A 497,154-nucleotide genomic window follows, 5' to 3' on the forward strand; every position below is an offset into this window, starting at 1 on the left:
ATCTAAATCAATGATTTTATACAGATTGTTATATTCCCTACCCTAGTTTTTACATTATTTACTACAATATCTACTATAATACCTTCCAATTTTTTACAATGTGTTACCCCCTGCACGAATCACAATATTATATCTGGTTTCTCCGGAAAGGAGTAAATATATTTTTTAAACTCTTAACCATGCATGATTAAACTATGCACATTCCTTTGTATAATTAATAACACCATTATTATTACCCTAATCATTCTTCTTTCTTTACACACCATTGCCACATGTCCAAATCTTAATATAGAAGCTAATATCGCTGACAGCTACAAAAAGGAAGGCAAAGAACAGCACAAACAGCATAAATGCATTATAAAATGCTTGGTCTGGAAGGACAAGCACTTGTAGTACTGTGTCCAATTCTGGTCACCACAGTACCAAAGAAACACTGTGTCCCTGGAGAGAGTCCAACACAGAACAACGAGAATAATGGCAGGTCTTACAGGAATGAGCTAGGACGATAGGCTGAAGGAACTGCATCTGTTTAGCCTAGATCAGAACAAAGGAGAATTAAATGGGACGTGATTAAAGTCTTTAAAATCTTAAAAAAAGACTTTGCAGAGTTAACCCTAACCAATACTTTTAAGTGCAGCACAGAAACCAGGACTAGAGGACACAGTTGGAAATTAAGTGGAGGTGGACACTTCTTTACATAGAAAGTGGTGAGGATATAAAATAAGCTGCAGCACCAAGTCATGTTTCTGATGCTGAATTATTTGGACTTTAAGACCAACTTGTCAAAGTTTTGAGATCAATCAGTTACTATTAACCAGGCAAGCATAGATGGGCTGAATGGCCTCCTCTCTTTTGTACATTTCTTTATGTTCTTGTGTTTCTGAGACTAGCTCTTTACAAGTATGCTTTGCTGTCTAGTGCTGGAGAAGATTTATGAGCTGCTTGGAGTTGTGGGAGAAATGCAGCCCAGCGACATGCTTAATAACTCTGAGAAACTTTGTCAGGCATACACTGAGTGAACTGAAGAAACAAGCAAGTGGTTGGGGAATTCTGTCTATGGAGAATAGTACAGAGGAGTTTTGCAATCAGGAAGTGCAATTTAGATTAAAACAAGTTCAGATTTCCAATGAAAATGCTAAGGGTATACTTTTATTATTTCCAAAGCAACTAACAGAGACTAGGGGGTGAACTATGCATCGCAATTGCTGCTGCAGAGTCACTTCCAATAGAACCCCAGTTTTATATCTCATTCGAAAGACTGGCTGAGCTGGGATTGAACCCGGAATCTTCTGGAATCAAGACCCTTTCTTTAACCACTGGACGGCCAAGCACATGTTGTCTACATTGTTTACAAAGTGTTCTGTTTCATGATATATATTTTTTACCTGAAGCTGTGGTGGGTTTGTGTGTTATTAACCTACTGGTTTAAACTGCAGGTTGCTAAGCTTTAAAACATTTTAAATATTCTCCTTTTTTACACTTAGAGATGGACAGGTTCTTTCAGACAGTGTATCCTGGGATTCTCATAATCTCAGTTACGTCAATCATTACATTTAGATGACATCTGCAACAAGAAAGCCCAAGCTACCTGTGGTAGCCGGATGTCTGATAGGTTTAACTGCTCTTATGATAAACTTGACCAAATCAATGGATGGAGGTACGTTTGCATGTTTTTAATTGATGATTTCACTTGTATAATATTTAATGTATTTAAATATAGCATTTTATTTGTAAATAGTCTGTATTAGCTTTATAAAGCCCTGCCTAGATTTTCTTTATTTGTTCATTTTTATGCAGCTCCTAAAGGTTCGAAGGAATTTGATTTTGCACTAAAAGCTATTACCCCCAGGTAAGTAACCTTTCTATTGCATTGCTGCTTAAGAGGTTTGCATAACTTGGTAGGTTATCTAATAACCATTTACTTATGTTCTTACAGACAGAGTTGAAAAGACATGTTGTATCTTTGAGTGAGTTTTTTTTTTTTAATCTATTTATTTATTTATTTATTTATACTTCAGAAATGCAAGGAAAAGTTTGGTATTCATGGTAATTATGATAAACATGGAGTTCTGTTAAGATAAAAGAATGTAGGGAACAAAATATTGCCTTTACTGCAGTTTTAGGAGAGAAAATAAATTAAAAGAAAAGAACTTAGAACTTAGTGTTTATTTTGTGTTTGTGATTTGTTTTGTTCAGTTGTTTATTTTGTGCTCTGTGAGCAAGTGGTTTTTGTTTAAATATTTTATTTTTGTGTTCTTTAATAAACTGCGTCACAGCGCGTCTTTTGCAACTGCAGTACCTATGTGTTTTCAGTTCCTCATTCTGGCCTGACATCACCACTTAGCGTCACCCTGTCACAACCCCCTTAATGCACAAAGCTTAGGCTCATCTCATTCAAACTCTACATACGTTTTTACAACATTGTCATAATATTGACAAAGGGTTAAACAAACTAGTGTTCATTTTCATTTGATATTTTTAATTTGTATTTTCTGCTGTTTCAGCCCTGTGTCTGCAGGATGTGGATTTCATGTACACAGAGCTGATTCAGTGCTGGAAGCAGATGTGCCTGACTGAGACTGACACAGAGGATGACAATGTGTATCAGCAGCCCAGTGTCATAGTCCACCTTGACAGGGTACAACTTGATGATTGTGCCTATTTACCAACATTGTATATTGTAGCAAGGCAGGGAGAGGGTTAAAAATCCTTCCTGCCAAAGACATGTACAAAGGTGTTTTAATTGTATTATTTGTTAATTGTTTTGGCAGTTGGCATAATTGTAAATTACAGCCAGCTGCCCACACTTGTTACTGTGGGGCTGCTGAGTAGAAGGAAGCAGGAAGGAGTGGTTTCTGGTTAAAACCACATTAAACCATATGTTTATATATTTCTTAAAGCTTTCAAAAAAAAATTTCACTGACAGGTTTGACTGTGAATCTTCAGCATGTAAACAAAGGAAAAAGGAAGCTGAAAGTCAAAATAATAACTTTTTATGGAGCAGTTACAGCTCTTTAATTTGATCTTAAATGTGGGCAAAGCACCTAATATACATACTATTACTGATATTTATTATTGGAAATTGTTTGATTTGGCATACTTCTCTTGCCACAAATGGTTGGCTTTGGCATTGTATCTTTGGTAGTAAATTGTGTGGTTCTGTTTCCAGATTACTGAAGTGTACACAGAGTGCCTGATCATTGTCCACATCAACAGTTTCCCACAGTATAGTCAGAGGATGCAGTCCGCCTGCTGCTGCTCCATTGTCAAGATATTTATTGCTTTGGCAAGGAAGGGGCTTGTTTTCTGGAGCTTCATAAGCACAGTGGGTGATTGTGACATTGAACACCTCATTCATAGCACTGTTTGGAAAGGACTAAAAAGTTCATTATAAAATGGCTATAACAAGCCGTCTGATTGAAGTTTTGCTTTGTAAGCTGGAACATATGGCTGCAAAATGAATGATAACACATTAGGTCAATATTTGGTCATCAAGTATTCTGGATTCAGTTTAGTTAAGTGTTGTTTAGCAGTTAAGTTTTGTATTTCTGAGCTGACCTTTTTATAACTGGCATTCTCATTAGTACTGGGAAAAGATGGAACCCAAGTTTCCAGTTGTACATTTTGTTTTTTGGCAAACATGTAATGCGTTGGCATGTGGTATGTTTTTCAGTGCGTTAGGGTTGGATTCGTGTCTGTTCTAAGCCAGTGCTTCTTACTGAGGTGAGATCATACTTATTTTTCTACTTTTACAATTTAGAACATTCTGAACCATGCTTGTTGCTCACATTGTTATTGTGGAAACCACGCTGCATGGAACTCAACTGCACCTGCACTTTCATTCATTTTATACAAGATTAAGTGGAATATTACGTTTATTTAAATTTTGAAACTAGACTTTTATCTCAACCTTAAGCTTGTCCCTAGAGAGTGACCCTTACCCCTTCAATGCCTTATTTACTGTCATTAACTAACCAGTTGGGTCTCGTAATGACTTGCAGCTAGTGACAAGCTTTTACCTTGGGGGTGTTAGTTTTTATTTAGTTTTATCAACCTTTAGTATTAAACACATTTAAACATGGAAACTTCAACATATTGGGAATGTTTGTAACCTGTCAAAAAAAGCAGCCATAAGAAGCCCTTCATCACTTACTGCAACATGACTAATTTAACAGTATATGGAAAAGACATTGGATAAGTATTGAGCATGAAATAAATTGGCCTATACTGTAAGACTAACACGCTTTATACAGCAAGTGTTGAGGCAGCTAGCGGTTAGTTTCATTATCTCAAGTGTCAGTATGCTAACCAACACAATATTCAGCCAGCTAAACATTTTTCCTCTTGGTTTTTCACTCTTTAGGAAGAAGAGGGACAAGAGGGGGACCAACCGGTGGAAGGAGGACAGGGAAGTGGAAGGTCCCCTCATACAGGGACTACCTAGGCCTCTTGAGGAGCCTTCTGGACTGTGATAAAATGAAGGTAATGGTGTCTTGTCTCTTTTACTGTATTATTATCTATACCAATTTAGCATAGTAATAAGTGTAAGTGGTTCAGTATGTCTTTTGAGGAGCCACACAGTGTTTGCCTTCTGTTATTCTCAAAAGATGTGAATGTTTCAACTATTGTGCAGGACTCTGGATTCGTAGATGGACCCTATGACGTCTGAAGTTCATCTCTGCACACCTGAACCGTTTGCTTCATGACAAGCTCATCAAATCAATACTGAAGATAAATGAGAAACAGGACTTGTCGGTCCAGAAACAGCTCTCACTAGCAAGCGGTTGGAATTGGGCTGTTGAATTATTCTACATAATTTGTTCTCTGAGTCCAACCAAATGGCATATTATATGGATTGGATAGTATCATATATATTTTTACTCTATCCATATACTTTCCTTTTACTTGATATTCACCCACTATAAAGAAAATGTTTTACTTTATATGTTTTAACTTTTTTTAAAATAACTTTAACCATCAAAAGGGTTAGTAAAACTCAAAACCCACACGGTAAATTTCAACTTTCCACTTAAACTGGTTTAACTGAGGTTTGTTTGTTTGAGACTTTACTGCTAAAATATTTAAAATATATATTTGTAAAATGTGTACCATGTTAGTTTATATATAATTGCAAAGACTACATAGCCTATACATTTTAGACGCACATACAAACACACACACACACTAGGACAATGTGTTGATTTTGACATATGAACCTTGGAACATTGAAATAGGGTTTATTTAAATAGTCTGTATAAATTGTATCAGACCTCAATTTAGTATAAAAATACAACGCTTTTCTGTCACAGTTTTTACTATATATACTATTGATCACTATGCTGAAGAAGACACTAGCCAAAACATTTGTCTTATTTGTTTTACTGTACATATGTCAAAAGAAATACAGACTATAGATTTTACAACTTCTTCTGACCTGGCTGCAGACCTTCAGCCAAGCAAATCCAAAGACTTCACTGCCATTGTCGACCTGGTGGAGTTCTGTAGGTAAAGCTTGTTGTCTTTTTGCAGTATTTTAGTTTTTTTTTTGGCAAGATATACTGCATCTTCTATTTTATGTTTAATAGGGAATACATAGCTTTTTTGCCCTACCATAGAGCCTTAGTTCTTGTACACAGTGCTGCTCACATATTTTGTTAGTGGTCTCAGCGAAGCATATGTGTTGTGTTGGATTTACAATGTGAGGAACTGCTGGGTTTGTTGCTCAACAGCATAATGCTATTGGTGCCTCTCTGACACGTCCCAGAAGAACTTTGTTACTTTCTCTCACGGAGAGTACTATAGTTTGTTCCAAGAGTCAATTCAGAGCTTCTTCAGAACCAGGACACCACTGTGCCACAGTTGATGAAGACCTTAAAATGGTGAGAGCCCTTTTTATGAATGAAGTCTAGGTCGGACTTCTTTTCTTTGGAGTGCTGCCACAAAAACAGCAACACCAATGTAGTAGTGATCCTTTAAAATCAATGACAGTAGAGGTTACTCCATTTCCTGTACCCTTGAACTATAATACAATTTAGTCTGATTTCTAATTTCCACCAATCCAATTAGAAAAGAGTTCCCAAAAACACCCTTAAAGGGAAGAACAATAGTAACTTTTTTTTGTTTCCTGACTTTTGCCTTTTGCATTATCTATTTAAATCTACTGTACACCCAGGAATATGAATTATTTTTGGTCACTATTTGGAAAAGCATAACTAATCGTGCCCTGTAACATTGAATTCTTAAGTGTGCGCAGTGCAGGTGAGCATGGGATCATTTTCCACTTTAGCCCTCCTCTCCAGTCAGTCCCATATATATATATATATATATATATATATATATATATATATATATATATATATATATATATATATATATATATATACACAAAAAAGACATTGCTTGTTTAATTCCCTCACTTATTACTTATTATACTTATCAAATAGATTTTTTTTTTTGACGATTCAAGTGATCATCAGAAAAATAGTTTAAGCTACTAAAGAACAGTGCAACCTGCATTTCTTTTTCCCTGCTCGATGGCTCCAATCTGTTACACTTGCCTTTAGAACTAATGGTAGTTTTGAATCAGTGACTAGTAGTATATGTACTGAACACCACTGCAAATGTTGAGTGGCATGTGTTGAAAGAAACCAAAGAATCAATCTGTCATTAAAACAAACTGCAGTTTAAAATAAGTGGCTTTTTCTATTAGTCAGTGCTGGTGATCTTTCTGGGTCGGTATCTTGTCATCTATTTACAGTATTTCGTTTATTCCTTGCTTCAACAGAAAAAATGTGAAAAAATTGACATTTCAAAATCTAAGCTGAAATATTTTACTACTATTATGGTTTCCTTTTGTGATATAATGTTGTAGTTTTCTTTGATTAATAAATAAAAGATCTAAATTTTATGTTTTTTTTTTTTTTTTTTTTTTAACTGTGACTCAATCTTAAAATCTGCTGCAGTATCGTGCATATTTGTACTGACAAAATTTATAGTGACAAAAATGAAGGAAAACCCATGAAATCTCTTGATGTTTTAATACATGATGTGTTGTGTAAGATATCCAAACTTCAGTCTTTAAACATATTTAATCATTTGTCTTCATAGATATCTTTGAGCATTTTCTACCAATCCAGTTGAACAGATACTATTGTATGGGGTGGTATGTTAAAGTATATTGGTCTTGTCATTATTTTGGTATCTGATATAAATATAAGGTGTAGACTTTACTGTGATACAGTGGCTTGCGAAAGTATTGACCCCCCTTGGCATTTTTCCTATTTTGTTGCCTTACAACCTGGAATTAAAATGGATTTTTTGGGGGTTTGTATCATTTGATTTACACAACATGCCTACCGCTTTGAAGATGCAAAATATTTTTTATTGTGAAACAAACAAGAAATAAGACAAAAAAACAGAAAACTTGAGCGTGCATAAATATTTACCCCCCCAAAGTCAATACTTTGTAGAGCCACCTTTTGCAGCAATTACAGCTGCAAGTCTCTTGGGGTATGTATCTATAGGCTTGGCACATCTAGCCACTGGGATTTTTGCCCATTCTTCAAGGCAAAACTGCTCCAGCTCCTTCAAGTTGGATGGGTTCTGCTGGTGTACAGCAATCTTTAAGTCATACCACAGATTCTCAATTGGATTGAGGTCTGGGCTTTGACTAGGCCATTCCAAGACATTTAAATGTTTCCCCTTAAACCACTTGAATGTTGCTTTAGCAGTATGCTTAGGGTCATTGTCCTGCTGGAAGGTGAACCTCCGTCCCAGTCTCAAATCTCTGGAAGACTGAAACAGGTTTCCCTCAAGAATTTCCCTGTATTTAGCGCCATCCATCATTCCTTCAATTCTGACCAGTTTCCCAGTCCCTGCTGATGAAAAACATCCCCACAGCATGATGCTGCCACCACCATGCTTCACTGTGGGGATGGTGTTCTCGGGGTGATGAGAGGTGTTGGGTTTGAGCCAGACATAGTGTTTCCCTTGATGGCCAAAAAGCTAAATTTTAGTCTCATCTGACCAGAGTATCTTCTTCCATATGTTTGGGGAGTCTCCCACATGCCTTTTGGCGTCCACCAAACGTGTTTGCTTATTTTTTTCTTTAAGCAATGGCTTTTTTCTGGCCACTCTTCCGTAAAGCCCAGCTCTGTGGAGTGTATGGCTTAAAGTGGCCCTATGGACAGATACTCCAATCTCCGCTGTGGAGCTTTGCAGCTCCTTCAAGGTTATCTTTGGTCTCTTTGTTGCCTCTCTGATTAATGCCCTCCTTGCCTTGTCCGTGAGTTTTGGTGGGCGGCCCTCTCTTGCCAGGTCTGTTGTGGTGCCATATTCTTTCCATTTTTTAATAATGGCTTTAATGGTGCTCCGTGGGATGTTCAAAGTTTCGGATATTTTTTTTATAACCCAACCCTGATCTGTACTTCTACACAACTTTGTCCCTGACCTGTTTGGAGAGCTCCTTGGTCTTCATGGTGCCGCTTGCTTGGTGGTGCCCCTTGCTTAGTGGTGTTGCAGACTCTGGGGCCTTTCAGAACAGGTGTATATATACTGAGATCATGTGACAGATCATGTGACACTTAGATTGCACACAAGTGGACTTTATTTAACTAATTATGTGACTTCTGAAGGTAATTGGTTGCACCAGATCTTATTTAGAGGCTTAATAGCAAAGGGGGTGAATACATATGCACGCACCACTTTTCCGTTATTTATTTTTTAGAATATTTTGAAACAAGTTATTTTTTTCATCTCACTTCACCAATTTGGACTATTTTGTGTACGTCCATTACATGAAATCCAAATAAAAATCAATTTTAATTCCAGGTTGTAAGGCAACAAAATAGGAAAAATGCCAAGGGAGGTCAATACTTTCGCAAGCCACTGTATATGTATTTTTTTTTTTATCTCTACAACATACTGTCAGTACCATTCCTTTATCAGTTTTTAAGGTTTCCAAACTTCAACACTCAATCATAAACAATTTTTTAGCTAAACTATTTTAATAGATCACCCACCTTTTTACAGGAAATTATTTGTTTTGAACTAATTTTGGTATATAGCAAATCATAAAGCCTTACAGAACTAGATCTCTATAGTTCTTTGGAGTGGCTTTATATAAGCTAGACATGAGCCTCCTAGGAGCTGTTGGTGCTGTCTTCTGTGTTGTGTGCCATGAAAACGGTACTGCGCATTAGCGCTAGCAGGGCTGCAGGAGCCTGACTCTACTTCTGGGGCTGAGGGTGCCTGTTTTGACAATGCTTTAGGACTTGTATATGAGACGTTGTTTATGAATTATTATTATTATTATTATTATTATTATTATTATTATTATTATTATCAGACACCTCTCATCCAGGGCAACTTACAACGGTTACAAAATATCACATTATAAAATATCACATTACAGATAAGAGCAGTTATATGGTACAGTAAAATCAGTAGAAAATAAGACAAGTATGAGTAAAGTCCATTAAGAGCACACAGTAAGTACATTAAGTGGATGAGAACGACTTCAAATAAGAGCAATTACAAAAAACGTAAATAGGGATACCTATAAGAGCAAAATCAAGTACAAGATACAAGAAGTAGTTATAATTATGAGCAGTAGTAGAATGGTGGCAAGGTATGGCGCAGTTCAATGCTAGCGGATGCAAATACTGGAAAAACTGGGTGCCATATAGTCCAACAGTTTTTTTATTTGGATAGTTTTGCAACGTATTTTTGTACTTTAGGCTACATTAAAGTAAGTATGTTTGTAATTTATTCATTAGTTGATTTAAAAGTTTCATTTAAAGCATGGTTAATATTGAAGTTCATAAATTATTTCTAATTCACGTCAGTTTGGCTTATACTTTAGTGTGTTACTCTATATTAGTATGAGACAGACATTACTAGCACACTTAATGTGCGCCACAAATATATATATATATTTTATTTAACCCAAAATAGGTCAATGTTTCTTAAGTGTGTGAGGAATGGTTTTCTCATACTGATTTAATTTTGTACTTTACACCTTACGCATTTTGTGCGTTTGCTTTTTCTTAGTTAATCTACGTCATTAAAATAAAAATAAAAAAATGTTTACGGTTGTCAGTTTGTTTACTGGGGTACACAGCTCACAATACTGTATTTATTTACTTTTAATTAAAGGCTACTTATTTGATATTTTTGGTAAGAAACGCTGTAACTGTAGATAAAGCATTCTGTATTGGAAGCCACACGGTTATTATTAATGGACCACAGAGTTATCACTGACCTAAACCAACAGGATGTTGTTATGTTGTTTTCTTTCCGATTTAGTTCCTGAGAAGAACAGTCACTGCAGTTATTACTGATGAGGTGTACTTGCCTCTCTGTGTTATTGCTTTCTGTAAAACCTTAATATCCTGTCAATTAAGAAAAGCCTTAATGCAAAGCTTGTTTTAACGTTGTGTTTATTACCCCGGCCAGAGACGCGCGCTTACAACTACATTGTCGTATTTACTACATTTTCTTTAAATTCTCAAATCAGTAATTGATACCCGGGTTGTAAAAACAGACCTGTGCCGACCTCTAATTAAAATCAAGCTGAACTGAGATTAACTGGCAGCACTAATGGAGAGAATATGAAACTCACACCTCCCCCTGGCAGCCTGAAGGAAAAATGGCGCTTACCCTTATGCCTCACTTTTGTTTATCGTTTTGGGGCGGAGATGACGCCTGACGCATATGGGGCTCTTAAAGGAGCAGCTTTGATATAAGTGCTCAGGTAATCCGGGCTATCAGAGATATATCCCATTCGGCAATGGTTACATTTCATACTTGAAAGAGAACAGGAAGTATATTTCACAAGAGACAAATCCTGGAGGTAATATAGTAGAGCCCTCACATCAAAAAGAAACAACTATTGCCTACCATGTGCTTGCTAGCTCAGACTGTTCCCATTTTAAGGTTTCTTCCCACCTAGTCCCATTTCCAGGAGAGCCTTTATGAAGATGAGCTTGACCCTCGAGGCCTTCCTCACCCTGCGATCACACTTCACCTGCTCTCACTTCCTCATGTGCGTCAGTCATTGGATTATTAGCATCAGGGACCGGTAGCTCTCCAGCTTCATGATTGGAGAACAGTGGGAACGAACACTCTGCATGTAACTGTAGTGGGAATGAAGATGCACAACAACTGTTAAATTATAAAAATCATATGATCTGGTGGTCTTAAAAACTCTAATTTTATTTGTTTGTTTTATATTAATTATTGTGAAGGTTTGGATTAAGTTACAGCCTGATCCATACATCTAAAGGCCATCCAATGACTTTCAAAAAAAAAAAGGACAGTGTGAAGGGTTAAAAAAAAATCCCAAGGTTGAATATGATGAGTCTATCTCTCTGGCTTTAGTCAGTTTACCCCTTCACATTCCAAGATCCGAAGGGCAGGTTTGCGCAAAGATCACATTCCCCCTGCCAGTAAGTGCAATTCCATTCCATCCCAACAAGATGGACAAGATGAGTTCAACTCCACCCCGCTGCAGGTAGCACTCCCACTTCACCACTAACGCCACAAGCCATTATACCAGGTTTCACTGACTGGGAGAGCAACACATATTTGAGCACTTAACATTCCGTAAGTGAAAATCCAGTGTCTGTGTGTGTGTGTGTGTGTGTGTGTGTGTGTGTGTGTGTGTGTGTGTGTGTGTTTAATAAGCCTATGCAAAAGCCACTGGTGAGGAATTAAGCATGCATTATGGGTAATTTAGTTCCATCACTATGTATTAATATGGGTGCGTGTGACTAAATCAGCATGTGAAGAAATCATCTCAGTTCACAATGGGTTAGCAGACGTCAGCAACTTCAATAGAGACTTTTTGGTTCAAGTGTAGCTGAGGCATGTACATTTGTTGGACAGTCAAATGCCACTATATCCAAGGTTTTTTTTAATGAATGGCAAGCAACAGGATAAACCTATTTCAGAAAAAAAGCACTATTCCAGTGTGACGGCACTCATCCTTATTGCATTAGTTTCAGCAGCAATAAAGAGCCATTACCTGTAAGCACTGGACAGCTTAATGCACCTGTGGACTGATAGGTTTTAGCCTCAACTGTATTATTAAAGATATTTTAGAGGTGATGGACTTGTAATCATGAAAATCTGTCAATGATGTCTGTACTCTTCGTCAAGGAAGAGGGTAGATAGTGGTTCTGTTATGAACCGGATGTTTGTTGTAAAGTAGAATGGACTTGTGACCAAGGGAGTGTTGGGAAGACACAGGATAACCAGGATGTTACATTGATCAATGATGTTTATTTTCAGTGCAGCAAAATTCAGAAAACTGGACAGTTTAAACAGTTCAGTTATCGTAGACACAAAATTCAAAACAAAAATAATTAAAAAAACAAAAAGAAACTTTCAAAAAGTTGAAAAAAGGTTATTTACAAAACCACACTTAGCAGTGTCTAGCTCAGTAAACTATACAGTCTTTAACTGAAGCTTCACAAATGCTAAAGCAGCAAATATGTAAAAATAATTAATAAACTGCTCCCATAACAGTTCTTTGGTCAATTCCTGCAATAATCATCCAGCTAGTTTCAACTCTCCCCCCATACTGAACTTGGGATGACTTTATAAAGCCTTCACTTCACTAGACGCCACCTTTCAGGAGATACTATTATAATCCTTCATAGGTAACAAACAAGTCATCACAATATACAAAACACTTTACAAGGCCACAAACATTTAGTTTTCCTACTTAAAATATAGCGCTTACACACAATCAATATTTTGCATTGCATTGTCATGTTTAGCAAAGTAGTGAAAACTAACCTTTTAATGTATCAAACTCCAATGAAAAAAACCTCCCCATAGACTAACATTAGGCGCGCTCCTGTATAAAAAAGCTGAGTGCGCGTGGCGCGCGTCCCTTAACGTTAATACAGCGCGTTCTTGGATACCATCATGATGGCATTTTTGCCGCCGTGAAAGCTTTCAGTTTATAAGTATACATGCAGTTAAATAAGAACAGAACTAAAAAAAAAAAAAAAATACCATTTCTCCTTAAAAAACAGATGCAACTGACTACATGAAAATAGATGTGTGCACCCATCGCTTTTCATAGCAGAAAGCAGATCGCTAACAAACTACTAGTAACACAACATTTGCGTCATGTTTTTCTTTCTTTCCTGATGACCCAGCAGAAAGGAAGCTCCGCGGGACTGTGAATACCAAAACTTTTTTTGTTCTTTTCATTATCATAATTATGTAGACAGTATTAATGTTTTTAACAATAAAAAAACAAACTATGGGCTATGTAAACATTCTAGTTGATGTAACGCTCCCTTATGCAGTTTGGAGTGTGCAACGTTCCTGTAACACTTCAGAAAGTGCAAATTGTGATATGATGTGTAGCCGACTAGATCACGCAGAAGGTCTGTCAGATGATTTAGAAACAATATAACAATAATGTAATTTGCACTGTTTGTTATCTACTAATAGAACATCTCTTGTTTTTTTTTTGGTACTAATATTACATTATAGCTGTGTTTCATGTTGTCAAGTAGAATTTATTTTTAAATTTCATGTTTTCAACTAGAATTTATTTTTGAAGTTTCATGTTGTCAAGTAGAATTTATTTTATAAATTAATCTAAATCATCACACTGTGTTTGCCAACATTTTAGTACATCTTATCCTGTGTACAGGTGCCATCCTCTGGATAGGACACCACACCAATGTGCAGAAATCAACACAAAACAAAAATAGCACACATACCTGGCTCATCCTATTAACCTCACTCTTGTCAACTTGACACTAGTTTCTCAGAAGAAAGTATTTCTGAAATTACAAATAGAAAAGCACATTTGTTTCGCTGTCCTCTTGCCCAAACTGCTGCAGACATCTCTTATAAATAAGAGACACCTTACACACAATGTATTAACTTATAAAATAATACTTCTCTTGTTTTCTTTTTCCATGTTCCAGTGAAGAACTCAAGCTGGGATTTGAAGAGAGTCCAGCCTATCAAAGCATCATAGTCATGGCCCGGGGGAGAAGGGGCACAACGTCCGTGCATGGGAGAGTCCTCAGGGGCTATCCAGTTGGAATGCCTCATCGACCAGCCCACTGACCCCACCATCCTGGTAGAGTCAGGGTGGGCTGGGAGCCCTGGGTGTGAGCCAGTGAACAGATCTCTTCTCATTAGCTCGACAATGGGAAGCTCCAAGTCCTTTTTCTAAGAAATCCAATTACAGTAGCATTTACATACACTTGTAAATATTTTACAAAATATGACTTTTATAAGGCACTAGTGGTGCTGTAATAAAGTGTTACAGCCCAAGTGAGAATCAAGGGAAAATGTGAATCTGCTAGTTTCATGTTAAAGCAAATAGCATCTCAGTCTAATGTCAAATCATAAGGGCAAAGCAGCAAAACAAGGAGTTTCTGGAGAGGATAAAAAAACACTAATTTACTAATTTCAACAGAGCCTGCAGACTTTTTTTTTTTAAATACATTTTCTCAACTCCAGCTATTGAAGAAAACATCAAATATCCTTATTGCCTGATATTTGAATGTATATGCCGTTTGTTTTCATGCATTATACATGTACGTTTTTCTTTTAGTAATTAGCCTTTGCATTTGGAACACTGTGGTTACAAGCCACAGAAGGTTGTATGCAGGTCATTAAAATGGGATGACTGAAAAATATTCTACTAATGAAACCGTCACAAGGCACATTATTAAAACAGAAGTTGCCAAAGTCCACTTTGATATTTGTTTTTTGCCAACACATAACATAATAAATACAGACGTTTTAATCATGGTGTTTCCTCTAACCACTATCTGGAATTTAACTGTATGAAATACACTTAAAAAGTTGTCTGGCCAGAATTCTCACCCAAGTGTGTTTTCTCCTTTTCATGATCTGTATTGGTCAGTACAGTGCTTCATCTCCCGCACTTACACACCATAAATTAAAGGGAAGGATGTAAAGAAACTAGAATGCTGTCTCAGGCTGTGGTCATTTTTATGTAGTGCTTGTGGATGTAAACATCAAACGAACTACTGGCAACAAACACATTATTTCAGTCCAGTTTCCTGGTGTTTGATTCATGTTAAGTTCGGTAAGATTCTGTCAAGTGCACTTTTCATCCACAAGTAAAATGCTTAAAATCATGTATCCCTCCCCCCTCCCCCTTCTTAGCTGACACAGCAGATCTGCAGGTTGTTTTAGGTGTTGTATAAGTAGAAAACAAACAGTGCAAATTATATTGTTATATTGTTTCTAAATCATCTGACAGACCTTCTTCTGGGTGATCTAGTCGGCTACATATCATATTTGCAGCATCATAAGGTATCAAAATATATCACCTCCCCACAGTTCCTCTGTTTAAAACTGTGATTGTGTAATAAGTGGACAAAATACAGATGGGTTTCACTTCTAGCTGGTGTATCATCTTTGGTCTACAGTTTGGAGGGCAATTAACAGTGATCACCATCAGCAATATATTACTGATCTTAATAACTGAGCTTTAAAGCACTGCTAATGTATTTTGTTCTCTTTTTAGCTATAGTAACTACAAGGGATGTAAGATATGCATTGTGTTGGTCCCATAAGGTACAGATGCATACAGTACAAGTCTATCAATACTAGATTTCTTTGCCATTGCCTGTAGATAGCACATACAGTAGTATTCACAATATGTTTTGATTTGGCTGCAAAAAGTAAATAAATAAAACACAAATGTTAGTTGTATTGGATTCCATTACATATTGCACTAACGGGTTGTTTAGGAGCCACTAGCTTCCTTTTTTAATTTTACACGCGGTTTTATTGTTTAGTTTGTGAAAGCCCGTGGTACTGCAGCTTTAAGGTTACTGAGCAGGACAGTATCCGTAGCACTCGCCGGATGCAGGACTTGGTTTACAGTCTTGCTGAGTTTCCAGCGTTTTCTCTCCTAGAGGACGGAACAACTTTGGAAAGTTCGTTTCAGAGACCACACCTCCCACTCTATTGGACAATCGCTTTGACCACCTCTCTGCACAGCTCCAGAAAAATCGAACTGCTGGAGCGTGAACTTTTAAAGAGCATTATTTCACGCTATTGTATTATTTGCCGTTATAGTTATGTATTATTCTTAACGTTGTTAACAACACATTAACGTCTACAGTTGAACTTGGGCACTGTTTAACACTTTACACATTCTGAGTGTACAAACTGTACAGGAGGGGTGGGTCATGTTTAATGTAGCTAACATTTGCAGAAAACGTTGTTACCAATTAACAAGAAAATTAGAACATTTTAAATGTTTTATGTCGGTATTGTTCAAGTTGTTTCAGCATAGTCAGATTATTCTGAGCACGTTGTAAATTTGTGGCCATGGGTTTGGATTCATTGGTTTAGTTGTCTTGAATAAACAATAAAATTAGTGGAACAAAATAACTGAAACGCTTTAGGTATATTGTTATAAAGTTAACTGCATGAAAAAAAGAAGTGTTCACTTGTAAGAGTGTTTCCATTTCTCTTTGACAGTCGGTTCATTAGTTGCCTACACAATAATAAAACTAAATACTAAAATGAACACACACTTCGTGGAGCAGATTTGTTGTTATTAACTTAGTTTGAGTCTAAATCATGACCACAACAAAAAATATATACTGTCACCATGCCTGTTAAGCTTTCAATCCTCAAAATATGAGTCATTTTTAATTTCAGGGTAATTTGTTATTTGAACCCCCCCCCCGGGTGGGGATGTGTTAATGTTTAATAAATCTTATGAGAATGTGTTTGTAGAGCCAGGGCTCAGGAATAATGGGCAGAATGTAACTGTACGGTGTTGGATTTACAGATCCATAATTAATGTATTAAATTATTTAACGTAATGCTCTATTAATACAAACAGAAACGGTGGTTAATATGTTGAAAATAAACATCAAGGGGTTCTGTTTATTTAAGAAACACGTTAGAGCAGGAGTAACTAAAGAATCGGTGGACTAACTTAATATGTCATTCACAATCTTCTTGGGTGCAGAAGATATTAAACCCTACCTGCAGACTTTCTGGAGGCATTTGATTGGTTGTAAGTAGTACTATCCTGCAGCACTGTCCTAGTTTGTTGCAATTAACCACTATTGTAACTTCGGGCCATATCACTAATACAGTGCACACGCTTTGATATCAACGTTTGGTCCACAGCGTTATTAAAAATTCCACGAGTCTACTAATTACGTTCCATTACAGGTGTTTCCAGTAAGAATAGACGTTCAGAGGCGCGCGCACACACACACACACACACACACACACACACACACACACACATATATATATATATATATATATATATATATATATATATATATATATATATATGCTTGGTCATGTCAGTATGTATACGCTCTGGTCATGTCAATGATGCATACCAAACGTTGTATTTTATGATCAAATGTCATTGTCAAATAAAAATGAACCATGTTGTTACATGTATTGTAACCTCCAGCTGAAGCTCTCAACTCTGTGTACTTTTCCCACTTCATATCCACCACTCACTTATTTTATCCATGTGACTGTTTACAAACCAGTCTATCAAATGGCATTTTTAGTGTTTAATTAATATGAATAAACAAGAAGGATTTATAGAACGGTGAGGATTCTCATCTGTTTGTCACACATGTGTATTGGGCTTACAATCTGTGGCATGGAGGGAGTTGAGATTTTAACTAGTTTTACAATTGTTTTATCCTGTTTTTAAAATGTATTTTAAACATCCACACTGCGGGTTACTGTAAACGTTTCCTTTAAATAATGATGAATCGATGTGTTTTTCTAAGGAATGAGGAATTCCAAACTTGCACAAAGCGTCATTGGTATTTACGTAGAACTTCTTGTATCGTTGAACACCAGAGGGCGCAAGAGACCAGGTATAGCAAGCTTTTCTATCAAACTTGAACTTGTCATTTCCCTGTTTCCAGTTTAAAAAAAAAAAAAAAATAATAATAATAATAATAATAATAATAATACGAAAAGCACAGACAACGTTGTGTAGAAATGCAGTAGAATTGTGTATAAAGGAAGTTTTGTTTCAGCAACAGACCATCAGAAATCAGCCAGACCGCAACATTCCAGAACGCTGATATATAGCCAGTAAATGATCTAGTGTGGTTCCAGCAGTTCCAGTAATTTACTTTGATGAATAACAGTAAATAATGATGGCAATATCATGTATGTCAGATGTACTCGGGGATGGAGATAATTTCTTTAGAACTGTCTTATTTGACATGTTTACTTTACAGCGGTCACTGGGGAATAGCTATCCTTTACATATAAACATTAGCACATCTTGTCAAAATCATATACTGTGATCAACGAGCTTGCAGTATTACACACACACACACACACACAAAACTACCTGAAAGCTCCAGTGTCTTTACGTTATTAGTTTGGCGTGAATTTTCCAAACAACATACAATATAAACATTATTTAAAGTATCTGTGTGCACATTAAGCAGGTTTATTTTATTTTATTTGTTTTATGTATAGTGTAATAAAACAAAAAAAACAAACCAAACAAAAAAACACCTTCACATAAATACCCGCACGACAAGCTTGTGCCAGATACGTTAAGTGTTAACCTGCAAGCAATGGAAAATAACACTTTGAAGTAGTAACATTATGCTCTGACATTTCCTAAAACTTTACCAACTCAGATCGTGTACCGTGAATTCATAATGGGGTTAATTTAAAAAGGCAAAAACAAACAAACAAAAAAAAAAACGAACAGTCATCTCCAGGAGAAACAAGATATCCGATTTCAAAGGAAGGCTCGAATTGACCGAGTTCACAACACTCGTTGTTTAGCTGCAGGACAGGAGGCGGAGTATAAGCCCACCCCCTATATCATCAAATAAGAACTGGTCACTAGCGGTTTGCACAGAGAGGGGGGAGGATCCTGACGTCAGCACAGAAGATAAATAAACAGTGTGCGCGCTGGAAAGCTCCAGAGAACACGAGTAGTGCTGCGTAACTGCTGCTCAATTGAAAACACAAACCGAAGCACCTGTAGTTCTTTGGATTACCATTTAAGAAACCAGAAAGGAAATTCATCTTTCCAGAACTTCCAATTGCAGATATCTAAGGAAAAAAGTATCTTGAACTGGAAAAGGGTCGTTTCTTGTGAAAGGAAGTAAATCACGGCGTTTGAAAAAATAAAATAAAATAAATACCTGCAGCAAGCGCGAACCAGGTAGCTTTAAAAAAAACAAAAAAACAAGAACCATTTACGTCTCTCTTGAAAGAACAGAACACAATTAAGTTAATGAGTGTGCTACACAGTCTGGATTCTCAGTGCGCCTCACCACCATGCAATATGAACTGGTCAATGGAGCCAACCAATTTCTACGACAGTAAACTGAGCACTATCCAGGGTTCCTGTAAGCCCAGCCATGCCGGCATGTGCGAGGAAAGCAATCTGGCAGAGTTGAGCACCGCTCCAGCCATCTATGACGACGAGAGCGCAATCGACTTCAGCTCTTACATCGACTCTATGGCGTCAGTGCCAAACCTGGAGCTGTGCAACGACGAACTCTTCGCAGACCTTTTTAACAGCAGCGTCAAGCAGGAGAAAGTGGACTTCAACTACATGACCAGCACAGCGTCAGGCGCCTTTGCTGTCAGAGACAAGCTGAATCAAAGCGTGAAAGGTGGGTTCAACGCGCCAATTAAGCAGGAGTCTGACTGGAGTGATAGCGACATGTCTTCTTCATCTCTGCCCTCGCAGATTGAAAACTGCGCACAAACCATCATGAGCCTGCAGACCGGACAGCCCACCCCACCGACTACACCAGAGCCGTCTGCATCACACACCACCTCCAGAAAGGTAGGCAAAGGAAAGGGGAAAAAGAACCTTGATAGGTACAGCCCAGAGTATCGACAGAGACGGGAGAGGAATAACATCGCCGTTAGAAAAAGCAGAGACAAGGCAAAACACCGCAACTTGGAAATGCAGCATAAGATGATAGAGCTGGGCGCTGAGAACGAACGATTGCATAAAACCATCGATCAGTTAAGCAGAGAACTGACCAGTCTCCGAAATTTCTTCAAGCAGCTGCCCAGTTCTTCTTTTTTGGGCTCCACGAGTATCGAATGTCGGTAACCTGCCAGCGGAAATGCTAAGAGACTTGTTTTAGACACGATACCTCAAGGAGACACAAATATCAAATCAGAACTTTTACAAAACGCCGGTAACATAAAGTACTGTAAAACAGTTACACCAAATAAACTAAGTGGCATTGAAAAGGGGTACAAAAGTATGCATATTTCTATATGAATTATACTGAAGAAATTGGATACCCCGACAGAAGCCAAAAACAGAAACGTTGCGTCTTTCTTAAATTATTTATACTTTTATATATATATATATATATATATATATATAAACAAAAAATGTACATAATGAAGTTGTGGAACACCTTTAAAATTTTAAGACTGAAAAATATCGTAGCCGTTATTTCGCAACTTGAGCATGTTTGAACTTTTATAAAATATTTCAAATATATATAATTTATAATTTTTTTTTTTTTTTTTTTTTTTTTTTTGTTAAAAAAAAAAATAAAATCTTTTGAAACGGTTTTGTGTTTAATTGTGTACATTTGAGATGGGGAGTGTTGGTCGGGTGCACCTATGATAAGGGATTTAGAGTCCTTGGTATCTAAGTGACAGCTGGGTGTTACCGCTGCCAAGAGTAAAAAGCCAACATATTGTTCTGAGTTATAAATATAAGAGAACAAAAGGTCACAAGGTTGCTGCAGTCAGTTCCAGGCTAAAGTGTTCCCTTCAACAGCAAACCAATAGTAATATTCTTTTCAGGGTCAGGAATTTTTATGAAAATGTTCCATCTGAGAATCTACCTTTTGTTGTACACTAAATTAGGTGGGGCAAGAATATAAGTAAACCCCCCAAAACTACAATTGCTTGAAAAACATCCAATACTGTAACAACGTAATACTGAGTACTTGGTGCACCTTCCTTAATTGCCTTTAATTTGTTTTACCATCTTAAGAAGAAGTAGAAGTGTACACAGCACATACAATATGGAAAACAAGACATACATGTGGAATATTTTCTTTACAAAAAATACAGCAATAAAGGAATTTGCACATTCAGTGCCAATAAAAGTATAAGGTGTTTTCTTACATCCAAAATATTATGATATTTAAAAGACAGTTTGGTTACTCAGTTTAAAAAAAATGGCTTTATACAAAATTATGGTTACAATAATTTGAGACTTCAAAACATAGAAATGTAATTGTCTGTTTTACAATGTTGTAAGAAGATTCATATTTTTCACAAAACAGTTCCCAAACTGAAATTCATATATTTAACAAACACATGTAACATTCATGGGTTGTGGTTTTGCTTTCCTTCTTTCCATGGACTGCACATGTAGCTGAGCTTACCAGAGATCAGCAAAAAAAGAACCACACACTGACAGCCAGTGCCTGCCAATGCTCTCTGTGATCGAATGGTAATCTATCAAAGAAAAGGTGCAGGGATCCTGACTCTTAACCCCCACACTAACAAGAGTGACCAGTGCTGATCCTTCCTCACTGCATCTGGATTGACCCAAGACATTCATACAATAGATATGGAGATTCAGTTTTCAGGTGCAACAGGTTAACATGAATGCAAATATTTGTGAATGAGGTGTTAACTCCTTTGCAGCACATGGAGGTAACCCATAAACCCAAACTACTGGCATATTAAGGCTTTAAAATAATAATTTATACTGCAAAATCAGATTAGCTCAACTGTGGAAGTGCAAAGCAATAATAAAGACAACCTTGAGGTAGGTTTACAATAAAGAGGTTGTTTTAAAACCTCCAAGCTACATCCCTATTTAAAGCTGTCTTGCTTCAGAGTATTTACAAATAGTCTTATACAGGGTATTTAAAGAGTGTAAACGTACAATTGTCCCTTCTAGGTCAAAACTGAGATAACATTAATATGTTTGTGTCAAGGTTTAAGTAATACAGAGACACCTACAGAAGCCTATATTACAAAATGCCAAGAAAACACAACTGACAATTTTATATTTGTGCTATTTTATTTTATTATTTTCTGCATTGTCAGAATGTTTTATAACACAGGACTGGGACTCAGACTTCCACTTCCTTCGCTTCTTCTGTTGAGAGGCTCATTTCTTCCAGACCTATCCAGATGGCTGGCTTCCTTGCTATAAGACTTTTTTGACCTGAAAAAAAAAAAAAAACAAGGACCAGGGGTCACAAATGGAGATTAGACAAAGGGGCATTCAGAACAGAAAATAGGAGGCACTTTTTTACACAGAGAACAGCTCGGGACCTACTTCCTAACCAAGCACATTCTCAACCTCATAACCCAGGAACGACAGCAGAGTCGAGGGCAAGTTAAACAACTAAGAGTAACGTACTGCACACGTGGTTTGAATGTTCACAGATATTACAAGAAACTTATCAGCCCATTTTTTTATGGTCCCATTAATGGATGGTTTATTTAGTTACTACTGTGAAAATTACGTTTCAAAGTACATGGCCAAAAAAGCAGTTGTGTTTGAATTTGTGGAATACAACAATTAATTTATGGCTTGCAGAGGCTACCTTTGGTACATTACAAAGATCACAGAGTTCTACTAGGTTATTTTTATTACCTGTACAGAGACCCAAGAGACACCACGTACAGGAACATTGTATCAGTTACATGTAGCATGAGTGTTAAAGTGCAGGCACTTTAATTATGGCAAATTCACGATAAGCTCAACGCTAAAAACACATAATAGGAGCAATTCTGGCAGGCATCTTAATTAGCATTCAATGGGCTTTTCCTTGTCATGATCATTATTTTTTAATCCTGGTGCGGCCACAATTTGATGAGTAATAGCTGCTTATATCAGAAATGAAAGGCTTTTGAGTCGGCAAGCAGAGAACGAGGCTCCCTCTGGCTGTCTGAAATCCACACCACACACCAGTACAAGACACATGAACCTTGAGACCCGAAAAAAAAAATGGGCAAACAAATAAGGTTAAATTTAGCATGTTTATAAAAGATATGCTGCTCACTTCCAAAGAGAGTTTACCACCAGCGGTGCCTCAACCCTGTCTGGAGAGGAGGATTGGTGACCCTCCAAACATAGCAACTTAACATCCTTGCCCATTTATGGGCTATGAGCCATCCTTTATAAAAATCTCTTTACATAAAAACTTACCTCATTGTCACTGTCAGAAAGGATGCAATAGTTTTCTGTTGTAGCTGTGAAAGGTACATCAGCTTGGATTTTAAACATTTTAGGTTGCTATATGCAATGCCTCAGTATTTAGGATCTTACATATCTACTGCGCACTACAACATAAGTCATTGTAAACTAATTAAATCACTTTTGATGGAAGTTTTGCATGCAGGAAACTACTCAGGTCTACTGTTAAATAAGCCAACATCAGTTATAGATTGGTAAATACTGTAGGGCCTGATATTTCATATTCTGCTGCCTACAGAGACTGTTCTTTAGCAAAGCAGTCCTACTTTCTTTTTACTGTAGCATTTGGCTCTGTTGGACCCTTCTAGATGTTAGAACAAAATATGGGGCATCTAAAATACTGCTTAGGTTGTAATATTTTACTTTGTAGACACGTGGTGCATACACAAACAGATGAACAGTAGTCTGGTCTCCCTACATGAGATTATTGCATTCTTTAACTAACTTGCAGCCGAGGAGAATCAACACGCGCATGTACACATACACACACACACAAGCACACAACAACCACTGGGTTACAGTACACTCAGTGTCACAGCTTTGAGCCAATCACACATGCAACCCACTCTTCTTAAAACTATGGGCCAAACCCACTAGAACCTAACCAACTTACAGCCACAGTCACACTACTATTAAAAGAAGTAACAGTGTTAACTGTCACAGTGATATCAATAGGTTGAGTCAGTCAGAAGCTTTCACACTCCTATCCAAGGGTTCAACCCACACACAGCCAACAGCGCCACACTGTCTGGCAAACTGAACAGGCAAACTCCCACTGATGCACAATAAGGGTTCAGTGATGAAGCAGTAGAGCAAAGTGGGTAGAGCTGAGGGACTGGCAGAGATCCCAATATTGAATCTCCGCCAATAATTATTGGCTCACCCTTTAACTGTCCCATGTAGGTATTTTTGAAGTAGCTTGGTTAAAACACATTGTTATATAGTTGGCATGCATCCATTGGGAAGTATACATAGCTAGTTACCTGATCATTATAATTTATATATTATATCATCTGCCAAAATAAAAAATGTTGTTTGTGGCCTCATACATGTTGTAATTCCTATCATTACTACCAAAAACTGGTCCATAATCTCTGGTAATTCCCACTGTGCTAGGTATTATTGTAGCAGCTATATGACAATGACTTGTGGTATTTACTGTAGGATCAAACATGGCACTCTTACTGCATTTAATCTATTATACATAAACCCCCATATACTGTATAGGTCTATAAACTAACTCCACAGTATCAGAAATCTATCTTTAATTTTTGTATTTTAAGACTAATTTCAAACAGCCACCATATCTGAGTGCTAAATTATATGGCAGATTACAAGGTTCATCTAATTGCATTTTGAAAATAAAAACAAATAAATCCAAAAAGGTTTGTGTTGAATGCATACAAACAATCACTTGGTGTGGTGTGGGTTAATGGTTAGCCCAAGGGATCAGAAACAGAGGTCAGAGTATGAACCTCCCTGTGTTCCCAACCCAACAAGACACTGCACATAGCATTTGTTACTTAGGAAAATAAGCCCATCCCTTCTATAAAGCACAGAGTAAAGGAAATGTACCTTTACTTTTCACAGTGCACTCAGGGTGTGACACACTGTGTAGGAATACTTTATAGCTGCATTTTCATTGCTGGTCTGCGCATTGTCCTGACACATAAGCTACTGAAAAGTCTGAAAAAGACCCCCTCCCAAAGAATAACTACAAACAATAAACAAAACAAAACAAAAAATGTTACTGCTGTAAGTGTGAACAGCCATTAAATCTGTTTAATTATATCTAAGACATTATTAAATTAACATTTCTAGAAACTCAGATATAGTGAGATTTTATGAAACAAGGACAAAGGGGGGCTCATTTCTAGGGGGACAGAAAATGACAAAACAGGCGTATGATTCTGCTTAAAACGGGTTACTAAAGCATACAAAGGACAACATGGGAAATGTGTTCCAGGAGACGGAAAGTCCACTGTTAGTCGTGTTCCTTTTTTATTCTGATAGGTTACAGAAAAAAATGACGGGTTGATGTAAATTACTGGAAACTAGATTCAGAGTAAAACTGATGCTGATCAGCTGAAGTCAGACGTCAAGAGGATATCAGTTAGTTCCCTAGCTTTAAAATGATCTCAGCAGCTGGTGTCCCACGTTGGATGACATTATATTTAACTTTTTTGTTGTTCCTCAACGTGCTGTGGGTCTGCAAGCCCCAAACAAACTCTACTTCTAGTTAATGTGCTTTCAATCCCTGCTCCCCATACTAAGAATGTCTAACAAACTTGCATGTTCATGCATGTTCAAATTCCAAACAAATTATCTACAGCTACATTTACAAAAGACTAATAAATAATTTTGACAGATGAGTAAAAGCAAGTTTACTGTGCCGAGTGAGTGCAAACTTACAACTCTTTTAAAAACATGGCACTTCAATCCCGGAATCTACCGACCACCTTTGACAATAAGGTTCTGAATACAAGTACAGGAGCTGCTTAACAAGATTCTTTCTAACGCATGTGTCTTCAAAATCCCCTCACTGTTTTTTGTGTGCTGCCTCTAGCTTTTCATTCCCACAATGTTCACAGGCTGGCCAGCAGTATGCAGTGTCCTAGTCAAGCCCAACCATGGTTCCTGTGAAAAAGTGGTGGTGTAATCCAGTCAGTCATTCACTTAAAGAGGCTTTAGGATAAAGGGAGGGGGGAGGGGCATAAGATAAGCATATAACTGAATATTAACATAGGAATATGCATTTATTGGGTTTGTAAAAGTATCAAAAGGGATGCACTTTTTCTTTATCAACAGTAAAAATGTAAAACATTTGAAAGAAATTCATTACTGTATCTTTAATATTTCCTTTGGGTCCTTTTCAGGCATCAGACAAACATTTTTTTAGTTCGCTATGGACTTACCAATGAAACACGAGTGTGAAAATTCCTTGATACACATGTATGCACAACTACTCTATTATGCTGACAATATAGTGCTACACTTTGCTTTCTATCAGGTGGTTACATGTAGAGAAATGTCATTCAGTACCCAGGATGGCCATGGCGGGCTGGCATGTTCAGATTTTGAAGTGTGTGCGTGCGTGCGTGCGTGCGTGCGTGTGTGTGCGTTCGCACAAGAGAAAGTTGTTTGGGAAAGCTATGAAAATGAGCAACCTTGAAAACAATGGCTTTGTGTTCAGTAACCGCAAGTATGTCCTGTCTTAAACAATGGGAGCAACAACAAAGAAAAGCCACAGTAATAATAACCGCTGTCTTCATGTGGACAACTGAAATGTATTGCAAGAGAAATGAGAAAAGGACTAACCCTTTCACAGCGCAGAGACAGTTGATTTTAGTTGTTGGATCGAGTTCATCCAGTTTGACAGGATTAGTCAGCTGAGGCTGTGTCACCAGATTCAGCACTGTGTGTTCATGTACATGTGTGTGTTGTATAGAAACACACTTTACACATTAACAACAAATAATACACAGACACACACATAGAATGAGTGAAGATGTATTTTGTTGTTTACAGGATTGTCAAATTTGTCACCAGTACAGTGCTTGTTTATGACATTACTGATTTTGGAATTGGTTTACCTATGTACTTTAATGTGCTTCAAATATACGTTAGGACATCATACCGAAACACAACCCCATTGGGATCGGGTCGACCTCATCGGCTTGGGGTTAACTGACATTTATAGAACTCCGAAATCTTTTTGTGTTCCTCTTGAAGTGTATAAACAATGTCCGAACAAGATTTCGCTGTTCAATATTCTTTATTTACTTGGCACAGGTTTGTTGCTTTTGGTTACAGCATTAGAATTCAGAGCTCAAAGACACTTGCTCAAAGTACCCTGTGGTCTCCCTAGTTCCTAGTAAGACACAACCTCACTCCAAACAGTTCAGCAGCCATGTCACAGAGCGTAAGGTCTTCCAGTTAAAGCCACAGTAGCATTAGCTGCGCAGTACAAAACAATGCCAACTAACCTTTTTTTTTTTTTTTTTTTGCTGTATTAATTCTTACAACTAATAACATTTATAAAATAATCTGAACAGTGCAAATACTGTAACCTGGCCAAAACAATAGAACATACATTCCAACAGTACACAGGCATTATTGCAGAGGGAGCATTAATCATTAATGCACAGAGCAACTACTTCTAGGCGGTTTTTGTCAAGTGAGCTGCGATATTTCCCCTCAGGCATTATTTGCGCACATAATTAAATCATTTAGCTTCACGGAGTCGAATGAAGCCTGTGGAATAATTCTACGTTAACATACTGAATTATGTACCGCTTTGTAGATTTCTATACTTAACTAAAAACTGTGACATTTAAAACTGTGACATTTCGAAATCCAACATGCCTTAAACACTACTGTACAACTATTATGTCTTCCAGTAGACTTTTGCAATATCCTTCTGTAGTTTCTTTGATTACATGATGTTAAAAAAAACATCTCAATTATGTTAATTTAGGCTTTTTTTTTATTGTCTCAGTCGAAAAAAAAAAAAAAAAATGTAGGTAATGAAAAAGTTGTGGCCATAGCTGTACCATCTCTCTCCGCAAAAAAAAACAAACAAAAAAAACCCTAAATGTAATAGTTGATAGTTTTCAAGCAAGGACGTTTCATTTCACTATAACCATTAAAATATTTAATATAAGAAATGTAATACGCTGTTAGCATTTTGGATGTTCGCACTCATGAACACAAACTAATAAATTATGTTAGTATAAAAGTATAATTAATATACAAAAAAAACATGTTTTCACCAGTTTTCGATCCACTGATCTTTGGTGGCAAATGTGCTATACTCTACATTGCACTGTGGTGGGCAAAGTTTTTTTTAGATGTCAACAAACAAAACCCCAAATAAGTTATTATTAATAGTTTTTACTTAATTACTTAATTGAAACATATACACTGAGTGTACAAAACATTAGGAACGCCTGCTCTTTCCATGAAATAAACTGACGAGGTGAATCCAGGTGAAAGCTATGATCCCTTATTGATGTAACCTGTTAAATCCACTTCAATCAGTATAGATGAAGGGGAGACAGGTTAAAGAAGGATTTCTAAGCCTTGACACAACTGAGACATGGATTGTGTATGTGTGCCATTCACAGGGTAAATGGGCAAGACAAAAGATTTAAGTGCCTTTGAACAGGGTATGGTAGTAGGTGCCAGGCGCGCCAGTTTGAGTGTGTCAAGAACTGCAACGCTGCTGGGTTTTTCAAGCTCAGCAGTTTCCTGTGTGTATCAAGGATGGTCCATCACCCAAAGGACATCCAGCCAATGGCAGGCCAGTGGTCGAAAACAGCACATTGATGAAAGAGGCCAAAGGAGGCTGACACGAATTGTGCAGAGAAACAGACAGGCTACAGTTAGTCAAATGACAGTCCAGTTCAACATTAGTGCCGAAAGACCCATAAAAGAATGCACAACTCGTCGTACCTTGACACGAATGGGGTATGGCAGCCGACGACCTTAGAGAGTTCCACTTCTTTCAACAAAACACAAGAAACTGCGGTTGCAGTGGGCTAAGGAACGAAAACCCTAGACACTGGAGGATTGGAAAAACATTGCCTAAACTGATGAATCCCGGTTCCTGCTGTTTCACACTGATGGGAGGACTAGGGTATGGAGAAAACCACATGAGTACATGCATCCATCATGCCACGTGTCAACATTGCAGGCTGGTGGTGGTGGTGTGATGGTGTGGGGTGTGTTTTCATGGCACACATTGGGCCCCTTGATAAAAGTGGAGCAATGTTTGAATGCCACAGGATATCTGAACCTCACTGCCAATCAGGTGCATCCCTTCATGGCAGCAGTGTATCCATCTGCTAATGGATTTTTTCAGCAGGATAATGCCCCATGCCACAAGGCTAGGATTGTCCAGGGATTGTTCTTCGAACATGACAGTGAATTCAGCTTACTGCAGTGGCCTGCCCAGTCACCAGATCTCAATCCGACTGAGCATCTGTGGGATGAGAGGGAACGAGCTATTCGGGATAGAAATACACTACCAGCCAACTTGACACAACTGTGGGAAGAATTGGAGTCAACATTGGCCAGCATCCCTGCGGAATGCTTTCGACACCTTGTAAAGTCCATGCCCCGACAAACTGAGGCTGTTCTGAGGGCAAAAGGGGGTGTAACTCAATATTAGGAAGGTGTTCCTAATGTTTTGTACACTCAGTGTATATTGTAGCGTGCACAGGGGAAGGCAGCTGCAGGGCTGGTAGGTGACATAATCACACACGAAGACATGAGCCCGTTATATGCTCCTTACAATGGAGCCGGGCTCTTTTGTACAGTGGTATCGGTGCTATGCTTCAGTGCGAGAGGGCCTGGGTTCGCGCCCGCCCTCCGCCTGTGTGTGTATTGCCTCGCTCTGTATGATGCGTCTGCCTGCGAACCGAGATCTCCACATTGGTTTTAGAAGTGGGATGCAGTTACTCCGGCACGCACTCATCGGACTGTAGCCTAATGAGCAAGTCTGGGGCGGACTTGAGGCTGACAAGGGAGAGTGTAGCGTGCACTGGGACAGGCAGCAGCAGGGCTGGTAGGTGACAGTGGCAAAGTGCCCCGCCCCTGTGCTATTTATTTGTGTTTTATGTTGTATGTAGTGTGTTAATGTTGGTGTATAGTCATTGGTACACAGGATATAAATGGGTCTGTATAGCATGAGTGTTTAAAATGTATATTTGTTTAGGCACTAGAATTGCACAACACTTCACGTGCAGGTAAAATGTAATAATATGTGAGCACGGGGAATTGCACTTTGTTAATTCACGTGCAGTTGTACCGAGACTCCAATTGAATGATTGATTAGCAATCGAGTCTCGGTACAGCTGCATAAAAGCAGCATGTTTTCACATACTCGGGGTTGTGTGTTCGGTGAATGGAGAACAGGATTGGAGACGGAGGTTTTAATAATAGTAAGAATAGTAACAGCGCACCGTGTTTGTCTGTGTAGTCTGTTTTTGTTTGTCTCTTTGTTTTGGCTACCAGTGCCATGTCCTTTGTTTTATTTGTTTTTGTACAACTGTTTTATTTTCTGGTAATAATAAACCGTGCAGCAGCACATTCATTATTCCACTCGCAGTGCTGTGTATTCATTTCTGGTCTGATGTCACCCACTACAGCCATCTTTGTGACAGTGACATAATCACACATGAAGACATAAGCCCGACATACACTCCTTACAACAGAACAACCTCTTTTGTATAGCATTAACTGCGATTGTCACAATATATAGGATTTTGTCAGTAGAAGTGCAGACGAGGGAGAGGAATTCTGAAAACTCTGCAATAAAAGCAGAGTTGCTCTTAGGTGGACAGTAGATAACAATGGTGAGGGACATGGGAGAGGGGAGCTTGATTGTGAGATGCTCAAATGAAGAAAAGGCAGGCGAAGAAAGAACTGAGGAAGCGAGCCCAGAATTTGCAGTAACAGCAGTGCCCCCGCCTTGGCCAGTGAGGTGAGATTTCAGAGGGAATAGCCCTAGGGTGGCTAGATCCAGTGAGTGCATGTCATTTACAGAGTGCCAGGTTTCAGCTAGACAGAGAAGATCAAGATTGGTATCAGTTATAAGTTTGCTGAGAAGCACAGATTTGTTAGTCAGAATGACAATTGAAAAAGTTGATTTTCAAGTTTGTAGCAGGCAGCGTAAGGGGAGAAGGAGTTAGTAAGGGTATGTGCAGCAGGTACTTACCGGTGTTCATTCTGGGAGTGGAGAACGAGTGAGTCTGCTTTGTTGAGGGGATCCAGATGTTAGGTGTCAGAGTAGGAATGAGGCCTCTAATTTGGAAAAGGTTCTCGCTCTACCTGTCCTTGCTCAGACTACCACAGCTCAGACTGCCCTTGGACTTGTGGCCCTTAGACTGGCTGGCATTCTAAGACACTGATTGCCAAGTTATACTGTCCTGTCGGCCTGGAGCCGTATACTTAACACTAAATTTGCATCAACGTCACAATTCAACACGCCCCCGGCACATTTTGGATCACTTAATTACTTTTTAAAATGTTTAATTTAAGTGCAGGCTGGTTACCTAAGTGAGCAACGATTATAAGAGATAAACTACAGTCCACTTCCAACCAGGGGAAGAAGCAGATACCACATGTTTGCAGATTAAACACCAGAGTTTTCTCTGCTAAAAAATGAATTCCTGTTGCGCACAATATTATTTTTCTTTAGCAAATTTACAAAGCTTATATATACACTTTATATTCTTGTTCCTTCAAATGCTCACTTATAGCTGTGGCCAAAAGTTTTGCATCAACTAGAATTTTAGGACTGAGACATAATTTAAAAGTAAACCCCTATATAAACAGGTTTCAGCTGTGTGTTTTAACAGATCTTATTTATTTACCTGCCATGTACTCTTATTTAATGCATAGCCACGCTAGCAAAGGTTGACCCGGTACAAGGTCTCCTGTACTTTAGTCCTTCCTATGTACTGTAGGCAATTAAGTCAAAGAACAAGCAGTGATTCTGGGGCAGGACTATGCAACCTTGACCTTTCAGATAAGGTGGACTAGTAGAAGAGCAATTATCTGAATACCGGAACTATCCATTCCAAATAACAGCAATAATGATTTGAAAATGTGTCCTGATGTTTATGCAAAGTTGAACAAAAAGAATGCTAAAGGATAAAGCTTCAGGAACTGATTACTGGTAGGTGAAAACCTGAGAGGGGAAAGATGGCCCATCAGATCATTCTATGCAACAAAAAAAAAAGAAGATAACAATAGTTTTGTCCTTTACCAATATACTTGATTTATGGTCTCATAGCAGGAGTAACAAGGCTATTTTTTATATTTGAAAATATACTGTACTGCATGGATTTATACATGGTTAAGAAAACCATGTTTGCATTGGGATCTAAATGGAAAATTTGGAATGTTTGTATTGTTTTAAGCTAATCCCCCAGATCTTACCAACATTTAATAACCTTGACATTTGAACAACATTCAGAGTTTGCACAAACACGTATGTGCACGCAAGAATGACATTTTGAATGGGCTGCATGCAGCAGTTTAAAATAGTTTCAATATCTCAAAGAAAACCCTGGTTCAACAGAGAAGCCAAGGGGATTGATTACATAAAGTACATTCTTTGTAACCTTTGCAATTTTGTAAAATGCCTTAAATTTGCTTTCTGTCAACAATGAATTAGTGATTACTAAACTACTCTCAGTACTGAGGACAGCTGCACAGGATTGGATTTTGGTTTGGAGGGAATCTCAAAAATGTTCATGTAACTAATAATGGCACGCTGCAATCAATGGGTAGAGACATAACACACAGACTTTAACAGCCAAACCCATAATGTATGAAGCACATAATATTTATACCATTACATTAAGTAGGGGAGACAAACCATTTCTCCAGGATACTCATATGTATGGTGTCTGGTTTGGTACTGTGAATTTGAAAAGAGGACTAGAACCACTTTTTTATTTTATTTCACCCATTCCAAAAAGATAATTCTTCACAAAAATGGCTGATCCTTATTCAGAGACTGTATAACAGTAAGCCTAGCTAAGCTAGCTGTTCTTACAGGCAGATTTGCAGTTATAATTGTGGATTAACTCATAGGCTGTCAATAATAGTGGATTTGGTTCCCAGGCTGTGAGATCAAAACAATTCAATAGAAAATGGGCTTAAAGTTGCTATCTTGATGGTACCCTTATTTAACAAAGATAAATAATAAGTCATATTCTGCAAGCTTCATAAACAAGGGTAAGGAGTGAAAATGGCAAACTGTTCAGTGCAAGCAGAAGTAGTTTTGCCAATCATTATCTGACCTCTCCCAACTCCATCATGAAGGGTGACAGTTGATTTGACAGCTATTCTCAGACCAGTGTTAACATCCTGATGCTATGCAAGTGTGTGTACCACAACCCCTTCCTCTTTCAAGTTCCCTCTCACTTTTGTCTTACTCACATGCAATCTGTTTTGGAAAGAAAACATGCTTTCCCTGCACGTACATATAGGCTTTAAGAGCACAAACTCTGCCGAGATCTGAATGATCCCTCTGTGCTTTTCCAGCAGGCACATGGTTTCTTCTATTGGGGATTAAGAATAGAAGCAAAGACAAACAGCAGGTTTTGTTTAGTGTGGCATTTAAAAACATCCACACATATGGAAGATATTTACTCATGTCCTGATCTGACCAATATGATGTCCTTGGAAAACAAATGTGCACAAACAAATCTGAAAAAAAGATGAAGAAAATAAACAACTGGTATACAAAGATTACAGCGTAGTTTGTCAGATTTGACACCGGTGAGCCTTAAAGTCTAAAAGTTTACAGACAACAGCATAATGTACACAGCTGTGCAACAAGGCATATTCCATGTAGTTCAGGACCAAAAACAACACAAATGAATAAGACTTTATGTATATAGCAAATTGATAGTGCTTATAGCATGAAACTGTGCTTCAAATTAAATTAGCAAGGGGGTCATTGCCTGGCCATTGGACTAAAATGATTAAAAAAGTACATTTACAACTTTCTGCTTTTTCAGTAAGCAGTACCACATAGCTTCCCCATGGAATATATTATTTTATTTATAATATTCTTATTAAAATGTGTCTTAAAAAACAAAACAAGAAGAAATGCCTGCCTCCTGTTTAAAGGCAGAAGAGATATTTCCCACAGCGTCCCTTCCTAATGTTCATGTTGGGCACTCGCAGTCAGTCATGAGGCATGTTGGGTAAATCTGCTCATATATTTGCTGAAACTAATGTCTGTTAATTTAAGGAAGTCAAAACGTGAGGGAAGCAGTTAAATAACCACGTTCTTAGAAACAAGGAAGAAGCAGTTAAATTCAGATTTGGCCACTGCAGTCTGACAAATTACTGCCTACTGTATTAATAACTACTGTATTTGCTCTAACTGGTATTGGCAAGGAAATATAATTGGTAAGGTAATGGATGAATTAGTAACAAAGCACCCCCCCCCCATATTTTCACTGTTTAAATTCTTATATCACCCATTGAGCTATATATGTAACATTTTACTTAAAATCCTTTTTTTTCATATAGTATTAAAGTAAAAACTGTTAGATATTGGGTTTAGATACACCACCGGGGATCACGGTAAACAGAAAACCATACCGGGTTCCTAAATCAATGAGGAGGGACATTAAAACCAATAAAGTAAAAACAGTGAGGAGTCAAAAAGTGACTGGTGCAGTCCAGTGGTAATGGTTCCAAAGCTTGACGGGACTTTGAGAATTTGTATTGATTTCAGAAAGGGGAATGAAATCTTCAAATTGTATGCATATCAAATGCAAAGGGTTGACGAGTTAATGGAGAAATTAGGCAAGGTTAAATTTGTTACAGCATTGGATTTAACCAAGGGTTACTGGGAAGTCCCCTTGTCACCCTCCTCTAAAGAAAAGCCATCGTTTTTAACACCTTCAGGGTTGTTTCAGTTCACAGTTCGGGATACATGGCGCTCCAGCCACCTTTCAAAGACTCATGAATCAGGTACTCCGACCCTACGAACAATATGCAGCTGCCTATTTAGATGACGTGGGCATTTTTAGTGTTGACCTGGAGTCACATATTGACAAAGTGAAGGCTGTTCTGAAATATTTTAGGAAGGTGGTGTTAAATAAAATGTGCGTTTGCCCGGCAAGAAACCAAGTATTAGGGTTCACACTGAGAAATGGGTTAATAAATGCACAAAACAGTAAGGCTGAGGCTATTATGTCCTGCAGTCATCTAGTAAACATATTTTTTTAAAGGTTACTGTGATATTACTGTAGGTTCATTAAAAAATTCACTACAAGAGCAGCACCCCTGACTCAGTTCATACAGGGTTCAGCACCCACTATGGTTGAAAAGGCTTTTATGGACTTTAAAACAGCAATATGTTCAGACCCTGTACTATTAAGTCCAGATTTTAACAGCCCTTTTATTGTGCAGACCCATGCCTTGGAAGTGGGTTTCGGGGCAGTATTACTTCAATTGCAGGAAGGGGAAAAGCACTCAGTTTTATTTTTCAGCAGGAAGCTGCTCCCCAGGGAAAGAAATTATGCCACAATTGGAAGAGAGTGTCTGGCCATGAAAGGAGTGGTAGAAGCCCTAAGGTATTACCTGTGGGGGAAAAAAGTTTACACTGGTCACAGATCATGCCCACTTACAATGGTTGCACCGTCAAAAAGATAAAAACGCTAGAATTACACACTGGTTTCTGGCCTTACAGCCATAGTGCTGTGAGGTGAAATGCAGATTTTCTGTCTTCCCACCAATAGCAGAGAGTTTGTGTGCCCGACCCCACAGCATCATGCAAAAGGGAAGGGTATGTGATGGAGTGTATGCTCCTAACAGGAATTGGAGGCTTTAGGACCTGGGGTTAGGAGAGGTACACTCCATCTTGGCAAATGCCTCTTAAATTGTATAATGTATTGGTAAGTTGGTGGTAACGCGTAAATGCCGATCAGCTGCGACTGATCAGTGCCTGTATTAAAAAGACCACAGCTGAGTATATCTGCGATGGGGGATGGAGAAAGACTTTGTGTGGAGAGAGAAAGACAAGGGAAACTGCAAGTCTAAACAGAAGACTGGTCTGGTTACCGGTAAACGGACTAGCCATCCGGTTTATAGGTAAGACTAAAGTTTAGGTAGCGCTCCTGCTTTTTGTTTAGTTTCTTTATTTTGTAAATAAATAAATTCACAGACAATGTCCTGTTTTCACTTCAAGGAATTATTTGAGTACTGGTGTCTGTTGAAACACAACAGACAAGGGGCAACTTCATTATGTTATATATATATAATATGGTATATATATTATATATTATATATATATATATATATATATATATATTATATAGTACATAATTTCTTTTAGAGCTGTATTATAATAATTGAACTCAGATTCCTGGGGAGTTGTATGACCAACCAACCCCAGATACTGTACAGAACCAGCAGTGGCCCTGAGGAATCTGGAGAGAGTTGATAAGGGGTCTGCCACTGTTACACATACATAGGACCAGACAGCATGCATAAACAACATGAACTGGGTAAAATACAGGAGGGGCCTTTACACTGTTACATAGACAAAAAACATGTTTATAATTTGGTGTACAAACATTTGTTCTCAGTTTTGCTTCACATATATCACAGTCACCTCAACTAAACAGTGTAATTCGTACAAATTGCTTTTCATTGCCTGTAATTATTATTTTTTTTCTTTTCTGGAATGTGTTAACTGATGAACCACAGAAAGTGTGATACATAGCTATATGGATGTGAATTTGTATCTCAACAGTGGTGTGCTGCAAAGTTGGCCTTAGTAGTAGCTAGACCAGGGGTTGGAAATCCTGGCTCTTCCATTCCATTTCATTGCATGACTGTGTCTTAGTGCTTAATTATTAACTTTACAAAGCTAAAAATCAATTCCTGTAAATATTTAAAGACTTCAAAATCTTATCTACTGTACACCTGATCTTCCCTGACTGCATAATATGCCCTTTTTCTTTTTTTAAAGCTCTCTCAACACAAAGATTATTAATCTTTGAAAAGAGCCACAATCAGGTTTTACCTGGTGATATTTTTGGACCACCACAACTCCTCTACCAGATCTAAATCCAAATTGAATCCCTAAGGCACCACTAAGAGTTGATACATGTAACTACATTTTGCAGTTAGATTTTGAGATCTTTCAGTTACTGGAATGCCATAGGATGGCAACACTAAAAAGATCTAGTACCATTTTTATTTGAAATGGTGCAGCAACATACTGTGTGACCTGTGACTGACTATATCTCTATCTACCAGTTCTGTTTCACTGCATGTCTGGTACAAGTTAAAAGATATATTACATCTATTAAAGGGCTGTCAAGCAGACTGGGGTTTTGCTACATATTTTGTGTGATAGCACATGACCTTTACTGGTTTCCTGGCATGAATAGACAGCAGACAAGGCCATATTTAATGTTAAACCTTTCACCGACCCTCCTCTCCCTCACTCAAAACCATGCAGGGCATTCCAGAGATTCTTATTTTATTAAAATAGTAAGAATGACACAGTTATTACATAGAAATAACGAACTGGAAGTAACCCTTGTGATATTGTATACATGGTCTTGCTTAATTGATATGATGCCGGAGAGACGGCAAGATTCAGAATTCCTGGATATACTGTGATGTTTAGAACGCCCAAATCTCTCTCAGGGCGAACATTCCAAAGTAATAGTAATTCCCTGGTTTATAAAAATATAAAACTATTGGGAATATGTTGAATGCTGTGATGTACAGCAAAATTCAGGTAATATGTTTCTTGTAAAAACTGCAGGGTGTTCTGTATAACTTCAAGTGTTTTTCCCCCCTCAATAGTAATGATGTATTGAGAGTAAGCCCTTTAAAAACTAGTACAGGAATGCAATGACAAATACTCAAGCTGCAGCACATCTCAAGTTTTAGTGAACTAAACTCATGTTATTTTGTAAAGAATATGGGGCGGCAGCTTCCCCACAAGAGCTATAGGCCATCTAATAAATGAAATCCAACATCAAATAAAACACAACTGTCCATGTAGACTAGTATTTCAGCTTTGATCTTGTGTACTTATTTTCTTGTCACCAGAAACCTTTTTGGGGAAATTACGGCCTAAACACGCAGTTGGGTTAAAAAGAAATTCACTGCAAGGCTAGCTGTATTTGGGAGTGTAAGAGTTCTTAAATACAAAAAACGAGACACCCTTCCTAGATTAAGACACTATTGAAAGCATAGACTGCCGAATCACCAGCCCAAATAAAGTGACATTGATTTATTAAAAAAAAACATCTTATTAAAGCAATCAACATGAGATCTGAAGCCATCTGTGGGAAAAATAAGATTAAACTTGATTTATCATTGCACACAACTAACTGGTACACATTTAACTAGATTAACCTGTAACAAACTGAGCCATATATTTTTATTTTATAGAAGAGACTCTGTATCAATTCATACCTAGTAGTAGGAACAGCTTAACTGTTAACCCAACTGTCCGCAGGTTGTCTTTCAACACATCTAGATCAATAATATATGATTTAAGTAACGGATGCATAATTTGGCTTTATAAACAACTGATCAACCGAAGGACAGAGTTCATTGCATTAGATATTTGTTCCCCCTTAATGGCAGAAACAAAGCTACTTTTAAGAACTCTCTGCCTCATTAAGAGTGTCATTCTAAATCCTTTTTCAACTTCAGAGGTGTACTTACTCAGATGTTAAAAAGGGCAACCCAATGGAAACTGCAATCCCATTCCATTCTGCTGGAGCTTCTCTTTAGAGGAGCAGAAGGCATGGAGCTGGACTTCACTGAACATCCCACAGATATCTTGCACCAGAAGGCAAAGCCTGCAACGCATTTTAACTAATAAACTGTGATCTACTGGTTGGAGCAATGAAACCGCATCTTACATATTTTTTTCCAGCTAAGTCTTTTTTTTTTTTTTTTTTTTTTTTTTTTACACTGAGTATGATGTTATCTAAAAGTTAGGGAACAAACACTGCAGCTTGTGTAGATTTACTTTATACATAAGATGTGTATCACAAAAAGGCTGCCGTTTGATAATTAATTTCTATGATCAATGGAGCAACATCCAAGGCACAGCACAATGCCCTGAATCCCAAGTCTCAAACTAATTTATTAAAAAGAACATCTAATTAATAATGAACACAATGTAATACCTTTTTATAACCCCTCAAATGATGTGATGAAGTGTTTAAAATGAATCTTATTACATTTGGCAACATTAACCCTAACCTTTGAAGCGATACAGTATTTGGAAGGAGGAAGTGAATTTTACAGCGTGCCTAAAAAATCTGCACAGCCCCAGTTAAAGCAAAAAAAAAAAAAAAGACAAGCACAGAACGAGATGAAAATAGAAAATTCACTTAGCTGGAAGACAAATTACACAATTCACAGAAATCAAGAAACAAAACCAAGGTTTAAGTGCTTAATAAATTGCAGACTTGCAAATGACAAATAAATAAATAAACTTTTCCCGACTGCTTCAAGTCAGAACACAACCCTATCTCTTCTGAAATGTGAATAAACACCAGTGATCTGATCACATGGCTACTGAGCTGGGAAAACAAGGCTGTGCTGAGTACACCATGTGCAGGAGAAATATACGGGGGAGGGGGGAGGGGGCTCTGAACTCCGTGACCTGTAGAAGGGGGCCAAAGCAATTAAGCACAACTATCTGATTTAAAAAATAAAAACATACATTTTTTCCCCGATTTTTTAAAAAAAAAAAGGACAGCAGAAATGATTAGTGTCTGTTGTTTGTTCCCTCTCCACAAATGTTTCCATAGCAGCTTTAAAAAAAGAATACATTCACTGATCAACATCTCACTGTGTTCCTAGCTAATCGTTTCAGACCCCAATCATGTTTTTATTGTCACAGCTACTAGTGCTGTAAAATACTGCTAGTATGCATGGATTCAGTAACAGTATGAGAGGAGAGATGTACATTCTTTGACATAAGTTCTGATATGCACATCATAAAGATAACCCAACAGCTCTATTTTAACAGGCTTTGAAAGAAAAAAGGGAAGAGAACTTCACTTCACAATCTGGTGAAACTGGTCCAGCACCCTCTCTGAAAAATGCTAACTTACAGTACACCATTTTACAGATACAATCTTTTGTCAGTTTGCTGAGTTCTTTATTTAGGTTTGCTTGCACTGTTTAGTGCTGTTATGGCCTTTGTTGTTTGCAGCTTTATTGTTTTATGTGTCTGCTCTCTAAAAGACTTCCAGGCACTTCTTACTGTAAGGCTGTGTTCACCCATTCGTCAGGGTGCCTGATTTTCCATTCTTGGGAATGGCAAATTCTGTTTTTCAAAATGACCAATTCCGTTTTTAACAATGTCATTTAAACATAAATAACATTTTTACATTAAATTTACTGAATTCAATTTTTTTAAGTCCCAGAGATACTGTAGTTTTCAGGAAAAATCTTTCTTAAAGCCGTCCACTAATAACAATGCACTGTAGGTCAGTTAACAAATAAAGGTGTTTTGTTAAAAAAACTTAATGATGGCATTACAATATTCAGACTAGTTGAAAACGAGGGACTTACACTTATCTCTCTCATCTGTAGTTTCATCTGCAACACAACAAACTGGTTTACACTGTACTAGTTGTAAAACTGCTAGCATGTGTTTCTCATATGCCCTGGACAGATAGAGTTTCCTTAGTTTCAGCAGGGCTCTTCAACTAGTTTTTTTTTAACTTATGGGGGCCAGATTGGAAAAAAGTTAGGAGTAGGCAGGCCAGAGTATTTTACTCTGCACATTTTTAAGCAATAATAAATATCATGTAACTTAATGTTCATATATTGAACAAGACTTACATATTTTACCAAATGAATAATACTTTAATAATAGAACAGTGTGAGAATTTAATGGAGACCATTAGAAACATTTAAAAATGTACCTGACATATTAATAGTATAATTTAAGAAGAGATCAGCGCTTCTACTTTTGAGCTTCTAACTACTGTGCCCTACAGACACGTATTTCTAAAAGCTCCTTGTTTGGTTTCGAGATGCCTTTTCATATTGGCTTTGCGGTCGGTGCAGTTGGTAAAATAAATAAGTATTGGTCCACTCATTGTTGAATCTACAATTTGCACCATTTTCTGTTCTTAATACACTAGCTAGAGTAGAGAGCCATGTTAAAAAACTCAGGAATTAATAATAAATGAGAAATAATCAGTTATAAAGCTAAAGGTCTCACCTCGACCACCGTGCCATTTCCTTGTGTTGAGCGGGTGACGGAGTAACGGATTTGGGATAATAACTAAATAAATTAATACATCAATTCATATATATATTTTTTTTAATAGATGCAGTTGAAAAGCAAAATTCCAATCCCAAAATGCCAATTCAGTGATTCCGTCTGATTTCGCGATCAAGGAAAATCAGTAGGCCTACAAACTTGTTAAATTTACAGATGACACAAAAATAGGAGTGGCAAACACCGTTGCAGAAGCAAAGGTCATTCAAAATGATCTAGACAGCATATAGAACTGGGCAGACACATGGCAAATGACATTTAATACAGAAAGGTGTAAGGTACTGCAGGCAGGCAATAAAAATGTGCATTATAAATACTAAATGGGAGATACTGAAATTGAAAAAGGAATCTATGAAAAAGACCTAGGAGTTTATGTTGACTCAGAAATGTCTTCATCTTGGCAATGTGGGGAAGCTATAAAAAAGGCCAACAAAATACTAAGATACATAGTGAAAAGTGTTGAATTCAAATCAAGAGAAGTCATTTTAAAACTTTACAATGTATTCGTAAGACCTAGAATACTGTGTTCTGGTCACCTCACTAACAAAAAGGATGTTGCTGCTCTAGAAAGAGTACAAAGAAGAGCGACCAGAATTATTCCAGGTTTACAAGGCATGTCATATGCAGACAGGCTAAAATAACTGAATCTGTTCAGTCACTACGTGACGATCTGGTTCAAGTTTTCAAAATTCTAAAAGGTATTGACAATGTCAACTCAGGGTACTTTTTCAACCTGAAAAAAGAAACAAGTCACAAATGGAGGTTAGATAAAGGGGCATTCAGAACTGAAAATAGGAGGCACTTTTTTACAAAGAGAATTGTGGGAGTCTGGAACCAACTCCCCAGTAATGTTGTTGAAGCTGACACCCTGGGATCCTTCAAGAAGCTGCTTGATGAGATTCTGGGAACAATAAGCTACTAACGACCAAACAAGCAAGATGGGCTGAATGGCCTCCTCTTGTTTGTAAACGTTCTTATGTTCTTAAATGAATGGCTGCAGTAGGAGAACAGTGTAGTGTTAGGTAACTGAATACTGCACTATTCTCCTAATGCATGCCATTCAACACATGTATTAATTAAATTAGTGGTTCTCCCCCGTACCCCTGCTTTCTTCCACAGCAATATGTAAGAATCTAAAACATGCTATTAAAAGCTGGATCAATTCTTCAATAGCTGCCATCTTTCAAGATACCTTGCAAGATATTGTAACTATCCAGTTCACAGATCATATAAATGAACTGTTTGCAAACTGCACTGTGAACACAAACAAATTCGGTCCTCACACAAAATGGAAAAGGTCCAAAAAAGTGAACTTTAGCTTGCATCCAACCAAACTGGGTCACTTTGTTGGCAGATAAGCGTGAACAGCAAGCATATTGATACATTGTTTCAAACTAAACAAACTAGACCGAGTCTGCTGGAAACAAATCCAGTGTTAATACAGCCTAAGTGCCATAAGAAATGTTTATCAATTTTGTATGCAAAATGCTGCATTGCAGCAGTGGATAACGATAATGTACAGTCAGCTATAAGGAGATTTAATATGGAATGCAAACTTTTAAATCGATCTGTTAAGTTTCTGATTATTTCAGGTGTTTAATGTAGGATTGTGAGCTAGATTCTCTACAGCCTCAACCTTGTTGGAAATGTGGATACTGTACTATTATTATTATTATTATTATTATTATTGATACATGGTAAACAATAATGTTCCTGTAAACTTTGTTTTATTGTACACAGTGAGTGCTTGAGACCGTATCATAAGATTAGGTGGTGGCACGAGGCCCATGTATTATAAGTGTAACTAGAATGGAAGTTTCTGGGGAAACTTCATCTGCGTTGTATAAAGCGAGCATTGACATTGTTTGCCTGTATTTACAGTATAATTGTAAATCTCGAAAAACTACTCACTTCTAAATCTTTTGTAGTCATCTTTGTGTTACTTTAGTATAAATAGATGTTAATTTGGATTCATATGTTGTTTTTTTTCTGACTTTATGTGAACGAAAAGACACACATTTGCCCCTTTTCCCATTGGAAATAGTGATATTTTGAAATATCACTGTCCTGGTCACAAAAGCAAAGTTTGTGGGGAATAATAGCCATTTTCTATACTTTTGAGGCATAAGCAATTAGGAAATAACACTTACTACCCACGAACAAAAAAAAAAAAAAAAAATTGTTACACAGTGTAATTAATACAAATGTTTACCTCAGTATTCCATACGTGGTTTGGTAGCCAGTTGTTCAGTATCCCAGCGGCGCTGCAAACAACACTCTCTCTCTCTCTCTCTCTCTCTATATATATATATAAGACTTTGACTGGGCCACTGTAGGACATTCACCTTTTTTGTTCTTGAGCCACTCCAATGTTGCTTTGGCCTTGTGCTTGGGATGATTGTCCTGCTGAAAGGTGAATTTCCTCCCAAGCTTCAGATGTTTAGCAGACTGAAGCAGATTCTCTTGCAGTATTTTCCTGTATTTTGCTCCATCCATTCTTCCTTCAATTGTAACAAGATGCCCAGTCCTTGCTGATGAGAAGCATCCCCCCAGCATGATGCTGCCACCACCATACTTCACTGTAGTGATGGTATGTCTTGAGGCATGGGCAGTGTTAGGTTTGCGCCACACATCGCGCTTTGAGTTTTGGCCAAAAAGCTCTATCTTGGTCTCATCTGACCACAAAACCTTTTCCCACATCGCAGCTGGGTCGCTCTCATGCTTTCTGGTAAACTCCAGACATGCTTTCAAATGGTATTTTTTGAGTAATGGCTTCTTTCTTGCCACCCTCCCATACAGGCCAGTGTTATGCAGAGCTTTTGATATGGTTGACTGGTGCACCATTACTCCACTCCTAGCCACTGAACTCTGTAGCTCCTTCAAAGTGATTGTTGGCCTCTCTGTGGCTTCTCTCACAAGTCTTCTTGTTTGAGAGCTGAGTTTTGAGGGATGGCCTTTTCTTGACAGTGCCTGGGTGGTGTGATGCAGCATCCATTTCCTGATTATTGATCCAACTGTGCTCACTGGGATATCCAAACACGTGGATATTATTTTGTTCCCTTTCCCTAATCTATGCATTTGTATTACTTTATCTCTAACTTCTGTAGAATGCTCTTTGGTCTTCATTTTCCTTCAGATTCACAGCCTTACCAATGATCCTTCAACAGTGGGGTTTTTACCAGAAAATGTGACAGCAACTTTAATAGTTCACAGGTGGAGGCCAATGGTAAGGTAATTGTGTCCTCGTTTGGGCAATTTCTTTCATCGGTGCAAACTGGGAGCTTCCACAGCACAGGGGTTGAATACTTATGCAAGCAAGATATTTCAGTTTTTTATTTTTCTTAAAAGTATTTCCCAACATAAAACCAATGTCACCTTACAATAACTGATTATGAGTTTCAGTGTTTAAAAATAAAATATCAAAACAGAACCAAATTTCAATGTACCATTTGTAATTCATTAATATGAGAGAACTGGTCAGGGGTCTGAATACTTTTGCAAGGCACTGTATATATACAGCACCTTGCAAAAGTATTCAGACCCCTCTCCAATTCTCTCATATTACAGTAAGTTATAATATCATGTTCTGCAACCATAAAATGCTAAACTGAAATCCAAAGTGTTTTGGGTGCCGTTTGAAGTGACTCAAGTAATTATTAAATACATGTTGCTTAATAAAAACCATTAGAGTGTAGATTTAATCAATGGGGGAAAACTGAAATCACTAAAATATTTTAACTAACAGTATTTACTTGGCCCCTAAATTTTTATTTGACGACAAAATTTAAAAATTTAGGAGCCAGATGCCCCTAAGGATATTGGCCAACTTTGTATATAAGGCTGTGATTCTATCTCCGGTTTCTGGTGTCATTTATAAAATCACCAAAAACCCTTGATAGAGTTACAGCCTTAGTATACACAGCATATGACTAGAATTATTATTAATCTGAACTTCCTTTCAAAATCTATGCAGTGACAGTTCTAAAAGCAGAATCCGATGTACCCAGTTTTCTCATGAATAAATCCTTTGGCAGTTCATTTATAAAAGAAATAGCTACTTTTGGAATGTCATTAACATGCTACATCTGCCACTGCTAAATAGAATAGGTAGGGCATAGGTAGTATAGAACAGTCACTGGAATAAGTGCAACACAATGCTACTTCCCTCTGTGAAAGGGCCATGCTGTACCTTCACCTACTGTACCCACTTTTAAGAACAAAAAAACAGTAACATACAAACGTGTCAGATAAATTGACAAAAATAAAAAATACACAATAACTTTCCATACCCATACCAGGTGCAGCTAACATTTCCTGTATGGATACCCATTTCCTGTATGGATAGCCATTTCCTCCACATTATTCTGACCCCCAAGTCATATGGTATAATATGGTATAAATGTAAGTTCCCCCATCCTGGTACAAAAATTGTGTAAGCTTAATGGCAACTGCTGTTCCTTGCATGGCTATCTGGTCATAGTGTTTCGCTTCTCCCGTGGACCTAGACACTTGGATCCAGACCAAACAAGCTAGGATTTCCTGGCAATTGGTAAGCACAGGAAGTACAGATACATTTGTGGCCTATTAGACTTGATGCAGGGGGCTGCATGCGGAAGCAAATGAATATTATACACCACAAATCCATTTTGACACAACATGAAAGGAGGAGTATAGCTTGGGTATATTAGGTAACCCCCCAAAAGCTTGGATAACCCTTTTAGTGGTGTTCTGTGCAGTGGTAATTCATTAAAACATTTAAATTAATTACAAAATAAATAAATAAATAAATAATAATTTCAGATCAAAAGGGACAAGTTGTTTCTTTACTTAGTATATCCCCTACAGGTATATAGTGGAGGCAAGTTTTACATACATATAAAGAACATACATCTACAGAACAGTTATGCAATTGTTATAAACTTTGCTGTATACATTCTTTAGTACAAGCTGTTAAAGGTATCAGAATATGGGGTACATGGATGAAGAGGCATGAATTACACCGTGTAACAATTTTTCTTTTTTTTTTTTTGTTCCTGGGTAGTAAGTGTTATTTCCTAATTGCTTATGCCTCAAAAGTATAGAAAATGGCTATTATTCCCCACAAACTTTGCTTTTGTGACCAGAACAGGTAAATTTCAAAATATTACTATTTCCAATGAGAAAACGGGTGCTTTTGGGTCTTTTCGTTCAAATAAAGTCAGAAAAAAACAACATATGAATCCAATTTAACATGTATTTATACTAAAGTAATACAAAAATGACTACAAAAGATTTAGAAGTGAGTAGTTTTTTGAGTAGTTTTTAAATTTACAGTATAACTACTCACTTCTAAATCTTTGGTAGTCATTTTTGTATTACTTTAGTATAAATACATGTTAATTTGGATTCATATGTTGTTTTTTTCTGACTTTATGTGAACGAAAAGACACACATTTGCCCGTTTTCCCATTGGAAAAAGTGATATTTTGAAATATCACTGTCCTGGTCACAAAAGCAAAGTTTGTGGGGAATAATAGCCATTTTCTATACTTTTGAGGCACAAGCAATTAGGAAATAACACTTACTACCCAGGAACAAAAATTGTGTTACATAGTGCTATTTAACGTAGTGGGAACTCAAGCTGAGAAAAACTGAACCACATTCCATCTTGAGGGTCTGGTGTTTTTCCTTCTTTTTTTCTATTTTACTCAAAGCCCTCCTCCTTCAAAGAGCTCCCCTGCTTATTGGCTTTCCCCTAGGCGAGCTGCTGCCTCTGCTTTATTCCAGAAGCTTGTTATTATGAGTAATATGAGGTTCTTAGCAGCTCCATGACACTTCCAGGAACAGCCAGCTATTTAACTGTTTTGTTATGCCAGCTCATGACAGGCAGTTAAACAACTGCGCACGCACACACACACACACACACATGCACTGACAACACCACTTCAGCTCTGAAATGGGGCCTCAATGGGAGAGTTTGAGTAGGCAGAATGCCTTCCCCTGTTCTCCCTACCAACTGGAGCACAAGACGTTATGATAAACATCACACATGAAACCAGACACCAACAGCACATTGTGTTCCCTCACAGACAAAAACAACCCACTCCTGCCCGCTTAGAGTAAACAGTTAATCCTCTTGTTTATTAAACTTGGAATTCATTAGCAGTAAAAGGCTTTTAGTATGACTGGGGACAAAATTAAATGATTAAAAAATGATTTGAAAAGACATGGTGCTGCTCATTAAGACAGCCTAGAAACAGAATACAGAAAAAAATGACTGACACTTTCGTTTTCTCTCTTCAGTCTTGGGTTCGAGTGCAAGGCACAGTGAAGAGGTCAGTGTGTTAAAAACTTTCACATGCTCTTCTCAGGTTAAATGTTTAGAAACTTTAAACCCACCAGCATGTGGCATCTCATTTCTAGTAGCTCTGTTTGTTCCAGGTTTTACAGTTACTTGACCAGAGGCACATGCAGGTTGGGCAGAGCAGGACATAAGCCTCCTGTCACCCAGTCCTAAGAAATTACCAATAGGCCACAGTGTGTAAAAAGGGATCAAAGCTGTTAACCATTAGCCTGCTGTGGTTAAGATGTTCTAAGAGTAGATTTTTCTTTCTTAGTAGTGATAATCCCTGCCCACCCATCCCCAAAAAGACATAAAATAACACGTTAATGCAAGGCATCAGCACATAAATGTTCAGTCTGCTTGATAAGTTTTAATTTGCGAAAGTCAAATACTTATTCAAATAAACGTTATTTGGAAGTGTACAAGTTCCTTCATTTTTTTTTTTTTTACACTGCAAATGTTTTTGGAGTGATTTTTTTTTTTTTTTAAATGAAAGCACGGCTGTTAGGTCTTAACTGTGCTGCTCTAAAATGTTATTTGATTCTAAAGACCTTAGGGACAAGGATTTACTAGAAATAGGGAGAATACTTTCTCTAAACATAAATTTAAAAAACGGTTTCAGTAGTTTTATTTTGAACTGAAGCATGGTAGAGATCAGAATCTGACTTTCTGAAAGACATTATATATATATATATATATATAATATAAATATATATATATATATATATATATATATATATATATATATATATACACACACACACACACACACAACACACACACACACACACACTTGTAGTCAAAAGTTTACATACCCCAATGGAAACCCCAAAAGAATTTTAGGAAAACTCTTTTGTAGCAAAAGTTTAGCTTTTGTGGATGAGGAAAAAAGGTTACAAGAAATTGATGTCTACAGTTATTTATTTCAGCAACTTTTTGCAAAACTCCAAAAATGCTGATTCAAAAGTATTCATACCGTTTGATGCTATGATAATATTGTTTACAAGGTGCTAGAAATTTCAATATGATAATGCAGAACCTAATTCTAGAAAAGTCTACAAAATGCTGGATTGTAGGTTAACATTCTTAGAGAGTATAAAAGGGTAGGCATATGATGATTCCTGTCATTAGCAATAAGTCAATATGGGGAAAAAGTAAAGAGCTATCTGAAGACCTTAGGCAGAAAATTACTTACAGTTATAAAGCTGGAGAAGGATACAAGAAGATTTACAAGCATGTGAGTATCCCAATTTCAACTATTGTTTCTATTATCAAGAAGTACAAGACTCATGGTACTGTCACAAAGCTCCCTCGGTCTGGAAGAAAGAAGGTTCTTTCACCAAGAACAAGTAGAAGAATTGTGAGGAAGGTTAATAATAATCTGAGATTGACTGCCAAAGATATTCAAAGTGAATTGGATGCAAGTGCCTGGGGTTTCCATTTCAATCACAGGTCGAGTATTGCATGGTGAAGGTCTCAATGGTCACAGACCAAGGAAAAAGCTACTCTTAGGAAAACATCACATGTACAATCGCTTAAAGTTTGCAAAACGACATTTGAATAATGGATATGAGTTCTGGTCAAAGGTTTTGTGGAATGATGAAACAAAAATCAAGCTATGTGGTCACGCTGGTAGTCATTACGTTTGCAGAAAGTCTGGTGAGACATACAAAGAAAAGAACACCATACCTACTGTCAAGCATGGAGGTGGTAATATCCGGCTGCGGGGCTGTCTTTCCTCTAATGGCACAGGACGCTTAGTTCCAATACATGGTAAAATGGATTCCACAGCATACCAAAAGATACTGGCCAATCATCTGAAACCTTCCGCTACAAAAACTGGTTTAAAACGCAACTGGACGTTCCAACATGACAACAATCTAGTCTTGATCTAAATCCAGTTGAGAATCTTTGGTATGAGTAGAAGGCTGTGCACAAGAGAAGTCCTTGGAATTTGAATGAACTGGAACAATTTTGCGTTGACAAATGGTCAAAAATCACAAAAGAATCATGCCAAAAGCTCATTGACAAATATCCTAATAGTTTAAAAGAGGTTATTGTTGCTAAAAGGTGCCTCAACTAGCTATTAATGTCATTTTCCTTCTCAGGGTATGAATACTTTTGAATTTCTGGAGTTGCTTAAATAAATAACTGTATACATCTATTTCTTGTAAATATTTTCCCTATCTACAAAAGCCAAATTTTTGCTACAAAAGATTTTTCCTATAATTATTTGTTTGAGAAATTTCTAGGAATTACACATTTCCATTGGGATATGTCAACTTTTGTATTAAGGCAGGATGGTAGTCCTGCCATAGTTAAGGCTACAATGTTCTTTTCATTATAAGCCCTTATATTGTGCAGCTCCAAAAATAAGGTTAAGTTTAATCAATCTGCTTGCCATTTTTGATTTCAGCTCTGACTGGTAGGCTCATTTATTTCTACAAGTTTTGTGTTATTTGTTGTTTTTTTGTGTAAGTTTGGTGCGGGAGAACAGTTTTTATTATTCATGTGAAATTGTTTCCTAGTGGTTCTGGGCTGTCTTGGTAGACCATTTGTCCTGTCATTCAATATGCCAACATTCATGTCATTGCTAATGTCATTACTGATGTCATGTATGACATTATATCTATGTGATGCATAGGCATAATATGGATGAGTTAAGGTTGCATGCCTTAACATCCCATTTCCTGACTTTTGTGATTTTTATAATAATAATAATAATAATAATAATAATAATAATAATAATAATAATATAATAATAGATGGGCTTCAGTGAGTTACAGGAAAATAATTCCAAACTTAATTATTGAGCTTATTGCTTATTTTAGTTTTTCACTGTTCTACGTTCTTTGAATGCAACTGTTCATTTAACCATTTTTTTACACAACAGTACTCACACATGTTTGGTCACCATCATAACTGTTGCACGAAACCGGAGTGTAATAATCCAGCACCGCTGCTTTAACCATTTGTATGTCAGCTGACAAGTGTTCAGCTGATATCCCATCATACTAATATAGTATTAGGCAGTGGATTGTGTTGATCGCCAGTTTATTTTGACCCCCTGCATTCATTGTCACTATTTTTGCTTTGAAAATAATCACTTATTTTTTTAGCAGTCAGTTTAACGTTTCAGCCTCTTCAAGTGCTTAAAAACAGAAAACCCACCCCTTCAACTCTCTGATTGGTTGAATGTTGTGTCAAGATGTAACACAGCTGTCATGTGGTTCCAAGATTTTTTTTCACCCAAAAACCCCAAAAGTGATCTAGTCTGCTAGAATCGCATAATCCTTATTGTTAAAGGCACAGTAGCATCTGGAGGGCAGGCCGATCAGGTTTCTTCAGCCGGGCGGGGACAGACACTATATACAGTGCTCCCTCGCTATAACGCAGATCTCAGGGGACACACAATATGAGCGTTATACTCGAAGAGCGTTATAAACAAGGAAGGGGGGCACCGTGGGACACATGACAGCACACATATGACTAAAACACAAAATAAAATAACTCCCTCTCTGTAATGCACATATAGTGAAGCAAAGATGGTCTTTCTGTGAATTAACCATGCATAAAGCACCATGTAATCAACGCTAGATTTTTTTACAAAACAAACAAACAAACAAAAAGGTAACACTCCCACTCGTGGATCATTTTAATTAGTATTTTTTAATCTATAACTAGCCTGGCTAAACTGCGGTCGGGAGTTCAGTTCGAAGTGACAGACAAGCAAACTAAGTGCGAGAAGGAGAGCGGGTCGGCAGAGGGGAAGAGGGAATGGGCTCGCCCCAGGTTTGGCTGCCGGAGCAGGGCTGAAGTGAAGCTGAAGCGTCTCGTCTCCCTGAGAAAGCAGCAGCTTCTCTCACAGCAAAAAAGTAAATACATTAGGAAAGATAACCACGTGATAGGCCTAACATTTATTTAGTTATAAAACGAATGCCGAATAAGATGTCTGTGTTACAAACGGAAGTTTGACTGAGAAGTTGTTTACAGTTTGAACATCGGTACTGTATTTACTGTAGAAATATTGCATGATTTATTTTATTTTAATTGTTAATCGGCATATTTTAATCTTTCAAGAAAAGGTCTAGGATAGAAGACAATTTGTCTTCCTAGAAGACTGTACTGACCAGTTTTCAAACCAGAACTAAATCGAAAATGGAATACAGTTTTAAAGGTAGTATTTACAGAATACCAAATACATCAAGTTAACTGAGAACTTGTCTGCTGAAATAGTCAGCTTATTAAAAAAATAACAAGAAAAGTAATTAATATGAAAGTTAAAAACTCAACAAATGACATTAGCATGGAGGTGCCTTTTGGAGCTGGCATCCTTTAATTGGATGTAAAAACAGTTTTTCTTGAGGAAAAAAAAGCGTCAACCCTATTTATTTCTACAATACATTTTTGTGTACTCCTACATATGATAAATTTCAGGATACTTTTTTTGTGTTTTTAAACTTTGATATAAGATGTCCTTTGTATTTTCTGGCTACTAGCACAACTCTAAGCGGTGCACACACTGTAGATTGTGCAGCGGTAGTGCTCTATGGTATTTAATGGTAGGTAGTAGTTTAAGCCATATTAGCTTGATTTAAGACATTTCATTTGCAGCTTGCTGTACAGGACAAGCGAGAGGAGGCGGTGGGAAACCACACATAAAATAACAGATTGAACCAAAGAAAAAAAAATACCCGGGCGGGAAACCAGAAACATACAGTACATATTCTTTATTTTGGATTTGCATGATATGCGGAAATTGAGGATTGAGATTACTGTAAAATGGTAAACATTCCACCCCCCCACCCCCCCACCCCCCCACCCCCCCAAAAAAAAAACACATGATAACAAGACTTCAACGATTAAATGCTTCATGAATTTTTTTTTTTTTTGAAGTGTTCTTCTCACATGAGACTGAAATACTTTCTAAAGTATGAATAATAAATAGTAACAGGAAAAACACATTTAATGACACTTTGTGGAGATTTGGGAACAAAATAGGCAATGAGTGTGTCAATTTTGACAGGAATACACTGAGCAATAAACAGACATGCTTTATCTCTTCCCTTTTATGCTGGTAGAACACAGGAAACTAGCCAGGCATATATTTAGTGCTGGGTACAGAAGGCTGTTTTCTCTTGAGTTCCCACTATCCTGTGTTGGGAGGGGTGGGGGGGGGGCTGTTCTCCTCAAGCCAGTCTGGAGCCAGTCTACTCTAACCAGCTCCAGCTGGCTGAGTGCTACTAAAAGTTTCCCACTCAGTACAACATACGAGCGTGCTGGGGCCTGTCCCTCCTCTCCCTGCCTGCATGTCAAAGCTACGCAGAGACAGGCCCGTGACGTCACAAGCAGCACTTCCTGCCTGCACCGCACTCAATGAATGAGCCGCTACGAACCAGAACACTCTGGTTTCTCTGCAGATATTTGTTTACTCAACAGTGTGTGCCAGGACTGTAATCTGATTACACAGGGTAAGCTGACCAACCTTACCAAAAAACTTTTTTTTTCCCCCTTTATTACTATGAATAAGAAACAGCAACACCACCACTTTGATTCAGGATCAAACTGAAATGCGTGCTTCTCTGCTTCCACTTAGATTTTTAAATAAATAACTTCAAGCAAGTGGGGCACATTGTTCCTAGCCTGTTTTGTCCTGTTACACCAGACAATATTTTTTCAGGTGATGCATTTCCTCACAATGCATGAAGACTGAGGATCTTAAAGTGCATGGTGGCAACTGCCCGGGTATTCTCGCTTTGTTATAATGTCTAAAACATATTTTGAGGGGAAACAAAGAATTAAAATGCACAGTACATTTTATACATATACAGTACTTATGTATATTTACTGAACTTAACATTAGCTTTGCGATGCTGGTCAAAACTGTAGCTCAGGTAGAACAATACATTGATAGTAGGGCCTGGTAAGGAGGCACCAAACTTGCAGAGGACAAATAGATAGCTGTCTCTGTTAAACCTGACAATGTTAACTCAATCAGTCCATCTCCCTGTATTTCTGTGCAGTATACAAATTATGCTTTAGCAGTCTTATCAACCCATCTAATATATCAACTAAACCACAATCCAGCAATTGGGAGGGCAAAAGGAATGTGGTTCTACTCACTCCTGTCAAACAAATAATGTTGCACTGCAGGCAGGCAGGTTCAACTGAATAATACTGTAGGCTCCAGAGCATGTGACATTTAACAGCAATGTTCATCCTAAGGCTTTGGAACACAAAGATTGCTACAAGGTAAGTGCTGATTTTTGGCAGGTGCCTTCTGTACACTGCCTTGTGTCAAACCATATATTTTTTCTTGAATTTTAAGATTATGGCTTAGTGGTTCTGTAGTGCTGTATAAGCCCACAGTTTGTCTGGTATTCAAATATGATACCTGCATGCAAACATTGCAAACCAAATTAACTTGATCAGCAGACATTGAGTGTGCTTTGCTGCCCCCTTGCTTGAGTGACAGAAGGAGGAACTGCAGGTCTTGGATTCTAAAATACGCTCACTATTACAGTATTTACGAACATGTTTACAAACACCTTGTCTTTGTGGCATGCCAAGTCCAATGAATATTACCTTTTAGAACCACCTAACAAAAAATAAACACGACTAGCTGCAGAATGGTTTACAGCATTTAAAAGATACAGACCCAGCACATACAAAGCCTACATTGGAACCAGAGCATGAAACAACATCAGCTGACCCACATACACAAAACCAAGATAGAGAAAAGGACTTTTTTCTTAAAAATTCATTCATTTCGGACAAAAGGTCTGTTCACATTGTAAAACCAGCAATGGACTGCTTTGGACTTTTCTTTTAACTGTACTTTAAAGTGTAACTAGCATATAAAATACATTTTTTGTTGACAACATATAAATACAGGATGTTACAATACCTTTCTAAAAATGTATACATTGTTTCTTTTTTTGCTTAATTTCTAATAAAAATTGATTTGAAGTCCTTCTCGAGCAGACCTACCAAAAAACAATGCGATCTGGCAACTGCTGAAGGTGACGTCAGTTTGAGGACAAACAGGCTGCGGATCGCAATGGATCCGCCTTCTTTACCAAACGCTGAAGGTATTTTGTTCTCTACTGTAGAGCTGGAACAATAATCGATAATCGCGATAATTTGTTTGCAGAGAATTTTATTGTGTTAAAAAATGATCGATAAGTATAATTATCACCTGTGACCCAATGAAGCACGAAGCGGCACTGAACTGTCTGCATGAGATGAAAACATGACCTGTGTGAGGACTGCATACATTGGGGAGTTATAGAAAGTGTTGATTTTAAACAATATGCTTAGGACATTAACTTACATCATGGTGGTTTTCAAACATAAAACACAAATAGTGTTGTTTGTAAATAAAAAAATAGTGTTGTTTGTAAATCAAACTCTAGCTCACTGTAAAATTACTGTAGAAACTTTTGACTTTTAAAAATGGAAACTTTTTTTTAACGTAAATTGGAAACAAAATAAAACAAAAGAAACACAACCATATGGTAAAATATAGCATAAACAACGTGTTGCTTCTTTATTTTAAACTACTGTAAAGACATGAGTACTACACTGCAGCCTCTGCACCGCATGGGGAACAATAAGCAGGTCATTTCTGCAGTTTAAATGTTCAGTGTCAAATTTAATCAGTGTTCAATTTAATCTACATTTCCTTTTATTCTTGGTTTTCTCTCAGCTTGGCAGTGTGGTATAACAGTGTTTTCATGTGCTATGATCCAGTCAAGCCTCTTGACCTTATGTACTTTGCTGGTTTACCACTCCAAGCTAGGTAACTGCTCCACTACTGTTTTATTTCAATTTACTACATTCTCGTGTGAGTTACCTGGGAGAAACTAGTCTGGCAAATAAATAAATAATAACAACAGTCGGTAACAACTTGCAATGTTCTATGTCCGTCTATGAATACATATTAAAAAAAAAATATAGTTGAGATCAATTTTTTTTACCTTTTGTAAACCATACACTTATACTTATGGCTGTATTAGCTTGGAATGTATTATCGTAAAAGTACACATTTTTTCTTAAAAGCCTTTGCCTCTGAAAAACAAAAACCCACTAATTCTACTCTGAACTTTTACACAAAACATTTTAGTTTAACAAATCCTAAAATGCTTTTCATTTGAAGTGTAAAACACTTAAGGCTTCACAGGACAAATGTGCGTTGTTCTTTGGACTTAAGAGGCCACCATACTTTGCAGTACATATTTGAAAAGCATAGCAGTTTTATGCAATGCAACATGTAAAAATGGTTCCACTGCTCCCTGCATCCTCTTTAAAAAAATAAATAGCAGCTGAGGTCTCACGATCTCCTGTACATTGTGTATGTCCCTGGCATTAGAGCAACTCAGTAATCTATCAGAGCATCTTACCTGTTGACACTCACAGTCAAGTATTTTATACTAAGCTAACCTTGTTACTTTCTTTTAGACTAAAGGTACTCTGTTTCTTTTACACTAAGGAAACCTCGTTGCTTCTTGTTGTTTCCTTTATAGTTTTTTTTTTCTCGTTTGTTGTATATTAAAGAGTGCTGTTTTTTATTTTCTGTTTTTAAAGTACTGCTTTCTTTGCACCTGTATACTTTCCCGGGCGCTCTTGCTGCCACAGACGCTGGGAACCTCTGAATTGCAGTACTGTATATTGATTTTATGTGTGTATTTCTATCAGAGTCCCAAGACTCCTCCCTCTAGTGGAACCCAGTGGTACTACAGCTGCCTGTTCCAGATATAATGCAAACTGTCTTTGAATTTATCTTTAATTCTTCATTGTCCAGGTTTTCCAGTATTGATACTGGAAGCTTTTTAATAAACATTCTTTGTATTTTTATCTCTTATACCTGCCTCCTTTGTTTTCATTTATTTGAGAAGGGCTTGAGTGGGGAACCTTACTTTATCTCTTTAGAAGATTTAACTTTCTGCATTGAACTTAATTGTTAACAGTGCAGTTACCATTTTGAAACTTCGAGGCTCCTCTTGCTCCTGGCAAATTTAAGATGTGGCGTAGTCAAGCTTTTGGTTTACTTACTAAATAATAATAAGTCCCCTCCTCAACCTGGCGTAGTCGGCAGGATTTTTCCCAAGGTGACAGGTATTTGTTATTGTCTTTATATAATTTTTTTTTTTGTTTTGAAGTATTTTCTTTATTTAATTGTTGTAAGACGAGGTGGTTGGAACAACATGTCGGGAAGGAACCAGGCATGGTCTGCAATCAAGAGATACTCTACAAGGGGGACAGATATATTTTGTTTGTATTTTAACTGTTGTTTTCTGGTCTTTTTATAGGCTAACGGACCATAGTGAGTTTACACCGGAAAGGGAAAGCTTGCTTGCTGGTGCCTCTCCCTCAGTAGTTTTAGATGTCTAACGACGTGCGCACGAACTCCGGAATTTGCATGAACAGTTGCAGTTAGTAAGAGTAGAAAGTTACCGGTTGGTTAATGAGCATAGGGCTGCAGTGTCCTCTGGTTCCCTGTCTGTAGAAGACACACACCAGTGTCCACATGAGGCAAATGTCTGTTTGTGAACAAGCCCTATTTATCTATCACCTTTTAGAGGGGGAGGCTCACTCTGAAATCAAATAAGATTTTTGAAATTTTATTAGAGCTATATGGGTGCTCACAGTCACAGACGGCTCTCCAGAGGAAGCAACATGAGGAAGAGACTATGAGAATTCTCCCATCAATGTCTCTAATGGAGGTAATAGTTTGCAAATATTCAGCTGGTATGCCTAATTCAGAAACTGTTTTGGGAGAACAGACGTGATTCCATGCTTCGGCGTAAATTCAAAACTTTAGTGCGGAATAATTCTTCTCTTTCTCTCCTTGATCTACATAGGGAAGCCATTCGCTGGGTGGAGGAAGGTGAATATGGATGTGAAAGATCAGGTGATCGGTGCCTCCTGCTAGGTAAGCTGAAAGTTCGAGGGCAGGAGCCAGTGCACATTGTAGCAGGTACCCTGTTAATGGTGCCATGCATATGCACACAGGTTGAGTCACTGTTTCCTGTGGATTTCCTTTTAGAACCACAGGGACCAGATGAAGGCAGCCTTCCAGCTAGTTTATTGGTTTCTCCAGCATTGGTTAAAGTAGAGAGAGGATTAGCTTATGTGCCTGTAGTCAATGTGGATACTTGTAAGCCTTGGCTTCCCCCATGTACAGTGGTGGGAACTTTGAATGCGGTTCGTACCCTTAGTGTTGGGGACTGAAATATTGAGATTAGTAGCAAGGTTACTGAACAGGGACATCTAGCCCATGTATATATCTATAGTGTGAGCATAGTACCTAACGATATTCCATCTGAATGTGACGCCTCTAATTGAGTGGGGTTGATCCCAGAACAAAAGGCACAAGCCAGTATAGTTCTGTTTTTGCTAAGGGTAGATGAGGCACCGGTACGTCGGCGTTATCGCCGGTTACCACCATCTCAGTATGAGGCTATAAAAACCCATATAAAACAGTTGTTAGATTCTCAGGTCATCCGGGAAAATAGCAGCCCCTATTCCTCTCCTATTGTCTCAGTGCAGAAGAAGGATCAGAGTCTGCGAATGTGTGTCGACGACCACTTACTGAATTCTAGAACACGTAAGGATGTCTATCCCGTGCCCTGAATCGAAGAATCTTTGGATGTACAATTAAGTACCGGTGGCAGAACAGGATTGCGCCAAGACAGCTTTTTGTACGCCCTTTGGGCTGTTTGAGTTTAATCGAATGCCCTTTGGGCTGTGCAACACCCCTGTCAAAGGCTCATGGAGTGTATATTTGGTGATAAATTCCATTCCTTGTTATTGTATCTTGATGATGTTATTTTTTCATCTACTGTACAGGAACACCTTCAGCGGTTGGAGTTGGTGTTAAGCAGGCTCCAGCATCAAGGGTTGAAGGTGAAGCTCGCAAAGTGCCACTTCTTTCAGAAAGAGGTAAAGTACTCTGGACATGTTGTCTCGGAATCGAGAGACCCAGAGAAAATTGCAATTGTCAAAGAGTGGCGTCGTCCTACAACCTTCAAAGAGTTGTGCTCCTTCCTTGGGTTCTTTATTACCTGCGATTCGTGGGTGGCTTTGTAAAGTTGGCTGCACCCCTCCATCGAGTGGGGATCAAGAAGGGGATAAGAGTTAAGAGTCACATGGAGTCTGCCTGGTCCCAAGGCTGCGAGGATGGTTTCCAACAGCTGAAGGCAAGGCTGGTGCCGGCTCCTGTATTGAAATTTTGTAATTTTGAAAAGTCCTTTGTTTTAGAAATTGACGTCAGTGATAGTGGCTTGGGTGCAGTGTTGGCACAGGAGCATGAAGGCAAGTTCCGGCCTACAGCCTATGCGAGTCGGCGCCTGAGACCGACTGAACGCAATATGGAGAACTACAGTTCAATGAAACTGGAATTTATGGCTCTTAAATGGACCTTTACTGAAAAGTTTCATGAATATCTCCTTGGACATCAATGTACGATTTACACTGACAATAATCCCCTATGCCACCTTCAGACAGCCAAACTTGGTGTCATTGAGCTTTGGGCTTCCCAACTTGCTTCCTTTAACTTTGAAATAAAATATTGCCCCGGGAGAGTGAATGGTAACGCTGATGTTTTATCCTGCCAGTACTTGGTTCATACAGCTTGGGGTACCCAGATACCAGATACCACTCCAACGTGAAGTTCCACCAGCCTCCATGATGAACATGGACACCAGGGCATCAAGCGCACTTTGCAGCTGGTTCGCCACTGTTGCTACTGGCCAGGTATGGGTATAGACATTGAACTGTGGTGTACAGAGTGTGAGCGCTGTGTGTTGGCAAACACCGTACAGACTAAACTGTGCACTTATATGGGCAGTTTGCAGGCAGACTGTCCTCATGAGATTGTAGCCATGGATTTTACAGTTTTGGAACCTACCAGTGATGGGAGGGAAAACATATTGGTACTAACAGACGTTTTCTCAAAGTATACCCAGGCTATCCCAATGAAGAACCAGTGGGTAATTAATGTTGCTAATATCCTGGTTAAGGACTGCTTCTGTCATTTTGGGGTGCCAGGGCGGCTACACTCAGATCAAGGCCGTAATTTTGAGAATGCTACAATTCAGCAGCTTTGTAAGACCTATAGGATACAGAAGAGCCGTACTACCCTTTACCACCCACAGGATAATGGGCAGTGTGAGCTGTTTAACCAAACCTTGCCTGATCTCTCGCGTACTTTACCCCCAGAGAAGAAGCGACACTGGCTGTAATTTCTTCATCAACTCCTGTTCGCCTATAATACCACGAAGCACCAGTGTACCTGTAAGAGTCCTTACTATTTAATGTTTGGTCGTGAACCTCAGTTACCAGTAGATTTTCTCTTGGGCTTCCCTCTTACAGAACTGGTGGATGGCAGTATGGAGGAGTGTATTCAAGCACACCAAGAAGGACTCCGTACCACGTACGAACAGGCAAGATGACAGTTGGAGTTCAGGGTAGGGCGAAAGACACACGTACCTGAAGGTAAGGGAACACTAATTATTGTTAATCAATTAATTATCTTCATCACTTCAGCTGTGCTGAACAAACTTTCCTTTAGGGTCCGTGTGCTTTGTTTCTTGTAGGCAGCCGTGACTGGATGTGTCGTCACATTGAGAACTATTCCAACATCTTTCCTGCTTTCGCAAAACTTGCAGCAATTGCAATTAGCATACCTGTATCTTGTGTACCAGCAGAACAGGGTTTTAGCTGAGTGTCAGAACAGAGTGCAGATCAGCAAACGCTCTCGTTTATGTGTGGATCATCTAACACGTATGACAATTTCAATGGAAGCTCCTGAGAATTAAGACTTTGATTTAGAAAGAGTATGAGTCATTTTTTGATCTGGGTGTGTAACAGGGCGAGCAGCCCTGTACAGTTATTTGATTTATTTGAGAATATGGTCTCCCCCTCTGCTCCTGTGTTATTTTGTGTTTATTTATATTTGCTGTATAAATGACGAAGAAAGCCGTGGTTACTGTTTTTCTATTTATTTAGTGTATTTAAATATGACAGTGTAGCCGCGTTTGTTTTGTTGTTTTGTTTCTATTTACAGTAGATGTGTTCTGGCAGAGACGAGATTGGCAGCCCGTCCTCTGCAAGGTGCTAATTTAAAAAATTGTGCAGAATGTTAACCCCTAGGCCATAGTAAATAAAAGCATGCAGCTCTCTGTACTCTGGGTGGGGTGTTTGAGAGGCGGAAAGAGAGCGAGAGTGAGAGAGGAGAGTACTGTGTTTGTTTTTTCTGTTCCTGCATTCTGGCCTGACGTCACTACTCGATGTCATCCTAGGGTGCTAAAAAGACAATTAATTCCTTGCCATTGCCGTTTCATCACAGTAAACGGTGGCCATAGACACATTTTACTTGTGCACATTTTACTTGTTTACTTGTGCCTTATTGAACGAAACCAAACAAAAACTTTAATTTAACTTTAAACACTTCAAATAAAAGAAATGTGGAAATGGCGTTGTAAAGTGAAGGGGAAAAAACCTCACCATTTTGGTTCTCGTTAATTACATTCCACATAACAAAGTCACAACAAAAAAATACAATATATATAATCTATATAAAAATCACTACACAACATTTCCAGCAAGTTGAGCACTGTTTAACAAGGCATTTCAGAATGACATGCTTGCCTTTTTTGTGTCATGGGATTCTCATTCATGCTAAAGCAGCACAATGCTTTTTTGACCCAGACAGTTTTCCATAGAAAGCACTATGGTTGCACACACATAATCTGGGTTGTTTACTTTTTGCTGTCTGAAACGTTTAAGTAGAGGCTCAAGAGCTGCTGTGTTGATGCTGTGTTTTTTTATTTAATCTCAGATATGTCATGTTTGAAACTGTCATGCAACTTTTGGTTCAGTAAATAAGTGCAAGGTATTTTTTGCAATTTCTAGCTAATATGAACACCTGAATTTTTTTATCTGAATATTTTTTATCTGTCAAAAAATATTCATTTGAATATTCAGATATTTGTCCCAGCACTATTATTATTACATGACCAATCAAATCGGTGTTATATTTGATCAATGTGATAACAGATTAAAACTATTTATTAAAAAAATATAAGGGGGGAGGGGGGTAAGAACTAACTGTAGCTATATTCAGCTGCATATACATCTTATGTTCATTCACTTGAAGGACATCTCTTTAAAATGCAGGCATTAAGCCAAACATATTTAATATTTGTGCATAGCATTATATTGCAGAGTGGCACATTTCTAAGAATATCTCTGGCTAAGGGGGTGAAACATAATAACTATAACTTAACCATATTGTACCTGCTGAGCCAAAATATCAAATGTTAGATGCATTTCTCCGTCAAGTTGACACTGTTCAGTATAAATGACCAATTTTTGCCTAGAATAGGAGGAAAACGTAACATTTAACATAAGTAACCTTTACAGCGGAAAAAAAAAAACACATTTATATCCCTTCCGCAATTACGGGGCTGAAGATTTAATTGATAGCAGCTTAAATCTCCTAAGGAGGATGGTAATTTTTTAAGGAGTAACCAATGTTTAAAATCAAAATTAAAGCATTATTAAAATTATTTTTATTGTGCAGATGATGTTTTGGTTCTTAACTGTTAATATGTTAATCCAGGAGATAAAGTAAATCAAACTGCCTTAGACTACTTTATAATTATAATGAAAAGACATACATTGAACTGAACAGTGATTTTTCCATGTAAGAAAGAACACCTAAGGGCTAGTCAAATAGAAACTGCACAGGTTTCCTTAAAATTCAATCTGCTCATTTTTTAATTGACTGTGGTTAACAACGTAAGGGGAAGTTGCGTCAGGAAATGAAAGCAGATAGACAGAGATGCAAACAGAGTAAGGAAGGGGGCCAAGGGAAAGTACCCGCTAATATGAGGTGATGTTGTTAATGATTATATAATAATGATTTTATATATATATATATATATATATAGTGTGTTTGTATTCACCCCCCTGCAAAGTTTTCACATTTTGTTGGCACCTGAGCGTACTGCACAGCGCTTTCAAATTAGACTTTACATGTAGAATCTACACAAACTACTCCACATTGATAAAGTTAAAAAATGCATATAGAATATAAATAAGTAAGTTTTACACAGAAAAACAGATTAATCTCAGTGAAATGGTATTCAACCCTTTTGCTACTGCAGCCCTAAATCAGCTCAAGAGCAAATGATTTGTTTGAAAGGTCTCAAAATCAGTGAAATGGTTTCAGCCTGTGTGTACTCAAAGTGGTTTAACTTGTAGATAATTTCCCTCAGGTATATAAAGACTTTCAAGCTCCAACTCACACTGTGATCCAACAAAACAGCTGTGAGTATTTAAGTGTAAAGCCAAGTTCCAATAACGTCTTGTAACAAGTTACTGTCGTTACTAATCTGCTGTGTTAAAATCCAACAAGGGGCTCTAGAACAGTTCAGCTTGTATTGACTATGCTTGTTTCGTAGTGTGCCTGCATTAAATTCAGCTGTTCCACTTGAGCACCCTAAACTCATTTGTTTTTGATGTGGAAAATGACATACTATTTTGAACAATATTTCCAAAGCACCTGGGTCAGAAAATGGTTCTTAAACACACACTTCTATGTCATGCAGCACAACAGTTGCGCAAGAACGACTGAAAGGAAATGTTTGAATTTCTGTTCTCGGTAGCAGCTTGAGTTTCTCCACTGCTACTCTTTTAAAAAGGTGCCATTCTTTTTAAAATAACTGCTTTCTCAATGGCTGAGGCGCATTCACACATTGAGAAAATAAACAGGAAAATATTATAAAACTATGCTTTATATTGAAAACGTTGCATGAAAGCATTAAGACAACTCCAGAGGGTGTGATTACTTGAGATAACCACACCCATAAAGGGTTAAAGGCACTCCTCTAGGGGTGGGATTGTCTCATGTTAATCACACCCTCTGTCCTCTTTTAATGCTTGATTATTGCATAGCTATACTTATAAAATGACACAGTGCCGCTGGCAAAGCTGGTTTGAAATCAAGATGTTAAGTATGGCATTGTCCACAGACCTATACAGCATGACTTGGTGGGAACAAATCATAGCAGCCAACTAGCAATCTGGGAGTTTGTGTCAAGAAAAAAAAACTTGACAGGGGACACACAGGTTCCATCATCTCTCTTGCTAAAATGCAAGAGACTAGAAACAGTGTAAAATGTTTTAATGGCCTTATATTGCCTCAAGTAATGTTAGTTCGGCTTTGGCTTCAGGCGGAGTTCAGTAAAAAGGGTACCCGGGTCTTTTTTGGGTAATGATTAAAATAAAAATAAATAAATTATATATATATACATATGTTTTAAGTGCATGATACATATTTAAGTCCTATATAGCACATACATTTAGTCCCTTCAGATCTGTAGACTTGTGTAACCTTTTTCAGTACTGGAAACATCAAAAAATAATAATAATAATAATAATAATAATAATAATAATAATAATAATAAACACCTCAGTTTAAATACAGTTATTAACATTAAATGCACTTCATGCTGAGGGATTCTGTGTGACATATATTGCCCATATTCTGCTGTTATTGTTGTTAACATAGCTCTTATGTTTAGTTTTAAAACTAATGCAGTAGTACAGCACCGCTGTTGCGTTATGGACTGTCGCAAATAGGTACTGTAAATTGAGCCAGCTGGATTTTGACGGCAGTCACAAGAGAGACATGTGCGTCTGTTTGGTTAACAAAGTGCTGTTTCTAATCATCACTAAATTCTGTCTTATGAATACATAACAATGGCATCCAAACAAAGCATTGGTTGGAATTTCTTTACCAAGCAGGGGAAAATGGAATTTGCAAACTCTTCCAAGGAAATATTTCATTCAAAGGAGGAAGCACACTTAGTGTGCCCCACATTTATTTATTTGCTTATTTATTTTTAAATAACTGCAGATAAAGCATTCCACATTGGAAGCCACACAGTTATTATTAATGAATCAGAGTTATCACTGACATAAACCAACAGGATGTTGTTTTGATTCCAATTTCGTCCCTGAGAAGAACAGTCGCTGCAGTTATTATTATTATTGCAATTATTATTAGTGTACTTGCCGTTCACTGTGTGTTATTGTTTTCTGTAAAACACTGATATCCTGTCAGTTTAGAAAAGGCTTAATTACGCAAAGCTTATAAATGTTGTCTTTATTACGCTTACAATTGTATTGACATTTATTGTAATTTATTATTATAAACCGAAACCCGGGTAGTAAAAAGAGACCCAGGTAGCGTTGGGTAATTTAAAACCCCGGGTTTTCGGGTACCCGTGCTGACCTCTAGCAATTATATATATATATATATATATATATATATATATATATATATAATAAATATATATAATATATAGATATATATATAAAATAAATAAATAAAACAGCAGAGCAATGTAACTCCTGTTAAAATCCAAACAGCCCTTAATTCAACTTATTTTAAATTTCAAAAATAACATATAGGGCCATTTCCAATTGTACATACTCCTTGCTGACATCAGCATAGAAAGTGTTCAGGAAATTATTATAATTTGAGACAAATAACTGCTAATGCAACAAAAAGTACCAGGTATTCACAGTTACACACAACAGCGTGTAAACCACATATGCTGTCTGAAACTGTCAGCCGCATAATTGACACCAATTGCTCTTTCAGTAAACTACGTTTCTTGGTATTTTTTCAAACCACATTGACAGCTTTAAACATAGTTTGTAATTGTTAATTTAAAAAATAGTTTTCAAACCAGCTTCCAGCAAAGACGTATCAAGCAATGGAAACTGATTTTTTATTCAGCACTTTCCAGTCCCTAAATAATGTCCAAGATATTTATTTATCCAAGAGACGATGTTTTGGACACCTGTCTAATATGAAGTTTTTCAGTTCACCTACATGGCCTGGGTTTCAAATCTTAGACTTAATCCAAAAAAATTAACACCAACAATCAGAGACGTTCCAGTCCACAACAATTGGACCTCCTTTCAAACAGAAAAACAAAAGTAAGAATGCTTGAGAATGTAGTGTGAAGTGTGGTAGAATAATACTTCAGCGTGAGGAAGCAGTATAGTAGCACTTGGGCAATATTTTCAAATAATTCAGTCTCCAATTTGTATTTTTTTAAAAGTGAAAAATACCTGTTAGTTTTAAGAAAGAAAGGCCTCAAGGTTAGTTAATCTGACCTTGCACACTAATTATTAATTATAGTCAGCAAATATTTGTGCAGGGTACCCACCAGATTATCAGTTGTTTCAGATGAATATATAAATCAGCTAGCAGTATTGATTATTTTTCTTTTTAAGACAAACTGTCAGAATGTTACACATTCATGGAATTTGGAACTTTTCATCAGTATCTGCAACATAACTACCTCACTAAAAAACTTGAATTTAAACTTTCATTTTAATAAAAACAAATCTGGAAAATGGCAATGCGATACATGACTTCTACCAGGTATCCAGGGCTTGTGAGATCCCAGTTCCCCTTATGAGGGGAGTTTTGCTTTACTTTAAAATGACCAGAAACCAGAAGACAAACTAAACATTTTAAACTGCTATATAAATGTAAAATGCTGGCTGCACATAAAGACTGAACATAAAAATGCCATGAACACACTTTTACAAGTTTCCACAGTCTTACTGCTTTTTAAAAACACGTCATATAAAATGCATTTCTAAGCCAGGCAATGCATGTGTATTGTACTTCTGAAGTCATTTACGTTTAGAGAGTTAGTTATATTTATATATTTAAATTGCGTCTTTGTGTTTTTTGTTTTTTATAAACACAAATGCATCAGTTTTAACGTTGCCTCTGCTTTAAAAGTCAACAATGGCATAGGGGCCTCAATAGTTTGCAAATTACCACGTAAATAGAAACCACAAATGCATATTAAAAGCAAGTGGAAAAGGTCAGATAAAGCTAAAACATATGATGCTGTGTGCTTATCAGATCTCTGAGACGTTGTTTACCTAACCATAGTGCAGGGGTGGCAACATTTTGTATTTATGGCTTGTGTGTCTAATTTAAAGTACTGCTTACCTCCCACTTTATCACCTATATCCGTTTCATTACCACATTGGTCACAAAATATCACCAGACAGATAAGAGACACGGGTTACTTCAGCTCAACTTGTTCGGTGGAAAAACAGATAACCAGAAGACCTTTAACATGGTGAAATGCTTTAAATGCATCTTCCACCTGAACACGTTAACAGTGTAATCTAGTGGTTATCTATGATGCTGAAAATCTTGACCTAATGAAGTCTGCTATGTGCTTGATAACTTTCCAGGCAAAGACTGAACGGGTTTTTCATGCGTTTAACATGACCTAACATAACAGGATTTAACATTCCAATTACTTCTTATTCATTGTTTTATTGTATCACTATGTAGATGTAGTCTGTTTTTTTGTTGCCAATTGTCTTTAAACATTAACGCCTAAAATATAAGTTAAAACTAAGGTAAGTAGACTAATGTAATTATACTAATGAAAATATTAGCTTAAAACATTGTGCATTTGACTTCACACATGCTTACAATGCACCATTGAATGTTACAAGCTACCTCATGTAAAGAAAAGCAGGTAAACCGTTTTTGAATCCAGCTGAATTCGCACCAATAAGGCTGTGTATTTGTGTTAAAATAAATTTCAAATAAAGTACATTTCTCTAATTCTCAAAAGCAGCCGTTCAGAGGGGCCTGACTGAGGAGGTTGCGACACTTGGGCAGTCTCCATGGCTGGCCGCTCAGGAGCTGCATCAGGGCTGAAAACCAGAGCCTCCAGGGCCAGCTAACAGTACCTTGGCTCAGTCCTGCATGATCTTCAGACACAGCGGGAGCAGGGCGAGTGGTGGGAAGGCATATAACAGTTTCCTCGGCCACTGCTGTGCCAAGGCATCTGCCAGTGGGTTCTCGCCTCTTATTATGAAGAACCAGAGGGGACTTTGGGTTGATTCCTGGGAGACAAAGAGATCAATCTCTGCTCTCCCAAACCTCTCCCAAATGAGGCTCATCACCTCGGGGTGAAACCTCCATTCTGAGGCGTTGGGGACTCCCCTTGAGAGGAGGTCTGCCGCCCAGTTTGTCACCCCAGGGAAGTGTACCGCCCGCAGTAAGAGGAGAGGAAACTACAGGCCACGCGATGGAGCCTGGGAGACCTGAGGCCGCCCTGCTGGTTTATGTACGCCATCACTGTTGTGTTGTCCGTACGGACAAGCATGTGTCTCCCTCGAACCTGAAAAAAATTCTTCAAGGCCAGGTAAACTGTCTGCAGCTCCAAAACATGGAGGAGACCTCCCTTCTGGTGACATAGCCCAGCGCTACGCCGAGGATTCTGCTTTTTTTCTGTAAGAAGAGTACTTTAGAGCCAGGTTTGCCAGTTTAAACTGCTTGCAATGACAGATTAAAAAGAAAAAAAAAATATATATATATATATACTAAAATAAAATCAATGCATTTACGCATTAATAGATTTAAAAATTAATAAGTGAGTGTAGTTACCATGGCATCAAAAGCCTTTAAGTAATTCTGCTGTTTTTTTTTTTTTTTTTTTCAAACACACTTTCTCTTGACAAAGTTTGGGAAGAGCGATATAAATATATTATTAATTATTAACAAGGTTTAAAAGGGGATTGTAATTAAATCAGGTCCTTAACCACCATTAGCGTGAAATGTTATTAGCCTAACAAATCCACCCCTTCTGAAATCTGAAGCTTTTAAAAAGATTAAACTTCCCTTCCCTACTCTAGTTTCAGCTGACCTTTCCCATACTTCACACACCTAGCTGCTTCTCGGGTTTTCCCCTGTTTCTTCCCTACTCTGCACAACTCTCTTACTGCTGGAAGTCAGCTGCCGGTATGCTGCCACGCTGCAATGCAGCCTCCAACAAGCAGCCTCCAACATGCAGCTCAAAAGGACCATGCTTATGAGACTCTCACTTCTAGGAGCACACATTCATTCTCCTACTCATGTACTTATTATCGAACTATTGAAAAGAATGTCCTTCTTAAGTACCAGGGTTTTCAAGAGAAAAAAACGTATATTGGTGTAATGAAATGAAAAGGAAAACACTTTTTAAAGGGCTGTATAATCAATACCTAAATATCAAAACTTAATAGATAAAGCAATGATAGTTGTAAAGAGTAGGACTCAATACTTAGGCAACTGGTTAGTAAAAAGCAAGAATGCTGACGTTTAAAATGGATTAAATGTGTTTTCCTGTTTCTGAATACTGCACTTTAAAACTGTACATATTTTCTACATCCTTGATCTTAACACCCCCACTCTCCAATGGGTGTACAAAGTTTAGGTAAAGATCACAATAGCTGCACAAATACCGTGAATTAAGATCACTAAAAATAATAATTTACCATCGTTCTGTCTCTGTTAAAAAAGCGGCCGCATTGTTTCCCTGATTTCTGTAAAAACCTGTACAGTGCCCTGGCATGTGAGCACCATGGCGTGCCAGCATCCTTTCATACCTATTGTTCTGAGTGATAATGTAAATCTTCTATAGCGGGCTTTATGTTGTCTTTTACGATTTCTTTCCTATAACTGTTTGTAATATAAAAAATATGCAAAACCATCACTTAAAAAAATAAAACAAAATAGAAAAACGATTAAACCTATCCATCTTGACGTGTCTTCGATACCATGTGTTACCATTGTATGTATTGCGTAATTTCTGTTATCTACACAGATTTATATATTTCGTGGGGACAGCTTGGCCTGCTTCCATTCCTGTGCTGTTTAAGTACCATGCTGACACGGTATGGAAATAGTAACCATGGAAACGAGGTAGAAGTGACAGATGATGAATGCCCTTTGGAATAATCACCCCTCACCCCCACCACTGCACACAAAGATGTTGTCATGGCTCAATGACTGGAAATTCCTAAAGTACATTCCCCCTCCTCCTCCTCCACAGCAGGAAGCAGGCTGTCTGTGTACCTCTGTACAAGGAGGGGCTGGGTAGCGTGTCTTGCCATAGCACTTTATCACATGCGATCCACGAAAGACATTGTAAAGAGGAGTTTGGAATGTGGTTTTATATTTATTTGCTATAAAAACCCTATACATTGCCTAAACATTCACTGCATGCTACTCAGGGAAATTATATTGAAATTAATATTCCTCAGAATATACAATGGAGGGATTGTATTCAGGTTTCTATGTCCCTGTGTTTTTATGTTCACTGATCTCAACATAGTTTACTTTGAATAGTCTTGAACTAACGTGTAGTACTATTTTTATACTTCTCTTCTTAACTGCTGTTTCATATATTATTTGCACATTTATTGACTATTTTATTGGAAAGCTTTAAAAACAATGTATTAAAAAAACCCCCTGCAGTACCAGGAGAAATATATAATGTTCTGTACTGAATGTTGCTAAAAGAGTGTGTGGGTATGTATATACAGCATAATAACTGGCTTAAGCAACTTTACATTTTTTAAGCTAATATTTACAGCTATTAGTTGTTTTGAAAACAAATTATTTTAAGTAATACCTGTTTAGTGTACAAAATTATTTAGAAGGCTGATTAAAATGATTTCCCCCAAAAACTTTTAAAACTCCCCCTATGCTCCAACATTTCCAGTACTGTTCAAATAACGTGCCAAATATATATTAAGCAGCATGTGTTTTCGATTTATCTGTTGGCGTCTGCCTGAGTACAACCCCTCTGCTCTGTAACTAATATAAAATGTTCCCAAAAGTTTTGGAAAATAGTCAGTTTTTTAAAAAAATTTTTACTCTCTTGCTGGAAGCCACCTGACCACTGCCAGGAAGGGGAATGCAAAACATTCCCAGGAGCGGCCCCTGACGTCAGCAGAACATTCCAGTGTGGCCTGGTCAAGCCTGCCTGGAAATTCCAGTGTTCCACAGTACAAATGTACTGTCAAAAAAGCAGGAGCCTGCACTGAATCATCTCCACAACCTTACTTGAATAGATAATGGAGCCTGCATTGAATCAGCCTTGCTCGAATATACAGAGGCCTATCAAACCGTGCCTACACATGAGCTCTTTATTTCTATAAGGCCCAACATCCCCCATATGCATCAAGTTCTCAGTACATCCTTTCTGTCAGGTTTATTGTTGTTTTTTTAATATTTGTCTGTATTGATTATGAAATAAATAAAAACAAACAAATATAGCTGTCGAAGCAGAATGAAAATGTTCAACTTACTGGCAAGTTAAACAGGAAAGACAATAAAAATCAACGGAAATATTTTGATAACACCCTTACTTTCGATAAAGGCAAATAACTTAAAGGTGTGAGGGAAAACTATTAACAAAACATGCCCATTTAAAGAAGTTGGTGACATAACACATGCTGATGGGACCCCACCCAGTACTATATATATATTGTTGTGTTTTTATGTGCATTATCTGTTTAATAATTATCCAAAAAATTAACAAACACAGTTTTAAGAGAGTGCTGCCACTCTGGTCTCTAGAAACACCCACCAAATAAGGTTAAAACTAGAAAAGCTCTGAAGCCATTTAAACAGGTACAAAGTACTTCCTTATGTTGCTGAAAACAATATAAACCTCACAGAACAGTTACAGGAAATGCAAATCTGTTCTTGAAAATGACCACCTTATATTACCAGCTCATAAAAAAAATGATTCCTGCTTGATGGTGGGAAGAGAGTGACACCTCATACAACTACAGAAGAATCTTTGGTTCGCATTGTTATACTTGCAAATTTTCCTCAGGGCAAATCATGGCCTTGTTAGTGACTAATACACATTGAGAAAGTGTTCTGTATTAATTCTTCCATACATATTACACACTTTAGCGCTTTTCAGAAATCGAGAGAATTGACTGTAGTACAATTGTGATTAAAAAATTAGTGTATAATAATTTGACTAATTTGGGGCTGTATGGAAATGCATGTCTTTCTGTATGTCATACTTGAGTTTTTACCATATTATTTAATTAGGATTAAACTTGGTGGGACAATTTTTAGCACAAATGTTATGAATAGTACCAGAATCCATGGAGGCATTTGTCTGTCTGTATGTCAAACATACATTTTTGCATGTGCATACAATATTTTGAAAACATCCTGGTCATAGAAACCATCACATAAAACGGTCACCTTCTAAACTATGACAGAAAAAAAAAAAAAAAGAATGACTACGAAGTAAATCAGTGTAGGAAGGTCTTTACACTGAAGGGTTCTGATTGGCAAATGTACAGAACAAACCAAATCTACATCATGCGGATATGTGTTCAGTTGATGATGTTCTTTATTATTTCAGTGTCAAAAGTGCCATGAGATTTTCATTTTTGAAATACAAGTTAAGGTAAACTTCACAAAAATCTGAATCGATATATTCTCCTTGTCACTGTGTTGAGCAAAATATCCCAATCGACAACAAATTATTATACAATATGTCCTTCAGATACACACAATAAACTGAGTGTTTTAGCAGTAAGTCACTGCATGGGACATGTCATTAAGCACAGTTTCTCAGAACTGCCTTCCTGAAAGGATGAATCTGCTTACCAGGCAGATGAACAGTGTTATTTATAAACACCAACCGCACATACAGTTTTTGAGATATGACCTTTGAACTTGAGGATCATCAGACCCTCCTGGGAAAGCTACTGTAACTTAGCTGGAATTGTTAAATAGCTCTAATAAGAGTTGTTTCTTGATGGAATGCAAATGAAAATAGAGCTGACTGTAAAGGAATTGAACACATTTCTCAAGATACGGTCTAGTGAGTAACTGCAGCAACTAAAGCCACCAGCACCCAACACATTTGCAATTTGTGAATGGACTAATTTTTTTTTTGTGCTTTTTATTAAAAGGCAATAATAAGTAGTGGGGATTTGGGAACATTTACAACAAATACACAAAGTACTTATGAAGCAAATAAGGCCTATTTCTTGAAGAGGAAGTTACTTGAAACAGGAGTCATTTAGCAACAGTAATCTCCCTTGTAATAAACTCAGAAGGATTATACACAATAAACCTCGGTAAAAAAATCTTTCCAGTTCTGACATCAACAATCACCTATTAGGACAACCTGTCACTCTCAGAGTGATTGGCGGGTCTTCCCCTGCGAGAAGTGCAAATTTAATATTCTTACTAGAAAACTAAACTGTCATGTGAGCTTGACATGCAAGAACAATACACTACAGGTATGTCAGTCGTTCTCAAATGCTTTCTAGCTGGGTCTGTCATGATGTCAATATATTACAGAAATACACCTACAGTATATACATAACCATACAGTATAAAAAGGAATTACATAAGGAAAAAATCATGTTGTACATGCCTACATGACGAAATATATACACTGCACTTGACTAAACAGGTATTTAAAGATAAATAAATAATATGTACATGTTACACTGTAATAAATATACTATACCATAGATAGCTGTTCAGATGTATTTTTTCTAATAGGAATTCATCTAGAGAAATGCTCACAAAAAAGTACTGTGCTCGTCAGTAGTCTGAAATTGACGACATACACAATATAATGTAATAGCCCTTTACAGACACCCTCAGAAATGGATCATCATTTCTAATAACATTTCAATTCAAACAAAGTTTTCACAGAAATTGTAAGTCTTAAATCATGAAAGTTTGCATCAGTCAAGGATATAGAGTCTTGCAGGCGTGGCAGCATAAAGACTTGAACTTTGACCTGAGCAGAGGTCACGCTACACTTTGAAAACCTGCATTTTATAAAACGCAAACAGCCTATATCAAATTTAACACCTGTGTCATACGATCATCACAAATAATAAACCACAGACTGGCACATATATGCATAAACATAGCACAGATATTCATGCATACAGTAAATAACAATAACAAAAAGTTTGCATAAACAATAGTCAACAGCTCATCTTTGCTTGATTGATTGAGTAAGATTTTTCACAGGCAAACAATTACAAAATAAAAAAAAAATATTGGAATTTAAGCAATAAGTCAAAGTAGGATTTAATACAATAAACATATTTAAAACACATGTTTTTTTTTGTAATACAGTAATAAAATGCATTTGCTAGACAGATTTTTCTGTCGACAGCTGCTCCCAAAAGGAGCAATGCAAGATTCTAGACATTGTTTTCTATGCCCTGAACTCATGCAGGTGTTATCAGAAAACCACAGAAGCAGAAGAACTCAGGATCTGCCCTGGCAATTGTTACAGGACCAGGACATATACATATCCACCAAGCAATCATATGAAATATTAAGTCATGAATTTAATATTAAAAAGTAAAAAATACACAACGATCAGAATCATTTTAATTGTTTCCATGTTATGCAATGTGGTAGCGAGATAACCTAAACTCTAAACTTGCCTGCTATGCCTTTGACTTGCAAAACATATTTTTGAAACAGTTCTTAAGAACAATGTTCCACACCTACTGCTTAAAGATAACTAAGTGAGAACCTGCAACAGCCGCAGTTGTGTGCCCACTGCCTGCTCTCTATAGAATCTAAGTTTATATGCAACCAGTGTAACCTGTCTGTGTTGGTTTATTATTTCTGAAGATCATCACCTGGTGCAAATTTTCGAAAAGGAAGGAAATGTATGCCAAACAGCACACTGTTTCAGTCACATAAAAAAGAAAACATACAATAGGACAGAAGTCTGCCCTCTAAATGATCAAACAGTAAGTTTTCTCTCAATGGAAATGCGTGAAAGAGTATATATACAGCAATACAGATGTATGGTTCAGCATGTGATGACTTTTACTACAGAGGTATTATATGAATGGCCTGGTGGTAAAGTAAAAACATTTTATACTTCGCCAACCTATAACATACAGCCCCTGGTGATATAAACAAAAGCAACAGAATGGAACATATTGATACATCATTTGGCATTTTCTGTCATTAAACTACACAGTGGGGGTGATGGATCATAGACTGTAAACCAGGCTGTTCAGGTGTGTAAAAGTATCAGATTCCAGCACAAAGGGAACACTTCAGGGCTGTAATGTACTTGCCAGGGAGGGTAAATGTGCACAATGTCTCCCGGTTCTCGTCTCAGATGGGAATGCTGTGTCCTTGGAGAACAGCACCTTCAGCTGGGTTTCTCTGGTAGAGGAGGAGGTATTTTTTGCACGGGTGTCTACAGACTGCTCTGCCTGCTGGCAGAGGGCAACCTATGTAGAGCACTCCTGGATTTTCAAGAACTTCAAAATCAGAACTCCAGATTTCCCACCTGTGGACAGAGAAACAATGTTTTGCTAGAAACTTTGGCAATTTGTTATATTACAAATACAGTACATAATGCCACTATTTGCAAAACCAAGCACCCTCAACACAATGCTCCAAACAATTAAGGGATATTAAGAGGTCTTTATCCAGCCACTGATCAAAACACTCATTTTGAGTCACTTCCAACAAATTTGAGTCACTTCAAAATTTTGATGAGCAAAACCAACAAGAGAACGAAAAGACATCCAGGACCCTACTGACAGTGGTGACCAGACAGCAAAATGAAGGGAGGTCATGATTGTTGGGGACTCCATATTGAGAAACACAGCAAGTTCAAATCGCAGTTTGGACCCCCTTACTACAACAGTGTGCTGCCTTACGGGAGCCTCTGTCAAGCACATCACTGAGAACATGGACAGGCTCCTAGAACGAACAGGAGATGACCCGGTAGTAGTCGTCCACATCGGTACAAACAACATTGGAAGAAATAGACCAAAATCCCTGCAAAACAAATTCAGAGAGCTAGGAAGGAAATTAAAAGACAAGACCAAAACTGTGGTATTTTCTGGTATACTACCGGCACCTTGCAAAGCTGGAAATAATGAATCTAAATGCATAGCTGAAGATGTGGTGCACACAAGAAGGCTTCACCTATCTTGATCATTGGATCACATTCTACAACGAGGACTATTTGTATAGATGGGACGGACTGCATTTAAATAAAAAGGGAACCAGTCTACTTGGAGAAAAGATCCTCGAGCAGGTTCAGAAGCATTTAAACTAGAAAACAGGGGAGAAATAAACAAACCGCATCAAACAGACCGCATCAAAACATGGACATCAACTCAGGTAAGACAACCATTACATGTATTTATCTAAACGCTAGAAGTATCAGAAACAAAATTCTAGAACTTGAAGCTACTGCACTAACAAGTAACTATGATGTGATAGGTGTTACAGAAACTTGGTTGTCTGAGAGTGATGGGGACAAATATAATATTTGTGGGTATACACTGTATAGGAAAGACAGGCAGGACAGAAGAGGAGGAGGGGTAGCGCTATACATAAGAAACATCTTGAAGCCCAGGTGTTAAACCTGGACAAAGAAAATAAAACCGAATCACTATGGGTCAGAATAACGGACAAAAATTAAAAGGGCATAATAATAGAAGCATGCTATAGACCGCCAGATTCAGACGGTGAGCAAAATAATCTGTTATACAATGACATTAGAAATGCGTGTAGCAAAGGAGAAGCCATACTAATGGGGGATTTCAACTTCCCCCATATAAAATGGGAAAACCCGATGGGGGGGACGAAGATGAACTTCAAATGGTGGAAATGACAAATGACTGCTTCCTAACACAATTTGTCAAGGCAACGACTTTTCAAATAACGAAGACAGAATAACTAAAACAGAGGTCAGAGAACCACTAGCAAACTCAGACCACAACATGGTCTCATTTGAAGTGCTTTTTAAAACCCCAAAAGTAATGACTAAAGCTAAGGTTTACAATTTTAGAAAAGCAAACTATGAAGGTATGAAACAGAGACTAACAGAAGTAGATTGGAGTAAAATAGAGAAAACATCCACAGAAAAAGGATGACTGTTCTTCAAAAATGTAGTACTAGAGGCACAAAACAATTACATCCCTAAAGTAGACAAATCTAAATGTAAAACTAAATGGCCAAAATGGCTTAATAGATCAATTAAAAAAAATATTCAGCAAAAACAGGCACTTTACAGAGCATTAAAAAAGGACCAAAAAGAAAGTACACAAAAAGAGTACACGGAACTGCAAACGCAAGTCAAAAAAATAAGTTAGAAAGGCCAAGAGAGAAATAGAAATGAACATTGCTAAGGGGGCTAAAACCAATTCCAAAATGTTTTTCCAATATTACAACAGCAAGAGAACATTCAAAGAGGAGGTTAAATGTCTGAGAGATACAAATGGCAAAATCATAGCAAATATATTAAATGATTACTTTTCACAAGTTTTTACAAAGGAGGATACGGACAACATACCCCACATGTCATCCAGTTCCTATCCAGTTTTAAATAACTTTAGCATAACTGAGGCAGAAGTGTTAAAGGGACTAGGAGCTCTTAAAATAAACAAATCCCCTGGGCATGGTGAGATCCTCCCAATAGTACTCAAAGAAATGAAAGAAGTTATTTACAAACTGCTAACCAAGATCATGCAGCAGTCTCTTGACACAGGGGTTGTACCAACAGACTGGAAAATTGCAAACGTAATACCGATCCACAAAAAGGGAAACAAAACTGAACCAGGTAACTACAGACCAGTAAGCCTGACTTCTATTATATGCAAACTTATGGAAACTATAATAAGATCCAAAATGGAAAATTACCTATATGGTAACAGGGTCCTGGGAGACAGTCAACATGGTTTTAGGAAAGGGAGATCGTGTCTAACTAACTTGCTTGATTTTTTTGAGGATGCAACATTGATAATGGATAATTGCAAAGCACATGACATGGTTTATTTAGATTTCCAGAAAGCTTTTGACAAAGTCCTGCACAAAAGATTAATTCTCAAACTGAACACAGTAGGGATTCAAGGAAACACATGTATATGAATTAGGGAGTGGTTAACATGTAGAAAACAGAAAGTACTGATTAGAGGAAAAACCTCAGAATGGAGTGTGGTAACCAGTGGTGTACCACAGGGATCAGTATTAGGTCCTCTGATATTCCTAATCTACATTAATGATTTAGATTCTGGTATAGTAAGCAAACTTGTTAAATTCACAGATGACACAAAAATAGGAGGAGTGGCAAACACTGTTTCAGCAGAAAAGGTCATTCAAAATGATCTAGACAAAATTCAGAACTGGGCAGACACATGGCAAATGACATTTAATAGAGAAAAGTATAAGGTACTGCACGCAGGAAATAAAAATGTGCATTATAAATATCATATGGGAGATACTGAAATTGGAGAAGGAATCTATGAAAAAGACCAAGGAGTTTTTGTTGACTCAGAAATGTCTTCATCTAGACAATGTGGGGAAGCTATAAAAAAGGCCAACAAGATGCCTGGATACATTGTGAAAAGTGTTGAATTTAAATCAAGGGAAGTAATGCTAAAACTGTACAATGCATTAGTAAGACCTCATCTTGAATATTATGTTCAGTTCTGGTCACCTCGCTATAAAAAAGATATTGCTGCTCTAGAAAGAGTGCTAAGACGAGCGACCAGAATTATTCCAGGTTTTAAAAGCATGTCATATGCAGACAGACTAAAAGAATTGAATCTGTTCAGTCTTGAACAAAGAAGACTACGCTGTGACCTAATTCAAGCATTCGAAATTCTAAAAGGTATTGACAATGTCGACCCAAGGGACTTTTTCGACCTGAAAAAAGAAACAAGGACCAGGGGTCACAAATGGAGATTAGACAAAGGGGCATTCAGAACAGAAAATAGGAGGCACTTTTTTACACAGAGAATCGTGAGGGTCTGGAATCAACTCCCTAGTAATGTTGTTGAAGCTGACACCCTGAGATCCTTCAAGAAGCTGCTTGACGACATTCTGGTATCAATAAGCTACTAACAACCAAATGAGCAAGATGGGCTGAATGGCCTCCTCTCATTTGTAAACTTTCTTATGTTCTTAACAATAATGAGTCAGACACAGAGCATTAGGTGTTGACACGACACACAGGTGCTGCCCTAGGGTACCAGCAATGGAACCTACTACACTACGAAACCCTCTCTATACTGGTTGGAATCAACATCTCCTAAACTAACCTACTGCTGTTGCTCCCGAAGTCCCGGCCTTCCAGCGACTCTGGGTCGTTGCGACGGTCCTGGCTGGCAGTGCCTTCACAGGCACCGTCCTGCAGTTGAAGGGTTCCGTCGTAGTCATACTGAGGAGCGGACGCTTTCCTCCTGAATGCAAACAAAGCTCCCTAAAAAAATTGTAGGGGCAATACACCCAGGGGAAACTGCACTGTGCTACACATTTTCCCCTAGATTTTTGAGTGTTTATCTGGTAAATACAAAACACACAAAACTACAAATAAACAGAAATGTTCCTACAGATAAAACAAACAGAATAAGTTATTACAAATGTTAGGTTTTTATCATAACCCTGGTTCAATGAAATAGAAATGCAACCATTACCTAATGGGTGTTTACTGCCTAAAGACCTGAATAAGAAACATAAAAGCTCCTCGCAAAGCCTGTGATCCCCCCCTCCCCCCCGGCATAAAAGTAGTGTGCTCACCAGGGTTATGATAATCCCCTAACTTTCCCTTTCAAGTTCGAGATGTAATGTGCTTGTCCTCCATAGGCAGACTGGCCTTGCAGGGATAGAACCCAGGCATGATGCAAGAAGCAAGCAATGCCATGTACACTATACAGATGTACAGGTGCTGCCTCAGTCTGCTTACAGATAACAATCAGGCAGGTCAAGACTCGAACAAGACCGGCTTGGTACCTGACTGGGGTGTGAGGAGAGCTCTGAAGCGGGCCAATTAGGACCAGGTAGAAACCAGGTCGGTACAGGTTCGGTGACTTTAGCACCAGGTCGGTACGGTATGGTACTGGGTCTGTACAGGAACGTCGGAACCGGGACGGTACCGGGTCGGTGACTTTTGCAGTACTTTGACAAAAGTATTTGGTCACTCCCACTTACATTAGTATTTTTTGTGCCCTCCCTTTGCTTCCTTTGGCAGATTGCAGTCTTTTTTTGATTTTTTGAAACCAGTTCCTGGCATCTTTCCGGAGATATCTTTCCAGTTCTGCAGTCGACTTTGTTTTCATTTTTTTCAACTGCAGCCTTCAAGTCAATCCACAACATCTCGATGGGATTCAAGTCTGGGGACAAATAGCCAATCGATAACTGATCTTCCTTTTTTTCAGAAATCCGTTTGTAGACTTCGCAGAATGCTTAGGGTCATTATCCCACTGGAATACAAACTTCCATCCAATAAGCCTTCAAGCACTGGGTAACAAATGAGAGTGCACAATGTATTGATATTTTGCAGCATTCATTGATCCTTCTACAATACAAAGGGTGCCAGTGCCTGAGGATCCTTTGGAAGTGGGAGTGGCAAGCAGTCCTCCCACAGTGGTGGAGGTGGAACCAGCAGGTATTCACCTTCTGCTGGTGGAGGTGGTGGAGGCAAAGGCAGGTCCTTCTGCTCTGCTCCTGGAGGTGGTGGAGGCAGAGGCAGCCCTAGGCGATGTGGAGCAGCAGGCAGCACCAGCCGATGCAGGGCAGCAGGCAGCCCCAGGCTCCGGAGCGAGACAGGCATTTTTGGGCGGAGCGAGGCAGGGCAGAAGCAGTCCCTCCACCCATGGTGGTGGAGGCAGAACCAGCATGTATTCACCCTTTGCTGGTGGAGGTGGGAGCCGCAAGCAATCCTCCCAGTGCGGTGGAGACAAAGTCAGCTCGTGAAGCGCTGCTCCTGGTGGTGGTGTAGAAAGAGGCAGCTCCTGCTGCTCTGCTCCTAGTGGTGGTGGAGACAGAGGCAGCACCTTCAGACCAGCGAGGAGGTCCTCCAATTCCCCGCAGCCATCTCTCTTGTTCCAGCCTTCCATTTTTTTTTTTTTATCCTAAAAACGCTTCTCTTGTGAAAAACAAAACCCGCAGTATTCATATTCTGACGCTTGGAGGCGCTGTTATTCCACGATGACACCATATGTGACAGAGTGGTTGTAGTGGTGTCACGGACCAGGAAGCTGCGCTCATGCTGTAATGATAAAGCTAGTGACCTGCATATGGTTAGCGATTACAGTGGCCCAAAGAAACTTTCACAGAACAATAAACTATGAGTAAAATAAATTAAAAAAAAAAAAAAAACCAAACAAAACAAAAAGAACAAAATCAAACCAGTGAGGCATGCTCAGAAAGGCAAAGTACAGTACATTCAAGCCCTGGAGGGAAGAAGCTGTAAAGAGTAACAAGTTCATATCAGTTTACCTTTCCTTGTGCTGGCACCATTTCTGGCATCACAGTCAGAACAATCTGGCTTTGCTTCTGAGACATATTGTTTTTCTTAAACAGCAGACCTATTTTTTTGTTAAAATACCAGTACCATAATTAGGGAGTTCACATTAAATCAGCTGTTTAAACATTTGTAAACTTATTTTCCAAACTCCTAAAATTGTCACAAATACCACAAACAACCACACTTTTGCAAACTTTCCCTTCTATGTGCCTGTCTAATTTATTCACTCCCAGAAAACTAATAATTTGACAGTTACATGCCATGCAATCATTAGTACTCCCCTAGCAGAAATACAAACTGATTGTGTATTTAGCATTGCATTGTATGCTTTGAGCTTCAACATGTAACATTTGTTTCCACCAGTGGTGCAAGACAGTCGAGGTTACAAATATTTGAAGTTATATTTTTCCCCTTCACAAAGCTGCATTTTTTTTCACAACCATTTACCTCATGAAACCACTATTGCACTGCTGTGCTGTAACACTGCTAAAAAAAACAAAACAAAAAAAAAACAATTCCACACACACCGCAAAGCACTCTGTCTGTTCTCAGTCTGCTGCTACTGGTCATTCAACACGGTTTACCTTAATAATTATTAAAGTGAAATACCTGAGCGATACCTCAGCCCCCTATCTGACCATTCAAATCAGTCATCTCCAAGGTAAAGGGGAAGTTAGAAACTGAACATTTTACATTTTTATGGTTGGGCACCATTTTGGATTACACTCTTCTTTATTAATGAATGTGGTTGAATGTTGTGCGAGTGAGTGCTTGTTTGATTTTGGATTACACTCTTCTTTATTAATGAATGTGGTTGAATGTTGTGCGAGCGAGTGCTTGTTTGATTTTGGATTACACTCTTCTTTATTAATGAATGTGGTTGAATGTTGTGCGAGCGAGTGCTTGTTTGATTTTGGATTACACTCTTCTTTATTAATGAATGTGGTTGAATGTTGTGCGAGCGAGTGCTTGTTTGATTTTGGATTACACTCTTCTTTATTAATGAATCTGGTTGAATATTGTGTGAGCGAGTGCTTGTCTGATTTTGGATTACACTCTTCTTTATTAATGAATGTGGTTGAATGTTGTGCGAGCGAGTGCTTGTTTGATTTTGGATTACACTCTTCTTTATTAATGAATGTGGTTGAATGTTGTGCGAGCGAGTGCTTGTTTGATTTTGGATTACACTCTTCTTTATTAATGAATGTGGTTGAATGTTGTGCGAGCGAGTGCTTGTTTGTTTTTGGATTACACTCTTCTTTATTAATGAATGTGGTTGAATGTTGTGCGAGCGAGTGCTTGTTTGATTTTGGATTACACTCTTCTTTATTAATGAATGTGGTTGAATGTTGTGCGAGCGAGTGCTTGTTTGATTTTGGATTACACTCTTCTTTATTAATGAATGTGGTTGAATGTTGTGCGAGCGAGTGCTTGTTTGATTTTGGATTACTCTTCTTTATTAATGAATGTGGTTGAATGTTGTGCGAGCGAGTGCTTGTTTGATTTTGGATTACACTCTTCTTTATTAATGAATGTGGTTGAATGTTGTGCGAGCGAGTGCTTGTTTGATTTTGGATTACACTCTTCTTTATTAATGAATGTGGTTGAATGTTGTGCGAGCGAGTGCTTGTTTGATTTTGGATTACACTCTTCTTTATTAATGAATGTGGTTGAATGTTGTGCGAGCGAGTGCTTGTTTGATTTTGGATTACACTCTTCTTTATTAATGAATGTGGTTGAATGTTGTGCGAGCGAGTGCTTGTTTGATTTTGGATTACACTCTTCTTTATTAATGAATGTGGTTGAATGTTGTGCGAGCGAGTGCTTGTTTGATTTTGGATTACACTCTTCTTTATTAATGAATGTGGTTGAATGTTGTGCGAGCGAGTGCTTGTTTGATTTTGGATTACACTCTTCTTTATTAATGAATGTGGTTGAATGTTGTGCGAGCGAGTGCTTGTTTGATTTTGGATTACACTCTTCTTTATTAATGAATGTGGTTGAATGTTGTGCGAGCGAGTGCTTGTCTGATTTTGGATTACACTCTTCTTTATTAATGAATGTGGTTGAATGTTGTGCGAGCGAGTGCTTGTTTGATTTTGGATTACACTCTTCTTTATTAATGAATGTGGTTGAATGTTGTGCGAGCGAGTGCTTGTTTGATTTTGGATTACACTCTTCTTTATTAATGAATGTGGCTGAATGTTGTGCGAGCGAGTGCTTGTTTGATTTTGGATTACACTCTTCTTTATTAATGAATGTGGTTGAATGTTGTGCGAGCGAGTGCTTGTTTGATTTTGGATTACACTCTTCTTTATTAATGAATGTGGTTGAATGTTGTGCGAGCGAGTGCTTGTTTGATTTTGGATTACACTCTTCTTTATTAATGAATGTGGTTGAATGTTGTGCGAGTGAGTGCTTGTTTGATTTTGGATTACACTCTTCTTTATTAATGAATGTGGTTGAATGTTGTGCGAGTGAGTGCTTGTTTGATTTTGGCAAACCTTCAATGCAGGTGCCAAAATCAACAGACTGGCTCCAATGAACTGGCCCTTCCCTCTTACGAGAATGACTACTCCTCCAGCACCCTGCTGCCCTATAGTTGTGGTTGAAAATGACAACCACACAAACTCTTTTCAAATAGCCTTGGTTAAGAATCCCACAAGGTCATTTTTGCATTATCAGTGCAAGACTAATCTGCTGTCAATGCCAGGCAATTGTCAGCAGGTAAGATTGCACGGGTGTAGAAGGACAGAATAATAATGAAACAAGTCTCAATCTCTCATCTTAGTCTCACACTGATGCTGTAAAAATCCCTTGTAGGATATTTCTATTAGGATATTTGCAATGATAACCACTAGCTATGCTTGTGGCTACAAACCTTGCTGAGCTTAAACCTTTTAACAATGATTTAATGAAGAACAGAAACAAGACAAGAATTGGAAATCAAACAAGAATGACGCGAGGGTATGAGAATAATCAATTTGTTAAACCCTCTCCATTCTACCTTTAAACGCTGCATTTAATTTCAATCTCATTTGCAGTCTTATGTACACTTATATCAGAGCCAACCCTGTTGATAAAACTGCATACTTTAATAAAAAAGACATTTGAAACAACAATACCCTCTTGTTATTTACCACCACAATTGCAGTACTAATATCAACACCACAATGCATGTTCTGTTTCGTTTCCTGTCAGTAAAGTCAACATTTTTAACCTCCTACTGTTGCACACAGAAGCTGAAACAGGTGACAAAGTGGCAAGCAGGGTTCAAATGGGGTAAATGCTGTGTCCTTATAGACACAATTATTCCTTACGACAGTGAGTACACATACAACACTGTAATACTAAACATTTGATAGGTGCAGAAAATGAATTATATTTTAGGAACACTGGACTTGGTACATTGTGGAAGTATTTCTTTTGAAAAAAAAAACCTGATTAAATGTTTACAATTAGATCAGCTTTGCAACATAGGGTTAATAAAATTGTCCTTCAGTACCAACATTTCAGATTAATTATTGTTCAAGTTTGTGTGCTCTTCAAGGTTTTCCGCTGCTGTATGTTAAAATATATACCGCTTTACCCGTTAACTAGCTTCAGCTAGCCAAATGGTTCCACAGGTAACAAAGCACATGAGAAAGAGCCACTGCTAGACTTCTTGTCAGATTTTTACTTCAGCTTACTGCCGCAAAGTAAGACTTTTATTTATTTATAAGATGGAAAAAAACAAAACCCACGCAGCAGCAGCAAACTTCCTGTCGAACTACTTCTCATGTTAACAGAAACACCAGCATTCAGCATAATGAACAAAACAGTTTTGTATTTCGAGAATGCATTCCTTCCACCACAAACCAACCACAAAATTCTGAAACAAGGCTGTCAAATCTAGGCTGTGTTTGTATTAAATCAATGTAAGGCTTTCGTTTATTTCCACCCTGCAAGACATGGTAATTGAGTTATAGCTTTTCATGTGGGAAATAAATATCTTTCTTGAACTAGACGTTAAAATATTATTGCACAACGTAGATGTTTTGAAAAGTGAAGAAAAGCTACATAATAACTTGTGAGTAATTTTTTCAATGGGCACATCCTGTTAATATTTCCCACAATAACAGTCCAGTTCTTAACAGAAACACACGCTCATTAACACCAGCAACAGAGCACGACTCCAGCAGCAGCAAATAACTCACTGACATAGACTGGCAGGAAGAAATTGTAAAATTCTGAAATGTCACATTTTTTGTTAAGTATATGGAAAATTGCAAAGCAGTATGTCATTCGATATGCTAACGTAACATTATTCAGCAGGTTTCATTCGACTTTATGAAGCAAGATGTGTTAATTCTATAAGGTGATGCAAAACATTTGGCCATAGCTGTACACTGTCGTTTCTTGTTAGTGAAAATCGCCAATATGACAGTGTGACAGGGCAGCCTCCCAGCCCAGATGGTAATGGACGCAGACTCAGACAGAAAGCTTGTAGTTTAATGCAGTTTTTAATAAACAAATAAAACACAGAAATAAAACACCAACAAAACACATTACCAAAATAATAGTCGCAAGGGCCAAAACAAATGGACTACAAAAAACAAACATAAATACAACATACGAGACGAGACAGCACAGAACGCGAAAACCTCCACCTCTCACCAACATCAACTCTAACACTAACCAATCTAACACCCGCAATCACCCTATTTACACATCCTTAATTAATTATTTAATTCAGGGCTCCAGCCACATTCCCACATGTTTTTTTAAACCCAATAACCCCCCTGCGCGCACACACACACACACACACACGTACATACCCGTGCCTTGGCAGGGCAGCCACCCTGCCACAGACAAGAAATTAAATTTTAGCTTGATTGTTGAACCATTTTAGAGTTTGTGTAAATAATTTCCTTGTGATGTGTGTGTGTGTGTGTGTGTGTGTGGGGGGGGGGGGTAAGGTAATTTCATGCCACTCACATACAGTAAAATCTCGTGTAAACCTAATTGCTCGGCTGAATTATAGATAACAAAAATGATGCAACTACTGTGCTGCTCTACAAACCCACACACATATCTGTAATTAAAACAGGACATAATGCTCTGTAATAGAACCGTGGGTGCTGGTTTTGCCCAGTCGAAACTATGCATACTTATTCAGACAATGTGACTCATCAAAACTGCAGCTGGATTGTTTGTACTCACGTTTGAATAATAAATGCAAATCAGTGAAAATCCATATTCAATTCTAGGAAGTGATGTCACTACACTGTGTTCATAATGTGCCCCAGTGCACAAAGCTTCAACTCATAATATGTTTTGGAATTCATTTATGAAAAAAATCTTTCACATTTGTTGTGTTTTTGTTACGCGCCATGCCATATGGTTTACTAATGATCTCAAGGTCCTCAAGCTTAAAGGTCTTGGTTGGAGCAGCAGTGGAGGGTAACTGGGCTTTGTATTGACCTAGAGATTTGGAAATCTCATGTAAAGCAATATAAAGAACCTCTGAATAAAGCTAAAGCCACTTACATTTATAAATTGAAAAAAAAAATTGCCTGCTACTCTGTTCAGTAAAATTGAGAAATTCCTGAATTCCAAAACTGGTAACTAAGCAAAATGGAAACATCACTAATTATAATTATAACAATGCAACAAAATTACTGATTTTTTTTCAGTGATAAAGTTGGGGCAATTAGAGCACATCTACTAACTTCTGATTTGGCTCCCCCTTCCCCCAATTTTACTTATACTACTAGCTATTTTATAGCTGGCAAAATATTAGTTCATTAAAAAAATTAAAAATAATGCTGAAATCAAGAGCAGTCTGGAAGCTCCGCTCCACTTCAAGCAGTCTAGACCCTTGGCCTACCTGGCTCATTAAGGAGTGTTTGCCAGTCCCTGGTCCTGTTTTAACTAACACAGTTAATACCTCTTTAATATCAGGTGTGGTTCCCCCAGATTTGAAACCAGAGAAGGTAATACCTCTTACAAAACAAGATCTCTCTCCTGAGGTGTTAGGAAACTACCATCCTATTTCCAACATGCCATTTTTAGCTAAAGTAATTGAAAAGGTTGTTGATGACCAACTTTATGACCATCTCAGCAGTAATGATTTACTAGAGAAGTTTCAATCTGGTTTTCATTCCGATCATAGTACTGAAACTGCTTTATTAGTGTTACGGTAAAACTCACAGAGGTGTACAGGATTTGACAAGTAATTGTTGTTACAAAAATAACTAAGGTCCATGTGAGCCATGATGTTTAAATTGGTCTTCAATTGAAAACACAATAAATCGTTGGTTCCCTGAAAGAGATATCTATATCAAAGCTGGACGAGCCTGTGATGAAGTCATGGCTGCTCCCAAGGACTTAAAGGGAATAGCTAGGGTGAAAAAACTGAGGGAGAAACTAAACTCTATGCCTGTGTTGTAAGGATCCGCCCTTAATACTCTAGTTCCAAAACCAGGGTTATGAGGATCCATGACATTAAGTCTGTAGAACCTAGCAACGGCATGGGGAGTAGCCCACACCACTGCATTGAAAATGTCCTTGACAGATGTACCCTGGAATAAAGCCCACGAAGTTGCCATGCCCCTGGTGGAATGGGCAGTGAGCTTTTCTGGAAGGGGCAAATTGGTTCGCAGTTCCCACAGGTAGCACAGCAGTACCCACATGAGACTGAGGAAAGCCTGCTTGTTAGAGGTACTAACAGCCCTCGTAATGGTGATGCAAAGCAGTTACCAAAACGACAGCGAAATACTGTGGAATGAGACTGCAAGCAATCTCAATCCAAAGAGCGTCTCTCGGCAAAGCACAGTGCTGCTGAGCCCAGCAGTTCTGCGTTTTTCTGTAAAAACAACCCAAAAAACCCCACAGAAAATACAACAAGAAGAATAATTTTCCACAGAAAAATGTAATTACACAATTACAATTAACTAAATAAACGTCTCATAACTTAAAAGTGATTTTTAATTTAACTCCAGTAGAAGCTAAGCTGCCTGAGAGGAGATCACAAGTCAGCCGAGTTATGATGCTTGATCCCTGGGAAGGAGCAACTCAAGCCCCTGGCTTCATGCGTGGCACAAGGCCACTGTAGGATGGAACAAACAACAGCCTGCAGTGCACAATATATGCGGCATTACATTAGAGAATTTGGCAGTACGTCCAACCGGCCTCACAACCGCAGACTATGTGTAACCACGCCAGCCCAGGACCTCCACATCCGGCTTCATCACCTGCGGGATCGTATGAGACCGGTCACCCAGACAACTGATGAAACTTTGGGTTTGCACAACTGAAGAATTTCTGCACAAACTGTCAGAAACCGTCTCAGGGAATCTCATCTGCGTGCTTGTCATCCTCACCAGGGTCTTGACCTGACTGCAGTTCGGCGTCATAACCGACTTCAGTGGGCAAATGCTCACCTTCGATGGCCAATGATGATGGCACGCTGAAAAAGTGTGCTCTTCACGGATGAATCCCGGTTTCAACTGTACCTAGCAGATGGCAGACAGCGTGTATGGCGTTGTGTGGGTGAGCTGTTTGCTGATGTCAGCGTTGTGAACAGACTGCCCCATGGTGGCGGTGGGGTTATGGTATGGGCAGGCATAAGCTACGGACAACGAACACAACTGAATTTCATCAATGGCAATTTGAATGCACAGAGATACTGTGAAGAGATCCTGAGGCCCACTGTTGTGCCATTCATCCGCCACCATCACCTCATGTTTCTGCATGATAATGCACGGCCCCATGTCGCAAAGATCTGTACACAATTCCTGGCAGCTGAAAATGTCCCAGTTCTTCCATGGCCTGCATACTCACCAGACATGTCACCCATTGAGCATGTTCGGGATGCTCTGGATCGATGTGCGTGTTCCAGTTCCCGCCAATATCCAGCAACTTCGCACAGCCATTGAAGAGGAGTGGGGCAACATTCCACAGGCCACAATCAACAGCCTGATAACCTCTATGTTGAATGAGATGTGTCGCACTGTATGAGGTTTTTTTTAAGGTATCTGTGACCAATATCTGTATCTGTATCAATATCTGTAAGGTATCTGTATTCCCAATCATGTGAAATCCATAGATTAGGGCTGAATGAATTTATTTCAATTGACTGATTTCCTTATATGAACTGTAACTCAGTAAAATCTTTGAAATTGTTGCATGTTGCGTTTATATTTTTGTTCAGTGTAATAATCTTACCAACTAAATAAAAATTGAATTGAAATGCTGAAACTGAAAAAACTGTTTTAAAAGGTAGCCATACATTTATGAAAGACAATGGTAACGGATATATATGTAACTTCCCCCGCCTTTTGTTAAAAGATTTTTAGGTTTTTCAGATTTAAATTTTTTTAAATGGTGCCACTCCCGTTCCATTCTGTCCAGACTCCTACTTCTTTCTCGCGAGTTTGAAAAAAGCCTGCAAGGACCATGTAAATGGGGATGTGTTACGCGTGGTAGCCCTAGTGTCAGATTTAATAAAGAAAACAAAAGATAAAAATAAGGGCAATGCCTTCACAGACACCATCTTACAGTTAAAAGGTTCCATAGTAGTTAATCGTGCAGAGCAGACTCTCTCCTCCTTGACGTCAACAATGCCCCCCTCTGTATAGCATTGCGGTGCAGTCGCCTCGAGCTGTGTCATACACTTCTTGAACGGCATGCAGCCTCCCCGGGCACGTCCCCCAGCCAATCTGGACCGCCCGATCAGCTCAGCACCGGGAGAGCACACCTGCTCAATTGGTTGCCTAGCAACCGGTCTCATGTTACGAGTCCCAGCTGCACACACCTGCAAAGGAGCAGCGACAGGGTTCTCCCTGTCACATACCCTCTCCCTCAGAATGGCACCACCGGTACATTTGATCTTCAGTTGGTTCCTCTTCTGTTTGGGGTCAACGGGTGATGGGAGGTACAGACACGAAGGTGGGGTGTCTGCAAGCATTGACCGAGGGAGCTGACCCATATGTGGCGAACTGGAGCGTAGGGGTTGTGGTCGGGACTGTGGTGGAGCTGGTCTCCTTGACTCTTCCGCCATAGAAACCCGTCACTTCTCTCCTTCCTCACCCTCAGGGACAGCCGTTCCTCCTTCTCAGTCTGTCGGGACAGTAGCTACTCCTTATTTGGCCCTCGAGCTGGCTGCTACTCCTTTTTAGACCATAGCGCCTATTTTGGTCTTTGAGATTGCTAACTCCTCCCCTTGGCTTTCGGGGCTCCAGCTGTTACCCCTCTGGCTATTCACCCACGTCTCCATTACTCCTTCAGCAGCGCTTCCGGTGGCTGTTGATTTTCACCTAGTTCTGCCTGGCAGCCAGCTGCTCTGTGCGTAACCTGCCACACAGAGCACTGGGTGTTGACACAACACACAGGCACGCAGATTTATTTAACATAGGTGCTGCCACTAGGGTCAGATTTATTAAAGAAAACAAACAAAAAAAACGCTAAAAATAAAAGGTGAGTGCTAGTCTCACTAAAAGAGTCGTTCTGCTCCAGGAACATACTACACTATGAAAACCCTCTCTATACTGTTTGGGATCAACATCCGTTAAACTAACGCACCTGAAGTCCCGGTCTCCCAGCAACTCCGGGTTGTTGCGATGCTCTCTTCCTCTATGTCAATAAAGCGCCCCTCTGTGTAGCATGGTGGTGCAGTCGCCTCAAGCTGTGTACAGCCTCCCGGCCACTCCCTGCAGCCAATCCGGACCTCCCAATCAGCTCTGCGCCGGGCAAGCCTATCTGCTCAATTGAATGCCTAGCAATGCGTCTCCTGTTCCGTGTCCCAGCTGCACACATCTGCGCAAGAACCAGCAACAGGGTTCCCCCTGTCACAGAGCATAATATCCAAGTGTCTGGAAATCAGGAATTAGATATAGGAATTATTCTTAAAAATAAAACAGACCATCTTTGTCCTCTGTGTTACATATGGTTGCAGATTGGATTGATATGGGGACTTGATGAGATGAGATGAGATTGAGTAATACAGACTGGTTTCATGGTGTAGTTAGAAACACAATCACATGGAATTTGATCCACCAATTGGTAATCTTTTACCAGCCACATTCACTAGTACATCATGTATACTAATCTACAGCACTTTACAATGAGAATAATAAATACACAAACAACTGTAGCTTTAAGCAAATTACTTCTTACTGTATATCAAAAATGACTATTAATGTTTGTTGGAGTTTTGTGCATCAAACCCAGCTCGACAAGTTCTGGCAGTTATTTGGAATCCACAATCCAGCCAAAAAAACAGTCCAGCCAACTTCCATACAGCTATAACTTCTGCCATTGTTTACTAAATGACTGGAAAACTGTCAAGAATGTCTAGACTAGGCAAGAAGATACTAGCAAGGGATCTACCCAAAATTATTCTTGTTTACAGATTTTTAACTCTTTTCAGCAGAAAAAAACAAGACAAGAATGTTTTAAGTTAATGCCTACATTGCCAAACCCAAACCACTTGCTGACAGACATGCACTAACATTAAAAAGAACATCAGAGGCTGCAGGCTACAAGTTGCCATTTTTTAAAACACTATTTTCACCTGATTTAAACATAGCCAAAGACTATGGTACCTGCATTACAATAATAATCCACTGCCATTTTTCCAAGTACTATGATGTGAGCATGGAACTAGCTCTCTCAATCTGAACCGGGCTCTGTCAGCATTTGATTGTCAGAAGAGCTTAATTATATTGTAAATTGAAAAGTTGTTTTCTGTATAAAAGGCCAAAATCGGTCAACACAAAGATTAATAGGGTAGGTTAGTAGTCAAGTGGCTATGTGAACTGCACTGTGCTGTGCTTAATAAAACAAAGTGTTAATTTGCCAAGTCAAAGATGGTAAAAGGTACTGTGTAGAGTGTTAAGTGGCCAGTATTCGTAAACTATGGGCAGGGGAGCAGCCCTGAATCTCTAAAGTTACTTCTGCATTACAAAATGAAACTAAGAATAAGATGTGTCTCGGGTTTCCAAGACAACCAAACGTACAGGATTTAGTTCGTTAGAATAGTTTTACTGCTGCAGGACTCTTCACTAGTGCATGCAGCCTGCTACGGTAAACATTTGTTTTGTATGTTTTTGAAAGTTTTTTATTTTGTGTTTTGACCTCTGTAGCCTGTATGAAGCGCCAGTACTATGGTTGTCATCACAGACGCTGTATTCTGTGTTAAAATGATGACTCCCTGTTTCTTTATTTTGTGAAAGCGTGTAATCAACCTGAGCACCAGAGTGGTGTTGAAAAGTAAACCTCTATCTCTCTATCTCAACATCTTTCATATCAGATACTCTTTTACAGAAATAAATAAAATAGGTTTCTCTAAAATTGGTTAAGAAAATTATCTTTAGCAGTTTTGAGTTTTATTTCTACAAGTGGTTTATAAACATGAACAGAAAGACCTGTGTCTTTATATACAGTATGTTCAAAGGATAAAACAATGTGGAACTGAAATGGTTTATTTCTACAGGACACCACCTGCAATGGAACTTTATTGACAGAACTGTAGACTACAACTGTGTATCAGCTACAAAGACCCTGTCAAAGTGTGTGGTCTTTATCTTTGATATAGCCAGAGGTTAAAACAATGTAGCAGTGAAGGTTTCATTACTGGTAATGAAAATCAACAAAAATACAGCTGTGTTCCAAATATTAATACAGTGTCTCTATGCAAAAGAAAATTATAAAAACATATAGATTGTTTATTTAGCAGGCACCTTTATCCAAGGCCACTTACAGAGACAGAGCACAAGGAGGTTAAGTGACTTGGTCAGGGTCACACAGTGAGTCAATGAGTGAGCCGGGATTTGAACCGGAGACCTTGTGGTTACAAGCTCCTTTTCATTAAACCAATGGACCCCACAGCCTCATGATCACCTCCTTTAGCATGCAGGGTTCAAAACCCTGCAAAAATAATAGCATGGCTGGCATGAAGGGATTCTTAGACGAAAGCCACAATGGAACTTGACCAAGGCAATCAAAGAAAACAGTTATGTACCGAAGCGTTACGTCTTTCATCTGGAAAGCCAAAAGTAACATGACCCCAATAAGGCAGAATATTAGGTCACAGATCATCGCCTTAGGGTTGATGCTCAATAAAAATACCTAGATCTATTAAAAAAAATACTATGCCATCAATGGTTCATGTTGTGTTAATATGGTTGTAACAGGGAGAGATCTGTGCTGACTCTGCTGGCGTGTTCACAGGCTACAGGAAGAGGGCGGCAGTCGCCCAACAACCGCCTGTGAGTCATGGCAGTGACACGGGGAGGTGGGAAAGTGGGTGTGTGGACTTTCCCCCTCTCCGAATGGCTGAGAGGCGCGTCTTGGGAGATTCTTGGTCCTATAAAATAACGCTCTGCTGTTTCCTCAGGTCTGCCTTTGTAGACGTGCTGTGTGTGCGGAAGCGCGGGAAAATGACGGAGAGACCAGGTGGGAACAGCGAACAAGCCAGAGAGTTACAGCGGGGAACCCTTGGGCAGACCCCGAACTATTGTTTAGAGTAGGCAGGGAGCCGCCAGAGTAGGACGGGGATAACGCTGCCGAGTGCAGCACCTTTTATTTGTAGTTTTATTACTGTTTTATTTTCCCTTGTTCTTTTCGCCTTCTGTTCTCTATATTATTTTGAGTACCGGCGAGTGCGCCCGCAGTTCATTCAACTTACCAGCTTTGGTATTTCCGTGGTGCTGTTTATCATTGTTGATAGGCAGCCCACGGACAACAGTGCCCTCTGCGGGTAAAACAGTAAAATTGCTGAAAATAAAACTGGGCACCTGGGCGGTGTTCCAAGTACAACTGTTCTGTCTCGTGTGTCAGTGAATTACCCACCACCCTTCCACAATGGTATATGAAATAGTATACATTGTCTATAATATCTTCATATTTTCAAGCCACCATGTAAACAGAATCTAAGGCCACCAGTCCAGTGGCTTTCAAAAAACAATTTGTGGCATTTACCTGGTGTGTTACTTTTGCCAGTTAGTGTATGTGTGTTCATGTCCTGAAGAAATTCTACATATAAAAATGCAAAGAGTAAGCCCAAAGTAACATGAAAAAGTAAACCACTATGATCTACATTATATACACATGATTAAAAATGTTTAATAGATAATCAACCTCCAAATACCCCCAGGAAACTTAACTTTTGTACTGCACATTCAAAAAGTTGTGCAAAAGAATGTCACATTTCATGACAACTGGATAAGAGATTCACTAGATTACTAACACTCAAGTGTATCCTGGTATGTGTGTTCATACAAGCATTTGTGTTTACTGTATAAGCCGTTTGTTTTAGATGCTTACTGTTAAAAAAGAAAGATCTTTAAGTGCCAGGTTTTTCCTGTTTGAGTTGGGCATTATAATCATCACAGTTCCCGATGATGTTTCCTCTGTGACTTGTTATAAGTAAAGTATTGAACTCGGTTCCTGTGTCTCGAACCATTATTTAAAATAATAGTCGGTCACAACGTATCCCAGTTGCCAGGGATACACATCCCCAACTGGGGACAATAATTCTCTTAATCACAAGAATTATATTTATATCACCTATCATTTTTCAAAAGCATGCAAAACAGGATTTTTACATAGGGAATATTCGAAAGAGACGCTTACCTGCTGGCGTTTTGTAATCTGAAATGCAGTGATGTCTCCAAAAACTAATGGCAGACCTCTCTCAGCACTGCAGACGATCCCGGCGCTCTGCAAGGCTTCCCCCACAGGGAAGTAAAGAGTGGTTGGAAAGTTAAAACACAACAAATAGTAATCATTTAAATTCACTTGACTTGATATAATTAAGTAGCTTCAAATCTATTTTTACATTTCCCCTTTACAGTGCTTGCAGTTATGATTCTCTGGCAAATTCTAAGCCAGATAGACACATAGAGTAAAATAGCAATTACTCAGAACAAAATAACCCAGAACCCTTAGCAATGACTGATCATAAAAGTTTAAATGTAAAAATATATATTTATATTTAAATGTTATGTAATTTGTTAATCTTTAAGAAAGACAAAATAACATCCAAGGTCCAAATTTTAGCACTTTTGAGAATATGTGACCAACCACTTGAGAATGGTCCCTGATCCTGTAAAATATTACAAACTAGAAGGGTGAATACAGTTCCTTTGTCCTCAGATCCTCTATTTAAAAAAGGAGGCCACATATTGCAGATGTCTATTGTTTTGAGGACAATCAGAAGCCTAAATACAAGTATATATCATCATCATAGCTAGATGAGTTATTTGTCCAAAGAATAGTAAATACAGTATATGTGAGCATCTGTACTATATTAAGAGTCAAATACAGTACAGAAATTACAAATAAATTCCAATTCAAAGACAAAGGTACAAAAACAGAAACAGAAAAAACAAACAAGCAAGCATTAGGAGGGAAATATGAGAATAACTGGCTATTCAGCACTGATGGGCTGCCTGCCCACTCAAACTGCCTGTGGGATCATAAACAGATACTCTAAACAGACTTTTGATAATACCATAGAAATGCATTTACATTAGAAATATCAGGAAAATAATCAGCCTCAATAATCAGAGGCCCTCTGTCCACACATCTTCTTTGATGCATACACAGTACAGTGCTGCACCCTCATTATAAGCCTCTCTCATCTCCCATCCAACAGCTGCACCTCCCTCACAATCACAGCACAACCTTCACCTACATGTTCATGTGCCTCTTGCCATTATTATTTATTTCTTAGCAGACACCCTTATCCTGGGCAACTTACAACTGTTACAAAGTATCACATTACAAAATATCAGATTGTAAAGTATCACATTTCAGAATATCACATTACAGAGTATCATATTATAAGAGCAGTTGTAAAGTATATTAAAATTAGTAGCAAAAAGATCAGATTCAAATAGGAGCAAAAAATTGAGAATACAGTAAAAAAAATTGCATGTAAGAGCGGGTTCGATTAAGGGCAGTTAACACATATTAAAAATATTTACTTATACGAGTAAAGTTCACTATGAGCATGCATTAAATATGATAAACGGATGACAATGATTTAAAATAAGAGCAATTACAAAAAACGTGAATAATGATACCCATAAGAGTAAAGTCAAATACAAGATACAGGAAGAAGTTATAATTAATAGCAGTAGTAGAATACGGCAAGGTATGAAGTAGTTCAGTGCAAGGACAAGCTGAGTATAGTGGAGAGTTGTGAGGGTTACAGATGCTGTCTGAACAGGTGTGTCTTGAGGAGGCGCCGGAAGGTGGCCAGGGACTGGGCAGTTCTGATATCTGTGGGTAGGTTGTTCCACCACTGAAGGGCAAGGGTGGTGAAGGAGCAGGCTCTGGAACGGGAGAGCAGGGGGTGGGGGGGTACAGCTAATCTGCCAGTGGTGGAGGAGCAAAGAGGGTGAGAGGGGGTGTAGGGGGAAATGATAGACTGGAGCTAGGAGGGAGCAGAAAGGTCGAGACAGCGAAAGGCGAGTATAAGAGTGGAATTCTGAAGGTGGTTTGGGAGAGGGTACAATATAATTGTAATTGTTAATGCCTAAATAATCTAAAGCACAAGACGTCATGGGTGATATTTTCAAAGCATTTCCTACATTCTTTAACTATTTCCTATTTTTTGATTACAGAAAAATGAATATTTTCTTACGAAATGAGAAGCAGACATATTATGAGTGCTGAAGAGAATTTGTATTATATTACTTGATTTTTGGTTCTAGTTTTGTAAAATTAACAGGCGTTTTACCTCTTCCAGAAAATAGGAGTTAATTAAAGACTGGGGTAAACACTTAGAAAATATGGTACTGTATACCAGTGGAATAAACATACTTAATTACTATATAGTCAGACACAACTACAATATTTCAAATCACCCAAAAATATTGGATCTAACTCCTTACCAGTCTGACTGGGTGAAGAGGTAAAAAGTTAGAGGGGGTCAAAATTTGTCTCAAAAACTCAAACATTAGCTGAGCTAGAGAATGACTATTTTTCTCACTGTTTAGTCTCTTGTGGAAGCTGAAGTGAGATTTGGGCATTGAACACTGCAGAGCATGTTCACAAGTGGTATCCAGCATTTATCATCCTTCTCTAGCCAAAGATTCTGCCATGAATTCCCCCCCTGGGTGCATGGATTTGATTTAAAAAAAAAAAAAAAAAAAAAAAAAAGTGTCTTTTGTTTCAGCTACTTATTTAGAATTTTCTGGAATGGGGTGGGGTATTTTTTTCACAGCAAACAAAAAAAATTTATCTTTTTGTAACTTTGTATATGTGAAGCAGAGACTTTGCCCTTTTGATATCATTTTTCCTGGGGGAGGTTGTTATCTGTTGGGTAATTTGTCACAGATTAACCCCTTACTCTGACGAAACCAGTTTTACATCCATCTTTTGTATCTAAAGAATGTTTTTTGAGTCTTACAGTGTGTTCAGGATCATCATCGTGCTGGGTAAGGCACCTACTTGACCAGAACTCCAATGGTTGAAACCTGTTACTGATAAGCTTGTTTTCTTTTGAGGGGGATATTAATGTTTTCTTTACAGTCCATACCAACTTCTAACCAGTCACCGCCACGTGGATATATAAATGAGCTCACTTTGCAAACTACAGGAATTGCCTAATGTTAATTATATTCTCTCATTATTAGGTCTGTCTGTCAGTGTACATAGGAATTTCTGCCTGAACAAGCATTGGGTTATGTCCCAATGAGATGGAGCACTAGCCTGGGTAATTAAATAAATGGAAACATGGACCGAAGGACACTAAGCTGACAAATGTCTTTGTACTGTCAATTTCTAGTTTCTGGGTGTAGACAGAAATGGGAGCTAGTATAAATGTTCTCATGACAGTATCTCCTGTCATGAGAACACCACTATACCTTGGCTCTTGCATACATTAATCATGTTAAAATGTTCTTTCAAGGGGGCTCCAAAGTGGCGCATCCGGTATAGGATGTGCCCTATAGCCTGGAGGTCGTCAGTTCAAGTCCAGGCAATACAAGAGCTCCCAAGGGGCGGCGTACAAATGGCTGAGCGTCGCCCGGGTGGTGAGGGCTTAGGTCAGCCAGGGGGTCCTCGGCTCATCTTGCACCAACAGCCTGTAAGCTGCCCAGAGCTGCGTTATCCTCCAAAGCTGTAGCTCGGAGGTGGCTGCATGACGGGCCTACAGAGTCAATAGTGAAAAAAAAGCAGTCGGCTGACAGCACATGTTTGGAAGGACAGCGTGTGTTCATCTTCGCCGCTCCCGAGTCAGCACAGGGGTGGTAGCAGTGAGCTGAGCCTAAAATAATACAATTGACTTTGAAATTGGGAGAAAAAGTGAGGTAAAAATCAACTGGTAAATACTAAATAAAATAAAAAAATAATGTTCTTTCATATCAAATGCACACCTCCCAAGGGTAGTGCTCTAATGAGAGTGGACTACTTTTTGTTTTCAGCAGAAAATTACAGCAAAACAGATTTCAGCTGCATTTCCTATCAAGCTAAACACAGTATGGAAACTGTTATGCAATTTTACTTAATTGATTTATTGAATTTGTATTTAAAATAATTTCACCATTAAAACCTCTTCAAAGTAGAATTCATAGAATAAAACATTTTGTAAAGAGATCTGAAATAACAATGAATTGAAGACAATGATTTTGAAACAATGTCTTGTCTCTATCCCAGTAACAGATTATATTCTACAAGTACACAGACCCCATTTAGGGTACGGAAACTACCTTTTATGGCATTACTGTACTGTGGTTTGAATCACTCTAGGTTTTATATGAGCATACCAATCTCAGGTGTGTCTAATTAGGCTTAAGGTAATAGCACAGACTGCTATGCAGATTACATTTCCATCCCTGGGTTTATGTAGTCGTCTTTGCTTTTAAGTCAGGATCTGAGGAAAAGGCCCTGTGTTCTGTAAAAGGGGTTAAAGGTACAATAAATTTACTGGGGAAAGAGCTGGAGTCCTATTTATTAAAACCAAACAGTGTAGATGCCACAATGTAGAAGCAGTTATTTGTTGATCTGCAAGAAGAAGGGATGAAATCTGTTCAGACATATCTCTTGCTAAACCTGTTTCTTATGAGTGCGACATAAGCATTAACACATTTAGCTAATCCAGACAGGAAGTGTTTCAGCCACCTTGCCCACGACTTGTACTGTGTTTCCGACACTGTAGTACCGTGCTGCCACGGTGCTGTTACTCTTATAGAAGCATGCTACATTGTTGCCACAATTTTTTAAAAAGCCACGCCGTGCCACGTCAGCAATCATTCCTATCTGATGCTGGCACAACAATGCCTCTGAGTTTGTCATGAGTGGTTGTGAGTTATATCACAAGAAAATCACCAGTATGGTGGTTAACACACAAACAGCTCCTTCGGAGGATTACGAAAAAAAAAAGTGTTGATAAAATTATGGGGCGAATCTAACATCCAAAAGCAACTGAACACTGCAGTTAGGAATATCTCTGAGATATTAAGAAGTAGCAAAATAGAAAGAAATGCCGTGGGGCAGGGGGGGGATTTGAATATAGAAAATACAAAGATCAAAATGAAGAAAGTGGACAGAGTCGTAAAGTTTGTAAATATTACGAACTTCTGAACGATATAGATACTGAGAGGTTAACTCAATAATCTCAATATTGTTGCCTTGAACCTCGGAAACTGTCTGTTGCTGCCTTCCCCTACTGTACGAAGCCTTGGTGTACTTCTGGGTAATAACCTCTCCTTTGAAGCCCAAATCTCCTCTGTAGTCAAATCCTCCTTCTATCACTTCTGAAACATCTCAAAGCTCCGTCCCTACCTTTCCCTCCTAGATGAAGAGATACTCTGTCGTGCATTCATCTCCTCTCGAATTGACTACTGCAACTCTCTCTACAGTGGTCTTCTGTCACATGCCATAAACAGACTGCAGCTGGTTAAAAATGCCACTGCTAGGATCTTTACCAGATGATCACAGGTTTTTCACTCCATCTTATGTGCATAATTCTGCTTGACACACGCATCCACAATGTTTAGAATTCACATCCTAGCCTTTTATTAAATGTATTATGCCTGTATTTAATGTATTTGAATTGTTTTTAATGTTGTATTTAATGTACTATGCCCTGTATGTCCCTGTATTTTATGTATTATGCATTGTTCTTCACTATCTTGTAAAGCACTTTGTGATGGTGGTCCACTATGAAAGGCGCTATATAAAATAAATATTGATTGCTTGATTGATTGATATACTACATCGTCCTATTATTACTGGTGCCGGGGCTGTCAACTGTACTCCACTACCGGGTCTGGATCTTGAAGGCATTATGTATGGGGTTTCTGCCAAAGACAAAACCACAGAGGACAAAAGCAACTTTGGAAGTCACATTTCTACAATTTCAAAAGTGACATGAATCTCCTTACCCACATAATAATAATACCACTAATAATAATGACAAAAGTGTCTTGAATCCCTTTTCCTACATTAAAAAAAAAAACAAAAAAACTTAACTTAATTTCCTATCACACTTGTTCTTGTTCCTAAGTATTATTAAGTATGTATTTATTTGTTTATTTCTTACAGAATTTCTATTTCTTTGATAGTCACAGGTGAAGGTGATGAGGGGTTGAATAATAGACGAGACTCTTCAGATGTTGTCTGCTCCTCGACTGCAGCAAATGTCTTCATCCTGTAATGCTTTGGTGGATAACAAATACATTGAATAAGCACTGTATTATATAGATAGAGAGGTTAAGGCCACTACCAAAATAACAAAGTACCCAGAGATGTTGGTACATTCACACAATGTTCAGGAGAGCATGTGTGCCTGTAAGTTCCCTGCCAGCTCTGCTTAATAGACAAAACGGGGACCCCAAACAGTACCTTGTTTTCTTTTACAATCCTATGCAACAATTTAGGGTTAAGAGTTAATATGTGCAGCATTTGCCCTCATTCTTTAAGATAAGGGTTTCTAGTTGATCACAGTGACTTTCAGTAATCCACTGTTTATTTAGAAATGTGCAATGATTTACTGATACCCCATCCTCAATCAATAGTCCAGATGAACTCACTGGACTTGGAACTATTTTTAGACTTTGTAGACTGTGTAATTCTTTTGGTCTCTTGACATTACCATGTACAACACGTCACAGGCTAACGAAAGTAAACTTTCCATCAAGAAGTCAACAGGTTTATGAAAACATATTAGGGCAAACAAAAAACATTTTGTGGTTCCAGTAATGGTGTAGAAAAAAATGCAATACAATGCAAAATTTAGGGTAGCCATGTAATGTTATATATATATATATATATATATATATATATATATATATATATATATATATATATATATATATATATATATATATATCATTATAACAGCAACAGAAAAGTAACAGCATGAAAAGAAATGTGTCACATTCTGTGTTATTCTGCGGTGGTTTTAATTAGTGGCACCTTCATATTAAGGTTTATACTGATACACAAATAAGCACCTGGCACTCTGTGATGACATACTGTACTGTAAATATACAGGTCATGAATTGAAATGATTTTATGATGTATCACTGTTTTTCAGGTATCTTAATATTACGCTGTTTTCCCCATCACTAATGCAAAACTCTGTTTAGCACAATTTCTTTTATGTAAATGCAAAAACATTTAAAGAAAAAATCTGTTTGCTTTTATCATGTGGGAGACAATGCTTACTGTATGTGCACCATACACCTTAATGTAAAGGGAAATTTGAAGGCAATTAATTTTTGTTAATTATTATTATTTGTATTTCTACATTCATATTCTTTTTATAGAACACTCACTGTAACTCATTTTCAAAGCAGACATAATGTGAAACTTGCAGGGTCAATCTGGTTTGAAAACACAAAGGCCAGGTATCCCTGCCAAAATTAAAACTCCTACTGCTTTGATGGTAAATGTATCAGTCTCAGACTGGCACAAAAGGTACTTCAGTATATGGGCTTGGTAGAATTGTATTTCATTTATTACTTTTTTTAAATGATGAGATTTATGTATTTCTAGTTGTATAGGTGTTATCACATTTTGTCTTGTTAAGAACTTTAAACCCACATTTAGTAATGTAAACAGAGTAATGTTGAAGAAAAAAAGGAGATAATTATTTTGCTCATGTTTGGTCCATGTATGACAATACATGTCATTTCAGCTCATTATTAGTGGGCATTGTTTTTACTCATGTGTAACTCCACTTTACCATGTCATAATATGATCCTGTTAAAACAAAGGTACAGTTCAGAGTTATTCAAATACTATTATGCATACATTTGTACCACTTTTAAATATGAATGTTGCTGTGTAATTAATATGCACTGTAGTTAAACCCTCTCTTCTAGAGCATACAGTTAAACATGCTGGTCAGCCAACTGCACAGTCAGCAGAATACGTCTCACATGTTTCCACTATGAACGTGCTGTACAACCAACATTTTTAAGAAATATACAGTATTAGTCAATTATAATATACTCCATTAAATGAGAATTAATTAAGCCAAATTAGTTTATGCAGAGTCTTACTTTCTTTTTATGTATAAAAAAAAAAAAGCCATGGGACAGATTAATAAATGCAGAATGGCTCTGGTCACGTCACTTGTTACCAGTCTTACCCCATTCAGACCCCTTGTTCATCCCCTCTTCAAAAATAGGCAACATATTTTAATTAGCAGATGACCTCAACTGCAAATGCAGTGGTAGCCCAGTCATCCACGTGCTATCAGAAAGGTTGGGTGAGAGATCAGTGCTCTGTTTAAACCCATTCAGTGTGTCTTTGCAATGGTCACAGGGAGACTTTTAATAAAGAGCTCCCTCTCGAACATTTAGCATTGGTAATAAACAGATGATATTTGGGGTACCACTGCACTTGTGAGAATGCTTCGTCATTACAATATTTTGCCTTTTATTGAAGAGTTTCTATTCAGAGTTACCAATAAATAAGGGATCTGGGTGGGGCAAAACAAGCAATAAACGACTCTTCCCCCAGTATGTCTATGACTTTTTACCTAGTACATAATGCATACTTCCCAAGAATGGATGACTGATGCAACTGTGAGTTAATTTCAGAAGGGTTAACAAGGGTTACTCAGTGAGTCTTATGGTTGTATATTTTAGCATGCTTGTATAGAAGTGAAGAATAATATTATTTCATATGGACTTCACTACAATTAAACAATCAAAATACATTTAAATAATAAAAAGACCAATGGAAAGTCCTGCAGGACCAACCTTCTTTTTGGCAGAATCTTCCGGGGTGAACTAACAGCAGTCAGGGACCTGCTCGCTATACCTTCCCCATCTGTAGAATACTCCAAAATCTCTGTATCAGAGGAAGCAAAAAAGGCTAATATTTAAAATAGAAAAAGTAATTGGCAATGTTGCTGGACAATAATACACACAAGTATGTGTATATCCAGTTTTTGTTCAAAACATAAATTTGCTGTTTTGTATTCAGAATACATGGGTTAAATCATATAGACTCTTGATTGTTATAACACATCCAAACATGAACGCTATTAACCATAATGACTGTAAAATAATAGCATTGAGAAGCATTTGCACAATACAGGAGATCTTCTGTTCACGTAGGTAAACTTTCCCTATTATAGCTCACTTTTTCTGGGTAATTTCCTACGTAAGGGAATATATGCAAATACTCTACTGTAACCGATGGACACACCAAGTACCAATCTATGCATTTTCATTAAGTTCCCTACGGCTCTGCAATAGTTTCACATTTTTTACTTCTCCTACCATGTGCAAGCACGGTAAACCATAAACCTACACACAGATAATTTTTCTTTTCTTTTTTCACTTGATTTGTTGGTGGGTGTTAGCTGTTAGTGACTGTTAGCAAAAAAACTGTTCTTGGAGATGATGAGCCACCATCAAGTATTGACTTGGTCAAAGTCTGTTTAGGTATAGGGGTCTACCAAGATCAGAATCCAAATGGTAAATAAAAAAAAAACTATGCCCTTCAGAGAATAGACACTCAAACCAAACTGATATACATTATCATAGAAGTGCAGCACACACAAGTAGGCACAGTTAGTACTGTGTACAGTTGTGACGTTTACTTTCAGTATTTGCTCAGAGGAAACATCTGAAATTGGTAAGGCTTGTGGTACACTGTGGTTTTAATTTTAGATCTGGGTTGCACCTTAATCCCGAGTAATCAAATGTTGATATGGCGTATTTGTTTCTGACTATAATAAATTACTGTATATCTCAGCTTGTAAAAAAGAAAATAGTATGGCAAACAAACATTATTATAATGGACATTACCAGTGTTAATGTAGATTTGTATACGTATGTACTCTATAAAAATGTGTAATATGATGCATTTCATTTTATTAATTTTATTCTAATAATTTATGTTTTACATAGAGTGACAATTAAATATGTGTTAAATATAAAGTGTATGTCTGTGAAGCAAGCATTCGAAGTTGTAGGTACACAGTTTATTAAGAGAAAGGGCAGAACATAACACATGCTTTTAGGCAAAATGTGAGCACACACACACACACGCCTGTTTATTTAATTTTTTATCTAGTACTGATCAGTGTCTTTAGAATAAGTTAGCATTGGATTAAACATAATTTGAGGTCAGTTCAGCCTATTAAAAGGTGCATCATCACTTGCATAGTGCAGCTGACAAGACCAATTCAAACTAGTTTCTCTGGAACAATCCATGGGACCGACTCCTTGTCATGTGAAGACAAGTTCAGCATTCCTAACTCAGGCAGCCCACGCTCAGTCTTAGTTGAATGAACTCGATACTGCTTGGATGCATGCCAGGAGACAACGTCATGCAGCGGACAGAGTAGAACACGATGTTCCTGGCCTGGAAACAAAAATGTGGTCACACTGCAGTGGACTGAAAGTGTGTATCCTTTATCAATAATGCCTCTGTAACAATTGCCCATTGAACCAACAGTGGCAGACACAAACCTGGGTCCTGTATATTGGCGGTGTGTTTGTCAGAATATTACATTCTTTGCAAGAGAGGTAAATAAATAGCATAAAATAAACAGCTATTACAGCTATTGTGTTTACTACCTGGCAATTATACAGGTTACCTGTAGTTATGACAAAGGAGTCACAGTTCATAAAAAGCAAGCATAAGCATTACTCAGCATCAATCTAATCTAATAGATAATTTCCTTTTTTAAATTACTGTATTTATACAAAATACAATCGTCAGCAAGATGTTATCAAAGGTTACAAAAAACAATCTAGTTATCATCTCTTTCTCAGCTGCAACCACGTACTGTGGATGAAATGTGAATTTCAAACATTTTCAAAATGACATCTCAGATTGTTACCGTATTGTTTGATTAATAGTTATGTCATGGCTACTGCAATGTACAGTGTTTTTTTTAATTAATTTGTGTCACAATAACACAAGCATACTATTTAAAAATAAGAACACTCTACTAATCAATTTCTTGAGTGGAAACACTTTGCTTGCTGCTGTTTTTAACACTTGATTTCATATAGAATTGTGTCCGGTACAGTAGTTGGCAACTAAAGTAATCCTAAGGAGGATGTAGTACCCTGAAGAACCTTTCAATATTAAATAAAACGACAGAGAAGCAGCTTGGATAATGCAAAAATACACAAACAGACAAAAACTCTAAATTTATGCTGTTAGCAACTATGTAGCAGCACTTTGCAAAGTCCTGTCAACAAAACCTTTATTTTGGGTGCTAATAAAAGTTGACAAAAATCTCAGTCAAGTCAACAGTCAAAAAAAAAAATACATTTGAAATAAACAAGAAAGAGATCAACTTTTTCATTCATAATGGGCCACTAAAACCCATGTTTTAAAACAGTGTATCTAGTAAACATAGCATACACAGAAGACTTGTGAATGGAAGGAAAGGGTTAAACAAACCAATTATGTTGCTTACATAAAGGGAATCAGATGCGTGGTATCTTGACTGAACACATACACGATAGTTTATTGTATGACTGTTCAGAAACCTTCTGTATTTATGTTTCAATAGCCCTTGTACAGTACCTAGTAGAGTACATACACATGGCTCATTTGTGCCGTTTTAAAGAAGCTCAAATTGTCAGCTTGCTGCTCCTGAGAGTTGACGGGTGCAATCGAATTCTAGTGCTAGTTTCGGCAGTCATTTCCCAACTTATATTTTGAATTCCAAATGGCTAGTTACCCACACCTGATGTACTGTGGTGAGACACTGTCTGACGTCGAGCAAGTGAGTGGATTGGAAAAACAGAAGACATACAAACAGACAAAAAATGTAATGAGATGAATATACATAAAAATCAATGAGTGCTCTTTTATGGGAGGTTTTATTTACTGCTTCCTTAGTGAAATGAACCTCGCAGCAGTGCAGCACAGGATACAAAGCAGCAAATTCTTCACTTGTCAAAAATGATTCTTTTCTAAAGAAAAATTCCAATGTTTTAAAACGAGAACAAAGTGTTAAAAGCTTCAGTTTCACTTATTTAGTACTTCATGAAAACTGAACTATTTTTTGGCAAAAAGACTTGAGCAAAGCCAGCTTATTTGGCTTGCCTCACTGTTCCCAAACAACTCTGAATCCAAAGTTGAGCTCACCCAGTCAGTACTCAGAATATGCTGCATTTAAAAAAAAAACAATGGGAGGGTCGTTGTCCTCCTCAGCTTGATAACCTTCTGTAATGTAATGCAGACTATCACGATTAATTGGACCCACCTAAACACGCTCTCAATGTCAAACATAGTTAGCTGAATCATTTATAACCTTGATATTTTTTTTTTTTTTTTTTTTTTTTTTTTACTAAGAATCCTTCAAGGCCATCACAATAAAACAGAAGCAATAAATATTGAGATCAGAGTGGCCTGGTGGTTAGACTGAAAATAACTGAAGCAAAACTTACAATTGTAATCACATAAGGTTTTATCATTAAAACTTAACCCCACCTCTAATAACCGTCCCATCGAAAACTTCAGGAATGCTTACATTGGGAAGCTAGCTCGCGCTAGCTTTTCTCTTCATGCGTTCCTGAAATGCACAAGCCCAAAATGTTGCATCCCATCCATCAAATACTCAACTATTGTTAACACAAAGGGTAATAAACTCCAGGCATGTGCATTTTGGTAGATTTTATGAATGTTTAAACTATATGCCATATAGTAGTTTTGAACAATCTCTCTGTACATAGATATACATATGAAGAGACACACTTTTTCTTTGTTATATACCAACAGTAGACTGTTCCCATGACAACGAGACAGGATTCTAAGCACTGTTTGTTGCCTTCATCTACGTGTTTTCATATTTTCCCGCATTCCAATAACAGCAACAGCAATTTTAGAACTCTCCAAATGTGACTTTGTGGAAAGAAAGAAAATTAACAAGCCTTATGTACCTGTTTACACCAGCCACTTTAAAGCTGACTCTGAGATGGCATAGGTCTTTTTTTCTGGTGTAAACGCAGCAGTCCCAGGTTCAGCTGTCCTAAAAGCAGCCTGCTCCAGAGTCTACTGTCAACACAGCGGTCCCTGAGATGGCTCACGTTTGCCATGTACACTCATGGGCGACACCCCCATTGTCAGCGTCAAACAGGCACCGACAACAGCAACAGGAAGTTGTGATTGTTACTCAAGACAACAGAACCAAACAACATCTTTGACAGAACACAGAGAGATAGAGGCAGAGTATTCCAAAATACAAACAGACTTTTTTATTTGTGCCATAATGTGAAAAGACCTTTAATAATTCACGTGGGATACACTTGAAACAAGCCTAGTTGCCACGAAACTTTGTCAGAACTTTTTTTTCCCCACACATCTATAAATGTAACCTGTGACAGTATTTTGATAAGTATTAACATGAGGACGTGTTCGGTTTTGTGGGTACCACTCTTTCCAGTAGAACCAAACAAATAATTAATTACAGTAAGTACCACAGACAATAGGAAGAGGGGGCGAGGTCCAAAAAGTTTGAGAACCACTACCCTAGAAGGAAATCTTTTAATTTATGAAAGGCTTTATTGTTTTAATTGTATCATCAATTTGGTAGTATCTTGATGCGTTGTTAGTATTTGGTAAATAAACAAACATTCTTGGGGGAGAACAGAACAAAACTGAAAGTCGCAGGTGTTTCTTTTTAAACTAATGAGTTTTGCTTTTGAAGAATAACGGGATGAAAGCAGCAGCAGAAGCAGCAGCAACAGGGTGAAGTTTGCTGGGTTTGCCTGAAGGGTGAGCCCTGACACGTCTCACTAGATGCAGCACCCGGCCAGAAGGTGTAGCCCCAGCGCAGGGAAAAGTGCCACCGGTGCTGCCAGAGCAGCTGACCTCACGACAGATTTGGGATTGGCTGGTGGAACTAGAGGCGGACATGAAGAGGGACCTCCCAGTGGCGATTAATGTCCTGTGAGCTCGAGATGGTAAATGGTGGGAAGCTTGGGAGAAGCAGCACCACCCAGAGTCCTTCCAGGACATTGCAGCCATGCTGTTTAATTACCTGGCTGCAGACATGGGAGGGGCTCCACCATTTCCAGTTTTATCGGGCGGTGCCGTGCTTACTACAGAGCCCACGAGGGATGAGCCCAAGTGTCCAGTGTTCAAGAAGAGGAAGCCCGAGTTGCCACGCCCGAAGAAGGAGCCAGTGTGTCCAGTGCCCACAAGGAAGGAGCTAATGAGTCCAGTGCCCAGAGGGAAAGTGTCTGTGGTGCCACTGTGCCCAGAGGAGAGGACCAGTGCAACCAGTGCCCAGGAGGGAAAAAGCCTCAGCATCCAGTGCTGAAGAAGGAACCACCCCAGTCTCCAGTGCCTGAGGGAAAAGCCCAGCAGTCTCCAGCACTGAGGGAAAGCTGTCTGCTGTGTTTATCGCTATCGGCAGGTGAAGACTGCCTGCCATGCCTGTGTCCGCTGGCAGGTGAAGACTGCCTGCCGTGCCTGTATCCACTGCCCGGTGGAGACTGCCAGTTATTCTTGTCTTCACCGCCAGGAGGAGACCGGTTGCTGGGCCAATCATTGGCCGAGAGAGAGGTCCTGAAGGTTACACTGCCAGTGCCTGGGGAAGAAGTCTTGAGGTTCCTGTCGCTGTCGCATGGGAAGGACGTCATGAGGTTCCCAATGTTCGGAAAGAACGTCTTGTTGTCTATGTTGGCATCACCAGGTTATGGCACCCTGCTGTCTTGGTCATCACCCTCAGAGGGAGTAGCGTAGGAGCTACCAGTAGGAGAGGTGAGAAAACAGTTTCTGCCTCCACCACCAGAAGGAGAGATGTCAGAGCTGCCTATCCCTCCACCCTTAGAGAAGAACCAGGGAGGTGATGCACTAACCGAGAAATGCTAGGTTCTGCCAAAACCTGAAAGGGCCAACTCCAACGTCACCTCTCTCCACTGCTGACCGAGGACGGATAGCCTGGGGTCGCCGGCTCTGCATCACCTGGGGATGCCGTCTGCGCGCCACTGCCTGGGGATGCTGCCTATGCCCACTGCTTTGGGGTGCCGCCAGCTCCGCACCATCGCCCGTAGTTGCTGCCTGCCTTGCATCAGTGTTCCGTGATGTTGCTGGCCTGCCTTTGCCTGGGATCATTAGTGGATTGCCACTACCCGGGGTCACCAGACTATTGTTGCTTGTGGGCCCAAGACAGCCTCCATCCCCAACTCATCAGTTTAACAAAGACATTTGGGACTTTATGGGGGTAGGTGGCCGTAGGGCAAATGTGACAGGTTGCCTGCCCCCTATATTCTGTGTTCGTATTTGGGCATTGCATTATTATTTGTACTATAATTTATTGTTATTATTGTTTGTATTACTGTATTTTGTATTTCTGCTGTTTGAAAACCAGCTATTTATTAGTTAAAATGTAGTTGTATTAGTGTTGGCTAGGATGGAGTTTATTGATTGTCAATTGTGCAATTAACTCCTAACCACCTGCTATATAATCCCAGCTCCAGGCTCATTAGCGTTAGTTGGAGTTATAAGAAACAGAGAAAGAGTTGGGAGAGTTTAAAGGAACTAGACAGCATTGTGAGACAACAACTGCTGCCTTTGTTTTGTTGAGGTATTCGTTCTGTTTATTTTCTGTAGTGTAGCTCTGTTTTGTTTGGTCCTTGTGCCGTTTTATTTTGTTTAATAAAACACTGCACAGCCACACAGTTTTTGCTGAGCATTCCTGCCTTTTGTGTACTGCTTTCCTGGAACCTGATGTCACACACATCACCACATCAGCCATCCTGTCACAGGCACACAACCAGAACTATTATTTCAAAAGTAACACATTCACTGGCGGCTCTGACAAACCAAAAGACGATCCTCCAAATATTCAAATTCATTGATACAAAGCCTCCCAGTTTTCTTAAAAAGATCTACATTTTCTTTTCTATTTATGTTCTCATTAGTATCCAACCTAGTAAATTCAGCGTCCGTGAGATCTGGCAGATTCTTACTATACTGAAGCAGTTTTCTCCCATTGCTTTTTTTTTTTTTTTTTAATGCAGCCACCTAGCTAACAATTTCATCTTGATAGCTACAGTACATTAATTACTGTAGATAGTAATTGACAGTTATTTCATCACTCACAGGCTGTAATCCCCAACTCAACAGACCAGCCAGCATTTTTGGAAATGGCAACACAGGTCATGAACAATAAAATAAAAATGTTATTTGTGTCAGTGTCAATTTCAGGCAGAGCTTCGTGGTCGGTAAGGTGACACGCTGAGAGAATTTTTTTCCTCTGTCATCCCGTCTGGTGCTGTCAGTGTCAGTTTCTCAGCACACAGTACAGTAGTGGATCAGTAACAAGGTGCAAACAGGTGACTGATCAATCTGTAGGATAATTTACTAAGGTGCCTTTGTTTTAATATATATATATATATATATATATATATATATATATATATATATATATATATATATATATATATATATATATATATATATATATAAAAAATAATAATAATAACTAGAACTTCCAGGCAGTTTTACAGCCCCCAAGCCCCAGTACCAGTACCAAACACTTAAGCAATTACTGGAAGAAGCGGGATTAGTTCTTGATATTAGTCTGAAATCAGTAACTTCACCAGTTCTCCAGAAGAAGATTTTGAAAGTTTTTTCCAAAAAATGGATCAGGCAGCCATCTTGGTTCATGCACAAACACCATTTCTGAAAAATTCAATTGTACTGACACAAACATAATGTTTTTTAGGTTTCGAGTTAATCCAGTAAACTGTATTTAAACTGAAGAAGTTTTAAATTAAAATGTAGGTCTGGCAGCCATCTTGTTTAAAAAAAATACCACCATGTTGCCATATTTGAATTCTATGGTCACCAGGATGATGGCCACCAAGTTGGGTGTAAGTTGGTTAAATGGTTTTAAAGCAGAAGCAGTTTGTTGTTTGGTGCACATTTTGGTTAATTTGGTGGCAGCCAGTTTGATAGTAAAATTTATTGCAGCAACTTCTGCTTCGCAAACCTGAAGCGGGTTTTGTTGATGATGATATATGCTAAATGTCAGATCAATCACTTCATCGGTTCCCAAAAAAAAGATTTCAAAAGGTTTGTAAAAAAAATTTAAAAAATGCGTCAGACAGCCATGTTGGTTTAGGTTTTTTTAAAGAGTGAGTTGTACTGATACAGTGACAGGGATAGTGCTTGTGAAATTTGGAGTTAGTCAAGTAAACTGTTTGTCAACTGAGGCAGTTTTAAATTTAAGATGTAAATGTACATCTGGCGGCCATATTGTTTTTCAAAACATCACCATTTTGACATATTTGTATTCCATTTTCACCGGGACAATGCCTACCAAGTTTGGAGTTTGTTGGTCAAAGAGCTTTCAACAAACACAGTTTGCTGTTAGGGTCGCCATTTGGTAAAATTTGTGGCAGTCATTTTGTAAGTAAACTTTATCAAAGCAACTTCTGCTTCGCAAACTTGAAGGAGTTTTGGTTGCTGATGACACGTGCAAACTTTCAGATCAATTGGTTCACCAGTTTCCAAAATATGCATCAGGCCGCCATCTTGGTTGACGCAGGAGAGCAATTATTTTTTTGCATCTGAACTGTGATCTACACTGGATCATACATGCCAAGTTTCATGTTGATTGGTTACACTGCGTGTGAACAGGAGCAGTTTGAAGTTGATGGAAGAAAAAGAAGAACAACTAGAAGTTGCGCGCTATTTTATGGCTTCCAGGATGTTGTGAAATGAAAGCATTTTGATTGGTTGTTAGCTATTGGTTGCCACTCACTTAGTTGTAAACATCACTCTCCATAGGCCTTTTTTTTTTTTTTTTACAAACTTGACATTAACGGTAACAACAACAACAGATAGCATAATACCCCATTGGCCTCTACTCATCTTTGCACTATATTGTACCGCACATTAATAGTACAATACATGCTGAAATTTGATTTGCTTGTGGCCTCCATGTTTTTTGATGAAGCAACTTTACTTTTAAGCTTTTGCGGTTCAATGCGGACCCTGTCCGACATCATCAAAAAGACATCAAGCACAGGTCTCTAGTCATTTTTTCTCCGGAAAAAGCCGAGAAAATCTTTCAATGGCTGAGGGAGACCAATAGGAGCCGAGAGAAGCCGAGAAAAAAGGGGGGCATGTCTGAGCAATACACACAGCCCCTGCACCACAGAGATAACACAGACAAAAACAAAGACGATAGCTGCTTCTGCATCCAGCGCTCAAAGAATATCACTGACATTTGCATCACATTATTGGATGGCATTATTGAGGATAAAATGAATGATATGGAAAGGATTTATCAGTATGCATGACTATGAAGAGCTATGTGATAAATACAGCGAACAAGGGTTGGGGCAGGCCTGGAGATGGAGTACTGAGTGTCCTTTTGTGATTCAGTGCCTTTTAAACCTGTTTTACTCTGCAAAAAAAATATTAAACAGCGTGTGTAAAATAAACAGCGTGTGTGAAATTAAATTGGACCTGACGTGTCTGACAAGCACTGAATAAATGGACCACAAAGGGTTAACAAACTTCAATGACAACCTCCCTGAGGTCAAGTATGCAAAGTTTCACTTCAATTGACAAAACGGTTTCAGAAAAGATGTTTCAATATTTGACAAATCCAATATGGCTACCAATGCAGTTGGATAGTGCCCTTATGGGTCCCTATATGTGTTCCATAGTAACCATTACCCTATCTAGGAGTTATACGCTAGTTTTGCATTAGACCTTATTTGAGCTTTAGCAAGGTAATATGTGCAAATATGTATAATTTGACCATAGCTGAAATTTGATTGGCTCACGGTAGCCATGTTTTTTTATGTAGTGGCTTACGTTGCACAAACTTGACAGACTTTGTTGCTTGGATCATTAATAATCCCAGCAATAACAATAAGTTTCCCAGCCATCCTGAGTTGGAAGCCTAATAATAATAATAATAATAATATAATAATAATATAATAATCTAAATTTATAACAGTGTTTATTTTTTAGGAAAATACAATATACATTTTATGGACCCCAGCTGTTGTTGTTGACTCCAACTTAGGCACTTCACAAAAGTCTAGTAAGTTCCAAAAGGTATCAGTTCTTTAGACTAATACCACCATTGTGCTAGTTTCAAGCCCTGATGTAGCACAGCATTTTTAAAATGATCACGAGAAAAGCATAATTGTAAAAAATAATAATAATAAAAAAAAATGTAGTGAATTGATTAACAAGGATTAGAATTTTTCCATTAAAGAAAAAATAAAAAATAACAATGAATTCCAAGCTACATGTTGTGTATTTTGCTGGATGTCATAAAGGAATGCAGTCTTTTTGGTTCTCCATTTCTGTTTTGTGATACAGCATGTGGTACCATTTAAAAATATTCATATGCTTGGAGTAAAAACAAATTGGAGTTAATCGGCTTACTGCTCAAATAAGAGCATGCAGCACTCACTGGCTGGTTCCAATGCAAACAGCCAGCTTTTGAACTTGATGAACTATTAGCCTCTTGTAACAACAGCGTGCAAGTCTAAAAGAAAACTAATGCACTGTCCAGCTGGACCATCTGCACTTCATTACAGAGCCAACCGAGTTGCTTTTATTTTGTATGTCTATATCTGATTATTTTATTTGAATTATTATTATTTTATTTTTTTTAATGAATGTAATGACAATGACAAATGCAGCTTTTCTTTATTATAGGCCTTATCTTTATCTTTCCAGGCTTACCAAATGCCAAATGGAACCTGAGAAAACCATAATACACAGCTTAGTACTAAAATTGAATTGAAAATAACTGCACGTGATCTGTATCATCAATACTGATTATTGTACCCAAGTAAATTGAACACAGTTGACACTGAAAACAAGGGAGTCAGGGAAAGCAGCAAGCCATTCCTGAGAAGGACAGCTGCAGCGTGGAGGAAATAGCTTTTGAGTACTTGTAAAAGGAAGAACACTGTGACTGTTTTGAACGTATATAAACATTCTGAACTTCAATCTTTTCTGACAAAGCTGCAAGCTTTGGCTCACATTCCCAGTTACCAAACCTCTGCTTTTTATGTGTTTTCTACACTGACTGTGTTTCTTAGTGTGACCCCTTGAAGACAGCATGTTGCAAGGAGTGATCAAGGCGTGAACAATACATTTGCTTCACCAATAACTTCAAGAAATGTATATAAATAAAAGTGCCATGTGTGTGTCTTATGTAGAATAAATATGACACTATCTAACTTCAGTTACTTAACTGAGTTTTTTTTTTTTTTTTTTTTTTCTTCAGAAAATGAGTAGATTTTCTTTTATGCTAAAAAAATAACTTTGTTAGGGCATAATTATCCTAAACAGGACTGGGAAAAGAAACCCTTTTAGCCAGTTTTGTTATTCACAAATTAGGTGCAGGTAACAGCCTAATTCTCCTATTAATGAAATAATGTCTGGAATAGAAGTCAATAAAAAACTCAATACAGTATTAACAGAGAACTCTGCAACTCTCTCTATAAACTGTATTTAATCCCTAGATTAGAAATGCACCTACAGACTGGTCATAGGATTATCAGTGATTTGAAGTTCCATTTACTACTTTAAAAAATATTGTAATCATTCCTTCACTGCAGTTATTAAGTGGTGCTTAAAGCAGTGACATCATGGAACACGATATTCTGAGTCACAAACCTGATGTTAACTATGCAAATAATCCAGAACCAGCATGCTTCAACTAGCCTTCACAACATGGGTACGATAAACTGACAGAAATTAAGGACGCTGGCTCATATAAACTGTGGGAGGAGACAAAGGCTGGTCATAGGCTTCAGGGTTTATGATTAAATAAGTAATACAATACAAAATCCATTAATACATAACTAATGTAAGAAATTGGAAAGCTATTTTGTACCCTACTCAAATATTGATGATCTAGATAAAAATCACTGTATTCCACTATTATCCAGCACTATTTAGGCATACACTATGAGATTTCAGTTTTCAGATCTTTATGTTACAGCTCTTTGCTTAGTCATTGCTACCCTCCCTCAGTTTTGTAAATGTTATTGACTAATAAACTCTGTATAACCACAGTGTTAGTGTGGCGCTTTCACACGCAAACAAAATGCCACCACTGTCTTCCAGTCTCACCTTGGGGAAGACTACCCTCTACTGGAAGAAGGTAATTCAGCTTCCATGATAATTCATACAAGGCTGCAAAATGTCAACAGTACTGCAGACTTTCCTCAACAACATTTTCAAAAAACTGTAATTAAGCCTCACTATCTGGAAATTTGATACAGGTTTATGCCATTTTTCCCAATTATATCCAGTAATCAGGATGAATGTCCAATAAATGTCTGGACTTCACCCTTGCACATTTGATCACTCTATAAAAAGTGAACTGGAATCAGTCAATTAAAAAAATATACCTCAGACTGTAATATACAATGCTATTTAATCAGGAGGTTGACTTCTAATAAAAATAAAAGCTTATTTTTAAAGGACATACAATATACAAACAATATGTATTTCTAGAAGTTTTCTTCTGTTTTCTTACAAAACTGATTAGAGGTTCAATACCACCCTCTAGTGGTAAACAGGGCTCTGTCCCACCAGTTTCTTGGCTTGGTATTGACTGCTTTGCCGGTGCTATTGGATTACCTACTTCTGGCAAGCTTTGTTGCTATTCCTGGGTGATAAATGCTAGAATGCACCGACTGTTCTGTACAATCCCCTACTTAAACACAACCTCTTTCACTGGCAAATAGGACAATACATGACATATCAACCAGACAGCTGATGCAGCCTGACCACCTCCAAACTGCAAAATAGCAACCAGGAACTCAAGTTATGGACCCAAGCAACATGTCACTTTGATGTCTTAAACACTTTCTGAGATACAGACCATAAAATTTCAGTACGCTATTCTTACCATGTGAACTCTGTGCCAACTTTGACCATCGAAACAGGTCCACAGTGGTCGGTCCATTTTTTTATTTTCTGTTTGTATGGAAGTACAATAGGCACAGCGGTTGATACAAAGGCATCAATAACGCTACTGAGATCCAACATCCTCAGCAATGTCCTTCAACAGCACACAGCCACCTCTCACACCAAACTCGGCAGTCATCTTCAAGTGAACAGAACTGAAGAAACCACCAAGTTGAAAAGGCATATAGCTGTCTTAAATGTTAACAGTGGATCTAAAAATACTATTTTACTTTAAACTTGTTCAACATGTTACCGTTTGACTACTGGTACAGCATGCACTTTAAATGTGTAGGTATACTTTGGAACAACCACCTCACTTAGGTTTTTTTACCGAACTACATCAAACAAAGAAGGTAAGCCGATTACAGTCAGGGCTTCTGTTTTTCTGTGTTTTACCCTGACTTTTCTACTCTCCTTTAAGAATTCAATTGATACCTGTTTAGCCATTTGTGTATCTCAATCACAACTGAGAAATGTGTTAACAGTAAAATGGATTTAATTTAAGTTTTCTTTCTGTGGAACAACTAAATTAACTTTTAAACCTTAAGTCTTACTTTTTCATTTAAAAACAGAAGTGGCTCATTTTTATTAATATAAATACAGTTATGCATAATGATAGTAATAAAGTGTGTCCAGGATAAAATACTTTATTTTTCATTATTGTTTTAAAGACGATTAGTCGCTTATTAACATGTTTTGATCTTAGTACATTCTGCTTGTAAATGAAAAATGAAGGTTTGGCCAATTTAAAAGCCCATATATATGTCAGAAGTTCTGTTATATTATTGATATTATCTTCAAGTACTGCTCATCCTTGTTAGACAGCTTTTTGGGTCTTCCAGTCCTGGGTTTGTCAATTACAGAAGATGTTTCTCTGTACCTGTTGATTATGCTTTGGATACCACCCCTTGAAAATTGAGTTTTGTGAGCTATTTCACTCAATGTTTTTCTTTCTTTATGCAAGTCAAGGTTGTTATAATAGTAGAAAACACTAGTGGAGGCTTTGAGTAAATTGTTGATGCTCATGATGCATCAGTGTAGAAAAATGCAACATGACTAAGACTTTTGCACAGCAGTGTAGAAGCAGCCTCAGAGGCTGAAGTTACTAAAGCAGATTCAAAACTAATATGTACTGTAGGTGAAAACAAAATCCAGGACTGTTTATAGTGACTAGGAACTGGAGTTTAAAAATATTGTTTTAAACTGACACTGCCAACCACAATAGGCCCACCTTTACATTTGAACTGCCCTTATACTCTTTTTAAGAAAGTGGTTTTAATGGCTGTGAAGCAGTTATGAACGTATCCCTAACATGAGTGTACACTGGCAGAAAAACACATCTCACTCATTAGACCAAGAAAATAGACCCACTGGGAAAGGCAGTGCACATCTGCAGGGAACTGTATGGGAAACCTTGGTGCTGTCGCTATCTGTGCCACAATAGCAGTGGAAAAGAAATGAGCTCACCATCACTGCCACCATGATCGTCTGTTACTGTATTCAGCATGTCCAGGTATCTGCTGTCGGAGTTGAGGATTTGTGGCTTCTGTGACACAGACCTCCCATCTGCCTGAGGCCTGGAGGGAACCCGCTTGAACCTGCAAAAACAGACAAACAATATCTTGTATACAGATCTGTGAAAGACAGCTCTACTTAAAACTGAAGACAGCTAGTAGTATAGGAAACATAATTCCACTCAAAACAATGGGCCATTAAACTAATCTTCCTATTATGTACAGTACTGGTCATAAGTCTGAGCTCACCATCAAAAAGTTATTTAACTGCCTAGATTGTGAAGTAATACAAAAGCCCCTACAATCTTTCCAAATACATGTAGCCATCTTGACATTTGGAATTGTATCATTCAAAACTGAGATAATGGCAAGAAATTACATTAAAGACTAATATTGCTAAATCAAGTGGTGTACTAACTAGCAAACAGTTTTTTTTTTTTTTTCAGGTCTTCTGAGCTGCAGATTGCTTTATTGTTCACAATTTAGTAATCCCTTCATCTAATGGATTTGTTTCCAATTTGTACCGGGTATTTCTTGGAAATCTGGTAGAAAACGGGACTACAACCAGTTGCCTGATAATTACTATTGAAGTTTTAAAGAATGCCTAAGCAACCACTAAAAATAAGATAACTGTTAATTGACAATTGAAATAAAAGCTCAAAAAAAATCTCTTCACAAAGAAAGCTCCTTTATAATACAAGTAAAATATGCAAATCAAATATAATTTGCAGTAATTTATGTTACAGAATTGTGTTACTTTTTGCAGAAAACAAAGATGGTGTCATATTGTGTCATATTGCTTAAATGTGACAATGCAGAGTAGCAGAATGTCCAAAATCACAGACTCCAAACCTTTCAGAAATTCCAACCTTCCAGAACCAAACAATTATACATTTATAATTAACAAAAGACAAAGGTTATAGGCTAGGCTTAATACTTCCATTTGACTTTGAATATGATAAGATTTCATTAGCTGTGCAAAAAACTAGCTAAAGGGGGGTTCTCGTGGCAGCTGATGCTGATGCTGAGAGGAGAATGTTCCCATCAGCTCCTAAGATATGATAGCTATAAGAACATCTCTGGGTCCCGACCAGATCCTTCGCTACACACTGTGCACACAGTGCAAATATTCTGCCAGCCTGGATAAACGTGTGTAGAAGGAGGACTAGAACAGTAATAACACTGTCAAATCCATCATTCTAAACAACAGACACACAAGCACTGTAACTTGCACCTTAGCTCAGTACGTTCAGGAAGTAGTGTCTTGGAAACTCTCCCAGAGATAATTTTATGTCTCTATTCCCAGTTTTTTTAAATCCAGCTTCAGCGTCCTATTTGCATCTAAAGATTTCCTTTTGTGCTGGAATGGACATTTATACAGTATGCATCAATAACGTTCAACTTTATGCAAGAAAAAATGTAATATAATAAGTCCTCATGATCCCGCTGAGTGTTTACAGTTTGTGAAAAAAAAGTGCATTTAGCACAGTGGTCATTTCTTTGTGAATGTGGCCCTGAGTTTCAGTAAAATTTACCACATCACCCTCTCTCCCTCTAACTAGTATTACTACTGTATATGGAGTGGGATTAAGAATACACAGTGCAGTGTCAGTACAAACACTCACACACCGCAGTGGCAGTACACAGGAAAAAAAAGCCACGTTTACGTTTGGCAGTGTAACATGGTACTGTATAAATTCAGAGTCGAACCTTCTTCAAATGTTTTTCAGGGAATAAATAAATACATACATGCATTTATCTTTGACTTAAAAGCACGTCATAACTATACAGGTAAAGTCACTGCACAAACATAAGTAACAGCATTACTTACTAGTTCACAGTTTTGTACCATGTCGATTGCAAACTCCAATGCACTGTTTTAACTTACCTTTGCGAAAAAAGAAATCCTGGCAAAATTATTGTATTTATTTACCATTCCTTCTACTCCACATATTTCAGTCGTTTTATCAGAGAACACAGTTGTATAAATACAATATTAAAAATGATCGGTTCCAGTTTAATGTACTTTTCTATTTCTCCGCTTCCTCCCCAGCGCGCCGCTTCACTACGAGTCGTTGATTGGATGTTTTTTGGTAAAGAAGTCGGTTATTGGCTGAGTTGATAAATACCACTCGAAGATTTCTGGGTACTGTAGTGATTATGTTTTTCCCTTTTTTTTTATCCCCTTTCATGTGGACTAATCTGGCCATGTACTGATGAATGTCCTATTATTTTGTATATATGGTGTTAGATAGATTAATACATTGCACAATGTATTAGCACCGTTGTAATGTATTAAACAGAATTGTCTACAGTATAACTATACAGCCACTGAGGGAGCAAACAGCTCTAGTGGATACAATGAAAGCCCAGAGAGCAAAAAACGACTTCCAAATGTAAATAAAAAAATACTAATTCTTTAGTTTTGTGAAATAGGGCTCTGAACCATATTAAAGAAATCACAAAAGAGGCAAGGAAATGTAAACATTAGTGATTCACCACAAGATCCACCACCATTTCAAAAAGTATTTAAACCCTGTGCAAAACAACTAAGAACAATTTAAGTCTGTTCTTCTTTTTATTGTGCATGAAGTGATGCAGTTTCCATATATGCACTTCCCTGTGCTGTGAATGCTGCATTAGCTATACTCTGTAGTGAAGGCGCTCATCCTGTTGCAAACATCTTCACAATGACAGACAGGCCAAACAGGCTGGGTTGAGAGCCAAGCAACCCAGGGATTGTAGAATTTAACCCTGAAACCTGTTTCTAATGATGTCCTCAACTATGTGGGAAATCATAAACAACATGCATAAGCCTACTTTCACATAATCAATCAAACCAATGTACAATTATTAAGATAGTGAAGATATTAAGATTCTTACTTACTGGATTGCAGGTCTGCTGACAGAAATTATAAAAACTAATTATCGTAAAATGTGCTTTGTTTGTCATTAATTACCGTGATGCTCTACAATGAAGAAAGCAGGGCGTGTCTAACTAGATATCCAACAATTTCAGATTGACCTAATTTAATATTACCATAAAAACAAAGTGATGGAATCTCCCTCAAGCATTCCAGTTTCCAAAAAAATAAAAAATGTACTCTGCTGAAGCAAGGATTTTGATAGAAATCTAAATCGTGGGTTATCCAGTACACCTCTTGCTAAATTAAGGTATAATCCTAGTGAATAACTGAGAGCTCTGAATTAGGCGATCTGTAGCTATCAAATGTATTGGAAAGACAGTGAGTGAAACCCTTGCTAGAAATACCACCAAAGCAAATGGTAAATAGAGTCATAGCCACAATACACAGCTAATATATTTGTTTAAATTATGATCTTCTTTTACACCCGTGAACATTCACTCTTTCCAGTGCTTTTTTATTTGTTTATTTGCTAAATGTCTGTACGACAGATTTCACTTCTTTAGCTTCTAATTTCAGTGCTAGAATACGTTGTCTTCTAAGCATTTTATTGATATACCTTACTGGTTTTAAATACTCTTTACTGTATGTAAATTACCACTTGGCATTGAAGGTTTATTTTCTCTCTCAACCCAAGTCATCATCACCAATAGATCATTATAAATTTTAATTAAAAAAATAAATGTGAGAATGACTGTATTCAACAATCTCAATGCTCTCGCTTGTGTATTGTTTGGACATCCTCACTTATGTAATCAAAGTTATTTTTTCTTGAATGCAGCTTTGCAAAACCATCCCATACATCTGTCACAAATCAGAATGTATTAAAGGAATTCATTCAGCCTTGTTTGTGGTTTACCTTACATTTCAGCACTTTGGACAGAGCTTTTGGAGATGAACTGCCTCGGGTACCCTCAGCTTGGAGAAATGTACATCATGAGTTGTGAATAAATGAGTCATAAAATGACTCTGTGATGTGATGTCAGGTCTGCTTAGTTATATGTGTTACTGTTCTGATTCACCTTGTTTATAGTACAGTATTATATTGGCTTTGGAATACATATTTGGTCAACTGATCTGTTTTGTTCTAACCTGCATTGTCTAATTGTTATTTCCTGGAGTGTGTCTATGTGTTGGCAAATTAGAAAAAGGCTCAATATAAGTTTACTATAATAAATGTCCACAGTAAGTTTGTAAATTACCATCCTTTCCATGTAGCTATATTATTGCATTCATGGTTATTTATTTATTTATTTATTTATTTATTTATTTATTTTGACCAATGTTTACCAATGAATTTCTTTTCACTATGTACAACTCTTACCTTAATCATTCTCAGGAGCCTCTGGTAAATACAGTATAGAGGAGGTACGGCTGAAAGCTGACATTGTTAAGGGCTTCATGATCCAGCTGTGAAACCTGAAAAAAAGAGTAATCTAATACAACTCTTGCCAGGTAACAGCTCAAATTGGAGAGTAGGGAGACAACATGGGAAATGGGAAGTAACAAATTTATCATGCAGCAAGAATATGATTACAGATGTACAGAACAGTTACAATATACTTTTCATCATACACCACACAATGCCCATATTTCCTATTATACTTGTATCACATAAATTAGTGACACAGTGCAGTACTCGTAAAGTAAGATAATAACAAAAGGCATGCATTGTTTTTTCCACCTGGGTTTCTAATCAGGAAGTGACGCAGATGATGCATAAAGTTGATTGTTCCGAGGAGGATTGAGATAGCTGTGAACTTCACAGCTTGAACTGTCATAGTGGCAGGGGAGCTAAAGAATACTTGCCTTTAGAACTGAGAAGTGCAAAATATAAATATGTTTAACTACCAATATGTCACACCGCAACAGCTGGCCGGGTTCGACAAATATAAGGTAACAAAAAAAGTCTAATGATGTGTTGAAATGCCTTAAACATGCATATTGCATTGCACACGAGAATGGAATGTTGCTGTGTTTTTTTGATGGTATATCGAACAGCTAGGCAGTCTGTATTGGCTACACCTAAACTGTCATCATGAAGCCTCATTAGAATAATTCTGTATGTGTTTCCATAGGAAAACACTAGCTATGTAATCTACAATTATGGGTTGCAAGGTGATACTATATGTTCACCAATTATCAAATTAGAAATAAATTCTTGTTTAATTTTTAAGCACAAAATGGTATGATTATCTGAACACTTTTGATGTGTTTGAATGGTGGCTGTAGGCCACAGCGAAGTAGAAAGCTTTGTTTTCAGCTTGGTGGATATATGTCACTGACATATTAGGTTATGTTCTTGGCTGGCTTTACTTACCTTGAAAAAAAAAAAGTTTTGACAAAAAATGCATAGATAGTTTGCTCATCTTTAGCTTAATGTGATTATTTTAGGCAGTGAAAACATTTAGGAAAAATAAACCAGAGAGGTTTTAAAAAAATTAATAACCAGGACCATTGGCTAAGGAGGTATTTGCATATTTTAATTTAGGAGAAGAGAAATGTTGGTCTGTTGTTCCTTTTTTTAAGGAAATGAGAATACCCCTTTACATTGAACAACCCAGGGGACAGTTTGCAAGGATCAATTCCATTTATTCAGTCACCTGAAATACCTCAATATTCTGCATCTGCTCTACAAAGACCAACAAACTCTATGTTTTCAGTATGATGAAAAATCCTGGCAAACAATAGGATGTAGTTTGCTGAAATGAAATGAATTGCAAATATATTGCAAATTTCTTATTTTAATTTTACTGTAGCACTGTGCTTTACCTGGTACCTTGCACTTACCAGATCTTAACCACTGTTCAAAAATGTATTGCTTTCTTGTGCACGACTCTTTTACAATGCAGAGTTTTCATACTGACTTCCCTTTTGATCTCTGGCATGCGATAAGTTCTGAAACATGTAAAAATATATACTATATTGTCAAAGTATAGATTCCAAACAATCACGTTTTGCTTGATTCCTGTTTCATACTCATTACAGTAGCTGTTGAAACACAATAGTATTAAACAGGCTTTTCTGTCAAGTCACTTTGAAACTGCACATCTGTTTGATGTTGATTAATGCCCTGTTATGTAACCCCGTATGTAGGCCTGAAATGGCAAGCCGTTATTGACAGGGTTAGTCATGGGTATAATTATCAAGTCTTCTGGAAAAAACACACACACACACACACACACACACACACACACACACACACACACACACACCCCAAAGAAAACTATATTAAGCTGAAAGGTCATGTGTGCATCGTATCATGCCTTTTATTTACATAATAATAAAGTCGTTTGACATTTTGTGTGGTCACTGTGGTTTTAATTATACACTGAGCTCTGTGTAAATAATTCATCATCTTGCTGAGAGCAATAAACTTTCATTTAGATGTGTCTCTTGTGGCCTGTTTGTTTAGTCACAGTCAAGTAAGCCACCTGCTCGAGCTATTAATTTGAACTGATTTGCAAATCTGCTGTTTATCTTTTCCCTTTTCTTTGTTTTCCTGATTTTTGTTTTTACTTCTAGCAATGTAGTAGGACAGAATGATCTGAAGCTCAGTGATTAGTAAATGTCTAGCAATTGCAAGTATCTGTATAAACTGAGATAGGAATTAATTTTCAATTTACTGCAGATATTGCCAGAATCAACAGTTGCCTATTTCCTTATGGGTGTATTATTTACTGTACTGCACTTGAAATGTATCAAAGTGCCTTTTATTTCAGCGTTGTGATCTATACAGCTATGACAGGTTTTGCATCACCCTATAGAATTAATAAATTTTGCTTCATAAAGTCCAATGAAACCTGCTGAATAAGGTTATGCTAACATATTGAATTACATACTGCTTTGTAGTTTTCCATATACTTAATGAAAAACTGACAAAAATTTCGACATTTTGAAATCTAACGTGAAATACTGTACAGCGATTATGGCATCTGGTAGACTTTTGCTATATTATTTTGTAGTTACATGATGTTAAATAAAATATCTAAATTATATTATTATTATTATTATTATTATTATTATTATTATTATTATTATTATTATTATTATCTTACTGTCTCAATCCTAAAATTTGAAGTGATGCAAAACTTTTGGTCATAGCTGTACAGTAATACGGTGACGAAACTTTGATCTTGTAGCTTGGACACTGTTATTGTCCTGCCTGCTACAATCCTGTTTCAGTGTGAAGTAGGCCACAACTGTTTGCATTATGCTTTTTTAATAGACCTTCATGTTCTGCTTTTTTACAGCTTGAAACAAAAGCTAACTGTTATACTGACGTTTTGCAGAAGGCCCTTTTAAACGGTACAGTACTTTGTCTCTTTAGGCAGTGGATTAGAATTATTGTCATGGTGACCTACTTTAGCATGAACTCTTCAAATTAAAGTAAGTTACTGTATTATTATTGATTGGTTTAGCACAGCCTGGGTCAAATACTTGTATGCAATATAACCAAAAACTAACAGTTTACAAATTAACACAAAAGAATCATGATTCACTGTACCGTTAAACTAACTAAGTCTTACTGTAGTTTTTAGTTTTTAACTGTCACAAAGACGGCTGTAGTGGGTGACGCCAGACCAGAAACAAGGAACCAGGAAATAAACAACAGAGGTGGGGTTTGGTGAAGCTGAGCGAATGATCTCGCTCAGCATTTAATATTGAACAAACAGACAGAAAATAAAAGGTTGTAAGACAAACAAGACACAAGACACGGCACTGGTAGCCAAAACAAAGAGATGAAACAAAATGGACTAACACTAAACAAATATGGTGGGCTGATATTTGAACTATTATTATTATTATTATTATTATTATTACCTATTTCTCCAATCCCGTTCTCCACTCATCAAACACACAACCCTGTGTGAGTGAAAACATGCAGCTTTTATGCAGCTGTACCGTGACTCGATTGCTAATCAGTCATTCAATTGGAGTCACTGTACAACTGCATGTGAATTAATAAAGTGCAATTCCCCGTGCTCACATATTATTACTTTTTACTTGCACGTGAAGTGCTGTGCAATCCTCGTGCCTAAATACAAATATACATTTTAAACACTCGTGTTACACAGACCCGTTTATATCCTGTGTACCAATGACTACACACCAACATTAACACACAACATACAACACAAAATACACACAGGGGCGGGCACTTTGCCACATATACCCCCCATTGTCTGTGTCTGTCATGCAGAACCTGTGGAACTGGATAGGGAAGGTGAGTTGAACACTTAATGTGAAATCACTGAGAGCTGCAAAGTCATTTTTACATCTTAAAGCTTATTGCAGTTGCTAGACCGAAACAGTTTACCATCAAGCAATGTTTTCCTTGACCTGTCTTTCAAGATACAATCCAGTGGTTCATTCTTTTTATAACCTACAAAAATAACATAGCATTTATTCAAACCATGACCTGGTACATTCGTCAATGCCAGTACAGAATGATACAGTATCATGAACCCAGAGGACTTTATAATGAAGAGATCTCACACAAAGCTAAAGCTTAGAACAGCATCTGATAACATTTTTTTTTCTTGTGTTTGTAATAGATTATACAGAGTGATTCATAAACAGTTTGCACAGACCTTCACAACTACACAGGACACTGCTGTATGACTTGATTTTGGCCTACCTGGATACTTTTCTTACTCACCTATGACTTGCATACATTAAGCTAAACTAAACGAGATGTTCTTTAATGTGTTTCCTATGGTATGTGGTTTATAAAGCACCCAGTGCACTGTATATAAAGTCTTCTTATTAAATACATTTATAAAGTGGCTTAAAACAAGGAAAGAAAAACATAACATTGGACAGTGAGACATGCAGCGCTGGAGACTCAGAAAATGGTATGCTTGCCGTTGGGCTGCAAGGTCACATGATCACAAAATCATTTTGTATTTGCCTCCTCCCTTGTACAGTATGGTACTGCTTGTGTTCACGGTGTTGTTATAGAAGTAGTTCTTTAAAATGACACAAGCTAACCGTATCATGCCATTTGCCTATAAAAGTAGTATTTGCACACCGTATAACCCAGCCATAACCACCCCCACCACCGTTTGTCAAGGGCAAGATGAAGAAAGGGCATTTGGCAATGTCAATAGGCACAAAAGGGTTATAAAAATCCAGTTGCACTTAATACATTGTTTCTAATAGCATTAGCAGCAGCTGTTTCATACTGTATAAATGTCCATGCCTTTTGCTCCTCCTGACCTTCGTGTGTTTCGTGTCACTGAGACATTTACTGCCTAACAGCAGGCACTTTTCACCTACCTAAAAGCCAGCTTGCTGGACAACAGCTTTTTCACTTTATCACCAAATAAAAAGTTTACACAAAAAAGTCTTTCAGAATCAATTATAGTTCCTATTCACAGATGTTACTTAAATAATAACTCTTCAGAATTCTGTTATAGTTCTTGTAATGATGTTATGCATTATGTTGAAATGTTTGTCATTGATTTTTATTAGATTTCTCTTAGCAGTTCTAAAAGTACTGCTGTTTCCTCAACATTTACATGATTTACTTGATTTAACCTCATCAAAAATTCAGCATGGCCACAAATTAACGCCATAGGAATATATGTGGGCTAATACAGTGTTTTTTTTTTTTGTTTTTTTTTTTGTTAAAATGCGGCAGTGTATTGGTTAACATGCAGTATGATACATTACTTTTCCACTATAGGGATGGATAAGACTTCAATTGCAGAGCAGCTACATTCTCTCCGGATTTTAGCGTCTATACACTTTCATTAATTAAAGAGCAAGTTGGCAGGGGTACAAAAATAAAGTGTTATTTTTACTCCCGACTCTTTCAGTTGCATGTCTTTTTTGTTTCATGTTTTAGTTGCACCTAGATGTTTATCAAATGTCTTTGACCATGCCTGGGTCAGTAGGTAAATGTAAAAAGCTGCCAGAATGTAGTCTAAACATTGAACACCAAAAATGTGAAAACCCGGAACATGAGAGGTCTAACGCTGTATTACTGTACCCCTGCCATCTTGCTCTTTAAGTTACTAATAAAGCCTCAGTTTTTTATACGTTTGCATGCTGTTTTACTAATTCTCTGTGGGGATTAAAATCCTCAGTGAAAGGAAGGTACTGTAGCACCTGTATTAATGCCCCATCTCATTTTTACCTTGACAGTATCTTGCCACTTGTGCATTCCTGATTACCAGCAGCACTAATGACATGTAATGACACTTTGATTTGTTACAGGTAGTGCCATTATGAATTGCTCTTAATTTATTAAAGTCCATATCTCACATGGAAAATCATTTTTTTGACTGGGGTTGTACTTGGTTTACTTTCACAATGAGCAAGAAATTAAATCTTCATGATCAATTTTAGAGTGAACAATTTGTCTATTCATCATCAATACAGATCTACTGTTCTGTAGTAATCTTGTATTTAACCCATTGTGAGTATTGTTAAAAAGGGCTTTGCAATGTTAGCAGGCTGCCTTGTACTCTTGAGAAGCATTAATTGCAGGTTGATTGCAGAATATTTTAAGTTATGATGTGTGTGATGGGTTAATTGAAAAGAAACCCTTCCATCTCTAAGAATTATCTACAGTGGTTTGTAATGGAGGAAGGATTCATGGAAAATGACAAGTATGATTATTTTTGGAATTCTCTGTAATAACTAAAGATCTTTAATAATGCACCATCCCATCACATCTGAAAGGCTTTCAATCCTTCCTTTAAATTAAATTCCCTTGCTCTCTCCTCCAGTCTCATACAGTACAGTAAGTAAGATTGGAAAAATCTTACTAGCAATGCATGCGTATTAGACACTGGGTGCTTGGCTGACACAGCATACCATTTGAATATATGTTATTTTTTATCCTATGATTTTTTTTATCTTGACAATATCAATGTCCCTGCAATATCTATATTTAACATAGTGTATTGTGTACTGTGAAAGTGGCATTCAGCTGCAATTCCTTCCTCAGTTACTCTCAATGCCTGATGATATTTATGGAATCTTTAAAGCTGCCTGTTTAGTGTACTGTCTTGAGAGTCTCAGTCAGAATGTGTTCCCCTTCCAGATTCTATCGATAGAAAGCACACCAGAAGGGCACAGTCCAGCAGCCCTCTTGGACAGTTGTTTGCTGAACAGCTGCTGAGCGGGAAGTGACTGCTAATGCCCTGTACTCTATACTGTGCATCATTCTGCTCACATTCCTGCTTTCACACTGGGAAAAATACAACACTGGAGTCCTCGACCTGCCCTGGGGATACGATATCCTTCAAATAGTAAGAGAAACCAGTTTGCACCCACATGTAAAATATGAATACATAGGCTCTTATTGTATTCGAGAGGTTGTCTTATGCAGTTTGGGTGAGGGGAGCACTAAGCTTTGCAAAATGATGTCTCTTATAATAAGCAAACCCTACACACAATGTATTATCTTATATATCACAAAAAAGAGATCGAATTCTTAACAGTGACTACTAATAACAATTCAATCATTGAGCATTTAAGCTTTTTTGACTTCATTAATGTCCTATTTCTTCTTTGTATTGTATATCACTGAACCTTTTATTTAATAGCTGTTGATGTTGCCAGATGGCATACCAGATATAAATTGAATAAATGTGTTGATGTATGCCCTACACACACATGCTTACGTACATGTCACTAAAATATAGTCTATATAGATAGTGTGTAACCTATAGAAAATTGGCAGTGGTAGTTATTAGTTACAAGTGAGAGTGTACGGTCTGGCCAGAAGATGGCACTCTCTCCAGATTTTTCCAAATCAGTGGGTTAACAGATAGCTGGTGGGGTTTTATTTAGCTTCTGCGTGGGGATATGTAATATTAAAAAAGCATTTGAATAATTTCTACAGCATTTCATTATATGTTTTACATCATTTTTTGCCAAATTTTACCTGCAGCAAAACACTTTATAAATATTTATTGTACATTACACTGAATGTCCTGTATAATTATTACTGTTTTTCTATAAGGTTGAGCAAACATAGTTGAAAAATACTAGCTCAATTGGTGTTAGGTACCCCTTATAATTTGGAAATTTAGATAGTTTTAATAAAGCCTACAAAAAACAATATGTAGTGAGTCACAAAGCAATGAACAGAAATGTCTTGAGGTGAAAGAAAATAGTACAAGTTTCATGTATTCTTTTATACTGACCAGCAAAAGTAACACAGTGGTCACAGGGTATAATGTGGCTTTGTTATATTTGTACATTACGTTTTTGTTCAATCTCTTCATTAACAGATATATTATCTGACCCAATATGTCACCCTTTCTTGAAAAGTTCACAAATTGGGTTGTCATGTGTTGTGCCAATCACCGTGTGCTCTTTTGTCAACACATTTAAATGAAATGTATTCAAAAGCGCTCACCAAACTGGACTTCTGCAACATTAAATAGCAAAACATGTAAAAACAAGTATGTTTGTTTTTATTATCAATATTCTACAACTATGTGTAATAAATGCAGGTTATTGGGGTGCATAATACAAACAGGTAATATATGTGATTGGGAAAGGCAGTGCACTGAAGATTGCTTTTGTCCCCCTGTAGACGCTAACAGCTGTGGATCTGTTGACAGCACTAGCTGGTGTAGAAGCATGGTGTTTGCACTTTGGTTGTTTCTTTACAGATATTTGAATAGCTGTGGTTATAGGTAAGTCTCCCACCTGTGTAAACTTGCTTCTTTATTGCGCTATTGTCTTTTTCAGTGTTTTGGTCATGTCCTCACTGCTTTGATTTTGTTTTTTTTAGTTTGTTTCTTGTGTAACCAGAGAAGGGGAGTATCCAACAATTCAGATTACCTTCCCTTTTAAGATATTGACGTTCTTTAAATGAGATGCACTTACAGTATCTCACCAAAAGGTGGCATTTAAACAAATCATTAATTCAAAGGTAAACAATCAATTTTTAAAGGGAAAGTGATTTAGCCACAATATTCTTTTTTTTTTTGGCTCACCCCTTGTAAATCACCTCATCAGTATAGAGAGATTATAGTTTTTTTTTTGTTTTGTTTTCACATTAACTGTTGGTTTTACTATGTATTAACATACAGTAGTTGCTACTAAAAAGAAGTAAAGGTTCAGATTTGGGGGGTTTATTTTTTGCTTGGGGGGGTGTGGCAGGCTGGCGAGGGGATAGAGGCCCAGAGACAGACTGCAGTTCAAAAAATAACTATTTTATTATAAATAACCACAAAATGAAAGGGCACAAGGGCCAAAACAAAGCAATTTAAACACAAAAAAGATAAAAAGCAAAACTTACAAAAATAACAGTTTCCAGGCTGGGCGATGCCTTCACTGGATTCAAACTTTCTAAACAACCCCCAAAAAAAACCAACCTGCTTCCTCAGCTCCCTCTCCCCAAATGAGAAGCTGAGGCCTCCTTTTATATCAGGTGGCTGGGCGCTGATTGATCGTTAATCAACCTAATCAACTAATCAACCCCAGCCACCTGAACATAATAAACCCAGGCAGGCAGGGGAAGTTAACCCCATCCCTGCCAATTTAAAAGGGCAGAGCTTTGCTCTGCCACAGGGGGTTAAATCCCTTATTTAGTATAGCTACACAACATTACTTCAGGGATGTGTCAGGTTACATTATTTTATGTTTAATTCATGTTTAACCTTAATTAAAAAAAACAATAATTAAAAAATCAGTAAGGGTGTCAGGAAACAATCAGGCTTTATATGATTTAACCCTAAAGTCAGAATCCCAGTGCATAAGGAGTCATTGTTGAAAGAATATTATTATGTATTTATGCAGATTGGGATACCAGCTGTGTAAACAAGCTAATCATTTCAACTCCCATAGGTTATTATTTAATGGTTTCATATTCTAGGCTAAATATAATCATACAAAACTCATCTGACATACCAAGTCCCAAACCCTTTTCTTCCCTCTGCTGTAAACATATTTGACCTTTAAACATGGCCCCTTGTGTTTAGTGTCAAGGACTCTTCGGTAATCCTTTTTCTTAACTTCCTGTCGAAAGGCCCTATATTCAAATTTAAACATTTCTTCAACAGGAAATTGGAGTTTAGCCCACAGAGCTGATGTTTTATCTGACGTCTGCTGCAATAAGAAGCAGCTGGGCAGGCCTCATTTGACTTCTATTAGAGCAGAGAGTTACTCAGAGCTGGCTTATGGAACACAGCCGCACATCAGAATGACATGCCTTGTTTTTCTGTAGTTTCTGATGTCAAGTCACTTTTATAGCTGTAGTGAAGAAACTATTTAAATGCTTAACAGTTTAGCTTCTGTAGATAATGAAGCATACACAGTAACTGGGACGTGCCTAAAATAATAATGGAAACACATTTTCTTTCTAAGTAGGGAATCGGTTTCTTCAACCACATAGTTTATCTCTCTCTGTGGCAACCAAAGGCACCCTGGACATGCCTGGGTGTGGGGTTTGTGGAACTAGATACTAATAATCTTTATTTTTATATAGCAGCTTTCATAGTGGACCACAATCAAAAGCGCTTTACAAGATAGGAGACTAGGGTGCCTGAACTATCTATCATCTGTGGAGTCACTTAAAACAACAAACACCTCATGTGTGAGAGAGAGAGCACAAGGTTAAATGACTAGATTTAGACACACAATGACTCAGTGTCTAAATTGAGATTTGAACCGGGGTCCTCCTGGTTACAAACCTCTTTCTTTAACCACTGGACCACAATGCTGCCTCTTGATACCAGACTGCTCTGGAGATATCAGGGGCATTCACATTCTTAAGTCTCAGACACGGTGTGAAGTGCTGCTGTACTTTAGGGTTGCCTTGCCCAAAAATGTTGGTCAAAAGTCCTCAGCTGGATTAAGCAGTATCCATCGATTTGTCAGATTATTGCAGGTCCGGTTTAGTACCTGAATATCATAGCATATGCTGCTGAACCTGCAGGGCATTTATTTCCTTCCAGAGGGAGATTATTGAGCTCCTATCCGTTTATTCAGAGGGGTCACAGACTTGAAGGGCACTGCTGCAATTTTACCCACATTGCTGCCGGACCCTCAGACCGTACCTTTTGATAGATGAAGGGTCCCAAAGTCTTTTTAAAATGTTTCTATACATGCCCGTCCAAGCTGTTACCCGTGCAGCATACCATTAATGCATACTTGCTCTAGTTCAACTTAAAAAACATGTGTGTGTTAAAATTGATTCGCAGTACCCCCAATACAATGGAAGGCTGAGAGTCCACAACAGTGAAAGGTCCTAGTTTACAGTATCCAAATATAGGAGAGTAATGATTTACCTATGTCTAGGGAAGCCTGTTTTCAGATAGGACGAATGCTTGAGCAGTCAACAATGTAGGTGTTAAGGTGTTACTTTACAATATTTGTCAGTGAGTATACCTTAAATAATTGAGTGCAGTTCTCTATGTAAGATAACTGTTACTTTCTTAGTTTTTCTTTTTTTTTTTTTTAATAAATCTAGGACAGAATTATAGGGCAGTATTCACAAAACGTTAAGGTCTGTTTTTAGAAATATTGCCGATAAATATCACTTAGGTTCAACAGTGCATTGAAAAACCAAGAATACACCTAAAAAAACCTCTCTAAAACGGTCCTTAAAGTTCTCTGAATATATGAATATATTTCCTGTTGGTGATTGGCAGCACAGCCTCATAATTCTGAGAGAACAAAAGGTTTCTATAGCAACTAGAATCATTCTGATGTATATTATTCATCTTGTAGTCACATTTGATCAGTAACACTGTTTCATAATAAGAAAAATAACCAAATAAATGAACCAGAAATAAGACCCTTGTGCTATCCTTTTATTCATATGTAAATTGCTCCAAGTATCCATTATCTGAGTCTACCACGAAATCAAGATCACTCTCTCCTAAAAAAAACAGTAGTCAAACCATTATTATTATCACTGTTATTTTGCCGGTATGTGATCTATTTAATTTGAACAGCTGTATATTGTACAGTAATATTTTTATACCATAGTCCAGTACAAAGATTTCATTTTTTTTGCTGTTGAGACTATTTACATTTGGATGTTTTCCAGATGTGTATATACTGTATGCTTTCAGACATGCAGGGAAAATATGTTAAACAAATGTTCACAGTCTACTACTGGGACGAGAGCAATTCATCTATAATATAATCATCATTTAAATCGCACAGCACGATGTTCCTGGCTTGTTTAACAACCTAGCTGTATGTTTAAGAATCTTACAGGGATATATACGTACGATGTTTAAGAAAGCACGTACGAAAATGGATTTCAAAACCTTTGCAAGCACTCCTTTAAACTGATCAGGTTATGTCGTATCTTGGGCTTCTAATTTTAGGTTTTAATAGAGAAGCACACCCGGGAAAATAAATAAATAAATAAATAAAAATAAATAACGAAACAGGCTTAAATCTGATTTTTGTCCGTCTATTAAAAAAAAAAAAAAAAAAAAAAAAAAAAAAAAAAAAAAAAAAAAAAAAAAAAAAACTGTAAACGTTAAAAATTAACACAGAAAAACAGAAATTATACAGTATTATAGAAATGAAGTAGACCTCTGATTGAGGTCAAGAATTAAACTTGGGTTAAAACTAAAATCTCAAATTACCATATTCCTTCGAATTTGAAATTCAAGTACAGTATAGTGATGCGTCTTTTGTACCGACAGACTGGAGAACTGCAAACGTAATACCAATCCAGAAAAAGAGAGACAAAACCGAACCAGGTAACTACAGACCAATAAGCCTGGCTTCTATTATATGTTAACTTATGGAAACTATAATAAGTTCCAAAATGGAAAACTACCTATATGGTAACAGTATCCTGGGAAACAGTCAACATGGTTTTAGGAAAGAGAGCTCTTATCTAACTAACCTGCTTGATTTTTTTGAGGATGCAACATCCATAATGAATAATTGCAAAGCATATGACATGGTTTATTTAGATGTCCAGAAAGCTTTTGATAAAGTCGGGCATAAAAGATTAATTCTTAAACTGAACGCAGTAGGGCTTCAAGGAAATGCATGCACATGGATTAGAGAGTGGTTAACATATCATAAACAGAAAGTACTGATTAGAGGAGAAACCTCAAAATGGAGCGAGGTAACCAGTGGAGTACCACTGGGATCAATATTAGGTCCTCTGCTATTCCTAATCCACATTAATGATTTAGATTCTGGTATAGTAAGCAAACTTGTTAAATTTGCAGACGACACAAAAATAGGAGGAGTGGCAAACGCTGTTGCAGCAGCAAAGGTCATTCAAAATGATCTAGACAAGATTCAGAACTGGGCAGACACATGGCAAATGACATTTGATAAAGAAAAGTGTAAGGTACTGCACGCAGGCAATAGAAATGTGCATTATAAACACCATATCAGAGATACTTAAATTGAAGAAGGAATCTATGAGAAAGACTACGAGTTTATGTTGAATCAGAAATGTCTTCATCTAGACAATGTGGGGAAGCTATAAAAAAGGCCAACAAGATGCTTGGATATATAATAAAAAATGTTGAATTTAAATCAAGGGAAGTAATGTTAAAATGTCAACCCGAAGAAAGAAGCAAGGATCTGGGGTCACATTCAAAAAATAAAATAGGAGGCACTTTTTTACACAGAAAATTGTGGGAGTCTGCAACTAATTCCCCAGTAATGTTGTTGAAACTGACACAATGGGATCCTTCAAGAAGCTGCTTGATGAGATTCTGGGATCAATAAGCTACTAACAACCAAACGAGCAAGATGGGCCGAATGGCCTCCTCTCGTTTGTAGCCTTTCTTATGTTCTTATGTCTCAAGAGACTGTTGCATGATCTTGGTTAGCGGTTTGTAAATAACTTCTTTCATTTCTTTGAGTACTATTGGGAGGATCTCATCCGGCCCAGGGGATTTATTTATTTTAAGAGCGCCTAGTCCTTTTAACACTTCTGCCTCTGTTATGCTAAAGTTATTTAAAACTGGATAGGAACAGGTCAACATGTGGGGCATGTTGTCTGTATCCTCCTTTTGTAAAAACTTGTGAAAAGTAATAATTTAATATTTTTGATATTTTTTCTCTTCATCTAATGTTTTGCTATTTATGTCTCTTAGATATTTTACCTCCTCCTTGAATGTTCTTTTGCTGTTATTGGAAAATCTTTTTGGAATTGGTTTTAGCCTCCTTGGCAATGTTCATTTCAATGTCTCTCTTGGCCTTTCTAACTTCCTTTTTGACTTGCACTTGTAGTTTCAAGTACTCTTTCTGTGTACTTTGTTCTTGGTCCCTTTTAAATGTTCTGTAACGTGCCTTTTTTTCTCAGAATTTTTTTAAATTGATCTATTAAACCATTTTGGCCATTTTGTTTTAGATTTTGATTTGTCTGCTTTTGGGATGTATTTGTTTTGTGCCTCTAGTACTCAATTTTTTATAAATATCCATCCTTTCTCTGTGGATGTTTTCTCTATTTTACTCCAATCTACTTCTGTTAGTATCTATTTCATGTGTAATTGAGGTTGTGTCTTTTTAAATACATATTTATTTGATGTTTTATTTTTTCCTCAAATTGAGTGCGGGAAATGTGTGCAGCATTTTAAATTCGAGGGCGTCTTAAATTTGTAGTTTAATGTACATTACCTCTTATTTCCAGAGCATGAAAGAATGAAATGCTATAAAGAAATTCCATATATGATGACTCCTTCCTACCTGGCATCTCCTACCCTACTGTTTGCACTTCTCAGCCTGGGTGAAGGTATTGGCTGACGATATTCTTACCAAACAGCCCAGTCTTTTCTTGTGATTGATTGGAGTTACATTCTCAAATGTTACAGTAAGTATATATTGACTGGCCACATGTGCCTCATTTAAAACAAAATACAAATTCTAAAAAATGTATTGTGTTGTTGTTTTTCCAGATCCCCCATCTAAAATAGTTTCACTGGGTACTACCATGGTTAAATAACAAATAAAGATAACATGCTAATGCGTAGTCTTGACTATTCCTAACAGCAACTACTCAGCACCACAGTTGATATCCCCTGTGACATGGATTACCTAACATGGGTTATTTTACTAAATGATAAAGCTTGTCATTCTAATAAAGCCTGAATTTACTGCTAGAATAAATACAGATGCCCAGCACTGTATCAATAAAGAATTGACCGAAGGCAGAATAAAGATCTGAGAAGCAGTGAAGTGATGTACGCTGTCTGAGGTAAATAATGCCATTGGTGTTACCTGGGGTTAATATCACAGGTTAACCACTAACTTAATGTCATTAAACAAACTAGTTCACTATAATTGAATTCAGTTCCCCATCTGGAAAAAATGCTTAAAGCAGAAGACTACTGTAAATAAGCATTTGCTATGTTTAGTAGTTAATGAATCCCAATACTTCATCTCCCACCTTCGTACTGTATTAGAGCCCCGATGTTGCAGAGAAGTGACAAAGGCTAACAAATGTTTAAAATGTTCTCCAATTGTCTGCTTTGGTCTTGTATTATTTTTCTTGTTACAGCAGGCTGATTACTTGTCAAATGACAAACACAGATCGGAGGTTTTTCATTGGTTATTGCTTCCATTAGCTGGGATTGTCAATGCTGTTTCAGCTGGACTACTGATGCAGTCAAAGTTCATCTTAATTGTTGGCCACACCCTGCTTTTGACAATTGCACATGTCTATAGCCTCTGCATGGTAAATATTTGCCATTCCTTGAAGCATTACATAACATATGGATAAATATACACTTTTAATTTTTTTATTAATATTGGGCAGATACTAAATCCTTGTACGATGGAGTTGCATATATACAATTTATTGTATCTATTAGATGAAACGAAAGTGATTGCATCACATGATAGACGTACCTCACAAAAAAAGTGTATTGCATAGTTAGCTCCCGTTTTACCTTACAGTCTACAGTTCCTGCAATAGTAATGTGTATTGTAAGAAAATAGTTTTAACCCCTTTTTACTGCCACAATGCCTCAGCCCATACATTATTTTTATGTGTGGCTGGGGAAAGGTCCAGGGACTACTTAGCAAGCCTTGGCAGCAGTAGGATGATGAGATGCACCCAGAATTGTATGTGGTGGACTGTGGTTTAAAGCAATTTTGGAACAGTCATCCTTGGTGATGCTGCAAACCCTACCACAACCTAGTTTCCGCACTAAAAAGAATTAAATTCTCAGATTTTTTTAAAAATCAGTGTTATTCCTCAATTAAAAGGCTAAAATGTAGCCCCGCCCCAAGTGTAAAAATTCTCCCACATCATAGAAAATCCATGTTTTTCCCGCGTTATTCTGCAGCAAACAGATTTCTAGGATCCCTGATTAGTAACAGTGGTGTAAAAATGTATCCTGTTAAAATGATTAATTTGTTCATGCTTGCAGAGAAAACAGCTGAGTAAACACTTGACCCTTTGTATCTTCTCGTTGGAGAAACGCCATCAGGAAGGAGGCCATTGCTGGAAAAATACAAGAAATCTAAAGCATTCTTCTTTGGACTGAGACTGGAAAGCTATAAAATAGGAACATTCCTTATTATTGTATTTAAAAGACCAAACGGTTTGTGAGGGCATGTAATTAGGGCTCAGTTACATCTCAGATAAGCATTCTAGGGGGTTATGAAATTAAATAAATAAATAACTACATTTGTAATAGTTTTGTGTAACATTTATTAAAATTAATTTCTCCAAGTTACATTTATGATATGCTTTTAATCTTTTTAAAAGAATACTGAAAACCGACAGAATCAAATCCTATAGTAAATGTTTTTTTTTAAAAGACAATTTTCTTAGTGTTAATAATATTGTAGCCATTACTACTTTCTGCCAGCAGCCTTCCACTGCCCCCACATGTAAAACTGTTATTGTGGGTTTTGTATTTTTAAAAATGAGCCTTATTTCTCATGGATATCTTGCTGGTATTTTAGGCCTGACCTTCTTTTCTACAGCATATTTATAGAATTCTGAAACATTCCCTGAGGAAGCCATTTCCAACTGATGCTGAGAGTCATGGAAATACTTAAGAAAAGTACCAAATTAGGCACGAAGTACTGGCCAGATTTTTAAGGTTTATTTTGTCAATTTCCACCCATATTTACTAGGCAAAACTTATCCCTTGTCAGTGGATAAACAAGATCTGCTGATACACTCAGCTTCCCACAGCTTTTCCCTGATAAGATCTTACTTTAAAACTGTTGCTGCAGCACAGCTTGTCAATTCACCACAAGATTAATACACTTCCACATAAAAAAGCTGCTTTTTCGATCTTGTAAATCAAGAAAGCTGAAATGTAGATTGTAGATTTAAGAATTAAGAATTTAGAAAATTGTTTTTCTCCAGTATTTTAACATACAGCAACATTTTAATTTATTTTAACTCAAAATCAGCTTTAACATTTACAGATGGTGGGCTTTAGACAGAGGCAATAGCTAAATCGTGGTTTTATTTGAGTTTGGAACATGGGATATATTAAGGCTGTATTTTTAACATATTTGTTTTAAAAGCATGCATACATCCTTGCATACCGATAAACCAGTTGAACTCTTTCAGCACTGTTCTGACTTATTTAATTAAATAAGGTCATAACAATGCAATCACACTTTCTGTAATTACACAAGTTTCTTATTTAACTTGTACTTCACAAATTGCTTGTGTGGGACATGTTCTCCTGGTATATCCTAAGTCCATTGCCTTTTCTAGAAGGCCAACTCTGTGTGCTGTCTGAGTGTCTGTGTGTATCTTCCGGGTCTGTAACGACACACCACCAAGCCATCCGTGTCGCATCACCCAACAGCACTGCTTTTATACACTAATAGCGATGGGTACTTTCAAGAAGATAGTGCTCCCATAAATTGTTCCATAATTGTGTGTGAATGGTTTACAAACTCCTTCCAGCATCTTCCTTAGGCACCACAATCTATGAATCTCAATCGAATTGAGCATGTTTGAGATGAACATGAGCAATGCATTCATTGTCACAATTTTTGCCTACCTCTCTGAAATATAATGACTGAATAGAATAATTCTCTTCTGGAGTCTATGGCATTTTGTGTTAAGGCTGTGATCAGGGCAAACGGTGGCCATACCTGACGTTTGGTAAAAGTGGTCAGGCACTGTCCATATTATTTTATTGTTCTGCTGTTGTGAGCAGAAATAAGGCCGGTATACTCCATTGCTCAACCGTCAGAACAAAGTGACTGGCGATCATCACTGTCACCAATCACCCCGCTCGAAAACAACAACAGTCGCTGCAGAGTCGCTGAGAGTTCAAATCAACTGATCTTTTACTTCATTGTTGATCTTGTTGCTAGGTTATACAACGCTAAAAAAGGATGACAGGTTGTTTGTTGAGAAGCTGCTCAGCATAATTACAAGCTATCCCTTCTTGTATGCAGTCAACAGAGCAGATTACAAAGATCAACTGAAAAAAGAGAAAGTGAATGTACTAGTTTTTCAGGTGTGTTTAGCTTTTCATTACACATAGCCAGACCATAGAATAAATGTTTACTGTAGATAGACAGACTGGAAAAATAATTACAAACTGATAATATATAGATATAGTCAACCTCGGTTAACTGGACTGGTGGATAACTCGACACCTTCGCTTCATTCGACAGAGTTTGGTCCAGGATTTTCTCCATATAAATATATGCATCTTGCCTGTCAATTTTTAGCTCGACACCACACTTTACTCGTAATTCGACACTTATTACCGGTACCAAAGGCATAAAGACTTTTAAAAAGACTCATGGATAACAGGACACTGTCATTTCATGTGACTGAACTTGTGACGATCGACAAATGTGTCGTTCTATAAAATATATTAGCTGCCTGTACTTTAAATAAATAAATAAATAAATAAATAACTGTAAAAATAAAAAAGCCTTAGCAAAATTAGGACAGTGACACAATTTCCAGGACAGCGTGAATATAGGTAGCTAGTATGATTACCTTGACTTAGAACTATATTAACTAACTTTGAGTGAGATTGGGACATACAATTGAATAGTGTTTTCTACTTATTTATGTTCTTCTCCTTAAACTATTACAAGTTACTGGGTTTTGTTACTTGCCACGGCTAAAACAAGAGAGGATTGGATTGTCTGTTGTGGAATGAAGAGACTTTTAGTGGAGATAATATGTTTCTCTTACTTCCCTGGTTTCTTTTCTCAAAGACTCGTAAACCCCTGTGTTCAACAATTAATATATGTTGGGTTGTTGTTTCTTCCCTATGGTTTGTATTGAATGCTTGGCTCTGTGTGAAATATATTACATTGGGTTTGATTAGGTATTATTGTTCTTTTTGTAATAGATGAGCTTTTGATATTAATATTTATTGCATATTCTAAGATAATTATAGTGGCGTTTAATGATAATGATCTAGTTTAACTGATGGTCTTTCTGATCGTGAGCTATTAGCTTCTTGACAGCTTTGAGTTGTCTGTAATTTCGATTGTGTATGCTTGAGATGAATATAGATTTATTTATTGCGTGCAATATATAACTAATTGTGCAATATAATGGATTTGTGCAATATTATTATTCTATAGGTATAATGCTGCTATTATTAGGCTATTGCTTAACCTTAATAATAAGATTTTTTAAAAAAGGTTGTTTGTCTAGTGCACCTCATGAACAAAACAGCAAAACACGGCGATGTTTCTCTCTGCAAAAAGATGGAAATTGTTCGAGCTCCTGAAAAAACCCTGAATCAGACACAAGTCGCTGAGCAGTTAGGTGTTTCCCGTTCTGGTGAGTTGCTTCACCATTCTGCTAAACAGTATGCATGCAACAAAATCATATAGTTTTATTTTTTCTATGCTGAATTGTACAGAAAACTGTATCACCAATGATTAAGTGCATGCTTTTTCCTATTTATCAGGACACATGGAAACATCCAGTTAAGTGCTGAGGATACTTTAGAGTCAATGAAATGCATGGCCCTAAAACTTTAGAGAAACTTTGTCTATATTCTCGAACCGGCCTGTACAGAAATCGGCCATATGTCTAGCATGGATGAACAGAGTGAAAGCGAAGTTGACAGGAAATTATAACAATATTAAAAGAGGCTTTTAAAAAAGAAAATGTTACCGTCTGAGACCACGTTGTGGGCTCCGTTTGTTGCAGTGCGGCTGGATAGGAGGACCCTATATCAAAGAACATTGGCACGGGTGAAAATTGAGAGATTTCTGCTCGAGGCTGAATTCACCAGTTTGAGGTTTCCTGTTTCCCAAGAAATGTCTTCACATCCCACTAGCCATTCACCATGGTTATACTTCAACCCTGGTCAGCTTGGGAGCAGAATCGCTACGACTCACAAACACACACTGCACCATTAATTTTTTTTTTTTTTTTACAACAAAGTGACTCAGTTAATTAAAATATTTTTATTGATGTTTAAATAAAAGACAAAGGTTTAACAAAATCTCTTAATTCCAGTATTTTGATCCAAATATCAGCTTTAACATTTAGTGTTTAAAAAAAAAAAAAAAAGAGATCTATATTTTAATATTTAATATCTTTTGCTACTTTTCTGTCTTAAATGCCACTGAATAAAACAATTTTTTGCAATGTTTTAATAACTATATACAATAAACCGTATGTGTTTATAAGACAGGCATATATGTTGGAGCTCCTCCTTGTTTCACTGATAAGATAGAGAACCACAGCAAATGTGATGCAACAGCCAGAACACTTCCCAATCAGGAGTATAGAAATGTTCTTTATAAGTTTGCCAACAGATGCAGCATCAGCACTGCATGTGTTGGCTCCAATTTGGGTACTGTTTTTGATGCCACCAACATCCCTCCACATTTCCATCCTCATCTTCACTGCCTACAGCCTTTAGGTGGCAGTACATTTTGTGTTGTGAAGGCAGAGTATGATCTACTTGCTGCAGGTAGATGTGAAGACAGAGACGTTTCTTCACAATAGCTATGTCTTTATTCATGCCTTCTCAATAGCAATATCTTTATTCACCTTTGTGTGAATGGTCTTTCTAAACACCCGCCCCCTTGTGGGTAGAATCACAAAGGCATTTTCAATTACTCTCCTTGCCCTTGACAGCCTGTAATTGAATATGATTTATTCTTCTGAAAGGATATGTCAAGCAAATGGTCTCATTAAATACAGTATCAGGGAAAATGCTTCATCCCAACAAAAACATAAGGCACTTTAACATTGGTGCCAGGCAGGCTACTTGCACTAGGTGAATCAAGATACAGCTTCCATTCTCTGTCCAAGGCAGTTCTGGCGAATATGCCTCCATCACTACTTGTCTTCCTGGTCTTCCGATGTCGACCAGCGTAAAACAATATTGAGCATGGCACTGTGCCAACAATACAATGCTATGTGTAGATATATAATTAAAATAGGCTGATCTGGCATTACCAGAGGCCTGCATAACGACATGCTTCCCATCTAGGGCTCCAAGACAGTTTGAAAAGTTCCAGACTTGTTCAAACAGAGAAGCTATCTGTCTCCATCTGCCCAGCCGGGGAACTTGTAGAACCTGGGGCTGTAATACATCCCATAAAGCACTACACGTTTCCTCAATAATCCAGCCAACCTCTGATTTGGAGATTGTAAATGAGAAAGCGAATGATTGCTGTGAGTCTCCTGATGCCAAATACCTGAAACAAATCCTATGTGAGTACTGAAAACTAACTACACTGTGAAGGAAACAATCTTATCATTTTAGTTCTTCAAATTTACTCAAAATTGAATAAAAATAACTAAGTATATAAAATACATTTTACAGATAGAAAAAAATGGTAGTAATGTTTCAGTTGTGTAAAACATTTTGTTTTGGCATTTACAAGTCAACTCAAAGCTCAAGTGTTTAAGTTACCGTAGCACATCTCAGCGAAACAAAAATGACTGTTAGAATGTAACTAATCTTGTTTATATCCAGATCTAGGCCATCTAATGTAGCTGTTTTACAACAAATTATATAATGCATTAACTTGTCAAGCCCAGTTGATTGTTGCTTCTTTCAAAATTACAGGATCACTGTTTTCTGACTATCCTGTCCAGATACTCCTTATGTTTTGTACAATTTAACACGTGTTTTAATTTTCAAGTATTTACAGAAACATATATGATGTAAAACATTGTCAAATATCAAAAAAAATAACTAGTTTCCAGCAAGTGTACTCAAACTTTGACTGGTACTATATATATATATATATATATATATATATATATATATATATATATATATATATATATATATATATATACAGCTCTGGAAAAAATTAAGAGACCACTGCAAAATTATCAGTTTCTCTGGTTTTACTATTTATAGGTATGTGTTTGTGTAAAATGAACATTTTTGTTTTATTCTATAAACTACTGACAACATTTCTCTCAAATTCCAAATAATAATATTGTCATTTAGAGCATTTATTTGCAGAAAATGACAACTGGTCAAAATAACAAAAAAGATGCAGTGTTGTCAGACCTCGAATAATGCAAAAGAAAATAAATTCAGATTCATTTTTAAACAACACAATACTAATGTTTTAACTTAGGAAGAGTCCAGAAATCAATATTTGGTGGAATAACCCTGATTTTCAAGTACAGCTTTCATGTGTCTTGGCATGCTCTCCACCAGTCTTTCACATTGATGTTGAGTGACTTTATGCCACTCCTGGCGCAAAAATTCAAGCAGCTCGGCTTTGTTTGGTGGCTTGTGATCATCCATCTTCCTCTTGATCACATTCCAAAGGTTTTCAATGGGGTTCAGGTCTGGAGATTGGGCTGACCATGACAGGGTCTTGATCTGGTGGTCCTCCATCCACACCTTGATTGACCTGGCTGTGTGGCATGGAGCATTGTCCTGCTGGAAAAACCAATCCTCAGAGTTGGGGAACATTGTCAGAGCAGAAGGAAGCAAGTTTTCTTTCAGGACAACCTTGTACTTGGCTTGATTCATGCGCCCTTCACAAAGACAAATCTGCCCGATTCCAGCCTTGCTGAAGCACCCCCAGATGAGTCAAATTTTCAGCTTTGCCCAACATCTGGTCATCTAATGGTTAGACGGAGACCTGGAGAGGCCTACAAGCCACAGTGTCTCGCACCCACTGTGAAATGTGGTGGAGGATCGGTGATGATCTGGGGGATGATGATGAAGGCTGGAATCGGGCAGATTTGGCATGAATCAAGCCAAGTTGGTTTTTCCAGTAGGACAATGCTCCATGCCACACAGCCAGGTCAATCAAGAGGAAGATGGATGGTCACAAGCCACCAAACAAAGCCGAGCTGCTTGAATTTTTGCACCAGGAGTGGCATAAAGTCACCCAACATCAATGTGAAAGACTGGTGGCGAGCATGCCAAGACACATGAAAGCTGTGCTTGAAAATCAGGGTTATTCCACCAAATATTGATTTCTGAACTCTTACTAAGTTAAAACATTAGTATTGTGTTGTTTAAAAATGAATCTGAACTTATTTTCTTTGCATTATTCGAGGTCTGATAACACTGCTTCTTTTTTGTTATTTTGACCAGTTGTCATTTTCTGCAAATAAATGCTCTAAATGACAATATTATTATTTGGAATTTGGGAGAAATGTTGTCAGTAGTTTATAGAATAAAACAAACATGTTCATTTTACCCAAACACATACCTATAAATAGTAAAACCAGAGAAACTGATAATTTTGCAGTGGTCTCTTAATTTTTTCCAGAGCTGTATATATATATATATATATATATATATATATATATATAGTACCAGTCAAAAGTTTGAGTACACTTGCTGGAAACTAGTTTTTTTTTCATAATTGACAATGTTTTACATCATATATGTTTCTGTAAATACACGAAAATGAAAACATGTGTTACAATGTACAAAACATAAGGAGTATCAAAGCAATGCTCAAGAAAATTGAAAATTGTCTCTCCATCTCGGATTCCTCAAAATAGCCACCCTTTGCCTTAATAACAGCCTCATAAACACAAAGAATTCGGTTAAAAAGATTCAGCAGGAAATCACCTGACATGTCTTCCCAGCTCTTCTGCAGCAGTTCCCAGAGATGTAGGGCACTTGTGGGTAGCTTTGCTTTGACTCTTCTGTCCTGTTCGTTCCATACAAGTTATATGGGATTGAGGCCTGGAGACTGGGCAGGCCAGGTCATTACATTGAGTTGTCTTTCCCTTTCCTTCTTTTCCAGATAGTTCTTGCACAACTTTGAGGTGTGTTTCGTGTCATTATGTTGCTGAAGAATGAAGGACTGCCAACTAGCCATAATCCTGATGGAATGGCATGCCTCTGAATTATGCTAAGATAGCAATGCTGGTTGAGCTTGCCATGAACTTGGTAAAGATCACTAACTCTGTCACCAGCAAAGCAACCCCAGACCATGACACTGCCTCCTCTATGCTTGACAGTGGGAACCACACATGCAGAACTCATGCGCTCACCCTCACTGCATCTTACAAGTACTCGTCGGTTGGACCCAAATATTTCAGATGTTGACTCATCGGTCCATAAGACTGACTTCCACTCCAAAAACGTCCAGTTTCTGTGTTTCTCGGCCCAGGCAAGCCTCTTCCTCTTATTCTGCACTCTTAACAATGGTTTCTTTGCAGCAATTCTTCCAGTTAGGCCAGCTTCACGCAATCTCCTCTGAACAGTTGATGTTGAAACATCTGTACTTCTAGAAGCATTTAGCTGAGCTTGTATTTCAGGGACAGTTAATCGCCGGTTTCGCAGACTTGTGACTCAAATTAACTTGTTCTCTGATTCTGAGGTCACCCTTGGCCTGCCTGACCTTGTTCAGTCCTCATGAGTGCCAGTTTCTTCAAATCGTTTGATGGGCTTGGCCACAAGATACAGAAAATTTCAAAGTTCTTGCGTTTTGTCTTAAAGATTGACCTTCATTTCTTAAAGTAATTACAGACTGTCTTTTTTCTTTGCTTAACTGAGCATATTTTGTTATTTTCTGCTCCCTTACATTCAGGAATGACAAACATGTGCCTATGCTACCTATATTTATAGTAATCATGGACCCTCACCTGTTAACAATAGTTGGTGACAACAGTTAATTAGGTAACATACTAGTTAACTCAGAGAACATCTAATAAAGACACTTTTATACTTAGGCCAGTGTTCTAACACCGTGTTATACACATTTCAGACTTTTAACTGACTTGGGCTTCAGACTGAAATCCCCTTGCTTTGGGCACCATTTAATTGAAATTGACAAGATTTACATTTTCATTTAAAAATAAAATTTGAATGCAATTCACTTTTGATTATCAGCTTATATAAGTACACGTATCATATAATGAAATATTGTGTATTTATAGACTAGTTTATGCAGTTAAAAGCATAGATAATCATGAAAAACCTGGTTTCAAGCAGGTGTACTTTTGTCTGGTACTGTGTATATATATATATATATATATATATATATATATATATATATATATATATATATATATATATATATATATATATATATATAAATGTCGCAAGAAGGCAGTGTGTGTAAGATAAGAACCTATGCAATAGTCAGCGTGCCCGCAAACGGACAAGTAAGATCAATTTATGACCGTTCCCAAATTACTTTGGAGAAAAAATGCAGCAGCTAGATACTACATTACTCAAAGTTCTCAGGGAGATATTAAAAAGTGCCTTTTTATTAAATTAGAATAAATATTAAAAAGTGCCTTTTTATTAAATTAGAATACATCAAAATATTTATATTTAGGCTTTTTATTTACATTGTTTGTCAATAATTTATTAATGAAAACATTAAGTCTATTTTGAAATGTTATAGATCAGTTTGTGTAGAAAAAAAAGCCTACATTTAGATATTTTTCATTTACAATGTTCCTTGTGTATTTTTATTACATTGTGCAATTTGTACCCTTTTCCTGAAAGCACTTTGATTAAAACAGTTTAGAAAGGTTTTTTTTTTTATATATCATTTTTTCATGCATTTCTAACTTCACTTATGGTTATAAAAAAACAAACTAACAAATTAAAGATTTTTAAAACCGAAAAATCCGAAATCAAGAAAAAATAAATCAGAAAATTCAAAATACAACAGATTTCATAGGGCCCTACTGCTATCTGGAATATTTTAAATGTATTAATGTTAAAAACATTATACCTTTATTTGTGTATACAGTGTTTGTATGCATAAACACACAATAGTATTCTGGTTCCCAAGGGTTTGATGTGAATGTTCTAATAGTGGAAATTCTATTAATTTAAAATATGAATTGAAAATATAGAAGCAACCCATATTTAAAATAAGTTAAAGGTATTTAGTCATAAGTGTAATTTGTAAAATACTGGTCCTTTAGATTTATATGTTTATTTAAAATATAACTGAACTGTATATTTGAGTTGCTTCTTATGTATTGTACAAATATGTATTCTAAAGAAACTAAAGTTAATAGTCTCCGTTTTATTGTTTCTGACCAAGGGTTATTGCAAATATTTTTTAGAAAGTACTGTATCTCTTTTGCATATAAATTACATTGAAGTAGTCTGTGCAGATTGTCGTGGTTGTTTATGCAAGATCAGAGGTTCCCAAACTTTTGATTGTAACGTACCCCCTTCCAGACCTATCAACAGTCTACGTACCTACCCCTAGCATACAGGGGTATATTTTAATGTTATTTTTATGATATGCGTTCATAATATACTTTTATACAAATACACAATAATACTACAATATAAATGACTATAGTAATATAATTAGTGCTTCTGATTTTCGGTTTTAAACGCTAAAACACCATTGATTCAAAAAAAATAATAAAACACTGGAAATGTTTACTCAGTTCACGTTGACTTCGTCGCCACTTTTTCACTTAAAAAACAAAAACAAACTACCTTTCCCAGTGCAGCTGGGCACTGTCCCTCAAGCCTTCCTGACTTGTGTATTTGTCATAAGAACATAAGAACATAAGAAAGTTTACAAACGAGAGGAGGCCATTCGGCCCATCTTGCTCGTTTGGTTGTTAGTAGCTTATTGATCCCAAAATCTCATCAAGCAGCTTCTTGAAGGATCCCAGGGTGTCAGCTTCAACAACATTACTGGGGAGTTGATTCCAGACCCTCACAATTCTCTGTGTAAAAAAGTGTCTCCTATTTTCTGTTCTGAATGCCCCTTTTTCTAAACTCCATTTGTGACCCCTGGTCCTTGTTTCTTTTTTCAGGCTGAAAAAGTCCCTTGGGTCGACACTGTCAATACCTTTTAGAATTTTGAATGCTTGAATTAGGTCGCCACGTAGTCTTCTTTGTTCAAGACTGAACAGATTCAATTCTTTTAGCCTGTCTGCATATGACATGCCTTTTAAGCCCGGAATAATTCTGGTCGCTCTTCTTTGCACTCTTTCTAGAGCAGCAATATCTTTTTTATAGCGAGGTGACCAGAACTGCACACATTTGTCATTGGTTCGTTCTGCATACTTTAAACACGAATGGAGGCTTGATCGTGGGATTTTAAACTGTATTACACTTAAGATTGAGTATTGTAAACATTATTGCAAACTGTAAAAAATAAATAAATAAATAAATAAATAACTGCAGGACAACGTGCCTGTAACCTTAAGGATTTAATTGTGGAAGACAACAAAGGAAAGAAAGTGCAACTTATGTGTGCAAGTACTGTCAAGTTACTACTATTGACAGAAAAAAAACGACCAAGCATTTTGGAAAGTAACCGAAAGCAATAAATTCATACAATATATAAAAAGTGAAAGCCCCCACAACAAAAGGTTTTATATAAAACCAAAAATGGCTAAAAATAAGAACCAATATATGTAATTAATAATAAAAGACAAAAAACAGAAGTTCTAAATATAATTTATAATTTGCGCTGTAATGTGATTGGTGGAGAGGGCTCTGCACGTCATTCATGGGGTTTCAATGCGGGTCAATTTACACGTGAAATGGCGATGCGCGTGCACGTTTGGGGGAATTACTCGGGTACGTCAGGTTTGTGGCTGAAAAAAACGGCACTTTCGCATGGAAACCTGCATTTCATGTGTAAATGTTAATGAGCGTGTTTATTCTTAACTATAAATATTACAAGGGAGCAGGTCAGTTGTTACTGTGGATTCCAAGACGGCAGAAAGTAGCAGCTGATGGGCGATTTTATGGTTAGCAGTGATGTAGTTCACCTTAATGATAAAACCACTTACCATGAACTGCGTTATGCCCTTGTGACAGTATTAAAGCAGCTGTTTGAGAATACCGTTGCTGCTTAAATGTCTAAATGAATTAATTCCGGTCCTTTTTTTGACCCCAGCTATGTCCAAAGGCAACGCATGTCTGCCCTTCACGTTAATAAATATAGTTGGTGAACTGGATGTCATGAGCAAGCTCGATCACCCCCCCAAAACAGTGCAACAACATCCAACAAGTTGTTGATGCCCTCTTAGAACTGACCAAATAAAATTGCAAATGAACGTATTGATTGTGTTTTATTTGTTTGCATCATTAATATTTAACACAACAGTAAATCCAACACAATTTAAAAGAGAGAATCTCTGACAGCACGAGACTCCTCAGATCGCTACTGTCCAATTGAAACTGGCATCTGAGGTAACCCTCACAATTGCCAAGTGCGCTTATAAGCAGGAAGAGTTGGGCTTGTTTTTGAGAGGTGCTGGTTGGAACTTGCATAAACACCCATGCATTCGCTTGTTTTGAAAGGCAGTGACGCTTTTTTCCTTTCTCATGAGACTTGGCAACACTGGTAACCTTCCCCATCTGTCTCACAGGCAGCCAGATTCCTGAAAACCTCATTTTGCTGTTGACAAGAGTTTGTGCAGGATACAGCAGGCAGTAGAAATTTTGGAATCAAACTAATGCTGCACTTCAGTCCGTTTCATTGGTATCCTCCACCTCCTTTTCAAGTGCAAGTTTCAAGTTTAGGGTCTCTAAATCAAAGCCAGGGTAGTACACGCAGCATCATCTGATCCCCACCTATTGCTGTATTCCTTGAATGAAATGTATATATATATATATATATATATATATATATATATATATATATATATATATATATATAACATCTCAGCAAGTTGTCAGTCATGGTGATCTGCATGCAATAACTGTTGGTCAGTCATTTTATACCTCCAAGTTTATTTTTAATTAATGAGTCGTAAGATAAATGAGTTGAAACAGTATTCACTACTAACGACATGACACCACACTAATGACATTTGCAAAACAATTTGGGCAAGAGCAGTAAAACACATTATTAACCAAGCAGGCACAAGGTATTATGCTTTATTACAGCAGCTTAGATTCACTTGTGTACCAGTTCTGTGTATGGAAACTACATTTTCACAAAATTTCACTAGTAATCTTCAAAAACAGCACAAGCACTTTACGCATAGCTCATTTATTTATCAACCCCCACCTTTCCCATTCATTTGCATGACGTCGGGTGAAAAGCCCGGTTTACTCGAGTGAAAAATATACTGAGCGAACTGAAACCCAAAAAAGCGTTTTACACCGTGTAAATGTCTCGAGTTTTAAAAAATAATAATAAAAAAAAAAAAAAAAAAAAAAGAAACCTTGCTTGGAAACCCTGCGATTGTCTCTGTGTATGTTTGTTCCCATTGGTACCTCTTGGTGGTTTGCGATAAACATGCACACGGTGAACCCAAGTGTCCCCCAGCTGTGCGACTGTCTTGCTCAGCACAGCCTCTCTGTTTCTGAAACTAACTAGTGTCACGCGCCATTTCACTACAGAAACTGAAAGCAATTCCCAATGCGGTTTAAAGCTTTTGAGTCCGACAAGTCTTGAGACTGCAACAAAATAAAAAACTAAAATGTTCACTATTACACAATTTGTCCTGCGTAGCCCCTGGACACATCTCATATACCAGTTTGGGAACTTCTGTGCTAAATATTGCTAGTACTGTGGCCAGAGTTGTGTCCTTATTCAAACTCTTCTTTCTACCTCCACCATAACCACTGCATATTCTAGCCTTCACTCATCAGAGAGCAGTGGAAAATGCTCAAATAGTATTTAATTTAAGACACACAATGTATTTCAGCTGTATTGCACTTTTCACAAGAAGACACAACTCCTGTGCTGTGGAAACAAAGTAACAGCACCCCCTTAAGCAATTAAGTCATTGCTTGGGGTGTGGCCTGCCCATGTATCAAGAAAGGGTTATGCTAGTCCCAACAACCATGTCAAATCTCCCCTTAGACACCAGAGAAAGGGGAAGGTAGGTAGAGGATAATCAATGTAGAGATGATTGAATACTTTTTTGCTGAAAATACAAGTAATGTTTCATTGTGGTCTCACAGAACTGAAATCCAAGTTTGGTGGAGTATGTCTTAGGTTAAACCTGTCTGGCGAATTTAAATCCCAAACGCTCACTATTTCAAGGGTTACCAAAAACAGACAAATCAGGGTTTTACAATTATTTCTTTTGTTTAATAAGTTCCAAAGTTTTGGGGGCTTTAGTGCTTAAACTTAAGTGGTTTAATTAAAAGCAGCAAAATGACATTTGTGTTATTCATTGGGGAAAATAGCAGTTTTTTATTTAATGACAAAATAATAGATCACTGGTCTCATTAAGTTTTATTGTAACCAACCTCAGCAGTGTTGCATATATTAAAACACCGTTTTGCTTTAGGCATACAAATTACATTGGAGTTGTCACACAGTATAAACTTTGCTTAGTCTGGAAGACCGCAAGTCTTGGAGGAAAAAAAAAATCCCTTTCCAAATCCTTGTGTTTTCTGAGTGTATAAAAGTGTACTACTACATTAAGCAAAGAATACAGAAACATCTTTACCTATTGATATTTGTATAATCAAATAAAAAAAATAAATACAATAAAAGTTACCTATTGAACCTTTTACAACAAAAAGAAAGGCACAATTAAGGAAAACCAACAAAAGAAGATACCATGTTTTTGTTTTCAAATAGAATTACCTTATATTTAGGTTTAAGAAAATGTGTAATTGTTTCTGTAGAGAAATACTGACTGAACACACATTCTACAGTGTAATCCTCAGACAGTGCGGGATTACAAAATCAGGTTTTTATTAATTCAGTAATACATTAGCACTAGTATTTACGTCTAACAGTTTAACATTGCACTAGTGTCTGGTGTAATTTCATTAATCAAAATTATTGCAAAACAGGTTTTGCAAGGATAGGGCAAATCGATTTGACAAAACACATTATACTTTAGCAGTAGCTTAGTATATAAACATCTCCACCAGTCCCAAATAATACAGAATAAAAATAAAATTGTGGGCTAACATTTATAAAACGCATCTCACTTAACATATAATGTTTTTTATTAAATATGTAAAAATAAAAAGCAGGTCAAGTTATTCACATAATCAAAAGTCAAAATTCTATCCTATCATGCAACAAACTGTAGGAAATGTAATGCGTGAAATACATCTGAATAAGATATTTCTTGCATCCAATTAACCCGCAATACGTTTTTCTTCTTTGCTATTTATAACTATAAACAGTAGATATGTTTCCTTTCCTTTTCAGTTTACATGTAATATATAACACAGCATGATGGTGAGCTACTTAGTAAAAGTAATAGCAAATGCATAATTAGAAAAAAAACAAAATAAACAAAAACATTATAGAAAAAACAGTAGCAGTGGAATATGGTGTTCTGTCCAATCACTGTGATTCATCTGTAGTATATTTCCCTGGAACTGTTATTACAAATTTACAAATAATAAGTGGATCTCTTACACAACTTCACTAGTATAACCACTTAGCTGCACCAGATTACTTCAGAGCATGATTTTTTAAAAATATGTATATTCCTTATGAATTTAAATTTAAGGACTAAAGATAAATGCATCCCCTTTTATTTCAGATGTAGACATAAATTCCACAATCTCAATATATTTCAGATGTTCTGTATTATATGTTATATATATAGATATATATATATATATATATATATATATATATATATATATATATATATATATATATATATATATATATATATATATATATATATATATATATATATATATATTATCAAAAAGCTCATAGCTATTATCTGAAAGGTTTCATAAAAGGTTCCCAAATGTCTTCTCAAAAGAAGTGTGTAAGAATTTTCTTTGTGACAAATCAACATACGGATATGTTAATAGAATACATTTAAAAAATGAATTTAGAAGAATATGATATGGCACTAAAGCAGGTTATGTACAAATTGACAATACATTTGATCTACCCTTGAAAACCCCTACTACCCCAGCTCTGAACAAATCTGCTCCTCAGTGGAGTGGTTAAGTGACATATAGTCCTAGAAAAACAGCCAGTATGCCTCACTGAAAGATGATTGCTGCGTCTGTGTCTTACAGAACCAATGGAAACTTTATTCAGTAATTCCCTGCTACAGCACATGAATAAACTGTGTGAACACGGTGAATGTGAAGTAACCCCCTCCTCCTCGAGGCAGCATGTGCTTGTTCTTCAGGAACAAAACAAAAATAAAAAAAGGAGTTCTCACAAAGCAAACACTGCGATTGTGAAGTGCTCCGGTCAGTACTCTTCCTGCTGCTGGACCTCCTCGTGAGCCGGCTGCTCCTGGTCTTCATGGGGTTCGCCTGGCACTTCCTGCAGAAATACAAGCAGCAAATCACAACCAATCCCCAAAGTGGTCTTCCACTCTGCTGGGTGGTAGTGGGCTGAAACTACAGCTGAACCCCGCCCCCACTCCCCAAGCAGAATGCAAACTCTTAGTCTCCATCAATGCAAGTTGTAATCTTCTAAACAATCAGCCATATAATAAACCTTGTCATGAAACATAACATCAGCGCAAATTATAGAAAAATGAATACCAAACAAAGTAAAACTAAACCAATGGGTGATCTGAAATGTAATATAGCAGAACCCATCATATCTGGTCCTGTAAGACACTCACTATACTCTTAATTAAAATCGATGGACCTTTGCCACATGCCACTTATACATGCTGATACCAACCGAACGCTACAGATGGTTACTGATCAAGGCATATTTTATTATGAGTCTAAAAACTGTAAATTCAACAGAATGGATTCAGTTGCAGATAAAAATAAAAACAAATTAGGACGGTTAGCGTGGGAATTTTTTTGTCGACCTCCAAAACCAGTTTGTGTACACACTTTGATGTGTGTGTTTATTTTTATTTTTTTTTAAAACTCCATTTGTGTCAAGTTAACCTGCACTTACAGTGCAAAAAAATGTGTCGGACTGCTTTGGCATGGACTGTTTTGTACATTGCCAAATACTGTTACAGTGCTTTGTTTTGCAATCATTTTCACAATTTGTTTTGTATAAGTATACATGCAGTACCATACTTTTAGGACACACTACACATTTACCCAATTTAATCTGATGGACCCCTGGAACCAATTAAATCTGATGACAGGTTCTACTATACCACAAAATGAACCAATGAGAATAAAGCAAGTTCATCCCGAAATCAGCCAGGTACCATGTATGTAGATGACCAATTGCTGGTAAATACATTTTAAAAGCTTGACTACTGTAGTTTAAATAGTTCAGTTTCGAGAGAAGTTTAACATCTGTCTTCACCCTCTCCCTCAAACATAACTGACAGGTTGGGATAATAACTGAATGCTTGATCTTGTGTTGTCCCTTTCTGTAGCAGGATAATACAGATAACGTCAATAATCCATCACAATTGTCTTAGATTTAAGCAATGTATTGCAAAAACTGCCTCTGGCAGTGTTTTTTCTAGTTACAACTGCATTATGTAAATGAAAAAAAATAATTCTTAAATGTTTTTACACAGAATTTCCCAAAACAAATACACTTAAAATTTGAACGCTGTTAAGTGTGGTTTTGTATACAGTAAAAGGCTCAGCAAACACTGTAATCTTATTCAGAACATGCCTAGCTTGTAAAACCACAGCCTACATCTGTTCGTTAAGAGACTGACTGCACCTACAAGATATGTTGGCAGTCATAGGGTAGATCGTACACCTTCTGCTCAATTAATTATATATTTATCTGGGGGTGGGGGGGTCGGGCACTATACCAACAAACTGGTGTTGGAAGGAAGCCCAAAGTGGCTGGGGGAGTAGGACACATTTCAAGGAGAATGGCTGAGGCAGTAGCTGGAAAAATGTCTAGCCAGGTCTCACCTATAGAGAGTTATTTTTAAACCCTGTGCTGGCACCACCACTGTAAGCTACAAAACAACACTGACAGATAATCCAGTTTATCAGAGTAAAGCAGAAATACAGACACACAGAACATAAGCAGGGTTCTACTTAATGGTGGGTCAAACAAACAAAAAAAACATACTGACCTGCTCGTCTGCAGCGTAAAGGACTTCCATTAATCGTTCGACAAGATGGGCACTGTCCTGTCCCTGTTCCTGGCAGAGAAGCTCAACCTCCCTCAGCTTTCCAAAGTAAAAATCCCTCTCCTTCTCCACACCTTCAATTGCAGCTTTTAATGAATTTACCTGTGAGCAAAACAGGACATAGTTAGTGATGTAATGATAAACTAGTCCTTTCTATTTAAACCTTCAGGAATCATGGTATGGAGTCTGTTTATTTCTGTATTGTACATTATCTGTATTTTTCTAAAAACTACAAATTGTTGGTCATTCATGTTATGTTAATTTTTTGGAAAATGTTGAACTACTGGTTCATTTACTTTATCTCTTACGGTTCGACAGGCGATTCTGTATTATGTAATGTTGTACCGGTCTCTCTTACATATTTTGTTTTGTTACAAGTTTGGCAAAATATACCATCAGTTGCTAGTTTTGCATAACAAGTTTCTCAAGACTGACTATCTATTTTCTCTATTTGCAATTTCACTTTTATCGTTACAAATATAATTTGCATACTTTACATGTCCTCTTGCAGGTTTTAACGTCCTTATATGACCCGTTTAAGTTTACTGTGAACCATAACGTCAGCTAAATGTGCATCCTCTGTAAAAGCCACTACTGGCGCTTTTGGAAATATTGATTTCATTTTTTTATGAATTAGGAAGTATACATAGATGACATAGATGACTCCAAACAACTTTTGAAATGTTGGGTAATAATTTAGAATATATGTAATTATTAATGGTATTTTTTCAACCTTACTTGCTACTTTATGAAACTAGAAAAGAGATTTGTCTCCATGCGTCCATATTCCAAACACGTCATCCACATATCTTATGTATTCTAAAGCTTTCTTGTCTAATTTACTCAATAACATTTCCTACTAGTTACCCACATACGTGTTAGCAAAATGTATGGCTAATTTTGAGACTGTCACTGTGTGCCTTTATTTTCCTTGTAACTTATTTCTAAATGTAAAATAACTGTTTTCTAAAATTATCTTGATCATATTTCATACTTCTTTTGTAGGTATTATGTTCTTATATTTTCTGTTATCCAGTGCTTCTTCACATGCTTCTGAAGTTCAATTCCTAGGAATCCTGGGATACAGGGATTTTACACCCATGCAAAATACAATAGTATTCTCTGGAAGTTTAATCTTTATTCTATTAATCCTTTTCAGAAATTGTGTTGCATTTTTAACATAGATACACTTTCAAAAAAGTATTTCAGTCTAAAAGGCTCCAATTGTTGATAATGCACTTTACTGTTGCTTAAATAATTAATGGTTTAAATATATATATATATATAAGTGGCTACTTAGTGGGGAACTAGACTACATCTCTAACCCTTTACCTGCACAATGTGGAATTTCTGTAAACTGACCACTTGAAATAAAGATTTGCCTGAAAAAGGTCAATAAACCAATTATTCCATTTCAAATACCACTGTGTTCCACTATCCCCTGTTTTCTGGATTAACATTTTATTGGCATCATTGGCTCAGAGGTTGTGAAAACACAGCTTTCACTATGCTTATCCTACCCTGCACATGGTGAGTACGTTGTGGTTAATTATCTAGTACAGAAAACTTTTTTTCTTGCAGTTTCTTTTAGGCGTTTTAGGTTTTATTATTTTTTGCATGCAGCAGAACTTGTCTGCCTTTTTAAAATTATAATGATTACTCAAGCAGCACTTAAATCTATACATATTTTTTACTCAAGTGATCGTTGCTGCGCTAGAAGACACATAATTAATTTACCAACTCTTAACTATATGTAATCTCCAAGTCAGTGAATAATAAACTTAAATACATTAAGCATTTCAACAGAGGAAATTGGTTTCCAACATCAACTCAATACTGACTCCATGTCACAGTACCTGTTCACTGAGCTGTGTGACCTGTGCTTCCAATTCTTTTTCATCCTTTGCAGGCACTGCTGTTGCTGGTGTCCTTTTAGCAGACGAGGGCCTGGATGACGGCGTTGAGGGCTTAGTTGCTGGACTGGATTTAGCAGCACCTAAAAGTGAAAAATATAATTTTTCCCCAACAAGATTTAACAGTAGTCTGGCTTACAATTATTTGATTTGGTTTTCAAATTGGAAGCGCAACTAAAAATATATTTTCAGTAAAAACATTTGGTCTGCATTAAAAAACAAAAAAAAACAAAACAAAAAAAAACACAACACACACAACAACAACACAGAGGTGCAAGCAGAAGTCATTAATATAAATTAAATCCATGCTGCTTTATTGAAAAGACTGTTTTTCATTTCTAATAAGACCACAAATAAGGCCAGTAAAGGGATACTAATGATAAAGATTATAAAGCATATACCTTTTAAGATGCGCACTTTATTAAACCTTAGCCCTGCATTTAGCAGAAAACACTAGAAAGACTACCTGTAAAAGCTAAACATTATTAAAAAAAACCCTATCAATTAATTTAATACAGCAATTTGAGGATTACAGTAACTTTCAGCTCACTACTCTACTGGAGTTCAGTGCATGTGTGGTAGAACTGATCTGAGATACAAAGCCTGGGATTAAAAGTTAATAAATCAATAGTTCTTTAGTACATTATGAATTCCATTACACACTCTGACAAAATTTACAAATCCATTTTGGACTACAGTAATAATTCTGGATTCCGTTTAGCCAATTCACACATGTCCTCCCAAAAGTATAGCAAAGTGATGGTGTTAAAAGTTTTCTTGGCAAAACTTTCCCTTTCTTACTCAGTATAAATGATTTGGTCCCAACAAATAGTTTTGCAGTTGTGTCAGCAGGAACTACATCATTCACAGATCCCCGGAGTTCTGAGCCATCAGCATTGTGGAATGTGCATTCTTAAACAAGCTGTTCCGTATCAAAATATAAACAAAGTGCTTTCTGTCTTGGTGTTATTGACTTTGCCTGTTTTATCCGTCACAAGACTACATTAACTTTTTTTTGTTTTGTTTTTAATTCAAAATCATAACTACATTCAGCTTTGGTGAGTCAGGATTACTAGTCTGTAGATAGGTCATATAAAGAGCATATCTACAGATGGGCTTAAAGAGTCTGTTATGATTTTTCAATTCTGCCTTTTTTAAGTCTTAAAGTCACATTTTATTTAAAGAGGAGGCACACTTTCCCAAATATTAGTGTTTTGCAATCCAAAAATATACTCAAACAACAGACAATATTTGAACAGGGCACAATTTTTGCATAACCTTGTTCATGGGAATTTTTCCTACCTTCGCAACCCTAAAAGTAGGGTTCGACATTAACCATGGCCTGGCGCCAGTAGAGATCGCAGTTTGGCTGGTAATTATGAAGCACCACAGGGCCAACTGGGCCTGTTACATTTAACTAGTATTTGATATATATATATATATATATATATATATATTATATATATATATATATATATATATATATATATATATATATATATATATATATATATAAGTTGCTTCATGGATCCAGGACAATGATCCAGTATGCAAAAAAGCTGAATTCATTACAAACCATTTTTTAAAAACATAACTACGAACTAATCCTAACTTTCCCGCTGCACGTCATATTTGTTGTACAGTCAGAATCTGAGACTGCGTACCGGTGCTGTGTTGGCATCCGTTCCTGCGGCAAATCTTTAACAAATGAGTTTTCTACAACTAAGCAACCAATAAGCCAAAAGGAAAGAATGGAGGCTTCATTATGACAGTGAAAAAAAGTAACGTTCTGCCTTGTTTGGCGTCAGTTTCCCAGACTTGCAGATAAAACAGCAGCTTTATTTGTTGTGAATTCAACATTTCGTTTACATCATATCCAGTCTCACAGTAAAACGTCCCGATGGATACCCAGATACGTGATCGAATTATCAAATTTTTTTTATTTGGGATCCGATGTGTTCAGGTCAAAAATGCAATTCACAAAATCTTTCCAGGACTCGCTGGTATCACTCAGCAAGACTGGAGCTGACTTGAGAGAGGCTGCACAAGCAACAACGCTCTGAGAAGGATTGTTATTATTTTGCGTTATGAATATTGTTTTAATAGTGTCTGTTATAGGGATGTGAATTTCGAATAGTTTCCTAATTGAATACACAGGGTGAAGCATTTTTGTTGTCATTTTATTATGAATACACTACACCTATCATATAGCAACCAAAATATTCTACATCTGTTTAATTCTAACAAATAACATTTATAAAATAATCTTAATAGTGTAAATATTGTAACCTGGCCAAAACAATAGAAAATATATTCCAACACTACAATAGTTTAACATTACTAATTACAACTAGCCATCAAGTACTGACATCAGATGGATCCAAGTCAAGTTACTTTGTTTATTCAATAACCTGTAAGTAATTCAAAACAAGGATACCTGCTTGTACTTTTAATGTTTAGTGCAAATGTTGACGTTACTCCATCCACTCACAGAAAGTCAACAGTAGACGTTTTACATTGAACTGCAGTCCAGAGTTAAAAAAGAACTCCTTTCCAACTCCAAGTATCTTGCCTTTTCTTATTAGTCACTGCGTTGTTGTGCTTATCATTTAGTATGTCTTTTATATTCATCACAACGTTAAATGACCTTTCAATGTTACTCAAGTTTGGATTACGTCTTTTAGCACTCGCTATATACATGATATTTTTTTTCAGTTCACACATTCAAAGTTCGCTGGTGCCACGCTCCAAGAAGCTGTTTCAGGACTGGTTAGCAACAGCTGCAGAAGCTGCTGTGTACAGAGGAACTCATGCAGGTATCTGTTAGTGTTAGCTAAAAATAATGCAGCAAAATTGGATTAAAGGTTCTATATAGAACTCTTTCTTCTTAGACTGTATGGGAACAGCTTGGTTGTGGGTATGGTTTTGAAAAAATGAGTATCATTTGTACACATCATTTTCAAACCTTGAATACAGTATTTTCATTTTCTGACAAGCAGACAAATGTGTGCATGATAAATGGCTTAAGTAACATATATTGCAAGGCTTCGTTTAGCCACTTTCTTTCGAGACGTGGGCTCTCTTTGGTTACCATACACAGTTAGAAACATACTGAAAATAAAAACCATCATGAAAATATATATGAATACATTGGGCCAGACAAAATTGCATCCGGGCCAGTAAAAACACTAGCTCAGTTGCCAGTAGTTAAAAATCTAAACATAGAACCCTGAAAAGGTAGCAGCTAACCTTGGATTTTGGATTTTAAAGCCTCACATTGAAAAGCTTACCAGCTGCAAGCTGCTTTGATCAGGAGCTGCTCGACCCCAATACAAACACGGTAGAGCCGACAGGACTCAATGTAGGCCAATCACATTTAGAAAATTAACTTCACAGTGACACAATCTGTATGCATGTGCACAATAGTTCAACCAAAAAGGATAATCTGAACTCAGTTTCAAGTAACTGTGTTTGAAAGCACAGTTTAAATCATAAAAATCACATTCGATACCAAACGAAGCAGCCTTTTAATTGAACTACTGTTGCATGTCAGTTTTTTCACGGTATTGTACTTACAAAAACAGATGCAAATGGCCACTCTGTAGTTAGGCTATGCCTTTAACAAGGTTTTGGTGTTCTGCTTAATGTTTATGAGTTTCATGATTGAAGCAAAACAGACTCCCTGTTGCTACTCTGCAGAGACAGCACTAATGATGGAGGGGAGGCATGCGGACAGGGACTGCTTCCCAGCACATAATAAATGAACAGCACTAATGAACTCCACTTTGCTCTGGTTCTGCCTTACCTGCTGTTGGAGAGTTTGCATGGTGAGACTTTTTGGGCAGGTTGAAGATCTGCTCGCCAGGGTCTGGGGGCGGGGTGGCGTCTTGGCCTTGCCTGGCTTGTAGCGGGTCGTACTCTTTGCCATCATAGTTAGCATCAAAAAACTTCTTAAACCACTGGATGAAGTCCAGGTTGTCTTGGAATCGACCTTTTACCAACTTCTCTACTGGAATAATCTTAAAAAAACAAAACAAAACCACAAAAAAAGTGTAAATGGAAATACACTTGGCAAAGTAATTTAACCCTTACAGCCTAGGTTTTGTTTCCCCTGGGTGCTAAATTTAGTACACATTTAATATCTGCATCACCTTCTTAAGTTCATGAAGGTATGGGCAGTTTTTGAGACTTGTGTGGTCTATTTTATTCCATACAGTTATTCTGAGTTACAGTTATTTATTGGAGTCACTGTTTAAATGGTTTGAACATTATATTCCTGTATTGTCACTGTAGATAAAATATTTGCAATTTTAGAAATAAAACTGTGTTGGTCTTAATTTTTGTCTTAAAACTTTGGTGTACAGTAGATATGCCAATGTTCTGGCTTTTATTTATTTTGCTTAGGCCAGGACTTATAACAGCCCAAAAATACATTGGGCATTGAACTCAAAGTAAAAAGGCTATTTATATAAACTAAAAACTATGTAAAAAAGGCTATTTAACATAGAACAAACTCAGGTTTACCTGCCTCTTCCTCTCAAGAGGAAAAAAAAAAACACAGAATTTGGGGCACACAGGTTTCCAGCAACTCTATGGCTGGTTCTAAATGGAAAATGTGTATTTTTGGGACTCTTGGTTGGGGTGGGGGGGGGGGTCCCTCCAAAAAAAAACAGGTTATTTTTGTAAATAGAGATATCCAATAAGGCTTGAGACATCACTCTGTTCTGCTGTTTGTACCCACCTTATCAACATTCATCCTTTTGAAAGAGGCCTGCAGCAATTTAAAATTGTGAATGTACTCATGTTCCAGCTTGGCCTGGAATTTGACCTTCTTCAGACTGATGCAGCCCGGAAACAACATATCCATGAACTGGCAGTATGTTGCACCTGCAGAAAAGGACAAACCCAGCAGCATTAAATCACTACACTGGCCACTTGTACGAAATGCAAGTTTGTTGTTCCTGCTCCAGGCACAGTTCCAATGGTGGTGCAGCACCAATCCATTTGTTTTACAGTTATAATAAACATTGCCCTGATTTGGCGTACACAAGCTTCAATTCCAGCAATGTCTTTAAAAAAAAAAAAATAACAACAATAATTAGCTTCAGTCTGGAATTCAACATGAATTTCCTTGTTGGGTCATGGAAGACCTGGTAACATTTTACAATATTAAAACGGGCATCTGAACAGAACTTACTGCTGGTGTTTTGTGGTGTGTGCAGTGAACTGAATTTACACCTACTGTATCACAGAGAAATAACCAAGGAGTAAGGGGGGGTTAGCACTAATATCTTACAATAGAAAAACAGTTTGGATTAACATACAGCCTCTCCCACCTATAAAATATTGCTTAATCCAGCAGCCAAGTTAGCCTTTACTGTGTTGTGTTCGAGTCCAGCTATTGGTACATGTAGGCAAAAATACTTGAATAGGGCTCTAAGGTATGCCTGATTTTGGTCACATACAGTATGCAAGTTTTGCAAGGCAGTTCAAGGCGTTAAGAACCAACATTGATTGATAGTGATGATGTACTGTCCAGCGTGTTTTCTTGTAGTTTTTGAAGAGCAACAAGCAAATAAGTTGTCTAAAAATATTGTTGCAGACGTGATAGGAGACCAAAATAGAAAACATTTTGTGGTCAACTATTGAAAAGTTCATGTGGCAAACATGCTGTTGGTATGTTTTATATTCTAGGGATGCAAGTCTAATATGAATGGTTTGATTTTTCAGCTATTTTTGACATCCAAAAACATCTAGCTTCAGCTTTTCACTTCTTGGGATATATATTTTTTTAACAAAAGGTTTAAGTTAAGATACGCAGGCTGAGTGTTTGCATATGAAAACAGCTCTAGACACCTGAACACCCAGACCAAGTATGAAGCTGTCATTATCCCTGCTGGGGGCTGTCAGAATCAAATTGGGTAAGCCTTGTCATAACTTTTGATTATATTACCATATTAAACTAATTAAGGGATGTTAATATCAACTGTACACATTCAGCAAAGAGTGCAGTGAGCTGCTAAAAATATGTCACTGGCTTAGTTCTGAAACTGTCTTTTTACTGTACAAAAAAAAAAAAAAAAAAAAAAGCTTTTCGTTTGTGTATCTGGTACAGACGGCTGCAGTTTTGAAATAAACTCCAAACTGCTGGCTGAATTAGCAAGGTAACTATGCAAGCGACATCATGGTTTAATAAAACAAAACTGAGCCAAGTCACCATGGAGGCAAAAATGCCAGAGAACTTGGAGATAATTCATAATTCTCACTGCATAAGGGATAATTCTAGAATTGAAGCGAGATATGTAAAATAGGTCATTCCCAAGTTTACATAATTCTGCACAGCCAATTATTACCATTTTGTTTCTGTAGCCTCCTTTCCATCCATTTAGTATGGACATAAGGGCGAAAATTATTTTCCATCCACTGCACATTCTAGAGAGTCAAAGGGAATTCCCTTTGACGTTTTGTGATGTCATAGTTAATTTGCATGTGTCACAACGTTTGCTGCCAACTCGCATTAAATATATATATACAGTGCCTTGAAAAAGTATTCAGACCCCTGACCAATTCTCTCATATTACTGAATTACAAATGGTACACTGAAATTTCATTCTGTTCGATATTTTATTTTAAAACACTGAAACTCAAAATCAATTATTGTAAGGTGACATTGGCTTTATGTTGGGAAATATAAGAAAAATAAAAAAACTGAAATATCTTGCTTGCATAAGTATTCAACCCCCACACATTAATATTTGATAGCGCCACCTTTCGCTGCAATAACAGCTTTAAATCTTTTGGGGTATGTACCAGCTTTGTACACAATGTCGGAGTGATTTTGGCCCATTCTTCTTGGCAGATTTGCTCCAGGTTGTTCAGGTTGGCTGGACGACGCTTGTTGACCGCAATTTTCAAATAGTGCCACAGATTCTCAATGGGATTGCGATCAGGACTTTGAATTGGCCACTGTAGGACATTCACCTTTTTGTTCTTGAGCCACTCCAATGTTGCTTTGGCCTTGTGCTTGGGATCATTGTCCTGCTGAAAGGTGAATTTCCTCCCAAGCTTCAGTTTTTTAGCGGACTGAAGCAGATTCTCTTGCAGTATTTTCCTGTATTTTGCTCCATCCATTCTTCCTTCAACTGTAACAAGATGCCCAGTCCCTGCTGATGAGAAGTATCCCCACAGCATGATGCTGCCACCATCATACTTCACTGTAGGGATGGTGTGTCTTGAGGCATGGGCAGTGTTAGGTTTGCGCCACACATAGTAGCACTTTGAGTTTTGGCCAAAAATCTCTATCTTGGTCTCATTTGACCACAAAACCTTTTCCCACATCACAGCTGGGACACTCTCATGCTTTCTGGCAAACTCCAGATGTGCTTTCAGATGGTACTTTTTGAGCAATGGCTTCTTTCTTGCCACCCTCCCATACAGGCCAGTGTTTGCAGAGCTCTTGATATGGTTGACTGGTGCACCATTAATCCACTCCCAGCCACTGAACTATGTAGCTCCTTCAAAGTGATTGTTGGCCTCTCTGTGGCTTCTCTCACAAGTCTCTTTGTTTGAGCGCTGAGTTTTGAGGGATGGCCTTTTCTTGGCAGTGCCTGGGTGGTGTGATGCAGCTTCCACTTCCTGATTATTAATCCAATTGTACTCACTGGGATATCCAAACACTTGGATATTATTTTGTTCCCTTTCCCTAATCTATGCATTTGTGTTACTTTATCTCTAACTTCTGTAGAATGCTCTTTGGTCTTCATTTTCCTTCAGATTCACAGCCTAACCAATGATCCTTCAAGAGTGGGGTTTTTATCCATAAAATGTGACAGCAACTTTAATGGTTCACAGGTGGAGGCCAATGGTAAGGTAATTGTGTCCTCGTTAGGGCAATTTCTTTCATCGGTGCAAACTGGAAGTTTCCACAGCACAGGGGTTGAATACTTATGCAAGCAAGATATTTCAGTTTTTTATTTTTCTTAAAAATATTTCCCAACATAAAACCAATGTCACCTTACAATAATTGATTCTGAGTTTCAGTGTTTAAAAATAAAATATCAAACAGAACGACATTTCAATGTACCATTTGTAATTTGGTAATATGAGAGAATTGGTCAGGGGTCTGAATACTTTTGCAAGGCACTGTGCTAGATGATTTTTCATACTGTTTTTCTTTTTTTTTTTTTTAACCCACTCGCTAGTTTATCGAGTATACTTTCTACCGAACAAGCACCTTGGAGTTGAAACTTGATCCAGTTACATAATAATAACAATAATAATAATATTTCCTTAGATACTTTTACTTTACATTTTATTAGAATTTATTGAAAAACAATTGTTTCCTTGGTGCGCCGATGCTATATATATTATATGAATGAGGTTTTGGAGCAGTGCATTTGAAAGAGAATCACGCAAATGGAATGGATCCCTGACGGGAAAACCCACCACTGCAAAGAACGCTTCCGTTTGGAAGATTAGTACTGCTTTTGCTGTTTATTACCGATTACTGTGTATTATTGTTTAGTTATTGTATATTTATTTGTTGATAATTACCAAATCACCTCTATTTACTATATCTATTTTGTTAATTGTTTATTTATTATTACTGACCTTCACCTCCTTTATTAAAATCAACCTATTTCTGGAATATAATTAATTTTTTTCTTTTTATTATTTTATACGTCTTGTACTTTGGTTAGCTTTATTAATTATCGAATGTACCTTTTGCAACGTAACTTGACGAGTGCAACCCCACCACAGCCTGCATGGACTGTGTAGACGCAGGAATTAGTTTTGCTGTTTTGATTTTATTTGGGGATTTGATATTTGTTTACACATTTATTTCACATCTGTTTATTTTGCACTTGGTGTTTTTGTGGTTTTATATTTGTTTTTTTTCTCTTCACATTTTACATTTATCTTTGTGTAGTTATCACATTTCCTGCGTCTGTACCTTTCCATGCTATGGCAAAGTGCCTGCCCCTGTGTGTATTTTGTGTTGTGTGTTCAGTGAGTGGAGAATGGGATTGGAGACTGAGGTAAAGATAAGATAATAATAATAATAATAATCGTTAAAAAGAAGCTCACCGTGTTTTGTCTGTATAGTCCATTTTATTTGTCTGTTTATTTTGACTACCAGTGCCGTGTCCTGTGTTTTTTGTTTGTTACAACCTTTTTATTTTCTGTTCTGTTTATTTATTAAATGCTGAGCGAACCATTCGCTCAGCTCCACCAAACTCCACCTCTCTCTGTCGTTTATTTCCTGTTTCTGGTCTGACGTCACCCACTGCAGCTGTCTTTGTGACACATGCTCTCTGTGGTGTGGTTGTCTTTGTATCATTTTGAAAGAGCTTGTATGAGGGAACCCATATCTTGGTCCCCTACCTCCACATAAACAAGGTTTGAAATAAGGTTATTCAGCTTTAAAAAATTCCCCTGCCCTAACCATGGCAGTCGCAACATTTTGGACATTTTCTTTCAATTGGATCATGCGCATTAAACAATTTGACATCACTGGAATGGTGAAGAAGGCCGCTAGGACCAGAAATACGTTTGTTACAATTTTCCATACAAGTGTCGAACAAAATGTTGTTGCGAATAAAAAATAAAGCCACCTCTTGCGTGAAAATGTTTGTAATGTCAAAGCAATGTCTTGGAAACAGAGTTGAACTATACAACAAAATCAAGTGGCAGATAACAGAATACAATACATAAAGAGGTGCAGATGTTACACAATACATTGGTCTAAAACAACAACATTCATTTATAATGATTCTTGAGGATTAAACAATAAAATAAGAATTACCCAACTAAACCTAAATTTCATGTAGAATAAATCATATATAAAATCAGAACAAACATTACGACTGAGAATTAATTAATTTGGCATATCACTGATCCATAATCTCTGCCAATACCCTCTTACTGAATTTCTTTATATTTTATTTTTTTACAGTAAACATGCTTTACATGGGGCAGAACGTGCCCTCGGACAATCACTTGAGTGCATAAGCAAAGAGCGGAGGTTTGGTTCATAGGAAGGGGTCCAACAGCCTTGATCAACAAACATGGCTCAGCAACAATTCTGTACTACATCAGCCATTGAAGACAAGGCAGCTTTCTTTATCTCAATCACATAATGACCTAATACGTTTGAAATAACTCCACCATTGTTTACTACAGTTCAATGGTTTTTACAGTAATCTTACTTAACTTTCTTACATTGTGTCATGCAAAACTTACAAGTGCAAATTCATTCATGCAAGGTGCAATTTTTCTAAGCAGTGAACAGATTTTCCTATTCAGAGCATTAATGACCCAAAACTTTCCGTTCTGCTACTGCCAAGCCTCTAGCTCTCCACCACTGCTTTTGCTGTTTGTAAAGGAATAACAGCTTATGTCTCACCTGAAGAAAGCTGTTCAACTTTAGTGTAGTTTGAACAGAGTATGTCATTGACCCATGCAATGATGTCATGTCTGCTCATAGTCTCCTGGGTTATTGAGGTAGAGTACACGTTGACTGCCATTCCCCAGCTGAAAGAAAAAAACAAAACATACATCTCAATATTTACTTGCAGTTGCTGTACAGTGGTTTGGCATGCTAGTTAAACACAGTCCCACACAGCAGTACAGTTACTCCCCCTCTTGCTACAGTCCTCCAGCAGGCTGGGCCAAGCAAATTCATGTTATTGAACAACTGACCTTAGCTTCCATGGACAAACATTCACAGAATCTCATTTGTGCAACTAATAAAGCTTACACTGAAGCAATTTATCTTGCTTTTTAAAAAGTGTTCCAGAAGAGGAACATGAATGAATAACCTCTCCATTTGTATTATGTTTATTAGTTCTTGTGGTGAGGAACCTTGCAGAATGGTTCATTTTGTCAGTTTTATCTCAGTATAGGCCAGTCATTTTACTGCCCCTTTGCCTCCTGAATACTTTGCAAATACAAATTGACTGTGGAAATGTGAAGGCATGTACAGTTGGTGTGAAAGCGGTCATATGTTTAGATGCTACTAAGGCAGTGAAGTACAGTACCCATAATCAGCATTCCCGGCAAGCTTTTTAGATACTGAGAAACTTGCCATTTCGACTGAGAAAGGGTCAATTATCAGCGAGAAACCTTTGGCCACACATTAACCCTTTTAATATATTTTTGTTGCATTATGGAATATAATACTGTTCCAACACAGGTATCTCAACAATTTTACAATTTACTTTAAATTTAAACAAGACATTTATTGTGGCTCTGCCTCAGATTTTGAATCATCCTCTGATCCTATACAGCCCTGTCGGTTGTTTTCATAGATATAGACCGCATGCTTAACTAGTGGCCTGCATAAAATTGCAAATACTGCAACACTGGCATCTGCACTGCCTTCAGCTGTAACAATATTTAGGGCTACTAAATGTTCCATTCTTGGGAATACCAAATTCCGTTTTTCAAAAATGGCCAATTCCATTTGTTCCCACTTTTTATCAACGTATTAATAAATATTGCATCTGAACATAAAACAATGTTGGCAGTTAAGAAGTACATTTAATATTAGCACAATGTTTTTTTGTTTTTATTTTTCAATCAGACTCTTCTTGCTGTAATTGTAAGTAAAGAACCTGAAGACAATTCAAACCTGTCATAATGTTTACAGACATCACTTGGCTCATTGCTAGCATTAAAACCTAAGAATTATATTACAACAGTTCAGAAAACCAAAATGTCGAGCACAGTTGTGAAAATTATATTTACAGTCTTCCACTAACACCATAGTTCAGTCTACAAATACAGGTGTTTTGAAAAGACCTGTTTAGCTTTGCTGGCACTTACAATAACAATATGAAACAGTTTAGTAACAGTCCAGCACTGTCATGTGAGAGTAATCCTATGTACTCCACACAATTAAGTTTAGCGTTTTACTGGCATTATAGTAATAACCAGGATAAAATATGAAACACTGATAAAGGCGTCTTGACTGACTCATTGCTCTAAAACAGGTTCACTGCTATGTATTACCCGATTGTAATTTAAATAGCGCACCTTTTAATGTAAACGCATAATTAATCCTCTCAATTGTTTCTTTCCTAATTCTGCAGTGTTATTTGCAAGATTTAAAAAGAGGCGTGTCTCCGGACAGGATGTCTATGAAGTTATTAAAAGCCATTTAAAGCTCAGCCATTTAAAGTAGAGATATCAAAAACATATGCCAAGCTTCAAGAAACCATTGGGGCAACCTTGCCCAGCACCAAGCAAACAGGCACAACTGTCAAAGGGGTGGGGTCAAGGTTGCCCCAGTTGTTTCTACTAACTTGGCTTGTGTCTTTAATGTGTTTAATCTGCTTTTACTGTGCCTGAAAAACACAAGCCAAGTTAGTAAAAATGATTGGGGCAACCTTGACCCCACCCCTTTGACAGTTGTGCCTATTTGCTTGGTGCTGGGCTAGGTTGCCCCAATGGTTTCTTGAAGCTTGGCTTCTGTTTTTGATATCTCTACCTTAAATGGCCAGGCACTTTTGATAACTTGGTGTTTTTTCACATTTCCACTGTGTTTTAGTTTTGTCACACACACACACACACACACACACACACACACACACACACACACACACACACACACACTGTAGTACAGGAAATGCAAGATTAATGTTCAAGGAAGCAGTGCCTCAGATTTTCCAGAAATGTGTGCGATTGTCTGTAAACATTTTATATAAACATTGACATCAATAAAGACATTGATAATGGAGTTCTAGTTAAACTGGTTGTGAAAGAAACAATTACCACATTTTACCTAAACAGTGTAATGGGGGAACAGGAGAAGGGAAGTCTAAGTAATAACCTAATGCTCTAAAATTATTAAATTCATATTCTGCTGCCTAGTTTGTTGTATTGCTTTTTTAAATTCTGAAGCCTTGGTCAAGTCAAGCGGTGAACAAAAACAGGCCAAACTGATCCGGTTTTATTTTTAAAATTTGCACTACTCTAACCAGTGTGTCAATAAGGCAAGTTTAACATTTTACCTACACTCACTTTCACTGTAATCTCCTCATACCTGTAAGCTCCCCATTCTAATTGCAATCAGGCATGCTAGCCCGAGTACAATAACTTTCTTTACTTCAGCACCTGAAAACTGGAGTCTGCCTGTTGAGTAGTTTGTAACATGCTTGCCATTGTAGCATAAATTAAAATTTGTATAATTGAAGATACAGTACAGACCTAATGTCAAACATATCCCACATGTACATGTACAATAATATTGGGCCCATGTGAAAACAACAATCAGTCTCTCTTTAGTACTACATGGTGGTGGAAATTTCAGACATGACTGCAACGGTGCTTAAAATGAATTAATTTCACTGTAAGAGACAACTACTGTTTAAAACATATCAGCTTACAGTAGCAAGAGAAAGTTTGGAGAATCCACCACATATATTATACCCAATATCACCCCCCCCCCCCCCCCCAAAAAAAAAAAAAACCCAAAAAAACACACACACCTCTGTACTAAAACATAACAGTAACATTTACAGTATTCAAATAACCTGGATTGATAGTAACAGCCATAATGCAGAGTATGGATGGCCGAGACAGAGGGTGACAGACGCATCATAAAATAATTAACACAGCCCTGATGGTTTTTGTGTTGTCATGGACAAAATACATATAAGTATTCCTCATCAGGGAAACCTGTCACAGCTTGAAATGCAAACAATATCTGGTTTCCCTGAGTACTTTATATTCTTATCCAAATCAGCTGAAAATGTGCATTTAGCACCAGACTAAGCCTAGTTCAATGACACTGCAAGGAGCAATGCAGTGACTAATGACAAACATGCACTGCCTTGCTGAAATCTTAGCAGCAAAAACGTGACCTTGGTCTAAAACCCATAAACACCAAGACTAACAAAAATAACAAATAATGCATTTTCAGTAATTGAAACATCCCACCCTGCTGCCTGCACTAAGCTTTGTAGAGACCAGATTATGTTGTGGAGGCAGAGATCACTGCAGGCCCTTTGTTCCATCTTTTCCATCCCTTGGAAAACGTTCCATACAATGTACAGCACAAATCTTATTGGGCTCACTGGTTATGCAGTAACTGTGGGGTCTTTACACAGGAGGACATTGGAAACTTATTTTTTTGGTTTTACTGTGTATTTCTTGGAAACCCTCCTGCACAGCCATATGGTTTCTATAAACACACACTCCATTTCCCACTGAACAAGCAAGATCATACATGCAAGAAAGTTGTACGTAATACAGGGGATTTGGACATTTTGCTTTAATATGGGCTTTATTGTGCTATAGTCAGGGATCAGAGCCTGAATGCAGGAGGCAATAACCTATTAGTTAGCACGTCTACAGTAAACAAGCAACTAAAAGTGACTTGACACAGGGTTCTCTCTTGCCAAAGTAAGTGCTAAATTGAAAATATATCAATCATTACATTGAACTGTGCTTAAGTCATAACCATAATAAAAAATAGCAACAAAATTGTATGCAACATACATCTCCACAGCAGCAGCCACGAATGGAAGACATGCAGATTGTAGAGTTTAAAGAATATCACTGCTGGCTCCTGCTGGACACCAGACACTTAACGCAAGCCCTGCCGGGGGGCTTTATCCAGTTCCTGGGAGAATAGAGCCTGTGTTTTCTGAAACAGGCTCTTCATTTATGACTCATGAGAGTCCCTCTTATTCATCTGGTTTTTAAGGGATTTATTTATAACTTGTCGTTACAATTCACATTTTGTCGCTACTATTTTAAAAATCATTGTCTCCAATGATTCCTGCTGGACCTGCCAAGGCTGGGCACCGCTCTTGCTAACAGCACAGCTGTGCTCCTATAGGACCAGCAAAACAAAAATGCCACTGTTTCCTATTGCAAGTGCCCAACAATTTGGCCTATACCCTGCACTGACAAGTGGGCTGTGAGTACCCAAGGCGTGCCTTTCCACTTACGGTTCTGCAGGCTGTACCAGTGTATTACTTTGGCCTTGCACGTTTACACATAGATATCTCTACCCTTCTCCACAGATTTTAGTTTATACGATAGACTATATGGCGTAGTAGCTCTACTGGTCTTGATATATTTTAATATTGTAACATATTAACGATCTCTGCTTACTGTACTATACACCACTTGACCAAGACTTGTGTTGAAACGCGTTGTGGACGTGGACTTTTAAATCTCCTATTTGTCTAAAAAAAAAATTAAATAATTTTTAATCCTTGAGTTAGTGTGTATCATTAAGGAACATTACGGAGTGTGCGACCTTAGCTGTCTCGATCATCTTGAGCCATGGGAAACTGAAGTTTGAAAGACTATCCCCTACTTATTGGCGTAAGTCAAGAGACAATCACTTGTACCATAGATTCTTACCTTACTGTGGTTGGCACCTTTGTATATTGAAGCACTGTTATACACGAAAGGTTACATTGTGACTTTTGATATAAAAAATACTATTTATTATTTTCATGCCACCAGCTGAAAGGGAGCTACACCTGTCCTTTCGCAAAGATGATCTACCAGTTTTGTGGTGGTCGTACACAAAAACATGATGACAGGTTTTACAAGCAATGAACCCAGTCAATGTTCATTATTTTTATTTGTTATGATTCTAACAGAATTCCACACTTGTGATTTACCTCTCAAACTATTATCCACCACATGTAATATAAACCTTGCGCTATCTTTTGTTTCACGTCGTTCACAGACATTTTTTATCTCACCAAGCAGACGTGATAAAGGATCTTACGATATATCAAACAAGCAGAGAATACTGCTTAGTCAGCTGACTCCTCCCGAATCACCCCCTGCTTTGCTGCATGAAATAAATGTACCTTCTAATAGGTTATTTGGGAAAGGGTTACAACACAAATATGGTGAAAGGACAGAAAACGTTTTTTGCAGATTCAAAATTCAGACTTGAGTCTGACCAAAAAGTTACATTTTCTGACCCGCACCCGAACCAAAAACAGCGAAAAAGTTCACATTCCAACCTGAACCCGACTAGCTTTGCAGGACTCTAGCTTGTGCCGCTGTTTGTAAGACATGAATTGTTTGTGAGCAGAGCAGCATGCCTGTGCAAAATTAAAAGGATGTGGGTACCCTGTAGGTGATGTAGCACTGATAAAACTAATATTTTGACTGCTCTAGATAGAAATCTAGCTTGGTATACTGTGTCAGGATGAAACTGGAATCAGATTAAAGCATGTTTTACATACCAAAATGATCCTTTACAGTCTGTAAAATACCAAAACCTAAGAGTAACCAAGAGTGTCCGTCTGCCAAAACTACTTTGATGTGAGAGTTGCTGAGTCACAATGGACTAAGCATAATCCCAGACTGTTTACCTCCCCAACCCAAGATAGCACCAAGACCATGACCATGGCAGCAATCCCTTTGGGCCCCTACCCAAGATCAGCTACTAAACATCATCAGGATTGGAACCAGCAAACTCCTGATTGTAGGATTTACCCTGCACTCAACCACTAGGGATCAACTCTAATCCAATTACAGAACTAATATGGAAACAACCACCACAAAAATAAACATCTACTACAGTACAGCAAAGAACCAAAAAAATTATATAACTGCAGCACAGCTATTTTTAAAATCAGCCCTGGTTAATTTGGTCTGCAGGTCACCAATGACAACTGAAAAAAAAATACTGTAATGATACCAGAACCACAAAGGAAATTTAACTAGTCACTTGGCACAACCCTACGGGAATACAAAGCCACAAAAGAGGTTTAAGATCTACTACCGTCATCGGCTGGAATAACCCTACTACACATATTCAACCATTCCAATTACACTGCTACACGTGATTAAGAAGGCTGTTTTTAAGGTTAATACACAGATTTAGGGCAGGACTAACATGGTCATTCAAAATCTCAATAGGTTGTCAGCAGAGTAGACGTAATCCCCAAATTAGAATATTCAGTCCATTGTTTTGATCAGTTTTTTCCCCACTTACATTGCAGGGCCAGATGCCACTTTGCTCCCCCCTCCACCTCTTTCTACAAAACACATGGTTCCCTAACATGGAAACAATAGCAATCTCCTCCTTCTTCAGGTGAGCCCTGAGGGACTTCGGTGGTCCTCTCTCTCGGGTAATCAGGCTTCCAGTGAAAGAGTATCAGTAATCTGTACCCCTGGGAGACTGGGTCAGCCTGCACCAGCTGGAGGAACTGTGGCATCCTTAAGGAGTTCACATCCACAGCCTGGCTTGTACCTCTGGTTGATGGATTGTTATCCGAGTTGTATTTAATGCAATGCACCAACCATATATGGTTTTTATCTGCGACGACTACATTTGAATGCACCCCATCTGCAGCTGCTTGGAAGGAGGCATATGCTAAGATCCCTTTGTTTACAGAAGCCTTTATTCACTTTCAGATAACCTAGCTATATATGTTTCTGTATTTGTGAACAAACAAAAAGGTCACCCTAATTCCAATTGTATGCTAGAAAAGAAACTTAAACTTGTTAAATGTGTTATTACAGTTTCACGGAGGAACTAGAACACATTTGGGGAAGAAATCTTGACCAACTGAATTCCCAAAATGCAATACTTTTCAAAATACCGGTACTCACTACACCCTGTGAACTGCATTCTTGCCATACCAAAACACGACGGCGAAACTGTACTTTCCAAAGTTTGACTGTTTTATGTAACAAATAAATTGAACTGAAAACCTACATCTAAAAACACATACGGTTCCATTAGTTCAAACCATTTTTTGTACTAATGTAACATTACTGTACAGCACAAATAAATTATACACCCTGTAAGTCCCCATTGTTAAAAGCATCAAATTCCACCAGTAGCGCTATATTTAGTCTCCCCTGGTTTGCATCACACTAAGAGTAGACAGGATGTCAAGCACCCGATCTTTTTTTAATACACATCCTTTCCCATAAAGGATAAATAGCAAGTTCCACAACAAGGAATCTACAATTACAGTACATCATACATGCTACAGTCCATGGTACTTAAGAGTCAACAGGGAGATACTATAAAGTATATTAACTGTTCAGTCTTTTTTTAGGTGAAGGAACAGCTTATGCAGTTGACTACAAATGAACTCATTCAAATTTTATTACAGCATTTTACAGCACTAGGGAAATCACCCTGGATTGACTCAACCACCGACTTGTGTATCAGGATTACCCAAAAAACAGGTGCAACACAAGGGCATCCCCTCGTGATGTACACCGTTCTAATAAAATACTGGAGTGGCAGGGTCTAAATTGATTACAAAAATAAACAAAAAATATGTTATGATCAACAGGGTGTCAAAGTTTAATAAGCTTTGTGCCACAAACAGCATCATGTTAAATCTGCATTGGTTAAGATTTGCAACTTCATCTACTGTATTACTTCTAACTTTCACATGTTAATTTTAGTTTGAAATTGAACCCGTAACATTACAGAAGAAAGACGCAGTCTATATAGATTTTGAATTTGAAATGATGCATAACCTAGTAAATAATCCTGTACTGTACGAACTATCTGACAAACGCTGTATATCGTTTAAAATGGTGACTTGCCTCCTCAGAGGACCAAAAAATAAAAAAATAGAACACACCTTTCTGGGCTCCAGAATTGCTGTTAATATAGGATTGTTCACTCCAGTTACATTTTTGCTTCACTATATGTGCATTACAGGAGAGGGAGTTATTTTATTTTGGATTTTAGTCAGATGCGTGCTGTTAAGTGTCCTAGGCGCTCTGCGGAAGGCCACCTAGGTCAAAAACATACGCTGCTTTACAGCAAGTCAGAATCTCATGGGACAGAAAAAAAAGGCAAGAACGTCATTCTGAAATGCCTCGCTTAAACAGTGCCCAACTTGCTGGACATGTGTAGTGATTTTTACATAGATTTTATATATTATATATTTTGTTGCGACCTTCTTTTGTTTGGAATGTAATAAATGAGTGAGTTTTTTCCCCCTTTCATCTTACAATGCCATTTCCACGTTTGTTTTATTTGAAGCGTTTAAGATTATGATTTACACTGAACAAAAATATAAACGCAACATGTAAAGTTAGGGTCCCATGTTTCATGAGCTGAAATAAAAGATCCCAGAAATTTTCCATACGCACAATAATCACAAATTTGTTTACATCCCTGTTAGTGAGCATTTCTCCTTTGCCAAGATAATCCATCCACCTGGCAGGTGTGGCATATCAAGAAGCTGATTAAACAGCATGATCATTACACAGGTGCACCTTGTGCTGGGGACAATAAAAGGCCACTCTAAATCTAAAATTTGTCACACAACACAATGCCACAGATGTCTCAAGTTTTGAGGGAACGTGCAATTAGAATGCTGACTGCAAGAATGTCCACCAGTGCTGTTGCCAGAGAATTGAATGTTCATTTCTCTACCATAAGCCACCTTCAACGTTGTTTTAGAGAATTTAGCAGTATGTCCAACCAGCCTCACAACCACAGACCACTTGTAACCACACCAGCCCAGGACCTCCACATCCGGCTTCTTCACCTGTGGGATCATCTGAGACCAGCCATCCAGATAGCTGATGAAACTGTGGGTTTGCACAACCGAAGAATTTCTGCACAGACTGTCAGAAACCGTCTCGGGGAAGCTCATCTGCATGCTCGTCGTCCTCATAAGGGTCTTGACCTGACTGCAATTCGGCGTCGTAACCAACTTCAGTGGGCAAATGCTCACCTTAGATGGCCACTGGCATGCTGGAGAAGTGTGCTCTTCACGGATGAATCCCGGTTTCAACTGTACCGGGCAGATGGCAGACAGCGTGTATGGCGTCGTGTGGGCGAGCAGTTTGCTGATGTCAACATTGTGAACATAGTTCCCCATGGTGGCGATGGGGTTATGGTATGGGCAGGCATAAGCTACGGACAACGAACACAACTGAATTTCATCGATGGCAATTTGAATGCCATTCATCCGCCGCCATCACCTCATGTTTCAGCATGATAATGCACGGCTTTACAAAATTCCTGGATGCTGAAAATGTCCCAGTTCTTCCATGGCCTTTATACTCACCAGACATGTCACCCATTGATCAAGTTTGGGATGCTCTGGATCGATGTGTACGACAGCATGTTCCAGTTCCCGCCAATATCCAGCAACTTCGCACAGCCATTGAAGAGGAGTGGGACAACATTCCACAGGCCACAATCAACAGCCAGATCAACTCTATGCAAAGGAGATGTGTTGCGCTGCATGAGGCAAATGGTGGTCACACCAGTACTGACTGGTTTTCTGATACACGCCCCTATCTTTTTTTTTAAGGTATCTGTGACCAACAGATGCATATCTGTATTCCCAGTAATGTGAAATCCATAGATTAGGGCCTAATGAATTTATTTCAATAAACTGATTTCCTTATATGAACTGTAACTCAGTAAAATCTTTGAAATTGTTGCATGTTGAGTTTATATTTTTGTTCAGTGTACATTACATGAGAGCAAATGTTAAAACTTCATGCTGATTTGAACTCGGCTCTCGCCAAGATAAGCACCAACTAAGACGTAGCTTTAAAGTAAACTAATGTGACCCATCTGCATCTCCATCCATTTGCGTTTCTTTCCATCTGATGATGTAGATATCATTCAGCCTGGTGTTGATTGCTGAAGTGTAATGCTGGCTCCAGGGATCAGCTCATTTTGCCTCCCCAGCGCATCAGCACACACAATGGCTGTGATGCTGGCTCCGGGGATCAACCCAGTGCGGTCAAAGTTAAAGTTAAATTTCTGTTTTCATTTGCTTGTTCAGCTACAAAAAGTCACAAGCAAATCTCATGTTATTACTTTATGAAAACGTGTCTATGGCCACAATTTACTGTGAAGAAACAGCAATGTCAAGGAATGAAAAAAAGAAAAATAAACAAAATGCAGTGTTTATGCATTATTATACTGTAAATACAGTATAATTGTAAATCTCGAAAAACTACTCACTTCTAAATCTTTTGTAGTCATTTTTGTATTACTTTAGTATAAATACATGTTAAATTGGATTCATATGTTGTTTTTTTCTGACTTTATGTGAACGAAAAGACACACATTTTCCCATTTTCCCACTGGAAATAGTGATATTTCGAAATATCACTGTCCTGGTCACAAAAGCAAAGTTTGTGGGGAATAATAGCCATTTTCTATACTTTTAAGGCATAAGCAGTTAGGAAATAACACTTACTACCCAAGAACAAAAATTGTGTTACATAGTGTTATTGATTTCGGGAATAAATAAAATAATGTTTAACTTGAACTGCTATTTGGCATCCTTTGTTTTGTAGTTAATTCACTGGGGTAAAGTAAGGCCAACACAACGTATTCTTTACTCCTGGTATATTTTCTACTTTAACGTGTTACACATTGTAACATTGCTTGCATTCAGAGCAATACAATGGATTTTATTACTTCGAAAACAAACGAATATCCGAACAAATATCAGAATTTTTAGCAAATATCCTAACAAGAAAATCCTGTGTTCATCCCAGCACTAATAAAATAATAACATTAACTTCCGCTTGTCAAGTGTTTCTGGAGACTGCCTCATCAACAGTCGCTTGCAGTTTGCATTCAACTTTTTTTTTTGGTTGTCTGGGCATTTAAAAAAAAAAAAAAAATCCCAAACAGCAGAGAGGTTTCGAGACATTTCATTCAATGCAGCTTGCACTGTACAATGCTTTGCTATCGAGATGGAGAATGAAGAAACTCAAGTTCTGCCTCTATATAACACAAGCTGGGAGGAGGGAGGGAGGGAGGGGGCTCAGTTTTCTAAATTAAAATTATTAGTGTTAGCATATATTTTGTATGTTTCAAACATATTCTACCATAACACTCCTCTTACACCGTCTCGTACACTAGGTATTCAGTACATATTTTATTCAAGCACTACAACCGCTATAGGTAGCTGGCACATTCTGGCAAGGTGGTGGTAAGTCAGTGCAAGGAAAAACATGTTGTGATATAGTAATAAGTAGCGGGGTTCCAAAAATATAGCGTTACATGTCCCCACGTGTTGCTACAACTGTTTAAATAATGTACCTGTAATTTTCTGACAACTTTCTAGAATTATAACGTTAAAGCCTGTTTCAAAGTTCTTTTCAAAATGGCCACTCTAGTCCGCTGACAGTGTATGGATTATTGCCCACGTTGTCAAAAAGGCAACACAGCAATAACAATCCATGATGTGGTACAGGACAGAAAAGCCAGAGCACTTGTATTGCTTTTTGTAATTTTTTAAAAAAAAAATTATTGGTCTTCCTGCAGTGATTTAGAGGGCAGATCTCAAGTCCCAGTACACTAGAGCAGCCATTTTGAAAATATCTTTAAACCCGAGTTTAAACGTTCTAAGTGTAAAAAGTGGTCAGGATGTTAATGAAAATAAACATTAGAGATACATTATTTAAACAGTTGTAGCAACACATAGGGGATATATAACGCTATACATTTTTTAGGAACCCTGCAACTTACTCTAAGAATTATTAGTTAAAATATTCTGATATTTGTCCAAGCTAAGTTTGGGCCTACATGATGCCAGTTTTGTAAAACCAGTTACAAAAGACAGAAGAATTTAGGAGTGCCTCAGCAGTCCAAACAGAATTGAAGAGCAGAACAAAAAACAATTTTTTCTTAAACACATCATTAAAATCCCACACTGCAAAAGTTCAAATGCCAACAGAAAAACCATGTACAAGTAATATTCCTCAGCACAGTCAACGCCTCCAAGAAAAAGCTAAATTGGGCAGAAGAAGGAAGCCTTGCAGCTCAGAATTACAAGGCTGGGTCACAGACGGATTGCCACCATTCCAACCCACAGTGCTCTCATTTTGTCTGCTGCTAGCTTCCTGTTTGGAAAAGATAAAATTATGTAGTGTGCTCGGCACCCATGGAAAGACTACAAAATAACTACTGGGAAATTTTTTTAACTTCAGTTCTAGAGCCACGTCAAAGTATCAGTTCAGTTCCTTTGTTATATTTTGTTTGTTGTTTTCTTAGATATTTGCTTTTCTAAGAAAATCTATTTTTACTTCATATAGTTGTCTCCACATATAGGAATCCAATCAATCTATATTATATAGCGCCTTTAACAAAGCGCTGGAACATCTCCCAAGAGAACACTTCAGCTTATAGAATAACCTTGTGGTGAAATGGAATTTTCCCATTGTAAATGCTGTCCCAAAGGAACAGGAACTTTGCTTAAAAGAACACCTTTCTGGCACTGATATTTGTTGCAAAACGATTCAAAACTGATACAGTATGGTTTTGCAGCTCGATAACTCAAACGGTTTATTCAATCTTTTCAAAATTGACTTGTCATCGCAAGAGTAAATCAGAGCTGCTGCTGTATTTAACATGTGTAGGGCAATGCTGCATTAATAACCACTGTGTTCATTTTCATATTCATAATTATTGTTGGAGCCTTTGCTGCATTTCTACCGTATGCAGGGGTGTTTTGTTAATTTTGTTTATTATTAGTTTATTAACATACACTTCTCTATTGCTTTTGTCTTACATATTCTATTAATTTCATATGTTGATGCACATGCATCATAACATAAGTAATAAATATATTTGTATTTATTGATTCATACCGTGATTGGCCTTGGCATAGTGTTTCCAGTAGTCAACTCTGTCTAACTTGGAGAACACTCTGCTTGCTTCCCAAGGTGTGTTCTCTTAGCTGGAGCCTACTGTAACAAATGGATTTGTCTCAGAATGTTTTTGGTTGTCGTTTATATATCCCCCACCCCTCCCCCTCCCCTCCCCCTATACCCCTCCCCAGTAAAAGTTTTTTTGTCTTGTGTTAATGTAAAAACAATTAATTAAGTGAAATTAAGTTTAAAAACAGATTGCCTGCTGACAGTATAATTTATATTAGTGCTATAAGTTCCTGTGTAAAATGTTCCTTTCCAAAAATTTAGTTGAACTTGATTTGTATGTACTGCCACAACACAAACAAAAAACGTACCTTTTAATAGACTTGATACTGGCAAGGGCCAACACTCAATGCGCTATATGCAGTCTGAAAGATTTTGATATGTTGTACTGCAACACTACCCAGCTGTTCTTTCAAGGGGGGGGGGGGTGGTTTGTGAAGCTACGCAGCTTGGCAGAAATGGTTCACAGCTGGGCACAGTAGTTGAAAAGCCTGGGAAAACCTTGATCCTATAGGCTCCACCTATGGATTTTACTGTTCCCTAATTTTATACTGTCACTGATTGTAAAGTCTGGTTTAAGGGGCGGGGTTGCTAATTGGCAAGTCATTACTGCACCACATGAAAGTCCCACATGCACGGCACAGACGTGCTGTTCTGAATGCAAGGTTTTGGTTGATCATTATTCAACGCCATTACATGGCCGTAACAAAGCTGGAAATTCAGTAATTTATCATGTTTCAGAAAAAATACCAGGACTAGTAACAAAAACAAAAAAAAAATCATATTCTAGCTGTTGACAATGCTGATTCATAAATACAAAAGACTATGCACTGCTGCCGCTACATAGCTTCGCGTGATTAAGTGTTTTTTTTTTTTTTTTTTTTTAAATTGTCCAGTCAAAAAAGACATAAAATTTCCAATGCACACCAATACATGGGTGAATGTCTTGGGGCACATTCAGCAGCTCATATTACAACCTGGTCATTGTTAACAACAGCACTACAATAGGTCAATGAACATGCTAAGGCCTGGTTCATACTTCTGTCGCTGATGAATGCGATATGTCAGGCGCAGACATCTATAAAAGCTCTGCAGCTTCACTGTGTCGCAGCCTTTTTGACTGCACAGCTGTCTTCATACTTTAAATGCAGACTGCTTTCACTTAATTGGGGAAAAAGTACTGTTGTTTAGTACATCTGTCCTCTCAACCAACAGAGAATCCAAAAGGGAGAATTTTATACATTAAATTACAGATGCAGGTTTGTGACAGTGAGAGATATTTTAGGTATTTTAGAAGGACAGGTGAAAGGTTTGATGATCTGTTAAACAGATTAGAACCATTTATTCAACACAAAAATACACATGCAATGCCAGTGACACTTGCAGAAAGACTTGCAGTCACAATGTACATAGCAACTGGCAATACCCAGCAAAGTGTGGCCATGGGCTATAAATGTGGATTTACAAACTTCTATTAAAAGTTCCTCAAAGTCTTGCTCCATGATGGTTACCACCATACGACCATGTAGCAAATGTTGAAATATTTCAACATCATCCGACCACATGCGATTTCAGGTCGCAGATGCATGAGAAAAAGCTGTACGACTTTCCAAAAAAGATGGACATTGCAAGAGTGTGGAGGATGTAATTCCGACCTGTCGCACAGGGTTGGAGACCCTCGGCTCCAACCAGAAATTGTCGGAGTCTGTATGAACCAGTCTTCATGCTTCTCTTTCGGTCCAAGTGATTAACCAATGGATGGGGTTTCCTAGGGGTTGTGCTCAAAAACATAACAGATAGGGTAAACTGTTGCATACAGTGAGCCTTTACTGTAAGCTGAAGTACAAACATATGCAGTCCCTGTGTTAACTGGGCACAACAGTACAGCTCACAACAAGGAATCAAACCAGTATGTAATGGGAGTCCCACAAAACAACCCTGACAGTCAGTTTCTGTCAGTCCTGGAACATTTCTAAAAACTCACACAAGAACATATGGAAGCAATACACTAACAAGGCAGGGAAGAAGAAGTCCCAGTGGATCTCTTAAATAACCCTAATTTTGACAAGCCACAGCGCCCTATTATAAACCACATAAATGGACATGAATACAAAGTACACAAAAAAAAAAAATAACAATGCAGGATACACACTTTATAGGGCAATATCTTGAGACTTCTTAGTCCATCTGTGACTGCAGCTCAGTGAAACACATTTCCTTCTTTACTGGCAATGGCAAAGGGGAAATCACATGGAATTTCCTGCATCAGTCATAAATAAACTGCAAATTCTCAAGGGTGGCATGATATATCTTAGCAGGCCCTTCTGGAAAAACAGTACAACATAACATGCAGAGAAAAAAGCCAACGTAGGTGTGCGTAACATACATTGTAAAGTAGACATTTTATTAAAAGTTAAAACCTTCTGCGTAAACAGTTTTTTTTTTTTTTTTTTTTTTTTTAACATTTATCATACAACATTTCAATTAACAAATAGACATTTTGCATTTCAAATTTCACAGATTTTCCTGTCTGCTCCTAAAAAATGATAGATAGAACAAAATCTTCGGGTCCTGACCAAATCCATTACAGCCTTAAAGAAAATAGTGCAAGCTGTTAGAAATAACAATAGAGTACAACTTTAATTAACTGTAGCTTAACTCAACTACCAAAATTGCCAAAAAGCAGGAGGTACTAGTAATGTAGCATTGCTTAAAGTATTATTATGAAGATGAATAGAACTGAACAATGCACACACATCTATTAAGGCCCGGGAGCCTGCAACACAATCTGGACTACATAAACCTCTGCTCTCAACACATTATCCTGCAAAAGTATATCTTGCAGTGTATTACACTGTACATTTATTGTCAGCCCTGTTATTAATACAGGCATTAAGTTGTTTGGATGCAAAAGCACATTAAAGTAGCAGTGAAAATATTTATTTGAAAGACACTGGAGACAAAGACACCTCTCTCCACCTCAATAAAATAATCATGTATAATTTCAGCCAAAGAGGAATTTTTACAACATTAACTAGCTGGCTCTCCTGAGACTTTGAATGGCAACAACATACCAAACTAGCTACAGCTATAGAGAATACACTGCTTACCAGCTAAGAAGGGGAACAGTCACAGGATTTATTCCCACCAAGTGAGCTGGCACAGAAAAATGCGTTGGTAATTAGCGAGGGGGGGGGGGGGGGGGGGGGGGGGCTGAAATGGGGTAAACAATATGTACTGTATCGTACAGCCTGTACATGTGGTTCTTTTACATTTGAAGAAAACACGTGTACGTAAAGCTTTTACAAGATTTCCGGTCTCATCACAATAACCTTTCCATCAGAAGGTTGTTTGTAGTAAATGTAATCAATAAGAGGTGCTGCTTGTATGTGAAGCACACCTGATGCACTTACTGGAAGTACAGAGTAGTTTGCTGCCATGCATGGAATAGAGTAGTTTGCTGCCATGCATGGAATAGAGTAGTTTGCTGCCATGCATGGAATAGAGTAGTTTGCTGCCATGCATGGAATAGAGTAGTTTGCTGCCATGCATGGAATAGAGTAGTTTGCTACCATGCATGGAATAGAGTAGTTTGCTGCCATGCATGGAATAGAGTAGTTTGCTGCCATGCATGGAATAGGCCACATCAAAGAAGGCACTGCAGCTACTTAACACTAACAGCAAATTCCAACAACTATTTAAGACATCAGTTCTTTCTCTACAATTAATAAACTACTGTACTGCAGCTGAAAAAAACTGTTTTGGACCTGGGATGTACTGGGGGTTGTTTCTAGTTTTACATCCTTAACACAAGTGTACGTCAGTTCATATTCCTTGCAACAGAGTACTATACATATTCCCCCTCAAAAACATTCCATTATTGCTTCCGTTTGAAATTTCACAATGATGTTCTTTATAAACCAACAGAACTGCAGGGCCAAACCATCAATGGAAACGACTTTCAAGCTATTGTCTACAGAGAAAAAAAAAAGAAAAAAGGAACCATCTTTTTCTGCTCTCAACTGTTACCAACGTTTGTTTCTTTATCAAACAATAGAGTTTTTCTCTATAGACATAATGGAATTCTGATTTCACGAAATTCAGTTGAAAATAGGGGTAGATCCACTATTATTAAAGCTAAACCTACTTGACTGACTGAACAAATCGGTTGTGGAGACTGTAAAAGTTCAAATTTAATTAAACACATTGCATATGGCTGACTATGCTGTTCTTAATCTCATTAAATTAAAAATCCAGGCAACTACCTCTAACAGTGATCACAATAACCCACAGTTTTCTTTTACATGTAAGATGACAGTTGATATGTTGTGTCTTTTGCCACAGAATGAAGTCTTAAGTATGCCAAAAATTGCACACTACCTAAAAAAATAAATTAAAAAAAGCAATTTATAAAAAGTAATATAAAATTCTTAAGCAGTTGCAAAGAATCATGGAACTAGAACACTACTGCTAGTATTGGAAACACTGATGTTACTTTAAATAAGTTCAAACAAACTGCTATGTAAAATACTATCCTGTCAAGGTATTCAAGCATTAGACAGTATAAAAGGGTTAAGCATAGGATGATTGCTGTCATTACCAACAACATGGGAATAAGTAAAGAGCTATCTGAAAACCTTAGACAGAAAATTATTTATTGTCACAAAGCTGGAGAATGATACAAAAAGATTTCCAAGCATTTGAGTATCCCAATTTCAATACTTGTTTCTATTATCAAGAAGTACAAGACTCATGGCACTGTCACAACGCTCCATCTGTCTGGAAGAAAGAAGGTTCTTTCACCAAGAACAAGTATAAGAATTGTGAGGAAGGTTAATAACAATCTGAGATTGACTGCCAAAGATATTCAAAGTGAACTGGCTGCAAGTGGCCTGGGGTTTCCATTTCAATCACAGGCAGAGTATTGCATGGTGAAGGTCTCAATGGGCGCAGGCCAAGGAAAAAGCCACACTTGGGAAAACATCACATGTACAATCGCTTAAAGTTTGCTGAACGGCATTTGAATAATGGATGTGAGTTCTGGTCAAAGGTTTTGTGTAGTGATGAAACAAACAAACAAAAAAAGCTATTTGGTCACGCTGATAGTCGTTACGTTTAGAGAAAGTCTGGTGAGTCGTACAAAGAAAAGAACACCATACCTACTGTCAAGCATGGAGGTGGTAATATAATTCTATGGGGCTGTTTTTCCTCTAATGGCACAGGAAATTTATTTCCAATACATGGTAAAATGGATTCCATAGCATACCAAAAGATACTGGCCAATCATCTGAAACCTTCCGCTACAAAACTTGGTTTAAAGCGCAACTGGACATTCCAACACAACAATGGTCCAAAGCGCACATCAAAATCTACTTCAGAATGGTTAAAGATGAATAAAATCAAGGTTCTGAAATGGCCTAGTTAAAGTCCCAATCTAAATCCGATTGAGAATCTTGGGTATGACTTGAAGAAGGCTGTGCACAATAGAAGTCCTCAGAATTTGAATGAACTGGAACATTGGAATGGTCAAAAATCACTAAAGAATCATGCCAAATGCTCACTGACAAATGTCCTAATCGTTTAGAAGCGGTTATTATTGCTAAAGGAGCATCAACAAGCTATTAATTTAATTTTCCTGGTCAGGGTGTGAAAACTTTTGAATTAGCATTTTTGAAAAAAAAGAATTGCTTTAATAAACAATTGTAAACATCTATTTCTTGTAACATTTTTTCCTCATCCACAAAAGCAGCATTTTTGCTACAGAAGTTTTTTCCTATAATTACTTGTTTTCAAGAAATTTCTAGAAATTATACATTTCCATTGGAGGTATGTTAACTTTTGACTACAACTGTGGGTGTATATACGTACATAAACGTCAAAACTGCTTTTTGTTATTGAAATTGACATTCATATTACCAAGCAAATTATGTACTTTTTAGTTTCCAGTAAACCAATGCATAAAGCGAGCTATATGACTTTAATCAGTTAACATCGGAACAGTATTGGCGGACCAACGAAGTATCCAAAACCTATGCCTGACAGAGGAAAAAAAGCGCCCCAAACCCCTCCCCTACGACTGCCTTAAACCTGGGCACAAACGCAGCACGATTGTATCTTCATTTAACAATGCAAACTATTTACATTTTCTTATCTGCGGTTATGCTGTTTGATAACTGCTGCTGTATTTAGCTCCGCGACAACATGTCATAATCTACAAAGCATAATACTAAATATCTACAAAGCATTATAGATACTATATGTTGTTATTGTATCAAGAAGACTGAACAACTTCGACAACATTTTCACCGTCAATTTAACATATTGCGTGTGTTGTTATTTGGTGCATATGACGCTACATTTAGCAGTCACATGACGTAGAATTACAGTCAACCCGTTATGTTATAAAATAACATTAAATAAATAAGACACATCAGCCTGTGGATAAATTCTGGAATATAATGAATGTCAAATTTTCATGCATTACACTTGGACAAAAAAATAAAATAAAAAACACAACATCCACATAAAAAAAAAAAAAAAAAAAAAAAAAAATGAAATAACATTTCCAGCCCAGTCCCTGCAAAACACCAATTTCGATATGAAATCTCAAACGTGACCTCAATCAATCAGAGGGTTTAATGCTGCAGACATCATCTAGGATTCCATTTTTCTATAACTTCACCGGGGCAAACCGTTATCGCCAGACCTCGGTGCGGTGCTGTCCTTCCTTTTTTGAAACCGCTATTTTTAGCAGCCAGCCCTTGCAAGATCTGCCCTTTACAATACTGTACTATATTGGTTCAGTCCAAAAGACCCTTAATTGCTTTCATCTCATCGTTACGTTAACAAGAGGCAAGTGAAAATGACAGGAGCAAAACACTGTACTCCGCGAGCGCATATATAAATGCAAAAAAACACAAGTACGTGAGTAGAGGCATAGTAAAATAGAATATCCTGCACCGTTTTATAGCGCCAGTAAAATAGAACTAAAAACAACAACAACAACAACAACAACAAAAACACATTATGACTGTTATGTAAAACACTGCATTTCCTCATTTTGCTGCAGTCTTTCCTGCTAAACCCCCGAACACAGCAACGCACCAATTTACCTGTAGGCGCGCTCCCCTCGCACCGTATGTTTTCTGAAAGGGATAACGTTGGTACCGTTGTCCGGGATAATGTCGTTGTTGTTCTCGCCATTTGGGGACAGTGCTTGGGTGGGACCAGGCATTGGAGCTCTCCCAAACTGAACAGATTTCTGTTCACTTTATGTAGCGAAAGGAGGCTGCGTCTGTGTTCTTGCCTCTGCTTGCTTGCTTGCTTGCTTGCTTCTTCAACACACAGCTCTCGCTTTCTGCTCCGTGACGTCAGCGCAGCCCTGGAGAGGAGCAGCATCCTGGTCACATGGCACGAGGTCTTTGTCATGGCAACCAGCTAACTCATCCGTTACATACAGCAATCCCACACAAACAATCCTCAGATGAACGCAGCCGCCTGTCCACTCTGATGTATCAAAATACAATGTAATTGGAGGAAGGTCTAGTAGTAGTCTGCTACATCTGAAGCATATACCCCACCCCCCCTGTCAGTTCTCCAGTCCCCCTCCTCCTCCCCTTGCTTTAACCATTTTCCTTTTGTCACTTCCTTTGAAACCCTGAGAATTCGTAACCTGCAGCTGCATTCACAATAGCCTTGTACAGACCATGCCTTGGACATTTGAACACAACCCACAACCGCCATCACTGGAATATACATGCAGTTTATGCAATTATTGAAGACGGTTTGATAAGACAGGTTGTGTAAACATGCAACCCTGACTAAGAAATGCAGTCACCTTGCCAAGCATTTTGAGAGATGACTAACATAGCACTGCCAAGTACAATATATCACGTATAGAATTGTAACAGCTTTTTTCTTACTATCAGATTTTGAGTTTATTCAGAATGAATGGAATTTCTAGGGTTCTGCTAATGCAGGTGTAACCCTATTCTGTTTGTGCAGAAACAACACCAGGCTAAACCATAGCTTAAAATGGAAACAGAATCAGAAAAACTAAAACATGCACACTCTCTTTCTCTCTCTCTCTTTCTCTCTCTCTCTCACACACACACACAAACACATAAAAAGATGCAACAATTCTTATAATTTGATCACAGTTGAGAAAATTAATTTTGCTTGTATGCTTATTAACCCCTGCTGGCGATGCATATCCCTTGAGACAAGGAACAGGGTGCAGCCTTCTATACATGCAAGTCCACTTTAGGGTTCTACACATGGGTTTAAAATCTTTAACGGTATGCAGTGTCCACAGATCGAAATTCCTTTTTTCCATTTGTTCAGTAGATTTAGGGCATGGTGGTTTACATTTTTTTATGGTACAGACTGTTTCTAATTATTTATGTGTCAAGAAATACATTACAAACCATATCAAGTCAAGCCATGTACAGTACCACAATTTTACAGGGCTTTGGTACCAGGGAACATTTCTGTTGTTAGTGGCCCCAAACTAACATTACTGTAATGTATGAAAGGAGGTTACAGCAAGACATTAAAACAAGGGTGGAGTGAATTTGTAAACCAAAAAAAACCAAAAAAAAAACCACATATGACTTTCTGAGCAATTGACTTGGAATACAGAAAAATTCATCAGACGTGGCCACACATCTCAGACTTTCCATGAACTGCAGTTTTGTTTGAACTTAGTGAGCTCTTAGTGCCCCGCCCATGAATCCCCATCCTTCAACAAACATACTAGGCATTGCTGCTATTGGGCAAACACTATTTACTTATGGAAACCTAATAAAAGAGAGACTTTGGCGTTATAATAGATATTAGGAATGTTTTTTAATTAAACAGAAATAAGGCAACAACTAATAGGTAATTCTTAACTTTAAAAGATATACACTTGAAGCATCAAATACAAACTTTGAAACAAAGGCCTTTGCAATAACACTAAAGACAGACAAAGACTTCTCATCAAAACATTTGGAAATTAATAAGTAACTATGCAATGTAGGCAATGTGCCCTCTTTAAAAATACTTGAGACCATGTTTCTAAGTGACAAGCACGCAGTCAGAGTGCGTGGCATCTTGTGACATTCTGCAAGCGTTCTGCAGTTAACCAAATGGTCATCAATGGATTGCAGCAGTTATTTCTAGACATTTACCACTGCAGTGCAAGAGGCTTTCTATGTTATTCCCCCTTCCTTAACACAGTGTTGCAAAAGTTGTAATAGCATTTGTAATAGCAAAAACGTAATACAAAATGGAATGCTTGGCACGCCCAACTCCTACACTAAAATTAACAAAAATGTAAATCTTAACAGCCAGATACAAAATAAAATTTAATTTAAAAAAAACAGCCAATATTGTCTAGTATATAAATATTTTGAAGTGTCTAATAAATGTGGGTAAACTAGGCCCTTGACAGAGGTTATTGATTTGTCCACTGAATAAGTATCTACACATTATCTGAACATCACTAAGCCTTCTAATGGCACCGTGGGTAGCAGCTTGGGCTACCCGTGTAGAACGGGATTCACATCTGGGTTGTAATTATGACATTTTTATTTATTTACTTACTTAACAGGTGCCATTTACTTTTTTATTTAAAATCTTTCTCCAGTAAAAAAAGGAGTTTACGATAAGGATGTCTTGTTATTTTGCTTACTGTTTCATTGATTAACATTACAGAAGAAGGAGTTTAAATATTTGTTATTTTATTGTCCAATTAATATGAATAGGTGAAGAAAACATTTAAATATCCCAGAAACATTACATGCATTTGAGACAATTATTTTGCTTACATGGAAAATACTTAATCTGGCGGAAAGAGATCAGTTTATGCAAAGCTGCTCTGTAGATGTGTTCAGTTAGGAGCCCCTGATGTTTTTGTTTTGCATCTGAAAGAGGGTTTCTGTACAGTACGTACCCTGGTTCTTAAGGTGCCCTATGCACAGACAACACATACATAGACAAAACTTACCCTGAAGGTATGACCAAGTTATTCTTAGACATGACTTACAGTATGTAGTTACAACTGTTTTCCAGTTTCATTAATAAAACGCACAGCGTGAACAGCAGACTCCTGAGGCTGATATGCCCCCTGCTGACAGCCTGTCCGCACAGTCTAAATGGATAATATTAAACAGAAATTCTACACACAACATTACAGTATACAGCAAGATTACCACTGCAGTACGTTGAAAGAAAATACCTCCTCCCCCCAAAAAACAGGGAACAGGATTTCGCTGCTGCATGCCCCTGTGCTACAACAATGCCTTACAGTACATACAGCTAATGTGTTGGCTCCTAGCCAAAGTCCAGCCACTTAATTTTTATTAATACAGCATTCACCAAGTATGGCTTGCATGAGTCCTTAATCCAAAGACAACATAATATTGAAGCTGAACATGTATGAATTACAATTTGTATTTTATTGATTTATTTTCTTAATGTACGTTACTTGGAAAATAATTGCTAGCATCAGGATAAAGTTTACAGATGACCTCATTCAACCCAGACCATAGGACATTTCTGTGTGCCCAAGAGATTTGTAAGATGCATTTTTCTGAACTTGTCTTTAAAAAGGAATTTGTATTGGGCTCCCGAGTGGCGCATCCTGCACAAGAACTCGCGTAGAGTGAAGGATGCGTCCTATAGTCTGAACGTCGCCGGTTCGAGTCCAGGCTATTCCTTTGCCGACTGAGCGCCACCCGGGGGGGAAATCTGCCAGGGTGTATAAAAAAGTGGGCTGCTGATGGCACACACTTCGAAGGATAGCGTGTGTTCGTCTTCGCCCCTTTCTAGTCAGCGCAGAGGTGGTAGCGGTGAGCTGAGCTAAGCAAAATAATTGGACACTACTAAATTGGGGAGAAAATAACAAAAAACTAATTGGCGACTACTAAATTAAAAAAAAAGGAATTTGTACATACGTTTCTACAAGTGGCCGTTTATTATATTAGGTAAAAGCAAGAATGGCACATACCTTAACACAGGTTGTTCCATGGCATGCAGGTCCAAAGTCATTGATATGAATACCATATAACATTTGTGTCAATTGACTGCATTCTACCTAAGTCATCTGTGTACAATATCCACCACTGTCTAGGGTTATTTTGGGCAGCCGTTTATATCGGGCAAATAGCGTTTGCCATTCCCACTGATTTAAAAAACAAAGGTATCGTTTATACCGTGTTAAGTATGCAGTATATTTGGGCAAACTCAGCTGTTTAGAACTCGTTATGTACCATAACAGATTTCAATAACAAAATGCACTGCTTATACTGTAGTAATCTGTTACTAATCCACCAATCAGCTGTTTTCATCTCTTACCTTGTCATTCACATAGATTTCAATAAAAAAGGCAGCACTTTACTGTAGTAAAAGCACAGATCAATCAATCAATCAGCTGTTTGCACCTTGTTACTGAGTGATTACCCCTGTACTGCACCTTGGCTATTTAATCCCTGTACACTGTGTCAAGTTTACAGTTTGAAAAAAAACAGCACTGACTGCAACAGCAAGCATGGCTGGAAAGAGAAAAGCGGTGAGCATCAGCACGAAAATTCAGTTAAATAAAATGTCTCTGTTAGATGCTGTGAGCTTGCTAAATCATGCTTGGAACGCTGTCAGTCAGCAAACAATGCAATGTTGCTTCTAAAAAGGTGGGATTTCTGTAGAGGAGGAGAGTGCTGACGAAAATATAACTGAAACTCTGACAACACCACACGGGATGTCAGAGGAAGAACTCTCAGTTGTGTCACCTTGGTGACCTGGACGCTCTACCTGAAACACACACCGATGAGGTAAGCATGCATACTACACTTTTAACACTGTGGTGTGCTATGGAGCAGCATCCAGAAAACACTGACAAAGTTGCCATCCATAATTGGAAAAATAGACTGTCCAGATGCATATCACAAAGTTCTTTGCTGGAAACAATTTGCAGTAATGTAGCCTACCTGTACTGTACATTTCTGCACTTGCATTATTTCTTTGCACTTGTTATAACATTCATAGGTTAAATTATATATGATATAATCTATATATATATATATATATATATATATATATATATATATATATATATATATATATATATATGTATGTTAGTGTTGCATGTCTTAATAAAAATTAAACCGCATACATGCATGTTCATTTACTATACTGGTGATTGGGGGACATTTTGAATGTCAAGTTATTGTGTGTGAGTTTATACTGTCCATCGCTTACTGTGGGCGAATCACGTTAACACAAATGCGCCCGTTCTAAGCAGTGGCAACTGCACTATAGTATCAGAAAGAATACCATGACAGTGAACAGTTGTTTATACAGGACATCTTTAATAGCAGTGTGGCAGAGCAGAGCTCTGTCCTATATAGATTGGCAGGGATGGGGTTAAATTCCCCTACCTGTCTGGGTTTATTGTGTTCAGGTGGCTGGGGTTGATTGGAGTAATTAACGATCAATCAGCACTCAGCCACCTGACATAAAAGGAGGCCTCAGCTTCGCATTAGGAGAGGAGGGAGTTGAGGAAGCAAGTGGGTGGTGTTTTTTTGGATCCAGTGAAATCATTGCCCAGTCTTGAAACCTTTATTTTTGTAAGTCTTGTTTGGTGTCTTTCCATTTGTTTCCAAAATGTGCATTAGTGTTGTTGTTTGTTAGCATCAGTACATCATTTGTCGCAATCCTAATTATGTGCAAATTGAATAGAAGGATTTGTGACATGTTAATACTTTCTTTAAAATCGCACGAAAAATAATCAAAACCAGAAAATTACAAAGCCTTCATTCCATTACAACCTTAGTCCCATGTGTCAGTTGATATGAAGTACGACCTTTGGAAAAAAGTTTCAAATACTTAAAACAAGAGTAAATCTTTCTGCAACAGTCAAGTGGCGGCTATGCTCCTCTCTCTCTCTCTCTCTCTCTCTCTCTATTATATATATAATATATATATATATATATAATATATATATATATATGAGAGAGAGAGAGAGAGAGAGAGAGAGAGAGAGAGCTCAGTAAGTGGAGAGAAAAATAAAATGTATTTATTTGGGGGGGGATAAACTGGTTATAAGTGAAAAAGCACTCCGTGACACCAGCCCTATTCAACCATTAAAGACAATAGCAGTCTGTTTAGAAACAGCTTTGCAAAAAACAGATAGCACCACAATACCAATATTATAGTTTTGTACCGTTTCCTTAAAGAGTTACTTTTCTGTCCCATTCACTCTGTTTGAGAAGAGTGGTCTCTGCAGGGATACTCTACAGATAGCCTTTGTTTAGGCTCTTAGTATTTACTTGTGGTTAGATAATAAACAGATGATTTTTTTAGGGGTCAAGTATAGCGTACACAATAGCCAAGGCTTTTGTCTTTCAGGATTACAGGACACCCTGTTTTGTTTAAAGAGAACCTATTACTGTACCTCTGCTGTATCCCACGAATATGTTTCAACAAATTCCTGACTGTTTTGATATTTTTAGTCCCACAAATCAGAATGTTTTTTTTTTTTTTCACAATATGTACATGTGACAAAAAGACAGTGGTTCTTTGTGGTAAATCTCCCTCCCAACCTGTGAGGGTGCTAAGTAACGAAGTCGGTCATATAGAAAAGGCGAGGAGCTTAGGTACTCTGACCCGGAAAAGAAATGATGCGGCAGCCGCGGATTGGAGGAGCGGATGCAATCATTTATCAAGGGGTCATGAGTGATGGCATTATTAGGGTTTGAATCGATATAATCTGTTCCTTCATTTTGGTTAACATAAAGTGACCTGGAAGGACCTGTGTTTTTGTGAATGATTGTGAGTGTTTGTTTTGGTCTGTATATTTGTTTGCTTGTAATCACTAGACAGCTAACACGTTCCGGAGCTGTCGCCAGAGGCCAGCACAAACCCAGAACTTCAATTGTATCACTATAAACTATATTTGTACCACAATCACTAATTCACACACTAAACAGACTTGTGTATGTGTTTTGCATTTAATGTGGGGATAAAATAGCATGACTATTATTTCAGGACCAACCAGGAAATTATAATGTAAGTAATACACACCACTGTATTACTTACCTGCATTATTATTTACTGTTTGATTTGCCGTCAGACACTGGACATAAAAGAAATAAAAACAAACCTTTGCACCTGGATTACAATGGTCTGCCTGTTCTTTGCTCACCTGCCCCTGCACACTATTAACCACTTTGCCACAGTACAACACAGGATACGGCAAAAGGAAAGTAATGCGTTTCTTTTAAACAATGCAGGGTGTTCTATAACCATGTAATATCCCTGGTTGCTTAATTAATAAGAAACCTAAATGACATTGTTGTGTGACTACGTTCGTACCTGTTGACCAGTAGCAAGCTACTTAGTACCATCATCATGCTTCAAGTAGTGAAGGCTAAGCATGTAGTGTCACTGTCACCGTAGGGAAAGAGTCTTTAACCGCTCAATAACCCCTACTTAAAACTGGCACTTAAACTGCTGTGATGGAACCACATAACCTTTACTAGGAGTTCTCTTTGTAAAAGGATTTGACGTTTGCAAAAGCTGACAATTTTGTTTTAAAATCAGAAGCAACAACTTGAAGTGCCATTTTATTTCTTGTACAAAAGCAATGGATGTAGGCTCTATAATGTCCCTGCCAGGCCTGTTCACTCAGAGTGCTCCTCAGCAGCTGCAAATCCTGAAACCACTCACTGATAAGAAGCACTGAAGACAGTGGCAATGATCAGGTCCACAGTAGGTTTAATTCAGAATGAAGGTGCTAGGACTATCCTGCTGTTTGAGATATATGGACATGCCCAGTTCCAAAATACGTTGCATTAAAAGAAAGCTGTACAGATGTCAATGTGCCAACCAGTGAAGTACAAAAACACCACAAAATACAAAGATCAGTTATTCAATTAATCTAATATCACCAAAGCAAAGCAGTACTTAGGGCAGAAACTAAAGCTACTAAAATACAGACCATTAACCAACCACAACAGGGTAACTTCAGCAGCTTCAGCATCTACTAAGAGAGAGAAAAAAAAAAACTATATCTGAGCTGCATTTATTCTGACCAAAGTATTTCACATGTACAAAACATAACCAAATTAGAATGAATACAGTAGCTAAACTGTCTAAAGATGGGCAGAGTATAAACAAAAACATCCCAGTCAAATGAAAATTAAATCTAAAAATGGCCAGAAATGAGTTTCTGCAATGGTTACTTTACTGCCTAGACCAATGGGGTGGAGAACTTCCTAGGCAGGTGCAGTGAGCAGTCTAATGACGCAGTAATTACTTTACATGTAGCTGAACGTGTAAAATAATTAATGTTTTTTTATTTTTTTTTATCGGTACTTATTTACGTTGGAAACCCCTGCTTAATAAAGCAGAGACCCAGTCACAGGTGATTTTGTGTTTAAAAATCAGTAACAGTTCAAGAAATTTTCAAGAAAGAGTGAAGTAAATAGGAGGATCCATTTTACTAATAGTTATTTTTTTACATTGGAATTAGGGGTGGCTCTTGTTAAAAAAAATAAAAAAAAATAAAAAAAAATAAAAACCCTAAGGTTGAGAATCCCTGCTGGTCTAGATTTATACCATGTTAAATGTTAATCTGCATTTATTAATCTGTCTCAGTTTAGACAGTAGTGCTCTTATCCCTGGGTACTCTTCTACATTATACTGGCTTACACCCGTTCTGAACCTCTGCTTCCACAGTTGTAGACTGACTATACATTACAGGTTCAATATGCTTTTTGTAGACTTGTCTACTGTTCTGCTGTCTGTGCTCTTTATACAGTATATCCTCTCTGGAACCATTAATAGAAAAGGTAGACAACATGCAGTTACACACATTATAATCATGGTGCTTTGTAAAGGCACGTTTCATGCAGCTGCTGTAATTACAGTCTGAGGCAAAGCACATTATCATTCTGGGGTGCAATTTTAAAATATTTCTAAATAAAATCAACCCCAGAAACAGCCTGCCAAAAAAGATTTGTGTTTGATGTTTTTTGTTAGCTCTGCAAAGGTGTGATGCAACACTTAACATTTCTAAGCATCTTAGTATTTATGAGTTTCAACAATTTTATGTTAGACCTGAGACAGCTAATAAAAAAAAACAAAAAAACAAAAAAACACACACACACTCACATCAACAACTTTACTGTCAAAAGCATATTATAAAAACCGAATACCTCATCCCAAATTGACAGTCTACGAATCTTTTTCTACGTCACTTTACTCACACGATAAAGCTGGGGTGACTAAGAATAACCGCACCTTAATGGGATGGGAAAGTGACGACCACTGGGATGTGGTTTGTCTCTTAGCAACCATTATGATGAGCAAGGGGTTTGGAATGAAAAACAAACAAAAAAAAATCCTTACAATTGCACTCTGGAATATGACCCACTGTATCGATCAAATAAAAATAAACTTGAGGCAACGCTGCTGCCCTACCCCCTCTCCCGCATTAAATTCATTGACATAATCGCTAACTTGAAATCAGAACGCACTACAGTTTACACAAGCCTGTCCCTTTGAGTCCATATAAATGTGCTGTTATAACCACAACAAAGACAGTACCGTATAGAAGCCGTGTTTCGCCCCATAGTGCAACAAGGTTTAGACTTTAAAAGTTGCAGGTTCCTAGTATGCGCAAGCCCACATCAGTGCTGTGTATTAATCAGACACCCCCCACAGCACAGTATAAAGTGTATTAATTATCTACTGAGCTAATTCAATACTATATTCATCATTTAAGCGATATGCTGTTTTTTAAATCTTCAAAAGGTATAGTCCTTTTAATTTTACGACGTTCATAATTTAGACATAGAAAAATAACAACTGTCAGACTAATCTTTATGTAGAGTGATGGCTAATTGCTAAATGTTGCAACCACCGAATTTTATACTGCACTTATGTCTCTGCGAAACAAAATGGACAAATGCATAAAGATTGATTCGTGGCTTTGCGGATTTGCCTAAAAGCTATAGAATCCTTAAATAAAAGACAAGAAACATAACTGACTAATCGAATACTGATTTTTAAAATGCACGTGAAAAAATTACACGTGTATGAATGAACAACCCTATCAATGGACCGATTTTCATTCATTAGGGCATAACAAACCGGGTCGGTCATATCATAAATGCAGCTTGTGATACATATCACTGTTTTAGCATTTTTCTAAGCGTTTTGTTAAGGCCAGGGAGATGTAAGTGGGAGTAACAGTGGTAATACTCAAATCGATGCTTAATCGCACAGAAATCTACAGACAATACCACTGTATGTACTTCAATGAGGTTTGCCCGGCATTTTAGTTAACTGTGAATTGCCACTAACAAACTGAATTATTCACAATGGCAACAGTTCACACATGGCAACAAAACGGATACACGCTACCTCTAAAGCATGCAATGATAGATTTAAAATACTCGCTTGTTTAACTTTGTCCCCTGGACATAATGAAACAAAACCAGCACGGCACATAGTTAAACTAACACAGCTGCTTCACAAAACACAAGCATTGAAAAAGACCAAAAGAAAGAAGCTGCAACACTGGAACTGCTTATTAAGTGTTCCGGTTTAGTCCTTGAATATGAAATAGGATAGTGCATCTTTAAATACACTTGACTCACCAGCCAGCCCTCTCTAGTTCGTTATGTGTGGTTGCGGGAATGACCCGCTGAGCCTTTCTTCATACGCGACACTCTCACCGCGTCACGTGATCACACCACCAAAAACACAGCGAGGATGGGCTTGTTAACACAGTAATACAGAATGCATTATAAATATCTCCCTATCTATATTTGTATTTCAGCAGCTGACAGAGGCACTCTGGTTGCATAACAAATGTGCAGATTCAAAGGCTAAGGTATCTGGGTTATGGGAGTTACATGAAGTCAAAGAATGGAAAGGACCAGTGATGGACAAAGCCTTTGGGGCAGTTTGGAGGAGCTAAAAGTACTCCAACCAATATCAATAAAATATTCTTACTTACTACATCATTGACAAAAATAAGCACATACAGGGCCAATTCACATGCTAATTCACAAGGAACTCCAGGGACAGGTCAGGCTTTTCAACACTGGGCATCTCCTTAAGGTACAAACCGAAGCAGCTGAGAGAGGATAGAATGGGACTGCTTTGTGGTCTTGTAAATGATGTTTTTGGAGGTCTTGGTTCACAGGCTTCTACTTTTAAATAATTCAGAACACCAAGGAGGTCTAACATGCTGTGTCACTAATGCATTTATATAATGCATAATGTTTATCCATGTTCTATACAATGAGTTATTTGGAAAAATTACTTTGCTGTTGTAAAATGCTAGTGTATACATTTTGATGTGTTTTTACTGTGTGGCCTTGTTTTTCCAATAGACTAGAATTGTGACTTTGTACCCTCCTGTCTGAGTAGGTAAACTGGCTTAAATTGTAAAATGCATTCAAACACATTACCTACCAGCAAGTACTGGGACACACACATGCTTACGAGGTGGGACATTTTTCACCATGCCAGAAACTTATTTAGGGGTAAAATGGGCAACACATTTATTCTGCACCGGTAGCAATGTAAAAAAAAAAAAAAAGTGGTACTATTCCACTTGAGACAGCTTGCTCATTCAAATCTTGAAGATAAGTTGGGTATATTTTTAGAGATGCCAAGATATTTAGTAGACAAGTGTCCCACATGCAATCATTCTGCATTAGGATAATGCAAAATTCCATCAACCCAAAGCTTTTTTTAACTTCTTAACAAACAAAATTTGTGGTTGACCACCCCCAGACCATTTAAAGGGTCTTTCTGGAAGAGAAAAAAGGCGATATCCTTCAAGATTAGTCATTAAGGAAGATTTTATGGGGTTTTAAGCTGAGTATCTGTAAAGTGCTTTGAGACATTGTTGTGAAAAACATCATAATATGTTGTATCATATTGTATTGCAGTCCCAAAGGTGCATCACTAAATAGGCCATGGAAAGGCATAGATCTTTGTTGCCTATTGACGTGTTACTAAGAAATTCATTCCATTGTGGATGATACTTGAAAAAGAGATTGGTGAAAAGGGGTGTGGAGGGTTAGGACTAGGGTTAGGGTTATTGGTACGATTGTAGATGAGGATCTTCCTTTCTCATGTAACTGTAATACATTGCCTGTGATTGCTATAGAAGGACATGATCATAAAGAATAGGAGAAATTAAACAATATAGTCAAGCAATAACTCACAATTGACTATGCCAACAACACTAGTGACATTTTGCAAGCATGTGTCTGTGAAGTATGTAAAATAGTCATAAAAGATGTGAAGCAGATGTGAAGCAGTTATGTTGCATTTGTACAATCTGCTGATTTTACAAATGCAACATGTCACCAAATAGAATATTTTGAGAAAAAATACATCTGGGCATGCATTAATGCCCAGATTTATATTTACTATTTCTTTGACCTATCATCGCCCCCTCGGCAACACCTGAAATAATTTCCCAAGCAGAGCACATGTTTTAAATTCAAAACAAGTCTAAACCACCTTGCAGATGGAAACCTTCTTCAGTCATGTGCCCAGTGTCAATGGTACTCAAGAGGAACATTTCTGAGCATGCACTTCAGCATGGAAACACATCAGAGGAAAAGCTGCAATGTCTCAGAAATATCTGCAATTCTGTAGTAAAAAAGGTGATTGTTTACTACATTCTTCCATACCTTAACCTGTGCACTCTATCTGTGGGTGAGCCATTTATTGCCATTAATCCCACTCAGAGCCCTTGTTTACTAAATACCTTTGTATCCCTGAATAGTTAATGGTTCCCTTTTAATAAAAATAGATCAGAAGATTAAGATATGTAGTAAGATGGGATAAAAGAGGCAACAAATGGCCCACCTCAAGCACCACTGTAAAACACTTATTTTTTCTTCTTTAGGGATGTTACACTGGGTGTAAGACAAAGAGGCAGCCATTAAATGTACTTATCAAAAACATTTGCATTGGTCATACAGAGACATTTGTAACCAGAGAAATAAGTCTGATCTCACTTCAATCTGTGATGACTATTTGCAGGGTCTAAAGAATGATGCATCGTAATCCTTATAAAATGTTTACCACAGTATTTTTGCACAATATTTTTTTTAACTTTTACCACACTTTTCCTATAGTTATATGCATTTTCCATAGTTTATCCAAGATTTCCACCCTTTTTAATATGCTTTACCATGATTTCATTGTGCATTATTACACTTTGCTATGCTTATACTAAGGGAAACTTTAATAAGGGAAACATTGAACAAAAGACAGACAAAAACAGATACATAATGTTATCTAAACCCACTGTTTACACAAAAAAGTTTTTAATCCTGGTAAACTGGAGCTTGCCCCATAATATCATAGACAGAAACAAAAGTGAAAGATCAGAATGCACAGAGGAAATCTTTACCTCTAAAGAAATGGTTTGTGACTGCTTTCTAAGCCACAATGAAGTTTGCAGCATGTACACCCACACATTCATTCCCACTGATTTAATCCAGCGGGTTGCATGTTTTTCTCAATTTGTTTATTCTGTTTGGTGGGCTGAAGAACCAAACGAGCTGGAAGAAAGGCAAGATGATACTTTCCTATGTGAGTCATCAGCCAAATGTCGCAGCAAAGCACTGCATTGGAGCTACTTCCATTTGTTATGTAGGGTTAGCCTCCAGACAAAGGCTAATGGATAACTGAACTGGACATTCCTTCCTTTTATAATTATAGGTCTTGCCCTTCTGTTCAAATCATATTCTAAAAGGAATACTGCACATTTCAAAGGAAAGGAACAAAGAAAGTTCCCTTCAAAACAAAACCCAGTAGCAGAATGTCAGAAAAGTAAAAGAGTTACAATGCATCCTGCATGCTGCTGTCATATTCAAGCTATGGTACACTTCAAGAATTAAAGCTTAAAAATGTAAGTAAAAAAAAAAGTTACTGAGAGCATTTTATTAGAAACCCCTACAGTATATAGCTGATATTTTCAACAAGGCTTAATAAGGAAGACAACAACTTTCGGAGGGGGGTCACAAGTAAAATTTGTTTGGTGGACATTGTATTCAATGTCATTGTCTCTCACCTGAAAATAAAATGTGACATATTAATAATACAGTAATCCATCACATATCTGCCCATCACATATCCACCCTAACTGTTTATCTGCCATGAGCCACCTCTTCAGCAACGTTAGTTTATTATTCAACAGAGAAGATAAGTTCAGAGATTGTTTTTCGTACACTGTGTTGTATGTGCTCCACGCGCTGCCGTTGCTGGTAGTGTCACGTGAGCTGCTCAGTAAATAAATCCTGTTCGCCTGCAGGGCGTATCAACTTCAACCTCTATCTCGATCTCCTGCCTGTCACTCGGCAACGAATGCACACACCCACACGTTACTCTGTCACAAGCATTAATACCCTGTATCTTTCTAAACAAGGGGGAGCTCCCTAATAAAAGTTGAATAGGAAAACAATAATTGTGTGAATATAGTAATTGTTACAGCTTTGTATAATGGTATTTAAAACAGGATTCATTCAGCTGACTTTTTATATTTTTTGATTAGGAAGGGATGAAAATCCCTCCCAGAGTTGGAATCAGCTGTAGGCAAACACATGATTCGTACCTCAGATTTATCCACTTAGCCCCTGCAGTGCTGGGCTCTTTACAAAGTCCAGGCATGGTGCAGTTTTTGCAGAAGTGATTGGAAACTTAAATCACAAACCATAAATGAAGAGGGCCACCTCACGTGGTTTGATTTATTGGGAAATGATTTTTCTCAGGTTATCCCACCTAAATTGTGGAGATTTATTTTCAGAGGGAATGGCCTGCTTTCACCAAGAGGCAGCATTTTATTTTAATTTTTTGCTGTGTTAAATTGCTGTTTAGCGTCCTCTTGCTGAAGTCACAAAAAAATGCTATTTCTTTTTTATAACTCTAAGCACAGTTTGTTCAATGTTCATGTAGCCTTGCGTCAATCCCAATCATGATTATATTACACTTTCCATTTTAGTCCATTTTGACCAGTTAAACTTGGAGGGGGGGAGGGGAGGGGAGGGGAGAGGGAGAGGCACCACTTGCTGGAACATTCTCTCACACGCACAGCCAGACCAGGTTATTAAGTGCAGGGACCCCTTCGCACAGCCCCCTGGGGATTGATGGGACTGTATGGGTGCATTGAGATAATGGGTGGTGGGACAAGGATGCATCCTGTGATTGGGGGAGCGCGCACAATGGCGCGAAATGGGAGGGGTATTTAAGCCTGGCAGAGGGAGGGGCTGTGTGTAGCTGAGTTTGGAGCTGTGGGAGCAGGGTTGCAAGTTAAAACTAACGGAATTCGACTTGCACATGTAGGCAGTCGCTTACAATTTTCCTTTGTCGCTTTCAGCACATATGGTTGGGCTTTTTTTTGTTCATGGTCGCTCATGTCAAAAGTAAAAAATATAACAAATATTTGTGGTCAATGCACGCATAACAATAGCATGTTCCCAGACACAATGCGCAGCACAAGACTATAATCTTCCACATCTGCTACACTTATCAGCCTCAGACCCCTTCCCTGGTCTTTTAAATGCGTCTATCTTTAATTTTAGTCTCTAAATACGTATTTCAAAATTACATGAGTTGTCGAGGGCTAGACATAGCGTGTATTTCAACACATATATCAATGAAAAGTAGGCCTAATAGCAGAAGGACCACCCGTGCTGTATGCTTCTTAAAAATTGGCAAGTGTGACCAGAAATGGGATGTGGTTAGGGTTATTTTTGACTTTATTTGAAGAACGAGGTCGCTATACAAAAGTGAATAAAACATAAAACATTTCTATAGTATTAGTTTTTCACCTGTTGCAAATCTTAGATTACCTCGAAATGTAGAATAAACCCATAACTCTAACACAAAAAACAAATATATTTATTTAAATCAGAAAATAGGTCGATGTTGCCATTTCTTTTTTTGTAAAGATTTTGTGTGAAAATGTTTACTTCACTGAGTTAGGTCTGTCTTACAGCGCAGCAGTAACATTGCAAAACAATCACATTCACGGCTATCTCCTAATGGTCACCTAGCGGAAATATACAGATAGGACCTCGTTTTAAAGCTCTGGCGTATTGCAAGCAGGGCTGTCTCTCACAGTGTCTGAGTAAAAAGAGTTAAAAGGCCAGGTCACCGGCAGGTTATTTAACATTAGGTGGACCCTTTAGAATTGAAATCCTTACTAGTTATCACTTTGCCAATCTCCGTTTCTTGGTGCTGAAAGAACAGCTCTGCGTATCAACAAAATCAAACAGACCGACCCAGCAGATATGAAATAGAAAACTGGAGTAATGTAAGATACTTAAGCTTTACTGTCTCTGTGGCCCTGTGGCAAAGTGCCCGACCCTGTGTGTATTTTGTGTTGTGTGTTAATGTTGGTGTATAGTCATTGGTACACAGGATATAAACGGGTCTGTGTAACACGAATGTTTAAAATGTATATTTGTATTTAGGCACGAGTATTGCACAGCACTTCATGTGCAAGTAAAAAGTAATATGTGAGCACAGGGAATTGCACTTTATTAATTCACGTGCAGTTGTACCGAGACTCCAACTGAATGATTGATTAGCAATCGAGTCTCGGTACAGCTGCATAAAAGCTGCATGTTTTCACCCACTCGGGGTTGTTTGTTTGGTGAGTAGAGAAAGGGATTGGAGACGGAGGTAATACGAATAATAATAATAATAATAATAATAATAATAATAATAATAATAATAATAATAATAATAATAATAATAGTAAGAAAATATCTGCTCACCATGTTTTGTTTAGTCCGTTTTGTTTGTCTATTTATTTTGGCGAATGTGCCGTGTCTTGTTTTTGTATTGTTACAACCGTTTATATTCTGTCTGTTCTGTTCACTCATTAAATGCTGAGCGAAGCCATTCGCTCAGCTCCACCAAAATCCACAATCTCTTTGTTTATTTTCCTGTTTCTGGTCGGACGTTCCCCACTCCGGCCGTCTTTGTGACAGTAATCATTGTAATAATAATAATAATAATAATAATAATAATAATAATAATAATAATAATAATAATAATAATAATAATAACAACTAGAACTGCCAAGCAGTTTTACGGCTTCCAAGCTCAATACCAGTTGGAAGTTTTGGCAAGCGGTAGCACTGCAGCACAAGTGTCAGCAACAGATCAGTTTTATACAGCAGTTTCAATTCAAAATACTGCACTACTTCATTATCTCACAATGCTTTATAACTTTAAAACACCATAGTAACCATGACTCCATCTACACACTGTAAAGGAGTTATAAGCTAATTTTACATTTAACCTTAAGGTGAGGTCACAGGTCATGATCAAGGTAATTTTTGGATAGAGCACATATGGTTTCCTATGTGTGTTCCATAACAACCATTAACCTATCTGCACTATGTATCTATTCACACCCCACATCACCACAACCCATAACTAAACCTCCCACATTGAAACCTGGTCCAAGACTTCACAGATCACTGACCCCAATGGGCAGCCCAACCTCCCTACCATGAAGGCGACCGCTGGCCCCAGCTGGGGTAGATTCAATGCCCTTGACCCGCTGCCTTATCAGTCAGATTGTGATAGTCGCCAAAAAGGATGGCACCAACCTCTTCTGCGTTTATTTTCGTAAGGTTAACACTGTTGCCAAGTTCGATGCCTACCCCATGCCTCAGGTTGATGAGCTTATTGACAGACTGAGAATGGCAAGGTTCATTTCAACTTTGGATCTGACGAAGGGATTCTGGGAAAATCCCCTTAACCCGCAGGTCACGAGAGAAAACTGCATTTTCTATCCATGATGGTCTATTTCATTTCATAATCATGCCGTTTGGGCTACATGGTGCACTTGTAGCCTGGACATCAATCTGTGGGTCACCCTGGAGCTTATAATATTCTCTAGGTGCTAACAGACTTTGTTACTGGCCATATATGGCACGCAATTCTTAAAGCATGGTGCCAACAGTGCTCTGTGTGCAAAGCACAGAGATCCCCTGTGCCACAACAACATGCCCCACTGCAGCCTGTAGTAACAACCAGACCCTTTCACAGAATAGCTGTTGATCTTCCAGAACTGACAATGACACAACAAGGTCACAAATACTTACTGGTAGTTATGGACAATTTTAGCATATATCTAAACTTGTCTGCGGTTCCTGATCAAGAAGCTGCAGCTATTGTTAAATATCTTTTTGAAGATTTTTTAAGACAGCATGGAATATCCAAGTCACTACACACTGATCAAGGCCAACAGTTTGAACTGGACCTGGTCAAGGATTTATGTTACCAGCTTGGGATAAAGAAAACCAGGACATCACCTTACCACCCTATGTCTGATGGGATAGTGGAATGTGTGAACAGGTCTATCAAGCATCAACTGGCAAAAATCCTGTACTGTAAAAGGTGAAGAATGGGATCAATACATCAGCCAAGTGGAACTTGCTTGCAGCACCACTGTGCACTTGACTACTAAGCACACCCCATTCTTCCAGGACGAGAAGCAACATTGCCATCAAATGTGTTCCTAGATGGTGCCTTTTCATCTTCAAAGGCTACAAAAGGCACTCCAGGAGAGTATGATGCAACACTGGTGAGAAAGCTACACTTGTCTTTTAAAACAGTGAATGAAAACCGTGACACAGCCAGGGCAAATCAAAAGCTCTGTTATGACTGGAACATGCATCACGTGCCACATGTATCTGGGGATTCATGACCCATCTACGGCTCATAATAAGATTTCACCACATTGGAACGGGCCGTACAAAGTACTCCATCGAATCAATGCCAACAGCAAAGAAACAAGACTGAATTATGAACGTCAGAACTTAAGGGATTCAGAAGCTACTTCAAAAATCCTGCATTACAATCGCTGGTCTGAGTGTTCTTTGCCAGGCACTCCAGGTTCTGACCCCTCAGTACCTTGCACCAGCATTGCTGTTCCTTCATGAACAGCTCTGTCAGGATCTTACCAACCATGTCCACAAGCACCGGTGCCAGAGCCAGACCACATTGTTGTGCTGCACTGCTCAGACTTTTGAGGACCCCAGAGCACCTCTACAAGATAACACTCAAAGATAACATTCTTTAGAAAAAAATACTTTCTAATGTTCTGCATACCCCTATAGCCCCAGCTTTTCTCTATTATTGGGCACTAGTTAACTTGCGAAGGTTTTGAATGTCTAGTGGTTTTAGATATTCTTAATACAACCTACAGATCCTATAGTGAAGTACACTCCGAAACTTAAATCTGCTGTATTATACATCAGTAAACAAATAATTGTGGCTCAAATTATTCATGAATCAGAAACTTGAAAATTGAAAAAACAGTGGCATCTAGTGGATGTTTGTGAGCCTCATTTCCTATTAATGTCTGGGTTTCTGTTTTGTTGCTGTAGCAAGCTCACCGTAATAAAATGTTTTGTGTGCACAATATATTCCAATACTATTATATATATATATATATATATATATATATATATATATATATATATATATATATATATACACACACACACACACACACACACACACACTGCTGTGCAAAAGTCTTAAGACATGTTCCATTTTTCTACTCTGATGCATTATGCGCATCACCAATTTACTCAAAGCCTCCAGTAGTGTTTTCTACTATAACAACCCTGACTTGCATAAAGGAGGAAAAACATTCAGTGAAATAGCTCACATCACTTGATTTTCAAGGTGTGGTGTCCAAAGCATAATCAACAAGTACAGAGAAATATCATCAGTAATTGACAAACACAGGAGTGGAAGATCCAAAAAGCTGTCCAACAAAGATGAGCAATACTTGAAGATAATATACTTACGGAATAGAAAGACGAGAAGCTTTGAATTGATAACAGGACTGGCAGAAGGCACAGGTGTCGTTGTCCATCCATTAACAGTCCAAAGCACCTTTGACCATTGTTCCATAGTGCAATTTCTGTGTTCTTGTGCATATTTTAGCCTTTTAGTCTTGTTCCCCTTTCTTACCAGAGGTATTCTTACTGCAACACATCCTTTATGTCCTGATTTCAAGAGTGACCTTCGTACTGTTGATTTGATGGACAACGACACCTGTGCGTTCTGCCAGTTCTGTTGTCAATTCAACGCTTGTCTTCTTTCTATTCCTTAAGGATAGTATCTTCAAGTATTGCTCATCCTTGTTAGACAGCTTTTTTTGTCTCGTAGACGTGATTTTTTAATGTGTGTGATTTCCGGTGGTATGTGCCCCGCTAAAACAGCGGACGCTATAGCGAAAGCTGTTTTGGCAGGGGCAGATACTACTATTTAACAGACACTCTTTGTTGTCCACGAGTCTCTTATCTCGAGGGGAGATAAGACCCACTGTTCAGCGAGCCTAGTTGGTCATTCACGTCAATTACAGTGCACCATATTCCAGTAAGTTTGTTGAACCTCTTTACCACAGACATCAAAGCACCCTCACGTAACTCTTTAACTAACGAGACTCTTTATAGGTACACATATAAATACGAAAAAGAAAGCATATCATGATTAAAAAAAAAAGAAAGGAGCAAGGCATTTGAAAACATTGCTGCTGAAATGAACATGTCAGATGAGGCTTTGATATTTAGATATGAAAAACCCAGGCCAGATAGACCTACCGGCTAATCTCTAATACAGTGCACCTTATAAAACAACTTTATAAAAATCACATCTGTCCCAGGTTTTGATTCTTATAAGCGGTTGAGTCTTAAAAGCAGACCGATATGATTACTGTGGTGCAGAAACAAGCTTAGTATGAGAATAATAAGAGCTTGTTCCCTGGCTGCAGAGTAATGGATTGATCACTAGGTGTCACGAGTTCCCGCAAAACCCACAGCTGTTTTTCCTTAACTAATTAAAGATAATAGTGAATTAGTTAACTGCTTGTTAAAGTTAATGCCTTGATAGAAATAGCTTAACTGATAGCTTTGTGATGGGGTTATAGGAGTAAGGAAGCAGAAGTAACAAAAAGAAACTAAAACTAGAGTAAGAGATCTAGTGTTTGTTCCACACAAAGTACTGTTAGTTAGTGCTCGAGCTGAGAGCTAGGTTTATTTTGTTTGTTTTATTAGCAGTTGTTTCGTCACTGCAGTGTAAGAAAAATAAAACCAACACTGATTTAAAACTGTCCTCGGCCACTCTGTCATATTACAAATTAGCAAAAGCACGCCATCAGCAGTTTAAATACAGTATACAGATGTCAATGATGCTCAGTCACTGCGGACAATACATCAAAACAAGTCCTTGTGGGTAAGTAGTTTATTATTTAATCACGAATATGTTTACTCAAGTCTGCAGAATACTATTTTACTACAGTATACTTCAGAAGTGATCATCTCGTGAGGGTGCCTAGTTCAACTGCCGTGTGGTGTTACATGTAATGGCCTTTGAATTAAAATGACACTACAGTACAGTATTTTACTGTCAGGACTACCACTGTATTTAAACACCTGTGGATTACTTATTTTCAGTTGAATTGCAAATCTCAGTTTTTCACTAAACAGAGATGCAAAGCTCCGCAATCCCCCCCCCCCCCCCCCCCTCCCCTCCCCTCCTCTCCTCACAGGTTTCACACAATAACACTGCTGTACTCAGTATGTATTCAGTGAATGTGAATTCACTATATTAAAACAGATTTTCACTAACAGAGAACACAAAAAACATAACCCGCACAATGCAGTGGCACAGTCATTGTTTAATCACAAACTTGTCCAGAGTTTTCTGCATCACTGAACGATCCACGTTGTGTACGTGTCTCCTCATGTCTAGTTTAGCGAGGGAACGGACTCTGTCTTTTTTTTTCTAATACAATCTACCCTGTTTTTATAAGAATCACTGATATAAGAATCGACCACATATAGTGATCAAAACCACTGGGACAAAGTCATTAAGAATCAAGCCATCCGCTTGCAAGAATAATTTTGGGGCAAACTGACTACACGTAATACGATACTGTGTCAAGTGTAATGAATTGTACAGCCAAGAAAGCCGTTTTTGAAATTTGATCACATCTAGCCAGATAGGATGTCCAAAAAAAAAAAAAAAAGGTGTCCGGTTTAAAAAAAAGAAAACACACAGTTCTACATTTAAAAAAAATAAACAGATCGTTGAACTGAAAAATAACATTGTGTTTTCTCCCAATTGGCCTTAGTACATAAACTCAAATAAATATCGACAGCTGTAACGTTAGCACACTTTCTTTATCCTTCAGTGTATACGCTACCGGTAACAAAAAAATACATTGTGATGCTTTGTTCACATTACTGTACAATGTGAAAAAAAGATGATTTAAAATTTCTTCTCCAAAAGTGAATAAACCTGTGTGCGTTTTTTGGAAATTGTGGCTTTCCGGACAACATCACTAAAGCTAAATCCTGCATTTCAAATATAAATAGAAAAAATGCTTTACTAAAGTATTAAGGTACGAGAGCATGTGGGTTACCGTGGATATTTGCCACTGCTTGTTGCGTTGTTAGGCACGAGGCATGGCTGAGTAACTGCAACCAACCAAGCAGTGACAATATACATGGTAAACCGGCCCTCAAGTACCTTATGCTTTTAAAAAAACGATCTACTAATGTAAATATAAATACAAGAGAAAAAGAAGAAGATTTATTTTAAAAATTGAACTAGAACTATTGATATTTTGTGTTCATAGACATTCATTTGAATGTTGCCGTTATAACTGTTCAATTCTTAAATTGACTGTCAGTTGTTCCAGAAGGGGGCAATGAAGTGCAGGAAGGGGTTTTCTTTCATCTGATCTTATTTGTTTGGTAATGCCGTGTTGCTCATTAGACACCAGGAGGGGGGTGGGGGGGGGGGGCATTTAAATGTCTGATCAATCCAACACGGAGCCCAGCATAGCTACTGATTTCGTACTGCTCGCTTTTACAGTTTCGGACTGTGCCATAAAAATCAATTTCAAGACTGCCCGCCTTGATGTCAAATAGAAGAGACAAGACAAGAATGTGGCACACAGTGACGTTCGTCATTCTGGGGAACCTTTGAAAGGCACATATCCATGTAATAGACCACAATATAATACCTGTAAATACATTCATTCTGAAACAGAGATTAGGAGGCACTAAATCTTCATTCAGCATTCATGAACATTTTACATGTACCTCTAAAGGAACAGTCTACTGCAGTATCTGCAAGAAATGCAATAGATTGTTTATTGAGGAAACTAAAAAACATTTAGCACACTGGTTTGTAGAACACTTATGAAGCATTCACATTAACACCACTGCATTTTCAGTAGCCCATCACTTCAACAGTGATGATTACATTGCTGAAGACACCACAGTCTATGTGATCAATCAGTGCTATGGAACAAATGCTGCTTGGAAACAAAAGGAACTCAAGTTTATCTTCAAACTGGGAACTTTGGAACCTCTGGGAATGAACATCCTATTCAAATAATCATGACACCATCCACAGATTTTTTATATAATTACAAATCTTGAATAACAAGTTTACTTTTCTTTTTAAACAGCTGACCAGTTTTTACCCAAAACGTCCTGAAAACAAAAGATTTTTCAATATTTTAAACCTTTTGTGTACATTAAAAAAAAACCTTATCTTTCATATACAGTGCCTATAGAAAGTCTACACCCCCTTTCAAAATGTTCACCTTTTGCTGCCTTATAGCCTGAAATTAAAATACATTAAAATGTTTTTTTTTTCATTTATTTACACATTCTACCTCACAACTTCCAAGTGAAAAAATATTCTAGAAATTTGTATAAAATTAATTAAAAATAAAAACTGAAAATAGCTTGGTTGGATAAGTGTCCACCCCCCTTGTAATAGCAATCCTAAATTAGCTCAGGTGTAAACTATTGCCTTCAAAATCACACACCAAGTGGCCTCCACCTGTGTTATTTTATAGTGATTCACATGATTTCAGGATAAATTCAGCAGTTCCTGTAGGTACCCTCTGCTGGGTAGTGCATTTCAAAGCAAAGACTCAACCATGAGCACCAAGGCGCTTTCAGAACTCTGTGACAAAGTTGTTGAAAGGCACAGATCAGGGGATGGGTATAAAAAAATATCAAAGGCCTTGAATATCCCTTGGAGCACAGTCAAGACTCTTATTAAGAAGTGGAAGGTGTATGGCACCACCAAGACCCTGCCTAGATCAGGCCGTCCCTCCAAACTGGATGACCGAGCAAGAAGGAGAGATCAGAGAGGCTACCAAGAGGCCAATGGCAACTTTGCAAGAGCTACAGGCTTTTATGGCCAAGACTGGTCAAAGTGTGCATGTGACAACAATATCCCAAGCGCTCCACAAATCCCACCTGTATGGTAGGATGGCAAGAAGGATGCCATTACTCAAGAAAGCCCACCTTGAATCCCATTTTGAAGTATGCAAAACACTCAGAAGATTCTGTAGCCATGTGGCAAAAAGTTTTGTGTTCTGACGAAACTAAAATTGAACTTTTTGGCCTAAATGCAACATGTTATATTTGGCGCAAACCCAACACAGCACATCACCCAAAGAACACCATTCCTACTGTGAAGTATGGTGGTGGCAGCATCATGTTATGGGGATGTTTCTCATCGGCAGGGACTGGGGCACTTGTCAGGACAGAAGAAAAAATTAATGGAGCAAAGTACAGAGAAGTCCTTGAGGAAAACCTGATGCCCTCTGCAAGAAAGCTGAAACTGGGACGGAAGTTCACCTTTCAGCATGACAACGACCCAAAGCACACAGCCAAAGCTACACTGGAGTGGCTAAGGAACAAAAAGGTAAATGTCCTTGAGTGGCCCAGTCAGAGTCCTAACCTGGTGGCATGACTTGAAGATTTTACACTAAAAACTACAGTCTATGGACTAAATGAAACATTGTATTTGAGCCAATACCTCTGAATAAGTCGATTATACCCTCTATTTGCTGAAGTAGAAATTTGTATTATAGTTTTGCATTCTTAATTAGAAGCAAATTAACCATAATGTTGTTTTTATGTCAAGTATACAATGTGGATAATTATGTAAAGTGCCAAATAACTTAAGTTTACAGTTAAATTATTTCATTAATTATGTATACGTGATTACAGCTGAAAGTCTCAATTGTTAAGAACTAATGGAAATTGCACAATGTAGACACGTCTGTAAATTACTAAATGATTTGATTATAATAATTGAATTAGTGTGTGTGTGTGTGTGTATGTAGGTGACTACAGCTGTAATTTAAATTATTGTGAACCTGATGAAGACCTGTTGGGTCGAAACGTGTAGTTCTACTACCTTTTTGTTTGTTTGCTCGGTTTTGTAAAAAACATGTTTTAATGAATTAAATAAAGAAAATCTTTTTTAAAAGACTCCACTAAATCTCGTCCTGATTGAGTGTGCAACCAACTGGTCTTTTGGTGAAGATATATATATATATATATATATATATATATATATATAATATATATATCTTGAGAGAGAGAGAGAGAGAGAGAGAGAGAGAGAGAGAGAGAGAGAGAGAGAGAGAGAGAGAGACTGGAGTTTTCACATTATAGTTGGAAATAATTGCCCCCTTTAGGTTATAAATATCCATCATCACATATAACCCATTGATTGTCACATTTCCAACCCTCTGGCTCATCATTTTCCTCACTAAACCTCCAGTCAATCATTGTGTGCATCAAAACCATCACAAACTATGAAAAAGCCAGGTGCTTAAACAGAAATGTCCCTCTAGACGTGTGCAAACCAAAAATGTAAAAAAAAAAAAAAACCATTCTTGCATTTTTAGAAATTCTCTCTTTAATGAAGAGATAAATCCATTCCAAAATAAAGACACACAGTTAAATATTTTAATCACTTCAAAGTATAACATGTCCCAGTTGTTTCCAAGACACAAAAACATACTTAACAACAATACAAAACAGACATCAGTAGTTCTATTACAATACCAATGAAGGACATGAAGTCAGCTATCTTAGTGCTTCCACGCTCGGTATATGACTTCTAGTGGTGTCAACTACAGCAGTAGCTTTAATCTGTTCTTAGAGTTATTCCTGACAATTTGACAGTTTATAAATTTTTGGTTCAACAGAATGCCCTTAGTATTCAGGACACAGACGCGTTTCTTTTTTTACAGCTTTTTACAGCTGAAGTGAACCATTTAATTTGTTCTTTTTTTTTTTTTTAAATAAAATTTAGCAACCATTTGCTACAGTATTTACTTTACAACACAACAGTTGTGATGAATGGAAATGGGAGAAAACACATGAAATAAAGAAAAGGGATAGGGCACCGAGCCCCCATGACCAGGAGCGCACCTCACTCAAACTGCCACACACCTGACATGAAGACTGGCAGTGCCAGACATTACATGCAATTCCCATACCTCCTTCCCCCCTTCAAAATCTAAGGGAGAACCACTGCCCTAAAAAAGGGTGGAACGTCTGTGCTTTTAAAGACACAACCTAGCATTTCATGCAATAAGAAAATACATATCATTTCTCAACAAAGACCACCAAGCTTGTGCAGACAACAATTCTACATACTACTACCCTTTCTTTTGTTACACAGTAAACGGCATTGAAAAGCATCTTTCAGCGATTAGATTTTTAGTTTTTTCTTGAAATACATGTATTATTATTATTATTATTATTAGTAATGGTAGTAGTATGTGTCAGACATATTTTGAGCTACTCCATTCTATTCTGGCAATTATGCTGAAACAAGAACTTTCTGTATATACACACAAAAGGAGAGGAGAAAGTACCAAGCCTGACATTGAAGACTGCTGAATTGCACCCATGTTCAATTCACTACATCACCTGTGAAGTGTCTAGTTTATTCACGTTGTACCCAGAAGGCCAGCACTCCGCTTGAAAACAGGCTTTGGTTGGTCCTCTTTTCAACCTCCCTCTACCTCTTTCAGAATGTCAACAAAGCATAGGGGCTTTATAATGTTTCCTTCTGCTCCCCCTCACTATGAAGAACCAGGAGTGTGGGATGTGCACTGCCTGATGACCCTGAAAGAGGCTGTATAAAAAACCAGCAACTGTTCCAGCAGGCACTAAGTGTACTTCTGATGCAGTGAACCAAAGGGGTGCTGTGCTAAAATAAAATAAAAATCTATTTGGTTCCATTTGTTCAGCTTCTGTGTCAGACATGAAACATTTTGTACACCCCTGACAGGAGAGCTCAGAGATGTTGGGTGGACTTGAGCCTTTAATCTGCCGTTGATATAAAAATGACAACATATATTGAATCTAGTGCATTAGCTGGCACATAATTAACCATGTCTCACGGTCCAAATAATAAACTATTAAGTACTAACTGCTTTCAGTCAATCATGTCATGTTATATATATATATATATATATATATATATATATATATATATATATATATATATATATATAGACACACACACACACACACTGTATGTTTGAGATCATCCTTTGCTATTGCATATCCTATAGATTTGTATATATTGCATCTTGACATAGCTATGTAAAGAGAGTGCACTGTAACAAAATCATGTTGTTCAAAAAAAGCTACAACCCAGCTGGTGGATTGAAACTTTTCTGAGCAACAATTAATACAGATCAAAAAGCATAATGTGACAGGGCAAGCATTTCAGTTCCAACAGCCACCAGAGGTCGGTGTCACATCGTGAATGAAAAGGAATGGGCTACTGTATTTTACATAAGCTTAAACAAATGATAGCATTTTAACCTGCAAGTCTAAAAATAGTGGGAGTTTTGGTTAGAACAAAGAGCTAAGCGATGGCAGGTCAGTACCTGAGTCACTGTGACCTGACGCCTTTTCTCTGGGAACAAGATACTGCACCTCATACAGGGTACTGATGTGTTGTTTCCCCATGAACAAGTCAGCAGTGAAGTGTTTTAGTAAGCTCCATGTGTATGCATCCCCTGCTCAATCCTCAAAATCTCTTTTCTGACCCCCTGCCTTTATTGCCAGATGCCTTTCTTCCTACACTGAGCCCTTCTTCATAGTTCTGTGTTTGGACACCTGTGTGCTATAAAAAAAAAAAAAGTGGTGCGATCCCAAAAGAAAACTGAGTCTGGAAAAATTAACAGTGGTTAAACAGGGATGTCACATTCAACTTAAAATTAGTCTTAATTCATAATTTCTGATGTTAAATTGTTTGTAAATGCTTAAATATCTTTATTAAAAAACAACCTTAAGAACGTGTTGTAAAACACACACGTATATATATATGTATATTATATATATTATAGAGTATATATTATATATATATATATATTATATATATATCTTCAAGAAGTAAACGAATAATATTTATAATGGTGTTCAGTTCAACTTTCAAATATGTTTATAGTTTCATTTCAACTCTGATGAAAATCTGCACTGGATTCACCTGAACGTTGTAAGAGGTTTCTTTAGTTTAATTGTCAGTTTTATAACTTTGTAATTAAGGGTTTAAATTGAAGGATAATAAAGTGAAATGCCAATGTAGTTTTTTTTAGAAGCAGTAAAGAGTTGTTCCACAGTTTAAGCTCTGTGTAGTAAAATACTGTTACTGTACCCCCAAATAGCCATCACTTTTGTTAGCTAAGCTCAAATATTTCTTGTGTTCTTCCAGGGCATTTTCAAATTCCTACACTCACCTATGCAGTGTGATGCAAAAGAGAATGCACAAGATCCTATGGCCAGCTAAGGCAATGCACACACACACACATTAATTATATATAGATATATATTATATATATATATATATTATATATATATTATATTATATATATTTCAACTTTTTTGTAAATGTTCAAGAGAAAAAAATAAATTACAGTATATTCACACAATAAAGCCTGAAAACAAAACAAAAAATATTAAAAAACTTTGCTGCTGAGAAGACATGCTTGAATCAACTGAAAAGCATCAACACATACAATGTAATAGAAGATAAAAAAAACTCTGATAGGTATCTGATTTTATGCCACCTGTGGTATATAAACAGCTCTATTATCGAAATTCCTCAACTTGGTTCACAGTTTTCTCTTCGATATGTTGCCGATTAAAAAAAAACATATATAATACATTTTAATATATATCTGTAATATCTATATATTTAGATATATATATATATCTATATCTATATATATATATATATATATATATATATATATATATATAATTTTATATATTCGTTAGTGAACTAATCCTTCTTGGAAATTGTTAGTGTTGGAAATTCTGTATCAGGCAAAAAAATACATCTATATATTTTTTTTCTTATTTCTGATATTACAACCTGTTCTATACAAAAACTACAAATCATTTAGAAATCATCTCTTCTAGTAAAAAAAGTACACTAGTGTTTCAGGTGTAAACGTAGCATTGATCGTATGTGCAAAAGATCTAGGTACTAATTTACTTAATAATAATACTGCCATTGCTTCTAACAGCAGAACCAGGACATGGTCTCCTGTTCCCTGTTAGTTCTATTGAAACACATCACTGAAGATGCTGTCATTAATAAAAGAACAGCTTAAAGAAAAACGTTTTCTAAATGGTTTAAAACACACAGCTAACTACGATCTATAATACAGTTACAGTGCTCTCCTTCTCAGAATCGCTGTAGCTTTTTTTTATTGAGGAGATGCTTCATGTGTTCGTTCCACTCTTTGCTCTGGGCCACCAGCCCTTCCTCATCACCCGTCCGGATACCGCTTTCCTCATCGTCGGTCCTCACGTAGCTCATCTGGGGAACGAGACACAGATTACAGGAGAAACTGCAAATGTCCATAAAAGGGATGTTTTCGGTCAACCATGGAGATGAAAATGGGACGTATAATACAGCACTACAGGCACTGCTGCACATGGCTGTGATACTCTACCGGTTATACAAAACAACTGTGGGTATTACCGCCCCAGTGACTTTTCTTTAATAATGACATGTGCATTTCCCCGATAACAGATGACACTTTAGACACACAGTGATCCCCACGCAAATCCCAACTGGTACTTGACAAACTTTGGAATGGGTACACTTGGCATAAAATAAATACTAGTACCATCCCAAAAAAATAAAAAAATATTGCAACTGTGAGAAAGATATGGGACAAAAAAAAAAAAAAAAAAAAATCAAACAGTATACATGTATTTTATTTCATCAAAAAAGCTAATAAAGGGTCTTGAACACAAAATCTATTTTTTCCAGATTGTATTTCCACATGCAGCACTGCTGGCAATGAAGGTATACACACTCCACAGTGTTACATTATGTTTGCTTCCTCAGGCTGTGAAAAAATACAAAACAGCAGGTGAAGGGTATGACAGAGCAGACCAGCAGGAAGGAAGGTACTTACTTGAAGAGAGAAATAACGTGCTCATTCCTGCAAAGTGACCTACAGGCAGGAAATAACACAAGGAAGAAAAGACAAGAGAGTTTGTAAGAAGTGAAAAGGCCAGTCCAGGGAAGACTAAACATCTAGAAAGGCAGTAAATCAGTGTTATGAGTAAAAATCAATGCTGTAATGTGTATCATCATTGGCCACCCTCATATTGCATATCCTTAATATAAAAACCATGAAGATGGGGGCAGTGAGGATGAGAATAACAGAATTGAATCAGAAAAAAAAATAAAAATCTAGCAAACTGAATAAGCAAGCATGCAAAACAACTGCACACCAAAGAGCACAGCCGCCTGTTATAACACATTCAAAACAAGAAGAAAACGTGCAAACAGAAGTGTATGGAACCTGGTGTTGCATATGATGCCCGTGGGTTCTGATTATCAAAGAAATTCATTGTGAATGAGATGTCACATCCTGTCCCGGTTGACTTCATCTCACTAAATGAATAAAACACTGCACACCTTCCTTACCATGTAGGTTTTCTCCTGCTGTCTTTGTTGCAGGAATTCCTCCATTTTCAGTTCGTTCTCAAGCTGGCGGACCGAGTCGTTCTCGTAGCTCTCATCATCCCCTTCTTCCGTTCCACTGTCCAAGAGCACAGTGGTTAACACAGAAACTGGGACTGCGCTACATCTGGAATAGTTTAACATACTTCTAATCTGTATTAGTTTAACATTTTAGGAGGATAGATATTTACAGGTCCTTGCGGATCGTGCCAGTCGCTGAGGCGCTGTGGAGATGCCCTGGTTTCCTGGCGTGGATTTGTGCGAGGAAAGCCTTCTCCGAGGTGGGAGACGGGACCAGGTCATCAAAGTGAGCACGCCCGAAGTCAGAGTCCACATTACTTTCTGTCTCACTGCCAGCTTCTAATGAAACAAAATATCTCAATAGGAGCCTGGGCAGCCATTATTCACAAAGGTTCCTCCAGCAGTGTGCAATTGTATTTATTCTAGCAGTCAGATGGTCGCCATCGATGTAATTAAATACAATCTTACAATTTCGCACTTACCAGTTACTATGCCTCCTCTGACAATCTCCCTTTAAAACTAACAGAGTGTACAAACCTGTAAACACCTGTATCTTGTATTACACTAAAACTTATTTCCATGTTATCCAACACAGAGTAAGAAAAATGATCTGCTAAACTACACCTGACCTCTTTTTTAATTAATGAACTGTTACATGCAGGAACTTTATTCTGGATTTCCAGGCAATCGAGCACATTAGAATAAATGCAATTATGCTGGTGATCTGTGTATAGCATGTATTTGTCATATAAATGTATTGGTCATTGTTTTGATCCAAAAAAGCATTTACCGGTACCTAGAAAGTAAACAAATGAAGTTAAACTATGTTGTAATTATCATAGCGGGGAAAGTGCAACTCTGTGCACTGAATTTAACTGGCTAAAGATTTAACAATTTAATGATATTAAAATATTTAGACCAACATTGTGTTTGCAATGTTTATAATTTGCTTTAAAAAACAAACAAAAAAAACCCATTAAAACGATATAGCAAGTTGCAAAAGCCCCTAAAAATAACAGAAATGTAAAAAACATTTTATGAATAAAGACCCAACATGCAAAAACTGTTACCTGCCACTAGGACCTCAATGACACATACTTGGGGCTTTCTAAAAAACATGTTAAACTGGAAAACTGGAAAACTGAATCTGCATATATGAATATGCAAGTATCCAACATACATCATTAAAAAAAACCATCAAATATGCATTTGCACTAGAAAAAAAGGGTTGGGTTGAAAGGGTTTTCTTCCTCAATAAAATAGGTCATCACTGGAATATAATTCAAACCAAAGACAGGGTCTTCAGTGTATACAGAGCAGGTTATGGCTTTGATGCTGCAAAGCACTTTTAATTAAAGTATGGCTTGTCCAAGCCAACCTACAGTATTTATTATGAAGAATTGATGAAACGACCACAAGCTAAACTGAAAGGACACCAGGTGTGCTAGGTCTTGCACCCCATGCTACCACTTGCTGAATGCTTTTAGCTTTGGTGCAGTAGCACCACTGATTAAAAGGTACCACGAAGAGAGCTTGCACTGTGCTGTGTGTTTCACGGAGCAATCAGGACAGAGGTGCAGTCTCGGGGGAGACGGGTACAGCTCAGGATAGGCTGACTTACCCCTGTCCTGTCCATTCAGTAGTATGTCCTCATCCTCCTCCCCACTGCCATCTTCTGCAGAGAGCAAGTAAAGCTTATTTAAGCTTCTACTGATAAAAGACAACTAAAGAGATTCAATATAATAACAATAGTATTCTTCTTCTTCTCAATGCTTCCAGTGTAAAAGGAAAGCATACTGTTTTACAACCAGGGCCGTCGTGCATGTGCAGAATTTATTAACCCCATCTTGGTCTCTTTGCTCAAATAATATATTATGTGTGGGTGAATACATTAAATGTTTCATGTAGCACTCTGCACTTCATGCAAACGTGTATCTGCGTATTTGTGGCCTGCTTCACTGGCTACCAAGGCTGGTCACACTCAATGAATAGGATGTTCTGTTCATGTGCAAGGTTAGGTGGGTCTCAAGGGAATGGCATGACCTTTCCAAAGAGGCACACATCTGCAGAATTCCATGACTCTGCACCTCTGATGGCTGCTTCCTACTTTTTTTTTCTTTTTGCCTGTAGAGCCCCATGCTGCTGACACTTCGTGCTCCAATGCTTAAATTCAGGTTCAAAGAAATGAGATGATGGTCCATCTCCTGTAGCAGTGCTCCCACACAGAACTGTCACCTTCAGCGCTGCAGGGATATCTGGGTTTCTCAGCTTCATCTGCCCGTGTTTGCACTTTATCTGCAAGCGGTTGGCTTAGGAACCATCTAGATATGACCTTGTGAACATGCAAATGACCATTACCCAAAATGTCCCGCCTGAAGCAATTGTACATATTCAGTGCCTAAGGTAAATTAAAGGTATATACGGGACTAAACAGAATTGTATAGTGCTTTATAAATGAGTTTCTTTTTCAGGGCCCACATTTGGAGCCCAAGTGGGAATTATACACTAATCTTGACATTGCAATGAAAATGTACACACTAGATATTACTGGTCTCTAAAGGAAAGCAATATATGTATATACAAAAGGGAAAATACAAAGCAGCAGATGGGAGTGGAGGGTAGGAGAGGGACCACACTGGAGATGGTTGCATTTTAGAGAGGCTACAACAAAGGTGATGGAACACTTCAGCATAATGCACGTTCTTATACAAATCCCCCGACTGAGAAGTTATTGTCTTGTTCTACTGTAACCCTATCTATCTGTTGATAACATGGACCAGGTCTCACACTCAAGCAGCACAAAGGACACCTGTGCATAAGACAGACATTTCCCAACCTTTGGTTGAGTTTCAAAAGCTTGAAAGGTTGAAAAGCAGTGCAGCATGCCACGCTACATTTTTCTGACACTTCACAGAAAATTTACTTTCGAAAAGACTAAAAGCATTTAAGCTAATGTATCAACTCAACATTTCTAAACCAGATATTTGTATTATTTTCTTTCTCAGCTGACACTTGCAGAACTGGTCTGTACAGGGGTAATCATTTGTGTGGATTAACAATTCACAGTTCAGGTAGCAGTCACCTGCTTTTAAGCTGTGTAAAATATATTACAATCGTAATTTGTGACAAAGTAAGGGTTTTAAAAAAATGTAATACTAACAGGGGGTATAGGGGGTTGAAAATGGGTATTATTTCTGATCTCTTTATATCTGACACTTTCTAATTACATTTTTTTAATTGGCACTAATGACTACCCAGAACAGTGAAACTTTTCTAGTGGTAAACCATTAACTGTCAGGGACTGTAAAAGGCTGCCGATTCTATCTAAAAGGACACCAAATGACTGAAAGGTAAAATTGTTCAAGGCAGGTGGCCATGCGTCTCTTACCCGAGTTGAGCTCCTTCACGAGTGACGACATGGTGTTGGTGATGGAGTCAGCTGCCACCAACAGGTCATTTCTTAAGTTCCTCCTGGAGCCTGGTGAATGCACAACACACGTTATTAAGTGGGATCAAAAAGATACTGGGTCTAGTTTGAAGGGAGTGGAGATCTACATTATCAGAGAGTATTTACTAGCAAAAACAAGCAAAAAAAAAAACAAACAGTCTGAGCAATACAACTACTCTACCCAGCGACTAATGCCTTGTTTCAATCTACCACTGGGGTTGAAAGTTGTTTGCAATTGATCCAACAAGACACATAGTAGATGAAGAATCCCATGCTAATTATTTATGATGAACACAAATAAAAAAAAAAAAATATATATATATATATATAATATATATATATATATATATATATATATATATATATATATATATATATATATATATAAATGGTACAGTACATGCATACATACATACATACTTCCATGGTTACAATTATTCCAGTCTTAAAACAGAATGACTGTGATGGAACATCTATTCCCCTTTTATGCCACTCAGACCCATTCATTACTCGCCATCTTGTTATCCTCAAATAGCTAATCGTCTCCTCTCTTAATGCATGCAAAATATTTTAATGATCATCAATCCATCTCACAAGAGCAAATGTGGGACAATTTTTCTTTACCCCAAAATGTATCTGAAATAGTGACTGACAGTTCAATGTGGTATCATGGAGTCACCACTGGAGTAAAAGGAGGATCAATTGCCCCACAGTCATGATGACTTGGTAGTAAATTGAGAATATTTGGGGCATCACTGCACTTGTAGTTATGATTTAATGAAAACAAATTTGCAAACATTTAAAAAGGAGACAATTATCTTTTCAGGTATACCATATATTTATGAGTAAGCAACCTGAGTGGGAAAAATTGTCCAATACAAGCCCCACCTGTAGTCCTTCTGTACTGCTAAAAGATGTTGAACATTTTAGATAGTGAGATGGCTTGACTATATTTTCCCTATATGTAAAGAGGAGACCAATACAGTAGCTATTCAGAGATAGCCAGATAGTCATTCTGTTTCAAGTCCGGTGACACAATAATTTTGACTGCCTGAGTATACATATTGTAGCACCGGGGCTGCTGCTGCAAAGGACCCATGTGAAATGGACTGTGTTATGGACTGGGGAAGGGAATGTTGTTTGCTGTTTACAAGCCTCTATAATCTGCATGTGTGTTCTTTGCTTGCATGAGTCTGTATGTGTACGCGAGTCTGTGAGCGTCACACACGAAGAACGACTGGGTGCCTTAACAGTCAATTTGGGGCAGAGTTATGATTGTGCCAATGGGCAAAAGAACGGGCAGAGCTATGGTTATAAAAGGGTGTTATTTGGCACCATATGTGTATATACATACACACACACACAACACAAGATGTCTACTTTAACAATTCTCCAGTATCAGAATGACAAGGCATTCAGGGGGTGATTCTCAATGCTCATGGGGAAGGACAATACGAGGGGTATCTTACTTCAAATCTCGGAAACAACCTGGTTAACAGGGGTCTCTCACATTCCCCCATTGCTAGGAAACATTTAATGTGCACAGACGGTTGAGGGTGTCCTTGCTGGGTTTTAGGTGTTGATGCTTCCTTGTAAAACCCACAGGGATTCATGGCATGAGAGGTCCTATATAAATCTAATGATATTTGTTGTTTCCTATTCAAATGAATACTGGGGTTGAGGCAGAAAGCATATTGTATCTTTAATGTTGGCCTAGGTGGGACAAGTCCATAACTATTAAGTTTTACGCTGTTTTACGCCACTAGAGGGAGACAGTCACAAAGACATTGCAAAGGAAATGTGAGTGAGAATAGAATCATGATTAGCACAAGCAAGTAAATGCAGGACTGGGATTTTCTTTTTAAAGTAACATACGACTACTTTTAGGATTACTGGTTCCATTAATCTGTGCATCCCCACACATTTTAAAGACTTTTTATTTTTTAAATTTGGAAAAATCGCCAATTTTACCCCATTTTCTCCAAAATTTGAAATGGCTAATTCGGTAGCCTGGCTCACCGCTGCAACCCCCACGCTGATTTGACAGAGATGAAGACAGACACACACGCATCCTCCAAAACGTGTGCCGTCAGCTGTCCGCTTCTTTTCACTCTGCAGCCCCGCCATGCAGCTACCTCAAAGCCATAGCGTCCGAGGACCATACTGCTCTGGGTCACTTGCAGGCAGGCCTGCAGGCGCCCGGCCAGTCTACAGGGGCCGCTGGTGCGTGGTGAGCCGAGGACACCCTGGCCGACCTAAACCCTCCCCACTCCGAGTGGCACTCGGCCAACTGAGCGCCACCCCCGGGGAACTCACGTCCACGGTCGGCAGTGGAATAGCCTGGACTCGAACCGGCGACCCACATTTTAAAGACTTTAATCCATTTATTATTTCTAACCTTGTTTCCTTAAACACCCTTGGATAAATAACATCAGGGCCCGATGATTTTATTTATTTTTTAATCTTCTGTAGCTTATTTAATCCCTCTACATCACTGATGTGGAAATCTTCAAGACCTGTGTGTGTGCAAATGGGCGGCACTGGCAGCACATTATTTAAATATTGAAAAGGCATTTTGCTGTCCTCAGAACCTTGTTATCATATTCATCCCTTAATACCTTAACCTCCTCTCATCTCTCCACAATGGCAGCATATCACACAACGCTGCCCATTACACAGACAATCACATAGCTGTAAGATAAAACATACATAAATAAATAGAAATCCTCTTGGCACAGTAAGACATGTTTAAATCGCCATCACACTTACTGTTATTTTCAATCAATAGGTCGCCTTTATAGCAGCTCTTGAAATGGCAGACTACTGTTGGTTTACTTTTTAATGCTCCCTCCCTCTCTTCAGCACACTGCATTCTGTTTGGTGACATTTTTTGCCTGCCCTTTGCTTTGTTCACCTTTTACCTCCAGCTGAGCAGGTGACACCTTCAGGGGCAGGAGGCTATCCCTTGTGTTAATGCAAAACCTCTAATTGGGTTTCTCATTACAGAATGGCATTCCATGCCTACCCTTACTTGCTGTAGTCAGTAACTGATATCACTGCCTTTTCATGTTTGCACTATTTCATTCTTACCAGTTTAAACCTGTCCCTGGGATTTATAATGTTCAGCTATAGCTGAATGCACTAAATCGTCACCTGCATGCAATTCGTGGTGCTGAAAAAAGCAGAGTGCTCTGTCCGATCGGTCCTTTATGCTTCTTCAGAGAAACGCTGCACACCAATGACGTTCTACACTGTAGCACAAGGGTTATTTAACTGGAGGCACAGGCAGCCATAATGGTAAAATGATTACTTTGCTTCAACCAGGCTGCCAAGGCTAGTCTCAGAGGCTTGTGTGCAATGCACAGTTGGTAACATTTCATCCTGGGGAAATTAAAATCAGTATCTGTGAACAAGAACAATAGTAGAGAATCATTTTTTTAATATCATCAAATTTGTGAAGCTGAAACAGCTTCACCTACCCTGAGCAAAGGCTTCCTGTACGTCTCCTCCAACGCCAGTGAGAGAATCCTGAGGTGTGTGGGTTGGCGTCGAGCAGGCGGATGCAGAGCGAATCGGCATTGGGATGGGCCGGCTGATGGTGTGGCTGGGAGACGAGCGAGGGGAGCCTGCCCCTTGTGTCTGAAATAGGAAAGAGATATTAATGGTCCATTTAAATCCCTGCCAGAGAGAACACAGCTAGCCATTAGTATGAAGAAAAACTGATGGATTGTGCTCCAGGACGGTGAACTCAGAAACAGCAAAGAAATTTCCTGTGTCTCAGAGTTGCTGCTTCTTGTTATGAAATATGTCAACAAAATGAAGAATTTAACATGCTTTTCACAACAGCACAGGTCCTAAGAGAGCTCACATATAGTGCATGTGGTCCAGAAAAAACATAATAGGTGAAGAGAGCTTTTAATTTACATTCCTTGGCAAAACACCCCTGCACAATTCAAATGTTTTCAAAAGCTACTGCGAGATGTGAGGGGAATGTCTTTTAAAACAGCTAGCAAGTACTTTATTATTCATTCAATAAAAACAAACATTTTCTGTTTTAAAGCATCAACCAAGAATAACTTAAAGAAGGCAGTGCAAGACACCCTGTGTTTAATGCGTATGGCTAACAATATCAAATGTCACATATCTTTGTCATAGGCTGATGCCAGGGAATGCATAGTAAAATTCAAAAGCTTTATGAAACACAGAGACTTACTGTCTACTGTAATTCTGACATGGTTCATATAATTACAAAACATAACAAAAGTGCATGCTGTTAAAATGCTATTTTCTAAATCTCAAGGGTACAGTTACAAGGCATACAAACTGCTGTTAAAAGAAAAAGAAAATATGTAAACTACAAAAAGATGACCAGCGTGCACATCAGCACTGTAATATTGTGGTTTCACATATAATTTAGAGAGCAGGAACAGTACTGAGACAAGTAATTGTTTTCAGCTTCATTTCAAGAAGTGCACCCAGATGTAGCTCCAACCTTAACAAATAAAGATGGGTGTGTAACAACAACAGATGACTGAATATTATTTTTTGCTGTTGGAAGCAGCTAGATCATCAGTGCCAAACATTTCAAATTAGGGAAGCAGTTTTTCCAGTTTCATTAGTCTAATGGGTTTTGCCTCTTCAAACATCTACAATTTAGCTATGTATTACAAAGCTGTATTGCAACTTTACAATTTCAGTCAATTAGGTGGCACTTAGGTGGAGCTGGCTTTGTTGACGTTTTATTTTTTGATCAATTAGTATTAGACAACATCATAGATAAGACGCACAGAAAGACATGGATAAGGCAATACTAACTATGGTATTAAAAACAGGGGCTGAATGCTCCATAGGAGTAATTATAATCTGAATGCAGAAATATCAGCTGATGAAGTGATCAATATCAACAAGACACAGATACAAAAAAGCAAGGGATTAAAAAAAAAAAAAAACCCTAGAAAACAATTACTTGTCTGGTTACTACTGTCGTAGTCATATTATACAGGTCAGCACGGGTAGAAAATCCGGAATCGGGTACCGCCGTGAAATACCTGGGTACCCAGATCTTTCACAGGGTATGATTAAAAAAAAAACCCTCAGTACCGTTAAGATAATAATAATAATAATAATAATAATAATAATAATAATAATAATAATAATAATAATAATATACCTTCATTGCTCTTTTCTTGTAAAGACGCCGACATATCTGAATTTTGTCCATCGCGGTTCTCTTTTGAAACTTTTCCAATCACATGTATGTTGTCCAAATTAGAACATCTTGTACATCAGGCAAAAATGGAGTCATTATGTGCTCCCTCCTCTGTAACTCCCTCCTCTGTAACTTCCGTCCCAGTTTCAGCTTTCTTGCAGAGGGCAGCAGGTTTTCCTCAAGGGACTTCTCTGTACTTTGCTCCATTTATTTTTCCTTCTATCCTCTCAAGTGCCCCAGTCCCTGCAATGAGAAACATCCCCATAACATGATGTTGCCACCACCATGCTTCACAGTAGGGATGGTGTTCTTTGGGTGATGTGCTGGGTTGGGTTTGCAGCAAACATAATGCTTTGCATTTAGGCCAAAAAGTTCCATTTTAGTTTCGTCAGAACACAAAACTTTTTGCCACATGGCTACAGAATCTCCTGAGTGTTTTTTTGCATACTTCAAACGGGTTTCAAGGTGGGCTTTCTTGAGTACTGGCTTCCTTCTTGCAACCCTACCACACAGGCCAGATTTGTGGAGTGCTTGGGATATTGTTGTCACATGCACACTTTGACCAGTCTTGGCCCTAAAAGCCTGTAGCTCTTGCAAAGTTGCCATTGGCCTCTTGGTAGCCTCTCTGATCAGTCTCCTCCTTGCTCGGTCATCCAGTTTGGAGGGACGGCCTAATCTAGGCAGAGTCTTGGTGGTTCCATGCACCTTCCACTTCTTAATAATTGTCTTGACCGTGCTCCAAGGGATATTCAAGGCCTTTGATTTTTTTTTTATACCCATCCCCTGATCTGTGCTTTTCAACAACTTTGTCCCGGAGGTCTTTTGAAAGCACCTTTCAAAATAAATGGTCTTTGCTTTGAAATGCACTACCCAGCAGAAGAAACCTACAGGAACTGTTGAATTTATCCCGAAATCATGTGAATCACTACAATTTAACTCAGGTGGAGGCCACTTAACATGATGTGTGATTTTGAAGGTGATTGGTTACACTTGCGCTAATTTAGGATTGCTATTACAAGGGGGGTGGACACTTATCCAACAAAGCTATTTCAGTTTTTATTTTTAATTAATTTTCTACAGATTTCTAGAATATTTTTTCTCACTTGGAAGTTGTGAGGTAGGATGTGTAGATAAATTTAAAAAAAAAAAAAAACTTTAATTCCGAGCTATAAGGCAATAAAAGGTGAACAATTTGAAAGGGGGTGTAGACTTTCTATAGGCACTGTACACACACACTGCCTTGCAAAAGTATTCAGACCCCTGACCAATTCTCTCATATTGCTGAATTACAAATGGTACATTGAAATTTCATTCTTTTCGATATTTTATTTTAAGACACTTAAACTCAAAATCAATTGTTGTAAGGTGACATTGGTTTTATGTTGGGAAATATTTTTAAGAAAAATAAAAAACTGAAATATCTTGCTTGCATAAGTATTCAACCCCTACATATTAATATTTGGTAGAGGCACCTTTCGCTGCAATAACAGCTTTAAGTCTTTTGGGGTAAGTATGTACCAGCTTTGCACACAGTGTCGGAGTGATTTTGGCCCGTTCTTCTTCGCAGATTTGCTCCAGGTTGTTCAGGTTGGTTGGACGACGCTTGTTGACCGCAATTTTCAAATAGTGCCACAGATTCTCAATGGGATTGAGATCAGGACTTTGACTGAGCCACTATAGGACATTTACCTTTTTGTTCTTGAGCCACTCCAATATTGCTTTGGCCTTGTGCTTGGGATCATTGTCCTGCTGAAAGGTAAATTTCCTCCCCAGCTTCAGTTTTTTAGCGGACTGAAGCAGATTCTCTTGCAGTATTTTCCTGTATTTTCCTTCAATTGTAACAATATGCCCAGTCCCTGCTGATGAGAAGCATCCCCACAGCATGATGCTGCCACCACCATACTTCACTGTAAGGATGGTGTGTCTTAAGGCATGGGCAGTGTTAGGTTTGCGCCACACACAGCGCTTTGAGTTTTGGCCAAAAACCTCTATCTTGGTCTCATCTGACCACAAAACCTTTTCCCACATCGCAGCTAGGTCACTCTCATGCTTTCTGGCAAACTCCAGATGTGCTTTCAGATGGTACTTTTTGAGTAACGGCTTCTTTCTTGCCACCCTCCCATACAGGCCAGTGTTATGCAGAGCTCTTGATATGGATGACTGGTGCGCCATTACTCCACTCCCAGCCACTGAGCTCTGTAGCTCCTTCAAAGTGATTGTTGGCCTCTCTGCGGCTTCTCTCACAAGTCTCCTTCTTGTTTTGAGGGACGGGCTTTTCTTGGCAGTGCCTGGGTGGTGTGATGCAGCTTCCACTTCCTGATTATTGATCCAACTGTGCTCACTGGGATATCCAAACACTTGGATATTATTTTGTACCCTTTCCCTAATCTATGCATTTGTATTACTTATCTCCAACTTCTGTAGAATGCTCTTTCGTCTTCATTTTCCTTCAGATTCACAGCCTTACCAATTATCCTTCAACAGTGGGGTTTTTATCCAGAAAATGTGACAGCAACTTTAATGGTTCACAGGTGGAGGCCAATGGTAAGGTAACTGTGTCCTCGTTAGGGCAATTTCTTTCTTCGGTGCAAACTGGGAGCTTCCACAGCACAGGTGTTGAATACTTACGCAATGAAAAATATTTCAGTTTTTTATTTTTCTTAAAAATATTTCCCAACATAAAACCAAAGTCACTTTACAATATTTGATTCTGAGTTTCAGTGTTTAAAAATAAAATATCAAACAGAATGAAATTTCAATGTACCATTTGTAATTCGGTAATATGAGAGAATTGGTCAGAGGTCTGAATACTTTTGCAAGGCACTGTATATATATATATATATATATATATATATATATATATATAGGTTGTGATGATATATATATATATATATATATATATATATATAGTCTAGCTCTCCCAGTCCAACTATGCTCTCCCAATGTTAGCAAATTTTTAAAATAATAAAAACCATCTCACCCCGCGCAATGCTGTTTGTGGTGTTAATCTAATAACCCGTGTAAGTACAGATTGTAAAGACTTGATTTTCGCTACATGGTTTCCCCCTTGAAGAAGACGTGCACTTGCGTCAGAGGCTCAATCCCCTAATGGTTTGTGTGTCACTCTCCAACGAAATGGAGATACTCTTCCCAGTCTTAGGGTATTGTCTTTCTTTGTGGTCTTTGGGACTTCGGGGGCACATGCTATACTCAGTGAAGCTGAGGCGCCGGTCACCATCTCCCAAAATTCTCATCAGCCCTGGGCTGTTCTATTGGTACTGTCGAGGCTGACTCTTCTACAGGGAACCCCTCTAAGAAGGCAGAAGCTAAAGTGTCCCAACAAATTGCTTCAGGGGAATCAGTACTTCTGTTCATGCCTGTAGGTGATGGCGCACTTGTCCCTCTTGGTTCCAAACCATCCCCAAGTGGCATTGAATAGCTGTGTTCCAGAGGTGCCGCACATGGATCATACTATCATCCTCTCTCTCCAGTTGCTGCTCCCTGGATGACTGACTGGGCATGTCATGCACCCATTAGGGTCCAGGAGCATGTATACATGACTGTGAAGAAATCTTTCGAAAGTATATGGTCTCCTCCAGGAACACTGTAGCTTAGGAGACAAACTCTGTTTCCGGTTTGGGAAATGCACCCAGACTTTTTTTCAAGAGGCGTAGGGCCCATGCCAAGGTTGGTCCCTTTGTCGTTTTCTGTCACCATGAGATTGTACTGTGTAGCTAATTTTCTCCCAAGCTTTAGCCGGCGCGCCATCTATTTTACATTGTCAGAATGTCCTCGATATTGACACTGGGGAGCTTCCTATTCTGTGTCTACTGGAAGCCTAGCTTTCCTTGAAAAAAGCCTCTCATGTGGTGACATTCCTGTCGATTCCTGTGGGCTACTTCAGAATGCTAGAAAGATATAAGGTATAAGTTGTCTGTCACAGTCATGCTGTCAGTCTTTCATTCGCATTGCAAACAACTGCCCTAAAGTGTGGTTATATCTCTCAACCAAGCCATCTGACTGAGGGTGATAGGTCAGAATGAAGTGACTCCAGAACACCAAACCTGCTGACCCACTGTTCAACCAATGTCCATGCGATGGCCTTGGCTTTGATGTCAGGAATAAAGTCTTCAGGCCATTTGGTGAAGTAGTCCATCACAACCATTATATAGCAGTTCCCTTCATGGGTTACAGGGAGCTCTCCATACAGGTCCTCTGCAACACGTTCAAAAGGTCTTGAGACAGGATTGGTCATTATTGGTGCTCTATTTAGTTGGGATTTTTCCAGCTACCACAGACCCTGCAGCTGCGACACCAGTCTTTTACATCCCGATGCCAACCTGGCCACCAATACCTTTCCTGAACCTTCCTCAACGTTTTTTCTGTACCTAAGTGGTCACCACCAGGTCCTCCATGGAGCCGCTCCAATATCTCTGGGACCATAACTAGTAGCTCCCACTGCTGACAATGTTTTGTTTGGTTTTGTGACAGATCAGCCTCTGACAAAGTTGCAGTTGTTTCCAGTTGTTGATGTATTGTAGGGCAATGGGATCTTCCCTTGCAAGCGCAGCCGGAGGTTTGGTCTTGCTCCGATCCAGTCCACCCTTGACGATGCAAAGTATTGGATCTTCAGCCTGTGCCACTCGCATGCGTTTCACCCCACTGTCTTCTGGGGGAACCCACATAGGACAGACATCTATGCTATCCTGTTGCACTAAACGAGACATCACATCAGCATTTTGATGTTTTGTTCCTGCCCGGTGCACAATGTCAAAGTCAAACTGTCTAAACTGTCCACCCATCGTGCAAGTTGCCCTTCAGAGTTCTTAAACATTTTTAGCCATCTGAGTAATCCATGGAAATAGGTTGTGAATACCACCACTGCTAGAAGTTCTCTCCTGGTCACAGAGTAATTGCGTTGAACCGAAGACAAAGTACTGTTAGTATGAGCTATGACTTTCTCTTCACCTCCCTTGCAATGTAAGAGAACTGCTCCTGTTCCTCTATCGCTGGCATCTGTGTCCAAGAAAAAAGGTTACTCAAAATCAGGATAAGCAAGTACTGGGGCAGAACTCAAACATTCTTTAAGTACCTCAAAAGCTTCCTGGCAATCTGCAGTCCACTCAAATAGTCATCCCTTCTTAGTGAAGTCAAAGAGTGGATAAGCAATAAGAGAGAACCCTGGTATGAACTGTCGATAATAAGAGGCAATCCCAAGAAAACTGCAAATATCCTTGACAGTTTGGGGCACATGCCATTCTTGGACTGCAGCTACCTTCTGTGGGTCTGTGGCAGCACCCTCTTTAACACTACATGACCCAGGTAATGAACCGTGTCGTGTAGCAAGTAACACTTGCTTGGCTTCACCTCTCCTGCAGTCTCTGGAGTGTCTTATATGATCACTGAAGCTGCAGCTGAACACAATAATGTCATCTAGATAAACTACACAAGCTTGCCACTGTAGACCTGCAAGGGTGAGCTCCACCAGCCTCTAACAAAAGTACTGGGGGCATTGCAAGCTCAAAGGGCATCACATTAAACTCAAATAAGCCTTGGGAGGTAACAAATGCTGTCTTGGATCGGTCTTCTGGACAAACTTTGACCTGCCAGTAGTCACTGGTAAGGTCAAATGTAGCGAAGTACTGGGCCGACCCCAAGGCATCGAGGGTGTCATCTATTCTCGGCAAGGAGTATGCGTCCTTTTCATTGAGTTACCGGTAATCTACAGAGAACCTCCAGGTCCAATCCTTCTTCCAAACAATTACTACTGGAGCAGCCCAGGGACTTGATGATGGTTCGATAATGCCTTGATCTAGCATTATCTGTATTTGCTGTTGGCTAGCGGCCTTCTGGGGCTAAGCCATACGACAGAGAGGTTCCCGGATAAGGCATGACCACCTGTGTGGATGTGGTGCTGAATTGCATTGGTACGGTCAAGATCACTATCATCTCTCCTGTGATCCTCTGGGGTCATTGAGACTACGAGAGATAGAAACTGGAGCCAATGGTACTGTTTCCACACTCACCACCTGCCGAACCATCAGTATTTCTGGAACTGTATCTGAAAGCACAGTAAAACCGTCTGGGGCCATCCTTGGAGGACTGGGAGGCATGTGACAGCGGCAAGGATAGTATCATGAGCACCTAGGTGTGTGTGTGTGTGTGTGTGTGTGTGTGTGTGTGTGTGTGTGTGTGAGAAGCATGCTGCCATCTGCTGGCTAAAGAAAGAACCTTACTGCTTGTATAATTATAAATAATTGAGATCAGTTAACTTTTTGATAATTTCACAGTCTAAGAGTTTATTTAGTGGGTAGAATACTTAGGTTTTTTTTTTAAATGCTATGGATATACATTTTCTATTTCCTAGAAAATAATCATTCTTTCCTTTTCTATTGTTAATTTAAGGATGTTTATCTCTACAGATATTATAGGCGGTACCCCCTTTTTTTCCTACTCCCTTCATTTTATTTATTTTAGTTCCCCTCCCCAGAATAATATATTCATTACTTTGTCTCTTCATGAGTTTCATTTATTTTCAATTCATTCCAATTAGATAAATTACCGAGTTATTTCAATATTCTCATTTTAATTTATAATTTGTGTTAATTGTTTCATAAATCTACGTTTTTTTTATTGGCTGACCACTTCAGACCAGCAAAAATGATGTGGAGGGAGGAGGAAGCATGAAGTATGATGAAGGGAGGCGGGAGTTTCAGAGGAGGGAGATTCAGGAAGGGAGCACATAATGACTCTTTTTTGCCTGATGTATGAAGATGTCCTAATATCGACACCGTACATATGAAAATAATTATTTTTCTCAACTTGACTTTCAAACTATCTGGAAACGAGTTGCCATCTGTGAAATTGGTGGGGTATGGGATTTGTAGTTTTTTAATGTATAATTAACAGTGCGCAGTGGAAACCAATAAACTACATTCCCAGAGTACATTACGATTGAGCTATGAGAGTTAAGATCTCTGAGTTTTTTATTTGACGTTATTTTTTTAAATATTTTCTACTGGTCAGAAAATTACGTTTATTTTTTATAGTGAACCTTTAAGAATTTCAAGTGAAACACGTGTCTAAATAAAAATTTATGTTTGCACAAATAAATCTTTATTTGCATATCCGACCACATTAGTCGCACTGCAGAGCCCTGTTGTGTTGTTTCCTTTGTGATTTAATTCCTGAGAAGAATTGTCGTCACAGTTATTATTATTGATATGTACTTGCCACTTGCTGTGTGTTACTGTTTAATGTAAAACACTGATATCCTGTCAGTTAAGAAAAGGCTTAATGCAAAAGCTTGTGTTAATGTTGTCTTTATTATGCCGGCAAGAGACCTGCGCTTACAAATGCATTGTCATGTTTTCAACATTTTCTTTAAATTCTCAAATTAATAAATAAAAAGGTTTTTTCCAAAAACCCATGGGCACGGTTATATATATATATATAATATATATATATATATATATATATATATATATATATATATATATATATTGGCATTGATATGCTTTTAAAATGAGATCCATCTAGCATATCTTCCTTTGGTCTCCAATCTGCATACTGACTGGTTAAAAATAATGAAGTGTGCAGTTAACGGTGGAACCTCTACATTTAGCTGCTGGCCGCCAATGCAACTTTTTTTTTGTCATTGCATTCTATTTTCCACAAACCATTTCACAAACAGCACTGCATTAGTCATTCCATTTGATAAATAGTAAGTCAGAAATCTCAAGCCCAAGGCCTTATAAAAAGCAAACTACAGTATTAGCGTTAAACGTTAGGTTTGTTTGCCTCTGTTAAGACTGAAAACTTACTGCCTGCTTCATTTCTTCCTCCTGTAGAAAAGGTTGGTCATTAAAAATGTAAACTTGGAAGTGTCCAATTATATTAAAATTATTTCATAAGAGACCTAATCTACCCAATGCATGTAGAATAAGTACGCACTTATTAGAAAGAAAACCAAAAACTTAAACATATATACCAAAGACTTGCTAATCCCTTGTGAAGGCTAACAATGCTTTAAAATGTATATTCCGTGTATTTAAATGCTTTTATGATGTCTAGCCTACATGCTGTATCAAGCTTGTGTTTTAAAAGAGTTTTCATCCATGTATCAGTAATAACAATCCAATTACATTTCTAGAGCTAGAACAGGTATACTACATCTCAGGGCATTTTGTTTTCATTTAGCCCTAAATTAGAAGAAATTTGAACATTTCAATTACAGTACAAGTATTCCTTAATGTATTAACATGAATAAGAAGTAAAGCTGTTGTAGTTTTATCTCAAGAGTGCCGCACCACTGTGTGTATATTATACAATATTTGATGGAAAGAATAAATATCTCAGACATGCTTCATCATCAGCAGCATAGAAAGATGTTTAATTAAAATAAACTTAGTATCCAGTCAAGACTCTCCTGGAAGAAAAAAAAAAAAATTGGAGTCTCTAGGGCATACTTTCAAAGCATAACCTCTATTTGATTGACATGTTTCTTTTTAAAAAGGATGAAAAAAAACTGCTTTTACATTTTTAAAACTAAAACCAAACAGTAACTAATATAATTCAAGGCCTCTTAGGTCTTGTTATGTTGTTTATTTTATTCTGTAACAGTAACAACATGTTCAAATATAGTAGTAAATGAAAGCGTGGATCTAACCCTTTATATATCCAAGTGAACAGCCTGCATTGTGAGGCCTACCTTCAGAAGTTTCATGAGCCCCTCGAGTTGAACCATGAGCTCCCTGCGGCTCTCCTGCAGAGCAGACATCCTCTGCTCCAGCTCGTCCTTCCGTTGCCTGGGAGAGGAGAGAACCCAGCGAACATGAAGCATGATCTGCGCCCAAGGCACATCAATTCTTTTACTGCTCAGTGTCAACAGTGCAATCACAATGTCTGAAACACAAATCACTTCTAGGGGCTTTTCAATCTTTTCATCTGCTTGTAACCTGATTTCTTAGCAGACAGCTGCTATTATGACTTTTATGATTTAATCCAGTTGTTATCAGATTCTCTGAAGACTCTGAAGCAGATTATTTTCTGTTTTATATTTGTAATTAATTTAAAACAATTTGTAGATTTTATTTTTCACTTTGACATTATGGCCTTTTTTTGTGCTGATCAGTGGCAAAAACTCCTAATTAAATCCATTCTGATTCCATGTTGTAACACAATATAAATATATTCAAAATGTTGAAAAGTCTAAGGGGGCGAATACATTTAAGAGCCATTGCAACGCTCCCTTTGCTTCTACTTTGCACAGCCAGGACACGAACCTGCACTGTATGACTGTGTTGTAGTTCAAGCGTGCAGTCAGTGCATTACTTCAGCAGCTTCAAACTTGCAAGAATATCAGTTTATATTACAGCTTGTACAAATTGGAAATGGCAAAATCATATTATTCTATATCTGGGAGACACAAAAATAAGTTACCTGGATTGGTTTCACAAACATCTGGTCTGGAAGAGGTTTTCTTTCACTGATCGGCTGTCTACAATAGCATTATGTTATGGTAATACTTTGTATTATTATTAGGGCTGTCACTCGATTAAGCATTTTGATCGATTTATTAATGGGCATTAGTTGATTAAATCGGTAGATTAATCCATGCACATTTTTAATAAAGGTAACAATCTTATAGCGGCTGCCCTGCATATAGTACCGGTAACACTAAAAAATCAATAGAACCTAATAAATAAATAAATACATACATAAATAAAAGCCCAATGGGAATTTGAAATATTTTTATTTTAGTAAATGTAACACATTTTCACAGTACAACTGTTCTTTTCGGCCACTGTCAGTCAAATACCTGAAAACACAAGACAGCTGAGCTGTGTTTCCATTGTCCACTGTTTAATCTAACATTACAGCTTTGTACTTGGCTACCTGTACTTCTGCTTTTATTCATTCTGAATCTTGTCAGAGATAACTGAGAATACTGTGGCTATCGACAAATGATTGCTAAACATGCTGTTGTAGTCAGAAATCAGAGAAAGTAATTCCACAGAATTACCTCTATTTGAGGAACTGCCTTCATCGTGCCTCTGAATGCCAGCTCTTGATTGCCAAGGTAAACACAGTATATCCCTTTCCTTCAGTTTGGGTATTTGTGGTGTGTACTTCCCTTTAAAAGATCAAATTTTTCGGAGAAAGTTCTTCTTGAAAATGTATTTGTAACCAAATCGACTACGATGTCTTTGTTGTATGACGACTTTTTTTTTTTTTAATTTGTAAAAAATCAATTCTAACGTATTTCTTTGAAGTTCTCAATAACGGTCTCTACAATATTAGCAATATTGCGTGAAATTCAGCTATTCTTGCACAGCGCATCCTAGCATATTTATCACTAATGATTGGACAACTGCACAAGGGGCAGATCTTTGACTCTCCCATCGGTTAAACTCACAAGACTGTCAACTAAAATGGAGAATACCTTCAATGGTTATGTCCCGCCTCTGCTCACTCATGATTGGACACCTGCATAACCAGGGCAGATCTTTGACTTTCCCATTGGTTAAACTGTTTATGTCCCGCCTCCGCTCACTTATAACTGGACTGCCGCAGAGAAAATGCAGTTCTATTGGTTGATTTTATTTTATATAAAAAAAATAATTCTGTATGATTAAATTGTAAAAAATGTAACTCTAGTTAACTAACTCTAGTTGATTACGCTTTAATCCAAAGTGATCTACAGAGACTAGGGGGTGAACTGGGCATCAGCAACTGCTGCTGCAGAGTAACTTACAACATGACCAGTGAATCAGTGACTGTTCTTTCACCACTGGACCACCAAACCTCATTACTTGCAATTGCTTTTCAATACAATTTAGCAACCAGGTGTGATTTTTTGATTGATAGATTGGATGATTATCGATCAATAGAAAATGTCAAGACTAAAACCCCTAATTTATAAACAGATAGATTTGATCCCCATGTGTCAATATTGTTCGGCTTTGCACAACAACAACAACAACAACTAGAATCCCTAATTTAGTTTGACCTCTAACACAAGCAATCTCACAGCTGCCTTTCCAAACCCACTGCCCTCATACAGCTGAAATCACCTGCAAGCAGGGCCAGGTTAACGCATAGGCAAAATAGGCATCTGCCTAGGGCCCAAGGTCATGGGGGGCCCAAAACAAAAAGGTTTCTAAACAGATCTGGAATTGCGCGCAAACTGGAAGATATTCACTCACTGACATTTCAACCGAGGCAGTGTATCTCACTTGTGTTCACACAAAATCAAACTGGCTGACCCGGAACTTACTGTCTCGCTTACTTTTGCTTGAACACAGCAAACGATGTCTCTTTCAGGGGCAGCAAAGCATAAGTACATGAAACGAGAAGAAGAAGAAGAATGCAAGCGGCAAAAGAGGGGGCATAAGAACATTTTTTACAAATCGGTGCTGAAAGCCTTATCCCTGACCCTGGAGAAAGAACATGGTCTTTAATGGAGTGCGTCAAAATCCACCTCCAATCAACAGTAAAGCAAGTAAAGCACAGCCTGTGCTGTATTGGTGATTGAGAATGAAGTAAAGCCACGTTAAACTGCATTTGACTAAAGGTTGCCACCTGTCCATTAAGGCCAGGCAGTAAAAAAAAAAAAAAAAAAAAAAGTAAACAAAAAATGTCAGTGATTTTGAATCAAAATAAATATGGTATATTTTGTATTGCTTGTGGCTTTCCCAATCAGCTCAAATGCCAGATACCTACACCTTATGTGATGACAGTGAAAAGTATCAAAATAAGAATGTCAATTAACAATACTGCACTGAAATTAGTATACACGTTCTTCAACCAAGTAGCCAAAGCACACAAGCTCAGGCGACATCGGCCAGCTTGCAACGGTTTTTTGTTATTGGAAATATGGTGGATAGCCTAGATGGAATTGATTCAGTAACAAGTGACTGACTTGATGAATCTTAAACGGGATCCAGCAGCTGATGAAAACTGGCACAAAATTAGGCTCTTGTTTACACCTAGCGGAGAGCCACGTTTTCCTACACTTGCCAAGGTTGCGTTTAATATGTTGGCTTTGCAATACTGCAGAAATAAAAGATGAACCTTGTAAAAACAGAGGTAAGAAATCTGTTGTCTACAGACATTCTGAATGGAATTCTGACTGTCAAGACTGCTGTTAAAAACAGCACCAGCTTCAGACCAGCGAAGCAAATGATCCAGCCTGCAAATGTGTCCATGTATGACCATAAGTACAAAAGACCTAAAGAAATATAAGTATAATGGCTTGTGAAAGTATTGACCCCCCTTGGCATTTTTCCTATTTTGTTGCCTTACAACCTGGAATTAAAATTGATTTTTATTTGGATTTCATGTAATGGACATACACAAAATAGTCCAAATTGGTGAAGTGAAATGAAAAAAATAACTTGTTTAAAAAAATTCTATAAAATAAATAACGGGAAAAGTGGTGCGTGCATATGTATTCACCCCCTTTGCTATTAAGCCTCTAAATAAGATCTGGTGCAACCAATTACCTTCAGAAGTCACATAATTAGTTAAATAAAGTCCACCTGTGTGCAATCTAAGTGTCACATGATCTGTCACATGATCTCAGTATATATACACCTGTTCTGAAAGGCCCCAGAGTCTGCAACACCACTAAGTAAGGGGCACCACCAAGCAAGCGGCACCATGAAGACCAAGGAGCTCTCCAAACAGGTCAGGGACAAAGTTGTGGAGAAGTACAGATCAGGGTTGGGTTATAAAAAATATCCGAAACTTTGAACATCCCACGGAGCACCATTAAAACCATTATTAAAAAATGGAAAGAATATGGCACCACAACAAACCTGGCAAGAGAGGGCCGCCCACCAAAACTCACGGACCAGGCAAGGAGGGCATTAATCAGAGAGGCAACAAAGAGACCAAAGATAACCCTGAAGGAGCTGCAAAGCTCCACAGAGGAGATTGGAGTATCTGTCCATAGGATCACTTTAAGCCGTACACTCCACAGAGCTGGGCTTTACAGAAGAGTGGCCAGAAAAAAGCCATTGCTTAAAGAAAAAAATAAGCAAACATGTTTGGTGTTCGCAAAAAGGCATGTGGGAGACTCCCCAAACATATGGAAGAAGGTACTTCGGTCAGATGAGACTATAATTGAGCTTTTTGGCCATCAAGGAAAACGCTATGTATGGTGCAAACCCAACACCTCTCATCACCCCGAGAACACCATCCCCACAGTGAAGCATGGTGGTGGCAGCATCATGCTGTGGGGATGTTTTTCATCGGCAGGGACTGGGAAACTGGTCAGAATTGAAGGAATGATGGATGGCGCTAAATACAGGGAAATTCTTGAGGGAAACCTGTTTCAGTCTTCCAGAGATTTGAGACTGGGACGGAGGTTCACCTTCCAGCAGGACAACGACCCTAAGCATACTGCTAAAGCAACACTCGAGTGGTTTAAGGGGAAACATTTAAATGTCTTGGAATGGCCTAGTCAAAGCACAGACCTCAATCCAATTGAGAATCTGTGGTATGACTTAAAGATTGCTGTAAACCAGCAGAACCTATCCAACTTGAAGCAGCTTGAGCAGTTTTGCCTTGAAGAATGGGCAAAAATCCCAGTGGCTAGATGTGCCAAGCTTATAGATACATACCCCAACAGACATGCAGCTGTAATTGCTGCAAAAGGTGGCTCTACAAAGTATTGACTTTTTGGGGGTGAATACTTATGCACGCTCAAGTTTTCTGTTTTTTTTTGTCTTATTTTTTGTTTGTTTCACAATAAAACATATTTTGCATCTTCAAAGTGGTAGGCATGTTATGTAAATCAAATGATACAAACCTCCAAAAAATCCATTTTAATTCCAGGTTGTAAGGCTACAAAATAGGAAAAATGCCAAGGGGGGTCAATACTTTCGCAAGCCACTGTACACAAAACAAGCCCAACAAGTGTCAATAAAAACCACAAAAGACCACTGAATCTTTTTTTTTTTTTTTTTTTAAATATATATGGGGGACTAACTGCTAGTGGACAAAAGTTTGAGCATCTCCTATGTAGAAGTATATAATTGGGTAGCAATCAGCATATAGTGTTCTTGTCCATATTCAAACTATTGTATTTTTATTCAGTAAATCAGGAAAGGTGATTATCAAGCTCTGCTATGGGATTTGACGTAGGCTTCAGGTTTTTCCGAATGTATTTTGAAATGTATTTAGCACACAGCCTTCAATTAAACAGTTTCTGGCAGATTCGTTCAGATTAGCAGATTCGTTCAGCAGTTAATTTTAGAGCATTGTGTGAAACTTTCTTCATAATTAATAACTAGAATTCAGCATAATTTACAGTTTCTGAACAAAACCATGTATAATAACTTTAAAATGAAAAAGATACCTTTTGCAAATTGGTGGAGTGTGTTAAGCTAATATATATATATATATATATATATATATATATATATATATATATATATATATATATATATATATATATATATATATATATATATATATATATATATATATTTTTTGTTATTCATATAAGATAGGGGCCCAGAAGTGTTTGTCTAAGGAGCCGTGATGGGTTAATCCGGATCTGTCTGCAAGTCAATTTATCTAATATATATGTTTTGATTTCCTAATAAAAAAAACAAGAAGGCAGTACCAGTTTGGTTTCCTGGCTTCCTGTCAGCACAGCACAATGCTGACAGGTATCAGATTTAAGAGGCATGACAGCTTTACTGGCCCACATTAGTCAGTGGGAATATACACTCAAGAAAGGGCAAGAACAAAATGAACAGCAATGGAGTTATGACCATCCTACTAAAAGTACATAAATGTGCATTCAATGGTGCTGTTGACAACTGAGTTATAGGTGTTAGATGGCCAGGATAAAGTCCAGGCCTCCTCTATAAAAAGGGACCTCGGTGAGCGCTGGTGTCTGCTGTTACATATATACTGGAGCAAACAAAAAACTAACAAAACAAAACAGCCGCTATCTTGGTAAATATTCCAAGGCATTTCTCAAAAGAGCTAATCAGATACATCAAGGTTTTATCAATTAGGGGATCTGAAGAGAAAGGATGGAACAAATTATTCCTGTGGTTGTCTATTAGGCCACAGATTGCCTCAGATGCCACAGCAAGATTCTTTCTCACTCCAAAAGCAGCAATACGCATATTTGTTCAGCTGTTTTGCAGCAGGATATCTGGCATTGTTGCCTTGCTTAACCAGCACCCTCAGGTCAATTTTGGCTTTGGATGGCTTAAACAGCAAGTAAAAACAGTGGCAGATCTGCTGCTAAAGAGTAAGTGACTTGTTTGGTGTAAAAAAAAAAAACTACAAAATCATAGAATCCAGCTGTCTATCAAATTGGAAGCAAATATTTTGAAGCGCTTTGGTCAAATGACGAGAATACGGTTAACAGAAAACATTATCTTGTCACATGAACAAGAACAAATAAAATGTGTGCGTGTGTGCGTGTACCTGTGCCTTTGCATGTGTCTGTGCGTGCGTGAGGAGGAGACGGGGGGGGGGGGGGGGCATGCATGCGGTGCTGTACCTGAGAAGTCGGAGTTCTGCTAGGAGGGTGGGGTTCTGCTGAGCCTTTTCAGGGCTGTGCTGGGAAGCCTGCTCATGCTCCAGACGCAGCCGCTGAATCTCCTGAAGGATTTCTCTGTTAGAGGCAAATGGAGACACAGTAAATAACACAAATGAATAAATCACATTGTAGTTTCTTACTGAAACTTGCCACTACAATAAAAACACTTTTTTGAAAATACTTTGTGTTTGTTTTTCTCTCAGCAATCAAGGTAACATGAAAAAATAATTGAAACAAAATGAGAAGGCCAGCCAACAGTCACCCGCATTGATGTGATCCTCACCAAAGTTTAATCAGTAGACTTAAATAAAATGCAATTATTCAGTACAACTTGAAGGAAAGCCAATCTGCTGTTTAAAAGGTCATAAGAGATGCCTTGAGTCACTAGTTGGCTATACTGTACAATAAAGTAGTATGCAAGATAAAATCAATTTGATTTATCCACACAAAGAGCAGATCTCACTAAAACCAATAGAAAACAGAGGCTTCTGAAAAACAAACATATCTTTTTAATTAGTGTCTAATTATTTCACCCCCTGTTTTTCTCCAGTTATGTTCCACTGATTATTACAACTGGGGGCTGGAAAGGTCATCTTTTCAGGTGTCTGCTCGATCACCAGACGCCTGGCCACAGTGCTCTGCAACTGACAGTTAAAGTCATCTAGCCACTGTGATACAGGTGAACAGATGAGCTAACCCTCATCCTATTTACTAGAGCCCTTAACATTCTGCATTCACTTCAGCTACGAGACAGGAGAAGAGTAAACAACAACTGTCATTTACAGTTCAGGTGCCCTGGGAAAAACACACACACCATTCGCTAAAACCAGCTAAGATGAAACAGTCATATTGGAAATAAAAACAACAACAACAGCAACAACAACATCATAGGATGTATGGGTTTCTCAAGAAAAACTATGCAAATATATACAATATTTAATCACTATTAACCAATGTTATAAGGCCAGTAGTTATTCACCTATTTTTTGACTAACTATTGTCGCCTAGTCAACCACATGGAGTAAACAGCTTGGGAATAGAGGATAGTGTGGTAATTTATCGTAGCAAACAGGGTACCAGGTTGGCTACTAATGAAGTTCTCCACAGTATTTGTGCTGTGGAGCTGTATGCTAGTTTGTGGAACAGAACAAGAGAAAGCTTTGGAAAAGGGACTTGCCTGTTTTTGCTTTCTAGTTCTGCGATGAGCTGCCGCTGTTGTTTGTTTGCATCGAGGGTAAAGGCAATGTCTGAAGCAGCCCGCTGCTGTTGTGCTTGTTGCTAGAGGAAGAAGAAAAAAAACAAAAAATAGTTAAAAAAAACCAAAAAAAACAAAACTAAAAAAAAAAACAACAAAGCAATGCAATGAAAAATGACATAACCAAGGTCAAACAAGCAGTGGGACTTGAGCGATGCCTCATCATTAGAATGCCAGTATGTGTATAACACATAGCAATGTGCAATCTGCCTGACATCCCTGTGTGTATCTCAGTATATACACATGCTCTACTTTTCAATGCCTTTTCGGTTTAGCTCTATAAAACTGGTGAATATGTATGCGTGTAGCAGTCTCTATGGAAGTCAAGTGAACACACCAAACCCAGTTTAGTCCCCGGCTGCTTAAAATATACATTTAAAAATTAGGTAAACGTAAAAACATGGCTTTTATTTTATGTCTCAATAAAATAAATGATATCAATAATCAGAATTCAATTGGCCACCATGCAACGACAAGCTTCTAACCCTAAACAGTCTCTTCTCCGAGGCTAATCAGACTGCAGCACTCCTACAAGCACTCACCGTTGAAGCTGCGTCAGCTGCCAGCCTGGCTGCATACCGGGCAATCAGCCGGTGCTCTTCATCCAGGCGGCTAGTGCTCTCCAGCATGCTGTCAAACACACAGGAGTGAACAGTTACTTACTCTGCTCCAGTACAGCACAGCTCAGTTCCACAGCTTGTAAACCTGATACAGTATAGATGCTAACCAATACAGCATATTGACAAAATATAAGGCAATGCATAGGTTTTTAAAAATGAGTAATACAAATTCATAAATCTACAGGGAACTAAATTAAAACTACAGGGGTACCAGTAATACTATTTTACAAACAATTGACTGGTAGTAATATTAAATATTTCAAATGCATAAGCCCAAACAGAGCATGTTACAACTGTATTTGTTTTATATACACCCACCAGAGTGCTCTAGATGCAAAATACAGGGTGATTAGAAAGTAAGTTTATCACATCAATGCACCATACATATCATGTGGTAAACTTACTTTTTAAAATCACCCTGTATTATGTAAATAAGTATTACAGGAACATTAATAAATGCATAGATATTGCAAGCAAGAAAAAATTAAAATATGAATGGCAGCCCTACAATATGGCAAACAGTTCCAAATAAACATTGAAGACAACACTATCAAAATAAAACATGTCTGTAAAAACAACCCCCCTTTTTAGAATAAAGAAATTAAAGGTTCAGTTAAATTCTTCCATCAACTTTGAAAAAACATTCTTTAAACAGCTCATGAGTTAAAGCTTTGTGAATAGGATGCCCCCCACCCCCACCACCACAAACACTGTACTTTAGCATTACAATTGGTTGGAAGCTCTAAGCATTTTTTTTTTCTAAATTATTGGATTTCTAGCCTTGTGATTTCAGTCACACGCATTCAGGGATAGTTTTGTTTTTACATATGTGCCAATACATGCTGTACTGTATATACAGCAAAAGCCTTTCCCAGTATAGTGAAGAGCTCACATCAGATGGAGGCTCTTATCTGTACATGTAGGTGTGCTGCCAAAAGTAAAATTGGATGCCTTGAGCGAATGTGCTGTCAGTGTATAACACTGACCAAAGATACAGAAAGCAATTTATTATATATATAAATAAATAAAAAAAAAAAATAAAACTGCAGCAACAGCACTGCAAAATTCATCTTTGTGTACCAACTCGGCCACACTACTGAGCGAGTGCTGCTTTAGTTGTATCGTTTTTTAGAAAACAAGGCAGTCAAGACAATAGAGGGCTAGCTTCTCAAAGCTATTTGCTCCAAATTGTCATTAGCACTATTTTTGTTGGGGGACGGGACGGGACGGGACACCATTTACAATTCTAAAACAAATAAAACACAACTCAGGGCTACTCACAAGTACCAGCTTCAGATATTCGAGTTATTTATTTATTTGTGGTTTGATAACTTTATTGGGTGTGTTAGAAATTTGTGAAAATATCATGCTACTGACGTTTTGGAGCAAACAGCTTTGAGAATCTAGCCCAGAGATGTGGGAGAACATATCCCAGGTAGCTTAAAAGCAACACAGTTGGTTTTCCTGAAGACACATATTATACTGGCGAGACATTCACAATTCAGCCGAAAGCAGGTTCACTGTGCAATAGTATAATTCCGGCGTCCTCATGAGGTGGCAAACCTGCACTAACCGTGTGGGGTTGCTGTGCAGCAGATTGACATACAGCCCGATGAGAACATGTTCATCAGCAAGTCTATCGGCAACATCTAGGCTGTAGGTTATCCTAGAAAAGCATGGTTATCCAGACAGACACAGAAAGAGGAAGAAAAAGTGAGAGCGAAAATAACAAAGAAAGGAAAAAAAAAAAGAGTGGCCAAAAAAGAATGGCATGTGAAATATATATAACAAAATAAGCTCTGTTTTAAAATGCTCCTCTCCACCAATCTCAAGTGCATTCCTTATTTAATAGAAACTGTTGCAAAACGATTGCATGCAGTACATACAGACTCTGATTGGGAAATGTGCTGTTCCTCAGCCTTTAAAAGCCTTGTTTTATGCTTTTAATAGTTATAGAGTAGTAACCACTTGAACAAATAACACAACTGTAAATGTTGTACACACTTGCATTTCATGACGCTGGTGTGATTCGAAATATAGGTCAGTTCGGACTAACAGGGTTTGGACTAAAGTGTCTACTGTACCTGACATTCACCTTTAAATGCATTGTTTAATTTGAACATAACTATATGAATGTATATTGATAAAGTTGCAGAGGTAAATGACCTACAATGTACTGTACAAATGCAAAAGACTACCTGAGTCAGTAAGATACCAAATTATTATTATTTTTTAATAAAAAGGGATATAATATTTTTTTAAACCTGCAAATGAGACCTATTTAGTGAATGGAAATGCCCGACAGGCAAGATTTATATAATTATTTTATTAGCTATATTTTGACAAATCTTGTCTTTTTATAAGAGTCGAGTCAAAGACATGAAAAACAACATTACCAGAATAAAGCAGTGGGCTTGACAGAGCTCAAAGACGCCTGCATAAAAATCTTTGCAGACTTAACCTGAACTCTTCTCAGAGAATGAAGACGATCGATTTCATGCAGACCATTTACTTACGAACAAACAAGCCTAGCAGACAACCTTGTCATTACAAAACAGTGCCTTTAAAAAAATGCATCAATTCAATGTTGGTTATTATTGAAATGAGACAGACTGTTTCCTGTTTTTTCTGAACATAAGGCCAGTTATTTTTGTGGGGAATATTTGGTGCCAGCAAAAAGAAATACCCTTTTTTTTTTTTTTGTCAAGAACACTTGCTACACCTGATAAGCCAAGGCAATGACACATTATATTTTAAAACTACAGCCTCCACACTGTGTCAGGGGCTTGCTTGTTGCCTTAAAGTGTTTCGAAAGTGTGACACGTCCCCATGCGTTGCTAGAACTGTTTAAATAACATACTTGTAATTTTTATTTTTAACATCCTGACAACTTATAACTTTAAAGTCTGTTTCAAAGTTCTTCTCAAAATGTCCCCTCTAGTGCACTGATAGTGTAAGGATTATTGACAAGATTGTCAAACATTCAGTACGGAGAATCTGCAATGTTGATGATTTAAATTGCAACTGAACAGACGAAGTAATGATGAATAATGAATTTGGCCAGAGACCTTCTCCGTGGGTGCTGACAGCTATCCACAATGTTGGCCAGCTAGCGAAAACACGATGACATCATGTAGTCTCTAGTGCCACGGATAAGAGGTGGCTCATAGGACCACTTCCCCCAAAACACAAAGCCACCAAACCATGACTGGATAAAACTAAGATGATGAATGGTTAACGCAGCAACTGCAGTAGCACAATGCCAGCTACCCCCAAAAATAGGAAAAGGATGAATGAAAAGTAAGCATCTGAAACAAAAGCCTGCCTCCCTCACATGAAACGCACAGAGGGAGAACCTGGCCTCTCCGGCCTGCTACGCACCCTGCAGACACTAAATACGAACAGCTCGGCACTCAGGTAAGGAAAATACCCTAGTCGCTGGTAGGAGGAAACCTTAGGGAATCCATGGCTGAGGACAGCCCTTCCTCCAGGTTCTAAAGACGGCCGTCTCCGTTTGGCCTCGCTGCGCGTGACTGAGAGGCCAAACAAAAGAAGCAACATGAATGCAAGCCACACAGAGTGTTTATGGTGCTTGGATATGATGTTGATCAGTGGCCAGATTCTCCTTCCAGAAATACAAGTTTTCCAGGTAACACAGCAATAACGATCCATGACATGGTATAGAACAGAAAAGCCAGAGCACTTATGTTTTTTTTTGGTTTGTTTTTTTAAATTGCTCTTCCTGCAAAGATCTCAAACCCCAGTGTACTACAGCAGCCATTTTGAAAAGAGCTTTGAAACAGACTTGAAATACAAACTATCAAATATTTTTCTGACCCCTGCTACTTGCTCTTTGAAGTCTGTGAGAAGCCTGGACTTGAGCTGTCAATCTTTGTTATGTTTCAGAAGCATCAGGGGTTGTAGGTTGTGAGAAGGTGTGAATTTGACTGACTGCCTCAGGAGTGTGCATTGGAGTGGGGCCGTCTGCTATTACACAGAGCATTACAGTTATGTGCTGCTTCTCATTTCCAGTCGTGATTACTCACACCTGTTTTTCTCCCAATTTGTGAACTCTGGGGTCTGATCAGTATCTCCGATCTGTCCAAGCTGGTACGGTTTGTTAGAAACTCTGAAATTGTAAAAAACTTCTCTTCTAATTCCACAGGAAGCTAATGATGTTTTGATGACTGTATGTTATGGATGATTCGAGATCAGGCAGTGTGGCAAAGTGGTTTGCAGTATGCAGGTGTAGAAGTGATGCAATGCGTAAACAGATGACAAACAACAAAGTTCAAGGTCCAAACCATTCATTATCTGATTTTATAATTTAGGTCGTTTGGCAACCTTAAATAATAAACCCTGGCACTACACAGCAATGTGTATTGCACAGTTGCTGTTTGCGTACTCGAGTAGTCGCGTCTTTTATTGGTGATGTTAATACACACATCATTATACTGTTCCCAAATTTAAGATGCGGGCTGTTAGAGAAGAAAAAAATGGTTAAAGAAGTGTGTCCTAAATTTAGATGGAATACGCTACCTACAAATCTACTGGTAATTACAGTATGATTGCTCACATTATTCAGCAGACATACAAACGTTAGATCCTACATTTAGGCAACATCAAACACTTTTTTTAATGGAGATTTCTTCTGTACGCATTCAAATCAAGATTGAAGGACCTCTATTTTTAGTTGCCCTTTATGCAGTAGCTTGTTTGTATGCAATTTCTAACTCCGCAGGACACTTCATAAAAGACCTACAGGCATATAAGCTTTATTGTATTACATACAGCTTGTTTGTAAAGGACAGTCTTGCAATGTTGCAGGACACAGTGTCTAAGGGGGAGGGAGGTGCTGAAAGACACACGCTAAAAAGCCCTTTAAAGACACAGGTTTTTGATATGACTGTTTAAAGATAATGCCATCCCGATGATAGATGGCATGGGTGCTCACATGCCAGGCTTTTCAGGTTGCAACTGTCAGCTTTTATGACTTTTCCAGTGTAGGTGTAATGATTGACAGAGCAGTTAACCTTGGGATGGTTTATGAAAGAACAGATGCCTAATTCACAAGGTGTATTCTGTTGCACTGAACGGATGCTTTGCCTAGCATCTTGGTGTCCAAATGTAAGTGTGCAAGAAGAGAATAAACTCCTGTTTTAATAACAGGATGTCTTTTATTGGATTATTTAGTGGGACATAGTTACAGTAATCAATGCAAAATGTATTATGTTTTAATTATGGACAAGCAAGACTTGTCTGGCCAAGCTGCGTGGGAATGTAAACAGGTACAGTCAATATGGTCTGTTTGCTGAGCAACTATAGAAAAAAAGGAGTAAATCCTACAGATATCAAGGCTTTAGAGTTTCGTGTTATATTGGACATGCTTGTGGGAAAGGGCATCGCTAAGTTATAACACTATACTTTAAAGCAGTGATACTCAGTCCTCACTTGTTCAGGAGCCACATGAGTAGTAAGTGTCAGCTGAAGAGCCACAACATGCACAATAAGTATGGCAAGGAGAGTCCAGTTTAAATAAAAACTGTTAAACTAAATATTAGTGAAATGCACAGTCCAACTGGGTAAAATATTTTAATTAACCCTCTTCTTTGTGGTGTTTCTCCTAACTAATTGCAAGTACATATGCACTTTACTGCTTTATGTTATTAAACACACTTATGCTTTATAAGAAAAAAAAAAAAAAAGAAAGCTCTCATTCTTACCTGTATGGCTGTTAATCAGACACATGGTCCTTTTTGGAAGCAATCGCTGAGAAGTCGGGTTCTATGCTGGTCACCACAATTCCAAGGCAATTCTTTTGTGTGCTGAAGTTGATTCCGCCAGTTATTTTTAATCTGAGTGAGTGCAGAGAAAGATGCAAAGAAATAAACCGCCTTGCCAATTTTGCGAGATGTGGAAGATGGCTCACTAATTTCCAGAAGTAGTCTCCGTTGTTTTGCCAAAATCCTCGTTGCAATTCAGTTTTTCAACTGTACAAACTCGATCAGCAGGTCAGTTGAATCAGGTACTGCTGAGCATTCTTTCCACTTCGTCTACTTCCAAGAGGATTGTTCACCAGAAGCAACCATTTCTCGCACTTCTTGAAATCTTCCAGTATAGTTTTCAGACAATTCATTCAGCACTTCACAGAAGACTTCTTGACTTACAACAGCGTCAGGATTTTTCTCAAGGATGCTTTGGATGTGAGAAAAAAGCTTGTATTTACCACTCCTTGCACTGCTGTGCAGTACTTGAAGTTTGCAGGAAAAAAATTGTAACAGCAGTGTAACTTGTACACAGTTTTGTTCTTACCTTGCAACTTCGGGTTTAACTTGTTTAAGTACTGTGTAATGTCGCACAGAAATGCAAGACACAGCAACCAGTCATTGTCACCCATGAATTGAAAGCGGGAAGTTTCACCACATCCAATGATGAAGAGCTTGAATCATTCAAACAAATCCAAAACATGAGCGACCATGAGTCCGCGAGAAAGCCACCTTGCTTCAGTGTGAGAACTAAATCACCATACTGCGTATCAATTTCTTCACACAGAATCTTGAACTGAAGGTTTTTTTTTTTTTTTATAAATTTGGTAGTCGCCAATTGATTTTACCCTGTTTTTCTCCCAATTTCAAATATCCAATTGTATTTTAGGCTCTGCTCACTGCTACCACCCCCACGTTGACTCGGGAGCGGCGAAGACGAGCACATACTGTCCACCAAAACGTGTGCAGTCAGCCGACTGCTTCTTTTCACTCTGCAGCCCTGCCATGCAGCCAACCCAGAGCTACAGCGTCAGAGGATAACGCAGCTCTGGGCAGCTTACAGGCAAGCCTGCAGGCGCCGAGCCACTCTACAGGGATCGCTGGTGCAAGGTGAGCCGAGAACACCCTTGGCTGACCTAAGCCCTCCCCTGCCAGGTGGCGCTCAGCAAATTGTGCGCCGCCCCCTGGGAACTCCCGTCCACGGACTTGAACCTACGACCTCCAGGGTATAGGATGCACCCTGCACTCCACGCGGAGCGCCTTTACTGGATGCACCACTCGGGAGACCCGGGCCCTGATAAAATTAACCAACTTATTAAGGTCTTTCATTGCATCGCAAAGAGAAGTGAACTTTGCAAACAATGCTTGTTGGTGTATAATGCAGTGGTAAGACAGGATTTCAAGCATTGATTTTCCCGACTTCAGCTCTTCTTTAAGCAAAGAAATGGCACCGATTCTCTTACCTACTATACCTGGTGCTCCGTCTGTTGAGATGGCTGTAATTTTCTCCGGAGCCACTTCAAACTTTTTCAGTACTTCCATAGCAGCAAGTTTTATGTCCTCTTTTTGTACCCTTTTGCAATGGTACCATATCCAACATGTCTTCTGTCACATCGAGTTCCTGGGAAGTTGCTCTGACAAACATCAGTAACTGAGGGATATTGTTAATATCCAAGCTTTCATACATTACGATGCTAACAAACTCAGCTTCTGACAATTTCTATTTAAACACATTTTTAATATTCTCTGAAATATCAGAAGCCCTCCTAGCAATGGTAGAATCAGAAAGTTGAATTTTTCTCACTTAGTTTTCTAGATCCTTTTTATCCGCGAACAGTGTTGAACATGGAATTATTATGCAATCTTTATTCATCTCACCATCTATATATGGTTCATGTGTAACTGTGTAAGGTGCAAGTGTAACTTGCTGGCTTACGTTACAAAGCTTGCTAAACATGCACTGTTGATTCACCCTTTGTTTTTTGAGTTTTTTAAGTTTCTGTTCTCTCACGGAGCTACCAGATGGGAAAAATCGCTGTCAAACGTAGGGTGAGTTGTGTGGTAACGTCTCTCCGAGTTGGATTTTTGGAATTGAGCTAGTGTGGCATCACGTAATAAACAGGCACATTTACCTCTGCCAGCCTCAACAATGAAAAACTTCATTCCCCCACTCTTCATGAAAACATCTATATTCGTCCTCATATCGTCGTTTTTTAACAGTCGCCATTCTTTCACTTCACAGCTCTCGGAGGCTCCTCAGGAAACACTTAAAGTGAAGAACCATGATTGGTCAATATTGCAAATAGTGTAGGAATTTGCATTGGTTACTGGGAAATGTAGTTTTATAAATTACCCAATATGCTCGAAATAGAATCTGTCAGTTGCATTTTGAGCATGTTGGGCTATTTATAAAACTACACCTCCCAATAACCAATGCAAATGGGGCGGACAGATTCATCAGAGAGTGTGTTTGGGATTGAAGGCACATATAACACAGGGAGTTTAAAACAATGAATCTGCCGAAGAGCCGCAGGTGCTAAGTTAAAGAGCCACTTACGGCTAGCGAGCCGTGGTCTGAGTATCACTGCTTTAAAGGATTCGTTTCCATTTTCAAACAATTAAGCATTAATATTGTGTTTATAGTTATTGGTCAAATGGGTTTGGAGCAGTGGCACAAAATATTCTGGTAAGGATGTTATTCAGTTGGTAGGATTACAGACAGAAGGATAATTGGGTGTGCATTACAGTTTTCACATCGACAATGGTTAGATACTGTATCACACACACACACACACACACAACAGTCACACACTACTGCTTTTCACTTACCCCTTCCCTTTCAACAAAAGTGGAGCAGCCCTAGTCAAGTTTTTGTTCTGTTCTACTTCATTATTCTTAGTGTGAGGCAAGCTTTTCAAATGAGACAAAAAGAAAGTGACACAGTAGCAGGATAAAAAACAAAAAACGGAAACAAATGTAACTAAAAGAACCAAAACATAATGGGATCAGACTATCATTGGCAGACTACAGGAACATGCTGGGAAATAATATAGGAGACCAAAGCAAATAGGGAATCAAAGTTATTTATATAATCATCAGGATTAATGTAGTGTTAAAGGGCAGCTGCACTTCCTGTAGATCTTCAACTGTTTAATGACATAGGACCCATTACGTTACTTATGTGACATTTAGTTTCTTTTGGGTCGGCATACACACTTCTCTGGAACACGGCAGCATAAGGATACTTATTATTAGATGCTAATATACCCAGCACGAGTTCAGAAGAGATTGAAACACTTGCAAGGCCCACAGGACTCTAACATCATCACTCATTTGAATAATGACATCTACGCAATTATAGCACTTACTACATACTTTACACTAGTTACTGAATGTTACAATCATTATCCTCAGACAGAATTTGAACACTTTGCACAGGTCTGAGTGAGTGGGCTGTCTGCTATGCAAGCAAGCTGTGCTGTGTAATAGTCATACTATCAAACCAAGGCAGAGGGCTTAACTAGTGTCTTGGTCAGATTTCAGTGTAAACACAGCACAGATGACTCAAAGGGTAGGCTGCTTGTGTAGGACATGAGCGCTAATGAACATTATCTAAAGAGACAGAATAGGTTCAGATTTCATCTAGTTTAGGGGTAGGTAACAGTCGTCTTCTCCAAAGTAAATGGTTTTACTCCCACACAGTAGAAAAACACACACGAGTAGTTATGCTGAAAATATAATTGAGAATTAGAACAAAATGAGATGAACACAGAAGTTCTGCTTCAGATCCAGTTACAAGCCTTGTGACCTACTCTACCAACATGAGCCACGGCATACAACACACAATTCTACACTAGAAGACCACAGCAGTCAGAACACCCAAACAAACAGCTAATACTAATCGTTTACTACGAATTCTATTTGTGAAACACATTTAAAATTAAAAAAATTGTTAGTAAGGATTAGGGGTATGCAGAGTACTTAGATGATACCCAGATAGCACTTTAGTTTAGGTATGTTACAAGCGATTATAAACAACCTATAAACATGTTATAAACATGATGCTATTAATTATAGAATGAGATTAGAAATAATAACACTGATTATACACTGTTTTTGCTATCGTTTATAACGTATCACTGTTTTTAGTATTTCAGAGTACTACTATTATTCCTTAAGTAAAAAGCCTTTTCTTGTAATATTTGTACATTTAATTTTTCTACATACACAAAAGAAAAAATAAATCAGCTCATGGTTGAATTTGGACAGTGATGAATTTCAATTTCAAGTACGAATATGAGTAATGGATACACAACCCAGGTAAATGTACACAAATCACTGGGTGTGGTAGCAGCTGATACCATACAAAAGAAAAACTACGCAAACCCTCATTTAATTCTGATTAAAGAAGTTATCTAACAATGGATACACTTGCAGTCAAGACTACAGTAGACATTTCTTCTGACAGCTTCTCATCTGGGATTAGAGATTGGTTATTTTATAATTACAAAACCTGAATGATACTGCAGATTACATATTACAGTACATGTCACCTAATCTGTTCCCAGTACAGTAGTCCCTTGCTAAATACAGACACTATTAAACCAGACGTTCGGATATGACGAACACAACATATATCCTCCAATAATATCCAATTAAGTGCTAAGCTAAGTCACTGTGCATTGCATGATCCAAAGAGACACTGAAAAAAACCCAAAACGGCTGTTACGCTGACAACAAAGACAGGACACAAATAAACTTAACAGATACAGGTAGCCAACAAAAAATCGCTAAAATTAAGTATATGATTAAAAGAGGGCATACAAACTCATACTCTACAGAGTTTAAACTGACTGCGATTGTTTGGAAAAGGGTGAGAAGCTTTCAGAAATATTGATGGACTCCACTCTTTGAAACGCAAGACATGGACTACAATAATTACAGTTCTGTATGTTAAGTCTTTAATTGCTTTTGCAAAGAAAGTCTGACTTGTACTTAGAGAACAACAGTAGCAGGTATGTGTTTTACTTGCAGTGGTAGCCTATGGGCAGCACGGTAGTCCAGCAGTTAAAGAAAGCGACTTGTTACCAGGCAAGAAAAAGTCACTTAACTTCCTTGCTCTGTCCTTTGAATGAGATGTAAAACCAAGGTCCCATTGCAAGTGACTCTGCAGCAGTTGTGATACATACTTCACCCTCTAATCTCTAAGTCGCACTGGATAAAAACATCTGTAAATGACTAATGAATAATAAAAGAAAGAAAGTGCGCTAGGTATTCATTTAATTTTGCTAATGTACTGTATACCACAATGTATAGGCCTACTGTAGAGATTTATATTTTTATATAATGTAATGTGTACGGAGAACACATTCACGTTACTTCGGCACAATAATTTTTCCATTTTAAATAAACTGAGCACTCTAAATATATGTGTGTGTGTGTGATTATTTTAATATATTTTTTAAACCGCACCTGTCCAGTTTAGCAAGGGACTACTCTATTCAATGTTACTCTTAACCTGTGTGTGTCAATTTATAAACGTGCAGTTTGACATGTGTAAAAAACGATGGCTTAAAACATTCCTCCTTTAATAATGCTTTGATGGTTTTTATTTGCCACCCAGGTCCAAATGTTGTTATTGCAGCTTTTTGACTGCCGTTTCTGCATAGCACACCGCGACATCATGCTGTAATGCTGACAAGGAGATGTCACATTTTCTGCACATCAACGTAATGTTTGTAAGTTTACTCTATAGTAATGTTTTTAAATGACCCTATAAGTAGGGGTCTACCTAAATCGTGATTTCGCAGAAATCAGGAAATTGGGGGTAAGCACGAAATTCCCCTCTTTTAGGGGCCAATGAATACTGGACAAGTACAGAGAGAGAAAAAAAAAGAAACTGATGTTAGACAAATAACATTTAAAAAAAACAAAAAAAACACTCCAAAGTGGTTAACTTTTTTGTTTAGTGTTCAGATGACAGCGATGTTTTAATCAGCCTATCAGTGCATCTGTACTGGTTTTTCTGTGACCTGTACTGTACAGTAGGGGGTGGGACAAAGTCAGTGCTGCATTGTTTTGATTTAGGTTGCTAAAATGTAGTTTTCCGCATTGGACAAAAACGGACAACAAAGCAAAAGCAAAGTATATTTCGGCTTATGATTGTGTCAAGATATTCCCAAAGAAACTGTACCTGCAGATGGAGGTAATTGTTTTGCACATCTTGTATGTGACTTTAGAGAAAATACGATCGATCTCTATTTAGCTTCAGAATCACACATTAAACGAAAGGCTAAACAAAATGTAAAACAAAGGACAGCTTTCAGAAAACAAACTTGAAAGTCAGCGCAGACAAAAAGTTTTCCTGTCAGTTGTAGCCAAGTTAAATCAGCACTACAGGTACGATTAAGCACAGCCAACTTGCTTTAAACAATCTGCTGCTGCATACTTTTTAAACAGTTAGACTTTTAGACCCAAATAGGCACATTTTCTTTGTTTTGACTCGATATAATAAAATAAATTCCTGGATGGGACAAATAACATGACAACAAACATGCTGCATATATTCCCTTAATTAAAGTATGCCAGATGCCCTTGGGTAACCGAGTTTTGGGACTGTTTCTAATCAATTTCCACATCTGTATAACTTGGCAAAGCTTTGCCTTACACTTCCAACCAATTCAGTGGATGCAGACGTGCAGTCTCAATGTATGGGAAAGTTCACACACCAGACAGAGAATGTCAGCAGCAACTGCAGGGGGATGTTGCATGTGTGCCTTTAACAAATGACAGCGCTCTGTTTTAGTAAGAAAGCAAGTACCACTATTTTTAGGCTTTTCTATGCTTTGAAATACTGTCTACTTAGATATATTTAATTTTTAAACAGTTCCGCGAAATGTCAGCAAAATACAAATTTTATTCCACAACATACCCATGAAAAATACGTAAATTTACCACGATTTAAGTAGACCCCTATCTACAAGTTACATCTCTTTAGCAACACTGGATGACAGTTTTTAGGATGTAAAACTGCATCTGTACTATTGTTATTGCAGAAGGAAAACAACAATGATAAGCACTAAACAGAAGAATTCATATTAGTTTAGCTCCTCTAAAAAACAATGCAGTAGTTTAGAAAATTAGCTAATGGTTTAGTCTGACAACTACAAACTACAAAAGTATGTTTCTGACATACTGACCGTGAGTCGCTGTTCAGCAGACTTACATACAGGTTTATTAGCGCATGCTCACCACCATCATCATCATCAGTCACTGGGCTATGTGGACTTGCACCCTCAGATCTAAACAATTCAAGTACCAAGGCTCTTGTTATGCAGTAAAACACAAGCAACATGCAGATGCTGTGGTAGTGATTTGACAGTGTTATCAGTTGCCTTTTTTTTTTTTTTTTTTTTTTTTTTTTTAAAGCGGACGTATTTCCTACCTGTTTATCTAAGCAAGTCGCCTTGGGAAATCTTGTAAGTACTATGCTAACTGCGCCATAAACCAAGCAGTTAAATCAGAATACTTTATGACATAACGCTAGTATCAATCACGAAAACACTATATGGCCATGTCAGCAGTTAATGCAATAACAGTACCAGGTGTCAAACAGAGGCCTGTATAACTTGTGATGGTCGTCCAAGAAACTGGTCTGTGAGCTACTAGCCTCTGGAGGACCAAGCCCAGACTTGCAGGTGGCTGACTGATCTCGCCAGGTGGCAGGTCAGTATGTGCATCTAAAGTGCAATGAGGGGCAACAGACCCTGACAATTTTGCCTTGGAATACTAGGTCCAATATGAACCTGCACTCTCTTGACTAAGTAATCCAAGAAACGCAATTCAGTTTCTCTAGCTGCAGAGTTTCATTGCCCTAAGCGAATACTTTTCCACAGCAGAACACCTATGGACTGTGCAGTGATTAACGCAGTATTATATAATGGTCAGTTGATCTTAATGTCCATTTCATTTGTTATTTTGCTTCAGAAACATGAGAGGAATTAGGTAACACTATAACCCAGTATTAGTAACCTTTCTCATACACCCTGCTGATTCAATACAACCATCATTGGCACTCACCTTTTATTTGTGTGCGGGCTTCCTGAGTTGGGAACAGAGTGAGAGAAAATGGTGTCATTCATGCTGTTTGCAGGTCTCGGAGGCCTAATGAAGAGGAAAACATGACCACTGCTTTAATAGCTGGACTGTAAACCCCCAGACATTCAGAATTGTTAAGCCTGCAGTGAAATAGAAATGAAGTGTTAACATTACACCGATGGAAGTACTTTATTGATTCGAATAATGCTGGTTTGGAGCAGATTCAAAAGTTATGCTTTTTTCTGTATTTGTGCAAGCCACAGGAACTGTCAAAGCACTGCTCAATGTCATTTTTAATGTGGAATCGAATGCAGTTGAGTAGTATAGGAGGAGTAGTGAGCCAGTGGATTATTACATAGCTGCAGCAATATACACTTTATGTTCCAGACACAACACTGAGGCAATGACGAGTTAGGAATGACACCAAACTGGGGAGTCAACCCACACTATTACAGGGATAAAGACATCTTCATTCCACAGTGTATATTAAAACATTCCTCGATACTTGAAATTCATATTCTGCTTCATTTCTAAATCAGTATTTTAAGCTTTTTAACCATATGGTCTTCATTTCAGCAGGTAGGAAGACGCAATGCAACTTTCTCCTAAGTATGACGAGACTACCTTTATAAACATTTATATTACATTTTAAAACGTGTTACTCAGTTAATATCTCACTATTAGGGTATCATTCCATAAAATACATCTTTAATTACATATCTACTAATACTGTTAAAATGGAATACAAATATTTTTCAAATACCAAAAAGAATGCCATACTTTTAAATTGGTAAAACATGTTTGTTTTATTTTTAAATAAAGCCTTATACCCAACAGAATAATTATTTAATTCTTTCCCTGTTCACAAACCTAGTTTTTTTGCCACTAAATCTGAAGTGTACAGTTTAGATAATCTAAAAGGGTTGCCCCACCTACCTCAATCTATCACAGTCATTTAAAAATCATGCACTTACCAAGTGTCACTTTGGAGCAGCAATAAAAGAAACATAAAGAAACATAACTTCATTACACTCAAGCCTCCATTATATTGGCAGCTTTGATCCGATAGTTACAAAGAAGCCTGACACGGCAGAGAATGTAACTACAGATAGTAGTCAGTAGCAGGGAACCAAATACAGTAACATTAGTGAACACAATGGCAAAGTTTTCCAGAAACTCTTCAAGGGCACTTTATAGAGAGAAGAAAATGTGCCTGCATTCAGTCCCACAAACTAGGTCTCTAGTGTGTTTTGGGAGGAGCAGGAGGGGCGGCGTGCTTGGCAGGGTAACATATTGCAAATTTAATTTCATCTAGGGTTTGAGGAATGTCTACAGCATAAGCTATGTGAAGGAGTGAAGGCAGCGCCTCTGCAGGTAGAGATAAGGAAGAGTCATTTTATATCAAACAGCCAGGCCCTGGTACACGAAGTGCAATAAGAGGGGTTGGGTTATCATGCAGAACCGTTTCTGACAGGCATCCAGCCAATAGCTTCCAGAATGATGACAGTAAAGCAAGATTGTCAAGATATATGGAACTGGAGACTCGATATAGGGTGCTACAGAATTTAGTTCAATAATATCACAATCATCTTTAAATAAGTACTCAAGAACTGGTGTAACAGGACATTAGTATCAAGTTGCACCACTTGCTGTACATTTATATATTTACATTAAAATAATATAAAATAAATTTAACAAAACTTGGGGCCATATGGGGCCATTTGGTTTTATATTGCACCAAACTGCTAATGTTATAGACCTGGCAAGGAACAACTAAAGTGCAGGCAGTAGCTTTTCAAAAGATCAGCAATACCTGAAATACTTTGTGATTTTGGCAATTTGGCTGTAGAGCATAAAAAAATAACACTGATTCTATCAGATAAAGATTCTGTTCTTCTATCTGTCATAGGAATTTAAATAAGTCTGTTTCAGGCTGAAAACTAAGAATGGCGTTCAGCATGCATGAAGAAAAACCTGCAAAAAAGGTTAATCAAATCAGACACCATAACCAGACATGCTAGCCATCTCCTTAGAGCAGGCAATCTCGGATATATACTTACACAATGTGGGCCAGGTTTAGAGGTTTTTCAGGCTGGTCAGGGAACATTGGGTGCAAAGGCTCACGACTGGAAGCACAGCTTAAGGACTTGCTAAGTGCATTAGTTAACTTCTTAGCAGGAGATTTCTGGGAGGAACAAGGAGGCTACAGGTGACTTGGGTTGGTAGAAGCAGAGCTAAAGGTAGTGTAAAACACAAGGACACTACAACAAATACTGCAAAGTTCCTTTTAATAGCCACTTCTCAAATAGAATACTCAGTTATACAAAAGATTTGTTTCCTCAGCAAATGTACAGTATGAACTGCATTACTTGTAGGTATAGCCTGCCAAGTTATCATTGCTTAGCACCGTGTGACACTGCCATTAACCTTACTTCCCCAATGTTATTAAAATGGAATCTGCACGAATCAAGGGTGGCTTTGCCTCTTCTGAAAGATTTCAAATTGGATGCAATACCCTGAGGGTTTATCGTGGTAAACATAATAGCTGTGTTGCTATTATTAGGAGCTTTATAGAAAACACAAGACTTTATATAAAAAAAAAAAAAAAAAAGATTCTTTATTCAATTAAATGCATATGGAATATGTTCAAATCCACATTAAAAACACCAACACATTAGAATCACTGTAACCCCTTAAAACCCCTAAAGACTGCTGCTGCTCTAGAGTTGAGAGAGAAAAATGCATCTGTTCAATCTGAATGCAACAAAAATGCTATTGTAGGTTTGTGACTAATACTATATGACTCGTCCACAGAAGCATTTATAACCAGGTGCATGACCAGATCAGATACTTACAATGTACAAACAGCATGACCACTGGTATCAAATTTAAAGACAGCAAACCTTGGCACCTACTGCCTAGACTGTAGCCCCAACATGCAGAGCTGACTTACAGATCCTCCCTCTCCTCTACCCGAGAGCAAGATCTACTCCTGAGCTTGTTACCTATACTCAGGGGCTAATTAAGGCTATAAAAAAATATCCGATAGTTGCGACCATAGAGCTCAGGGTTAGAAACTCATACTAGCCCTGCACCCAGTCCTGGATTTCTGAACTACCATCAATTAAGTATATTATTTCACTGATTCAGTAGCCAGGAGTTTGAACAACCCCTGTTAAACATACTGTTCGTTCCCTAAAAGCTGCAAGAACAATTTTCTAATAGTCACCCTACAGATTCAAATAAGACCAGTACCCCCCCCCCCCCCCCCAGTTATAATTTCTCGACAGTACTTGCACACTTAAGTTGTACCCTCTTTGCTGTCTTCCACAACGAAATCCTTATGGTCACAGACATAATCTTCTGAGTTTTTTGTGTGTCTAGGCGTTTTTTTTTTTTTTTTTACATATCGCCTTAATTTGCATTTCTGTTTTAAATCCTCCCTATCTAACTGTAATATAGTTTTAAATTCCGCGAACAATCCTCCGTTTCTAATTGTAATCTTGTTTTAAATCTCGCAAGTGGAGTCTCCAATAGAAATGCAGGAATTTGGGATGGGGTGGGTTTAAAGTACCAATGATTGTCAAGAAGGAAGGACATTGCCTGACTGCACTGGGAAAGGTAGCTGTGTTTAAATCAGTTAAAATTGAAAATCAAAAGCCTAAATCTACCTAAATAAGGGTTCTGAAACCCAGGACTGGGTGCAGGACTAATTGAAGTTTATAATCCTGTGAAGCTGTTTCATGTTTATATTGGATAATTAACATGTATTACTATTTCATAATACATCGCTTTAGTACATAGTTTTACACATCACAGTTTTAAAACATAAAAAAAAAAAAAAAATCTAGTACATGTATTTCTTAAGCTTCCATTCAATCTGAATTCGGACACCAGCATGACTGCTGACTCTTGACATTCCAAATTCAAAACCAGCAACAATCTGGAGTTTGTGAGACAATCCAAAAACTTGTTGTTCTAGCATCCAAATACTTTGTCTGATATAGATATGAATGCAATCAATCAACACACCACTCAAATCAGGTCTTACTTCTAGACAGTGTATAAAGTGTTGCTATGAAACAACAGGTTTTCAAGTGATCTCCAACATAAGACCCAGCTGATTTATAACCGGCTTTATTCATTGTGGAGCATTAACTCGTACCATAAATATATTGCTAAGATTTATTATAAACCCTTAAAATCACTGTCATTATCAACAGACTTTCATTTGTGTATTCAGTTGCATGTAGGTAAACAATGCTGTGAGAATACGTTTAATGCTGCTGCAACCCCCTTTCTTACCCATGATGTATATTCCTTCATTTGGTGTTGGTTGCTATGGGAACCACTGGCATGTCCCCTCCAGAAACAGTCCTGACAGAGCTGGTAATTATGACACTGCTGGCAGCGATAGCGAAAGCCCATCATGCTCTCACTGTGGCAGTACGAGCACTCTACAGGGTGAAAGACTGCAGGGGGGAAATCACAGAGACATCAGTCACGTCTGTGCAAAACAAAACAAATAGCAAGCCGACAAGTTTGTAACGTGGTTAGCACCAAGACAGACAGGGTCTCAAATCAAGGGACACCAAGAGTCACAGCTAGTAAATGAAAATATTGGTTTGAATTATTATGTATTTCCCTTATTAATATGTATTAACTCTAGATGGGTCAGTATAAATAAAAACAATGCATTATGGGTTTAAGTTTTTTTTTTCAGGTATAACACTATCTAAAGTGAAAGGAAAATAAAAACAAAAACAGTAATATGCAACTCAGAAGGTTTCACTAAAACACTAACAATAACTCTTATTATTTTATCCCCATATTTATCCCAATTATATTTCCTCACTGTAGCAACTCCCACAACAGCTCAGGAGAGATTAGCCAGTCTTCTCCAGGCCACTGTGAGCCGCTGTAGCACACTGACATAATGTACTCTATTGTATCCCCAGATCTATGTGTCGCAGCCAGGACTCCAGCACTCCTCGTCTGTACAACCACTTGGGGACCCAACTAGCCCACGGTTTTTCTTTCCATATATTCTGGTTAAAAAAAGCTCACCGTTTTCTACATTAGCCAGACGATGCATTAATGGTAACCAAACCAGACACTGAGGAGGAGGATCAGACATGAGGCTATCCAGGAAATTGTTGAGCAATATCTTCTTCTGTTAGTATGAAAAAAAAAGTTAGATTCATAACAGACTAGCAAGCAAATGCAGCCTATAATTACAAGATATCCCCACTGGGATTATGAACATTTCTTTCATTAGTTTATGTTAAATAAAGCACTGCTATTACCAAGGTGAAATGGCATCAAAACCACAGATAAAAAGAAGAGCAACCTAAGCATATCAGACGTGAAGCGAGCAATATAATACCTTTAAAAGATAGCTGTAAGGCAGTTAAGCTGCAAGAAGCAACCAAAGTCATAAATCTAAAACACATTTTATTTTTTCTGACAAACTGCTGTTGCTGTCCTAGACTCATGCAGAGTGTATTTAAGCAAGGCATTACCTGCTGGGCAAAACATGACCTGGTAGCCTGTTCAGTGTAGCCAAAGGAGGGGCCCTCAAAAACTGTTGTGGGCAGTTTTAGTACCCCCCGCAAAAACATGTCAAATTTTGAGTAAATCATTATGCCACTGGAATCAGAAATCTGTGAAAAAATATCTGAAAAATGCAAGGATAAATATATTAATATATATGTATTACAAATAATACAAATTTGAGTTATAATGTCCAAACTACATTATTTCCATGCGGAGCGCCTTTACCGGACACACCACTCAGGAGCCCTCTTCTCTCATTGATAAGTCAATCAGCACTGACGCAAAGCGAAATGGGCGGAGATTTTTGAGGCATACCAAAATGAAATCTAATCGCAACGAAAGCTCAGCTAATCAACATGCAGTGATTATAATGATGTTAATGCTGGCCAATAGTGCCTAACAAACAGAAGCAGCACGAGGAATCAGATGCAAGCAGCATGAACTACATTGAATGAAAGCTGCATAATGGCACAGATTAAAGGTTGATTGAGATGAGTTACTGGGGGGCTGCTTTGGCCACACAAAATCCCACTGGTGGCTGCATTTGAGAATCACTGCGCTAGTGGACTGTGTGAGTGTGGATGAAAAGCAGGTAAAGTAAGTCCTAGTACCGAGCACCGGCATTAAAATAAGTACCGGTGAGTAAAGGCAGAATTTGACAAAAGCACATGCAGGGCTTCTTTGCAGGGCAGGGGCTCTGTTTATGTGTTGGTACAACATTAAAGAAATTTACTGGCCCCATAAGTTCAATGATACCCCAAGGGGATTTCAGCAAGCTGCAGAGATCAAGTGTTTGATTCATTATTTTAAACACTGTACATTGATAAAATGCCACATTAGATCGCTTGTTAAACCTAAAAGAATTACATGAGCCAAACACACACAAATTGTGAACCCCCACCTTTCCATGGCAGGGGTATATGAAAAGTGAACATGTCGTTTTCTAGTTGTTTGTTTTAAATATCCTTGTTAAGATTACAACCTCAGAACCTCTACAGCTTTGGCATAATGTGTATGTGCACGGGAAATATGTAATAGATCGTTTAGTACCCAGTACGGTGCCTAATCCTCTGTAAACATGTTAATATGCAATAACATTATTTCAATCTTTTTTTTTTTTACTTGACAAGGACACTGCATACTGAGATCTGACAGAAGAACTCATCACTTCACTTTTTGAGATAGATTAAGCCATATACGTGTACTACATCACACACTTAAGTTGCATAGAAATGTCTGGTTTCGACAAGCAAAACTTAAAAAAAATTCTCTTTTTCCAAAATCAAAAACAGGTCTGCATATTGTAATGTTTTCAGCAGCCCTGCTCCTGTGCTTAGGCAGGGACATGGAGAAAGTGCAGCGATCTTTAATGAGCTCAAAGGAGAGGTACTGCAACTTATATCAGGTCTCGTACATCTCTGGCCAACAGCGATTCAATTGGTCAGATCACTTTTCATCATATCAGTTAATAATTTCAATGACTTGGAGAACTCTGCTGTGGACATATCCCATAATTTACCATATAGTGAAATATATGGCTACAAAAATGTGATTTGAAAAAAATCACAAAAAAAAGTGAAATAACGAGAAATTAAAACTTACATCTTAATTTGTCTAAAATCTTCCCTCCGCATATTGTTGCCAGAGCAATTTTTACAACAAACACCAATATTTTGCCAAGGCCTTCCCTGCAAAAAAGAACAAAGACGACAAATATTAGCCATTTTTACAGCTTTAAATCATTATCCACTAATTAGGTATAAAGGTGCTTTACAGGTAATTTGTTCATTCATTAAAATCACAGACAATTAGCTTGGGTCCTCTGAGAGCAGGCTTTCATCTTCAGCACTCACTCAAGGTTTGATAGCATAGTTGTCCTGTGCTACAATCTTGAGTCTATAACCCATGAATCACTAAGACAGAGGGTGAAAAAAAATGACACACCACAGTAATCTAGTGGGTCAGGGGCCTGCTTTGCACTTCTTCTACCTCAAGAATATTGCTAGCACCTAAGGTATGTATGGTTCATGATTCTTGGTTTATCTAGAATAGTGTTTCTCAACCTTTTTTGTAATAAAGCCCCCTAAGGATCAGCTGAGCTTAGTTATCACCCCCTTGCCAGAGAAAATAAAAAATTAAGAATTATTGCCAATTAACAATGCTGTTTAATTAACATAAATTATTAATTACATTTAATTCCATTAGTTCCGAGAATTACAGAGAAATAGTTCATGAAACAAAAATAATTAAACCCACTGATATAATCACTGGTATAATCAACAGGCAGAAACATACATAAAATGTTTACTATTACGGAATATTGCCGACTTATAAAATGGCTTGGATAAAATAAGTGCTGTGATTGGCTGAACAAGATCACATGACCATGCGGTAATAACTGTCTTACAGCACGCCTATGACATCACAGACCAACTTACTTACCTGATTGTAACAGGGCGAACAGCCCTGTATAGTTATTTTTAGAATGGGGTTTCCGCCTCTGCCCCTGTGCAGTTTATTTTGTGTTTTGTATTATGATTTATTTATTTGTGTTTATTATGTACATAAATGTTGGCAAATGCTGTGGGTTTTGTTATTGTATTTATGTTTGTGTTTATTTTTAAACATTTTATTTATTTTTGTATTTAAAACAAAATGTCGCACAACACGTCTTTTTAACTGCAGTTACTTGTGTGTGCGTCCTCATTCTGGTCTGACGTCATCACTCACGACCGTCCTGTCACACTGATCTATTAATATTACTCAATGCCTTAATAGTAGCAATTATCTAAACAGTGTTTATGTAGGTAAAAATGTCAAAATACAACGGAGACAGCATTTAAATCACATAGCTATCTTTTTTTTTCATCTCTGTTACTAACAATTACAGAAAAATTGACAAATATACTGTGGTATTTACTTAGAGAACAGAACAATGAAAACTCCAAAGCCACCTGAGAAATCACCACGCAAGTCTCACTCAGCATGTAATATACTGTATATGCAGCAGCTGCATCTTCTTATTAAACTAAATAGTGCCTTATAAAACCGACGAGCAAGTAAGCAATATTTAAACTTGACACAGCAGATGTCAACAGATGACATCTCACCACTACCCTCCGATTTCCCTCTCTGCTGACACAACCGTTCGGCTCAGAATACTGTTGTGCTCGCCGCGGACGGGAAGGACTGCAGCACTGAGCAAACTGACACGGAAGTCGTTTCGTCCACATATCATCTAATGCTGCTTTACAATCTATAAATCAGTCTGCTTTCAATTCACAAATGTCATTTCATCTTGAAAAATGTTACTTTATAAATGGCAATGTTCAATCTAATGTTTATGGCAAATAAAAAAAAGTACAAAATATATGTTACAATCAAACAGTCTTCAGGGACTATTTTTTCTCAGTGGAAGGATACATAATATATTTCTTATTTTTCTCCTTAAAAAAGCAGTTTATGTAATTATTTTAAAAATGTAGCCATTTTATAAGCAAAATAACCCATTCCAGGGTGTGCGGTAAGACAATTGTGCCTCACAATGCACCCAGGGCGTGCGATAAGAATCGTCATGCCGTACACACTGGAATGGGTTATTTGTTACACATCTTCTTTGCTTGCGTCCTGCTGTGGATAGCAATAGGAATGTGCGAATCGGTTCCTTTGAAATCGGGTACCCGGTTCCTGCTTTGGAATCGATGAACTGGATACAAACATGAAGTGATGAAAACGCTTTGGGGAAAGTGAACCTTCTGCACCTCAAGGGGATCATTCACAAGACAATCCCAAGCCGAACACGACATGATTTCGGCTAGCTAAAAAAGTAATTTAACCCCAAGCCGATGGGGTCTTATTTCGGTTTGGGATCCTAACCTGTTTGCACATACCATGTGGTTAAAGATTGTTTTAATTGTATAAGCTTTGTGAAATTTGCAGTTAACAAGGTTCACATACAAGCACACAATGGATTTCATTGTGTAATAGAACTGTTACTGTGCACATTGGAGATTATTGATTATTTTGTTAACTTTAACTATACAGGCCAATTTCACAGATCGCACAATATTGTCGGAACTTCTGCTCACACATTGACGTATGGACATGTTTTTCTAAATAGTTTTGAAACCAGAATTGAAATACCTGGTTTGGAACCAATTCCAAAAATCTCCTCAAATGCACATCACTAGATAACAATAAGAATAAACTGTGAAATTCAGACATGTAACGTAACATGGCAACAGGCATATATGGAACGGCTGCTTCTTTCTGATTGGACCATATTACATTTGCATGACAAACCGGATAGCACAAAATGGCAGTGATGTTTTGCTGCACAACAACAAACATTTCTGACTTGATGTGTACACGATCTTATAGTGCACAAGTCAATGTATATCACTGGCACATTGTGTGTAAGTAGTTAATCAACATTTTGAAATAAAAGTTTCCTTGATTTTAAATAAGATACCACAACACGCTCCTCTTTTTTTTATCTGAAACATCCCCCTCCTGCCCTCTTGGATGTAAACGCCCTCTTTAGCTTCAGAACGCCACTTGGGGGGGGCGGTACTGCCCTCGTTGAGAAACAATGATCTAGAAAGCTCTACAAAATCAACAGGGATACTGTGACACAGATCGAATGATTCTTGGTCTTAGATCTCTCTCCCGACCTGTTAGGGTGCCTTGTAAAAGGAACAGAGTACCCTGGACTAAATGGCATGACAGTTTATTCCTTGGGTTAGGTGGAAGTCGGCCATCTAGAAAAGGGGTGGAGCTATCTATGGTACTTAAACTCAGTGACCTGGACGGGAAATAGCATGGCATCCACGGATTGGAGGAGCAGATGCGCTCGTTAACCTAAGGGTCATGGGGGAGGGTATATAAGGGGTCGTAGTATAAGTACGTCCTTGGTAAATGGTTAAATTCAACCTACAAGGAGCCTGTGTTGTTTACTGAAATCAAAAAGTAAGTGTTGTATTTGTTTGTCTGTGAAAGTAAAAACTGTTGCTTGTTATTACTAGACTACTAACATGATCTGGAGCTGTCGCTATTCAGCCAGCATCAAACCCTTACACCAGCACTTTCCCTTTGCTCACGGAGAATTGTCTTTTCACCACAACCACTAACATCACTGTTAACTGTGTCTATGTTTTGTGTTACGTGTCGGTGTGCAGGACTGGACTTTTGGTTACAGGTCAAACCCGGGGATTATAAATACCGAGTGATACACGCTGCTGTATCACTCTATGATTATTATTTACAGCTGTTTGCGTCAGGCTCTGGACATTCAATAAACACCCTTGCACCTGTAAATCGTTGAATATCTGTTTATTCTATCCTTCTGCATTGCCTTCACCTGCACTCACTTACCCACTTGTCCACAGTTACTTACAATGTTCAAATATAGTCATTAACAAAAGAGAAATTAACAAAGAGAAGAATTCTTTATGTTTCGCTACTCCTTTTACTGATTCTGTTCATCTCAAGCTTGTATCATCTCTTGCTTAAGCATCAAACTCAAGCAATTAAACATTAGTTAAATACAATGGCTTTAAAATAAAATTGTATTGATACAGAGTCACACACATCCATAAATCCTTAGATTAAGATAGCCTTAATAACTCTATGTATCATTGATTTTTCTTTCGTATCTTGACTTTTCCTAGGTTCTTGTGACTTCGTAGACCTACCTGTGATGTACTGAAGTAATTTTCACTCCCATAACTTACTTTCACACACAAATGTCGCTACTGAGCAGTCTCAGAGACATTTAAAAAAATTATTTAACAAACCCATTCACTCAGCATAAAATTGCACAATCATACGGGTATAATACCGTCATAACCCTTTCACACAGCCAAAGAGATTACTTCACAGCCTTACAGCAAGTCCAGTAAGTCCTAGCTCTGGCACTGGTCCCTGTGAATTTATTTTGTTAGTTATTTCTTTCCATGTTTTGTTTCTTAATGTCTTTATGGCCCTGCAAAGTGTTAAATAATATTTCTTGATTTTTTTTTTTTTTTTTTTTTTTTTCCACATTTCACTAACAGGTCAGTTTCATCTTTGTGGAAATTTGTTTTCCTTTTTTTTTTTGGCTGATGTCATTATTACAGCAAGGTCGGAGTCTGCAGAAACCACACATTATATTTGCCTCCTACTTCTTTCTGTTCACTAACACTCACTTAATCTTTGCCAGAAGATGGTTCTAGATCTTGACTCTGGGTGTTGCGAATCCATTTATAATGAGATGCAAATTCTGATCTCTCCTGTATAATGAGCAGTAATTTATGCTGTTTGTAAACTTGCGGTGATATTACGGTAGTTCACGAAAAAGTGCTGTTTACATTGCACATAAAAATTCTGTGAAAGAGGTTACGAATTTTCAGTACTTACAAACACGTAAGTAATATTAGTACATAGAGCCCTAAATGTGTGTGTGTGTGTGTGTGTGTGTGTGTGTGTGTGTGTGTGTGTGTGTGTGTGTGTGTGTGTATATATATATATATATATATATATATATATATATATATGTCACTGGGACAGTGAAGAAAATAAAACATTTGTCAGATCGTTAGAGAATTGTTTTTCACGGTTTTTCAATTTTGTTAAATCTCCACTGATAGCTCATTGATACTGTATTGACAATTCCTACCATTGCATTAAAAAAAAATATATCAATAACTTTAAAACACTCAATCATACACACTCAGCAATAAAAGTATGAAATGAAGTCAAGCAGACCGAAGTTTTACCTCATAATAAAATGTAGCTTAGCCTTTGAGTCAGGCAATAAATTATGTTGGAAAGAAACATCACCGAAAGTAAAGTTAAACTGCCGCTGCCTTCCAGTGGAGACTTCAGTGACCGTGACAATTACAGAAAAGCCTGCTGTGTCTTTTGATCTCTACAGGACTACTAGAATGATCCAGCTCAAAAGCTGTATTTCATTATGCAACAGAAATATTGGGCACAACAGCTATAGCAAGGGCCTGAGATGTTAAGGGATTCAGTGCAGTTGTTTAAAATTATTTTTATCTTATTTTAATTAATTTTTTAAAATTTTTATATAAAAAATGTTTACTACATGTGTGTGTGTGTGTGTGTGTGTGTGTGTGTGTGTGTGTGTATATATATATATATATATATATATATAGACTAAAATTACAATACATCTTTAACCCAGGAACAAGTTTATTTAGCTTTATTTGTATTGCAGTTTGCTGGCAGTGCCATGAGGTTTTCCTGGTGTGTGAACATTTTTTAAAACATAGACCCTAGAGCAATCTTTTGTTCACTGGTTGCGTTTAAAACGCTGGCCAGTTGGTGGTAGTTGAGGAGCACGGTTGAAAGCAACTAATATAACCCAAGGGGTTCCCATGTGGTGCATTACACACGGCTATGGCACTTCTGGTGACTTACGGGTCATAAGCTGCCAGCAGAAAGTTGAGTAACAAGCTGATGGACTGTTCAACGTTGATCTGGTGGGTGGCTGGCATGCGTTTGTTCAACTGGTAGAAAATGGTGGAGAGTATTGCTTCCAGGCGAGCCACGCTGAACTCAGTGTTGGGGTCCATTGTATTCAGACCATTTTCTCTGAAGGCTTCTATAACATTCCAGATGTCCACCAGGTGCACTTAACATGACAGACAAAAAAAAATACAAAATTATTGTGTTAATAAAAGGCAAGTTTGTGTGACAGATATTAGGCTTAAACATTTTTAAAAAATGCAATTCTTTGCATCAAAAGACAACCTTCAGCTCCGGGATTTTAAATGATAATGTCTAATAGTTTTATGACTTTCATTATATGAATGAAAAGAGGCTTCTGACCGTTACAAACGTCTACAAAGGAAAGAGAATAAAGTTCACATGGTGCCTGTTGTTTCGGTTGCAATTATTTTTTAATGCTTCCACATGAAAACAGCAGTTTTTTATTTGATGCTACAAACCTCAGACGATCCAGAATTAAAAAATGAAATCAGTATATCTTGATTTTTGCATTTTTTATTATTTAAAAACTAAGATATTGGCAAGGAATACAATTTAGTCCTGAAATTGCTAAATCGAGTGATTTACTTGCATTTTTTTTCTATTGTTCATAATTTAGTAGTTGTTAAATTAAGTTAAATAGTAAATCAGCAGGAAAACAGTCTCAACTTCTACATGATTTCCAACAAACTTCTGATACAAAGAAACATTAATCCATTAGATGTAGTAATTAGTAAATGATGAACAATACATCATTTTGTAACTCAGAAGAGCTAAATAACAAAGTGTATAAGTACACCACTTAATATTCACAAATTACAGACCTAAATTGAATTAATTCTGAATGATCATAGAAAAAATCTGGACATTTGCAAATATTTGCAGTGTTTCACAATCAAAATTCGTATGCAAAGGAAAGTGTTTTATATAGACCTAGAAAAATAATACAAAAATATACCAGTAGATTAAAAAAAAAATACATACTGGACAAAACCAGAGAGATGTTCTCTTTCCTAGACTGTGATGGTGGTCTGATATTTTGAGTGAAGGCTTCTTTCCTTCATTTTTGATACAGTAAAATGACCCTTGCCAGTGAGAAGGTCTAATCCTGGACCCACCTGGTGCCAGTTCCTGTCAAGACCTTCTGGTGTCAGATATGTACTTGGCAACATCTAAGACAATATTATCACTGCTCGTATTCTAATAAGAACGATCCTCTCTCCCCGGGGAGGTGGGAGCGCTTTGAAATGGATGCACTACAAAATACATATTCTTAAAAGGATTATCATCTGATTTTGAAGCTTGAGTTTGGGTTGATGCGATTCAATACCTTAACATTCCGTTTAAGATTCTACTTCCAAACATGTTCCAGTGGATATGAATGGGCTTTTGAACTAGAGAAAAACCAGACAGCTTCAAATTGACAGTGGGATACCGTATTTTTTAGCTGGAGTAAGAAAACCCTAATAAACTGTGAATGCCACAGGCCGTGGAGCTCCGACAGATCTTCCCTATGGGGGGTGGGGGGATGCTGAGACAATATCCCACCAGCAGCTGTTAGTTATTCTGTTTATACCACACAGGATTCAAAATCAGTGCTTCTGCATGCAAATACTAAAACTGTTTTTAATTCACCCTAGGACACCAATAAATACAGTTTACTTATCTTGTGATTAAACACAGATTTACTACTGCTGTTTATCCTTTCCTCGAGATGTAGCAACACTGAATTTTGGGGAAATGGACAGGGTATTTTTTTTTTAAATAAAAATGTACAGATTCAATTGGTGACCGTGCCCATGCTGTTTAATAGAAATTTCCCCATCAGCTACTATACCGGAACTGAATATACGATCTAAAACTCTTGTTGCAAATGCAGCGACCCAGCAAGCCCTTGGGATGTGACTTCTAGCAACATAAGCATGTCACTGAATTTGCTTTACTTACAATTGCATTTCTTTTGTACAAATCTGAGCTTGCATGCTGTCCTGTAGGTAGATAATCGAATGCGATCCAAATCTTGAGCCCCTGGGTAGGAAATAAAAACACTAATAACAAACACACACTGCATAGATTCCTGCCAGAATAACAATAATAAAAAAGGATGATGGACTATAAAAGGGCAATGTATGGAATCCACTGTTTATTATTTCTGTGAGGTCTTAATTGCATTATCACTAGGGCTGAATATGTTCACAGTAAAACTGGCTTATTTCAGTCTCAAAACAGGTATTTCAAGATATTTCATGATTAAACATAATATTTATTAAGGCAGAAAATAGCATTGTCCCATTCAAAACTGATAATTTTCTCTATACATAAATATGTAAATGATTACCTGCTAAAATGTAGAATATTTAGTTTTCTATGCCCACCTTTTAAAGACATTCCATTTTCACTATCAATTAATTAAACTTAAGAAAAACATAAATAAATGTAAATGTCACTTTCTTGCAATCTTTAGCAGAAATATTTCCAATCTTTGATGCAGCTGGTGTCTTTTACTTTGAAGACATTTTAAAGAAATCATGCAGCTCAATGCAATGTATTTAATCATTTACCAGAAGCAATATAATTAAGCTGGCTGCTAGGCCAGACAAAAATATGTATATTTACATATATTTATAGAAAATTATTAATGGTGGTGAGGGGCATTCGACAGTAGCACAGTGAAAAAGAAAAAGTATTTTGCTGTTTTAACAATGAATGGTGCAAAGAACAGACTCATCCCAAGAAAAATCTGGTGACCGCGGCTGAAGTGGGGCAAGTTTACCACAGTATTTCGCACCATTTCAGTTATGCAAGCCAAGACTGCAAACAAAATGCTTTCAAGAATTTTACCTGATTCTGAAATTGCAAGAAAAATGTCTTGTGGACGGACGAAAGCAACTAGCGTAACAGAAAGTTTTTTGGCACCAAAATTGCAAGAACTTTTGTTTAAGAACTTGGATGGTGCATACTTTTTTTCTGTTGGATCTGACGCTTCCAACAAGGGAAATAAGAAATTCTTCCTGGTAACCATGCGTTATCTTTCTGCGACAGAGGGAATTAAGCATGGCTTGCCTGATTTTTATACAGCAAGTTTTCCTCCTCGGACAAGATGACAGTCTCTTATGTCCTTTTTCGAGTTTGTTGAAATGGAATACAAAGATGGGCTTCAGCACGTACCAACAAGTTGGCTGCCACTTCTGCCCGCTATTGAGCAAGTGCTACAAAGCTGGCCAGCATTAAGGGCATACTTCTTGTCAGAGGGGGAGGAAAAATGTGTCACGATTGTGTGGGAAGCATTCTGTGAGGAAGAACACAAGTCTTTCCCTCTTTGTTCTGTTTACTTTCCGCACAACCCGATGGGAATGTTTCACAATGCTGTGAAAAAAAAGTGGAATGTGCCAATGTTAGCTGCACAGAACTGCAAGGTGTCGTGGAAGGCCTCTGTTCAAAACTAAAGAGAAGAGAGGACAAATTCTATGGAAGATCAGCCCAAGTCATTTTGGGCAACGTCTCTCCATCTGACAACAGAAAATTCAGAGAGGAAATGGTTAGGACATTGACGCGGTGCATTGAATACCTGGAGAAAAGGCATGATTTCAAAACATCGGTTTTCAAACAAACGGCAGTGCTCTCGCTTGACAACAATGTGAAATGGTCCGATTTTGAGACTCTTGTTACAGCACTCTGCATCGAGATTGACATTGACAAGCTGTATGATGACTACTGTGTTTTACAGCAATCAAGAGAAGAGGTGGTCTCAAAGGAGCAGAAAATAGATCAGAGATGGGTGGAGTGGTAACAGCCAAATGTTGAAATTGGTCTCTTTCGCACTTTCCATTCCAGTATATAATACCTACTGCGAGAGTTTTCAGATTAATGGCACAACTGTGGAGCAAGGACAGAAACAGACTGAGTGATAGCGTTGTGAAAGCAGAGCTGCAGGTTCAATTGAACTTGAGTGTGTCTTGTGCAGACTTTCGTGAGTTCTTAAAAAAGAACTTGGAGTTGCTTAGAGCAGCAAGATGCCAGCTGAAATACAGATTTAAAAGGAAGGAAGTGGAGGGCAACAACAGTCCACAGGCAACCCAGCTTTAAGGTAAAAACAACTTAACATTTAATTATAATTAAGTATTTAAGTATGAAGGTTTAACGTTTAAAGCTATTCATTGTTGTTGAATATTCAAAACACTCTTCTGCGCTCTGAATTCACATTCAAAACACTCTTCTGCTCTCTGAATTCACATTCAAAACACTCTGCTACGCTCTGAATTCACATTCAAAACACTCTGCTACGCTCTGAATTCACATTCAAAACACTCTGCTACGCTCTGAATTCACATTCAAAACACCACTGGGCTTTGAATTACCGTTCAAAACACTCCCTTTCAAAACCAAAACACTATAGCTACATATGCTGAAAACACTTCCCTGTAACACAATCAGATAAATAAACAGTTTAATACTAATACGTACATATACCATATTTTCTAATCACTGCTTAAATAAATAAAACCAGCTGCATTTAATACATTCAGCCTACTAGTTTTATTTCGTCAGTGTTTTGTTGTTAGTAACCTACATATATTTTCTTCTAAACATGCGTAATACATGTGTTTAATAATAATTTTTCATTAAAAAAATTATATAAATAAAAAATTATTCAAAACATGTTGCATCGTGATTTTTTTTTTTTTTAATCCCTCCAGAATGATTGTTGATTTTGAAGCAAAATAACTTAAACCAGTACGTTTGAAATAAGGTCACCCTTAGCCATGGACTCCAGTTTACTGTATGTGTGTGTGTGTATTCCTGGATGTAGGACTTTGTTTTTTTTTTTTAATGTGTATATAGTTAATTTTGGTAATTTTTATTTTTTGTTTGCTTTGCATTTCAACTCCTTGATATACAGTACGTTTGTACAGTTACAGTTTCTATTAATAAATTGTTATGTTGGTTAATTCAGTTAGCTTTAGCTGAAAAACGTTTGAGGAAATACATATGTAACAACATAACCAAAAAATTAAGTAAATGCTTTGAACTTAATGTACTGTAAAGTGTTGTGCGTAAGTGTTTTGAAAATATTAAATGCTTTGAACATAATGTATAGAGTGTTTTGAGCGTGAGTGTGTTTTGAAAGTACATAGAAGAGTGTTCTGAACATAGGAGCAGAGTGTTATGAACGTGACCTGAGTGTTTTTAAAGTTACTAGTAAAGTGTTTTGAACGTGCGCTAAAAACTCAGAGAGAGTGTTCTGAAGGTACGCTGAAAACACTCCCATGTGTTTTTTTGCGTGAGTATTTTGAGCGTACTTTACCTGTCTAACAAGCCAAAACCACAGTGTCTTCTGGGTAATTGGAGACACTAACCAAGAAGGACACAATGGCTGACGTTAGAAAAGAAAGATGTGCAGTTTACCACAGCTGAAAAATGATGTCTTTTACAGGAGTACAATGTTGAAAAAGGAACACTTGTTAGGGACATTTTCTAACAAGTGCACAGACAGTACAAACACCAAGCATGGGGAAGAATTACTGAGAAGGTAAATAACGTTAATCCACAGAGCAAGCAGTCTGTAAAATACATTTAGAAACTGTACAAAAATATGGTGCAAGACACCAAAAAATACATTTAAGAGGAACATAAAAAAAAAAAATTGATGGTGGTCCTCCAAACAAACTGAAAAGAGCAACCGAACTTGGGGTACAGATTTTCAGAGAGGAATCCCCATTAGGCGAGAGAGAGGGGTTGCTTAGGAGGGTGTAACAGATTCAGAAGAGATTGTTGCCTCCAGAACAAACAAGTGTTACTGAAATGATTTTAGATGCATCAGTAGATTGAGGTAGGCAGGCAGATGAAAAAGGTAGAATGTTTTAAATCAATCAATTTGTGACCACTGTTATTTTTAGTTTTCAAAGTGCTACTTTATTGACTGCTAATTGTAATGTTACTCATTCACGCATGCCTTCCCTGTCATATTTAATTTAGCTTGACCGTATATAACGGGTAAGAAATAAATAATAATAATAATAATAATAATAATAATAATAATAATAATAATAATAAGATACGTCCACATCATTAATGAATTCTTCTATCTTTGTTATCCCAAATTTTCAAACATATATATATATATATATATATATTATCATATATATATATATATAGATATATATATATATAATATATATATATATATATATATAGAGTTATTTCAAAGTGAAACATGACTTTGTACTCTGTAAATAAATAATACTCATTATTATTCCATTAGCTCAAAGAGTATAACCGTTAAAGCTAATTGCTAATCTTAAATCACCTTAGTATTCTATCATTTAAACCATGACTATTATTGTATTAGAACAAGTTACAGAAGTGGCTGATCAGAGACAGCAGCAGTTTTTTTTTTTTATAGCAGCACAGAAATAGTGAGACAAGGAAGTGAGGGGGGGTATGTCACCATGGCAATGATACTTAAACAGTATAGAAATGTAATCCTGAAAGAGAAGACAGAACAACTAGAATTAGAAAAGAAGAAACTGTGTATGGAATTAGAAAGCCTCACAAAAAAAAAACAATGTAATTAAACTAAATTAGAAAAACACTTATTTATGTTATCTGTTAATAAATTAAAATGTTTCACATTTTTTATTGGTGTATAGTAATTATATTTATAAATAATATTTGTAATATTTGAATGTTTCTGTATGTGTTAACTGTTTAAATAAGTATATGTACTGTACATAATTTTTAAATACATTTATCAAATGATATTATTGTCTTTGTTGAATAATCACTGTTAGGCATTATTCATAGAAAATTCTCCACAATCAGCTGTCTGATGCATCTCCCAGGGTCTTCATGGTGGAGGTTTCCCTGCTGCTCAGTTGCTGTATCTTTGCAACAAAGACCTAAACTCAAGAGTTAGCCTGGGGCACAGAAGGAGGCTAATATTTTAGGCTAACAATAAGTCAGTCTAACTTTTTATGCAACTGGCTAACTTTCATTAGACTAGTCAAAAGTGCAACATTTAAGACCGGTCTAGCAGTTAAGGCTAGTCTAAACCACTTTTATGCAACTGGCCCCTGAATCTGAAGTTTTTAATTGTTTTTGAAAAGAAAAGAAAGTCTGACTCTTACCAATAGAAAACAAAAGTTGCAGGCATGCTATGTGTTTTACTTGCAGCCACACACTGTATAAAATGTCTATGTGCATTTAAAAATGATTTACTTCTGTAAAGTGTGTGCAGTATATGTAAGGTACTGTATAGTACTGTAATGAATTAATGCAGCACTATGATCTAGCTTGTGTTAATTGTGTACTAAGTAGGCTACGGTAAAAAACAAAATGTGCTACAATCATTTGGTTTCAATCTAAAATAATCTTATTATTTCTGCAATGTACAGTAATGTATACAGAGAATGCAGCAGCATGATTTTTTTGTGTTACTGGTAGTCTACAGGCTAAAGTAAAAAGAAGTGCGTTGGGCATTCATTTGATTTTACTACTTTGCTGTATACTGTATAGGCCTCATGTACACGTTTATATTTTTACAAATTGTAATGCTCACAGAAAACACATGACTTATTTCTGCAAAATGATTTCAACATTTAAAATACGTCTGTCTTCCAACATGTCCATATCCAGTTTAGCGAGGGGCTACTGAATAACTCTTTTACTAACTGTTCAAAACTGAATAACTGATAAGGAAGCAAAGAGTTATCAAGTTTGGCACTGGATCTTGTATGGTACGATGTATGTCCTTCAATACTTACGCATTTCTGCAAACAGCTGTCTTGTTTCTGCCATGGTATTACCTCTTCTCCCACGATCTTCAATCATTCTGTCCCAGATAAAAAAAATAAAAATAATAATAATATTTAGTGGTTCTGTTGGCAACATGCAAAATAGGCATTTTTGTTTCTATGCAAGGAACTTGTTGATAATTCTTAAGTAGGCTTGTCCAGACATTTTAAGGGATTCTTTATATATATATATATAAAAAAAATTCCCTTGGTCTGCACAGAGGTCTTAATAATGATAATAATAATTTGGGTAACCTCTGTAAAGGTACAGTTAATGGGAAGTCTACTGTGGTACTATCAACCAGCAGAACCAATTTGTTTGATGCTCAGATAGCAATGCCACAAAAAGTAAAAATATGTTTTTATCCTAGTTGTAAAATATTACAAAACAGAGTTTTAACAGAAAATTGAAACACCAAAGGAGTTGCTACTTAAGCAATACGATCACTGCATTCAAAAGATAATTGGCCTGTGTGCCTGAGACTAAACATCATATAGGGATTTAGGAAATGATGATTGATCTGTTAATCATATCTATCACCACAGAGTTGTGGAAAAGATTAATGCAGAACATCCCTACACAGTGAGATTTAGAAAGCACACACACATTAAATAGTCTTTCACAATATTAACCTTTTCTGCTTTTCATCTTCAGCTTCAACAATTGTTAAAGAAATCAGATGGATCAAATATTTAAAAAACAAACAGGATAACAAAAAATGAACAAAAAGGATATTTTGATATCAGTTACACATGGTTTATTTTTTAACTACAGTATCAGTTTAAAACTTTGCAATTGCAATCCCTCCACTAAACTGAGGCGGATATACCTGTGTGGATCATGCCTGTGGTTAACCCTAATGACAATGTGGTTGTCTGTATATCCTCCAGGTAAGACACTTATTAAAACAACGGAATTAAAATAGCCTGCAGTCTCTACAATATACAACTTAAATCATGGTAGAATTATCTGAATACTACAAGTATAGGCAGAAGTTATTGCTTTAAAAGTACCCTTAAAAAAATGCATGTTCGAACACAGCTACGTACTCTACTTATTCTTATTCTCTGGACATCACATCTTCACATTACACCACCGATGATCATATTTTTATGGGCCGTATCTGTCCACTCATATTGGTCTCTAAGGTTCATTTCTGGGCTTTGGTGGCATTTCTTTTTCTGTTTCTGTTGCCAATTTAACTGCTGTTATTCTGGTTGAAGAGTTGAATGCCATACTCTGACTGGGCTTGTTCCTCTGTGTCTTCTCTATTTACTACTTATATTACCTTTGGGTTATCTTCCAATTTGCACTCATATGCTCCATGCTAATGACATTATGACCCTTACTCCCATGTCTCTGCTTTTGAGCTACTTATCCAACATCATATCAAATGTACAGCAGCTAAGCATGAATGTGTTTTGTTAGTTACTCATTTGTTACCAGAGACTATCGCTTGCTTTTTATTTATTTATTTATTTATTTTAAATTTAGTCATTGCCAATGGTTTTTTACCCCGATTTTCTCAAATTTGAAATGCCCAATTGTTATTTGTATCCTGGTTTACCGCTGCAACCCCCTGGTGACTCGGGAAACGGAGGCTGGAACACGTCCTCCGAAATGCGTTCCCGCCAATCCTAAATTTCTCGCACTGCGGATCCACAGTGAGGCCACCAGACCTATAGGGCGTATAGGTGTGGTGAACCGTGGATTCCCCTGCCAACCTAAGCCCTCTCTACCTGGGCAGTGCTCGGCCAATTGTGTGCCACCCCCTAGGAACCCCCGGTCACGGTCGGCAGTGACATAGCATGGATTCGAACCTGCGATCTCCAGGCTATAGGACGCATCCTGCACTTCAAGTGGAGTGCCTTTACTGGATGTGCCACTTGGGAGCCCTTCTATTGCTTGCTTGATGGCTCATATATTCAACAAAGAAGTCACTTTCATCTGGTGTTTCTTTCATTTCCCAACTTTAGCAGGCCCTGAATTCAGCAGCCCATAACTTAACTCCATCCTACCTTGTTTAATAATGCTTCAGTCATGGGTGTGATTAGCCTGAGAAATGGCAGCCTGTTTAAGCTGGTGCCCCCCAGTCTTTTGCCAAGTGGAGAGAAGAGTCCCTCCAATTGACGATGACAGCTCTGCACTCGCTCGAGAGCCCGAGTCCCTCCGATTGAGACCGACGCCTCTATGCTCAAGAGAGACAGAGAGAACTCTAGTCCCTCTAATTGATGCTATTGCCTCTCACTCACTCAAGAGAGAGAGAACTCAAGTCCCTCTGACTGACGGTATCGCCTCCACGGTCAAGAGAAAGAGAGAGAGAACTTGAGTCCCTCTGATTGAAGCTATCACCTCTACGCTTGAGAGAGAGAGAGAGAGAGAGAGAGAGAGAGAACTCGAGCCCCTCCGATTGAAGCTATCGTCTCTACACTCGAGAGAGAACTCGAGCCCCTCCGATTGAAGCTATCGTCTCTACACTCGAGAGAGAACTCGAGCCCCTCTGATTGAAGCTATAACCTCTATACTTGAGAGAGAGAGAACTTGAGTCCCTCTGATTGAAGCTATCACCTCTACACTTGAGAGAGAGAGAGACAACTCGAGTCCCTCCGATTGAAGCTATCGCCTCTACACTCGAGAGAGAACTCGAGTCCCTTTGATTGACACTATTGCCTCTACACTCGAGAGAGAATTCGAGTCCCTCTGATTGAAGCTATCGCTTCTACACTCGAGTGAGAGAGAGAGAGAGAGAGAAAACTTGAGTCCCTCTGATCGAAGCTATCACCTCTATACTCGAGAGAGAACTGAGAGGATGGAGTACTAGCTATTGTATACATAGTACAGCCATAATATAGAGAGCCTAGTTCAGATAATAGTTAAACTGTAGTAGGTTTGTTGCTTTGTTCCAGTATGTCTGCTCTAATCTACCTGTTCTCTGCTTTGGATGTATTAAATGGTAAATAGTTTTTTTGGGTGCCAAGAAAATAATAATAATAATAATAATAAAAAAAAACATTAAAACAATGCACTCTGCTGATTTCTTCTTGCCTGTGTTACCCTTACAGACATCATGAGATCTACTACTTTAAACAACCACTGAGCTTTAACTGCACTGATGCATTGTTCAATAAACTGAATGCAATATATCCTTGATTTGAAATACATTTCAAAACATCATAATTTGTTTTCCCGGTGGAGTTGCCCTTTTAAGAATATGTCCTCCTCCACTGTAACATGGGCCAGAGTGTGCTACTAAATATGTCTGTTCCCTAATTGTTTTTGTCTTTGCCGTCCCTTTGGGTATCCCTGGAAGCACAGCTGCCACACTGCACAAAATGCAAGCTGATAGTTAATGATACTGGATTTGAGGTCTTTCATGGTCTGATGGACACAGTTGGAAAGCGTAATGGGCCTAGTCAGTCAGCTGTCTATACAGTATATTCAGACCCCCTAGATTCTCCCTGGGAAACAAGATAGACAAATACAAGCGAGTAGACTATTAACCTCTTCTTGCCCTTTGTTTTTAGCTGCATGCATTATTAAAGGTTATCTTTTAATAAAATTCCACAACAGCCTTTTTAGTAACAACACCTGCAGTTCAAAGCTTTACACATACAGTACAACCCATTTTAAAATGAGCTTTTTATTTCATATGAAACCAGCCAGCCTGTTTCCTGTGGAGCTGTTCCATACATGTCTGATTCAAGCATTTCTTAATTAAGCTGCTAGTCTTATTAAGCTGGACGTTGGCAGAGGCCAGATTTGCAAAACTGCAGTCAATTTATAATGTTTCGCATTCTGCTGTGCTTGACAAGTAATACAGCATGTCCTGCTGTAGGTACCCTGCCAAATCTAATGTTCTGAGATCTCAGAGCACAGTCTATTAATTTTTCAGGATTTTGACGGGTCGTGAACAAAAGGCCAGAAGACCAAAAATGGAGAGTGTTGCTGGTTGTTTTGAACGAGGCCTGGGGCTCTACTCATGGCACACACTTTTTAAACTGGTCCACAATTGCCTCCTTCATGGTTTCATTTCTATTGTATTTTTGCTTTAATTCTTAAGGTTATGATGTACTTGAAAAACCAATAGAGCCAGTTTTTTGAACTGCAGGAGAAGGAGTGGATTATATTATTTTTATTTTTATTGATGTATTACTTTTATTATACATCAGATTATTATTTGAACAATATGACATGATGGAATAATAAAATACGCAAAGAAATCAAATCCAAAGTTTACAGTTAACTTATTGCTTTCTACAACACCACCCACTTGATATATCGTGGGTGTCAGGGTACAATACAAATCTGCTGAGGGCCGCAACATAGCGAGATACAAATCAAAAAACAAATAGGCTAATAACAAATACTGTACAACCACTCCCTCATTTTATCAGGGGCGTAAGGGTCCAGTCTAAATCCTCTACGCAACCTGTTTTTCTCATTTTTTGTATAAAAAGCAGCCCACCATTTTAATTCGTAGGCTTTTATACACCTTCAGGGATGTTTACCCTATCTGTCTGTCATTAATCCCTATGGTACCTTCAAAGTAATGGGAATAATAAACAAAACGAAAGTAAGCTCTATTTTATGAAATTTCCACACCTAAAAATATTCCCTTTCACATTTTTTTTTTTAAATTTAACTAAATCTCTGAACTTAGAAGTATTTACAAATTCAGCAATATTGAGTGTTTTAATTTTTCAATTTGGAGGTACGTAATACTAAACCTAAATCTAAAACTAATAATAAAAAAGTTTTTAGAAGCTGTTTAAAATAAGCTAAAACGACTGATCAAGAAGAAATGAAGGTATATCTGTGATCAAGTACCATACTGTTCCTGTTTGGAGGGTACATTTGAATAGCCAGGAAGTGGACTGCGAATCTAAAATTTGTGAGACTTATCCCAATGCCAATCCAAAGAGTTACAACTACAACTACCAGTCACCTTTCAATAGAATGGCAATGCTGTATTTATATCATTGCCTTTCTAAACAGATTAGGAGGAGTATGGATATAGCCTTCAATACCTCATTTCCATGGGCAGCCAACTTGAGTCACCGACATCAGTGCACTCAGTTCCAGGCAAATCTAAAACACCCCATCATGTAGTATGTTGCCATGGCTGCAGTGAATCCAGCAGTTCTAATATAAAAGGCAGGATAAAGTATTTTTTAACCTATGTGAAAGGAACAGAGAAAAACATGTTTGCTGTAAACTGATTTGCAGAGCTCTGAATTCTAATAATTTCACTCAACACTTGAAAGCCAGGTCTAGTTATCTTTCCCATTATGATTACGACATATTGTATAGGACCTAAGAAGACTATGAATTACAGTAGTCCCTTGTTAAGCCGGACATGCCGTGAGACAAACAAGTACTCTGAAATAACAAGGTGTCCGTTTTTAAATGAATCGCATACACATACGCTTGTTAGTGTCTAGTTTATTATAAATCATTGCGCTGAAATAACACTAATGGGTTCTCTGTACACATTGTGAAAATATATACTGATGAACAATGAAAACGCACCATTTTTACATCAATAGCTCATTGGGCACATGCATAATGTTATTTACATTTTAAATAGTTAGCAGATAGGTTTGTTGATTGTTTGCGTAGTATTGTTCTTTGGAATGATAAAATTAAGCTTCAGCAAGCACTCAATTGGTCCAATTTAGGGTACAGTTGGAACAAAAACTAGGAGGACACCAGCCCACCAGGACCAGGGTTGGAGACCGCTGCTGTAGAGTATGAGTGTATATGCTTGTGTGAACATTATTGTGGATTGGAAAGAGGATATCTTAAGCCCTGTTCACACTTGCATTTTTATACCGCTAATCGTTGTGGAACAGTATCACAATGTCTGCTCACACTGGAATTGTTACCGGTGTCGTACAGGTATAACTATCAATACGAAACCCAGACAAGAGCAAGCTTTGTACCAGTACAGTTGCGATATGACTCAGAACAGTGAACTGTAGACAGGTGGATGGGTACAACAATGGAATGAATGAGTCTGAGGCATATGCACACTTCCACCAAGGATATTCTATTACCAAGATTTTAAACTCCACCTTTACTTCGGTCATGCTTGTTTAATTTATGTATTGTTTTTTATACTTACAGATAAGTTACAGTAGTAAAAACCTAAAAACTGATTGCCAATATCAATAAATCCAAGTTTAATAATTGCACCCATCTACTCTGTACTGTGTGAAACACTCATCTCTGATTCTGCATTTAGAAAAGTGCGTTTTTCGTATGTCATCATTACCACGGGTTGTATTTTTCATCAAGACACACTGGGCAAGAGTAAAATAGACTTCACAGGTTTTTTTTTTTTTTTTTTTTTTTAATATGTACAGTGCTCCCTCGCTATAACGCTCCTACAGCATGTCCCCCAATTCCCTATACTAGTGATTTAAGCAATATTCTACAGTAAATACAGTACCGGTGTTGTTCAAACTGTAAACAACTTCTCAATCCAACTTCTGTTTCTCTCTTTCCCTTTTGATACAGTATGTGAACTGAAGAAAAGCTGCACTGGCACTTTAACAGAAATCTTACTCAGCATTCGTTTTATAACTAAGTAAATATTAGGCCTATTACGTGATTATCTTTCCTAATGATTTTTGCATTGGGGTATGTTAATTAGACACCCACTTAATTTGCATAACATTCCTCATACTGTCGGAATTGGGGTTTTGCGTCTGACCAAATCCTTCAGCGCACATCGTGAACAAACTCAGCAGCCTTGCGAAGGAATACTCTCATTTTTTTAACTGACTTTTTACAGATGAAGTCAAACAAAACAAAAAACAGTATAAGGCAGAGGGTAAGAAATGTGTGTATTCGTGTATATATTTCTTTTTTCAATTTGTCTGCCTTTACACTGGCAGGCAACTAGTAAAAAGAGCAGTTGCTGAAAGCATCATAACATTGAAAATATAAAAAAGTGAGACGGCAAAACACAATATTTGAGTTATTGTAATAAGAACCGCTCTTCATGACGGCAAGTTATACTTTAATATTTAACAATCAATATAATCAGAACAAGTGAAAATAGTCGGTGCGTTCTTATTTTCTTGAGACCCTAAACCGCTCCTAAGACAATGTTTAACGCGTGTTTAAAAAAAAAAAAAAAAGTTTTCTACTTTGTGAAATTGTACATTGTCATTGTAAATTGTACATGGCATACAATAAAACACTAACGACAGGGACCAATAATTATTATTCCCCAAGAAATTGCAGTTGTACTTTAAACTGCTGAAACCGACAGACAAAAAACACCCCTTTGCTAAAAACCAGAACATTACATTTACATAACAGCATAAAGAGCAGCCAGAAAACAAACAGTCTTTCAGGCGCTACTTTGTAAAGCCAGAAAAAGTCCTAATTACCGTTTGATTTGCTGCCAGAAGTCATTACTTTTAAACTTTGAGGGTTGTAAAGCTCATTATAATCTGGGGGAAGAATGTTGAGAGCAGGCACAAACAACACTGCACACCAGCTAAGCTGGCTTTTGCAACTTCCCACATAATGTCATAAAATAAGCAAGGTTTACCAAGATACAGCTGTGCTAGTACGTCAGTGATTAATGTTATTAATTACTGTGCTCAGCAGGGGAATGAGCCTTTACAGATTATTTAGAGTTCCAGCCCTAATTATACCTCCTTTTAAATAATGTATGTGTCTAAGCTGGTGTTGCCTGGACTGTCTTGGTTCTTAACAGTGTCAGCTGTTGCCTGGGAGGGCACCCATCACTCTTAGTCTATTTCCACACTGTTCTGCCATACAAAGTGTGCATTGCTGTGCATAGAGATCAGTAGGAGAGACAACATGCAGTACAAAGTTTAAACCACTTATGATTCCTGGGAGAGACAGGCATAAAATTATAACAGAGAGTGTGTCTCAGGAAAGAGAAAAAGAAAATTGTATATATTATGTTCCAATAAAACATGATTAAGTAACTAGTCATTGAAAAGATAATGCGCTCCTGTGAGTTATGGTATTATTATCAATAACAGAAGAAGTCATACATGAACCCATTATTCTTCATTCTCAAAGAAGAATCTATGTTATAAATTACTGTATTTAAATGGGAATTACCACATTGAACTAATGAGCTGCTTCAGCATTGTAAAGATGAGGACTGGGTGATGGCAAAGCACAATGTGCAGCTTCAATCTTGTTTTGATAAAGATATTACTAGGGATCAGCAAATATGAGCAGAACGAATGTTACTGTTGTTCCAGTCTGTTTCAGATCGTGAAAGTATTCATAACTGTTCACTCCATTGTGTCCCACAGAAGTACAGGGGGCCAGCACTTTTAGAAACTTTACAGACTCCTCTGGGATGAATAATAATTAGGTACACTCAACTGTGTAGAACAGGGTTTCTGATGACACTGTAGTGTGTGGAGAATGGAGGCACGAGTAGGGTGGGCATGTGGAGTATCTGTATTAGTGAGGGAGAACTGTATCTGTATTAGTGAGGGAGAACTGTATTCCGTATGAGTGAGGAAGAACTGTATCTGTACTAGTGAGGGAGAATGTATTGTGTATTAGTGAGGGAGAACTGTATCTGTATTATTGAGGGAGAACTGTATCTGTATTAGTGAGGGAGAACTGTATCTGTATTAGTGAGGGAGAACTGTATCTGTACTAGTGAGGGAGAACTGTATTCTGTATTAGTGAGGGAGAACTGTATCTGTACTAGTGAGGGAGAACTGTATCTGTACTAGTGAGGGAGAACTGTATTCTGTATTAGTGAGGGAGAACTGTATTCTGTATTAGTGAGGGAGAACTGTATTCTGTATGAGTGAGGGAGAACTGTATCTGTATGAGTGAGGGAGAACTGTATCTGTATGAGTGAGGGAGAACTGTATTCTGTGTTAGTGAGGGAGAACTGTATTCTGTATTAGTGAGGGAGAACTGTATTCTGTATTAGTGAGGGAGAACTGTATCTATACTAGTGAGGGAGAACTGTATCTGTATTAGTGAGGGAGAACTGTATCTGTATTAGTGAGGGAGAACTGTATCTGTACTAGTGAGGGAGAACTGTATCTGTACTAGTGAGGGAGAACTGCATTCTGTGTTAGTGACGGAGCACTGTATCTGTGTTAGTGAGGGAGAACTGTATTCTGTGTTAGTGAGGGAGAACTGTATTCTGGTTTTGGCCCTATCTGAGATTGACAAGGCCACTCTCTCTTACATATAATCAGGCAGTATAGGTCATATAGGTTGTTTTGTCAATATCCTTCCTTTATATAATATATTGCAGATCATCCTGACAATCTTACTAGGTTAACCAGTCACTTTTTTGTGTACTGAAAGAAAGCAAATCACCCTATTTCTTGTATGAGTGACTTCTGTCACATTCAATCAAAGCCTGGAAATAGACTGTGTTGAGAATTAAATAACCTTTGCTCAACCACTGGTGCTGAGTTATGCACTCTCAAGCCAAGGCCCCTGGAAGGGCAGATTTAAGATACTCAGATACTGTTAAATCTGCTGAGGAAACTGAGGTATGCCACCACCTAATATCCCACGCCAGTGTTATAAATTACAGACTTGCCCTTGAATAACACCCCAATCGCTTCACTGCATCTTCACTGGGTCAGGACATTTGTGTTGTCACCCACAGCAAAATAATTACACATTTTTTCTCTCTTACAACTAGTAATTATGCCACCCACGTAAAACAAGGATGGCTAATTATTTAGTTATACAGTTGAAAAAAAAGTGTTGTAATTCAGCACAGAGAATTTGTGTTCATAAAAAAAAAAAACTAAAAAAAACCCCCAGAATGTACATTTTTGGATTAAATTTTCTTTTTTTCTCATAATTGCTGCAGAGAAATGACTTATTTATAGTACCTGCACTTCAAAACTTATCTACAGAGCTATATTTTATTAACTGGAGAAAATACTTTTTTTTTTTCAGCTGGTACGCAGGAGTGTAGTTACTAACCTGTCCCCTTGCAACCCTCGAATGGAAGTAGTAAACACAGAAAAAAAAAAAAAACTGCACTGATCAATTGTGCTTTTCCTTACAACCACTGGAGGCAGAATGTGGCACTGGTTAGTGGTTCACTTCGATGTACCTGGTGAACCCAAAGACAGCACCCGTTTCAAAGGACTTTTGAAGCCACAAGGGTGAGAAAGAGAGAGCTCTTTCTTTCTGTTCCCAGTGAGATCAGAAAAACAAACAGGATAATGGATTGCTTGTTGTGTATGACATGCTTATTCACTGATTATTTGCAACCTCTATAACAAATGGCAGAAGCACAGCTGTCTCAAGGGCTGCAAATGTAGTAAAGGAATGTAAAATATGAAAACATCAGAGCAGCACTCATCAAGCATCACTCATCAAATTTTAGAATCAGCACCACTGATAAGGGCATTAAGCAAAACAGATTTCAAACACTTCATTATCAAAGTGCCCTGGGACTCTTACAGTGCTCGAGAGAATGAACCAGTTATCAGAATTACTGCAGGTGATGATAACTATAACAAGCAACGACAAACGTTATTTGAATAATCTCCAAACTGCATTGTTGAAGGCTGGCTATTCTCACAAGGGGAATTGCAAGTGTTTTCATGTTCAGGCATTTCCTTTTTACGTGATTCATAGGCTTTGGCAGACGGGCAGATAGACAGACAACCTCTAATGATATAGCTAAACTCTATGATCATGGTGATTAAAGGGTACCTCTACTACAGTATATCTACCACTATACCCAGAGTTGGAAATAAGACTCCTATTGCTTAGCAGTGTCACCCATTCCAGGTTTTACTACGAGCACAAAGTTTTCCACTTTCGCTATACTCACCAGTATCCGAAAGAGTTTACTTTGTGTAAACTAGTTTTGTTACCAGACTGTAACTACATTTGAAATATTTTGTGATTATAAATTATATGGTTGGGTTAAATAGCCATGGAAGTTTGCAGTCCTGCCTGTCTTTGCAATGCAAAATGCTTTTAATTCACGCTATTATTACAACACAGAGAACTGTTTGAAAGTATGGACAAAGGCTTATATCCTTTAGCTCTCCAGCAGCAACACAAAGTGAGGATACTGCTAGCACAACAGTCTCTGCTGGAAGTATATAAAATACTTCTCATAAGCAAAGAAAATAAACTGAAGAAGAATCAGGCACAGGATGTAGTGTAACTGAGAAAGAAGTAGAGACAGTCAGTTGGAGTAAGGCTTAAAGGTCTAGAAAGTAAGGTGGCTGGCATATTAAAAAAAAAAAAAAAAAAAAAAAACTTGAAGATTTACAGGTAGTCAAAGCAAGTGCAGCTGCATTGCCAAAATCTAATGAAGGGCCAGAAGACAAACAGGGTGATGACAGGATACTTCTTGCTCGTACCATTAATGAGATTTCTGCCATTCATCCATTACAACTTTTCCACTGGAGTGAATTTTAGAAATTCTCAAAATTCCTCTTGCATTTTGTTACTTAATAAAGGGCATAAAATATCACATTTCAACAGCAGTGCACCAAGAAGCATGAAAAGAACAGCAACGGCACAATACTCTAGGCAAGTGAGAAACAGGAATGAAAAGGGTAGACTTCTACTTCATTCCTTTGAATATAAAGGGCACCTGGAAGCAAGATCATTCCTTGATTTTGAGAGAGATAGACTTCTAATGCAAATGGGGTAGATGAGGAAAACATTAACCATTCTAAACCTTTGCACATGAATTCTTTGACAATGTAGATAATGCTGTTTTTACTAAATTCAAGAATGTCTTGCTGGATACAGAACTTGCTTGCACTGGGGAACTGCATCCATTTGTTGTTCTTGTGGATAAGTATAATCACAAATGAATCACAATGCAAGCCCCTGGCACCTGTTTCCTCCTTTTGGATGAAAAGCACATATCACCATCCATTTTTGAGCATGCCTGTTGCTGTACAACATGCGGGGCAACTGATTATGCAGTAAATTTCAGAAGTACTGGAACAGAAGTTGCAGGTGTCAAAAGATCACATCAGGCCCTGCTTTGCTGGTTTTGCAATGGATAGACAATACTACAACCTAAATGTACCCTCTCACTTTGATTCACAACATGGAATCCTTCCTGATTCTGTGGCTGAATCATCAATTCATGATTATGCTCATGTATTAAATCTGGCAGAGAAGGATGCAATAAAGTCACAGTCTGACTAAATAAACGAAGTGTAGAGATAGTTTCCATTCTAACGAATCACCTTTATGGCAAGGGATATACAGGACTTTTGATTGCTACATAGGTTCTGCAACAACCCCTGTACTTGCCTTTCTCTCTCCAGGAAACCAGATCTACACAATACATTCACATGTGTGATTTCAACTTCCTGAAAATGTGCAGTGTCAGTGTACTGTCAGATATTAGCTTTGTGATTGACCTGCTGGAGTTAATCCAATCTGGTTACAGGCATTTCCTACCTTTTGCAGGAAAAGAACCGTTTACCTTGGTTGGGCTTCGAGGTATTTCATTCATTCAAAAAAAAAAAAAAAAAAAACTGCCATCAGCCAAAAATAGTCTTGCAGCTGTAGAGCCACTTCCACCTGACTGGAAGACTACGAAGGAACATCACATTGATATTTTCTTTGGACAACCATTAATGCTTTCATAAGGACACCACAATGAGAAGAGGAAGGACAACAGCAGGTGTCTCAAGTGAAGAGAAGGCTTCCAGAAACTAGCTACATATGCTGGAGACATACTACAAAGCATTGAAAAAAAGAGACTAGATGACTAAACCGGCATTTGATTTCACCTGGCTAAAGGTGAAGGCGATAGCACAGCTTTCCGGTTAGTCTTTGGTTTGAACATTTATTCTGCCCTAGTGATTTTTTTTTTGTCTTTTTGTTTATTAAATGGATAAGGAAACAAGCAATAATTGTTTCCTTTTTAAAAATATGCTAAGGATTTTAATAATCAATCCGTCTCAAGTTTAGTTGTACCCTAAACATATGACACATTTACTCACAATGCTGGATGACTCTGTAGAACATTTGTTCTCTATTTTACCAAAAAACAAGATTTTTTTTGTGTGGTGACTTCCAAGACTGGTAAAATATTCAATGCAGTGTTGTCCTCGGCAGTCCTTAGCCAGAAACTTACTTTTGAGGGTTCAATGAAGAGAAAATGTTGGTCATAGTGGATCATATTTCTGGCACTACAGCAAGGGTGGGAGAGACTGTTATTAAAATCTCTTGCATATTTTTTAAAGAGGAGACCGTTTTCTATACAGGGATACCAAGATAGTTAGTGAGAAAGTTGTCTCAGTGAAGTTCTCCAACAACAAAAGCCCCATCCCCAGTTGTACTGCTTTCTTAGAAAAATGAGGGTTAAATTTCAGGGTACCAACCACTTGAAAGGTCTTGCTCACATTAAAATACAAAAGCATGTAAATAGTGTATCACCATGACCTACATCCACAGTAAGTAGAATAGCACAACTGCCAAAACATGGTTTAATAAGCACAGTTCAATCTCTCAGCCAATGAAATGCTAGTACTACATCTGCATAATACAGTTTGCAGATCGCCGTGATCTAAACAGTAATCCTGAAATGTCAATACCAGTTTTCCTTACAATTTTGTGACTATCATGATCTAAATAGGATTGTTACAGGCACCTCTTATCCTAGATGATAGGGATATGCACCCCACGAGGATAATATCCCATCTTAACTTACATCTTTACTAACATTATAAAACATGATGTTTTACTGATGCCCTTGGCTTAAAGACAGAAGGGAAATAGTTACATTTCAACAGTGATGTATCAAGACACATGTAATGTACCAGACATGACCATCAAGTTACTGTAAATGTTTAATGGTTTCCATAATACTGTAAATCACTCAGGAAATCATTCCTCCAAAATAAGCAACTGCCTTGCCTATAGATCAGTAGATTGATTTTATAAACAAAAAATGTAATAATTGTGGGAAAGTACTCTGCATTTTAAATGTGTCTAAATAAAAAATGTGTTTAAACCATTTACTATCATGCTGTACAACAAATTTTAAAAGTTGCAAGGTGTGAAGTCATAGACACTTAAGTACACTGGCAGACAAAACACTGTACCCCTTAAAACTCCATCTGACTCTGTAGGTAGTATTAGGTCACACACCAGCATGTGCACACTTAGTGCCTGCAATTCCCAGTGCATTACAATATGCTGCTAGTACCATGTACTGGATGATGCCTCAGTGAAGTGATTAAAAACAAACAAACAAAAAAAAAAAACAGCTAAAGTTTGCTGGTTGTGTAACAGTATGTCACAGGCAATACTCTAAAATCAAATGAGAAATAGTATTTCTCCAAAGCAATAGTAATACGTAGCCAGCTTATAAATCATTTTCCTTTTATTTTTGTTCCTCATTTTGTTACAGTTATTACCAGGAAAGAAGAATGTGTTTGTAGTTTAGAGAAATATCAACACAGCGCTCTTTTGATGAAGCAAATTGGGTCTGCTAAACTTCTGAAGTAAAAAAATGGACATTCAATGAGTGATTTTTAAAGGCTTGTGAAAACATAACTTCAAAGGCTTCATAAGCCTATACCAATGAGAAGCCAGACCTCATGCATAAGTAGGTCACCATGACCTAGATTTTCTGAAGCTTCAAAAAAAGAGGACGGTCCAAACCAAGTTTAATTATATCTGGATGTGTTTTAATGTTTTCTGATGAGTTGACTAATATTTCAGTTTTTTTTTTGTTCCATATTATTATTCTCCAACAAAAAAAGTGGGTGTGGCAAGGTAATGTTTCTCTCAAACATTTCTTTTTCCCTCTCTGAACGACCAACCAAGCAATTCAGAATTCAGAAAATGTTCTCTAGTCTACACCTTCTGTATCAAAGCATAACCGTGCCACTGTGCTGTTTGTCTCTACACACATCAGCGCTCAGTGAAATTGCGGTTAATGCAGTTCAGTGCTGTGCAGTCAGTTCTACAATTGAATAATAGCAAGGACAAACTAATTGATTTGCAATAGCAGAGGTCATCATGGAAAGGGATATACCATATACAATTACATGCATGATATGCTTTCAATTTGTAACACTCAACTCTAGAGGAAAATCAAATAATTTGTACAGCTTACAAACTTCATATGCTGCAGGGGTGTAGCTAATGCTACAATTAAATTAATATTTATAATATTTTGATTATACTCACACTTGAAATATAAGAATAAACACATATATACAATTAAACTTTATGATACAATATTATATTTGGAATGTTTGTCTTGATTAGTCGTCTTTTTTATTAATTACTACAGCATTTACGCATACAATACATACGTACAATATTCATGGGTATATGGGTAAGACTTAATAAATTGCAAATAAAAAGTACTACTCTATAACCTACTAAGGATACAATGTATACTTCAACCTCAACATACATATTTTTGACAACAGTGAAGAAGAATTATAGTTCTAGTTAATACAAAAGCTAACACCACCTATTCCCCATATTTACATTATTCATTATTTATTCTAATGTCAAATTCACCACAAGAATATTTAAATTCCCCCCAAAATATTGGATTTAACACCCTACCATATCTGATTTATAGCTCAGGGTTGTTTAGTGGCAAAAGAATATATATATATAATAGTATATATCTATATATTATTATATATCTATATATATATATATATATATATATATATATATATATATATATATACACAGCTCTGGAAAAAATTAAGAGACCACTGCAAAATTATCAGTTTCTCTGGTTTTACTATTTATAGATATGTGTTTGGGTAAAATTAACATTTTAGTTTTATTCTATAAACTACTGACAACATTTCTCCCAAATTCCAAATAAAAATATTGTCATCATTTAGAGCATTTATTTGCAGAAAATGACAACTGGTCAAAATAACAAAAAAGATGCAGTGTTGTCAGACCTCGAATAATGCAAAGAAAATAATTTCAGATTCATTTTTAAACAACACAATACTAATGTTTTAACTTAGGAAGAGTTCAGAAATCAATATTTGGTGGAATAACCCTGATTTTCAATCACAGCTCTCATGCGTCTTGGCATGCTCTCCACCAGTCTTTCACATTGATGTTGAGTGACTTTATGCCACTCCTGGCGCAAAAATTCAAGCAGCTCGGCTTTCCAGGACAACCTTGTACTTGGCTTGATTCATGCGCCCTTCACAAAGACAAATCTGCCCGATTCCAGCCTTGCTGAAGCACCCCCAGATCATCACTGATCCTCCACCACATTTCACAGTGGGTGCGAGACACTGTGGCTTGTAGGCCTCTCCAGGTCTCTGTCTAACCATGAGACGACCAGATGTTGGGCAAAGCTGAAAATTGGACTCATCTGGGGGTGCTTCAACAAGGCTGGAATCGGGCAGATTTGTCTTTGTGAAGGGCGCATGAATCAAGCCAAGTACAAGGTTGTCCTGGAAGAAAACTTGCTTCCTTCTGCTCTGACAATGTTCCCCAACTCTGAGGATTGGTTTTTCCAGCAGGACAATGCTCCATGCCACACAGCCAGGTCAATCAAGGTGTGGATGGAGGACCACCAGATCAAGACCCTGTCATGGCCAGCCCAATCTCCAGACCTGAACCCCATTGAAAACCTCTGGAATGTGATCAAGAGGAAGACAGATGGTCACAAGCCATCAAACAAAGCCGAGCTGCTTGAATTTTTGCGCCAGGAGTGGCATAAAGTCACTCAACATCTATGTGAAAGACTGGTGGAGAGCATGCCAAGACGCATGAGAGCTGTGATTGAAAATCAGGGTTATTCCACCAAATATTGATTTCTGAACTCTTCCTAAGTTAAAACATTAGTATTGTGTTGTTTAAAAATGAATCTGAACTTATTTTCTTTGCATTATTCGAGGTCTGACAACACTGCATCTTTTTTTGTTATTTTGACCAGTTGTCATTTTCTGCAAATAAATGCTCTAAATGACAATATTTTTATTTGGAATTTGGGAGAAATGTTGTCAGTAGTTTATAGAATAAAACAAAAATGTTAATTTTACCCAAACACATACCTATAAATAGTAAAACCAGCGAAACTGATAATTTTGCATTGGTCTCTTAATTTTTTCCAGAGCTATATATATATATATATATATATATATATATATATATATATATATATATATGAGCATCTTCCAAATCATTAAGAAGTGGAAGATGCTCATACCACCCAGACACTACCCAGATCAGGTCGCCCTCACAGACTGAGCAGCCGGGCAAGCAGGAAACTAGTTTGTTGATAGTTTTCACTCTGAAGCCAACAATGACCTTGACAGATCTGCAAAGTTCTGTGGCTGAGATGGGAGTCAGTGTTCACACATCAACAATATGCCGGTCCCTACACAAAGCTGGCCTGTATGGATGTTTGGCAAGAAATAAGCCATTACTCAAAAAGCCTCATCTTAAAGCACGTATGGAGTTTGCAAAAGCAGGTAGATGATACTGCAGACATGTGGGAAAAGGTTTTGTGGTCAGACGAGACAAAAATGTAAATTTTCGGTATAAATTCCAAGCATGGTGCAAGCCCAATACTGCACATTAGCAGTAAACACCATCCCAACTGTCAAGCATGGTGGTGGCAGAATCATGTTATGGGGATGCTTTTCTTCAGCAGGGAAGCTTGTCAGGACAGAGGGGAGAATGGATGGTGCAAAGTACAGGCGAATCTTTGAGGAAAACTTGTTTGAGTCAGCCAAGTCTCAAACTGGGTAGGAAACTCACATTTCAGCATCGCAATGACCCAAAGCACAAAGCCAAAGCCACAATGGAGTGTTTGAACAAGAAGAGAATTAATGTTCTTGAGTGGCCCAGTCAAAGTCATGACTTGAATCCAATCAAAAATTTATGGTGACACTTGAAAATTGCAGTCCATCGACGATCCCCAACAAACTTATTAGAATTGGAGCAATTTTCCCATGAAGAATGGGCAAAAATGTCTCCATCCTACTGTGTAAAGCTAGAAGAGACCTAGACAAGACTCATAGCAGTAATTGCTGTAAAAGGTGCTTCTACCAAGTACTAACTTAAGGGGCTGATTACTTATTTAACCAGTAAATTTTATTGTGTACATTTTCTTTGCAAGTTTTGCTGACATTTAACCTCCTCCTCATATAACAATGTTCAGTTTAACCACTACAGCTTTGAATAAAAAAAGTTTGTTTGGAAAACTGTGTGTAAATAATTTGTAAATCAACAAAATGTGACATTATTGGTAGGGGGTAAACACTTCTGCAAACCAATGTATATGTACTGAGTATGAAGCCAGTATCTCAAAGCATTGGGTCTTTATCACTCAGAAACCAAAATGTCACCTAACATATCGTCCATCTTAGGTCACAGGTCAAAGGGAAGTGTGCCATTAGATTTTGCCAGAGCAGTTTACTGAAATTAAATTGGAAATCTGAAGTTGCAAACTTAAACGGTTTATAAGATATAACAGTAATAGGTGTCAGAGGCAGGTTTACAAACTCATATCAGCTACACTTGTGGAGATGCATTTTTAGAAAGCCAACAGTGTACTGTTTGAGTGTACTTTTGTTGAGAGCTCACAAATCTATATATGTTCAAGCAAGTGCTGAACACATAATACTTACAGCTTAATGTAAAATTAAACATGTAAGCAATGCATTCAATGAACTGTGACGTGGATGATGAAGTTGTTGAAAATATGTGTAAAAAGAAAATATATGCTTTGTAATCAACTTATCTGAATATTCTGCAAGAGGTCGTTGTTCAGTATCTATTTAGAACTGTTTTAGATAGTTTGGTCAACTAGAACTTTAACCACAATTTATCCTACACCATTAACCACAGAACACAGGAGAGCTACCAAAGCCCCTCTATGGGGAGGATACACTTGAAAAAGATCTATAGCACTTTAAATTTAAATGTATTCCGAAGTCAAATGTATAATGCAAAACATTAATAAAAAGTAGTTTAATTACAGTTTTTAAAGACTTTACATATGTAAATTGTATTTCTTTTTTCAGTATAATGTTTACAGTATAACTTACATCAACATATGGTATAATTCAACCTTACTTTACCCACCACTCCTGTACATTTAAAGCAGTTCCAGCTCTTTAAATTCAAATTACAGACCCCCTCCTCCACCAGCCAGCCAGCATGTCAATGACAGCGGCTAAATGAACAAACAAAACAACTGCAAACAAAACTAAACTAAACTAGAAAAGCTCAACTACCCAACAATGAAAAATAAGTTACAAACAATCTAAATGAAGTACTAAAAGCTTTTGATGTTCTGCAAAATTTACTCGAAGAGAAAACAAACAAACAGTCTAAGGGTTCATATGTGCAGTACTTTTTAGCTTCTTTTTTTCTCAAATTAAGTGTGTGTGTATATATATATTATATATATATATATATATATATATATATATATATATATATATATATATATATATATATATATATATAATCATAGTAGTGTGTGTAAAATGTATGCTATTCTAAAAATACACCTGCTCAAAAGCCATCATGTACTACTTCAACTTTGACAACTCTGATCTTGCCTGGTTGAGTTTCGAACAGAGTATTAAAAAAAAAAAAAAAAAAAACTACAAAATAATATTAAGCACTATATGTAACACATAAGTGTTTTAGCTTTCAAAACACCATTTAACAAAGGCACCTACATCCTCTTAAGATCTGTAACTTGCTGCAGTCCAGCAACTGAGAGGGCAGTTCAAAATCTTATTACATGCTTTGCTTATAAATTAACTACAACTAATGCAATCCAAGCATCAAAAACACCTGATTAGCATTGAATGTATAACATGCCAGGATTCCATTTTTGATTTATTTATATATATATTTTTTTTTTACTCTACTCACCTTCCTTTGTGTACCATCCTCTGTTCAATCCCTCATAACTGTGAAATGTTGTACTTTTGTATCCTTCTTTTTGAACAAATAATCAAAACGTTAGTTCTGTGCCTCGGGGCAAAAAATAAAGTAAGAGAGCAAAACAACAAGGCACAGTTTGAGGAGGCAGGCAGGGATCTGAAATTAGACACTGGCTCCTGTCAGCACACAATTTCTATCTTTAACTAAAGGATTCGGTTCCACATTCCACTCCAGCCCTGCTGGCAGATGCTTGAGTGGAGAACCTCCAATCACAGCCCTTCTCAATCAGCTGCCTCTCCCCCTGGTTTCTGGCCTCTTCCCAAATCCAGCAATTACTTGAGCTGTAATCATACAGTATCTGCTCCCCCCAGGATGAAAATAAGTGATTTTCCTTGATCATTACATCAGAATTCAAATTGTAAAAAATAATGACAAAAATAAAATAAAAGTGGATGGCCTACAAGTGTTAACATGTTTGCCCCTGCACCAAGATAAGAACTTGACCAAGTTTCAGCACAGGAATGCAATGCTTACTGATATTCTAGGGGAATGGTCTAGGAGCAGGTTACATGTTACGGTCATACTGTATGTTACTGACTGGTATAGGTGTAAGAGAAAAGAAATGGGTTATAATTGTAAGATGCAGTAGGATTCATAGGGACTGTGTAGTGGATCCCTCCAGTGCATTCTTTATATTATCCCAATTTATTCCTCAACTATATCAAAACATTTGCTTAATGTTAAAATTGGGCATTTGCCAATATAACATGTTGGTATTTTCTCATTTAAAAAAAAAAAAAAAAGACTTTTCAGTATACAATTGCAAACCCTTTTCTAAGTTTTTTATTTTGTTCTTTCTTTTATGCAACACTATTGCATACATTTTGGCCAATGTGCAAATCACAGGGAAACTGCCTGCTCAATAGGAAATGTATTACATGGGTAATTTGCCCACAGTGGAAAATCAGGCCCCATGTCTATGCTAGACTTCATGTCATTTGAAGGAACCAGTGTCATGCTATCCAGATTGCAAGAGCCAGTGTCTCCGTACTGTATGCCATTCGCTCCATTTGCATAAGACAACTTGGCTCATATTATTCCCCTCGGTGTACTATTATTATTTTTTCTTTTAGAGTTTATTAAATAGATTAGATGGACAATGCTTGTAAATTTGGAATCCATTCCTGTTTTCTCTAAATGCACCTCTGAAGTCCTAATTTACCACTTAGATATGTGATCAAAGCTGAAAAGTGTCCTGTGTGGGCTTTTCATTTTAGAAGCTCTGGGTAGGCTTGCTATACTGAGGATTCGGATATATTGTGGTCCTGGAGTTGGCTCCCCATTCTTACTGTAACTGCGTATGCCTTAGCTGCAACATACATAGGCACTTGGAATTACTGTTTGTTTTATTTCATACTGCACATTACAAACAAAAATATTCAAAACAGTTAAAAACAAAGCACTAATAACATATCGTTATCATATACACACGTATTTCACAATAACACAAAGGTTTTATTATTTTAGCCAGGTGTTCACATGTGGCAGCAATGCACTAGCAAGTCACAAGGCAGTGACGTCAGCTTACTAGCAACAAGCCTGCTATGTTGGGAATGGATTCTTTCAATGCAGCGGGTTTGTGCATTTGAGAAAGGAGAGGAAGACTCATGAAATTAATTGGAGACTGAAGCTAATGAGAAGCAATTACCCTCCGCTGTATGAATTAAAACAGTGTGCTGCTTTTTATATGAAAAATTAGAAAAAGTGGGATGCGTAGAGGACTTATATTGGACACTGACGCCCCCGATAGAACAAGGGAGTGATTGTAGAGTATTTGTTACCCTATTTGTTTTTGTATGGGTATCGCGGCCCTTGACCTCGACATTGAACCCCGACACCTGTGATATTGAGTGGGTTGTGTACTTTCATTTAAAAGGCCAGCATCCTACAAGTGTTTCAATGTGCCAAACCATAGATCTTTATTATATATATATATAGGAAAACAAGAAAAATGCTAAATGGGAATAAGAAATGGGTGACAATTCATCAGCATGTATCAGTATTTCATTAAAAGGGCAGGTGTACATATTTGATTTTTTATCTGCATGTTCCAGAAAGGATATATTAATAATAAAATAAAATTGGACTAGGCCAGTATATTTGTCAGAGTTTAATTTTAGACCTATTTGATTCAGTCTGAGTTGCTCAAATGCTGCAAAACCCCTCGCTGTGCAGATCAAAGACAAATGACATGCAAGCAAAAATGGCTTTTCCGCTCGCTATTTCCATGACTGCAAAATGAAGTATGTTGAGAACACGGAATCAGACAAAAACTTAATTAACTCTCAGTAGTTAATTAAGCCATACATAATTCTGACTATAGATTAGTATACTTGCACATTATACAATAAAGGTTTTAGAAGGTTTTGAGAACATCAGTTCTTACAGTACAGTAAAATTGCCCCCATATTAATGTAATGCAGTGGATCTCCTCGTGCCAAACAGGTCCTGCCAAAGGCTTGAATTGAATATATTTTAAAATCTGGCACACACTATAGGTGGTATCTTTCAAGCAAGTGTAAGATTAATATAAATGCTGAGAGTCGACTTGCTGCACGCAATAAATTAAATATCACTCAACATCGAATTAAACTGGAAGTCCAGGATTACATCTTGTCAGTCAGCACATTCATATTACTTTTAATTTGACAATATTAAAAAAAAAAAAAAATCATACACACAGTACCTAAAAGTGGAAAAACTAAATAACAAAATGTAAAGTACTGTGGAAATCGTGGAATGTGGACTTTCATTTTCATTTGTAATGACAAATAAAAGCATCCTCTGCCTTATGTTGCCAAGCAGCAGCCACTTTCAAAAACATAACGAGTAAACAATTAAGAATACTTCGCTGGTGTTGTGTTTGCCCTTCTGGTACACTAAGAGAACATTCTTTAGACTTGTCCACACAGGTCACAGGGAGCATTGACATTGTACCTGTATACTTCACACCCGCTGACAGTATTTGTATTATTTTCCATTGGTAAACATATTCTACCTGTACCTTTCCTCTACTGATAATCAGATTCTGTTTTTAGGCAGCGCAGACCACTGTCGTGACTAAATACTCTGTATTGTTTGTGTTTTTGTTATTTTGTTGTCTTCATGATCAAGGCTTTGTTTGATTTCCCCTTTGCGCCAGTGAGTGCTCAAATGGGAGTGCCTGCCGTGGGAAGGCTCCAGTCTGGAGAGGGCCAGGTGTGACTGTCAGTGCAGAGTAGCTGTAAAGCAATGTGTGCAGTAATCCTTGGCGCAGGGAACTGAATTAGAATGGTTCAGTAAATCTCTGACTGTGATCAATAACATCCTGTGTGCCAGCATCTGTTTAATACCACATACTTTTGGGGTGCCCTTGCATTGTGGCTATCAGTATTATTTTCATTGATGTGTTTTTTTTTTAATATTATGCAGGGGTGTGCCTTTCATATCACCTGTCACCTGGGACAGCAAGTTTTGCCATTACACTTTACCCGTTGGACAAATAGTGTTTATTTATTTATTTTTCCTATGCTAGTTTTGTTGCTAGAAAAACACTATGGGGTAGATGCACTAAAGTGTTGTGCCTGTCGCAATAGCCGCAAACCAGTTGCAAACAAGTCAGAAGTCTAGGGTGAAATGTACAAAAAATGTGCAATACTGTTTGAGACTTTAGGGAATTCTTTGCAGCAGCAGTTTTTAGATTCTTTGCAGCAGCTGTTTTCAACCTTAGATGAATATTATAGGCATTCTTGCATAAATCTGCAAAAAGGGGATAGTGCAAATGAGGGTTCACAAATATTATAATGAAATGTACTAAAGCTGTTGACAATTGTGACACCTACAATTGCATCAATTCGTTCAGAACTTTTGAAAGCATGTTTTAAACAGTCACAGTTGTTGCTGGCATTTCCCAGTCCTCTTTTTCTCATGCATTGCCAGTTGTACTCAATGCATGTTTGAGTACCTAATTTTCACTAAAGTCAGGGTGTACTTACAAGCCTTGAAAACAAATTTCTAACATTTCTGTTTTCCCCAGCGTGTTGGGAGCAACAGACTGCACACATGCGCCACTAACCCCTCCAGCTCATTCTGATCATCTGTATAGGACCATGATCTATTGTGTGTTAACTGTCTAGGCTACTAAGTAGGCCAAGTTAAAAATAATAATAATTAAATTAAAATAAACAGCCCAAAAATCATTTAATTTAATTTTAAAATAATTTTTTCTTTGTATTGTACACCAATGTGTACAATGCAGCAGCTTGATTTATCTGGTGTTACCAGCAGGCTAAAGTAAATAGAAAGTGTGCTAGGTATTCATTTGATTTTACTACTGTACTGTATAGGCCAACTGTACAGATTTATAGTTTTTAGATTTATAGTTTCTGTACTTTTTATTACACTGTGTAAATTTTTTTTTTTTTTTTTTTGTTCCTGGGTAGTAAGTGTTATTTCCTAATTGCTTATGCCTCAAAAGTATAGAAAATGCCTATTATTCCCCACAAACTTTGCTTTTGTGACCAGGACAGTGATATTTCACAATATCACTTTTTCCAATGGAAAAACGGGCAAATTTGTGTCTTTTCGTTCACATAAAGTCAGAAAAAAACAACATATGAATCCAAATTAACATGTATTTATACTAAAGTAATACAAAGATGACTACAAAAGATTTAGAAGTAAGTAGTTTTTCGAGATTTACGATTATACTGTAAATTTACAGATCAACAGAATTAATGAGGACTGTGATATAAACATGTAATTTGGAATTCATGAAGTGGTTTGGAATACACATTTAAAGACTTTCAAAATATAGCTGTAATATAAACAAAGCACTTGTAGAGCTACACACACAATTACAGTACCATTTAGCAAATGTTTGTAGATGTGCCTTTTTCATTAAAAGGAAAAAGAAAGATAATCGCGCGAAAGCCAAAATCTTTTCAAAAGAAAATTATGTAAGATGGCCCAGCAGGTGTGTAGCTGCATTAATTAGTAATTATGTTCTGAAACATAGGATTAGCATGTCAGGAAGTACATACTCAGCATGGTATTTTGATTTGTGTAATCAAATTATAAAATCTCTAATATCTGTGCTATAGTTTTTGTATGAAGGCTATTTTACTTTGTTCAGAACACAAAGCAGAACATGGTTTGCTCTAGAACTCCGCTCTGCACACTGGGTTCTATTTTCATGATCTAACCAGAATGCCCTAGTCTATATTAATCCTGCTATTTCTTTTGTTTCCTGGTGTTTCTTTACCCCATTATTAACACCACCTAATACAATACACATTGCTGGAGTGGATTACATTTTCAACTCGCTCTGTGATATTTTCTGTTCTGTTACCAAACAACCCCTGCTAAACCTACCCAATACCAACAGAAACAACGGGTAGCTGTTCTTCTGAGGCGGCTTCTGATAACAAATTCCTTAGACTTCGAGAGGATTTTGTAAGTCTTGTGTATTCATTTTTTATACACAGTAAGTGGGTTCAAAAGGCTGAGTTGAGAGAGTACACAGTATGAGGATTTTTACAGAGTAAAAGGGTTTTAGTTTTGCTTATAGCCTCAATCCTGTTTCTCTCTCATTCTCACTTCCTGTGTCCCCTATATAAAGATCAACCCCAAATCAATACACAGGAACTGTAACTGCTGAAATCTAAGCATACATTAACACAAACCTGTAACTTAAAGGTGTAGACACACATTTCAAACATAGTGTAACCAATCCAAATTACTTGTTTTCTCTGTTACAATTGTTTTAAAAAAAAAACAATCTATAATAAATTTCTGACTGCTTCTCTTCATTTTTCTAAAATTCCTATTTTTATAAGGTTCAATGATAGTCCATTTTTTTCAGCAGGAATAATTCATGCCAAAGCTGCCCGATTCCAGCCTTGCTGAAGCACCCCCAGATCATCACCGATCCTCTACCACATTTCACAGTGGGTGCGAGACACTGTGGCTTGTAGGCCTCTCCAGGTCTCCATCTAACCATTAGACGACCAGGTGTTGGGCAAAGATGAAAATTGGACTCAAATCTTTTGTAACAAAAGTTTTGCTTTTGTGGATGAGAACAAAGTTACAAGAAATAGATGTCTACAATTATTTATTTCAGCAATTTTTTTGGTGCAAAACTCTAATTGCAAAAATGCTAATTCAAAAGCATTCATACCCTTTGATACTATGATAGTATTGTCTACAAGGTGCTAGAAATTTCAATATGATATTGCTGAACTTAATTCTAGAAAATGCTGGATTTTAGGTGAACATTTTTAGAGAATACAAAAAGGTTAGGCATAGGATGATTCCTGTCATTACTAATAAGTGAATATGGGAAAAAGTAAAGAGCTATCTGAAGACCTTAGGCAGAAAATTATTTACGGTCATAAAGCTGGAGAAGGATACAAGAACATTTCCAAGCATGTGAGTATCCCAATTTCAACTATTGTTTCTATTATCAAGAAGTACAAGACTCATGGCACTGTCACAACGCTCCCTTGGTCTGGAAGAAAGAAGGTTCTTTCACCAAGAACAAGTAGAAGAATTGTGAGGAAGGTTAATAACAATCCAAGATTCACTGCCAAAGATATTCAAAGTGAATTGGATGCAAGTGGCCTGGGGTTTCCATTTCATCCACAGGTCGAGTATTGCATGGTGAAGGTCTCAGTGGTTGCAGGCCAAGGAAAAAGACACTCTTAGGAAAACATCACAAAGACAAATCGCTTAAAGTTTGCAAAACGGCATTTGAACGACTGATGATGTAATGTTGTAACTCCAGTCCAGATAAGTGTCTGTCCCAGTTTGCAGTTGCCGAGTAGCATTGTTAGAAAAAGAATGCACATTCATCATTACAACAATACACAGGTCTCATCCCAGCAGCAAGTGTGTCTGTCTTATTTTATATTGAAATATCACAGATATGAATTCTGGTCAAAGGTTTTCTGCAGTGATGAAACAAAAATTGAACTATTTGGTCACACTGACAGTCGTTGCATTTGGACAAAGTCTGGTGAGGCGTACAGAGAAAAAAACACCATACCTACTGTCAAGCATGGAATCCTTCTATGGATTTGGTTTTCCTCTAATGGCACAGGCAATTTAGTTCCAGTACACTGTTAAATGGATTTCACAGCATACCAAAAGATATTGGCCAATCATTGAAACCCTCCACTACCCTCCACTTGGTTTAAAGCGCAACTGGACATTCCAACACGACAACGATCCAAAGCACACCTTCAAAATCACTTCAGAATGATTAAAGAAGAATAAAATCCAGGTTCTGGAATGGGGTAGTCACAGTCCTGATCTAAATCTGATTGAGTATCTTTGGTATGAGTTGAAGAAGGCTGTGCACAAGAGAAGTCCTCGGAATTTGAATGAACTGGAACAATTTTGTGTTGAAGAAAGAGGTAAATTATTGCTAAAGGTGTCTCAACTAGCTGTTAATTTCATTTTCCTTGTCAGGGTATGAATACTTTTGAATTAGCATTTTTTGAGTGATGAAATAAATAATTGTAGACATTTTTTGTAACTTTTTTCCTCATCCACAAAAGCAAAACTTTTGTTACAAAAGATTTTTCCCTTAATTATTTGTTTTCGAGAAATTGCTAGAAATTATAAAATTTCCATTGGGGTATGTAAACTTTTGACTACAACTGTATATAAAAATAACAACATGCTTCACTTTCCTATGTATTGAGTGTGCTGTTTTCCTCAATTTACTTTATGCGTGTTGTTTTTTAAGTGGAAATTCAGTGGAAATGCTACCAGACCAGCCTGTAGGTGTATAAACGGCTGCACTTAGCCTGCATGTTGAGTCCTGTAGAAGCTGGGGCTTAAGAAGGAGCACCAGTGGGTTGCTGCCAAAAGCATCCAAAAGTGTGACTTTATATGGTTATTATTTGTTTAAAAAATATGTGTTCCTTTATTTTGTTAAATAAAAGTGCTTAGTAGCATTATTATTTCAACAGCTGCCTGATTTCCTGCCCTTTTGCCTGATCACTTGCTCCCCACTTCACAGGAGTGTTTGAATGAGAGATGTTTGTGTCTTTAACTCCGAATCAAATTTACTGGCCTTAGCTGTTTTAAATACCAGAAATCTGATAAATTAGTTTCCTCTTGTAATGTCAAAGTAGGGCGCTCAGTGCTTGCAATCAATCACAGGGAAGGAGATGTATTATTGACTCATCTCCCAATGAAGAAATGCAGATGAAACTGACGGCTTCCCCTAAATTTGAGATGCAGCATCTAGGTTCCACCGGCGTCATCCTGCTTTTATATAGTTTTAGAGCTGGGTGGGAGTGAAGTACAAGAAAGTCAAATGGCTTGCCCAAGGTCACACTATGAGTTAGCAGAGTTGGACATTTCTTTTTAAGAACTGTATTAATGAAACCATAAAACTCTTGCCCTCTCGGTTATAAATAACAGAGTCAGACCACTTTCAAAGCTGTACTTTCATTATCACATCTCCCCATGTTTTTATAATAAATATTTTTTTTATAATATGGCCTTTTTAACAGCCTTTCTGCAACTTGTGATGTTGGACTGTAAAAACCTGATGTAACACACTGGACTTGTTGAAGCACATACAGTACTGTGGTTCTGAAATGGATTACTAGTAGGTATTGGTTTATAACACTCCAATACTCCCTGAAACACAGTGCTGTTACACGTTTCCGACAACCCCCACCAAACCTGTGAACATCTTACAGTATATGTGGTTATCAGTTCTACAGCATAGGCAAGACTGAGCTTTCAGATTCAAAAAGTTGAAAAAAAATACTGGTATTCTAGAATAATGCTTCAATGCACAAACACAAATTTAACTAAAAAGAATCCGGACAAAATTTGAAGAATAACAAAGCCAAAACTGCTGAAGCTGCACTCCCACTATAAACAACAAGTGGGAGTCCCAAGGCCTGTTCAGCCAGGTTTATTTAGCACATGGCCAGCAAGCTCTGTAATTAAACTGTAAGCTTTTCACTGCCCATTCATCTTAATGAGCTGAGGATACTCCCCACAAAAAAAATAAAAATTCCAATACTACATTTACTCCTAATTATTATTTATTGTGGGGGTACGCTACTAGTTCAGTAACCTTCGAAAACTTGTTATTGCAATAAGAACAAACATTTCTATTGGTTACTGTGTTTCTCAGATACTATTTTCCCTTACATGCAAATGGAAAGCCACTAACAATGAATGCCTAAAGGGCAGAGTACAATAGGGTTTTGTTTTATAAACAAGGCTCCTGTCTCCACACTATCCAGAGAATAATTCGATCCGAAAAAAAAAGTTTATTTTGTTTTATTCATGCTGCAAAGATAAAGCCTGTGTTTTTGTCAGCATTCTTTAACCTGGTTTAATCTTATGACAGAGCAACCTATGTAAGTAGACAAATCTTGTAATGTACCCGGCACTAAATCCCTGGTGTCAAATAATGGCAGCTGTATGGTTTTTACTGTAAATAAGGGTGGTTTTGGTCGGATTTACGTAAAAAGAAATGCACCTTGTTAGAGGAAAAAGGGTTTCCACCTTTTTTCTAATTCTTGGGCTGCAAAAGATAAAGATATTTAATATTTAGTGGTATGTTTTTTTCAAGAAGCTGTGGGAGCACAGGTTGACAAACTCATATTAGCTCCTCTTACAAGGGTGTTTTTTGAGACTTCAAAACAGATTGTAAGATTCATAGAATTACCTCATCAGACTTGCTAAAATCCCTACAAAGCATTACCAAAGTGTCACAGAAGTTTTTGGCATTTCACAAAGTGTCAATGCTAACATGAATACAGCATGCTTATTGTATTTTCTTTAATTTTCCTGATAATTTATCATATTGGAGATTAAAGCCAACTGTTTGGCAGCCAACATCTGATTTACTGTTTTATCTTCTTTCAAATTAAACAGTTAATGTAATCATTTTTAAACACACAAACAACAGTTTCTATTACAAGTATTACGGTGTCTGCAAACATGCAAAAACAGCTTTCTGCCAAAAATGTTGCTTCAATACCGGTAACTTGAAACACTCAAAAAAAGCGAAGTACCTGGAATAGTAAAAACACACACACACATTTCGACGTCTTCAGCATAAGACTGAAGTAAACCGTTTGTTGTTTTATGAAGTTTTAAGACCTCTACAGATTTTTGATATGGATAGGACATCAGAAGAGGTAACCTAATCGCAAAAGACGAAGTCATTAGACAAGAGTAATTCATTCACTGGCATCATGTCTGTCCTCAAAAACAACAACAACAAAAAAAAACACACCAGAGAGCAGTGAATTTATGTACATTTTATTGAATTAAATTAGGCTACAGTTGCATGTTATTTTTTCAGTTGTCTGTCTGCCGCGTTTTGTACCGTTGTGGCTCATTTTCATTAGCTGCCAGTCTCGTATCTTGTAAAGCGCTTTGTGACTGTAGTCCACTATGAAAGGTGCCACATAAAAATAAAGATTATTATTATTATTATTATTATTATTATTATTATTATTATTATTATTATATATTATTATTATTATGTGAAGTCAGTTAGGGTGTGGGAGTAACTTACCCTCTAATTACAACATAGAGAAAGTAAAATGTATTTTGTATGAGATTACTCATGTATTAAGTCATGAGTAATCTCAAGACATACTATTCATGCTACTTGCATTCAGTTTCCTATATTGCTTTTGTGTCTTTTAGCTGCATGTTGATTGTTCAAGCTTTCATTCAGATCAGGACTTCATTTTGGCATGCGTTACAAATCTCCACCCATTTCTCTTTGTGTCAGTGCTCATTGGTTGATCAACAAGAGAATACTTTAGCAGTGAGACGTGAAAACAGCAGCATGGAGTAATTATTATTTCCTTAATTACCACAGCGTGTTTTGCCTTGCACCAATTTCCTTGCCAGAATTTGCGTAACATTTTTTTTTAAATGGCAAGTAACATGAGGGACAGCAGGGATTAACATTAAAAAGACAGGATTAACAAAGTGCTACTTTAGATTTGGCAAGCGGATCAGAATCGGGATACAGGCGCAGGTGTGCTTCATTTTATCCAAACACTGGCCCAACTTGCAAGGTAAATGTAAAATATAGTGATCAAAGTTTTGTTTTGTTGTGATCCTAGTATTCTCTGTTGAGGACTGTAATAAACGGAAACCAAAACGGTGAGGTGTTTTTTTTCTTTTCTACACTTTTTGAAGAGGTTATTTAAGTTAAATTAGAGTTTTCACTTATGTGCACATCTAAAATAAGGCAAACAAAATGTGTCTCTTGCCACTCTCCTTATTTTGCAGGCACCACAATGCAAGGAATTAAAAAAAAGAAAAAAAAGAAAATGCTGCCTGAGCCTGCAGCTCTTGCAAAGTTGCCATTGGCCTCTTGGTAGCCTCTCTGATCAGTCTCCTTGCTCGGTCATCCAGTTTGGCGGGTCTGCCTGATCTAGGCAGGGTCTTGGTGGTACACCTTCCACGTCTTAATAATCGTCTTGACCAAGCTCCAAGGGATATTCAAGACCTTTGATATTTTTTTATACCTACCCCCTGGTCTGTGCCTTTCAACGACTTTGTCCAGGAGTTCTTTTGAAAGTGCCTTGGTGGTTGAGTCTTTGCTTTGAAATGCACTACCCAGCAGAGGGAACCTACAGGAACTGCTGAATTTATCCTGAAATCATGTGAATCACTAAATTTAACACGGTGGAGGCCACTTGACTTGCTGTGTGATTTTGAAAGCGATCGGTTACACCTGAGCTAATTCAGGATTGCTATTACAAGGGGGATGGACACTTATCCAACCAAGCTATTTCAGTTTTTATTTTTAATTAATTTTCTACAAATTTCCAGAATATTTTTTTTCACTTGGAAATTGTGGGGTAGGATGTGTAGATAAATGAAAAAAAAAAAAAAAAAAAAAAAAAAAACACCATTTAAATGCATTTTAATTCCAGGCTATAAGGCAACAAAAGGTGAACATTTTGAAAGGGGGTGTAGAATTTTGAAAGGGTGTGTAGAATTTTGAAAGGGGGTGTAGAATTTTGAAAGGGTGTGTAGAATTTTGAAAGGGGGTGTAGAATTTTGAAAGGGTGTGTAGAATTTTGAAAGGGGGTGTAGAATTTTGAAAGGGGGTGTAGAATTTTGAAAGGGGGTGTAGAATTTTGAAAGGGGGTGTAGAATTTTGAAAGGGTGTGTAGAATTTTGAAAGGGGGTGTAGAATTTTGAAAGGGGGTGTAGAATTTTGAAAGGGTGTGTAGGCACTGTATATAAAATACAAAAGGTTGGCAGAATGTTAACAATGAAAAGACAAATTACAAGTACGTTATTTAAACAGTTGTAGCAATACGGGAACATTGAACATTGTATTTTTTGGAATCCTGCTACTTACCCTAAGGCAATCCTTTTTAGCTGTTTTGGAGATATCATTAGCACTAAATGGTACACAACACATGGGAAGTAATTTTTACCTTGTTTCCAATGTAGACTATTATATCATCGTAATATTCTTAAACATAGACGCCGTGTGAATCTTTCATTTGGGAAAGCTATTCCACACTTTTCCCTCTGCATTTTTTGAACCCGACGATGTACAGTAAGACACACACAGGTCTATGACAATTTATCACCAACAATTCATCTCGAACAATTTATCACCAGCAGTTCATCAACAGGTACAATTCATCAGAGTCTACATTATCATATCACAGGTGTTTAAAACGCTACAGGTAAAAATGACCGGTGCGCCGCTTGTAGGTGGTTCGAAATTTCAGCGCTTCTAGTGTTAAAATAAAGGTTACTAAACATGTTATTTTTGTTTTTGTTTTTTTGGGTGGTCACAAACTAGTAAAAGTTAGTACATTACAGGTTTTATTTATGTAATTTGTAAGTGAATACGTACTGTATCTGAGATTTAGGATTTATTACAGCTCTACTTGTTTTTAGCACAGCTTTTATGATATATTGTGGCCTTAAATCGGTGAGTTATTGTCCGTGATGAATTGTCGTCGGTGATTAATTGTTGGTGATGAAAAGTGTGTGACAAATTGACAGGATACCGATACACACACTTTATATGCACACATTAACACTTGTGTTGAGTTTGAAAAATAGTCGGACTGACGGACACAAATAAAAGCTGTAAACCAGATTCATTCTCCTGCATCTTTTTGAGAACTTGTACCATATCATAATTTATAGCACAAAACAGACCTGGAAACCACTCAGGGACGCTTCATATATATCTGACATTGTTTTGTTCCCCCCCAACATAAGGTGGCCAAATAAATGAAGTCTAACACAGCACTGGCTTGTACTTTAAAACATGGTATGCTTGTTAAGCAAATTAGAAAGACAGTAAGGAGAACAAGCTGCACTGTTTTTTAAAACCTTTAAATCCGTTAACTACAGTCCTATAGAACCTACACCAATTTCGAACACAATTTTCATCACTTCACACCAACTTAAATCAATTATTAATACTGACTATTAAGCTTCTAAACACACACTTACTATTGTACTTATAATCAAGGGGCATTCAACGTATTTCATAAGGTATATTTGCAAAAAAATATTAAATAACAGTACTCTTACTCTAAACTTTGGAATATCTATATGGGGCTCAGATCAGTTGGAAGAATGGACGTTAAACCAGCCAAGCAATGACTCCTCGAATGACAGTGAAATGGAACAAAATCATTTTGGACTTTGGTAATACTGTAACAGGACAATCATAGCCTTGTTTTTACCTGAGGATCCAAAAACTTTCTTTGGTAAGCAAAACCATTCATTTTCATCAGAAAATTGTTGTAAGTGACTCTCCAGTGGATGCATAGTTGACACACCCTAGTCTTGTATCTTGTAAAGCCCTTTGTGATGGTGGTCCACTATGAAAGGTGCTATATAAAAAAATGAAAATAAAATAAAAAAATGAAATAAAGTTTAAAAGACCCCGCATTCAATGAAAATGGAGTGAAGGACTGGAAAAACGTAAAGAAAAAACTTCAGAAACGTTCGTAATCTTGCACCACAAACAGCGTTCTGAAAGGTGGCATTTGTTCAAACAGTCAAAGGAAGTTAGTTCTGACTATAGAGTCACAGTTATCAAATTCTCACAAAACGGTGGTGCGTGAAAATAGACAGTATGCTATGAAAATATTTTGCCATAAATTCTGTAAAATCAGAATTGGATGAAGCTATTTGTATAGATAACAGCAATTCGAATGAATGTAGAAATTGTGAAGAGGATGAATTGTGGCATGTGTTCCAGGCAAGGGAATGAGCAAAAGGATTCCGAGTTTTTGTCGGCTGCCTCCTGCAGCGGTATGGGTCGGCTTAGATCGATGGGAGGGATTGATGTTAAACCAGCCAAGCATTGTCTCCTTCAGTGACACTGAACTAACTAAATCCAACTAAATCCTGTATCTGTACTACAGTGTTGATTTTGATATCCCAACTACCCTAGCGGTTTGGTGGTTGCTCAGTAGGAAAATGAGAAATAGGTTTGTTAGATCTGCTTTGCGTGTTTGTGGGGGGAAAAAAAAATCTCACAAATATTTTTTGTGTTGGTCAGAACAATTTCTTGTGAGGGTTTGGCCTTAGCTAAGCCTCCCCAAGCTTCTTATACCCGCCGCCTATGTTCCTAAACTATTTTTGATTAAAAACAGCAGCATGCTACAGTATATTCCTCTGTGGATTGTATAGTTAATATTTTGGTGGCGTTCAAGAGCAGAGTCAGTTTCATACAGTATGTGCTTCTCACACTCTGTGACTACAGATGGCAGGCAATAAAACAGAATCAATCCATCTATGTGTAGAGCTGTTCAATTTAATAGCCGTATAACTGCCATCTTAGCAAGAAACAGAGCACTATGAAATAGGTCTGGATGCATGCTCATTTGACAAATAAATTATTGTTACTATGGCAGAGCATAGGTTCTGCACATGGGGGTGCACGTGCATGCACGTCTGTGTGTATGTGTGTGTGTGAGAGAGAGAGAGAGAGAACGAGAACACCAGATAGCCGAAGCTTGGGTGTTTTGGGATTTGTTTACTTTGAAGAGTTTAATAGTGCTTGTAGGTATTTTGTTCAAACCTTTAGTTTTATTCGTTTTGATTTGTGATGTATTAAAACACGAGAAGCACTTGTCTGGGCCTACTGTTTGAAAGAGAGCAGACCAGCCTTGCCCGGGACACTATGCCACAGTTACTATCTTAATTAAAAGTCTGTTTCTCACACTAAATAATAATAATAATAATAATAATAATAATAATAATAATAATAATAGAGACAGAACTCTTATCTCTTCATGGTGGGAATACAGTTTGGGATGAATGCAATAACTACAGGAGAATTGATAACCTAAAAAGGTTCAATCACACAGACCTCCACCACTCAGACATTCAGAAAGTAAACTGTAGATGGAACACAAAAAAATGAAAGATTCCAACAATAGGAGCAGGAACAGATGAAAAACTTTTTTGTTTTATGATCAAACTGACAGTATTTTATGTTGTCGGCCCACACAGCATCCATTGCTCGGGCAGTTTTTTTTTATTGTTTGTTTTTTTTCTGAACGCAGTACTGCTACACGTTTGTCTTCAAGTATTGCTTATCCTTGTTAGCCATCTTTTTGGGTCTTCCAGTCCTGAGTTTGTCAATTACAGATGATGTTTCTCTGTACTTGTCGCTTATGCTTCGGATACCACACCCTCAAAATCAAGTGATGCGTGCTACTTCACTCAGGGTTTTCCTTGTTTATGCAAGTCAAGGTTGTTATAATAGTAGAAAACACTAGTGGAGGCTTTGAGTAAATTTTTGATGCTCATAATGCATCAAAGTAGAAAAATGTAACATGTCTAAGACTTTTGCACAGCATTGTATATAAGCTAATTTTACAGTTATGTATTTAGTATTTGTTCTTTCAGATCTGTAATATAATAACTGGCATGGTATTTGCAGTGATGAGAAAGTTTAACAAGAGTAACTGAATTCAGATTCCTGGGCAGGTGTATAACCAACCAACCCCAAATACTGTATATTCTACAGAACCAGCAGTGGTCCTGAGGAATCTGGAGAGAGTTGATAAGGGGTCTGCCTGTTACACATACATAAGACCAGACAGAATACACAAACAGCATGAACTGGGTAAAATACAGGAAGAGCCTTTACACTGTTACATGGACATAAACAGAATCCCTATTACTGTATAGCTTGATGTAGAAACGTTTTGCAGTATTATACGTTTCATATTGTTATGCAACCTGTTATTGCTTTCATTCCAATTGTTTATTATTTTACCATGCAGTGAAGTTGGTTATGTTGAGAACAATAACTATAGGTTCCAGAAGTATTGTTAAATTGTGAAAAAAAAAAAAAAAAAAAAAAAAAAACCTTTAGTTTACCCCAGGGAACCTAAGGTAACATAATTTATTTTAAGAAACTGCTGAAAAAATACTGTATCTCCAAAAGGTAGCATACAAAAACAAAACAAAACCAAAAAAAAAAAAAAAAAAAACTGGCATTTTCTTTTCCTTGACTTTCATTGTACATTTTGAAATCTTACAAAACAAAATGTGTTCTGAAAAAAAAAAAGTTTTTTTACACAGCACTTTAAAGACTATGAGGCAAAAACACTTGGCTGTACCAACTCATCAGTTAACTGGTACACATGAATAACCTCTTCCCACATTAAAAAAAAAAAAAACACGTTTTATATTAAGTGCCAAAGAGCTGGAATGTGGTATTTGAAAGTAGGCCGAGAGCAGCCTGGAAACCGATAACAGATCTTGTTAACTCCAAACATCTCATCCCTACTATGGTAATACGGTTACCTCATTCTGATTCCAAGAATATTATACCTAATAGGGAAATGTTAATACTAACTGTGGTAAATCATTTCAGCAGCCTGTGTTCGATCAGTCACACATTCTGGGTGACTCAGTTGATTGGCCAGTAGATATGAAAGGATTTAACCTGGAGGTCCATTCATTTACAGTCCAGGCCAGTATTGCTTGTTGGGCATGGGCCCAATTTTGAACACAATCCAAAGCATTAACGCTCAGGCTTATCATATGCTATAGAGCCAAAATGTACAGATTCGGTTTCATTCAAAATAAGAATAAATTTAGAAAGATGCTGACACATATTGAAGTAATTTTTGCCATCAAAACTTACAGCAAATTATTAAATGACTTACTTCTTTAAAAGCAGGCTGACCAACTAAGATAAGAAAGCAAAATCAGCCAGTGTTTTTGTAAACTATTAAAGAGAAAGTAGCGGTGCTCTGAAAAATATAGCGGTCCACGTCCCCGCATGCTGCTACAACTCTTTAAATAATGTACCTGTCATTTTTCTTTTCATTGTTAACATCCTGACAACTTTTTACATGTATAACTTTAAAGTCTGTTTTCAAAATGGCTGCTTTAGTACACTGGTAGTGTCAGGATTTTTGCCCACATTGTCAAACAGGTAACACAGCAATAACGATCCATGATGTGGTTCAGAACAGAAAAGCCAGAGCACTTCTTGTTATGTTTTGGGGTTTGGTTTTTTTTGTTGTTGTTTTGCGAAGCTATTCAGAGTGGGATGCAAACGCGACAGTAGTAAATGTGTGAGATTGCAATGTAAAACAGAGAGATGTAGGTCGGATTGTTAAACTGTATCATAAAATGGGAAGAGGGCATGTACCTGCATTTTGCGGTAGGCTACAGTTTTTGGGCCGCTGTTGCATTTTTAACGTGGCATTTGTTGGGCATGATGAGACTGGTGTTTCATTAGCCTGTTTAATAATATAATAATGCAACCCCTGCAATGCAACACCAGTGTTTATTAAATTAATAAGAAAAAGAGAATGGGAACTGGGAGCAAATAAAAGACTAAGCAGTTAATTAACGGCAGCCAAAAAACACCCCAGACAACCACCACAAATCACACTCCACACTCGTGCTCACAACATCCAGCCATTGAGTAATAGCTCCACGCTAATACCCCTCTCTCCTGCCCCTTTCCTGCCTGGACATACCTGACATTTACCCCCATCCCTCCCTTGCAACCCATTGTTCTAGTGCAGTGGTTCCCAACCCTTTTCAATGTAGGGACCACCTTGGTGTTTGCATTTTTCCCCCACAGACCACTTGCCACGCATTTTTTCACAACAGCATTTTGAAACTAATTTGTAGGCTTATGTGTATAAGTACATGTAGAAAGTAAAGTATTTATATAACCTACCTAACCTAACGAGATCCCTGGGCTTGAATCTTCACTACCAGTTCATCAAGGAATGTTGTCATTTTATGCATTGAAAATTGCTGATGGCAAAGTTCCTGTTTCTTTTGTTTAAAACAGTTATTTTCTTCACATTCGGAATGCTTTGTAGATAAATGGTGTGTCAGTTTTGCAGGATAAAGAGTTTTGTTTGACAAAACCTCCTGACAAACAATGCACTGGGGCTTGGGTCATCCTCGGATCCAGTAAACGTAAATACCAGTGCTGGTCCAGCAACCATTACCTCACATAGCAGATGAATCTATCCATTTCTAATGCAACTTATGGCACTCAATTGAGTTACCAACTTCACTCGATGTACGTATAAAGAACACACCACAATACGAATATGACTAATTTGGCCAATCAGATCACTGAAAATGAAATGAAAACCAATTAATTTAAAGAAAATAGTATGTGTATTAAGTCTGTCACAATGTATCTATATATTATTTTTTTAATAGAGAGAGAAAATTTATGCATGTCTCCAGTGATATGTGGTTTTCAGGATCACAATGCCTTCTTGTCAAAATTGTGCCACAACATTAAGTTTTCACATACTGTCATTGATTTACCCCATTGCCACTGTACTTTATGCATCCAGGGCAGGTCAAACATCATTTAAAATCAGGCAGTGTGTGGTGGCCGCTCGCAAAGATTTTTTAGACCTCCTCCACTGAGATGCAACGGTCGCATCGGGCAGTGTATTCCAGCTTAATTCTTGATTTTTTAAAAGCGTATTTCATGTCTGAAATTAAAAATATGTAATGCCGAAGGTGATTGGCTACTTACACTGCATGCCTGTAAAATGACCAGCCCTTATATAGAAAATGCATAATTAATTTACATTTATTTAGAACGCATAGTTTTTTTATATATTCCAATTGGCTGAAATCATTACACTAAATATTTTAAATACGTACTAAATAAAGCTTTTTGACCCTGTTAGCCTTCCATAAACTACATACATATCTTATAATGACATATAATGTGGTTAACCATTTAAGGACCAAGCGTTTTTCAGTAGGATGCTCCCCCAGGACCAGGTTTCTTTTGGCACAGTTGACTCTCTTTGTATATAAAAATTCACTAAAAATTTTTTTTACAGTTGCATCTTGGAATTTGTGTATTTTTTCAGAACATATATATTGTTTCCTGTTTAAAGTGCTTGTTGCCATCTCACTTTTTTTAAGATGTGCAACCAGTCTCCTTGCTGCTGCCACTAACGTGGACTTCTCGTACATCCTCCAGGTTTTTCTGAATGCAGAGATTTATACTGTGCCCTGCACAGCTCACATTTGCCATGTTACCAAAAAGTAACACAACACGCTCGCAGAAAGCAAAGACATTGCTCTGCACACACTGGGCGCATTGTCATGAACACAAGCTATTACTTTTGTAACCACTTCAAACTCTGTGTTTATCTGATTGATCGCATGTGTTAAATTCACAGCTGTGTGTCTCGTGTAATTTTCATGTTACTAACCCTTGACTTGAGTTCCCAGTTTTGCTTATGTAATGGCAGACGACTGTTAAAAACGCGATGATGGAGACTAAATTACACTCCTGGCTTAAATCCTGTCTAGGCTTTTCATTTGCAGGTTCGTGATCCAGAGTAATGAATTAGTAGACTGTCTTTCGACAGGGCATTTTATAGCCCGGAGCAAGATTCTTAATCAGATTTTTAAACGCAGCTCCCTCTACTATACTAACAGGTCTGATATCTTGTGTGACAGCATCCACTATCAGGCCTGCTATTTCTTTTGCTATGACGCTTTTTGGATCAACTTTCTTTCCATAATAAGCTGTCACTGAAGGGGTTGCTTCCTTTTGTTTTTTACTTGTTTTCCCGCTGTCGTGTTTTGTCGGGTGCTGTCTTACTAAATGATCTCGCAGGTTGGCGGTATTGCCACAGAAGTTCATTAAAACTCCACAAACAGCACATTTTACGTTTTCATTTTGTTCTTTTGTGAAAAAACATTATTTTAAATTCAGTTAAATCACCAATTTAAAGCAAAATCTGGTCCTGATATGCGGCCTACCTCTAGTCTCTTCTCTAGGTTTTTTTTTTTTTTTTGGTCAAACTTACTCTGAAAACATGAGTGCTGTGTATTGGGCGGGGAGGGTTTTTTTTTTATTACTATTTAAAGGAACCAAAGGAAAGGCAAGGATTCAGAGTGAAAATTTATATTTTGCCAGTCCAAATAAAAATAACGGTCCTATTAATGATTGTTTTCTACCTTGACTTAAGAATTAACTGAAGAATCTTTACCAATTTGTTATAATAATACTTATACAGTGTCCGACTGCTCAAATTTCGGTGCCTGGGCACCAATGAAGCGATCTCTTTTCATGGGGAAATCATGTTAGTCTTCCTCCAACAATAAAAAAATTAATAAAAATCAGTGACCAATTCCCTACATAGCAGTTTTGATGGTACACTATGAATCAGAGTCTCTGATAACTGACGTGTAATTTAAATGTCAAGAGTCACGCACATCTCCCCCACAGCTGTCTGATTCAGTCAGTCATGTGATGCAATGAAGAGAAGATAGGAACTTCTATTACAAACTACAGTACTACTTTAAGGCAGCTGACAATTGTTTTAGTAAAAATGCTGATGAAGAAGACAGCAAAAGTGCATCCTACGACATGGGTTAGACAAGGGTTTAAAGCTGCTTTGTATATCGGTTAGTGCAGAGACACCCCACCAAATTCTGGAAGTAGTCAGCCAAAAAACGCACTTGCATTTAAGATTTAACATATATTACAAAAGCATAAATAAGTGCTACACATTTATTTTAAATACAAAAACACATGTAAGTGTTCTAAACTATTTATTTAATGTATCTGCTTTGCTTGTTTTTTCCTCAATGATGAATGTATTAATGTAGTGTAACATTAAATTATCCAGAACTGTCAGCAGATAGTGTTCAAAATACATATAAAAGCAAAAACTACTCTAATTGTACTAATGCTGTTCTTAAATTGGTGACAAATAAAAAATAATGATGACCTGATTTATGATGACCTCATAAATCGAAAGGAATAGGCAAAAAACATGCATGACACAAAAACCAAAAAATAATCAAACCACCAAAGATAACATTTACCCACTAGCTGCTTTCAAAACAAGCCAAACTTGGCTGGAAAAATGCCAGTCTGGCAGCACTGATCAAGGGGGAGTAGCCTAAAAGTTGCATGCGAGAAACATGCATTAACTTTTAAATGTTACCTCAAGTTCAATGTACAAATAAAACATTAGGTTATTATTATAACCCTGGTTCCCCAAAATAGAAATGTAACCATTACCGTATAGGTGTTTATCTCCTAAGGACCCCAAAAATGAACAGATTATACCAAAGCTGTGCATTAGCGCCAGTGACGCAGTCATGCCCGCACCCCGAGGGCATAAGAAGTCTGTATGCACAGATACCAGCATCATTTTTCCTTCAAGCATGCTGCAATCCTGGACGCAGTGACCTTGAAGGTTAATGGTTACATCTGTATTTCAGGGAACCAGGGTTATGATAATAACCTAACGTTCTGTGTACTATAGTGTGTACCAAAGCCATTGCAAGGGAATACTGTAGATTGACTGGAATGCTACAAGACTAAGCCGAAGGCTACCTGGTGCGGTACCATACAGAACCCCAGTAACCAGGGCTAAAAAGTTGAGGGACAAGCCCACCTTTATGTCTGTTTCTATGGGTAGACCCAGAAGCCACCCTTAATACTCTAGTTTCAAAGCTAGAGTTTTGTGGATCCACAACCTAAGTCTGTAGAACCTACTGAAGGTATGGGGTGTAGCCCACACTGCTGCATTGCATATGTCCTTGATAGGTGCACCCTGGAATAAAACCCCACGAAGTTGCCATGCCCCTGGAGGAATGGGCAGTGAGCTTTTCTGGAGGGGGCAAGTTGGCCAGCTAATAGGCAGTCTTACATGAGTCTGCTATCCATTTGGACAGCCTCTGCCTTCACAGGGCTTGACCATGGGACTTGGTCCCAGAGCAGACGTCCGGACTGCCTCCAACTTTTTATCCTGTTAACATAGCACGACAAGGCCCGCACTGGGCAGAGCATATAGAGCTGCAGCTCCCTGTCAGACTGCAATTTTGCAGGGTGTAAATGACTCTATTGGACAGACCCAGATGGCTCAATGCAGCCGTTCAGGCGCCAGACCCAGAGCTACAGGCTGAATGGGTCGGGATGCCATAAGGTCCCCTGTGCCTGACTGAGCAGGTCATGACACTTAGGCAGTCTCCATGGGTGGCCGCTCAGGAGCTGCATCAGGGTTTAAACCAATCTCCTGCTCAGTGCCTGATTTTCACCACACACAACAGGAGCAAGGGGAATGTACAAATTTCACACACAGTAGTAGTCGGATCACTTAGTACTATAATAACCGTTATTTATAAACGCTTATGTAATACGGATTTCCTATTACTGAAACCTCACAAAATAAATTCCAATTACTATACTGCACTAATTCAATAACATGAAGAACAGATTGTTAATTAAATGAAATGTAAACCTTACAAATTAGGTTTTTATAAATAATCTATATTTTAATCTATAATATTTGGCATTGCATGGCTAGATAATTTAAGTAATGAACGTTATCTGTATGCCGAAACACATACAAAGCAGCCCAAGTCAAGACCATGATGAATAATAATACTGACCGCTGTTTTACATGTCCATTGTATATGCAAACACTGTTAGTTATTATAATATTCTTAGTAGTAGTTATATTGCATTGTTAATATCATGTAGCCAAGATCTACATTACATTCATTATTTTGCTTATATATAAGAAAAACAATAATACAATCGAAAAAACAACACGTCATGATTAACTGTTGCCGGACATTCAGATTTTTTTTCAACTGGCATTTCCCGATTCATGTCAAAAAACTGACCCTTACTATTCCCGAGCACAAAAAAATAACAATTTAAAATCATCATCACGGAAACAGGGTGAGAAACAAACAGGCAACAGGCTGTCAAAATGGTCATTATTTACACCGCAGTGCACTGCAACACACTACTGTAATGCCAAACATTTTAATACGACTCAACAAAAAGCATGCAAACAAAGGTATATTTGTGAGCACAGTCATTGACAGATAGAATGAGAAAGGGAAACTCCCGAGAAAGACAGTAGGAAACAAAAAGCAAATAACGGAACATCGCACACTGTGGCATTTTCTTGTATTTCGCTGTCAGTCAGATCAGCTGATATTTACCTGCGAGGTAATGATGTACTTACTGTGAGGTCATTTAACCCCAAACGTTGCACTGCACTGCACTACTCACCACAACGGTTCTCGCAAGGTAACGTCAACGTTTGCTCCTCGCTCATGCTTCAAGTCGGGTTTTTTTTACCTGTCGAAATCCACGCACAATGATATAAAAGATTAGTTGTTCAAGGTTTTATTTCTCCTTTTGCGTTGCTCTGTCTGCTTCTGACTCTGGCTCTGCGTCTCCCGGCGCTGCTGTGTGTACGTAATGCTAATAGGCACGGCCGCACCTCTCCATTCACCGGGGTGCCTACGCTATGACGTAGCGTGGAAACTCTCTTGTGCTGCACTGAGCGGTGGGTGATTTCAAATGCAGTTGTTTCTAGATGGTATACATGGTTGCTTGAAGCTTTTAGGGTATTCAAGACCAGGTTTAGAAACTCTGAAAGGGACAGCAGTGTATATCATTCAGCCAGCACAATTGTAACTGGGAACCAATGAGATTCTGCATAAACTACAAACACAAAATATGTGGGTGGTATTACAGAAATTACCATGCTCAATTACCGTGCACAAACACATCTGGAGTATTATATTCTGTAGTGGATAGAGTATTTTACCGTTTGTCTGACAAACGTAGTCCATTTCTATAGTGCGCAGCATTTCTTGTGCAGATACGTGCTGTACAAAGTTCTGGGGAAACTTCCCCTGTCACACGTGTTTTTGCTTTATATCAATAATACAGCTTTTATGGAAAAAATTCGAAATGCACATGTGAATAATTCACTAATTGTAAATCACCCCCTGGTTTATTCCAACCATAAGACCACGACCATGAGCTTGCCATTAGAAACATTAAGGTAACTTATGCTACGAAAAGTATTTCTTTATGGAGAAAAATAAATTATCCATCCATCTGTTACTGCTTTGGATCTCTGCTCAGTTAATAAGGGACATTACAAGCACATTGACCTATATAAACATGTAATTATCCACTGTTCCATTAAAATCTGTGAAATATTATTTTGTATATATAATATATATATATATATATATATATATATATATATATATATATATATATATATATATATATATATATATATATATATATATAAAATATTTTTATTGCTGAACCTTTTGGTTTGCTTATAAGTATCCTGGTACCTAAGTAATTAGGTACCAGGAAACATCAACAACTTTTACAATGCTGTCTTTTAAATATCTGAATCTTCCAAATACAAGGAAAGAACATAATGTTCTTCAACATAAAAAGGAGGCCTGTGAAATTTGCTAGTGGTAATAAAAGATAAGAAAATTAATTGTGAAAAGTGGTTCAGCTCTGAAATGTCTGTTTTCAAAATGTTTTTTAATGATCTACTTGTTTGTATGTGGTACAGCTTCTAATCATGTAAAATTATATACAAAGATCAGACGTTTCAATGTTGGAATACAGCATGTTTTGCTAACATCTAGCTTTCCTTTTAAAAGTGTACCATATTAAAATCAAAGTGTAGATTGCATTGTAAAGCCCAGAGATATAGCACACAGCATAGCAAACCAAAACTGCAGTAAAAATGTTTAGTAACAAAACAAAACCAAAAAAAAAAGGGGGGGGGGGGGGGGGGGGGGGGGGGGGAGCTTATAACCAAAAGATAATATTGTCTTGCATGCTATTTTAGCATTTTAATCTAGAAAAGCTACATTGGTAACATAAACAGACCTTTTTACCTGCTGGCACATGATTACTTTTGTAGTGGCATCAACACATTTTTATAATCAACCTTCACCCCAGAGAAGCAGGCGCAACAATAGAAACTCAATCTTTTTAAGGATGGAGAACAACCAAGCCCAATCATAGGCTTCTGTCAAGCTGTCCGGTGTTGTAAATGCAGGTTGACCTGGAAATTGTCAAAGTCATGCCTTCCCTCCGCTCTCCATCCTCCCGAGCCCGCTCCTTCTCTTCCCCAGCTCCTCTAACCAGCTACCAGAGATCTTCAGGACTGCTCCACCTCTCAGTGTCTTCAGCCACCTCCTCAAGACTCCCCTGTTTTAGACTGCACTTGTAGATCTACCCCTCCTAATATGCACTGGACTTTCCTGATCTACCTCCCATGTTACTGTATCCTCAGCTGATGCACTACTGCACTTCTATTATGTCATTGTAGATATAACTTGTTGTAGTCTTAACTTACTGCATCCTAGTTCATATTATATTTTAGTAGTATTATTTGCACTTACTGTAAAATATATTGTATTATATATTAAACTTGCATTGTAACCCTGTAATACCTGCAATTTGTCTTGGATATGGTGGTGACAGTCCTCAAAGCAAAGATACTAATATTTATTGGAATATGCCATTCAATAGTGAATTAAAAAATTACCATTGCAGATATACAAAACAAATGAGATGTGTTGTATACAATAATAAAATAAAAATGGCATAAAACAAAACAGGGCTGATTTATTTTGGGGGAGATGGGTCTTGGGTATTATGGTTTCAAGCTGATTGGGATTGTCCAAAACAGTGCTGCACTGCAAAAGACTGACAATCCTTCTGGCAGAACTGACACTACAACTAATAGCTTCTACATCCAGACATTCAATGATATTGTGTTGAGTAAGAGGACTAGTAGAACTAAACTAGATTCACTTATTGAAACCTTCTTAGACATAAAGCCATGATTATGATAATGGTTGTAGCTAACCAAATCCTTTTTTTTTTTTTTTTTACTTATTGTGCACTTTCATTTGCTATATAGGTCTGAAAATGTGCTGTTTTAAAAGACAATATGCTATCGCAAACCTACGATATTTGTAAATCATAGTATCTGTTACTACACTAGTTAAATGAAAGTTTTTAGTTGCTTTGCCTTCCAGGAAATATTACACCTTTACTTCCAAGGTTAATTCCCCTCAGCAGTGTCATGCATTTTACTGACTGCATAGTGTTCTTCATTGCAATGCTAAAACATTTGAGACCTAATTGGTGAGTGGATGAGCATGGCATGAAAATTTATGACATTATTTTGTTGCTGCAATCACTTTAATCTTATGTTCCATGGCAAAAGCAAAATAACAAGGTATATGTTTGAATCCAGCAGGGACAGACATTGTAGCCCCACAGCTTGCATCAGGAATACTGGGCTTCAAGGCATATGTCAAATGAGGAAACACATTGTAAATTAAGCATCTCTCTGATATATTTTTGAAAGCTGTGTGTGTTTTTTTTATTTTATAAACATGGCAGATTAATCGCAGAATGATTTTCCACTGCTGCCACTGCCATCTTTATTCTGTGTCTTTTTTTGACTGTAGCTGGTATAGATGCTACCTAACATATTCCTTGGAAACTCCTTTTTTGGGATCGACGCACCAACAAGCTGCTCCAGCTGCAGTCAGTAGGCTGATGGAACTTTTAAATTCATGTATGATCAAAACAAAAATCTTCAGATGGATTGGGGAGTCAAAAGCATTTAAGAGCATTTTGTATAGTAATGAAGTCTCTGGTAGGTAGTTCACATCCTTTGCAGCAGGACCCCACCTGAGACATTCACCTTCAGTGCTGTGCACTCACATATATGTGAAGATGCTTGTTGCAATTAAGAACTTGCCAGCAGTAAATAAGAATTGGTGTAGCAGTATGGTACAAGCTATATTATTGTGTTCCTGTCAGTGGAATATGTCTATGCCTCCTACTGGTAATGATTTCCATTGCATGAGAGTAGATGTTAAAACTTCATGCTGATTTGAACTCGGCTCTCGCTGAGATTTACAGTAAACTAAGTGATCCATCTGCGTCTCCATCCATTTGCGTTTCCTTTCATCTGATGATGTAGAGATCCTTCTGGCCGGTGTGGATGGCTGAAGTGTAATGCTGGCTCCAGGGATCAGCTTATTTAGCCTCCCCAGTGCATCAGCACAAACAACGGCTGCAATGCAGGCTCCGGGGATCAACCCAGTGCAGTGTCCCCAGTGCATCAGTATGACAACCATCTGGATTGAGCTAAGTAGGATACATCTCTAGGGTCTTCAAGTGGCCACCTTCGATCGTCTGTGTTTCAACGACTAGCCTACAACATCTCAAGAGGTCTTGAACATGATTCTGGCGTCCCAGCATCACCCCCCTCCGTCTCCCATGCAACTAAGCCCAGCTTACTTACCTTTAGATCAGCGTATCTATTGTGCTTGAGATCCCCAACCAGAATCTTTCTGCCTCAACCACAGCCAGTTGCTGCTCCTCTCTGCTGCTTCAGATAAGTTCTTCATTTTGCGACACAACTCTTGTCCACTGAATCCGACTTCTCTGAGAAACCGGGTTGTAGAGTGTGCCACAAATCCTCGACAACCCACCTCCACTGGGTAAAGTCGGACTCTCCATCCTTGCTGTTCCGGTTCAGCGGCTAGTTGAGCATACCAAAGTTTCTTCCTCTCATATGCCTCATCCACAGCATCTTCCCACGGCACTGTTAACTCAACCAGACGAACAAGGCCTGCTGATCCAGACCACAAGACAATATCTGGTCAAAGGTTAGTGGTGGCAATCTCAGGTGGAAAAATAAGCCATTGACCAACATCTGCCAGCGTTTTCCAGTCTCTAGCAGCTTCCAGTTGTCCTTGGCAAGGCTTGGTTTTAACATCTTTTCCTAACGGTTGCTCTCCTGGGTGGAGGAATACTGTCTTTTTTTGTGTAATGCTTTGATAGAACTGGTGGCAACTTATTGGTCAGGTTACGCTTGTCTTCCAATGGTAAGGCCAAACGTCGCAGCACCTGGTCATGGCGCCAAGTAAACCGTCCTTGGCTAAGACCCACCTTACATCCTGTCAAAATCGTTAAATCCTGTACAGTACATACAGCTGCCCAGCAGGAATGACTGGAACTGTTTTGAAATTGTGTTCGTGACCTGAAGGTAGGAGATTCAAAAGTGAAAGCACTAACACACATAAAAGAATGCAGAACATATCCCTGAATTCATTTTGTTTTTGTGGTTAGCCTTCAGTACTGTACCATGGCCCAGGCAATCTGGAAATATTGTTTTCAGTGAGGATATCTGTCCTTAGGGTCCTGTCTGGTTCAATGCTGGGACACTGTTTTTTTGTCTCTGGGCCTTGCTCCTGCTGTTTCACGCTATTGTGCTGAAAGAAAGTTCATAATAGGAAAGATGGTGGCCTACTATACAGAACCAATGCAGGGTAAGGGCCGCACAGCACACAAAAATAACTAAAAAAAATAAAAATATGTGCAATACATGCTTGCGAATGAAAGAGATTTCCATTTGCAATATTTTATGCAGTGTTACCATTTAGCAACCATATTGTATTGTCAGGGTAAAAAAGGCAGTCTGGCGTTCACACAATAATTGAATGCTCATTGATTTTCAGTGCTCGTTTCTGCAAATACGCATTCCACACAGTATGCTTCTTACCCATCTATTACTGCATTACTGGTATTGTAATCCAAAAAAGTGTTCATTTTCAACTCTATGACAATTTTGCATTGATCCTGTTGGTATACATTTTTATTAAAATCAAGTTTAAATAGCAATACAAAGAAAAATACAACTACTCTGCCCAGTCACCCAGAAGATACTTCCCAGACGGTTGCAAATAAATAAATAAAAAAAAAACAATAAAGACACAATGAAGAAAAACATCAAATTTTCTGCCACCAAAGCAGGTCTGCAGAAAACAGGTAGTCATGGAAACCATTATACAGCATTATCATATAAAGGGCAAAGGTTGAAGAAGTTATCTTCAGATGTCATCTTACAGTCCCCACAACAGCAGAAACTTAAACAGAAAATGGAAAACTAATAAGAATAATAAAAATTTTCATGCCATGCTCATCCACTCACCAATTAGGTCTCAAATTACACTGAGAACACCCCTGTGGAGAAATGGTTAGGTTCATCTGTCCTGTTCTATACAGCACATTCTACAAATATCACATTATTTTTATTTTTAAATATCCAACATATACAATTTGTCACAAGAATGCAGATACAAAGATGCAATCCTTGAAAATATAAGCCGAATCAGGTACTGTACCATAATAGCTTACAATTCCCATAAAGGATTACATGTTGCTAAGGTGACCAATTGGTACAGAGCGAAAAGCCATATGGAGCTGTCATGGGTATCTTATGATGTCTCATGGGGGTTCTGGTGAACCATGACAACCACACCAGGTAAGAAATCCTACTGGGGATTCAAGAGGTTTCTAACCAATAAGGGTTGATGAGGTCTATGTGATAAAAACATTCCATGAATTTCTCTGGTGACTCACTAACTATATCCTATACCTATAAGTAGCATTGCCGGTTCCTTAGCACCACCAGCTGGGCTGTGCTGTGCTGAGTATCTTACATCTGCGGTGGAGAGCTGTGCAGTTGTGGGTGTATTTGGAGTGAGTTAAATATGCAACATTTGACTACCAGTACGAAATAAATGTGTTCTGTGCATGTCCCTGCAACCTATGTCTGGACTTTCTGTGCTGCCTACTGGCTGGGATTAACACCATTATCAGCCTGTCTATCGTTGCAAGGTCTAATGATCGATCTTGCAGACAACACAGCTGACACATTGTTCTCTCCAGCAGTTCAGTGGTGTGCTAACAGATGGGACACATACTTTTTAAAGGGACTGTACAGCTATGGCCAAATGTTTTGCATTCCCTAGAATTTTAGGTTTGAGACATAATTTAGCAAATAAAAGTATATAAACATAATTTATATATTTTATTTAATGCACTATAGATTAGTCCTGTCCTACAAGGGCACTGCCAATGCATCGTTTCAACGACTTTATGACTTTATAATCATCCTGTAAACACAAAGAAATGCTAGGCAACATTAAAGAGACAAATCGCTCATTAATATTGTTTTGAGAAAATTAGACTTTTCTGTTGCAATTTGTTGCAGAGGGTAAATTAAATGTGTATCCCTGCTAAGATTAAACTTGAAGTTATACCAACACCAATGCATCTTAATTCAATAAACTGAGCATGACTGTGGCTCATGTGGAGCGCTGTGAGTGAGCCCTTTACCGACATTTTGCATAGGAACATATGCCACCTAGTGACTGAATGTTGTAATGTTTTTTTTTGTTTTTGTTTTTTGTTTTTTGTTTTTTGCGAAGGTATGTTTTCTGCACACCCTTTACCTTTAACATACTTTGCTCTGTTCCCAGATAATTATAACTTTTACCAAACTATTACTTTCTATTTTGTGCTAGAGGTAAGGTCCCCACCTGAAACATACACTTACATTACATGCTGCGTATATAATGCCATACTATATGTTACACAGGGAATGAATGGGGAGAGGAAGCCAAGTATGTCTATTGAACTTTATTTATACTGTCATCTGAAAATGAAGTCTGAAAAACACAAACAATAAAAAACATGCAAGAATGTGAGTTTTACAGCCTGCAGTTTAAACAGCTGGCCAATCAGCTCTGGCGAATGTTTCAACCACCAATGAAACAATTAACCATATATCATACATTTTACCCATATATGTAACAACTCCCAAATTTGGAGGATGATAGCTGCATCTTCCATGAGAAAAAAAGGTATTCCATAAGCAATAAGGTCATAAATCATCAATCAGACTTCCTTCCCTCTTGCCAGGACCCTGAGATGCAAATGTAATTCATTGCATCCCATCTAATATTATCTCCGATAGGATGCCTGTTGACAGATACAATACTGGGTATAAATGAGACACCGTCCCAACGTCCCACATCTGTAACGTGTCAATTATATTCTTTTTGAGGGTATGTGTGGCACAGACTAGGGTCAGTACAAGGCTGACCCCTGCAATGTAACTTAAGTAATGCACGCAAAGGAAAATCCTTACCAGGTTCATAACTGCTTGTGAACGTAAGCCTGGCTCTTTTGTGGAGTGGTTAGGATCTGTGACTGAAGAGACTGTGTTGGATCTGCTTAGGAACTGCCAACCCAAACCAGAACTCTGCTACAAATGCATGATTTCTTCATCTATAAGGATATTTCGGTACAACTTTTGACTTGCCTTTGCCAAAAAGTAGTTATATGTTGGTAATCAAAACATGAGCAACAGAGTACAGCGCAGAGGGGTTGGACACTACATCATTTTAAAGTTATTGATGAATTGTTGACTAAAAATGATCATCATAATCAAGATTATCACCATATTTTGACTCCCATTAATTGCGACTTTCTCCCCAGTTGGTAATCATTTCTCTCTTCCACAGCTTTTCTTTTTTTTTTGTCTTCTGTTCGCACACTGGATTTTAAAATAAAGCCACTGCCCTCTGTATTTCCCCCACAACAGACAGGGGACTGAATTAAAGTCTTAAATCCCCGTGCCTAATTAAATCATGTGGAACTTGTTTAACTACCATCAGAAGCTAGTTATGGACAAATCCTGGACAAGTAAATGATGTACAGGAAGAGAGAACATCAAGTAGAAATAGTGCTTATCTTTTTTAGCTTTACATGACAATAACCATTTTTCAGCACAATGACACCAAACATTAACAAGAGCATAATGCAGTACCCCATATTCCTTTGCTGCGAATCCTTCAGGTTCCTGTGTCTCAAACACCAAGGGATCCCATGGAACATGATGGAGGATTCCCCATATAATTCTCAAGATGACCCATGAGAAATCCATAGCTCCTTTGATAATGCCATGTGGGATATTGGGTAAAACATTATAACATCTGGCAAAACACTGTCAATGAGAAAGGCTTGAAGGCTACTTTTGCATTCTGTTTCACTGGCTTCAGGTGTGTTTTCTGTAAGTCTCAGGGTAATCTAGTAAGGTACAAAATAGGAGCAAGGAGACAGCCACAGGACGCTTTTAAGCCAACCATCAAAGCCTCTGGTAGTGATCTTTTGGGCATGCATTTGTTGGTGCGGCATGGAGGGTATAGTCAGTGCCCACGCTTATCTGAACATCACAGCCGATGATTGATATTCCCCAAATCACATTTACTCTAATGGACATTGTGTGATCCCAAATGGCAACTATACACTGTGTACTAATAGTCTGAGCATGAACTCACACACCTGCCATAGTCTGCAGTCACAAGATTCCAACCCAGTTGAGCATTTCAGCACTTGTACACATCAGCAACCACAAATTCATTCAAACACACAAATGGCACAAATTCACTGATGGATGAATGGAATGGCACTGCAGTGGAAGTCAACAGGATCTTGGTGAAACCTATATCTTTCTGTGTTGCAGCTCTATAATTTGAACTTGAAATGTTTCATCCCTGTCCACACAGGTGTCAGCTTTAAACACTTACAATTAGATTCTTCAGTCTATCTGGGTTAGAAATAAGTGCAACAAGGAGGCATAACGTCAAACACAGTCACGTTCGGTGTTTAATTTGTACAGAAAGAGGTGACGAGGCACAAGAAATGACAATAATACCGTTCTTAAGAACTGCACGTTCAAAATAATAACACGTTTATTTGAAAAAGTACTGAACTGTTACAAGTTTACAATCACGTAATCCACACCACACACAAAGTAATAGTATGCGCAGAAACATAAATTAAAAGTAACTGCAGGACCAAAAAAAAAGAAAAATATGCCAATAATTTCAAAGCCTCTGGAAATATTCTCCAGCTACACACCCATCCACCTTTGCTTGGGCTTGCTTGCATGTCTTTGACTATGTCGAGCTGCATCTCATCAGTGTTATATTACAGAATATATATTATCCCAGATCTTCCTCGCTTCCTGCTCTCCCATACCTTTCCCCCCTCGCTTCCCTCTCTTTATTCTCCACAACCATTCTCTGTTCAGTAAGAATAAATGATAAGTACAACATTCATGCAATATTATACTAATAAAAAATAACAGTAACACCTGTCAAATTGATCAATAATGTAATAAAAGTAGTTAACTGTATGGTTATTTTGTCGTCCCCCCCCCCCCCCAACATTTTCAATTCAGTTGGTTTTGGAAGCAAACTGAACTTTCAACAAGAAGAGTGAATCAAAGGCTAAAATATTAAGGAATTCATAAAAAAACAACAAATTCTATTCTAGTGTGAACCCACAACTGAAGTGTCATAGTGCATTAGGACACACATACTGCCACAATGTAGCCCCACATTTGGTGAACAATACTGAAAAATTGTAACCAAACTTTTGTTGTCACTTCAGTATCATCCCAGAGTGCTTGAGAGAGTGGAGGGGCAATGGTGCTGCATACAGTCTTGTGCTCTACTTCACCAGAAAAGCCCATAAAATCTCCATATCTAACTGGCTATACTTGTGTTTTCTCTGTTTACTTCCTGTGTCATCCGATGCTCCGCGTCCTTTGCAAGCCATGAATGAACGGAAGGGATGGGGTTGAATTTCTTCAATGGTGGGCCGACCAGATTCAGAAATAGTAACAAAGAAATGATTAAAATAGGCATTTATGCTCGTGCTGACGTGCATATGAAATTAATTTGTGAAAAGCCTTGCTCACACTCAGCACTGGAGATAGCAATAGTGTTCACAGCTATTAACAGGTCCTTATACTGTTCTGAACTTCTTTCCCACCTGCTCCTTATAGGTTACCAATGTCCAACCTTTCGTAAAGACTCAGTCTCGTTTTCTGTGTACAGTGTAGGTAGCGAGTCGGGCCAGCACCGCTTATATAACACTTTCAATTCGGCGATTCGTTTCTCGCATCCATTATCAATTTTAAAATTTTACAACTTTTGGATGTCTTCATTTATCTTGTATCAAAGAAGAGAGCACAACCAGTGTCACACACAGTTCCTCCCACATCTTCAAGAACTGTACCCAGTTGCCGTCAGAATTCCCACCCATTATATCACCCAGTTACACTGTATTTGAGTTACTGAGCAGCTGTCCAGTACATACTGTCTGTACAGACTGGACAAATGGACATGCACGTCCAGTGTGCGGATCAACTGTAACAAGACTTGTTTTCGTGTAACCAAGTTTAGCAATGAAGAAAAGCTCTTATTTGTCTGATTAACAACCCAGCAACAGAGGAAAAATCTTTCATGTATAACTTTGGATAATAAATTAAATGCGCTGGTTTAAATGTGCCCAATTCAAACTCATCTGACCCTGCCCTTCATGTGGCAGTGTTTTTACTAGGTGAGACATTGGGAACTCACTTGGTCTTTTTTTAAACTTTATTTTTTACTCTGCCCTTTACTATTTTTCTTTTTTTGGTACTTGATTCTTTAATGTTGATATAACATGATTAAACGGCTGGCTAATACAACTTTCACTCTTGGCTGTTTTTTTGTTAAAATGCATTCGTCAGATTCGTATTCAAAGATTGGAGTCCATTATTTGCTGCTTTTTTTAAAATTAGAATCTTTGGCTTTATATTGGACTCATACACTGTATCACTTCTTATTTAGAATACAATATAAGACAAACACAACATGGAGAATCCAGTAGTTATAAAAAATATTTTAGCTTTAACCACATTGATTAAATTAGTATACTTTTGTTGTTTTACTAAAGTTACCCCCCCTCCCTCCTTTATTATTGGTCAACCCTGTGCTCCACTGTGTTTCAGGTTAATAATGAGGGAATCCAGACACAAGTAATGAACTTTGGATTGAACCAAACAACAAATGTACAGGTTAGCTTGCACTGCGTCTAGTAATAGGATTGGGCTCAATTTCCAATTACTGACCTCAGTGCAATAAAGTCTGACATAAAATACATTTAAAATGGATGTTATTCACTGAGATTGAAACACACACACACACACACACACACACACATTGCACAACCCTGTAATGCCACTTAAAACGCACATTAATTACATCTGCGTGCAAAATAAACATATACAGCTGTATGTCAATCATTCTCCAGCAATTCTTGTACCGCTGAAAGCACCGGGACAGTTCGGTCAATTCAAGACAAATGGGGTAGCCTACTACAGTAAATCAACCTGTGACTCGTGAAAAATGACAACGAGGACCTCGGAGCACCTGCTACGCTACACGGAACCTGGAGGGATGAAGCCACCAGAATTTAAATGCCATTTGTAATCATATCGTCTGCGTTAAAACAAATCATCCTGTTGCTATAAAATGTGCCTATTTTTTCTAAACGGACGTCGAATGTATTGTACTTTGTATGGTAATTTGCCAGTTCGTATATATCCAAAAGTATCCATCTCTCGGCTGTTTCCAGAAGCCTGTCTGTACAATACTGTACTGGTTTCTCCCCAGGTCCTCCGTATCAAAACGTGACAATTAGTGTGGATGCAATAAAAAGTCCATTTAGACCCTTGTCAATACATGTCCCGAATTGAAATAATATGTTGCTGAATATTTGCGTCTGTTGTGAAAAAGACAAGTCAACTGACTATTATTTAAGACGCGCAGTGCATAAACCAGTGGTACCTACGTATATTCTGTTCACCCTTTCATTCTACAAGAAGATCTCCATGGAAACCGCATGGAAAGCGTGTCTACTCCTTTCCAACACCTTGTTGTAATGCCACCACACTGCTGCTGGCCAGCTCTCACAAAGCCCTGCTCCAACCTGCTTAGTGGATCATGCGCACTTCCTCGGATCCCTAAATGGGACAATTCTTTCTGTGACGTCACGGCGCTGCCGTCTCCACAGAAACTTTTGTCCCGGCAGCCAATCAGATGATTAGAACTCGGGGAGAGAGGTTTCTGTGCAGTGCTCTCACTCAGCCCGTGCTGTCAGTCCCGGCTGGAGCCGCCGTCAGACCGAGTAATATAGTATAAAAAAAGGAGGTTGTTAGGGAGGTTCTATCCTGCCGCTGCAACTGCTGTGAAGGGGGATAAAGCTACCGACAGATACTAAGACAGGAGGAATGCCGTCTCGCTTTCTTTAATTACACAACTGTAGTTTGAAACCGAAGATTCTGAAGACCTCTGAAGGCACATACATTTGATGGAACTGTGAGCAAGCTCTGCATATTTATTACTAAGAGATCTAAGAAGAGATATCAGTGTATAGTGTTGGGACTGAGTCTGGGCAATACAGTGCCTGAAAAAGGCTGACAATCGTGTTTTCACGTCTTTAAACTGAAAAAAACAGATTCTAAACGCGGAAAATAGGAACATTAGTTGTGCCCGCTTTGGGAAACCGCCAGGTATCATTTCTCTCACAAAGGAGGGGTTCTTCTGCCGCTGGATCCAGCGGAGACACGCCGAAAAGGGGGGAGCGTTAAGAATGAATATTATAAAATGCGTTTTAATTTGGATATAATCGTTACCAATTAGACACAGGGTCGGTAATCAATGCATCGTTTTATTCAGACCACCAGACAAATACTTTTTTTTCTAGAGCCTATACAACCGACGGGGGAGAAATAACTAGATTTGCTATAGCTGTTTTGGATTCTAGGTCGGTGTTTAAGCACAACAATACAATAAAAAAACATACAATAAATACAAATAAAAAACAAGATTTTTTTTTTTTTTTTGTCAGCGCACACTGGGGTAAACCATAAAGTAAAAATAGACAAGCGCAGTCCTGCATTCAGAAATTGAGGAAGTGGACATTTTAGTGGGTACTGCCGAACATTACCGTAATAATTGGGAAATGCACATTCGGTCAGGGAACATTATAAAGGCCTGGGAGATTTGATTTAATTACATTGTTGGGATAAATAGCAGAACTGCAGTTAAAAACGAAAATCTACCAAAAGCATTACAAGACATGGTATTTGCTGGCTCACATTTCACATCCTGCACGGGGACTAGAGAGGGGAGAGGCACAGTCTAGGACAAAATGGAATAACGCAGCCAATAACTAATTTGCCTATATCAGGTAGAGAAAGGGTCCTGGGATCCAAATCTAATAAAGAAAGAGAAGTATACACAAAGAACCTGTTTCTTTTTCTTGTGGAGTGGAATGACTAGGATAGCCCTGGCTCTGGAATATTGCAACTGATCACGTAGAGGAGGGCGAGGGGCTGATAATAAGCGACCGAGATCCGACTGTCTCCCATGGTGAGAGCCAGATCAATTGGAAATTAACTGGGGTTTAGATGCAGGGTCCCCCCATTCTTTGCTAGTGCGGTAATTTTAAAATCAACACCTCTCTTCTTAAGCTATCAAGCTAGGTAGAGATTGTTCATGATCAATAATAGGCGAACAGGTGCAAAGTAGTGTACAAAAAACAGGCGAGAAGAAAATACGTCGAGGAACACATTGGGCCCCCTGTTTGTAATGGAGGGCGATCGGGACATGTACCGCCAGTTTCAGGACTGGTGTCTCAGGACATATGGTGATTCCGGGAAGACGAAGACAGTGACCCGTAAAAAGTACGACCGGATAGTGCAGCTACTAAATGGATCAGAGTCCAGCTCCACAGACAATGCTAAGTTTAAATTTTGGGTCAAGTCCAAAGGTTTCCAGCTTGGGGCTCCAGATGCGATCAACGGAGAGAAACTAGTGCTGTACGTGCCGGTGAAAACTACGGTTAGTGAATGTTTTATTGATGTTAGCCGATTGCCTGTAAATGTGTAATTGTTAAAGCAAAGTATGGCCCTCGTAAGATTCAGTCAGCACCACTCTGTACGTAGCCTGGCATGGTCACACTGTTAAATCATAGCAATTCATTTAAAATCTGCAGTCCCAATTCGTCACGATAATGACACCAAGTAGCTTGTCATTAATTAAGTACAGGTGTAACGTCAATTTTTGCTACGTCAAAATTTGCTACCGGTAGCAGCATATGACTTGTATAAATGTCACATTTTGCTACCTTATCAGTCTGCTACCTGGTCTAGGGAAAAGTTGTGCATGCGCAGTACGCAAAGTAGGAACATTTGACAGGTAGCATAAATTGACGTGACACCAGTATAGGACGCGTTAAAAAACATAAACAAAAACAAACCTAATTCACTGTTAAACAAACATGTGGTTTTTGATGGGACTGATAGAAAGCACCATTTAATTGGTTTTAATTAATAAAATCTATTCAAAATCTGTATTTTTTGTTTACAGATGTGAGTGTGATGTACATGGCGTGCAGTTCAGGGCCAGGGTAGACTGCTTGATGCCATGACATGGCGCTTGGTAGGGGCTTTCCCAAGTTCAACGAATATCTTCACATTTGGGCAGCTTCTGTTAAACAGTACTGGTTCTAAGAATTATTTTATATGGAATATAATTTTACATCGCTCCACATCATTTCATCTGAATGTTAATAATCTTCTGCCGGTTCTAGCAGGCATTATGCGTTAAACCTGTAAGCAGAAGTAAAACCCATACACTATTTCACTTGATGCAGTGGTCATTTAAAACCCCCCTTAAGATTCACGGTAGCCATGGTAGTGAAACTGAAAAAGCACGCCTTTCCTGTGATAACAAGACAAACAATGTATTTACTAGTTTGGGCTCTTTCTAATGCGCGTCCGAGCTGAAATATTAATTGACTTGTTTAACAAAAATATTAACTATTTGATAAATATGCATTATATAACATGTAAGCAATACAAGGTCAATACACGGCGTTAAAAATACTGATGTAAAGAGGGGGCACATTTTTGCAAGTTGATTTTTTTTTCACATGTTCTGTTTATTTATGTATTTATTGTATTTGTAGATCAATAGCCCAGCTTACCTCATAGATGTTTTACGCAGTGACTATCTAACAACACATTTGTTACCACAATCTTTACCTTTGCCTTGTCAATGTTATATTGAATAATTTTGCAAAGGAACACTATTGCAAGACCCGGAGAGCCTGCATATTTCGTATTTGTTTTGGGTTTTCATACCCTGGTGACTTAATACTTAATCAATGTATTAATCGATGTATTATAATTTAGTCTAACAAAAAAGTGCACCCCTTTAAAACGATAGTCTTGTGTTTGTGAAGAATGGTGTATACATCCTCAAATCTGCCACATGACATAGCGTCATGACATGACATAACATGGTGCGTGCAAGCTGAATTATTTTTAAGTCAGACTTCCCACATAAAACATACTCAATTTTCGAAAACACTATTGTAGAGAAACTATAGTAGATTATAGAAAGAGACTTTAATGCTTTGCTAGTCATCTTTGATTTAAACTAGCAGGGTATATAGATTGGTCTTCAAATGCACTGCAGCAGCAGCACCTTCTGAACTATAACGAGGCGTCCCATTACGAACAGACAAATTTGCTTTCCTGCCAAAATGAACGACCTCAAAAACCCGTGCTGTAGAGGTTCTTATTTTCTGCCCAACCCTACAGACAAGGCTGTTTATTTATTTATTTTTTATGGGGCTGTAATCCGTTGTAGTAGGTAATTCGCTACCATGACTGCTGCGGTGAAAGTAAAGAGAAAGACAATCGGACTGTGCCTAATTAGCTAGCTAGCTAGCTACCTCAGAAAAGGGACAAAGAGCGAATCAGGCGCTAACCGTGAAGTGAAATAGACATCCTATCAGACTGCAAACAATACAAACGGCCTTTTGAATATGCTTTTGTGGAAACAATACGCAACTCTTTAAAAACAAACACAGAGCACGGTAGCAAATCAGTCAACATCAAGATAAAAAGCCGACTACATGAAAATGGTTTGTGTATTTCGTTCTCAAAAACCACAAAGGGAAACTAATTAATTCCTTCTGCTGCATATCTCAATCCCCCCACCGACCACCGTGTTAAAAAATACTACAACATTTAATGATTTTAATTAGGTATGAAAGGCATGCTCCACAATACCCACAGGTACACAGCCTTGCTTACTTCTGGCTGTGTGGTAGGTAGTGAATTTAAACTGATCAATATTTGTAGCTTAGATCTTTCTGTGGTCTCTTAGATGTGGTTCAGGTCACCAGGCAACGCCTAAGCTAAGAGTCAATTTCACAACCTGGGCAGGACAGCAGCAGCAGCACATTATAAAGGACAATCTTTAGCTTCATAAACCTTAATTGGTTACATTTACTGTGATGTAGCATTCAGTATTCAGTTCATAGGATAATTAGCAGGGGCCTGGCAGGCACTGGCTGTTTAAATAATATACAAGAACCTTAATAAGTGTAGTTGAGAAACGGTAGCTCAGATGTACTGTGTGTATTGTTTTATTTGTTTTTATTTCATTTGTTTAATGTATTTTGCTAACCAAAGAACAAATTACAATTCCAATGTTATTGGGAATTATTGTGTAAAACTCACATCCCTATTCATTCCCTTTTACTATAAATGTGATGAACTAATAAGGGGGCTGATTGCTTTCTTATTCTTAAAGTAATGCCCTTCTCTTTTTGGTAGTGAGTTAGTTACTCTGCAGTTCCTTTGCATATTGTTATTTTATCCAGATTCTACAATAGATTGGTCTGTCTCTTCAGCTGTTGACCTACTGTAGCTGTGTTATTTCCCAGCAAGTCACATGCTCTGTTGCATTCATCTCCCTTGAGGGAAAGAGGGTGCACTTTCTCTTCTCCTTACAGCAGGCCTCCTACCTCCATCTGTCCAGACACGACAAGGGTTTTAGATGGGCCCTGTTTATATCTAAACTCCCCCACCCGCAGTTTCTCTTTGTGTAGGATTTCCAGTCGCAAATCAGGGAGTTACGCAAACCACCTGTAACTACTAAAGTATGATATTTACTTTTCAGACTGCCTATTACATCTTGTGCTGTTTTTCTTGCATATATGAGAAACCACTTTGTGCATAAAAGGTTATTTCTTTGACAAAAGTCTGTTCTTCTATATAAAAACATATATGTCTGCAAAATTGCATTATTACTGTAATCTGAAGAAAATGAAGACAAGATGTTTTAAGCACCATCAAAAAAATGCCTTTAAATAGACTTTTCGAAGGGTCGCTGTGCATTCTGTATATATCCTGTTCTAAGAGTACAGATTCTGCAGTTCTGCAGCTCCCAGAATCCTAACCAGATTAAGTGTAAAAAATCCACACAAGGAAGCGTTACAGAGCAGGCCCTGCCTTAAGCTTGTGCACTCATTCCGGATGGGACCGTTGCTTGCACTGGAGCAGGGGCAGGGAATTCTTTCCAGGTTGCTATGGAGACAGTCTATTATACCTGCTTGCAGTGTACTGTTCCAAACCAGCAGCTCCACAAGGGAAGAGAAACACCAAAGCGGATAAGCTGTTCACACAGTCATTACAGCCAGTGTTGCAACATGGTAGACTGTACAATGTTTTTTTTTTTAATGGTGTAATAGCTGTAAAGTTATAGTACTGTAGCTAGAAACACTGCTGTCATTGCCATGCTTGTAACTATTAAGAAACAGCTGGTATTGTTTTATTTTTTCAAGCTTTTGCTGCAGTACAGTTTAAGATTGCTGTAGAATGTATGCCTCTTGTTCTGGTATTTTCTTGTAAATGTTTAGTGTAGTTTCATACTACAATTCCATATCATATAGGACTGATCTATTATGTGATCAGTTTTCAGTATTCTCTGATTGTATATGCTTTAGTGCCAGATTCTCAAATATGTTTACTTCAGATTGTCATGAGCATGATGATTTTCTGGAAGAAATAAAAACACAGATTACAACTAGAAATGTATGTGCCCACCACAAACCACAGTTTCAAATGATTGTACTCATAGATCTGTCATTAGTCAAGCGGGTAATACAGAAGCAACAGGGGGGTTAAACTTTTTTAAGTAACAGAATGTATCCTAGGTGTGTGTGCTCCAAGTGTGTGTGCTGCAAAAGGTTTAAAACTACTTTTCATTCCTGCAAACATAGTATTAATTCACTGGTAAATCATAATGGATTTGTTTTTCTCTTGATGTAACACCAGTTACAACCTCTTAGCGCTCTGTCATGGTCGGTCACATCAGATGTCTTGTCCATCTTGACTGAAATTGACTTGGAGATGCTGCTAATATAAAGTAATAGAATACACAAATGTAATTTGCATGTCAAATGAACCGCTCATGTGATGGAGTGTGTGCTAGATTGCTAAGGTATGCAGATTCTGTGGTTGTTTTTTTTTTTTTTTGGTTTTACCTGTATTTTATGGATCATCTTACTTTTACAGTTTTTCTACTATTAGACCTCAGTTCTTGGGCACTTCAAATATTAGGGGGTTCATTTAAATACTTTTTTAGATTTCTTATAAAAAATGTGGACCTTCATGCCCTGATCAGATCTGTCTGTCTTGTACAAACTTATTTCCTGGCCTCTTACAGACTTTTTGGATTGCCTTCCGATATAGCCTGATAAAATGCTGATTTTATATGATGCCCAAAACATTACTATATTACCTTCCGTGCATATGTGGACAAACTAAACTTTAATTCACTTGCATGAGATATTTTTTTCACACACTATGAATGCAGTATCTTGTGTATATGTTAATCCTGTAGATGCCTGGTTGTTCATTTATTTATTTTGTTCTTATTATTTAAGGTTCCTTTAAAAAACATTACTGTAAAAGCCTATTTAGTAAAAGTGAAATCAAACTAAAACACTGTTGTGAATGAAAGATAAGTGTGGTAAAGAATTGTAAATACATGGCATGTGTATCGCAACAACGTGTTAAACAAGGCCAGTTTTACTGTGGTAAAGGTGATGAATGGTATAATCAATCCTGTAGATGATTTTTAATTCACCTGGTCTTTTGACTCAATTTTAATTGTTTCTTGACCTACATAATTTCGAGCATCTGCCAGTTCTGTACTTGACTAACTGCATGTCCCAAGTAGACATGGATGTATTAATAATCTTGTTTAATGCTCATTGGGACACTAAAGTCCATCATACAGTTCACAATATCTTGTTTTAAGAAGCTACCCTTGAACAGCCCCCACCCCCCCAATTACTATTTGCAGATGACCTTGCTGTATTCAGCTGTACTATAGATTTGCAGATGTGCTGGTGGTCTATTTGAAGGCCAGTCAACTTAAAAAAATACATCAACTGTTTTAAACCATGAAAAGTCTGACCTTAATAGCACCGAGATGTTTGAATTGGAAGTCATTTCAGGTACGTTGGCAGCAGCTTTTAGGTGCGTCTGTATGATTTTATGCAAGAACAAATAAAAAAAAAAAAAAAAAAAATCACCAATACCAAAAATAAGATGTTGAATGTTCATACCATTTTACCAAAGTTCAGACTTCTGTGCATCCTATTTAATAATTATACAAAAGTTAAACGACTGCCTGGTCTGTTATAATTCTCCAGCTCTGTGGAAAACAACCCCCCCCCCCACCACCCTTTTTATTTTTTTATAAAAATGTCGATGCTTATGATTTTTGTGCTCGTGGCAATTGGGGTGCTGTGGAACAGGCTACAGCCAACCACGGTGCTTATTGTTAAGATCTTTATTACCTTTGAAGGGGTCATTTGGGAGAATTGTATTGTCTCCAAAGTTATCACCAGTGTCTCTGGAGAAGTTGGCTACCTAGTCATTTTTGATTAGAAAAGTCCAGTAGACAAATGTTTTGGCTAGTGCCTTCTTCAGTGTAAATTTTATAGTTTCTTTCAGTTTTACCTTGTAATTCTGATTAAGCATTTTTGAAGTTATGGATAATTCACTTTCTCCTGTCTCCAGTTACCTCTTGGCAGTGAATGCTGCAAGTTCTATGGTATGTCTTTCAACCCAGGATAGTCTCATAGCAAACTTGGCAGCAGGTTTAGCCTTAAACCTAACCTCAGAACCTCAGAGAGCAGTCTGCATGTCTTACGACACCATTGCCCTACATGTCTTACGACACCATTTCTGTTGTCACAGGACCGAACCACAAAGTCTCTTTATATTCAATTGATCTAAACAACTGCTAAATAAATTGACTTTAATTTAGTGGTACTGTGAATAATAGAACCTACATTTAAACTTCAGTTGTGTAGGTCTGAAACTTGAGCTAATTATAGTACAGCAATGATACTCAATTAGATCCACCTATGGACTAATTTGGGAATTTTATGACGTGGGGTGGATCGTGCACAGTAGGTTGACAACAAAATAGAAACATACGCATAATAACTTAAACTGCAAAGATTGGCTGCAAACTGAGTACAGTATTAGTGTTTATATTTTAACTAGCAAGCTTTGTGAAGACTGGTTTGTAGGAGGTTAGGGCACGGCGAATGCTGTGTTGGAGATGCTTATCTGTGATGTGATTGTGATATTGGTTTTTTATAATGTTCATAGAGGAAAACCCTGATTCACACAGGTACATTGATCCAAACATCGTTAAAAGGAAGATGGCTAAGTTCTGGCTATTCTGAAATTGGTCAACATATTGAGTCCAGAAATCACAAGGTCCCATTTCTCAGAATTTTGCTTTCAAGACGTCTGTTACAATTTCTAATCGATCTTTATCAATTGAATCAAGAATGTTCTTCACTTCAAAAAGGCAAGGTCCGTCAGCAGAGACAACAGCCGGATCACGAACAAATAAAAGCATATCCTTTGGAATTCTAAAGTTCTCATATCACATTTGAAAGTTTTTGATGAGATTGTTCATGAATTCTTCCATCATTTTGATCAAGGTGTAATCTGTAGGAACAACATGCAATGTGGGAAACATTTTTCCTGTTAAGTCAGTGTTAAAGATTTCAAGGTTCCTCTGAAGTGCGCACACCTTCTCAAACAGATCCTGACACTGCTTGCACGGCCTTGCAGCTGTAGGTTGAGGGAATTCAAGTGACCAGTAATATCACACAGAAAAGCTACCCGGGACATTGTGGGAACATCGTTCAGAAATTCCAGTAACTCGCCAGCCTTGCTGGTCTTCTGATTTGAAAGAAATTCTGTTATTTCTTTCTCAAGTGCACAAAACCTCTCTAACACACTCCCCCGACTTAAACAGCGAATGTCATTATGCAGCAACAGATCATTGTATTCGGCTGAAACGTCCTGCAAAAGTGCTCTAAAAAGACAATGTTGCAGGCTAGAAGTTGAGCATATGTAGTTCACTAATCTCATCACAAATCCCATAGTTTTTTCCAATTCACCAGACAAGTTACCGCACAGGAGAGTTTGATGAAAGATGCAGTGAAGAGTGTTTAATGAAGGGTGTATCGCTGCCAAACGGGAAACAAAGCCTTTTTCTTTCCCTGTCATGGAGGGGGCTCCATCTGTAACAAGCAGGTTAACTTTCTGCAGATCTAATCCATGTTGATTAAAAAATCTTTTTACCTTTTCAAAAACGATCGCGCCTGTAGTGTAGGTTTCTAATGGTATTAAGCACAACAATTTTTCCTTGGAAGATTTCACTGTCATAAAGTCTAACAAACAACGATAGCTGGGCAGTGTCAATAAAATCGCATGATTTATCAACTGCAAGAGACATGTATGTGGTATTTTTTAAACTTGGAAAGCAGTGCTGACAGACAATCCTCACCAATAATCTCCACTCTTTATGCTGCGATGGAATCAGACAGTGGATCTTGCTTCACGCGGTTCAGAATGTCGTCTTTGTTTTTATCTCCGGCCAACAGCTCGTCCAGCAATTCCAACATGCACTCCCTTCACAAGCTCAGAATCCAGGAAAGTTTTTCTTTTTAGCTAGAGCACATCTTAAGACACTGCCAGGAGGACAGGCTGTGTTGAAATTACTGTGCTTTGATTCAAAGTAGCGCCTCAAGTTGGCGACGACTGCTACAGTGGTTTGGCATATTAAACACAAAGGTTTTGCATTTAAATGAGATGGCATAATAAAAATAAAATCTGCTGTCCAGTTTGGATTAAATGCACGGTTTCGCTGTCCACTTTGTAACTTTTACTCCCGCTTGCACTCATTTTTGGCTCTGTTTCCATCACACTAATAATGAAAACAAATGGGCAGTGTGCTGTCTGAAAGTACTGTCTGATGCAATTGCGAGAGCATAAGATCCAGTACGTAAGTGATAGAGCAAATTGATAGGCAGTGCATTATACTGTTTGTAAATTGTATATGCTTACGCTTACCGCTTAGACGAAACCTGAATAATTTATTATCATAGCAATATTTTGTTTGAGCTGGTGGGCTACACAGGAAGCCTTGGCGGGCCGTATTTGGCTCGCGGGCCACCTACTGAGTACCGCTGCATTACAGAATAGGAGATCCGAAATCAGTTTCCCAGTCTAACAAGATGAGTCATTGGAGGACTGGGAAGAAACCACTACAATAATGTTACAAACTTTTGAAACAGAACCAGACTAGAGAGATTGTGTATTTTTTTGGGGGGGTGGGGTTCTGTCAGAAAACACCTACCATATGACCAAAACTTTTGAAGAGATTCCTGAAGACACATATATGACTGGAAGAATCATTTCTCTTGCAACACGAGAAAGGTTTAGTTTGTAGGCATAGTGTTAAATTCCAGTTCATTTCTTCATCTATTTTTGTTTAACTTTTAGTACCTTCTTATGATGTTTGCAATTCTTATGACTCATGTTGCTCCAAATAAGTTTGATTTTCCATGTATCTGCAATATATATATATGTATATGAGGTTTCGTCTACATTTACATATAAGCTGGTTTACCAAGGTATTGTCTATGATTCCTGTATTTCACAAAATAATGTGGGGTGTATGACCTTTCAGCTAGCTGGTTTCCCCTCCTCCATTGTATTGTACTGAACCAGTGACACAGAGTTTGAAGGTCACAGCTGCCTTCCATAGCTTTATCAGCCACATTATGTTTAAGCTGGAAGCCAGATATGAATAGATAAAAATACGCTAGAGAAATTTTCTATAGGAAGTATGCATAGATCAGACAAATCAGATATCATTCACACCAAACTGTTGCACTTAAAGTACTCCACAGTATCAGAGCCAGGGTCCTTTTCTGGGAATTAAAGGAATACTTTATACTTCTGAGTTTTTATTTTTATTTTTTCATTTTTTGTTCTGATTATAAACCATTATATGTGTTCATAACCATACTGTTTTCATCAATTTTTAGTACTGTTTAAAGGTCTCATTACATAATCATTTTTTGTAAACACACCAAATATCCACAAGCATCGCTCCAGATAAGGGTTTGGGTGTGGGAGTATCTTACCCTCTAATTTTAACACTGACATTACCTTGAAGTCGCAAGTAATCTCGATTAAATACGGTACAATCTTTAATGGTAATGGGTAGGCATTGAGCCTTCCATTTTAACTGCAATGCTTCTTTGAACTACTGTACAACCACGCCTGTGTTCTATGAGTTTCTTTATCTGTTCAGCACATTTTTTTTTTTGAAATTTCTCACAGACTGCAAATTAATTATGTTACTTATATTTTTAACATTAAATACAATAAGGGAATGCATTAATAAGTTATAAAACAGTTTAATATTATAGGCACCTCTTTTAGCTGGACTGGGTTGTTTACGCTTCACCTGTGTAGCTTTGAATCTTTCTTATTCTTACAGTATTTGGCTGCAAAGACAACATGGCTATCCAGAGACTGGATATGTTTGTTGGGTTGGTTTTGCTTGTGTACAGTTTCATAGTAAGCGAAGACATTGCATTCTGGGAGATGTAGTTGTTAATGGAAGTTTTAGGGGAGACGGGAGGGGAGGCAGACAAGCTGCATATTTTTACTCATTACATTTTTATTTAGTGAGTATTTCGGATTTGTTAATGCGTAAAACGGCAGGTACACTGCTTATCTGGGCCACCGTTCACAATTGCAGAAAAAGGTAATAGATGTTGATTAAAAAACAAATTATTGGACATTGAGGAACAAATATGGGGTATTATGCAGTTTCAGATAGTATAGTGTTCCATTAAGTAATCTGTCATTCAATTTCCCAAACAGTTGACCCATTGACTTATTTTGTTCTGTTCTATGTTCTTTTTCAAATGATCCATTCTGAATCTTTATGCTGTGAGAATAAAGCTTTGTTAAACAAAAAAAAAAAAAAAAAAAAAAATTAATAAATGTTGATTTCTTTGATTTTGCAGGAAGGCATGGGGATAGATGAGAAAGTGTCTTTAAGACAAGTGGCTGTGGTAGAGGATTTCTTTGATATCATCTACGCCATGCATGTTGAGAATGGAACTAATGGAGAGAAAACACGGAAACATGCTGGACAAAAGAGGACTTACAAGGCGGTAAGTTAAACATATATGTAAAACACAAGGATAATGTACAGCTTATGTTTATACCTTTATATATTGTTTAAATGTAATACTTTTGCTTATTTGTGGGTATAACTATTCTTAACCTAGTCATGTCCAGTGATTCTAAAGCTAAAGTTGTGTTCACCACAAGTATACAGCTATAATTATTTGTCATAGCGTGGATGTGTGTGTGTGTGTGTGTGTGTGTGTGTGTGTGTGTGTGTGTGTGTGTGTGTGTGTGTGTGTGTGTGTGTGTGTGTGTGTGTGTGTGTGTGTGTGTGTGTGTGTGTGTGTGTGTGTGTGTGTGTGTGTGTGTGTGTGTGTGTGTATATATAATTCATGGATGGATGAGCCATTCGTAAAAAAAGGCATAATACCACAGTAGTGATGTCAAAAAGTGATAATTCCTCTAGAGGAAAATATACTTGAACTTTGACCCATTCAACTCCTCGAGACCATCACGTTCAATTTAAACACAAAATGATGTCTCATTTTCAATTATTCCATAACACCCACAGTACAGAAATGTTCATTAAGGATCAACAGAGTGAGAATATGTTAAAAAAGTATGTAAAGCTGATACATTTGTTTCTTAGAGAAACTGGAGAGGAACGGGAAATTAAAACAAGGTAAAGGCAATCATCCAAATAAGAACATAAGAACATAAGAACATAAGAAAGTTTACAAATGAGAGGAGGCCATTCAGCCCATCTTGCTCGTTTGGTTGTTAGTAGCTTATTGATCCCAAAATCTCATCAAGCAGCTTCTTGAAGGATCCCAGGGTGTCAGCTTCGAAAACATTACTGGGGAGTTGATTTCAGACCCTCACAATTCTCTGTGTAAAAAAATGCCCACTATTTTCTGTTCTGATAAAGTAGACGCACTAACGAATAATGACATAGAATGTCTGTACAGCACTGAAACACTACGTAAAAACCCAACTGTACTGCTGATTTAGCATCAAAAGGGTATCTATGTATTATAAAAAATAATAGATTGGCCTCTTCTTTGATATACAGTATATCAATGGAAAGATTCCCTGCACTCTGATTGGCTGAGCAAGAGGGATATAATCCCTAGTATATTTATTAATTTATTTATGCATTTATTTGATAGGTACAGCGTACAGTTTGTAACATTTATGACATGTCATAAGATGTATTGCACCCAGATTTAGCTATGAGCTCATTTTCATTGGCAGTCCTAACACAAAAACAGAAAAAGAAAATAATACAAGTAAAGTAACATTTACAGAGGGGAATATGATCGAGCATCGGATAAATAAACTACAACAGCAGCAACCTCACATCCCCAAAAACAATTCTGTAATGAACTTGTCTATAAACACTTAATATTTCATTATATGATACGTGTACTTATATAAGCTGATAATCATAAGTGAACTGCATTCAAAAATTGTATTTTTAAATGAAAATGTAAATCTTGTCAATTTCAATGAAATGGTCACCCAAAGCAAGGGGATTTCAGTCTGAAGCCCAAGTCAGTTAAAAGTCTGAAATGTGTATAACACAGTGTTAGAACACTGGCCTAAGTATAAAAGTGTATTTGTTAGATGTTCTCTGAGTTAACTAGCATGTTACCTAATTAACCTTTTGTCACCAATTATTGTTAACAGGTGAGGGTCCTTGATTACTATAAATATAGGTAGCATAGGCACAAGTTTGTCATTCCTAAATGTAAGGGAGCAGAAAATGGCAAAATACGCTCAGTTAAGCAAAGAAAAAATAGTCTGTAATTACTTTAAGAAATGAAGGTCAATCTTTAAGACAAATCGCAAGAACTTTGCAAGTGTCTAACTGTTGTGGCCAAGCCCATCAAACGATTTGAAGAAACTGGCACTCATGAGGACCGAACAAGGTCAGGCAGGCCAAGGGTGACCTCAGAATCAGAGAACAAGTTCATTCGAGTCACAAGTCTCGAATCTAAATGCTACTAGAAGTACAGATGTTTCAACATCAACTGTTCAGAGGAGATTGCGTGAAGCTGGCCTAACTGGAAGAATTGCTGCAAAGAAACCATTGTTAAAGTGCAGAATAAGAGGAGGAGACTTGCCTGGGCAAAAAAACACAGAAACTGGATGTTTGAGGAGTGGAAGTTGGTCTTATGAACCGATGAGTCAAAATTTGAAATATTTGGGTCCAACCTCCGAGTATTTGTAAGACGCAGAGAGGGTGAACACATGAGTTCTGCATGTGTGGTTCCCACTGTCAAGCATGGAGGAGGCAGTGTCAGGTCTGGGGTTGTTTTGCTAGTGACAGAGTTGGTGATCTTTGCCAAGTCCATGGCAAGCTCAACCAGCATGGCAGTCCTTCATTCTTCAGCAAGATAATGACCCCAAACACACCTCAAAGTTGTGCAAGAACTATCTAGTGAAGAAGGAAAGGGAAGGACAACTCAATCTAATGACCTGGCCTGCCCAGTCTCCAGACCTCAATCCCATAGAAATTGTATGGGATGAACTGGACATAACAGTCAAAGCAAAGCTACCCACAAGTGCCTTACATCTCTGGGAATTGCTGAAGAAACTTGTTAACCGAATGCCGTTTTTGTGAGGCTGTTATTAAGACAAAGGGTGGCTATTTTGAGGAATCCAGGATTTAGAGACAATTTTCAATTTTCTTGAAAATTGCTTTGATACTCCTTATGTTTTGTTTTGTATAATGTGACATGTGTTTTCATTTTCAAGTATTTACAGAAACGTATACGACGTAAAACATTGTCAACAAAACCTAGTTTCCAGCAAGTGAACTCAAACTTTTGACTGTATATATGTATAAATGTATGTATGTGTGTGTATATATATATATATATATATATATATATATATATATATATATATATAATATATATATATTCAAATTTCTTTCAGCCAAACTATATTTCAATGCCTTACCAAATGAAATTCATCATTTTGCTTCAAAGAGGTTTAAATACTTGACTCCCGCTTGCTTATATTCTTCATCAAAATCTTTTTATTGATTTTAAAAAAGGACATAGTTGCAAAAGAAACAATGCGTTTCGACACTAAAGTGTCTTCATCTGGTATATTAACACCAGCGGAATACATGAACCCCCATTTTTTGCAACAGTTATTATGGTGAGCAAACGTGTGAGTACTGTTGTGTAAAGAAAGTTGCTTACTGGACTGTTGAGCCAGGACTGGTGAGCTTCTGCAATGCCCATGGGAGATGACCTGATATATGCCTCCACTGCTAAAGAGGACCAGCGCCCCATGGTTTTAATCAGGTACTGGTTGATTCCGATGCGTGCTGTAGAAGTGGCTGCTCCGATATGGAAGGAGTGAGGAGAATAAAAATGAGGGGAGAACCCAGACCTGGACAGAAAGTTGTTGAGATGGGAAACAAACCAATGTCTTGTAGTGACGATTCTTGATTGACAACTCGATGAAAAGAGGATCTGAAGGGAGACAAGAGCTACTTGATGTCTGTTTTTGAAGTCCTGATGAATAGGGCAAAGTAAGGTCGGAGCCACGCAGGCCGATGGCTGGGATTGATGGGCTAGACATCAAATTGGTGAAGCAGCCTCGACGGAGGGAGGAGATGAGGCGAAGGAGGATATCTGTTGAGATTGGTTGTCTTAATTGAGAGGTGGGAGGGAGGCTCTTCTCCATGCCCCAGATTGTCAGGCGAAACTCTGGGATGGATAGGAGCGAGGGAAGGGGGGGTGGACTGGAGGCGGAACTGGTGCTGGATACCTGAGTGGTAATTCCTGATGGAGGAAGGGTTCAGGTTAAGGGATAGCCTGAGGTATGTGATAAAGGCGAGGAGGTGCTGAAGGTTATAGGTGGTGAGAGAGATCTGATTCTGGGCACAGAATGTGGTGAAAGAAGACCAGGCGGTAGAATAAGAAGAGTGAGTGGAGGGGCCGAGGCATTCTCCCTGAAGTTGCGGGCCGACTAGAGGAGGCCGGAGAGTGTGGAGTTTAGTGGAACACCAGTTGATTGAATGGAGGAAGTTGCGACAGGTTGGTGTTTGCTTCTTTCGACCAGGCTGTGAAACTTGTGGACCGTCACACAACCTTCATCATGTTTAACACTGGGTATGGCAAACTTTTAAATTTTTTTTTTACTGCAAAGTATTGTATTAGGTAGCATTCTGTAGTAAAATTACTACAGCTGGCCAAAGTCCAGTATCTGGGTGCATGGTATGGTTCACAAGACCTCATGGTTGATATGGCTTTACGCTCCAAGTCTATCAATTGTATTCCCCATGATATTCTGGTAGCTATGTTGCTTTTTTTTTTCCTCACCGGTAAATCGACTGGTACTGTCACGGTAAGTTCACAGGGTGGACTCTGTTCCTTCAGGAGTCCTGCAAAGGAAGTTCTTCACAAGAGCAGATAGACATAGTACTTCCATGGTCAGGTCATTGAATGGACAGAGTAGCCATTTCTGAGGGTAGAGATTAAAGGAAGTCTATTAATATGGGGCAGGCTCTTGAGGATCCCTCTGAGTGTCAAGCGGACTGATGGGATGGATAGGAGAGTTGGGGAAGGAACGGAGTTGAGGCAGTAGAAATACTGAATTCTGGAGATGTAGGCTTTAATGGTAAATTAAGAGAATCCCTTGCATGGGCGATGGAGGCTAGAATCCGATGCTCATTAAATCGGAGTGGGATGCATTTGGTTTTGAGTGCAGAAAGTTGTAAATGTTTTCCATCTGGTGGTAAATGATGATTTGGTCGCTAGGGCTAAAAGTGTAGCTATGTATTGGCAAGCAGATTGCAGAAGGTTGGAGAGTGTTGTATTTAGTTGAACAGCAGATGTCGGTTTTGCAGAGTTTGATGAGGGCTGAGGTGGCAGCTGGAGCTGAACGAATATATGAAATCGATTGCTGAGTTGATTCTGGAAACAAAGGCGGAGAGATGAGATGCCAACCGTCCTATGTGTTAGTTAATATGGGATCAATCAGCGGTTTGCTACCATCATGTCTGCTTGGAATGGAAAAGGTGAACTCACATTCAGAGATTTGGGTTTCACAACTCCAATCTTTCTCCCAATAGTGGAACTCCTTAATTCATAAATCAAGACATATTTCTTGTACCACGTCTCTGTAATGAAATGAAATGTCCGAAGACTCTACCAGCTTTTTATCTTTATCCACGAACCAGACTAGATCCAACCAATATGAGCGTTACAAATATCTGGTATACTTGCAGGCCATTAGGAAAAATACAATAGGTTGCTCGGTTTAAGTATGCTGTTTTGTGCAGTCATTTTATAGAGAAGCTCATAGGCAACGTTGTTGTAATGGTGGACTATAATTTGTAGAAATATATGGAAATATGCACACAAAAAATGAAAAACGAAATAAATAAGGTTTAAATAAATAAAAATGATAATTAATTGTGCTGTAATATTGAAATACAAAAGCAATAAGAACCTCCACATCAGGCATTATATAACTAAGATAGTGCAGCAGTTAGGGTTAAACTCATTGCCACAAAAGCAGCCAAAGGAACTAGACAACACAAGCAACCACAGACTGCCTTCATCAGGTAAGACATAGAACATGCAACTCTTTCCAGATGACACAAGAGACATCCATCTTCATGGTCCCCAGGTGCTGTAGCCATGGATATACATGTACACTTCAACACCATATCAACTTTGCTTTTGTGGTGATGAGTTCAACCTCAACATTTATGTAGTAAATGTAAATTTCCTTGCTTTTTGAGAAGACTGTTTTTATTTTATTATAAACTACACCACTGCTGACTTCTTACCACATTTTATTAGACATGTTGATTTAAAGAGTGCAAACTCAATAATTCTAGGAAAATAATAAAACAATGTAGATCGTTTGTATCTATATTGTTTTTGAAATATATGATGCATAATTGTAAGGTAAGAAATGAAGTGTCTCTTAAGGTGGGTTCACACGAGACGCTTAATGTAATGTAGTATCCGTTTATGTCAGTTTAAACAGGTTTTAATGGACAAGACATGAGGTTCATTTCACAAGGTCTCAAAATCCCTCTTATGTTTTGTCCATAAAAACCTCCTTAATTATCATCTATTAATGAAACATTTATAATGCAATTATATGTTTCATTAACAGTAAACCAAAAAAAATAAAGGATGAACATGAAACATAAATGTAATTGTTTTTGAGAGCAAGGATTTAACATATTGCTTATTCTTCTCTAAAGTTAGGTTTTTTTTTTTAAGTGATTCTATTAAATGTAATGTTAAACTGCATTTACAATCTGATTCTGCATTTTCGTTGAAAATGTCTCAGAAAAAGTGTCAGTAAGAGTATTTGTTTCTCTTATAAAATACACTCTGCTATCCCTTAACACTTTTTTTAATATGAGACATTTGTAAAGGATTTAACCGACAAAGAGTAACCAGCAAAGCTAGACAATCAGGCCAGTGTTTTAATCTGGAAACCGGTACACTATTCACCATTTTCAAGGACTTTATTACTTGTTGTTATATATATTTTTTTACAATTGCATCAAAACGAAGCTTTCTAATCTTACCTCAGACAGCTGTTTATCACCACCCTGAGAGCTTGAGCAGTATTTTTTTATTTATGTGCCTTTACATGACAAAATATTGCAAATGAACCTAAAAGCATAGTAGTTTTGCTTTTGTTACAAGAAATAGTCTACAATTATTTATTTCAGCATTTTTTTTTTTTTTTGCAAAACTACAAAAATGGTAATTCAAAAGTATTCATATCCTGACAAGGAAAATTAAATTAATAGCTAGTTGAGTCACCTTTAGCAATAATAACCTCTTTTAAACAATTAGGATATTTGTCAATGAGCTTTTGGCATGATTCTTTAGTGATTTTTGACCATTCTTCAACGTAAAATGGTTCCATTTCATTCAAATTCCGAGGACTTCTCTTGTGCACAGCCTTCCTCAACTCTTACCAAAGATTCTCAACCGGATTTAGATCAGGACTTTGATTAGGCCATTCCAGAACCTTGATTTTATTCTTCTTTAATCATTCTGAAATAGATTTTAATGTGTGCTTTGGATAGTTATCGTGTTGGAATGTCCGGTTGCACTTTAAATCAAGTTTTGTAGTGGAAGGTTTCAGATGATTGGCCAATCCATTTTACTATGTATTGGAACTAAATTTCCTGTGCCATTTGAGAAAAAACAGCCCCATAGAAGGATATTACCAGGTATGGTGTTCTTTTCTTTGTACACCTCAACAGACTTTCTCCAAATGCATCAACTATCAGCGTGCCCAAGTAGCTCAATTTTTGTTTCATCACTCCAGAAAACATTTGACCAGAACTCATATCCATTATTCAAATGCCATTTTGGAAAGCACTTTTGCAAAAAGATTGTCTTTATATATATTTTCTAATAGTGTCTTTTTCCTTGGCCTGCGACCATTGAGACCTTCACCATTCACTTTGCAGCCAATTCACTTTGAATATCTTTGGCAGTTATTCTCTGATTGCACTATGTAACACAATTTTACAAAAGATTTAGAAGTGAGTAGTTTTTCGAGATTTACGTTTATACTGTAAATTTATTTTATAATCGTAAATTGCGAAAAACTGCTCACTTCTAAATCTTTTGTAGTCATTTTTGTATTACTTTAGTATAAATACATGTTAATTTGGATTCATATGTTGTTTTTTTCTGACTTTATGTGAACGAAAAGACGCAAATTCGCCCGTTTTCTCATTGGAAATAGTGATATTTTGAAATGTACCTGTCCTGGTCACAAAAGCAAAGTTTGTGGGGAATAATAGGCATTTTCTATACTTTTGAGGCATAAGCAATTAGAAAATAACACTTGCTACCCAGGAACAAAAAAAAAAAAAAAACAATTGTTACACAGTGTTATTATTAACCTTCCTCACAATTCTTCTACTTGTTCTCGGTGAAAGAACCTTCTTTCTTCCAGACCGAGGGAGCGTTGTGACAGTACCATGAGTGTTGTACTTCTTGATAATAGAAACAGCAGTTGGAAATGTTCTTGTATTCTTCTCCAGCTTTATGACAATAAATCATTTTCTGCCCGAGGTCCTCAGATTCCATTGATTGGCAGAAAATGAATTACAAAACATACTATCAATCAATCTTTATTTTATATAGCGGCTTTCGTAGTGCACTACTATCACAAAGTGCTTTACAAGATGCAGTAACAAAAAGAAAATCCATATGTGAGGCGAGAGTGTATTAAATGGAATGTCCAGACAGTAATTTATGTGTACAGAAATAAAATAATTTATTTTTATTTTCTATACACAACAAAAGGATTAAATAACAAACGAAAAACAAAATGGTGTGAGGGAAGGAGTGCAGGGGTGGAATCCAAAACAAACTGTGATGACTCGTCTTTAATTTGTCTTCGTGGTGACCATACATAAACAAAAAAAAGACAAAAGAAATGTTAGTGTTTCAAAAATCCCGCTGCACAAAACCAGACTCTCCCTCCACCCGTTACTCCTCCTACTTTACTTTCGGACCAACCCCGAACACAGTAGTACGTTCCCTTTAGTATGTAATGTCCCGCCTCTGTAGTCAGTGGAACACCAATCCCCAACCGACACGTGTCCTTCTCCTTCACTTGACTCCAGTGGCTGGAAGTTACATACTCGTACTTCCGCCCCTCACCAAGGTGCCGCCCCTCAAAAAGATGACTTTTGCCATGGTCACGAGATCTTGGTAAGGGAAGTCCCGAGTTGGTTTGATGCCATCTACTGTCGGGAGGCTGAATCACAGACCGAAAACCCTTTGACTCATCACATATCCCACCCCTCAGAGTGGAGCCGAAGGAACACTCGGAAACCTCTAACCCTTCCCTTTTACCTCCCTCCCGGGAAAAAAAATCAGCATTTTGATGTAACTTACCCGCACGATACCTTATTTGAAAGGCGAAGGGTTGGAGCGCCAGGTACCACCGCGTAATCCTAGCGTTTGAATCCTTCATCGTGTCTAACCACTTTAAAGAAGCGTGATCTGTGATGAGTACAAAGGGTCGTCCCAGAAGATAGTATTTTAAAGATTCCACTGCCCATTTCACTGCCAGGCATTCTTTCTCCACTACCGAATACCTCTGTTCTCTGGGCAGTAACTTCCGACTGATGTATAGTATCGGGTGTTCTACACCATCTCTCTCCTGGGACAGAACCGCCCCCAGACCAGTCTGCGATGCATCTGTCTGCAGGACGAACTCTCGGCTGAAATCCGGGCTTATTAATGCTGGGGCCTGACTCAAATTAGTTTTAATAGATTCAAAGGCTGTCTGACACTCTGCACTCCACTTAATTTTATTTGGAGCGTTCTTTTTAGTGAGATCAGTGAGAGGGGCGGCTATAGTGGAAAAGTGTGGAATAAAGCGGCGGTAATAACCAGCCAACCCTAACAGTGATCTCACCTGGGTTTTCGTGGTAGGTACCGGTGAATCCAACAAAGCCTGGACTTTTGAAACCAACGGTTTCACTCTACCCTTACCCATTATGAAACCTAAATATTTAGTTTCTTCTTTTCCAATAGCGCACTTTGCCATGTTCGCTGTGAGCCCCGCCCTCCTCAGAGACTGTAAGACGGCTTCTAATCTAGTCAAATGTTCTCTCCAGGAAGAACTATAAATGACTACATCATCGATATACGCAGCTGCATACTCTCGATGAGGTTGTAAAACCCTGTCCATTAGTCTCTGAAAAGTAGCAGGCGCTCCATGAAGTCCGAACGGCATAGTACAAAATTGAAAAAGACCCTCTGGGGTTGAAAATGCCGTTTTCTCACGAGAGGCTTTCGTTAATGGAATTTGCCAATATCCTTTCGTCAGATCCAGAGTTGAAATAAACCGAGCTTGCCCCAGTTTGTCTAAGAGTTCATCTACTCGAGGCATGGGATATGCATCAAACTTGGAGATAGCATTCACCCTCCTAAAATCGATACATAATCGTAGTGACCCATCTGGCTTGTCTATTGGTACTATTGGGCTACACCACTCACTTCGGGAAGGTTCAATTACCCCAAGTTTCAACATACACTCCACCTCCCTTCGAACAGAATCTCTCCGACTCTCTGGAATGCGATACGGTCTCTGTCTAACTCTTAGACCTGGCGGAGTGATAATAGCATGTTCGATCAAATGCGTTCTTCCAGGCACGTTAGAAAACACATCACTGAACATTTTAATTAGATTGCTTACCTCTTCACGCTGATCAGGAGTTAATTGTTCCCCCATCGGGACCTCAATTGCTGACTCTGACTCAATTGAGGGTCCAAAATCCTCTCCCTCCTGTACAGGAGATATAAAATGGACTTCCCGTTCTTTCCACGGTTTCAGGAGATTAACATGATAAATTTGACTTTCTTTCCGACGCCCAGGCTGTCGGATCTCATAATTGACTTTACCAATTGCTCGAATAACCTGAAAGGGACCCTGCCATTTAGCAAACAACTTAGATTCCGATGAGGGCAACAATAACAACACTTTGTCTCCAGGTCGAAAGTTCCGAATTCTTGCATTTTTATTGTAGCTTTGTTGCTGCTTCTGCTGTGCCGCTTTGAGATTGTCATGTGCCAATCGACCGACTAATTCTAAGCGATCGCGTAACTGCAACACGTATTTTACTACATTTTTAGACTCCTTTGACTGTTCTTCCCAGCCTTCTCTTATGAGATCCAAGATACCCCGCGGCTGCCGACCGTACAAGAGCTCAAACGGGGAAAACCCCGTTGAGGATTGTGGTACCTCGCGAACTGCAAAGAGCAAGTAGGGAAGCAGTTTAGCCCAATTGCGTTTTTCTTGATCTACAAAGCGGCGCAACATATTTTTCAAAGTCTGATTAAATCGTTCAACAAGCCCATCCGTTTGTGGATGAAAAACTGAGGTTCTAATTGAACGAATTTTCAATAATTTATATAGTTGCTGAATACAGTCTGACATAAAATTAGTGCCCTGATCAGTGAGAATTTCTTTCGGGATTCCCACCCTAGAGAATATTTTTACCAATTCATTCGCTACAGCTATTGCATTCATAGAGCGTAAGGGAACAGCTTCTGGATATCTCGTTGCGTAGTCCACTACTACTAAAATATACCGATATCCTGACTCTGTTCCCTCCAGAGGGCCTACTAAATCTACACCAATCCTTTCAAACGGTACCCCAATAATTGGAAGTGGAACCAGAGGTGCGGGGCGAACTGACTTAGGGGCAGCTAATTGACATTCAGGACACTCCGATACATACTTCCGCACAAGACCATAAACCCCAGGCCAAAAAAAAACCGGGCCAGAATTCGTTCCTGAGTCTTTTCAGTTCCCAAATGACCTGAAAATGGAATGTCATGCGCCAATCTCATGATTTCTGACTGAAAAGGCCTAGGAACCAATAACTGTTTTACGAGCTGTCCCGTCCCGGGAGCCCGGGTTATTCTATATAATAAGTGCCCAGATACAGAAAAATGCGGAAATACCACCGGTTGTCCTTCCTGCATATCCTTCCCCTCGATATATCTAACCCGTTTCCAAGCATACTGTAACGTGGGATCATTTTGTTGTTCATATCCCAAGTCAATATCTCGGTCCCAATGGTTAGGTACACAGAGAGGAGTGTCTTTTATTACATGACCTTCCACCTCAGTAACCTCGCAGCCCCGGTTACACTGAATACCTACTCCCTTTCCTTGCCGTTTCAGCGATTGGTTTACTTTTGTGTCAGACCCCTCCCCTTGTCGTCTCAGAGTTCCCTCATATTTTTCCACCCGACGCTCTCTTTTTGTTTTTCTTGGGCGGATTTTAGGGTTAAACAGGTCGGATTGCAACGGAAAAATCTCGCCAATTGTTTTCTCCTGTTGCTTTAATTGTCCCCTGGTAGAAACTAAGACCATTTCCCGACCTAAAATACGATCAAAAAACGGCCAGTCTCTTCCCAGGAGAACAGGGTATGGTAAACATTGCGCTACAGCCACTTTAACGCAAGCTGAATAATCACCTACAATAAGTCTAACTTTAGTGGTGGGATAAACCCGAGTTTCTCCATGAATACAGGAGATAGCCACTTTACCCTGTGGCTCCCAGGCTACCCCATCCAAGAGAGCTTGCCGAATCAATGTTTGTGCACACCCAGAGTCCGCAAATGCGTAAGTACTCTTTCCCCCGACCTGTACTCTTAACTGATAAGGGCCCTCCCGACATTCCCCAGTGTTCCTACCTGTTACTGCTGACCAGGATCTTGTCGCCAGGTCCACCTTTATTACTGGACAATTCCTGGCAATGTGTCCAGGCTCATTACATTGGTAGCACACTTGGTTAGGAGGCATCAACGGAGTTAATCTGTCCTGCGAGTCCGCGACCGGCAGGTTAGGGGGATTCTCTCTCGCCCAGGATGGGGCTAACCTCGACCTCCATGGTCTGAAGGTCCGGTTACCCCCTCTGGGCTTCATTGGTTGGTTGGTCCGAGTTAGTTTAGGGGCAGGAGTGGGGTCTGACCCGGCACCTTCGTTTGCGTCTTCGTAGGCCTCCGCCAGGAGGAGGGCATCCTCGAGAGTGGTAGGTCTATTCCTCTTAATCCACTCTCGATTCCCTGGCGGTAGTATAGACGCAAACTGTTCTATAACTATTTTCTGCACCAGTTCTTGGGGTGTATGTTCTTCTGGCCGCAGCCACCGGGTGCACTGATCTAAAAGATATTGTCCCGCAACCCGGGGCCGCATCCCCTTGGACAGCTGGTATTCCCGAAAACGGCGCCGGTATGTTTCCTCCGTGATCCCGAGGCGTGAGAGAATGGCTTCTTTAACTTTGACATAGTCCCCTGCATTCGTGGCCGTCAGGGCTCGATATGCTGCCTGAGCTTCCCCTGTCAGGCAGGGTGCCAATTTCATGGCCCAGTGTTCCCTAGGCCACTCTGCAGCCTCTGCCACTCTCTCAAACGTAATCAAGAAAGCCTCGGGATCATCTTCCGAGGTCATCTTCTGAAGATTAGGCTGAACTGCAAACATCCGGGCAACCGCTCTCTCTGATGTTGATATTGATAGTTTTTCTACCAGCTGTCCCAAGAACTGGGCGAGCTGTTCCAGGTGCCGTGTCTCTCTCTCCTCTCGCTTCTCCTCCTGCTCCCTAAACATTGTCAAAACTGTAGCTGGATCCATTTTCACTTCTGACACCACGTGTGAGGCGAGAGTGTATTAAATGGAATGTCCAGACAGTAATTTATGTGTACAGAAATAAAATAATTTATTTTTATTTTCTATACACAACAAAAGGATTAAATAACAAACGAAAAACAAAATGGTGTGAGGGAAGGAGTGCAGGGGTGGAATCCAAAACAAACTGTGATGACTCGTCTTTAATTTGTCTTCGTGGTGACCATACATAAACAAAAAAAAGACAAAAGAAATGTTAGTGTTTCAAAAATCCCGCTGCACAAAACCAGACTCTCCCTCCACCCGTTACTCCTCCTACTTTACTTTCGGACCAACCCCGAACACAGTAGTACGTTCCCTTTAGTATGTAATGTCCCGCCTCTGTAGTCAGTGGAACACCAATCCCCAACCGACACGTGTCCTTATCCTTCACTTGACTCCAGTGGCTGGAAGTTACATACTCGTACTTCCGCCCCTCACCAAGGTGCCGCCCCTCAAAAGATGACTTTTGCCATGGTCACGAGATCTTGGTAAGGGAAGTCCCGAGTTGGTTTGATGCCATCTACTGTCGGGAGGCTGAATCACAGACCGAAAACCCTTTGACTCATCACACCATAATACTTCAAATACAGAGAAATGCATAATACATGATATACAGTTATATTTATATATATAAAAAAAAAAAAAAACATAATACATTAAACACAGTGGAAAGTACATAATACATGATAGTAGCATAATACATGAAATAGTACACTAAATACAGTGGAAAGTGCATAATACATGAAATAGTACATTAAATACAATGGAAAGTGCATCATATATGATAGTAACATAATACATGAAATAGTAGCAGGTGTCAGGCTTAAAGAGCATGGAAAGCAAAAGAAAACGCAAGTGGGTCTTGACAGTTGATTTAAAGTGAGCGACAGTGGGAGCATCACGCACCAAAACTGGGAGAGAGTTCCAAAGAGTCGGAGCCATGAAGCTAATTGGGCGTTGTCCAAGTGTGGTGCACTTTTGCTTGGGGATAACAAGCAGGCCAGAGTCGGAGGACCTCAGCTTGCGGGCACGGACATAGCGGGTCAGCAGGTTGAGGAGGTACTCGGGACCTGTGTGATGAAGGGCATTGTAGGTGAGCAGGTGAAAAGGAAGATTCTCCAAACACTAAAATGGTGAATAAAATGCTGCTGTCACTGTTTTCTGAATTTCTGAAATTGAAACAAATTCAACCGACCATGTAAATATGACGGCCGGGATATTAACTGGATTAATATGCAGCAGTCAGAATCCCACACAGAGCTGTATGCCAAAAAAAAAAAAAAAAAAAAAAAAAACGTTGATAACTTCAAAAACATTTTCTGTTATTTATTTCTATTATTTATTTACGTATGCTGTATCAGCTATATTTAAACAAAATATATAAAGTCGTATTTACTATCCAACCTTGCCTTACTTATTTTCTTGACTGATTCATATAGTAAATATGTAGTGCAGACTCAGCTCATAGTGGAAAATGAAATGCCCCTCGGGAAGACTGTTGTTACCTCCAGGGTGCAATGCCCTCAGCCTGTGGCCTCCTGTTGGTAACAATAGTCTTCCCTCGGGTCAATAGTTTTTATTAATGTCTAAAATGTTGATAGTTTAATTTATCTATGAGTTAGACATAATATAAATAATGAACTGGACTCCAAGTTGGCAGAGGCTGTTCAGAGACAGGTCTGTTGATTGGATTGTACTGCGAGCAGCCAGGGTTAAGAAGGAGACAGGAATTAACGGACCCTGTTTTAAATAATTTTCTGGCTGTAAGCATGGGTATGCAGGATAACCTTGTCCAATAGAGTAAACAGGGAACAGGAGCCATACAATTGGCATTTTCCTTTCCTGAGCTATATACCACTCTCAGCTTTATTTAGACCCAAATAGCGCTAGCTAAGTTGAACAGACCCTTTAGTTGCACACATGAATATGCACACTGATTGTGTATTATAGAAAACTAATCTAATCATTCATCAAGCCCAGATGGAGATATTGATTAAACACTTCCTACAATCTGTTCTTTTATATGATATATAGTATGAAGTAAGTGAGGGAAAACAGTCCTGGTAGTGATATTTTTCAGTTAATGGCCACTGTCTGACTAATTATTTTGCTATGTTGTAGAGAGAGGGATATGAGTTCCTGGTGCAGCACAGTTGGTAGTATTTATGCAAATCACTGGAGAGGGCTCAATAAGATCAGTTTCCAACTGTCTTAGATAACAAAACGGTTTCCTTTTAAAGCATTTCAATTCATATTAGTAGAGCAATATTTAATGGTGTGTTTTTCATATTTGTTCCATGAAATTGTGTTTGAAAACAAATACTGCATCAAGCAAATTTGTCAGTGCACTCCGATTAGAAGTGATATGCAGACAGGCCCTGCTGTAATTAGATGTTATTGTCAGTCTGAATTATAAACAAAAAAACCTGTTGGCCTGTTCTCATTAGAAATGGAGTGTTGTATACAGTATCGTGTTCTGTTGTGTCCACTGTTTCAGGATAGCAGCAACCAGATGTTTCTGATTTGATTTAGATTTCCGAGACCTATGCCTTCCTGCCACGAGAAGCGGTGACACGGTTTCTAATGAGCTGCTCTGAGTGTCAGAAGAGAATGCATTTAAATCCAGAAGGGGCAGAGCACAAAGGTGAGTCTGCTGCTAATTAACATGGAAATGCTATAGGAGTGTATATCGCACACCTGATTGCTCTTGTATTGTGATTTCTGGTCAACAAAGGAACTGGATTCACAATCTGTTTCTTGGAAAATACAATAATATAGGAATAGCACTTTCTGTTAAAAGCACAAATGTATGTGAGTTTTTGAAAACAGAATTATTCACTATGTAACGAGAGAGAGAGAGAGAGAGAGAGAGAGAGAGAGAGAGAGAGAGAGAGAGAGAGAGAGAGAGAGAGAGAGAGAGAGAGAGAGAGATGTGTAGCAAAGCCTACAAAATGCATAAATTCAACAAAACAAGTACCATGCAGGCTCATGAATAAACAGCATTTTTTATGTTTTTACTTTTCAATGTTATTCTTTTTTTTTCAGAAAATGGAAAGCCACCCACTTTGGTGACCAGCATGATTGACTATAACATGCCAATAACAATGGCCTACATGAAACACATGAAGCTCCAGCTACTAAACTCCCAAAACAATGAGGTAAATTATTAAGACTAAAAATATTTTTGTGCTACAATCCAATATTTAGCAACTAAAGTTTTCTATGAATAATTTGTTGAACAATTGCAGTAAACCATAAAGAAACATGTGCATCATAAAACAAAAAAAATCAACCGGCATGTGTGATAGGTTTTCTGTCAACTTCTCTCACAGACAAACATTTCTAAGTTGGTACTTTGCCATGTTTTTGCAGTTAAAGGAAGAATACATGTTCAGTGTGCACATCATTCACTTTCTACACTAAAACAACATTGGAGTATAATTTTGAGACTATTGTGATTTGCAGGAAGACAGTTCTTTGGACAGCGATGAATTTGACACGAGTGACTCCACACGGATGTCAGCAGTGAATTCTGACCTGAGTTCCAACCTCGAAGAGAGAATGAACAGTCCCCAGAATCTTCACAATCAGCAAGATGGTTAGTTTCCTGCTCTAGTTAACAGCCGCTGACTCACTGTTTGTTACATATTTGAACATTTTTAGATTCTATTTTGATGCAATTGGTAATTTAACGAAATAAGGTTTGAGATTTCAATTAACGTCTCGTTCCTTGCTTGTAAATCAGTGTTGACCTGCAGTAGGATACAAGTTTGTGATTCCAGCATCCAAAATGGTTTCAGCATCTTTGGAAGACACTGACGGCCAAGTGTTAAGCATCAAGGTCTCTAGTACAGTGAAGTTGTTGGTGTCTCATTTTGTAACATTAGTATTATTGTTATTTTTATTTTTTGTATTTAAAAAAACTAAATTGGTTTAAATTACAGATATAAGTGCATAAATAAATGCAACTTATGAATATTTTTTTTTTCTTTAGAGTAGTAAAAGAGTGGCATACACTACACAAGATTGTAGTTTTCAGTCTGTGTGATTATCTCTTAACAAGCCAAGTGTGGCATATGCCGTTCTTTGACTCGGGTTCTCAGTTGCTTTGGAAAGCTGGAAAGACTGCTATAAAACAGATTGCTATGCAGAAAAGGCAAAGATGTTCTTATGAATACTGGGGTGGGGTGCGGGGGAGGTGGAGAGGGCGATTTAAGGATGTGATGATACACTAGCACACATCCAACACTGGCTGGCAGGTTGGACAGGCGTGAAAAGAACACTAGGTAGTACTACAGATTATACCACAAGAGCAGGAACCCCATGTGAGTAACCTTCACCAAGTACTAATCGTCACAGACTATAATACACAATCATGCATCAATCTGGCAGTTGGATTCCTAGTTTCCCACATACAGTATATGACTCCTTCTGAATAATCATAAGAACATAAGAACATAAGAAAGTTTACAAACGAGAGGAGACCATTCGGCCCATCTTGCTCGTTTGGTTGTTAGTAGCTTATTGATCCCAGAATCTCATCAAGCAGCTTCTTGAAGGATCCCAGGGTGTCAGCTTCAACAACATTACTGGGGAGTTGATTCCAGACCCTCACAATTCTCTGTGTAAAAAAAGTGCCTCCTATTTTCTGTTTTGAATGCCCCTTTGTCTAATCTCCATTTGTGACCCCTGGTCCTTGTTTCTTTTTTCAGGCTGAAAAAGTCCCTTGGGTCGACACTGTCAATACCTTTTAGAATTTTGAATGTTTGAATTAGGTCGCCACGTAGTCTTCTTTGTTCAAGACTGAACAGATTCAATTCTTTTAGCCTGTCTGCATATGACATGCCTTTTAAGCCCGGGATAATTCTGGTCGCTATTCTTTGCACTCTTTCTAGAGCAGCAATGTCTTTTTTATAGCGAGGGGACCAGAACTGCACACAATATTCAAGATGAAGTCTTACTAGTACATTGTACAGTTTTAACATTACTTCCCTTGATTTAAATTCAACACTTTTCACAATGTATCCGAGCATCTTGTTAGCCTTTTTTATAGCTTCCCCACATTGTCTAGATGAAGACATTTCTGAGTCAACAAAAACTCCTAGGTCTTTTTCATAGATTCCTTCTCCAATTTCAGTATCTCCCATATGATATTTATAATGTACATTTTTATTTCCTGCATGCAGTACCTTACACTTTTCTCTATTAAATGTCATTTGCCATGTGTCTGCCCAGTTCTGAATTTTGTCTAGATCATTTTGAATGACCTTTGCTGCTGCAACAGTGTTTGCCACTCCTCCTACTTTTGTGTCGTCTGCAAATTTAACAAGTTTGCTTACTATACCAGAATCTAAATCATTAATGTAGATTAGGAATAGCAGAGGACCTAATACTGATCCCTGTGGTACACCACTGGTTACCACACTCCATTCTGAGGTTTCTCCTCTAATCAGTACTTTCTGTTTTCTACATGTTAACCACTCCCTAATCCATGTACATGTGTTTCCTTGAATCCCAACTGCGTTCAGTTTGAGAATTAATCTTTTGTGCAGGACTTTGTCAAAAGCTTTCTGGAAATCTAAATAAACCATGTCATATGCTTTGCAATTATCCATTATCGATGTTGCATCTTCAAAAAAATCAAGCAAGTTAGTTAGACACGATCTCCCTTTCCTAAAACCATGTTGACTGTCTCCCAGGACCCTGTTACCATATAGGTAATTTTCCATTTTGGATCTTATTATAGTTTCCATAAGTTTGCATATAATAGAAGTCAGGCTTACTGATCTGTAGTTACCTGGTTCAGTTTTGTTTCCCTTTTTGTGGATCGGTATTACGTTTGCAATTTTCCAGTCTGTCGGTACCACCCTTGTGTCAAGAGACTGCTGCATGATCTTGGTTAGCGGTTTGTAAATGACTTCTTTCATTTCTTTGAGTACTACTGGGAGGATCTCATCCGGCCCAGGGGATTTGTTTATTTTAAGAGCTCCTAGTCCCTTTAACACTTCTGCCTCGGTTATGCTAAAGTTATTTAAAACTGGATAGGAACTGGATGACATGTGGGGCATGTTGTCAGTATCTTCCTTTGTAAAAACTTGTGAAAAGTAATCATTTAATATATTTGCTATTTTTTTTTCTTCATCTACAATTTTGCCATTTGTATCTCTTAAACATTTAGTCTCCTCTTTGAATGTACTCATTTGAAAAACATTTTGGAACTGGTTTTAGCTCCCTTAGCAATGTTCATTTCTATCGTTACAGAATTGTTTTTCGTCTTTATCTGTGTGAGTCAAATTCTCAATAACATCCACTCAGTAAAGGGAAGTAGAAAGACAGACAAGAAGAGAGACAAGAAGAGAAACTTCTAAGAAACATAAAGTTAACACCACTGTTTTATAGGCATTAGCAAAATAATGGAAACTTTTTTTAACAGGTATCTGCAACAACTGTGATAACCTCAACATTGTAAAAATGAGGACTGTCAGTCTGTCACATTATATTGGGTGAACACGATATCGTCACCAAACTTTATCTTTAGTATACACTCCTAGACTCCTTTAAAAGTTTCAGAATGCATTTCACTATAACCTTGTGCTTATTACAGAGTATGAGTATGTATGTGCGTGCACTGGTTATGGTATTTTATGCATTGTTAGTATACGATAATTGCACACAGTTATAATGTGTTTTTTTTTATATATTTGGTAGTTTTTCAGCGTCATTATAAGGATAGGGGTACAATATTCAGTACAGACAAGATTATTGCATTTGATATGCTTTCCCACTTAATATTGTAGAAATCTCAGTGATCTTCTGTGTGAGTAGTTGTCATGTGATACTTCAATAAAGGCTAGATCACAAAAGTTTCTATAGAGTTTTAAGAGCCAGGGCCAGGTTATGATTTGTATTTCTTCAACAATGTACAATATCATAGTATATCTGGCAGTAATCTTCATTTTTTAATAAACCATATTATGGAGTAGAATATTTCTGAGTAAGGTACAACACTGTGTGCAGTACATTTTACAGCAAATCTTCTGTACTGATAGCTTCATATAAGCAGCTTGCTCATTCTGTGCCTTCATGGTTTTCACATTTCAGTTATTTGGTTCTCTTATCAATCCCCTAACCAGGAATTGATACTGCACTGACTGTATCCTGACATAAAAGTAATCCCTTTTAAATAAAAAAAATAAAATAATAGTGAAAAATACTAAATACTGTTAACTTTGATTTCAGAAGCTACGGGGTGATTGAGTGCAGGGAGGCATTTATCTCGTGGCTGTCATATGTTTGCAGTGGAAACTAAAATTTAGTTTGTGGTAGTATAGCCTGTTCTTGCCTCATCTGTGTACCGGCTACTAGATTTGCAATAGAAGCTCTTCCTAATTTAGTTAAACGGTGTTCAACCTTGAAGGTTGGATTTATGAAAGATTTTTTAAAGGCTTGTCTTTGAATGGTAACCAGCAAGAGTTAAGTTGGTAAACATACATGCCAACAGTCCCTGTATGGTCAGGACAGTTCCGATTTCCTAGCAAATGCCCCACGTCCTGATGCATAGGAAGAAAGTCTCGATATTTACCTATAGAAAAAAAATCATTTATTCTGCACAGTAGAGTTAGTGAAAACCACACGCTGTGCTCTTCGTGCGGCTGACACATCTGCTGATCACTAACTTATACAAAGGGAAGAACGCTTCATTATGTCTATTTTTACTGTCATGATTGGTGTGTCATGTTGATTTGGGTGGGGGTATGTTTATTATATTATAATGAGTGTTTTTTTGCGTATGACTCCTCCTATGTGTATAATGTGTATGACAGCCCCCCCCCCCCCCCATTTAATTTTGACAAATATGCATCATTTTTACTTTTTCCTGTTTTTAGCTTTCACCTGTGTTTTTCCGTCTTCTCCTCCAGGAGACCCAGGCTTTATCCCACTGGAAGGACTGTGGGGATGTTTTGGTAGCGTGACTGTGTGCTTCCCTGATAGCAGCCCTTTGGGCAACATATACTGCAGGACACAGGGCAGTTACTGTTTACTACTTCCACTTAGCACCTAGCACACAGTTCTGTTATTGTGAGGACGAACAACATGCATAAACATGTATTTAAATATGGGTATCCATAGCAAGGACAGCTTGGGTTTAAACAGCTGATGTGAAGCCTATAACACATTTTATAATGAATCATGCATTGCCCAATGTCAAACAATGATGACTCGTCAGTACTGATTTATCACCAGGATTATGTCAATAAAAATATCAAGAAAATTATTTTGACAAGGATAATATAGGAAACAGACATAACAGCAGGCAGAAAAGATAGGTTAGTGCTGTTTCCAGGTGCTTCTAGGTGCCTAATCACTTCATTTGTTAGCAAATGTGTAATGTATAGTTCAAACTCACTCCAACGGTTGGCAGCAGTCAGACCATGTGACCTACAGCACCTGTATCAGGATGCAGCAGCATGTGTCTGTTGTGTTTTATTTGAAATGCAAGTGATGATGTCAGTAAAGCTAATTAAAATATGGATTTGAAAGCATTGGTTAGATCTCCTTTATCCTGTTTTGTAGTGATCAACCTGTACTCCAAGGGATGCTCATTTCAAGAAAATACTTAAATCCACACGTCCAGTGTTACAGGATTACTGAGAGATTGACATATTTATTTAAAGTTTAGATACAAAATTATTATTTTTAAGGCATTGTGCTTAAAGTAATATATTGCCTTCATGAAACACTTACAGTGATTACAATTGTATATACAGATCAGACCACTATTTAATTTCAGATTTTGTCATCTCTTACATTATGCTGAATAACAATTAGTCAATATTTAATTAACCACTGTAAATCTGCAGTTTAATCACATATCCAGACACATATCACATATCCAATTTAATTTAATTGTACTGAATATTAGTTCATTAATAATTACACATCCATTAACAGACACTTAAACTGAAGTGTTACCAAAACAAAACAACACTTCTTAGTAGGGGGGTTGCTTTGTCATGAGGACCTAGTTAGAAAAACAATTTTCAAAATTGAAGACTAAATAAGAAACCACATGCTCTAAAAATGTCCCCCTGGTTTTGCATTGGAAAACACAATTACCATTTTCAAAAAAGCACAGTAATATGTTCAGCATATCTGGGAAAATTTGCATGATATATCTGCACTGCACCATAGTCATTGAAAACAGTGTATCCCACTTGTGCAATCATTAATCTTAGATACTACTACTACTACTAATGACATTATTATAACCATATCATAAGATACTGCTCATTTAGGGTCAATTGCAGCGTACCAAGGTTAGTCCACTTGATGCATCTAACTAGCGGATTAAGCAGGTTTAGTCCACTTGCTTAGAATAGAGTTAGTACCCTTGTCTATCCCAATTGCAGCGTACCAGACAATAATAACCACAGGTGGGTCATCCGCTAAATCTGGCTAAACAAGATCCTGATACAGCGTACCAAATCCTATATGAGATGATCCTGTTCAGGAGAACTAACTTGGTACGCTTGCTTGTCATACGTTTGTACAGCACATTTTAACAGGAAGACAGCGCCATTATTCCCTGAAATGACGTCTAAAAACGTGAAGTCTTTTGAACCTCAGTCTGAACCCTATTGAAGCACTTGGTTCAGTAAGCTTCTCTCGCCGAGTCACAGAACTGTCCTTAATAAAATGGACAATTCTAATGGACTCTATAATGAAATAATGTACCTTAATACATGGATGATACACTATATGAAGCAATTCTTAATTTTCTTAGGTAGGCTGCGAATGTATCCAGTAGTTTAAATGAACTACTATAGCAATGTTTCACCCTCTTCCTTTTTGTGTAATTTATTATAGTGGAGGAACAAAGTGTTCTGAAGAGATTGTGGCAAAGTGCCCCGCCCCTGGGCTATTTATTTGTGTTGTATGTTACGGGTAGTGTGTTAATGTTGGTGTATAGTCATTGGTACACATGATGTAAATGGGTCTGTGTAACACAAGTGTTTAAAATGTATATTTGTATTTAGGCACGAGGATTGCACAGCACTTCACATGCAGGCGAAATGTAATAATATGTGAGCACAGGGAATTGCAGTTTTATTAATTCACGTGCAGTTGTACCAAGACTCCAATTGAATGGTTGATTAGTAATTGAGTCACGGTACAACTGCATAAAAGCAGCATGTTTTTACTCACTCTGGGTTGTGTGTTTTGTGAGTTGAGAACGGGATTGGAGACGGAGGTAACAATAATAATAATAATAGTTAAAATATCATCTCACTGTGTTTGTCTGTGTAGTCCGTTTTGTTTTTCTCTTTATTTTGGCAAAAGTGCCGTGTCCTGTGTTTTGTTTGTCTTTGCAACCTTTTATTTTCTGTTTGTTCATTATTAAATGCTGAGTGAAAGCAATCGCTCAGCTTCACCAAACTCCACCTCTATGTTTATTTTGTGTTGATTCCTGTTTCTGGTCTGACGTCACCCACTGCAGCTGTCTTTGTGACACTGATGTATTCAATTTAAACTGAAATGTCAGTGTTCTAATAAAAATATAAACAACACATTTAGAACTTCACGATCAGATTGTGCATAAAAAGACATGTGGTAGGCTACAGTTATATTATGAATATAGGTTTACTTTTACTTAAATTGTGTTTGCCCGAATCCCGCCTAATGTAATAAAAACTATTTTATCATTAATATATTTATTATTTGCTTTTTTCATACATTTTCATATTTCTGACTTTTTTGCCGGTTCAATATCTTCAATGTAATTTTTTTTTAAATCAAATGCTAGTAATGACAATGTTCACATAATGTCTGAGTTTGTCTTTACACTTTAAAGGATGAATTTCCATCCGCAGTTGCAATGGCTTATTATGGTTAGTCCTCATTATCGGTCTGACCTGTTCCACTTGTTCAGGTCAGCTAAACCAATTTGCAGGATTAGCTTTTAGGTAAACTGCAATCAAGACTAACTTAGTACAGAGCTGCTGGATTTGCTAGACCGCATTTTAGTCCTTAATGTCTGAATTCATTTTGTTTGTTTTATCCCTTGGCTGCACCAAATTAAAATATCTAATGGTATGCAATGGTTGTGAAATTGTATTGCAGACTAGAATGGTATAGCAGGTTTTTGCTACAGTGCTAACTAAAGATGAAAAACAGAAGCTCTTTGAGCCAACAAAAAATTAGCCTGGAATCAACTACTCTATTCTTACCATTACTTTACCTTGCTAAACCATACTTGGCTATGTTTTACCAGGCTGTTTGGCTGAGCTGTACCATGATTTTTATTAAACAGTTCCTTAACACACCCTTTCCTTTATATCTGCCAACACTCATTTTATAGGAAATTGATGTGAGACATGATTTAAGTACACGGCATGTTATATTCATATCTAAAAAGGAGATTGTTAGCATTGCTTAAGGGAGGCATTAAGCCAGAAAGTGGCTTGGCTTTTCTTGTTAACTGACAATTCCATACATTTATAGAAAGCAGAATGGTGTGTGTGTATGTGTATATATATATATATATATATATATATATATATATATATATATATATATATATATATATATATATATATATATAAACATACATTTTATGAATGAATTACACAATAGCTGGTTATACAGTTGGCATACCACAATTTTTGTCTCGCTTCTATTAGGACAAAAAGCTTTCAACATTATTTTAACCTGTGCCCTTGATTACTTGTTTTCAGTTTTATTTCAGCAAACCACATACAATTATACATTTTTTTACACTTTGATATTTCAGAGACACATAGTAATACAGGTTACCACATACACATTGTTATCTCAGGAAAATGCGGAAATTGATAACAACAATCTATCCAGAGATCAAAGGATTCAATTATCCTTATCCAAGTGGAGTTTGCTTTTTCTGTTTTTTTTTTTTCAGAAAAGCCAACTCATATTTTCAGTGCACATGTTCCAAGATATGCTATTAACACACCCTTCCCGGGCAAGGCAAATAAGAGTGGGTAAAGGGGCCTTATTCCTTATTTTACCAACACAGAAAATGAACAGCTCCACTGAAGCCCATAAAAAAGCACTTGCTTTCAAAAACCTTTCAGTGGATTTAAAAATGTGCTCTTGTGTAGCTGAAATAAGAGGGACAGTAATGATAGAATAGATAACCATTTATAGCAGCAAGTGCAGCATGATTGTTAGCAGTCTCATTTTCTTCCAAATCGAGCTAGAAGTCCACACCAGCTTGTGTGTGTGTGTTTTTGTGTGGTTGTTGGGGAGTGACACGGGGGACGGACGTATATAATTCCCAGGTGATAGTGACTCTGGCTGCTTGTCTGTCAAGAGGGTAGATAAATCTCAGTTGGTGAAAAAAAAAACATCACCATGGAGACTAGAGCCACAGTAGGTACTTGGTCCTGTAGTTTCTGCTTGAGGGCAGAGAGGCAACAGCAGCATTATAAGCTGATGGAAAAATCAGTATTTAAAATGCTGCTAAGCCCTGCTGGCTGTTGATGGTTATGGGAATAATAGCAGCTCCAGTAAAACTCTTGGTACCACATACCTGACATTAGGATGTACAGTTGTAATCAGATCATAGGAAAGGTAAATGTCTTGCTAAAAGGATTTTCATTCCTTTCAGTTCTACATCATCATAGTTAATCCAAACTTGGCGTGATATATTGCAATCTTAGGTTTGATTGCTAGTTCATTTCAGAACAGCTTTATCTGTGCAGATCAGAAGGCTTAACCTGTGTTGGTTGGTTGTTCTTGGGTGCGTTGTCATTACAGCCTTGAAAAAAAAAAAAGAATTGCTGAAGAAATTTTTAAGAACATTTAAGGACTAAAGCCTTTGTGATAGCACTTTAGGAAGAGAGGGAGAGGGAGGGAATAAAGGGAGAGAAAAAAGAGAAAAGCTGCTGTTTCACAAAATCAGGATACGAGCAGCCTCATTAGCTGATACTGTAGTCTTAAACCTTATTCTTTAACAGTAACATCCCTCTGGCAAAACACAACACTCTTGCCCATCTGTAAACTTGTCTGAGAATTTAATCATAGAGGAAGGAGCCCATCACCCTGGAGGAAGGCTGAGTACATGGTTCACTGTCGTTTCGGTGGCTCATCTCAGTAGTGCCTCTGCCAGAATGTGCTCTGTTGCCATAGTAACCCCATCCCTGCTTCATATAGGGAAGATTAGCACTTACAGTGCAACGGGGAGAATTTAAGGGAAGTCAGGCTAATCCCTGAGTGCAGTGCGAAGGAAAGGTTGGACCTTGCCTGAGGGATGCTGTAGCTGCAGTGATAGAATTGGCCTGCCGCAGACATTGGTATTTAACTTGAAGAGTGGAATTCACAATAAATGTCAACTCCTCTGGACTGGTATATTGAATGACTTTCTTTTCTTATGAAGCCTGTCCCATTCCAGCCAAAGCTGCAGAGCAGCAGTGGAGTAGAGGGTGTGTGAGGAATAGCAATATCTTTTCTAGAAGAATTTTTACAAATATATATATATAAGAAGAAAAAAAAAAATAAAGATTTGGCACACCCCCCCCCCCCCCCCCCCCCCCTTTTTTTTTTTTAAAACAGAAGTTCTCCATCTTACCTGTGGAATCATGCTCTGATAACTTTTTCAGAACCAAAATGGCAGCCTTTGTTCTTATCCCTGCTGCTGTGATCTTGTTTGATGTCAGCTTAATGACTGAACAACATTTTTGCTTGCGCTTCTTTTTGCCTTGTTTCAGCATGTGTAAGTGCCCAATGGCTTCTCGAAAGTGGTTATGTTATTTCAGCTTTATTCTAGGACTGACAAAGTATGGCACCACCAGTGAATCATTCCAGCATAGGGTTGTGTTTGCCAGCATAAACACTGTAGTTAGTTTTAATCTGTATCGCTTTCCAATGGCCTAAAAACCACTCAAAGCCTCTGGAACACTGATGGCAAATCTGGCCAGACATGGTTTCAGAGGTCCAAGGCTGTCTTCTCTCATTACAATTAAATGATATATACAAATGACACATACTTTTTCTATACCCTTTGCCCACTGTGTTTTGCCCCAAAGGGACCAAAGAAAGAGTGTTGCCTTCCCTTGTAACTGATGTATAATAATAGTTAATTTCTGATCAACAACTATTGTGTGGAATTCCTTTTCCCAGGTGTTTTATGGCTGACAGAGTGAATTGGAATTTGAACTGGTGACTTGCAGATGTAAAGCATGCTGGCGTGTTGCTCCCTGTCACACCACGGCTGTGGTGAGATCCACCAGTCTTCGGTTTGAACAGATTGGTTAATGCTTGTTTCTTATTCCAATATGAACTCTGACGTCAGAGATGTAAGCACTGTTCAAGGTGCTTTCTTCTGTGGCATTGCTCCACAGATGTTGTTTCCCTTGACTTGTCAGGTCTCAAACCCTCAAATGTTTGCACTGCAACCCATTGCTCTAACCTCTGAGATACAGTAACATTTAATAAAAAAAAAAAAAAAAAAAAAAAAAAAAAAAAAAAACATAAGAAACATTTAATATAGAAAATACATTTGAAATGTCTCTAATCAGTTGAAGGAGATATTTCCATGGATGCGCTGTATAATTTTATTTTGTTGGGTACTGTGCTGGTTTTATATTCGCCAAATAAATCAGACAGTGTTAACATTGAATTCTTACATAATTACAATTATGCAAGGCAATTCCAGGATTGCCACATCATTCACTATTTTATTTACAATACTATCAATGCTACTAATTAGTGGCTAGTGCCATCTGTCTCTGAGCCTAATGATATACAGATTTTATACCTTATTACAAAGTATGTACTAAAATTTCATATTTAAAGGGTCCCTTTTTCATTTGACAATTTCCAGCTAGCTAAAGGAAACAGCAATTACAATTATTTGTTTAAAAAAGAAATCCCGTCACAGCACTTTCACCCCAGAAGCAGCAGAGCAGCCCTGAAAGCACCACCAGAGCCGAAAAAACAGTTCTGAGATGCATCTAATAGGATATAGTTATGTTTTTTAGTGAGTCCTTTTTCCCCCAATTTATATAGATTAAAACAGCATAACATTAAAGCAATTCTGGTAGCACTGGTATATTCTGGTAGATTACAGGGCATGAATCGGCATGTATTTACTTATTGTTATGTTGTCTATAATATTACAATAGGTAACAGGATCAATATAATAGGCTTTGTAAATCAATCTGTTCCATACATACTATTGACACTCATCAGTATTCTGTGTTATTGAAAGTGTCTTAGAATAGTGGTGGATTTGAAAATAATTAGAAGAACCAGGGGAAGTACTAAAGATTAAAGGATCTTTGCAGATCACTGCGGATATGAATGCTTCTGATACACAAACATACTTTTTAGGGAGTAAAAGTTGACATAACAGTTTAAATAAGTTTGAGTAAAAGTTGAAAGAACAGAAGCATTCAGTTTGTCAGCACATTAGTTATTTGTTGTGAAGTAAGATGTCTGTGCTATGTGAACAATGTGGTCTGTTTGGAGGATGTAGTCTATTAGATTTATAATGCCAGTATATCAGTGGACACTCCCATTCTCCACAGAATAAAGAATGTTGTGTTAGTCTGACATGCTGGCACCTTGTGTTCTGTTTGCAATCCACAATTACTTATAGAAGTGGCATAGTAACAGTATCACTTTTTGGTATTGCACAAAAGTGCTCCACTAGAGTGTTTTCTAGTTAAAGCATCTCGAGAACTGCGCACATCAAGGAACATCACAGATCAGAATCACAGTGCCTCTGTTGCAACAAAATACATACCACGGCTCCATTAACGGGGGGAAGTGAACACCCTATAAGTAAGGTATTCTTTCTGTGTATAGAATAAATACCTGTCTCATTTTGTTTTATCAGTGTGTGTGTGTGTGTGTGTGTGTGTGTGTGTGTGTGTGTGTGTGTTGTATATATATATATATATATATATATATATATATATATATATATATATATATATATATATATATATACTGACATGTGTCATTGTTCTTGTAGTTGTATGTTTTGGAAGCTGCTGAAGCCTGAGGACAAAACATATGAATACATAAATCCACCCATCAATGTTCCCTTTTGCACTCTTTGCTCCATAACTGCTTGTTGTCAGTTTATCTCCCATTTATGTTCTGCCGTCTTTCGTCATGTCACCTTTGCACTGACATCCTCTATTCTGGAACTTGGTTTATAAAAGAAAAAAACAGCTGTCTAGTTTCCTGGAGAAATGGACTGGTCACCCATTCCTCAACAATTGACCCTGTGTTAACCAGAATCTTCCCTTCTGAGACAGCTCCTTGTGAAACATCAGTAATCTGGATGGCAGAAGCTCTTCACAATCAAGTGCCCCTTATCAGCACCCTATCAATGTCTTCCCCATTGTGACTAAAACTGATTGGCAACAAAGAGGTTAAGGATAGGTGATTTACATATTACAGAACAGAATACAAATTAATAAATTACGGGAGGGGTAGAACATATAACCCTAGGAAGACATTATGGCAGGTGTTTCTGTGTATTTTTCCAAACCCTGTTTATCTGAGAATGGAATGAAAAATTATTTCAGGCCTTGGGGGTGTGCAGGGCTTGCAAATACATTGCCTAAGGCCAGAAAGAGTCATGGTTTGTTGGAAAATTAAAAGTTTGGACACAGCAGTGATAAAACCCCCTTTCTTTTCATGAACAGATGATTCTGCAGCCGACAGTATAAATGGAAATGAAACAGTGACATACAGCTCCAGTGCTACTAGAGGGAGCCACTGTAGAGAGATGGTGGACATCAACAGCAGCTGCAAAATAACACCAGAGCAGAACGAGCAGCCCCTGAATCTCAGTGACAGCCCCTCGGCAACTGAGCGTCCCTCAGAGAACCACAGCACCAATGGGAGGAGTAAATACAAAAGCTTCCTGCTGCCAGATGTCAAAACAGACCCCAAGGAAAACGAGAGTAAGGTAAAGACTCTACTGTTTCAGGTAGTATTCGAGCCAACTAACCTTTAGTTAAGCACCTCCACCTCCTCCACCCACTGCCTACTGTGCCTAATTAACCACTAAATGAGTTTAACCAGACATCACCCAATGCCAAACTGAAGTGCAGTCCTACCTCGAATACAATGTTAGTGGCTTTATATAGCCCACTTTGAAAGATGGTTGCTATGTCGAGTGGGTATTGCAATGACACTTGCTGTACAGTACACAGTAGGTGTTGGCTTACAGTGCCCTCCTATTACCAGTGGTGTTAGTAACTTGTTGACTGTTGCATGCCTTCATTTTTTTTGCCAATGATGCTTCATTAAGCATTTTACACAGGCTTCTAATTGGAAGCTCAGATCTTTTAGTAGAGCTCAACTCTGTATTTTTCATGGGTTCATCATTGAGTTTAGTTTATATATGTACAGATAGCACTGAAGCAACGGATATACTGTAACAAAAACAAAGGGCCCCATTCACTAAACGGCGGTAAATGACCAGAATTACTACGTGGCAGGGGGAAGCCACACCGCACGCAAAAATGAAGCAGCGGTCGCTGTATTCACTAAGCTAATTATATGCACAAATAAAGCAAGGAAAATGATTCATTTGCAAGTTGTCACATCATGCAGAATTATGCACAAGGTTTACACACTGTATCATAGTATATAAGGACGCTCAAAGAAAAGGTAAGTACGTTTCTGAGTTTGTCACAATGAGCGTAGGAGGAGGGCGCTGGGGTGGGGAGGGGACTCGCTTGACCCAAAGACTCACAGCATCCTGAAAGACAGTTAAAGTACAGAAAGCAATTGTTAATGGAACGTTTATGTTGTAATATTAATCAAATGTTAGCGAAGCACTTACTCAGTCCATTAAAACCTCACTATTTACATCTCAAAAGGTATTTACGAAACGTCACTTTTTTAATGTTAAAAAAGTGATGTTGTTTGATTGCTTGTATTTATGACTGCACCTCAAATCTCACTCTGTACATTAATATATTTGACCTTTACGGTTTCCATAATTTTCTGGTGTATATTTTAAGCATAGTCTACTTAAATATCACACGTTCTTGGTGACCATATAAATATATCAACAAAGCCGAAATTACTGCATGTACACATGCCTCGCAATCTTCATATATCCCGGAATGTCTGAGGGTGTACGAGTACATTGTAACATTGGAACTCGAGTTGCTATTGAAACAATCTTTTAAAAACAACCTTGAATGACGTATTCAGCAACATTTTTGGAGTTTTATAAACCTCTAAAACTTATGTTGGCACATTAATTACAATGACTGTGTAATTCCTTTAATCCCAAAATATTAAATACGGGAGAAACATTAACTGCAAACTTGAAATAACAAAACCAAAGCTTTTATTTGCTTCTTTATACACATGGTACATTTCTAGTAATATGCAGAAATTATTTTTCATGAAGTTTTAAAACCACAGATACTGTCATTATTAGTAAATGATATAACATATATGCCACTGGAGCCTATCAATCTAAAAAAATAAAAATAAAAACAAAAACATACTTATACGACTAAGCATATTTGTAAACAGCTAGTGTTTCTCCCTCTGTTACATTGTCTAGTATTACAAAGGCAGACACACAGTTGAAATCAATGCTGTAAAGCTCTGTGTGATGAAAATAATGTACAAAACACAGTTGCCTTGTTCATCAGTGTTCTCGTCCCATACAACGCAAACAGACTCAGAATCATTCATTATGCCATGTAAATATTCTTCGTGTGCTGCATACACTTTAGGGAGATACTGTCGTCTGAGTGTGTCACTGTTAGGCACGGCGCCACAATTGAGGATTTTACTTTATTAAACAACTTTGTACATATTTCATTGACCAGCCGTTTTATTGGTATGCTCGCTGCACTAAAGGCTTCCACTAATTCAAATGTGTTGACATTACATGTTTCTCCACTTTCTGTGCTCTTTTTAAACAGTCCTGTGATTGGGACCTGCTTGTTCGGTAATTGCTTAGCCTGAACTTCAAGTTTGGTTTTCTTGTTTTTGTGTACTGTGCTGTCAAAATTCTTGTCAATAGAACCTTTTCTTAGATGATCCAAAGACACATTAATACAAGTTGAGAAAAGCAAAATCCCACCATCTGCATGCAACGTCCCCTTTTCGTAGCTCTGAACGTGATCTTCTGTTGAGTTGAATTTAGCTTTTTTTTATTTGTCAGCTGCCTGCATTTTTAGTGTTAATCATACAGTGCAAGTTAGTAAATAAAAAAATATCTAAACAGCCATTTTAAACTTCCCGCCTCTGACTCGCATGTTACCTCATTGTACAGTGTGAGGAATTCACCAAACGTGAAACCGGTATTTGATTGACCCCGTTGCCACTATGAAAGGCGCTGTACAAAATAAAGATTTATTGATTGATAGTATGATCTGTGCTAAATCTGGATGTAGTTATTCCTCCACCGCACACATCCCTAGTAACGTCTGCCTGGTCCGAAATACTCTCTCCTGACTCTTTCTCGCTCTCCTGTGCAGCTCTTCGGCTGGTTCTGTGATACCGCCTGGATTCAATAAGCAGTGCTTTTAACACACTCTGAGGCACCTAGTAAAGTTAGGGTCCTTAAGCGAATATGGTTTGCATATAAAATACCTCCCTTGCGGTATTTTGTGACGTAATTTGCATACATTTCCATTCATTAACATTATTCATTATATTTAAATGACTTGAACGCTGTACTTTTTCCACTTGCTTTTTTCCACGTGTTAGGTTGCCTGCCACTGGTTAATAGTAATAATAATAATAATAATAATAATAATAATAATAATAATAATAATAATAATAATAATAATATTTAATTTTATATACCCCAAAAAAAAGTTTTTAAAAAGGCAGTGCTTGTATTCTGTTCTGGATTATAAACCAGGACAATGAGGCATACAATAGCGGCTACATAGACAAGGCATGGTTGTCTATGGATAAATGGTGTTACTTTTTTTTTTCCCAGTATGGGGTAAGCCTCGACGGGGGAATGTATTGGGAGCTGCAGATGATTGCTGTTATGAGTGCTTTTTGATGGTTTTCTTAAGGACTCCTAGCATTGATGGGTAAATTGGATGAGTAAATGGAAAGAGAAACAGCAGCCCCATCCCCTCTGAACTCCCAGCTGCACACATTAATGCCTAGTGAATAATCATGGACATATCTTATAGTAATAAGAAAGTAACAGTGCGGCCAGCTTTCGGATGGGTGTTCTACTTCAATTTTCAGTGTTTAATGGTTGAATTGCCCTGCTGCTGTAAATAGTGTATGTGGGAATGTAAGATTGGCAGAGATTAAATCTGTCCTTGCTAGCAATCACAGGTGTAGTAATTCACCAATTAGGTAATTGATGCTAATTGGGGGGGTGGCTATATGTATAATGTAGAGCAAAACCAGACAAAGCCATCACAAAGCCCCCCTCTGGAGCATGCCACTTTTAAGATGGCTGGACCAGGGCTGGACATTGGACCGCTGCGTTTACACTACTAAAAACAGACCTAAGCCACATCAAAGCTGTCTTGGCTGGTGTAAACGGGTTAAAAGTAAAAAAGTAATTTCACATTCACACTAGACACTGGTTATAAAAATATCTGCAAGTGCAGCGAAAGATAAGGCTCAATAAATAAGTTATACAAGACGATTCCTCAGCTGATGTAAAGGTTGGTGTGCTGCTGGGGTGCACTCCTCAGGGGCAGGTCAGTACCAGCCTTCTCCTCTGTGTGCTGTTGATTCTCCTGGTCTTCACAGAATAGATGGTTTAGGTGGGCTCAGTGGTGATTGAGGCCAGCCTGAGTAAGCAGTGGAAAACCACACATATGATTTCCATTACATGAGAGTAGATGTTAAAAATTCATGCAGATTTGAACTCTGCTCTCACCAAGATGAGCACCAACTAAGATGCAGCTTTACAGTAAACTAATGTGATCCGTCTGAATCTCCATCCATTTGCGTTTCTTTCCATCTGATGATGTAGATATCCTTCTGCCTGGTGTTGATGGCTGAAGTGTAGTGCTGGCTCCAGGGATCAGCTTATTTTGCCTCCCCAGCGCATCAGCACACACAACGGCTGTGATGATGGCTCCGGGGATCGACCACACTGTGGTCTCCCCAGTGCATCAGCATAACAACCGTCTGGATTGAGCTAGGTAGGGTACATCTCTGGGGTCTTCAAGTGGGCACCTTCCAGCCTCTGTGTTTCGTCAGCTAGCCCACAACACCTCAAGAGGGCTCAACAGTGATTCTGGTATCCCAGCATCACACCCCTCCGTCTCCCACTTAACTCAGCCCAGCTTACTTACCTGTACAAATGTGCCACAAATCCTTGACAACCCACCTCCACTGGGTAAACTCGGACTCTCCATCTTCGCTCTTCTGCTTCCGCAGCTAGTAAAGCATACCGATGTGTCTTCCTCTCATACGCTTCATCCACAGCATCTTCCCACGGCACTGTTAACTCTACCAGATGAACAAGGCATGCTGATCCAGACCACAAGACAATGTCTGGTCGAAGGTTAGTGGTGGCAATATCAGGTGGAAAAATTAGCCGTTGACCAATGTCTGCCAGCATTTTCCAGTCTCTAGCAGCTTCCAGTTGTCTTTGGCGAGGCTTGATTTTAACACCTTTTCTTGGTGGTTGCTCAGAGGAATATTGTCTTTTGTGTGCAATGCTTTGATGGAACTGGTAGAAACGTATTGGTCATGTTACGGTTGTCTTCCAATGCTATGGCCAAACATCGCAGCACTTGGTCATGGTGCCAAGTAACCGTCCTTGGCTAAGAGCCACCTTACATCCTGTCAAAATGTGCCTTAATGTTTCAGGTGATTAACACAAAGGACATGAGGGATCCTCACCCACCCAGAGGTTTAGGTTCTGTGGTGATGGGAGAACATCATATGCTGACCTGATGAGGAAACTGATCCTGCTCTGTTCCATTGTCCATAGGTCTTGCCAGCCGTTCTTGCATTGTTCCACACTCTCCTATCTCATCCAGTCTCCCTGCTTGACCTGGGAAACAGCCTTTACACACCTCCTTCTCTCCTCCTGCTTTTGCACCTCGTTGACTGCCAGCTTCATCCGTTGAGCCTGTGTTGCCTTGTCCCATGTAGGAGGAGCTGAACTGAGACCAAGACCCCCTCTCCTTTGCTGAACTTGCCCCATAATATCACTGATTCTAAGGGCAGCCTTTGCATATTCCAGGGCTTTCTTTGCTCCCCACTTCCAGTTTTCAACACAGGTGTTGCTTCCCTCATGCATTTGTCACGTGAATCTACTTGTCATTTCCAGTCGGACCTTGGCACACTTAAACTCCTCGGTTAGAGCAGAGACTGGTAGCTGCAGTATTCCTTTCCCATAAAGTCCCACTCTGCTGAGGCAGCGTGGAACTCCCAACCATTTCCTGACATATGAACTGATTAAAGTGTCCAGCTTCTCAACTGTTGTCAAAGAAACCTCGTACACAGTCAGTGGCCACAGCAGCCTTGGCAGTAGACCAAACTGAAAGCACCAGAGTTTCAGTTTGCCCGGTAAAGAACTCCTGTCTATGCCCTTCAAACCTTCCATTGCTTGTTGTCTAACTTCTTCCACATGAACTGTGTCCTTTAAATCCCTGTCGTACCATCTCCCAAGATTCACTGGCTTCTCAGACACTGCAGAACCTTTTATCTACTACTTTCCCTTTAGATGCTCCTTGATTTAGTGGGCTTGAATTCCATTCGTGCCCATTCAATGTTATTGGTTAATTGGCCCAATAACCGATTAGTGCAGGCTACTGTTGTAGTCATGATTGTCTTGTCATCCATGTATGCTCGATTTGATGGTAGTCGCATTCCAGAAGCCAAGTGCCCTCCTCCCACTACCTATTTTGATGGCCTAATAATTACTTCCATTGCCATGGTAAAAGCCAGTGGAGAAATGGTGCATCCTGGCATTATTCCAACTTGAAAGTAGGCTTTCACAAAATTTGTTATTGTCATCGGTCCACTGATAAAATCAAACGCTGCCCAAAGGAGTTCATGAGGCTCTGAACCATATGCATTAGCCAAATCCAGGAATGTCACATGGAGCTCCTTCCTCTCCTTTTTTGCTGATTGAATTTGTTGAAAGATTACGCTGATGTGTTCTAAGCATCCTGGGAAACCTGGAATGCCAGCTTTTTGTACTGAAGTGTCGATGAAGCAGTTCTTTAATCATTAAGTTGACAATCTCTGAACAATAATGCTGAAGAAAATCTTGTCTTCCACATTTAATAGGGAAATAGGACAAAACTGACTGATGTTTGTAGAATCTTTTTCTTTGTTATAAAGACCCCCCCTGTTTGATGCCATGCTCTTGGTATAACCTGTTTTTCCCATGCCACTTTCATCAATTTCCACAGGATTCGTAGAACTCCAGAAGCACTCTTGTACACTCTGTGTGGAACTCCATTAGGCCCTGGAGATGATGATGCCCTTGCTTTTTTCACAGCTTGCTTTACTTCTTTACACTTAGGTGCACAGTCCTCCATTTGGTATTTGGTGGGATGTCTGAAGGAATTGACATAGACTCCTGCCTTTTTTAATTTGTAGCGTTTCCGTAGGCTCTCAGCGCTGCGCAATGTTGCAAGCTTATCTTTTATGACAGGTGCAGGAGTGATGCAGTGAGGTAATTAAACAGACATAGCCTTGTAATCCATTTTGGAAAAGGTTGGGAGGAAGATTTATAACCAATTGTATTTCTGTCACAGACCCTTTGTAACAGATTGAGTCCCTCCTGACTTTGTTCTGCTCTTCTCCATTGCTTCCTCAGCTGCTGGAATAGTTTGTACTTTTTCCTTCCTTTTTTCAACTCCAAACCTCTCCCTTCCAAACGTGTAGATGATCTCCCCAAATTTATCCAGCTTCTTTTCAACTGTTCCACTTAACCTTTCCGGCGCAAAACAGATCCGTCTTTACTGTGTCACACGCAGTATTCTCACAAGCTCTTGGTCATTTAACTCCACGCATACAACCTGATGGTTTTAGCACATTCAAAGGGGCAGGAAAAGCAAATGTTTCAAATAAATATTTTTAGAAGGGAAAAGGCCAGTGTTTTTCGTGACCGCTAATGTCTGCTGAAAGGAATGAAAAGGACAGCAATGGCTTCAGGTTATTTCTTTGATATACAAACATTAACTGTCGACTCTTAAATGTTGTATCATGAGTGTCTAATGACATTGCCATTGTCAATTGATTCAAATCTGTGCTTTGAATTTAGCAGTCATACATACAAGTACTGTATATTGTGGGAGTAATTTTAATTGTGGAAGTGGGCCTGAGAGGCTGTTAAATAAAAAGTATAGGATCACATTCCTACCTGTCCCGCATACAAAGGTAAGGGAAATATAGGTCATAGGATATTAGAAAAGCCAGCCTTTGAGTTTGTGATGATTCAATAGATTGGAAACTACTGTTTGGTGCAGTAAAGCTAGTTAAAGAGCTACTGTATGAATACAACTGACTATTGATATATATATATATATATATTATATATATATATATATATATATATATATATATATATATATATATATATATATATATATATATAATATCTGTGCTGATTTCTATCTTCCTGGATCACTTTTATGAAAATTATGAACTGCTTCAGGCATCCCAGATGTATCCTGAAGCTTGGTGGAGTTGTTTACATCTTTGGCTGCAGTCCCGAATTAATTCTTCATTATTTCCGGTCCAGGTAGCATGGTGCGCACTGATAAAAGTCAGTGGATGCACTTAGTCACTGTTCTCTCTATTCTGATTCAAGTTCTCCCAGTCTAACTTTTATAGGCAGTAGCTGCTCAGGTTGCTAAACTGCAGTGTTCCTGCTGTCACTTGCAGCAGTGTCATCTGGGATAAATGAACTCAATAGCATCAAGGTTTTAGACATGTGTTATATTTGTATTTTTAGACTCTATAAAAACGTCATTTTTACAATTCTGTAAAGTCCCTTCTTCAACGGTAATTGTATACATTAAATAACAAGACCAGAAGTGTGTTTTTAAAACCACTCTGGTTGTGAGCTGAAGTCAGAACCATAGTGTTCAGCCCTGTTCCTAACCAGAAGCTTAGTCATTCCAAACTGTAATTCTGACATTGCGGGTGAATGGGCATTTTTCGATAAAACGTTTCAAAATCTTCTTGGGAACCAGTGAAGTGACTGATCTGACATTTGGCATATATCATCAGCATCCAAACCCACATCAAGTTTGCGAAGCAGACATTTCTGCGATAAATTTTAATGTCAAAATGGCTGCCACAAACTTTAGCGAAATGCACCCTTAACAGCAAACTGCTACTATTTGAACACCGTTTGACCAAAAAACTCCAAACTTTGTAGTTATTGTCCCAGTAACAATGGAATACAGATATGTCAAAGTGGTTATGTTTTATAAAACAAGATGGTCGCCAGGTGAACGTTTACGTCTGCAATTTAAAACTGCCTCAGTTGACAAACGGTTTACTTGACTAACTCGAAACTTCACAAGCATCATCCTTGACACTGTAGCAATACAACTGACTTTTAAGAAACTGATGTGAAACCGAAATGGCTGTAATCTTCTTTGGAACCGTTGAAGTGATTGATCTGACACTTTGCATATATTATCACCATCCAAACCTGCTTGCAAAGCAGAAGTTGCTGTGATACAGTTCAATAGTAAAATGGCTGCAACAAATTTCACCGAAACGCTCCCTTAAGAGCAAACTGCTTTTATTTCAAAACCGTCTGACCAACATACTAACAAACTCAACTCGCTTCTACTGGTAATGTTACTGGGGCTTGGGAGCCATAAAACGGTCTAACACTTCTTCTTCTTCTTCTTCTTCTTCTTCTTCTTCTTCTTCTTTTTCTTCTTGTTAGGGCTACAGTGTTTTAATAGCTGCCACTTTAACTTTTGTATTTTACTTTGCATAAATGTATCCTTTTATTCTTGATTGTGGTGCACCTCTTCATAAATAATTAGAAAATATTGATAACAAACATGATTCAAAGAAATTATATAATCATTTTGGAAAAAAGCTAACTTGAGTATTGTTCTCCTCCACTGACAAGGTGGCACTATTTGAACGACAGGTTACTTCTATTGAGGTGAGCAGGTAAATCTTGATTCCTCCAGTCTTTAGCTTGCACGCTCTTGCAGCGACGTTTTAAATACATCTATGTTATGTATCAAAAAAGGTTTATTTTTGGAATTTAATCCCACATTTATACACAAAGGCATCAGATATAATTTGAAAGCTTATTGTCTCAGCTTTAATGCTAGCTGTATTGTGGTCTTCAAAACAGTATGCAATTTCCATAGAAATGGCCAGTAAACAAAACAACTTGTAATCTTCCAAAACCAAAGAGCGTTCCAAGATCTGATTGTTTTTATTATTCTTCCATGCATCTTTGTGTGAGCCTGAACATCAGGACATCCCAACAGTTTAATTGTTCCTGTCCTAGTAAGTGTTGATGCCTGTCAAAATCAAAGTTATCACAGGGTAGGGTTAATTACCTGACAGATACTCATCTATCTTACATATATGAGAGCTATTATACCATTTTCTTCCTTTAACCTCATTCCACTGCAACTGGGGATTAATTAGGAATTAGACTTTCTTTCTGCAGCACAGATACAAATCAATTGCTAGTTTAAAGTGGCCTTCAAAAAGTGCTGTGGTGACGTTTTTGGCAGTGTGAAATTGTGTTTTTTTATACAGAATGCTTCTTACATCTGCAAATTATTTAAGCAAGATTATATTACCATTTTTCTCTCCACCAATATTTGTATCCTTTGTTTTCCTGGAGTTTCCATTTTCTGCTTTTATTTTGTATTTAACTTAATTTTAGTTGGTGACTAAATATCTGTGTTATGTCAGCTATTTTTTTATGTACCGTACAAAAATCTAATTTATCTTTCTGGTTTTTGCCAGAAGTATTCTGTTCAATCTTTTAGCAGCACAGATGGGAATCACAGTTTGTACATTTTGTACTTCCTATGTACAGCCCGGAAGCATACAATCTGTCCTAAGTGAACTCAAAAAACAAGAATCATGTTTTCTTTTTCATATCTGTGTTTAAGCTGCAGAAAGTCTATTACTAAAAAGTTAAACTATGGCAGTAAAATAATAGATTTTACACGTATGCATTGTTGATAATGTTTATCAAGATACGATTTCAGCATGTTGGTGAAGACATCAGCCGAAACTTTTGCCTAGTCTTCCTTTGTTGTTATTTATAAAGTCTACACTTGAATTTAAATTTTCCTCAGAAATAGTTAAAGGTCAAGACATGAATTCGCTGCAGACGGTATTATAGTCAAATTGTTAATGATTTAAAAGACAAATCCATCTAGATATTCTTTCGAATTCTTGCATCTAACAAAGAAAAGCCTTATACTTGTATTAATGTTTTCGTATTTTTCTTATTCAGTAAAAATGTCTTTCTCACCATACTTGTTTTTGGTCTTCACGAACCTGGGTGTATAATTACCGTATAACAGGACATTTCGGTGGAGAATTTTTTAGGCTTTATTGGCAGTTTGATTGGATCGCCAATAATTCTTCCACCAGTCAGAGGGTTGCTTACAGGGCTCATAGCGATCCCGCCCTCTGGCAGACCGGTATGCAGAACAGGTTAAAGAAGCGCTGGACAAGGGAAATAATGTGTCAAAGTGGATATGAGAATAATTAAACCAGTTTGCTTGAAAACATTCAAAGTAGACCAGACATTTCCATTTAAAAAATCTGGAATTGATCTGATGCGATCAGAAACCCAGAGGCAGTGTAAACTGGAAGACCCTGTCACATGCAGGTATTGCAAAGTCCATAAACAAAACAAAATGTTAAAATAAATTATTTCTGCACCATATAAAACTGAGCTGATTTTACCAGTGCTTGCTAGTCTATTAACCAGTTTGAAATTATTTCAAAGCAAATTAAAGCATTTTAGTTTCAACTTTAGTTTGTTAAAGTTTTCACACGTGGCAATACTGTCCTACAATAACTACATGACACTGTGATAATTCCACTGTGTTATGTTGTGAACCATATCTACATTTTTGAACTGAGATATAGCAAATGCGTATCGTAAGAGTTTACCGGTACCTTCAAATTAAGGTCGATTTTAAGAACGATAAATACTGTCACTGATTAGAAGGACTTCTTTATTGTTCTCTAAGTTGCTGCAGTGACATTGTAGAGGCTGTAACGAGTTCCTGTAAATGAGATACTGTTTAGCAGACAGATTTCATTAAGTAAACATTTATTTGAATGTTTTTGGAATTGAAAGTATAAATGCAAAACTGCATTGCTTTTTTCTTTCTGAACGTGCAAAGTGAAAAACGGCAATTCAAAAAGTCAAAATCCCCCAAAGTTTCAAATCCACTGAATTTAATGGCAGCCAAAATGTCCCGTTATCTGGAATGTTCCTGCAACATGTTTGATTGACATTTAGTGATGCAGTTTCCTTCCAGCCCGAATTCAGATTTTAGAATTCAGGCTAGCCCGAGGAGTGAAATTGGACCAGAGAATTCGAGCTCCAGAATTGCTGCTCAGTTTCATGTTTGCAAAAGTACAGTATATATCTATAAACAGCATCAACAGTACAACAAGAAAAAAGCTATTGGCGTCTGGACAGTGATCAAATCGAAGTGCTGTAGCACAAATCGTTCAGCGATCAGAAAAGATCATTCACTTAATTAACTGGAGGGCAGATTCCATCCAATATGTATTTATTTATTTATATGGTTAACTAAATACAGTGGTTATGGTCAACCGTACAGGAAAATGGGTTCTGTAGGCTTTCATAGCCCACTTTACTGTAGCTCGCCTGCTGCTCTCTACCAGGCCTGCTTTCAGAATTTCTTTATTGAGTTAAAGATTTTTTTTATATAAGTCATAGATTTACCTGCTGAAGTTAACTAACACAAAATCTCATACTATGACCTTGTTAAAAAGCTAATATAATTGTTTTAATCTTTCTCTCCCTCTCTCTCTCTCTCTCTCTCTCTCTCTCTCTCTCTCTCTCTCTCTCTCTCTCTCTCTCTCTCTCTCTCTCTCTCTATATATATATATATATATATATATATATATATATATATATATATATATATATATATATATATATATATGATGTCTGGCTAAATGTGATCCTCAAATATGGGGTTTGTCTTCCTTTAAGGTTTCTAAGTAATCTTATTAGGAATGGGATGTTAGCAGATTTTACAAGTGAAACATGAATTCACGTTACTATGGCAACTCTGGTTACCAAGGTATAAAAACTGACACATTTTTATGGGAGTATGTCTTGCCTGTTTAAACATATTCAAAATGTTAATGGAAGAAGAAAAAAAAAAAACTTTACCCCAAGCACTTGTAGATAAAAATGAAAGTACATTTGTCATAATTTAGCTACATTATTATCTGACGCAGATGCTACTTAACACTTTCAATCAGTATAGACATTTTATAAACTTTGAAGCTTATCAGTGTCATGATAAGAAGTGAATGCCATCTATTTTGTTAATTTGTTTGTAACTCTTCCCAGCTGTCAGGTTTTCAATTAAAGTGCATACAAATTATTCAATTTTGTTCCTGAAGAATTTGACTCGTTTACAAGAGGCTCCTTTCAAGACCTCAGAAACAGACAATGGGCCACAACAGTGAAGCACAAGTAATATGTTGATGATAAAACAGTCCTGGTTTGTAGGCTGCTAAACATAACTTCAAGGTGCACGCTTAGTATACACTTGGTGTTTATTTCAAAGTAAGATCAACACATCTGTGTAATAGCAACTTAGTGGTTTACCAGTTTTGAATCTGGTTACTGATAAGGTATGTGAACTAAATTTGTATGGTTTATTTTGCTTTTATTTATGATTATTATGGATGCATGTTTAATTGACAATGCAGGGCCAATCTATGTTTCAAATCTATCTATCAAATAACGATAACACCATTCCACTTCTGTTGTTTCAGTAACAAGCACACAAGAACGTTTTTAACATGGAGAATTGAAAACAGGCATGTTTATACATTGTTACAGAATGGCTGAGTAGTGACCCAGCACACTTTGATGTGGTGGGTTGTGTTTTATTAAAAAATAAAATAATTAAACAAAAACAACTCTCGCAGAGCAAAATAAAAGTGCGTACAAAAACAAATCTCGAACACACACAAAAATACCCCCACCAGACAAGCACCGTGCTGGTCCTTCCAGCACAACCAGCAATTCTTATTTTTATTTTCACTTTCATTTCTTTCTCCTGTCTCTCACACACAAATTCCTCCTGTTAAACATCCACACCGAACAACAAAAGCTGCAGGTTTTTATACATGTGACCAAATCCGGATTATCAATAAATTAATCGGTCCGGAGAAGGTCACATTCTACACGAGACTGATCTGCGTGGTCGACAGCCACTGTGTTAATTAATTTGATGCTGAACACGCATTCTCACAAGACGTCTGACAGAGCTGCTAAAACTGCCTCTGCCAGACCACATTTAACTGTACAATACTAAACAAACCATTATTTTAAATACGCACAAAACAATACATTAAATCGCCTGTTCTTAAATGCAAATTAATACATTTCTTCCCCTGCCTCCTATTAACGTGCTGTTATACCCTGCTACATACCACCCCCCACCCCCCCCAGCACACACCTGGCCCCAACATCCACCTCCCCCCTTAACCCTTTGCAGTCTATTTATTCAGCACTTGTCAGGCACGTTGGGTCCAATTTATTTTCACACGCGCTGTTTAACCCTTTGCGGTGCTATGTTGGACCAGGTCCGACATTACAATTTTCCCTTTCCGACATCATCAAAAAGACTAAAACACAGGACTATAGTCATTTATTCTCCGGAAAAAGCTGAGAAAACTTTTCAATGGCCGGGTAAGACAGATAGGAGCCAAATGAAGCCGAAATCTGATAGCCCCTGCACCACAGAGATAACATGGAAACAAACAAAGGAGGTAGCTGCTCCTGCATCCAGCACTCAAAGAATGTCTCTGACATTTCCAGAGCTTTCTGAGATGTTATAGTAATAAAATAATGACTTAGAAAACATTGAGGAGTTTGGTGATAAAATGAGTGATCAGGAGAGGATTTATTAGTATGCATATCTATAAAGAGGTATGTGAAATATACTGCAAACAAGGTGTGGGGATTGGCTGGAGATGGAGTACTGAGTGTTCTTTTGTGATTTAATTCCTTTTAAACCTGCTTTACTCTAAAAAAAATGTAAACAGCCCATGTAAAATAAACAGCGCGTGTGAAAATAAATTGGACCTGATGCGTCTGACAAGCTCTGAATAAATGGACCACTAAGGGTTAAAAATTTTTTTTAGAGTAAAACAGGTTTAAAAGGCACTGCATGGTAAAAGGACATCAGTAGTGCATCTCCAGCCAAGCCCCACCCCTTGTTTGCTGTCAAGTCATTTTTTTTATAACTATAACATCTCAAAAAGCTGTGCAAATGTCCATGATATAATTTGAGTGCTGGAGGCGGAAGCAGCTATCTCCTTTGTTTGTGCCAGTGTCATCTCTGTGGTGCAGGGGCTATCTGTATTACTCAGATACGCCCCTTTTTTTCGGCTTCATTCGGCTCCAATCGGTCACACTCTGCCATTGAAATGTGTTCTCAGCTTTTCCGGAGAAAAAAGGATTAGAGACCTGTGCTTTACGTCTTTTGATAATGTCAGACATGGTCCGACATCGGACTGGAAAAGGAAAATTGTAATGTCGGACCTGGTCAGACATAGGACCGCAAGGGGTTAACGGCCCAAAAGTCTTGGTCCGAGTCCTGGTACCTCAACAGAGGATTTAATAGGCCCACGGGCAGCAATGTGGTCAGTGGCAAAGCTGGCAGCAGAAGTGGTGACACTGGCAACGCCGACAGTGGCAATGTCGCTGGCGCTGCAAACTCTGATAGTGATGGTGGCTCTGACAGCGTTAATGCTGCCCTTAGCGCGAGACACTCCGGCAGTGATGGTGGTGTTGGCAGTGGTATTGCTGCCCTCAGCACGGGACATTCCAGCCATGGCAGTGGCTTACTCCGCCAGTGAAACTGCTACGGGTGGAGGTAGTCTCCTCATCTCCCTTCCTTCTCTGTAGCCGGCAGCTCCCTTTTCTTGGGGTCCAGCCCCAGACTTTCCAGCAGCGCAACTGCTGCTAGTGGACACAACTAATCCCTGGGCGATGATGAACAGCCCTACCCGGGCGGTGATGTCTAGGCCTCCCTGGGCAGTGATGAGCAGGCCTACTTGGACGGTGACGTACAGGCATTCCTGGGCGATGATGTGTAGGTATCCCCAGGCGATGTATGCTTTGTAGCCCTAGTCGATGCAGGCTTTGCAGTTCTAGGCAGGGCAGGCTTGGCAACCCTAGGCGTTGCATGACAGGGCAGGAGCGGTCCCTAGGGAGGCGATGGTAGCTCCAGCTCCTCTGGTGATGGAGGCGGAAGCAGCAGGTAATCTTCCCGTAGCGGTGGAGGTGGGAGCATATTTTTTCTATGTAGATGATGGTGGGAGTAAGATATTTTCATTACTCTTTCCATCTCTAAAGATGACATGGGTCAACAAATTGTCTTCAGTATTTTTCTCCTGAACCACAATAAACTTTATTTATTAAAATTTTCTCCTGAACCACAATAAACTGTATTTATTAAAATTACGTTTACACTTCAGATATGTGAGTGGAACCTATATATTGTTGGTAAAGGTTTTCCATTTTATTGTAATTTTAAAGTATGTCCTAGATCACTGAGATAAAGCTAATCAGGCTCTAGTGATTCACACCCCCTGGGAAATCTAACGTAATTCTGCTCAGTGTAGTTACTTGATCTTAATAGGCTTCTCACCAAAAATGAGATTCTTCAGATTTTTTTTTTGTTTGCCTTTAGCATGTAATCTAGCGAGATTAAGACAAGGAGGGAAGTGAGAAAGGTCCTGTGTGTTTAGGACAGATGGAAATGGAAAAGCATTTCTATAAAGCAGTCGCAATTCTGATCTGCCTCTTGTTTATAACCTTTCTAAATATCTGGCAGTCTATTTCTATTGTTTGTGCTCTTTATAGGCACTATGAGAGCTGACTAGGACTATCAACTTTGTTTAGGATCCATTCATATATTAACTAGGCTAGCTGAATGCATTCCATAATATGCATTGAATAATTTATCCTGAACTAGAATGGAATTTGAGTGTTGTAAATTACACAAACATATCTGTGAGTAGAATTTTTATTTATTTATTTTTCCTGCTTCAAAACAGTAATATTTCAACAGAGAAATCTGGTAATTATAGAATTGTACAAAATGTTGCAAAGCAATTATATTTTATGGATAGGCTCATATAATTTGAGAGCTTCCAACAGATGTTGTTGATTTAAAAATATGTCAAACTAATTATGGCACGTTTTAATTGAGAATAGACTAGTCTGGGCTTCTGTGCATGCACTGCAAGGCTGATTGAGCTTCAGTTCTGTTTCTAAATGTTGGATATTAAAAAGTTTTAATCAAAACTTCCTACACTGCAGTGGTTAAAGGGATTTTTGACAGTTCTTTGCTGATGAAGTTGATTTCTGGCTGTACCTGTCTGACAGTTAGCGCCTTAATTTTAAGTACTGTGAGCTTTTAAGTTATCTATAAAGGGGATCAACAGAATATAATTCCAGTTATAAAACAGATTGTTAGAATGCTGCATGCTGATTGGTCCATCGGTGTTCCAAGCTGTTACAATATCCAGCACAATGTCACGATTAGGAACTACTTGGGAACAAAGGCAAATAAATCACTGCACCTGTGCTAACCACGTATCACTGCACCACCAAAATCAAAGAAAACACCTGCCGAAATACCTGCTGTCATGGAAGATACTGAAGACATCAAGGTATCTTTTCAGATTTTCCAGTTGATATTCATTTTGCACTACAAATCAGTGTGCTATTTTTAACAAGATGTTGTTTTGGTATTTTATTTGTAGTACATACCAGTCATTTTCTGTAACTTCGGTCAGATCCAGTTGTCAAATATTCTTTTAGCAGGTTTGTGATTTTGTGAAACTGACTGTTCATTAACTTTTAACTGTGGATATTTTTTATATTTTTTGACAGTATTTACATTACTACACTCAAAGCCTTAACCATCCGACTCTCGCCTTTTTCCACTCTCTGCTTTACTACCACGCAGTCACTCTCTTTACAGGTACAAAAATTTAACATTGACTTGCTTGAAAAAACTCAAAATGAAGTTAATACCATACAACAAATAAACTGGGCTGTTAAATGCTTAAATGACTGGCTTTCTATATATATATATATATATATATATATATATATATATATATATATATATATATATATATATATATAATAATAATAACACAATTTGAGTTTAAATAAATTATTTAATTAATATGCTTCATCCCAACAAAGAACCTTAAACTCTTGCGCTGTTTGGTATACGCTAGAGCAAATGGGAGTGAATTACCTAGCAACAATGTTACGTAGAATATGCAGGAAGGGATCACAGACATACAACTAATAAGACCCTGTTGACACTTTACGTTGCAATTTAAGGTGGCCCCAGGCCACCTCAGGGCCTCCTTTTCACATATGTGAACGCTCCAAAAAAGAAAAGGCAGCCCAGGGCCAGCCCAGATTTTGGCCGTTGTTTCAATCCGGGACCAGGGCAGGCCTTTACATAAGTATGAAAACAAAGCAGATTTAGGGCTGGTTTTTCGTATCACATGACCAATGTGGTTGCATAGCTAGCTAGTAGACACTCCTCGCTACACTACTCTCACGCACGCAAAAGGTAAATAAAAAGCTGAATGCTCTGTTAACCAAGACGGCAGTGGATCAATATTGAATGGTAATTATTTCTACATCACAAAACTTTAATTATAAAAATATTGAATAAATTATTACAATTACAATTATATTAAAATATATTACAATTAACCTTCCTGTTATTTAGTTACAGTGACAGAAATAAAATGAATCTTGGTTGTAAATCTCCCTCCCGACCTGTGAGGGCGCTAAGCAGCGAGAACAGAGTTCATTGGACAAGCTGACTTGATCTTGCAGTCTGATCGACTTCCCAGAAGGGAAACGACGTAGCAGCTGCAGATTGTAGAGACACCTGCACTTGTTTACCAAGGGGTCATGTGTGACTGCATAAAAGTGGATGGAGAATTCTAATCTCTTCCTTCACTTGGTTTTGTGAATTGAAACTAGAAGGACTGTGAGAGACCCCAGTGAAAACTGAATGGCAATCATGAGTGTTTTGTTTGTTTGCGTTTGTTAGTAATTGTCTTGTTTGTGGACCGCCAGACGGCTAACACGTATCTGGAGCTATCGCTTTGGCCAGCACAAAGCCAGAACAACACTGCACCACAGTCGCAAAATAGCCTGTTATCACCCACCATGAGCACTACTGCATGCACCCAGGACTGGTGACTGTGTTGAGTATTATTGTGGGGTGGATAATTCGTTTTTATTGTTTGGACTGCAATCCGTTGTTATTACCTCCGTGCATTACACATTGTTGTCTATTGCCGGGATTAGTTATTTGTAACCACTGGTTTGTAACCAGACCTGGATTAAAAATAAAGCACCTTTTCCAAACCGGATTACAGTTTCTGTCTGTTTCATTCCTGTACTGCGTCACCTCTGCACCTGTATCCACTCAGCTACCTTGTCACACTAAGAGATAAATGTAAGAACTGCAATATTGTGGATCTCAATAATGATCAATAATGCTGGTGACTTGGCATATTCAGCTACCATTGTTTATTTTGCACACAACGACATACTACATACATAGCTACAGAAGTGTGCATCTTTAATTTCAAATGTAAATCATTTCTTTAGATGCTTGCTTTTACACACACACATAAAAAATATCGCTCTCATCCACAAATATTAAGATCGTTCATGCACCATGTAAGGGTGAGACACTCACTGTAATCTTTCATTGCCTGTTATTGTGATTGTTATTGTTATTCTACTGGCGATAGAGCCGTGGTTTGTTATGTATCATGCATATTGTTGAGCAAAGTGTATTTGATATTATATATTATATACACATTGAGTGTACAAAACATTAGGAACACCTGCTCTTTCCATGAAATAGACTGACAAGGTGAATCCAAGTGAAAGCTGTGATCCTTTATTGATGTAACCTGTTAAATCCACTTCAATCAGTGTAGATGAAGGGGAGACAGGTTAAAGAAGGATTTTTAAGCCTTGTCACAATTGAGACATGGATTGTGTATGTGTGCTATTCAGAGGGTAAATGGGCAAGACAAAAGATTTAAGTGCCTTTGAACGGTGTATAGTAGTAGGTGCCAGGCGTGCCTGTTTGAGTAGGTCAAGAACTGCAATGCTGCTGGGTTTTTCACGCTCAGTTTCCTTTGTGTATCAAGGATGGTTCCCCACCCAAAGGACATCCAGCCAACGGCAGGCCAGTGGTCGAAAACGGCTCATTGATGAAAGAGGCCAAAGGAGGCTGACACGAATTGTGCAGAGCAACAGATGGGCTACAGTTAGTCAACTGACAGTCCAGTACAACATTGGTGCCGAAAGACTCATAAAAGAATGTACAACTCTTCGTACCTTGATACAAATGGGGTATGGCAAGTGACAACCTAACAGAGTTCCACTTCTTTCAGTAAAACACAAGAAACTGCGGTTGCAGTGGGCTAAGGAACAAAAACAAACAAACACTGGACACTGGAGGATTAGAAAAACATTGCCTGGTCTGATGAATCCCGGTTCCTGCTGTTTCACGCTGATGGGAGGACTAGGGTATGGAGAAAACCACTTGAGTACATGCATCCATCATGCTGCGTGTCAAAATTTTAGGCTGGTGGTGGTGGTGTGATAGTGTGGGGTGTGTTTTCATGGCAGACATTGGGCCCCTTGATAAAAGTGGAGCAATGTTTGAATGCCACAGGATATCTGAACATCGCTGCCAATCAGGTGCATCCCTTCATGGCAGCAGTGTATCCGTCTGCTAATGGATTTTTTTTAGCAGGATAATGCCCCATGCCACAAGGCTAGGATTGTCCAGGAATGGTTCCACGAGCATGACAGTGAATTCAGCTTACTGCAGTGGCCTGCCCAGTCACCAGATCTCAATCCAATTGAGCATCTGTGGGATGAGATGGAACAAGCTATTTGGAGTAGAGATCCACTACCAGCCAACTTGACACAACTGTGGGAAGCATTGGAGTCAACATGGGTCAGCATCCCTATGGAATGTTTCGACACCTTGTAGAGTCCATGCCCCGATTAATTGAGGTTCTGAGGGCAAAAGGGGGTGCAACTCAATATTAGGAAGGTGTTCCTAATGTTTTGTACACTCAGTGTATATATGCTGGTGTATTGCTGTATTTAGATTAGGGCACTTCCGTCAATGAAGTGGTGATGGTTAGGGACTAGAGAATAATAATGACAATGATAATAAAAACGAGTAAAGAATAGAATAGTTTAACGAGTGTGTTTGTAACAGAGACGGTATTCATGCAGGTTAAACAAATATGTATAAATGAGAAGAAATATGTGTAATTTTGACAGAGAGATCGAATGAATCTAAGTCAACAATCTCCCTCCCGACCTGTGTGGGCGATGTATAATAGGACAGTGTGCCCTATACTGGATGGTTTGGAAGTTCATTCCAGGGTCAGTCAGAAGCTGACCATCGAGGAAGAGGGTGGAGCCACAATACCAGAAGTCATCGCCTTAATGTGGTAGGCGATGGGTCAGTCACAGATTGGAGGATACTTGATTGGCTCCTCCACCAAAAGAGGGTGTGACTGAGGGTATTTAGGGGAAGTGGCCTTGCTATCTGTTCCTTCGTTGTGGTTACTGAAAGGACCTGTTTAGGAAACTGAAGTAAATAATTATCGTGAGCGTTTCATGGTTTGTTTGATTGTGCTGTGTGTCTTTTGTCCCTGTTAGATGGCTAACACAAACCCAGGTGTTGTCACTACTAGCCAGCACCAAAACCCAGACTACACTGCACCACTGTTTCACAAACTGTTGTCTTTCACCCCACCTGCACTCGAGCACTCATTGTCTGGAGAAGTGACTGTGTCTGTGTTTGGTGTTGTTATAAAGTCGTGTTATTTCGGGACTGAAACCCTTGTTTTGCACGGTGTGATACACATGGTTGTGTAGCGCCTGTACCTATTATTTAAGTGTTGTTGACACGCAACCCAGCCAAATAAAGGAGATGTTTTATTGAACTTTCACTGTCTTGTGTGTGTTATTCCTGAGCACTGCACCAACTACACCTGTGCACTGCAGCCATTTATTTAATGCTGTGTCTTTCCTTAGGAGAGAGCAGTAGTATTATTTATTAGGTGGTCAGTCGCGAGCTTGTCATAGTATGTACAACCTGATAGTCACTTGCAATCTGAGTGAAGTGTCTGTTACGATTTATACCTGTCAACACTAGCAAGTTGCTGTTCCCTGTGTTTTAAATACCTCCGTGTTCTTGAAAGAATAATGTGATTGTGGGCCGGGTTAAGCTTGTACCATCACCCCGTTACACACCATAAAAATAATCAATAATATATTTTTAAATATATACCATACAATTGCTTCTGTGCTACATTGAAAAAATATATATTAATAAGAAATATCTGCTACAAATCAAGGATTACTGTATATTCCGGTAGCTCTTCCATTCTGAGTGCAGGCTGTAGTTCCATAAAAAAACAAGCGATTCACCACATTTTAGTCCTGCTTTTCAGTCACATATGTGAACATGCAAAGGTGCCTTAAACTGCAAATGTGAATGGGGTTGCAGACCTAAATCTGAGGCGGCCCAGGGCCAGTCCAGTGGTGTGAATGGGGTCTAAGCAGGGCTTTTTTGATAATTATTTAAAGTCAGAAAAGTGAACAGAAACACATCTAAGCAAGGTTTTTACAGTTATTTAAAGTTTTTATTAAAAAAAAAAAATTGCTTTTACTGAAACAAAAAAAAAGGAATATGGTTTACTTGAATATTATGTTTAGTTCATATGGACTATTTTCTGTTGTAGAAGGTTACACCTCAAAATGTTAATATACATCTTTAGAAACTATATAGATTTCTCCTTTTTTATAAAATGTTTATAAATCTGTTTTCTAAACGCAATAAGGCACTTGAGGGCATTGGGTTTGCTGGATATTGTCACTTCTTGCTTGGTTGCAGGCACTCGACTGCATCTAGTGCCTAACAACACACCAAAAAGTGACAATATCCAGCACAACCCATATCCTCAAGTGCCTTATTGCTTAAGTGTATCTTTAATCAATGACTGAAAGCATAGAAATACATTTTAAAAAATGTAGCAGGAATTGAGGGAGAGAGCAATGATGCTCAATAGAAATACGTGCTGAGAAATTTTGGGGGGGGGAAGCAACACAGGCAATTACTGTTTTCTAAGAATCATTTGCATAACTGAATAATAATGAACTGACTGAAATCATAAAAAAGAAAAGAAACAGCAAGCCCAATGGTTTTGTAACCTTCATAGGCTAGCTCTTAAAGGCCCTCATAATTACAATTTAACTAATCCAGAAAATACTCTCATTTGGATTTTAATTTCATTATGCTATTAAAGGCTATTTCAAAATGATTCTTTGATTTGGAAATTCATTTTACATTTGTCTTAAAATAGTGCTTGCTTTATGTAATTGTATGCCTTGTTTCCAACACATACCTGAAAAGTCACATTCTTGGTGGTTTGGAAACTCCCTAGTATTTCATAGTTCTGTGTAAGTATATCTATTTAGTTTCAAATGGGAAGCTGTGTGCAACTGTTTTCCCATGGTAATAAGTTCCCTTAACGATTATTCTTGATTTGAAATTACTGTAAGTGTATACAACTATAAAAACGTGTTGCACATTTATTGGTCTTGGACAAAGAACACATTGACACATCCACAGAGTAAATGTATGCGCATCACACTTAACATGTTCAATGCTTATCCAAACTATTCAACCTATCCCATTTAACAGCTCATCTGTAATGTTGAACCATAAAAACAGGCAGTGTTTTCCAAGTGACGCAGCATCCATGAAGTCATGTTTCTTTATATGAAATTTGTCCAGGGGCTTATTGTTTTTCCAATAGCACAATGTTGCTTACTGTCTCCCAGGATGCTGTTACCATATAGGTAATTTTCCATTTTGGATCTTATTATAGTTTACATAAGTTTACATATAATAGAAGTCAGGCTTATTGGTCTGTAGTTACCTTGATCTGTTTTTTCTCCCTTTTTGTGGATCAGTATTACATTTGCAATTCTTCAGTCGTCGATACAACCCCTATGTCAAGAGATTGTTACATGATCTTGGTTAGCGGCTTGTAAATAACTTCTTTCATTTCTTTGAGTACTATTGGGAGGATCTCATCCGGCCCAGGGGATTTGTTTATTTTAAGAGCTCCTAATCCCTTTAACACTTCTGCCTGTTATGCTAAAGTTATTTAAGACTGGATACGAACAGGTCGTCATGTGGGTCATGTTGTCCATATCCTCCTTGGTAACAACTTGTGAAAAGTAATCATTTAGTATATTTGCAATTTTTTTCTCTTTGTCCATGATGCTGTTATTTGTATTTGTTAGTCGTTTTACCTCCTCTTTTGAATGTTCTCTTGCCGATATAATATTGGAAAACCTTTGGCAAGTTTTAGCCCCCATAGCAATGCTCATCTCTCTCTTTAAATGCTCTATAGAGTGCCTTTTTTCTCTGAATATTTTTTTAATTGATCTATTAAACCATTTTGGCCATTTTGTTTTAGATTTAGATTTGTCTACGTTTGGGATGTAATTGTTTTGCGCCTCTAGTACTACATTTTTTAAAAGCAGCCATCCTTTTTCTCTGGATCTTTTCTCAATTTAACTTATGTTAGTCTCTGTTTCATTCCTTCATAATTTGCCTTTTTAAATTTGTAAACCTTCACTTTAGTCGATACTTTTGGGGTTTTAAAAAGCACTTCAAATGAGACCATGTTGTGATCTGAGTTTGCCAATGGTTCTCTGACCTGTTGTAGTTATTCTGTCTTCGTTATTTGAAAAGACTAAATCAAGGCATGCCTCCCCTCTAGTCTGTGCCTTGACAAATTGCATTAGGAAGCAGTCATTTATCATTTCTACCATTTCAAGTTTGTCTGTCATGCTCCCTACCAGGTTTTCCCATTTTATATGAGTTTATATAGTTGAAATCCCCCCATTAATATGGCTAATATGGCTGCTGCACTCATTTCTAATGTCCTTGTATAATAGATTATTTTGCTTAGTGTCTGAATTTGGCTATCTATAGCATGCCCCTATTATTATGCCCTTTGAGTTTTCCAGCTACTCGATGTCATTTAAAAAAAAAAAAAAAAAAAAAAAAACTTTTTAGTAAATGAAATGGAGCTAGCATGTCAAGGTGTCAACATTAGCTAAGAGAAACTTTCAGGGTGAGTAAGACTTGTCTGTTCCGTTCTGTTTTAGTCACCTGCACACAGCTTCTCCAGCTACGACTCTGGGAAGAACGAGAGTGTGGGGGGTGGAGTGGAGGACCTGTCACTCAGTCGTGGAGATGAGGATGAGGACGAACACGATGATCAGGAAGACTCGGAGAAGACCATGGAGACGGAAGGTGTAGAGACAGAGCGCCTCAAAGCTTTCAATGTGAGTTGAGGAAATGTTTTTTTTTTTTTTTTTATTATTCAGGTTTGAAATAACATTCGTAACAAAATATGAGTTTCTTTAGTGTGTTGGGAACAGTAAAACAGAAAAGTGCTGATGTTGCTATTAGTTTTAAACACACAATACAATCATAAGGTCTGTAGACAACATTTAAATGAGAAGTCTATATTATATCAACTGTATACCAATAATGCAGTCGGAATCCCTTTTTCAGTACAACTTTGTTGTCCTTCTAGATATTGAAGTAAAAATACTGCATTATATATTTTTGGACAACTTTACGTCTTTTTTAGCTCTCTCAAATTCAAGTGAATTATTTTTGTTTTATAATATACTGAGCATCAAAAAAAACTATTCTAACACATTTTCGGAAAAAAAAAATAAGGTATATAAATGATGGACATTGACAAAACGTTTTTGGTTTCTTTTTAATCACTCAGTCATTCATCCTTGACCATGACATGCTTGAGTGACTATGACTGGAGCACATGCACTTAGTTGCTTGATTGGTAAGAGTTGAGTGGACACTGGATATGGAGAGATTTCAGCTGTTCAATTGCAAGCTTGAATAAAAGCAATAAAGAAAATCACAGAAAAACATCAATATGACACGTCTGTCAAGAGAGCAGCGCCTTCGTGCAATCAGCATGTTGGAGGCTGGACTAGGGCAGCGCACTGTGGCTCGCCGTCTTGGGTGCTCACAGCCAGCAATTTCAAACTTGGCAAGACAGTATAACCAGACACACTCTGTCAATGACAGGCCACAAACTGGGAGACGAATTCTATCCAAATATAAGTGCTAAGTTTCTTTTGATGCTCAGTATATAAGTGATAAGTTACTTTTGATGCTCAGTATGTAATTGAAAAGTTTCTTTTGATGCTCAGTATATATTCATAACTGGTTGCCCCATTGTCAGGGAAGAAAGCAAATAACTGTCATCTTTAAATTAGGGTATTAAATGAGAAAATTAATTCTTGCAACACCTACAATAAGAATCTGTCTTATGTTAAAATATAATACCTTCCAAGGTAGAAATGTCAAATAAGTGTACATTTATGAAAAGCAACCAGTTTGTTTTCTTTCTCCTTAACCCTTCATCAGTTAACACGTTTCCCACCCATAGCTGGAGCTGCACGTGGCTTCCTTTCCCTTTACTCTTACTGCAGTGTTTTGTGATGCTCCTGCTTGTTCTCTTCCAGTTTGACTGGAGTGACACTTTTGATTCTGGATATGGCAGACTCTCCCACTTTGATAACTCATTTTAGACTAATGTCTAGGCTGAGCCTCCCCTCAAAATAAAAGGGACTGTGGCCTGTAATCGAAAGGACGGCTTAACTACTGTAACCTTTTCACCCGTTTGGGTGGCATCTCTTCCTCAGAAGGCTTCCACTACATGAGGTCTTGATTAAGACCAGAGGCTGAACTGAACCAGCTCAAAAAGTTCTAAGCCTGATATGGATTCAAAACAGTTTTGGAAGTGCTCCAATTTTCTGCTTGACTTTGGTTGGTCTATGCGCTATTCCTCATTTTCCTCCTTCAGGGTACCATTAAAGGAAATAACTGATTCTGAAACGCTCTACTAGAAAAGCAGACTTCCGTTGGTCCACGTGTACAACCTTTTTCTCAGAATGTTTGAGGGTCCCTATGTCATTTCACTGGACATGGGGGCCAACCAAAGCCAAAAAAACTGCTCAAGAAAGTGGGCCTGCTGCACTGAACTACAGTCTTGTTGATTGTAATTAAAAAAAAACTTTGCTCCACATTGCCTTGCATATTGAATCAGTGCAAGTGGCAGTAGGTGAGAGCAGTCCTCCAATCCCTTCTCCTCTGTCTTCCTCTTGCCAACAGATGTTTGTCAGGCTGTTTGTAGATGAAAACTTGGACCGAATGGTCCCAATATCTAAGCAGCCCAAAGAAAAGATCCAGGCTATCATTGAGTCATGTAGGCGACAGTTCCCTGAGTATCAGGAACGTGCCCGGAAACGTATACGCACTTACCTGAAGTCCTGCAGGAGGATGAAAAGGAATGATTTTGATGCGGTGAGTCTTATATATGAACCCAGCCCAAGCCTGCATCCTGACATGTACAATACGTTACTTTTATTTTGTTATCTATTTCACTTCAGTAACATCCAAATCCTTCCATTCATTCCATTTCCCCTACCATTGGAATGAGACACCAAATAGACACCACTGCAAACCGAAAAAGAACCAGATTTTTGAAAAGACTAATTATATAAATAGAAAAATAATAAAAATAGACACCATTGCCTTCTTGTGCTTGCTAAGTTAGATAAAGGCCAATTATACATGTTTTTGTTGTTGTGGCAAAATGTATATAAAATCCATAGACTATTATATATTGTGTGTAATCTGGCCACTTTAAAGGTATGAACTAGTCAGATTCTCTTGGTCTGTAATGAAGTAGTTTTGTGGCAGTTCCTACTGCAGAACAAAAACACACTACCTGTAGTAAACTAAACTTTACCATTTGAACTTTTTAAGTGTAATTGCCCATTTTAAAACATGGCATCCTTAATTTAGACTTCTCATTAAAAACTTTATCTGTTGCTGCTGAAGACCATAAAGTACAGTTAGTTAAGAGATGAACTGCTTTTCAAAAGACAATGCTGCATACAATACATACAAGCAAACCCAGTACATCATATGTCTATGCTTGTTATCAACATCTGTGTTTGTGATAAAAGGGAGGTCATGAATATCAAACTGTATTTTATTTATAAGACTAGACTTTGAAAAAAAAAACAACATTATTTTAAAAACTTGTTAAAGCTATGGGAAAAAGGATCACAGTTCCTAATCTACAGTATTGCTAATTTGACTTGTGGGAGTTTGAGGCAGGGCCAGATTAACCCATCCCTGAGTCCTAGGCAAGCATATTCTCCTGGGTCCCTCCTTCTAATATATAACAACAACCAGCCAATATGTACACATGTTTGCACTTGCTCCACTACACATCCGATTTGTTAAGATCAGGCTTACTAGTCTAAATTCTTTTACAATTTTTATATTTCTCACAAGGTTTTAGGTTATTATTCATGGTTTTGATCAGAAACTGCGAATTATGCTGTATTATGTCGAATTCATTTTGATGAAAGTTACATGCACTGTGCTGAATTGAATGACTAACCAAATTGACAGAAACATTGCCATTGAAAACAGTGTGCTAAATCCATTAAACATTTGATACTTCTATTTTTAAGATGTACAAGTTTCAAACCTGAAATATAGGTCCACAATAAAGTTTGGTTTCGATTAAACATATTTAAAGCAATTTTGATAGCCTGAACCCCACCTCTCCCTAGGAACAGCAGATTCTGACAGGAAGCAGGCCACACCCATAAACATAGAGACTTGGGACTACAATTACTAAAACAAGCGAATAATGATATAAAAAGCACAACAAAATATGAAACATTGCACTAATAATAAATGTTTTATTGTAGAAGTGGTTACTTAGTTCACATAGCCTGGATTGCTAAAAAAAATAAAAAAAAATAACTCCAATACAGGACTATTCTGCCACCCGCATAGGCACCTGTGACAGAGATCGAATTATTCTTGGTGTTAGATCAACCTCCCAACCTGTGAGAGCGCAGAATACCCTGGACTAAATGGTTAGGTGGAAGTCGGCCATCTAGAAAAGGGGCAGAGCTATGGTACCCGAACTCAATGACCCGGACGGGAAACGGCGTGGCATCCACGAATTGGAAGCACAGATGCGCTCATTAACCAAGGGGTCATGAGGGAGAATATAAATAGGGGTCATACGGAAAGTTACCAGTTCCTTTGGTAAATTTAGAAACTGTGTCTGTGTTTTGTGTTATGTGTCGGTGTAAAAGAACAGGACATTTGGTTGTGGGTCAAACCCGGGGATTATAAACAAAGTGATACACGCCAGTGTTTATAAAAAAAATAAGCGCATTCACGCTTTAAACTCCATTTTCTGTGTGCTGGGTCATTATATATATATATATATATATATATATATATATATATATATATATATATATATATATATATACGACACCGAGACTGAAGATCGAGTAATTTATAAACTGTCACAGAAACCAGAGATGGAATTTTTTTTAATAATACATGGATACCCTTGTGATGCTAATATTAAAGACGACGAGGTTTAGCAGTACAATTCAGGTTTTTTTTTTTTTTTTAATAGTGTTTGTCAGTGCTGTACAGACGTTCTATGTTGTTATCCGTTTAGTGTCTCTGAGATATGAATGTACCAGCTTACATCTTCTTTTTTTTTTTTAAGCATATTCTCATTTAGTTGATCATTAATGAACATTAACTGTACTGTGGGGGTTGTCGAGAAAACAAGACTTTTTTGTTTGAATTGACAGCGATGGTCTCGAGGAGTTGAATTTTCCTCACTTTTTGACGACACTGCTGTTATATATAGTATATATACACTGGTTTGCAGAACTGTTCACCCCCCTGCAAAGTTTTCACATTTTGTTGGCACCTGAGTGTACTCCACGACGCTTTCAAACATGTAGAATCTACACAAACTACTCCACATTGATAAAGTTAAAAAAATACATATAGAATATAAATAAGTAAGATTTACAGAGAAAAACAGATCTGCTCTGGTGCAAATTGTTTGAAAGGTCACAAAATTTGTGAAATGGTTTCAGCCTGTGTGTACTCAAAGTGGTTTAATAGATAATTTCCCTCAGGTATATAAAGACTTTCAGGCTGCAACTCACATAGTGATCCAACAAAGAAACCATGAAGACCAAAGAGCTTTCGAAACAAGTCAGGGATAAAGTGGTAGAGAGGCACAGAGCAGGAGAAGGGTACAAGAAAATTTCAAAAGCGCTGATTATCCCTGTCAGCACTGTGAAGGCTATCATTAAGAAGTGGAAGATGCATCATACCACCCAGACACTACCCAGATCAGGTCGCCCTCCCAGACTGAGCAGCCGGGCAAGCAGGAAACTGGTTTGCGATGTCACTCTGAAACCAACAATGACCTGAGATCTGCAAAGTTCTGTGTCTGAGATGGGAGTTTGCAAAAAAGCGTGTAGATGATACAGCAGACATGTTGAAAAAGGTTTTATGGTCAGACGAGACAAAAATTGAACTTTTCAGTCTAAATTCCAAGCGCTACGTCTGACGCAAGCCCTACACTGCACTCACCCAGTCAACTCTATCCCAACTGTCAAGCATGGTGATGGCAGCATCACGTTATGGGGATGTTTTTCTTCAGCAGTGACTGGGAAGCTTGTCAAGACAGAGGGGAGAATGGATTGTGCAAAGTACATGCGAATCCTTGAGGAAAACCTGTTTGAGTCAGCCAAGACTCAGAAACAGGGGAGAAAATTGACATTTCAGCAGGACAATGACCCAAAGCACAAAGCCAAAGCCAAAGCCACACTGGAGTGGTTGAACAAGAAGAGAATTTATGTTCTTGAGTGGCCCAGTCGGAAAGTCCTGCCTTGAATCCAATAAAAAATTTATGGCGAGACTTGAAGATTGCAGTCCATCGACGATCCCCAACAAACGTATTAGAACTGGAGCAATTTTTCTGTGAAGAATGGGCAAAAATGTAACCATCCTACTGTGCAAAGCTGGTAAAGACCTATGCAAAAAGACTAATTACTGCAAAAGCTGCTTCTACCAAGTACTGACTTAAGGGGCTGAATACTTATACAACCAGTAGATTTCATTTTGTACATTTTCTTTGCAAGTTTTGCTGACATTTAATCTCCTCCTCATATAACAGTGTTTAGTTTAACCACTACAGCTTTGAATAAAAAACGTTTATTTGAAAAACTGTGCACACATTATTTGTAATTCAACAAAATGTGACATTACTGGTAGGGGGTGAATACTTCTGCAAACCACTGTATGTATGTATGTGTGTGTTTATATATATATAGTAACACAGCAGGGAGGGGGTTAACATCCTCCCTGCACAAAACACGTGCAAATGCATGTTTTGTTTCATTATTTTATTGTTAATTATCCCCTGAACCTGGCTATCATTGTAAATTAGAGCCAGGTGCAGGGTATTTAAGGAGAGCAGTCAGTCTGGTCGGGACTGCTTAGTAGAAGTTGGCAGAAGATGTGCTCTGCTTCCAAGCAGTCAATACAACAGTAAGTGCTGTGTTAAAACTGCGTGTTTTGTTTGTGACAGGTAAACAGCTTAGCCGTCCTGCGTGTTAGTCAGGGACCTGTTCAAAGTGAAGTTAGGCTCAACGTTGGTATTTATTTGTTTTTGTGTATTAAAAATTAGTGGAACCACGCTTAAAAATCTATTTCTATATATTACAATATATATACAGTATCCACCACTTACACTGTACAGGGTTTTTTCAGGCAGTCATTTGTCAGAGAAATAGCATTTGCTGTTTGTCATTCCCATTGATTTCAATTACAAAGGTATCATTTATACCGTGTTAAGCACACCCTATATTTAGGGCAAACTCAGCTGTCTGGATTTGTTATGTGCCATTCACATAGATTTAAATAACAAATGCAATGCTTATTGCTGTAGTAATCACTCTTACTAATCCACCAATCAGCTGTTTTCACCTTGTTACCTTGCCATTCACATAGATTTCAATACATAAGGCAGCACTTTAAAACTGTAGTAAAAGCTTGACAGATCGATCAATCAGCTGTCTGCACCTTGTTACTGAGTGATTACCCCTGTACTGTACCTTGACTATTTAATCCCTGTATGCGGTGTAAGGTTTACAGTTTTGAAAAACAGCATCGACTGCAACAGTCAACATGGCTGGAAAGAGAAAACCGCAGCAAACAATGCAACAACCCACAAGCCAACAGCCTGTTACATACATTCATAGTTTTAATACATCCTTTTTATTAATGTAATATGTCTTAATAAAGATTTTTAACAGCATAGTTTATACCTTCCATCGCTTACTGCGGATGTGTCATGTTAACACAAACGACTGTATACATAGGAGGCAGTGTGGTCCAGTGGTTAAAGTCCAGGGCTTTTAATCAGAAGGTCCCCGGTACTGATTCACTGTGTGACCCTTAACCTCTTTGTGCTCCATCCTGCAGATGAGATGTTAAATCAATGTTCTGTTGTAAGTGACTCTGCATATAGTTCAGCCTACCTCTGTAAAGCACTTTGTGATGGTGGTCTACTATGAAGAGGTGCTGTATAAAAATAGATATTATTATTATAATACATTCACATTATATTACAGCCAGCCAGCCAGACTTACAGTGCTGGTTGTTTAAGGTCAGTAACAAAAACACACTAATTTCTTTGGCAGTGTGATGAGGAAGTACCAGCTGTCAAACCACAAGTTTTAAATAAATAGAGGAGTTAGTGAGGGTAGTATTTACATGCTTTTTAATGTATTTGCTTAAATTATGACTTCAATTTCTAGTTCAAAGAAGAAAGAACCATTTTATTAAATACTGCCATAATAAGCAAGATATAGGCTATTTTATGATTAAAAATAAACTTTAGGATTAGTTTATGTGGCAGAGTAGGGGGAGGAAAGACATAAGAACATAAGAACATAAGAAAGTTTACAAACGAGAGGAGGCCATTCGGCCCATCTTGCTCGTTTGGTTGTTAGTAGCTTATTGATCCCAAAATCTCATCAAGCAACTTCTTGAAGGATCCCAGGGTGTCAGCTTCAACAACATTACTGGGGAGTTGATTCCAGACCCTCACAATTCTCTGTGTAAAAAAGTGCCTCCTATTTTCTGTTCTGAATGCCCCTTTGTCTAATCTCCATTTGTGACCCCTGGTCCTTGTTTCTTTTTTCAGGCTGAAAAAGTCCCTTGGGTCGACATTGTCAATACCTTTTAGAATTTTGAATGTTTGAATTAGGTCGCCACGTAGTCTTCTTTGTTCAAGACTGAACAGATTCAATTCTTTTAGCCTGTCTGCATATGACATGCCTTTTAAGCCCGGGATAATTCTGGTCGCTCTTCTTTGCACTCTTTCTTGAGCAGCAATATCCTTTTTATAGCGAGGTGACCAGAACTGCACACAATATTCAAGATGAGGTCTTACTAGTGCATTGTACAGTTTTAACATTACTTCCCTTGATTTAAATTCAACACTTTTCACAATGTATCCGAGCATCTTGTTAGCCTTTTTTATAGCTTCCCCACATTGCCTAGATGAAGACATTTCTGAGTCAACAAAAATTCCTAGGTCTTTTTCATAGATTCCTTCTCCAATTTCAGTATCTCCCATATGATATTTATAATGTACATTTTTATTTCCTGTGTGCAGTACCTTACACTTTTCTCTATTAAATGACATCACATAGTCCACGGATTAAGCAGCTGTGTAAAGTAGCAGGTCTGCCTCTGGGTCGTGAGATCTGTGTTAAGGCTATGGCCTGAGAAGAGACCTGTAGGAACCTTAAAAGAGGTATGTGTTTAATTCTTAAGTATTTGTTTTGGTGCCTGGTAAACGGCATAGCCGTCCAGTTGAGTAGTTACAACTTGGGAAAAGTTTAGCAAGCACTCCTTGATGGAGTAAGGCTTTTGTTTTCTTTGTGTTTTGTTAATGCAAATAAATATACAGGCACTGCCCTGTTTAAAAACCATCTGTTATTGAAGTACTGATTTTTATACAAGAAGACAGTGTGCAAGGTCCCAAAGCCTGGCAAAGCAATCCACACTTTGCCACACTTATTAGATTTAAACCACATTTTTAAGAAACGCTTATAGAAAAGTAAAGAAAAAAGTCTGTACCATTGAGATACCTGCATAATGCAAATGACTGATATTCTCTTTCACAATGCGTCAGCTGATCCTGAGACCTGTTTTCAGGCATACGATGGATTTGGAGCATTCTGATATACTGTAGCACTGTTTAAAGTTTAACCTTTCAGCAGTCACGTACTATAATTAAATAACTACAGTACTATCACCTGACTAAAAAAAAAACAAAAAAACAGGGCTTTCTTTGGATACCAGTAAATCAAAATCCAGATTTAAAGGGGGTTCACATATTTTTTTTTTTCCAGGCACAATTATTTTTATCTCAATAAATGCATTGTTGAAAAACTGATTTTACATATTTATGATTAATACATTTGAAATATTACTGTATTAAATAGGGTTCATATGGCTCAACAGTGTCAGATTTCATCCTAGACACTAAATGCTGTGTGTAAAAGAATGCGCTGATACTTAGGCATATGGATGAATACACACCCCGTCCACCTGCAGACATGAAAAAGTCTTCTTTGACTTCTCAGCCTCACTGAACCTGCTCAGTAATAGGCTGCTTGGGCCACTCTTTAGTCATCTCTGATTTTTGAGCAATGCTGTCTAACCTCATTCAATCAGCAGCGCAGGCAAGATGTAATTAAATAACAAGTACAGGTGAGGCGGCTTCCATTTAATTCAAATGAAAATTTGCATGCTGAAAAAATAAGCCGGTTTGAAAGTAATCAAGGCCCAGAGTGATATATACTGTGACATGATGTGACCCTTATTCAGTCACTTAAATGTCTTTCCTCACTGATAAAACCCGGTCTAACATGCCTTGCGGTGTAAGAGAAGATAGAATGTGTACACCCTTGGTTTAATGAGAGTAGAATCCGCTGGGCCAGGAGCATGAAGTATGCCTGAGGCTTGCTGCTGTCAGTTATTTGCCATTTGTAATCCTGGTGACATTTCTAATAGAGTAACACAGCGGATTCAGCCTCAAGGCAACAGAGAAGGTCCGGTCTCTGAGGAGCTCCTGTTGATTTTGTAGTGTGTCTTAAATACAATTCTTCAGGGCACTGGTACACATTTCAAAACTGTCTTGAGCCGGTGAACTATGACTGCAACTGTGAATCAATATTTGATGTATTGGTGTAAGTAATGCAGTGGTTACTATTGCATGGGTAAGCTGTTACAAACCATTCCATGTCTCCTTTTCTACGTTATTTTATCTCAAGGAATGAATGAAGGAACCCATTTGTTCTACAGTAAAGCGCACACTATGTCTGAACAAGGTTTTTAGATTATTGATATGAAAATATCTTGTATGTTTATACAGCAATCAAGCAGTATACTGTAGAAATAGCTACTGAATATATTTCTCACACAGGTGCCTATTGTATCTGTCCCCTGGGCTGTTTCACAGCATGGGCACTAAGTAGGACTGTATTACAGTTTCTTGGGGATTGTACTGCTTGGGGTACTCGGCTCAGCTCTCCAGCAGGTGCTGTGGGACCAAGTGCTTATCTCCAGGCCCTATGCTAATCTCAAACCACATAATGATGTGTACACTGTGAAGAGACACCCACTGCCTTTAGCTGGATACCCAAGCGATGTTGAGTTCAGTGAGACCATGAATGCCGTTGTGGGGGGTACCCATTGTTACAGCATCATTATTGTTTGTGAATGCACAAATCTCAGGAAAAAAAAAAAAAAAAAACTAATAATAAGCATTAATGTAAAGGCTCTAGAGATAATGTCTTACTTGCAATGTTAGCGTTATTACAATGAAAATATCTCAAGAACAATATTACCATTCCTTAATATGTGTCTATGTATACATGACGTTCAGTTTATTATGTCAATTTATATTCTTGACCACAGTGCTTGATTGGTTCAGATCAGCCATTGCCCTAATATCGTGCAACTCAGCTATGGACTAGATTCACTGAATGGCTGCATTTGAAATGTGGCAAAGCACATAGCCTCACTTCCTCATTGTCTGTTAATTGCTGTGTATTAGCTTCTCTGTGGAGAGGAGTCAGAGGGGGTGCCTTGCTCACTCCAGAGTTTCAGGGTGGGGACATCACATCTACCACAGAATGAGGCTTCCCTAAGTCATCCATGCGCCTGTTTGGGTAACTTTTGCATTGCTAGTGGCATTTTCTCAATGTTTTGTTTTAGCATTTATGTGTTTATTTTATTTATACTTTGTTTGTGCCTGTGTGGTATAGCACTGTTGATCTAGCCATGTGATTCATACAGTATAACCCCACCCTGGGAGTTGCCATTACTGGTACTCCAGAGGCGGCCAACTGCAATTAACTTGTAAAAATTATAAATAAAACGTGAAGCGCTACAACATCACTTCCTGTTTGTCCCTCCATGTGTTAGTGGATACCCACCACCCCCTTTTACAAGGCCATAAATATGTGCTATACAATGTACTCTGCAATTTGCGTTGTAATACATTTATGATATCCCCACATTGTTGAACTCAAACCAATCTAACAGAATTCCAAGGCTGCCTCATTTCAAAACACAACTTATTACTATTGTATTATTTGTTAAAGAAAATTATTTTTGATATGACACTCCATATGGTGTACGACCTTGTGACAGGGTGCCCATCTCTTGTGTATATTAATTTATTTATGTATGTGTTTTTATTTGTATTATTATTATATTGTATTTGTGTGCGGAGGGACGAAAGCCGCCAACATTATTATTTATTGTTGGAGACCGGCAAAAAGCTGGTCTTGTAATATGTAGTTGGCGCGGATGGGGTTGAATCCCGGTCTCGATAAAGCTTGTGGGAATGTGGCTGAAGCCTAAATAAGGTAATTGTTTAATGAGTAATGAAGGCTCCAGCCACAGAATATATAAAAGAGCCATAGTATTGAGAAAAGAGAGAGCGAATGCTGCCCCATAGAAAGGTAATCGTTTTGCTAACGTCCTTATTGCCTGTGTTTGTTTTACTTTGGCCAGTGTGCCCTTTTCTTTTGTGTTTTGTTTAAATCTTTATTTTTTGTTTATTTATTAAATACTAGCGCAGCAGCACCGTTTTGCCCCGTACTGCCTGTGTTTGGTTTCATTTCCCTGGTCTGACGTCACCCACACGCACCACCCGAGCCATCTTTGTGACATACCTCTCTCTATACAGCAGTTAAAGCTATAAAAATACATTTCAATTGTGAAAAATAAAAAAAGAATACATTTTGGAGCCTCTTTGTTCACACTGTTATGTGTTGACGATTGCAAACAGATTCCTTGTTTTCCCAGAATCAGTATCCGAATATGTTTTGTGATGTAAAGAAAGAGGCAGCTCAGATGACCTAGCCGCTAAGAGTGGTTAAAAAAACCCAAAACAAAAAAAAAAAAAACAGGACCCCTTGACTTGTCTATGATGAAATTCAATCATACTTTCCAGGTGGAGGTTTATAGGTGTTCAAAATTAAGTGAAGGGATTGTGTAACGTTAATACAGGTTTTAGAGTTTTTCTAATGAGGTTGAGTGTTTTGAAGGTGAACAGGGAAACAATGTGGGTCATAAACTACTGCTATATGTATTATTGAATCTATTTTTAAATAAAATCTGCCACATGCTATAGGTTCAAAAGAAACCTGATGTAAGAAAGATTTAGAGAGCTGATCTCGGCTAAAGCTGAGCTGTCTAATGATCAAGATGAAATGCATGCCACAGCAGAGCTGGAAGAAACATGCCTTTAATACTATATAGGGCAGTTTGTAAGCCCCTGGTTTGCCTTCCAGTAAGAACCTCATTCTTTTATCACAACAGTTTTCCATTGTTTTTGTTATGATTTTTAAAGAAGAAATAAAAGAAACTCATTGCATGTTCCCTTTTTGGTCGGTCTGGGGTATGCAAAAAGACATGTTTGAAAAAAAATCGGTGCACTTATTGTTAACTTACTCAAACTATTATTTTCTCCTGTAGTCCCGACCTATACCTTCACACCTCACTTCGGCAGCAGCAGAGAACATACTGGCATCAGCTTGTGAGAGTGAAAGCAGAAACGCTGCAAAGAGGATGCGTCTGGACAGACCACAGGTATTCTTTCATTTCTACTTTCACATTCATATTTTTCAATGATTTGTATAGTTAAAATGGTTTAATTTATTCTAGATCAAAGACTGGTAAAAGGACTCTGGATTATGTATCAAGAAAAGCAGACTGATAGAACCTAGAGCAGTAGTGGCATTGGTCATGAGGGTAAAATAGTGAATCCATTCTCGTCAAATCCATCAAGTTTTAAATTGTAAATTTGATATATACTGCAGGGTTATAATCAGTAGAAGCTAAAATATGGCTCTTAGTTTTATGGATCAGTTCATATTGTTAATTACTTTTCCAGAGTGTAGTATATATATAGTATATATATATATATATATATATATATATATATATATATATATATATATATATATATATATATATTTTTTTTTTAATGCATCTGCTGGTAATTAATAAAAACAATAAGAAAGGATTAATTTCAACGCTTTTTAATTATTCACTTATCTTAATATTGATGCTTCATAAGATGTCCATAATTGTTTTTTGTATATGTCTGCAAGTCAAAGCTATGTTTTCTCAGCTGTACCTTCGAAGAATATTCTGACAGAATCCAAAGTGTGGTTTTAACAGATGTATTTTTCATGGCCTTCTGCTGTAATTCTCTCAGATCTTTATCTTCTTTTAGAGTGACAAACTGTGAGATGCTTTTGGGTTACAGGTGTGCTGTCACATCAGTTACAAAACCTAGAATAATCCAGCTAAGTTAAAAAAAACCCTAAAAACAGGCTGTATTGAAAAGGAAAACTTAATTTTAAAGAACTGAGAGAGTACTAAATAAACAGTTACTGCAGCATTTTTATAAAAGCTATAATTCGGATATATTAAAATAAAATAAAAATTAAAAAAATAAATGTTCTTTCAAACAAAAACATTTAGGATAATTATTTTTCTGCCAATATGTTTTTAAAAAGGTTTAGTGACTTATAGCTTGTTTCTAGAGCGATTTAAAATTTTTAAAATATGTTCTATTTTTTTTTACATTACAAATACAATGTGTTTGAAACCTATTTGAAAGGGTAAATTGGACACAGAATGTACATAGAATGAAATCACCTTGTGATTTTAGCCAGGCTGTTTATAGACAATATTAACTGAGGCTGTTACAGAGATCTTTTATGTCTATATTGGTCCTCTCTTAAACATAGAGTGGATTCATCTTTGTGTCCTGTATAAGAACCAAAAATCACAGTGTGACAAAACTAGTTCTGCTTTGTCTCAGTGGATGATGCCCCAGACTCTTTCACAGCTAAAGTTACGAACAGAAATATTTAATTAATGAACATTTAGAGTGTGCAAATCTTTTGCAGTCTGAAATCTTACAAAGACTGTGGACCTCAAAGATGACACCTTTCAACTAATTACCCTGCACAGTACAAGGTTGTTCACTGAACATTATCCCCAAGAAACTGTGAATTGCATTTTGAGGTGTCCCAGCATGGGAAATATCTAATGTCATGAAAGAATCAATAATCAAAAACATGAACCTTGTTTCTTAATCTCTCTACCTCTGCTTTATGTTAAGTACAGGGGTAAAAGGGTATTAGATCTCTGACAAAGCAATTATTTCTCAGACACATGTTGGGAGCAGACCCGACACTGGCCTCCAGGTAGTTGTCATAGCAGCAGCCTCAGTAGAGTAGCTTGTTGTTTGTATCTTCTAGAGTATGAAGCCTGGGCCCAGTGTTGTGTGTTCCTCCGCTGTCTAGTCCGCGGTCTGCAGCTAATTTAGCTAGTTTGGTTTTGAACCTGTAACATGTGTTAATGATCGACATCTGTCCCATTTGCACAGCTTTTCACAGCAGGTGGTTACCAGGTAACACAGGGCTATTGCTGCAGGCCTTTTCACAAATAAATCTCTTCCCAAAAGAAAGGGATGCCTTTTAAAATAAACAAAAAAAAAAGATCACCTGCTTCCATTGTTAAGCAATACTGTGATGTCATGTGTTTTGGAACAGCATATGAATACTTTGAATTAATTCAATTTGTTTTCCACTTGAGGTGGATAACTGAACCAATCCTAGCTGTTAAGACAGATAGACTGCTGTCTAATGAGAGAGCTGAGATTTATACACGGGACTTTTAGGATGGTTTGAGACGGCTTTGCTCTCAGGGAGACTTTTTTTTTCATAGTGTAAATGTGACCTTACTTATCAGAAAGAAAATTGTTTAGTATATGTTTTAGTGGCCAAGAACCTGTGTAAAACATAAAAAGAACAATCGCTTGTAAATCCTGTTAATTGTGAAACAGGCTGTCGGGGCTTAGCTAATTAATTCAGTCAGTCATTTTCAATGTAATCTTTGCTTCAGATCAGCAGCTGAAAAAATGCTCCTGGGTGGAGTTATCCATGCAAAGGAAAATCATATCAAATGAAACGAGTGTCAAGCATACCTTTTGTTGACTTTAGATACATAGTGTCTCCACCCCAATCACGTGTCTTCAGCTCAGCTGGTCATAAAACTCAAACTGAAAGTGTCAAAAAAACCTCTTGTATCATTAACAAGTTTTGTGGTGTTCCAATGAAAAACCCCAGTCAAATGCATACTTTAAGAGGTGAGCGATTTATTACATTATTTTGTGAGCCCCTCAAAAGTGAAATTTCAAAAGGAGCAAGCCTACTTTTGATTTAGAACAAGTATACTGTATAGTAAACATTCTGCAAAATCAATGCAAGTATTCCTAACATCAAATGGTGAACATAAGGCATATATGGGGTCCCCAAAGTGATGGCTGATGCTGGACTTTTTTTGTGCTATAAAAATCTACATTTGGGTGCATGTGTGTATACAGCACACAGTGGTGTAGGGGGTCACAGCAGACCAGTCACTTTAAAGGAGTTCACAAATAGAAAACAAATTGAGAACCACTGGCCTGTTATCTTGATCTATCATGTAACATACAATAAATGTCATATTTAATTCATAATTCAAATAAAATAAACACCAATTTACATCAGATCTTTAGCAGTTATTTTTCAAAAGATGTGACCAGAAAATATTCTATAACAGGATGCATTTCTCAAATCAACCCCCCTGCCATCCCCTTTTTTTTTTTTTTTAATTGTAGCTTAGAGGTTCATTTACCCCGCTGGGGTAACCACTGCTGTATTTCTTTGAGAATTTTAAAGAAGGCAGGGACCTACCTTGATTATAATAATAATAATAATAATAATAATAATAATAATAATAATAATAATAATAAGTAATTTAGCAGATGCTTTTATCCAAAGGACCTCGGCTTTCCATTTTATCCGAAGGACAGAGCACAAAGAGGTTAAATGACTTGCTCAGAGTAACACACAGTGAGTCATTGGCTACCAGGATTTGAACTGGGAACTACCTGGTATCAATCCCTTTTCATTAACCATTGGACCACCATTGGTTGTCCTGGGATTACCTGTAAGACCATTAACTCTGTGGTATCTGTAGCAGCATTAATATTGTTGTCAAGCCTTAAGCTGTGATTTAGTTTTTATACATACATACATATATATAGTATATAGTAATACATTTTTGCTTTCTGGCTTCCTGTATTTTGATAACCGCATGTGCCCTTGTGGATGGTAGTCTCATTCATTCCCACGCTATTCTAAAAACACTCAAGAATTTTGGCTTCAGCTCACTCACTTCTCTTTTATATTCAACAAGTACCAATAGGTACTGTCAAGTATAATGTTTTTTTCTAAGGACAATAACAAACTAAGTGAAAGCCTACTTTGATTTGCTAATTTGTTTTTCAACTTCTGAATTCACCACTACATGGCAATGTCTAGAAATTATAATAATGGCAGGATGCACCGTTGCTCCACTGGCTTTTACCATGGCAATGTAAGCAATTATTAGGGTGTCAAACTGGGTAGTGGGAGGAGAACACTTGGCTTCTGGAATGTGATTGCCACCAATTAGAGCATACATGGATGACATGACAATCATGACTACAACAGTAGCCTGCACTAGTTGGTTATTAGGCAAACTAATCAATAACATTGAATGGGCACGAATGCAATTCAAGCCCACTAAATCAAGGAGCATCTCTGTAATTAAAGGTAAAGTAGTAGATAAAAGGTTGTACATTAATGGTGAGGCAATAATAAGTGTCTGAGAAGCCAGTGAAAAGTCTTGGGAGATGGTATGATGGGGACCTAAAGGACACAGTTCATGTGGAAGAAGTGAGACAACAAGCAGTGCAAGGGTTGAAGAGTGCAGTGCTTTACCGGGTAAACTTAAACACTGGTGCTGTGTTTGGTCTACTGCCAAGACTTCTGTGGCCACTCACTGTGTATGAGGTTTCCTTGACAACAATAGAGAAGGTGAAAGCGTTAATTAGTTTATACTTCAGGAAATGGTTAGGAGTTCCACACTGCCTCAGCAGAGTGGGACTGCATGGTAAAGGGACACTGCAGCTGTCAGTCTCAGCTCTAAGGAGTTTAAGTGGGCCAAGGTTCGATTGGAAATTACATTGGTAGAGTCGCACAATGAATGTGTGAGGGAGGCAGCACCTGTGTTGAAAACTGGAAGAAAATGGGCGGCAAAGGAAGCTGTGGAAAAGGCTGCCCTTCATATCGCTGATATCATGGGGCAAATAGAGCATGGAAAAGGAGGCCTTGGTCTCAGTTCAGCTCCTCCTATTGCACAAAGAAGCCCCAGCTCAACAGAGGAAGCTGGTAGTCAACGAGGTAAAAAAGCAGAAGGAGAGGATGACTGTAAAGACAGTTTTCCCAGGCCAAGCAGGGAGACTGGATGAGATGGGAGAGTGTGGAAAAACGCAGGCGAGGTCTATCATCGGCTGGCAAGGTCTATGGACAATGGAACAGAGCAGGATCAGTTTCCTCATCAGGTCAACATATGATGTTCTCCCATCACCACAGAACCTTAGTCTATGGGTAGGAGAGGATCCGTGGTGTCCTTTGTGTTCAGCGCCAGCTACATTAAGACACATTTTGACAGGATATAAGGTGGGTCTTAGCCAAGGACGCTTTACTTAGTGTTATGACCAGGTGCTGTGATGTTTGGCCTTAGCATTAGAAGACAAGCACAGCATGACCAACAGCTTGTCACAAATTCCAACAATATGACACACAAAGAACAACATTCCTCCGTCCAGGGGAGTAAGAAAAGGTATTAAAACCAAAACTTGTCTTGGACAACTAGAAGCTGTTAGAAATAAATGCTGGCAGATGTTGGACAACGGCTTATTTTCCCACTGGAGATTGCCACCACTAACCTTAACAGTGCCATGGGAGGATGCGGTGGATGAGGTATATGAAAGGAAGAACTAGCTGCTGAAGCAGAACAGCAAGGATGGAGAGTCCAGGTTTACCCAGTGGAGGTGGGTTGTCGAGGATTTGTGGCACACTCCACAACCCGGTTTCTCAGAGACATCGGATTAAGTGGTTAAGAGCCAACACTGCACTTCAGGCAGAACGATATCTGCATCATCAGATGGAAGGAAATGCAGATGGATCACATTAGTTTACTGTAGAAGAAGCTATGTCTTAGTTGTTGCTTTTCTTGGCGAGAGCTGAGTCCAATACAGCACAATGTTTTAACACCTGCTCTCATGTAATGGAATCATGTCAAACAGCATTGTTTTAAAAAATATAGATCCCCAAAGTTATCCCCAAATAGATGACATTCATTTTTTTTTTTTTTTTTAGCCTGATCTAAGTAACGTAATTCTCAGATTGCAGCTGTTTAGCACAGTTTATTTTTCTTACGTTGTACTTGTTATATAAACAGAATAGTCCCTGAATGTTCATGGATGTTCAAGGATGGCTGTAGACCTATGTTAGTGGGGTATAATCTGTAGATCTATTCTTTTATACAGTTAGAGGTTGCATGGTTGTAACTCACTGTCCACCTGTTACTGACCTTAGACAATAACTGCTGTTAATACAACAATGGTAATATTTTATACGTGTCTGTTTTTGGCCACAGTAATATTTTGCGAACTGATAATATGGCAGATGCTAAAAAAAAATGATGGATGCACGATATTCTGTGTTCCTATTTATAATAATATAATAATAATCTTTATTAAGTTATTGCTCATACTTGTAAGTACTTGTTCTCATTCTAGAGCACTGCACGCTCACATGATTGTTTACAGTCATAAATACCATTGGTGTTTATTAGCTGTAAATTTGTGTCTAATGGTTTAAGGTTGTATATTACCTTTTAATATTATCTGTCGGGAGCTGGAGTCCTGTTCAATGCAGTTTTCTAGCACTAAAAGCACTAAACGTAAGAACTCACTGGCATGAAGCACATATTTATTCGCATTCATTGTGGCTGCAGCGCAGTTCTTTGGAGAATGCAGGCTCAATCCCTGTGTTTTTGGTGTTTAGTAGGTCAAGCACTGTGTTCACTGGCTCAAGCACTGCGCATGAGTGTTCAGGAGTTTAAGTACTGTGTATTAGCAATCTGTTGCTGCACTGCAGACTCAAGAGTTTTTGGAGTGCTCGTTAGCTGATATCCTATGTTGTTTTGGTGGCTACGTTTTCTAACCAGTGCCAGGGAAATTTGCATGAGGTCCCGGCATTTTCATAAATTTGCATAACAGTCAGGCATGAGGAGAATCCTTCTCCACAGCCCATGTCAAATATTATAAAATGCAATCATAAACGATGAAAAAAAAATTGAGCAGACGAATAGAAACCCTTTCTAGTCTATGCATTTACACGTTACATTTATAACAGGCTCAGTGATATCCTAGTTTATTTGATTTAATAAGCCAGTGGGACTGGCTGCTGTTTGTAAGGCATTTTCAAGGGCCAGCTGGCAAGAAAAGCCCACTCCTTATACCTCCTTGTGATGGGGTCCCTCCCCTTGTGTATATTTATGTATTATTATTTGTAGTTATTAGTATTATTGTTATGATTTATTTAATATGTATAGATGATGTGGAAAAGCTGTGCGTTTTGTTTTGTTTGTTTATTTAAAAACCTTGTGCAGAAGGTGACCATCTCCCGAGTTTATTGATTGATTAATTGTTGCTAATCGAGAGATGGTCATCTTTATAAAAACCTGCAGCTCTCTGTGCTCAGGGAAGAGTGTTAGAGGCAGTAAGAGAGAAACAATTATTATAAAGATATGAATATACTTGTTTAGTTTACGTACTGTGTTTATTTGTTTTGGCCCTTCAGCCATTTTTTTTTATGTGTTTTGTTTAAATATTTATTTTTGCTTATTTAATAAAAGTCCTGCTAAGGCAGCTTATCCCAGTGGCATGTTTGTTTTGTTTTTGCACTACTCCGTAGTCTGTGACATCACCCCACACGTCACTCAAGCCGTGACACTCCATCATATAATACCATGCAGCCATTGACTGTTTAAGTTTTTTTTTTTTTTTTTTTTTACATTTAATTACATTTATCGAATTTCATGTACTATTATTGTAGAAGCACTAATTTACATGGAAATTGCAGGCCAGATCTAACTAGTATGAGCAAGCCCTATGAGTGCAGGAATATCGTTAATATAATATTGCATATTATACTATAAACTTGTTGAATGGTGTACATGTGATATCTAGTACCTTTTGTATTTTTTCATGGGTGTACACCACATCTGGGTTTAGAGTATTTTACAAAGTCATTTCAGTTTATGTAATCAAGAAGAAATGCATGTATAAACAGAAAAAAGAAATACATTATTACTGACATGAAATTGTTTCAATTAAAAGTAATCTGAACTAATATAAAATATTGCTATATGTATTAGAATTTGTTTACTGGTATGTTTTGTCAAGACTAACAATGAACAATAAATTAGACTTTTAGGAATATGTACATAAACAGTGCTAAAAGTCAGCATCTTATACTGATATGATTTTGTTATACTCTATGGTGTTAATGTATGTGTCAATTATACTTTTGTCTTTACAGGATGAAGCTGTTTCAACTGACAAACAGTATAAACAAGAACCCGTCCAGGTCACTTTCCCAGTATCAGCTGTTTCTACTGCACAGGAGGTGTTGTACATCAATGGTAATGGAACCTACAGTTGCCATAGTTACAGCGGGTTAGGGGGAGGACTGCTGAACCTCACTGAAGCTTCTAGCAGTGGTGAGTTCGATTTCAGCATCATGCAGAACCTGCCAGCCTCGCTTGAACTTTACATGCTTGAGTTTCAAGGCTTCTGTAACCTTAAACCTGAGAGAACGCATCAGTGAATTTCAGTGCATTTACTTTCGTAAAGAGCAAAACTGATTTTATCAAAAAATGACAGCTTATCTTACTAATTATCCCATTTGCGGATAAATTGTTAATTACTGATATTTGTACAGAACATTGTGTGCTTAATGTAGTAGGCAGTCAAGTCGATAGTGGGTGGCAGAGTGTCAGAGCACACTGAGAGATGATGTGTGGTTGACAGCGGTCTAGAAATAAAAGGGTCATTTTTATTAGTGAACGATTAGTGGTGTCCCTTGAGAAAAAAAAGGAGCCTACATATTCTTCAAATCAAAAAATATGACAGAATTGTGCTTGAAAACATGTTTTCCTGATCCCTGTGCTTACCCAAGGACCTACTGTAAAAGACCTGCGATAAAAGCAGCACAAGATCTGACAATTTCTTTAAGCATCTCGTTTAGTTAAATCATTACAGAACAATGACATTTTTTAAATAATAAAAACATGACTTTAATTTTCTAATATACAGTAAAGCGTGCAACAATTGATATATACAGTAATCCGTCGCGTATCTGCCCGTCACATATCCGCCCTAGCCGTTTATCCCCCATGACCAATCTCTTCAGCAATGTTTAAACTATTGCACTCATGTCCTTAGACCACCGGGCAAACGTCTCCATCTGTCAAGTGATTGGTTCACATCGTCAGTCCCGTCCCTTTTCAAAGGAATGCCGTCCTCCTCCAATCCTAAACAACAACATAAAATGGCTGAATGGAAAAAAAACTGCTGAACTATGATTCTGTGACCTAACAGAAAATGAATTGCAAAACATACTGCAAAAGAAAGAAAAAACCTTGCGATATGAATTTCAAAAACATTTTCTGTTATTTACTTCTGCTGTATCAGCTATATTTAAACAAAATGCTTTAAGGCCATAAATATTTGCGACCAAAATATTTGGTGAATCACACACATAAAAGGTATTTTGCTCCAGAAATGTTGGCGACCTGTTGCACTGGTAGTAGTATATTACTTCATTATACAGTGCCGTGAAAAAGTATTTTCCATCATTGAAGGAACCGTGAATTCTGCTCTATATCAGAAAATTCTACAGGAAAATGTCAGGCCAGCTGTCTGTGAGCTGAAGCTGAAGCGCTGCTGGTTCATGCAGCAAGACAATGATCCAGAAGACACAGTCAAGTCTATATCAGAATGGCTGAAGAGCAAGAAATGTAAAGTTTTGGAATGGCCTAGTCAAAGTCCAGACCTAAACCCCATTGAGATGTTGTGGCAGGACCTGAAATGGGCAGTTTATGCTTGAAAAGCCACAAATGTCTAGAGTTGAAGCAGTTCTGCATGAAGGAGTGGGCCAGAATTCCTCCACGGCGCTGTGAGAGACTGATCAATAACTACAGGAAGCGTCTGTTGCAGTTATTGCTGCTAAATGTGTAACCAGTTATTGAGTCTAAGGGGGCGATTACTTTTCACACGGGGGCATTGGGTGTTGCATAAACTTCTTTAATAAATAAATTGAAATAAGTATCAAAATGTTGTGTTATTTGTTCACTCAGGGTCCCTTTTATCTAATATTAGATTTTGGTTGAAGATCTGATAACGTTCAGTGTCACATATGCAAAAAATCAGACGGACAAATACTTTTTCATGGCACTGTATGTACAGCACTAAGATATTCATGCCAAAAATGTTTTCGTTTTTTTCATACGAACAAATCGCAATCTTCAGGCGATATGGTCCCCTGTTGGCAACAGTAGTCTTCCCTTGGGTCGATAATTTTCCATTATAGCCCTCCTCTCCATTCAATATTATATATATATATATATATATATATATATATATACACACACACACACACACACACACACACACACACACACACACACACACACACACACACAGAGTGTACAAAACATTAGATACACCTTCCTAATATTGAGTTGCACCCCCTTTTGCCCTCAGAACAGCCTCAATTTGTCAAGGCATGGACTCTACAAGGTGTCAAGCTTTCCACAAGGATGCTGGGCCATGTTGACTCCAATGCTTCCCACAGTTGTGTCAAGTTGGCTGGTAGTGGATCTCTACTCTGAATAGCTTGTTCCATCTCATCCCACAGATGCTCAATTGGATTGAGATCTGGTGACTGGGCAGGCCACTGCAGTAAGCTGAATTTACTGTCATGTTCGTGGAACTATTCCTGGACAATCCTAGCCTTGTGGTATGGGGCATTATCCTACTGAAAAAATCCATTAGCATATGGATACACTGCTTCCCTGAAGGGATGCACCTGATTGGCAATGATGTTCAGATATCCTGTGGCATTCAAATGTTGCTCCACTTTTATCAAGGGGCTCTGTGTGTGCCATGAAAACACACCCCACAACATCACACCACCACCACCAGTCTACAATGTTGAGACGCAGCATGATGGATGCATGTACTCATGTGGTTTTCTCCATACCCTAGTCCTCCCATCAGCGTGAATCAGCAGGAACCGGGATTCATCAGACCAGGCAATGTTTTTCTAATCCTCCAGTGTCCATTGTTTTTGTTCCTTAGCCCACTGCAACTGCAGTTTCTTGTGTTTTACTGAAAGAAGTGGAACTCTGTTAGGTTGTCACTTGCCATACCCCATTTGTGTCAAGGTAGGAAGAGTTGTACATTCTTTTATGGGTCTTTCGGCACCAATGTTGTACTGGACTGTCAGTTGACTAACTGTAGCCTGTCTGCTGCTCTGCACAATTCGTGTCAGCCTCCTTTGGCCTCTTTCATCAATGTGCTGTTTTCGACCACTGGCCTGCCGTTGGCTGGATGTCCTTTGGGTGGTGGACCATCCTTGATACACACAGGAAACTGTTGAGCGTGAAAAACCCAGCAGCGTTGCAGTTCTTGACCTACTCAAACCAGTGCGCCTGGCACCTACTACCATACCCCGTTCAAAGGCACTTAAATCTTTTGTCTTGCCCATTTACCCTCTGAATGGCACACATACACGATCCATGTCTCAATTGTGTCAAGGCTTAAAAATCCTTCTTTAACCTGTCTCCCTGCATCTACACTGCTTGAAGTGGATTTAACAGGTTACATCAATAAGGGATCATAGCTTTCATCCAATGTTTTGTACACTCAGTGTGTCTATATAATAGTGAACGATTGCGCCACTTTAACGGTTCGTTGCCCCTTTAAGACCAGACCCAGGACACGGAAATTGATTTTGAAGCGATTACGCGCTATTTTTAATACACAAATGAATGCAAACAAAACAGAAACAAACACCTAGCTCTCTCTTGGAGCTCTAACTAACATTAATGGGAACCTAACTAAACATTCAGGACGGCTAAGTCGTTTACCTGATACCAACACCAAAACACAAACAGGCTTCACTCAGTACTTCACCTTCAATACGACTGGACACACGCTCAGTCGGGCTCTTCACTCAGCAGCCTAGAACAGTCTGGCTGCCTCTCTTAAATACCCTGCACCTGGCTCCAATTTACAATTAGCACCAGGTGCAGGGGATTAACTAAACAATAAAAACAATTAACTCAATTAACAACCCTTAGCCCAATTCACCCACAGTGCATTTTTACATGGTTTTAGCAGGGAGGAATTTTAACCCCCTCCCTGCTATCTTACATATCCTCCCCCCAAGTGTGGAACACTGACCGGCCATACCAAGGCCACCCCCTCCCCTAAAACACAACCACCCACACTCAAGTCCTTGAAATGTCAATTTCCGCCCTCTTCCACGGGCGGACTTGAGGGTGGGCCGAACCTTCCAGGACGTCTGGGAAGGGACCTTGAACCGGCGACACAGGACCCCATCGGGATGACAGGGCCGACCACAGCGACGACCGGGGATGCAGCAGCTGGCAGAGATCTTCCCCTGGGAACCGGCGTAGCGATGTCCGATCACCCAGGGGGAGCGAAACAGCGAACAGGGGGAGCATCAGCTACGTCTGGCAGCAATCCAGCGACATCTGGGTGCTCGGGAAGAGCAGAGAAGGGAACCAGGAGAAAAGCTGTGGCCAGTGCTGTAGACTCCTGGGCTCCAGTTCTAGCGCAGGGAGGTCTAGGAATACCGGCAGGGTGTCCAGGAGCACGGGGCAAGGGACTGTACCTGACAGTGCCGGACCGGTTCGCTGGATTGATGGAGGTGAGCACCTCACCTTCTCCTCTCTGGGCTCAGGGAGCGGCGGCTCCTCCCCTCTGGGCTCTGGGAGCGGCGGCTCCTCCCCTCTGGGCTCTGGGAGCGGCGGCTCCTCCTCTCTGGGCTCTGGGAGCGGCGGCTCCTCCTCTCTGGGCTCTGGGAGCGGCGGCTCCTCCTCTCTGGGCTCAGGGAGCGGCGGCTCCTCCTCTCTGGGCTCTGGGAGCGGCGGCTCCTCCCCTCTGGGCTCTGGGAGCGGCGGCTCCTCCCCTCTGGGCTCTGGGAGCGGCGGCTCCTCCCCTCTGGGCTCTGGGAGCGGCGGCTCCTCCCCTCTGGGCTCTGGGAGCGGCGGCTCCTCCCCTCTGGGCTCTGGGAGCGGCGGCTCCTCCCCTCTGGGCTCTGGGAGCGGCGGCTCCTCCCCTCTGGGCTCTGGGAGCGGCGGCTCCTCCCTCTCTGGGCTCTGGGAGCGGCGGCTCCTCCTCTCTGGGCTCTGGGAGCGGCGGCTCCTCCCTCTCTGGGCTCTGGGAGCGGCGGCTCCTCCTCTCTGGGCTCAGGGAGCGGCGGCTCCTCCTCTCTGGGCTCAGGGAGCGACGGCTCCTCCCCTCTGGGCTCTGGGAGCGGCGGCTCCTCCTCTCTGGGCTCTGGGAGCGGCGGCTCCTCCTCTCTGGGCTCTGGGAGCGGCGGCTCCTCCTTTCTGGGCTCAGGGAGCGGCGGCTCCTCCTCTCTGAGCTCAGGGAGCGGCGGCTCCTCCTCTCTGGGCTCAGGGAGCGACGGCTCCTCCCTCTCTGGCTCTGGGAGTGGCGGCTCCTCCTCTCTGGGCTCTGGGAGCGGCGGGGCCTGTCCCCACTTTTGGAGCAGCAGCTCCAACTCCGTTGGCTAACGTTTTGCATTTATTTGTCACATGCACACTTTGACCAGCCTTGGCCATAAAAGCCTGTAGCTCGTGCAAAGTTGACGTTGGCCGCTTGGTAGCCTCTCTGATCAGTCTCTTGCTCGGTCTAGGCAGGATCTTGGTGGTGCCATACACCTTCCTCTTCTTAATAATCATCATGACCATGCTCCAAGGGATATTCAAGGCCTTTGATATTTTTTTATACCCATTCCCTGATCAGTGCCTTATAAACTTTGTCCTGGAGTTCTTTTGAAAGCGCCTTGGTGCTCATGGTTGAGTCTTTGCTTTGAAATGCACTACCCAGCAGAGGGAACCTACAGGAACTGCTGAATTTATCCTGAAATCATGTGAATCACTACAGTGTAACACAGGTGGAGGCCTAACTGGGGGGTGGACACTTATCCAACAAAGCTATTTCCAACCAATTAATTTTCTACAAATTTCTAGAATATTTTTTTCCCTTGGAAGTTGTGGAGTAGGATGTGTAGATAAATAGAAAAAAAAAAAAAAAAAAACTAAAACTATTTTAATGCATTTCAATTCTAGGCTATAAGGCAACAAAAGGTGAACATCTGGAAAGGGGGTGTAGACTTTCTATAGGCAGTGTAAATACTTCTTTCTGTTTGTCTTTCTTTTTCTCTCTTTCTTTCTTTGGTGACTGCTAATTTGGCAGGGTTTTTTGTGTGTTCATAATTACCTACCTGTAGCACAATTATTTTAATGCTTTTTTGATTAAGACGAAGCATAACCTATTCATAAGTATTCATAAATAGAATAATTCTAGAAGAATTATTTACATGTGTTTAAACTCTTTGTGTATAAATGGCTGATCAGCATCTAAACTATTGGATATGTTTAAAATGAACAGGATTTATTTATAGACATATTAACATTTGTTAACATTAACATTCACATACAGTATTCAGTTGAAGTGATTTACAGTGTATCAAGATAATATGATGAAACTTCCTAGAATTAACATTTTATTTAACGAAACAGTACATTTTTTGTTAAACTTTTAATAAAATGCAATTTTGGATTTAAATTACCATTTAAATGTTTAAACTTTTATAGCCTAAGTTTATCTACTGCTGTATAAATCAAATAAACTGCTTAATTTGGAAAATGAATTCAAGAATTAGTTTACTTCCAGTAATACAGACTTAGCTATGTGCATATGCTATATACTGGGGAGTTATGAGAGGTGGTTTTATATCTCATTATACGAGGGATAACACCAACCCTTGCTCAGTCATGCGTGTTATACACAATGTGCGTGTTTTATATTCTGATAATTACAGTATTTATATGTTACAGATCCGATTTTGCTGATGATTTCTCCTGTGCTGTAGGTATGAATAAATGCATGAATTGTCTGTGATTACCTCGTCTCTGAACCACCAAATAGAAAAATACTACTGTTATTTTCTAACCATACACTACACATTATAAGCACTACTATATAACACAACTTGGAATCTCCAGTTATTGATTGATTTAAATTGCTTCTAGGCAGTGCTAAAATGGCTTAGTATACAGGTACAAAATTTGATTTCTTTTTCATTTGGTCCAAATATAATTTCAATTTTCTCATGAATTAAAATTCGGTGGAATTTGAACTTATCTTGTTATCTTGTTTGTGCTGGTCAGATGCCAATACATGCATTTGAGATTGCAGAGAGATTATTCTCAGTTTTTGTCTAATTCATGATCTGCAAGGCTGTATTTTTTCACGTTTATCACAGAATGCACGATTTACGTGAAATTTAGCCATTGCAGTTCCTCAAGAAAATCCCCATTTCTGAAATAAGTGTAAATGTACATTTTAGGACTTACAACATGAATATAACAAAACTGTCACATTTGATTAGGAACCTAGCAAACAGTTTGGTTTGCTTCCAGTAAAGGATTGAACACACTGTACAGAGCAGCACGATCTCTTTCAAAAGTGTTTGACTTGACTGGAGTCTTTTGACTGGAATGCACATGTGGGCTCAGGCTCCATCCAGGCAGCTCTATTTTCTCTGTTTAACTTTAATCCATAAAACAATCAACAACCAATAGAGTGAGAAGTTTAACTTTTGATATGCCAGCAAGCAGGGGGAACTTGGGAAATGGAGATGGGAGGTCTCCTTTAAAGTAAAAGTTTAAAGAAACATTGATCATTACCGAAGAGCAATGGTACAACACCCTCTTTCATGCCCTACAGAAACAACAACGTGGCTTGGACCAGTGGTCCTCAACCAGTGGTCCAATGATCACTGGTGGTCCGCCGATCTCTTTCAAGTGGTCCGTGGAAAGGTTACATATTAACAGAAAGGAACCAGCAGCATTGTTAATAGGTCTCATTGCAAACCCAAAATTTGAGACCTTAAAAACTCAGCTACAGATGTGGGAAGACAATGCATACATGGAGAATATCTTCAAGTAAAAACAAATGTCTAAACTATCTGTCATATATAGTTTTGGGTGTCTAAAATGTATTCGTTACTAGGGAGTTTCCTGGTATTGAGCTCACGTGCAGCTTGTACAGTAACACATGACAGGGTGTGTGTTGTGTTGCATTAACATACAGCTGAAGTTGGGGTGGATGCACAAAGCGAAGCGGTAGATTTATTGTAAACATTAAACTGGAGGTTTTCAACGTTTCCATTTATTATAATTAAAATTAATGTGACAAAGACGGAATGATTCTTGGTGATAAATCTCCCTCCCAACCTGTGAGGGCGCTGTGTAAAGGGAGTAGATGGCCAGACAATTCATTCCCAGGGTTTAAACGCAGCCATTCCACAGTGAAGTCGGGCAAACACGATTTAACAGTCTGCAAGCAACAGATTGAACAAGGGAAAAACAGCAAAGTATCTGTCCCAGAGTGTATGTGGGGGATCTGCTTTTGCCCCTCAGCTGCCTGTCACTGTGTCTAAGCAGGTTAAACATCAGAGTATGAGGATGGTTCCTGTTAGAATCTTTACGCCATACAGTCTGTGCGCTCTTTCTATTTTAATTTGCCCACCTGTCAAAGAAGGGATCCATGTAACAATCTGTTGCTTCCTGACTGACACTTGGTTTGTTTGTCCGTATTGTGGAATGCACGTTATCGATACTGGACTGTAGCTTCTTCAGTGACTTTGCACGTGCATCAGGGTTTTCCATTAAAGCTGTGATGGTTTAATCACAATATCTAAGTCACACTGTTGATTCTGCAGCACATTGAAGGTGTTGTTGCTCTTTAGTAATGATCAGTAATTCTTTAAGCTTTTTCTTTAGAGGAGAGCTGCCATCCCCATTTCCTGGGTTGATGTCATAATAATTAAACTACTAGCTCTATATGGATTAAACATAAGTCATTAAAGTTAAAAGGAGAAAAAAGAGCTGCCTGGACAGAGCCCAAGTCCACACGTGCATTCCAGTGAAAGTCACGTGGTCACCATCTTTAACAGCTTTTAACATTTTACATCATTAACCTAAATGTGCTTGGATTTAACCTTGCAAAAAAACAACTTTTGATTTTATATATATATATATATATATATATATATATATATATATATATATATATATATATATATATATATATATATATATATATTATATATATATATATAATTATTATTAAACAAGTCACAGTCTCATCCGTCTATGGACTAATATGATTGGTCGGTAACGTTATAAAAATAATGTGCTGTGGTTTCTTCCCCTGATATCAACTAGTAAAAAAAAAAAAAAATATCCCCTGACAAGACTTTTAAAAGCTGTTTGCCAAAAAGTGTGTGGGGGATGATGATCACACCATTATGAAAAATCTAATGAAGAAGGTGTACAGAATGTGTAACCACGACATCATTCCATCACGTTTCCTCTTACTCATCTTTGAGAATCCATTTTTTTCTAGAATAGTTCATGGTAATTAATCCAAGAAACACAACAGAGAAGCACACAGAATATATCATTGTAAGGTTGTGGCGGGGTGCCCTGCCCCTGTGTGCATTCATGTGTTATATGTTGTATGTGGTGTGTGTGTACGGAGTGGGTTATCACAGGTAATTTAAAATATATAGATGTATTTATCCACAGGGATTGCACAATCACTTCACGTGCAGATAGTGTGTATTAGTATGTGGGCACAGGGATTGCACAGATTAGTTCACATGCTGGGATTGAATCCTGACACAGCTGTGTATATTGATGCACGAATCACTCACTCGGGTTTGGGGGTAGAGAGGAGGTAAAAATAATAATAATTGCTATTCGTGCTGGACACTCAACACAGTACTTGTTGAGTGTCAGCATTTTGTGTTCTTGAGTTATTTTTGTGTAAATCTTTATTTTGCTTGGTGATCTGTTTTGTGAAAGTGTTTCGTTTTTGTTTAAACTGTTTATTTATAATAAACCGGCACAGCAGCGCAATTCACTCACCACCCTGTGTTCTGCATTTCCTGACCTGACATCACCACCAGCCTGCCTGTTCACAAGAAATAACAGGGATATATGTTCTAATTTAGTGCCTGTTAAATTAAAAAAAAAAAACAGGGTATTTCAGCCCATTTTGTACATTGTTTGATTTAGACCGTTTGTATACATTTTGTATACATTTTTTGTAGCAGTTTTTTTTATAACATTACCCCATTTTTGGGATATCTTGAAACAAAACTCCCTCTCTACAGCAGTTACCACATAGTGTAATATTTCTTAATATTTATCATTTAAGGTTTAACTTAAGTGTTACATTACAGTACATGGCTGAGTGATAGATGCAGAGGGTACAAAGCTTCATGTTTTATCTGTTATTTGTTAAAGCTTATTTTGTATTAAATGTATCATGTCTTGTCACAAAGACTGCCAAAGTGGGCTGCGTCAAAACCAGGAAGGAATGAAATACACAGACAGGACAGATGAATGTGAAATGATGATGGTGCTTGCTTGCGCCGGTTTATTGAAAAATAAAAGGGTTTAACAAACAAACAGAAACAACAGGACACGGCACTGGTTGCCAAAATAAACTGACAAACAAAAACGAACCAATACTAAACAAAAATACGGTGAGTTGATAAATTACCAAGTATCGTGCTGGTCCCACCAGCAAGCTATAGCAATTGTAAATAATTTCTCCTCTCTCTCCCATTCTCTACTCACCGAACACCCAACCGCGAGTATGTGAAAACGTGCATCTATATATACTATTGTGCTGGGATTCAATTACTAATTAGTTATTCACGTGAATTAATTATGTGCAACCTCGTGCTAACATATTAACTACTTTAAATGTACGTGAAGTGATGTACAATCCCGTACCTAAATACAAATGTACATTTTAAACACTCGTGTTACAGATCCATTTATATCCCGTGTACCAATGACTATACACCAACATTTAACAAACCACACGAAACATAACAGATAATATACACAGGGGCGGGCGCTTTGTCACATGTCTATACATTTTAGATTTATTCATTGGCACTCAAATTGTCTCTTTTTTTATGTTTACACCTGGCTGCGTATATAGGATGCACACAAATTATGGAAAAAACTAATGATTTATAGAACTGGGCAACTGGGGGGTGGCAGTTTATTCAGAGATACCAATATATTTAGTAAGCAAGTAGTCTGACACAGGTTATCTCACAGCAAACTTCCCATCCCCAGTTGTACAGCTTTCCTAGAAAAAAGAGAACATTTTGCAGTACTATTATACTTGTGAGATGTAATGCTCATTTAACTCTTTTGCATATGTCTAAAGAGGAGATGATTATCCATTCAGAGATACCTAGATATTTAGTAAGTGTTCTACCTGAGGAAAAATGGTCAACAAATTCCCCACCCCGAATGTAAATCATTTGTTCTTTCCATAATTTGTGTCTGTACTGTATACATGCATTCAAAAATACTGAGCAAAAAATGCAGAGTAAGTGCAAAGCGCTCTCATACAAAATGTTGATATGTTTTCTGGGTATTACACAGAACATTTAGTCAAATAATGTGCCATCCACCTGAAGTATTTTGTCTGGGTTTTTGTTTTGAAACTCGTAGCGAGCTGTAAACCCTGAGGCAGGGTGTGCTTGTGATTGCTCTTTAGAGCACAGTCTGAAATCTTCTTAAAGCGGGGCCACATCGATTGTCACACACGGCCAATTTGGAACACTGCGAGACACATTTAAATATACCCTCCCATACTTTAATATTATTTGGATCATTTGAATTATGAAGTAAAATGCCTCTCCCTAAAAGAAAATTGCATACAAACCCAAAGGTACTACGAAATAACGTGGCAAAAAGATAAGACTTTTTTTTTTTTTATTATTACTTGTGTTTCGAAATTGTTCACATTTGATTCCTTTATAGTTTTTAGGAATCTGTGTCTGTATGTAACACATTGCAAGTCAGTAGTTTTGTGTTGCAGAGCCTTAAGTCATTCAAATTAGTTCTGTGAGCTTGCTGAGAACTCTCAAGCTGAGTGCCTCAGTTCTTAATGCATCCACTGTTCAGATCAACAGTATTAATGAGGACTGTGATATAAACATGTAATTTGGAATTCATGAAGTGGTTTGGAATACACATTTAAAGACTTTCAAAATATAGCTGTAATATAAACAAAGCACTTGTAGAGCTACACACACAATTACAGTACCATTTAGCAAATGTTTGTAGATGTGCCTTTTTCATTAAAAGGAAAAAGAAAGATAATCGCTCGAAAGCCAAAATCTTTTCAAAAGAAAATTATGTAAGATGGCCCAGTAGGTGTGTAGCTGTATTAATTAGTAATTATGTTCTGAAACATAGGATTAGCATGTCAGGAAGTACATACTCAGCATGGTATTTTGATTTGTGTAATCAAATTATAAAATCTCTAATATCCGTGCTATAGTTTTTGTATGAAGGCTATTTTACTTTGTTCAGAACACAAAGCAGAACATGGTTTGCTCTAGAACTCCGCTCTGCACACTGGGTTCTATTTTCATGATCTAACCAGAATGCCCTAGTCTATATTAATCCTGCTATTTCTTTTGTTTCCTGGTGTTTGTTTACCCCATTATTAACACCACCTAATACAATACACATTGCTGGAGTGGATTACATTTTCAACTCGCTCTGTGATATTTTATGTTCTGTTACCAAACAACCGCTGCTAAACCTACCCAATACCAACAGAAACAACGGGTAACTGTTCTTCTGAGGCGGCTTCTGATAACAAATTCCTTAGACTTCGAGAGGATTTTGTAAGTCTTGTGTATTCATTTTTTATACACAGTAAGTGGGTTCAAAAGGCTGAGTTGACAGAGTACACAGTATGAGGATTTTTACAGAGCAAAAGGGTTTTAGTTTTGCTTATAGCCTCACTCCTGTTTCTCTCTCATTCTCACTTCCTGTGTCCCCTATATAAAGATCAACCCCAAATCAATACACAGGAACCGTAACTGCTGAAATCTAAGCATACATTAATACAAACCTGCAATTTAAAGGTGTAGACACACATTTCAAACAGTGTAACCAATCCAAATTACTTGTTTTCTGTGTTACAATTATTAAAAAAAATCTATAATAAATTTCTGACTGCTTCCCTTCATTTTTCTAAAATTCCTATTTTTATAAGGTTCAATGCTGGTCCATTTTTTTCAGCAGGAATAATTGTGTTTCTCCGAGCACTTCCAAGAAGAGCGGTTTGAGTATAGCAACAACAACAATGTCAATGTACTGCCTTTTTAAAACCGTGTGTTCTGTTGAGTCTTATTGGCTGACTCCCCTTACAAACAGTGAATTCGCTGCGGATGTGTTTCGTGCTTCACGGTTTTCAGTGGACTTTTGCAACATGGAAGTCACCGTTTTTTGTTTGTTTACAAGTAAAGCAATCGCTGTACTGCTCTGAATTTCTGCCTTTCTCTTTCAGTCAATACTTGAATCTAAATGCCTGTCAACAGAAGATTTTCAGTAGTGATCTACAGTAATGTTGCAGGATGTACAGAAGAGCTTATCTCCATCACTGTGTCAAACTCCTGCTGGATACTGCTCTACGCGATCTGCTGCAGACAGTGTTAGCCTTTTTCTTGTTTACAGTGTGTAGTATTTTAATTTCCTGCCTAGGTTCATATTGTCACGACATAATCACTGCACAGCACTGTGTTCATGGTGAATAGTACACACAGCAGAGCTGTACAGTTTCCTTAATGTGATTTTTTTATGCAATACAAATAATTATGAAATTTATTTTTATCTCTTAAGAATACTGAAAAAAAATTGCAGTATTGGGCTAATTTCATGATTTCTGTGCAGTCTGTAAAATTACACAGGGCCTTAGACATAGCATTGTTGAATCGGCATAGAGATGTGTTACATTCACTTTGCTCAACAAGCAGGCGGTGCATTACCAAGTGTTACGCAGTTTAAGATAATGGAAGATTTCTCCTTCATGCCAAATTACAATTTGAATTCTAAACAGCAGTAGCTTGTGGAAACATATCAGGTGTTTTGCTTTGCAGTTAAAACATTTGACTTTACAGCAGTATATATTCTTTATCTGTAACTTCGTTCTTTGCTGTAATTGTAGTACAACAATTGATAAGACTTAGTAAAACTCTTTCAGTATTAAATAATTTATTTTACCTTATATATATATATAGTTATATATAAAAAATATACTTTTAGGAATGACAAAACTTTGGGGGAAATTTGAGGTCATTATGTGCCGACACAGAAAACATACCCTGCTTTGTGTTCTGAAAGGCTCTGGTGTCGTACTGCATGAATAAGACAGGCACCTGGAATCCTTTGGAATTGCAGATTACACTCGGGGACAGATCTGTAGCCTCATACATTCAAAAGGCCAGACTTACTAAGCTTCATAACACTGGGATGCAATATTGGAACCCTATTCATCTTTGAAGTGTTTTTTTTTTTTTTTTTTTTTTCTTAACAGGTTTTTTTTATATATGACATAAAAAATAGTCTTAAACAACACATTTGGTGATGATGAAAAGCCTGGGGGTGGTATGTAGTACAATTTAAGAGAGTCTGAAGTGGGGGAAGAGCAGATCCTCAGGTGCACTGGGATAATGGAAAGTAGAGCCCCCCCCCCCCCCACTGTCCAAAAATCTACATTCAGCATTTCTTCACTTATAAGTAGGGGTCTACTTAAAATGCTGTAAATTTACGTATTTTTCACTGGTAGGTTATGGAATAAAATTAGGATTTCGCAGACATTTCGCGGACCTGTCTAAACATTAAATAAACCTAAGTAGACAATATTTCAGAGCGCTATAAAAGCCTGAAAATAATGGTACTTGCTTCCTTACTAAAACAGAGTGCTCTCATAAGGCAAACATGCAACATCCCCCTGCAGTTGCTGCCGACATTCTCTGTCAAGTGTGGACCTGCCCATACATTGAGATTAGCATGTTCGTTGTCATGTTATTTGCCCTATCCAATAATTTATTTTATTAGTACCGAGTCAAAACAAAGAAAATGTGCCTATTCGGGGCTAAAATTCCAACTGCATTTAAAAAGTAAGCAGCAGGTTGTTTGAAGCGAGGTGGCTGTGCTGGATCGTACCTGTAGTACTGATTTAACTTGGATACAACCTACATGAATCCTTTTTGTCTGCGCTGGCTTTCCAGTTTGTTTTCTGAAAGCTGTTTATGTGCTGTTCAGCAGCCTCTGCAGTAACCTTTCGTTAAATGTGTGATTCTGAAGCTAAATAACAATCGATTGTATTTTCTCCAAAGACACATTACAACATGTGCAAAACAATTACCTCCTTCTGAATGTACAGTTTCTTTGGGAAATATCTTGACACGATCAACAGCCAAAATATACTCTGCTCTTTTTTGCTTTGTCGTCCATTTCTGGTATTTTACCTCCAATGCTGAAAACTAGATTTTAGCTGCCTAATTCAAAACAATGCAGCACTGACTTTGTCCCACCCCCTGCTGTACACTAGAGGTCACAGAAAAGCCAGATAGGTTGATTAAAACATTGTTGTCATTTGAACAGTAAACAAGAACGTTAACTGCTTTGGAGTATTTTTTTGTAAATGTTATTTGTTTAGAGGATTTTTTTTTTCTTAAGTGCCATGCACAAAGGAATAAAAAAAAAGGAAGATATGTAGTTTGCGTTGCTTGCGTTGTGCAGTAGTTCATTTAAACAAGGTCTCTTTTTTTTTCTTTGTGCTTGCCCTGTATGCATTGGCCCCTAAAAGAGGTGAATTTCGCGGTGACCCCTCAATTCCCGATTTCCGCAAAATCCGTGAAATTGCGATTTAGGTAGACCCCTACTTATAAGGTACTAATTAGTCGGCATCCTTCCAATACAGAGCAGTCCCGATAATTAAATTAAAATGCAATTGTAGTCAGAGTTTTGGTGCTTGGATTACCGTCACTTCCTTGTTTGAAAGCAATAAATTCATGTTACAGACAGAGGTCCTGAGGTCTCTACACATTTATAATATATTGTAGACCCTGATATTGGTATGACACAGCCATCTGAAATATCTTTGTACATCAGATGGAAATTATGTTATATTAAAATGAGCTATACTGTTTAATTATTCTTATTTAACTATCGATCGAGAGGAACAGTAGTTCCTGGTGGCAAGTTACAGCGAAGTGCAAGATCTGCCAGTGACTACCCATAGAGCACGGGTAGTTTACGTGTTTTCAGGGTATTGGTGCAGCAAAAGTAAATCAGCCAAAAGCACCATTCCACATTTAATTTGCAGTTAATTTTATCCACGCATATGTATATTACAGGACATCCGAGTTTAATGACAATTAACGTATTTTGTCAACATGGAAATAACGCACTTATTGTTATTGTGACTTCTATATCACTTCTATTAAATGACTTATTTCTGTTTTAAAATTGAACATTTGCCTGCCAAAATAAAAACTTTCTTTATATAAATAAAGTTTGCAAGTATCTTGTGTTAACTATCAGTGCTACAGGATTAGTTGAGACAAGCAGTATTCTGAAAGACGAAGGAAGATCTTTCGAGCCATAATTCATCTTCACCATTCTCATTCTGAGATTTTGAGCTGGATCTCTGAAAATTTTGGGTTTCCTGTGAGTGTAACGCTCATTATGGTCCCTATTGGCACAAGAAGGTATGACTTCCTGTCTCTGTATTGGTTGATGATAGTAAAGCTTTTTTTGTGGTCCCCGCTGGACAAAAAAGGAACATCATTTCTGAGAATTAACTATGCTGAATGATAGCCTATATATTTGGTAAAAGTAAAAAATAAATAAATAAATACATTGATATTTCTCCTCTAAAACCCCAATGCCTTTTAAAATACTAATTTAAAAACACATACATGACAAAATGGAGACCAAAAGCACAGGCAGGGAGATATACCTTTAAATTCGGTGGCTCTTTCTTTTTTATTTGTCTTCCTACCACCTGCTGAATCAGAAAGCCTCGCACTGAACAAGTGGGAGAGAGTACAGCTGGGGTTGTGGCGCCAGGAGAAGCCGCGGCACACAGAGAGGGAGTGGGATGAGGTCATCCAGGTGGTCATGGAGTCACTGTCGGAGAGACTGCAGCCTCTGGCAGAGTCCCACGCCACCAGAGGGAGAGTACACCGTGCCGCCAAGGAAGGAACATCCTGTGCTGCCAGCGCCAGAACCCTAGAGAGAATGCCTAGTATCGCCAGAGCGCTCAGCACTACCGCCTGAGAAAGAGAACCCCGCACCGCAGCTACCGTTAGAGAGCTCTGCTGCACAGCTGCCGTGTGAGGGAGAGTGTCCTGCCCTGCCCAAGAGAAACTGCCCCACACTGCCAGTGAGAGCATGCCATGCTGCCGCCAGTGAGAGACTGCACAGCGACACCAGCAAAAGAGTACATCCCGCCGCCCGGAAGAGACTATCCTGCACTACCAGATAGAGAGAGCCCCGCACCGCCAGAGCCCCAGAGAGAGAGAGCCCCACAACGCCAGAGTCCCAGAGAGAGAGAGCCCCGCACCACCAGAGCCCCATAGATAGAGAGAGCCCCGCACCGCCAGAGCCACAGAGAGAGAGCCCTGCACCGCCAGAGCCCCAGAGAGAAAGAGCCCCGCACCGCCAGAGCCCCAGAGATAGAGAGAGCCCCGCACCACCAGAGCCCCAGAGAGAGAGAGAGAGCCCTGCACCGCCAGAGCCCCAGAGAGAGAGCCCCGCACCACCAGAGCCCCAGAGAGAGAGCGCTGTGCCACCAGAGCCCCAGAGATAGAGAGAGAGAGAGTGCTGTGCCACCAGAGGCCCAGAGAGAGAGAGAGAGTCCTGCTCCACCAGAGACCCAGAGAGAGAGAGAGAGAGCGCTGCTCCACCAGAGACCCAGAGAGAGAGAGAGAGAGAGAGCGCTGTGCCACCAGAGGCCCAGAGAGGGAGCCCAGCATTGCAATAGCCTCAGATAGAGAGCCTCGCACCGCAGAGCGGTAGTGTTAGTGATAGTGTATTGCTGTGAGTAGAAGCGTGTTTTGTGATTAGGTAGTGCTGGTGTGCTGTCTGGTGTGTCACGTGCGCAGTGTAGTCGTATGTAGATGTGGTCTGTGTTGGCTGCACAGTGATTTGTGGTTGATTACACCAACCAGATGTTTGCACGGGACTGAGAGTCTGAGCGATTGGACCGAGTGTACGTAAATGTACCCCTGTGTGGGGATCAATATTTAGGAGCTGTCGGCGTGCAGGTTGGGGTCATGTTGTGGTTTTCACGTGGCTGTGTGTCCTGGAGCTGTCTATCTGAGCTAAACCATTTAATAAGAGAGCGTCCATTTGCCTGCTGTTCCAATGCTTCAATAAAAATAGAAGTTTTCACTGCTTTAAACTGCATCCTATGCTGTCTCCATGTATTCCTGCTGCCGACCAGACAGGTACAGTTAATAGATCTAATGAGTCCTGCTTTCAATACGATCAGATGTCGTATAGTAATAATATAGTATGAATAATTGACATACTATTGGAATGTAGACTTTTATTTAGCATCTATATTTTCTACTATATATTGGCGAAGGTTGGCTGGTTGCGGTTGCCCCACGCGTTGGCTTGAACAATGCAATAGTCAGCATAATAGTCCTGGGCTGGTGTGGTGACCCTCTGCCTTCTAGGACTTGGTATGTCCCTCGCAGAGCCAGTTTCCTGGTTTCTCTGGACTAGTCTGCTGATTGTTGAAGCAGAACATCTCATTCTCCAGGCAACTTCTCTCAGAGACAGATTGCCTTCAATTATGTCCATAGCAACCAAGTGATTTTAATTACTCAAGCGGGTCATGGTCATATCTTTCGCTGTTCGTGCGGTAATTAAATTCATATCTTTTCAACTGGCTATTAATACAGATTCTTTATCAACTAATTTTGGCAATTTTAACTCAACTCAAAATAACAAACACTGAGCACCTGGCGTTTATATGAAATCACATGACTTGAGCTCAGTATTTTGTTATCCCAAGGAACAATACTAATAATCAACAAACCTATCTGCTCACTATTTAAAATGCAAATGACATTATATATGTGCCCAATGAGCTATTGATGTAAAACTTAGATTGTTGCTTTTTCATTGTGCATTTATACAGTGGTTTGCAGAAGTATTCATCCCCTTGCAAAGTTTTCACATTTTGATGGCACCTGAGCGTACTCCACGACACTTTCAAATTAGACTTTACATGTAGAATCTACACAAACTACTCCACATTGATCAAATTAAAAAACACATTTAGAATATAAATAAGATTTACAGAGAAAATCAGATTAATGTCAGTTGCATAAGTATTCAACCCCTTTGCTACTGCAGCCCTAAATCAGCTCAGGTGCAAATGATTTGTTTGAAAGGTCACAAAATTAGTGAAATGGTTTCGGCCTGTGTGTACTCAAAGTGGTTTAACTTGTAGATAATTTCCCTCAGGTATATAAAGACTTTCAAGCTGCAACTCACATAGTGATCTAACAAAGCAACCATGAAGACCAAGGAGCTTTCGAAACAAGTCAGGGATAAAGTGGTAGAGAGGCACAGAGCAAGAGGATACAAGAACAGTTCAAAGGCGCTGATTGTCCCTCTCAGCACAGTGAAGTCCATCGTTAAGAAGTGGAAGATGCATCCTACCACCTAGACACTACCCAGATCAGATCGCTCGTCCAAATTGAGCAGCCGGGCAAGCAGGTAACTGGTTCGGGATGTCACTCTGAAACCAACAATGACATTGAGAGATCTGCAAAGTTCTGTGTCTGAGGTGGGAGTCAGGATTAACATGTCAACAATAAGCTGGTCCCGACACAAAGCTGTGCAAAGTTAGTAGAGACCTATCCAAAAAGACTCATAGCAGTAATTGCTGCAAAAGGTACTTCTACCAAGTACTAACATAAGGGGCTGAATACTTCTGCAATCAGTACATTTCATTTCGTACCCTTTCTCTGCAAGTTTTGCTAATATTTAGCCTCCTCCTCATATAAGTGTTCAGTTTAACCACTAGAGCATTGAATTAAAAAAAAAAGTGTGTTTGAAAAACTGCATAGATTATTTGTAATTCAACAAAATGTGATATTATTGTTAGGGGGTGAATACTTCTGCAAACCACTGTGTGTGTATATATATGTACAGTACTGTGCAAAAGTTTTAGGCAGGTGTGAAAAAATGCCTTAAAGTAAGAATGCTTTAAAAAATAGACATGTTAATAGTTTATATTTATCAGTTAACAAAATGCAAAGTGAGTGAACAGAAGAAAAATCTACATCAAATCAATATTTGGTGTGGCCACCGTTTGCCTTCAAAACAGCATAAATTCTTCTAGGTACACTTGCACACACTTTTTGAAGGAACTCGGCAGGTAGGTTGACCCAAACATCTTGGAGAACTAACCACAGTTCTTCTGTGGATTTAAGCAGCCTCAGTTGCTTCTCTTCATGTAATCCCAGACAGACTCGATGATGTTGAGATCAGGGCTCTGTGGGGGCCATACCATTACTTCCAGGACTGCTTGTTCTTCTTAACGCTGAAGATAGTTCTTAATGACTTTCAATGTATGTTTGGGGTCGTTGTCATGCTGCAGAATAAATTTGGGGCCAATCAGATGCCTCCCTGATGGTATTGCATGATGGATAAGTATCTGCCTGTACTTCTCAGCATTGAGGAGACCATTAATTCTGACCAAATCCTCAACTCCACATGCAGAACTGCAGCCCCAAACTTGCAAGGAACCTCCACCATGCTTCACTGTTGCCTGCAGACACTCATTTGTGTACCGCTCTCCAGCCCTTCAGTGAACAAACTGCTTTTTGCTACAGCCAGACTCATCAGTCCAGAGCACCTGCTGCCATTTTTCTGCTCCCCAGTTCCTGTGTTTTCGTGCATAGTTGAGTCGCTTGGCCTTGTTTCCACGTTTTGAGGTTTGGCTTTTTGGCTGTAAGGCTGATGGGGGCCAAGGTTGCCCCAGTTGTTTCTACTAACTTGGCTTGTGGTTTTCATGCGTTTAATCTGCTTTTACTGTGCCTGAAAAACACAAGCTAAGTTAGTAAAAATGATTGGGGCAACCTTGACCCCACCCCTTTGACAGTTGTGCCTATTTGCTTGGTGCTGGGCAAGGTTGCCCCAGTGGTTTCTTGAAACTTGGCTTGTGTTTTTGATATCTCTACTTTAAATGGCTGGGTACTTTTGGTAACTTGGTGTTTTTTTTCACATTTCCAATGTGTTTTTGTTTCAGATATAGTGTACAAATGCAAAAGTAGAGGGTGCTGTGTGAAGTACAAGCTGATTTTCACCCACTCAAGGTTAGTAGAGTGGATATCACAGTGTATCACACAGAACCCTATACAATAGTCTAAATATACTGCACCTTACCTGTAAACAAATAACTATGAAGCTTGTGGTCTATAAGGCAGCTGCAGCTGTTCATACTTTAAGTTTTTCATGAATTCATTTTCCTAGTGTATGGGAAATGGAACTGAAGCAAACTGCCGCATTCCACAGGTCACAAATGTGTGACTGTGGCAGAGCACAGCTCTGCTCTTTAGAAATTGGCAGGGATGGGATTAAATTCCCCTACCTGCCTTGGTTCATTGTGTTCAGGTGGCTGGGGTTGATTAGATGATTAGTTTAACGATCAATCAGCGCCCAGCCACCTGACATAAAAGGAGACCTCTTCTTTTCATTTAGGAGGAGAGAGCTGAGGAAGCAGGTTGTTTTTTTGGTTGTTTGGAAAGTTTGAATCCAGTGAAGGCATTGCCCAGCCTGGAAACTGTTATTTTTGTAAGTTTTTTTTTTTGTCTTGCTTTATTTCTGTTTAAATCCCTTTATTTTGGCCCTTGTGCCCTTTCATTTTTGTGTTTATTTATAATAAAATAGTTATTTTTCTGAACTACAGACTGTCTCTGGGCCTCTATCCACTCGCCAGCCTGCCACAGTGACTGTGGCTAAGCTAGGGTCCATAACCAAGATCCCTTTGCCCTTTAGCTCCACTGAGCCCAGCACATACCAGGAAACATATTTCCAGACAATGCTTCCTCGTAAATGCTTGATGTCTCACTGTTTCGAGAAGCAAGGAAACGTGTTTCACCAAATAAACCAGGGTTCAACTTTGAGAAACATTTCCAAAGAATATTTTACTTTTAGTCAATCAGGAGAGGCTCTGTGAGCATGAGTCCGTGATCATGTGACTATACAAGATGGTGACTTCTACAGATGACATGGTTTGTAATCCTGCTACAATCAATCATTTTATTGATATGTCCGCTGGTGCATTGTAGTGTCTTTTCGGCTTATTTGTGGCTACAAGCCTCAGCAGCTCCTCAGAAGTGTCTGAATCCATACAAACAAAATTGTGATACAGTGGCTTGCGAAAGTATTGACCCCCCCCTTGGCATTTTTCCTATTTTGTTGCCTTACAACCTGGAATTAAAATGGATTTTTTGGGGGTTTGTATCATTTGATTTACACAACATGCCTACCACTTTGAAGATGCAAAATATGTTTTATTGTGAAACAAACAAGAAATAAGACAAAAAAACAGAAAACTTGAGCGTGCATAACTATTCACCCCCCCCCCCCCCCCCCCCCCGCAAAGTCAATACTTTATAGAGCCACCTTTTGCAGCAATTACAGCTGCAAGTCTCTTGGGGTATGTATCTATAAGCTTGGCACATCTAGCCACTGGGATTTTTGCCCATTCTTCAAGGCAAAACTGCTCCAGCTCTTTCAAGTTGAATGGGTTCCGCTGGTGTACAGCAATCTTTAAGTCATACCACAGATTCTCAATTGGATTGAGGTCTGGGCTTTGGCTAGGCCATTCCAAGACATTTAAATGTTTCCCCTTAAACCACTTGAGTGTGGAAGGTGAACCTCCGTCCCAGTCTCAAATCTCTGGAAGACTGAAACAGGTTTCCCTCAAGAATTTCCCTGTATTTAGCGCCATCCATCATTCCTTCAATTCTGACCAGTTTCCCAGTCCCTGCTGATGAAAAACATCCCCACAGCATGATGCTGCCACCACCATGCTTCACTGTGGGGATGGTGTTCTCAGGGTGATGAGAGGTGTTGGGTTTGCGTCAGACATAGCGTTTTCCTTGATGGCCAAAAAGCTCAATTTTAGTCTCATCTGACCAGAGTACCTTCTTCCATATGTTTGGGGAGTCTCCCACATGCCTTTTGGCGAACACCAAACGTGTTTGCTTATTTTTTTCTTTAAGCAATGGCTTTTTTCTGGCCACTTTTCTGTAAAGCCCAGCTCTGTGGAGTGTACGGCTTAAAGTGGTCCTATGGACAGATACTGCAATCTCCGCTGTGGAGCTTTGCAGCTCCTTCAGGGTTATCTTTGGTCTCTTTGTTGCCTCTCTGATTAATGCCCTCCTTGCCTGGTCCGTGAGTTTTGGTGGGCGGCCCTCTCTTGCCAGGTTTGTTGTGGTGCCATATTCTTTCCATTTTTTAATAATGGCTTTAATGGTGCTCCGTGGGATGTTCAAAGTTTCGGATATTTTTTTATAACCCAACCCTGATCTGTACTTCTCCACAACTTTGTCCCTGACCTGTTTGGAGAGCTCCTTGGTCTTCATGGTGCCGCTTGCTTGGTAGTGCCCCTTGCTTAATGGTGTTGCAGACTCTGGGGCCTTTCAGAACAGGTGTATATATACTGAGATCATGTGACAGATCATGTGACACCTAGAGTGCACACAGGTGGACTTTATTTAACTAATTATGTGACTTCTGAAGGTAATTGGTTGCACCAAATCTTATTTAGAGGCTTAATAGCAAAGGGGGTGAATACATATGCACGCACCACTTTTCCGTTATTTATTTTTTAGAATTTTTTTAAACAAGTTATTTTTTTCATTTCACTTCACCAATTTGGACTATTTTATGTATGTCCATTACATGAAATCCAAATAAAAATCCATTTTAATTCCAGGTTATAAGGCAACAAAATAGGAAAAATGCCAAGGGGGATCAATACTTTCGCAAGCCACTGTAACTTAAGAGTAGCTCATTTAAAAGATGATGGTCCGCTACTCTCTCCTCACTATTCAGGATCCACTCCCTTGTCCACACGACTCTGTCCCTGTGCTTTACACTTATTTTATAAAGTATACGTGCAATTATAAGTCCAGCACCGCTCAGTGAATTAAGGCTTTCCTCCATTTGTGGAGCATGCAGCAGGAGTGATCACATGCTTTTTGAAAAAGTTCAGTGACAATGTTTCGTGACAATTTTTGAAGAGACATATTTCCATGTGTATGCTAAGCTAAAGTCACATTCACATTTTCAGTTGTTATATTATTACTCACTCCTCCAAATTGAACAGTATTGTGAAGTACCCTTTGTTCTAAATGCAATTTGTTTCTGCTTTATATTGACAGGACCTACTGATCTCAGCATGAAGAGACAATTAGCTCCAAGTTCAGGCTCCTCAAGCAGTTCTGGTTCACGGCCCCAGCTAAACTCCACTGAAATCAATGCGGTCAGGCAGCTTATCGCGGGATACAGAGAGTCAGCAGCGTTCCTCCTCCGCTCGGCAGATGAACTGGAAAACCTGATCTTACAACAGAACTGACCTCTGAACAACACCATGCCTAAAGAGAGGGTTTCCGTTGAAGTCTTTCTTATTTTGTTCTTGCTGCTTTTTGGTTGACCTTTTTTCTGGTTGTAAAAGCCCCTTTGTTTTTGACTGCCATAACAACACCATACTGCCCCGTATCCCCGAAACAGCGTCACACACGAGTGGCTGCTTCGAAGTGTTGACCTTGGATATTTTACACGGTACCTCATTGCTTAGTCAGATGCTTTTCCTCCTGTGTCAACAAAACAAACAAAAATACTGCAGTGGATTTTTTGTTATTCTGTCTTAAGTGAGTGAGAAAAGAATTAACAAGATAATGTGCAGTACGAAAGGGTCTAATATGCACGTGCAATATTATTGATGGGTGCTACTGACTGTTTTCTGAGACTTTGACTTAGACTTTTTCTTTTTATATTACAGTGTTTTATTGATTTATTGTACAGTAGTGATAACTTGGGACCAACTGTGTGAAAATCAGTAATTTACTTAACCCTTTATAGACCAGACATTTTTGATTTTGTAGTCATTTCAGCACCATGTGACTCTTTTACATGTGCTTAAAATTGTTTTTAAAAAACTAAATTCACATCTGATTTAGTGAAGTATGGGGGTGAAATAAAAGCCTTTCTAAAACAAAAAAAAATCCTTATTAGAACTTGAACTTGGTTTGTTGTAAAAACAAAAAATGGCCTTGTATAAGAGTGAAACGAGGGAGAAAGATAGCTATGCTGGTGCCTTTCTCACTCTGTTACACACCAAACATTAATTTCTTTGTCCTTTTTATAGAGTGTGACCAGGGTCATTGACAATCAATCATTCAATTACCACCTGACCACATGCCACACTTTTTAATAAATCAATTCAACAATTACACCATCCCCACACCAATTAAACAATTACCTTAGCCTGTGGCTGTGCATAGGCAACAGCAACACACACATTTCTTATTTTGCAGGGTCTCCACCCCGTCACATCTCGTCCCCAAACTCTGCCACAATATGTGTGTGGCTACTTTGTTCAGATTTTAAGGTATAAATGCATTTAAATATATCTGGAGTCAATTTTCAATAAAACATGTAGTAGCACTTGACAAATCATAGCAAAAGACAGTGACGAAAATGATAAAGCCCAGAAACATGAACATAACTTTGAAATTAAAAAAAATAGCACAAATATAAAAGCACATCATCAATCTGGGTCCTGAATTTCAAAACGGAGAGTGTTATGATAACCAACGATAAAACAAGAATGCAACTACATTCACAAATTATGTACTGTAATGCTGTTACATTCTGGAATGTCAACCTGATTGTAGCCCTTAAAGGGTTACAAGCTTCTTGATGACCATTTCATGTTTAGATTCTGTGTTTCAGTCTTTGGCAACTTAAGTGTAGAAAGGACAGGCTGCTGTGAATCAGAGAAGTGTGGTACAAAGGGGGTTGTTTAAATGTTACTTTCTGATGGATAAAGGTTATTGTTAATTTGGCTCTGCTATTGAGACCATATTCCAGGTATGTAAGCCATAAAGAAGAGTCCAGACAATACACTAACTCCCCATATCCTCAGTCTAAAACCCTGCTGTGATCATTTGCAGCTAGGAAAGGCTGTATACAATGTAGGTAATATCAAAATAAAGCAATGGCTATTCTATAAGTACGGTATCTGAGCTAGCTCTGTGAGTGCTGCTGCTTTTATTATTATTATTATTATTATTATTATTATTATTATTATTATTATTATTATTATTATTATTATTTCCTTTTCGTGTTTATTTTACCTGTGGGATGTAAAATATCGAATGTTGCAAGGTTGCAAGTGACAATCTGAAATCTTTGCACTCTTCTGTATATTTTTCAATTACAAACTGTGATTGAAGTGAGGCTGTTTAATGCTTCATAAGTAATTTATATATCGTTTCCATGCTAAATTCGGCACAAACCTGTTGCAACTGGATGCAGTTCTCACAGTTTTTGTAGTTGTACTTTATGGTCTGTAACATATTTTTATACTGTTGAGTATAGAGATGTTTGGTTTGAGTTCAGTGAAAAGATGTATTATATGTGTCGTAAAAAATATCTTCGGTTTAACTTTTTGTGGTAAAAGAAATTGAGATTCTTTAATTTTGACAGTGATATAGCTTAACAGATTGGTTCTACATGCATATGAAATCTGCCTTACTACATGTTAAATCCTATTTAATTTTTTTAAACTGTTGTGCTGGCAGTTCATATAAATATAAATAAATATGTTATTACTATTTCTGTTTAATAACTGACTATGATTGTGATCAAGTAATGTGCACTTTCTATTGTAATTGTGGACACATCCATGCATTTTCTAGTGTTTCTTACATTTGTTGCTTAAAGTAAACTAAATGAATTTTTTTGTGATACTGTTGGTGAATATGTGAAAAGTCAAATTAATGAGATACGTGTTGTTGAATTTTCAATAAATATCATTTAAAGAAATTATTTCTCTCATCAAATAATTTAAGTTTTGGAGCAAGCTGTCAACCTTGCAGCTCCCATAAGTCTTAACCTCTGTTTAAAAAGGTCACCACCACCACCCATCATAAGTACAGAATATAAACCTTTCTGGAACATTTGTAAACTACAGCAGCTCCAACTAGGCCAACCAACATCACTTCCTGCACTCGTCAGATTAAGTTAATGAGATACTTTAGGTCACAGAGTGCTCAAAGAATGTATTTAAATATACTTTGAAGAAAGTTAATATGTTTCGATCATTTTTTTAAACAGTACTAACAGACCAAAAAAATATACATTGTTTAAGATTTTTTTTTTTTTTTTTACAGATAGGAAATGAACTCGTATTGTACAAAAGTCACAAGGTAACACAGCACTGTAATATGTGATATCAACCACTTTTACTCTTACCCTTGTCTTCTTTTGTCAACTAAAATACATATTTGTGAGGGTATGGATAGTCATGATGTTGATGCTGATTCACTTTGATCCTTTAAGACACAACTTGACAAAGTTTTGACATCTGCACTTTTGAGCTACTAGGAACTAGATTTAAAAGCATTTAAAAGTGGCTGAATCCCTGATTTCTTTAGAATGGTGTTCAAGAGTTTTGGGACATAACAACAAAAGGTCCTGTCACCCATGGAGTGTAGATGAGCAGGAGGAACACATAACAGTCCAGAATCAGTTGAGCGAAGATTGTGTGAGGGTGTGTAAACAGATAAAAGATCAGGTAAGTAGAGCCTGTGGAGCCAAACCGTGCAGAGCCTTATAGGTAAGAAGAAAAATTTGAAAATCAACTCGAAACCTGACAGGCAACCAATGCAAGGACTCCAAAACAAGAGTGATGTGATCAGTTGCGTGTGACCTAGTCAGGATTCTAGCTGATGAATTCTGAATGTTGTAAATTGGTAAGCGTGCTTATAGAGATCCCTGCAAGCAGGGCGTTACTATAATCTAGCCGTGAGAAAACAAAAGCATGAACCAGTTTTTCAGGTACAGATGCAGAGAGCATAACTTGCAGCCAGCAATGTTTCTAATGTGGAAAATTTATGCCTTTAGTGTTATTTCAGCACAATGATTTATATTTCAAATATATTGAGAACTGTAAATGTATGTGTGTGCAATTTTACTGTATTGTTTTTAAACCCGACACCTCTTTATGTCGGACAAACATGTCCGATTTAATGAGGGGTTGGTGTGGACACCACTATAGAATTTGATGGTATTAAACTGCCTTTCATTTTTTTTTCATATATATAACAGTACTAACATAGGTAAAATGAGGACAGAAGAGAATGCATTGTTGTACAGATGACGTTTACATTTAACAAAAACAATGTTATTTTGATTCTTGTACCCATGCACGTATAGAAGTTATCCTACGGGCACACTCTGCTGCGGCAAAGAACAACTCAATTGCCACTATTTTATTTCAAAATATGTCGCACAACTCTCGTTAAGATGACGGAAATAATATTTAAATTAGTATATTGCGGCTCTCTTCATTAACATATTTTTTCTTAGTACAACAACAAAATGTGCAAATTATAATAACCAAAATGGATATTGTTGTATGTTTGAGCTGTGAATGGCCCATTTTAGTACATCTACCCTAAGTTTATTAATAAAAATAGGTGGCCGGCCTCTCTGGTTATAACGGAATCGTTAGCGTCTTTCAAAAATGCTATCAAAATTCTTTCATAACATATATCTTGTTCGATTGTACAGCATGTGGTCTCTGAGCTCAGTGCATTTAAACGATAGAATTGTCCATTACTATGGAAACCAGATTAATATTTGAGTATTTTCTTTACTCCACTGGATGCCACTGTTTCCTGTGTTTTCAGGTTTTCTTGATTTTTTTATTTTTACTTTACACATTGACAGGTGTGTGTCATGATTGCATCGTGGGCAATAGTTTTTTGATCATTGTGAACATGTGGGTGGCAGTGCGTAGGTGTAGGGGTGATGCAGGTGCTCCAGACAATGACAAACACAAAGTTCACTGTTCAAGTTCTTTTTATTTTCTTTAGTGGTCGGCTTGACCATTGAAATAATAATACTGGCTTACTCAGTTATGGTCATTGCCAGAGTATAAACCAAGGGGTTGCAGTCCCAAAATAATAATACAAAAACACAGACACACAGGACAGATACAGACACGTCTCCGGACAGTGCGTACTCTAGGTGCAGGAGCGGTGCTTTAAACAGGGGTACTTGCTTGTTTACAGGTGCAGTGCAGTCCAGGTTTAGTGCTGGCTTGAAACGGCAGCTCCCAGATTCGTACAGCTGTCTGACATAGACAAATACACACAGTCACACAAAACAAACAAAACACTTCACTCACAATTTAGTATAGCTGAACTAACAAAAAAGGACATTCAAACGTTGTTCTGCAATGCTTTACCATGTGGGTACATGCAGGACATGATTTTGGTTCTGCCTATGGCAACCCAGTTCTACACTTTTGACATCCACACATTAATCTGAGTGTACGTAAGTATTTGGATGTTTCCCACAAGGAGTAATGGTTCTGGACTTATAAATATTTAATTCATGCATTTACATTCTACCTTTAAGTAAGCGCTATCATCCTGTGTTAAACCATTGTATTGCAACTGCTGATCCAACTTATTCATTCATGATCACACAATGCAGTCTCCCTATTGTTGATCTTGAGCCTGAAGGAAAGTTTCAAAATGAAAACATTTTTAAACTGAGCAAGCAGTTGCATCTAGTGAGTTGTTTAACTGCTAACCAGGACTTAGCAGATGGTAGCACTAACTGTCAGTTACTACTTAGTAGCATGATCTATTAAATTGATAACAACAGCCAACTCACCGCTGGATATACCAATCACAGGGACATAGCTTTCTGGGATTTGCTATTTTAATAAGATGCAAAAGTATGAGAAACTATGAAACTTGAGAAACTGGGTAAAGGTTTGTTATTTAAACAGTTAGCACATGTTAAACACATGGGGACCTCAAACACAATATTTTTCTGAACCCCACTACATATCCTTTAAGAATTCTATTCATAACTTTAAAAATGTAATAAACATTGCAGTTAAAATGTCATTAGATTCATAATATAAACGTATATAGAAATATTGAATTTATCATATTATATTATGTAATATATATATATATATAATATATTATATCTATATATTATGGAACAGCTTATGAAACCCGGGGCAACGCTGGTCTTGAGATAAATATATATATATTTATATATATATATATATATATATATATATATAATATATATATATATAGAACAGTGCCATGGAGAATGAGGAACCAACTGTGCTTCTTTGTCTTGTTATTCTCATATGAGTTCCTAAAAACAGCTGGCGACACAATATTCTGCATACTAATAAACACACTCAGGGAATGTCCTTCTGGGCAGTCTTGGTGGTGCATTTATCATGTGATTAGTCATTGCTGATGTCATTACTGATGTCATGTATGACATCATATTTGATGCGATGCATAGGCATAATAGGGGTGAGTTAACATGCAACCTTAACGTCCCATTTCCTGACTTTTGTGATTTTGAACTGCAACCTTAACGTTATATTTTATGACGTTGGAATTGACACTAAAATTTGTTACCCAAAACAATGACTTATATAATATATCATAATAGATATATATATATATATATAGGTATATATATATATATATATATTCTCACCACGATATACCACGATATGCAGTTCCCATGATATCTACCATGTCTGGGGTGGTGATAAGCGGTATATATCATCAGAACCACACGGCCCAAAGTGGTTTATACTGCTTATAACACAACTACCTCACATTTGTGGGAAGAAAAAAAATTAAATTAAGACAAAACCAAAAACTTTTATTCATTGTTCACTTATTTAAAATAAATTGCACATGTTAGTTTATTGTGAATAATAATCGAAAGTGTCAGCTCACTAGAAATTGGAGGACTGAGCACAAGCTGCGATGATGGACGGAGTTTCAAATGACACTAAGGAAGTAAGGGGAGCAGCTGCGATGGAGACTGAAGCCGGATTTTGAGGTGAGTTTGTTAACTCGTTATATGCAAGGCACACATATTCTACCATGTTTTCATCCTGTTGGATCTCAAAATATGTTTTTGTTAGTTGTCAGACACCCTCATGTCCAAGTCGTGCCATATTAACTTGACAATCGAACCAGACTTTACGCACTAATCTGACCGCGGTGTCGGTAATTCGGGGGGTCATGACTGGCCTTGTCTTTACCTGCTTTTCTAAGAGTTTTCCTGACTGACAGGAATATATTATTGTTGGTTTTAAACTTGTTGTCAGCAGAGAGGTTAAAACTTCTACTGTTAAAATATGTATTTAGTCCAGCTCAACTGGAGACTGAATACTGGTCCCCAGTTCTTGCACTGGCATAAAAAGTTTGCTTTCACGTGTGTTTCTGTAAAAGCTGCTTGTGTAACTAAATTCAGAATGTAGTGTCAGAGCCTATTATCACTCAGATCAACTCCCAGAGTTAGGGATACTCTGTTCCAGCTGATTTTAGATTTTATTTTGTATTATTTTTTAAGAGATTTTTTCTTTCTTTTTTACTGTTAAATCTCCTTGTTGTTCTCAACCCCATTTTGAAATGAGGTGAGTGATAGCTCAAAGACTGCTTGGGTGGCTGATAGGTGTTCTTTCTGCATTCAAACATGCGATGGCTCCTCACAGGACCAGTTGCACCTGGCAACCTCCTGCTGAGCAACACAATCTTTAATTGCTTCAGAGCAGCAGCTGCCAAGCTAGGTAAGTAAACAACAGGTTCAGCACCTGTTCAGGGGAAACCTGACCCCTTGCGTCTAGACAATCCGGTGAGAAGCAGGTACATTCTGCCTGCCTTGCCCTCCAGCACAGAGCAGCCAGGGGATTACCATCCTCCCAACCTATTGGCATTATAAATGAGAGGTTGCAGATTAAAGGCACACAAATTACTTTTTACTCCTAAAAAGAGGTCACTGCAAAATTGTATGGGCTTCAATACTCCACTGATTTGTGCACTATTCCTAATTAAGAAAAAGGCCAGTAATGCAAGCAATATGAATTACTAAGCACTGTTTAATTCTTTCTTGCTAAAGCAGAGTCAAAGGCAAGCACTTAGTGGGTATGTTCTAAGTGTACCACTGTGGCTTAGTGTTCCGCCCCTTATATATATATATATATATATAATATATATATATATATATATATATATATATATATAAATATATATATATATATACATACACAAAGTGGCTTGCGAAAGTATTTACCCCCCCCTTGGCATTTTTCCTATTTTGTTGCCTTACAACCTGGAATTAAAATTGATTTTTATTTGGATTTCATGTAATGGACATACACAAAATAGTCAAAATTGGTGAAGTGAAAAGAACAAAATAACTTGTTTCAAAAAATTCTAAAAAATAAATAACGTAAAAGTGGTGTGTGCATATGTATTCACCCCCTTTGATATTAAGCCTCTAAATAAGATCTGGTGCAACCAATTACCTTCAGAAGTCACATAATTAGTTAAATAAAGTCCACCTGTGTGCAATTTAAGTGTCACATGATCTCAGTATATATACACCTGTTCTGAAAGGCCCCAGAGTTTGCAACACCACTAAGCAAGGGGCACCACCAAGCAAGCGGCACCATGAAGACCAAGGAGCTCTCCAAACAGGTCAGGGACAAAGTTGTGGAGAAGTACAGATCAGGGTTGGGTTATAAAAAAATATCCGAAACTTTGAACATCTCATGGAGCACCATTAAAGCCATTATTAAAAAATGGAAAGAATATGGCACCACAACAAACCTGGCAAGAGAGGGCCGCCCACCAAAACTCACGGACCAGGCAAGGAGGGCATTAATCAGGGAGGCAACAAAGAGACCAAAGATAACCCTGAAGGAGCTGCAAAGCTCCACAGCAGAGATTGGAGTATCTGTTCATAGGACCACTAAGCCATACACTCCACAGAGCTGGGCTTTACGGAAGAGTGGCCAGAAAAAAGCCATTGCTTAAAGAAAAAAATAAGCAAACACGTTTGGTGTTCGCCAAAAGGCATGTGGGAGACTCCCCAAACATATGGAAGAAGGTACTTCGGTCAGATGAGACTATAATTGAGCTTTTTGGCCATCAAGGAAAACGCTATGTCTGGCGCAAACCCAACACCTCTCATCACCACGAGAACACCATCCCCACAGTGAAGCATGGTGGTGGCAGCATCATGCTGTGGGGATGTTTTTCATCGGCAGGGACTGGGAAACTGGTCAGAACTGAAGGAATGATGGATGGCGCTAAATACAGGGAAATTCTTGAGGGAAACCTGTTTCAATCTTCCAGAGATTTGAGACTGGGTTGGAGGTTCACCTTCCAGCAGGACAATGACCCTAAGCATACTGCTAAACCAACACTCAAGTGGTTTAAGGGGAAACATTTAAATGTCTTGGAATGGCCTAGTCAAAGCCCAGACCTCAATCCAATTGAGAATCTGTGGTATGACTTAAAGATTGCTGTACACCAGCGGAACCCATCCAACTTGAAAGAGCTGGAGCAGTTTTGCCTTGAAGAATGGGCAAAAATCCCAGTGGCTAGATGTGCCAAGCTTATATACATACCCCAAGAGACTTGCAGCTGTATATATATATATACACATACACACACACACACACATATATGTGTGTGTGTGTGCGTGCTGTTATTATTATTATTATTATCATTATTGTATTATGATTTTATGTAAATATGACCTTCGAACAGCCTTATTTAATTGTATTATTATTGTTTGCGGCACGGACGAAAATCTGCCACCATTATTTGTTATTATTTGGAAAAACCTTGAGAGGATGCATGACTGATCAGATGCTGATTAACTAACTAGCTGACAGTCACGAATCCTTGTTAAACCTGTGCCAAATGTAACCAAGGGATAATATAATAATTGATAGCTAGTTAGTCCCTCAGTCACAACTATAACAAGATCTTCAGTTTGGCTGCTTGTGTTTGAGTGTTCAGGGATGGGTGAACTTGTCAGAATTGAACACTTGAACAGTCTTAACGTGTTTATATATATCTATATATATAATATATATATATATATCTTATATATATATATGCTCTGAGCACACTCTTAAACTCAGGGGAGACGTTTAAGGAGGACAGAGATGTTTTAAACTCCTGTAAGTGGTTTTGTTTGTGCACTGGATGTGCTATATGTCCAGACAACTTTTTAATAATTAAGAAAATCACACAGACTCCTTTAATTTGAAGTTTTAGCGAATCAGAGCAGTAGTAGTGCTCTTTTCGGTCTATTAAATGTTTTATAAATTTGATTGGTTGGTTGCGCAGACCACCGTAAATCCCAAGTAATAAACAGTCTGGGCGATTCAGTGCCTTAGGTTTAACAGCAATAATAATTCAATATAGTAATATAAATATGTTATCATATACAATAGACAGCCTGTTTACTTGCCAAGACTAGTGTTTTAATTAATATGAAACTCCACTATATTCACTTTTCCAAATTCACTGCATTAATTCATTTTTGACTCACAAACATCATCCCAATTAAAGTCGCTAGCTTTCTGGTAAGAACTGATACTGTAGACAACTTTTCTAATTTAAATGAAATGCTCACTTCGGCTGCCAAGTTTTCATTAATTTCTATAATGAAGAGACCGGACAACGTCTTTTTGATAATGTCGGACAGGTTCCGACATCGGACTGCAAAGGGAAAATTGTAATGTTGGACCTGGTCCAACATAAGGCCGCAAAGTGTTTGCTTCATATCCCAGTTGGCCCAATTAGAAAAAAAATAGAAAGAGCCTACATGTAGAACATAAACATCATCACAAATGATGATCAAAAAAATCTCGCCAACACATTTTGTTTATTTTTTTGCTTTTTCGTATGCAGTTTGTATAGCCTTGTGTAGTGTGCATTTAAATCTTTTTTAAGTGGGCTCAGTTTCATGAACATGCTGTGTTGTTTTGCTGCTTCAATGCATTTTGTTCATTGGGGTCCTAAGCTAGGCTAATGGATTCTAGCACTCAGGTCTGGCACCTGGTTTTTGTGGGCCCCGGGCAATGGATCTCCAGTGCCCCTTACCCCCCCCTCCGCCCCCCCCATTTTCTAACTTTTTTCTTTTACTGTAGCCTACTTAGTAAACACTTTAGAGAAAGCATAATAATTTTAAAAATTACATAGATAATTTGACAGTGTGCTTATTGCAGCGTTTTTTTTTTTTTTTTTTTTTTTGTAGCCTTTTTCCTTCCATTTTTAAAATCCAGACTCTTCCAGTTCCTTTTTATTTGGAGGTTCCAGAGGTTTAGCAGGTTTCATTTTTGATGGTTTAAAATTATGTAATTATAATAGGTGTGGTAGGGTGTCTGCCCCTGTGCATAGCTTTTCTATTTTATGTTGTATGTGGTGTGTATGTATTGGTGCACAGAGTGTGGGTTATGTAGCATGGATGATTTAAAATGTATATTTGTATTTAGGCACAGGGGTTGCACTTCAAGTGCAGATTAAAATGGTGTATTGTTATGAGAGCACAGGGATATCTGCGATATGGAGTTAGTGTGTTCAGAGGTGGAACGAGAGTCGGGAGGTAGAAAGAAAATATAAAATAACTTACAATTGGTAGTCGTGCTGGATTTATACCAGCACGATACATGTGTGTTCTGTGTCTGTTTGTGTTTCTGTTTTGGCCATCGTGCCATTTTGTTTTATGTTAGTGTTTGTGTGTTTTGTTCAAACCTTTTTGTTTTGTTTATTTGTTATTAAACAGCGCAGCAGTGTTTTCATACACCAGTCCTGTCTGTGCCCAGTATCCTTCCTGGTCTGATGGTCTCAAGCCAACCTGTTCACATAGCCGTTAAGGCATTATGATAATAATAGACATTATGATAATGAGGTTCTACAAAACACTTGTGAAATGAAAGCCTTGATTGTTGGAAAGTATGACCAAAATGTGCCAATTACAGTGTGTCTCTAATTGGCACATTTGTATAATTGTATGTCGAGATCAGCCAATAGCTTTTGGCTTTATGAAGAACTGGGGAGGAAGGAAGCCAATAAGGAGTGAGAAGAGGCGGGACTAAGGGAAAAGGGGAGATTTGAAAAATTTCATTGCACTGCAAGCTTTGTTTAGTTTAGTAAAAACTAAATGTTTCTAGCCCTACTTGAGTAGGATAGCTGGCACAGAAATAGTAGATTTACTCATATTTACAATTTCATTTCTGAATGTGTGGGCCCCCCTCTGGCATTGGGGCCCCAGACGTTTGCCCGGGTTCCCTGGGTGCTGACATCGGCCCTGCCAGCATTACCCATTTTAAAACAAAACAAACAAATACCTACAACAGGCCTCTGAAAACCCTGTGTTCTAAAAAACCTTAAAATAAGGAAAGCTCTGCACATGTAAATAGTGTGTATAAGCCAGTGAAGGTGTTTCTTAGCCTGACGTTAGTAAGTGTTTGTGGTATAAGTATTTATATTCTTTGTTGTTTTTTTTAGGTTTTTGTTTAACTCCTTATTTTGGCCCTTGTGCCCTCTTTGTTTGCTTCTGTTTTATTTGTATTTTGTCAATAAATGTGCACTCTAGTGCTTAAACTGCTGCTTTCATGCTTTCCTCCATTCTTGCTGGTAACATCTTGGGCCACAGCGCGATCCTGTCACAGTTATCTGCATATTTATCTTAGAAAAAAGTCCTTTAGTGTTTTTAAGGCTGCACCGTCTCCTTGGTTTGCATTGATTCTAACATGAGTGCAATTAATCTGATGAATGACGTTAGGAACATTTCCAATTTCACAACAAAAATTTGTCTTAGCTTCTCGAATGGCATGTGGTGTATGAGGAAAATAGTATGCAAACTTTTAATATACATTGCAGTCCAAAAGATTTAGTGCACAGATGTTGTCTCGAAGACCTCAGCTTGCCTTAAATCTAATTAGATTTAAAGGGAAACCTACCTATGCTGTCAGAATATTGAATTTCTTACCTGTTTAATATCCTGTTATGTGTGTCTTGTAGAATTCTCAATTGCTGTTGCTGCTCAGATCATTATGTACCAGACTATTTTTTTTTTTTTTGAAACACTGGGGCTGCTTCTCAAAATACTTCTAAAAGCTGAATTTCTATGGTTTTAGTAATTGCCACAAGGAGTTCATAAATGTAAAAATCACAGTTGCAGAAGGGGCCAAAATTACAGTTGCATGGGCTCCCGAGTAACGCATCTTGTAAAGGCACTCCTAGTGGAGTGCAGGATGCGACCTATAGCGTGGAGGTCACCGGTTCAAGTCCAGGCTATTCTATTGCCAACCATAGATGGGAGCTCCCAGGGGGCGGTGCACAATTAGCCAAGCGCCGCCCAGGGGCTTAGGTAGACCAGGGTGTCCTCAGCTCACCACACACCAGCCTGTAAGCTTCCAAGAGCTGCTTTGTCCTCCGATGCTGTAGCTCTGAGATGGCTTCACAATGAGTCTGCAGTGAGAAAGAAAGCAGTCGTCTGATGGCTTTTGGGGACAGCGTGTGTTCATCTTCGCTGCTCATGAGTCAGCACAGGGGTTTGGTAGCGGTGAGCTGAGCCTAAAAATAATTGGATATGCCAAATTGGGAGAAAGTAATAAAATAATTGGCGATTTACTAAATATATTAAAAAAAATACAATTGCACACCCTTAGAGGAGGCAGAAGTCTGAGTTCCACACCCCTAGAGGAAAGAAATTACAGTTGCACACTTTGAAAATTCAGAAATTAGAACCAGTAGTAGAGAATTACACAAATTACACAGAATGTAAGAAATGCAAAATTACATATTTCGGGAAAAAAAACAAAAAAAAAACATCTTCAACACCTTGTTGGATTTGATGTTTAATATTGGTATCTCTGGATATTGCAGTCTTCATGATTGGTGGTCTCATTGAGTTTTTTCATGTCAGAGTTTTATGTTTGTTATACTGCCCGTGTCGTGTGTAGTATTTGCTTTCTGATGACTGCTCACAACTTATGTCTCTTTTGTGAATATCCTAATATATTTGTTTCAATCCTTCCCAGTTATAGCATTATTTACCAGTCTTACTAATTAATATCCTTTTTCAACCACTGAAAAAACTGAATTACTGGATATTAGAAATGAGCACTAGGGGGGGGGCAAAGTTTGGACTCCCTCTGAAAGTCTGTGGCAAAATTAGGAGCTACATCCTTAGTGCATGACTAGCTCTTACGCATTACTAAAGCTTGCATACTAAATTTAGTATGGTCTCCATTAACTGACCATACACAAAGATAACATGAAACCTAAGCAAAACTTAAAGTTATTAACTTCTGTTGTTTTATGTATCCAACCCAGTATTCTTACAGATTTTTTGTCGTTAATTGCCTTTCCACATAATTGTACTTTTTCTTTCATCAAAACAAAAATAGTCATTCTTTGTCCCACTCACAACGGAGTAAAGCTAAAGAGCAAGGATAATAGATTACTGGCAGGGATTCAGTGCTGGATATGAACCCCATTAACCTTTTCTAAATGACACTGGGACACTGGGATATGAGTCAAGTCCTGGTTAAGATTAAATAAGATGTATAGCTTTCTGTTCAGCCCTAAAAACATCCAGCAGTTGGGAAATTATATAAACAGAGCTGTGACGGTTGTAAAACATGAAACATACATGCTGCTTGCAGCCTCATTGCTAGGGCCCTGTGTTGTTTCATGTTTTTTTAACCTGTAATTTAGTCCTACAGCCCCCAGAGGTCGATATAGCCTCCACAGTAAGCCAGGTTGAGCAATCATAACCAATCATCTCATTATGTTACTTTAACCATTTGGATTGCTCATCCCATTCTTACAAAGTACGTAGTGTCAGATTAATAAACAGAATGCTGTAGTTGGCTACTATCATTTATTTAAGCCTTACATCCCTTTGAATACGTATAAAAGGATTTTAAAATGACTTTTTTCAATATTATTTCAGGGAACATTCTATATTGTAAGAACCCTGGATCTGCTGTAACTGTGTTCGGGAAGGTTCTATGACCCAGCGTCAACAGTTCAATTGCAGCAGCATTACCCGTTTTGCCTTTCCTTAACCATCTAGAGAGCACGCAGAGCTGCATTGGCTCCTGACCTTCAAGGAGCCTGAGGGGCAGGTCACTGGCTGGATTGAGCAGCTCCAGCACTTCGGGCTGGGGCTCGCCATGCCAATGCTGATGCCATGTCCCGCTGCCCCTGCGTTAGAGAGGAGTGCAACAACTGCCAAAAGAGAGAGGCCCAGGAGAGGGCGCTGACGATGGCGCATACGGGAGAGGGCCATGACCGGAACTGAGCTGGGAGGCATTGGTGAGTGGGGCCAGGGCAGTCACTTGCTGGGAGATACCCACAGTCAGGGCCCCTGGGAAGAAATGGCACAGCAGTCCCTAGCAACGAAGGGCCTGTGGTCTCAGTGGACTGGAATGCACATTCACGCTGGAGTTCTGCAGCACCAATTATTATTATTATTATTATTATTATTATTATTATTATTATTATTATTATTATTATTATTATTATTATTATTAATTTTAATAATATAATAATAATAATAATAATAATAATAATAATAATTTCTTAGCAGATTGCCTTATCTTTCAGTTGTTAAAGTATCACATTAGAACATATTACATTACAGATAAGAGCAGTTATAAAATACAATAAAGTCAGTAGCAAATAATAGCAAAATCAAATAAGAGAATATAAATATAGTAAATAATTACATTCGAGAGCGAATTAAACTTCGAGAAAATTAGTGGTTTATAAGAGAAAATTCTATTAAGAGCACACAGTAAATACAATAAATGGATAAGAATGATTTCAAATAAGAGCAAATTACAAAAAATGTGAATATAGTTACCTTTAGTAAAATCAAGTACAAGATACAGATAATATAATTATAGTTGAGAGCAGTAGTAGAATACAGGAACAATGTGGAACAGTTATGTGCAAGTACAAGATGATGCAAGTACAAAACATGAGGCACTCGCTCTCAGTATTAAAAGTCTCACAGGATCCTCTCAAACAGTGGAATTGCTCAACCACTTTCACCATTCCATATCTTTCACAGTATTGTTCTAGGTAAAGACATCCATGGCGAAAAAGCAGTTAATACTTGAGGAAAAAGGAGTATTGCTCCGCAGCAATGTTCAGCCAGAGGTCTTTGTGACATGATGTTGGGACAACAATGACATTCTTGAGGAAACCCTTTCAGGAGCAGGAACAGCACACTGCACTAAAGGAATCATAAGGTAGCCAAAGACAGGTAGATATGTGTGTTGCCAAGTCCTTTAGAACCACACAGACATGCTCCAAATAATGTTCACTATCCCATCACTCCAGGGATGTCTGCATACACAGCTGGTAACAAAGGAGACCCACCTGGGTGCACCATTGAGATTCCTACAAAGGAGCGGGGGAGGGAAAAAACCTGAGTGTGAATGGATATAAAAGAGCTTGTTTCTGTATGCATCTTTGAATCTGCCTGCTCTGTAATGGGAAAACAATTTCCTACATATATTGAATCATATCTAGACCCTACAGCGCGTCTATTACAACGAACCCACCACTGGACATCCTAGTACAGCGCACCCCACCACCCTGTCACAAAGTACAACGCAACCCCACCACCACATGACCCCGTACAGCGCAACCCCACCACCGCGTGACCCAGTACAGCACAACCCCACCATCACGACCCAGTACAACGCAACCCCACCACCACGTGACCCAGTACAGCACAACCCCACCATCGCGATCCAGTACAATGCAACCCCACCACCACGTGACCCAGTACAGCACAACCCCACCATCGTGACCCAGTACAACGCAACCCCATCACCACGTGACCCAGTAAAGCACAACCCCACCATTGCGATCCAGTACAATGCAACCTCATTACCGCGTGACCCAGTACAGCACAATCCCACCATCGCGACCCAGTACAACGCAACCCTATCACCGTGTGACCCAGTACAGCACAACTCCACCATCATGACCCAGTACAACGCAACCCCATCACCGTGTAACCCAGTACAGCACAACCCCACCATCGCGCCTCAGTACAATGCAACTCCATCACCGTGTGACCCAGTACAGCACAATCCCACCATTGCGACCCAGTACAATGCAACCCCATCACCGCGTGACCCAGTACAGCACAACCCCACCATCGTGACTCAGTACAATGCAACCCCATCACCGTGTGACCCAGTACAGCACAACCCCACCATCGCGACTCAATACAATGCAACTGCATCACCACGTGACCCAGTACAGCACAATCCCACCATTGCGACCCAGTACAATGCAACCCCATCACCGTGTGACCCAGTACAGCACAACCCCACCATCGCGACTCAGTACAATGCAACCCCATCACCGTGTGACCCAGTACAGCACAACCCCACCATCGCGACTCAGTACAATGCAACCCCATCACCGCGTGACCCAGTACAGCACAATCCCACCATCGCGACCCAGTACAACGCAACCCCATCACCGTGTGACCCAGTACAGCACAACTCCACCATCGCGACTCAGTACAATGCAACTCCATCACCGTGTGACCCAGTACAGCACAACCCCACCATTGCAACCCATACAACGCAACCCCATCACCGCGTGACCCAGTACAGCACAACCCCACCATTGCGACCCATACAACGCAACCCCATCACCGTGTGACCCAGTACAGCACAATCCCACCATCGCGACTCAGTACAATGCAACCCCATCACCATGTGACCCAGTACAGCACAACCCCACCATTGTGACCCAGTACAATGCAACCCCATCACCGTGTGACCCAGTACAGCACAATCCCACCATCGCGACTCAGTACAACGCAACCCCATCACCGTGTGACCCAGTACAGCACAACCCCACCATTGCGACTCAGTACAATGCAACTGCATCACCACGTGACCCAGTACAGCACAACCCCACCATCGCGTGACCCAGTACAATGCAACCCCATCACCGCGTGACCCAGTACAGCACAATCCCACCATCGCGACCCAGTACAACGCAACCCCATCACTGCGTGACCCAGTACAGCACAACCCCACCACCGCGTCTCAGTACAGCACAACCCCATAACCACGTGACCCAGTACAGCGCAATCCCACCATCGCGACTCAGTACAGTGCAACCCCACCATCGCGACCCAGTACAGCACAACCCCACCACCGCGTGACCCAGTACAGCACAACCCCACCATCGCGACCCAGTACAGCACAACCCCACCACCGCGTGACCCAGTACAGCACAACCCCACCATCGCGACCCAGTACAGCGCAACCCCATCACCGCGTGACCCAGTACAGCACAATCCCACCATCGTGACCAAGTACAACGCAACCCCATCACTGTGTGACCCAGTAATTTTTTTGACTTTATTTATTTATTTCTGTACTGTATGCCAAATAATAGTAACAATAACAATAACAATAAAAAAAAACATGAATTGTGGTGTCCTTTGTTGAAACTCTACATGAAAAATATGTTTTTAGTGGAGAGCAACTTGTTAAGGTAATGTGTAATAAATAAATAAATATGGTAATAACAATAACTTGAAACAAACCATACAGCTACTTCACAGTAACTTAAGACCTTGAATGCATTTCAGGCAGGCAGCAAGTATAGTTACAAAATTGTGTGCGGTGATGTGCTGTAATGGGGCTTGCGATGGTGGTCTGTCACTGTAAAGGTGTTCCGTGATGATGGGGTTGCGCTGTATTGGGTCACGCGGCGGTGGGGTTTCACTGTACTGGGTCATGCGGTGATGGATGTGCAGTGGTGGGTTCACTGTAATTGACACGCAGTCATGTCTGGTAACCGTGTTGTATAAACCAAACTAATATTTGAAGAAAAAGCCTGGTCACATCAAGAAACAACTACTCACTACTTCAAGGTCTTCTTCAGTGACGCTAGAAGCCACCCTGATGCTTACAATCAGAGATCTTCTTCAATGCCATTGACCAGGCCATTGAACAGACCTTCAACAAAGACACAAAATCAAAGGGAGGCATTGTAGGTTTCAGTCTGCGAAAAGGAGCTGTAGAGGGATGGATGATGACTGCACATGAACGGGCAACCATGACTGAAAACTGTTGGTGCATGGCAGGAATAAATGACAATGAAAGTTAGACAAGACAAAGAGAGAAGCCAATCAAGGCACAAGCGTGACAATGACGAAATTCTCAAAGTGCTTAATTCATTAAGGAATTTTGTCAACCACTTTGGAAGTTCAGATTAACTTTTTAGTCTTACATCCGGGATAAAGGCAGGCCCTGAAGTATCAGCAGATTTACTGCAAGCACACACAAAGACCAAGGCAGCCTTATCTCAGTTTGCAAAGAAGAGACTCTTAAAGGAAGCATCCTTTCATGCGCCACTCTCCAAGTTGCAGTTGAAATCTTTTGCCATTTTACAAAAAGCAGTTAAAGCCAAAGTCTTTGGGCAAGTAGTCATCCTCAAAGCTGATCAAACCTCTTTGCACAAATGATGGTAATTGCTCAGACTTGTCAGATGGCTCTACGAAATGTGCTAAAACATTTCGCTTGGAGCTGTTACTTCGGAGCTAGCAGCTGCAGATGGTATGTTGTGCAAAACTGCCAAGAGCAAGCTGGGTGATTTAGTTGGAAAGGTTGTCAACCCAGCTGATGTAATTCCAGACCAGGCTGTATGGATCATCGATCTGGTGGCTGTTGCAATACCTTACTCCCCAGAGACTTTTCTTGACCATGGTAGATCTGGATAAAGCCTTATCCGAGGGATCTTTGAGTGGATATTGTTGCTGATGAATACAGAAAAAACTCCATCGAAGCCACTGAGTGTAGTTGTCATGCTAGCAGTGGAAAATTTGTGATTAAAATCAGCAACAATACCCAAAAAGTTCCAAAGCAATGGAAGAAGTTCCTATCACATGATGCCAACAAGACAGCTCTTACCCTGTTCTCCCTTCATGAGTGGTACAAAGATAAATATGCAGAAATGTTTGATAGCAATATTATCTATTGTGGAGTTAACAAACACTGCCATATTTTATGCCAGTGATGGGAGGGTTTCTCATCAGGTTATAGAGGCATTGGAGCCTACCCATGAGGAGGCAGATACTTATATGTTTCTGCATGCCAAACATACAATTGTTAAACACACAGGAACAAGAATACACACCAGATTTGTAGATGTGGAAGCTATGTACAGGAACTTGAGCCTAGCTGTGTGTGGAGCTCTGCCTGGAATGCATGCTTTCACAAGCTGTGACACAATCAGTGCATTCCATGGAAAGGGGAAGAAACTCTCCTTTGACTTCACTGTCAACAATGCAGGACATTGTCAGTCAATAAGCAAACTGGGGTAGCAGTTTGATATAAGCAAAAAGCTAGTCAAGTCTTGTGAGGCTTTTGTCTATTCCTTGAATGGTAAGGCAGGATATGATGTTAATGCGTCTCTGTCATAAAGATGGCTGGAGTGGGTGACGTCAGACCAGAGCCAGGAAATAAATAACAAGAGAAGTGGAGTTTGGTGGAGCTGAGAGAATGGCTTCACTCAGCATTTAATAAGTGAACAGACAGACAGAAAATAAACAGTTGTAACAAACACAAAAACAGGACACGGCACATTCACCAAAACAAAAGAGATAAACCAAACGGACTAACACTGCACAAAACATGGTGAGTAGATATTTTAAATACGATTATTCTTATCACAATTATTACCTCCGTCTCCAATCCCGTTCTCCACTCACCAAACACACAACCCAGAGTGAGTGAAAACATGCTGCTTCTATGCAGCTGTACCGAGACTCAACTGCTAATCAATCATTCAATTGCGGTACAACTGTACGTGAATTAATAAAGTGCAATTCCCCATGCTCACATATTATTACTTTTTACTTGCACGTGAAGTGCTGTGCAATCCTCGTGCCTAAATACAAATATACATTTTATACACTCATGTTACACAGACCCGTTTATATCCCATGTACCAATGACTATACATCAACATTAAAACACACCACACGCAACATATAACAGAAAATACACACATGGGCGGGCACTTCGTCACAGTCCCGTTGCAAACTCTTCTGCAGCAGAAATCTTCAGAGCAACCAGTTACCAGCATGCAGAGCTGCATTAAAGAAGCACATACAAAAGGCAAACTACCAGGCTGCCATATGGAGACATGCTCTGGAAGCAAAACCAACTATACCGGACCCTGCTGGACATGGGTGGACTGTCATTGAACGGGATCTCACTTTCAATTGGACGGATATCTTGATTGCTTCAAATGCTCTCATGGAGCTTGTCAAATGTGGTTCTTCAGGGAAATGTAATGGAGTCAGTTGATCCTGAATCACCAACAAGCTGGGTTGCACAGCGCTCTGCAAGTGTGGACAGAGCTGTGAAAACTGCACACATTGCCAAAGTGACAGAGAATCCAAGGATGGCAAAGATACTGACATATTAAAAAAATTATTTTCCCACCACTGCAATCCTTCTCAATCCTTTTTTTTTAAATTTGTAATAATGGGACAGAATAACCCTCAGCTGAGAAACAGGGAGGGTGGATAGTCTACTAATTCCACTGCTGTTTACTTTTGCATATAGCTGATATCCCTCCATTTCTAATTTATAGTAAGCATCAAACCCTGGAATAGAATCTAACTGGAGGGTTCTTTATCCAAACTACAAACATGTTGTGGGTCTAAAATCCTTACTGCCTCCAGAAACTTGTGAGCTGGTTAAATAAAATGTGTTTTTATTCTGCACTGATCAGGGTTGTAGTAACTCGTACATTGGGGAAAATTTTAACAACACAATTTGTGTATTCTGCCATCTGTGCAGTGCAACTCTTATGCCAGTGCTCGATATGTATTTATTAATTTTGCAACGTTATTATATGTTTGATGAATTCTAACATTACAGCTTTCCAAATAAGTTATACCCAATCAGTGTGCAGCACACCAGGCAGATATTGCTGTGTGTAATCTCTCAAAGAAATGCTTTTTGAGTTTGTTGGTGCATCTATTTGTTCTAAAACAGCAAGTCTCGAGGTAAGCTTTTTTCTTTAAATGCATCAATTTCTAGAATGTCAATAATTGTCCCTCGTAATTAGGGGGTGTTTTCCAATTAGCCCGAATTTTATGGGTTGATTTTTAATTATTCATTTGATCAGTTTAGCTGGGGTGGCTACACTGACATCTGGATGTTTAGGACTGAAAAAAAAAAAACAAGTCATGAAAAACGCAGGGGCCTATTTATTGCTACCCCAAGGACCAACTACTAACCACATCCCTCTGCTGGTCAAATCAGTACACTGTGCATGAGACTGTCTTAAAAGAGACATTACAATGTATGGAGAACAATCTTAGCAATGTAGACTTAAAGTAGAAGTATTTAATAATTGTTCTCATTAATGGAAGATGGATAACCATATTGATTGAGAATTGTACGGCTATGGCCAAACATTTGCATCACCTAGAATTTTATGGTTGGGACAATTATTATTATTTTTTTTAATATATTAACTTTTTAAGCATCATGTAATCAGAGCAACTATAACATTATATTACCAAAATCTACTGGAAGATATAATAGTACAGTATTTCATGTTAGATTTAGAAATGTCATATATTTCATGTTGTGTCAGTTTTTCATTAAGTGCAGTATATGGAAACCTATTAAACGGTATGTAATTTGATATATTACCGTAATATTATTCTGCAGGTTTCATTCGACATTATGAAGCAAACTTAATTAATTCTATAGGGTTATGCAAAACTTGTAGGCCATAGCTGTAGATGTAAATGAAAGTCATATACAGTACAACTTATTTTGTTTATCATTTATTATGAGTTGAAACCATGGCATATCATCCAAATATATTTGGACGAGGACATGTAAACAATGGGAAATGATTACATATTTTCAAGGGTAACAAAACGTAATATAAATGGATGTGATATGCAATTACATTTTCAAATCGACATTTCGTTAACATTTAGCAATAAACCAGCTAATGCATATTTATTAAATATTAATTTAACATTAATTTAATATGCAATTGCATATTTATTTAATATTAATTTATGCCATGCAATATAAAGCATTACCAAAATATTCTATTGAAATGTTATGCATCAAGTCAAGGTGTTGACAATGCTAACTACAAAAAAAAGTTTTACTGCTATACCTGCATTTGCACCACTGCAAGGTTAAGTAAAGCAATAATAAAGTAAATGCTTCTGGTTAATTTTACTACAAGGCCATCTATAATTTGACAGCACTACAATGTTTATCGTCTCTAAAACAGGAAATAATGAGTAGAAAACCTAACAACTGTCGACCGTTTCTGAAACATCCATTTTATTAATTTGGACTCTGGACTCTGGATTACCTGTAGCTGATAAACCTTGATTATCTGCAGTCTGCGGACTGTCTGCTATTGCTGGAAAGTAATTTTCTCCATGGCTAGTGTCTGCTGGGATTTAGAAGCTCTTTAACTTAATGTTTCCTATATGCTATTAAATAGCTATGGGTAAGATGAATTCAATTATTTTTTACGTACGTGATATTTAAAATTATTTAGTTTTTATATTTGGTATATTATTCTGAAGGTGGCACGGTGGAGTAGTGGTTAGTGCTGCTGCTTCACAGCTCCACGGTCCTGGGTTTGCTTCTGGTCTAGAGGTCCATCTCTGTGGAGTTTGCATGTTTGTAAACATAATTTCCGTATTTTACTGTTTTCCTGCCCGCCCTCTGAACTTTGTCTGTCAATGCAGACTAAGTCTGCTTCCTCGCAGTCCTATACTTTCATATACATTTATATATTCATTTTTAATAACTTTTTCAAAGTGTATTTTGCGAATACATTTTAGGACCTAATAATATCTTATACTCAAGTTTACAAAAAAACATAAACCTGCACTCAAATCCTGATTAAAAAAACAGTGGGTGCTCCCGAGTGGTGCATCCAGTAAAAACACTCCACGTGGAATGCAGGGTGTGCCCTATAGTCTGGGGATCAAGTCCTGGCTATGTCACAACTGCTGTTGTGTTTCCATTCGCGAGCTAGCTGTTCTCATGCACAATGCCCAGCTTCAACACTTGAGTGTCTGTCAAAACCCAAAAAGAGAGCTGAAGACTATGAAGTCAACATATCAGACGTGTCAATTCTCAAGGTTTACCCTTGAAATTCACTTTTTTTTTCAGTTTTGAGCGTCTTACGTCTGTGCAGTGGATTCTTGCATTTTTTGTGGACTACCCGGTTTCAATCTATTAAAGGGCTATAACGCAGGACGTAAACGACACGAGTGAGGGAGCGAATATAGAAATACATTTGTTTTATTTCTATTTGAGCTACATGCTGTTCGCATTGCAATGGGCCAATCAGAAATAAGGTCAAAGGTAGTGTCTGTCAGACTGTCACTGTCTCGCTCATGCAGAAATTACCACAGAAATAAATTAAAAAAAATGGACATCAATGAGAATTTAATTATTAAAGTCGAAAAACATAATGTTTTTTATGATGCCACTGTCGGTGGTTATAAAGACAATACAAAGAAAGACACCATATGGCAAAACATAGCAGAACATTTGAAAATTGATGGTATGTCTATCTCACTTTATTTGACCTTAATTTTGGTCAAAGTGATGGGGAACGCCACACACTGGTTTCGTATTTCTGTAAAATGACACTTCTTTGTTTTAATAATGTTGACCAATAATAATAAAATATTATGTTCAATTATATAAACTAAGGTTTTTCAGCAGGGGTCTCACTGGTGTGAACCCTTAGGGGTTGATATGTCTGAGATTGTAATTAATTAATCTTAAAAAAAAGAAATCTTCAAGTGAATATAACTTATTCATACCAGCATACTTAGGTATGTTTAATTTGTTTTCATCTTTGTTTCTGAATGCATCATTTGATCCTTTTTGTTTTGTGTAGACAATATGCAAACAATCATAATGTAGGAAAATGCCACACAGCAGCAAACAACTACCTACCTGGTACAGTTTAAAATATAGGGCTGTGACAGATCTTAAATGTATCTGTACATTGCCCCCATCCCACACTGATTGTAACTGACTCACAGTATGCTCCAGATCCACTAAACCTTGAACCAAATTTCTTCAATAAGCCCTCCCTCGCAACATGTCACTACACAAAGGTGTAGCAGGGGGAGATCTGTGCTGACTCTGCTGGCGTGTTCACAGGGCTGCAGGAAGAGGGCGACAGTCGTCCAACAACCGCCTGTGGGTCATGGCAGTGACACAGGGAGGTGGGAAAGTGGGTGTGTGGACTTTCCCCCTCTCTGAATGGCTGAGAGTCGAGTCTTGGGAGATTGTTAGACCTATAAGATACTGCTCTGCTGTTTCCTCAGGTCTGCCCTTTAAACACGCCGAGAGTGTGGAAGCGCTGGTCAAGGACTGAGAACCAGTTGGGAGAAAACAAAACTGAGTGTTTCCGAGCGAGACAGTGAGAGCGGGGAACCCTTGGGCAGACCCCGGAGTATTGTAACGGAGCAGGCTAGTTAGCCGGCAGTGTAGGACGGTGATCCGGGTCGCACGGGTAACGACGACAGGGATATAGCTGTCAAGCGCAGCACCTTTGTAGTTTTGTTACTGTTTTATTTTCCCTGTTTCTTTGTACCTTCTGTTTTGAATTATTGTTTCAAAGCACCTGCAAGTGCGCCGGTATTGTGTACCATCGCTTGGTATGCCCGTGGTTCTGTTTACTATCGTTGGTAATCAGACCACGGATCAACAGCGCCATCTGCAGGCTAAAAGAAAAATAGAAATCCAAAATAAAACTGGGCACCTGTGCGGTGTTGCCAAGTCCACCTGTCTGTCTCCTGTGTCAGTGAATTACCCACCACCCTTCCACAAAAGGACACAGAAAAGTTGTATACACATAGACCTGACTGCAAACCACTTTTAAATAATTATTAAAACAAACCATCTTAAATAAGCCAAGAAATATGAATAGTCTGAAGGATTATGTTTGGAGAAAAAAAGGGAAAGCCTTCAGTTAAGAAAACCTTGTACCTACAGTGGTGTTGATTTGATAATGATATGGGGGTGTGTGGCAAAGTGGTTTGCAGTGCGCAGGTGCAGAGGTGATGCAGTGCTCAGTAATAACAAACACAACACAGTTCACGGTGAGAAACAGCTCTTTATTTGTGTTGGGTTTCTTTCTTGGCACCCTTAAATAATACCTGGCTGTACACAACGATGTGTACAGCGCAGGTAAACCATGGGATTCAGTCACGAAATAATAATACTAATAATGACACACACACGATCACAAGTTTAATAGTGAACGCTCCCTGTCAAGCGATGATTTAATACAATAATTGGTGACAACAGTAGTGCAGTGTAGTCCGGATTTGATGCTGGCTTAGTGCAACAGCGCCTGGATATTTAGCTGTCCAGAATAACAAATAACAACAGTTAAACAGACAGATTAAACAACACTAAACAATCACTGTACTTTTTCGTTTGTACGTCCTATACAGGTCTTCTGGTAACCATAACAAAGGAACAGATTGCTTTGCCACATCCCGTGATGCAATCACATATCCTCCAATCCATGACTAACACATCGCCTAACGCATTAAGGCGATGACTTCTGGTATTGTGACTCTGCCCCCTTTCTGCCAAACCATCTAGTACAAGGCACACTGTTCCTGTTATACTGTGCCCTCACAGGTCAGGAGGGAGACTGTTGACTAGGATTCATTCGCTCTCTGTCACAGAGGTTTTAGCAGTTCAGAGACTGGAGACAATATCTAGATATGATAATCCATATGCAATTAAGATGAACAAAGCTTCAAATGTAAATTAGGCTTAATGTGTCAAAAAATATTAACTGCTGGGACCACACAAAAAAAGCTAATTAAATGAAACAACATTGTGATGTGTAAGTTGAAAATGAAATGAAAATAACTAGCAGTCATTTGACCAGGACATTCTTTCCTGTTAGTAACTGTGACAAACTGGGTTTAGCTTGCCACATGCAGGACTGTTTTCACTTGTCTTTTTGTGTAAAAGAACAGCACTCCAACAGCACAGGCACGTCTTTAAACAGGGCAGGCCTGTATGTTTATTTTAAAGACAAAACAAAATAAACAAAAACAAAACCTAACTCCTTCCTGGAAAGCTACCTAAACATTTCAGGTTTTTAAACTAATACACTGGACGGCTAAGCCGTTTACCAGTATCAAACATATATTCTCAAAGTATGCACATAGTACCTTTCCTTTCCTTTCCTTTCTTTCCTTTCCTTTCTTCCAGCTCCCTGGTAGCCTCCCCTAAATGGAGCTTTGGTCCTCTTTTATAGGATGTGGGTGTTCCCAATTCACACCAGTTATTCTATTTAGGAACAGGCACATTCTCATGTTTTTGGCAGGGACAGGAATTAAACCCTGCCATCTATAACCAGTTCAACTTTGTTTCGGCTTAATGTCTCTGTGTTTTGTTGTATTTTACTTCTGGTTGTCTCTCTCTGCTATTCTGTCCCCTTTTCCTTATCTCACACAATGACTACAATGACACTTGGGTCCGGCAAGCAATTTATTCAACAGCATAATATCACAGCAACTGTTAAAATAAAAAAAAAATGCATTTCAGTTTCAGGCAGCTTTGTTTGTTTCCTCAATTCCTATAACAGAATAAAATAATAAATATACCCAAAGAGCAATTCTGATTAGGCCAAAGCCCAGCAGGACACATTGTGGTACTGTATCCATGGCAACCACGTGCAGATGCAATAATAATAAATGGGCATAAAAACAAGATATATTAAAAACATAGCACACTTATATGAGAATAATGCATTACAGGGAGTGGTTATTTTACACAAGGAGTCAGTGTAGCTGACCCTAAGTGATTTCCATTACACGAGAGTAGATGTTGAACTTCATGCTGATTTGAACTCGGCTCTCGCCAAGATAAGCACCAACTAAGACGTCACTTTGCAGTAAACTAATGTGATCCATCTGCATCTCTATCCATTTGCGTTGTTTTCCATCTGATGATGTAGGTATCCTTCTGTCTGGTGTTGATTGCTGAAGTGTAATGCTGGCTCCAGGGATCAGCTCATTTTGCCTCCTCAGCACATCAGCAAACACAACGACTACAATGCTGGCTCCGGGGATCAACCCAGTGCGGTCTCCCCAGTGCATCAGCATGAAAACCGTCTGGATTGAGCTAAGTAGGGTACATTTCTGGGGTCTTCAAATGGGCATCTTCCATCCACAGTGTTTCGCTGACTGGCCTATGACACCTCAAGAAGGCTCAACAGTGATTCTGGCATCCCAGCATCACCCCCCTCCATCCTCCACTCAGCTCAGCCCAGCTTACTTACCTGTACATCAGCGTTGCTTTCTTTCTATTGTGCTTGAGATCCCCATCCAGAATTTTTTTGTCTCAACCACAGCCAGTTGCTGCTCTTTTCTGCTGCTTCAGATAAGTTCTTCACTGTGCAACGCTGATCGTGCTGATCCAGACCACAAGACAATGTCTGGTCGAAGGTTAGTGGTGGCAATCTCAGGTGGAAAAATAAGCCGTTGACCAACATCTGCCAGCATCTTCCAGTCTCTAGCAGCTTCCAGTTGTTCTGAGCGAGGCTTGATTTTAACACCTTTTCTTTGTGGTTGCTCTCCTGGATGGAGGAATATTGTCTTTTGTGTGTAATGCTTTGATGAAACTGGTGGCAACTTATTGGTCAGGTTACGCTTGTCTTCCAATGCTAAGGCCAAACATCGCAGCACCTGGTCATGGCTCCAATTAAACTGTCCTTGGCTAAGACCCACCTTACATCCTGACAAAATGTGCCTTAATGTTGCAGGTGATGAACATAAAGGACATGAGAGATCTTCACCCACCCAGAGGTTTAGATTCTGTGGTGATGGGAGAACATCATATGCTGATCTGATGAGGAAACTGATCCTGATCTGTTCCATTGTCCATAGGTCTTGCCAGCCGATCTTGCGTTGTTCCACTCTCCCATTTCATCCATTCTCTCTGCTTGACCTGGGAAATGGCCTTTACACACCTGATCCTCTCCTCCTGCTTTTGCACCTCATTGACTACCAGCTTCATCTGTTGAGTTGGTGTTGCCTTGTGCCATGTAGGAGGAGCTGAACTGAGACAAAGACCTCCTTTTTCACGCTGAACTTGCCCCATAATATCTCCGATTCGAAGTGCAGCCTTAGCATCTTCCACAGCTTTCTTTGCCATCAATTTTCTTCCAGTTTTCAACACAGGTGCTGCCTCCCTTATGCATTTGTCGCGTGAATCTACTAATGTCATTTCCAGTCGGACTTTGGCTCACTTAAACTCCTCAGTTAGAGCAGAGATTGGTAGCTGCAGTATTCCTTTACCATAAAGTCCCACTCTGCTGAGGCAGCGTGGAACCCCAACCATTTCCTGACATATGAACTGATTAAAGCTTCAAGCTTCTCAACTGTTGTCAAGGAAACCTTGTACACAGTCAGTGGCCACAGCAGTCTTGGTAATAGACCAAACTGAAAGCACCAGAGTTTCAGTTTGCCTGGTAAAGCGCTGCTGTCTATGCTCTTCAACCCTTCCACTGCTTGTTGTCTAACTTCTCCCACACGAACTGTGTCCTTTAGATCCCCATCGTACCATCTCCCTAGACTTTTCACTGGCTTCTCGGACACTGTTGGTATTGCCTCACCATTGATGTAGAACCTTTTATCTACTACTTTACTTTTAATTGTAGAGATGTTCCTTGATTTAGTGGGCTTGAATTGCATTCGTACCCATTCGATGTTATTGGTTAATTTGCCCAATAACCGATTAGTGCTGGCTACTGTTGTAGTCATTGTTGTCATGTCATCCATGTATGCTTGAATTGGTGGTAGTCGCGTTCCAGAAGCCAAGCGCTCTCCTCCCATTTTGATGCCCTAATAATTACTTCTATTGCCATGATAAAAGCCAGTGGAGAAATGGTACATCCTGCCATTATTCCAACTTCTAGGCATTGCCATGTAGTGCCGAATTCTGAAGTTGAAAAATTAAATTGCAAATCTCCAAAGTAGGCTTTCACTAAATTTGTTATTGTCATCGGTACGCTGAAAAAAATCAAATGCTGCTCAAAGAAGTTAATGTGGTACTGAACCATATGTATTAGCCAAATCCAGGAATGTCACATGGAGCTCCTTCCTCTCCTTTTTGCTGAATAAATTTGTTGCCAGATTACACTGATGCTGGGAAACCTGGAATGCCTGCTTTTTGTACTGAAGTGTCAATGAAGCAGTTCTTTAATAGGTATATTGACAATCTCTGAGCAATAATGCTGATGAAAATCTTGCCTTCTACATTTAATAGGGAAATAGGACAAAACTATTTGTCCTATTTCCCTATGACCGATGCTTGTAGAATCCTATTTTTCCCATGCCACTTTCATCAATTTCCACAGGATTCGTAGAACTCCAGAAGCACTCTTGTACACTTTGTATGGAACTCCATTAGGCTCTGGAGATGATGATGCCCTTGCTTTTTTCACAGCTTGCTCTACATCTTTCCACTTAGGTGCACAGTCCTCCATTTGGTATTCTGGTGGATTGATAGGTGGGATGTCTGAAGGAATTGACATAGGCTCCTGCCTTTTTGAATCTGTATGTGTTTCCCCCAAATATCTCTCCAGCTCAAACTTAAATGATTTTAGTGTGCCTTTTTCTCACTGGTGAAGACTTCTTTACAAATTTGAATGGATCTTTATAAAAGTTAGTTCTCGCACGCTTTCTTTTTGTAACATTTCCATAGGCGCTCAGCTCTGCTCAACATTGCAATCTTATCTTTTATGACCCTTTGTAACAGATGGAGTCCCCCCTTCTGACTTTGTTCTGCTTTTCTCCATTGCTTCCCCAACTGCCTCCTTTCTCTAACTAAGTGTTCAATCTCCTAGTGCCATCTAGACTTTCCAGGAATAGTTTGTACTTTTTCCTTCCTTTTTACAATTCCAAACCTCTCGCTTCCATATGCGTAGATGATGTCCCCAAATTAATAATACAGTAATTGAATTTTGGTGGAATTAAATTAGTCTATATTAGCTCTGTTACACAAACACCCACACTATTTACAGGCAGAGCTCATCTGAAGGTATAATTGGCCCATATATCTACTGAAGACTGTTTCCCTCTATCATGTTCTAAACAAAACAACCCCAAAACGTGTATCGTAGACTTTATTGGGAACCAGCTTAACATCCTTTAATATAGTTTACTTAAGGCTTCCTTTTTAAGTAGCTCAAACTTGCTATGCTAACACACACAGCAGGTTTTTAGGGTTTAGACAAAAGAGCAGTAGGCATAGAAAACTGGATTCCGAAATCCTGCCTTTTATCATAACATCTAATCTCAAATTATTGTCAATGTCGATTTTTTTTTTTAGATTTAGGATTTTACTGTTTTAACTCAAACACACTTATACTTATTCAAAAGTGTGCCCCTTCTTAGGAATATCAAGCAAAATTACATTTTATCAGACATTATGTAAAGACATTAGGCCTCCAGAGCAAAATATTATTAGCGTTAAACTGAAATTAGTAATACAAGAATTGACAGCCTTTTCAGCACAGGTCATGCGTCCTCTGTTTAAGACAAATATGATGTGCATCATCAGAGCTATGCATTGTTAAAAATAATCAACCACATTTAAAGGCCCACATATGATCTTTCCCTACAGTACTAGTAAACCAGTGCGTGGTATAAAGCTAGTTTACCTCATCCAGCTTAAGTTCATCAGAACTTGTGATGAACTGGGTTTAATTGTGGTTTTTGCATCTTGTTTCTTTTGTCTGCCCTATGTTTTAATTGGTCTATTATATCGAATTGATTGTATTACCTACTTCACACATAGTTTACAGCAGTTATTCACATAAAATTGTTGACTACCATTTGTCAAAGAGCAACAAAAGTAATACTGATGCTTGCAGAACTGCAGCTTCAATTCATGTCTTGGCATCTAACCAATAGTTTGCAACAAATCATCCACACACACACACACACACACACACACACACACACACACACACACACACACACACACACACACACACACACACACATACATATATATATAAGTGGATGGTGGGTGAGGGTGAGAGTGGAATGACGAGAGTAATCTCAGTGTGCAAGGAGATGTAGAACAGGGTAAGAGATAGCTGGCTGCAGTGTGTGGGTGACAGCAGGATGAGGGGACTGTGTATGTGTGTGTGTGTGTGTGTGTGTGTGTGTGTGTGGGGGGGGGGGGGGCTGTACTCCTGAACTCATGTATAGAAGTAGTCAGTGCAGAGGAAAGGACCTGGGCTGGGGTCAAGAAAGATACTGTGGCACAGATAGAATAGTTCAATCACCATTCAAGTATATGGTTGTCACTTAATGCAGTTCATGTAATTTTCTTCTATACAAATTGGTGTTGGTTAGTAGAATAGTTGATCTATTTATCTATTGTGAAAACTTCCTGGATTTTTGGTTTGAAAGGAGACAAACAATTGGCCAACAGGCCTGTCTACTTGACTTCTTTTTTTAAAACCATGGACAATAGTTCTAGCAAAATTACTATTTTTCACGTAGCTTGAAATACTTAGAACCTCAGTTGCATTCCCAAATGAAGCATTTAATCAATTTATGCCACAGTAAAATCACTCATAATATTTATAATATTTTACTTGGATAAGATCTATTTGGACTGCACCACAGAAGTACGAGTTATAGTACCGACACTAAATCACCCATGCAGTACAGTTTACCTTGAAATAACATCTCAGTAAGATCTTAAAATAAATGAAGGTAGAGACGATAAAACTTTTTTTTTTTTGTCACAGCAGTGCGAGACCTTAATCAAACATTTGTTACCAAATGTCAGCAAGTGAAACTACACTATATAAAGAAAAATCTACCCTGTGTAACTCCCTGCTCACAGCTCTGGTCGATACACACGGCTCACTATCAGCATTCGATCTTTAGGGTTATTGACTCCTCTCACATGGCACAATGAACTGCAATTGCCATCTTCTCCCCTTCCAAGTTCACAGACTACTAGGACATTTACCCTTATTTAAAGACAATTGACAAAATGCAAGTCCTTGCTTTCCAATTGCAGCTGCATTCTGGGATAATAAACCAAAATAGATTAATAAAATAAATTATGTTTTTTATGTCAGGTGGAACACCTTTGCACAAGATGTGCCTATTTTACAGTTCCTCCTAAATAAAAAAAAATGGACATGCTGGTAATATGATAACGTGACTAGCCTCCCGTACCCTGCAAAACATAAACTAACTACAAAACATAATTGAAACTGCTCCTCTCTTCATCACTAACTTTTTACTCTCTGCCCATGCCACCTCCCTCTCCTCTGTCCTAATTTTCCTCGACCTCTCTGCTGCCTTTGACACAGTTGACCACTTTATTCCCATCCTCCCTCTCTGACCAGGGACTCTCTAGCACTGCTCTTGCCTGGTTCTTCTCCTACCTCTCCGATGCACGTACAGTGTGTCACACCTGGAGCAGGTGTCTCTCTACACCTGCTCCCTGGGTCCCCTCATCTCCTCCCATGGCTTCTCGTATCATTTCTATGCTGATGATGCCCAGATTTTCCTCTCCTTTCCCCTCTCTGACTCCCACATCTTCTCCTGTATCTCTACCTGTCTCTTGGCCATCTCCTCTTGGAAGCACTCGTATGATCTTAAACTAAACCTCTCCAAATCAGACCTCATTTTCTTCCCCTCCTCTCCTCCCCCACCACTGATCTCTCTATTTCTATTCCTCTTAAATCCACCACCCTCTTTCCTTCCTCATCCACTGGTGTCACCCTCGACCCCTCCCTCTCTTACTCTCAGCATATCTCTACACTGGCATGCTCCTTAGCCCTTTCCTCACCAACTACACCATGCAGCTCCTAGTTCAGGCCCTGCTACTGTCCTACCTTGACTACTGCAACTCCTTCCTGGCTGACCTCCCTGCTTCCACTATCCATCTGCTCCAGCTCATACAAAACTCTGTTGCTCGCCTTGTCTTTTCCCTTCCTCATTTCTCCCACACTACTCCGTTACTCCTGTCTCTCCACTGGCTCGCCATCGCCACTTGCATCCAAAAACTCTACCTTTCTGCTATTTCCTATCTTCAGATAACACTGTGTAACAAATTTCTTTTTTTTTTTTGTTCCTGAGTAGTAAGTGTTATTTCCTAATTGCTTATGCCTCAAAAGTATAGAAAATGGCTATTATTCCCCACAAACTTTTCACAAGTCTTTTCGTTCACATAAAGTCGGAAAAAAACAACATATGAATCCAAATTAACATGTATTTATACTAAAGTAATACAAAAATGACTACAAATGATTTAGAAGTGAGTAGTTTATCGAGATTTATGATTTTACTGTATTTACAGTATAATCGTAAAGCTCATTATAAGAGTCGAGACGTTTATTGAGCTGCAATTACAACTCAAGTGTTAAGACTCCTTCCTTTTTTCTACTCAAAGTAAGTGTCATAACAGTTTCTACTATACAGGAGGTGAAAAGAGTTAGTCATTTGTTGGGGAAGAGGTTACTGCTTGTAGGTGGGGAGCAGGTATGAATAATAAATGTTCATGTTATTTAAAATGTCATCATCTGACACAGCCTGACACATTAAAGCTAAACATCTAAAGCTTTAGTCTTCTGATGTAAAGCTGGTATATATTAATATAATGTTTTACTATTTTTCTCACCTAATCCAGTATCTTCTTTTAATTGGAAACTCCATATGAGTATCAGGTGCAGCAGGAGGTGGAGTCAGGGATACAGTACCATGCCATAAGCTGGCAGTCCTTAGGCCAAATTCTTCCTAAATAAGTCTTCCATTTCCCCTTCCATTGCTTTATTTGTAGTTAAATAATGAACAGTCCAATATGTTACACAAAATGCAACAGAAACACTTTTTTTTTTTCTTATTTGTATTAATTGTATTACTTTTGTAGCCTACACAGGTTGATTCCTATTATGTGTTTGGCAATGTCTCATACAAGTCCAGATATTTTTAGGAAATCTTGAAACACGTGTTTGTTTCTAACAGTCCACAAAAATACAACAATTATTACAGTCTCCCTGTTAAAATTAGTTTCTGTGTAAAATATACCGATACAATAATACTTTCTGTCCTAACTCACTTTTCAACATCAGTTGTGATATACTTGTCCATATTGAAACAGGGGTGCGTTCAATAGCAGAGCGCTCTCTCATGGTTACCCGTAACATATGTTAACATTATTGAATGATGTTTTCGGAGCAAGCAGTTTCACAATAGCAGGCAAGAAATCGCTGTGTATTAAAACAATTGCTTTAAGCGAGTTTTGCAATTTGTGTGTGTGTATATATATGACATGTCTGTGTAGCGAAGAGATGCAACAATGAACGACATTTTACCACTTTACCACAAGAAGTTTGCAAATGAGTACCCTCCAAATAGTTACTTGAGGAAAGTAGAAGTGAGAGAATTGAAGGCAGCCTTGTTCGCTCAACAATCTCTTTTTAAGAAACATGCCAGTAAGTCTAAAACAGCCACGATTGCACCATTCAGGATTGTGTATGTACTTGCAAAGAACAAGAAACTATTTGAAGATGATGAGGTTGTTAAGGAAGCTATGCTTGCAGATTCTGAAACGTTGTTTCAAGACTTCAGAAACCATTCTGAAATGACATCTATCATTAAAGATATCCAGCTCTCTGCAAACCAACATGGAGAATGGACGCAATGTCAAAAAATGTCACCTGCATGCTAAAACATGATTTGATGCAGTGCAGATTTTTCAGCCTACAAGCAGACGAATTAACAGATATATGCGACACAGCTCAGTTGTGCATTTTTCTCAGGGTAGTTTTTGAGGATTGTAGTGTGAAAGAAGACATGCCGGCAGTTGTACCGTTGACTAGCAAAACACAAGGTGAAGATATTTATTAGGCTTTTAAGCATTCTACAGGAGATCTGTGCCCCTCTGCAAAAAAACGGTGTCAGTAACAATGGATGGTGCATCTGCAATGGAGGAAAGAAGACTGGCTTCATTGCTATGTGCAAAAATGACCCCGACTTCCCCGATTTTCTTAACTATCACTGCATCATCCATCTGCAGGCCTTGTGTTCAAAAGTGCTCAATTCTCATCATGTCACGAGCATGGTTGAGAAGATTGTCAACTTAATCCGAGCCAGGGCACTGCAACACAGGCTGTTCAAGACACTCCTGTCTGAACTTAATGCACAGCACGGTGACCTTGTCTTGCATTCAGAAGTGCGATGGCTGAGCGTTTCCAAGAACTCCTTCCAGAACTAAAACAGTTTTTGAAAGAAAGAGATCAACACTACTAGGAGCTCAGAGATTAACAATGGCTCACTGATTTGGCGTTTCTTACTGATTTGACTTCTAAACTGAACATCATGAACCTTGAGCTTTAAGGGATGGACAAAACGTTGACACAGCTGACTGGATCAGTGAGTGAATTCCGAAATGAGCTGAAAGTGTGGCGCGCTCACATGAAGAAGTACATTTTCACTCACTTTCCAGGCTTAGAGAACAAGCAGGAAGAACATGCGCCCTTTGACAGGAAAATTTAAGCTGAACACATTGAAAAAATTGAAGATGACTTTGTAAGACGATTTGATGACCTCAGACACATGGAACCCATAGCCATTTACCTTCAAAACTCTTTCACTGACACCGATACCAGTGACACTGCATCCAGTATAGCATACGTAGTGAAATGTGACAATGCCGACTTAGAGACGGAAATAATTACTCTTCAGAATGATTTAGAACTGAAGTCCTGATCATCTGACAAGGGGTTTTGGACACTTGCGGAGAAACAGAAGTACCCCCTTTTGAAAGAACTTTGTCTTCACATGAGTGCTTTTTTCAGATCCACATACTTGTGTGAGACTGCGTTTTCTGCAATGAAATGCCTGAAGTCAAAGTATAGATCACACTTGATTGATACGCATCTCAACAACTGCATGAAGCTGGCCAAAACACGGTACATACCAGACTTTGGAAAGCTAGCAGAGGACATGCAGCGTCAAGTATTGCACTAGAGGTGACTATTCAACATAACTTTGAATGTACTATACATCTGTTTTACTAAAGTTGTATGGATTATTTATTTAAAAGCGCTTTTTAAAATAAATAAATACTTATCAGGAAATATTGCTTATCATTGCCAATTAACAGTTTGTACGTCATGCAAATATTTACACTTTTTTTTTTTGTTTAGTAATACAGTATATTAATCATAGCGATGAATTATGTTTTTATGCTCTGCGCGTTACATTTTTTTGTTAGGTACTACAGTGCTCACAATCCATTATTTCTGATAAAAAGCTTAGTATTTTATATTTTCATTAGGAAACAATATCTACAATACCTGCATTGTTGTCATATGTTCTACGTTTTATATAAATTGTCAAATTAATTAAATGGGTAATTAAAACCTGAAGGTAACCTGGTTTTCAACATTTAATATATATTTTGTGGTATCTAAATCTGATTGAACAATCCAACTTATCTTTCAGCTGCTGTACTAGCTGTATGTATGGCTGCTGTAGGTGTGTCAGAATGTTAAATACTTTTGATATAGGAACAGTCACAAATACATGGAGATGGCTTATAGCAAACCGCATAGCAACATTGTATTTGAAGCCTAATTAATCTTGTTTACGTTTGCTTACTTTTAAAGCAAAAAAACATTCCCCATGTTTGCGTGTTCTGCAGTTTGCGTGTTGTTTTTGTTCACTAACCTATTTATGGATGTGTAAATGCTTTTTCCATAAATGTTCGCAAATCCAACTTTTTCACATATCTGCCTATCGGATATGCGATGTTGTACTGTAATTTCAATTTTAAAACCCAAAACGGTCAAATTGACCGGCTTGGTGCTTCTAGTGTTGAAAGACAGTCTCTGAGTTTTGATTGGCGCTACAGTATCTAAGATACCAGTCAAGGTGGTGTTGTAGGTATTATGGACACTATCTGTGCATCCCCTCAAGGTCTGCTGCTCTGTTCACTTTCGCTGCATGTGAGGAACCATACCACTCAACGGCGCTGCAGCCCTCCTTACAGGCTTAGCCCCCCCCCCCCCTTATGCAAAAGAGAACCAGACTTCGGACACATCCCATTGGCCCTCAGCTGCACACCATGATCAATGGGCACAGACATACAAACAGCTACCAATTAGGGTGCACAGATAACAACCAATGGGAACACACCAGGGCAGACAAACAAACAGTAAGTTACATGGTACGGGAATACACACACACAAAAGGTGAACAAGCAATGGCGGAATACAGCTGGGAGTGAATAACACATAAAGTATGCAAACACGAACAGACAGCAGGGAGTACACAAAATGCATAGATCACTACATTGCCCCCACCTTAATCTCTTTTTGTCCCCAAAAAGCCTGCTCCACAGTTGGTGCAACGCCAGCCCCGCCTGTGTCACTGCGTTCCTGCACAGGTTTTCCATGTTGTCTCTGTCGGTCTACAATAGCAGAGGTGGCATACAGTTAAGGCACTTTGGGCTGGGCGGAGGACCCAAAGTCCCTGTACTAAGCAGGCGGCTGGCAGTGTTGTTGCACCTGCGCCTCACCCTGGGGAGAGTCTCTCGCAGGTCCCGAACTGGTGATGGAGGGCTGTGCTGCTGGCGAAACAGGGAGTCAGTGGCGGGCTTTGGCCCGTGATAGGGGTAGAGGCTGCTGCAGTAGAGCACAACCTTTCGATTCTGGATGCAAAGTTGCCGGTAGACCACCTCACCCACTCGCTACCCAATGAGCATCCAGTTTCGGGGACTGTTTCTTCTTTCGGCAGGGGTTGTAAACCCACACCAACTCCCAAGGCTAAAAGTGGCATTCTCTCTCCCACAGGTTGTAGTTCCACTGCTGTCGGTTCCCGGCAAGCATGACTGGTTGCAGGTGGCTCTCGTCTGTAGACAGGACCATCAGCAGTACAGGACGCCCTCCTACAGTTCCAAGGCGGTCCACTGTGACCACAACTCCTTCAGAGCTGGAGAGAGAGGAGCTACTTCAGACCAAAAGGGCCACCGTTTCTCTTCCTTCCACATCATTAGCAGGTCTGCCTCTACTGCTCCTGTCACTGAGAGAAGATAGGGGCTGCACCTCTCTCACTGTTCTTCTAGTGCCTCTCTCTCGATGGCTTCTTGATGATAGCAGTATCCGCACACCATCTCACTGCACGGTCGTCTGGACAGGGCGTCAGCATTTCCATGCTCTACTCTTGGCTGGTGGTAAATGTCCAGCTCATAGGACTGGAGCATTTCGAGCCAGCGGGCTACCTGTCCTTTGGGTTGCCTGAACCGTAGCAACCACTGCAGCGCAGCGTGATCGGTGCAGAGCACAAACTGGTGACCACAGAGGTGGGGTGGTAGTGTTTGATAGCTTTTACTTCCGCCAATAACTCCCTCCGGGTCACACAGTAATTGAGATCTGCTTTGGTGAGGGCACGGCTGAAGTATGCCACGACTGGCTCAGTCTTCAGGGGTGCCTTGGGACAGCACCCCACCGATACCCCTGGATGAAGTGCACTGTTGTGGATGGGATTGCGAGCACAGGAACGCTGGTTAGGGCATGGTGCAGGGGAGAAGGCAGTCTCATATTCAGAGGTCCACTGGAAGTGCGTTTTTTGTCCAGGAGGCAGTGCAGGGGGCTGGCAATGGTGATGAAAACCTGTACAAACTTCCGAACATGAGGCATTGGAAGCTGTGGACTTGTCTGATATTGGCCAGGGTGGGCCAATGCTGCACAGAGAAGATTTTCCCTGGGTCGGAGGCGATGTTGAAGGAAAGCTATCTTGCGCCTGAACAGGTGGCACTTGTTTGGGTGCAGTCGCAGGTGGAGCAGAGCCTCTGAGAAGGTCAGGCCGTGTACCAACAGGTCATCCAGGTACACCACACATACCTGTCTGGAGATGCTGTCTAGTACCTTCTTCATCAGCTGCTCGAATATAGATGGGGCATTGCACAATCTGAATGGCATGACTTGGAACTGCCAGAGACTGACCGGTAGAGAATGCAGTCTTTGGTTTAGAGTCAGGGGTGAGTTTGACTTGCCAATAGCCACTACGCACTACTGGAATTTCAAATACCTTTCCTTTAGTTCTTATCACACAGGTTGCACACAATTCTTCAGCCTTCACACAGACCTGTTCACCTCATTCTGAACACCCAGCCCCCCTGAGCAGATTAACAGAGTTTCTATACCTGTTCTTAACCAGGTAACTATTGGTACTTGTTCCAATAATTACGGTGTGGTGCAGTGGTTAAAGAAAAGGGTTTGTTACTAGGACGTCCCCGGTTCAAATCCCAGCTCAGCCACTGGCTCATTGTGTGACTCTGAGCAAGTCACTTAACCTCCTTGTGCTCTGTCTTTCGGGTGAGACGAAGTGACTCTGCAGCTCATGGGTAGATCACACACCCTAGTCTCTGTAAGTCGCCTTGAATAAAGGTGTCTCCTAAATAAATAATAATAATAATAATAATGTATCTCTTGAGCCAAAACCATACCCTATCACCCTCTAGTGATCAGTCACTGGTACTGCAGCAAGGCCATTTTAATAGGAAAAAAGCTATGTGTATCTACTGTCACACACTTTGTTACTATATAATATATACACATACATACATACATCTATAGATCTATCTCTCAGCCAGTCTATATAAGAGTCATACTCTCTCTCTCTATATATATATATATATATATATATATACACATACATACACACAGTATATAGATAGATAGGGCCCAGTTAGGTGCTTTATTTAAAATTCACATAACTTGTGCACTTAAAGTTACATTTTTACTCTTGTACACTCATATTGAAAACAGAAGCTCTAATGGTGCTTCCTGTAACTAACATAACACACACACAAAATTCTGCTCAGTTTCTTATTTTCCAGTATCTTTTTTTTTCCCATGAACTATTAGAATTTGGAGGTTATTAGTCACCTGCTGCTACAAGTAGTAGTAAGAGCAAATGTATTTGTTCTACTAGGTCTCACAGACTGGACAGCTTTATATAGGTATAACAAACTGAATACATAACCATTGAAGAATGTAGGTTTCACACACAAAGCAATTATCATTACAGTAACACTGAACAGGATTGTGGACATTGGGTAAATAATTGACAATCACATATTTCCTGATCTTTCATGTACATACTGAATAATCAATTAGGACACGTCTGATAGTACACTTACAAAACCATGCTATTATACCCTAATCAACAGACTTGACCTGAATCGCACCATCATTAAATCACTTAATTTAGGATGGTGGCATCTGTGACATTTTATGATAGCATCCATGGGGATAATAAACTGGCAGCTACCATGGCTTGTTTGTTATCCTTCACCTTGTGCAAGAATGTTGAAATACAGATGCTAAAGCCATCATATAGTCCTTATATACTGTAATACTAGTCACTGATTTGGAAAGGTTTTTGAGACTACAGAAATTATGTGAATTTACTAAAATTCTTTAGACACTCATAATGATCACTATTCATCAAATTACAGATTCTACTAAAAAAAAACGTTAGTCTGACGGGTATTTATTTAAAAATCCAACTGGAAGCATTGCTAAAAGAGGGCATCTTTTTTGCTGAAGCTGCCTAACAAGGGTCATGTGGTTCAAACACTCTTCTGTTGACCTTATACAAGGACTTTCCTATGGTATAATAACTATGGAACATAGCCTTTGTGCTGTGATGCTTGTTAGTACATCTTGAATGGCATGCTGTCATTAACCTCTGGCCCCACTGCACCACAGACATAAGGTAAGTGCAAGGAAACAGGTAATCAAGATACACTGACAAATGCCAAAAGTGAACTATGATCATGCAAGAGTGTGGCAAAGTTGTTGATTGTGTACAGGTGCAGGAGTGATGCAGTGTGTAATTAACAGACAGATAGTTGTAATCCAGTTAGAGGGTTTTTAATTATAATCCTGGTCTGGTGACAAAACAATAACTCCAGGCAATACACAACAATGTGTAATGCACTGGAAATAAATAAACGGGTTGCAGTCCCAAATAATAAACACATGTGTCTTTCCCACAATGTACAAAGACGGACACCAGTCCTGGGTACGTGATGCTGTGCTCGTGGTGGGTGATACAAGTTTATGCATGACAAAAGTGAGGGGAGGGAGATTTACTACCAAGAATCGTTGTATTTCTGTTACAAAGAATTACAACACAATTACGTATAAAAGTATGGCAATGTGTGACATATATTGTAAAGAGTAAGAATTAACAATGAAATTTGACAAGCAATTATCCAGAAACAGAACAGTATATGCAAAAATGTGAGTATGACATACATTTTTAATATATTAAACCGAACTTCATGAAAATTGGATAAAGTTCAGGCATATGCAAAAATGTGTGACGTACACAAGCACCTGCACCACTGTCTATCCACTTTGATTTCATGTGAGCAGTTGAATGCAGTTGGGAAACAGTAGGGCCCAGTTAACGTTATGGGGGTCTTGTGTAATTAAGCTTACTGTTATTGTAACAAGGATGTTGCCAATCAGGAGCAGCATTGCTTCAAATAGTAAGCTTTACACATTAGTGTAATATTTAAACCAAAAAAAAAAAAAAAAAAAATCACAGATGCCTCTTTAAAAGACAGTTTGGGTTCTAAATATTCATATTTAGAAATCTTGTACGGCTATCAGTTTTGTTGGGACAAAAAAAAAAGAATTATTATAAATTATAAAACTGGGTTATCTTATTGTAATTTTGCCTCAAAATAAGACACTTTCAGACCAAGCAAAAACAAAACGTTTTAAAATGTTTTAAAGTGTACGTTACTGATCCGGTAATATTTTCAAAAAATATATATATATATATATATATATATTTTTTTTTGGTTTATTTCATTTGTAGCCAAATATTTTAATCTAAAAAGACACAAACATACTTTAACAACTGATAACGTTTCCGTCTTCAGCACACATTTCTGTGTCAAGGCGTGTCTGAAGTTCACAATCTAGCATGGTCAGCCAAATGATCATTTACATATCTCAAATGAATATATAGATATCTCTAAATCATTTTAATTTATAATAATTTCTGCGCCTCTCACTTTTTGAAAGACTAGGCTTGACGGTGACATTTTTTAGGATCTCTTTTGCAAATGGGAACTCAAGCAGAAAATTAGCTTCAGTCTCTGATGCCTTACCAGCATAGCTTGCCTGAGACCTAGTAAACACCAAATTACAAGTTTTTAATTGCTGTAGCAAATTGGTCAGTAAAGGTAAATCTTGTCCCAGGAACACAGGTTATGGTAAATCAATGCCAACTGTTACTAAATATGAATGGCCCTCTATCTCTAGATACAGGTCTGCTGTAGGGTAATTTTGTATATCTCCATGAATTCATTTTATCAGAATTCCATAACTCCCTCGCAACACACTGCTCTTGTACCAGGGTCTGATTACTCCCTGTATGAATCAAAGCCTCCCCATTAAGCCCAATGATGACTACTGACCCCTGCTGGATCTTCCTAACACTGTACAGCTGGAACACAGGGACATAACACACATTGGTGGACTTAGACTTTACTAATGTACATCCTGTGTTAATGTGTCCTTCCTGCCCACAATAACAGCATAGAAATTTACTTTTAACATATTTTACAGGGGGACTATGAATCACAGGGCTATTGTCAAGACCAAAACCAACACCCAATCCTGCAGACTTACTCTGGACTGGTGCACCGGACTCTACTGAAGTGATATCCCTTGGCCTCTCTTCTGGCAGCTATGAAGGCTCCTGTAAGCTATGCAGCTTCCAGGCCAGAGCTGGGCACATGCTCCTTGACCCATACATGGACCTCGGTGTTAAGCATGCTGAGGAACTGTTCCATGATCAAAATGTCTCCAAGCTCTTCCTTAGTATGGTCTTGTGGATGAATCCATCTTCCATGCAAGTCCTTCAGTCGGGCATGCAGCTCTTTAGGTGTCTCTCCTGCCAAGACTGTGGTTGATTTGGAGCGTTGTTGATAGGTTTCGTATTCATTTCAAACTTATGGAGCACAGCCTCTTTGACTTTGTCAAAGTCAAGAGCATCATTTATCTCTATGGCAACATATGCATTTCTTACTTTACCTGTAAGAAAAGGCACTAAATATATTGCCCAATCTTCTTTTGGCCATTTACACGCCATTGCTATGCACTTAAAGGTTGTCAGATAATGCTCAATGTCCTAATTTTCTAATTATTTCTGCATTTTAGGACCTCTCCTGTTCACAAACTGACCTCTTTCTGTTGACTCACATGTATGGCCTTGACTGGCTGTCGCAGTGAGTACATTACTCAATGCTTGATAGGGCTGTATTAGAAGGTTCAAAGGTTTGTTCGCTAGCCAGGAATTCAAAGATTATTTTAAACCTTCGAATGTTCATCAAACGCCATTCACACACTGTATGTTTTTTGTTTCTTTTTGCTGTTAAAAGAAATCGTTTGACAATATGTGAATACTACAAATCACACATTAAAAGTCACTCACATGCAAAATTTGATCTTTTGATTTGTATAATGCATATTACTTAAACAAAAGTTGTATTAAAATCACTACCAAATGGTTATATGTAGCAACTCTATATGGTGCTGCTGTCATGTATGGAGAAGTGTATATTATTATGCCAAAGCACTGGGGGGGGTACCTGTAGCTGTTGTAGTGCTTCAGTAAAATATGTACTGAATACCTAGTGTACAATACAGTACAAGAGATTATATACCCACTATAGTTTAAACAAATTAGTGCATACTTGTCTCAGATATAGGGTTCCAATACCTTAGTGTGTGACTACAGTGTATTTTTTTATTTAAAAACTGAAAGCCACACATGTACAGTAATATGGGCTCCTGCCTGTGTCTTGCTCTCTCCACTCAAAGTCTGCAATTGCAGAAATCAAGGTGAGTACTTTTGGGTTGACAGCATACTGCTTCTTTGACTTCAGTCGTTCAACCTTTGTTCCTCTGTCTGGTTCTATGTTTACATTGCCCCTGAAAGAATAAAAAGGTTTGATTACTGAAGGTAAAACTACAGTTTTGTCCTTCCTGTAATATTAATTAGTCACAAAAACTTACCAACTGTAAATTAAGAATAATTAAAATATGGACAATATACACAAAGGGCAAACCTTATATTTATGCACAAATTATTTCTGATAAAAACTGATATTTTTGGTTTGTAAAAGTTCACTTTTTATCCTCATATGCTTTCAAGAAATTGGGTTAGTCTTATAAACCATATAAAAACTCTGGTTACAATGAAAATGCCAACAAAATACATATCAAATACTGTTAGAACTCTGAAATTGCTTTGCAGCTTGCCTCGGTATGAATTCCTGTGTTGATTCCAGTTCTGCAGGGCACTAAATGTTGAAGATGTAATAGGACACAGACATCATAGCAAAATCTTCCTGGAATGTAGCAATGTTTTCCTTCACAATAATCTTGTCAATGCTCAGCATGAAGCAGGTCACTGTCAACAGATATGCTTATAATATACGATTGTAACAACAAATACGGTAACATTCTGAAGTTTTATTTTCTTTAAAGTAAATCTAGTTTTAAAATATCTGAAAATTGAAGATGCTTTAATTTGCTTATGATTAATCAGATAAATTAATGACATTTCAGAAACTGTTCATTGTGCTGTTATTTCTGAAAAGCTCTTGTATAGGACAGACAAAGATAATGCAAGCAGCATGTTAATCACTCACCACAACAAATGATGCAGGGTGAGACTGGAATACTGGATGCAGGTATTTCATCTGCTAAGCAAGTACTGTTAGCCTGAAGAAACATCAGCTTCATAGAAGTATGCAAGGATAAGCAATAGTGTCCCTGGAACTTCTGGCAATTTGCTTTTCACTGCTTTTTCAGCATTTTTCAAAACTGCATTTATTTCAATCACCTTTTTTATTTTTCCCACTACCAACACTTCTCATGCAGGCAAGAACTCTCCTCCCTTTGGATGACAACATCTCTGTCAGGGTGTCTTCCAAAAATATCCCTGTAAGTTCCTTGAAGTGAAGCAGCATGCCGGTCATCTCAAATAGAAACGGCCATTCTCCCTTCAGGGTTTCATTGGGATGCATCAGATATACTCTGTGAATCCCTATGCCTCTTCATTTCCTCTTCTTGTTTGAGCTGGTGGCAACTGATCAGAACACCAGTTTACACACCTGGAAGTGTCTTGAACAAAGGCCTTTTTTATTGGTGGAAATTCATCCATGCCACTTCCGCTGGACTCTGGTTTCTGCCTTTCCCTAACAGAGATTGATATGTTTCACATATTCTGCTCTTGTCTGAAGCTGCTTTAGCAGGGAATCATACTCACTTCCAACAATGCCCCCTTCAGTTACATCCTGCAGGGATTTTGATTATTTGTTACCCATCTGTCTGGCTATATATAGAAGGTGCTATTTCCAAAGGCATCTTGCAGCAAGACATTACTTCACTGATGACTATTTCTATAATTTCACGGTTTTGTATTGCTGGCAGTCTTCTCTCTCCAAGCAGTGCATTAGATCGGTGGGCAGTTTTTGCCGAGGCATCTCGAACTTTTCTGCCCAATTAGGATCAAGGGCAATGGAACAGTCCCTCATAGCTGCACTTCTGTTTGGTGTACTGCTTGATGAAGAGAAGCTTAATGAAGACTTTTCTGTCAGTGGAGATGACAGGGATTCCAAGCTTCACCTTTAAAATGTAAGAAATAGCCGAAATATTAATAAAACATTTTCTATTTTTTATTAATTTCCATAGAGGAATAAATGTAGTCATCTCAAAACCCTGAAATAAAACTGAAGTACGGTTTACAATATTGTCTTTGCAGACATATTTTTGGAACAATTAGCTTCACAAAAACATCACAGAAACAGAAGCATTCTCCTGGCTAATACATAAATAGGTGTGTTTCACTTGTGTAATAGTTAGGTGACATTACAAAACATAACAAAAAAACAGGAAAATAAAGTTCAGGCAAGGCATGAAGACATGACAAATGGATTTTGTTTTATTTTTCATTTAGTGTAGGTAAAATATAACAGTCTAGGATAAATGCTGAAATGTAATTAATTTAACTTAGAAAGCACTACAAAATAAACAAAACTTTTTCAAACTCTCAACTTATGACAACTTACGCTCCTGATTGGGTGGGTTTTCGGTGGGTTTTTGTAAAATAGTTGGCAACCCTGTTAATCTTAACAAAGATTTTTAAAATAATATCATTCTAAAAATAATAATAATTAAAACACATACACTGTATTTTTAAACTGCATGGTTTTTATAAAATAATAATAATAATAATAATAATAATAATAATAATAATAATAATAATAATAATAATATTATTATTTTCAGTGTAGCTCAAATTACTTTTGGATGCATTTAGGGCCTTCACTAGAACAGAACAAATGATGTGTTGCAGGTTTTTATTAAATCAAATTGAAGTTCTTAATCACAAAAAAACTTAACTTATAAAACTATTCACTTTAATCATTTGCGGTCCTGTGTCGGACCAAGTCCGACATTACAATTTTTCCTTTCTAGTCCAATGTTGGACCTTGTCCAACATCATCAAAAAGACATCAAGCACAAGTCCCTAGTCGTTTTTCTCTCAAAGAAACCTTTGAGAAAAAAGCTTTCAATTGTCGACAGCTCTCTCCTGGACGATAGACCTTAGCTTCTCCAAAAAGAGGTGGTTATCTGAACCAATACACACAGTCCCTTCACCATAGACATAAACAAACATAAACAAGATAGCTGCTTCCGCACCCAGTGCTCAAAAAAATTTTTTATAACATTTGCCAGCTTTTTGAGATGTTCTAGTAATATAATAATGACTTGGATAGCATTATTACATTATTGAGGAGTTTGGTGATAAAACGAGTGATCAGGAGATGATTTATCAGTATGCATTACTATGAAGAGATATGTGATAAATACAGTTGGCAAAGAGTGGGGCAGGGCTGGAGATGCAGTACTGAGTGTCCTTTTGATATGCAGTGCCTTTTAAACCTGTTGTACTGTGAATAAAATTACTTTAAAACAGTGCGTGTAAAATAAATTAGACCTGATGCACCTGACAGGCGCTGAATAAATGGAACGCAAAGGTTTAAAAAGACAGTTTATGTGTAACACTTTTTTATTTTTTAATAAATAAATAAATAAATAAATGAGGACTTGATCAGCTGGTCAGGGCCTGGTCAGTAATTACCCCTCAAAGGTAAAGTAAAAATAAAGATTTAAGTACGTGTTTTATCTATAATTTCTTTTTATATCGGTTTCACATTAAATTCAGGGGACATAACAGTGTTTACAAAAATGGTCCTGCGCATTAAAGAAACGTACAGATAATTTCAGTAAAATTCAACTTTTTTATGGTATTTTCCACGTTGAAAAATAATGGTTAAACATGTATTTTTACAGATTTTTTTTTTTTTACAGCTCTTGTAAATAATGCAGTGAGGACTATAGGGCAAACCAGTGTTCGTGCAGGGTGCGTTTTATTGTGTTAATTAATTAATTAATTAGTTAGTTAGTTAATTAATTAATTAATTAATGTCAGACTCCTAGCGACTTTTGAATGACTTTCCATTTTTTGTATTACATTTTAAACCATTTAAAAGCAAACCCACACCAAAACATAGAATAACAGTGTATACATGAAGCAAAAAAAAGTAAAGGGGCAAAATATATAGTTTGCCTCTCCTGTGCCCTATAGTTCTATAAAGTAACAGTTCAACAGAAGAAAAAAAAAAAAAAACTCTTAAAACGGTCACAAAAATCAAGTACGTGCGAAGACATTTTACAGTTTACCATGATAAAAATATATATCCCATTCCCGCTCCGATATTTATGGTGTTTCTGCATGAATCATAGAACTGGAACTGGGAGAGGTCAGTTTGATGGAATTCCGTCTACAGAAGGAAAACTTTCCCCAATGCAGATATCTACATATTATTTAAAGATGTCTGTAACCAATCTGAGATACATTTATTCCATTTTTAGATATCTCTAATTGATTAAAGGCCCAATGTCTTGTCGATACAATACTGCGTTGTGCATCTGTCCATCACATATCCGCCCTAACCGTTTATCCACCACGATCAAGTTCTTCAGCAGCGTCACCCACGTGTACTGCGCTGATGCATAATGGCTACAGGAAAGCGAAAGCAAGTTGTGCTTATAATTGATAAGAAGTTGGAAATACTTTCGCTTCTGGAAGGGATACAATAGCA

The 497,154-nt window shown here is 38.2% G+C and overlaps 4 protein-coding genes and 3 long non-coding RNA genes across 42 annotated transcripts; 3 read left to right on the forward strand and 4 right to left on the reverse strand.

Annotated features, from left to right (window-relative positions):
• The first annotated feature begins 646 nt into the window (after positions 1 to 646).
• Positions 647 to 15,395, forward strand: LOC121313465. 5 transcript variants are annotated; one of them, XR_005949988.1, is made up of 7 exons: positions 647 to 1,657; positions 1,798 to 1,849; positions 1,937 to 1,967; positions 2,505 to 2,638; positions 3,674 to 3,723; positions 4,364 to 4,482; positions 4,634 to 6,850. It is a non-coding gene; the product is annotated as an uncharacterized LOC121313465 (long non-coding RNA). The 5 variants fall into 5 exon arrangements; XR_005949990.1 differs by lacking the exon at positions 1,937 to 1,967 and having other exon boundaries at positions 649 to 1,396; positions 1,485 to 1,657; XR_005949991.1 differs by lacking the exons at positions 1,937 to 1,967; positions 4,634 to 6,850 and adding an exon at positions 13,956 to 15,395.
• Positions 15,396 to 18,958: 3,563 nt separating this feature from the next.
• Positions 18,959 to 20,395, forward strand: LOC121313473 (CCAAT/enhancer-binding protein delta-like). Its single transcript, XM_041246077.1, has one exon. It carries the CDS (start codon positions 19,283 to 19,285, stop codon positions 20,117 to 20,119), a length of 837 nt encoding a protein of 278 aa, XP_041102011.1. The 5' UTR covers positions 18,959 to 19,282; the 3' UTR covers positions 20,120 to 20,395.
• A 148-nt stretch (positions 20,396 to 20,543) lies between these two features.
• Positions 20,544 to 39,323, reverse strand: LOC121313474. The gene is made up of 3 exons (XR_005949993.1): positions 38,956 to 39,323; positions 38,486 to 38,638; positions 20,544 to 22,216 (listed from the first exon to the last, which is right to left on the reverse strand). It is a non-coding gene; the product is annotated as an uncharacterized LOC121313474 (long non-coding RNA).
• Positions 39,324 to 100,131: 60,808 nt separating this feature from the next.
• Positions 100,132 to 109,347, reverse strand: LOC121313475. Its single transcript, XR_005949994.1, has 3 exons — positions 106,952 to 109,347; positions 102,797 to 102,887; positions 100,132 to 100,241 (listed from the first exon to the last, which is right to left on the reverse strand). It is a non-coding gene; the product is annotated as an uncharacterized LOC121313475 (long non-coding RNA).
• A 44,035-nt stretch (positions 109,348 to 153,382) lies between these two features.
• On the reverse strand, positions 153,383 to 188,667 carry LOC121313472 (microtubule-associated protein RP/EB family member 2-like). The gene is made up of 7 exons (XM_041246076.1): positions 188,406 to 188,667; positions 168,041 to 168,168; positions 162,377 to 162,522; positions 161,441 to 161,654; positions 157,579 to 157,718; positions 155,666 to 155,824; positions 153,383 to 153,963 (listed from the first exon to the last, which is right to left on the reverse strand). The coding sequence occupies exons 1-7, from the start codon at positions 188,525 to 188,527 to the stop codon at positions 153,889 to 153,891; spliced, it is 984 nt and encodes a 327-aa protein (XP_041102010.1). The 5' UTR covers positions 188,528 to 188,667; the 3' UTR covers positions 153,383 to 153,888.
• A 28,832-nt stretch (positions 188,668 to 217,499) lies between these two features.
• LOC121313467 (dystrobrevin alpha-like) lies at positions 217,500 to 323,806 on the reverse strand. Of its 30 annotated transcripts, XM_041246052.1 has the most exons (26): positions 299,892 to 300,363; positions 279,977 to 280,044; positions 274,161 to 274,241; positions 272,145 to 272,358; positions 266,325 to 266,410; positions 264,689 to 264,843; positions 264,234 to 264,339; positions 263,472 to 263,638; positions 261,227 to 261,351; positions 260,141 to 260,149; positions 259,149 to 259,232; positions 258,269 to 258,370; positions 253,899 to 253,979; positions 246,878 to 246,970; positions 245,227 to 245,314; positions 244,607 to 244,707; positions 243,391 to 243,504; positions 236,569 to 236,665; positions 235,682 to 235,702; positions 226,129 to 226,288; positions 222,590 to 222,679; positions 220,823 to 220,876; positions 219,372 to 219,540; positions 219,145 to 219,259; positions 218,627 to 218,665; positions 217,931 to 218,019 (listed from the first exon to the last, which is right to left on the reverse strand). In XM_041246052.1, the coding sequence occupies exons 1-25, from the start codon at positions 299,906 to 299,908 to the stop codon at positions 218,648 to 218,650; spliced, it is 2,415 nt and encodes an 804-aa protein (XP_041101986.1). In that variant the 5' UTR covers positions 299,909 to 300,363; the 3' UTR covers positions 217,931 to 218,019; positions 218,627 to 218,647. The 30 variants fall into 30 exon arrangements, with proteins under 30 accessions (XP_041101978.1, XP_041101975.1, XP_041101974.1 ...); XM_041246044.1 differs by lacking the exons at positions 218,627 to 218,665; positions 299,892 to 300,363 and adding an exon at positions 323,515 to 323,806 and having other exon boundaries at positions 217,500 to 218,019; XM_041246041.1 differs by lacking the exon at positions 218,627 to 218,665 and having other exon boundaries at positions 217,500 to 218,019; positions 219,372 to 219,537; positions 299,892 to 300,365.
• Positions 323,807 to 336,104: 12,298 nt separating this feature from the next.
• Positions 336,105 to 450,709, forward strand: LOC121313471 (nucleolar protein 4-like). Of its 3 annotated transcripts, none has more exons than XM_041246073.1 (11): positions 336,105 to 337,892; positions 348,274 to 348,423; positions 364,123 to 364,234; positions 364,636 to 364,748; positions 365,056 to 365,188; positions 378,288 to 378,553; positions 403,100 to 403,279; positions 405,147 to 405,338; positions 415,956 to 416,069; positions 423,977 to 424,157; positions 448,082 to 450,709. In XM_041246073.1, exons 1-11 carry the CDS (start codon positions 337,641 to 337,643, stop codon positions 448,273 to 448,275), a joined length of 1,887 nt encoding a protein of 628 aa, XP_041102007.1. In that variant the 5' UTR covers positions 336,105 to 337,640; the 3' UTR covers positions 448,276 to 450,709. The 3 variants fall into 3 exon arrangements, with proteins under 3 accessions (XP_041102007.1, XP_041102008.1, XP_041102009.1); XM_041246074.1 differs by having other exon boundaries at positions 423,977 to 424,079; XM_041246075.1 differs by lacking the exon at positions 405,147 to 405,338.
• The last annotated feature ends 46,445 nt before the right edge of the window (positions 450,710 to 497,154 follow it).

This window comes from Polyodon spathula, chromosome 3 (assembly GCF_017654505.1).
Source record: "Polyodon spathula isolate WHYD16114869_AA chromosome 3, ASM1765450v1, whole genome shotgun sequence".
NCBI classification, from domain to species: domain Eukaryota; kingdom Metazoa; phylum Chordata; class Actinopteri; order Acipenseriformes; family Polyodontidae; genus Polyodon; species Polyodon spathula.

Excerpts from the sequence above, each read along its gene's own strand:
- LOC121313473 (XM_041246077.1), top strand. The coding sequence starts at position 19,283 with ATGAGTGTGCTACACAGTCTGGATTCTCAGTGCGCCTCACCACCATGC.
- LOC121313472 (XM_041246076.1), bottom strand. The coding sequence starts at position 188,527 with ATGCCTGGTCCCACCCAAGCACTGTCCCCAAATGGCGAGAACAACAAC. Across the intron at positions 157,719-161,440 it reads TGCAAACTCTCCAACAGCAG|GTGCTGCTAAATCCAGTCCA; the intron begins GTAAGGCAGAAC and ends TTTCACTTTTAG. Across the intron at positions 155,825-157,578 it reads TCACACAGCTCAGTGAACAG|GTAAATTCATTAAAAGCTGC; the intron begins GTACTGTGACAT and ends TTTTGCTCACAG.
- LOC121313467 (XM_041246040.1), bottom strand. Across the intron at positions 266,411-272,144 it reads CTGCTGGCAGCTTATGACCC|GGAAGGCCTTGGCAAAATAT; the intron begins GTAAGTCACCAG and ends TCTTTTTTGCAG. Across the intron at positions 226,289-235,681 it reads AGGAAGAAATGAAGCAGGCA|ACACAAGGGGCAGGCTCCCC; the intron begins GTAAGTTTTCAG and ends TTCCTATTTCAG.
- LOC121313471 (XM_041246073.1), top strand. The coding sequence starts at position 337,641 with ATGGAGGGCGATCGGGACATGTACCGCCAGTTTCAGGACTGGTGTCTC. Across the intron at positions 364,235-364,635 it reads AGAAGGGGCAGAGCACAAAG|AAAATGGAAAGCCACCCACT; the intron begins GTGAGTCTGCTG and ends TTTTTTTTTCAG. Across the intron at positions 403,280-405,146 it reads AGCGCCTCAAAGCTTTCAAT|ATGTTTGTCAGGCTGTTTGT; the intron begins GTGAGTTGAGGA and ends TCTTGCCAACAG.